Source organism: Hemibagrus wyckioides, linkage group LG08 (assembly GCF_019097595.1).
Source record: "Hemibagrus wyckioides isolate EC202008001 linkage group LG08, SWU_Hwy_1.0, whole genome shotgun sequence".
NCBI classification, from domain to species: domain Eukaryota; kingdom Metazoa; phylum Chordata; class Actinopteri; order Siluriformes; family Bagridae; genus Hemibagrus; species Hemibagrus wyckioides.
In genome coordinates this window covers 14,855,547-15,432,262 of record NC_080717.1, presented here as the reverse complement: position 1 = coordinate 15,432,262, position 576,716 = coordinate 14,855,547, and the positions used below count along the sequence as shown (strand labels likewise).

At 38.4% G+C, this 576,716-nt stretch overlaps 36 protein-coding genes, 2 long non-coding RNA genes and 1 other non-coding gene across 77 annotated transcripts in view; 13 read left to right on the top strand and 26 right to left on the bottom strand.

Annotated features, from left to right (window-relative positions):
• LOC131358090 (uncharacterized) overlaps nucleotides 1-27,831 on the top strand; it is a 54,845-nt gene extending 27,014 nt beyond the window's left edge. Inside the window, exons 2-5 of one of the 2 annotated variants that reach the window (XR_009205345.1) lie at nucleotides 21,258-21,310; nucleotides 25,482-25,619; nucleotides 26,253-26,445; nucleotides 27,695-27,831. This is a non-coding gene — a long non-coding RNA (uncharacterized LOC131358090). The remainder of the gene's footprint in view (nucleotides 1-21,257; nucleotides 21,311-25,481; nucleotides 25,620-26,252; nucleotides 26,446-27,694) is intronic. The other variant, XR_009205344.1, reaches the window with a different exon arrangement.
• Nucleotides 19,281-68,994, bottom strand: LOC131358089 (uncharacterized). Of its 2 annotated transcripts, XR_009205343.1 has the most exons (7): nucleotides 68,947-68,994; nucleotides 66,638-66,760; nucleotides 61,727-61,739; nucleotides 61,411-61,608; nucleotides 56,520-56,591; nucleotides 40,222-40,344; nucleotides 19,282-24,242 (listed from the first exon to the last, which is right to left on the bottom strand). It is a non-coding gene; the product is annotated as an uncharacterized LOC131358089 (long non-coding RNA). The 2 variants fall into 2 exon arrangements; XR_009205342.1 differs by having other exon boundaries at nucleotides 19,281-24,242; nucleotides 61,411-61,739.
• sox3 (SRY-box transcription factor 3) lies at nucleotides 49,613-51,716 on the bottom strand. The gene has a single exon (XM_058397615.1). The coding sequence runs from the start codon at nucleotides 51,446-51,448 to the stop codon at nucleotides 50,534-50,536; it is 915 nt and encodes a 304-aa protein (XP_058253598.1). The 5' UTR covers nucleotides 51,449-51,716; the 3' UTR covers nucleotides 49,613-50,533.
• A 5,032-nt stretch (nucleotides 68,995-74,026) lies between the features above and the next one.
• Nucleotides 74,027-78,232, bottom strand: p2ry4 (pyrimidinergic receptor P2Y4). Its single transcript, XM_058396422.1, has 3 exons — nucleotides 78,216-78,232; nucleotides 77,472-77,624; nucleotides 74,027-76,517 (listed from the first exon to the last, which is right to left on the bottom strand). The coding sequence occupies exons 1-3, from the start codon at nucleotides 78,230-78,232 to the stop codon at nucleotides 75,428-75,430; spliced, it is 1,260 nt and encodes a 419-aa protein (XP_058252405.1). The 3' UTR covers nucleotides 74,027-75,427.
• Nucleotides 78,233-80,750: 2,518 nt separating this feature from the next.
• inppl1b (inositol polyphosphate phosphatase-like 1b) lies at nucleotides 80,751-106,370 on the bottom strand. 2 transcript variants are annotated; one of them, XM_058397305.1, is made up of 27 exons: nucleotides 104,955-106,370; nucleotides 103,867-103,930; nucleotides 101,930-102,068; nucleotides 100,829-100,979; nucleotides 100,529-100,669; nucleotides 99,575-99,662; nucleotides 98,471-98,560; nucleotides 98,219-98,341; nucleotides 96,062-96,176; nucleotides 95,823-95,923; nucleotides 95,271-95,373; nucleotides 94,622-94,818; nucleotides 94,359-94,476; nucleotides 92,303-92,399; nucleotides 91,946-92,084; nucleotides 91,613-91,712; nucleotides 91,125-91,213; nucleotides 90,277-90,358; nucleotides 88,493-88,579; nucleotides 88,110-88,217; nucleotides 87,882-87,970; nucleotides 87,544-87,631; nucleotides 87,260-87,415; nucleotides 86,922-87,003; nucleotides 85,991-86,774; nucleotides 83,038-83,153; nucleotides 80,751-81,575 (listed from the first exon to the last, which is right to left on the bottom strand). In XM_058397305.1, the coding sequence occupies exons 1-27, from the start codon at nucleotides 105,089-105,091 to the stop codon at nucleotides 81,482-81,484; spliced, it is 3,678 nt and encodes a 1,225-aa protein (XP_058253288.1). In that variant the 5' UTR covers nucleotides 105,092-106,370; the 3' UTR covers nucleotides 80,751-81,481. The 2 variants fall into 2 exon arrangements, with proteins under 2 accessions (XP_058253288.1, XP_058253287.1); XM_058397304.1 differs by having other exon boundaries at nucleotides 100,529-100,672; nucleotides 104,955-106,362.
• A 3,283-nt stretch (nucleotides 106,371-109,653) lies between these two features.
• On the top strand, nucleotides 109,654-117,220 carry arr3b (arrestin 3b, retinal (X-arrestin)). 7 transcript variants are annotated; one of them, XM_058397325.1, is made up of 16 exons: nucleotides 109,654-109,918; nucleotides 110,465-110,496; nucleotides 111,685-111,715; nucleotides 111,847-111,907; nucleotides 111,989-112,033; nucleotides 112,248-112,444; nucleotides 112,540-112,599; nucleotides 112,742-112,818; nucleotides 112,910-113,045; nucleotides 113,152-113,236; nucleotides 113,339-113,411; nucleotides 114,836-114,973; nucleotides 115,300-115,407; nucleotides 115,498-115,547; nucleotides 115,669-115,681; nucleotides 116,085-117,218. In XM_058397325.1, the coding sequence occupies exons 1-16, from the start codon at nucleotides 109,847-109,849 to the stop codon at nucleotides 116,152-116,154; spliced, it is 1,248 nt and encodes a 415-aa protein (XP_058253308.1). In that variant the 5' UTR covers nucleotides 109,654-109,846; the 3' UTR covers nucleotides 116,155-117,218. The 7 variants fall into 7 exon arrangements, with proteins under 7 accessions (XP_058253308.1, XP_058253307.1, XP_058253309.1 ...); XM_058397324.1 differs by having other exon boundaries at nucleotides 111,682-111,715; nucleotides 116,085-117,217; XM_058397330.1 differs by lacking the exon at nucleotides 109,654-109,918 and adding an exon at nucleotides 109,931-109,998.
• Nucleotides 117,221-118,440: 1,220 nt separating this feature from the next.
• nkrf (NFKB repressing factor) lies at nucleotides 118,441-125,794 on the top strand. The gene is made up of 3 exons (XM_058397318.1): nucleotides 118,441-118,600; nucleotides 119,721-119,845; nucleotides 122,847-125,794. Exons 2-3 carry the CDS (start codon nucleotides 119,737-119,739, stop codon nucleotides 125,183-125,185), a joined length of 2,448 nt encoding a protein of 815 aa, XP_058253301.1. The 5' UTR covers nucleotides 118,441-118,600; nucleotides 119,721-119,736; the 3' UTR covers nucleotides 125,186-125,794.
• Nucleotides 125,795-125,848: 54 nt separating this feature from the next.
• On the bottom strand, nucleotides 125,849-132,065 carry ube2a (ubiquitin-conjugating enzyme E2A (RAD6 homolog)). Its single transcript, XM_058397337.1, has 6 exons — nucleotides 131,861-132,065; nucleotides 131,532-131,612; nucleotides 131,172-131,197; nucleotides 127,744-127,833; nucleotides 127,491-127,579; nucleotides 125,849-127,009 (listed from the first exon to the last, which is right to left on the bottom strand). Exons 1-6 carry the CDS (start codon nucleotides 131,902-131,904, stop codon nucleotides 126,881-126,883), a joined length of 459 nt encoding a protein of 152 aa, XP_058253320.1. The 5' UTR covers nucleotides 131,905-132,065; the 3' UTR covers nucleotides 125,849-126,880.
• A 3,604-nt stretch (nucleotides 132,066-135,669) lies between these two features.
• si:rp71-46j2.7 (uncharacterized) lies at nucleotides 135,670-146,362 on the bottom strand. 2 transcript variants are annotated; one of them, XM_058397316.1, is made up of 16 exons: nucleotides 146,094-146,362; nucleotides 145,091-145,214; nucleotides 144,143-144,356; nucleotides 143,695-143,837; nucleotides 142,296-142,449; nucleotides 142,163-142,218; nucleotides 141,754-141,923; nucleotides 141,548-141,658; nucleotides 140,745-140,870; nucleotides 140,549-140,647; nucleotides 140,318-140,476; nucleotides 138,894-139,494; nucleotides 137,878-137,941; nucleotides 137,384-137,556; nucleotides 137,215-137,303; nucleotides 135,670-137,130 (listed from the first exon to the last, which is right to left on the bottom strand). In XM_058397316.1, the coding sequence occupies exons 1-16, from the start codon at nucleotides 146,283-146,285 to the stop codon at nucleotides 137,056-137,058; spliced, it is 2,550 nt and encodes an 849-aa protein (XP_058253299.1). In that variant the 5' UTR covers nucleotides 146,286-146,362; the 3' UTR covers nucleotides 135,670-137,055. The 2 variants fall into 2 exon arrangements, with proteins under 2 accessions (XP_058253299.1, XP_058253300.1); XM_058397317.1 differs by lacking the exons at nucleotides 135,670-137,130; nucleotides 137,215-137,303; nucleotides 137,878-137,941 and having other exon boundaries at nucleotides 137,414-137,556.
• Nucleotides 146,363-148,377: 2,015 nt separating this feature from the next.
• On the bottom strand, nucleotides 148,378-150,992 carry slc25a5 (solute carrier family 25 member 5). The gene is made up of 4 exons (XM_058397332.1): nucleotides 150,780-150,992; nucleotides 149,119-149,605; nucleotides 148,889-149,029; nucleotides 148,378-148,796 (listed from the first exon to the last, which is right to left on the bottom strand). The coding sequence occupies exons 1-4, from the start codon at nucleotides 150,888-150,890 to the stop codon at nucleotides 148,639-148,641; spliced, it is 897 nt and encodes a 298-aa protein (XP_058253315.1). The 5' UTR covers nucleotides 150,891-150,992; the 3' UTR covers nucleotides 148,378-148,638.
• Nucleotides 150,993-152,822: 1,830 nt separating this feature from the next.
• On the bottom strand, nucleotides 152,823-159,246 carry slc25a43 (solute carrier family 25 member 43). Its single transcript, XM_058397331.1, has 5 exons — nucleotides 158,847-159,246; nucleotides 157,716-157,957; nucleotides 156,426-156,598; nucleotides 153,933-154,067; nucleotides 152,823-153,454 (listed from the first exon to the last, which is right to left on the bottom strand). The coding sequence occupies exons 1-5, from the start codon at nucleotides 159,116-159,118 to the stop codon at nucleotides 153,236-153,238; spliced, it is 1,041 nt and encodes a 346-aa protein (XP_058253314.1). The 5' UTR covers nucleotides 159,119-159,246; the 3' UTR covers nucleotides 152,823-153,235.
• Nucleotides 159,247-175,185: 15,939 nt separating this feature from the next.
• On the top strand, nucleotides 175,186-194,584 carry lnx2b (ligand of numb-protein X 2b). Of its 4 annotated transcripts, none has more exons than XM_058397319.1 (10): nucleotides 175,186-175,415; nucleotides 181,832-182,380; nucleotides 185,500-185,687; nucleotides 186,410-186,606; nucleotides 188,296-188,688; nucleotides 189,823-189,957; nucleotides 191,042-191,216; nucleotides 191,715-191,958; nucleotides 192,195-192,353; nucleotides 192,751-194,584. In XM_058397319.1, the coding sequence occupies exons 2-10, from the start codon at nucleotides 181,986-181,988 to the stop codon at nucleotides 192,884-192,886; spliced, it is 2,022 nt and encodes a 673-aa protein (XP_058253302.1). In that variant the 5' UTR covers nucleotides 175,186-175,415; nucleotides 181,832-181,985; the 3' UTR covers nucleotides 192,887-194,584. The 4 variants fall into 4 exon arrangements, with proteins under 4 accessions (XP_058253302.1, XP_058253305.1, XP_058253306.1 ...); XM_058397322.1 differs by having other exon boundaries at nucleotides 181,638-182,380; XM_058397323.1 differs by lacking the exon at nucleotides 175,186-175,415 and adding an exon at nucleotides 175,487-181,466.
• Nucleotides 194,585-194,801: 217 nt separating this feature from the next.
• chic1 (cysteine-rich hydrophobic domain 1) lies at nucleotides 194,802-200,398 on the bottom strand. Of its 2 annotated transcripts, XM_058397335.1 has the most exons (6): nucleotides 200,229-200,398; nucleotides 199,210-199,264; nucleotides 198,068-198,223; nucleotides 197,651-197,707; nucleotides 197,189-197,248; nucleotides 194,802-196,269 (listed from the first exon to the last, which is right to left on the bottom strand). In XM_058397335.1, exons 1-6 carry the CDS (start codon nucleotides 200,369-200,371, stop codon nucleotides 196,219-196,221), a joined length of 522 nt encoding a protein of 173 aa, XP_058253318.1. In that variant the 5' UTR covers nucleotides 200,372-200,398; the 3' UTR covers nucleotides 194,802-196,218. The 2 variants fall into 2 exon arrangements, with proteins under 2 accessions (XP_058253318.1, XP_058253319.1); XM_058397336.1 differs by lacking the exons at nucleotides 194,802-196,269; nucleotides 197,189-197,248 and adding an exon at nucleotides 197,261-197,507.
• A 1,502-nt stretch (nucleotides 200,399-201,900) lies between these two features.
• cdx4 (caudal type homeobox 4) lies at nucleotides 201,901-204,607 on the bottom strand. Its single transcript, XM_058397333.1, has 3 exons — nucleotides 204,166-204,607; nucleotides 202,407-202,552; nucleotides 201,901-202,309 (listed from the first exon to the last, which is right to left on the bottom strand). Exons 1-3 carry the CDS (start codon nucleotides 204,605-204,607, stop codon nucleotides 202,076-202,078), a joined length of 822 nt encoding a protein of 273 aa, XP_058253316.1. The 3' UTR covers nucleotides 201,901-202,075.
• A 10,045-nt stretch (nucleotides 204,608-214,652) lies between these two features.
• Nucleotides 214,653-253,899, bottom strand: kdrl (kinase insert domain receptor like). Its single transcript, XM_058397303.1, has 38 exons — nucleotides 253,358-253,899; nucleotides 247,039-247,120; nucleotides 245,832-246,028; nucleotides 244,936-245,057; nucleotides 243,817-243,976; nucleotides 243,552-243,688; nucleotides 242,878-243,049; nucleotides 242,684-242,801; nucleotides 242,449-242,597; nucleotides 241,775-241,856; nucleotides 239,502-239,698; nucleotides 238,835-238,956; nucleotides 237,842-238,001; nucleotides 237,604-237,740; nucleotides 237,296-237,467; nucleotides 237,093-237,210; nucleotides 236,822-236,988; nucleotides 235,547-235,703; nucleotides 234,161-234,275; nucleotides 232,863-232,968; nucleotides 231,492-231,776; nucleotides 231,134-231,280; nucleotides 230,651-230,779; nucleotides 229,610-229,716; nucleotides 229,155-229,290; nucleotides 228,660-228,764; nucleotides 226,757-226,870; nucleotides 226,581-226,669; nucleotides 226,341-226,494; nucleotides 225,677-225,774; nucleotides 225,081-225,203; nucleotides 224,649-224,760; nucleotides 223,059-223,158; nucleotides 220,760-220,865; nucleotides 219,722-219,843; nucleotides 218,670-218,748; nucleotides 218,353-218,453; nucleotides 214,653-216,478 (listed from the first exon to the last, which is right to left on the bottom strand). The coding sequence occupies exons 1-38, from the start codon at nucleotides 253,425-253,427 to the stop codon at nucleotides 216,298-216,300; spliced, it is 5,028 nt and encodes a 1,675-aa protein (XP_058253286.1). The 5' UTR covers nucleotides 253,428-253,899; the 3' UTR covers nucleotides 214,653-216,297.
• A 6,392-nt stretch (nucleotides 253,900-260,291) lies between these two features.
• Nucleotides 260,292-272,307, top strand: tex11 (testis expressed 11). Its single transcript, XM_058396421.1, has 29 exons — nucleotides 260,292-260,319; nucleotides 261,774-261,931; nucleotides 262,369-262,453; nucleotides 262,591-262,670; nucleotides 262,753-262,833; nucleotides 262,954-263,070; nucleotides 263,180-263,260; nucleotides 263,350-263,435; nucleotides 263,631-263,688; nucleotides 263,774-263,869; nucleotides 264,628-264,709; nucleotides 265,215-265,293; nucleotides 265,382-265,533; nucleotides 265,932-266,017; nucleotides 266,120-266,257; nucleotides 266,351-266,453; nucleotides 266,828-266,952; nucleotides 267,552-267,637; nucleotides 267,752-267,805; nucleotides 267,911-267,951; nucleotides 268,084-268,170; nucleotides 268,296-268,366; nucleotides 269,406-269,522; nucleotides 269,767-269,839; nucleotides 269,947-270,096; nucleotides 270,248-270,356; nucleotides 270,449-270,569; nucleotides 271,422-271,589; nucleotides 271,852-272,307. The coding sequence occupies exons 1-29, from the start codon at nucleotides 260,292-260,294 to the stop codon at nucleotides 271,921-271,923; spliced, it is 2,784 nt and encodes a 927-aa protein (XP_058252404.1). The 3' UTR covers nucleotides 271,924-272,307.
• A 1,415-nt stretch (nucleotides 272,308-273,722) lies between these two features.
• On the bottom strand, nucleotides 273,723-333,591 carry LOC131357918 (disks large homolog 3-like). Of its 9 annotated transcripts, none has more exons than XM_058397310.1 (22): nucleotides 333,073-333,591; nucleotides 308,563-308,616; nucleotides 306,922-306,972; nucleotides 305,870-305,994; nucleotides 305,011-305,180; nucleotides 304,771-304,907; nucleotides 303,768-303,912; nucleotides 303,049-303,223; nucleotides 302,179-302,265; nucleotides 294,066-294,222; nucleotides 293,618-293,720; nucleotides 285,620-285,734; nucleotides 279,452-279,628; nucleotides 278,913-278,988; nucleotides 277,705-277,750; nucleotides 276,533-276,574; nucleotides 276,344-276,394; nucleotides 276,140-276,241; nucleotides 275,858-276,030; nucleotides 275,628-275,737; nucleotides 275,395-275,486; nucleotides 273,723-275,240 (listed from the first exon to the last, which is right to left on the bottom strand). In XM_058397310.1, the coding sequence occupies exons 1-22, from the start codon at nucleotides 333,430-333,432 to the stop codon at nucleotides 275,134-275,136; spliced, it is 2,655 nt and encodes an 884-aa protein (XP_058253293.1). In that variant the 5' UTR covers nucleotides 333,433-333,591; the 3' UTR covers nucleotides 273,723-275,133. The 9 variants fall into 9 exon arrangements, with proteins under 9 accessions (XP_058253293.1, XP_058253290.1, XP_058253291.1 ...); XM_058397307.1 differs by lacking the exon at nucleotides 277,705-277,750 and adding an exon at nucleotides 278,280-278,382 and having other exon boundaries at nucleotides 333,073-333,583; XM_058397308.1 differs by lacking the exon at nucleotides 277,705-277,750 and adding an exon at nucleotides 278,280-278,379 and having other exon boundaries at nucleotides 333,073-333,582.
• Nucleotides 333,592-334,334: 743 nt separating this feature from the next.
• Nucleotides 334,335-348,974, bottom strand: LOC131357930 (disks large homolog 1-like). Of its 2 annotated transcripts, none has more exons than XM_058397339.1 (5): nucleotides 348,718-348,974; nucleotides 347,858-347,989; nucleotides 341,697-341,782; nucleotides 338,762-338,872; nucleotides 334,335-337,254 (listed from the first exon to the last, which is right to left on the bottom strand). In XM_058397339.1, exons 1-5 carry the CDS (start codon nucleotides 348,731-348,733, stop codon nucleotides 337,216-337,218), a joined length of 384 nt encoding a protein of 127 aa, XP_058253322.1. In that variant the 5' UTR covers nucleotides 348,734-348,974; the 3' UTR covers nucleotides 334,335-337,215. The 2 variants fall into 2 exon arrangements, with proteins under 2 accessions (XP_058253322.1, XP_058253321.1); XM_058397338.1 differs by having other exon boundaries at nucleotides 338,762-338,875; nucleotides 348,718-348,971.
• Nucleotides 348,975-361,771: 12,797 nt separating this feature from the next.
• Nucleotides 361,772-374,016, bottom strand: gdpd2 (glycerophosphodiester phosphodiesterase domain containing 2). 2 transcript variants are annotated; one of them, XM_058397964.1, is made up of 15 exons: nucleotides 373,935-374,016; nucleotides 368,285-368,484; nucleotides 367,299-367,402; nucleotides 367,104-367,197; nucleotides 366,959-367,018; nucleotides 366,690-366,788; nucleotides 366,427-366,520; nucleotides 365,968-366,107; nucleotides 365,438-365,520; nucleotides 365,193-365,352; nucleotides 364,862-365,065; nucleotides 364,470-364,624; nucleotides 363,998-364,142; nucleotides 363,790-363,872; nucleotides 361,772-363,367 (listed from the first exon to the last, which is right to left on the bottom strand). In XM_058397964.1, the coding sequence occupies exons 2-15, from the start codon at nucleotides 368,369-368,371 to the stop codon at nucleotides 363,304-363,306; spliced, it is 1,572 nt and encodes a 523-aa protein (XP_058253947.1). In that variant the 5' UTR covers nucleotides 368,372-368,484; nucleotides 373,935-374,016; the 3' UTR covers nucleotides 361,772-363,303. The 2 variants fall into 2 exon arrangements, with proteins under 2 accessions (XP_058253947.1, XP_058253946.1); XM_058397963.1 differs by lacking the exon at nucleotides 373,935-374,016 and adding an exon at nucleotides 373,606-373,804.
• A 12,971-nt stretch (nucleotides 374,017-386,987) lies between these two features.
• Nucleotides 386,988-396,641, top strand: pdzd11 (PDZ domain containing 11). 2 transcript variants are annotated; one of them, XM_058396824.1, is made up of 6 exons: nucleotides 386,988-387,052; nucleotides 387,531-387,631; nucleotides 387,727-387,867; nucleotides 389,147-389,245; nucleotides 390,674-390,734; nucleotides 390,861-396,641. In XM_058396824.1, exons 2-6 carry the CDS (start codon nucleotides 387,539-387,541, stop codon nucleotides 390,893-390,895), a joined length of 429 nt encoding a protein of 142 aa, XP_058252807.1. In that variant the 5' UTR covers nucleotides 386,988-387,052; nucleotides 387,531-387,538; the 3' UTR covers nucleotides 390,896-396,641. The 2 variants fall into 2 exon arrangements, with proteins under 2 accessions (XP_058252807.1, XP_058252808.1); XM_058396825.1 differs by lacking the exon at nucleotides 386,988-387,052 and adding an exon at nucleotides 387,074-387,112.
• A 986-nt stretch (nucleotides 396,642-397,627) lies between these two features.
• stard14 (START domain containing 14) lies at nucleotides 397,628-401,383 on the bottom strand. Its single transcript, XM_058396819.1, has 6 exons — nucleotides 400,812-401,383; nucleotides 400,233-400,380; nucleotides 399,677-399,780; nucleotides 399,382-399,499; nucleotides 398,864-398,916; nucleotides 397,628-397,949 (listed from the first exon to the last, which is right to left on the bottom strand). Exons 1-6 carry the CDS (start codon nucleotides 400,998-401,000, stop codon nucleotides 397,743-397,745), a joined length of 819 nt encoding a protein of 272 aa, XP_058252802.1. The 5' UTR covers nucleotides 401,001-401,383; the 3' UTR covers nucleotides 397,628-397,742.
• A 507-nt stretch (nucleotides 401,384-401,890) lies between these two features.
• rab41 (RAB41, member RAS oncogene family) lies at nucleotides 401,891-409,541 on the bottom strand. Of its 5 annotated transcripts, XR_009205303.1 has the most exons (9): nucleotides 409,356-409,541; nucleotides 408,191-408,249; nucleotides 407,658-407,711; nucleotides 407,116-407,221; nucleotides 405,920-406,031; nucleotides 405,462-405,555; nucleotides 405,009-405,102; nucleotides 404,188-404,254; nucleotides 403,837-403,906 (listed from the first exon to the last, which is right to left on the bottom strand). XR_009205303.1 is itself a non-coding variant. In XM_058396822.1 (8 exons), exons 1-8 carry the CDS (start codon nucleotides 409,432-409,434, stop codon nucleotides 403,842-403,844), a joined length of 636 nt encoding a protein of 211 aa, XP_058252805.1. In that variant the 5' UTR covers nucleotides 409,435-409,540; the 3' UTR covers nucleotides 401,891-403,841. The 5 variants fall into 5 exon arrangements, 4 of the variants coding, with proteins under 4 accessions (XP_058252805.1, XP_058252804.1, XP_058252806.1 ...); XM_058396822.1 differs by lacking the exons at nucleotides 405,462-405,555; nucleotides 407,116-407,221 and adding an exon at nucleotides 406,369-406,474 and having other exon boundaries at nucleotides 401,891-403,906; nucleotides 409,356-409,540; XM_058396821.1 differs by lacking the exon at nucleotides 405,462-405,555 and having other exon boundaries at nucleotides 401,891-403,906; nucleotides 409,356-409,539.
• A 1,924-nt stretch (nucleotides 409,542-411,465) lies between these two features.
• On the bottom strand, nucleotides 411,466-432,483 carry septin6 (septin 6). Of its 6 annotated transcripts, none has more exons than XM_058396813.1 (11): nucleotides 432,334-432,483; nucleotides 430,275-430,389; nucleotides 425,542-425,737; nucleotides 424,657-424,843; nucleotides 423,238-423,399; nucleotides 420,634-420,730; nucleotides 419,186-419,354; nucleotides 418,960-419,092; nucleotides 418,421-418,611; nucleotides 413,384-413,413; nucleotides 411,466-412,606 (listed from the first exon to the last, which is right to left on the bottom strand). In XM_058396813.1, exons 1-11 carry the CDS (start codon nucleotides 432,361-432,363, stop codon nucleotides 412,597-412,599), a joined length of 1,320 nt encoding a protein of 439 aa, XP_058252796.1. In that variant the 5' UTR covers nucleotides 432,364-432,483; the 3' UTR covers nucleotides 411,466-412,596. The 6 variants fall into 6 exon arrangements, 5 of the variants coding, with proteins under 5 accessions (XP_058252796.1, XP_058252800.1, XP_058252797.1 ...); XR_009205302.1 differs by lacking the exons at nucleotides 411,466-412,606; nucleotides 413,384-413,413 and adding exons at nucleotides 414,629-415,528; nucleotides 417,142-417,198; XM_058396818.1 differs by lacking the exons at nucleotides 411,466-412,606; nucleotides 413,384-413,413 and adding exons at nucleotides 414,629-415,528; nucleotides 416,799-416,846.
• Nucleotides 432,484-435,179: 2,696 nt separating this feature from the next.
• Nucleotides 435,180-436,931, top strand: sowahd (sosondowah ankyrin repeat domain family d). Its single transcript, XM_058397864.1, has 2 exons — nucleotides 435,180-435,376; nucleotides 435,554-436,931. Exon 2 carries the CDS (start codon nucleotides 435,656-435,658, stop codon nucleotides 436,715-436,717), a length of 1,062 nt encoding a protein of 353 aa, XP_058253847.1. The 5' UTR covers nucleotides 435,180-435,376; nucleotides 435,554-435,655; the 3' UTR covers nucleotides 436,718-436,931.
• Nucleotides 436,932-437,070: 139 nt separating this feature from the next.
• On the bottom strand, nucleotides 437,071-439,721 carry rpl39 (ribosomal protein L39). The gene is made up of 3 exons (XM_058397865.1): nucleotides 439,601-439,721; nucleotides 439,136-439,239; nucleotides 437,071-437,269 (listed from the first exon to the last, which is right to left on the bottom strand). The coding sequence occupies exons 1-3, from the start codon at nucleotides 439,601-439,603 to the stop codon at nucleotides 437,221-437,223; spliced, it is 156 nt and encodes a 51-aa protein (XP_058253848.1). The 5' UTR covers nucleotides 439,604-439,721; the 3' UTR covers nucleotides 437,071-437,220.
• Nucleotides 438,847-438,976, bottom strand: LOC131358763 (small nucleolar RNA SNORA69). The gene has a single exon (XR_009205683.1). It is a non-coding gene; the product is annotated as a small nucleolar RNA SNORA69 (small nucleolar RNA).
• Nucleotides 439,722-442,892: 3,171 nt separating the features above from the next.
• Nucleotides 442,893-448,326, bottom strand: upf3b (UPF3B regulator of nonsense mediated mRNA decay). Its single transcript, XM_058397737.1, has 10 exons — nucleotides 447,920-448,326; nucleotides 446,538-446,644; nucleotides 446,350-446,456; nucleotides 446,100-446,198; nucleotides 445,914-446,024; nucleotides 445,759-445,802; nucleotides 445,188-445,379; nucleotides 444,309-444,469; nucleotides 443,795-444,131; nucleotides 442,893-443,326 (listed from the first exon to the last, which is right to left on the bottom strand). The coding sequence occupies exons 1-10, from the start codon at nucleotides 448,031-448,033 to the stop codon at nucleotides 443,207-443,209; spliced, it is 1,392 nt and encodes a 463-aa protein (XP_058253720.1). The 5' UTR covers nucleotides 448,034-448,326; the 3' UTR covers nucleotides 442,893-443,206.
• A 63-nt stretch (nucleotides 448,327-448,389) lies between these two features.
• On the top strand, nucleotides 448,390-450,388 carry ndufa1 (NADH:ubiquinone oxidoreductase subunit A1). The gene is made up of 3 exons (XM_058397738.1): nucleotides 448,390-448,616; nucleotides 450,039-450,128; nucleotides 450,287-450,388. The coding sequence occupies exons 1-3, from the start codon at nucleotides 448,515-448,517 to the stop codon at nucleotides 450,305-450,307; spliced, it is 213 nt and encodes a 70-aa protein (XP_058253721.1). The 5' UTR covers nucleotides 448,390-448,514; the 3' UTR covers nucleotides 450,308-450,388.
• A 2,467-nt stretch (nucleotides 450,389-452,855) lies between these two features.
• Nucleotides 452,856-456,958, bottom strand: nkap (NFKB activating protein). Its single transcript, XM_058397946.1, has 8 exons — nucleotides 456,253-456,958; nucleotides 456,074-456,154; nucleotides 455,811-455,875; nucleotides 455,207-455,299; nucleotides 454,877-454,916; nucleotides 454,454-454,639; nucleotides 454,183-454,332; nucleotides 452,856-453,223 (listed from the first exon to the last, which is right to left on the bottom strand). Exons 1-8 carry the CDS (start codon nucleotides 456,606-456,608, stop codon nucleotides 453,049-453,051), a joined length of 1,146 nt encoding a protein of 381 aa, XP_058253929.1. The 5' UTR covers nucleotides 456,609-456,958; the 3' UTR covers nucleotides 452,856-453,048.
• A 2,904-nt stretch (nucleotides 456,959-459,862) lies between these two features.
• zbtb33 (zinc finger and BTB domain containing 33) lies at nucleotides 459,863-463,596 on the top strand. The gene is made up of 2 exons (XM_058397458.1): nucleotides 459,863-460,022; nucleotides 460,781-463,596. Exon 2 carries the CDS (start codon nucleotides 460,783-460,785, stop codon nucleotides 462,700-462,702), a length of 1,920 nt encoding a protein of 639 aa, XP_058253441.1. The 5' UTR covers nucleotides 459,863-460,022; nucleotides 460,781-460,782; the 3' UTR covers nucleotides 462,703-463,596.
• Nucleotides 463,597-463,743: 147 nt separating this feature from the next.
• On the bottom strand, nucleotides 463,744-476,866 carry tmem255a (transmembrane protein 255A). Of its 4 annotated transcripts, XM_058397459.1 has the most exons (10): nucleotides 476,595-476,866; nucleotides 475,624-475,766; nucleotides 475,136-475,198; nucleotides 473,974-474,063; nucleotides 473,806-473,871; nucleotides 473,594-473,682; nucleotides 473,349-473,420; nucleotides 472,743-472,905; nucleotides 469,188-469,328; nucleotides 463,744-465,728 (listed from the first exon to the last, which is right to left on the bottom strand). In XM_058397459.1, the coding sequence occupies exons 1-10, from the start codon at nucleotides 476,647-476,649 to the stop codon at nucleotides 465,585-465,587; spliced, it is 1,026 nt and encodes a 341-aa protein (XP_058253442.1). In that variant the 5' UTR covers nucleotides 476,650-476,866; the 3' UTR covers nucleotides 463,744-465,584. The 4 variants fall into 4 exon arrangements, with proteins under 4 accessions (XP_058253442.1, XP_058253446.1, XP_058253443.1 ...); XM_058397463.1 differs by lacking the exon at nucleotides 469,188-469,328; XM_058397460.1 differs by lacking the exon at nucleotides 473,349-473,420.
• A 2,798-nt stretch (nucleotides 476,867-479,664) lies between these two features.
• Nucleotides 479,665-486,509, top strand: atp1b4 (ATPase Na+/K+ transporting subunit beta 4). Its single transcript, XM_058396168.1, has 9 exons — nucleotides 479,665-479,830; nucleotides 480,120-480,195; nucleotides 481,020-481,248; nucleotides 482,818-482,946; nucleotides 483,704-483,817; nucleotides 484,133-484,332; nucleotides 484,579-484,635; nucleotides 484,797-484,889; nucleotides 485,054-486,509. The coding sequence occupies exons 1-9, from the start codon at nucleotides 479,790-479,792 to the stop codon at nucleotides 485,213-485,215; spliced, it is 1,101 nt and encodes a 366-aa protein (XP_058252151.1). The 5' UTR covers nucleotides 479,665-479,789; the 3' UTR covers nucleotides 485,216-486,509.
• Nucleotides 486,510-487,807: 1,298 nt separating this feature from the next.
• Nucleotides 487,808-493,308, bottom strand: lamp2 (lysosomal-associated membrane protein 2). 2 transcript variants are annotated; one of them, XM_058396165.1, is made up of 6 exons: nucleotides 493,137-493,308; nucleotides 490,990-491,609; nucleotides 490,769-490,900; nucleotides 490,512-490,566; nucleotides 490,222-490,392; nucleotides 487,808-488,155 (listed from the first exon to the last, which is right to left on the bottom strand). In XM_058396165.1, exons 1-6 carry the CDS (start codon nucleotides 493,177-493,179, stop codon nucleotides 488,007-488,009), a joined length of 1,170 nt encoding a protein of 389 aa, XP_058252148.1. In that variant the 5' UTR covers nucleotides 493,180-493,308; the 3' UTR covers nucleotides 487,808-488,006. The 2 variants fall into 2 exon arrangements, with proteins under 2 accessions (XP_058252148.1, XP_058252149.1); XM_058396166.1 differs by lacking the exon at nucleotides 487,808-488,155 and adding an exon at nucleotides 488,317-490,049 and having other exon boundaries at nucleotides 493,137-493,304.
• Nucleotides 493,309-495,566: 2,258 nt separating this feature from the next.
• On the top strand, nucleotides 495,567-507,229 carry cul4b (cullin 4B). Its single transcript, XM_058396164.1, has 20 exons — nucleotides 495,567-496,390; nucleotides 497,035-497,150; nucleotides 497,376-497,479; nucleotides 497,647-497,716; nucleotides 498,577-498,650; nucleotides 498,752-498,914; nucleotides 500,497-500,586; nucleotides 501,396-501,478; nucleotides 501,562-501,629; nucleotides 501,717-501,835; nucleotides 501,934-502,126; nucleotides 502,246-502,350; nucleotides 502,926-503,036; nucleotides 503,171-503,256; nucleotides 503,359-503,466; nucleotides 503,549-503,662; nucleotides 503,773-503,878; nucleotides 504,981-505,153; nucleotides 505,256-505,408; nucleotides 505,954-507,229. Exons 1-20 carry the CDS (start codon nucleotides 495,961-495,963, stop codon nucleotides 506,047-506,049), a joined length of 2,562 nt encoding a protein of 853 aa, XP_058252147.1. The 5' UTR covers nucleotides 495,567-495,960; the 3' UTR covers nucleotides 506,050-507,229.
• Nucleotides 507,230-508,069: 840 nt separating this feature from the next.
• On the top strand, nucleotides 508,070-512,335 carry mcts1 (MCTS1 re-initiation and release factor). The gene is made up of 6 exons (XM_058397657.1): nucleotides 508,070-508,252; nucleotides 509,910-510,062; nucleotides 510,175-510,272; nucleotides 511,643-511,776; nucleotides 511,881-511,948; nucleotides 512,113-512,335. Exons 1-6 carry the CDS (start codon nucleotides 508,242-508,244, stop codon nucleotides 512,192-512,194), a joined length of 546 nt encoding a protein of 181 aa, XP_058253640.1. The 5' UTR covers nucleotides 508,070-508,241; the 3' UTR covers nucleotides 512,195-512,335.
• Nucleotides 512,336-514,838: 2,503 nt separating this feature from the next.
• c1galt1c1 (C1GALT1-specific chaperone 1) lies at nucleotides 514,839-516,692 on the bottom strand. The gene is made up of 2 exons (XM_058397656.1): nucleotides 516,520-516,692; nucleotides 514,839-516,076 (listed from the first exon to the last, which is right to left on the bottom strand). The coding sequence occupies exon 2, from the start codon at nucleotides 516,060-516,062 to the stop codon at nucleotides 515,103-515,105; it is 960 nt and encodes a 319-aa protein (XP_058253639.1). The 5' UTR covers nucleotides 516,063-516,076; nucleotides 516,520-516,692; the 3' UTR covers nucleotides 514,839-515,102.
• A 4,086-nt stretch (nucleotides 516,693-520,778) lies between these two features.
• zdhhc9 (zinc finger DHHC-type palmitoyltransferase 9) lies at nucleotides 520,779-549,402 on the top strand. The gene is made up of 9 exons (XM_058397764.1): nucleotides 520,779-521,707; nucleotides 533,299-533,459; nucleotides 537,770-537,928; nucleotides 541,156-541,293; nucleotides 541,876-541,924; nucleotides 542,415-542,517; nucleotides 545,161-545,264; nucleotides 545,403-545,508; nucleotides 546,663-549,402. The coding sequence occupies exons 1-9, from the start codon at nucleotides 521,541-521,543 to the stop codon at nucleotides 546,834-546,836; spliced, it is 1,161 nt and encodes a 386-aa protein (XP_058253747.1). The 5' UTR covers nucleotides 520,779-521,540; the 3' UTR covers nucleotides 546,837-549,402.
• Nucleotides 549,403-551,358: 1,956 nt separating this feature from the next.
• sash3 (SAM and SH3 domain containing 3) lies at nucleotides 551,359-559,375 on the bottom strand. The gene is made up of 8 exons (XM_058396185.1): nucleotides 559,124-559,375; nucleotides 557,372-557,464; nucleotides 555,225-555,359; nucleotides 554,787-554,931; nucleotides 554,472-554,611; nucleotides 553,516-553,728; nucleotides 552,827-552,971; nucleotides 551,359-552,335 (listed from the first exon to the last, which is right to left on the bottom strand). Exons 1-8 carry the CDS (start codon nucleotides 559,184-559,186, stop codon nucleotides 552,130-552,132), a joined length of 1,140 nt encoding a protein of 379 aa, XP_058252168.1. The 5' UTR covers nucleotides 559,187-559,375; the 3' UTR covers nucleotides 551,359-552,129.
• A 2,150-nt stretch (nucleotides 559,376-561,525) lies between these two features.
• xpnpep2 (X-prolyl aminopeptidase (aminopeptidase P) 2, membrane-bound) lies at nucleotides 561,526-576,079 on the bottom strand. Its single transcript, XM_058396383.1, has 21 exons — nucleotides 575,891-576,079; nucleotides 573,196-573,263; nucleotides 571,629-571,739; nucleotides 571,471-571,534; nucleotides 571,178-571,282; nucleotides 570,972-571,058; nucleotides 570,659-570,802; nucleotides 570,286-570,387; nucleotides 570,079-570,160; nucleotides 569,776-569,977; nucleotides 566,718-566,807; nucleotides 566,111-566,220; nucleotides 565,217-565,294; nucleotides 565,026-565,097; nucleotides 564,878-564,938; nucleotides 564,717-564,786; nucleotides 564,483-564,587; nucleotides 563,615-563,674; nucleotides 563,333-563,409; nucleotides 563,143-563,232; nucleotides 561,526-562,683 (listed from the first exon to the last, which is right to left on the bottom strand). The coding sequence occupies exons 1-21, from the start codon at nucleotides 575,937-575,939 to the stop codon at nucleotides 562,495-562,497; spliced, it is 2,016 nt and encodes a 671-aa protein (XP_058252366.1). The 5' UTR covers nucleotides 575,940-576,079; the 3' UTR covers nucleotides 561,526-562,494.
• Nucleotides 576,080-576,716: the final 637 nt, after the last annotated feature.

Sequence of the window (576,716 nt, the reverse complement as noted above, 5' to 3'; positions counted from 1 at the left end):
TCTAAACATGTCACGGCCACAAAATCGATCTTGAGAAGCTCAACTCTTGGCTTGATTATTATATTAATTATAGAATTTATTATTATTATAAATTAGTGACCACACCTTATTAAATAATAACCATCACGTTACCTCAGCTACTCTGTGTAAATCCAATCACTCAGACAGAAGCTATCCGGCCCAAGGGTCAGAAGTATTTTCTCCATGATGCACTCAGTGCACAGACACTTTCTCTTTCAGTGAATGATGCTTATTATTAGAAGTGAGGTCTCAGAGATATAGGTACCAATCTATATTTTGCCTTGTTGCTGGCATCCCATCAAGGGTGCATGTTTTGTACTTTTAGCATATGTCAATGTGCCAATGTGGGTTAGTGTGTTTTGTCCCAGCGGGCTGTCCAGCAGTTAAGAAATGGGCATTGACATGATTTGGTATCAGCAAAGAGGTAAGGTAGTGCCTAGTGCATTTCCCAGAGCTGGGATACTACTTCTGGGTTCAGATTGCATAAATCATTCTACAGTCCCAGTAGATGAATTACTTTTTAGATATCTATGAAAGGGGCCTACCTGAGAAGCTTCTATGTAAGGTGGAGTGAGCCCCCGACCTCGTGCTGCCCAGTCTTTTGACTAGCACTGCATTGTCCAAGGAGACAATGTCTTGGAATAGGAATGAAAAATTGATTGGTGGTGTCAGTTGCAACTGGTTGATGTTTCAATTACTGGTGACTAACTCTCTCTAGAGTGGTACCTTTCCCAAGCAGGAGAAAAAATGGGGTTTCTATCAAGTTAGCTTAAACAAGGACACATCTCCTTTTGTGACATGCCTCACTGAATCTAACTTGACTGAATACTGTCACACTCAATCATGCCAAATGAGCTCTGTTCTAAGTTCATAGAAAGAATGAATGTCACATTGTGTGCATAGTGGATGGACAAATGGCCTGCTCCTGAGTGAGGGCACATAGAAACTAATCCAATTACTAACTACAGCAGTATCCTGATTACTCTAGCCATCAGAGGACATAGGGCTACTTGCAGATTCTCAAACACACCCAATGGTAATAGCAAGAGGCTACACTGTAGAGCCTTCTGGGCTAATAGGGGAACATGGAAACAAACATCACACACTTCAACAATTTCAACCAGTCCTGGGACTGGTACAGGGACAGCATAGAGTTTAGACTACTGATTTACTAACACAATGAATAAATATAGGCAGCCATTTATAGGGTAAACTCTAATGGCAGATAGGTTGTTTGGCAATTACATGTAGCTATCAAAAATTATAAAAAATTAAAACACACACAATTCACACTTTTATCTTTTTTGAGCACTTGTAGTCTCTTACTGATCACCATTCTGCAGCACCTGTACTCTGCAAACAAATCAATAAAATATCTCTGGCTGTAAAACAGCAGATTCAGGAGGTCACAGCTGCTGACTGGACTCGTAGTCTGATATTCTTTGTGTACTGAAACCAAATATGTTCCCTTTAAAGAAAATTTATATTTCTCTGACATGCTGCATTCTTGGTGCAGGTATTAAAATGGTGCTTTCAGTCAACATTTCGTCAGCTATGATGAATAATAATAATAATAATAATAATAATAATAATAATAATAATAATAATAATAATAATAATTACTATTATTATTATTATTATTATTATTATTATTATTATTATTATTATTATTATTATTATTATTATAGTTGTTGTTATTATTATTATTATAGTTTTGTCCAAGTAAAAACAACTGTTATTGTGAAATACTGTATAGTAACTAAGGAAGTCTTTACAGCTCCACCAGCAATTAAAAAACTATCTTAACCAAAAGCCATTTTGTATCAAAAGGTATAGCTGAATTAGATATAATGTGTATAACACTACAAAAGCACCATTAAATGTTTCAAGCTTTCTAAAGTAACCAGAGCCCAAGTCTCCTTTGCAGTAAAATAACTTGAAAAATGTATGTTAAAAAGTATTTGGAAGAGAGGAAAACTCCCAACATATAAACTATTAGAAATTATCCCTCTTTCAACATTTTAGTCATAATTTTTCTCCTGTGGTTATCTGTACCTCTCAGTATACAGTATGTACAGACCGCTACATGGGCAGCTCTATAAGGGGTACATATGGTCCAACAGGTGAGAAAACAAGACTGGATGAAAAGAGACACTACTAGAGAAGCTATTCACCTGATTCTTACAAACCCTATCTGTTGGTTAGAAGGAGTGAAGTAGAAGATATTCCACCACTTGGTGTTTTGATGGTGGTGGTGGTAAGGAGCACTGTCTAACTGTGAAAGGGGCCATTGTTATCCGGGAAGAATATATAAATAATTAAATAATGTGCTTGTGCTTGTGTGTGTGTGTGTATGTGTAAGAATGTCTGCCCCCACTGTGAAACTTACTATACCACTATACAGAAAATTTCACATACTTTTCACATGAAAATGCATGTTCATTTAATTTTTTTTACTGCCACACTGCTTAAATTTTGGTAGATCCAATAACTATAGCATTGTAGTTGAGCTGGTTATTTAAACAATGGGAGGAACTGATTTCTTTTTATTTAAAAAAGACATGTGTATGAGTCCTGGAGGTAATCACTATTTCCCTATACAGTGTGTATACCGTGTGTAAATCTATAAGCACAAATTGAAGTAGTTTGGATAAAGGATAAAGAAAACATATGGCAGATCCACTCAGCTTGGAAGCTGCTGGATTCGGAATACCAAAATACAAAAATACCAAAATACTACCAAAGTAAATGTGGTGAATGATTCTATCCTGCTGCAGGAAGATGCAGGATGAGTGAGCTGTAGACATTTCTTAACAGTGCCGGTGCTTTGTAATATTTCTCATTCCACATGCATGTGAATGCCATAAAAATACTATTATTTAATCACATACAATTTCAGATCTCTGTTTTCAAAATTAATATTAAAATTAAATATCAAAGTGTTCCCTTTTTTTAATGAGTTTTTAAGAGTTTTTTCAGTCTTGCTGAGGACATCAGGGTATGTGCCAGGGGACTTGTAAGGTACAATTTGCTGATAATTAACAGAATCCATGTGAATGAACCTGACAATAATAACTGACCTGTTGTGTTAAATCAAGTAACTCGACTCAACACTTTACATGCTGCTTATGTGAATATAAACTGATTTATTGCAAAATATGACTGCTCGATATTGACAAGGTTCACACGAAAAGAGCTTATTCAGCTGCTTTGGTTTATGGCAATAAGCTGTGTAAATAAATGTTACTAATAATATACCGCGAGTAGCTCTTAGCCACCTTCATTTTGTCAAATTAGCTCTCAGAGGAAAAAAGAGACTAGAGACTTCTCCTCTAAAACCTTTTAGTACTTTTCTCTCTTTTTTAATTCAGTAAGAACCATCAGAAATATGTGGTTAAAAGTTTATTTCAGAAGGAAGCCAATTTAAGCTGAAACTGAGTTGAATGAGAGCACAAACTAAAATGCTTTTTATATATATTTTTTTAATTATTATTATTATTATATATATATTTTTAAATTACAAAGCATGACTAACCAAATAACTCAAGTGTTATGACCTGGCATTCATTTGTTTGATATTATTATAATGATGGCAAATTTAACATGTCATACATCTCACCAATCAAATCATTATTGTATTAGTGTAAAATTAGTGGATTATTATCACACACACACACACACACGCACACACACACACACTGTATATGTAATGTTGAGGTGGGGTCACAGGAGGGCGCTGTAGGGCAAGAAAATGCTAGTAAAGCATTCTCAAACATTCGTATGAAGCACAGTTTCATAGTTTCCTCACTCAGTTACAAACAATTCCTTCACAATGTACTACAGTAAAAATATTGAGAACCTTTCAGTGATTTGAGTCCCTTCACTATTTAAACAAAGAAATTGAGAGTCGTCCTCTTACACGGTCAGTACTAACCCATCCAGTCAATTTAAGTGATGTAAAATAGCTATTACATATTATTCTGCCCCCCAGTCCCAGTCGCACTTTGCCCCCTTTTGTTGTACCCTGGCCTACTGCTGTGTGATCAGTGTGCAGGCCTTCTGAACCCATGAATCAACTTCTTTAGCTCTGTTTGTGATTCTGTGAGTCAGCGAGGTCATTTTAGTCCAGAACATGATTCTATGCTTTATGTTTTGCCATTGGTGTATTATGGCCTTGGTGTGTGTATGTATGTATGTATGTATGTGTGTGTGTATGTGTGTGTGTGAGAGAGAGAGAGAGAGAGAGAGAGAGAGAGTGTGTGTGTGTCAGATAAAGATTTTACCAGTTTTCCCCAGTTTGTGGTGCATATTTCAGTGGTTCTGTGAGCGAGGCCCAGTGATATTTCAGACTAGTCAAAGTACTCCATTATCCTCATGTCACACAGATTTGGCCCTGTGTACTGTATGCTGTATGCTGTATGTGTCATCCTGAAATGGGACAGTGTGAGTGTTGTGTTCAGCTTTGTGAAGCACAAAAGACAACCTCAGAATGAACAATCCTCACATAACGGCACTTTGAGAGTGTGTTCATTTCAGTTCTGTTTGCATCTGCACAACTGCCCTGTTTTGTGATTTTATTATTAAGGTTTATTTTTATTTTATTATTAAGGTTTAACACCCAGCAGATCACACCTATAATAACATTTACTTTAATCACAGGAGTACTGCAAATTCCAAATTTAATTGTATTTACTTAAATGTTTTCTAGATTATTTTATTATAAATGTTATAAATGTTCTCTCTACATTGACTAGTATAGAATTCTATACAAACTCTTATACACACTTGATTTAGTGTTTTGGTGTTAATGGAGGTGGTAGTAATGATGGTATTGGGGTGGTAATAGTGATGGTGGTGGATGTGGTAGTAGTAATGGTGTTGGGGTGGTAACATTGATATTAGTGGGGTGGTAGTAGTGATGGTGATGGAGGTGGTAGTAGTGTTGAGGGTGGTGGGAGTGGTAGTAGTAGTGAGGTTGGTGGTGGTGGTGGTAGTAGTAAGGGTGGTGGGGGTGGAAGTAGTAGTTAGGTTGGAGGTGGTAGTAGTGAGGGTGGTGGTGGTGGAAGTAGTAGTAAGGGTGGTGGCGGTAGTAGTGGGGGTGGGGGTGGTATTAGTGAGGGTGGAGGTGGTAGTAGTGACGGTGGAGGTGGTAGTAATAATGGTGGTGGGGTGGAAGTAATAGTAAGGTTGGAAGTTGTAGTACTGAGGGTGGTGGGGTGGAAGTAGTTGTAAGGGTGGTGGTGGTAGTAGTGTTGAGGGTGGTGGAGGTGGTAGGTGTAGTGAGGGTGGAGGTGGTAGCAATAATGGTGGTGGGGTGAAAGAAGTAGTAAGGTTGGAGGTGGTAGTACTAAGGGTGGTGGGGGTGGAAGTAGTGAGGGTGGTAGTGGTAGTAGTGAGGGTGGTGATGGTGGTGGTGGTAGTAGTGAGGGTGGTGCTAGTAGTGAGGATGTTGATGGTGGTGGTGGTAGTAATGAGGGTGGTGGTGGTGGTAGTAGTGATGGTGGTAGTAGTGAGGGTGGTAGTGGTGGTAGTGGTAGTAGTGAGGGTGGTGGTGCTAGTGAGGGTGGTGGTAGTAGTGAGGGTGGTGGTGGTAGTAGTGAGGGTGGTGGTAGTAGTGAGGGTGGTGGTGGTAGTGGTAGTAGTGAGGGTGGTGGTAGTAGTAAGGGTGGTGGTGGTAGTAGTGAAGGTGGTGGTGGTAGTAGTGAGGGTGGTGGTAGTAGTGATGGTGGTGGTGGTAGTAGTGAGGGTGGTGATGGTGGTGGTAGTGGTAGTAGTGAGGGTGGTGGTAGTAGTAAGGGTGGTGGTGGTAGTAGTGAAGGTGGTGGTGGTAGTAGTGAGGGTGGTGGTAGTAGTAAGGGTGGTAGTGGTAGTAGTGAAGGTGGTGGTGGTAGTGGTAGTAGTGAGGGTGGTGGTAGTAGTGATGGTGGTGGTGGTAGTAGTAAGGGTGGTGATGGTGGTGGTAGTGGTAGTAGTGAGGGTGGTGGTAGTAGTAAGGGTGGTGGTGGTAGTAGTGAAGGTGGTGGTGGTAGTAGTGAGGGTGGTGGTAGTAGTGATGGTGGTGGTGGTAGTAGTGAGGGTGGTGGTGGTAGTGATGGTGGTGGTGGTAGTAGTGATGGTGGTAGTGGTAGTAGTAAGGGTGGTGGTGGTAGTGATGGTGGTGGTGGTAGTAGTGATGGTGGTAGTGGTAGTAGTAAGGGTGGTGGTGGTAGTAGTGAAGGTGGTGGTGGTAGTGGTAGTAGTGAGGGTGGTGGTAGTAGTGAGGGTGGTGGTGGTAGTAGTGAGGGTGGTGGTGGTAGTGAGGGTGGTGGTGGTAGTAGTGATGGTGGTGGTGGTAGTGATGGTGGTGGTGGTAGTAGTGAGGGTGGTGGTAGTAGTGAAGGTGGTGGTGGTAGTGATGGTGGTGGTGGTAGTAGTGATGGTGGTGGTGGTAGTGATGGTGGTGGTGGTGGTAGTGATGGTGGTGGTGGTAGTAGTGAGAGAGGTGGTGGTAGTGATGGTGGTGGTGGTAGTGATGGTGGTGGTGGTAGTAGTGAGGGTGGTGGTGGTAGTAGTGATGGTGGTGGTGGTAGTAGTGAGGGTGGTGGTAGTAGTGATGGTGGTGGTGGTAGTGAGGGTGGTGGTGGTAGTGATGGTGGTGGTGGTAGTGATGGTGGTGGTAGTAGTGATGGTGGTGGTGGTAGTGATGGTGGTGGTGGTAGTAGTGAGGGTGGTGGTGGTAGTGATGGTGGTGGTGGTAGTGGTGGTGGTAGAAGTGAGGGTGGTGGTGGTAGTGAGGGTGGTGGTGGTAGTGAGGGTGGTGGTGGTAGTGATGGTGCTGGTGGTGGTAGTGATGGTGGTGGTGGTAGTGATGGTGGTGGTAGTAGTGATGGTGGTGGTGGTAGTGATGGTGGTGGTGGTAGTAGTGAGGGTGGTGGTGGTAGTGATGGTGGTGGTGGTAGTGAGGGTGGTGGTGGTAGTGATGGTGGTGGTGGTAGTGATGGTGGTGATAGTAGTGATGGTGGTGGTGGTAGTGATGGTGGTGGTGGTAGTAGTGAGGGTGGTGGTGGTAGTGAGGGTGGTGGTGGTAGTGATGGTGGTGGTGGTAGTAGTGAGGGTGGTGGTGGTAGTGAGGGTGGTGGTAGTAGTGATGGTGGTGGTGGTAGTGATGGTGGTGGTGGTAGTAGTGAGGGTGGTGGTGGTAGTGAGGGTGGTGGTAGTAGTGATGGTGGTGGTGGTAGTGATGGTGGTGGTGGTAGTAGTGAGGGTGGTGGTGGTAGTGAGGGTGGTGGTAGTAGTGATGGTGGTGGTGGTGGTAGTGAGGGTGGTGGTGGTAGTGGTGGTGGTGGTGGTAGTAGTGAGGGTGGTGGTGGTAGTGATGGTGGTGGTGGTAGTAGTGAGGGTGGTGGTGGTAGTGATGGTGGTGGTGGTAGTAGTGAGGGTGGTGGTGGTAGTGATGGTGGTGGTGGTAGTAGTGAGGGTGGTGGTGGTAGTGATGGTGGTGGTGGTAGTAGTGAGGGTGCTAGTAGTCATTTTAGTTTAGGTAGCAGTAGTGATGCTGGTAGGGTTGGTGGAAATTAAACATATCTGATTATTTTTTAAATTAAAAATACTGGTCTAAAGTTAAGCTTGGCTGTTTACTAGTAGAATCAGTCAATACGGGTTAAACCGTCATGCTGTCAGCAAACACAATGAGGCACCACCTTTACTTCAGCACTTCATTAGTCCTGGAGCTTATCTTTCATGAACATCCACAGCATCTCTACTAATCTCAGCTAAGATCTCACACTCTGTCTATTTTTATCGTGGCTTCTAGAAGACAGCCTACTAAAGTTGCAATCAGCGATCAGATATTTTTACTGATGCTAAGATTGAAGATGAGTTTGAAATGATGATATGGTGAAGTGAAATGCCAAACAGTTGTGGATCTAGGAATATCACATCTTCCCTGAGTAGCTGTTAAATCTGAACTTTCACACGTAAAAAGTTTAATGAACATTAGTGTAACATAGGCCTGTGTTAGCAAGAATCATCTGTGAATAATAAAATCTAAAGTACATTCTTTTGAGAGGAAAGACTGGCATAGTTATTTTAGATTTAATTATATAAAGATCATATAAAATAAATAAATAAATAAATAAATAAATAAATAAATAAATAAATAAATAAATAATTTTAATAATATTTCAATATTATATTTGAATTTAAAAAAATATATAAATAATGTATAGAATATTTAATATAGTCATTTATTTTACATCACAATACAAAAGACAATCCACAACGAGCTAGTAAATACCCGACATATTCTATTAATTTTTGGTTAATGAAATATTAGGCTGGTGGAAAGAAAGAAATTATGGCATCTTAAATCATTTTTAATAGAAAGATTCAAGATTTTATTTGTCATGTAAACAGTTATATACAGTATACAACCTGAAGTGAAATAAAAACCTGGTGTACTCCTCCTTAAACTGTGTATATAAATCAGTCAAAATATGAAGTGAAAAATAGAATGAAGAGAAATAAGAAAAAAGATGTAATAGAATATGATGTGCAATATGTTGTAGTAACAGTACAGGATATGTCAAACATTACAGAATGGACAGTAATGTAATAAACGTATAAGTGACCTACATGTAGGAAGAGTAAAAGTGTAGCATGCAACAGAGCACTTTCCAAGATAACTCTTGATGAAATGCAGCAGGTTCTCTGAGGTACGTGGGGAGGAAAAAAAAATGACAACCATTTTTCTTACAATGCTGCATGACAGAGAATTAATGCAAATTTAAAGGGAAAGTGTGCTTTCTTTGGGTTAGTTCATTACTCTTTTTACTTATTACTCTTTACTCCTCTTCATAGTCAATTTTTACTTGTTTCATTGCATTATTTTTGAAGCCATTTTTGCCTTACAATTTCTTTACATGTTGAAGTGTTTTTACACAGAACTGTCATTTAAAAAGGAAAGGCTGTGTATAAAGATGCTTACAATTTACCACTGATTTATTTCAGAGTAATCACAACAGCAAGACATTAAACACAGATTTTCACAAGGGTTCATAAATGAAAGCATGACTGTGCTCTAGCCCATTAGTGATAAGGTTAAGGCAGTGACCCTGTGCAGCTCGCTAAGCATTCCATCAGTGGCTCTTCCCTTGGTGACTCTCTTCACACCACAGCACCCAGTCCTGCAGAACCGTCTCCATGGAGGAGGCCTAGCCTGCAAAAAGTTGGGAAACTTCCCCAACCATCTGTCCTAAAAGCACCCCCCTTTCCTCACCCCCTCCCGCCTCCTTCGACGCATCCCTCATTCCCACATGGAGTCTTTGTCAGCAGTTCCTGTGCCGGGACGAGGCGTGGCGTGCTCAGGGCAGCCGTGGTGCTTTCATAGGCACCTGCAGATGAGACAAAGGGCTGAGGGTGCCAGCTCTGAAGACAGATTGATGCTTTGTGCACCGAGGGAGAGAGAAGGAGGGACAGAGTTAGAGAGAGAGAAACTTAAATCATCAACATAGTCTTCTGCTTGATAACAGCTCACGCAATCAAAACTGTATGAAAAGTTACACTAAGTAAAGATTAGGGCAGAGAACAAGTGAAGTCAACTTCACAAAGACAACTTCAACTTCACATGAAATCCAGTGAAATCACACTAATTTAATTTTGAATTAAGATGAATGTAGCATCAGATCTGTTGATATATATATATATATATATATATATATATATGTATATATATATATATATATATATATATATATATATATATGTGTGTGTGTGTGTGTGTGTGTGTGTGTAAGATGGAGCGAGATGGTTGGGGGTAGAATTTGCGAAAGAGCGAAAGAAGAGTGAAGGGGGTGGAGGAGTGGTGGCAGTAGCTGTCACTCTAGTCTGTGTGAGTCCAAGCTTTAGAGGCCTCGCAGAGATGGACAGCTTTTGTGGGGTTTGCGTCAGCGCACAATAGCGGGGCTTTAATGGGCGGTAAAGCTAGAGCAAGCTTTGGCCAAAGATTCAGAGGAGTTTGGTGGTTAGTGGGGGAGATCCAGAGCTGGGTGGGGGTGTAGGGGCTGTTTTACTGCTTCTCTTAGAAGGCACCAATTCATGGGCATTCAGTCCATCGCTCGTTATTCACTGAATGCGCCCAGTGCAGGAATGCAAGCGGCATCAATTAGAATGGGTTAGCAGATAGCAAGGCGCAAAAGAAAAAAAGCTTTCTCTCCCTTTTGCTCACAGGACAACACAGGCCCACTATAGAAGGTGTCAGAACCACAAAGCCTTTTTTGTGATTCTCTCTCCATTACATTACCGGCGCAATATGTAAGGTGGGGATTCTTTTGATTCAAATTAAGTGGAAAAAACACTAAATCCTATTTTTATTCAGCAAGCATAATGGCGTTATACTCTATAAAGGTCTTTAACTACTTATCTGTGGCTTAAAATCTCCCCAGCACCCTTTTCTCTCAGCTCCAGTTTCTCGCTCTTGCCCGCCACATTATATTTATTCAAAGGCAGAGGGTCAAAGACAGACTGTTAAACAGAGCGGCTTGTAGCATTAACTGCCGCATCACTCTTAATTGTGTATCAGCAAGTCAACGGTTTGTTGTGCTGTCGCCCTTTTTATAAAGAAGAGGGTATGAATTAAAACAGTCTCTTGTAAGCTATTGTCAGTGGTGTGCTTGTCCTGCCACTTTGGGGTACTCTGGGCCTTTCGGACAATGAATCGCTCTCTAACTTCTACTATTTCAAACAAAAGAGCGGAAAGACTGGAGGATACTTTGATGATCAAATGTCCGGTGACGTCTAATTTCGTTATTTCACCATCATTCCACTAGACCTGAATGATGCATGGAGGGCCTACATCTGAAGCAAATTTTGGTGTATATTTCTGAAATGACGTTCCACTTCAAATGCAAATTTGTGTATATATTTTTGGAAATAATCAGAACTTCATAGATTCCAACATACATTTCATTTACGCACCGTTACACGATGATGAATAACTAATTTTTCTAGCAGGTTTCCAGCGTATGTTTTAGCCTTTTAGGCATTTAAGTGATGTTTTGAGATGCCGGTAACAGGAAGAAGTGCTAGCAGGATGTTAAATGTGCTCAATTGCATCATCCATTTCCTCATCCCTCTCCCAACAGAATGACCCAGCTGGCACATGTGCACAAATGGATTTGGGGATTTTTGTTCTGCTCAGATTTAATGCGAACTAACTAGGAGGAACCTCTTATAGCAAGGTGTTTGCTTGAATATGAGCAATTATGCTTCATTTGGAGCTAAATGAGGGGAATTTGCATCCACTGAAAAGGAAGCGGGTTCTAAACTGTGCAGAAAGTGCAGTAAATTGGTGCAAACGGAGCAACATGCAGACATGCATCTCCAGTATAATTGTATAATTGTGGAATGACTTGAAATGCAGCCTTCCAATTAAACTTGCTTCTTCGGCAAGGCAAAGAATCTGTGCTAAGCCGTGATGGAAATGGTAGAATTGCCATATTGTAAAAATTGCCTCCTTCAAGGGGATCATTTGCACCAAAATGGGATATCTGGAATATGGACAGATGTCTTCACATGGCAAAGTCAAACGAACTGGAGAAGCGTGGTCGGCATTGCCCTCTGAGCAGAGAGATCGAGGAAGTAGAAGAAAGAATTCATGCCTTGCAATGGAAAAATGAAGACCTCTGGTTAAAACTGAATATAATACAGTAAATTGCTTATAATTGTTGACTAAAATGAATACTTTGCCTTTAAAAAAAAATATACTGAAGTACAGATATTCCACGCTAAATTTATGACCTAAAATTTCAGGCTGGATTTTAAGTGTATGCTACTTTGCTGGATGAAAGCTTTGCTGGACAGAAGGGTATGGGAATGACAGCGTTTCATGCATCAGCAGTTGTGAGTGTACAATGGGCTGAGCACTGCTGTCTGCAAGGACCAAAACAGCCAAGTCTCTGTCTGGATTAAACTCTGCTGCAAACAAAAGGGGGCTCAAGTAAACGGTTCATGAATGCTGATTAATTGATGCCATTTTTCTGCAGTGTGCCATGGAGATTTAGCCGGATTGGGCACTTGGAGTGGGGTTGCTGGCAAGGAACTGGGTCAGCTTTTTACCTTCTCAAATCCCCCATATTCCATTGTGCACCTGCACGCCAGTCAAAATATCATCAACGTAGACTACATCGGCTGCAAGAGAATTCTTTGGACGCATATTTTGTGAGAATTGATCCTTATTGGTCCCTATCACTGTTTGAATCGAATCACAAGATCGGCACTGGGTGACATTGAGCAACGCTGTCTGCTGAAGCTGTGCTAACATTTAGACTTCTGAAGAGAGAGGATTGCAGAGCATTATGTCCAAGCTGCTCTAGGTAACAGGGTTGAGTTAGGAGGGTTCCCACGCTGGGGGTAGGTGGACACAGGTGTCCAGGGACAGTGTGAGGGTGGCCCAGGCCCTGAGGGGTGAAGCGCTGGCCCGTAGCCTGCCTCAATGCAGGCCTCCGAGGGTTGCAGCTCAATAGGCTGGGTTCCACTTGATGGTGAGAGAAAGGCTCGTTTCAGCCACAGCCCAGCAGGAAGGATCTGCTTGTGGAAGACCTCTTTTAGGAGCCTCTGTTTGTCTGAAGCCTGTCACAGCAGATGAGTACTCAGCAAACAGCGTGAACAAGGATTTGAACCAGAAAACCAACCGAGCCTTGACAATATTGTGATTGGGCCTTGTCTGCCTAGAGGGGTCTGAATGGCCAATCGAGAGCTGGAGCAAGTGTGCACAGAGTGCTGGACATGATGGGGGAAGTCAAAATCTCACAAACATGTCTGAGCCTAAACAAATGTTTCCATATGTTCTATAGGACTCATTCACAGGCAAGCGCTAGCCATATAATCACAATGACTAGTTACTCAGAACAGGAGTGTTATGTATTTTATTGAGCAGTAAAGGCTAAGTATTTCCCCAGCATGGTCTTTTCACCTTGTTTTTTCAGCATGTCATAAACAACCTTCACCTGTTTATCTTCGGCTGTCTAGATTCTAAACGAATATTAATGTTAATTAGAATAGAGTACAGTTAAGGTATTAAATAAAGTCTTTGAAGGCAAACCATCCATCCACTTTCTGTACCACTTATCCTACACAGGGTGGCGGGAGCCTGAAGTCTATCCCAGGAGACTTGTAGCACAAATGGGGTGGGGGTTGAGGGGGCTAGTATCTATTCTACTAACTTAGTTTTCTTTCTTAATTATTTACTTATTTATAGGATTTGGGTTAGAGGCAGATATATTAAATTTTCCCTGAAACCTAACACAAATGAGCAAAGACTGTCTGTAAGGGAACAACCTGTCCAGAACTTGAACTTTGTCTTAAACTGACCTTTAAAACAAGAAGTCCACCCAGCCTCAGAAGAAAAGAAATTCCTGAGGGAAGAAACCCTGACTCTTCATATAATGTGGGTCAAGGAGTTTATTTTTTTACATTAGTGTCACACATTTACACGCATCAATTTATGTTCCTCAAAATAAACCTGGTTAGTCTTTAATACTCTTTAATATGCTAAAAACTACCAAATAAATGTTTCATTAAAATATTTTTAAAACCTAGTTCAGCTCAAACAGTTTACAGGCAGTGTATGTAATCTACTTTTTTGTTCTGTTTAAGTGCCAACTCACCTAAGCCAGGTAATCTGTGGGCGTGTATTAAATCACCTGGCTCAGGTGTTAGGGTCTGTCTAAGGTTTCTCACAGACTGTGTTTAAGACATACATGATATTCTCTAATATTCTTCCTGCTGCCTTCTCATTTTTCACCTAGACTTTATTCCAAAACCAAAACCACCAAAACTCAGACAGATATAAATTCCTGTCACCTGTATACAAATCCACCCGAGAAAGGTGTATGAGATGCTTTATTAGCCAAGATAGGTGGGTTTACACTGTGTTTTGTGTGCAGTTGTTCATGGTTCACGGCGATGGGAGGCTTAGTCTCGCTCCCTGCACTTCCGATAATGTGGCCAGTATGCTGGAAACACCCCAAGTGCAATCGACATGACCCCTGTGCCACCAGGGCTGAGCTGATACCTTAATCCCCTGTGAACAGGCCCAGGACTAGGCATCCAGGCCTGGTCAGCTCTCACACCTGCACTCTTCTCATCTGGCCTCAGTCCAGCATTACGCAGGGAAGGTTCCTTGTTATTACAAGCAGTTTAAGAATCCTGTTGTGCAAAGAGGTTAGATTGAGGGTTAGGGTTTCCCTCAATAATGCCCCGGTATAAGCTCGTCAAAGAAATATCAAATTTCATTGAGTACATTTCCTGTGCTTAGGGAATGTCAAATAGGTACAAGAGCATTAGAACATTGTGGATGGTGAAATTTGCAAACTGAACATGACCAGAAAATTCCCTGAGAGGATTTCACAAAAAAAAATTTTTCAGCTCATGAAATCAGCTGATTGTTTGTGACCATTTATGCTGCCTTTATTAATCGGGCCTGCATTTATGAACCTATTTATCTGCTTGATGGTCAGGGAGAGGATAGTGACAAAGACTAGTGTTTGGTACTGGAGGAGTTCTGCTAACTTTGAAGGCTGCTGAAGAGAGAGGACTGTGATGGAATGAGCAGGGAAGGACTGTGACTCCTCCATTCAAAGTGGAGGGGCACGCTGAATTAGGTTGATTTGCCTGTGAATAGGGCTTTTCCATTATTCTTGTTAGGAAGCTGTCACATCGAATAGAGAAAGTGAAAACCTCCTTTTATCAACCTTTTCCAAGTGAAACAGAACAGGCAATCAATAACTGAATTCACACCCAGGGGAAAGTCAAGCAGAATGATATGGGGGCTTTAGAAAAGGGGCATTTGTCAAATCACTAATGGAGAATAAAAGCTAATAACTGATGTAATGTTGGCTCAGATCAGATGGCTGCTATAACAGCAAATTAAAAATAAACCATTGCCCCCAAAGTTAGAAAATATACTTCTGATGAAACTAATTCTGTAACCAAATGCCTAATAAACTGTATTTATTATTAAAACAATTTAATAAATACGATATAAATACAGTATAAATATGCAATTTAATGATTCAGTGATTAGGATATAAAAATTGAACTAAATGGCAACTTAATAAAAGCATCTTAAATATTAACTTTAACATTACTGGATTAAAATCATTTGGATTAAACATGAACCTTTTGTTCCATGTTCCATGAACAGACTTGATAAGCAGTGTTCAGTGACTCAGAAACTTTAGAATAAGAGAATGAGAAATTAAAGGATTCACTGAGAACACAAAACCAAATAGTGAACATCTCATTTGAGCTTAACCCCAATCCATAATGCTAATATTAAAATAATTAAGGTACATAAAATTGAGCTGAGTATGATTCTGAACAATGAAGACTAAGATAAGGGATGCAGACGTTTCAATATGCTGTATTTAAAGAAAGAAAAAAGAAGATATTATTAGCTCTTGGTAATACCCTGTTCTAGTATGTAAATGAAATAAAAACTAATATTAAATCATGTTTATTTTAGCTTTGATTTAAAATTTCAGTAAAAAAAAAAAAAAAAATACATTCATCTTTCTTTCAATAAAAGTGTAGTGTCTGTTCTAGCCAACGTCTCTCACTATAAGTAAAGCATTAATCAAATAAATTTCACATACTGCTGCTTCTAATGCGTTTCCGCTAGATGGAGAAAATGAATCGCATCATTTAACCTCATCCATCAATTTAGTAACTGATGCCTTAATTGACGGCAGGGTTATACAGTTAATTGAGCACCTTTATTGTGGACTGTCATTGTTCAGGCTTCTTGAATGCACTGCCCAGCAACTGGATGGAGGTGCTGCACAAAGGGAACTCGAAGCACTAAATCTGTTGTTTGTGCCAAAATTCGGTAGAAAGTCCTCACTAGAGGAGAGAACGGAACGGAATCCTACACGACATGCACTAGTGAGAAATCCGGGTGCTTATTATAATAGGCAACCCTTGTCTTGCCGTTTGACTGCTTGTCTCCGTGGTGACAGGGTGATAGACAGCTGTGACCGATGTAATTGTCACATATTCATCTTCTGTGGAAATCAGAGAGGTAATGAATAGGAAAGCCTGAAGAGGGAAAAGAGACTCCTTACACACACACACACTTGACTCATTTACTTCTGTTTACCCGCTGGCACATGCATACATATCATCATATTTCTCTGTAGATATGGCTGCTCTTCTGTCAGTCCAAACAGGCTCACCAGCTTTTTTTCTGAAGCCGACTTTAAATCCTGCTGCTTTGAATGAAGAGTTATGGGTAGAAGTGGCAACTGGCTCTCAGACAGCCTGATCACTGGGTGCTGTGCTGCTGATGCTGCTGCTGCTAGAAGGGCAGTATGCTTAATTGGGTTACAGAACACTTTAATTATAACACGTTCCCACATTCCTCGCTCTTGCGCTCAGACACAAAGACGGCGCAGTGAGAAACTGCAGCCCAAGGCCTGGAGTGCAGCTGCAGGGTAATTAACATCGCTGCTCGCCGCATCTGTATACAAACAAGCCCACAGCTGCCACTGATGGGGAGGATGCAGTTGAGAGCATGTCCTGAAAACAGGAGTTTATGGGTGCATTAAAGATGGGTGTACTCACCTGTCTGCACAGACTGGGAGACTCAGCAACATTAAATGATGCATTAGAGGTATTATAAATGGGAAGATTACCCCTCACCGGGATACATTTTACAGAACGGGTGACTTCCAGTGAGTGAATAATGGTCATGTGAATGAATCAACAGGTTTCTATGCTAGGACCAATACAAAGAAAGAAACCAGGACAAATGTTTATTCAGTGTGTAGGTTTTTGCATTTAAGACACATTAAACATTAAGCATGTAATCTCAAACAGTTTTTAATATAAATATATTGCAATTGAAATCTAGGTTTCTTTTTTCTGATTACTTCCAAGCATTTTATACAAATACTAACAATCTATTACCATTACCTATTGTATATACAGCATTAGCATGCAATGTTTACATTTTAACAAAGTATTATTGACTCTATTGGTCCGACAGCTGTTACCAACTACTTTTTAAAAAATAACAAAAATATTTAATGATATTCTACAAACCTTCAAACAAATAAAAACAATTTTCACTAAAAGCAATGAAAGTGTTTCCTTGCTCATTGCTTATTCAGAGCAAAGAATGAGTTTCACAGGAAGTCATTATATTATAGTCATAATGTTAAGATATGCTATAAGGAACATTTTTCAGAGAGAAAATGTGAGACAGCAAGAGAGAGAGAAAGAGAGAAATGGGTAGATAGATAGAGTGAATCATTAGCTGTAGCTGTGCCCAGGCATCAGTCCATTAAAGCGGTGTGGGAAAGGGCAGTATGGCTGAGGAAGAGAGTGGGAGATGGGGTGGGTGTTAGAGGGCAGTGGGGGTGTGAAGAATAGTGTTTGTGATCAGTGGTGTGTGTTTGTGTGTGGGATATAGTGGTGTGTATGTGTGTGTATTTGTGTGTGTGTTGGGGGGTAGCTCAGCAGTCAGCGCTCAGGCCCACAGTGGCGCAGCGGGACACCCGGCTGTGCTCCCAGGATGCCCGGTTGCCGTGGCTGAGCCCTGGAATGCAGCGGCACACAATGGCGGAGCAGCTCTGAGAAGACCCTCCGTCCTGATAACCACATTAAGGGCCCACCAACATCTGTTGAGGCACAGGAGAAAGCCCCTATCTCTAGGCGTTAACCCCCAATGGCACTAATCATTAACCCCCGCACCCTCTGTGAGAGCCAAACAACAGCATCTTATTTGTCAGCCTTCCCGCAGAGGGATTGTGGGAGCTAATATTTTACAGCAAACAGCGTGAGAAGGGTGCTGGAGCTGGCACCGGTGATAATGCTTAGAGGAAAATGCAGGACTATACACGCATCATTGCCGTATTGAGTGTCGGTTTACTCACAAGTGATTCCAAGATCCAAATGCCTTCTGCTTCGTTTCTGAACTCCACCCATATGCTTGTCAGTAATGGAACTTAAGTGCTACAGTCTTGCCTGTTAGGTTCGCAATTAGTAACACTGCAAAAATGTAAATATCTGGTAAATATGAATTCTAGCATGATGGTAACAGCCTGTCGAGAATGACACCTGACCCCAAAAAAACTCTGATATCTTATTTGTATTCACTTCAAAATTGGATGCATAATCTAGATGTTGTTGTTGTTTTTTTTTAATTAAAGGTAACAGCACAGTGCGTACTAAAGTCTGGAAGGTCACTGTGCAGGTGGTTCCTCTTCAACAGACTGACAAGACATTGGCTTTGACTGAAGTGAAGACAGAACAGGTGTCCTGCCACATGAAGACTTCTCACACTCCAGTGTGCTCATCTGCCTCTTGGGGCCTAGAAGCCTGTCTGGCTAACATAGGTTTTAAAGCCCTGCCAATTCCACCCCACAAACCAGGAGACAAAGATAGAAGGGGGCTTGTAGTGGGGGCAAAATACAAACAGGAAAAAAAATGCTAAGAGAGGTGAACGTCTTTTTCTTTGCCTCTTTCCCTCTCTCTCTCTCCATCTCCATCCCTCTCTCTCTCTTCCTGTGCCTCATACACAACTCTCTCTCTATCTATGGGCTCTGAGATTAGGAGCTGCAGGAGGTGCCCCTAATGCACAGGCTCCTCAAGTGCCTCCACACAAGCAAGCCCATTCACCGGCGGCTCATTACATGGGCAATTAAGTGTCGGGCGGGGTGGGGTGAGGGGTAGGAAGGGAAGGGCTGTAATAGAAGGCAGCCCCTCCAGTTCCCCCTCCTCCTTTTTCTCCGTGCTCTGCACTCCTCCCTGCGTCTTCACCTGGGCCAGGCCGGGGACACCTGCCTTTCCTGATGAAGATCCATGGCCTCATTTTCATTTTTGGAGTCGTATCAGAGACAGTGGCGCACAAAACCGTGCCTGTTTCACTGCCGCCCCCCTACCCCAAGCCTGGAGAGGCAGATAGAATGACATGGCTAAGTGCTCTTGCAGAGCAGGGGCAGCTGCAAGGCCTGAAAATGGGATTTTTGGGGGGGAAAGTGGAGGTTGAAGTGGGGGGCTATGCTGCTTGAGATGCGCTCTGCTTGCTTATTGGAAAGTACTTCAGGTCAGGATTGGCCACAATGGGGGCCGAGCGCTACCTCCGAGGAGGTCTATTGAACAGGAGGTGGGGATCGAGCAGGGGACACTGCTGCTTCTCACCTGAAAATTACAGCTTAATATACTAAATACATTATAATCCAAATGCAATGCCTTTAACACCTTTAGTTCATCTTATGTGATCTTTGTTGAATATCATTAGTATATGTCAATATAAAAGCACAGGCCTGCAAGGACTATCTAAAAATACTTCATTTTAATTCTGGGGTTGGCCTAATCTCACAAACAAGACTGCTAATATTTAAGGAATCTGGTACATCTAGTCCTTAGACATAACCAAATACTGTCTCCTATTACTAATCAACATGACTCACATGGTAGATGAGTAAGCACAGAGCTTTTCCTGTAGCCTCCCAAACATGCAAGATATTATTAACTAACCACTAACTGCTTCAAACTAAATGATTTACTCTTATTAATGACTAAATCACTCATATTCATGTAAAGTTCATTAATATTATTGATGATTTAGAATTAGAGAAAGAAACATGGCCAGGAAGCATTGATAATACAGTGCATTTTATCTTTTATTAGCAACTTTATAGCAAAGTAATGCCTGATTGTTAATCACAAAATTACAAATTCAGGATAAAAACAGTGGAGGTGACAAATAGACTATATAAAACATTACACACAAAAGTACAAACCAATATTAAACAAATCAGTACAATTTTATATAACACTAACACTATATCTAACATTGCAGATCAACATTATTGGACATATGAACAGTGAGTTCACGTGGTTCTCTTGTTAAATGCAATAACTAGCTGCTATTTCTTTATATCTCAATTGGACAGTCCCGTCTGATCAGCTAGTCAATATTTGTACTCCTTTTATTTATCCTTTATCTTTTGTTATTCTTTTTTTCTTACACCATAAGGCATGACACATAACTGTATTGTACTCTGTCCAATGACACTAAAGAATATCTATCTATCTATCTATCTATCTATCTATCTATCTATCTATCTATCTATCTATCTATCTGTCTATCTGTCTGTCTGTCTGTCTGTTCTATATTAAGTTGTATGCAAACATGTTTGATTTTAATGATTATATCTTGCTCTAATCATTTCATTATGCTCTGTTTAGTATTTCTGTTGGAAATCAGCATACAGGGATGCAGATATAAAGAAATGTGGAGAGTCATTCAGAATGAAACCTATAGGATTCTGAAGCTCAATGCCAGAAAATGGCAAAATATATCAGACAGCCCATAGGCGGGATGTCTCAGGATGAGGGGTTGACCACACATATACTGTAGTTACCACATGCAATAAAATAAATGACAAGAAAGCCATGATATTTTTATAATAATACTAAAGACATAACCATACAGAAAGCAGAACTTATTGTTAGTGATATACTCCATGCTGCTTGCACGTATGTCTGTCAGTGGATGCTAGGAATCCTCTCTTGTTAACACGTTCAGGCTGACCGGCTCCTCTCAGCACCTGAGGGCCAGAGAAGCGCTCAAGCCCAGGTAATGGAGGAAGAGGAAGGCCAGAGTAAAAACAAACAAACTCAGCCTCCATCCATCAGCCGAGCCTCCTCTGTCTTGGGACTGTTTACTTTAAGCACCTCCACTGTTTGCAGCCTTGTGGCAGTGCCTTGTGGGTACAAATATCTAAGCTCAACTCATATTGCATGTCACCAATACTAGCTGCTGTGAGTTGCACTGTAACAGGGTTTGGTCCTGTTTGGTTGCATTTTTTGCAGTGATTGATTGAAGTCATTTTGTAGACATGCGTGTGTTACAGATTTTCAGATTTTTAACAATTTGTAGCAAAACAAAAGATGCATTCTAACTGCCAAACATGTCAATATATACACTTACAAGAGTCTGAGCATCACTTTTTTTCATTTCTCTCTCTCTCTCTCTCTCTCTCTCACACACACACACACACACACATGCTATCTAAACTATGCATGGTCTGTCTACACCAAGACAGATCACACATATGACCTTATTTGAGGATGGTTTAGTGTGTTTCCATGTTAGTAAGAGCAGGTATCATAGGTGGCTTCCTCATGCATCTCTCTCTCTCTCTCCCTCTCTCTCTCTCTCTCTCTCTCTCTTCACTCACCTGTGACAGACCACTTCCCCTGTCCTGCTCTTATCAGCCCACAGAGGAAATGCCTGCCCCAGGTAAACAAGACCCCCTGACCCTCAGGCTCTGCCTCATGCCACAGCAGACAAGGTGTTTTTCTGCTCCATGGAAAGCAGCAGTGACTTAATCCTCTCAGCCATTCCCAGATTTAATCTAATCTATAAATCAGCAGGTGTCGAGCAGGAACAGTTTATCAGCGTACTGCATGTACTGCTTTGCCAGTGTGCTGAGCAACGTGCTGCAACACAAATAATAATAAAATGAACACCACTTATAGCAATAACACTCTAAAATACATTTAATAACAAATAATTCAGCATTTCACCTTAAATCCACATCCAGCTTTAATAAAGAAACATTCTAGCATTTTCTTTCTCACCTTGCATCTTTATGAGCATTTAACCTGGACAATAATTTCTACATATTTCTCGGTAAGGATTCTGCCTTTCAGATATGCAGCTACTTTTACAGAGTACAATGTAGAGCATAAACAAGTCCCTGAATGTTTCACAATTAGCACCTGTTTGAGGGATACCACAAAACCTCAAGCAATTTAACACAATGAGGTTTTACTATGTTGGTTCAGTTGTGGAAAGTTGAACACAACTACACCCAAACATATTGAAGGCAAAAGCAACATAAAAGAGCTTTTCACACTTGAAATAGTTAACGCTCAGTCAGCCTACGCTCAGAGTGAAAGGAATCCTGGGTTATCTTGCTTCATGTTTCATAATTTTCAATTAATCCTGACTATTCACACTGTACTTTCTTAAACCCTGGGTTCACGTACTAATCTGCATATTTTCAGTCAACTGCATTGGCTACAATAGACTACAATAGAAATAACGGCTTGTCTCAAGTTTTAGCATCACAGCTTTCTAATCTTTTTTCTTTTGGCATTTTTAAGGTTTGTTGCATAGTTGACCTTATCCAGCTCCAACATATTGTACAGTGTTGGATATTTCCTCCTCACTATAGCATGTACTTCCGAGTGTTTTGCTGCCTGATGCTACCGAGCCGTGGCTATGTGTTGCTGGTTCTCACCTGATATGAGGTACACGCTGTCCGATGTCTGATTGGGAATCTGTTGCTAAGCATGTACCTATAATAATCTAACACCACATCATTTCACACTGTACAAATCTGGCAGGATTTCATAACCTCAGGTGCAAAGGCAGTGCTAACTCCATATCTAAATTACAAGTGTGAATCGTTCCTCTACCTGGGGTTAAAAGCGGGGGTTAAACGCAGTGTGAAATACCCTCAAGTGTCTTAGTAACATTGTTGGGTTACTCAAGCCACCAGCTTCAATATGACTTGGAACAGATCCTACAAATCTCTGTACATGAGTTGTACATGAGCGAATAACATCATTCCTCCTAAAGTCATTCTTTCCCTTGATGATGATGGTGGCTGATGTTAAAGATTTAGATGATGAAAGTCACTCTGAACTCACATATGTTTACAGTTGGGTTCAAATCTGTTGGCAGTAAATTTATATAAAATCATTTTTATCCTCATCAAAACATTCATGAACCCCTTATGAACTGCAGATGGGGACGTGGGTGACATATTAATCCAGGAATATCATCCTGGAGCACTCCTGTTACTGTAGGGATGATTTATCGTAGGATAAAAGTCATCAGTTAGAAAAACTGAGAGCTATCACTTCTCTCTAAAAAGAAAAGTGCACACTGACCATGCCAGCAAAATTCCCACAGATGAATAACAGAGATTTTTCAATTTAATTTGGCACCATTCTGTAAGAACAGCTCTGGTAAGATATTCTCTCATCTGTCTTATCTTACTTTATTTTAGACTGGAATTATTGTTTTGAATCTGACTGATATATAGTATATTGATGGATTGAACCAAATGCCCTTAGAGTTCCATTATAAGGGACTTTTCTCAGGAAAATATTTAAAAATAGCTGTCTGTGGTGATATTATATAATTTTATATATTATATAATAAATTATAAATATAAAATATTATAAATTATACAATAATAAATAAATTATTAAATAAAGTATCTAATTAAATAAATCAATTAAATTATAAATAAAATTACAAAAAGATAATCTGTAGCTGAAAATGTATCACCTGGTTGGTATTTATTTTATTCTTTAAAAAAATATCTTACAAAAAAAGATAAATACACTATAATGATCGTACAAGCAGAGTGTGATAAGAGGTTGAACACCCAAACACACAGGAACACACATAGTAACACAAAAGGCTTTTCAGTGATCTGCTTGTCAGCTTTGAGTGACACCATGTCCATCTCTCATCTCTCTAGGGGGAAGAGTGTATATTGTCTCTCAAGCAAAGGGGCTACTGGTTGTTGAGCCACTGCTGACCTGTTGCGTGTGTGTGTGTGTGTGTGTGTATGTATGTTGGACTGTACATGGAGAATAATGAAATCCTGGTCCACATGAAACCTTCACCTTTTGCCTCCCTCTCTCTCTCTCTCTCTCTCTCTCTCTCTCTGTGTGTGTTTGTGTGTGTCTGTGTGTATGTGTGTGTGTGTGTGGCTTCCGAAAAGAGGTGCTCCCTTGGGAGCAGTAGTCCTGCTTGGGACGCATATTCCCACAGTTCTATTTCCCGAGGGATACCATCCCACACACACACACACAATAATGCATATACATATGGGTCAACATGCACACTTACATAAACACATATAAAATACTTGTTCATGCTCATGCTCACCTTTGGAGTCCCCTACCCCAGGATTATACTCTCTAGTTTTTGTACTCTCTCTCTCTCTCTGTCCCTTCATCCATCCATCCATGTTCCTCCCCTCCCCCGCCATGTTACCTGAGCCAAACATGCCCAATTCTTCTTGATGTGCTGCTTCCCACGGTGAGCAGTATGGGTGGGTGGGTGCAGGGCTGCCCCATGACCAGACACTGTGGACTGATGGACAATGAGGGCACTCTGATGATGCTGGGGAACTGACCAGCTTCAGCTGTATGAAAAAGAAAAAGGCCTTGTTAACCATAAAATTGTGGAAAAGCCTTCCTTCTACATCTACTCATAATAAACTCAAAAGCTACTGCCTAAGGTCTAAATGTACACTTAATAGCTTGACAATGATCTAAATAAAACATGTCCCTGCAATTATAAAACAACTTTGATCTGTAGTCTTAAAGCCTTTTTAAAGTGATATCAATGAGCTACTATTAAATTGTACCATAAAACGCAAACACTCTTAACTGAATGGCAGAAAGTTCTGTGCTGGGAAACTCCAGTTCATCCTCTTCACTGTATTCACACAGCACAACCCAAACTGAGGCACTTTTGTATTAACACCAATATGCTGACACACTAATTGGGCCAGCACTTCCCCAGAGTTCCTAAATGAAGCTGAAGGCATTGAATTTGGCATTATAACCCCCTCCCTCTCAGGCTGCAGGTCAGCAGATAGGCCAGGCTAAAGATAAGCAGAACAATAGGTCAGGCAGAGGAGCAGGTACGGTGTAATGCACTATCTCTGACTCATCTCCCTTCTGCCTGGGGGTTTTGGACAGAGGAGGTTGTTAAACCAACGTCAAATACTAAAACATCCTGCGTCAATGACTGATCTCTCTCTCACTACTACTGAGCCAGTAGCTGAACACTTTTACACCCTTCACACCTCAGTGGGAGCACAGGGAGGGTGTGGGCTCTTTACCTACTCAGAGGGGTGTTTGATGTTAGCATATGCATGTGTGTGTGTGTGTGTGTGTGTGTGTATGCACGTCAATTACTCAGGTCTTACAATCTCTTACGATATTCTCAAATCTTTTGGCACAAAAATACACCAAAACTAAGCCCTTAATCAGAAGAAAATAAAATAATAAGTCTAATTTCGAACCGCTAGTGACCAGTGCTGAGCATGTTCTGTCTCATGAGTTTTCAACACTGTACAATTTCACTAACACCTTATAAAGAGATTTCCAAAATGAAGACTGGAATAAAGCTATACAAGTGTGTATATACATTTTTAAAAAAATATACATTTTAAAAATAAATAGATTTATAACTGTGTCTAAAATTTATTTCAAATGTATTTGTTCATCTTCAGAAAATTGCTTTATTCTAAGCAGGGTCAGAGTGGATCTAGAGAATGTCCCAGGGACACTGGGTGTGAGGAGATAATACACCCGACATGGGACACCAGTTCATCGCAATCAATCCACCGAAAAGTTTTTTTTTTTTTTTTCAGGCAGAAGGAAACCAGAGAACTCCAAAGGAAACCAAAACAGACATGATGAATAACCCAAATATCACCCAAAGCTCAGGACTGCAGACATCAATCTGGAACTGTGACACAGCAATGATATCCACCTTAATGATTTTTCTGGTATAAATGTATATTTCATTTGTACTAAAGCATAAAGAACAGTGTTTAAAAGTTTCTTCATTTAAATCCTTAAACCCATCTAGAAGTATTTTGATACTTTTTTTACTCATTTCTGACATTAATACACCTGAAAATCTGTAGTTTTCATTTCAGTTACATCATGCAACAGTGTTTTACCCAAAAGTGATTGTTTATTTGCTTAAAGCATGTTCTGGACAACTCAGTTAAAATCTGTGCACTTCTTGTATCAGGAGATTGAGACTTTTACAAACTGTTGCACTCAGTAGGTTATCCAGGACATGCCACGTAATGTAGGAAAGGCTGTTTGTTTAGAAACTATTTAGTGTAATCAGAAACTTTAAAAAAAAAAAAAAATGTCAGCCAGCAGCAAACAGTAAGACAAACAAACTGATGAGAGGGTGAGAAAGTGCATTCAGAACATTCAGAACATTGCTCCTCTGTCTGATAGACACACACACATACACACACACACACACACACCCACACACACACACAGAGCTCATGAGGATAGGAAGCCCCGGCTAAAGCAGGTTAATATCAGGTACACTTGACAACAATGGTTGCCCTATGAAAGGACCCAGCTGTAATAAGTTCTTTGTTGGTTCCTTCCAGCTCCACCACATCCCATCATTACTCATCCTGCTAACCAATTTGCTGGTTGGCATGGCAACAACTGCAGGCCGAAGCCAAGAAGCAGGACTGGAATCTCAATAGCTGAAGGAGAGCAAGAAAGAGAAGGAGAGAAGTTTCAAAATGTCCTCTGTGACCCTTCGCTGTCCCACAATCCACAAACAGAAATCAGAGTGTAAGTGTGATTGCCATATGTCAATTATAATACAATTCTAAATAATAATAATAATAATTAAAAAAATCTTTTTCTATGCATCTTAAGTACTAGTTAAATTGTATATTTTATAACTAAGAATACAGAGATGGGTCGTTTGTGTCCCTGAAAGGTGTGTATAGGCATGCAGGAGTATATAAGGCTCTAATTTCCGATAATTGAAGCCTAACTATATCACTTTACAACATTTAGTTTTTGTAAAGATCTAGTTAGCCATATCATTGAAACATGTCCAGCCACTAATGCATGTGTGTGCGTGTCAAGGTGGGGTGTGTGGAGGCATGCAGGATGCAGCTCAGTGTGTGTAAGCAGCCGGTTGGATTGGGCCTGAGTGTGCAGGTCAGTGTGAGGCGGTCAGCAGCTGCCTCCTGGCCGCAGTCCCACGCTTCCCAGGCTGGGGGAGGATTGACAGCTCGCTAATAAAATCAGAGCGGGCCCATTGTTCCGGGGCCAGAGCCACCGCTGCTGTTTACTCTCTCCCATATGCATTATTCAACGGCCCAGGAGCTCCCAGGGAAAAGGGGGGGTCATTCAGGGAGCCTCTTGCCCTTGTTTTGTTTTGCTAATTTTCAATTAAAATAAACCACGGGTGCTGGAGCAGCAGAGAAAGAGAGCACTATGGAGAGATAGCTTTCCCCCTACTATTTACTGTGTGACGTCTAAGGGGATTAGGGCTGATCACATAAATGACAATAAAACGCTACTTACGGAGTATTATGCCAGTGACATAGCTGTTATTTCACATACGGGGTTAGAGAGGGGACAATCAGACATGATGCTGCTTCAGTATACTTAAGCTTTTACACTCCATGTGATGGTTAAATACCTGTCACACACTAATGAGGCTGTGACATTAATCCAAGCAACAGTTTGCATTCTTAGGGTTATTAATGCAGACACACATCATAATTTTAGGTATTAAAGGTGTTCGTTATAGAGTTCACAGTACCAGCTATCTACTCTGCTTAAGCTGCTCATCTCATTATTATTTCAGGAAATCATTAGGAGGTGTGATCAATTAAAACAAAAAAAAGATTAAGCATATATACATACGTTTAGGTTCAGATAATTCTGGATCAATCTTCCAGCAAGCATTCAACAGGCAGAGACTTAATGACCCTACAGGCTATTAAATATCAGTAATCCGGGCAAGGCAGAGTTGATCAATAAGTATACCGGTAGTTTCGTATTGTTCATTTTTTTCACACAGGAGGGGGCTCCACTGACCATGCGGGGTTGTGCACAGATGCAGTGACAGTGGGGTGTGAGGGAAGTTAAAGATTCACCACACATCTGTTCCTCTGCCACCGGAGCGGACACTCAGGCTCCTACCCCTGCTGCTGCCTGTCCACAGGCCTGTCTCTCTCCATGTCTGTCTGTCTGTCTTCCTGTTGTCTGTCCCATACAGTAACTGCCGTGTGCTGTCCACCTGTCTCTCTCTCTGCGTCCCACAACACAGCTGACTCACTGCTTCCTGCTAGTTTGCTTAACTGATTAAGCTTCTCTCTGATTCGAGCAGCAGCATATGAAGTAACTTGCATCTACCGCATGTATGAACAGGTATAACATAATTGTTTTCTTTGGAAATCAGCTGTAACCTTGGTTATGGAAATAATGTAGGAATAAAACAAAAAAACAAATCAAAACTGCAGAGCTGAAATAATCTGCCAAAGTTGAATGCATGTACAATATAATTCCAGAAGGCTTTAAAAATACTTGCATTGATTTATAAATACAAATGTTTTTTTTATTACAAATCATATTATCCACAGTCTAACGGGTCAAATTCAAGTATTTCAACCTGTAAATTAATTGATATGTATTTCAGTTCAGTTTATTTCATAGTAATATAAAGATCATGTTAGATCATCACATCGGAACTTGGGCCTCAAAATAAGACTCAAAGAACATCTGATACTTTGTACAGAGAAGATAACAAATTATACATTTGTTTACATTTAAATAGTGACCTAAAAAATTATAGAATGTTTGAAACTGAATATTCGAATGATATATTTTAATATTCAGAATTAAAGTATTCAATTTCATTATTATAATCATTCATAATTTCATTATGTATGATTTGTAATTTAAAAAATGGATATATATTTTATCTGTGTTTTAAAAGTGTGTTGCGTATATTTTATTACAATTCTATGCAGTCCCAGACTGTATGCCTTCTGTTTTACCCAGTAATACTTTTCTTACTTATGATCTGTACAAAGATGTTAATTTCCTATAGTATAAGGATATATGCAGAGTATACACATATACTGTACAATAATTATCTAGAAGTTGCACCTTGAAAAAAGTTACACAAAATCTACTACTGTGAATATAACCTTAAAGTTACTGTATAATGTACATGTTATTACACAGATGTAAGCTCTCTTGTCTGGATTTTGTTGTGTAACCTGCATTTACATTAGGTTATTAGATTAATGATTGGCAGGACAAAATTACTATGAATCAGCACTGTCAGATATCTGCTAGGACACTACTATATGTGAGACGAATATTGGAAAAAACCTCATGAGAGTACTCTTTGGAACTGTTTTGGTTTCTTTTTCCACTGATTTGCTCAACCATTGAGATAAAGGCAGCAGAGATTCTGAGGGAATTAAGATAAAATCAGTCCATAATCTTTTACACTTGTCTAAATCATCCTGAATCAAAGAGATTTTACTGGATATCTTTGTGAAAAAAAAAACATAACAAAAGATTATCTCTATTAGGACTGCAACTTCTTCTATTTACTCATCCTTCTTATCTTCGCATATAAGAAGATGTTATGAGAGAGGGAGAGAGAGAGAGAGAGAGAGAGAGAGGACACTGAAAGAAACTGTGGAGTGATCTGTGAAGTAAGCGAGAGTGGAGTTAGAGAAGAGAAAGGCCCTTTGGCCAGGCTGAATGGAGCTCAGGGTGCAGGTGAGCACTTGAGGAAGGCCTCGCACCTGCCCCCATTGTTCCTGACTAATGGCTTTATGGCGAGGAGGATCCGTCTGCCTCGTAAAGCCAGCAGGCCACTAGCACTAAAGTCTCACTGCTGTCGAGGCATTGTGCGAGGGTACGAGAGCGTGTGTGCGTACAGGCAGCGGCTTGCTTAATGAAGCATCCAAGAACACGATCACTGTACGTAGCCTCATATAGCTATACAACAACAAAGTGACATGAAAATGAAAAGTAAATAAAATAGATCAGAGCACAAACCTGTCCCACACAAAATTCATGGAATGGTTGTGGTTTTGTTGCACTTCATATAATAAAAGCTACAACTTCTAACAGTGCTTTTAACCCTGAAACTAACCATTTATCTGTGCTTGCATGTGTACACTGAGACGCACCTTATACTAATCCTAGCGATGTACAATTCAGCAACAGATAGAAATAATAATAGACTCATTCACACAGTTTACACTTTTGAGTAAACACATACACAGAGACAAAGAGAGAGAGAGAGAGAGAGAGAGAGAGAGAGAGAGAGAGAGAGGGAGAAGAACATGCTTCTTACTACTGTCAGTGTCTGGTTTCATACTGTTAATGACTGTGTACTGTTTACAGTACTGCTTCCTCATTTCTCAGTGTCACATTACTACAGTTTCACTAAAGACACATGCACACAGCTTTAAAATATTAGGAAAGCAGTGGTTAAAAACTGAAGAAAAAAAAACACTTAATCATGATCCTAATAGATTGAGCTGATCATCAACTTCCCTAAAGCAGATCAGCGACTTCCCTCTGCAGGACTGTTAGCATCAGGCACAAAGCCCTTTAGCTCATCAGGTCAATGACGGTAAACACCCACATTAATGTTTAATTTATTCCGTTTTTCTCATACATACAGTATTACTGATAAGAACCAAATTATATGACAAAAAAACGAAATCTATGAGTAGCTTTTCTTGCCAAAGCCATTTTAGAAACCAATTACAGCACAAGTAATAGATCATTATTTCCCCGAATCAGCCCAGCTTATGGGGGTGGGGGTCAAAGATGGCCACCAAATGGAAAGGAGAGATTTTTTTTTTCTTAAATAGAGAGGGGCACAATAAAGACATAATCATCTCGCCCTCAACTTTTTTCCTCTCCAACTTTCCGTTTTTAATTTGCTGCCTGTGAAGTGCTACCTAATTTACTTTTTTGCCACGTCCCTCCAAGGTGCCATTGTTGTGGCCGCCGAGCCGCCGTGCTTCCTCTCTTAGCTCAGCTCGGCGTGAAATTGGTTTAATGAAGCCGAAAGGTATGAAGCACTGTAGATTCCAGCGACACTGCTTCATTCCCCCCACCCCACGCCAACTCCCCCTTAAGCTCACTCATATTACATCCTCATTTTATAAATCAGCAAATAAAAGATTGCTATCTCTCACATTACATCAGTGGATATTACGGCCCAGGGAATGAAAATGGCCCTTGACGCTGTTTTTCCATGTGTGTGTGTGTGTGTGGAGACTCAAGCTCATGGCTAATATGAGGGAACTTATGGGTGTGTTTGCTGGGTCAGTGAGTAAGACACAGTAAACTTATCAGTTGGCCTACAATACACACTGACCCTGAGAAATGGGCTCTCGGGTTACTCTTCCTCCTGGGTGGGGCTCTTATGGGATATCAAGGGATGTCCTGAGAGATTATTGTGTGCTAGTGAAGTGAGTGAGAGAGAGAAAACCTGTAAGTGAGAAGGAGACTGAGAAGTGTGTGTGGAGGTCTGCTACATTATAAGATGCCTCCACTGGTATATCGTTTACGGCTCTTCATCCTGTTTTTGGACAATTGCATGAAAACACATACTGTAATGGAATATTCAGATCCCCGCTGGTGGCTGCGAGTCTGAACCCTGATTCAGACTTTCCAAGCAACCAAGGGTGGGGGGCGGGGTCTGTTTAAAAGTAGGCTAGCTAACTGTTGGGATAGAAATCTCACTGCTTTTGCTCTGTGTGTGTGTATGTGTGTGTGTGTGTTGGGGATTACAATGAAAGCCTGTGTGAGATGAGCGGATGTTAGACAAGTGACGGAGGACAAGCAACTGCCTCTGTGGGTGCACTGGAGTGACATGAGCATTACAGTCAATTACTGTCAAAAATCTGTTGCTTTCAAAGCAATATACGTTTCAGTTTTATGCAACTTTTGCTCGACGCACAAAATGCTTTTGGCATTAGGCTTTTGCCGCACTAGCAGCATTTGTCCTGCAAAAAAAAAAAAAAAAACACCAAGTAACATCTAAATTGCGAGTGATCATCCTATCATCGGCTGTGAGCTTGCTGTGTAACAGTTGGTCATCTTTTAAAAGCTGAAAATGGCTGAGCTGAGACTCATTTGTTGTGCATACAAATGGGGGCAGTTAGTTGCAGGACATCACACACACACACGCACATGCACAGTTACAGACAAAAGTGGCACTTATTGCACTGTTAAACTAGCATGTTTAGCCTCCGACTGATCTGCACCGGAGACCGGTCTGTGCGATTAGGAGCGTAGCACTGTGGGAGTGCTATCTCTTACACGTAATTACTCAATTATCAGGAAACACTGGCACAGGTCTGACAAAGCAAGCGAAAGCTGAGAGACAGCATGTGAAAAGAGGGGAGAAATCACCTACAATTTCATACCAGGGCCGTTTTCCCAAACAAAGGCTAGGTACATCTGACAAGCGAAAATCTGTCTCTGTTATGTTCATGTCCAAAATGTGCTTTTAACTGCTGCCTTATAAAATAAAAAGACTCAAGCAATTGCTGGTCTTGTTAAAAGTATTCTAGACTACACCATATAATATAACAATCACGCATTACTGCCTCTATATTAATTTTTATGAAATAAAACTCTTCTACAGAAGCCGAGCCTCTTCGTGTGAATGAATGCAGTTGAACTGCTCCGAGTCTTTCCAGCTGCAGTATCAGCTCACTCCACTGGTAGGAGCAACTGAACAGTGTAGAGAATTAAAAGTTAAGTTATTTACTGCCTTTAAAATAAGTCACAACACTACAATGTGCACTTAAGACACAATAATATGCAGAATTTTCAAGTTCAATAACACAACAAAGGGAAATCTGTTTAGAAATCCCAGATGAGAACTGAGAAGGATCACAGTGTCTGTCAGGCTGGAGTGTGTTTGTGGTCCAAGGTTGTGAGGCAGGTCAAACACAAAGGTCATGCTGAGGAGGCAGATCTGGTGGCCTGTGTTAAGAACCAACAGGAAAAGCAAACTTTGACAAACTTTAACACCCAAGACAAAAAGGGTAATATCAAATAAACAGTGGCGAGACTACACAAGTGTGACTCCTCTCGCCTTCTCCTTTGTCCTATTTGAAAAGCTTCAAGTTGGATAGTAGTCGCGAGCATGGGGACGGGGACGGGAGCGGAGCATTATGATGCATCGCTGAAACTGCGTTGCACTCATCTGATATAAAATTTTATGGTATATTCTCACCACAAAGTTAAAAAGTACCATCAACCTCCAGACTTATAAATACAGCATTCATTTTACTAATAAGTAAATTCTGCTGCTAATATATTTATGTATATATATATTAAGTTAATAATAATAATAATAATAATAATAATAATAATAATAATAATAATAATAATAATAATAATAATAATATACTTTTGTCCAATACTGGCACCTTATAATTTGTCACTGTTTTAATTTCATTTAATTTCATTTTGTTTAATTTAATTTAATTTAACATAATTTAACTTCATTTTATTTTATTTTATTTTATTTATTTATTGAAATGAAATAATAGAAGAATATTTTGAAGTACTTTTTGGCATGATTGTTAGCATACAATATTGCCAAAGCATCAAGATAGAAAGGAAAGGAGAATTAAACAAATGAAATGAAACGAAATGAAATGAAAATAAAACAGTGACAAATTATAAGGTGCCAGTATTGGACAAATGTATATTATTATTATTATTATTATTATTATTATTTCCATCATCATCCTGCTTAACACCCAGTAATATCTAGTTTTGAAATTCGACTGGTAAACTGAAGCACTGATACAAAAAGCTATACTTCGTTCTCTCTCTCTCTCTCTCTCTCTCTCTCTCTCTCTCGCTCACTGTCTCTTGCTTTCTGTGCTTAATCCCAAATTGAATGCTGCTTAACACACTATTGTACTGACATACTTATCCCCTGCTCCTGAACCTGGCATACACACACACACACACACACCTGGCACTGAACACACACCTGGCCTGCCGCAGCCTCCCACCAAGAAACCCTGTAGTGTTTCACGTTCAGATCCCTGAGCCTGAACTAACGCATATACACACACACACACCACAGGCAGTGCAAATCCCCCTGAGACAGCCTGCCGTGAGCTAATGAGGAATTAGAGAGGACTAGGACAGCTTTACTGGTCTTACCTCATGGGAGTGACTCACAGGAAGACCCAAAGGCCAATAACACGCAAACAAGCATGCACACATTCATACACACTCACACACATTTTTATATGAAAACCAAAGGTCACCATCAAGTTACTTAGATCTAAGCTTTAATTTAGACACTTTTAAAACTTTTGCGCCCACTCACTTAATTTCTTTCTCACACTCTCTCTCTCTCTCTGTCTGTCTTTATATCTTTCTCTCTTTCTCCCTCACTTTTTCACTCTATCTCTGAGAGAACACCCTCAACAGGTATGTAACACACACTTACCACGCCAGCTTTCTGCACGCACTACTCATTACATTCTATGTCATTAAGTATGGGGGCGGAAAAAAAAAGATTGAAATGATGGAAAACGGGTGTCTAGAATGAAGATTTATAGCTGATGTAACTGGCATAATCTATTCCTTAGTGTCCTAGCCAGGATGCTGGAGAAAGAGAGAGAGAGAGAGAGAGAGAGAGAGAGAGATAGGCGTATACATAAAGTGTTTGCATGTGTGCGTCTGTGAGAAAGTCTGAAGTGTTGTGGAGATATATACTCTAGACCACTAGTCACATAACAAAACAATGAATATGTTTGTGAGTAACAGTTTTCACAGAACTGCATATGTGTACTCTCAAATCAGAGGAAAATATTACTCTAATATTTTAATAATATGAGTTTGTATAACTGGGGGCATAACTTTTTTACTTTTGTGCATAACTTTTGTGCCATCCATGCAAAGACAGGATGAGTATATAAACTGTGTGTGTGCGTGTGTTGTGTGTGTGTGTGTGTGTGTGTTGTGTGTGTGTGTGTGTGTGATCTTAAGCCATGACTGGAGGCTGAGGTGGAGGAGTCCGCATGGTAGCAGGTCTGGCACGTCTGTCAGGCCTCAACCTGTAGAGACGTGGAAACAACCTACACCCAGGAAGAGAGAGAGAGAGAGAGAGAGAGAGAGAGACAGAGACAGAGGGGGTCTGATACAGTGAGGGAGAATAAGAGGAGAATAATAGTTATATTCCTAGATAGCAATAAATAAGGGGTTCATAGCAAAGCTTGAAAAGGTTAGATATTATAGTGCAGTGCCACTAAAGACAGACCCCACATCAAAGCTCCTCTCTTTTGTTTGCACTGAAACGCCCATGCGGCATCTCTAACTGGTCTTCTTTCGAGCTGAAAAAGATACATCGGCTTCAAACCACACCAAGCATACAATCCGCATTCTATTTTTCTCTATTGAAATTCATAGCAAACAAAAAGAATAATCCACCTACGTTCCTAGGCCTTTCTTTCACTATAGACAGTCCGGTGAATTTCTCCTCCTATTTCCTGCGGTGAGGCAGGGCTAAGAGAGACTGCGGATTAGAAGAGAAAACAGGCAAGAGAAAGAACGGGAGAGCAGGTGAAAAGCGAGAAAATGTTGTTGTGGCAGCGGCAGGTTTGCTCAGCTGGATGGCATTCAGGCCCCACCCAGACACCAGAGTCTTGCAGAACCTCTTCATGTTTGTTTCCTTTTCTGTCTCGCTCTTTCTCTCTGACTCTCTCTCTAACACACACACACACATACACACAAACAAACTGAGGTTATATCACTCAGGAGTGGGACTTGAAAGTCAGGTTTGTCCACTGTGGGTTAGGTTTACCAAAAGCACACCAAAAGCACAGTGGAGAAGAGTGACACTCATTGCCTTTGGGGAGGAGAAGTAACAGGGAAACATGCAGAAAAGGAAGAAGAGTAACCAAACAGCACAGGCCTGAAGCTCGCCTTCAGGGGGTGAGGGCGGGAAAACAAATGGAAGTTTTGGTAAATAGGTGAAGGAATAAGAAGGAGAATTAGCGTGATAAGGAGCGGGAGAGGAAGTAAAGGAGCAAAGGAAAGGAGGGAAGGAGGATGAAGAAAAGGTGGGGAGAGGCAGGAGGCTGCAGGTTGTACTTTAGGGGCCAAAAGTTCAGCAGGGAGGAAGCGCAGGTAAACAAGCAACCTGAGACAGCAAATGCCTGCTCTTCACATGGCCCAACCATTGTCTCTGCAGCCTCAAGCTGGCCTCAGGTTTCTGCCCCCTCTAACATACACACAGTCAAGCACGCACAACCCCAGCTTCATTATCCCCACAGTAGAGACACATACTCCTGCACAGATGCATTTAGACGTTATTAAGTACACTCAACTGTGTTGTACATGAACACATCAAAACATACAAAAGATATGCCATCAAACAAAGACAGCAATTATCATACAAACATATGCAAATCCTTTATTCTTTTTTCTTTTCATGGTTTGTGACTCTGTAATGTTCACTTACGCACCTCAGGCATTAAATCATGTCTCAACATAATTACAACAATCAGTTTTGACAAGAGTAGTATGAGTCCAGACGGAGAGCTGAATTAGGGCAAACAGACTTCTGGATCACAGAAGGAACACATCTGGTTAGTTGTATGAACTTCTGTGTGCTGAAATACTTGAACTTGTGGAATCATTGTTATTCGAGGCTTCATTTATTACACTTCCTTATAGTTTCTAAAAGGTACAAATATTATTTTAACATTTCATATACAGATTAATATACTCTCTCCCTATTTCCTCTATCTTCTTCTCTCTCTCTCTCTCTCTCTCTAACACACACACACACACACGCACACACACACATATATACACACATGTCTAGAGAGACACAAACCAGTGCAAAGCTCTCAAACCAGCCCCACATGAACAACGGTGATGTCATAGAGGGCCACAGACAATGCCTGTCTCCGAGCATAACAGTAACTCATCCATGAACTGAGCAAGTAGAGAAAAGGAAGCAATAGATGGGAAAATCCTTGAACAACTTGTATAAACTATGCTTCTCTCTCTCTCTCTCTCTCTCTTAATTATTTATTTGCATATCCTGTGTGCTTTCATTGTCTTGAAATAGAAATAATTGCATCAGGCCTGATTATAACTCAAGTCTGGAGGAGTAGACAGAGCAACATGCCAAAAATGACTGAAACAATATCATTTAAAGTCAAACACATGTGCTATCACAATATTTACAGGAGCTGAACATACTCAATGCATTTTCATATTTTCAACTCCCTCAAATACAAAATGAATGCATCTTTTAGTCTGATTTAATTTTATTGGGTACCAGCTACTATGATTAGAAACAGAATTAACCAAACAGAAATTGGTTTTGTTTGACGTGATTCACTCTAAGATTAGGGATAATAAGGAAGCAGGTGATGAAATACTGTAGGGTTACTGTAAAAGGAGAAAAAGACCTCAGATCTGATTCCATAAAATAATATAATTTTGGCTCGACCTAACCAATTCAATGAATTTCATAGTAACTGTCATTTTATAGAATATTATTAATATGACGGTATATTGGAGACATTAGACAGTAATACTGACATCCAACCAATACACATGTAATTGTACCGGTATAATTGTATTTAATTGAGTTTAATTGTACAGATGTTATGGTGATCTCATTTATTATAACTTATATATTTCCTCATTCCCCCTAAATTAATTCCTGGCCACACCACTGTATCATGGGAAAAAATATATCTAACATTAATCATGTGTAACCACGCAATTAGCCACAATTAAGAAGCAGAGTAAAGTTACTTTAAGGGGTGGACCTGATGCTGGGGTTTGGCTGGTTTCTGGTTGCTAACTTCACATCATCGACACATGGGGCATATTTCCTCAGCCTACATCAGAAATGTCAAGACTAGAGTAAGCTGGATATGACAGCAATGAGTAAAACTCAGCGTACCCAGCATGCAAGGCCACACAGATACTGCCTTCTGCAAGCGAATGCTCACAGCACCACAATCTGTGTGCCATAGAGAAAACAATGCCGGGTAATGGCTCCATAAACAGGAGTCCAGTTAGGCCAATCAGCAGAGGAATCATCTGGAGAGCAGGGGGCTTCAGACACACTGATTGCGAGGTGATTTACCTCACGGGATAATGACTCAGCAGGCCACGGTCTGACACATGAGAGCACAGAGCTTCTGAGGGGCAAAAAAAAAAAAGAAACATCCAGGTCTATTAACAGCTTACACATTGGTACAGATCATTCACCTGGTCCTAGTTGCCTCTTTCTAAGTTTTCAATATCTCCTCTCAAGCAGTGCAAGAGTAGCCCCAGGTGAACATAGTACAATTATTTATATTCCCTATTATGTTGCCCATGACAAAAAGGTGAAGGGAAAGTGACCTAGCAGGCTGCTTCCTATGGCATGAAGAACAAACAGTGGGCAGGCACACTTGCTGCCTGCTGCAGCCATTAGAATAGATAGGAAAGGTATGTTTTTTTTTTCAAATGGTAAACATGTGAGGGCCAGTATGTATGTGCATGCATGTAGGTGGGCGGGGGTCTACATCGATGCTTGAATGAAGAAGCTCTTTGATGTCTTGAGTTCAACTTGGGTCTCTGAGGGCAAAGGAAGGGCAGAACGAGGAGGAAGGAACTTCATCCAAGTCATCTGATGGCTTTGTGGGATGGTAATGTACCAGTAAAAGAAAAGGTCTCAATGACTGCAGGCTATTTGGACGTAAACCTCAGCAGCACATCAATGGTGGTTTGCTCGTCCAGTGGAAAGAAACAAATGAAAGCTTATCAGTGGCAAAATAAACTTTTCAGTGAAAGGTATTTCTTGTGAGTGTGCATCCAGTAGTTTTGGTTTGGAAAGTAAAATGTGTGAAACAGATGAAATTTCAATGTGATCTGCTCAGAACTGTGTAATGTTTTAGTTATTTACATGGCTGTAACCAGTTTCCTGTTTATCAGCTGTCATTTCCTGTTGCTGACTTACAGAAAGTATTTTGAGGCAAAATGAACTCCATATTTTTACTCTCCCGTTTTGTTCCAGCTATGTTAGATATGGCACCCATATCCCCAGAGAAAGGCTTCAGAAGGAGGAAGGCACTCAGAGTGGGTTGTTGAGAGTGGGAAAGGGGGTTATGGGTGGGGTTTTGGTGGAATGATTGGGTCTATTTAACCCCCAGGAACAGAGTGCCCCCCTTCATCCCTAAGCAATGCCAGCATCCACCCCCCACCCCGCCCCATCCCACTCCTCCCCTCCCCCATGCTTTGTGAGCCCCACGCTGAGCTCCTCCCTCTTCTGTCACCCAGCCATTCCGCTTTGCTTAGCACACACAATGGGTGCTGCATGCTCGGCCTCCTGACGCTGCATTCTGGCTGCGCACTAGGGAGCAAGCTGGTGAAGAGGGCCTACTGACCTATAGGGGGTCGGTAGAAGCATACATCATATGACTAAATGCCATCCTGGGAGCACTCTGGCACCAGACCAAAACTCTGCACACACATATGGACCACACAAAGCAAGTGCCATCTGAGTAAGAACGTGGCACTTGGCAACTCAGAGACTTTATAGTGTGTTGTTCAACAAAACCAAGAAGAGAAATTTTAAAGTTACCTCTTTGCATAAAATTTCCAACAGACCAAAATATGGACAAAGGGGATAAAGGAGAATGTAAATTGCATGAATGAGTGAATTTGAGTGCAATACTCTACTGAATCTATTTGATGGAACCAAATGTATACAAAATACAAAGATATTTTAATATTTACTTCCCCTCTATTAAGTTCAAATTAAAAAACCCAGACAGCAATTTTCTGAACTTTCGCCAAAACTTTTGTCCCTGTAATCATCCCTCAACTAAATTTTAAAAGTAAATCTTTAAATCTTTCTGTGGTGTACACAAAGCTCATGATGGGGTGCCTATAGGCAATTCCTCACTATCCTACCCCAAACATCTGTGCCAGAGGTGCAAACAGATGCCATGCACATGCTACATCATGCATCAAGTTAATCCCACGAGTGTTTGTACATGTACAAGAAAGAGAGTGAGTGTGTGTGGTGTGTATGTGAGAGATTAGAGGAGAGTCTGGAGTCAGACATCCAAAGTGCTTGTTTGTTCGCCTATATTTCACACCACAGTGACATCTTTAAGACCAGACAGGCCTGACTGCTTCTCCCTCTCTTTGACATTCGGAGGGAAACCAAGGGAGCTGGGAAGGGACAGGAGGGGGGCTGAATTATATGCAAATGACCCCCCCTGCAAAGGGCATCCGAATTTTATGGGGTTAGAATTTAGTTCATCTAACCTGAATAATCAAATGTGGGAACGAAAAAGAAAAAAGGTCCCCTCCCTGCTTACTCCACTACATCTCAAACGCTGTAATCCCCTCCCCAAATCAACAATATCATCTCTGCTCCCATTAACTCACCCCTAGCTCGAGAGAGCAACAGGATGAATAGAGGATCAGTGGAAATTGCTAACAGAGCAAGAAGAGGAGGATGAGGATGAAGCGTCCCGAGGAAGGCAGAGAAAGACTTCATACCTGATCAGGCAGAGCGATCGGCTCCTGATTACGACACCGTTTTCCCAGCAGGCCCACTGCCTCATCCAGAGCTGCTGAATATGGAACAGACAGCCGACCAATCCTGGCGTCACTTTCTCTCACCTAATGACAGAATTAAGGCTATTTAGAGCCATTTTCTCATAGTTTATGGGCTTTTCAGAACACGCTTTGCCATGAGAAAACTCTGTTCTGTATTATAGTGTGGGAGGTCTAGCATGCGATGGTGCAAAAACCATTGTGTGACAGAACATAGCATTACACTGAGTTAGTGAGATGGCTGCATTCTGACAGGCTCTGAAAGCATTCCAGACTCAAAATAGTGCCCCATACAGTGATAATTTGCAAAGGATTCATATCTTTAACTGACTCATGCCATTTTAGGCAAAGGAAGATTATCAATTCTGTCTGCATTTTAAGTATTTGAAAATAACTTACATTCCAATGAAAGAAGTAGGCATGACAAATACAGAAAACTACCTTCTTTTGTAAAGCTCGTAACTTGCAATAATTCTTTGAGTTCTGATTTACTTTGAATGAATCAGAGGGGCAAATACAAATGGTTGACTCTTAGGAAGACTCTAAAGGTGGAAAAATTCACAAAACTTGGTCCAAAATTATTACAGAAATACAGTACATGGAACATTCTTATATCAGTCTGTATTTCCCAAAATGTGTTCATTTCCTCAACAGAAAAACAGCCACAAATGTGTTTAGGATGACAATTCTCTTTCATAATGAGACGTGATGGATTGGGGATGGATTCTGTTATGGTCTAGAGCTTGCCAACACTCAGGTCTGTTTCTTCTTACCCAAACACCTGCACATGTGAAAAACATTTCAAAGGAGAAGGAAGAGGAGGTGAAAGGAAAGTGCAAACTAAATTTCAGTCTCTCTGGTCAGTGATTGCACAGGAGAAAGTAGACAGACACACACACACACACACACAGGGCACATGGCTGGGGGTGTTGGTGTAGGTGGGCTAAGCTGCTGGAGTTTATTCTCTAGAATCATTGGAGGAGTAATAATGATGAAAGGCTAAGACACCACCACACTGAGCTACTGATGCAGCTGTGCTCAGTGAAGACTAGTCTAGTGATTTTTTGTTTTATCAGATATCCACATGTACACAGAATCACACAAATTAGAGAAGCCAAAAATAATGTAAAGATGGGCTAGTCACTAGGCGACATACAAATCCCTTAGTTGCCTTACATCTCAAACTTTGACCTTTGCGCCAGTCTGTGAAGTTGCTGTCACTGTGTTTCCCTCTATAAGCAGGAGAATGCACCCAACCAAAGCCCTCTTTTACATCTCAACGGGCTTAAGCTGAAATACTAATGACTACCTGTCAAGAGACGGCTAAGTAGATGAACAAAATGAAGGCCGCTGAGCTTTTGGGAGTCTATGAGAAACGGCAGTATAAATATTTTGATTAGACAACACATGCGTTTGTTTTGGAATTTGCAGAGTAAACCATTGGTTATTAGAAACTATCGCTTTATTCTAATCATGAAATTTTTAGATCATCTCCGAAAGAGTGTCAGAAATTCATCTTAAATACAGGACGCTATTAAGCAGCACAACAATGCATTTCATAATTAGGGCTAAAAAGGCTAATACATCATTGTAACAATTATATGGGGCACATAAACACAAGAGACAGTGACCTGAATGAGGAATAAAAATGCTTAACAGACAGTGTGTGTTTGTATGAGAACCTCTTAAACTTTACCCACCATTTAGAGGTTGCATGATAAGAGATGGTTTTGAAAGAAATTTCTACGTCAACCAGCTTACACACGCACACCTGTTCTGTTAACACACCTTTAGGGACAGGAATAACAAGAAGCTCAAGATGAAATGTCTCATTAGACAAGGTGGCACCATCAGTCTATGTGGGAATATCGCTCTTCTAGCTGAATGTTTTCTCTATCGCTTTATTGTATACTTACCATCAACAAGTCACGAGTCAAGTTGAGAGAGAAGAAATAAATAGGAAAAGAGGGGGAAAAATGTATAGAACTCATAAAGCTCGTACGGATTTACATGACAACTTAAGAGAAATGCTTTTTTATGACTCATTCAGGCTCTAAATCACTTCTTTCCCACTTTTTTTTTCTCCCATCGCCTCGGCTATTAAATCACCATCTTGACCCGCTGACCCAAGGCCCAGGCTGTAAAAAAGCCCCCTGCAGGTCACAGGGCTGATTGGAGCATTTGAATATGAAATGGCCTCGGCAGGGCATGGAAACAGCCTGGCAAGGCGAGAGCCATGCTGACCCCCAAGCGAGGGGCCCACCGATCAGCAGCTCCAAGGAGAGGGGTCTCTCTCTCGTTCTCTCTCTCTCGCTTTCTCTGCCTTCTCTCTTCCTCTCCTTCACTCACTCTGTACGGATTTACTTGGCCTTGAGGAGGGGAGGAAGAATGAGAGGGGATGAAGGGAACGAGTGAGGGAAAGGAGAAAGAGAAGGGGAGAATTTGAATAAGAGAAGAGGCGATTCCCGTTAGCATAACAAAGGAGGCCGCCATCGTCCCTGATTGGTGTCACAGTGCGGCTCTATAGCTGACCAGGCCCCCTGGGTGGGTTGATGTGTGGAGCTCAGGCATGTTTATGCATCCAAGGTGTGATATTTGCCAGGGGTGGAGGGACAGGGAGTTTGCACCAAGTTCTCTCAAGTTTTGGGGGTGAATTTTTGGGGTGAAACGCGCATAATTCTAAAGAACAAAGATAACAAAGATTTGTAAATGCAGCCTCTTGCGCTCAGAATCCTACGGAGAAGTCATGTTCCTTTGAACCATGGCGTGATGTTTAGAAGGGAATAACTGTCACTGCTACTAAATGGAAATAATATCCTTAACAACCGGTTCTTCACTATGGTCTTTGGGCTAATTTCATTAACAGAGGTCGATTTTCTCTACTTGCACTTCTACAGGTGCAAAACGCTATACAAAAACAAGAACTGATACACAGAAGATGGGACATACCTAGCTGTCACTTCTTATTGCTCTCATGTAAGCTACCCTGTGAAAAACAGGGATCCTGAACAACAGGACTTAAAATACTTTTAAATGGCACTTGTGATTTTTAAAATGCTCATAATTCCGTTTTGACAAGCAGTGCCTTAAGGTAAAACCTGCATCACTACACACGACACATAATGAGATGAAAGGCAGACGAGTAGGATAGAGGAGGACCTCAAAGCACTCGAGTCATGTCTGGCTTTCGTCTTTATGTCGCATCGTTCCACCTACGATGAAAGTTTCTCAATACCCTTAATTTTCCCAGGAGAGCTGAGACAGAACTAGGGTGCAGCGAAAGAGCATGTCATTTAAATACAAATTAAAAAAATCTGAACATTGTCATGATTCGCACACCAAAAATACAAAACAACATTAAACAGGTCCTGAGAAAACTACATATATATATATATATATATATATATATATATATATATATATATATATATATATATATATATATATATATATGGTGGGTATATATATATATATGCGTCTAGTATATATATATATATATATATATATATATATATATACTAGACACAAAATTAACTTCAGCAGTCTTAGCTGTTTTTTTTTAAAAGAAAACAAGAATATCTCTCTCTCTCTCTCTCTCTCTCTCTCTCTCTCTATATATATATATATATATATATATATATATATTTTTAAAAAAAACAGCTAAGACTGCTGAAGTTAATTTTGTGTCTAGTGAGGTAGTAAAAACCACATCATTTGTAATTTGCTTGATTTCAACAAGGCCATTAATTATTTAAGAGCTGATTTTCATCTTCACATTATTTCACAAGAAGCCTGTTGTATTGATATCCTGCAGCTTTACATATAGAATTTAGTTCTATAACCTCATTTAGCCATAGCCTTTATCAGTCAAGAGGGTTTAATATTTCTAATTACATGTCAAGTAGGAGACCCTGCTAGACCACAGAACTTAGCACTAGAGCTCATTACTGATCTACCGCGGACCACAAAAGCTGAATTCAAACATGCTTATTTTCTTATTTACATATTGTAATAGAAAAATATGAGATTCCGATCAGGTTATTTGACCCATAATTCATCACTCCCGTATATTACAAAGATGAATATTTGAAGATGGAAGAAGAATTGAATAGGGAAGTGAGCAGCTCTGGACTCTGGAATCTGATGACCTCTAATCCTCCAACATACACAATATGAACCGTGCTAACCCCCCAGAGACATTAATCAATTTACAACACAAGGAATCAACAAATAATAGCTAATTGTTCCCGAGAGGAAAACCTCATTACTTATGAAAATGCCTTACAAATGTTTCATTCGTCATACAAATGTTCTTTAAAAACATTTTGTAAGTAATGCATATATGAAATGACCTTTTCTTAAAGAAGCTAGCCTTTGGTCTGGATTTGGAAGAAAACAAGGCACTCTAGCACACTCATGCTGAATGACTCTAATGCACCTCTATATTCTCCTGACAATACAGATATAATAAAAATCTGTCACACGAAGTAAGACGTGAAATGTTCTTTGTCCATCTGTCAATCTCTGTTTCATCTCAATGTTTCCGGCCAACACTAATCAATATTTGTGGCCTAGTTGGGAGCCATAATCACACACCGTCACGCCGTACCCTGCAGCTCCTTAACCTTTGTTCTGTCTGCATTGTTTCTTTACAGTACCAAATTTGTTCCACTGTCACTGGGCATATGTGTCTCACTTCAGCTCCCGAAAAGAAAGTAGCTTTCTCTACTGTTTTGAGTTTGTGCTCCGTGATGAGTGAAACACAGAAGGACATATAGACAGTAGTTAATGTATGGCTGAACATATTGTATGATATGTTTATTTTGTTTTGGTATGCCAGCCACAGCTACACGTCTGACTTTTGTGCTTTACTCATACCACTAATTAAATTCACTTACTCACTACACAGTTAAAGACAAGGGCAAAATATCTCTAGAATAAACAAAGCGAATTACACAATTCCTGAAACAACCTGACTTTCATCACATCTTCATTCACTAATCCATAATATTTTAACCACTTTATGAGATTTGTTTTACTTACGCAGAGAGCTCTAAAGCCGACATGTAGCATTAAATAAACAATTCCAAATGATGTTCACAATGACCAAAAAAAACACAGTCGATGACTAGGAAGTCATTAGATGTGTTTGTATAGAGTGTACATCTGGGTGCTGCAATTAAAATCTTATTGAATTCTTTTTTATTTACCACAAAAGAAAAATCTTCAAAGAAAATGCAGAGATACTGATCTATCTGTAAACACCTGATTTTTGATAAGTCAGAGACGTATCATGAGCAACACACACCTGCATGTTACATAGTCATCTGGCATCTGTAGAATGTAATATCTCTCTTGAGGTATTTCTAATCTGGTCATCTTCTTTGGGTCTGTTACTAAGACACCAATCCATTATGTTTATTTAGGTTTATTTATTATATTATAAGTGTTATTATAAGTAACCTGCTCTGGTCCTCTGATTAGACACATTTTCTGATTTTGGCTCTGGGTTTATATGTTCATTTGCCATTGACTAAAATACGGCGGCTGCTAATATTAGCGCAGGTTTTTGCACCTGTGCTCTTTTGCTGAACCTGACAAGGAGCAGCAGCTAACTTTTATTCCGCCCACTCTGCATTCTTTGCGGTTGCTATACGATGGAACTCCAACCGCGGATATTGTTAACTGCAGACATCAGAGGAACAGGACAAGCAAGCTGGCACACATCCGCCCATGTCAAAGCCGAGATTAAATCCAACTGCCAGGAGAGGTTATGACCTGAAAAATCTCTGGGAAAAAAAATGAAAATTTACCACCTTTCATTGCTTTGTGAATTTTAAGTCTATTGCTAGAACAGGTGCAGTGCTTCAAGATCAATTAAGTTGTTCTAAAATGTAGAAAGGATATATTCAGTACATATATATTCACAGTATAAGACCAATAGTTTATGGCAGAAACCCAGTGGCATCATTTATTATTCTGGCTAGTGAAGTATAGATGTAAGTCAGAGAAGTGAGCACAGGGATAACAACCATAGGCCTGAGAGGTGGAACCTGCACCTAAATAAAGTGCAAAAGAATAGCCAGCTCTGAGAGGTGGGGATGAGTCAGTGAGGGTCAGCTCAAAGCCCTGACCCCATAAGGATTGGATGCCATTTTCCCACGGCGGGAGCTGATCTGAGAGGGTCTCATTAACAACATCTGCCCCAGTTCAGGGGGGATTAACCCAGCCCTCAAGCTTTTGCAACCCCCTATTCTCCACTCCACTCCACTAGGCTGTCAGTCCCGTAGCCAACAGCAGCCTCTGTCCAGTGGACAGGCCTGACAGCACTGCCTACAGCCAGCCTGCTCCCCCAGAATGCCCCTCTGATCAATAGGCCATCCTTCATCTACAGCTGCAAGCACTGCCCTGACACCATTGGAATACTACAGCACCAGTTTAGATGGTTGTCTGTTTACACACATCCAGTGTTTTGACTTCCGAGCTCTAACCTAGTATATGCAAATTGAAATTAATGCATAACACATAATGATTTCAGGTGAGGCGTTCCCCGTCCAACCTGTAGGTCAAGCATAACCAAAATAAAAGTTTGTCATGAAGATTACATTAACCAAGCAGGAAAACAAATGGCACAGGGAATGTTGTATAGAAAAGCATGAAGGAAATAATGCTGTATGAATTGTGCAGGACTGAGTGAGGAGTAATTAGGATGGTTTAGAGAGAGGGGGTTAAACAAACAGCCCCAGTGAGGTCATACGCAGATGGAAGTGAGGATATGCCTGCACTTGCTGAGTGGGCACAGCCATGCTTCACGTAACTGTGGAGTGATAATGTGTGTGTGTGTGTGTGTGTAGAAGGGGCCTCTCTTGGCAGTTAGGATGGCTCCTGTTTTTCTCAGATTTTTACATATCCAAAGGGGCCCACTGTCAGTAGCTCATGGGTTAACTACTGCACTCTGCTTCTGCTACACCCCAAAAAAAAGTCTCTTAAATGTTTTTCCTGAGTAATGAGGAAACGGATGAAAATATTAATAAAATATTAAACTCAGAGTGTATTAACTTCCCTAGGAGAAAATGCTGACTTTTGTGATAACAAATAAAGTCCTTGGAATGATTGAGTTCTTTCTTGAAGATCTGATTGATGATTGAGTCTGAAGTTATTGAGCCATAAAGTTTTCAACATCAGTAAAATCAAAGCAGATACAACTTTTTAACTTTGAAGATTTGTTCACTGATATGTATATTTATATATAACAGATCTTTAGATCTTCATAATTCAAAGGTTTTAAAAGATGCAATTTTCTATTCTATTTTTTCAAAATACCTTTTTAACCAATTTGGAAACAAGTATATTCCTGTTTCTGCTTAAAATATTCAGCATGTTTGGTGTCTATGAACCGAAGTATAACACTAAAACAATGTTACGGACTTAGTCCATCTCATCCAAACGTCTTTGAATCACTTATTCTCTGTGCTCGAACCTGCTCAGTCTGTGCTAAGTCATGCAGCCAAAGCAGCTTAATTGCAAAAAAAATGATCTGGAGTGTGTGATTAGCTGACTAGCAGCCACCTTCGCACTAGAGTGATTTAAGACCAAGCTAGGGAATGCAGGGAGGTCCTAATCTAATCTCCTGTCATCCATAGAGGTGCAGTGAGCTAATCCCAGGGGCACATTCAGGCTGTAGATCAAACCCCAGCAGTGTGTGTGGGAAGGCCGGCAGCCTCAGCAGAGTTCTCTCAGCTGCCCAGGGAAAGTGCAGCAGGGGGTCTTGCTGTGAAGGTGTCAGGTGCAGCAGCAGCAGCATTAGGCTACCATAGCACAGTAGACAGACAGTAGACAGAGAGCTGTCACTCTCATTTAGCATTTACCTTGAGAAAATGTGAAGGATAAGAGATGTGCCCTGAGAAGCAGGCCTACATGCAACATGGTCTGCAATGAATTTACATTAATAGGGGTTAACAAATTATGAAGTTAAATCAATACATAAAGATCTATTTACTCTTTCTTTTATTTTTTGTACGTTTGCATAAGCTTAACAAAACTGACACAATTTTTTGTACATCTTGCCACATATGCAGTAGATCCTGTGAGTCAAATTTAAACTGGAGAGGAAATATATATATATATATATATATATATATATATATATATATATACATACACATACTTTTTGTTCAAGAACACTTCTGTTTTCTAGGAATACATAACATTGATAGTAAGAGAGGTTCTCTATTATTATGCAGGATATAAGTGTCACTGAGGGCTCCAAAACAGTGCTAAACATATTTACTCATTAAGTCTAATTTATATAAGATTATCTTAGTGACTTCACATGAACAATATAAGCTGAGAAATTGTCAAAATTATAAAGTATTAAACATTTACAAAGACTAAAAAGTTTTTTCTTCAGCAGGGCAACTGATATGTAAATTGTTTAATCTGTATGATCTGAAAAATTTCATCCTTAATGTAGGTTTTTGCAGTTTGTATGGTGAGTGTGATTTAACTAACTCCTCTACAGAAGGAGCTCATTTATTAAGGCAGAAAAAAAGTTATAAAGGCAAAGATAAAGATAAACTTCTGGAGTGTTTCCTTGTTTTGAAGCTACAGTGATGTAAAAATAGCACTGATTTTCTATTAGACAGTGACTATCGAAACAACCTTTGTCTAGTAAATTATATATATATATATATATATATATATATATATATATATATATATATATATATATATATATATATATATATATATATATAATGTATTATTTATATTTAATGATGAGAACCACGCTGCACCATATCAACAAGTGTCAACTGTTTTGTAAAATAGTTCTCAAATTTTTGGGGGTTAATATTTAATTAGTAGAATAACGTTTGATTGTGAATTATGAAGTTTTATATGAATAGCACGTTTGTTAATTTATTTAACAATTCAATTTTTGTTATGCTGTAACATAGGCTTTATAATTGGGAGAATAAATAATGTTTTCCCCAGCTATCTAATTACATAATTTGATTTAAAAAATAAAAAATAAAAAATAAAAAGGCTAAGACAACTATGACAGAAATGTAGTTAAGTCTGTATTAAATTTAACATCATTTGCAGTTGAAGCAGCTGCCCATTGGCAGGGCGTGTTGGATTTCCACATGATTTAACACATCACTATATATTACTATTTCTGTGTCGTAGTTTGTTTATTTTTTTAATTCCTTCATCAGATTTGCATAAATCTTCAAACTACGAATAGCCTGAGGTATTTCTTTTTCTCGCACCAACAACACGGCAACGAGTGTCACCGCAAAACACCAGTGAAAATAAATATGTGTAGACGTGCTTGTTTTGTACAAATTTATTCGGCATTTGAGAATAAAGGATGGTCTTAAAATAAGTAGAAACGCCAGTTTAAATAAAACTCTCCGTCCCACAAAAATGGGTTAAACTGATACTGTAAAAACATCACAGAAAAGAAGCTTCACACAAACAAACTGAAACGAAAAGTGAACGAGACATAAAGACTATGGATCACAAACTTAAAAAAAGTACTATAAATAAAACAAACTTTGCGCTCGCGACCAGCACAGTTATTTCATTTCAGTGTAAAACTAATACAGAAACAAAAACAGAAAAAAGACTACACAGGTGTGGACACAGCCAACAAAACTGACATTCTACAAATTAAGTGTAAACATTAAAATGAGCAAATATACTCTTCCTCCAGTGTATTTTTTTTTCTGAAATTACAACAGCCTCTTCATGAAGCCACGTGCCTATCTTTTCATAGAGAGGAAATCTGACTGCATTTCAGTAGTCAGTAGTCAGAAGTCCGATTTTCCTGCACACACGTTGATTGCGTTAGCTTATGATAAAAAAAGCTCCTTTGCAATGCATGTCTAAACCGAGAGCAACATTTAGAACCCAGTTCGTGATATGTCATAAACTTTCAAACGGACAACTCATTGAGAGTAAAATAGTTTCAATCTTTTAAAAAACTGAACTGTGATTTTTTTTCTCTTTTTTTCAAATTATAAATGTTCAAGTATCCGAAGTACTTAGTCCTTTTTTTTAACCCCCCACCCCTTTCCTCAAAACCCCTAAAACATGAGTCTTAAATGTGGGTTAGGGGTAATACGCCATTCAGCATCTCAACTCTACAACCCCTAAAACACGAGTCTCTTAGGTGTATTTCAGGGGCAGTGTTTCCTTCACTCTGTCGGCTCCATACTCCTGCACTACCCCTAAAACACGAGTGAGTCTGTTAAATGTGGGTTAGGGGCAGTGTTCCGTTCACCCCGGTCCCCGCGCTCTGGTAGTGTGGATGTACGCTGTGTAAGCGGCTGCTCTGGAGTGTGTTGTGATCGGCGCTGTCTCCTCCGGGAGGCAGATACATGCTGATCATGTCCCTCAGGTCTCCGAGGCAGGCGCGCTGTGAGTGTGAGGCGATGGCAGGCGGTGGCGAGCTGGGCTCTGTCTTACATACGGAGGCCACGGAGCCGAGGCCCACTGCACCCGGGCTCTGCTGCGCGTACGAGACGCCGCTGTACGTGGACGCCGCGCTCATGTAGGTCTGTGCCGTGGACATCATGGGGTACTGCAGACCCGCCGTCATGTCGTAGCGGTGCATCTGTTGCAGAGGTGGTGGGCTGCTCATGCCGTGGTGCTGAGGGTAGGCCAGCTGTTCCTGAACCAGCGAGTACGCGCCGTTCGTCCAGCCGTTGGCCACGTGTGCGTAGCCGTCCATGCGCTGGTGGCCCACGGACACGGCGCTGTTTACTGCGCCCGCACCGGGAGCCAAGAGGCCTCCGGGTAATGAGTACTTGTCTTTCTTCAACAGGGTCTTGGTCTTGCGCCGCGGCCGGTATTTGTAATCCGGGTGCTCCTTCATGTGCATGGCACGCAGGCGTTTCGCCTCGTCGATAAACGGCCGCTTTTCAGCGTCGGTCAGCAGCTTCCAGTCTGCACCCAGGCGCTTGCTGATCTCGGAGTTGTGCATCTTAGGGTTCTCCTGAGCCATCTTCCTGCGCTGGCCGCGAGACCACACCATGAACGCGTTCATCGGCCGCTTCACACGGTCTTGATCGCTCCCGGCGCCGCTCTTCCCGCCCGGTCCCGAGCCCGCATTTGACTGCGGTGGCAGGGGACTTTTTAACTCGGTTTCCATCATGTTATACATTCAACCGACTTTTCTGAAGCGCCTATAAAGCCTAAAAAAGTTAACGCTTCTTCTACAAAAGTAGGAACCAAGCGCGCGAAAAGTTTACCAGGAAAAAAAACTTCTATTTAAAAAAGAAACTACGCAGTAGTCAAACGAACAAACTTTGTGTGTTAAAGACAAAAAGTGTGTTTTTTCCTAAATAAATCTACCGGGATCGTGCGTTTCTCTCCTCTACAGCTCCTTGTGCTTTGCTCTGCTGTGCCACAGAACTCTGCAAACTTGGGCGCCAAGCTCAGCTGTTAATAGAGGCTCGACCATGTGATTTGGATTGACAGCATAACAATAAGCCTTAGAGCTGACCAATCACAGCGCAGCTCGCGCTCTGCCGTCCCAACAGCGCGCTCGAGCCTCCCCTGAGCTCAGTGTCGGGCTTCAGTTTTCGCCCGAGTTAATAATTTGGAGGTAAAATCATATTGCTTATTTTAATCCGACTTAGTTTATGAAAGGTTATGTAGCGCCTTTCGAAAAACATATATTATTAAAACTATATATTTACACAGACACAGGAAAAATTAAAAACATTTGTTGGTTAAAATTAAGAGACACGTAAGTTCACTAAGTCATGAATTAAACAATAGTGACATTTTTTCACAAACAAATCGAAATAGTAAATGATTTTCAAAAAAGTGGTTAAAACGCCTAAGCCACTTCATTTACAGTGGCTGAAATCACTGTTAGACTGTCCTTTATTGTCTGGTCAGTTTACATTCACTGCTTTTCGGGTAATTTAATAAACCTCACTGTTAAGCCTCACTATTATTATTATTATTATTATTATTATTATTATTATTATTAGATTATAGAATACAGCGCTTAAAATGTATTGACCAAAGGGGGGGAAACGGGATATTTAAAACTATCATTAACATATTAATCTAATATTCGGTCCTCCCTCTCTCTCTCTCTCTCTCTCTCTAAAACAAAACAAATAAACAACAAAGTAAGTGGGAGAAAGACTTGAACAAAATCACTGCTTTAAAATTGTGTAAATTGTAGGAATAATATTAACAACAACAAAATAACAACACCAATAATAACAGTAATAATAATTGACCGTCATATTATTCTAGCTATTATTCTGGGAATTTGTAGAAATATTTAATAAACGTCTAAAATGTCACAGAAACTATTTAAAATTAGAATTGACAAAACAGCTCCAATAAGCCGCAAATTACATTTTATAACAGTCAATTTCTAAAGAAAAGTAGTCACTTTATTTAACGGGGTGACAAGAATCTGTGTTTACAATCAGTGCATCCCTGTGGTGGAATAAACTCGCTCAGATAAAGGTTTTTTTTTCCACAGCTTATATTAAGTTTCGGGAGTTGCAGTGGCTGATTTGTAAGCACTAAGACCGCAAGCGCAATTAAAGCATACATTAGCATGTGCGAAATGAACGACGATCGGCGTCATAGAGAAGCTCCAGCTATTAAATCTGAGACTTCAAGAGATACTGAGTGAGGATGCATGATGCATTATCGCCCCCTAGTGGGAGAAACTGTAGTGAAGCGACAGCCTGTTTCATATCTGAAGTTATAGCGAGGATTGATGAGAATGATATAAAGATATTCCTGCTCACTTCAGATATATTAACCTGACCTGTTTTTAAGACATGTTCTTACTTTATTGCAAGTCTTTTACGCACAGTACGCTTATCAATGTGTGTCTGAATTACTGTGTGTGTGTGTGTGTGTACGCGTGTGTGTTGTGATTTATTAACCCAGGGGGAGTTTGCACTGCTCTCTAGCCTCTGGCAAACTTTACACCTGCAAATGATTACAAGCACCCATCGAGTAGGGCGTCAGTTAACACACGTAGTGACTGCAAGATTCACCCCTCGGAGTGTGAACGATTAAAGTGCTGAATATTCAGAATGGGCTTTTAGCACCGCACACTAATGAGCCCTCATGTATAGACTCATCAAGCTGATGAAAGTTTCACAGTAGTCTACGTGCGACCTCAACTGGCCTGCCTATATGCTTCATCTAAATGTTTTTTTTCTGTTTTCGGATTAATGTTATTGCTCTCTCTCTCTCTCTCTCTCTCTCTCTCTCTCTCTCTCTCTCTCTCTATATATATATATATATATATATATATATATATATATATATATATATATATATATAGTTGTAGTTATGGATAAAAGATGAAAACAACGTTTTTTATGCTTATAATTGGTAGTAACGAGACATTCGACTGAATGCTAGATAAAATATTCAAAGTATATCTATATATATACACTGAATCTTTGGCTATTTTGTGTACCTCTTTAGTCATTAAAAAGGTTGAATTTGCGGAATGAATGACCATCACTGTCTGTGTTATTAACTCTTGGTAATATCCCCGGTTTTCGTTATAGGAGGTAAATTCTAATCTAAGTAGGTGATTTGTCCGAGCGGGATCAGACCACATGAATGTGAATGCAGACAGTCGGACCTGGAGGCCGCGGTCAGCAAATGTCTAATTAGCGCGCGCAGGGTTTAACCCAACTCATTTGACCACACCGCTGATATCTCGGAGTGCTCTCAGGAACACATCCTCTTGTAATCTGCTTATGGAAATAGAGAAGACAGCGGGAGAAGGAAAACTCCGCGTTACCCGGGGGCTTGGTAATGAGGACCTGCGCTCGCCCAAATTTCTTAATTAACGAAAGCTACAAAACAGAGGACCACCAGCAAAGCGCGCGAGCTCCTTTCACGGCTATGAAGGCCAAGCAATGGCGCTTTCAATTAGTGTACTGTAGAGAGCAGGCTATTCAAAAAGTCTCTAACACACACGTTTGGATTATTATATTTGTACAACCTGGATTACACATTAAAAATCACATCATACATTGTAATTAAACATAGTGATAATTAGATTGCATTAACCGAGAAATTGCAGATTTTTAGTTAACTGTAAGAGATGAAATACAGCCTAAATATTTGCCCATTCTTAACCACATTTCACCTGTACTCCCAATAATTGCTTATTTTTTAATAGCAATAAATTATCCCGAAACAAAAGTTTCCACGCTTCCTCAGCAATCATTAAATGCCCATTCATTTGCTAATAGGATGAACATTTAAGCAGAGCAGAATTAATCCGGAGAGAGACTGAACACAAAAATGCACAGGGAACTAATAAGGGGAAAAGGGTACATTTACGCTGTAGTCGGGTTGATAATATTCAGATATTTGACAATTATATATGATTATTATTATTGTCAAAGTCTACATTTTTTTTTGGTTTAATTTTATTTCTAAACTTTCTGCAGTCTAAAAATGTTTTGATCACTAAACAGTAATATAGACTGAAATGTGTGACTTTAACAAATCCCGACCTTCTGTCAACACACTGTGTGCTTCTGGATTAGAAAATAAATAAATAAAAACAAGAAAACATCTGTCTATTCATTTCTTTGTTAATTTCATATCTGAAACAAGGTTGGAAAGAAAGCTAAATAACAAAGAAAAAAATATATTTCCTATCATTGTACCACAAAATTGAAGCTAATATTAAGGGTGTTTTTTCTGGATTTCCATGAGTATACATGTTATGTTAGTCTGTTTGTGATGTCATTTATGTCAATATCATATCATATTCACCAGTCTTTTCACTTCCCTCATCTCCTTTCCTTCTCTGCATTATCTCATGCTCTATTATTCTTCCCTCTATTAATACAACCTCTTTTTAACACACGCCCTAAAACCCGTGTTTCTTTTTAACTTTTTTTGTCAAGTCCCAAAAACAAATAACAATATATATATTATAATTCTGTAATCATTCTGTAATTATATATATATATATATTATATAACTATATATATAACTACAGAATGGTTACTTAATTGTTAATTATAATACAGAATTCAATAGATCATTTATGCTTTCCGATTTACTTCAAGACCGAAGTATTTTAATTTACAATTGCCAAATTCTGAAATGCTTAAGGAAAATTAAAACGTCCACTTGTACATTATTTTCAGCCGCATTTTACCAGGACATCGTTTTAAACGGGTTAAAGGAAAGATGTCAGGTCAAATCAATAAGCTGTTTAAAAAGAGTGTAAATAGCACTCAGTCAGTTATCATGCAAATGCTGCCTTAACGCATCAGTCATAATTGATTTAGAAAGAGGTTTCACAATCTCCCTAATAGGACATAATTATGTACATTAATGTTAATTTTAAATAACGCCGTCTGTGCAAATCCCTTTGGGGATCCATTCAGTTCGTCTATTAATACAAGCAGCCTGCTTGAACCGCACATGAATGAAGGGGCCACCTCTGGCATATGGTTTTCTCTGCTTCAGATCAGTGTTTTTTGGTTTTGTTTTTCTTTTTTTACGGGAGAAGTCTGTCTGGAATAGACTGTCCAGTTTTAGGATAAATCTTTCATAAATGACTTGCACCATGGGTGAACACTGATACATATAGGTACTGATGTGTATATCAACACTGCAATTAAAATTCGGAATGCATCTTTGTCTCACTGGCTTCATTCTTGCTCTTCAAATTTTCACATATCATTGTTTATATGTAATTTAATAACAGAAACAAACATGTTGCCTTCATCATTCAGAGGATAAGTATACCGTACTTGTCACTGGGCACACCCTGAACTTTTAAATGTTTTCCTCAGTCGGAAATGTCAATATACTCTACCATATAAAAACATTTAAGGAACATAATTGTTGTAATTATAGAGTCAAGCTTTAAAGGTAGACATGATAAAGAGAAAAGAACTGAATTAAAGTAAAAACTTACAAACCATACCGTGCACGTGCTTATGTATCAGTTTCTAAAATTCATCCACTCATCCAAATGTTGGAACCTTGTTTTGGGTTTGCCGTTGGGTCATGTGAAAGCGTAATTATATTAAACTGACAGTAAAAATCAAAGCTTCTTCCCCATGTTCAACTACTGTCTTCTCCATAATAGCTTTTAACTGCTTCTTGTGTAATAATGTTAGTGCTGGCATCGTACCATAAATGCCTGGAACCCTTTTGACAGCTCAGCAACACTGTGATCCCAAATAGATTAAACTCACCTGTTTTATGTGTCTACATCTTAAGAGTAATTCTGCTTGCAGGGCCGGGCGTGACGCAGATATCAACCTTCACTGTTAGAAAAAAAAGAAAGAAAGAATTTGCTTTAGGATAAATCTATGGGTGCACAAAGGTTACTATTCATTTTGCATCAATATGCAGGAATAAAACATTTTAGAAATGTATATAAAATGTTTTAATTCTGTTCAAATGCAATATATGTGGACACAAAAAAAAATCTGCACTTGGCTGCTTTACAACAAACAGTTAAAGGATCCACCACAGGGCCTGTCACAACACTCCCCATCTGAACATGAAAAATTCAATTGGGAACATAAAAGGTGCCTGACCCTGACAACTCTTTTTCTTGGCAAACCAAGCATGTCTTTGTTCATTATTTCACAAAACTAGCAGAAGTCTGACAATGGCTGAGGGCGCAGTCTTTGCTGTAATCTTTCTAATCCACCAAATGAAGCATGAACAGGAGCTCTCTGCTGCACGTCCGAAGCACTAAACGTGAACATCTTCAGCTTTATCACTTACCCCCACCACACACACACCACTCAAGCATTTAGATAACATGTAACACAAAAAGGTCAACACTGTCAGAGAGATGCACCTAACAAAAAATACAAATAAAAGAAAACATGCATGTTTACAAATGTATATGTTTTATAGGGTGTTACTAATGAAGATCTGGATCACATGACTATTAGATCATCTAGTTTATATGAATTTGCTCTTTTTGTAAGTTTATATTAGAACTACCCATAATGCCTTGTTCATGTCCTACCCTTTTATACCCTCTATGCACTTCTGTGTGTAGAGGTCATCTATTGTCTGGCTAAATCTGCACTAAAAGAGCATACTGTATTTATCCTGCAGTAAATTTGATAAATAACCCTCCTAAAAACTGTACATGCAAAACTCTTATGACAATATGCCCATACTGAAGATCCCTTCAACCCTTTATTTGCCTTTATAGCATACAGCTGTAATGATTACAGAGTAATGATTTCTAATCCCACTATCTGTGTCACACAGAATAGCGTGCATTCCCTTTTATGTCTGGTTGCTGGTATCAAGTGTTCTTCCTCATGATGTCTAAAGTTTTCTACATCTGGATGGCTCATTAGGGGTCTAATTCTACATCCAGATTTCTATAAAGCTGGTTTGTTAATACAAATCAAATGGGTTTATACATGTACTTTATATAAATAGGATAGCAATAAAAAAGAAACCTGCTGTCTCTAGACCTGAAAAGCCTAGAAGACATTTCTGAACAGTCATTAAATGATAAATCGGATTCCTGTTCGAAGGCATCATGAAGCTAATGTGCTCACATTAACACACACACACACACAGACTGAATCTCTCTTTTTTTTTTTTGCTGCTCAGCGGCTATATATTTCTAAAATATCTTCAACTTACAGTGGAGAATTTTCAGCACAATATTAGTACCAGCGCATTTGGTACATGATGCGTTAAATGAAAATAGTTCCAAAACTACATTTATTCTTACAGGCTGAAAGCTCATTTCAATTAAACCACTGATTAAATTAAGCAGAAAATTACTATAAATATGGTTTTCCTGAGCCAGTGAGTTGTCAGTATTACAACACATTGTGTTCAAATTAAGAGACGGCTTGCCCTGGTGACATCATCAGGCCACAGAAATGCAGATGCCTTGCCTGTGTTACTCTGTATTACTGTATCACACTGTATGTCAATTCTGCTTCTGTTTTTAACATGATTACTGTGAATAATATTCACGTTATGCTTACATAGAGATGTGTCTTTCATTTATAGCACCATTTATTTATTTCGGGTTTAACAGAATACACGAGAAGGCGTAACTGTTGTTCTTTGTCAGTCAGATTTTATAAGACTGGATCAGAATGGTAATAACATGACTGTCTGCAAGGCTAATTACAGACCTCATTATTTCCCATGTATCTTTAGAATCATTGGCATGTACTACAGTTTCCCCAAAACAATAGAAACTTTCCCCTTTTTTTGTTTAGCAGAGAGTGCTGAGTGGCCTGATTTTGCTATGCACAAAGCTGGGCAAAGCAGTTAGCTTTTGTTTTAAACATAATTGAGATCCCACTAATCTGGGTCCGCTTTAAAAATGAAACAGCCGCTTTGTAAAAGTCTCATTAGTTAAAGATAATATTATGGAGCAGTGCAATTAATTTGCAAGGCACATTCTTTAATTAATTAAATAGTACAAATTTTGTAATATGATTAATGACGCAAAGTCGCTATCGGTAAATTATATTAAAATTAATATCTAAAGATAATACCTTGTGCATTAATTGCAGGAAGCGAGGCCACTGCAGCAGCAAAAGCCACCTGAACTAATCATGGAAGGCAATTTATTAAATCACAGAGAACAAAACAAACAAGTATAAATTGATATATTAATCATAGGCTCCATTACGTCTAATCCAGGAGTGATTTGGGGTGAAAAAGACAAATCTGTGTTGCCTGCCAAGCACTTGATAATGGAGATACTGGTCATAAATTTAGCCTGCAAAAAAAGGCTCATTAAAAAAAGGCGTAATTTAATTAAGAGTTATCCATCGCCCTCCAAATGTATTAATTACCTTGGGTGTGATGAGATGAGTTTTGGGGATTACTGATGAATTCATTATGGTCAGTGTTGTGAGAGTGCTGCGGACGCTGGTGGGAACCTGATGCCGCTGACAGGATAATGGATTGTGGGGCTGGAGAAGACGATGGTCACCTTGCCAGAGGTAATACAGAGGCTTAGAGCACTAGACCAGACCTTCAAGGGTGGCCATGTGGCCCTATAGTATAGTCCATAACATCCCAGACCACTGCAATTCAACATCAAATTCAACATCAAGCTAGAAACGACAAAGAGAAAACAGGCCAAATAGCTCAAAAGATTTCAAAAAGGTTTTTGAATTACATACTTATGACATATTAGTTGCTATTTTTTTTCTTTAACAGATGTCTCACTGCTCCTGAATGAAAAGGAGACCCTAAAACTCTACATGATACTGATGGACCATGTCATCTCGGTACCTACCGTATACAAACTGACCAAATACAACAGTATATATGGCAAAACAGAGCTTATACTCTGATATTAAAAAGAGGATGCAAATTTCTTAGACCTAACCACTAATTAAACAAATATCCTTTATTTCTCCCTTTACCAATCTGTCCCCATAGTACTTTTGTACAGATATGTGTAAAAGAACTCTTTTAACTGCACACAGTTTACATTGTTTAAAAACATGATTATTCTATAAAATTACTTGCTAAAATGAGTCTTGTGTGCAATATCTCCTATTATTTCACTTTATGACTTCATAAACTGTTTACAGTTAGTTTACTTGATCACTTTAACTACTTTTTGCACCAATAATCATATATCGTTTGGATAGGAGTGTACAATCTGTAACATGATCATTTCATTGTATATAGATGCTTAAAGCACTTTTCATGCACAAGACAAGAAACTTGTAATGTTTTCTGTTCCTCAGAGGAAAAGAAGCAATAGGACACACAAGCATCACAGACTTATGTTTGCAAATGTATAAATTAGCATAAGCCAGCTCATACAAAAAAATGTGAGAAAGGTGTTGATTAGGGGAAAAGGTGGTGTTAATGGTCATAGTTTATTGTTCTATATTTTATCATTTGTTTAATATATTTAATTACATTCTCTTTTCATTCTGTGTGTATGTCCTTAATGAGTTGTTGTTCGTTGTTGCAATGTGGGACAAAGACTGGGACAGAGAAAAAGATTCCACTACATTACATCACATAGATGTGATATGTACAGTATGTGACAAGTAAAAAACCTTGAATGATGTTTAAGTGAGTTTTTCTATAACATAAATTTCTATACATGTTGCAAGAGATGGAGTAGGACAGCATGCTTACATTTCTATCATTCCATTGCTGTGAATTAATTTAGAAAAAATAATGCATTTCTATTTACAAAAAGTGAACGGCTCAACTATATTTTAGTTTTCTTTATCTGGACTGGCCATGCAGAGCCACTAATGACCTATTACAGGCAAAAATTCAAATGCATAACTGCTCGAACTGCTGTGATGACTGAAGAGACTTTTCACTGTAGAACCCACCCACAGGCACACACGCACATACACACACACACACACACAGTAAAGGTGAGAAGAGTTTTGAGAACTTGACAAATCAAAGCACTAGAGACTTTATCAATAGCAGATACAGATTGTTGCTTGAAGAACTAAAGGGGACACATCTCAGAAACTGACAGCCCAACAAAGACATTCCCTTCCTCTTGCTGTGTTCGCCCTCACACACACACACAGACACACACACACATACACACACACAAACACTCATCATGTGATCATTATGCAGTTTGTTAAATGTTTTTGATCAAGACCTGTTTAAATAACCCGTCTTCTTTCAACTGTCTACAAATGTTCTCATTTAAAAAATATTACAATCTCTCTTCTATTTGAGCAAATCATTTTAAAAGTAATGTCATTATCCTGCATAATAGACACAAAATATTTACATTTTATTTCCAAGTACTACAAGCCTAGTCTTTCATGAAATTCAAGTTTCATCCAATGATTTATTCATAGTAAGCCCACATACTATTACAAAACACTCCACTCGAACACCAAGATATAACAGCATGATTTGGAGTGACCTGATTAGTGATTCACAAACTGAAACCACCCTCCTGTTTGTTCAGACTGGTCATTTTGCCCAGGCTCTAGTCTGTAACACCAGTGAATGTAGTTCACGTGTATGGTGCAGAGCTACAAACAGTCCTCCCTGCTTCCACCCTCCTCCCCTCTGATCGCTGTCTCAGCACTTCAGTCTCCCAACAGCAGTTTTCAGAAAGACACTCACCGCCTTCACTCGTCCCTCTTCATCCCTCTCTCAGCATCTTCAGGGGGGCTTGGAGATATCGTGTGAGCAGCGCTTGAGAAGCCCGTGAGACCCTCCAGTTGTGCAGCTCAGAGCCCAGAGGGAAGAGAGAGGCAGGAAGATTCTCATTCGGCAGTGAGCCCTCCCTGCACGCCGAGCCATCACATTCAGCCAAGATTGCTTCATACAAAAGCCAACAATGCCGCAGTGAAAGCCATTGTTGATATTCAACATTTTCTAAATAGCTGAACAGAATGGATAACATGGTGGCCTGCAAAACTTGGCAAGGGAAACTGACCTGGATCTGCCATCTGTAAAAGAGAAAGAGAGAATGTGAGGATGGACACAAAAACAGCCTGTCTTTTCCTGAGCCTCTGATGCTGTAGGTTACAGTGCTGAGATTCGGGTCGCTACGAAACATGCATAATCACAAACGTTAGCACACGTCTGTGCTAAACAACTAAAAGCTTAGCTTCATCTATTTTATTCCACCTTGTTCTTTATGAGGTTCATCCATTCTAGGCTTTAATTATTGTTCCAATTGCCTTGATGGCTCCTGACAGCTAACAGTGTCCTGCTCTTGTCTTTGTCAAAGTGACAGCTGCAAATTAACACAGACATTTAACAAGCCGTTAACCTCTCATCAGTCAGTATAGGTTCTAACAGGACTTCAGAGAGTGAAATAATTATGTATGTGTATATATTTCATATATATATATATATATAGCTCTATATATTTCATCAGGTATCAGAATTCCTAAATACAGTCATACACGATTGCTGCTTTGAAGTATGATTAGGCAACACTTCTTCTACGCATGAATCCCTCACCTATAAGTCCATTGTAGGTACTACTACAATAATATGACTACATTGACAACCACACCTTGAGCCAATACACAAGCCTCTAGGTACAGTATCTGATCACAACCTACACCCACAACAGTCTGCACAGCCACCCTGTTTCACTATAAACTGTCTACACTGTGTTTTCAAAATGATCTGAACAAATGATCAACTCTCCTAATAATAAAGTCCATAAACTTCATGGTGTGTACTAGGATTGTCATGTGGTCTGTTTTCTGCTTCTACCACAAACAAAAGAAAGAAATTAATACAGGTGTACAGGATTATTCATCCAGAGCAAGGGCAAGCAGGCTGGCCATTCAAACTGAAGAAGGGCACTGGAGCTTCATAATTACATTGATCAGCAAGAAATTACAGTGCTGACAGCAGAGGTTAGCTAAGTATAATCTTACAGGTGTGTCAGCACCCGGCTGGTCAGCAAGGCAGAGAGCAAGAAAGAAAGAAAGGAGAGGGGGAAGAGAGAGAGAGAGAGACCCTGTGGTGTTCTTTCTGGAAATCCACGTCAGTAGCACCCATCTCAAACTATTACCTGCCATCAAAGCACTAATTTTACTCTAGCATTACTGTCGATCCCCACCACCCTGCCCCCCTCGGTTCAGCCCCCTCCTCGCTGGGCAGCAATGGGGAAGCCTGGTGGGAAAACGACATTCAATCTGCCGGCTGCCCCATTCAGACCAAATTGGCAAATGACAGCTCTCCGCCTCTCAGGTTTCGGGAAGTGAAAGGTGCCACCAGCTCGGGTCTAAGCCGAGCAGAGTCACAGAAAACGACTGAGACGAGAGAGGACAACCTCCACGAACTTCCTCCCACATGTCCACTCTGTGTGTGTATGAAGTGGAGGTAAAGAGGGAAGAGGAAAGAGGCTGTCTTCTCTGCATGGCTTCAATAGGACGCCCTTGTCCATACTAAATGAAGCCCTGTAGACTCTACTCTCTATTAGGCAAAAATTTTACAAAGAGCCAGTGTCCACTGAAATCCCCAAGAGCAACAGGTTGGGAGAGCAATGGAATAGAGTTCCCAGTGAATACTCAGACAGATTTGTAACTCAGAATTGTAACTCTTACGGCACATACAAGCAGCTCCAGTGAAATGGGGAAAGATGGGTAAAGGGAGAAATAAAAGATATTTGTTTCATTAGTGGTTAGGTCTAGGAAATTTGCAACCTTTTTTTAATATCAGAGTATAAGCTCGGTTTTGGTATATACACTGTTGTATTTGGTCTTTTTGTATACAATAGCCTCATAGATGATATGGTCCATCAGTATCAGGTCTCCTTTTCATTCCAGAGCAGTGAGACATCTGTTAAAGAAAAAATTAGCAATTTATATGCCGGAAATATATAATTCAAAAACTTTAAAACATGAATTACTGATGTAGTAATCAGCAAGAAAAAAACTAGCAGTGAACAAATCAGACCTGTAACTATCCTAAAAATGTTATTTGCAATCACCAGTGACATGTGCATAAAAAGACTATTTTAATATTTAAAAATTTTAAGAATATTTTTTAAAAATGTAAAATGTAAGAGTCAAGTAAGAGAAATATATGCCTTTACTGAACTGATATGAAGGTTAAAGTGTACAGAAAAGAAAATTGCTCTAATAACGCTACTCTATTCATAAAATATGGATGTGTCAGAAATAGTGTCTGGCTAGAACTGTCAGCTTCAGAGATTAGAGCCTTCACCATTACTAATAATTGAATAAAAAATACCAGCAGCAGGGGTAAAGAACAAAATGTTTTGTACTGGCAAACACCAAGTCCCCAAATTTAACACAGAACTAACTAAGATCTGAAAATATGCATGGATTACAAATAGATTCAGTAATTCACTTCACACTAATCCTGTACAGAAAGAAATAAATTAAAATATAATACTGAGATTTTGCTCTCTTGTAAATTATTTAGCCATTATAATTTAAATTAATTTGGCTATAAATGGAAATAAATTCATAACACATGAAAGATGATTTCATACAATAACTTGTATAAAACGCATTTGTCAGATATTAAGATATCTTTAAAATGATGCCTTTTTAAACTTGTCCAACTAACTAATTAGAATCAATATACACTTACATGCTGCTAAATGACTATAAAATTATGAAACTCAAGGATGTACTGATTCTTAGGGAGGAAATAATGAATCAGGACCAATTTTCCCTTCAAGGTCAAAAACAAAAACACATACGCAGAAACAAAGGGTACTTTTTTCAGGACCTCTTGCAGGGCCAATACAGGCATGTTGTACCCCTCCCACCCAGAATGAAGGGTGCTTTTTGTGTTAATTAAGTGCTAATGGTTGTAGCCCTGCAGAGAATACTAATTAGGGTTCCTTTTCTCCTTTTGGCCGAACATGTACTTCAACACAGCCTAATGAGGAGAGGCAGGTATGTTTGCACCCTGCTCTAGGTTAATAGGGTATCCGCACTCGGGTCTCTGAACTGCGGGCTGAAGTGTGTGTGTGTGTGTGTGTGTGTGGGGTTGCTTCCTGTGCCTTGGCCTTTCACTTGGCTCTTTACTAAACAGTCTACACACACACACACACACACAGTCTAAGGACAAACATCAATAATGTACATTCTCTTTCATCTCTTCTTTTGTCTAAACAACCCTCACCTCAAGCAATGACCAAATGTTCATCTGTTCATCCTCAGTGTATAAAGATCTGAACATGAAACCAAACACTAACCCTCAAGGACATACAGGTCACGAACCGTGTATTTCTCAACTGATCAACTCCATATATCTGAGCATTTATGTATCACAATGCAATAAGTTAGTTATTCAACAATCTAAAAAGTACACCAATATTTCTTAAAGTACTGGCAAAAAAAACATCCTTTGCGCTTATGTTTCAAACTGTTGTGGAAAAACTCTGCTGCTCTCCAGCTAAAAAAAAAAAATCACAATGAGACCAATTTAAACTCATATATCAGCACATTTGCAAGTTCCCAGCAAGCTTGGACATTATCATTTAAAACCGCCTGCTACGGCTAAAAACGAGGCAATTGGCCCAAACCTCCTCCTTGTTTACGGCAGACGTAAATGGAAAGGGGGAAGAAGAAGTAAATAAACACGTTTTGTGCGCGCGCAGGATCTGATTGGAGAAAGTGAACTAAGGGCGGAAGGGCGAGAGTGCGTATGCGCATGCGTAAACATAGATTTTGGGGGTGGTGCTGAAATTACCTGCGAACCAGATAATAGCGTTGCATTGCAGATTAAACTTCCGTCCCTTTAAACGCGACACATGTGGGTAATCTTGTTCTCCTACCCAAAAAAACCCCACGTCAATGGCTGAAAGGCTGCTTCAGCGCTATCAGGAGCCTGTGGTGCAGCCACGGCGATGCGGCAGGCGCGGGTCTAGCGTCGACTGACAGAAACGCACGCCGAGATCTAGTTATAATAATTGAATTTTCATATCAGAGGAGAGCAGAGTCCCGGCAGACAATAGGAGTGCTGAGTCCTCTCTGATATTGGCACAGACCCTTTGCCACGCGCATGAAATCAGTATGTTAATGTCCCTGGGTTTTCTTCTTCTTCTTTTTTTTAAGGGCACTTGTGCTTCTGCAATGTACTACCGATGTGGTTTCAAAAAATTGCAACTATTGATAAGTAGGCAGCCAGCAATCCCTCAGACCCCACACCCACCCCACCAGCAGCAGCACCGCGCGCGCACACACACACACCTCCACTTTCCATCCATCCATCCACCCACCCGAGCTCCCACACATCGCCGCACCCCATCCTACGCCCCATTATTAAAATTGTAATTTATTTTTTTCTAAATCAGAATGACAGCTTGCTTTCTTTTCTCTGCAGCAGGCTGCGAATCAAGCCGCTTTAATTACTTTCGTAACTTCTCTGACCCTGCCAGTGCCGCCTTGCACCGACAAAATGGGCTCCCAACAAAAGCCCACCGCAGCAGCGGGCCTGTTCATTTACAATGCAGGAATTTATCGACCTCAGGATTTTCTGTAATTTTGTTAGCATTGCACCTCATATCTTTCTCAACCCGAACTGCCTTCCTACTCAAGCGCAAACCTGCTGCCTTTTTACAAGAAGTTTTCTTGGGAGAAAAGTGGGAATTTTGTACCTTTTACCCAACTTTCAACTTGTATGTGTATGCGCATGTTTATGTCCATTAAAGTTCTGCCACGAGACACATATCTCAATGTCGACCCCAGTCACAGGCCAGGATTCCTCCAACACACAGACTCCCAACTCCCGACTTAACATTTTCACCTTTTGCCTGTTTCATAACATCTACTTAAACTAATCAGCTAATTAACATCGCTTCTTAAGTTAAAGTGAGTGTGTTAGAACAGGGAAATGTAGGTACCTGTGTTCCCAAAGAAAACCAAGAATCCCAGGAGAGTTCTTCAGTGTATAATGCAGCATCAGCAGTGTTGAATGATGCGCTTGATCTTTTTGCAGTGTTTGGCCAATAGAGGTCAGGGTCATCCTGTGATAGAAACAAGAACTATGGTAATGATGCTTGAGTGGTTGTCTAAGAACATGCAAAAATGTTGAAATAATTAAACAGAAAATATACATAGATTTTAGAAAACTAAAATATTAGATCTATCTATCGTTTTTAAAGATAATGTTTTGTCTAAATGCTTAAACGTCTAGACCATGTGAATCTCATTATGTTAACACAACATTAAGACATGTAATAAAACCTGGTTTGATAAATATGAGTGGATCATTTACAGCATGTTTATGAGCTTTCACTTGCTGAGCTTTAACTTCTCTAACACCTATGGGTAAGTAGGATAGACACGACCTTTGACTCTTTATTATTGACACTCAGGGTTCATCATTCTCTGTGTCATTAAGTTTAAAACACAATTCTATTCAAACATTACTACTCACCTATCGTCCTGTGGATGTGTGGTAAACAGAGAAATCCTGCATTAAATCTTCAACTATTTTTTGTGCTGTTTAATTTCTAGCCAAGAGATAAGCCTACTAAGTTTATTAGTATATAATAAAAGTGCCAATGCTCTTGATACCCAGGACCTGTGTCTTATGTATAATCAGCATTAGACATTTTACGATCATTGCTAATATATTATGCCAAAAAAAAAAAGGTTGAGTGTTTTCATTGACAACTAGTAGACTGGAAGAATTTGTGCTGTACAATCACTTACAAATATAAAATTATAGCATGCAATAAAAACTGGTCTGCTTGTTCTGGCAGTCACATGTTTGTATCTGTGGAAAGCACAGAAGTGATTTAAAAAAAAATCCATAAGTGAGATCCCTCAGATAACCAAGGTTTCTCATATAACTGTGTTTGTCTGTGTTATTAAAGCCACTAATGTGGTGTAATCCCCACTATCACTCTCACCTCCTCACCAGCACCTCTGTTCTGGCCTGGCCACTGGCTGAGACACAAGTTGGCCTCTGGCTGACTGTCTCATAATTGAATGAGCGATTATCCATCCCATTAATAGACAATGATACAGAGCAAGCGGCCATATGTCTGGAATATTAATGAGTGGCTGCAGGGGGGTTGATAAGAGGAAAGCAACGCTGGGTTAATCCCCAGTACAGCTTGTGTACAGTTTGCAGTGTGTGTCTGGTCACCAGCTTTCCTGACTCACACACTGCCCTTAAATGTCTGCCATCATTCATGTCCGTTTAGCAGAAAAGTAAGAAATCTTAGCTGACAACCAATCGACGGTGTCATAGCAATATCACGTTATAATAGTATTATATTATTTTAAAGTATATAATAGTATTTTAAACAATAATATACAAATCCATTGATAACTGTTTATCTTAGAAATACTTTACTTTTTTTGCTGTTCTTGTGATACATAAAGCAAAGATTTTAACTCCTTCTTCAAATGAATGTAATTAAATATTTATTACATTCAAAGTGTATTTGACACAAACAGTTTGTGATGAACTTTAGGACTGAACAGTTTTGCACTCAAGTCTTCATCAGTGAACAGTAGATTACTTCAACAAAACAGACTCCATGTTAAAACTAGTGTGAATTTCCTGGTTACACAAGAGTGCTTTTTGACCATATAGTACAGTTATAGAAGGGAAATGATTTATAATCACACTATCTGGTGTCACCCAGATGAGGATGGGTTCCCTTTTGAGTGTTGTTTCTCTCAAGGATTCTTCCTCATATCACCCCAAGGAGTATTTCTTGCCACTGTCTCCTCTGGCTTGCTCATTAGGGATGAATATACATTTATACATTAAACATTTATATCCTGAATTCATGTAAATCTGTAAAGTTGCTTTGTGTCAATGTCCATTGTTCAAATAAGTACAAATCAAATGGAACAGAATTGAATTGAATTATTGTTATCATTTTGTCACCACACAAGTTCTGACAGATCATTTCTACAAGCAATAAAATGGTTAGAAATAAGTGCCGGTATTAAATAAATCAAAACCCGCAGCATAAAACGGGCCAGGCAACATGCAGTATGCCAGCAATATGGAAAAACAAGATGAATTAAGAGATTAGGATGGAAAACAGCCTTTTAAAAAAATAAATAAAAATACCGCTTCCCAAAGCAGCAGGAGAGGAGCATGTAAAACATTTATGGTGCAATTCAGCTCCATGCAAATCAATATTTACCATCTATTAGCATCAAAAAGGAATATTTCCCATTTTACCTTGCAATAATGGTGCTCGCCACGGCAAAGTACCTTATCACAGGTTCGTCAGGGAGAGAAAGCTCCTTGTTTCCATGGCAACAGTGAAACCCATTGGTTTTCTTTTCAGACAGATAATGAACTTCTCTCCTCTTTATGTCACTCGTCCACTCCACTCACAGCTTCTCACAATAAAATCTGTGCATCCTTGAAATCGTTCATCAACTTCTGCTAGAATCAGCCAGTCAGAAATTTGAGCAAACAAGCTATATACTTTTTTTTCAAACTTTATATTATATTCTGTTATATTTGTAATATAAATATATTTGTGTGTGTGTATTAAATAACATATACGGTGAATTAAATAACATATATCTATATTAAATCTTACAATCTCTGCAACTGAAGTCAAAAATTAACAATCTACAATTCCTTATACGGCCCGGGTCCAAAAGTCTGAGACCACACTGAAAATCTGGAGAATTTCATTTAAATTGGAAATAAACAGAAGCTTTAAGAATTTTGCAATATTAAAACATGTAAATGAAAGTAAATGTATAATATCTTTAATATTTAATATTGAAGATTCTGCAAATTTGTGATATTGAGCATATTAACTGTTTTTTACAAAAGGTCAGACTTCCCTTATCATCTAATCTCCTTTATAATAATAATAATAATAATAATAATAATACTAATAATAATAATAATTATTATTATTATTATTATTATTATTATTATTATTATTATTATTATTAATATACGATCAGAAAACAGTCCAATTCATTTGATTTAAAAAAAAAAACATGAGGTTTTGCGACTTCATGCCAACTTTAGTGCATAGTGTCATTAAAGCAACTCTGAAATTCAAACACACTCTCAGAATTTTGTACCACACTAAATATTCTCACTTAAGATCTTATGGAACTGAAATATAAATCTCAGTGACAAACAAAGGATGCAAATAACAAGCAGTGAGTGCAAATTTTATTACAATATTATAATATGCACCACAAGACACCTGCAGTTTTACCTTCTGATTTCCATTATTTTTTAAAATGGCTCACATTTACTTCTAAGAATTTTCTCTTAAAAATAGACTCATAGCTTTGCTTCAGTAGTGGTAGCAATAAATTGCGATATCTAAAAAGAATATGCTCAATAGCCTGTGTCAAGTTTCACTAAAGCAGTGCAGAGATAATCATTTGATGATAGAGCAAGCATCATACTGAAACACTTTCTCACACCAAAGATAAGAAGAGCTTTTTTTCCCCCAGTGCTTTTAGGAAACTGTCTGTTATTTTTTTTTCCCCCTGTATTATATTGTACTTCAGCATCCTCAGTTTCACACCTGAATGGCAAAAGCAAAAGGAGAACTTACGTAAGAAAGTGCATTTTTAATAACTGCATTGAAAAAAACATCCTGTCAGAAAATCCTGTTATTAAATAACCTTGGAGAAGAATCGGGACATAGGCCTGAATCCAAAGATGATAATAAAAATATTGTCATAACCCAGAGTTCTGCCAAATATTTAGCATTCATATCAATCTCTTGATTGCAAGAGCTCACATCAGCTTGTGTGTGTTCCTCTATACACTCAATGGTGAACTACTAGGAGTTTCATTTAGTATAAAATTGCACATCAAGGGCTGCACTGCAACCTCAATTTTGCAATTAACCTCATTTCTCTTATTTGTGCCCCCCCCCTTTTAAATTGTGATTTATATACTTTATTTATTTGTTTCTTATATATCTTGTAGTTTTTGTTCTTAACATTGTACTAGTAACTTCTGGTCAGTTATCACATTACCCTATGTATACTGACTATTTGTAAGATATACAGAGTGCAATTTACAACCTGTCTTTGTGTTACTGTCTCTATTGCTCAATAAAGTATCTATCTATCTATCTATCTATCTATCTATCTATCTATCTATCTATCTATCTATCTATCTATCTATCTATCTATCTATCTATCTATCTATCTATCTATCTATCTATCTATCTATCTATCTAGTATAACAATGACAAAGAAAGGAAAAGTTCATATCTCACCAGTCATTGGACTATTTCAGAACTGTTTCAATAAATGTGGAGCAAAAAGATCACATATTCTAAACCAGTACAAGTTAATAAAGAAAAGTAGTAGCTATTTGCTGTGTGTGTGTGTGTGTATTCTTGGTGATAATAGTTTACATTCCAGGTGACAGATTTGAATACATTTGTGTGAAATACAGTATTTTTATTGATTAAATGACAATCCATCATAAAGCAAATCCTTACAAGCAACAATAAAAGTTCACATACAGTCAGGTTCATATATATTTCTCAACATTTTCTCAACAAGTTTTTATTCTTGTTGTCTAACACAGTATATGGGAGATGAAATTGAGTACCGGCAGCTTAATGTTAAAATCTGAGTTTTAGATACTCCATGTTGTTCCATGTTGGTGTATGTTATTATTCCCTCATTATTTTACCTACAAGTAAGCAGTTAAAAAGGTCTAAAGTTGATTTCAAGTGTGACATGTAAATCTGGAATCTCCTACTGTTATCTCTCAATATGAAGTCCAAAGAGCTGCCACTGCCAGTAAAGGGAGCGATCATTAGGCTAAGAAAAATGAAAATAAACACATTAGAGCTCAATGAGGTGCATTCTTAAAAAGAAACAACACATTGTTGAGCTGAGGAACACCAAAAAAATCCTAAAAGACCACATAAAACAACTGTGGTGGTGACAGAAGAATTTCTTTCCCTGGTAACTTCTTCTTCTTCTTCTAAAGGCTTTTTCTTCACTCTCCTCTGCCATATGAAGAAGTCCCTCCAGAAGGTAGGTGTATCTCTGTCAAAGTCAATAATCGAGAGAGAACTTCACCAGGGTAAATAAAGAGGATTTACCAGAAGTTGTGATCCATTAGTAAGCCTCAAAAACAGTTAGACTAGATTAGTTTGTCCAGAACGTCAAAACATCTCATATACTCCAGGAACAACCCCCTGTGGACAGATGAGACAATGTCAACATGTACAAGAGGAAAGGAGAAGCGTGTGAAGAAGGAAAGGAACTGCTCGTGATCTGAAACACACCACTTTATCTTGGCTGCCAATAGAACTGGTTTTATTGATGATGTGATTGCTGACAAAAGCAGCAGGATGAATTCTGAAGTGCACACGGCTATATTATCTGCTTAGATTCAGCCAAAGACTTCATTTGACAGCACTTCACAGTACAGTTGAACAATGACTCAAAGCACACTTCAAAAGCTACCCAGCAAAGAAGTGGAGTGTTTAGCAATGACCAAGTCAATCACTTGACCTGAAACCAGTTCATTATGCAGTTCACTTGCTCAAGCCAAAAACAGCTGCAGTAAATGCCTGGCAGAGCATCACCAGAGAAAAAAACCCAGACTGCAGGAATTTGCTGACTGCAACCAAGTGTTCAAAATGACAAATTACTTTTGGTCCCTTAAAATTAGGTGAGCAAGAAAGTGCTTCAATTTACTGCAATGTTTCCCTGGTTTTGATGTAAATATACTTAAAAAGCTGAAATTATGCATTTTATATTCATTATTTAATTTAATCTCCTATATATAATTTATGTACATGGACAAATATATTTAAGTATAATTGGTGAACACGAACAAATATATCTCAGACCCACATTCAAAATTATTTATACTGATATATTTAGTGCTTTCACATATAGCCTCTTATTTGATTATCATTACACATCATTTATTATTATATACTACTACTACTATTACTACCACTACTACTACTACTACTACTAATAATAATAATAATAATAGTAGTAGTAGTAATAATGTTATTGTTAACTGTATAGATGAAATTTGTCCTCATTTCCTCATCACATATGGACTCTGACTGGAGTTAAATGCACGGACTGAGTGAATATGCGATTGTCCGTCAGTGTTTCATCACCCTCCATGACCTCAAACTGCCTCTTTTCTCCCATGCTACAAAAGCAACAGTCAACAGGTCTATTTATCATAGTCACAGTCATCAGGCAAAGAGCGTGGGGAGCTCAGATTAATTTACTTAAAGTGGTTTTAATTTTAAGATGCCAATAAGGCCATCTACTGGCCAATAGAGGGATTGGGCAGTTGCACAAAAACTCAGAATTTCTAATCTAATAACAGCTACATAACTAAACATTAAACATAACTGAACAATTCTGAATAATGACAGAAAAGACAAAAAAGGGGCTATAAGACTGCATTGGATTAAAATGTAGTTGAAAAAGAAATAACATCAAATTCTAAAATAAAATGTTGACACAAGGGTCTAATAGAAGGTGACTTCTGCCTCATTCCCAGGGTTGTCCAGACCCACTGAAACCCTTATAAGAACATATGCTTAACAAAAACGAGTGAATGAATGATAAACAATGTCTCAGTGTTAAAGATTTTAAACTGACTTTGTTACAAAGCCATCGCTTTTAAATGCTAATTTTAAGTGTATATCAAGAGAGTGAAAATCCTGAAAGAAACAGTGGACACACATGACTAGATGCTTCACATGCAATCGCTAAATGCACAAACAGTAACAACTGGATACACTATTACACTATTTACATTATTAAATATGAGGTGATTTTACTATGTAACCCAGAAATGTGTCAAACAAATCAAAACTATTTTCAATTTTAAATTCTTAACAGTATTCGTGAAGCCTTTATGCACATTCTTAATGAAAGTATTAAAAGCCAATAAACTGAGCTCTTCTTCCACAGAGGTTTGTAAAAATCGGTTTAACAATAGCTTGTGTTTCTGCCGTATGAATATGTAGTAAATATTTCATCATCAGATCATGGGAAATGATCTTCAGAAAACAAAACAATCAAATCTCATTTCACTTCTTTTATTCCTCCTGTCAAAGAGCTTCTATAGCAGTCTAAGCCATGATAAATGATTTATACACACACACACACACACATACACACACACCCTGCACTTTCCACAACTTTCCCACACACTAATGTTGTCTCAGAAAAAGACACACACAAGACTCTCTCTCTCTCTCTCTCTGACACACACACTCAGTAAAATGAAAATGTGCAAAAGACATTAAGTGAAAACTGTGTTTGAGGTAATATGAGGAATTATTAAATCTTTAATATCAAATAGGAATTAGACAATAAAACACATCTACTGGAACCAGACTTCACATTATTTAAGGTGCTTTTCAGGACATTTGTAAAATGAAAGACTGACCACATTACGCACGGTGCATAATCACACAAATGTTGACTCATAAAGGATGTTTGTCATATACACACACACACACACACACACCGTCAAGGACACCTTTGTCAATACACACACCACGTCAAGGAGCACATTTTGTACCATAATTATGGGAAGGTACATAACGTTTAACTTTAATTCGCTTTTAAAAATAAAGCTTTAATGTTAGATCAGTGGTCTGTAAAGTCCAGTTAGGTACATAAATTCTTTTTAACTAAAGCTATACATTATTCACATTTAGATCTATGCTAAAGAACAAAAGTACTCTTAATGCTATGTACCACTGCAATGCCATGGAAAGGTACAATTTTCCTTCACAATTTGTGTATGATTCTTTTTTTGCCTCTATTTTTGTCTATAAATCTGAAAACAATATGTGTATATCGTTATTACTATGAGTGCACACACATGCACACGTACAGTTCATATGTTTGTCTTTGTAAGGTGTTGCCATGGATGTCCACTGACTATATCCTGTGTTGTTTATAGCTGTATACGTTGTATAAGTGTCCGCTTGTTGCCTCTGAACCACCAGGTGGCCCAAGTAGGATGTTACTTAGAGCCCTAAAGGTTAAGAAAAACCCTGGCCTTCATCTAACCCTTATCTTTGCCTAGTCTTAAAAAAAGTGAAGATTAAGCAGATGTTCTCACAGTCTTCAAATTATCACATATTACAATAATTACAGGGTCATTTAGTACTCTTTCTCTCTCACACACACAAACACACACACTCCTACACTGTAGGACAAAAACAGCTGCGAACTTAAACCCTTTATGTCCATTAGAGAGCAACAGTCCACTCTGGGGCATTGTATGTGTCTGCATTCCTCTGTACTAATACCAGGAGACTCCAGTTCACAGTACACTCAATCCTGGTGTTATATTGCAGTGGTGTATTATTTTCTAACTGTAGTTTTAAGAACAATGAAAGAATATCTGTTTACTTGAATAACAACTTTTCAGAAGGCTTGATGGTAAATAGACCAGGGGTGTATTCCGAAGCTTACTTTAAATGGCAACATTATGAAAATGCTTATATCTTGATAGTGGCACATCAAAAGATGGTGAACATGTGGAGTCTAACAGCAACAGACATAAAGAACTTCTCTTCTGCCAGTAGGTTGTGCAATTCCAGTGACGTTTTGCAGATCAAAACACAACCATTCCTTCACCTTGGCTGTAATTCAAAAAGTAACTTATATAATTTTTGGGATGACACACACACACACACAGGGCTCTAGTGTGCTCCATCACTACTTGCTTGCACAGCAGGGCTTTTGAAAACCAAAGCAAGGTCATTATTTTTATCTGGTGGGGACTGCAAATTGTTAGGCGCTTGCTTCTTAGCGAATGCTCGGATAAGTCTGGAGCGGTAGTGATCCCCCGCCAGGAAATAGAGGATCGGATCCAGGCAGCTGTTGGCGCTGGCTAGTGGCCGTGTAACTTTGTATGTGAAGTTCACAATATTGAGGATCCAGCAGTCGGCCTCCAGAACACGATATGTATAGTAGAGCGTGCGAGTGATGTGAAAAGGTACAAAGCTAACCGCAAACACAACCAGCACTATAATGATGAGTTTAATAGACTTCTTCCTCGACTTGCCCCTCTGACTGGAAGAAATCTGTCTGGGGCGGCAGAGAGCCCGTGCCATTAGATAATAACATACCATGATGATAATGAAGGGCACCCCAAAGAGCAGTGTCATCACGACCGAGCTGTAGGTGACATAATTTTCAAAATCAGAAGGACTACTTGTGTCGTGACACAATGTGTCATTATCCCGCTGTGTAGTAGTGACAAATATTAGGTTGGGAATCAAGCATGTAGTCACGGCTGCCCACACCAGACCACATACCAGCTGAGCATAGCGTGGCTTGGCTAGTATGAGCGAGCGGATTGGGTGGCAGATGCCCATGTAGCGGTGCACGCTGATACACGTGAGGAAGAGAATGCTGCAGTAAAGGTTGGCATAGAACAGGAAACGCACCACTTTGCATAGGGCTACACCAAAGGGCCAGTGGTTCCGGTTGGCGTAGTAGTAGATGAGCGTGGGAAGAGACAGCACATATAGCATGTCTGACAGTGCCAAATGGAACATGTACACCGTGCTAGCGTTCCAGGGACGCATCTTAGTCAGGAACATCCACAGGGCCACGGAGTTGAGCACCAAGCCGACGACACACACTATCGAGTACGATACAGGCAGCAGTATGTATTTGAACTCTTCATCGAAGCGGCAGCTTTTATTGCCATCTTCAGAATCCAGTGATCCCGGGGAAGGACTGGAAATGTTGATTAAGAAGGGAAGTGGTGTAATCATCTTGTAGCTGGAAACAAAAAAGACATGTAATCATTCACTAAATTGCAAACAGAATTACAAATACATGATTTTCAATCCAAATAAAAATATATGGGTTCAATTGCACTGATTCGGAGAATATATCAGATATTAAAAGTAACATGAGTAAGTCTTTAGATTACAATGAAACCCTAAATATATCATATCATTGATATTTCCTTTTTTATCTATAATATAATTCCCATTTTAGGAAATTCACCTCAGATACAGAGATATATCTAACATATTTGTGTTTCATGAGCCAGTGATTGAGACCATGAATTATTTTATGAGTACAATAGAATATATATATATTTTTATGTTTTATGTTTAGGTTTTATGCTTATTTATGTTGCTTCACGTGCATCTGTATATAAGCATAAATGTTAACACTTTCACCATGAACACTCATCTTCACCTTTACTAGATCACAATTTTGCTGTTGGAAATGAGTGACTGCTCATTTCACCACCACAGAGTCCAGGAGCATCTTCAAAGCTACTGACCAGACACAATGCCGTGCAATTTTGACAATAAAGCAAAACTTTTTCGAAAAATAAACAAGTAAAGATTGGAGATCTGAGCAATGAGTTACTGTATATTTATACTGTGTGTAACAGGACATGACTCTTGGCTGAAGTTTCTCGTTTAAAGCGAATTAAAGCAAGAACTTTCCCCGTAACATTCCCATCGTCGTTACATAGATTTTACTCGTTTAATTTAAAAAAAAAGAGAGAGAAATTGAAAGTTTGGCGTTTAAGCTTAACACTATAACAGTAAAGAAAATGACTATGTTTATTGCTCGCTGGACTACAAGAGGTTAAGTGGTAGGTAGGCAAACTCTACATTCTTCATTCACTCCTACTTGTTCTGGAAAACTATGAAGCTTATCTTCTGAGATATTATTCCATACACAGAAAAACTGAAGTAAAAGTCTCCAAACCTTTTTAGTCCGCATGGGTGGTCAATTGGTGTCCATTCAGGGAGTGTGTGAAGTGAAAGAAGTGACCGTATACGTAGAGCACGCGCGTGTTCGTATGTGTGTGTGTGTGTGTGTTTCGGGGCCCCGCCCCCAGAATAGTCATTGAAAAGGGCGCTATAAAAGCATGTAAACTGAAATACCTCAAAAATATCACAAGAAAGGAGAACAATCAGTTTCAACAACAGGAAAACGTTTAAAAGGAGCTAGGAAAGTTTCAGTAATATTTTCGATTACTTCTTCTTCTTTGAACATTACACACAGTCGTTTTCAGTATAACAGATTCAACACACAACCACGGAATTCATGGATTCACAAAGAGACAGTAATTTTATTACATTTCAGCTAACTAGTAAGAATAATGACTACACTATAAGGATAAATGTTTGTGACACCTTACTATCACAGCCATAATTGCCTTTAATTCATTCACACCTCACACCCCATTTTCACCCCCATTCCACCCTTGCTGTTATTAAAATCCTCCACTCTTCTAGGAAGGCTTTAGACTAGATTTTAGAGAATAGCTGTAGGGATTTGCCCATTTAGCCACAAGAGTTTCAGTGAGGTCAGGCATGGATGTTGGGTGTGCAGTCAGCATTCCATTTTATCCCAAAGGTGTCCAGTGGGATTGAGGTCAGGGTTCTGTGTAGGCTACTCATGTTCTTTTACTCCAAACGTGACAAACCATATTTTCATGGAGCTCACGTTGAGCACAAAGACATTGTCAAGCTGGAACAAGATTGGACCCCTTAGTTCCAGTGAAGAAAAGCTGTATTTTTTTTTTAGTAATACAAGGCATCCAATACAGCTGTGCGCTTCCAACTTTGTGGCAACAGTTTTTGGCAACGCTGCCATACTGTATGGGTGAGCTGATCAGGTGTCTGCAAGAAAAGTTTATCCCATTTTAAGTATTATTACCTACCTAGTGTGAACTGACTCTTGTATGGTTTTATATACTGATGTGATTGGTTCCCAACATGAAGCAGTCCTCAGACTGGATGGGTGGCTGTCTGGAAAATTAGAAGGCTCTAATAGACTTTGTTTGAGTTGTTTACGGTTTAGTTTTGTATTATAAATCCATTGTCACCTAAATGAGGATGGGTCCCCTTCTGAGCCTGGTTCTGAGCAGGGACTACCAAAAAAGATGACTTTAAAATTTTGATTTGTTTTAACCAACTGTAAGGGGTCATTCTCATCCTGTACTCATGAATCATTTAGATCCCCCAGTTGTGTCTCAGTTACTAGCTATAATGCAAAAAGTAAAAACGCATTTGTCCCAGAAGCACCTGACTAGCAACATGTGGAGCAATCATAAAGAAATAAACATGATGGGTGAGGCACACACTAACACTGACCTAGATGAAAGGTTAAAAATAATGTGTCATTGTTCCCATAAAACAAAAGACTGTGTATGCGAAAGACTGAGAACCCACACCTTCCTTTTTTTCTTTCTAGTTTGCTTCGATGACGGAAGTGCCCCAAAGACCAAGAACTGAGATCATCATAATTTAATCTTACGACAAACACATCCAGCAATAAGCCATAACCAGCTGATTAACCAAGTGCTTATGTATGTGAGAAAAAGTTAATATTTACTTAGACAGGACAATCATGAACACGGATGAGCAAACTTTGGAAGATAATCCTTGCAGTGATATGGGCAAAATGTTATATTGAGGTATCTTAAACTATATAGTATCTCTGAAAGAAGTTCTATAGCAGGAATCATAGACACTACATGATGAAGAGAACATTTCATGTTGTCTCCATCCTCAAACACAAAAGCTCAGATTTGCTTTAAAAATTTGGACAAAATCGCCAATTTAGAAGAAATGCACTAGAGGAAGTGAAAGAATCTAATGGAAAAATTAACTGAAAAAGAAAACAATTAGGCTAAAGGGCCACTACAAACTTGACCCAAATGTAATTAGTGTTAATTATATTTAAATTATCTGGCATACATATACTGTATGTAATAAAAAAAAAAAGAAAGAAAGAAAGAAAGAAAGAAAGAAAGAAAGAAACAAGGGGCAATATAGGGACAGAGAACAGATAAGTAAATTGAAATATGCAAAGAAGTGTTTGGAGGAAACCACAAGAAATGTTGCAAGAAAATAAAGTCTGAAGGCATTTTGAAATTATAGACAAAAGAAAGTGAAAGAAGATTCAGGATTGTTGTTAGAAATTATGTGAGAAAGTCAGAAAGCTTATAAATGAATCATTTCTACATCAATATGCGTCACCCTTACTGTAATGCAATTTAAAGCCTATTTACACCACCACTTGTCAGTGAGTTCTTTTATTTGATCACTTTTCATGTTGAACCTGTAGTATATGCTATACTTTACTGTATATTGGTATCTTAAGAGTTGATGTTTTATATAAACAAGAATGACTCACTCTTATACGGGGATTACTTCTGCTTTTGGATCTGATTCTTCCTTGATTACCATAGCTGACTGGATGTTGGAAGTTGCATCAATACTGTGAATACCAGTGAACTGAGTGGGAATGTGAGAAGGACAAATACTTACTTATCTCATCAGGCCTGGATGGACCCCTCTGTCTATGGGGAATAGTGCCTATTGAGTCGATTCATTGCTGAAGAGTGTTCACTACTTTCCATAGTTTTCGTCAAGTGGACTAGTATTTAATTTCAGACTTGCTCTGAACACACAGCCAAGCTTCATGTCGACAGAAGAGTTAAGACATGAGAACGTAGAACGAAAAGTCTTTCTGTTCCGCAGCTTAAGCCACAAGTTTAAGCCACATCTGCTAGTCTGATTGCAGAGGGTAGTTTGAAGGTAAAGGAGAAAGAGAAGCATTCAGCCTATTACAAGAAACAGGGTAGTTTTCAGAATCTGAATGACAAAAACAGCACACAACTACATGGTGGAACACATAATAGTGTGTAAAAGTCATTACCCTCCCTGCTGCTCTACTTTTCCTGCTGTCTCAGTGCCTCACACTCACCCACAGTATAGAACACAGAGAGTTCAAAATGAGTTGAGATTTTGTATTTTTGCTGACTTCTGGCATAGAAAATAATTAGTTCATGCCTTAATACTAACTATATAATGTCAGCTGTGGTCCAAGACTGAATTAATAAAATAAATAAATAAATAATGAAAAAAAGGATAAATTAAGAAAAGAAGGTTGGCCAGGTATCATGTGGGCTAATAGTTCATACGAGTAATAAAACTTTACATAAATTAAAATGTTAAATGAGTAGGCAGATGATAAAAATAAAACAAATATTTAATAGTATAGAATATTAATTAATTGAAATGAGCAAACAAGTCACACAAGTGGGGTGGGGAGGTTTTTTCAGATCATGGAGGAGAACAGTCAGTCCAAATGATCCAGAAAGACCCACGTCATAAAAAATGAGAACAATGCAGTTGGTTTGCATAGATTTATAGTTTTATATGAAGACAAGGCAAACAGGAGGACACTTTACAATCTGGTTTCAAAATCTTCGGACACGTCAAATTTCAGATACACCCTTTACTTACTGGAATGTACAATGCTTACTTACAGGTAGTGCAAAGTTATTTTCATAGCTTGGCCAAGTTTTTTGGATATATTGGATAAACTCAGTATAATTGTTTTTATTTAACAATGAGAGTTCCTAGGGTGAGGTTAGCAGGATGAGGTTCACAGGTTTGACCACATTCATACTCTATTATTGACACAAAAGCTGAATCATGATCGAATGATCAAATCCTCTTGCAAACAGATATAATTTATGTAACTGCTTTATACAAGGTAAATAGTAGAGATGGAATTGCAGAGAATAAAAGTTAAGACTTGGGTGGTGGCTGAAACCTCAGTGAACTCTGATAGAAATAAAGCAAATATACATCATTAATACATGGATTTTAAAACAAAGATACAAGGAAAGGGTTGCACAAATTCCTTTTCTTTAGTAAAATACTCTAAACTTAAAGCAGTCAATCATTTCCAAGGATTCAGTCCCAAATCTTGGGCAAACTCTCCAGGATCCGCCTACGATGTGATGGGTTTGTTACACCAGAAGCCCGCAGATCCTCCTCAGTAATCCCACTGCAGAGAGAAGAAAGAGCACAAACCTCAGCACAACTGCTAACAGATTATGTTTAACCCTAGACAGATTGTTAATACAGAACCATAATAATAAACCATATCCAGAAAACATGCTCCTATATATATAATAGACAGATCCAAATCATCAAAGACTATATGATGATCTAGATCTGGTAAAATAATAATAATAATAATAATAATAATAATAATAATAATAATAATTATTATTATTATTATTATTATTATTATTATTATAAAGCAATAATGTATGTGATGTGTATTTCATATTTTACATATTTTCATCTAAGTGTGTAATGTGTAAGAACAATGTAATGCAAAATAAATAAAATACAAGAAAGGAAAAAAACTAATTACAAATGTAAAGATTAGTTAATACATAAGTAAGAAAGAAAGAAAGAAAGAAAGAAAGAAAGAAAGAAAGAAATAGAGGAATACATTTTTTTATTTGTCATTTTACCAGGTCTGACCTTCTATCTATCAGTTTTTCATAATTTAGTGTCTTGGATTTTTTGATAGAAAGTATTGAGTCAATGAAGAAAGAAAAAAAACCCATGATGCTTGTGAGTCACTCTGACAACCCTCCATTTACTGTAATTCACAGATTTAAATTGGAGGGAAATTTTAATCAGATATGTCAGACGCCATCTCGGATGCATCCTCACACTTGAAAATAGTAGAGCCAAGCCTAAAAAAATTCTTTCAGCTGTCTATGAGCCAGATAGTTCTAAATAATCACCCTGAAAGACACACAGAGCCTGAAGGACAGCTTGTAAAGTTGCATACTTGCACAAGCAGCACATTGTCAGATCTGGAGAGAGAAACCTTCTTCCGTGCGTTTTAACTAGCACTCTAGCATTAACTGGATAGCTTGCTATTATCGGCTCTGTGCTGTGCTCCGATCTCGCAGAATGATGGCATTTTACTACAGCACTGCTAATTTACAAACACGGCACTGCAGGGTAACAATAAAGGACAAAATTGCTAACGTTAGTTAGCTAACTGTCTAGCATAAGTATCCTAGCTAAAAGACAGGCTCTTGTTTAAGATTAGAGGTTTTGCCCTTTCCCCAGTGAACGTGATGCACACAAGATGTTTATTCTCATAACAATAAGGATTTCTCAACAGCTGCAAGTATAATAGCCAATTATAGTCCATTGGCCAATAATAGTCCAATAGTAGAGTCTACAATATTTTAGGGATCTTATCTAGTGTCTAGACCCTAAATTCAGCCGTGGATTCTAGTTGTTTAAGCATTATTTGCCTCTCACAGCACCAAATCCAACATTATTATGTGTTCTTTTGGAAATAGCATTTTGCAAACATCTTGTAAACACACTGTAATTTTAATAACTTTATTTTTTACATTTAAAAACACCACATTGGTTTGACATGGCAAATGTTCATTTTGTCTGCACATTCTCCTTCAGGGCAGTCATCTCACCTGAAGTAATCCAGATCATTCCAGCCATTGAGACTGAGTCCCAGTGTATAGCGCTGCAGCCCCAGACTACTAAGCAGCTCTCGTACCGTCTCTGGAGCTCCATGTAAGACTGACACCTAAACACAGGAAAACACATCACATTATCTCCTGTCCACACCAGCACAAACTACACTGTAAATTACAAAAAAACCACACTAGAAACACCAGAGAAATTTTGGGGCCAAAAAACCCTACTCTTAATAGTCTAACTTAAATGTTCAGTAACTTAAATGTTTAATCATTTTAAAGTCTCATCTCTCATATTCAACACCCTCTATTAAGGTTTCCTTTACACTAAACTCAAATTTTCCCTTCAATTGCCAACTTGTTCATTTAATGAGGTTTGGGGGATTATTGTTGAATTATTTGACTTTGAAGAATTTGTGAAACTTAATACAGAAGGAGGTCAAACCAGATAATCAAACAAACAGAGTATAAGGCCTGCTAATGTCAAGAACGTTAAAAAAGTGAATTAAGCATATATGTTGTGGTAAACTTTAAGTATGGGAGTGTTAAAGTGTGAAATTGTGGGTGTGGCTGGTAGATGTGTTCAGTTAGTAGTTTTGTGTCTGTGAACGGGGAAGTGAGTAAGTGTTCAGGGGAGAGTAGAGTACGGTGCATGCTGCAATTCGGAGTTTGTTGATTGCAATGTGGATTGCCGTTGCTGTGACACTAATTATTATTATTGCATCAAGGAAAACTTAGGAAGAAAATCCAAAACATCCTAAACATTATGTATATTAGAAATATATTGTTTTGACTTTTATATTGTGTATTTTTGCCATATTTTCCATCCCATGAAAGACTGTTTCATGTTTATTTTATATTATTCCTGCTACAGTTTATCTCACATTTTATGACATTTTATTTATTCATTTATTTTTATTTTTATTTTTTTAGAATAATCCAGCTAATTAACGCTTATTACCTTTTTTTTGCCTGTTTTGGGGATGCCCATGTTTGGCATTGAATTTCTTTGTCATCTCACACTCTCACACATAGTGGTGATTAATGGCTTTAATAATTTTTAGTTTTTCATAATAATGTTTGGTTGTACCCACCCTTCGACAGGCAATAGATTCATAGAAATGAAATTTTTGTAAGTGTTTATATATATTTGAAGTAAATAGTGATTTGAAACCCATTTCTGCTATCTAATAAAGTGCTTGTTTATAAGTATCTAAAATTTGTTGTTATATGTTATATTTGTTAGATTTGTTATATAATTTGTTATATGAGTTATTTTCAACCAGTAAAATTATGTGTAAGGTTACACAAATAGAAATTACAACATCTCACACTGAAAGCCAACAGTGTCCTGACTAATTTTATATCAGACCTGTGGCTAAAAAATAAAGCCTTTGCTTATACCGAATGCAAATGTCCAATAAGTAAATTTCCATTCCGCTGGACTAGACTAGACTAGATTAGACTAGACTCTATTCTGCACTCTCGTGTTTGAATAAGGGGATCGAATTTATGAAGTTAGTTATTGTTATTGTTATAGACCAAAATTAGAGACCATAAATGAACCAGATGTTACTTTGAATGTAAAAGCTGATAGAAAGAGAAATACAGTGCCTTGCAAAAGTATTCATACCCCTTGAATTTTTCCATATTTTGTCACATTACAAACACAAACATAAATGTAATTTATTGGGATTTTATGTGATAGACCAACACAAAGTGGCACATAATTGTAAAGTGGAAGGAAAATGATAATCATCCCCAGCCCTCCTGAGTCAATACTTTGTAGAACCACCTTTTGCTGCAATTTCAGATGCATGTCTTTTGGGGCATGTCTCTACCAGTTTTACATATCTAGAGAGTGAAATTTTTAATAGCCCAAGCTCAGTCAGATTGTCAGACCATATTTCTTGGTGTGGATGGTGTGTTCAGGGTAACGTGTAGTGTTAGTTTTCCACCACAGATATTATGCATTCATTCTAAAAAGTTAAATTTTGGTCTCATCTGACCGGAGCACCTTCTTCCACATTTTTGCTGTGTCCCCCACATAGCTTTTTGCAAACTGTTCTTTAAACAATGGCTTTCTTATTGCAACTCTTCCATAAAGGCTAGATTTGTGAAGTACATGACTAATAGTTGTCCTGTGAATAGATTCTCCAACCTGAGCTGTGGATCTCTGTAGCTCCTCCAGAGTTACCATGGGCCTCTCGGCTGCTTCTGATTAATGCTCTTCTTGCCCAGCCTGTCAGTTTAGGTAGATGGCCATGTCTTGGTAGGTTTGCAGTTGTACTATACTCTTTACTTTTTTGGATGATGGATTGAACAGTGCTCCATGAGTTGTTCAAAGCTTGGGATATTTTTTTTTATAACCTAACCCTGCTTTAAACTTCACCAGAATTTTGTCCCTGACCTCCCTGGTGTGTTCCTTGGGCTTCATGATGCTGTTTGTTCACTAATGTTCTCTAACAAACTGACAGCTTCACAGAACAGCTATATTTATACTAATATTACACACACATGGACTTTATTTACTAATTAGGTGACTTCTGAAGGAAATTGGTCCCACTGGATTTTAGTTAGGGGCATCAGAGTAAAAAGGCTGAATACAAATGCATGCTACACTTTTCAGATTTTTATTTGTAAAAATTTTTTTAAAAATTTATAATTTTCTTTCCAGGAATCATGTGCCACTTTGTGCTGATCTATCACATAAAATCTCAATAAAATACATTTACATTTGTGATTGTAACGTGACAAAATGTGGAAAAGCTCAAGGGGTATGAATACTTTTGCAAGGCACTGTAGGTGTCTATGTCTTTGGCTATCTGTTATTTAGTGCAATGTAATTTAAAAAACTTTGCTAAAGTAATTGTAACATGTGGTCTGTATTATTTAATAAGTATTTTCTCTTTAAATCATCTTATGCATAAAGATTCTTTCAACTCACCTCTTTCTCACAACAGTAACTGGTCTCAGTGGCTACGGTATACTCATACCCATAATGCCTTGGTAAAGCTGACCTTTGGTTTGAGGGGTACTTCTTGCATGCTGGCATGAAGTCCACCTCACTCAATGATTTGGCAATCTGTAGAGCAGTAAGTGAGTTATCTCCTGAAGCTACAGGCGTCTGATCCTTCACCCATGAAACTGATGCTTTGGAGAGAGGAACTCTAGTGGACATGTACGGGTATAACTTTGGTCCATTACGCACTGGCATTGGCCGCTCCTGCTGAAACCTGGAATAGTCCTTCTTAACTGTCCCATGCACATCCTGTGTGAAGACAGAACTGCTCATACTGGCATTCTCAAATCTTTTGCTTGGTAACATTGATTCCTGAGTTATGCTAGGCCTTTGAATTTGTGACTGAAATGAAGTCTTGTTTTTCTGGATTTGGGGAGGATTTGATTGGTCTGGTCCAGGAAAAAGTTGGTATGAGGAAATTGGACAGGGTGTAATATGAGTTTGGCGGTCACAAGGAGGTGTGTATGGTGGCAAGGATCCAGGGATTTCAATTTCTGTGAAATCAGATCTGCGAGCAGCTCTGCAGTCATGGCTATGTCCCCCTGTTACTTTAGGAAGTTGAATCACAGAGTCCTTGGCCCACACTACATTGGGTTCTTTGGGTGATGGGTCTTCCTCTACCTGCCGCAACACAGGAATGCCTTCGAAAATGAAGTAGGCTGGGTTTGTGTAGCTATTTGGAGCCACTGTACGGGAAGAGGATGATACACTGGAAAAGATCCAAATAAAATCAACTGAAACTGAGTAAATGCTCAGTTAGGTATGTGAACTTTCAGAATAACAGTAAATGAAAAAGTCTTATGGGAAACAGTTTCACTTCCTACTAGCAGCAAAGACGAAGGCATATATTACTCACGGATTGTGAGATGCTCGGCTGGGTGGGGGAGACCAGGGGCTCTTAACTATTCCCTTCTCATCTTTTTCAATACAGATCCATTCTGTAAAGAAACAAAGATTTTACACTTTATAAATAATATAACTGTCTGGGGGGAAGCCTAAGAATGGCACTCCAAATGCCCCAGGATGCATCTGGGCAGATTGTGTCTTTAGGAAGCCAAAAGCGGAAGTCACAACAGATGAAAAGGAAAACAGAGGAACCAAAAGCAGAAGAGCCAAAAAGGGCACCATGTGACTAGGTCAAATATTAGTAAACTATAATGAACTGAAAAGAATTAATGGAGAGGTGAGACTCACCATAGCTCCTCTCCTGTGACCGGTACTTGTTCAGTGGTATATAGACCTTGATTTGACCACGGATGGAACCCATCTCTTCACCCCTGTGGGTCAGGCAGGTTTCAAATGACTCTGAGTTACTTGCCACTATGGACTGCAGAGCCACACAGCATTCACCTGGAATAACATACATGCCATGTGCCATTTCTTATCACACACATTCACTCATTGTGCATTCACTATCACACATCTTCCTTTTCAATGAAGGTCACTGTAAATGAACAGAGAAAATGTTTACAAAATACCATATGACTCAAAGCCATCACACGACTTCACAGAGAGCAGCAAGTGTTGGTCCCGAAGGCATGCCATATCTGAGACAATAGGCTGAAGCTGGAGAGAGAAAATGCTGGTTCACCAGATTGCTGGGTTCTTTTTTACCATTAACACAAACCTAAGACTTTTGTCATAGGTATAAACCTATCCTACATATACTATAAATATATATATGTATAAATAGCACTATATTTCCAAAACTGTGAACTATGTTACCAGTATACTTTGTCATTCTTTAGACACTACATGTTCTTTAATTATTCTGATCTAAACAAATAAAGAAATAGTCACTGGTTTATCATGGAACCTTGGGAAGCTGTTTGAAAGACCAGCTCATTTTGAGGAACCCCGGGACATCACAGCTCTGTGAGTCATTTTCTGCTGAACGACGTGTCTCTACACAGAAAAAGAACAAAAAGAGAACATATAACTCCCATATGTATGCTATGAACCATGGTCATTTCACTAGATGACAACAAGACAGGCAAACATTTGGGTTCCTCTTAAACTGGTGAAAATGGTGAAGAAAAATCACCTTCAAGACACCGAGAGTGGAACTCGATGAAGAACTTGGCCTTGCTGGCAGTCTTCACTATGGCCTCAACCGACCCTAGTTCAATCCAAGACCGGTCCGAACATGAGTCTAAGTCCAAAACAATAAAAGATATATTTGATTCACACAAGAATATTAATCAATCATAGCATGTTTAAGAAAGTTTCTTTTCCAGAACAACTATATGCAGTAAATATTAATGTATTAAAATAAAAATAAAGAAAATGAAAATATTTTGTAGTAGTTGTGTTTGGTGATTTTTTAGTATCAGTTATGAATCATTTATAAATTGTTTTAATGTATATCAGTCAGTCAAATAAACAAAAGAGAAAGTCACAAGACGTTATTTCACATCATTTACAGACCTGCTTTAGGGAACTGTGCAGACACACTGACTTGAAACGTTGCAAAAACAGGAGAGTGATCACTTGTAAAGATGTCATCGGTACAACCTGTAGGAAATGACTAAAACTTGAACAAGTCCACAATGAAAAATGTCATGACTGAACACATGTATAAATCAGGCAGTGTGTTCTACAGGCTTACACATTACCAACACAGTACTAATGTAATGGTGTTCATACATATGCTATACGTGTTTCAGACAGCAGTCAATGAGCTATTTGTACTCTTGACCTTAAACTCAAAGCCATTTACTGTATTGTTATTGTTAACTGATTTGCTGATCTTGTTTTTTTTTCAAAGGTGCAAGTCATGCAGAATATGACTCTGATGGTGGACCACAGACCAGTGTTGTGGTGTCTGCAAACATATTCTCAGGAAACGTTTTAGTCCTTGTGCTTATCACTGAAAAGGTTTGTGAGCGTGTTCTCCTTATATGACATCTGTAACAGTCATTACACATTCATTACATTAGTATGTGAATATCCATATAATCTTTTAGATTCTGGCAGCTTCAACTGGATGCCAAAAAAGGTATCATGAAAATTATACTTTTACTACTTTTTCTGTATAAACAATCCATTTTTAGTCTAGTCATGAAAATGAGTTGGTCTTGTGCTTGAAAAATATTTGTTATTTACATTCATTTAAGATCCTAAGTTTATTTGAGAGAATTACTAATATATAAGTTAGTTAAAATATAAGTTAGTTAACAGATTGCATATTTGTTACATATGCATGTAAAATGTATTGTTTAATTAACTATAATAAAAAATAGTATGTTTTGTGAGATGTATATATATACAGCTCTGAAAAAAAAAAAGAGACCACCGCAAAATCAGTTTCTTATGTTTTTGTCTTACAGGTGCATGTATTGGTGAGATGAACAGTTTTGTTTCATTTTTTTGTTAACTGCTGGTAATATTTCTCCTAAATTCAAAATATAACTATTGTTATTTAGAGTGTATATTTACAGGAAATGACAACACATCAAAATAACCCAAGATCATGCAGTATTTGCAGAGCTTTAATAACTCAAATAAAACAAAATGCAAATAATTTGTAAACAAATTGTGTTAATGCTTTGGCTACATAACATTAAGAAATCAGTATTTGGTGGAATAACCCCGATTTGCATGCGTTTTGGCTCCATGCTCTCCACCAGTTTTTCACATTGCTGTTGGGGAACTTTATACCACTCTTTTTGCAAAAAAAGCAGCTCAGCTTTGCTTGATGGTTTGTGACCATCCATCTTCTATATATATATAGAGGGGGGGATAGTGATAGTATGTGTATCTATTATTATAATTGTTATCATTACACCGCTTATCCTACTGGAACCTATCCAAGGAGACTTGGGAAACACAAGTGAGGGTACACCCTGGAAAGGATGCCAGTCTATCATGGGGCACAGTTACAAACACACACTCACACACCCATTCACACACTGCAGACAATTTAGTCTTTGGAATACCTGAAAGAGAACATGCACACTCCACACACACATGCTGGTAACAGGAATCAAATTCCTGACCCTGGAGGTGTGAGGCTACCAAGCTAACCACCAAACCACAATGCCCCCCATTATTATTATTATTATTATTATTATTATTATTATTATTATTATTATTATTATTATTATTATTATAATATTTTATATATATTTTATATATATTTTATTATTACTATTATTATTAATAATACAGTATGTGAATCTAGTGTGAATCTTATGTGAATCTTAACACACCATATGAAGTACAGGTGCTGTAAGTCTCTGGATAGGATTTCCACAGGACACGATCACACCATGAAGGTCCATTCACACGAACCTGAGGACAGACAGAATTGGAATCAATTATGTCTGTGTATGTGTGTTTGTATGTATGTGTATTTATTAGGTTCTAACAAGTTGCACTAGGGTTGGTGTTATATGAAATTCCCATTATATTATGTCAATTCATCTATTAGCTTCAAACATAATGCACCACCTGGTGCTATCATTTACAGTAACGAATTACTCAACCCAATTTTAGAGGTCACAACTGACCTAAACATGACCCTGGGTGTCTCTTAGAGCAATAAAAATAGCATCAAATATTTTCCTATTTAGGTCTTTGCCGATGTTTCATGGTAGACATTGTGCAGTGAAATAACACGTATACAGGATGTTGGTTAATGTCTGGCTGAAGTGTAGACTGTGTTGAAGGCTTACGGGCAGACATTTACCGCATGGCCAGAGTCAGTAAAGGTTAAAATAGAAAAACATGTGGTGGGAAAAAGAAGTTGTTAGTAAGCTGAACTATCTGTATTCTGTCCTGCTTTAAATAATGCCATATCGACATACATGCATGCTATTCTTAATATTTCATTTGGGTTGTTAACATACCATATATAACTAAAAATGTAATAACATACAGTGTATATACATATGTATATTAACTTGTGTAAATATCTAAACACGCCCCACAGTATCTGAACATTCTAAAATTAGTTGCATTATGTGTCCTAAAATGCAACTGGTGTCTCAAACTGCATTAGTAGACATCAGTAGACTATTAAATGCAAGATAGGTAGATGTAATGAAAAGAGCTTTACCCCACTGGTCTTGTATTTTTGCCATAGGTAGCAGTCTCTGGAGCCCCGCTCATACCGGTAAGTGGGTGGAAACGTAATCTTCTCTTCCTCTTAAGAGTGAGCAAGAGAAAGAATACACAATGTCAGAGATAACATGTCAGATCTCAAACACAGTCACCATCACTATTAATAAAACCATGTGAGTAAAAAACATACCCACATTATTTTACATTTCATCTGGTCAGTGCATATGCCTATTTTTTTATTATTTCCTCTTAAATATGAATAAGACCATGATACAATGGGGCATTATGCTGTAAAGCATTGAGAGGAATTTTGGTTGTCTGATATTACTTGAAATAATCGATGTATTATTACCATTGTATAACCTTCGGTTAAAATGGACCAGAAGAGCTGCATATTTAGATTTTGATACTTAAAGTGCATGAAATAGCCAAGAATAAATACAGTATTGTCTAGGAAGGGGCATGAATAAATTAGAGCCATACTGAAGTTAAAGAACGCTTTTCTTTTATGGCGCTCTCTCGTCAGCTGGTCTGCATACATCAGCTCATCAAACTCACGCTTTGACACATGCTTTAAAATGTCCTGTAGGAGAGAGAGAGAGAGAGAGAGACCATCAATCAGGCATGAGAGGTCTTGATCTCTGAAACATAATATAAAATAAACTTAGTTGAAGAACTGATTGCAAGGGCCTGAGCAAACCAGATTCCCATGTGAATAACCAAAAGGAAAGCTTAGCACAGAAATGTAATGTAATAATAAAAAAAATTTAAAAATGGGGGAATGCACAAAGGGTGACCATATAAGGCAAGAGTGACCTCAACGTCAAGGTCCAAGCGGTAGTTCAGGTCACCACACCAGAAGAGATGAGTAAAGCGCAGGCTGATGTCAAAGGCAGCAAGCTGCCGGTCACCAAGCGATAACAGTCTGAGGATGTCCTGAAAATTTTGGTTCCTCCTGGAAGGGAGTGATCAGTAGTCAGAATACAATATGCAAGGCTAGAAGGCTGGGTTGCAGCATGGAAAACATGATTCAGTCAATCAGCACTGAAGTCTGTCATCACTAGACTTTGTGATTGTTAAATTAACAGGAAAGGAAGTTGGCTAGTACTACTGAAAACTATTTTAACAGTCAGTGTGTTAAACGTGCTTGTGACTAGGGGTGTGGATGCATACCGGAGTGCTTTCTCACTGCCAGAGGTCAAATGGCAGTTCACAAAGCCCATGGACGTCCCATTGAAGAGGAAGGAGATCCCTACGGCCCCTTTGTTTCCTGCAACCATTCAGAAAAACATTGCACAAATATATATATTTTTTGGAAAATGTAAAAAGTTCATGCTACAGTGATATTATATCATGAAAGTAGGGAATTTAAGTAGAAGCATGCAATGGTGATTGCCTCATTTCAAACAATTTATTGAAACAAAAGCCAACAATGGTGGGTATACCACAACAAAAAATGTCAATGTCTCAATAATTTGTCATGTTCCCTTGACCATCAATTACAGCTTGACAACGACGTCTCATGTTGTTCACGAGTCAACTTATTGTCTGCTGAGGCATGGCATTCCACTCTTCTTGAAGAGCGGCCTTCAGGTCATTGAGGTCCTGGGGTGCAGGGTTACGAGCCTCTACATGGCGACTCAGCTGATCCTATAGGTTTTCTATGGGATTCAGGTCTGGAGAAAGTGCAGGCCACTCCATTTGAGGTACCCCAGCCTCCAGCAGCTGTTCCCTAACGATGCGACCTCGATGAGCTGGAGCATTGTCGTCCATGAAGATGAAATTAAGCTTGTGTTGTTCATGCAGGGGCACAGTGACTGGATTAATGATGTTATTCAAGTAGTATTGGCTTGTCACTGTACCATTCACAAGATGTAGGGCAGTTCTGTATTGAGTAGACACACCTGCCCAGACTGTAACTCCACCACAACAGTGGCTGATGCATAGCGCTCTCCTTGACGTCTCCAACATCGTTGGCGGCCATCATTTCTGCTCAGCATGAATCGACTTTCATCAGAGAATAGCACTGAGGCCTACTGGTCCCTCGTCCAGCGTAAATGCTCCCTGGCCTGGTGGTGTGGTCAGTTACCCTTGCAGGTCGTCTAGCACGCAGACCACACTGATATAAACAGTTTTGAATGGTCTGACGTGACACTTGGGTGCCTCTCACCTCCCTTAAATGTGCCTGGAGTTGAGTGGCATTCATCATCCAGTTCCGCAGGGCACTGTTCACAATGAAGCGGTCATCAACATGGGATGTGGCCAAAGGACGTCCACTTCTATACCTTTCTGTGACTCTTCCAGTCTCTCTGTATCTCTGTCGCAACCTGCTGATGAACCTCTGTGACACTCTAAGCTCAGTGGCCACTTCCCTCTGAGAACATCCTGTTTGAAGCCTCGCAATGGTGAGGTACTGTTGATCAATTAGGTGTAGTTAGGTGTTGTCTTGGTCTCATGATGTCAAAATGTGAACAGCATGATGAAGAGGACTGTTTAAATACCAATTCTAATTGAACCAGAAAATTTATTGTTCGATTCATGGATCAAACACCAGTTGTGAATTTTGCCGTTAAGCACCTTGTTAGAGAACAGCAAGTTATGCAAAAAGTACTGAAACACTGAACAGTTGGACATGTGCATTCAAAAGTGTAGAGAAGGTCAAATTAATTTAAGGTTATTGTGCATTTTAGGTGCATCCTGAAATTTCACCCGAAACCCGAATATCCTTAACTTACCGAGAATAATTATGATATAATGATTGTGTCAACTTTTTTTGGTGCTATTTGAGATCGATATCATTGGCATTTGTGACAGTGATTTTGAAATAGCTGAGCTACTCTTGCTCTCTGGAGTTTGTCTGCATGTATGAAACCTGAGCTTAATGATTAATGATTTGCTTTTCTCTTAGATTTGTTCGATATTTGGCTGTGGGCCATAAAGAGAGAGAGAGAGAGAGAGAGAGTTTGATGTTGAACCAAACCAAACCAAACCTTAATTGTAACATTTGCCACACAAATGCCCAAGATTGTATCACAAATATTCTACCATTTAAAACACACAAAAAGTGTGTGGGTGTGTGTTTGTGTCTCTGTGTGTGTGTGTGTGTGTGAGAGAGAGAGAGAGAGAGAGAGAGAGAGAGAGAGAGAGAGAGTGATTGACTGAGTGTGAGAAAGAGATAAGGAGGGAGGGAGAGGGAAGGAAAGACAAAGACTCTGTGAACGTTTTGTACCGAGTGTATTCCCCAGTCCTGTCTTCACACTTGCTGTGTTTACTTGGCTGATCCGCCCATCGTGCTCTGGTTTTACAAACACAGCCAGTCTGATGTTCCACAGAGACTGCACTGCCACCTACAGGACATTTACACACAGCACAGGATCCAAGCAAAAGAAATAAAAACAAGTTACATTAATAATAATAATAATAATAATAATAATAATAATAATAATAATAATATATGAAGACATAATAACGTGATGATTTTACTATTTTAACCTGTTTGAAGTCAATATTGGTAGCATTTTTGAGTGTGGCTCTGATATGCTCAGTCCACTCCTTCTCTCCTTGAGGGTTATCCTGAGTGCCAAATGCATAGATATCATGAGGCAGACAAGCCGTGGAGTCATCAGGAGTCAGCCCCAAACCACAGCATGTAGCCCACGACTGTAGAGTAGGAGGAGGGGGAGAGCCACCTACAAAGAGGTAAAGATAATAATAAGCTGGTTTTCACTTTTATGTGGTTATGTTGTCTTACAGTTTGTCTTACTTTAGAGAATAAGAGAAGATGGCCTTGATCTCTAAACCCATGTTAACATCCTGTGTTTTACATCATTTATGTATCTGCCTCTCGAATATGGTCTCAGATATGCAAATTGTAACAGTTTATGATAAAAAAAAAATAATAATAATAATAATAATAAAAGGTAAGATTATTGTTATGGCAGGGACAGGGTTTGAATCTTTCTGACTTTGTATGCATTTTGAAGAAACAAGCTCCAAGCTGAATTGCTCTACAGACACAATACAGCATTTACTGTACAACTACTGCATAATGATAACCACATAGCTGTATTTTATTTGTAAGCACCTTATAAAAATATTATAAGTATGCAATACATTTGAAACAATACATTTCCAGCTTTACCCATGTTCCATGTGCCCACAAACACTGAGACAATGTCAGGCTCATTCTGTTGGGAGAATGTGTTCTTCATCAGCTGCAGAAGCTGGCAGAAAGCCTCTCTTTTCTGCAGGGAAGATACGTAAATGTTAATATTTTGAAGAAAATGCTGATTCTTTTATTGTTTCTTTTCTTTTCTTTGTTCCTCTCTCTTTCTACTTTGTTTCTGCACTATAACAAGACTTTGCTGGGGTCCGTGACAAGCTGTGTTTTTGTTTTGTTTGTTAACTTCAACCGAATGAGAAAAGCGAGGTTACTGATAATAGTAATGATAATAATAACAGTAACTAATCTTTTTTATAGAGATGGCACAATATAAAATGCCACTTTAAAATAATTTAAAAAAATACATGATGTGTCTTTCTTTAATGAATAAAAAAAATCGCAGTGGCAAATTTTTGTGAGCAATTTCTGTGAAGTTAGTGTTACAAGGTCACAAGGTCATCGATTATTTTCCAAACACTATATACCCTATCATGTTTTATTTCCTTATAAATTAATATTTTTTTTACTAACCTTAAAACTCTCAAACAGTAGCTCTCTTGGAGGCTTGTGATGACTGTCCACTACCATCCTCAGCTTAGCTGGACTGCTCTGAAACTTTACCAGCTGTACAACTGACATTCAAACAAACATTACAATAAATTCTTAGAGCTTTGTAATACAGTAAGGATTAGTAGTATAATATTTTATGGTTTGAGAATGGACTATATTATTAAGTTAATTAGTTCTACAGTCATGCAGGGAAAACTTACTCCGGTCATGTGTGATTGTCTCTATGCCAAATGAGCCGGTCTTACTGTCAAACAGCAGCACGCCATTGTCCACATCCACTGACACCATCTGCCTTCCATACTTGAACACCTTCACCTAAATATGTGCAAATACACGCCTGCATTTACAATATCAGCCATAACATTATGACCACCTGTCTAATATTGTGTTGGTCCCCCTTTTGCTGCCAAAACAGCCCTGACCCATTGATGCATGGACTCCATTAGATCCCTGAAGGTGTGCTGTGGTATCTGGTACCAAGATGTTAGCAGCAGATCCTTTCAGTCCTGTAAGTTGCGAGGTGGGGCCTCCATAGATTGGACTTGTTTGTCCAGCACATCACACAGATGCTCGATTGGATTGAGATCTGGGGAATTTGGAGGCCAAGTGAACTCCTAAATCTCATTGTTGTGCTCATCAAACCATTCCTGAACCACTTTTCCTTTGTGGCACGGCGCATTATCCTGCTGAAAGAGGCCACAGCCATCAGGGAATACCGTTTCCACGAAAGGGTGTACATGGTCTGCAACAATGCTTAGGTAGGTGGTACAAAGCATGACACTGCCTCCACCGGCTTGCCATCTTCCTATAGTGCATCCTGGTGCCATGTGTTCCCCAGATAAGCAACGCACACACCCGGCCATCCACGTGATGTAAAAGAAAACGTGATTCATCAGACCAGGCCACATTCTTCCATTGCTCTGTGGTCCAGTTCTGATGCTCACGTGCCCATTGCTGGCACTTTCCGGCACAGGGGTCAGCATGGGTGCCCTGACTGGTATGCGGCTATGCAGCCCACCATACACAGCAAACTATGATGCACTGTGTATTCTGACACCTTTCTTTCAGAACCAGCATTAACTTTTTTAGCAATTTGAGCAAAAGTAGCTCGTTTGTTAGATCGGACCACAGGGGCCACCCTTCACTACCCACGTGCAGCAATGAGCCTTGGCCACCTATGACTGTTCCTTCTAACACATCAACTTTAAGGAAAAAATGTTCACTTGCTGCCTAATATATCCCACCTATGATGAGGAGATAATCAGTGTTATTCACATCATCTGTCAGTGCTCATTATGTTATGGCTGATTACTATATCATACTGATACATGGGAGTAGCAGACATTATTTTTTTTAGCAGTAGAAGTAGTAGTAGAGGTCAATGTGGTTTTCAGCATCATATGATGTGAAACTGAATCTCATAATAATAACAGAAGACCCTCTGCATGCCTTGATATTATCTTTTTCTTTAGCTGCCATCACTATGCTTCTGTTACAGTGCAGATTTCCCTGTTGTGGGACGAATAAAGGATTATCTTATCTTATATTATTTCAGTAAAAAAAGGAAGAAACTTTTTTTTATTATTATTATTTGTCATCCAGAAAAAGTCATCTTAGCAAGTTAAAAAAGCTTTAATATCATCAAAATTATTTGGCTTTACCTATAAAAAAGATACAAGAGGCTCAAGAGATACAAGAGACCAAGGCTAAGATTATTAAACCTAAATAAAATTTTTAGACTTATTTTACCTTGTTAAATGTTCTTTGCTAAAATACAGCATTATTAATATAAGAGTAAAACAGAAAAATATGTCTAGAAATAGCATTCATAATCTTGTATTATTGTATTATTCATAATCTTGGTTTATTATATTATTATAACGATATAGTAGATAAATCTGACTAGATTCAAAATATTAACACTTGCTATGGTGTCTTTGCTGCAGGTAACACAGTTAGCTAGTTAACAAGTTTAGCTAGTCAACAGAGAAAGAACTATTCCTGATCACTAAACTAAATTGTTTTTGTTGTGATTATTAGTTACCATTAATACAATTACAAATATTTGATTTGTAATGCTAGCATAATATGTATCATAATGTTTAGCTGGCTATGGCTTTTTTTTAGCTTGTAAGGAAAGATTTTAGTATCTAATAAAAATCTTATTCAAGTCATATACAGATAGGTGTAGCCACACTGTCATATTCAGTGGGTATTTAAGTATGTTTTGCCCCACTCCAGCCTGCTTCCCTAATAAAACCATTATGGCTAACCTGGCAAACCCAGTGAAAAAGCTCTGACTCTATGCCCTGGATATCCTGCACCATTATGGTAGTGGACGAGGAACAAGGATTTACCTGAAAGCTGTGCACAGGAATGACTTTAGCAGGAGATTTTACAAGTGATACAGGCTCAGGTACAGGTGCCGGCTGCACAGAAAGGTTGTGATTGGCCACAGCCTCTTGGAGGGCTGTGAGAACCTGTGAAAGTCATGGCACAGTTTAAATATAACAATCTAAAGGAAATAAAGTAATAAACACTTCTTATGAGGAATAAGTAATACAGCATGTGTGACTTATGACTGATGAATGTGTAGTGACTTTGAATACCCTCTTCTCTAGAGATGACAGCAGGTTGCATAGAGTTGATATTTTGTAGAGCAGGGTATCAAGGTTCTCTTCTGGACCCTTTCCCATATTCTGAAAAATTCAAAACAGGTGATATTAGATAGATAGATAGATAGATAGATAGATAGATAGATAGATAGATAGATAGATAGATAGATAGATAGATAGATAGATAGATAGATAGATAGATAGAACTTTATTGTCATTGCAAAGTACATTGCAAAGATATTAATATTAGACATTATAAAGCATATAGCTATTAGAGTGCAAAGCCATCATCTTTTAAAGCTGTAGTGTGTAATTGAGCAAAGGAAGAATATTATAATACGTATTGTGTGTAATATAATGTTCATGAGCTTCTGTGAGTTATCCTGATAATTAGCTTGGCGAGGCACGGATAATGTTGCTTGATCAGACAAACAGAGTAAGAGCTAAGCAGCTGACAGTAGCTTAAAGACAAGCTGTGTTTGAGAGATTTTTCTCTTTCATCTGATACTCAGTAACTTTGACAATCACACTGAGGCACACAATAAAGATGTTGTAGTCATGGGCTTTCTTTCAGCTTGCAGTTGAGTTGTGAAAATCTACTTAGGCCAGTGAGTTTTACTTACAGTCACTTGTAACACATTTGTACTAATAATGTGGGCAATAGAGATTTTTTTTTCGGAAAGCACACAGTTCTTCTACATGACAGCTGAGACTACATAGTGTGAATAAACATGTGTTACAGAGTAAGGCTTGTCTTGAATTCTCTGTCACTTCTGAGGTAAAAACGTCTGCTGTGCAAAGTGCATTAGAGACAAGTTAGTGAAGTTAATGATTTCTCTGTGCAAATACACCCGTTTAAGTAGGCAAATGTCTGATGAGTAGAATCAGATGTTGGACTAGACTGAATGACGGACTGTAGTTATTTAGGATAAGACTTGTCTTCATTCATATAAATGAATTATATTAATTATATATTTTTTAGTCCTAAAAAGTACTAAAATTTGAAAGAGAGTGCAAAAATTACTCTTTTTTACAGTCTCTACATTGTTTCAAGTCTAAACTTTACTAACAATTTCAAATATAGATCATATAGTTTACCTGGATTTTAGGACTGGACAAGGGACAACTTGGATGGTCAAAGACTTTAGCCAGGGTCTCCAAACTGGACATCGTCTGATCAATCTCACTGTAGATGCCAGAATTAAAGACAGATATTATCCTCTTCTGTTTGATTATATATTATAGCAGTATTTTCTAGAACAGTTCTGGGGTCTGGAGCATTGTTATAGAAGAAGGAAATCACAACCCATCATTATCAAAGATTAAAAATTGATGTCTCATAGCTATTAGGCCATGTGTCTTTGAATTTGTTTAATCCAATATACAAAACAAAAAAAAGGCCTATAAATAATATCAGTTTGGCACTAATGAATTGTGAACTATGGCCAAAAGTGGACAGCTGACCACTCACTCTCATATGGTGTGCTCTTTGAACATATTCTATCCCAGGTTTAGTCACCCCTTTGCTGTTATAATACCCACCATTTTTTGGGAAAGTCAATAGATTCAGCTAGATTCTGGAGTCTGGCTGGGGAGAGTTACCCAGTCAGACACAAGAGCATTAGTAATGTCAGGGAAAGAGGTTAGGCGAGAAGGACTGAAGACCAGTCAGCATTCTGTTTTACCCCAAATGTTAATGTTTCTACAGCATACAAAGATATTCTATATAATTGTGTGCTTCCAACTTTTTGGCAACAGTGTGTGGAATGTCCACATGTGGGAGTGATGTTTAGGTGTCCAGATACTTTTGGCTACATAGTGTATCTGTAGAAATGCAGTAATAATAAGCACTGTGACTATAGTAAATAGGCAAATTATCCATTTTACGGTTAAAGGGGTGTAATTGTTAAACGGGTCCCTGGCTGGAAAACGTGAGAAAACCCCTTATTGAGTAACCACACACACACACACACACACACAGATACATGCCATTTTCACCAAAATCTACCATGATGAAGTCTATATTTCTGTCAGATAAGAGTGGAGTTGTACCTGTGCAGTTTATGGCAGGTGGTGCAGAGGATTCGCTGGAGAAAGTGTAATCCTGAGCCCCCTTTCTTCAAACTCTCCAGATCCAGAGTCACATCACCACGCAAATATTCACCAAGCAGAGCCACCATCTCAGAGGTCACACTACTATACACACACATAAAGTTATACCATTTGTAATGCCATATCATTCATTTCTGACTGTGCTATAAGTCCCTATACCTCTTTGGTAACCATCAAGCTGATGATAATTATTTAATATAGAAAGTTGCATGTGTAATATAGAAAGACGGCTGAGTTCACCTGGTTGTGGTGATGCCCTGCAGTCTTTGCAGCAGTAGCTGAGATGCTGGTGTTTGAGTTGCAGGAGGTGACTGGACTGCAGGGGGCGCCTGGACTGCAGGAGAGGAAACCACTGGGTTCCACACTGAGCCTGGCTTCTCATCATCTCCGTCTACAACATGAACACATAACATTATGAAAACCACAATGACAAATTTGGGAATACAGTTCTGTTTATGCATTTAAGGCATCTTCCCTCTATGAACTTTCAGGAGCTAAATTTTCCAAACATTCTAGCAGACTGTGAGCCAGAGTAGTACAGGTTTCACTTCCAGTCTTTGACAGCATGAAAAAATTAACACAGTGTATTGGAGCATTAATATACTTTAGATGACCACCTGCCTTTTTTATTCTTTGAGTGACAAGTGTACTGAAATCAGAAGTATATCTATTATTTCTATTTATATACATCTTTTATACTATTTTTTACTTTTCACAGACAAACATAGCAAATATTTTTAAAAATTCCTAGGATTTTTATAATTGTGTTTAACACAAAAATGCACATTGTTCTGTTTCATAACATCATAACAAGTACAATTCGATTATAAGCACACCCAAGTCTGGATTCAGTGTGTATTGTGATTGTGGTAGCATTGCATTTTTCATATGCATGGAAAAGCAAGATGTGGTAGCATATAAATGCAGAGGATTGTAGTCTTGATTGCTCACTCAAGTGTGACAGTGCTGTCCAAAAAATAAATAAATAAATAAACAAGAAATGAAGGCATGTGCGGGTTGTTATATTCTGGTAGGGTCAAAATATCCCCACAAAGAAAGGAATGGTTCACAGTTTTTATCTTGCTGAACCTCACAACGACAACCAAAATATTAAATAAATAAATAAATAAATAAATAAACCATGAAGATTTTATTAATATACTAATATACTATATACTAACATATACTAATATAAAGTGCCAAATGGTTTCCTTTCTGTAACTGAAGCTAAGCCTAGGGTTAGGTTTAAGTCTAGGCACAGTGTTAAATAGCTGCTTTAATAGTTATATCAAGATCCTTTCAAGGACAATAAGACAAAAAATGTGTGTGCATGTGTCTTACCTGAACTTTCATCCACTAGTTCGGTCTCTCTTACGACTGGATAAAGCAAAGGGATTACCAGGCCTTTGTGGGGTTGCTGGTATCCTAAAACTAAATCACCAAGAGTTCGGAAACAGTTCACCTGCACTCCCTGTGTGGTCTGTACGAAAGGAAATGCCCACACACACAAACACACACACACACACAGAGATAGAGAGAGCGAGAGCGAGAGAGAGAGAGAGAGAGAGAGAGAGAGAGTTATTTCACCATGACAAACAGACGGATTTCACACTTGTTTCCACCAAACATAAAGAAACCCCTCATGGTCAGCCCCTACTCTAGCCACTACTCGAGCCACTGAGTTTATACCCTTTGCAATAATTTCAGAGCAGAACAGTGCCATGGAAACTTGCCCAACATTTAAAGAAGCAAGCACCAGCCCAGCTTTTTATATTTACTGCCACTGTTCTGAAAATTAAAACAGAACCCAGTTTCATCACACAGTAATAAACCATGTGGACCAGTTTCTTGCAGTTTCCAAAACCCAAATGCAGCTGTTAAATTAGAAAAAAACAATTATAATCTGTTGCTACAAATACTGCATGCCTTGTGTAATATGTGTACTAAAACATGGCAAAAATACATACAGCACATTTATGCATACATTTTATTTGTTATGTTATTTATTTCTTTTTTATTTTTTGTTAGAAAATTGTATGTTCCTCATATGGTAGACAACACCATTTTGGCATATTCAATCAACAAATCCACTTTGGTCGCCAAAACATTCTTCAAACAGCAGCATTTTCCTCCAGACTGGAGGAAAAGAGCTTCTTGAAAAACGATTAAAAGGGCAGAAAGAGACAGTGGGAGAGGCTGGATTGGAAAAAGTCTGCCACTTAAATAAAATGAACCGAGAAACCAGCAACTATTCTTACTTCTAAAGAGAGAATCAACCACAAGGCACTGCTGACAGAAAACGAAAAAGTGTGTGTGCGTGTCTGTGTGTTGGGGGGACATGTTTTTATATCTTGGTGGGGAACAAATGTCTCCACAAACAGAAATATCTAACTATTTGGGGACATGTAGCTGGTCCACACAAGGAAAATTCTCTTTTTTTTGTAGCTACAGCATTTAAAAGAGCAATCAGCTTAGTTATTGAGGTTAAGTGGTACACTTAAAATGTGTGTGTGTGTGTGTGGGTGTGTGTGTTAGATTAATTATAGAAAATCTAATGGGTTTATGGTGCGTTTTACTTCTGCAACTGTTATGTTGGACTCCATGTGCCTTTAATTTAAAAAATAGTATGAATTTAACTACATAAACATCCCAGATAGGACTAACACATGTAAAGCACAGTAACACAGTATACATATACATAACTATATCTTTCTATATAAGATATAACTATATCTATATATTTTTCATTTGATATAGTATAGTATTTATAGTATTAAACAAATCATCATAGCATCAAATCACAAATAATCACAAACCCACACACATGCTCATGCAAAATGACCCATTCCAGCAATTCTGCACGGGATAGTTACTATGTGTGGGTGTTGAAGGAATCTGTGTGAAACACATCATTTACTCAGAAAACTACTGAAGTCATTCACCAGACATGCAGTCACTTGGAGCCACACACACACACACACAGACAACAAACACTGATGGAACAAAACCAAAGCACAGTGAAAGCACTAGAATTGCACTGTTCCTCTTGTCCTCTTACAGTTCTTACAGTTTAAGGAATTGAAAATGTTACACTTGTATACAACAACATTGCACATATAATAAAATGCCCAGTATTCCTTTACTTGTTAACATGTTCTGTTAATTCAGCTGCTATCCCCTGAATAAAACAAGTAGATTAGTGTTCTAGATACATTAAACACAGCGTTTAATGTGTCACGGTGGTTTTCTCTTTAGTAGCCAACAATGTGCCCCCTCACCTGAACAGCCAGCAAGCCGTCTGCATCAGGAAGGATGCGGTAAGTGTGAACATGGCGCTGGAATCTAGAGACAGCACAAAAAATGATTATTAGTGACCATGAAAATAAACTACACAATAAATACTGAAGTGGCCTCAACAACCAATATACAGACAACATCGAGTGGTTCATGCCATACCCTGTTACTAGGCAGTGCAATCTTGTTAATCTGCTATGTGCTTCAACCTATGTCTTATTTTTTAGCCCTTATCAATTCCTCAATATTGTGGTTCAGCCACTTTGGGGCCATGAATGTAAAGCCTTCATAGAAATGAATTTGTATGGCATTGCCTTTTAAATAAAATCTGAGAAATAAAAATGAGCTGCTGTGGGTAAAACATATAAATAAACAAAATGAAGAACAGAAATAAGCAGAAAGAGGAGGTGAGTCATGTAGAATGCTAAGGTGACAGCGAAAGGAAGTGAAAAAGAGAAGGATGAAAGAGAGTAAAGGGGAGAGAGAGTATGAAAGAATTAGAGAGTAGAAAAAAAAAACACTGAATGCTGGAGGCCTCAGGCTTTAGGAATGTGTCTGGAAGGGAGAGTAAAAAAGGAGCAGTGCCGTCTTTCCCTCCAGAGGCCAGGTGGAGAAAAGGGGAACTATTCTGATCTAGTGGGGATCCGGAAAGGCTTGCTGACTTACTCTTCAACCAAAATCTATAATAAATGGCAGACAGAGCATATGTGAGAACCTAAAAACACCTCCAAGCTACACACTCACGGTGTTCTCCAACAGCTCACTCCCTTTTAGCCTCAGCCTCAATGGTTCTTAAGTAGGTATGTTTCATGTATAAATTTAATCCTCATGGGGGACAGCTGCCAGAACACAAGATTGAGACGTGATCATTCATGTTCTTGGAATTAAACAACTTCTGAAAATACCATGTGGGTTTATTTGAAACCATACTTAGTACTAAGCAAGAGAGTCACAACATGAAGGTTAACTCCTCACTTTACTGGTTGTTCCTGATAAATTCAACCTGCCAGCAAGTACGGATGAGAGTTGAAGTTGGTGTGTGTAAATCTATGTGTGTGTGGCTGTTACTTACAGTAGACAAAGTGCGTAGGCACCAGGCACAGACTCGCTGTCCCGCACCAGAAAGCTGCCGTCCTGCCCGGCTCGAGCCAGCAGCTCCTCTGCCTGAACCCGACTAATGTCCCTGTGGTACCATGCTGGTGTCGTCATTATGGTGCAAGAAGGCCACTATCAAATAACTTTTGAGTCCTTATATCCACCTTGTAACTGCCAGGATAAACAAATCAGTGGTAGCTTTCCAAAAAAATGATCCAAGGCAAGCAGAGAAAGGATGAAGGTCAAAAGAAGACCTCAGCTCACACACTTTTTTCATCACTGCAAGAAATAAAAGTCTTCAAATTACTTCCAACAAAACTAATTGACCTTCACCGAAGCCAAGTACTGTCTTGACATAATAAAATATGTTCGCTTTCCCCAGTAGTGTGCGCAATCCAGAGGGTGTCTCCAGGACCGGTTCCTTCAGTATGAAGATTTGGCAGTTGTTCAGGTGGAGGATGATCTTCAACAAGGTTTCTTCCCTGCTATGTTACTCTCAGAGCAAAGATGACCAGCTGATGCTGGAAGGTCAGCAAAACAGTCAACTCTCATGTAAACACTAATAAAAGCATCTATTGTCCCTACAAATGACCAGTATTAAAAACTCTTCCACGAAGCGGAACATAGAGCAGAGCAGAAAATAGAGATCTGGAGCGATATCCAAGTGTACGTCAGAGCAGAGCCACCACAAAATTCAAATGATTTTCCACTCAGTCGTTTTTGCCTTATAAGGAAAACAAGGGGGAGGAACCCCTCGGAGAAGTTCAGCTGATGTCTGCAACCTCCACTAAAGTGCAGTCACATGCAGCTGGCAGTCCATGAAGAAGTGTAGTGACAGCAGACAGGTCTAGACTTCACGTGCAGAGACCTGCATGATGAAAACAATGTCCTCATGTCCCTAAAACTGCTAGCACAGAGATGCAGGGTTGTAGCCAACAGCCCCCGACGAGCACTGAGCAGTCATAGGAAGTGCTTCACTGTTTCACTGCTCCAGATGGCAGAAAGGAAGAGAGTTGCGAGCAAAAAAAACCCCACAGTTTAGAAAGAATTCCCTGAGTGACTTCACTTGATCACTGGTGCGTGAAACCAAGTCCGGCCCCACAGTCTCACTCTCTTACAGCACTAAATGCTTGCTCTTACATGCTCTTAAGTATGCAGATAGACACAATAAGACTGTGTACCATATCTGACTCACCTTTAAATCAATGTTTGTGCTTATAACGCTCACTTCTTTCTAGTTCTCTGATCTCATTTCTAAGCGTGCCATTTCCCTCTTTCCCTGTTTGCCTCGCTTGGTCTCAGGAAGTTGAGGGAGCAGCCTCCTCCTCCATATGGATATGATCATTCCCTCTCTGTCCTTTCACAGTCTTGCTCCACCTTCATCCCTTTTCTTCTTTCTTTCTTTCTTTCCTCCTTTCTTTCTCGCGCTGTATGGAGCTTTTTCTCTCCACTGGCAGCTGTCTGGCTTTTCTGCCTCTCTCTACTCAGCAAAAACGTACTGCACAGCTCTGGCTAGCCTTCAACCACCAAACCAAAACATGTCTCTCTCACTCTCTATCACACACACACACACACACACACACACAAATAAATAAAAGTTCATACCCAATTCCATATTTATTTAACTATGTGCAGTTTTAAATATTTTTTTACTCTCAAGTAGTTTGATGAAGGAGGGGAGGTCCGAGCCCTTATGAGATCCCGCCTCATTCCTTTCTGTGTCATCTTATTTTCGGTCTGAATCCGATTGTGGAAACAGACCACAAGCAGTTATATGAGGGTACAAGTTATTGGATACACAATCCACTGGTTCCACTAACTAGGATTTACCTTTCAGCACCCCCTGGTGTTGAGATGCAGTCATAAACAGTAAACACAGAGAAAAACATCCTGATGTGTCACAGTCACTCATGCTTTGTTTATTGAAGTGTGTCACCTGTTAATCTGGTGCTGCATATGCATGTCACCTGAGTCTTCTTTAGTAGCTAAAATTCAGAATTTCAGCTCAGGAATCAAGCCTTTTACATTTCTAGGTTTTAAGAATCAATCCTTTTGGCACTGAATCAAGTATTTTGCAAGTGGAAGGTTTATCAATGCTTTAATTCATATTTAACCCATCAGTGGTATTATACATATGAATATAAATATGAGTCAATTTCCTGGCTCAAATCTTTTTATACACATTTATATAACGTGCCTAATATTTGTTTATAATTGTTTATTTGCAAAATAAATTTGCACTGATGGGATCCAAGAAAATTTTTTTTTGTTTGTGGTTGGGGCAGGGCTGGGCGTTGATGTTTGAGAATCCCTGGTTAAGAGGACACACACAACACACAAGTTGAAAGGCTTATTGAAAATAATTGTAAATCTAGACATGGGTTCCCGAAATACAGCTGATTACAGGCTGTAATCAGGTTGATCTGGAGATATAGTGTAAGTATATGTCCAAGACATACAAACACACACACACACGCACACACACACACACAATAAACTGAAATAATACAAAGATAAAATGTGTTAAGACAATGATAAGATAAGATAAAATAAAATAAAATAAAATTTAAAAAAATAAATAAAATGACATAAAGTTGAAAAAAATTAAGTTTTCCTCATGGGGACCAGACAAATGTATCCACAAAGTCAAACCTGTCAGATATTTCTATCCTTTTATTCCAGCAAGATATGAATGCATTCACACAATCATGCACTCACACACGCCCACACACACACACACACACACCTGCCTCACTGTCGTGTCCACTCATGCCATCATTTCAGAGAATGCCCTTTCCACGAAATGGCTTCATCTTTCTCAGTAAGTGTATTTTTAAACCTTTTGCATATTGCTGAACGTGTTTGGTGTATAGCTGTGTATAGCATTCTGTGTATGCATGCAAATATTCAGTTCCACATGTGATTACTTGCATGGAATAGCAGTGATATTTCACACCGCTCGAACATGCAAATATCTAATACGAAAAACAGCTTTTCATGCTATATAGTGTCACATAAAACCATGTGCACCACAGGATTAATAACGTCCAATGTTTAGTTGGGTTAATGACATATTGAATAAAACAAAACCTACATGCGCATTTAGTAATGATGTGCATGTTATACAGTATGTTTGAGCTTTACTTATGGAGTCTCACAGGCCAGGCGGCTTATGGAGTATAAGCTATAGACTAAGTGGATTAAATATCATATCCTCCCCCTAAAGAGACTAGAAACAACAGTGTGATGTTTCCCTAAACATAGACACACACTCTCAAAATAGAACAGCTGGGACATTTGAATGAAAGCCAATATGTGAATGTGGTACAAAACGTGCTGCACACAGCTGAGTGTGTTTAAGCATTGGACAAAAAGAAACAAAAGGAGTATCAAGTCTAGTGTTCCAAAATAAATTATTAGTGCTGCCAAACAGGCAGATAATTATGTTTTAATCAATAAGTCAAACTTTGAAAAACAAACCATAGAAATAATTGAATGTTGATCTAGAAAGCTCTTAGAATTCTAAGGGAGAGGGGTGGTGAGGGGTAACAGTGGGATAATAACAGCAGTTAAGGAGAGTGGAGGTGGGAAAGCCTGGCCATGTGCACACCTTCAACTAACAGTCATGAGCCTGTGTTCAGGGGTTAATAATAATAATTTTTCAATAAGATGTGTTTAAAAGGACCATAAAACAAGATATGGCATGTGGTTATAGGAAAATGATCAATGACAGGATAGTGTAACACCCCCTACAAAATGGCATTATTGTTATTATTATTATTATTATTATTATTATTATTATTATTATTATTATTACCACCAATCAACTACAAGTTGATTGTCCTATAACAGCATGTTCTAAACTGTTTTATTCCTCTCACACCACAGCAACTTACCAACAATTACATTTTTATCTATCTATAAATGAAACACTATTAACATTTGGTTAGGTTTATCATGAAAATATTCAAGGAAATATGCTGCATCCATTTTATTTATCTGAAGCTGCAATAAATCAGAGAGATTTTCTAATCACTCAGTTGGCCATATGCCATCATGTGTGCTTGGACTTGATCCGTGTAGATAGCATTGACAAAGGATTCTGACACCGTACTACGATTTCCAAAGTACCTACAAGCCGCTTATCATACCACGGGTTCATATCAACTTTTTGAAAGCTTTATCTTAATCAAATTTAAAAGGCAATGTCACACTTACCATTATATACCAGATGGACAAGGGACTGTAAGCCGTCTGCAGGCCATCTGCTGAGATCATTTCCAAGGGAAAATCCAGAAATCAAGGCCATGAACCTCACCCACTCACCTCCTGTATTACATCAATACTTACAGTCACACGTTTATGGCTGGAAATAAAAATCCGCAACAGACAAGCTGGCATTTTGCTTAGCTGCATGTGATGCATGTGTGGGGGTGTTTTACTTACTGTCCACACAAATGGAGACAAATAGGATCTAAAGATATCTTTTTATAACAGCAACAGTGTGTTACAATCCACTGGTGTTTAAGGCTGGAGTGAAGGAGCAGGCATCCTACTGACTCATGATGGTATCGAAGCCAGAGAGGGGCGAGGTTATAGTTGGGAAGCTCTGCTAGGGAGTAGAAAACCATGTTAATTGGGACAAGAGCTTATTATCACATTCCATGCAATCCAACCAAACATACTCATTTATTTATCTCTTTATGTCTAAGATGATATTTATTGTTATGCATGAAGCTCAAAAAAGAAGCAGAGTAATAAAGAAACAGGATGGGTGTGAAAAATGAGACGATCCTGTAGACTGGTCTAGCTGAAGTGAAAGCAGGGAGGAGAGTATAATATATAAAGGCAGATAAGCAGAAGTGACTGATGCACTCTCAAAGCAACTGGACTGCAGGAGGATTACAGCAGGAGCAGAAGAGCAGACACCCAGCCAATAAGGTAAGAGTAGACTATGCATAGCAAGGGTGTCAGCGATCAGTGAGCAACAGTGTTCGGTGAGGATTTTGGATACAGGAAAGGTAGCCAAAGGTTTTGTGTATCAGATATCATGCTATGTATGAAATTAAGATGGAGCTTAGCATTGTGAGGATGATATTAAGCAGCAACTGCTGTAAGTAAACCTGTGCCTGGTGCATTAATCTTTCTTTTGTTTCTGTCAGTTATTCATTACTAATGCATTTAAACTCTCTTTTGGTATTCCCATCACGTATTGCACGTTCATGCATAGTTATATGTAGATATGGAAAAAATTAGAAATTATAGATCTGGCTGTTGTGGAATGTGAAAAGCACATTTGGATTAAGAAAGCATCTTGTGCTTTGGAGGCAGACATACTAGCAGCTGCAATCATACTGTGAAGCTCCTCAGAGTCGATGTTTTTCTCACATTTTTATAAATTTAAGCCATAACATTTGCTTGGATGCTGTTATACTGAATCACTGCTCTGTATCTGTAATGATTAAACTGTCACATTTTCCACTGTAGAAACTCAACAAGGCAAATTCAGCGATGTTCAAGTAAGTTCGAGTGAATATATACTGTACATAAATTAAGGTGCATAAATATTGGGACACTGAGAGGGAAAAACATTTCAGCTGTCTACCACAGTAAATTGAAAATCATTAACATGAACTGAAAGTACAGACTTTTGGTTTTATTTATTTGAAATCAGGTGAATGATATAGGAATGTCCCTTTAAAGAGACCAGAACTAACAAACAAAGAATCATATAATAAATTGCCATTTTTTGGTTGGTCAGGCATTGGTTTTTAAGACTTGTTTGCAAATCCTTTGTGGTCAATGCATGAGATCATAGAGATCACCAGACTGGGTTTCTTTTAATGGTGATGGTGTACCAGGCCTGCAACTCGTTCTTGAGGCGTTTTGCCTTCAGCAAGTCAAATATAAAAGTAAACCCTCTGTATTTACTCTGGTGAAGCTTTCTCTTGTTTGTTGACTTTGGCACAGTTACACCTACCATTTGATCGGCCAAGTGTTGTGAAGGTTTTTTTTTTTGGTCTGGCAAAGAATTCCTGTTATCCTTTCGGTGGTTATGAGCTCATCAGTGCATTTACACTTTTTAAGAATATGCCAAATAGTTGATTTAACCACACCTAATGTTTTTGCTATATATCTGATGCGTTTGGTTCGATATTAGCCTAATGGTGGCTCATTTCACTGGCAGAGACTGCAGGGGAAAACACATCTGAACACAGAACAACAGAGCAGCCAACTGTGCAATTACTTTTTGTCCTTGAAATATAAAAGATGCTGTAATTACTACACTGTTCATCCAGTTTGGTCTCACATTAAAGCAGGTCTTTAAGCTCACATATATCTTTACATTTCAAATCTAATATCATGCAGCAGACAGTAACTTTGCTAATGTCTAAATATTTATGGATTTAAGATATATTTATAACTTCTTAATGTTGATCTACTGTTATAATGAATAAAACTAAAAGTAAGAATGCAAAGCTTAATGCATGTGTCTAGCTTTTATTAAACATATAGGGTAACAACTGTGTACATTTACAATTATCTCAGTAGTACAGCTGAAAAACTACACTGATGCACATTTTACTACATTGTTTTTATATCATTTCCCTTTCAAAACTAGTGACACTATCAGTGTTTATAATTTTGAATGGGGAATTACAAAGTAATAATTTTTTTATAGCATATCCAATTCTTCTTTTTAGCAGTGTTTATAAGAAGAACAGTAGAAATGGCTCGGTAAGTCTCCCATATACAGTGGACAACTGCTGCCTCCACACATAGCATACATAATGTACATGGCTTGTCTTTTTTTAGATTTGAAACCTAGAATTTCTTGAGTGGCAGCCTAATGAATCCTTTCTTTACAGATTTGTCTTTACTTAGGGAAGAGAGACTTTGTGGACCATGTGGACCATGTTGATATTGTGGGTAAGGTCTTAAAGTATGTAACGATGCAATTTTCAAGAGAGATGAGAGAGATGTTTAAAAATGTGAATTTTCTATTTACAGATGGGGTGCTCAAGGTGGACGTTTCAGAACTTGATGGAAGAAAAGGTATCGAGAACACACAGCTAGTTTTGGGAACTAAGAGCATCATAAAGAGTTTTAAAACACAACATGAGCCTGGAGTATGAAGCACATCAGATGGGGTTGTTTGTAATGACACAGCTTTAACACTAAACACCATGCCTTAATTCAAATAGCAGAAGCACTAGAGCCTTTTTTAGACACTAAAGATTGTGAATAAATCATTTTTTCTTCGTTGTAGTTTTTGTGCAGCTGGCTTGTTTCTTCCACTATGGGAAGGAAGATTTGGATGTGATCAGTTTGTCCTTCAGGAAAGACATTTGGATTCAGCAAATTCAAATTTATCCTCCACCTGCTGAAGACAAACCAGTTATCACACCTTTGCAGGATGTCCTCATGAGGAAAGTAGGGGAGGGAGCGCACCCCTTTACTTTTAATGTAGGTTAATGTGCGCAGTGCTGAGTTCATTAAGAGACTTACACTGTGGTAACTGCCCTGAAATCATGCAATCTGTGCTTCTTGCTTTCTGAAAGATCCCAACAAACCTGCCATGCTCTGTATCTTTTCTCCCAGCGGCATGGGACAAAGGCAAGGTACTGCATCCTTTTTCTTCTTTACCTCTCCTATCCCCCAAGATGCACACACACACATACACACACACACTCACCTAGCATATACACATGAGAGCTTTTAATTTCTATCCTTACTGTTCACTTCTTTTCATAACTATTGCAGGCTTGTGGTGTTGACTTTAAAATAAAAGCCTACATTGCTAACGTGGCTGATGATCCAGATGAGAAAATTGACAAAAAGTGTGTATCAGCTTCCGGAATAACTAAAAATCATAGGCATTCATTTTTCACTCATGTCTGGGTTAATTATTCCGGCTCGTTTGCTTTATAGAGACACTTGTCAATTGATCATTCGCAAAATCCAGTTTGCACCAGACAAGTTGCTTCCTGGGCCCGAGGTGAATATCTACAAGCAATTCATGTTTTCAGGAAAGACGATTCACCTGGAGGCCTCCATACAAAGGGAGGTACAGAAATTATATGGTTAATATTACCAAACTTAATTCCACATGCCTTTGTCAGTTCAAAAATAAATAAATTTCGTACTCCAAATCTTTAATACTTGTTTTCCAGGTTTACTATCATGGTGATCCAATCCAGGTCAGAGTGAAAATAAACAACCAGACCAAAAAAGTGGTGAAAAAAATCAAAATTTCCAGTAAGATGGGATTCATTGAAATAATATCGAGAAAATAATTGTAAAACTATACTATTACATACTAATATGTTGCACTATTGTGGGTGTTTATATCTTATACAGTTGACCAGACAGTAGATGTTGTGCTCTACTCAACTGACCAATACACCAAAGTTGTCCTCTGTGAGGAATTTCGGTGAGTCCAAATGACTTTACATACATTATGTGGCCTATTATAGGAAAATCAGGCAGGTGACACATACAAAAAAAACAGTAGGAAGGCACCACAAATAACAAGATCATATCTTCAGTGTATGTCTTGGACAGCAATAGATCATGTCCATAGATTTTAGAGGGGCAGGACAGCATTAAAAGGAACATAGCCACAGATCAGACAGACTTACACAGACTTATCTGATGATGTAATCTACATTTTATTGAATTTATAGAGTAATAGGCAGTTGACAACATACAGTCATCCAGCATTCAGTCTTTTTCCTTTTTCCTTCCACGGTCCAAAGATATGCGCTGTAGTGTGTGAATGATTGTGTGTGTAATTGTCCCCTGCAATGGGTTGGCACCCCATCCTGAGTGTTTCCTGGGTCAGGTTCCTCACAACACTGTGTAGGATAAATGGTTCATAAAATGGAAGGGTTGACAAAATTCTAAGGGTTGCTTAAGGATAAAATAGGGATAGAATAGTTGCTTAACTTTAAACTTTATATATATTTTTTTCTTTTCTGTTTCTGTACTTCTGTAAAGCTGCTTTGAGACAATGTCCATTATTGAAAGTGCTATACAAATAAATTGAATTGAATTGCTGAGAACTAATTTCTAACCCAATTAATTTCAACTAGCTCAAACTCGTTAACCTGTCATTAACTGACCTGTCTGCTGCTCCTCCTCTACCAAAATGTTTGTTGAACAAGCATTGGGCAATGTGATTAGCGCTTGTTACAGTTCCCAATTTTTGTCATTAGGTGTAATAATAAGTCTATTGAGATAAATAGGACAGTGATTGCACTGCCAAATGAATGTGCATCATCTGGAAAGGCAAGAAAGTCTTTGGAATTGCTAATAGCAACATTATTTTATCTAATCTTATCTTAACCTGTATATGGAGGGGCTCATGGGTCAGGGTCATGCCAAAAATTATACCAGAGATTCTACAAGTCTCTACAACTGTGAATCCATACAACCAAATCCTTCAGTAAACCATTGTGGATATTTGTGTCACTGTTGTGTATTTCTATCATTTTGTGTTCTGTACTACTGTATGATGTGTAGGACCATGATCCTGGAGAAGCAACAGTGAAAACCTATATTGAATTTACTGGGATGAGAACCTGGACATCCTGACCACTCCCATCTAGAGAGCAATGTTTCATTTAAATTAAATGCATAAGTTAAAGCTGGTCAATGAAAATAACTTTGTATTGATTTGCAGTGACACTTCACTATAAGAAGACAAGTAGACAAAAGTGGCCACAAACCATTTGGACAAAATACATCCACAGCATAAGAGAGTCAGCTGTAACAAATCCATGTTTTCTTCTAATTTATCACCCCTCAATATGTGGAGAATTTGCATACTGTCTTTCAATCATCACTCTTTTTCAGGGACCAAGTAAATGGCCAAACCGCATTCGAGAAGGATTACATAGTCACACCTCTACTGGCCAATAACATAGAGAAATATGGTCTGGCATTGGACGGCAGGCTAAAAGACGAAGACACAAACCTTGCATCATCCACAATGTGAGTCGAGACCAATCTTAACACGGGCGCTTATTTTTCAGCACCTAAACATGATCTCACAAATACAACTACATCACAAGATATAGGAAAATCCACTTCCTAATACTAGTAACTAACAATACATGGTGTTTAGCACCAAATTAATCAGATGCCACTGATGCCTTTAAACTGACTCAAGCAATTTAGATTTGGGCTGGAAATAAACCGTGTGTGATGTTTACAATCTCTCATAACATTATTTATAATAACTTTGTCACATTATTCTCCCAGTTACTTTGTGTCCTATGAAATAACAATGTAATGATCAGACTGTTCTACTGTTGTAGTCTGCAAACTAGTACGAACAAAGAGGTACACGGAATTCAAGTGTCTTACAAAATCAAAGTCAGCCTCCTGGTGGTCGGTGGTGGTGTCTTGGGAAGCCTTATATCCAGGTTAACAATTTTCATTTTCATATTAATAAACAATACAAATGGACCAAATCTATAACAGGCATAATCTATCGTAAATGTTTCCATTTACAGTTATGTTACAGCCGAAATACCTCTGATCTTGATGTCACCAAAGCCAACAGGTGATGTTTACTTACATATTAGATAAAGATAAAGTGTATCATGCACAGAACCTTTTCATAGCTATATGTCTATTCATGAGTAATCTACTAATGACTATTTCTTTTTCTGCATGCATCTCAGTTGGAACAGATGTGTAAGTGGAAACTTTACATCTCAGCTGCAGTATTTATTATGATAGCTATTGTGATGTTTTCTTACAGTTGATATGACTTCAGTTTCTTTCACATAGAATAAATATTCACTTTAATACTGCAATACAATGTGTGCTGGTGAAACTCAGGTGGCTTTGGCTTTCAAAGAGCATTGCAGAACAAACACCACAGCTACTCTTTCTACTAGTTTGGATGATTCAATTTTTATAGAGCTTTTGGGGAAAACTCTATAAGCTTTTATAGAGCTTTTTGGTAGGCTAGTGTTGTACTGTTATTATTTTTTTGAGCTTAGAAGTGTTATTGTATTTGCTGAAATAAATTACCCAGTACCAAAATACAGTCCACACCATACTGTTGTATTTTCTTGTGTTTTCTCTTCTTCAGGGCTGCAGAAGCATCAGCTGAAGAACAAACAGGCAATATAAGCCTCAGTCCAGAGAGGCTTCATCACTGATCCTTGGGTCATGGTGATTGGATTACTTGAAGTATAATGTCATTCATTTTTATTCTTTGGTATTTTAGCCATTAACCTGTGAACTCTGTGTCAGTGTTGTTGTACATAATTGGTTCTGTATTAAGTGAGTTAAAATAAATACAAGTAAGAAGTATTACTTCCCCACTAAATGACTTACCACTAAATTGTCTAATTTAAGAATGAATGAATGAATGAATGAATGAATGAATGAATGAATGAATGAATTAATTAATTAATATTATATACACTGGATGTGGAAAATATTTTAGGGGGAAAAATGGTACTTTATGACAAATCTTTTACCATATATTCATAGACTTGTTCCTTTCTTGAACATCTGCTTCAGCAGTAAATGAATATATACAGCAGTTTATTGAAAATGGCAGCATCAGTGACAGTCAAAATGTGACAGTTTTTACATCTTTGTTGAAATTCCACATACCAAAAGATGTATAAATGTTAAAAACAGCAAAATCACAGCAGTGATGATACTCAGTACAAGAGCATTTGCTATATATTATATTATGGTGCAGCACAGTTGAATTCTCAAATCCGAATTTGAGAGGCTGTAAAATTATTATCGTATAAAAAGCATAGCTCAGACAGTAGTACTTGCTGTAACATGAATTTATAGTTTATAGTGATGCACTTATTCTAATATATTATTGTTTTTATAGAAACAGTTTATTCAATATGGCAGATGTTAAAACCGAGGGACAGAGACAGTGATGATAGTGAGGAAACTACTGTTTATTGTTGCTATAGTGATAGTGATAAAAGGTACTGACTTGTTTACAAACAACATTTAATCTGTGATGTGTCATTCATTAATAAATTAAATATTGTAATCTTTAGTGAATCAGTGTATTATAAGAGGAATACCACACTTTAAACTGTGTTATATAAAAAATAATCCACTTTAAGGTGGTAACTGCGTTCTGTTCAGCATTGTACCATATCACACCATCCCAGCGTGGATTGTTACAGATTGTATAACCGCACAGTCTGTCATGTTATATCCTCTGAGCAGACATTGTAAAGTCTTTCCTCACTCTCCCTTTTTTCATAGTAATAAATTATAGTAGAGGTACATTTTCCAGGTTTCCGTTGAAAGGGTTTTTTAATGTGTTTAAAATCTATTCATTGGTTTGCAATGCTTTTACAGCAGAAGCACATACACTATATTGCCAAAAGTTTTGGGACACCCCTCCAAATCATTGACTTCAGGTGTTGTTTTTCAGGGCTTGGGCTTGGCCCCTTAATTCCAGTGAAAGGAACTCTTAATGCTTCAGCATACCAAGGCATTTTGGACAATTTCATGCTCCCAACTTTGTGGGAACAGTTTGGGGATGACCCCTTCCTGTTCCAACATGACTGCACACCAGGGCACAAAGCAAGTTCCATAAAGACATGGATGAGTGAGTTTGCTGTGGAGGAAGTTGACTGGCCTGCACAGAGTCCTGACCTCAACCCAACAGAGCACCTTTGGGATAAATTAGAGCATAGACTGCGAGCCAGGCCAAAACTGTGATGTCTGCCTTTACATGCACATGAATGTAATCTGGACTTGGCCCGCCCTTTGCAGCTATAACAGCTTCAGCTTATATGTGAACGCTTTCCACAAGGTTTAGGAGTGTGTTTATGGGAATTTTTCGACCATTCCACTAGAAGCTCATTTGTGAGGTCAGACACTGATGTTGGATGAGAAGGTCTGGCTCGAGTCTCCGTTCTAATACATTCCAAAGGTGTTTTACCAGGTTGAGGTCAGGACTCCTGAGGAAGTGTGAGGAAGTTCCTCCACACCAAGCCCTGAAAACAACACCTGAATTCAATCATTTGGAGGGGTGTCCCAAAACTTTTGCCAATATCGTGTATCTAAAGAGTCACATAAAATACTCATTTTTAAGCCAATATATAAAAGTTTACTGTTTGTCAGGTAAATATTTCAAAATATAGTGGACTACCTGTCTAATGTAAAGTGAAAATTTAATCAAGATAAATAGATGTAAATAACATAATTAATTATTTAATATTTGCAAAAAACACACTTTTTACTAGGGGCTGCTTCAAAACCGTGGCCTAGATGAAGAATTGTTAGATGATATGTGAAGATAGGTGTCAATTGCAGCCTTTCTTTCAAAGGGCTTTCGAATATTATTTAAATATGAATTATTTTTTAATAAGCGGAATGATTTCACACAGACATGCGGGTGAAAGTGTAAAATGTCAGCACCTGTAACATTAATAGTGCTGCTATTAAACCGAGTAAGTGTGGAACGGCTGTACTTTAGCCCTGTGCTGCTAAGGATTAGCATTAGCTCGGTGTCTCAGTGCGACTTTTAGAGCGTACCGGAGACGCGGTGCGGCTGCAGAGCGCCTTCCTCCTCAGCGCCACATAAACATACGGAAATTCACCAACATCAAGGTAACGCGGTTAGCTGTACTTCATTAATGGCGTTATTAATATATACAGACTCAATATAACTGCATTTAATGCCACATATTAACGTAAATATATATGAATTGTTATATTATAGATGCTTTGACTGCGTCACCCCATTGAACAAGATTGGCTAAATAGCTTAGCATAACTACCCGGCTTTACGACGTGCCGAGTTGTTAAAAATATATATATATATATATTATTTTTATTCAAGCTTGCTATCTAGCCGGACCCAAGTGTAAAAGCTGCCTTCGATATTAACCGTGAATCTGCATGAAAGGAATGAACTGAGCTCTTGGTGTTAGCTAGCATGCTAATTCACCTGAATTAGCCTGCAGATGTGTTTGTTAGCTCGGGGTCTTTTCGATATCTAAGCCGTAAACGTGTCCCATGTGTGAGGTGAAATTTTCTGATTTGATAACAGAATCTAGCCTCCTTTTTCTGCAGAGCTGTATTGCTACTGAACTAGGACTGGAATTAGGGGTTGCGTGGAGAGATGTCGCTGTAAACCCTGGTGGTTTTGTGTAGCTAGCTGATGGAGATGTAAAGCTAACGCCACCATAAAGCTACATAGTGTGAGGTTTCAGACAAGGGCCATATTTCAGTTTCCCACAATGCTTTACTCAGCACAACCGGAAACTGACCTGGCAGAGCCGTCTCGCGCCCGCGTCATGTCGGCGGCGGATCCTTGTAGAGATTTAACACGATGAATATGGACTTTCACATCGACGACTATAGACAGATTTTCGAAAGTGATGAGCAGTGGCTGACCAGAAGGCAGTTTATAATCAAACACATTGCAAACTATGACACGAGTGACAGAGATCTGTTGCTAGCTCTGTCCATGGTGTGGGTCAACCACGTGTTCATGGGATGCAGGTGGGTTTGTGGGATGCGTTACAGTTTGCATGTCTTCAGTAGGACACGACACGAATCAAACCATCCACATGGATTAGAATAAAATCCACACAAATATATATCACCACAAGGTCACCATGCAGACAGTAGTCAGTACTTTTAATGATGAAGCTATAGCTTTGTAGGACATTGCCCAGAGTTGTCCAGTTGAAATGAATTTATATTTTTTTGCTCTGTCTGGCAGCTATGGCCCACAACTGATGCAGAGAGTGCTTGAGATGGCAGAGGGGATTCATGTTGGCGAAATGCCCTCGTATGAACTAGTCTCAAGTGCTGAAGCAAAAAAGAGGCCCAATTCATCTGATGGAAGTAAGTCGAAAAGGGCTTCCTGTTGCCGAATTTGCACTCTATTCACACACTTAAGAAACTATTAATAAGGGTCATTGTTAAAAACGCTAATCCATTTGTCATTCTCTTTATTCATGATGTGGACTGTTTAATATATAGTCATGATTAGCAGTTAAACAACCATTATTGGATTTATTTTTGTATACAGTGCACATCTCCCAGCTACAATCTGCAGTGACCATTCAATTAGAATATTATCAAGGATCGTCCTGACCAGCGGCTCGTCTGTGAATCAGCTGTATTTTCAGTGGCAGTTTATATTAAATTTTGCAAATTGACAAGAAATGTTCTGTTTCTTTGCTCACCTTTATAAATATTTTGCAGTTGTGGTCTGGTCACTGTCCTACTTAGCTCTGTAGACTTATTACGCTTAGTGATCAAAAATGGGAACTGCTATAAGCACTAATAGAGCCCCATTAGATTATGAATCTTGTTGCCTCATGCTCAGAGGAGGAGCATCGGACAGGACAGCTTCACATATGGCATTAACGTGCCCTTGGTGATTGGATTGTAAGCAGTCAATGCAAAATACTGGATTTAACAGGGTCAAATGTGGCAAGGAAAAACTCCCTGAGATGTTATGAGAAAGAAACCGTGAGAGGAAACCCATCCATTAAAATGGGGTATAATGACTCGAAGCAAATTTAGAGCTTACTGATGAAGCATATTATTAAAAATAACATTAAAAAAACAAATATGGCTCTAAGAATATAATTTTATTTCATGCATTTTATTGGAGGGAGAGAATTTGCCTTGTATACAGAACTACTCCAGTGTATACTTATATAGCGAAGGCTGCTGCAGTAGACCATCAGTAATTTGTTGATCACAATGATGAGCACCGCTTCTAGCATTTATGAACATGAGCTGAATAGTAAACAGATTTCTGTGCTGCTTTTGAAGATGGCTTCAATTATTTCTTTTTTGTTATTTTTATTAACCAGTGCTGTGTCTGATTAAACACCCAGTTTGATCTTAAACCCAATGAACCCAATGAGTAAAGTATTATGATCGAAAACAGGTTCAGAAGCTTACGATAAACCTGACAACAGAGCAGCATAGGATTTTTTATTTTTAAATAAATGCAAGGTAATTTTTAATAATCATGAAGTACTTTGCTGGCTGCGGTTTCTGATTTAAAAAAAAAAAAAAAAACAGACTGTACGATATTGCTGATGAACTAGTTGGTTGCTAGCCAAGGACTCAAGTATTTTAACCACTGAGGCAGCTCTGAAACAGGACAGTAGTTTTCTAAATTTGCGACATTCCCTAAAACGGAACCCCAGCAGATTTCCCATCTTATAAAGGATCAGCAGTTATTTTGGAAATGTTTGAAAAAGAAAGGATCAGTGGTCCTGATAACTTATCTATGAAGATAATACTTATCTATTAAAGATCAAAGTTTAAACTACCCTCCTCATCTCTTTTACAATGCTCAATTATTATATTCTGATTTGTTACAGAAGTGACCCTAATTTGGAAAAATATCATGCTCTTGTTATGAGTTTGTGTGTTCAAAAAGCTACGATGCTATAGCCATTTTTGGCCAGAAGTCCAAGCAAGCAAAATTGGCTGAGCTCTGTCTCTCTCTCTCTCTCTCTCACTCACTCTCACACACTCTCTCTCTCTGTCAGTGTCTGATGGTCTCTCCTGTCACTAGCCAATCCCAGACAGTTTATGTCTTCTACACGTATCTTAGTAGAAGCATGTACTCTCACCATCGTTACCAGTTGGTAAAAAAAAAGTTAAAACTGGACAATTTATTGATTAATTTTTGTCTGTAATTTTCATTCACACTGAGCTGTTTAGGAAGATGGCTTAATGAGGTGGTAGAGGACAGTGACTCAATGACTTTTCAAAACTTTATTAGGGTTATTTAAATTGTTAGCGACCACATTGGCTTTGCAACCAGCTTTGCAATTTATCACATTGTAAACAAGTGCTAATACCCAGTTTGCTGCCAAATCCACTTTCTATTATTTTTGTCCAGGCCTAGTTTCCTTCCATGAACATGTTTAGACAGTTTATACTCTATATGGCACTTTCTGAATTGAATCCCCCTTTGCTGTTATAAAAACCTCCACTTTCCACTAGATGTTTGAGGATTGCTGTAGGGGTTTGCCCAGGCAGTGATGTCACAAGAGGAAGTCCAGGGAGCAGTTTGCATTTCATTTCTTCCAAGTCAGGGCTGTTTACAGGCCACTCAGGTTCTTCCACTCCAGCCTTGGCACATCATGTCTATAAGACTGTTTGTGGACAGATGAATTATATATAATTGTGCGTTTTCAGCATAGTGGTAACAGTTTGGGGAAGGCATGCACATGGGTGTGATGGTCCAGTGTCCACAAACCTTTGGCCATTTAATCTATGAGAGCCAAGGGTTGTCCTGGCCCTTCACAATATTATTAATAATGGAGCAAACTTAATCTCTTACATTAAAAAGAGAGCTTTAAAATAAGTCGGTGCATTATTAAAAAATATTAATTTATTTATAATTGTGCAAGAAAAAACCCAGACTCTCAGAATTCTTAGAAATTTGTTTGCTAATAATCCAAGGCTTTAACTTGGGTATTTACAATCTCTAATTGATGCTACACACTATGGTCAGTAGTTTCATTGGGGAAAATGCCTACATGCGTAAATTTGCATGGCTTGTTTGTTCAAATAAATGCTTAACTTACTTGGGTTAATTGGGTTTGGAGTTTGATTACATGGCTGAATTTAAAATCTATGTATAAATGTAATGAAAGTTGTATTTGATACTGTTTCATCTGAACTTTTTGATCATGTTTATTTGCACATGTTCTGTTTGTTGTCTGTAGTAACTTGGTGAGCTGACAAAGAATAAGAAATACTTGCATGTGGCAAAAGATGCTTTGAATCTCATCAGTGCTGGTTTGATAAGACACAGTAAGTTTATATGTTAAGGATAAGAACTGAAATAATTTCTGTTTTGTTTCAGGTGACGAACCCATGAGGAAGATGCCTGTGTCCAAATTTGGCCCGAGACCACGATTCGAGCCAGTTCACTTTGTCAGTGGTAGCAGCAGCAGCACCAGTGGATTAGGGCGTGCTGATGAAAAAGAAAATGAGAAAGAACGTAGGAGCGGGGAGGGGAATAGCCTAAGGCAAAGGGAGCCAGACCAGCCACACAGTAGTAGCCATGGTTATGGCCCTCCTCCCTCCTCCTCATCATATGGTTTTGACTCTTGGGCTGAGCGCAGAAGTAAGGACATGTCATTTGGCAACAAGAGCGGTTTTGGTTACGGTGGCAGAGGGCCCACCTCAAACTTCATGGGAAAAATGCAGCAGGAATACACAGCAAGATATGAGGCACACAGTGCAAGACAGGCAAACTCGCCTCCTCAGTCAAGCCGATTTGATAGCTATGGAGGGGGACGGTCTGGACGCTGGGATTCTGGAAGGCATGGCTTAGGCTTTGGCCATAAAGATAGACCATCATCTAGCAAAGGTTTGACTAGATCTTATGACAGCCCAAGCAGAGCCAGTCCTGGCCTGCTCCCTACACCAAATATGCCAACCCCAGTTCCTCCAGCTACCCTGGATGAGAAGCAAAGGTTAGTTACCAGGGTGGTATCTGCAGTAGCCGTCACACTCCGAGACCCTGCATTCGTGGGTGGACCCGATGGTCCAAATTACAATTTCATTCTCAGTCGAAGCATTCAGGCTTGTAAAACTAACCCTGAGTACATTTATGTCAATTTAAAAGATATTCCTCCATCTGACCTTCCTAAGAACAAGAAAGTACCACCTGAGGGCTATGCATGTGAGCTGAGATGTTCAGGTGTGTACCTGGCGACAGGCTACTCTGGCAGCAAGAATGGTGCAAGGGACCGAGCATCAGAGCAGGCTGTGAAACTTTTCATGAAACCAGTGGAGGTCCGTGTAGTGCAGCGCCTTTATAAGCGCAATTATGTCAATGATTTGGTAGTGTGTCAGTTAAACACACCCACCCCAGCCTTAGTTCCACCTCTACGCAACCCAGAGGACAGCCCACCACCCAGTACCAAGGGTCAGTATGTGCCTGATAAAAGCAAACACTGGACAGAGTTTGTCATAATGGAAAATGCCCATGATGCCATTTGCATCCTCAACAATTCTGCTGCCTATAACCGTATGAAAATTGACTATTCTTTTGATCCAGTACCTAATAGCAGTTCATGGGTGTGTAGTGTTTACTTGCAAGGTGAACTTTTAGCTCAAGCCAGAGGGACAAAGAAGAGCTCTAAACATGCTGCAGCTGAGGAGGCTGTAAAAAAGCTACGAATGAACCAGGCAGTTCGCCAACAGCAGGAACAACAGGATCAATACCAACAGCAGCAGCAGTTTTCTCAAGGAAACCCTAATCCTGATCAGCCTGTTGCTGGTTTTGGCCAATTTGGTCCACGCAAGAAACAGCTCAGTGAACTGGTTATTCTAGAAAACTCTGATAATGCCATTTGCATCATTAACGATACTGCACAGTTCAACAAGGTGGCTGCAGACTACAAATTTACAGTGCTACCAGACCATCGCTGGAGGTGCGAGGTATACATTGAGGGTCAGTTTGTGGCTGAAGGCATTGGTCCCAAAAAGACTGTTAAACATATTGCAGCTGAGGAGGCCATTGCCACACTGAAGCGAACACAAGCAGTAGTAAAGTCAAACCTTAGGAAGGAGGGCAATGTAGACGCCATTTCCCGAAATCAAATCATGGCTCGTTCTGGGGAAGAAGCCACACGGCAGGAAATAAAGGAGGACAATATTGGTAACCAGTTGCTCCGCAAGATGGGCTGGACAGGTGGTGGGTTGGGACGAGAAGGAGAAGGCATAGCTGAACCAATCATGGTTAAGGAACAGTTTACTAGGGAGGGACTCGGTATGGACATGGAAAAACATGGTCATCTGACAAAGCGTGATATAGAGGATATCATACGCAATTATGCTTGTTCAGAGCGCCAGGATGACCTGCGATTCTCCACTGAGCTCAATAATGAGGAACGGAAGCAGATTCACCAGGTCTCCCAAAAATATGGGCTACGGAGCAAATCTTATGGCCAGGGAAGACACCGCTTCCTTGTGGTTAGCCGGAGAGTGCAAAAGGATCAGCTGATTGGTCAACTGCTGCAAGAGGGACAGGTGGGACGATACGAGCTGGTAAAACCTCAGGCCTCTGAACTGGACCCTAATGACCCTTACCCTAATGACCCTTACCCAAATGACCCCTACTCTAATGAACCTTACCAAAATGACCCCTACCCTAATGAGTCCTACCCTAATGAACCCTACCAGGGACTGTGACCTGAGTTGAGCATATGTACTTATGTTTATTGGTTTCAAAGACAGATTAAAATGTATTTTTCAATAAGCGTGTCCACTAACATCAGTCGCTTCTGTCTTCCTGACAGAACAATCATTTTCTATTTATGGCACTCTCCTCTCCCCCTCCTCATGGCCATAGATTTTGAGGATTCTAACTAATTTGAGCAAGGCACTATGTTGTACACAAGCTACGTACTAAGATTAGTCATATCTTGTATACTGTCATTTTTATGGACATTAATGTTGGTAGTGAATTCTATGGCAGCATGTGCTATCAAACATTCCATTTTCATAAGATTTTCATGGCCAGCACATCCTGCTCATGTGCTGGACCATTTAAAATCCTAAAAAATGTAAACAAACTAACAGCTCATGAAAAAAAAGTTACTGTTTTACATTTGTCACATTACAGTCAGGTAACTATTGTTAGTGGTATCGTAAAGACCTAATGTATCATTAAAATCTAGTTATCTAAGCCACTTTCCCTAGACAAATGCCTGAGCAGCAGTTGTGCTTTGCTCACAATTTTTTTTTGTGAGATCTATCGTGTCTGCTTGTTGTATATTAAAGGACTTAATCTGGTCAATATCTCACTGGTTTGTTTGTTTGATATTCTGCATTCTGTCAGGTTAAGAAAGTCACTGAGATTAATTTACTGTTTATTTACAAGAAGTGAGAAAATGTACAGTTTCAAATCCAAGTACAAATCCAACTCAAACTCTGGATGTGCTTTTGAAAAATGATGACCTTAAAGAATTCAAATTAATATTGCATAAAAGCAAACAGCATCAAGCCCAGGCAGTGAAGTACATGATCCACAGGGTGCTGGGAAAAACACTCTAAAAACAAAATAAAAAGCACCGAAGAGTCATGCAGTTGGGATATAACAAGTCAAAAATCATTACTACTGTACATATTTCAGATATGAAGGCTAGACTTGGGATAAAGGCTTCTGAAATTAAGACAGACCTCTTACTGTCATACTTTTATTTAAAAAAAAAAAAAAAGTATACTTTATACAAGACTTTGAGAAACTAGCACTTGTAAAATTTTAGCACATCATATAGAAACTGTACTCAGTTTATAAGTCTGATAACCCCTTCAAATTTAAAAATAAAGAAATTTAGATGGATAGGAAGCTCTGTATATCGGCCTTCTTCCACCAAGGTCATCTTCACGTTAAAACTGGACTGGGGTCAATAAAAAGAACACGTATTTTGTAACAAATAGTTAAAGAAACCAACAGATGCAAGCAGGGATCTTCCGTAAAGCTCCATTCAGTGGAACCCACAACCAGAGCATCCATTTACATCCAGTTAGTAATCTAATGCAATCAGCTCACAGTACAGGATCAAACCAAAACTAGACAGCATGTGTTCATGACAAGCTCCTGCACAGAGATCAAAGCATTCACACACAAATCAAAGAAATGCTTGTAACCTTGAGATGGCAAGGTACATTCAGTTAAATCAAGAAAACATCATCCTTGTCCACGAACAGGATTCAGCATGAAGAGGGAGGCTATGACAACAGCAGTCTAACCTTGCGACAGCTACAGAACAGACGACTCTACAGAGTAAGAAGAGTATTCAAAACATAACGTAGATATATTTTATTCTTTACGTGATGGTTTTCCTCTCAGTAGCTGAGGCAGAGTATTGTCCATACGTGAGGTCAACAATCCCGCCAGCTCTGTTCCACAATGGCAGACACACGCTTCTCATACTCTCGCTTGTTCTCCTGGTAAAGCTGAGCTGCCTGGCTGTTGGCAGGACTGTTTGGGTTCGGCTCGTCCAATAGAGACTGTGATGGGAGAACATGTACATGTAAATCTGAAGCACAAGCAATCTTCATTATTTGAATACATAACAGTAGGCCAAACTTGCACTTGCTTCCGATGGCTGCATGTGTATTCTCTTTTCAATCAACACCTTCAAGTGTGAAAAACGTGCATGTGGTGCAGTAACATTATAAATAGTAGGGACAGCATTACGCCATGTGACATGATGTCCTCAACAGTCTGCACGAGCGGTAGTCGTCTCTCGAATTACACGTTACTCACACTGATCAAACTCATGTTTCGGATCTTCTAGTTTAGGAACTAATGTGCGTCACAGAACAGTTGGCATGAAGTTGCTAGAGATTTAGACATTTCTGGATTTTGATTTTAATGTGCAAATACGTTTAAACAGTGGCACCTACACTGCTGTGTCTGCATGCACACATGTAACCACACATCAAGTAGAACTGGCCTTTTGTGTTGATTTTGTCTTGTTGTAAATACCTGTATAGATGTTAAAATTGAAGAAACGTCGTAAGTTGGACTCCAGCGGTTCTGAAGAATGTCCAAACATATACTACCATCTGCATAAACTAAACAAAGCAAAATGATAGATAGATAGATAGATAGATAGATAGATAGATAGATAGATAGATAGATAGATAGATAGATAGATAGATAGATAGATAGATAGATAGATAGATAGATAGATAGATAGATAGATAGATAGCCTATTTATTCATAGTGAAGAACTTACCATTGGGGTGAAACATTTTGGATACAAATCGGACTGTGGGAGGTTTGTTCGGATACTCTTCTGTGAATTCTATTGTGAGTTTGAAAGTTCCTGGAGGGGAAAAAATAATAATTATAAATGAAACTAGATTATATCTAAAAGAATAGTCTCACTTAAATGTGAGACACTTTTCTTAAGTGCTTGGAAGGGTACACCTGATTTATTTAACCATTTTTTGACATCAAGTTAAGTGGTGATTTGACTTCTTTTGTTGAATCTGCTGCATGGATATAAGCTCCCACCTCATGAAGCACAAGAACTAATTTACATGAAACATGCTGCAAATTATGTAAGTGTTGAGAGTTTACAATTAAAAGGAAAGCACTCAGCAGCCTACAGTCATCCAAAATCCAAGAGGAAATATAATTATGCTCTGAAAAATAGAGAATAATAATTTTTTACAGTATCATTCAGATCTGTATAGAACTATGGAAAGTATTTCTTTTTTTTTTGGTTCGTTTTTAATATTAAGACCAGGGTAAAATTCTGAAAGCCACTGGTCAATTTTGTTTAATCTAGCTGTACGTCTTTGTCTTCTGCCGCAGATACAGATCATCAAACCACTCTAGCAGCTCTTTACCAACAATCCCTCTGCATCCATCTCATTCAGCACCAATGCCAAAACTGTTCATTCTCATATTCATGAATGAGGAAGTGTGGGTACAGTAGTGTTCAGTTACTGCAGCATCCAAATAATTCTTACAAACATGTATTTAATGTTTTACTCCTTTTCCATTGAGTGAGCTAGACATGGCTGTGTAGTATTTGTGCTGGAATGATGCTGTATAGTTTAAGCAGTGGCATATGTTAGAGGCTGAGTACTTAAAACAGCACAGGTTCTACACAGCTGTTTCTCCTCCAGATAACCGAGACAATTAAACTGATGTACATATACAATATACAAATATTACAAAATGATCATCTTTGTGCCTGACATATGTTGATAGTGCTAGCTAAGCAGTTTATTGGTGTTGTGTTTATCATCAGTTGCAGTTATTACCAGATAATTAATAACATATAACACATGACATGTTCATAGGAAAAAGGTCTCTGACAAATGGGGGAAAATGTGAATGTAAATAGGCTACTACATAATTTTAACATTTAATAGCTATGTTTATATTCATTTTAGAACTGAAACAGGTCAAATACATAAAAAATATGTCAGCTCCACTATGCAAATTAACCTGACGGCTGAGGTTTAAATATATAGTATACTAGTATATAAGTACAGAAACACACACCAAGGACACCCGTTACACACACTACTAGCCCAGTCTATATTAGCATGCTACCTGAAACCACAGATCTGTTGAAACTACATACACATACAGATACTCATCAACACCACCCAGTTTAACAACAATAAGATCTATATTATTACTTACACTATACTACTTACTATAACCTGATTTCAGTGTCTATTATTTTTAGCTTTCATGGGGTAGTTACAAATATTTTTATTTTAACTGTCATAAAGTTGCACTTGAATTTACACACTCTGACCAGAAAAGACTTGATGAGATGAGAGATTTTGTTAGATAAAATTGATTAATGGAACTGATTTAAAGATTTACAGGAATAAGACCAAAGGCCACTGAACACAGGCTGTGCAAATCGCAAAGAGTAAACTGTCCAGCTGTAGCACTGAAGCCAAATCTCTGCCCAAATCAACAAGGTCAAGTAAGACCATCACCTTAAACTACTGAAAGGTCAGTTACAGTATCGTCAGTGGTATAGCAATGCCATTTTCCTCAATAAATACTGCATCTTTTGATATAATTAAAGCTATCGTGAAATACCTAAATCCTATGAAAGCATATTCTCAGTTAATTGTTCCCAGTATTTATGTCTCTACTGAACACATCTAGATCATAGGTGTTAAACGTATCCACGACACTGCTTTTGAGCTATGCTAAAATTAGGCAACTGTGTCATCATGCTTTCTGACTCAAAAATTCTCAGTAGCTTAGAGGATCCAGGTTACCAATATTTGTAGTTTTCACAATATCCCAGAGTTACAGGAATTTCACCACCTCATATTTCACAGAGGATGACGCAAAATGACTCCATCGACTAATTACATATGACATTCAATTACATGGTTCTGAAAAAGCAACAAGAATAAGATAAGGTGATTTTGAGAGGGGGGGACCACTCACTAGCAAGTCTTTACAGTCCTGTTATTGTTTCTGAGGGAAATGGCTACCAGCAAGCAAGTAAATAGTAACCTAACCTCCTTGTGTTATAAGGTTACAGTGTTTCTACTACAGTCATGCAGTGTCAGATTTCTTTTAAATCATCCTGACCACTACAACGAAGAGATTTTTTTTGCCCGATTTTGTTTTTTTCGCCTACAGGCGCAGATTTCAACAGGTGCTGCATCTATTAACATCTATTTACTAAAAACTAAAACATTACATAACAGTTAAAAAACTGACCCAGAGAACAGATGATCTTATTTTTAATGCTTGATCATTTTTTACATTAGTCATTTCATTTTAGTCAGAACCTCACAATGTTCCATCACACGTAACTGGCCTGGTTGAATTTCCTAAGTGCTTAATTTGTCTAGGTATTCCACTCCAAACCATCAGATACACGTTCCTTCCTATTCAACACAGAGTGCAGTTACATGACCAGGCATAACATTATGTCCACCTGCCTAATAGTGTGTTGGCCCCTCTTTTGCTGCCAGACAGCACTGACCCATACACGCACTGTGTGTTCTGACACCTTTACACCAGAACCACTATTAATTTCTTCAGCAATTTGAGGAACAGTAGCTCGTCTGTTGGATCGGATCACACGGGCCAGCCTTCCCACGTCCATCAATGAGCCTTGGATGCCTATGACCCTGTTGCCGGTTCTCCACTGTTCCTTTCTTGGACCACTTTTGATAGATACTGACCACTGCAGACCGGGAACACCCCACAAGAGCTGTAGTTTTGGAGATGCTCTGATCCAGTCATCTAGCCATCACAATTTGCCCATGTAAAACTCGCTCAAATCCATACGTTTGCCCATTTTTCCTGCTTCTAACATCAACTTTGAGGACAAAATGTTCACTTGCTGCCTAATATATCCCACCCACTAACAGGTGCCATGATGAGGAGATAATCAGTGTTATTTACTTCACCTCTCAGTGCTCATAATGTTATGCCTGATTAGTATATCTCATAATTTAACCCCTATCGAATGATTACAATTAGTAAATCTGCCATTCGTACTTGTTGAATAACAAATGATAAACAGGACTCTGGAAAAGTCTAGAGTGACGTGTAGTATAGGGGTCAATTTATATGTTTTTTTATAATAGAAGAAGAGGGATTCAAAGTGTGTTTTAAATCAGCAAAACCAGAATAAATAAAGTCTCTGTGCTAACTTACCATCTTCAAAAGGTGTCCCTTCTGGGCTGAAAGACAAAAGGAGTTAAACAATACATTAATTCCTAACAAATAATCTCAGACAACAGCCAAAAGACCAACATGTACAAGAAGACTTAGTGTAACACACTTCAGTGCTGGCAAATGTCTAGTCATTTACAGTGTGACCATCACTGACACAAAATATGACAGAACTCCAGCTGACCACTCTGAACCACCAGACTACACTGACCGGCAACCTTTACACTAGGACCTGGATGATAAGCTTACTGAGAAACGTTTGCCAGTTGATGAATAAAGAGCTCAGTGCATGCTGCCAGATGAACATCTGTCTGTAGCTCCTGATATTAGATTGATGCTTACCCAAAAATGACAGCGTTCCAGACCATGATGTTATTTTCTGAAGGTGCTCCGCTAACTCCTGCTGGAGGATCCTCCTGCAGTCTGAAAAATAAGTTGAGAAAGGAAATCCCAATGACACCGAACACAGCGAACATGTTATTTATAAGGAGTTTACCAACTAGACATATTTAGCACGCCGACACACTATATTATCTAAATAACTTCGCTATTTCATTATATTAAAAAAAAGCCGCCATGTTTGATCTGCTAGGAAACATTGCTAGCAAGCTAAAGCTAGCGAAAGCTCTCAAAACAACCGAGGCCCTGGGGTTTTTTTGCGCAAGGCTTACCGTTTAAAATCCCTCATTAAACGCCGTCGTGCTGGGGTAGACATTTTGTTTAATTCGAAAACAAAAACTTAATCATAAGGTATCGCCGTCTGTTGTTTTAAATCCGGATAAAATGTTAAGTTCTGTGACGATCAGACGGCTCCGACTCGCTTAGCCTACTGCTAGCTAGTGTCGCCTCCCTGCCTGTTGTCTAAACTTGTGCAAGGTAGCCGCTTAGGACTGGACCCTACCACTTAATCAGACGTGAGGGGGGAGACGGTTATAAATGTCATTAGGATACAAATGGAACAAACTACACAAAAGCTACATGTTCTGTTAAAAACGTACACTGAGTGTGTGTGATGTTCGGGTGAAAGTGCCTTAACTTTGCTAGTTAGTTAGTTCAGCAATACTGAAAACAAATGTCCAGATGTATACCCACACTCGGCCTCTGTAATGAACACGAATAATCTTCATTTAGTGACGTTTACACTGCTGTCCGTCTGCTAGCTTGCACTCACAAATATACATGGCATTAGCAGGATCCCCAATAATAACCTTTTGGTAGAAATATATTTTTAAAATATGATTGGAAACATATTGACTGCATCAATAAAAATGTAGAACAAGACTTTTATCAAATTTGGTCAAATTGTGGACAAAGTGTTGATCAAGTACGAGTCCACACTGGACAGTACAAATATATTACAGTCAGATACATAAATATAAATATGAGCTGTTAACTCTCAATATGAAGTCCAAAGACCTGTCACTGCCAGTAAAGCAAGTAATCATTAGGAGGAAAAATCCAAACAAACCCATCAGAGAAACTGCAAACCTTAGGTGTGGCCTATTTAATTAATGCACTGGTAATTAATGCACTGGTAAAAGCAACCCGAAGGCCTAGACCACCAGTAACAGAAGATTTCTTCCATTAACAGTCCTGATGAAGAACTCTTCCAGGAGGTAGGGGTATCAACAATCAAGAACAGACTTCACCAGAGTAAATAAAGAGGGTTTACCACAAGATATAAAACACTGTTATAAAAATTATGTACAGTTTTGGAATCTTCAATAAATGGCAGATGAAACAATTGTCAACCTTTTCAGCCTGATGAGAAGACTATGGAGAGGGGAAGGAACTGCGCATGATTTAAAGCTTACCGCCTCATCTTATAGCTCGGGCATTGTGAAGGCTGTCGGTGAAAATGGTTCAGAACTATATTATCTGCTCAGATTCAAAGACTTTAAAACTCGTTGGATGGTGCTTCACGGTGCAGTGGAACAAGAACAAACAGCAGCTGAAGACTGCAGTAAAGGCTCAGCAGAGCATCACACCAGGGAATGAACTGACATTCCATCAAGTATGTATTACTGCCTTGTACCCAATGTTCCTGGCATAGGCTCTAGATCTACTACAACACTGACCCAGATAAAGCAGTGAAGATGAATGAACAATGTGCCATGTATTTTAGTCCTTATATCTTGTACATGTTCTGTACCTTGACAGTACTGTCTGGATAAATTTTGACCCAAACCAAAAATCTCTCCATAACAAGTCTCTAATATCAAACTTCAAGATTCAAGAAGCTTTTATTGTCATTTCAACCACATATAGCTGGCGCAGTACATAGTGAAATGAAACAACGTTTCTCCAGGACCTGGTGCTACATAAACATACAACTACTAGTACAATACAGTAAAGTGCACAGTGTGCAGCTAGGTGCAAACAGAGCATAGACAAGACAGTGCAAAAAAGACAATAAATACAATAAAGACAACACAAAAGAACACAGGACACTTAGCGCTGAAAGGAAATAAAAGAATGTGTACTGGAATGTAAGTGAAATAAAATAGATAAAGTGAAATGATGTAGAAAAAAAAAAAAAAAAAGTATTGTGCAAAAATATTGTGCAAAAATACACAGCAGCAGTTGAGGTAGTGCAAATAGAATAAACATAAGTATCAGTATCATAAGTATCAGTAACAGAGTTAGTATACAGCTCAGTCCTGAGTGAGAGTGTGTGTGAGAGTGTAGAACAGTTCAGTCCCGGGTGTTGAGGAGCCTAATGGCTTGAGGAAAGAAACTGTTACACAGTCTGGTTGTGAGGGCCCAAATGCTCCGGTACCTCTTTCCAGATGGCAGGAGGGTGAAGAGTGTGTGTGAGGGGTGTGTGGGGTCAGCCACAATGCTGATGGCTTTGCGGATGCAGCGTGCGGTGTAAATGTCTGTGATAGAGGGGAGAGAGACTCCGATGATCTTCTCAGCTGTCCTCACTATCCGCTGAAGGGTCTTGCGATCTGAGACGGTGCAGTTCCCAAACCAGGCAGTGATGCAGCTGCTCAGGACGCTCTCGATGGTCCCTCTGTAGAACACAGACAGGATGGGGGGAGGGAGATGGGCTTTACTCAGCCTCCTCAGGAAGTAGAGGCGCTGCTGGGCTTTCTTGGTGATGGAGCTGGTGTTGAGTGACCAGGTGAAGTTCTCCGCCAGATGGACACCAAGGAATTTGATGCTCTTGACGATCTCCACAGAGGAGCCATCGATGGACAGCGGAGAATGGTCACACTGTGCTCTCCTGAAGTCAACAACCATCTCTTTGGTCTTGTCGACGTTCAGGGAGAGGTTGTTGGCTCTGCACCAGGCTGTTAGATGTTGCACCTCCTCTCTGTATGCTGACTCGTCGTTCTTGCTGATGAGACCCACCACGGTCGTGTCATCAGCGAACTTGACGATGTGGTTGGAGCTGTGCATTGCTGCACAGTCGTGAGTCAGCAGAGTGAACAGCAATGGACTGAGCACACAGCCCTGAGGTGCTCCAGTGCTCAGTGTGGTGGTGCTGGAGATACTGCTCCCGATCCGGACTGACTGAGGTCTCCCAGTCAGGAAATCCAGGATCCAGTTGCAGAGAGAGGTGTTCAGGCCCAGGAGACTCAGCTTCTTAATCAGCTGCTGAGGGATGATTGTGTTGAATGCTGAACTGAAATCTATGAACAGCATTCGAACGTAGGAGTCTTTGCAGTCCAGGTGTGTGAGGGCCAGATGGAGGGTTGTGGTGATGGCTTCTCCCGTGGAACGGTGGAACTTTCGTGGAACTTTGAATCACAGTTGTATTCAGAATGTACAAACAGCCTATATGACATTAATATACACTATATTGCCAAAGGTTTTGGGACACCCCTCCAAATCATTGAATTCAGGTGTTGTTTTTTAGGGGTTGGGCTTGGGCCCATAGTTCCAGTGAAGCAACTCTTCTGCTTCATTTTGGACAATTTCATGCTCCCAACATTTTGGTGATGGCTCCTTCCTGTTCCAACATGACTGCACACCAGTGCACAAAGCAAGGTCCATAAAGACATGGATGAACGAGTTTGGTGTTGAGGAACTTCTGACCTCAACCTGATACAACACCTTTGGGATGAATCACAGCGGAAACTGCAAGCCAGACCTTTCATCCAACATCAGTGCCTGACCTCACAAATGCGTTTTTAGATGAAAGGTTAAAAATTCCCATAAACATCTCCTAAGCCTTGTGGAAAGCCTTCCCAGAAGAGTTGAAGCTGTTATAGCTGCAAAGGGCGGGCTAACTCCGTATTAAATTCATGTGCATGTAAAGGCAGACATCCCAAAACTTTTGGCAACATAGTGTATGTGTGGGTAATCCTTAATTATTGTTTCAGAGAGCAGGGAGATAGTATGTTTAGGTTTTAGAATACTTATTTATGAAGAAAATCACACTCTATCATGTCATATTTTACCTTTAAAACATGAAAACCTAACAGATCCAATGATTTTAATAAACGGACAAAACATCCTGGAACTGTGGGATTTATTATATAACAATTTATAACCATTACAATCACCAAACTTGAACAATAATGCTGAAGAGGATGCAGGTACAGGTAAAAAAAAAACTATTTACACTGGTAAACAGTCCAAAATGCCAGGCAAAATCAACAAAATATGAACCGTCACAGGTAAGGTGACCAGTAAGCGGAGTAACAAGGAATAGGTGAAATCAAAAACCATAAAGGTCATGATACAAAGAGATCAACCAATATCAAAGGCTTGGTATATCCAGGACACTATGGAAACTGAACATATACTTCACAGTAAGGCTGAAACTAAAAGTGATTTATAAAGCTGCATGGTGTGAATGACACATTGGGCAATGTGGTGTAATCAAATCCTTTGACAAAAGTCAGGTGTGTTGCGGGTAGTGGAGTCTAGTGGGGCTATTCTTGTAGGCCACAATGTTTTAAAGTAAATGGAATCTGTAGTACTACTTGACTTCGCTTCACTTGCCCTTACCAGTGCTGTTATGCAAGGAAGGTGATGTTGCCAAAAGGAGTCATAAAGGAGTGCCTCACAGTGTCTGTCTCCCAGTTCCAGGAGCACTTGACTAAGCTCATGAAATGCAAAGAAGTTAAAGGTCAAAGGTCATCCTTTTAGTCCTTCTGTTCATTTCAAACACGATTATTAAGGCAGCATATAACTGTTCTTTATGTGCACTATATAAGATCATGTCTATGCTGTTTTACTCATTCACTGTTTAAAAAAATATGCACAGACATGGCATGTACAGTTTCAGTTTCAAGATGCCATAAAATTACTATTTTCCTTGATTTGGCCCATACAGTTGGATCTAAAATCCATTTCAAGTCAAGTTTATTCATAGATCACATTTCAATGAGAGTTGACCAAAGTGCTGTGCAATAGGAGGCAGCATGATTATCAAAATAGAAATAATCAAAATAAACATTATGTAATAGATGAAGCAGACCTAATGTGTTGGTGGAGGTTGTTCCAAAGTGCAGGTCAATAGAACAGGTCAAATTTGACACAGAACAACCTCAATGTACAAAAATTTGTAGCACCTGTACAAAAAGTGTACATATTTTTGTACATTTTGGGTCACTTTAGGAAAGCTAATCAAATTTAAGGATAAAAAAGATTGCATTTAGGATGGTTTTAATGCGGTCACTTTTTTAAAATGGGTCAAATTTGACCAAAACAAATACTGCTTGCTACATCAAGTTGAGCTCCCTGAGTGCCACTGCTGTGCCACTGATCAAAGTCTTCAATAGGACATATATTCTGATTCATTTGTAGGTGGTCTTGGACCACCAAGTTCACACACAAGTAATGTATATAAAATAGAACAAGGCATCTAATAATGACTTAAGTAGTATTTGTTGATATTAAATAATAGGCTTCACATATACTTGGACATCACATTAAAACCAGGTTCTCCAGGCAAGAACCTTCTCAATAGATACTTCAGCAACATCTAGAAACAAAAATAAGTGAAATTAGAGAGCTGTAAAAATAAAATAAAATACTGGTGTAGTTTAGCCTAGACAGCATCACTCACATAAACCAGCTTCTTGTTTTCTTCTGCATTCTGAAAGGTCTTAAAAATGCTCTCCACATTGGTTTTGTTGATGACTGCTAAGCCTGAAACTATCAAAACATGAGACAGCAATTAAGTTTATAGCAGAAAATGTCTAGAATACAATAAAAAAAAACCTTCCAATACTTACACTTGGAAGTCATGATCTGCATTGCTTTCTGCTTGATCTCATTCTTGTCACTGCTTTGAGGTGGTGGCTGCGGTACAGCCGGGTCAGGCCATATGTTCTCACAAAGGCTATCGATGTAGGAGGCAATCTGAGCTTCTGAAGGATTCATCTTGTTTAAAAATGCATTCAATTTCCTGAAAAGCAAAAAGTAACCAGCAGTTTGAGATATGGGAACAAACATCACTTTTAGGAGGTACTTTTTTTTTTTAAGCTTAAAGTGGATCACTTTCATTTAGCATTTATCAAGTGTCACTTGTTGTAAGTATAAGATTCAACAACAAAATTATTAAGTTAATGTGAAATTATGTTGGATTAAATTTAATTGAGAAAAGTGGGCAAAGATAACGTCCTTTGTGAAGTGTCATTTAATCCGTGCTTGAGTAAGCAACACATACTAAGCAATTACATTAAATAACTATATTTAAAAAGAGAAACAGGAACATCTCAGAACTTACTTATTTATCAGTGGTGTGAATGGTGTTACAACAGCCTTAATGAGTTTAAAGGTGTATGAATTTCCTGAAGAAAGAACATTTTATTCAAATTTGATTCATTTCACCAAATCAATATTTCGTTCTTAATCCTGAAAACAAGATAATATACTATTTGTAAAAAACATTAAACCACATGTGTACTTAATGGGCCACTACCTTATATCTACACTAACTGACCACAGGTACAGTGCACAATTACTGTTAATATGCATTAATCAGCTCACCTCTTCCCTGTACATCAATGGAAATAGACCAATACAGACTGATCGATGACTAGAATCAGATGCAGCAGCATTGCTGGGATTTTTAAACATTTCACTATCCTGGGGGCCTTTTTTTAAAATATAGATACAGCAGTAAAAATCCCAACCTAGCAAAGTTGTTACTTACTGATTTCTTATAGCTATTACCCTGTTTGTTTGGTCGCTTAGGTTTAATCCAGCCCTTAATAACTCAAAAACGCAGTAGGTCTTAAAGTTCACTTGAAACTTAAAATTTCACTCCATCATTTCTGAAAGAAATGTTTTCTGTGTGGGAAAGTTCTGGTATTAAACTAAACTATTATTGGGTGCATCTGTAATTAATGTATCTGTGAATTAATGGATTTATTTCACAGTTAAAGGAGTCCATGGCTGCACAATGTTCGAGTCTGTTGAGCATGAAAAACGATGAAATACATCTGCTGGGTTAATGAGATAGGCATGCCTAATAAACTGGCCAGTAAGTATAGCCAGATATCAAACACACTTATGTGCCTGATGCTATGCAAACTGAAATATTACTCCTAATCTGTAGCTCAAACTTGTGATAGTCAAGAAATCAGATTATAATGACATTATCTTACTAACCTCTGACTGTACATGCTAAAGGCTTGGGTTATATGGCAGCCTATTAGACACACCCAAATGCTATTTGTCACTAATGTTGTGTACAAGGTGCTACTGTTAAAGGGTTTGAAAAATTCATTCTAAACCTACCAGAAATTTCTTTCAGTAAATCGAAGATCACTTTATTGGCCTCAGGTTGTTCCAAAGAGATGGATATTTTTTTCTCTCCTGATGACTGGCTCAACATCTGTTCTTCAAGATGAGGGTTTTTTCCCTTCTTTTCAGGTTTGTCTGTGTCTGATGGTTTTCTCTGAGGCAGATTTTCCTCCTTGCTTATATTTCCAGTACATTTGCAGTTTAACAGAGTATCAGTTGAGCAATGGATTGAACGATCCTCATCACTTTCTGATGCACTGCAGGCTGCAGCCCGTTGTTTAAAGTTATGTTCGAATTTAAGGTATTTTGTCCTTGCAGCAAAGTGTGCTATATTTAGCTGAACATCTTTCATTTCAGCAGGATGAGCAGTGTGATCTGTGTTTTGTTGTTCAGTCGTGCAGGTAGGCATCTGATCAAGTGTGTGTACGTTTCCTCCATCTGCTTCTAACTCATCATCACTTTCTTTGTCTTGACTCTCTAACGTGTCTGTACACATTGGCTGGGTAGCCTCCAAGTCCAGTTGAGGTGTTGCCTCTGATGTATTGCATTCATGCACGACTTCATGTTCCTTCTCGTCCCCTTTAAGGTTACTGATCTAGGAAATGAAGTGAGACTTATCAGTGGCAAAAAATAAAGGACAGAAATCCTTGTTTGGAATATCCTTTTACTTAAACAACTTAACACTAACAGTCATGAATGAAAATTGAATATTTCTTTTAAATCACTACAAACTGGTTTAATTACAATAATATGCAATGAAGCATTAAAGTGTAACTTCCAACCCAATTACTGCCATGTTTATGGGGTAGGAAAGCAGAGAACCCAGAGAAGCTCCAGGTAGACAAAGAGCATGTAACTCTATTTGGTATAAACTGCTGACCTTGGAGATGAGAGGTCGAAAAGTATTTTTGAAAAATACAAATTTGCCTTAAAACAGAGTCAGTGCTCAGTGCCAAGCAAAGTGTGGCAGAGGCAAACTGATGCCAAGATTAACTATTAAGAATCTAACATTTCATGTTATAAGTACATTTTATAAATTACAAGTAATTTTAAATCATTTTAAACTAATCTGGGATTTTGTGTTACATTGAATAGTTTCTTAAAGAATTATAATAAAAAAAAATTCTAAACTACTGCTATCAAAATGTACATTTAAACATGAATCGGCTTTAAAAGCAACCAATATCATGACAATATAATAAGCGTGGATTTGTCTTTAAAGCTCTCAGTACATAGCTCACGAGTATATAGTCAAAACACATAGGTATGAGGAGTTCCATTTCCAACTATGTTGTCTTCTGTATATTGAATTTAGTGTTGGTGCAAGCAACAAGCAATATTATTTCACCTGATCAAGATAAATCACAGCTACTGTGTGTGGACAAGTGTATCAGCTGTCATTTGTTCCATATATTTACCTCATCATCGTCTTGGCCAGGAGTAAGGAAGGATGCAATTTCCCCCAAAAGAAACCACACCCCTTTATCACGCTCTTCTTCATGCTGTATCCAGTCAAGTGGACCAAGGAACTTGAACACAAGCTCAGAGTTGCCAAACTCTTCATTCGCCACCAGATCCTAAAGAAGTAGATGTGATGAATGTGTTCATTTAATTGTTCTATTTATACTACCATCAAATGTGAAGCTTACTTGTAAGGATTGTTCCAAAATTGTTCGTGCTTCTTCCATATTCCACTCTGCTTTTGGCTTCTCCGCTATTGTCATTAAAGAGGGCAAGTGTCCTATTTTCTGAAAAGATATTCAGCCATTTAAGATGAGTACCGACTGATATAACTCCCAAAGGTGCAACAGCATGACTGTTTTACAAACTGCATCCATTTCTCACCTTGCATTGATAATAAAACTCGATTACGACTGACTGGTTCCTTTTCACATCCCAGTGGAAGTTCTCAGGATTGTTGCGATCCTCCAAATGAAATGTGAAACACAACTCATCTTCTTCCATCTGGACCTAGGAGGATAAAACCAACAATGACTGTTTACTAACTAAAAAGCCATATGCTATTTCTGCTGGGGATTTTTGAGCGCATGAATGATGATATTCTCTTGGGCAAAGTGGAAATGAAACAGCCAGTACGTTATCTGACGGAATGAAAGGAAAGATGAGTGGAGCCCCTTTGTATTCTGATTTTATAGGACCCAAAGTTTGATACATAGTAGTACAGACTTAAATGAAGGCTTCACACACAACCGGATGAACTATACCATGATCACATACCCACAACAGCAAACAGCCATGCTTTCATTTTATTCATGAGAGGACACCAACACCAATGAAAAAAACTGATGTGTTTATAACTAGACAGACCAAAACAAATAGATCAAATTTTGCAGGAGGTAACAGTACATACTACCACTGCTGAGCAGTTACTTATTTGGATGGTGGCTCTTTCTTTGTGACATATTCATGGGGTCTGAATAAATGAATAAGAAATAGCAGCGTTGCTGTTTTTTTTTTATGTCACTGCTATGAACCTTCACAGAAACTGATTAATGAATTTTAAATGGAAAAAATGAGCTATGTAGCACCACTGCTGTGCTGAGAAAGATTCACCGCCCAAGCATTATCTACACAGGTCCATTTCTACGTATGGATGTGGTAGGTGGCATATATAAGATGTGACTTACATTAGTGACAGTAACTGCCCAATTTCCAGCCCTCCACATCTCGTAGGAAAGCTTAAATTCCATCATCTCCTCCTCTATGAACAATGTAAGACTTTCCAAATTATCGTCGATCTAACAACAAGAGCAATTAAAGGCAATGACTCATGAGCAGCACTAATATCTATATGTATTTTTGTTTAGGATTAATGTTATTTGATTTCCCTCACACTTTCACAGATGGAGCCCTCGTTGCTGTTTGTACAATCAGTCTCTATTAATGCAGGCCTGCGGTATGACATAGGCTTCTCTCTTACTTTTTTCTTATTACTCTTTAATTTGGTTTTCTTCGGGTTTACAAAACTGAAAACCTGAGAAAATTTCTCTTTAATTTTTTTGGCTGTAAAAGATGAGATAAAAGTGTAAACAGAAATTAGGAAAAATCAATGTCAATGAATTTATTATCCCATAGGCATTGAGTCTACTTGATTTGTAACTTAAATAATTCAACTCATTACTTCACACATCACTTCATTTATTCAGTGTGTAGGCACATCAACAAACACTGCACTCTGGCCTTTCAAGACAAAGGTATACTGTGACTATGGACTCTAATGTAATTTAAAAAGATAGCAACACCTTTCTTTTTAGCTTTGTGTTCTTCACATGGATGGTCCTCTGTCTCACTGTGCAGCCTGAGAAATTGAAATCAACTGTTAAAACTAGATTAACGGAAACACAGTATTTACACAAATGTGGACATGAAACTTACGCATCACTACTCTCACTCAGACGTGACAAAAGAATGTCCCTGTCCTGGTCAGGAGTTTCCTCTATCAGGATTTCCATCTGTGTTTGGTCTAGCTGAGAAACAATTAGGTGGTTCACGTTGTCTGGGTCAGAGAGCAATGTCACTAAGGCCAGCACTATAAAGGAACAAACAAAGGTTGAACAGTAACACCAATATTTAGTTAAAATAACACAACATCTATTTAATAATGTCACAGATACCATTACTTCTCTCTGTTATCTCTGTTAGAGTGAAAACATCTCACTGGATACTGAAGTGATCATCATTTATGTAATTATACTGGATTCATCATTTATGTAAGGCTTCCTGCTGTTAGAGGTTTTTACGTAAGTTTGTTACACGTGACAACGTATGCTTTATAACTGAGAATTGTTGTCTGATGTGGTCAAGCAAGTCTATTTTGTGGTGTTTTGGTGGTTTGAGCAAGGAAATGTCTGTTTTTTTGTTTGGTTTTTTTTTTTGCTTCTTTGTTCCTGTTTTAACCGGTCTTATTATTTCAACTTAACAGTGAACACTTCTGTTGTTCTTGTTCTTTTGGCTGCTTCATGTTTGGGGTCGCCACAGTGGATCATTTGGTCCGCATGTTTCGATTTGGCACAGGTTTTTACGCCAGATGCCCTTCCTGATGCAACCCTCCCATTTAGAGTTAAATCCCACTGAGAGTTAACTCTTCAGTGGTTGGGTTAGCTCTCTGCCCAGGAATCGAACCCAGGCACTGGACCACCAGGAGGCTAACAGTGAACACTACTAATAGACAAATTTATTGAATATTAATTTAAAATTTTTGTTGGTGAGTAAGCCTGGTGTTGCTTTAGTAGAATTCAATTGCCACATGTATGCTAAATGACTGATATTTCACCTAAACATGTTCAGGTATGGTAATGGTTAAGCAAAACTTAAAGTGAAACAATACTGTAATTTTCATAGAGGTGATTTTAACCATTTAACATGCTATATACAATAACACAACAACAATATAATAACACCTAAACCAAAATGTTTAAATAGCTCTACCCTTTTGGCTTAAAACTTAAGAAGGTTTTTCCACATTATTTTGCTAAAGTACTGTATTTTTTCTGCACTGAATGATTTATATGTATTATGCATGGCGGAAAAAGGTGTCCTGTGTCCTACTTCTTTCAAATTATTTTTAAATGTAGGCGAGCACTTCCACTAATGTATTTGAGAAACACACCAGCAACATAATTGAAAACAAGCTGGCAATTGTTCATGTCAGAGATAATATCTCCCTGATAAAGACAAATTATTCATTCTGTAATGCTACATATGCTATGTGGAACATCCCTGAACTAAAAAGTATTGGAACACAGAGTGAACAGGCAAAGGAAACAGCACTAACCTTTCAAAGCCAGAATTTCTTGTAGGGCACAGTAGTAGACATTTGGTTCCCAGAGATGTTTTGGCAAAAGGTTGTGTATCAGGACACTGCAGAAATCCCTAACTTCAGCAATCTCTTCAGCTTTAGAACTGAATGCAGGGGACCTGGGCCAGTCATAAACACAAACTATATCAGCATATACAGAGACACATACCAGAAGTAATCTTCTTTGTTTTGTCTGCATCAGTGGTTGGTTTTACACATTTTAAAGAAGAAGTGAAGCAATGCCATTCTGCACATCTGCAACAGTAGGCTGCAACTAACACTAACCGAGTCAGAAGTAAAAGTAGTGCCATGCATACAAAATGGTGGACTGCAAAAAAAAAAAAAAAAAAAAAGTGCTAATGCACATTGTGTCATTTTTGCTACATTTCAAGCCACGGGGCAAACTATACATGTGTATGCTTACCCTTCTGACTGCTTTGTGTTGTGAAGGTGCTTGGTGAGGATCTGTATGCAGCCAAGAGCAGTAACTGACAGATCCATGTCCTTGGCCTTGCAAATGATCTCATCCATGACAAAGTTGAATTCTTTGAGAAATGCTGTGTGTAGAGGCTGCTTGTTTCCAAGTTCTGGAAAAGTGCTCCATGGCAGGACCAGATGAGTGTAAACACACTTAAACACTGCAAGACACACATAATCACAATGGTGCTGTTTTTTAAAGCTTACCTTACTCAACAACTATAAATTGAACAGTATTACACAGATCAGGCATAACATTATGACCAGTGACAGGTGACGTGAAGAACACTGATTATCTCCTCATCATGGCACCTGTTAGTGGGTGGGATATAGTAGGCAGCAAGTGAACATTTTGTCCTCAAAGTTGATGTGTTAGAAGCAGGAAAAATGGGCAAGCGAAAGATTTGAGCGAGTTTGACAAGGGGCAAATTGTGAGGGCTAGACGACTGGATCAGAGCATCTCCAAAACTACAGCTCTTGTGGGGTGTTCCCGGTCTGCAGTGGTCAGTATCTATCAAAAGTGTCCTTTAAGTCCTGTAAGTATCTGTTAACACCTTTAAGTTGCGAAATGGAGGCCCCACCTTTCAACTTACATTACTTAAAGTATCTGCTGTTAACATTTGGTGTCAGATACCACAGCACACCTTCATGGATCTAGTGGAGTCCATGCCTCGATGTGTCAGGGCTGTTTTGGCAGCAAAAGGGGGACCAACACAATATTAGGCGGGTGGTCATGTTATGTTATGCCTGATCATTGTACATTTCGGTGTAAATGGCAATGTGTAATGGATTACTTGATGAGTGAGATGAGTAAGATTATTACAACAGTACTCTGTCTATGACTCAGTAGATATTTGACACAATTTTTTTTTAAGAGAAAGTGAAAGTTACTTACTGTGCTGAAGTGACCTCTGGATATTTGGAAACCGTGACTGCTGTGATGCTTTCTGTACAGTCCGAATTGCTGTGTCTGGTTCATCACTGCCAACTATATGGCCAGTCTCACTTTTGTGCCGTAACTAGTTAAACAAAGCACTTATCAGACGTGGATTGTCAATCACTTACAGTTTTTTAATCAGTACTAAAATGAAACTTGAGGCAAAAGCAACCTAAAGTCATTAAACTGACCAATTATTCACGGATATTCTCACTGTGTGACTTCTATATTACATTGGTGTTGTGGTAGAATTATTTTTGCTCTATCTAAACAAAGGAAAGTTGATTCCGACACCAAAAAACAAAATCATTTTCAAGTTCATTTGCAGGTGAGATGTGGAGGTTTACACGCCTCAACCTGTCTTCATTCTGTCAATCGAAGAAAGCTCTTAAAATGTATACTGTAAAGGGATTTCAGTGAGACCTTTGTCCACATATAATTCACTTAGAAAACTGCAGACCTGTACAGGAACTGCTGAAGAGTTCTTCTTTTCAAGTGCAAGTGCAAGAACTTCCACTAATTTTCTAGCACCATTATGATAAAGTGGAGGAACTTACATTTTGGTCTCTTCAGTTTCAGTCTCTTCATCAATATAATCAGATAAAGGTTTTCAGATCTATGTTTAGGGAATCTGCGCCATCTCTATCTGTTAAAACCTTCACTCAAGTCTCACGCGCTGTCTCTTTTTTTAGTTTGGGCACCAGTGAACTTCCATGAATAATAATAATAATAATAATAATAATAATAATAATAATAATAATAACACAACGCTCTTTATGTCCTTTGACTGTATTTGCTTAACTTATGATCGTGTCCTTCATGGCTATTCTGAAACTCGCGCATGTTTGTCCCTATCGCCCTGAGCACACATATTTTCTAAATAAATAAATAAATAAATAAATAAGCCATGAGGATGTGGAAAACATATTTAGACATGCAAAAAAACAACAACAACACATACCTGTGATATATCTTCATCAGCGACTCTTTCCGTTTGCGTGCTGCTTTCACAGAGTTTGCTCTTACCTCCAATTAGAAAGATTGTAAGAAAACACAGGGCACTGCAACACACCTGGACCAAGAATTGTCCGAACTCTGAAAAATACCACAACAAGCCTAAACCGACAGCAAACACATAAAACCATTGAGACATTTCCTCCTTTTCTCTTTCTTTTTAAATTGATGAAAGACGGCTGCCCAGACTCTGCCTTTCTAAACCGACACTTCCGGATAAATGAAATGCCTTTGCGCTTAAGGCGCAAGGATACAGGACAGTGTAGTGTACTGTAATGACCACACGATGGCGATGTGGTCATTACAAAGCGCATAAAAAGCAGGCATTTTTTATTAAACCCACTTGTTAATAACCCTGCAACGGAAATCACATTTCCGACCGGTGGTTAGAATACCTTGGGCAGACATTATCGAGGGTAAACTGTATTCATTTATCGTCAATCCCTAAAGCATGAAAAAGATTTAGAGAGCATAAATGTAGAGGACATACAAGATTTCACAAAGAAATACAGAGATGTTCTGAAACAAAGGGTCTGGATCCGAGATTAAAATTTCTCAAAGTGATGGAAGTGTGGGGAAATAAAGGATCTGCTCATGATCCAAAACATACACTATATTGCTAAAAGTTTTGGGACACCCCCTCCTATTTGGCCTCTTAGTTCCAGTGAAAGGAACTCTTAATGCTTCAACATATCAAGACATTTTTGGACAATTTCATGCTCCCAACTTTGTGTGAACAGTTTGGGGATGACCCCTTCCTGTTCCAACATGACTGTACACCAGTGCACAAACCCGATAGAACACCTTTAGGATGAATTAGAGCAGAGACTGTGAGCCAGGCCAAAACTGGGACTGCCCTTACATGCAAATGAGTTTAAAATGGAGTTGGCTCACCCTTTGCAGCTGTAACTGCTTTAACTCTCCTGGGAAGGCTTTCCCACAAGGTTGAGGAGTGTGTTTATGGAAATTTCTGAGCATTCTTCTAAAAATCGCATTTGTGAGGTTAGGCACTGTAGTTGGATGAGAAGGCCTGGCTCAGTTCAGAATTTTACTGAAACATTCTGTCTGACAATTTACAATGAAATACATCTGATCTGATTAGAAGGAATTTTACCATGCAGCAAGACAATGACCCAAAACAATTGACCATTGGGGGGGGGAAATTGGAAGGTTTTAGACTGGCCAATTCAATCACCAGATCTTAACCCACTGGAGCAGCATTTCCATTTTTGAAGAGGAGACTGAAGGTATAAACCCCAAAACAACTGAAAACCCATCACAAAAGAAACACGACAGTTTATTGATGTTACCAGGACAGAGACGTGATGCATATACCTTGCAATAAGTGTAAACAAACATTAATTATAATACATTTGGTGGCAAGCCAACAGAGGTGCTTTTTTTCCAAGATGATTAACAAATCTACATTTAAAGATCAGAAAAATGAAAGCTGAAATTCAGATGTCATTCATCTTTTGACCTAATCCAAATGTCTTCAGTGTATAGCAGAAATAAAAAGAACTGTCCTTGCCATTCCAGTACCTTCTGATGGGACTATATTTAAAAATAGGCTATGTCAAAGTGTTAGCTAATGATTGAAACACCTGTTCCCTAGGTTATGGAAGAAACAACCTTTGACCAGCAAAAGACCAGTAATGCGTCCTTTGACCTTGCAGTGTTGTGTTTCAGTGAATGCTTAGGTTTCCATATCAGCCCATAATCAAGTTAAACCTTTGATCCTTTTTCACTTAAACCTAGACAAATCACCTATGCATCTTCAGGACAAATTGTGCTGTTAAACCAACATGCAAAACATACTTTAGTCTGCTGTGTACACCAAAATCTTTTCTGGTAGGCAGAGAAGCCCAAAATAAGCAATAATATGATCCATGGTACAGAGACTTATCTTGGAGGGTAAGCAGCATGGGGTCAAAATGCAGAGCCATAGTAGTATTTCCACTACCAGTATGAATGACTAAAGAAGCACCAAGAGATCATGTTCATCACAGCTGTTCTTGGATGAGACCCACACATGACTGGAAGACAGCCCAGGAATCTGAAACTCTGAAAATACAACATGCCTGTCTGTGCCTCATGAGGCATTAAATCAGACAGGCTATTGAACCAACAGTGGAGGTACAGATTTATAAACAATCTTTTCCATTTAAGATCAGTGAAACTCCTTGAGTGCAAAACAACAAAAATAAAAACAGCTCAACACAAACGAAAGATCAGGTTTAGTTGGTCTTTATTAAATTGTCTTAAACAGACTGGATGACAATACAGGTTTCAGTACCTGGCACGGCTTGTTCCAGGAATGGCATGGTGAGGGGAAAAACAAAGCAGTGCCGAAATAAAAAGCACATAACTATTCCCACAGTACAACTAGTACTGACATACTAGTTGGTCCCTATAAATAAGGCGGAATTTGAGTCCTTGTAAATGTACAAGTTATTTTACATTTAGACACCCCAACACTAACACTGAACCATTTAGATGACTTTCTTAAGCTCGTCATACAGGACAAGCACAAAGGCACCACCCATGCCTCGGAGAACATTGGACCAGGCTCCCTTGAAGAAGGCCTTGCCACCCTCATCACGGGCAATCTTCCTCCAGCAGTCAATTGTTCCGGTGTACATGATGTCAGCTACAATGCAAAATGAGATGTATATTAGTCTTCTCACAAAAGGAAGTGGAAAGCAACAACAATTTCACACACACAACTTGCTAAATGCCCACCTCCTTTGCGTCCAGACTGCATCATCATACGACGACGCACGGTGTCGAAGGGGTAGGATGCAAGGCCAGCGACAGCGGTTACAGTCTGAGCAATCATCCAACTCACAACAATATGGGTGTTCTTGGGATCTGGCAACATGCCTACAGAGAAGGGGATACGATTAATTAAAAAAAACAAAACATTGCAAATAACATTTCCCACACCACCCGTACACTACAAACAGACTCACCCTTTGCTGTGTCGTAGATGCCGAAGTAAGCAGCTCTGTAGATGATGATACCCTGCACAGATACATTGAAGCCCTGGTACAGGCCCTTGAGGCCATCAGACCTGAAGACTTTCACTAAGCAGTTGCCCAGACCAGTGAACTCTCTCTCGGCTCCCCCTTTGCCGACATCTGCTGCCAGACGGGTTCTGGCGAAGTCGAGAGGGTAGACAAAGCACAGAGAGGTGGCACCAGCAGCACCACCAGAGGCCAAGTTACCAGCAAAGTACCTCCAGAACTGGGTGCGCTTGTCTACACCGTCCAGGAAGACCTTCTTGTACTTGTCCTTGAAAGCAAAGTTGAGGGCCTGAGTGGGGAAATATCTGATGACATTGGCCAAGTTGCCTCTCCAGAACGACAGGACACCTTGCTCCTTGGGAATACGGACAACGCAATCCATAATACCCTTGTACTGCTTATCGGCTGTGATTTGTTTGCTGGCATGTTGAACCTGCAACAAGAGGTACAGAATACGTTAGCTATACTTTTTAATGAACACACAACTAGGAAAGTTACTCTAAAAAGTATAAATGTATTCGTCATTTATGTGAGCGCATTAAAAGCTATTAAAAAGGGACACCCCTAGCTAGCTAACCGGCTAACAACTGCATCTTGGCGTCCCGCTAAATGAAGCAATCTTCGACCAAAATAAATAAAATACCAATAAGAGCAGAAGTATTACTACTGGAAATTATTTTTGCTTCCAAACAGAAACTCGAGCTGTTCATTAAACGTGACTGAACCGTAGAGGAAAGCAGTGAAAACCTCAGAAGTCTCCCCTTGCTACGACCTTGGATCGAGTAAAAAGAAACGCCAAATACTCCGTCTTTAATGAGACACGCTTTTGTTTTTTGCTTTTAAATCCCATAAATGCTTGACATTTTACAATAAAAAATTTTAATCAGAAATGAACCCGGCTAATCTTTAACCAGTAGATTTTCACTGAACAACTAAACCGGTTTTGTCGGTTTAAAAAAACCGGAATGGTGGTAAATATTATTCACACACACACACGAGCCGCGTCAGTGTTTCGAGATGACTAATACTTTCAGCCTTGTCTTCGCTCGCTACCCAGCTAGGTTAGCTCGCTAGCCAGCTCTTCATTTTTGTGAGGCCTTTAGCGCGAGCCGGTTAATTGTTCCTGGAGTGCACGCGCTAAGGTCACGCCACATAGCTAGCTAGCTAAAACTCGCTCGCGACACACTCGAAACCCACGTCATCTAACTCGTCATCGTTGTTCCTAACGCCTCAAAAAAACACACACAGTATTAGTGACCTACAGGGACTGGACAATGGATCTGAATCCGTGTATTAATCAGGTGTTTTACTGTGGCCAGCGAGCGTACAATGAACTAGCCACACTGCGCTAACTAGCTTACTACCTTTAGCAACGACTACTTGTGTTATATAACGTAAACTGAACAAGACACACAGAGCATTTATTAGTCGAATTTACCTCATCTTATTCCGATAAGTCTATTAAATCGCACATATTTCTAATAAAAGTAACAAAACTATGCAGCTAGCTACATTTCTCTAGTTAGCCAGCGGCTACGACTTCCGGAACACTGTAAATGATCATTAATGCGATTTCACTAGTTCACATGAATTACACCCAAACTTACCTGAAGAAGCAGTTTCACTCTTTCAATAGGAGCAACAGCTGTTTTGGAAATAGCCGCGGCGATACCACCAGCCAAGAAGTCCTTGGCGAAAGAAATGGCGGTTTCACTCATTGTTGGGCGATGTTACTGTGGTGTTGTTTCAAGGAGACTAAATCCCGCTCAGGCGCAGGACTGGCACAGAAAGCCGGCTGGGTCGAAATGGCCGATTAAAAAGTTGCGAACAGACTTTAAAATGCTGGATTCGCGAGACAAAACGCGAACAGAAATGCGGCGCCCTGATTGGTTACTTGGAACAAAGGCGGAGTTTATGGTTTATAAGATCGGGTGCAAACGGAAGTCAAGAGGTTGGAGGAAAGAAGCGTCCCATGTCTAAACATGGCAATGTTATTTCTTAATTCAGTATTCAAATAGTGAACTATTAATCTGTACTATTTTAATAGGTTTTCAACAGTGACTTTAAATCTGCAGCATGCAATTAAACACACACAAAGCGGGTTATGCCCTTTTATTGAAAAAAAAAGAAAGAAATAGATTCTCTGTACCTGTGACTCTCAGGTTCAATAATTAAGAACAAAAACACATTTACATCCACATAGCCACAATAAGAAATAAAAATATATGATCCATAAAAGTGTTTTACAGTAATTTTCCCTTCTTTGTTTGTTTTGGGTAGCTTATCATTTCCGTACCGTAATATGTTCTGTCTAAATACTTTTACATGTTAGTTTATACATCAATATAGTGATCTGGGTGTTTGTATACTGCTTAAAACTTTAAGCCTGCTTTGAAGGATTCACTTTAAAAGTTAAACATCTGCAGAAATATTCACTATTGACAAGTTGTAAGAACACCACTAAAGAGGCAACAAGTCTGTAATATGAATTTGCAGCAGAGCTCTGTTCTGCTTGGAACATGAAGATATCTGATTATGGCTTTAAATGGTACCAAACTTTTTTAAAAGAACATTTCGGACTAAATTGGAAGACAGAACTGGGGTAGATGTTATGCAATTGTTTTAAAAACGTGACATGAAACAGTGGGACGGTGTCATTTATATATGGGTTTGTTGGGAGAAGTGGAATTTTTGCTTGTTTTCAGCATTCAACAAGGTCTTGCAAACGTAGACAGAATTGCACAGTACGGCTTTAACAGACAAGTTAAAAGCTGTGTTTATTTTGTTGCTAAGTCAAACACCGCTAGTTTCAACAAGACCTAGCTAAGTTATTTCACTGCCAGATCGAAGCCAGACACAAATTATTGATCAGTGAGAGAAAAGTGAATCTGCAAAGTGCCTTATTTGCCACATCTTCATATTTGTGTTATCTTTATCACAAGAGGCAAATAGATTGTCATCTAAACATTAAATATTCATAAAGGTATCTCATAGTAACTGATTATCTTAGGCTCAGTGAAAATGTCAATTTTAAGGGCTGCATATCATGCCTTCAAAACTCTTTAAATCAGCTATGTAGGCCTACTGAAAATAAAAGTGTTTTATTCTTACTTTTTAAGCAGTATCAATGGTCAATGTCTAAAGTCTACAAAAGGTGCTTACTACAAATGTGAAACATAAAACATTGTAATAATGTAAAAATTTGCAAAAGCAAAAATACAAGCCAACTGGGGACAAAGATGAGTTTAATATATAAACAATCAAATTCTTGTTGATTCCTACCAGTTCATTTGAAACATTGTGAATACATATAAAATGTGACTTTATATATACTGTATATACACATGGAAAAAAAAAACCCTCTTACAGCGCATAAATAATGAAAACATTTAGAACATAAAAAGCCATTATAATCATGTTTGAATTGTTTGAAGGCACTGAAATAGTCCACCTGAGAGGCCTTTTTTACAATCACAATAATATTGATACACTATTAATACTATCTGAAAGATGTCACAGTGTGTAATGTACCACTATCAGTTCTCTCTTTTTTTGGAGGTATTCTAGAAAACAAGGGTTGTGGTATGGTAGACATATGTGGTATGGTATAAAATCATTATAATGGCTTACTAAATACAGTGCTGAGTGTAAAAAAAAAAAAAATACATGTAATGACATTTAATAATACATACAACTTTTAGCAGCGAGTACTGTTACAGCGCATGCACAAGGTCGTCTAACTTCAGGTAGCGAAATAGACCAAATCTCACACTCGGATGCCCATACTGTTTACTAAATACCTGCAATATTTACCCAGCATCAACTATACTGAACACTTAGTGCATACCATTGTGCATTGACATACTAAACAGTAAAAGTGTTGTAACTTGCCCTTTAGAACCAAAATGCCCATGATTACATTTACTGAACAGAAGTTCTCAAGTGAATTCAAGTGTAATCTATTAAAGTCTACACAGTATGGTTTTTTAACAATACCCAAAAAAGTGCTCCAGCAAACTCCTTCATTGTTTTTCCTACTACTAGGTGTTTGTTTATAATACAGTTAGGTCTGCCACCGATTTCCCATCGATGAACTTTGGGCCTGTATTTGTCTGTTTTTCAGATAGCGCTTAAACTCCTGTAGTTCTTGTGGGCCCAGGCTTTGGTCCACTCCTGGTTTAAGCTTATAGCTTAATGGAGACAAAGTATAGCCGTTTTGGTAAAGACAGAATTGCTTACACATCTCAAAGCAGCTGAAGAGTAGGCCATAGTATGGGGTGATCTAAACAAGAAACAATAAACATAACTGATATTAACATCTATCCATGACACAATAATATCAGCGACAATAATAATAAAACAAAAATAAGCCTCAAGCATCATGATCTTCTGATCTCCTCAAGAGAAACATTGCCTTATTTCACAGTGTTCAGCTATATATGGTTGAAATGAAAATAAAAGCTTCTTGACTTGACTTGATTTGTCAGAGACTGTTTTTTTGTCAGACTTTAAGACAGCCAGACATTTATGGTTAATTCATAGCTGACAAACAGAAGTAAAATGATACTGCTCAGGTGGCTGCCAAACTTGTTTTTTGTGCTTACAATAATTGTTTGCCCAGAGTACAAGATTAATTTAATATGTATCTGTCAATATTGTATATCTCAAGAACAATGCTAGCATAATCCACAATATTATTGGATTAAAGATATCAAGTGTAGTAATAAATAAATTATTCAATAAATACATTAATATCGTACCTTGAGCATGTTGGCTGTTAGGCCACTCCACAGGGACAGGACACCTTTGGTTTTGATGACCTGCCTGAAGCAGTCTATGGTCCCAGTAAAATGGACATCAACTCCTCCACAGTGTGGCAGCAGAGGACTCTGAGCCTTAAATATTGAGGAAATAAAGCAAATGTTAGAAACACAACAAGAAATCATGTTTAAGATGATTTTACAAAAAAACGTAATTGCGATTAAAGGACAAAAAATAGAGTCAGGGTTGGAATATGTGTATTTGAAGATAAGACAAGTCATAGAATTGGACCACATTGTTGTAAAGGATTTACCACTGACTCATTGTACTGTCTCAGGGTGATGGTTATGACAGACTGAACTGCAGGTTTTCTGACATTCCCTTCACTGTGAACAGACAACTAGCTGACCCACCATTTAAGTGAGACTGAAGTAACAGGTAACACGTGAAGCCATTTATATTTAGATATTGTTTAGCCAATAAACACATTATCTTGATTCTTAGTTACTGCTGCTGATGGTTTCCTTCTTCACTTCTGTGGTAGACATCATCTATTATTTCCCAAACTGTGGTGTAAAAGTATTTTAATTATGTTTATGTAACACATTGGACTAACCAGTTTTGCTTGACATACAGATAATATATATTCTTTGTGCCACCTAGTGGTAAAGAACAGTATTACAGACATCTTAGCAAGAAAGCAGTGCTGTGTCCCATCCTGCACTTTTCATTTACTATGAACATCTGTATGCATCCATGACAAAATATTATACAATAACTAGGATGCCTATTATTTTTCACACAATACTGTATATGAAAGTGAAAAAGCTTAGCAGTTTCACTCAGTGGGCATAATCTGTTCATGACTGATCATACACTATATTGCCAAAAGTATTCGCTCACCTGCCTTGACTTGCATATGAACTTAAGTGACATCCCATTCCTAATCCATAGGGTTCAATATGACGTCGGTCCGCCCTTTGCAGCTATAACAGCTTCAACTCTTCTGGGAAGGCTGTCCACAAGGTTTAGGAGTGTGTTTATGGGAATTTTTGACCATTCTTCCAGAAGCACATTTGTGAGGTCACACACTGATGTTGGACGAGAAGGTCTGGCTCTCAGTCTCTGCTCTAATTCATCCCAAAGGTGTTCTATCGGGTTGAGGTCCGGACTCTGTGCAGGCCAGTCAAGTTCATCCACACCAGACTCTGTCATCCACGTCTTTATGGACCTTGCTTTGTGCACTGGTGCACAGTCATGTTGGAAGAGGAAGGGGCCAGCTCCAAACGGTTCCCACAAAGTTGGGAGCATGGAATTGTCCAAAATGTCTTGGTATGCTGAAGCATTCAGAGTTCCTTTCACTGGAACTAAGGGGCCAAGCCCAGCTCCTGAAAAACAACCCCACACCATAATCCCCCCTCCACCAAACTTTACACTTGGCACAATGCAGTCAGACAAGTACCGTTCTCCTGGCAACCGCCAAACCCAGACTCGTCCATCAGATTGCCAGATGGAGAAGTGCGATTCGTCACTCCAGAGAACGCGTCTCTACTGTTCTAGAGTCCAGTGGTGGCGTGCTTTACACCACTGCATACGACGCTTTGCATTGCACTTGGTGATGTATGGCTTGGATGCAGCTGCTCGGCCATGGAAACCCATTCCATGAAGCTCTCTGCGCACTGTTCTTGAGCTAATCTGAAGGCCACATGAAGTTTGGAGGTCTGTAGCGATTGACTCTGCAGAAAGTTGGCGACCTCTTCGCACTATGCGCCTCAGCATCCGCTGACCCCGCTCCATCAGTTTACGTGGCCTACCACTTCGTGGCTGAGTTGCTGTCGTTCCCAAACACTTCCATGTTCTTATAATACAGCTGACAGTTGACTGTGGAATATTTAGGAGTGAGGAAATTTCACGACTGGATTTGTTGCACAGGTGGCATCCTATCACAGTTCCACGCTGGAATTCACTGAGCTCCTGAGAGCGACCCATTCTTTCACAAATGTTTGTAAAAACAGTCTGCATGCCTAGGTGCTTGATTTTATACACCTGTGGCCATGGAAGTGATTGGAACACCTGATTCTGATTATTTGGATGGGTGAACGAATACTTTTGGCAATATAGTGTATGTTCTGACCCTAAATTCCAAACAAGCTGAGATATGTTAATAAATAACTAACTAAATAACTAACTAACTAAATAAATAAATAAATAAAATAATTTCACTGTGCTGTAATGTATATGTGACAAATAAAGGCCTCGTCTTCAGTGATAGCTGAGGTAGTAGAATGGTCAGGTAAAACATGACATGAATTCCTGCACATGGTGTAACAACAAAAAAGCTGTTAATATTAAAAGAAGGGGTATCTTCTAATGGATTCATTGATGCTCATAAATTGTGCAAAAACTATCATGCATCTATAATGGAGAAGCACAACAGTATACATTTATATAACTGTTTGTATAAGTACAAAAGAGGAGCCCTAATGTCTCACCTGCATCTTCCTTTTAATTGTCTCAAAGGGGAAAGAGAGAGTCTGAGCCACTCCTGCCGCAAGACAGCCATTGACGAAGTTCTGCAAAGAGTTGAAACGGAAGTGGTGCTCCTGCCACAGCTTATCCAAGTTAATAAAAACCACATAGCAGCCAATTGAGAAGGGAACTGCACCTGTACCACAGAAAAAAGAAAAGAGGATAGACACTCAAAAGAAATCATCACAGTGTCTAGAAATCAGAAAGTAATTTCACTTGGTTATATTGCGCTTAATTTTACCTGAATTTTAAACAACTAGAAGTACATAGATGCTGTAAACAACATCATAGTATTTAGTATTTGAGAAAGATAAGCGCAAGGAGAAAAAAGAAGTGCTGTATATAACTTTTGTGAATATCTAACTGCAATAACTAAACTGCGGGAACATGTCAATTAAAATTCACATGACCAACTGCAAGGAACATGTGATTATCAAGTACAAAATACACAGCTCAGGCATAACATTATGAGCAGTGCCAGGTGAAGTGATAAACACCAATTATCTCCTCATCATGGCACCTGTTAGTGGGTGGGATATATCAGGCAGCAAGTGAACATTTTGTCCTCATAGTTAATGTATTAGAAGTGGGGAAAATGGGCAACGTAAAGATTTGTGCAAGCTTGACGAAGGGCCAAATTGTGATGGCTAGACGACTGGATCAGAGCATCTCCAATACTGCAGCTCTTGTGGGGTGTTCCGGGTCTGCAGTGGTCAGTATCTATCAAAAGTGGTCCAAGGAAGGAACAGTGTTGAACTGGTGACAGGGTCATAAGTGGCCAAGGCTCACTGATGCACATGGGTGCGAAGGCTGGGCTGTGTGATCTGATCCAACAGACAAGCTACTGTTGCTGAAATTTCTGAAGAAGTTAATGCTGGTTCTGATAGAAAGGTGTCAGAATACACAGTGCATGATGGGTCAGGGTTGTTTTGGCAGCCAAAGGGGGACCAACACAATATTAGGCAGGTGGTCATAATGTTATGCCTGATCGGAGTAAAGTGACAATTATTACTCAGGATAGCTCAGTGCCCAGGGACAGTCACAATTCTATGCAAGTATAATCAAACATTAGAAATAAGTGTGGCTTAACTTACAAATTAGAACTATACATATTACACAACCTGTGCATTATTATATTCACCATATAAGAAAGATAAAGTGGTATTTGTCTACTGAATGGAAGGCTATGTGTTCAAATCCCAACACCAACAAGCATTCTTTCATTATAAACTTAAGAAGTCAAAAAGGCATACCTAATATAGTGAGAGAAAAGCCACGGTACAGAGCCAGGAACCCCTCATGTCGCTTGATACTGGAAAGAGCGTGCAGCACACCCCGATATGTGGATTCTCTGCAGTTTTGGGCTATCAGTCTGGTTTCAACCACCTCTAAGGGATAGGTAAGCAGCGCAGCAGATATACCTGCTAGACCACCAGTCAGTATGGCCTTCCACTGGGAAATACGACCAAGTTCATCCATATAGAGGTGGATGATCCTGTTAGACATGGGAAAAAATCTGATTAAAAATCACAGTGCAAGATTTGTTTATCTCACATGCTTCAGAACAAAGTGTGGATTTTTAAAAATAAATCTCTGGGGCATATCTTATAACGGTTAACTGTACACTTATGAATATAACGTATGTCCTAGAGAACACCAATCCACAACACTGGTGTGGTGTAAGGCAGATCCAGTTACTGCCCTGTTTCCTAGAACTCTATAGGACATTCCTAAACTGCTGATCAGGGCAGTGTTTATATTTATATATACAGTACATGGTGACACGTGGCATGCACTGCTTGTGTATTCACTTCTCGCTAGGATCCGAAGAATTCGACTTATCAGTAATGAATCCACTTCAGTATTAATGATTAAGTGTACAGTAGCATTATTTGTACATTCTGTAACATTTTAACCAGGTTTGTTTGAAAGCGGTGTTTGGAAACGCCCTTTCAGAGCTATGACTCGAGCTCTCATGACGTCATCAAATGTGCCGGTTTTCCTGCTCTCTGATTGGTCTAGTCGCTGAGGCGTGATGATGTCGCGTTGAACTGAAGTAAACTTTAAAGCTAACACACACTGAAACAAACTTAGCCTCGGAGCTCACCTAATTTAATAAACCACATACACACGATCGAGATATGAGAACGACAGGAAATATCGGTATTCTGTACAACATCACTGTTTCACTGGTGTATTAAAGCTAACCGGTAATGGAATGTAACCGGTGTAGCTACGCTGGTTAAGAGCTAATTCTCAATGTAAACAAATTCAGAACTTCAGATTTCTAATGATCACTGAAGCAATACAGCACTCGTTCAACTAGAGACTGTAAAAACAAGTCTTAAAGCATTGACAGTAAATATTAAAGGCTGGAGACTCACGTTTTGTAGGTTCCCAGATGTATGGCACTGTATGGAAACAACCGCAGACAGGAAACCGAATTTCCTTTCCAAAACGCCGGCAGACCTTCACGCTGATAAATAAGTAGAAAACTGCCCAAGAAGCCACGTTTGCAGTGAAAAGTCCCCACCTGGCTCAAAATTTTCACCACCTCGAGAGGCGATGTAACGGTTTTGCTAAAAATTCCTGCAAACCCGACGCATAGAAAACTTTGAGAACTTGTTAATCTGTCGTCCTTTTTAACTGTTGCCATTTCTCAGCGTTTAAAAAGAGACACAGCCCTAATAATCTATCTAGAGCTCCAACAGATTTACCGAACAGCTGCATTAAAGCAAAACTGGACAATCACATCGACGTATTATTACTGTACTGACTGCCATTTCTGACAGGAACGCCTATTGGTGGATAATTTGTTATGGGCGGGGCTAACTGCGACTGTGAAACCCCCTGCAGCAACGCTGCTTTGAATAGGATTGGCGCTTGTCCCGAGATCAGCGATACAATAATGCACTTGCCCACCAGTCAGACACGGGTTCAGTGTTTGTGACAACTGTCAGGGGAAACCCGAGATTGTATTTACTTGTTTATTTGCTTTTGATTCTACTTGTTTAAGAAAATGCACAGGAATCAGGAAAGTGAAATGAGTTCCGCACGTGCCATTGGGCTCTAATCGGTCAAGTGATGATGTTGGTCTTTACATAACTAGATTACAAATGTTCTCACTTACTCTGACATACCTGAATTTTCTGAAATGTTTTCTCATCAAAGTAAGTTCATAAACATTATTACATAGTGTTGGTATTTATGTTTCTGTCTAGTGCTGCTTTATTAAATATGAATCTTGGGTTGATTTGGTTGTCTTCTCTTATGGAGTACAGACCTGCTCATTTTTATGCAATCTCGAAGATTACTAGTTCAGGCTTTAATTTTTAATTGGTCTGTTCTGAAATGCAAGTGTACTGCTTTAAAAGAATCCAGCTTGGTCTGACCAGAGACAACTGGCCAAAATACAGGTGGAGCTGGTCAAACTACACTGCAGTATCTTTAGTGTTGAATTAACACATACAGGGCTTATATACACCAACCAGGCATAACATTATGAGCAGTGACAGCTGAAGTGAATAAGACTGATTATCTCCTCATCATGGCACCTGTTAGTGGGTGGGATATATTAGGCAGCAAGTGAACATTTTGTCCTCAAAGTTGATGTGTTAGAAGCAGGAAAAATGGACAAGTGTAAGGATTTGAGCGAGTTTGACAAGAGCCAAATTGTGATGGTTAGACAACTGGATCAGAGCATCTCCAAAACTACAGCTCTTGTGGGGTGTTCCTGGTCTGCAGTGGTCAGTATCTATCAAAACTGGTTTAAGGAAGGAATAGTGGTGACCTGGTGACAGGGTTATGAGCGGCCAAGGCTCAGTGATGAATATGGGGAGTGAAGGCTGTCCTGTCTGATCTGATCCAACAGACAAGCTACTGTTGCTCAAATTGCTGAAGAAGTTAATGCTGGTTCTGATAGAAAGGTGTCAGAATACACAGTGCATGATGGGCCAGGGCTTTTTTGACAGCAAAAGGAAGACCGACACAAAATTAGGCAGGTGGTCATAATGTTATGCCTAATCGGTGTATGCCAAATATATGTATGACACAAATGATCAACTCTGAAAGAGTTAAATCTTTTTTTTTAATTTAAATCCAGTTAGAAATTCAGGATAGGATAGGATATGGATGAAGAGACTTTCCAGCAAGTGAAATATGCATGATCCTAATTGCAAGGGGTGATGCATAACACCTAGATAACCAACATATGCCAGCAACATCATGAAGAACAGGACTCACTCTTGGACACAGTTAACCTTGTGCATTACATCCTCCAGTTATCAGCAGCACAGTTTAGTGTATTTGTACGTTTCTGAATAATGCCTATGAATTGTAAATGCTCCTACAGTGGCAGGTGGTGGAGTCCAGACTGTAAGATGAATACATACACCCACCACATGGGCCTGTCTTTGCTTAGACAAGCAAGTCCCTTGTGTCATTTCCCTAGCAAATAAACAAGCACTTTGCTCCAACTAGTACTGTAAGACATGCTAGACATTCAACGACAATGTAACTCCAGAGTTATTTGGACACCGAGGCATAAAAGACAAGCTTATTAACAGAGCACATTACTCTCCAACTTCCCATCACCTTTCAGAACGGCAGTAATAAGTTTATACGACCCTAAAGAGATACTACTGACAGTGCTGTAAGGCATTGCAATTGCTGCATCTTACACATTCAGAAAAGATAGGAATTTTCTGATTTTTAGAGGTCAAAATTCTAGAAATCAGACAAAACAGGTAACAGTATGTAATTAGTTAGCATTAACTAATTACATACCTTTAAAAGATGCAGAACATTTTTTCTTAAAGGCACCACAGACTGCATGCCTGCTACTGTTGTATTTAGAAGTGTTTCCTAGACTGCTACATTGTAGTTCTGCAGGCACATGGTGCCAATCCTTGCTGTATGTCTGGGGCAACAGATTTGCTTGGGTAGGAAGCTGTCAGGGTAGTCTTCTGTGGCCTAGATGCTGATTTTGAAGATCCAGTGGTGGAGCAGGAGAGGTATATATGTAGTGATAACTGTAAACTAGCAAAAGGAACTCCCTTATAGATGCTTCAACATCGGCAAATGCTAACAGATAAATAGCTTATATACAGTATTTGCAGTGCATGCCATACTTGATGCCACTTTGTAGTTTTTCATTATGGAGTCATCACTACATCTGCACTCAGCACTTTAGCAGCATGCAGTTTGGGCATTAAACATAGTCTGCTGAGACCATTATATTGGCTTTGAATCTATGCTAATTGTTTACACTGAATAAAATGTAATCAGATATCTAATATAGTAGCTGTAAGTATGTAGAATGGCTGAACTCCATTGTGCTCTTAGTGCAGTGGTTAGCATTGCAGCCTTGCCCCTTCTTTGACATGAGTTCAATCATGAATTTGGGTGACTGTAAAGAGTTAAATACATAACAGCATAATAAATGCATATCAGTACAGTATAACAAAAATAAATACATGTCAAATAACATAGTAAGATAATAAATAGATATAAAATCATGTTGCTGTACAAAACCAGACTGTGTTTATACAGATCAATTCCTTTACATGTGAATCAGATAAATGCAGTGAACTTTTTTCAGTGTACGAAGGGTTAAGCCAACAAAAAGTTCATTGAATTTACTTGATTCAAACATTTAAACAGGTTCTACACAAATGAAATGTTACTTCAAAATTCAACTCTTACACTTGTTACACTTAATTTGTAGGTTTTGAGAAACTCACTCCTGCACATTATTGAACATATTGGCCAGAGCATGTAAAGAGCATGGTTATGCTGAATATTTAAGATAAGATAAGATAAGATAAGATTATTTTATTAATCCTGAAGGAAATTGCACTGATATACAGTACCACTGCACTCTTGCCTGTGTGATATAACTTTAATGCAACAATTCTACCACCAATAAATGAATACCAGACACAATATGGAAAAAATATTCAGTTTATTTTTTGATCCATTAGTGGAAATAGATGACAAAGTAGCTACACTCACTTTAAAGTATGTCGGCAAGCTGGCTTAGATTGATTTGTACCTCCCTGTTAAAAGTGCTGCTGGTAAAACTGTTCGTTTTAATCTTCATCTGTCAAACTTCCATACATTAAGTTAAAAACTTGTTTACCTGAAAATTATTGTTTGCCTTGTCTGATGGTGTTGCTTACACTACCGTAGTGACCATTTCAGACCAGGAAGTGAAATTTTATGTGGTGAACACAGACAAGCAGAGTGATACCAATAGTGAATGTGTGGTTATACTAAATATAAGCAGTCTTGGAATGCTGCTCATCCAATCAAAATAGTGGATTGTAGCTAATTGTTGTATAACATGCACTGTACCATCCAACCCTTTACAGCCATCTTCAGGGTGGCTGCCACAGCATGCTTTGAGTTGGCAAGTGGTGGCTTGACTGCTGGGCCATTAGCAACCAATAGAGGTCACTATTCTGTGCTCTTAGCTACAGTACACCTATGGCTCCTGGGTCACTGATTGGCCATGTCTGTTGCAAAGCAATTCACTCATTTAGAGTGTAAATCTGTGCTTGTTCAGATTAAGAGGCTTGAGCCAGATGCAGCTCAGAGTTAGGATCCAAATCAGTATGTTGCATTGTGCAGCTACTTTGGGAGTATTACCAGTTATGAGAAAGTATACTGTATATTAGAAATTCTGAGAGTTCTCAGATCTGATTAGACTGAAAATCATCCATAGCCAAGCATCATGCTCTAGGGTTGCTTTTCCGCACAGAACTGGAAAATAAATGGAGCTATATATGCAAATTTTTGAGTTGAACCTATTCCCATAAGCCAGACATCTGCATTTAGGGAAAATACACTACTCACAAAAAGTTAAGGATATTTGGCTTTTGGGTGAAATGTATGGAAAATGTAAAAAGTCCATGCTACAGTGATATTATATCATGAAAGTAGGGCATTTAAGTAGAAGCATGCAATGGTGATTTCCTCATCTCAAACAATTTATTGAAACAAAAGCCAACAACAGTGGTGGGTACACCACAACAAAAAATGTCAATGTCTCAATAATAATGTGCCCTTGACCATCAATTACAGCTTGACAACGACGTCTCATGCTGTTCACGAGTCGACTTATTGTCTGCTGAGGCATGGCACTTCACTCTTCAATTCAATGCAATTCAATGTATTTAGTATAGCGCCTTTTACAATGAACATTGTCTCAAAGCAGCTTTACAAAAGAAGAAAAACAGAAAAAGGGGAGGGGAAAAAATAAATAAAAATAAAATAAAATAAAATAAATAAATAAAAATAACTAAATAACTAGAAATAAGAGTAAATCATTAAATTTAATAATTAAACTATTTTATCCCTAATGAGCAAGCCTGTGGCGACGGTGGCAAGGAAAAACTCCCTTCTTCTTGAAGGGCGGCCCTCAGGTCATTGAGGTCCTGGGGTGCAGGGTTATGAGCCTCTACACGGCGACTCAGCTGATCCTTTAGGTTTTCTATGGGATTCAGGTCTGGAGAAAGTGCAGGCCACTCCATATGAGGTACCCCAGCCTCCAGCAGCCGTTCCCTAATGATGCGACCTCAATGAGCTGGAGCATTGTCGTCCATGAAATTAGGAATTAGATGAAATTAGGCCTGTGTTGTTCATGCAGGGGCATAATGACTGGATTAATGATGTTATTCAGGTAGTATTGGCTTGTCACTGTACCATTCACAAGATGTAGGGCAGTTCTGTATTGAGTAGACACACCTGCCCAGACTGTAACTCCACCATAACAGTGGCTGATGCATAGCGCTCTCCTTGACGTCTCCAACATCGTTGGCGGCCATCATTTCTGCTCAACGTGAATCGACTTTCATCAGAGTACAGCACTGAGGCCCACTGGTCCCTTGTCCAGCGTAAATGCTCCCTGGCCCGACACCTATGCCTGGTGGTGTGGTCTGGTACCCTTGCAGGTCGTCTAGCAGGCAGACCACACTGTTGTAAACGCTTTCGAATGGTCTGACGTGACACTTGGGTGCCTCTCACCTCCCTTAAATGTGCCTGGAGTTGAGTGGCATTCATCATCCGGTTCCGCAGGGCAGTGTTCACAATAAAGCGGTGATCAATGTGGGATGTTGCCAAAGGACGTCCACTTCTATGCCTTTCTGTGACTCTTCCCGTCTCTCTGTATCTCTGTCGCAACCTGCTGATGACCCTCTGTGACACTCTAAGCTCAGTGGCCACTTCCCTCTGAGAACATCCTGTTTGAAGCCTCACAATGGCGAGGTACTGTTGATCAATTGTTAGGTGTCGTCTTGGTCTCATGATGTCAAAATGTGAACAGCATGATGAAGAGGACTGTTTAAATACCCATTCTAATTGAACCAGAAAATGTATTGGTCGATTCATGGATCAAACACCAGTTGTGAATTTTGCCGTTAAGCACCTTGTTAGAGAACAGCAAGTTATGCAAAAAGTACTGAAACACTGAACAGTTGGACATGTGCATTCAAATGTGTAGAGAAGGTCAAATTAAGTTCACCTGTAAAGGTTATTGTGCATTTTAGGTGCATCCTGAAATTTCACCCGAAACCCGAATAGCCTTAACTTATTCTGAGTAGTGTATATATTTCCAACAGAACAATCAAATCAATCAAAGTACAGGGCAAAAAACACAAGGAACTGTCTATGAAGGGGGGAGACAGAAACTCTGGAGGCACAGTACTGACTATATACTATATAAACCACCTTATTTCCCCCAAATAAAACGTGTTTTCTATATAGTTAATAATTATTGTACGATTTGCTTTCTGTGATGTCTACAAAGTTTGGAGACCCCTGATCTTGTTCCACACCTCCAACTTCAAACTCCTGTGTATACTATTTGTCTGTCTCATGTCTATGAATTGCCCACTTTAGTTCATACTACATATTTCTTAAGAAATCTTCCTCATTCTGTCAGGGCCTGTAAGATTATCCATATGATTTCAGGCAAACCTTCAACTGCTCATGCCTTATTTTATTACAACCTTGATTGTATATAGTGAAATTTTTACCTAAAGTTTTTATTATCTTTTACGTGCTGGTTGCAAGTCAGCAACAATTTGTTGTGCACCAGTTAATTAGAAAATCCTATTATGTAATAATAGATATATCTGATAGAGCTTAGTGATTGGTTGTTTGAGTCTATAGTTTATTTTATCCAATCCTATATGTATATAGGATGTATATACTGTATGCCTAAAGTATGTTGGGATGTTGGGAATAATCACCAGCAGAGGGCAGTCTATACTCAGTAATGGGAACTACAATACATGCTACGTTAGGAATCTCTCTGACTGTAGGATTTCTGGCCAATAGGCCAATTAATTTGTAATAAGGTGTTGCTTGCCTCTTTTTCCTGGCTCTAACACCAGCCATTTTATACAGTGCAGCAACTTGAAAATACAACATCATGAGAAACTCATCAATGCCTACACTGTTAAATGGTTAATGTAGGTCAATTTAAGTATCAATTTCTTGTGAGCAAAGCCTTGGAGATGTTATTTTAGTAATTAATAATCATAGAAATAAAAGCAATTTGTAGATAATAATCACTACAGGTTTTGTAAAATTGAGACTTGTGCAAGAAAATGATGGTCCTTGTGCACATATGACTGAACCCAAGCTGAACACGAGAGATCTAAGTTAACTTGTATCCTAAATAAAGATATCAACACCAGTACATTAAGAAACAAAGAAGACACTGAGATTCTCTTTGAATAAACCACAGTATTTCTGTCTCTATGTGAAATCTTGAAATTTGTATATAGATAGTTACATTGCTACTGTCAGACTTTCACTGTTAATGTTAGTCGGCTGTCATGAAACGACAAATTGTTTGATTATACATGTGAAGGTGATTCTATCATTTACAGCCACCTTTTTGTAACACTGATAAAAAAAATTTATCCAGATGACAAATATATTTGGAAATGTTTTCCATTCATTGATATGATACGGTGCATTGCGGTTTCTCTGACTTCCTAAGGCTAGGCATGGATGCTCTCTGTATCTCAGCAGGGTCTTGTAGGTCCTTTCCTGTTGGGGCTGGTGTTTGTTTTTGTACTGTGTTCCCTTGTGAGGTGCACCTCCCTCCCCTGCTGAGCTGACAACCTCAGCTCCCTGTGAAGAGCCACTTGGCTCCTTCACTACTGAAATAACAGAGTCCCGAGAAGGAAACGACAGCTTCTTCAAAAGAGCACCTACTCAGTGGTCTTGTGCCAGGGGGGTTGGGTATTACAAAGAGAGGTGTGAGGATGTAATTCATCAGTACTGCGATACTGGCCCATGAAATATCGATGATTATATTGGGATAAATGCAAGGACAAAAACAGAGCACCTATATGATAGTTATAATATAGATATATTTTTAATTACAAAAAATGTGCTTTACTGTGATACATGTGATACCTAGGAAACTCCTTTTGCTGATTGAAATAGATTATAAGTGTGGGAGATTATAGTTGTGAGTTGACTGAAGGCGAGAGTGACGTTTTAGCAGTGTTATGGGGTCTCCTGGAGAACTTCAGAAAGAACTTGCACATAAGAAGATTCTCTCAAGATGGGTCTCATAAAAGTTGCAGCACACCCTTTAAGCGTATCATTGAAGACTCCTTTGATGTTACTGTCATATTCATGTGGCCCTTAATTCGAGATAATGAGATGGTGCTGGTGTAAAGTATCTAGTGTGAAGTGTGTGCATGTGCTGTCTCGTATCCATTAGGGGCTTAACCATTTAACATGGCCCCCATGTTATGTGTTGCCGCAAGGTCTCCACCACACCAGATGAATCTCCTCCCCATTCCACTGTCTTTCTCTTGATCTCCTTTGCACTTTCTCACTCTCTTTCACTTGCTCTCTCTCTCACCCTCTCTCTCTCTCTTTCTATGGTGTTCATTGTAGGGGATAGGGCCCTGACTTCCTCCTGAATTACATAGTGTCCTCCCTGTTTGCCAACCCTCTCACAGGCTGCGTATCTTGGATTCATTAACCTCGGGAACTTCCAGAGTTCCTTTGTCCTGGATGATTCTCTCTTTTCCAGGAGCCACAGGCGGAGGGAGCAGCTATTGTCATTCACCACATGGCATGCGCATGTCTGTCCTTGATCACTCACTTTGAAATGGAGTGCTCAAGGAAGGTCAAGTCACTCCAAATACAGCCCACAGTTTCCTATGCTTGTCTCTCTTGATAGCCTCAGAGCCTGATGTGTGAAGTCAGAATCAGAAGTTGGGCGTCCCCTGACTATCCGTCCTAATTCAGCATGGCTCCAGAGAAGCGGAGGCTGGTGTTTTGTAAATGTAAAGGATCAACAGGGGGAGCTGTTTGCCAATCAGAGCAGCAGAATTGAACCAGACCTGTGCTACAGGCTGGTGCCAAGCCAGGAGGCTGAGTGCAATAAAATTCTCACCTCATTATCAGAATCACGGGCGCTGCCTGGGTGGGGGGATGAAAGCAGGGAAGAAGAAGTGATGAGTAAACTGAGAGAAGAAACACATTGATACTTTCAGACTACAGATAGACACATTGGCCTATATCACAATAGAGAACCAGATAATGCACAGAAACTTTGTTTCACAGTAGGGAAAGTGTGTAGAGAACATTTGTCAGTTTTTGACCCTGATAAAGCTATTCTCTAAACTATAGGTATAGATCAAATGGCATTTCAAATGTGATTAAATTTCATAGATGTGATTTATAATATGTATAGCATTTTTGGCATGTACATGTACAATATTTGTTATTTATTTACTAGTGTTTTCCCATTGTTTTTATACATTCATGATTGGCTGCAATAAAACAATAAAGTTACAAATGGAATGTTATATATACACATTTTTATGAAGTGTGTGTTAAAATGAGTGAGTTGAAATTGTTTTGCCCAAGTATTTATTTATTTATTTATTTATTTATTTATTTATTTATTTGATGTGGGTTTTTTTTTTAATAATCTGTCTGAATCATATGTTTAACCATATTTTGGCTCCGTTACATAAATATATAAATGAATTCTTTATTGAACTTTGCTTGAGGCTTTGATAAGAAGCAGAGCCCACTGAAAATGGTTAAGAAAAGCTTTAAAAAGCAGTGAGCTCGTGGCAGCTGGTTTCTTCCTATCTTTACACGTGCAGCCAATAAATCAATATCAAATCTTAAGTGCAGGAAGCCAGATGGCCTTCTTCCAACCCTCAACCTAGCAGCTCAGTCCTCTCAGAGCCAGCATGGCTACTGTAAGCCAAGCCCACTTCGAAGTCCCTTTGAAGACTTTCCATTCAACAAGAAGCCCATGAATGACTAAAGAGAACAAATAAGCTGTTACGACTCAGGTCAGATCAGTGTTTATGTTTTTCTGAACATCAAAGGCACTGCGAGTGTTTGATATGCAGACCCACACCTTACACCAGAGCTAGGACAGGTAAAGGGGTGGAGTAGTCCATTGAGAGAAAAAAGGGGGGATCTTGTGAGTTCTCCCTCTTGGCGCTTGCCAGAGGGCACTTAACTTGGTGCCTTCAACTCCCTACAGAGCAATCAGCCACTCACACCTTCCTGTGCCTATGAAAGATCAGAAATATAATGATGTTTTGCAACTTCTATGGTTTTACTGGGTCTGATAATGGCATAATGGTGTCTTTTGGGTCTGATAATGGTATTTTAATGTGCTCTTCATATCACGTTGATTTAAAGCAACTCATTTACTTTCTTGCACACTACAGAGTTCCTGACCAGTGAGGTACATATTTGCATCAATGTAACACAGACAGTGTCAGTTTCTTTAAACACAAACCAACAAGGTCATCTAGATTTCTGTGTGGGCCATGGGATAGCTTAAACAGTAGTTTGATTGAATGGCTGTTCACAAGACAGTGTGAAATGCCAGCACTGAGGCGAGGTGTGAGTGAGAAGAAGCAGGCTACTCCATCCTTTGTGTGGCTCTTTGGCTGAATGCGCAGCCTCCATTGTTCCAGGCTGACCATCCAGCCCCATCAGACTCTCTCCTTCACTGCTTTGTCCTGAGCTGCATGACCACTTCCTTCAGCCAGGTCAGAGCAAGGTCGTGATTTTGAAAACTTGCCTCTTTCACTGTCCGGCTGTTCAAACATACACAAGATTTATCCATTTGCGTCTATGTTAAAAGCATTCATTTGATTTAAAGCAACAAACAAATAAAATTATGTTACACAAATGTGAGTTTTTAATTGACTCTCATCTTATACTGGATTAATCAAATCACCTTTCTCTAAGAGACTGTAGCAGGTTTCAGATTTACTGCACTGAGTTAACCTTGCCAGTTAACCTTAACGGGGTCAGCTATTCAGTTGTAAAGACATGGGGTAGTCTGACCTCTTCCACTTGTCCTAAGGCAGAGGCTGTCTCATCAGGCCAGTAGAATGAAGCTATTCTTTTTTCTTGGTTGAAAAAAAAAGAAAGGCTGATGTGCCAACAGACACAACATATGCAGACCAGGTCAGCCCAGTACTACGAGAGAGTCGGACTGGAGAATGGGGGAAGAGATAGTACCTGATAAACATCAGCGCAGGCCTTTGATCTTTAAGAAACTGATAAGATGTTACAGAGTGGCATGCTGAGTAGACAAGCAGATCGACATGGCAGGTACAAACAAGCAGGCAGTAGTAGAGATGGCTTAGAGAAGAATTGCTACATAAGAGGAAAGGTTGTTGTACGAGATTAGATAATTTGCTATGCTTTGCAAGATCCCTTTTTAATGCTGCACGGGATATGTTACAGCACTAATATAAATTCTGAGATTAAACTGATATTGTTCGCTTGTTTAGAAAACAAAATGGAGTTTAGATTGCACTGTCTGCAAATTTAATCCACTTGCATGGTTAAGTATTTTTATGCCTATTAACATATGAATTTTGGAATAAGTCTGGAAGTCAAAGTTCAGTGTAATTCAGAAACCAAGGCATTATTTCAAAACTGCCATATCTTAAGGAATAGTGTGATTATGAAGTACTGATGTAACACTCAAAATAAAGCCTTTAGGGAGAGGGCTGTGTCTGTGTGATTCACTGGCAATGATTTAGGGCATGCATGTGGAGGCCAGACAGGGCCTGATGGCCTGAAACAGATGCCTGGCTGTCTGGCTTGTGGAGGAGGGGGAAACTGTACTCAAAAGGAAGCTGTAATGACCCACTGAGTTAATGCGCCTCCTCTGGGCCTCCTAGCAACAGAGCTGCAACACAGCTGCATTCACTGCACCTGCAGCCAGGTCTACACACATGTGGCTGTGAGAGAAATATATAATTAATTCCAGAATTTTTAGCACCCTCCAAGAGAACAGAAAAATGCTAAACATTATACAGTACAGATTAGCTAGTTAACTTTCCTCTAACAAAATAGTAAGAATAGGAAGAGGTAGATTTATATTTGCAATGGACATCTCAGTCTCCTACCATATTAAAAACCCATGCTGAATCTGATGTAATGATGTAAAAAATATATATCAGGATGAAAATGATGTAAAATATATGCTATAGCCTTGACAGTCACCAGATCATGACCCACTGAACACCTATGGGAGAGTTTAAACTGACATGTTAGATAGTTCTCTTCACCACCTTCATTTAAACACCAATACAGGGAAAATTTATTTGAAAGAATAGTGTTCATCCATTCCCATTTTTAAAGACTTGTAGAATCTGTGGTAATGTGCATTAATGCTATTCCGCTGGCTTTTAGTGGTTTAACACAAGCTCTTTCATGAGGTTGAAATCAGCAAAGCATCAGCAGGAATACTGATAAGAATGCAAAATAAAAGTTTGTTTTAATAGTTTTGTCACTGCATAATTCCACATGTAATATTTCACATTGTTCATACTCTTCCTTTTATTCTAAAATATTATACAAATGTTTAATTTTCTTTATTCAGCTCAGTAAGGAGGAAACACACAAAGTCAGTTTTGTGATAACTTTTTGATCGACAGTAAGTCACCTGCTTTTAAATATTGTCCATCCATCCATCCATCCATCCATCCATCCATCCATTCATCCATCCATTCATTCATCAATTCATCTACCCCTCAGGATTTAGTGTAGTTGAACATAGTTTGAAACTGCAAACTACAAAAAGATCAAGGTTTCATACCTCATTAGATCTAAGGGATCCGGTCATAAATCGGACGCCTTGTCTACAGCCACAGAGAACGAGATAAAGCTTGAGTGAGCCACGCTCCAATTAAAAGGATTAAGAATTTAGGCTCTCCATTATCAGCTCTCTCCTACAGACTTCAAAGAGCGCATGAAGTGAGAAAGCAGCTGGCCTAGTGGTGTGACTTTTTTCTCTCCCTTGCTGCTGTTTGCGTAGAGGATGTTTACCGATCCCAGCAAGGACAAACAGGCTCATTGTTGTTTGTATGGAGACCTGCTCAAACAGACAAGCTTGCGTAGATGATTCAGCCAGGATGTGTCTCAGTATTGGCTTTACACACTAGACTTAGCTTTGAAGACAGTGTTTCCCATCACCAGAACAGGTTAGGGTCACGGGGGTCTAAAGCAACCACACAACCAGATATTCACCTTGGTCATAGACTTACTCTTATATAACATCTCTTAAGAAAAAGACCCATGTAAGGGTTCTTTGGGTAGGTGTTGGCGGTGAGATTTGTACATGTAATCTACGTAGACTCCTTTGTGACAGAGCTACACTCAGCTGTAAAGTTCCTTTATTTAATGTAGATGTGTGTCATTGTACTGCATTCTGAATTTTACTGAACTGTTTAAATGTGAATATTGCAAACATTGTACATTAAAAATATGAAAAAAAAATTGAAAATATGCTACAAATATAAAAATAAAAAATAATTGAAAACTGAGAATGGCTAAATGCTCTTTGGAAGAAAACTCTGCTCACCCCCATGCATCAACATACTGGATGTAAAAACTGACCACAAGGTGTCACTCCAAAACACTGCTACAGCCTCTGCATTTCAGCACCTTTGGCAGCTGTACAAACATGTAATCCACACATTACATTGAAGATCTCTGTCTGACACATACATACCAAATAAAAAAAAAACATGGCACACCAAATACTAGAGTAGACATGTTATTAAGTGTTCTGGTGTGATATATTAGTAAGGCTTTGGTCACGTTATTTTAAAAGATAGGAAGAAATAGTCAAAAGCATTGACAAGAAATGATAGAAACTAGTCATGTAATAGTATATTCTCATAAATGCTAGAAAGCTATGCACTTTAGAAACAAATCATTACTCACTATAGAGTGTGAGATTAATATTGTGATGTGGGACATATCACCAACACTTCACTCATCATCATAATCATTATCATCATCATGAAATCTTTGGGAAATTAAGAACATATTGTTAACATATTCCATCTTAATAAGAAAACTATTTAGATTAATATTTGGAAGACCAGTGATCAAAATGAACAGTTTTAAAATAGAATCAAACACATATTATATGATAATGTTTTTCAGAATCAAATCAACTTATAATGATGTAATATTTAAATAATTAAGAAAGTGTAGTGTTTTAATATGTTCAGAAAATTAGGCAGCATGACAAATAAAGCCTTTTCAACAGTTCTAATAAAATCTAATAAAACTTTGGACAAGAAATGACAGAAACCAGTTAAAGCTGACAAAGTTACAGATTTCAATAACTTAGAATTACCTATTATCTAATCATGTAACATGGATTCAGTATACAATGTCATTGTGCAGTATGCATGTCTAGTATATAATCTCAGCATTATGATGAACTAATTGAAAAACTTGAACATGATATTAAAATAAGCAAATGCCAATCTCTGCTGAAGCCACAAGACTATAAATCAGAGTGGAACAAGCCTGTAGAAGTGGTTTTATGATGGTGGGTGGTGGGGAGACTTCCCTTGCATCCTGCAGGGGGTTGGAAACTGACACAGTTCAAGTGTCAAAAGCCTTTTAACTAGCAAAGTCCCAAACAATGTCTTATTACTTTATTGGGCATCATTTAGAAAGATTCATTACACTCTCTCCAGCTTTAAAAAAAAAAAGTACAAGAATTACAAAGAGTTTATCATTCTGTTAAAAATATATATTCAGTTTTGGTTCACTCTTGATTCGATCCGGTCATATGCAATATGTAATATGCAACTAAAAGTCTATTGTTACCGAATTCATTTTTTTTAAATTAAATTATTGACTCATAAAACAATTACATACACAATCTGCTTGAGAAAACATACCTTAAATCATCCTTAAAGAAGGACCCGTATTTAATGGATTTATGTGCATTTAATGTGTTTTATAGTGATTTTCATGTAGCTGCAAGGTTTAGTGCGCAAATAAATCATACTGCATCATATGCAAATAAAGCCTTCTTTTGTTTATTTGCCTGACTGTATGATATGTGTGCATAATGTTCCTATTTTGCCTCAGGATAGAACATGATTGGGCGCTTTTACATATAATGGGAAAGCAATATTCATATTTTCTAAGTTATCTTGTCATTAATAAAACAAAATACACAACTTATGGTACATATCTTTACATTTTGTCCATACTGATTGAAACCACTTTTATAAAGCAATGTTTAGTAACCTGGGACAGTATGTTCAGGGACACATACTGTATGTTCATTAGTTTAGGTCGTAACATTCATCCTCAATCACCATTTTAAGAAACATAAAATGTTATTTATTTGTGTGATACATATTTATGGCATCAGTAAATCAAATGTCAATAACAGGTTTTTAATAATAATCTTCTCCAGTTGCATCATCAGCACATTATTGTAAGTCTGTTCTTCTAACTAAGATTTCTACAGCAAGCATAATTCACTAACTACAAGCAAAGTTTAGAAAATGTTCAATGTTTTCTAAATGCATAACCAACCTTCAATTGACATTCAATATGAACAGACTAATACTATTCAGCAGAAAACCACCACTAAAAGGGAAGCAACATAAAACAAGATCAGTTTATGGAATTTGTCTTATAAAAGTGATCGCATGCATATATTGTGTACATCATAAATATGTGTGATGAAAATGTTATAAACTTAAACAGAACAAAACAAAAAAACATTCAAACTACGTCATTTTTTCTGATTCAATTTTTTTTGGGTGGGGTGAGGTGAGGTGACCACGCCCCCTTATATGATGTCACATGAAAGAAGTCATGTTACTTTTACCGCGCTCGTGCACTGCAAAATTATCAGGGCAGAAAAGAAGTGCTGCTAATAGACTGTCCTTATGTACTATGTACTATAATATTCCCCAGTATACCTGAATTTACCCTGAAATTAAAAATGCCAACAAACTACCATTTTATCTGATGGAAAACACAACTCAACTATGAATGTGTGTTTAACAAACCCGACAAAAAGCCTTGAAATAAACCTTTTTTTTTTTCTTAAAAAGGGACATGCACTTTTAAAAAAAACTATAGACGAGCCATTTTATCACCTAAAACGTGTCAGTATGCGGTTCTTTACCTAATTATGTGATGCTGCAATTAACTGAACCGCAAAGCATGATGTAAACATTTATGGAGGGAACTGAGTCTTGCCCTAACAAAAATTCAAACAAAACTATAATATAACAAAAAAAAAACGCTTAAAGAAGGAGCTTAGGAAATACGTTAAAAGAAGGATTGTTTGGTCCTCGTGCCATGGTCGCGCGCTACACACTAGCGTGACGGCACACCTGGCCCTCTACCTGCGCACACTTCCTGTCCAAACGTCACTACCTGCAGGTTTGTTTTCGAAACTGCGTCGTCAACGGAATTAAACTACATGCAGGAATATCCCATGGACTCATTGTGGTTAACAGAGGCTAGATCACCTCCATAACAGCTCACTCTTTTTGTGAGGCTACTCTGTTTCAGCTAAAACAGGTCATTCCCCTCATTTCAGCTTCCAACTTCTTTGTTTTATTGCCCACTTCCGGAAAAGCCTCTCTCAGGTAAGGAGAGTTTCGGTATTTCCCGAGCAGGCAAGCGATATATTTCCTCACCGACGGCTAGCCTATACAATTTATATTAAAGTCACATATAATTTCGTTTGTCGTTATTTCGGTTTAATTAAGAATCGCTTGATGTCGGTTTAATGACCTGAAGGTGACGGTTTCGGTCAGAGCCTTTTATAAGGTCGATGAAGCACGCGCGTCAACGATAAAGAAATGTAATGAACAAATTTACATTCCAACCGAATATGGTGTTTATTTTATACTTTTCAATTGTATTTTTGCTTTATTAAAGTTTAGCCTGTTGTCTCGGTTGCGAACAGGTTCTTTGAGCCGACTGCTAAATGATTTATAGCGCTAGACTCAGGTGTCGGGTCAGTGGTTTGCACAATTGTGGCCCTAGGTCTTTCTCGTACACGTGTGTGTGTCATTTATGACTTTTGTGTAAAGCCGGTGGGGTTTACTAAGTAATATATAGAATATAATTATTTTGTCTACCTCCTTTATTGCCTTCTATTTGGCAAGTGTACTGTGTTATGCCATGCCATCATTGGGAATCTGTTGTCAGTTGACACTTAGAGGTGTGGACTGGAAAGGAAGAATTAGGGTATGATTGTATTTGTATTTATATTATACACCGATCAGGCATTTTGTTATGACCACCTGCCTGATATTGTGTTGGTCTCTATTTTGCTGCCAAAATAGCCCATCATGCTCTGTGTATTCTGAAACCTTTCTATCAGAACCAGCATTTACTTCTTCAGCAATTTCAGCAACAATAGCTCGTCTGTTGTATCGGATCACACGGGCCAACCTTCACTCCCTACATGCATCAATGAGCCTTGGCTGCCCATGACCACTCTTTTGATAGATACTGACCACTGTAGACCGGGAATACCCCACAAGAGCTGTAGTTTTGGAGATGCTCTGATCCAGTCATCTAGCCATCACAATTTGGCCCTTATCAAACCTCAAATCCTTACGCTTGCCCATTTTTCCTGCTTCCTAACACATCAACTTTGAGGACAAAATGTTCACTTGCTGCCTGATGTATCCCACCCACTAACAGGTGCCAGGATGAGGAGATAATCAGTGTTATTCACTTCACCTGCCAGTGCTCATAATGTTATGCCTGGGCGGGGTAATATGTTTATTTAATATGTTGTACAGACCAGATTGGTTCAGGCAGTGATGTGTACATCGAGATTTGTGGAAAGCATTGAAGGTGATGGTGATCTCCAGTGGTAGAATGATGAGACTTGTAGCCTCACTGCCCCCTTTTTTTTCTCTCTCTTGTGCTTGCTCATAAGAAATACATCATTTCTGTCTGAAATATAATTACAGAAGCGGTATGGGCAGCTATGGAGCTGTTTATTTATTTATGTAAGGTAGTGGTGGAGTGAGTGATTCATACTCTTCCTGTCAGATTGAGAAAAGCTTTTCAAACTGGCCACTCTCATTTACTTTGATTTACAAGTTTCTCTATAGGTGGTGGACAGCGGCATTGTTGAGTTATTAGGGTGCACCTCCTCCCTTTAAAATTGGAAAGCTACTTGATATTGACTGATGCTCAGAGAGTAGACAATATCTATGGTCCCTGCACAAAAATGGGCAACAGCTTGGTTGGGGATCTACTCTGCCACTTTTCTGTGTATATTTTTATCATCAGTAATATGAGACTGAATAATTGCACAAAATCTCTGGAGTGTTCCAAGCTCATTTAGGATTTCACCACTGCTAAAGCAAGACATGTTCTTGTTTTTTTTAATCCAGTTCACAGTTAATTAATTTGCGTGTGATGTTGGTAAAGGCTTCTGGTTTTAGCTGTATGGTTTTGTGTAAAATGGTTGGCAGCTTTACAGTATTATTGTAGGAAGCTGTAGAAATAGCTTTTAAACTTGCATTGACAATATCCCTTAATATATGATTCATGTCTTAGTATCAAGTGAATCATCACATTTTTGTTTGCTGTATTTTCCATGGCACCTACTGGTACACACTGACAGCACACTTGAATGAAGAGAAATACATATATCATTGTGTACACTCGAAGATGTTTATATAGACTACAAGTAAGAATGGATGGTAGTGGTATAGCTTTGGTATGGACTTAGCTGGTGATGAAGGACAAATATACCACATTAGCCAGGCTCTGGTTAACAAATAGATTAAATGGGCCTTATATACTGTGTCCTTAAAACCACACACTGCTCACTGGCTAAAAGGCCTACATGTAATATACTTTAGATTTATTTTTGTATTCACAGTTGTGTAGAAATTCATAGCACTAACCAGTGGTTTAGATTTATAGTGTGTTCATGCTTTGCTGTGTTCAGATCAATGTGCAATTAGGTTCCCACTTTTACGGTACCAATATTCATGTACACACTTATTGATTTAGCATATTTGAGTTGTTGGGTTCTAGGGTTAAACAGTGGTCATGCTTGAAAGCCATGGCTTTATAAAACTGTGGTTAGTAATGAGCAGACACTGAACCAAATCCCAGTAGCTTAGATTTTCCCAAGAGCTTTTATAGTCTCTATGGGCAGTTCTTGGTTTCATAACTCATTAGCTGTTTATTACACAGAAATAAAAGACCTGCCCTTTCCAAACATTTCTTGTATAATAAAGTCAGTGAGCTGTCTTGTTCTAAAAAAATATTAGATTATGTTCAAAACACTTCTTACGCTTGATATTATATCTCAGGTTTGCTTCATAAAGCTTTGGTTTTTACCAATTTTTTTATTTCCAGCATGTCTAACAACAAAATTTCTGATGAAAATACTTCATATTTGTGGGGGAAAACCAATGAACTACCAATGAAGACACACATGTAATCACTTTCTGTGATAGCTGTGAATGCACTTTGTTATGATGTCTTGGCCCAAATCTATGGTAATTTTGCGGGATTTGCATGTTTTTTGCTTAATATCTACAACTGCATAAACACAGAATCCTAGAGGGACTGTTCAGTTGGCCATCTGCAGGAGAGATGCACATAATACACAAAAAGAACAAAGTAGATAAAATGGCTTTGACTTATTTGTTGCGTATGTGAATTATTCCACCAACACCAAAAGTTCAATTTAATAAAGTAAACTAAACAATTAATTTTTTATGACATGGTCACTCATTTGGGCACGGAAGTGGCCATGTTATTCAGAATTATGCACAGCATTCTAAAAAAGTAGTAAGATTGACCCTGAGCAGAAAAGAACAAGACTGGCTTGAACAACATTTTCTATTACACTATTATATAAAAATGTAACAGTGATATTTTAAGCCTAGATGTCCAGGGACGTTGTATAATTTTGTTCACGTTGTACAGACATGGTTAAAACCATGCTTAAATGTTTTTTAAGTAGTTATTTTTAAGATTTTGTGTTGTCTTTCCAAGAGAGAATAAAAACAGTGAGCCACTTCCTGTAATGACTTAAGGAGATTCTGTTTGTCCACCCTTGGTCCCTTTCTACATGCAGAACATTTTAAACTCCTTTATATTCTTAGCTTTGTGTGAATGTGTATTTCTCTTTTAACTTGTGTTAGTTCAGACCACAAGTTTTAAATAGGCACTTTAAAATCTGGAGGCAGTCATTTATTTTTTGTTTCTTTAGGAATTTCTGTGCTGATCTGGTTCGACTCATATTGTTTAAAGCTTAATCTATGGTTAAGTCTGAACCTCCTGCCAGAGGCAATTAGGTTTTGGTTTGAAATCTCCTTGTACTTAGCAGAATTTATGATACCATTAGTCTTCATAAGAATCCCTGAAACACCCGCCACTAAACAGCCCCAAGGCATCAATCAGTTTTACTTGTTTGCAGTTCCTTATTATCACCAAACATTCTGAAGTTGTGCAAAAAAATTGTGATTTTGGTCTCATCTGATCACAGCATTCATTTCTAGTCTATTATAGAATTAACATTAGCTAACAGCTACATTATATTGCCAAAGGTTTTGGGACACCCCGCAAATCATTAAATTCAGGTGTTGTTGGGCTTAACCCCATAGATCCATTGAAAGGATCTACAGCATACAAGACATTTTGGACCATTTCATGCTCCCAACTTTGTGGGAACAGTTTGGGGATGACCCCTTCCTGTTCCAACATGACTGCACACCAGTGCACAAAGTAAGGTCCATAAAGACATGGATGAGCGAGTTTGGTGTGGAGGAACTTGACTAGTCTGCACAGAGTCCTGACCTCAACCTGATAGAACACCTTTGGGATGAATTAGAGCGGAGACTGTGATCCAGACCTTCTCGTCCAACATCAGTGCCTGACCTCACAAATGCACTTCTAGAGGAATGGTCAAAAATTCCCATAAACACACTCCTAAACCTTGTGGAAAGCCTTCCCAGAAGAGTTGAAGCTGTTATAGCTGCAAAAGGTGGGCCAACTCCATATTACATTCATGTACATGTAAAGGCACATGTCCCAAAACTTTTGGCAATATAGTGTAGCTAGTAATGCAGCTGAAAGTTGCTAACAAAGCTACAGTTTACAGGGTTTTATATATGGTGTATTTTTGTTGTTTATTTTGTGCAGTTGTTTGTTGACACCCATATGTGTGTCTTCCCCAAAGATTGTTGCCACTAAGTTGTACACAGTTGTATAGGATGTTTACATATGCTGTAGAATTTCCCTTCACCGGAACTAAGAGGCTCAAACCTAATGCCCTGTGCACAAAATGAGGTCCATGAAGACATGGTTTGTCATGGTTGGTGTGTAAAATCTCAAGTGGCCTGCACTGAGCCCTGACCTCAATCCCCACTGAACACCTTTGGGATGAACTGCAGCGCCAGACCTCCTCACCCAACATCAGTACCTGACTTTACTAATGCTTTTGTGTCTAAATGATCACAAATACTCCCCCCCCGCCATGCTCCAAAATCTAGTAGAAAGCCTTACCAAGATAAAAGTGGAACAAAATCTGAAAATGTTGAGAAATCACAAATGTGTGTGGTTGATGTACCTCATTCTAATATTCAGGGTGATTGTTGTACCTTGATGTACTAAATACATCATATTGCTATTTTAGCAATGCACCCCATCATTTTTGTACAAAGTTAGTTAGGTTAGCAGACTGATGTGTTAGACATGCTAGATTGAGATGAAGCTGTTTGATGCTATCAGTGTCGTTTGGCCTGTTGGCTTAGCTTTCTGTATTTATTTAATTGTTTGCCTAAAAGGTTTATGTTCACTTATATTAGAAATCAGTACAGGCTTTGTATAGCTTTGTTGAATTTTGTTAATTTTCATTATAAAGAATGCTTCAAATATTGCATGTGAGAAAACCGACACCATACTCCTACGGGAGGGGTGAGATCACTTGACTGTTGCCTTGTTAAAGTAAAGCTAGATTCATCATTCAGTAACTACATGCTTTTTGGTCATTGACCTCTGGCAAAAAGAGTATTTCATAGTTTCCACCACAGTTGTCGATTTATAGCGCTGCTGCAATAGCCCTTGAATGTAAATTAAAATCCAACAGATTTATCATCAGTCTGTCTACCTGTGCATGTTTATTTATAGGGTTTGTTCTGTTTGGTTTTGGAAATGAAGCTGTGACATTTGAGCTAGATTTACCACCTTGAAAGGGCATACCTCATTTTGGCTGCTGTTTTAGTGACAGCCTGTCACTAAACAGGGAGTATGTGCAAAGTCTACATTTCATTCATAGAGGTGGAGAGGCTCGCATCCAAAATGAAATGCTTACACATGGGTCATGTTGATCTTCCACCACCACTTAATGGAACACTCTTCCTTGTGCAATATCAGCACATGAACTCCCCCCTTCTCCCATCACACACACACATACACACACACACACACATAACTTGACCCCTCCTCCTGTCTGTATGGCAAGACACTAAACACCGCTCTCCACTCTGCTTCAGTCTAGCTAGTCACACGGTTCTCTCTGGCTGCGTGGTTTTTGTGTACATACAGTTTTTAGTTTCACTCAGCCTCAAGGCAGTCACCATAGCTGAATTTCAGTCTCTCTTTTTGCATGGAGTGGTTTCTAGAAGTCTGTCATCATTTGCTGTGAGGTGGGTGGAAAACCTAAACATTTACTACCACAAATGCATAGAGGAAATGATTTGTTTGTTTACGGTGGAGGAAAATGGGGAAGCTAAATGGAACTGGTCATGTCGATATGTTTCTTTGGATATGAGTTTGTGACTGTAATTCCTTTTTTTGTGATGTATTATGACCTTCAGAAATTTGCAAGTCAACTGTGGCGTTCAATCATGCTGTGATTCCTGAGGAAACTTGTTCTGAGGATACAGCTGCCCCTCTTTCTCTGCATATTCTTGCTGTTAAGTGGATTTGTGTCATTTCCTGTCCAGCCAGGCGGGAGCCAAAAAAAACCCTCCACTAGCCACACTTTTTCTTTGTTCTTTTTTTACACCAGAAATGTAAGATGAGGAGACAAAGAAAGCGGATGTCTCTTTCTTCACTGGACTGAGCGCTTTTCTCAGCAGATTTTGCGCCTGACAAGGTGTAGAGAGCGGGTGGAGATTTGAGGACACATCTCTAATCTAGAGCGAGTGAGAGCTCACTGGACCATGGCGGAGCAGAAGGCACAGGCATCACCGGGTAGTTTGACCTGGTCGCGTGTGTGCAAAGAGTGTGGGCAGTGCCATGAGAGCCAAGATAGTCACGTTTATGAGTACCAGGATGAAGTGGATGATGAGTTGGTGTGCCACATATGTCTACAGCCACTGCTTCAGCCAGTGGACACACCATGTGGACACACGTACTGCCTGCAGTGCCTGAGCAGCTTCTTGCGTGAACAGGACTTCTGCCCCGTGGACCGGCAGCGGGTGTCATTGCAACAGTGCCGGTCTGCCAGCCTGCTGGTGCGCAACCTGCTCGATAAACTCACCGTGCTGTGCCCTTTCCACAACGAGTGCCAGCAGAGCATGCAGCGCTGTGAGCTACAGCCTCATCTACACAACAGGTCAGTATATAAGGTACACCATGAACCATATAAAGTGTCTGTGGAATACAGGAACATGATAATCAACCTTAAAATGGCAGTTAAAATCATTTAATGAATATTTTAGCTCAGGACTGCATGTATGTCATTTGTTTTTTTGCATACATACTTCCGAAAAGTCCCAGTGTAATAGTTTTATGCATACAATATTGTGTATTGAACTAAATTCTGTATGATGTATTACTGAACACAATTAAATGATCCACAAAGAAAATATTACCACACAACTTGGGGAAAACTTTAGTCATATTATATTAGTATATCAGTAACCCATGCTTATTATATCTTGACATTAACAAAGATTATTTCCTCCACTGCACTCATACACACTAAGCTCTGCCTTTGCCAGCATTCTTGAAAACTCCCCAAGCCCAATGTCCAGTCATAGGTGAACATTAGACTTTAAAAGAAATATAGATATGTTTATTGCATAATTAGCTACTAATTTTATTTTGTGAAAGCAATCGGTTATGGCCATACAGGTCTTCATTTAATTTGTATGGGTAGAATTTTAAAGTCAAAACTCCTGTAACCAGCCATGACAATTGATTAGACAAATGATATGCATATAGCTGCTGGTCTGTATCACTGACCATTCATTCATTCATGCACCTACAGTAAGACCATTATCCTAGTTCGAGTTGTGGTGGATTCAGAGCCTATCCCAGAAACAGTGGGCACAAAGCTTTTGCTGTCTGTCATCAGCTAAAATGTCCATTTTTTAAAATCTGTTTTTACTGTTCATCCTAAAGTGTTACATGGAGTGAAGACATGTATGACCACATTATGTGTCAATTCTGTATGTGCTTCCTCAAACAAGCCAGTGGTATTGATAAAACAGAAGCTGATTATATTTCAGTGCTCATGCAATGTGCTACTAAGCATGAGGTCTCGATTCAGCCACTATTTTGGATGACATTTGCTGGCCAATAGAGCATGGTTAAGGCTCACAGAACTTTTTAATTTGTAGTTCATCCACTTATTCAAATTCCATTCACTTGTTGAAAAAATGTGCCAAAGGTTAAAAGCAAGAACTTCATTCATTTATGGACTTTGTCCTGGTCAGGGTTGTGGTCTATCTGATGCCTATCCCAGGAACACCTGGAGAGAATGTCAGAGTCCATTGTAGGATACCTGGCATTCACACACACATACACACACTCACAATTTAAAATCAACAACCCACATACCAGCATGTTTTGGTAGATGCAGGAATTTGGCAAAGCCCACACGAACATGGGGCGAACATGCAAAACTTCACACAGACAGTAACCTGAGCTCTGACCACCCTTAAAGCAAGAAATGTATCTTCAAGCTGCCCTCATCCGCATACATGAGCGAACACATGCACAGTTTTGTTTACTTCCACCCAGGGATGGCCGTGGCATTGATGGGATTTGTTGAAATTCTAATGATGTACAAAGAAAAGTTTTCATCCTATCATTTATGACAGAAGTCTCAGGGTTCTACCACAATAAGTGTTCAGGGAAGAGAGCTTTATGCTTTTTGGTTCCAAGTGGATGATGTATTGGTGAGTCACAAATAATAGCTATGTGACAAACGTAAGTGGTAAGAGCAAACTTGTATTAGGTGGTATTGTAGTTAACAACAATAAAAGTTCAAAAGTGTTATTATTTAATTAATAAGAACGGTTGGCAGATTGCTGTGGTTTTATTATTATTATTATTAGTAGTAGCAGTAGTATTTTATTTGTCCTTTTTAAAACTATATTTGGCATAGACACGACTCGGTGTAGTGCTTGGATTGATTTCATTATTCAGTCAAAAGCTGAAAAGAGGTGTTTTTGGTTCTAGTCTTAAGATATTTCTGTGTTTGGAAATTATATAGTCAGTTTTCAGAATAAGTGCATATTCTTGTCAAATTTTTAGGTAAATGCTGCGCCAAATGGTTTTGTGGTTAGATATATGGTTAAAAGTAGCCAGATTGGATCAGATTGCTCATCAATTATTACTCTGTCTAGAAGCAGAGTTGTTCTGTATTACTATATCCAGTATAATTACACAATGGTTTACATATTTTGTATTTCCCCCCTGAAAAAAATGGCTGAAAATCATGCTCGTGCATCTTTGGAATGTAGCTTGTCTCAGTAGGGTGGGTGCAGAGATTTGACTAAGCTTATCTGGAAAGCTAAATATAGAAAATAAAACTGATATGATCAATTTGAGAAATCTGATTGTGGCTCTTAAATCATGTAATAAACTGGGAACCAAATGATGGTGGGGGTCTGACAGTTGTTTTAGGCCAGGCGTGGGCTTTATTTGTTGCAACCCTTATCATCAGTCATTAAACAAGACATTTCCATTTTGTGAGATGCTATAAGGAATATCATGTGCATGCTATCTGGAATATCATTGGACGCAGTCACTTTTTCTGGGCCCCAGCATTGGCTTGGCCTTTAACTTATCATCTGACCCATCATCTGTGATGTAATGTTACGGTCTAAAGGTTGTTTGGAAGGTAATTTATGTGGGCTGGAGAGGCTCAGAGTAAACACACAGCAAGCAGGGAGTGTTCAGGAAGGCAGAGGAGGAGGAGGAGGAGGACATTTACTCGGTCAGACCTGATCCTGATCTAGTCTGACCTGTCAACTCGGTCTTCCTGCAGTGGAGTAGAATAGCCACTCGTTTTCCTTTCACTCTCTTACTATGTGACAAATAAGCCAAAGTCTTCCTCTTCATTCAGCCAACAGAGAAACAAGGCCTGTTGAGACAAACACTGACATGTGCTTGCAAGTTTTCATGTAGCACTGTAAGAAATGAATGTACATTAATTTCACCACTCCTGTGTGACGTTTATTTGCGAATTTTACGACATGGATACATCTTGGTTATTAGTAGTCACTGGTACTGCCATTCCATAATGAATGTTATGTAGGTTAATTACTAGCATACCACAGAGTAATGAAGCATGCTCGCTAATGAAGCATGCTTGATTTCCTTTTCCTCCAATTCCCATGTCTGGATTTCTGTGCTCTGTGTTCTGTCTTTCTCACACTGTCTTTCAGCCCCCCTTATCTTTTGTCTCATTCTGTTGGTTCTCCTTCACTTCCTCCTTTCCAGATGCCCTGCATTCAGACGGCTCAGGGAAGAAGCCGAGAAGAGGAAGAGACCCTCCTGGAATGAGTTCAAGGGAAGCAAGACAGAGGAAGAATCAGAAACCAAATCCAACCCAACACCCACACGTACTAATTCTCGTGGCCCCCCAGAGCCTGGCATGGTCAACCCTGCCTTCGAGGAGGCAGATGATGGTAAAGCCATTCTGTTATTCTTTCCAAACTAAAACCCAAATATGTGTAACAGGTCTTTCCCACATTAAACGGAATCTTGGAATTCATTATGAATCCTGGATGAATGGTTTTGTATAAATTAACACACAAAAAAATGTTTACAATTATTAGTTCTCATGACTTTGAATGAAATGTGCACATTCCAGAAAATAGTGGGGATCACTGATGTTGTTTAATTAACACCTTGTCAGTTTGTTTTAGTTAAGAGAAGAGAAGTGTGAAAGGACCTACAGAAACTAGTGAAAGAGGAGGAAATGGATTTGTAACTGTGTTGACTCTTGGTTAGAAAACAAAACAGCTGGTGTCATTAATGAGGCAGTTCCTTATGTGGGAGGAAAGTTTGGGATTACTGGGAAATCTCAGTGATATCATACTGCTGAAGCAGTCATCTCATTATCACTGTCTGCTGTCTGAGGACATGTCTACACCGTGTCTTTCACTGGATCATTCATTCCTGCATGTCACGGAAACAAAAAAACATGAAAAAGTCACATGGCAACTAAGGATTATTATAGACATAACGTTGTCACCCTTGTCTGTTCTGTAAATGAGTCATTCATCTAACTGATGATTATACAAACTGAAAAGTCAGTGAGTGATGAAGTCAATTTGGACATTAGAATTTTGAGAAAGTGCTTCAGTGTGTTGTATTTGAAATTTGTACTTGATGTTCTCTCTTCTAGGAGCTCCCCTCAGGTCCAGTCTCGTTGCAGAAGCAAACATTGTCGAGCTGCTTCGTGAGGAACCAGGGGAAGATTTGGGTTTGCGCATAGTTGGTGGAAAGGACACACCTTTGGGGAATATTGTCATTCAAGAGATTGTGCGTGACTCAGTGGCTGCCCATGATGCCAAACTCACCCCAGGGGATCACATTCTAGAGGTGAGACACATTAGCTCATTGCATGTCTGTTTAGAAGAGATCAGGTTTAACTCCCTCTAGGATTTCTCTGTGCCATAACAATATCATGTCTTTTCTTCCTTACCCGAGTATGGGTTCACACCCATTGTACACAGAAAGTTTGCATTCCAGCCAGGTGCTTGGATGAAGGACATTTGACTATATTTGCTAAATGTTGTGAAATGTGCTGTAGTTGGCAGTGAATATGTCATGCAAGCAGTGGTCTCAATACTTTTATTAACACAGCCATAATGATGTACAGTAGTAGCTTACAAGAAATAAACCTACAAAGTAACATAACTCTCTCCTCTGTATGTATAGATGAAGTGTATTTTGTCCACATGCAGATTAAGCTGTGGGCTGTACTGCTGTTAATCTGTTGAATAATAGGATAAACTCTGCTAATAGTCAGCAGGAAAATATTTTCCATACTTCTTTGAAAAAAGCTTTTTGTTCAGAGGTTAATGTTTGTAGTTTCTTACCATAGGCTTAGTTACACAATGACTCATTAAATAGAAAACAAAACCGTTTTGGCTTAGTCTTAACATTGCTTGGTTATATATATATATATATATATATATATATATATATATATATATATATATATATATATATATATATGTATGTATGTCATTATTTATTACATTTCATGAATTGAACCATAATGAAAGTGGAGATTTTTTTTGCCAACACACACGTTTAGAAATTTAATGATTATGTGTTTAAGATACATCATGTTCAAGTACACAGAGTTTTAACCTTTGAACTTGGTTAGGTTTTGGCTTGGTTAAATTTTGCAGCTTTGCCCAGTAAAATGTGCTTTACTTAGATTACTTATTAATTTTAAAAATACTAGCATTGTGTTTGCATGCTTTTTTTTTTAGGATATTTGGGTTATTTATTTAGTGGAGCATTTTTTTTCTTCTGCCATTTGTTCTTTTTCTGCACACAGTTTTATTCCTCTCCTTTCACATCCAGACCTCTGCTAGGATTTCTGCCCCTGGCAGTTGGGGAATGCAGTGCCACAGAAAACCAAACCAATATGACTGGCCTTGCATACAGTCAGGCTGTTTCAGGCAAAATGAATGGATGCATTTTACTCATCCTGGCCCCCCCTTAGTCCAATCAGATATGCTGGAAATCTGAACAAGGCCTCTTTGCTCTTTGCCTCATCAGGCTCTCTGAAATTCAGCTGTAACCTAAGTTGTGCATTTTGACTTGATCTGATCTGATTGAGGCAGAAGAGAATAGATTTATCAGGTCTTGATATACTTGCATCACTCATCAATGAATCACCTTTCAAGTAGGGATTTTTTAAAACCTGTGCAGGAATCCTTATTGGGATACACACTCATAAATAAGATCATTGTTTTAAGATCACCAGAGGTATGCATTCAAAGGATCTTACAGGATGTTGAGGTCACTTCTGAAATAAATATTCCCACAAGGTGGATCATTTTGCAGCTGTTTTGACATGGGACAAGTTTTACGTCTCAAGTTTACATTTCTGGCAGAAAAAATCATAGAGTTAATACTACTGTGTTATGCATACATTTGGAGGTGAAAATAGATTATCTAACTATGTTGTCTTTGTACATTCTGAGGCTCGGCATACTGTGTAAGGGCGCTTTTAAGTAATTACATTTTGTGTGGATTTTTTTGTGTTTGCAGGCAAACGATGTGAGCCTTGCCTCTGTCCCTCATGCACAAGCTATTGCTGTTCTGCGGAGGCCATGTTCTGTTCTCAGGCTTACTGTTATGCAAGAGAAGGGCTTCAAGCCAAGGCCCGAGCACCACATGCAGCCTTCTTCCTCTCCTATGGTTCAACCATCACACAATCCGGGCACAGTGATCCAGGTGGCGCTGGTGAAGCGCGAGCGCTCCGAGCCCCTCGGCATCAAGCTTATCCGCAAATCAGATGAACCGGGTGTCTTCATCCTTGACCTATTGCCAGGAGGCCTGGCTGCCAAAGATGGCAAACTGCGCAACAATGACAAAGTCCTGGCCATCAATGGCCATGATTTGAGACATGGAACACCAGAGAGCGCTGCTCAGATCATCCAGGTACTGGGAGGAAGGAGCTATGCCCTAATTTAAAGGTTCTAAAAGCACCCACTGCTCTGCACATTTTAGTGTTTCGAATGCTCCTAACACACCTCATTTAACTAATCAGTTAACTGAACAGCCCTCTCTGACTTGGCTGTATTAGTGCAGAAATGCATTAAAATGTGCAGGGCTTGGTATACCAAGAACAGGGTTGAGAATGTGTCCTAAATAATGAGTCTTGTTGTGTGACCATGTATAGCACCATAAATATCTAGCATGAACTGATTTATAAAGTTTAAAGTTTATAAAACTACACATTTTGTTACAAACAAAAAAGTGTTGATCTAGAAGCAAAAACTTGATGTAATGATGGCTTGGAATTGTATCTATACAGTAACTCGATTTATTATTGATTATTGTCTTGACTATTGACGCTATTATTATTGTGTGTGTATGTATGTATGTATGTATGTATGTATATATATATGTATATGTATATATATATATATATATATGTATATATATATATATATATGTATATGTATATATATATATATATGTATATATGTATATATATATATGTATATGTATATGTATATATATATATATATATATATATATATATGTATATATATGTATATATATATATATGTATATATATATATATATATATATGTATATATATATATATGTATATATATATATATATATGTATATATATATATATATATATATGTATATATATATATATATATATATATATATATATATATATATATATATATATATATATATATATATATATAATATGCTTTGCTGATTACTTTTACATGTGTGAAGTAAATATGCGTATACCCATACATGCTGTAGCAAGACACCATTTTGAAATGATGTAATTAAGATAAGGTATACGTTCCACAGCAATGAATGAAAGGCCACAAATTTTAACAATCTAATAATCATTGGTTAAAATGAAGCAGTCAGATTTAAAATAATTGACTGATGTGTGAAACTACTGTGATAAAGAGCTGAACCTGTTTGCATAACTTGTCTTAGATGTTGTGATTTCATCCATCAGCAGAACATTGTGTAATTTGGGTGTCTCACTTTAAGTAACATGACAAGCTTTATCTGGTTGTTGTGCATGACCAGGCAAGTGAAGTACGAGTGAATTTTGTGGTGATGAGGCAGCCAGAGTCCACTGAAGAGGGAAGTGAGCTGCAGAGCAGAGGAGCCAGGAGAGGTGCCGAGACCCAGTATTTCAGACGGCGCTCTACATTTATGAAGGTAAACTTTATTGTGTTTGTGTTATAATTGTGTAATAATGCTGTGGTTAGAATAACCTGATGAGATGATGGTCTTTAGCTGCATTTCCACTGTAAAGCCAAATTGTTGTTAAAAATATATATGCAATAAATTATGCTGGTGTATCTGTTAAATGATTATTTTAATGACATACAGGAGACTGTTCATATGATGGCATTTAAGAGCAATCTGAGCATCCGTGCTTATGGAATTCAGTTTCTCTCTATTCAGTCCTACAGTAGAAAAGAGGCTGTTTTTCCAGCTTGAGGCTGAGAAACCCAATGCTGGTCATCTGGTCTGGTCAGCTTATACTTTAAAGTCCAGTGCTACCATGTGGCTGTGTGTATGTTTCTCATCTCTCTCCATTAAAGCACTCTTCACACTGCCTTCTGTCACACCTTGCTTCCGTGTCACTTCCTCACTGGCTTTGGAGGTGAAAGCTAGAGGCAGCAGATGCAGGCTGGTGAGGGTGAGATTAAAGCAGCTAGCCTCTATCTTTGGACCTTGCCCATGATCAAAAGGCTTAGGGTGCTGCTTTCTCTCTCCCTTTCTGCTGGTTAGTTTGTGGCTTGGGATCAAAGCTGGTGACAGTTAGCTTTCGCCTGCAGAGTTGAAGCCTTTACTCTTGTTGGGAGGGAGGGTCCCCTGCTGAGTAGGAAAAGGCCCCCAACACCCCTTCTGGAGTTCCCCAGACACTGGGAGAAGATAGTGAAGCCGTGGCTTTTGCCACTAGTCATGAGTTATGATGGCAGTGTGTCAGGCCCTTCACATTATCACTTGTCTCCATTTCTAGCAGTATCTAGAACAGAGGAGTGTTTGTTTTTACAAATGTTTTCACCACAGGACTCAGACACGTCTCTTGAGTTTCACTTTTTTCACTCAACTGTGCTCTAAAGGCAGCACTGATTTTATCCATGACTTTAGGGTGGGGGCTGGGTAGATAGTGAAATGTAATGTAAGCAATTTTATGATCAATTCTTTATAGTAATTGAAATCCATTTTGTTTGAGATTCCACAGAGGGCATAAGCGTGTTTGTGTGTGTGTTTTTGTGTATTTGTGTGTTAGGATCCTCCTGGTGGATTCTCCAGTCAGGAAAAGACTGTGAGTGTGAAGAAGGAGCCACGGCATTCACTAGGTATCACAATCGCTGGTGGGAGAGACGGCCGCAGTCGTCTGCCTGTGTACATTACCAGTGTGCAGCCAGTAGGCTGCCTGCACAGAGATGGTATCATCAAACCAGGTTTGACATTTTGATACTTCTTGCTAAAAGGAATAGATGCATTAAGAGGAGAGATTACAGTGTCACAGATTTGACTCTTTTGGGCCTCACTAACTTTTACACTATTAATATCAAGCGTGTCTACATGCACACTGAAAAACGTCAGCTGAATTCAACAATACAACAATATTTTCAACCATAAAAACTCTAAAATAAATATTTAAACTTGAGCTGAACTATTAGCAGCCAACAGTGTGCTTTCAGCCTCAAGAAATAGTTATACACTATACACATACTACCACCTCACTACTTGAAAGTGTAATTAAACAAATAGTTTCAATACTTTTGGCAAAAAATCAAATAAATGGGTAATGTAGTCTAGTTTTCCTGCTGTATAATGTATTCATGAATGTGTGTTGATTAAATTGCCAACATCAGATCACACAGACACACACACTGTAATACTGCAGTCTTCATGGACATGCTTATTGGTAATTGTATAAATGTGTTTTTGCTCAGGTGATGTGTTGCTGAGCATCAATGCCGTTGACCTGACCCAGCTGACTTATAATGAAGCCGTGTCTGTGCTGAAGACACAGGCAGCCCAGAACTCCGTGACGCTACGCGTCATCCGCACCCTTGCAGATGAGGAAGAGCAGGATGCAGAGGCAGCAAATCAAGAAGAAATGGACACAACGGAAAACCCCAGAGAGGGTGATATCAACTGGTCCCCTCTGTGGACACACTGGCTGGGCCTACCCAGGTAAGGAATGGACATGGTACAGTAAAGGATTTCTGCCATCCAGACATTTTAAAATGTCTCTTATAATATTGATTATTCCATAGCTCCAGTTATCTTGACTTGCTACTAGACATGCAATAAAATGCTGTGATTTAGTGGCTTTCCTTCTTGTGTGCTGTTTTGAAAGCACTTATTGTGTCAGAGTCTCTCTGAATGCCGATATATATAAACATGTTCATTTTCTTTTCATTCACAAGCCACATGCACTGGTGTCGTGACATTGTGCTGTTAAAAACCAACAACGAGAGCTGGGGCTTCAGCATTGTGGGAGGATACGAAGAAAGTCGAGGTCAACAGCCCTTCTTTATAAAAACCATAGTACCTGGAACTCCCGCCTACTTTGATGGTCGACTCAAGTATGTTGTTTTTTTGTTTTTTTTTTTAAATGAAGGATTATCAGCAGTGCATGACCTAACATACTTTTGTAGTTAAATAATGGCAGCATTCATTTCAATATCAGGTCGTTTGGAATCGTCTAGCACTGGTTGTCTGGAGTTGTATAAGCTTGAATTTATTCATTCTACTGATTCTATTTATTTATTCTACTGAAGTTGCTTGCTTTGGTTAAAAGGTAAAATCTGTTTAGGATTACACCACATTTTCATTGACTCACTACTACTCTGTTTTGGTGGTAGTAAGTTTAAAATGTTTGACGTAATCCATTCATTTTGCCTACAGAATTTAAGAGATTTTTCTAGACAATCTTCTAGAAATTGCTAGAATATTAATATTTTTCTTTGTACTTTGCTGCAGGTGCGGCGATGAAATTGTGGCCGTAAATGGAGCTACTACAGTGGGCATGAACAATTCATCCCTGATTCCTATGCTGAAGCTTCAGAGGAATAAAGTCACACTCACTGTAGTATCCTGGCCTGGCAGCCTCGTATAACATGAGTGTTCTTATTGGTTCCTGATGTGACTTTTTGAAACTCGTTTAGGAAAACCCCTTTGTGGAAGTGTGCTTACTGGAGTGATGATAGTTAAGTACAATACCCTAAAGCACAGACTCTGCAAACCATTTGTGCACCATCAGTTTCTAATTCCAGATCATCAACAAATATTGTATAGTCTTACAAAACATTTATTTTCCTTGAGTAACTACAATCATTTTCACCTGCTTTTGTTTTGGGAACATGCACCAGTGCTGTACTATGGTCTGACTGGGTGAGTTACAGGAATGACCACTACAAAGACACACTTTAAATGAGCTTGGTGATTTCTGTTACACTAGCACTAATGGAGACACTAGGTGTGAATGCTTTCTGATACTCCATAAAATGGGACCATACCAAAGTCTTGTTAGTATTTTAATCCTGTAAGTGAATATTGTTAGATATTTTTACTGTTCTTACGCAGTTTTGTGAACATATCTGGTCTTTCTGGTGGCTGTTGCTTGGTGATGTCTGTTAAACTCTGTAGGTCATGGCTATTTAGAGTATCCTGATTCATTCTGTTTAAGCATCTTGATTTGACTTGTATATGTATAGAAACCAACTGCCTTAATTGCTATGATACCAAAAATGCCATTTTAATTTCATTTGTTGTTGTTTTTTTTTTTTCTTTCAAATCTGAATATATGCTGTTTTCTGCTTTCCTTGCAGTGACAGAAAAGGGCTATTTCCAAAAGTATATATTAAATTTCTGATTTTCTTTGAGATAGCTAGTAATTTGGACTCTTTTACACACTATTTCTCCTCAGCCACAAGTTACATGCTTCTGATGGAAAGCTTGTATTAAAATCCAGGAGAGCTTTGCCTTTCTTCCCTGTATATATTCTGAATATTTATGCGTAGTGACTGTTTAGAAACTATTGCTGGCCCTTTTAAATGTGAAGAGCATGTTTTTGTGAAATCACACACACAAAAAACACACCTGTTTAGGTGGTAAGTCTTATCCTCACCACTCTTGACTGTATGGGAAACTGAAGGACAGAGAATGCAGAATATAAAATCAGCAGGGAATGTATTGTACGGTAAACATTTTTGTGTACAGTGTATGTTCATAGTAAAATATGTATAAGTTTAGGTTACAGAAGTAGTATATAATTAACACTTCCACATATGATTTGTACAGTATAAAAACAGTCCATAGAAGAGAGTAGTACTGATGTTACATTTTCAGTGCAATACAGTACCCCTGCCCTGAATATGACTTAGCCTGCCCTCTACAGGCTGCACATATTCCAGTTTAAGAGTTGAAGTTGCTCCAGTATTCCTAACATTCACTGAGACGAAGCAGTGGAGTTGTGTGCTGAACTGTGAGAAAGTGAATATGTCCTAAACTCACCTTGTTTTTCTTTATTTAAAACACATTTCACTGAAATCCAGCGACTAATCCCTGTATACTAAACAATTTCATCTCCTTGGCTTTAATGTAGGTCTTTTCACGCTTCGTCGACTCTTTGCTACACAAATTAGTGCACCATTTAATTTGAAAATTGTAAATTAGGAAAAACACAGCCTAACAATCTTCTATTTACAAATTTGTGTAAATCATATAAATAGTATTGAATGGAGGCTTATAATCAGCATTCATACTGGTGCTGGACCAAATTCAACCACACCACCCTCCTTCACTGACATTTGTACTTATTTCTCAGGTGATCAGATGCATGAACATATTTCCATGGCCGTTTTAAGGTTAAAAGTTGAAACCAACACTGCTACAAAATGATCTGTCCTCGGTAAATATTGATTTTACACTGAATTTCATCAAGCAAAATGATATTAATATTAAAGAAATTCATATGCAGCTAGTGACTGTGAACTGAAATGACACTACGCAAGGATGACAATTGTCAAAACTGTAATAATCAACAATTTATTTATGCTTTCCACAGAAATAGAGAGAAACATTTACAGGTACTCTGTAGTAGAACACTGAGAGATTTGTCTCTCTCCAGATAATTAGGCAAACTTTAGGTGTCTTAGTACAGCTCTCTCCAAACATTCTGCCCAGTTCAAGAGGCACTCTAATCCAACAGCCTGACAAGTTAGAAAAATGAAAAACAAGGCAAGCTTAACAAAAGAGAATCGGGATACACGAAAAAAAGGAGTGCGAAAGTCCACATTTCTGCATCTGTATAACAGCATATGGACTTTACCAAAAACAGCAATATGATGATTTGAAGATGAATTGTAAAAAAAGAAAGAAAGATACTACAAAACAATGTTTCTACATATACATACAAGGTAAAATTCCCTTTGAAATGAATGACATTTAAGGTTTTAGTAAATTTTGATTGGCAAAATCGTCTTTAATAATCCAATTTTATCCTTTCAGTACACACGTTTAAAAAAAAAAAATAAACACCTCAGGGACAATCAACTGAAAGCCTGATGTCCTCGTGTGCTCAAGTGCAATTTTCAGCCCTCACTTTGACTGGCATGTTGTACATACATTTTTATGGCTTACTAGGTAAACGGGTCCATAGAGACCGGAAAGTTACAGAGATGCAACTTTTAAACAAAACTATGTTACAATAATAGATTGGCAGAAAACTAATTGCCAGCTAAAGTACTTATTATGTAAACATGAAATACTAGGCTGTACATCTTGTCCAAAATTATATTCAACGGTCTGTTTCTTTAACTTGTCCATTTAGAGGACCATCACCAAAGTGCAGACAGAAAAGAAAAAATCATGCTGACGAACATTTAGCTACTTGAAATTCCCTACCTATTCCATTAGCACAGAAAAACCATGAAACCTTTTTCACTTTGCTTTAAAGCAGCTACATCAGGTATTAAGCAAGACTGGCTCTAAAGCAAAGTGACATCTGACTACACCTTTAAACCTATAAGCTGCTGTATACCATTCTGCATCCCAGGCATACACATTCCGTTACAAAAGGTTTTACTTTTATCGTAAGGCAAATACACACCTTGAGGTGCCTCGATTTTATCAACAATATTACATGAAGGAGATGGGAAGTATGATTGGCTATTGGGGTAAATGCACTTTTAAACAGTATTGTTTATTATTTTTTGTAACAAAAACATCCGGGTGCAACACAGGCGCATTTCTACTATATCTGGAAATGTGCAAAATCTGCTCTAACGCAAAGTGACAGTGTTGCAAACTCTACTGTACAAGGTACTGGGAGGAAAAAAAAGGGGTCACGCAGCGACGCCTGTGAAGACCCTCAATCCAACTTTATATACAAGGCACTAAGTAAGGAGCGGAGTGAGAGCCATTCACCAGCATCCCTCTGCAGTGCTCTTAGTCCGGTCGGAATATAGGATATTTGGGTAAGAATTCTATAAGAATCACCTGGAGGAGGAAAGGAAATATTAATATGAAGGAGCTAATTTACTCCAGACCATTTAGGCATTGTTTATCAACAAGGATACAAACCATTTCGTCCTTAAATCTTTCACATAAGCATTTACACAAGACAAGGTATTCATGAAAGTCATATTTAAAAGAAAGTGGTGTTTAATCCTACTATTTATATAAATAAATTATTTGTGTAAATTTAGGTATAAGGAGACACTAATATGAAGGCTTTAAATTGTATAACTGGTGTAGGTTAAATCATATTTAATACAGGTTACACTATCATGTTTATTGAATGTATTTTAATTTGATATTTTTTAGACTCATTTCATACTAATAACTTGGTAATAACAAATCCATAAATTAATAAAGAAGCCCATTAGAACAAAAGTAATGGCACCCTATAAAAGGAGGATTTGTGTTTGCCCATATACGCTGATGCAGCGCCATGACTGGGCTGCGTTACTGAAAGATTTAGCACACAACACACTTATGAGGCACTCTTTCACCATTTATTCATCATTTTGGCAGCTCCAGCTCTGTGTGCGCTTTGCCTTTTATGAGGTTTTGTGGCCGTAACTAAATGAAAGTCAGTTGTGCCACGAACATGCTTAGTAATTTATGGGTGGCAATCGCTAATAAACATTTACATTGGAGAACGTAGAAAAACAACTTTAGTAAATCTGGTAAAAATTTTCAGTTTGGTCAGTGAAAATATTTACACAAAAGTCATTTACTAAATGATAAATGAGGACAAGTAACCAACCCAAACAGACTTAAACTAAATTTAATGAGCCTTGGGAATAAAGGAGAAAGATATTGACAATTTTCATTGTCTTTTCAATTTCTGCTACCATAGGTCAATTATTAAGGTATAAATAGGCATTAAAATCTGTAACCATTGAGTACTTACATATTCCATCATGTTATTACTCTCACATTTTCTTCTGCTGAGTTTCCAGTGCAGTCCCAGCTGATGAGAATTATAAAGCACTGTAGTTAGTGAATGCTCTGTGCATTCCCAGTCCATGCAAACACTCCAGACATGCAGACAGGCTTTACACATGTGGGTTCACATGGGTCAAACAGCAGTTAGTGCTCTGAGGAGTTTCCTCACTATACTGGCTGCAGTGTCTGTCAGCCTCTGGCGTGAGACACAAGCCATTTTTACTGCTGACCTCTGCACAGTCTGGTCAGCCACTGCAATCTATCAATAGCCCAGCTAAAAATAGCTGTGAAGGACATGGGCATTTTCACAGTTTAGTAGCTAGATTTACAACCATTAATAACGTCTAAACACTTCATTTACTGAACCACTGAAAACTACTGGACTTGCCTTTATTGTTCTAACGGTATTGATGTAAAATTTGCTTACCTTGTGATATAATCGGTTGTTTTCCCATTCTAACAATTTCTGAATGGATCTTCGCGTCTGTCAAACAGAGAAACACACAGGGGTTAAATGTGCCAGCAATCGCCCTCTCAAAACCTTCAAACAGGTGCTTAGCAAATACCAATAAAACACCCGCATTAAGACTTTAGAGACATTTATGGACTGAGGCTCCTATTTAACCAGCTCATAAGCTGCATGTTATGGCCAATAACCTGGTGTGGATTCTCAAACTTTTCTCTCAGCTAAAGTGGCTTAATGCATCGATTGTACACCATGTCTCTAATTACACACCTTGTTATTGGCTTTAGCACCAAGGAAAATATTATTAGAGTGCTAATTGCAGTAAAACAGACACGGCTGAATTACAGATAGAACGGTAAAATCAGAGGAGGGTCTCACCCTCTTGTTGAGGCATATGACCGGCCACAGACTGCAACCCACAGTACAGCAACAGCACAAGCACCCGCACAGTAGCCATTTCACATTGACTGGTAAGTTCTTCTTCAGACAAGCATTCACCCGGTTAATGCTTGTCTTGAACTCCTCTGGAGCGACCTGAAAAAAAAATCAGAGGAAATAAAATACAGGACAAAACAGAAACAGCCACAGAATGATCATTCTGATCACCAACATGCTGCCTTTTACTAATGCACCAACAGCTCATAGATGAAAACAGTGCACTAAACAAAAGAGTCACGTACAAAAAACAGAACATGTACAAAATATGCATGTATACACGATATAATAAAGGCATTCATTCTGCTTCAATTCGGTGCAAAGATTCCACAAAGTGAAAAAGATCCCGTGTAAATCTTTATCAGATGCATTCTTTAAAAAGCACATGAGATTTCATAATTGCATGCTTCTAACTTGCCAACCAAGCTCCTAGACTTTCAAGGCAAAGGGAAGACAAAAAGAGAGATAAGCCCACGGCCTGTGGCTGTACCGTCCAAACAACATGAATGGCTGCTCATTCCTCACTGGGTATGTACACCATAAAACCGGGGTCGTAATCTTTTATGACAGGATGCAAAGGTCTCTTTGCAAACAGTGAAAGAGCTCGGAATAAAGCCCCACAGGCCTGATCTGGACCCTTCAGTCATCATAATCCTGACCTCATCCATCACATGTCACCCTAGGTCACAATACTGGAGATACATTTTATTGCCCGGCACTTCCCTCAGCCTGCTCTTCCCCCTGCAACCTTTTTTGTTTCTGCATCCGACCCAGGAAGCTTTCCTTTCTTGTGCATGGCACAGTCTTTATTTCATTATTTTGTCACCTGGAGCTGTGTCTTCCCAACACTGGGATCCCAAGCTGCCAGGCCCTTAGCCAGCTTACTCATTGACAGAAGCCCACTTTAGTGCATTCTGCTTGCGTTAGTTGCACTATGGTGCACTTACTGAAATGTTCCAGTTTTGGACTCAAGGCTCCTGGGAGATTATTTAAAAAATGCCCTCTAGAAATAGACACATGCTTAAAGTGATTTGAAGACAAAATATATACACATTTGAACATTCAAGCTGTTTAGGCACCATTACCTTTCCTGTAAGAACAGATGGGAATTCTGTGTCAAATTTGTTGCTAAGTCCAAACCTGTAAATACAGAGATTACATATAAAGCGAGATTCCTCAAGGTCCACTGTCAACAAAAATTTTTTTTTAATTAATTAACAAGAAAAAAAGTTTCATGAGGCAAAAACCATGGACTAAGTGATTGTGAAGGAAATATCAGTGCAGACCAATCTGTAGTAATGTTCAGATTATGCACAAGAGCTATCATTTATAACACATGAAATAATCTGGAAGACACAGTGCAACATACTGGCCTAGCTTGCTATAATATTGCAAATATAATGTTGCAGATTAAAATTTTGTAGCACATATTATGGCTATTATGGCTTAAATGTCTCTAAATTACTGTCGGCTAAATAAAACATTCGGTTTTGGCGATTAAGACATTGGCCGAATCTCATCTGACTCCCTACATTAGTACACTACATAGGAGATGACATACTATGCCTTTTGCACCAGATCAAGTGTACTATACATCCTCCAGACTGCGATCTGACATGTTTCGCGGAAGTAAGTGTAAGAGCAGAGAGCAGTACATTATGTAGATGAGGAGTTAAGATAATAAGTGAATGTGTGCGGAACTCTTCTTGGTTTTTAATAAAAACCGTGAAGCACAATTTACATAATAGAGAAGATGTAAAATTACAGTGTATAGAAGTTAACTAAGCCACTTTATGCACGTGATACCACGATAAACAAATAATCCATGTAGGCTACAGATGACAGGACATGTGTTTGTATTGCTAGCCATAAAAGAGTGAACGTCTCAAAAGACGCAAGGATCCTTGCTCTGTCTTACAAAACCAGTGTCTCTGAAACGGAAAGGTGTGCACGAGGGTTTGGTCTCTGCGTGGATTTTGAGAGCTAGCGTTAAGCAAAAGCAAGAGAAAAAAAACGCACACACTGAACGCTAGCGTGGAGGCTAACCACAGCAGGACTAACACGGCGCCATAAAGCGGCGGCTCTGCGGCCCCCGTTTGCTTACACAGTGATGTGGCCGGCCCCTCGCATTATCACAGGTTCGGGGCAGTATCTGGCGAGATGCTCCTCACTCACTATTCGCTCGTCTTCTTCTTCTAACTCATAAATGGTATCAAAGTCCGCCATGTTGGGCAGTAAGACGCTCATGACGTTTCTGACACTACGCGAGTGACGTCGGAGTACGTAAGGCACGCGGTCGCTGAAGGGCGGGGCTTAAAGCACGAGTGTCCGAGGCGGGAAAACCTGCTGCCCCAAGGAGTAGCTGATCAGACTGTATCACCATTCAGACTAAAAAACTGAATAAAAATTATGTGATAGGCATAAAGACTAGTTAAAATAATTCGGCAACAGATTTAGGATAAACGCTTACTGTTAGCCTACCCTAATGGACCCGTGGTTTTAAAGTGGAGTCCAGAATCCCCCAAGGATCTGTGAAGCAAAGCCACTAGAAAACCATTGAATATTTCCCAGTTTTACATTTTGTGGAACAATCACTACCAATTATCAAGTAATATATATATATATATATAGAGAGAGAGAGAGAGAGATTACATAATTGGGTGTGATCAAATGACTAGGCAAAAAACAAATTGGATATATATATATATATATATATATATATATATATATATATATATATATATATATATATATATATATATATATGTATATGGAGCCTATTTAAAAAGAAATAGGCTTATTATTACAATACCTATTACTACTGGGCCTGTGATTCATTTTAACTTGAATATAATGACAAATTTAATTGCGGTAAATGTGTTCAGAGATTGTAAAGTTTAGGAGTAACACTTCCAGTAATGAGCAGAAAATTGCTGCACACTTAAATAAAGATCCTGCTATATAAATTGTTGGATTAAGTTTATAATAAATATGTACTGAGTGGACCAGCAAAAAACAAAGAAATATGTGAATTCTTCAGAATCTCTTTTTAATACAATCCTAAAATAACTTCCCTAAACACTTAAACCACGTTTAAGGTCCTGTCTAATGTGTAGATTAACTTTTGTATTAAAAAGAAGAGTACACAGTTAATTCTGCTACTAAAAGCCTATATGAAATTTTGTGCATCGTGATTTCCTTTTATGTATTCGCATTTGTCTTAATGAATTGTACACATCCTCCTTTCTTTATGAGCTCGATTAGGTTATAAGCAGTGTTTGGTCTGCCTAATATCTTTATCCACACCAACTGACCTTAGATGACAAACCGGCCTACATGTTAACATATAAATATGTGGATATAATGACATGATTCCGTGATGTTTTTCAAAACATTTATTTACACTTGGAACGTTATTTACACTCAAACGTTCTACCCATAAATCCGAAATCTGCATTCACCCATGTGAACGAAAAGGTGCTGATATAAAGAAACGCTGAAAAATAGCAGAATTCCTTCACACGTGAAAATACTGAAAATTGGCCTACATGTTGCAGATCAACATACGTCTGGAGAAACACTGTAGGCCTCTGCCTGAGATAGTTTATTTACAAAAACTCATACACTCACCACATACAGAAAATGATATTTATATCTTAATCAATCAAACACAAACAAAACTATTAGAATATTTAGCTTTTTGTACCAGACGAACATTTTTTTTTTATTTAAAAAAAACTATTCTATTAAAACATTATTTCAAGAGCCTCCAGCCTTTGGTTATAATAAAACCTCAATTCCACTGTTACTGTATTCCACGGGCTCGCGCATGGGATCGTGTGGTCTGGAGCGCGTGAATCCCTTTGAGCGCTGTGTGTCGTGTCCATGCAGCGGGTCGGAGTGCTCAGTTTTAAGTCGGACGTTTTGGAGTAAAATACTCCAACTTTGAGTTTACTGGGTGACCGTAACTTGCTGAATGTTTCTTATGGACGGTAAGGTGTTCAATCCTGGAGGCGGGTAAACGGAGCCGTGCACGTCTGATGGACTGAGTGAACCAGGAACGGGCAGCGGACTGACCGAGCCCGGGTCACTGTGCACAGAGCCGCTGCTACCGTCCGACTGACCCAGCTTCTTCTTGATCAGCTTCCTCTCCTTGGCGCGGCGGTTTTGAAACCAAATTTTTACCTGAAAGAAAAAAAATAAAACCAAAATTTACAATCTTTCAACAACCTCAGTGGCTAACACAAATAATTATGGCCTGAGTTTGGATTCCAGGTCGTACCTGTCTCTCTGAGAGGCCCAGATTCACCGCCAGCTCCGATTTTCTCCTTATAGTAATATAACGATTAAAGTGAAACTCCTTCTCCAGCTCCAACCGCTGGTGATCCGTGTAAACCACTCGGTATTTCTCCTTTGTTCTCGTTTTTCCTAAACAGATAACAAATAAACAAATAAATAAACAATTAAAGAAAGAAAGAAAGAAAGAAAGAAAGAAAGAAAGAAAGAAAGAAAGAAAGAAAGAAAGAAAACAAAAAAAGTTGATTCAAAAAGTCAAAAATAAAAGCAACAAAATGTTACAAGACTGTAGAAAGTGAAAGGGAAAAAAAATTATACTCTCTTGCAAATCATTTTATCTGGAAACGTTCCCAATCACTAAAGCATAAGACCTGCGCTTTGCAAAAAGAGATCATATTTATCTGTATTAAGATCTGCAAACTGAGCTTGGGATCTTCTCTGATGGCAAGTTTTGAACAAACTGCAGAACAAAGAGTCGCATAGATATGACCTAAACGCCATTGATGTGTTAAGAGGCATAACAAAGGAGATTCCTCTGAGGATGCTTGGCATGCAGCCAAAAAAAAGACTACTCTAGTTTACAAACCAATTTCTTAAAAAAAATATCGGAAAATACGTCATGTGTATCCTTGAATTGTTTCATGCATGAGATTGTAGAGGAAACTGGAAATTGGAAACAGTTTCATCCATGTATTAATTCCAGTCGTTGACAAAACACAAGACTTATAATACCGACAAACCAAAAAAAGAAAAAAAAAGAATAATAACAGTAACTATAATAAAATAAAATAAAAAAATGACAAATTGGACAAAATCATCGAAAACCTTTTAGACTTAATTTTTCTCTGTATCCAATGCAAAGTCCGTGACTAAATGGTCACTTTAGGTTGCCATATCCTATTCTGTTTGTTAATTGGGTTATGGATATACACTGTGTTTACACAGTTTACACGATAAACGCTATTTTAAGTTGCTTTCTATACGCTTACGTGTGTTTAAGCATGTGTTTGAGGCAGGTGATCTTTATTTGCTGTGAAATTCGCCACTCTGTTCCTGCAATACAAGCCCTGAAGAACAGGGACAGGGGAAACCGTGTTGCTGCATATCAAAGTGAAAATGTGGTGAAAGAAGCCTCCGCCTGAATATGACAGATAACCTCAAAACTTGAGACAAGGTATCAGGGAAAAAACCTGGATCTCACATCTAGTTCACGAGGAGTCGATCCATTAGCATTACAAGTGGCGCTGGCGCCAGATCCCAACACCTTCACCTGCCACAAGTAACCTACATTTGGTTCTTTAAAATTTGATGTGTAAAAATAATACAGCTGAAAGATACTCTTGCTTGCCCGTTTCACAGATTAAAGCATGTTTAAAGCATGAATTTAAAACAAGACGCCCCCAATCATTAACAACAAATAATATCACCCAAAAATGCTTCAGCCTTCTGAGTAAATTTGAATTAAAAATTGCATAATTAGTTAGTTTATTTTTTGTTTTTTAAGACCCTTTACATTTTATTTTATTAAGATTATTTTCGGAAATCAAACTGATGCGACGTCTAATAGAGTTTAGATTAAACACTGAACTAAGCGAATAATTAATTGTCTGTGGCAATTATACTGACAGATTTCACTATGAGAGCTCGTGCATGGTATCCTATATAATTAAAAAAGGAGAACAGTGAAATTAACAGAGAAAAAAACAAATTAGGAGATTAATTTCAGGCTCAATTGCTAAACATACCGGTGGAAGAGGACTGGACTGTTTTGCTCATCCACTGATAAGAGTTGCGCCTTTCTTTATCCGGGGACATTTGGCCCACGGAAATATTGTCGGGCGGCGGGGGCAACACAGCCGACCCCGGGTTATGCATAGAGTTGTAATCTGGCGAGCAATAGGAGACTTGTCCCGGTGATGAGTTGCTCATGGGAGTTGCTATGGTGTTAGGAGGCGGAAGGCTGTAGGCGCCCCAGTCTTCCCTCGGACCGCTGTACGGAGCGGCCCACGGTCCTGCGGCCTGAGAGTGTGTGTCCATGCTGGTCATATGATGGTATCCCCCAAAATCAGAGTACTGTGGCGTGGAGACGAAATTCTGTGGCGGAAGGTTGATACCAGATCGCCGTACAGGTCCTTGGTGGTGATACATGTTTCCTTCGCCTTTATCCAAAAGGTATCCAACATACATGATTCACAAGGGAAAAAAAGACCCAAAAGCTGTTTTTAAGACGACATACTAGCAATGCATTATGCTAGATATGGCTTAAAGTGAATTAGAGGGCCAGAGTAAGAGGTTTCTTCTGAAATGTGGTAGTCCAGAAACAAAAAAGATTTCCAAAGCTGGTCATGCGATGTAGTCCTTGACGTGCTTCAATCAAACATGATGTGACTCTGTTGACAAGGTGGTGGTCACTGATGTACGTATAACAAGGCCTTCCTGACGTCAGCCAAGACTTCAAAACCTCTGGATTTGCATTCAAATGAGGGGCCAATAAGGCCACCAACCCACTGCGCGCATTCCCCTAGCGCCTGATTTCCGCATCACCTCAATACCGTATAACGTGAAGGAAGGGACACTTCTGACTTCTGAGTGCAAGAGAACAAGTTATAACACAAACTGACTGAAGTTAACTAATGAGATGTACTCAGAAATGTACCTAGAAAGTAGACCATCGACCATCTCACTTTGAAGCACATCAAACAGATGAAAAATGATCAGCCTATAAATCGGGTATAATAATAATAATAATAATAATAATAATAATAATAATAATAATCACATATCATTCACCATTCATCATAATATCATATGTGTCATCTATAATGGTGTACAGTGCGGGTGTTTTTCACGCTTGGTCATTCATAAACAGCTCTGATGTAAGTAAACCTGTGGATATGGGAACGTGACATCTGCATAGTACCCATGCCACTTTTTCGCCTTTCGAATGTGCGCGTTATTTGTTAAAGATCTCCGAGTGAAAGAGGTGTAAAGCGTGTTGGTGCCTCTTTCTCTGTCTCTGGTCAGCTTTTCACTGGCGGCATCCTTCACACCTTCACACTCTGAAACAGGTCACACTTCACAGTTAGTTCCGGCCTGGTGGGAACCTCGGCTCTTTTACACTCGGCACTCGTGCAAGGACGCCGGGTCGAGCGTGTCGCCAACTAGTTGGAAGATTTAACGACTTGTTAACTATTTTATCAGTTTCAGCGTTGAGGACCAGCTGCCCGTGTACACATGAATTAAATCTACACACAGTGATTTCACTCTTCACTGGACTTTAGTGCACAGCTTAGGAAATCATATAAGCCATAGCTTAATAAGTTAGATATAATATAAAATAGACGAAACAAACATTAAAGATATCACAAAATACTGTCTTGTTTTACTTCGGAGACACGTATTCAATATGTAGATGAATCCATTCATGTGCCATCTAGAGACCTAACTTATACCTACATAGACTATTGAACAGTTGTTAGTGTTTGGTGTTCATTTATTTAGCTGTTTTTCAGAAGTCTAAATAATATGATCACAAATAAATTGATTTAAATTATGTGAATGTAGATTTCTGGGCTAGAGCTTTTGTTCTGGATTAATTCTTCACCCAGAATCGTTCAAATACAAGAACAAATCTAATGTAAAGAAGAAAATGTTCAATGCTGAAACGAGTGTTTTATTTAAAATGTATAAAACATTTTGGAAATTATTATAATCCCTTAGAAGAGCCACTTTTGGCTTCCTAAAAATATTAATGATAATAAAAATAAATTAAAAATAAAACATTTTTGACTAACGGATTTTTAACCGTTTTGGTCAGTCCCACAAACAAATCCTACAGAAATGTTGTAATTAGGTGGAATAATACAAAATGTAGAAACTTATCAGTTTATTGTGGGGAATATATATATATATATATATATATATATATATATATATATATATATATATATATGTGTGTGTGTGTGTGTGTGTGTGTGTGTGTGTGTTTAAGAGTACTGCAATTATGTAATATTTAGATGTGTTTAAAATGTTATATAAATGCATAGTAGTTAATGGGCTGAAACAAGTTTTTTTGTGATTGAGTGACTGGAACTGAATATTTATTAGTCTGGTGAAATCACAGTGGTATGCTACACTTCATTTTTGTTTTTAAATAAAATAAATAAGCATTTATTATTCAGTCAATGAGTATGAATCTATTATCTTCTTTCTTTCTTTCTTTCTTTCTTTCTTTCTTTCTTTCTTTCTTTCTTTCTTTCTTTCTTTCTTTCTTTCTTTCTTTCTTTCTTTCTCTCTTTCTTTCTTTCTTTCTTTCTTTCTTTCTTTCTGTCTTTTTCTCTCATTTTGGTTACCATTTTTGAATATAACTTTTTCTGAACAGTTTCATGTGATGTGGCAAAAAATGTTTTTCACCATAATGAATTGGTACAGCTAGGATAATTTAGAGAGTTTATAATATCTAATAACACCTGATTTTACTAATATATTATTAACTACTAGTTATTCAGTATAGTAAAAAAAAATAATAATAAACTTATATATTATACAATACAATTCAGCCATTGTCCTCTGTCACATTATAGTGCCCATATGTGCCTGCATATCCCTTCAAAGAGCATCTAACCAATACAGTCACCAAGAGGCCAATATGTATCCTCTTCATGCACACACTGATGTGTTTTATGAAAATGCTACTGTTCACAGTGCTTAGAAGATCAAGATTTAATGAAGGATCCATGCATAGCTTGGATTTACTAGAACATGGTAAACTTTGGGTGTAAACAAGGTTTTTACTCTAGGTATGTTAGAGATCAGGGATTCTCCATTTTCACACTTTTTGTAAGCAAAATCTTAAACTCTAAAACAAATAACCTTCTTTATGTAGTTATTTTATGGGCATTAGCATTTCAGATAGCTATTGTACTCATTATTAAAATGTGTACAGTAATTTTGTGAGATTTATTTGGTCATTCATTGAAGAAAAAGGCATTTAATTCCTGATCATTTCACCAAGAGAACACAGTAGGTCAAAGCTGACATACCTTTGTTAGTAGCAGGTCGTGAGTGCTAATGAAACAAAATAAGAAATACTCTCTAAATATGTTTCATGGATCCCTGTATGTTCTCAGAGCCTAGTTTGAGAACCGATTTTATTGATCAATCGACCAAAATGCTGCAGCTCAGGATACTTCAGGAGAGTTTCAGTTACTCTAAGCTAGGCACTTAGAGGTTTAAACCACATCGACGGCGCCCTCTGCTGGTCAGTTAGGATAGGCACAAAACGCTAAGAAAACACTGCAATTAGTTCTAAAGCAATTATTTCTAATTCTAATTAATTAATTCTAATTAGCAATTATAAATAATCGCAACTTCGTTGAAAAAGCCATTAAGTCTTGTTTATATATAAAATACTTAAACTACATCTACAGTTATATTAGGCTTGTCAAAATGGAGGCTATGATTATTTTTGATTTATTCATCATGTAAGTAGCAGAAGTACTGTTTACACGTTCAAAATGTGAAAATAATATATATATATATACATATATATATATATATATATATATATATATATATATATATATATATATATATATATATAAACTAAACGATTTAAAAAATGATGTTTTATCTAAAGTCTGCTAGCTTAGAGTTGTAGCATTTTCTGGAATAAGGCTGCAGCCTTAGCTACATTATATTTCCAAAAGTTTTGGAACGTGTGCCTTTACATTGGACATGAATGTAATATGGAGTTGGCCTGCTCTTTGCAGCTTTAACAGCTTCAATCTTCTGGAAAGTCTTTCCACAAGTTTAGGAGTGTGTTTATGGGAATTTTTGACCATTCATCTAGAAGTGCATTTGTGTGGTCAGGCACTGATGTTGGATGAGAAGGCCTGGCTCGCAGTCTCTGCTCTAATTCATCCCAGAGGTGTTCTGTTGGGTTGAGGTCAGGACTCTGTGCAGACCAGTCAAGTTCCTCCACACCAAACTCGCTCATCCATGTCTTTATGGACCTTGCTTTGTACACTGGTGTGCAGTCATGTTGGAACAGGAAGGGGTCATCCCCAAACTGTTCCCACAAAGTTGGGAGCATGAAATTGTCCAAAATGTCTTCGTATGCTGAAGCATTAAGAGTTGCTTTCACTGGAACAAAGGGGCCAAGCCCAACCCCTGAAAAACCACACATAGCATGCTTTTTAAACCTGTACTAATTTCAGAGACCTCAAGAGGGCAGTGTGCTCTAAATAATTACTTCCCTAATCACAATCGATCTCTTATACTCTTATGGAAAGCTTTCAAATTTCCATTTGTATGTGGAGGTGTCTATATATTTGAGCTTACTCTGGAATTAAAGTTCCAGTTCTTTGTTCTTTGCTTGATATATATATATATTTATAAAGAGTAAGCTCAAATATACAGACCACTCCACATACAAATGAACTTGATCTAGAGGGTATCTCTTTCATCATGAAAACCTTCTACCTCAAATTTACTGAATAATAGAATAATAATATAATATGCAAGATTTCTTTCTAATAATAGTTATCTACATATAGAAGATAGTAATATCTTTCCTTTAAATATTTACGTAATGATTAACATTTCATTTAGATAAGGCACATTATGAATCACTACAGCACTCAGTCCCTTTAATGACTGCACACACCACCACCACCACAAAAAAGCAAAGACAAAGTCATAGCATTCCTTTCACATACTTATATAGATTCTTCAGTCAGAAATGCTCAACATCTGGAAGTTCTTGTAAGGGGATGTGTGTGAACTTCTAGTCTCTGCAACCAAGGTGAATTCAGTTACTTCAGTTGCATTAGCAGACAAGTAATTATTGAGTGGTATTTCTTTTTCCTCTGTCTAAAGACTATTAGCAAATAATTGGTTTTAATAGACAGACAACATGTTTAATAATTGGGGCCTTTATATGAAAATAAAGTGTTTCAGCTCTTGAAGTATTTTGCTAGAGAGGCTTTGATTTATAAAGCTAAATGGTGCTAGATTACAGTCATACTTAAAAATACCATGATGCAATTCATATTTACTTTATTTAAAGCTTTTGATGTCCTGTATAAGACAACTTGAATTAAAATTGCCTAATCATATTAATCAACTGCTCATAAGGCATCTATTACATGGTTGGTGATTTTTTCCATGAAAATTCTACAATGAAATGATCACATGCAAGACTATGAAATTTGTGACTTAAAACAGTCATACTCAAAATCTTTTTATATCTCATATATATGGTGCAACACCCTTATAACACTTCCTTTACATTTACTTTTCAATACATTTCCCTTTCTTTCCATTTCAGTTCATCAGTGTGAACTATTCAGTGAGATATCTGGAGTGAATTTATGTCTGGCACTAAATAAAATCATTAACAACTTGATCATGTAAATAATTCTGTAGTCATTAAGGCTGTTTATTACCATAAATCCAGGTTAAGGATGAACCCACACTCCCAACCCTTCTAGCTCCATCATGTGGAACTTCTATTAGAACATGAAGACAGTTTCACTCATACCAAGGCCTTTTTGATGCCAAAATATTTATCTTCTCCCCTAACTTATTATTCTATATCACATTTTGCTTATTTTATTCTTTCTGTACTTATTTTAATTGGACGTGGAACCTACTAGTTCATTGTTTGGACAACGACAAAAAAAGAAATGGTGTTGTCCTGCTTCCTCTCATTAATATACACAGTTGTGTTTTTATGCTTCCAAGCCACAAGTGACTCAGATTAGGGAGGTGAATAAATTCCAGTGAAAAATTACACCATGAGGAAATTTGATATTTTCTTTCATAGGAATGAATTAGCAGAATTATACCAGAATGCGTATTATCACAGAAACATAATTTTTAAATGTGTTGTGCAACATGAGAATTTTTGCCTCAAAATTATCTATCTATTATCTATCTATCTATCTATCTATCTATCTATCTATCTATCTATCTATCTATCTATCTATCTATCTATCTATCTATCTATCTATCTATCTATCTATCTATCTATCTATCTATCTTGTGACTTCCTTGCATAATTCCAAATTCCAAATATGGCTTAAATGTGTTAAAAAATAAATAAATAAATAAAAAAATTAAGTTGAAAGTCTGATTTGTCCTTAATGGAAGTCATTAACATTATGGCTTAATATATTAAAATCATTGAATTATCAGAAGTACTCGGTACATGCCTTTTAAATAAATTCAACATTATGAAGTCATTGCACTACATGTGAAAATTAGAAAATAGATATATGCTGTAATAATATAGGAACATGCAGTTGGGTTTTGTACTCTGGCCACTCTTTGCACTCTTTGACACTGTTAACATGTTATTTGGACTTGTTGGTATTTGGTATATAGTATTTGGGCTTGGATTGTTTACTCCTTCAGCTACTTGCATTACAGGAAGAATAATTTTTTTTTCAGTTGCTTGCACAATCAAACTGTAATGTTGGATAAAGGTACAGTGCATACAGTTGATCTGTATAACTACATCCGGCTCATTGTTTTGGCTTGGAGTGAGGGTGCGGACGTGAGGACTGACTCAAACTCACTTCTCAAGTGCAGAATCTGGATAAAGGATCGTGAGAATTGAATAACAGCTCCAATAATAGCCATTATAGAGATGGTGGAACGTCTTCTGTTCTGTCTTTACTCGGAATATAGGTTTTGGCAAGCTCCTATATCCTCTCACACATCCCCTTTGCTGATTATTTCTGTAGGCTGTTTTCTTTGGATTAAAGATTTGCATGAATTCAATTGTGGCAACAAAGTAAAAATAACAACATATTCAAATAAGTGAGTGAGCTTTAATTAGATCCACATGGGATGTTTGCTTGGGATTACTTTTACAGGCTCCTACTGTGTGACAGCTAAAAAGTAGAACAACAATGTCATAAAGTATGCAGATCATCACACACAGTTGAGCAAACCCATGTAGCAATGCGTGATGGGAACTGAGAGAGGTAGCATGTTTTGTAAGCTAATGGTGTGCTAATCGCAGGTTAACGTGTTTGGTAGAACTTTGGTGATGATGAATTTTGTAGGTGAGCACGACAAAAAATAAAGCACATCTGTTCGTTTTTTTTTAAATGACCTGTAATGGGTCTTCCCTGAAATAAGTGAACTGAAACAAATTTGTCCCAATGAAAGCCTGATTTACTCTTAAACAAATACATTATAATAAATAGAGCTAAGAAGAAAGCCACAATAAGCTCACAGAGCTGCTATTTATCCATTTTGTTGCATGACCACTATGAGCAGAACCCCAGAAGATTAACAGCTGCACTCTGATCAATGAGAGAATAGTTTACTCACACATGACTTGCGTAAACCCATTTTGGTACACTTGGAAATTTTGCTGTGTAAAAGAAAACTGAGCCAAGGAGAAATCGCAACATTCAGTCCCAGTTTCAGAACTGATCTGAAAACAGCATTAGAGGTCAGCCTAGCACACATGTATTTGGACTGGGAGAGGGAAGCTAAGAACTTGATAGAAACCCCTATTGCACTGGGAGAACATGCAAACTCTGTAGGAATCAAGTCACCAACCCCAAAGGTGAGTGGCAAACATACTAAAACCATGACACCAACATGTCTCCCTGACTCCCTATTGCTTTACAAAACATTATATACTTAACTGTTATATAAATTTTCTTTGTGTGAATTACATTCTTATTTTATCCCTAAATACACATATAAAGACTATGTGATTTTTTTTTTCTGTGTGTGTGTGTGTGTGTGTAAATACTAGGTATGTGTGTGTTGCTCTACTAGATTCTTGGCCAGAGTATGATGACCCCTAACCTCTTCAACATCCTTCCCCTGTTTGTTTGTGTAGATGACATGCAATGGAATGTTAGTAACATTTACCGCTCCTTCACCACTTTTTTTTTTTTTTTCTTTACTTATTGCACATATTCCTCCATGGTACAGTCAGTCTCTGTCCCTGGACACACCCAGTGCCATAGCTGGTAGGCATTGTGATCCCATAGGAAGGCCAGTGTTAGGATGGCTAAGAGAGCCTTCCTTTCCTGTTCACAGAGGTATTGTCCTGGTGACAGACAGACTGCCGACACCTAACCCCGTTCAGGAAGTATGTCTCCTTGGCCAAGGAGTAAGAGGAAGGGTACACACTTATGACACACAGTCTGAAAGGCTGTTAGAATGTCAGGAATATGATGCAAAAGTTTCTTCGGAAGTTAAATGGAACACAATAAATATGTTTTGCATTTCTCAATCAGTAAGAAGCTACAGGAATGGGCCATGAATCATTGCCATGATTACTCTATGTCTAGCATCCTGCAGAAGTACAACATATCTGTGAACATTCTACCCTGCAAAAATAAATTAAAAAACACTTCTGTTGATTGTATTAATGCCATAGCTGTTGTTACTGTCCACACGTCAGGCTTGCAGAATGCATAGAAAACATTAATTTTGTGAGTTTTTCCTTAAAATTAGATTTATTAGATTTTGTTATACACTATCTCACAAAAGTGAGTACACCCCTCACATTTTTGTAAATATTTTATTATTTCTTTTCATGTGACACACTGAAGAAATGACACTCTGCTACAATGTAAAGTAGTGAGTGTACAGCCTGTGTAACAGTGTAAATTTGCTGTCCCCTCAAAATAACTCAACACACAGCCATTAATGTCTAAACCGTTGGCAACAAAAGTGAGTACACCCCTAAGTGGAAATGTCCAAATTGGGCCCAATTAGCCATTTACCCTCCCCGGTGTCATGTGACTCGTTAGTGTTACAAGGTCTCAGGTGTGAATGGGGAGCAGGTGTGTTAAATTTGGTGTTATCGCTCTCACACTCTCTCATACTGGTCACTGGAAGTTCAACATGGCACCTCATGGCAAAGAACTCTCTAAGGATCTGAAAAAAAAGAATTGTTGCTCTACATAAAGATGGCCTAGTCTATAAGAAGATTGCCAAGACCCTGAAACTGAGCTGCAGCACGGTGGGCAAGACCATACAGCGGTTTTACAGGACAGGTTCCACTCAGAACAGGCCTCACCATGGTCCACCAAAGATGTTGAGTGCACGTGCTCAGCGTCATATCCGGAGATTGTCTTTGGGAAATAGACGTATGAGTGCTGCCAGCATTGCTGCAGAGGTTGAAGGGGTGGGGAGTCAGCCTGTCAGTGCTCAGACCATACGCCGCACACTGCATCAAATTGGTCTGCATGGCTGTCGTCTCAGAAGGAAGCCTCTACTGAAGATGATGCACAAGAAAGCCCGCATACAGTTTGCTGAAGACAAGCAGACTAAGGACATGGATTACTGGAACCATGTCCTGTGGTCTGATCAGACTTATTTGGTTAAACTTATAAACTTATTTGGTTCAGATGGTGTCAAGCGTGTGTGGTGCCAACCAGGTGAGGAGTACAAAAACTAGTGTCTTGCCTACAGTCAAGCATGGTGGTGGGAGTGTCATGGTCTGGGCCTGCATGAGTGCTGCCGGCACTGGGGAGCTACAGTACACTGAGGGAACCATGAATGTCAACATGTACTGTGACATACTGAAGCAGAGCATGATCCCCTCCCTTCAGAGACTGGGCCACAGGGCAGTATTCCAACATGATAATGACCCCAAACACACCTCCAAGACGACCACTGCCTTGCTAAAGAAGCTGAGGGTAAAGTTGATGGACTGGCCAAGCATGTCTCCAGACCTAAACCCTATTGAGCTTCTGTGGGGCATCCTCAAACGGAAGGTGGGGGAGCGCAAGGTCTCTAACATCCACCAGCTCTGTGATGTCATCATGGAGGAGTGGAAGAGGTCTCCAGTGGCAACCTGTGAAGCTCTGGTGAACTCCATGCCCAAGAGGGTTAAGGCAGTGCTGGAAAATAATGGTGGCCACACAAAATATTGACACTCTGGGCCCAATTTGGACATTTCCACTTAGGGGTGTACTCACTTTTGTTGCCAACGGTTTAGACATTAATGGCTGTGTGTTGAGTTATTTTGAGGGGACGGCAAATTTACACTGTTATACAGGCTGTACACTCACTACTTTACATTGTGGCAGAGTGTCATTTCTTCAGTGTTGTCACATGATAAGATATAATAAAATATTTACAAAAATGTGAGGAGTGTACTGACTTATCATATTTCATTTTTAGTGAGGTTTGTGCTTTGAATAGTGTCTGGGTTTATAAAAATGTAAAGGTAAATCATTACAATAAGTTGTTATGTATAAATATATAGATCTTTATTGATGCCTGGTTAAAATACAAGTGTAATGAATAAAAAAACAATATCTCAGTGCATACAATATACGTTGTCAATGGACACAAATCAGTCGAAAATAATACAAATATTGTCTGATCGTAGACTGGTAACTGTGAAAAATGTTTAGCAAGTAAAAAATAGGAGTAGTAATAGTTCTCTCCTGCCTGACAACAATCTTGGGTACGAGGCCACACATTTCTCATTGTCCCTTGTTACAGAATAGTTAATGATATTACCTGTAGGTGTACATATGCTTCTGCTATAATTTGTGATGACTATATATATATATATATATATATGTAGAGACCAGCCTGTTAAAAATTATATTACTTAGTAATCTTTTAGCCTGCCCTGCAAGCTTTAGTCAGATTATAGCAGAACACAGGACCCATAGTATTCCTATTAAAATAAAAAAGGTTAATAACCGGAAGTATGTAAAATGGAATACTTCTTATAACTATCACGCATACAGTGTAAACAACAAAAACGTTATTAGATATTGTGACCAAGTATCAGAGAAATGCAGGGCAGAAGAAGCCAGTATGCATGCTAGATTAGTCTTTAATAACTAAAAAAATAAAAGGAGTGTTCATTTAAATGTGATGGGATTATTATGTGATGGGACTATTTCTATTTTTTTTAATCTTATTAAAGTGGTCAATCTTCAAAATCAGTTATTTATTAAGACTTTTATTGTGATTGTAGCATATGGGGAGTATAACTAGTTCATAATTGAACTAGTTCACCATTAATATTGAGGTCAATAAAATAAACAGTATGCAGTAAACACTGTATTACAGAGATCAAATGTCTGAAGAAATCAATGAAATGGAAAATATGAACACTAGGTCTTATTAGGGTTAATCTAATCATAATTTATTTCTAAAAAAAATGTAGTGCAACAGCATAAATAGAGTATAACATTGAGAGCACTATGTGGATTCAGGTAATGAAAAATAATGTGCATACAAACTCTTACATCTGAACAAGTTTACATGTAGTTAGGATGTATAAAGAATGGCAGACATTATGAAGGAAAATCAGCTACAACAAATTAGTCTCTAAAATTTAAATGAGAAAATCAAACACTCCTGTTTGTATCCATGGATAAAAATATTTTTTCTCAAGGAAAGTATATCATATTACTTAGACCAAATATCTGTGTAAAAAAGTAAAATAAAATACTTTCCAGTTTCTTTTCATAAAACCTTTCAAAGTAGTAAAGTAATAAAGAAGCTGTTTTGATTTTGATTTTAGGGGATCTGTGATTTGATGAAAGAAAGCGATGATACAAGTTGTAATATGTTGTTCTTCTTGTGTTCACAGTAAATAACAGAAATACCTGAGGTGGTCTATGTGTTTATATGAGTCAACGCACACAATACAGCAGCACCGCTGTACAATGATGAGGAGATCATACAGATATAGCAGTGCTGGAACTATACTGACCAAAATACATGTCAAAATGGTAACAGAATTAATTAACAAAGTCTTTAGAAAAACAAAAGCTTCCTAAAAATAAGAAAAGATTAAGTAGTAAGTGTAATAGTCTTGAGCATGAGTAGGAGGCCCTGAAGGTTCATGGGTAGCAGCTGGAAACTCAGACAGGTGGTGTGGAATAGCGGACAACATAATTGTAGTCTGGTGGAGGGCTATGACATTCCAGCTCTGGATCCAGAGAGGAATCTTCCAGACTAGTGAAGTCTAGTGAAGGCACAGGTGGAGGATATTTCTCCTTCTCTCCATCTGACAAAACAGACTCCTTACTCTTAGTCTTCATCCTGAAGCAGAAGAAAACATATGAACCCATTTAAAGCACTCAGAATGTCTTCAATATGTTTAGTACATTTCATATTTGGATGATTTTTAATAGCATCAGTCAATGTTGTAACTTGCATTAATGTTTTTAATGCACTGAAAAACAGTTGAATTGCCCTATTTGTTGCTATGGGTTTGTGAAGTGCACTAGGTCAGACACTTTGGAGTAAATCATTGAGTATATTATGTGATTTGTCTGTGGGTTTCTGGTGAAAACATATACACAGACTGGAGTGCCATACTTGGGTCTGTAGGTACTAAAGCACATACAACAGTATGATCTATTGCCCTCAAAGCACATGTGTGCATTGAATGGAAGAGTCCCAAGTGGAATTCATGCACACAATGCTGATGGGGACAAGAAGAAGTAGTAAAGCTTTAGAAGGTCAAAGGTGGCAGTGATCAAGTGGTCTCTCAGCAGGAGCGCCTCACTGCAATGTATAGATCATTCTCTGCATGCCTGAAGTGGCTCTTCTTTACCCCAGTGGAGAGGCCATGGCAACATGGGCAAGGTTCTGCGAGCAAATTGTGGGCTTCAGTCAGCTTTTGTGTGATGGAGAACATTGGTTAGGGGAGCACTGTAAATAGTTTGGAGGAAGGATCAGCAAAGACAAACAGCTGTGGAAATTAGGGAGGCAGGGTGTTTACAATGAAACCCAATCCTTTTTGCCATATCAATCACACAAGGATGTTTAAAAAAAGGATAATAAGCCCATGTCTGATATCAACAGCATCTCTATTGCTTTCGAGTAGTCATGAAAAACTAAATGGGTTGATTGTGAAAGCATTAACAACAACTAAAGGTAGGCTCACATATAAACCACATTATAACTGTCAAACATAAGGGAAGATCTGCCTGCTACTTCTGTAGCAGAAGAACTTTAGAAACAACTTATGATGATCAACCACCATCCAGGTGCCAGAAAGCCATCATCTGAAAACATTACACTCTAAGGTGTCCTGGAATAAATAGCTGGATTATATAGTGAACTATAGTCAACAATCGAATGATCTCCTTTTGCCAAGAAAAAATGGCCTAGGGTATCACATAGTTTAGATGTATTGAGTGAGTCTTAGCTGATAACCTGCATAAAAACATAAACAACCATTGTAATTTAATTAGAACAGCAAAAACCACTGCTATGTAAGCAGAATTCATACAGTTTCATTCCAGGAACTGTTTTTATACTAAGCATTATTTTCTGATGTTCAACATCCAAGGGAAAAAAAACCCTATACAGATTGATATAGCTACATATGTACATTAAAGGCTCTCACTGTGGTGTTTTGTGCATGGCCATTTTTCTCCAGGCCATTTTTAGGACCTCCTGAGTACTGTCTACAGAGAAATGAGTGGCACTTGCCAGGACTATAGAAATGCTGACAGGAACTTGGCACCAGATTTTAACAGAAAAAAATCCTGGTCTCTGCTGACCCAAACAGGTCTAGTATGATTGCCTGTTTTTCAGTTTAGTAGGTGAGAAAGGCAGTGCCATGCAGACCGAGCAGACAAAGACATTAGTCGCGAGGCCCCGTAGCCAACGTTAACGAGCCACACTTCCAGCCCTGCTTTTGTTGTCTAGCTGTTGGGTTTGTCACCTTGAGCAATATTCCTCCACTGTGCCATTGTGAGGCTCTCTTGCCAAGTCACCTCTTAAAAAGAGAGAGGCAGTGACTGGGAGTAAGAGTAGAGCAGGGGGAAGTACAAAAAACTGTATGACAATTCTTGCATCTACATTCCCGCTCAGTGGGAGGGTTACTAAGGAGATACTTCTTCCTGTAGGGCTTGATGCTGTGAGTGAAACTGCTTTAACAGTATTATTAAGACTGCACTTACGCCAGGGCCATGATACTTAAGGGTTGAACCAAGGCATCCAAATGCTTCAGTGTCTTCAGATCATCGGAGGACAGACCCATGCCGCTGTCCGAATGCCCTCCCTGCAAATGACAAGGAGAAAACACATGCCCTGACATGAGTAATGGCATTATTAGAAAAATAAACATCTGTTTCAAGAAATACATTGGTTTTGCTGTCAGTGCAGCAGTGCACTGTGGATGTGCAGTGTTTTGTGTTACTGTTGGAAACCATATGTTTTTTTATGAAGATCTTGCAGACTTGTGTGTGGGGGTGTGGTGTGAGAACAAACTCCCCACCTCATGCATATCATTTGTTCCACTCTCCATTGTTACTTCATCAAAGGTTTTGATGCTGTCTGGACGAACCTTGATGTTCCTGAGTGAATCAAAAGTTCAATAACAGGTTAGTATTGACACAGTTGTGTGAAAACAATAATTTCCAGTGTTTGTGGAGCAAAATCTTAATAAAAGGTGCCAATAACATTTCTTTCCTTCACTGTTTCTTTTGAATGGTGATTCTGCACATTCATCCTTTTTCGCAGCCATCTGTTCATCTTGCATAAAGCACATCTCAGATAACTCACAAATGTTTATATACATATTCTTTACATAAATATATTTTTAAATGAATACAAATTTTATTGCAACTATATGTTAAAACAAAGTAATATGATTTAGATGAACAATAGAAAAATCTAAATATAATACATAAAAGGTTTTATGGTTCCTTTATGGGAGCTCAGTGTATGTGCTTAAAACTAACTCCAGAGCATTTTCTCTTAGAATGTCAGACTTATCAAATAGCTGCTTAATTCAGGTTTCGGGATAGCTGTCATGACTACATTTCAACACCAATCTTAATAAATGCACTTAGCTAACTTGAGAAAATACAACAGTTGAACAAATATTATCTTTAGCAGACATAAATTCTGAGAGTGCGTTTGTGGCTAGGGAGGAAATTCCATAAGAGGCCCATAGTGCAAAGAGCCTCTGACTCTCAGTGTTGTACCTGCCTTATCAGGAGCCAGACAGTGCTTTTTACCCTCAGCCTTAATAAACTTATGTAAGTCAGCTAAAGAACAGTGAATACTTTGTTTTAATATATCCAATTTTTGATACTATACTATACTATACTATACTATAACTATAACTACATAACTATAGACAACAATGATCCTACAGTATATTTTTAAATTTACATATATCTATTACTCTACATCTATATATATCTATATATCTATATTCCACAATATCTCTAGGTTTAGAGAGTTGTGCATATCACGCACAACAGTTGCTGTGGTATATGGCTTCAAGCAATTGTACATATCTGTCTATAATTACATGCTTACCACGAGCCTCCTGAGGTTCTGAGAGAGACAGGTCTCAAAGAAGTTTTCTCTGAACAGTCTGCATTTGACGGATCTGCTTTAGTCAGTAGTGCTGTGTTGATAGGAATGTAATGTTTTCCCTCCTGAAAGAAATGCAGAGTTTTAAACCATTTTTATGGAGGCCCCCTTAATAACAATGACATCACCACGCCTATGCTATTGCAGCATGAGGTAATTCAAAGTTTAGAGAAATCTGAACCTCTACATTCAGTATACAGTATGTACTGTTGGGACATCTCATTTACAGAAGAATTATCTGAGACAAATGAAAACATCACTCTAAATAAATCCTCTGTACAGTGTGACAGTGTATTTAATGTGAGGTGCTGATTGGTATCTAAAAAGTCCAGACTTCTCTAATCCTAAGTGAGATGGAGTAAAAAGGTCAGACTGGATTTCATCACTGATATCTAGAGTTTGATCTGATTCCACATTAGTTTGTAGTTTAATATGAGACAAGTGCCTCCCTTTCCCATATCAAAAAGTTGACAGGCTTAAAACGTTCCACGCTCCTTTCACACACACTTTGAACTGTCGCTGTTTAATGATGTGCCAGGAAGCAAGTTTCTTTAATCAGGATTTAAACTAAGTCTTTTCCAGAGTGTATACTTTGGCAAAGTTAAGACATAAATGCATGCTTGGTTTAACCTTCTAAAAACAAACATAGCTGCACTAAATGCTTTTATACTTCTTGTACTAGTGTAGCTTTCTTCCTTGTTCTTTTGTCAAAGGAAGTGAATAAGATTGTTGATTGGAGTTTCCCTTCTCACTTACTCTCGTGGGCAAAACTCCTCGTCATATCCTCACCATACCTAGAACCAATCAAAGCTACGACTTCCTGAGAGGATACTGAGCAGAATGACTCATTTACTGAATCGATGCCCAAATTCATTGTTTTTTTAATGCTATCCCATTGGCTATAGGCCTAATAAATCAAAGCAGGTTGTAGCACTGATATTGTTTTAAACTAATAAATGATCATTTGAACAACTCACTCACCTGCTGCACACTCGCCTGAAGCAGGTCTCCTAGCCTCTCCACTAGCTCTGTAAAAGTGGGCCTCTGCAGTGGTTCTCCATGCCAGCAGTCCAGCATGGTCTGATATCTACAGGGACCACACACACACAATAATAATCATCATCATCATCTAAGTAATGTGTGTAGAAACATAATATATTTATTTGTTAATTAGATGGACTGACACTACACATACAATATCTGTACATACAGCTATATATCAAGTTGTCAACACATTAGTGTGGAGGAGTATATCATAAACGTAGTCACACAGTGCTCTGTGCACTGCAGTCATAAATCTCTTTCCCCTTGCAACCATTAAGTCTATCTTGAGTTACCACCTCCCCAACACTACGGGCTATCTGACCTGACCTCTACGTTTCTGCCAGCTCATTTGCCTTTATCCTATTATAGCCTGTCATTAATAATTTCTGGTGTCACATGAGCAGTTAATTCTGCTGCTTTCAACACAAACATTAGAGGTGAGAGGCGCCTTCTATGTCTTTGAAGAGCTGTCAGCACCTCCCTCCATGTGGTACATCTCAGCTTTATATATCAGAGTAACGGTGATAAAGGAATTCAGGTATGAGACTCAGTGCTGAGAGTGGGGACAAGGAATGATTGTGCCCAATCCTGTTTTAATTGTGGTTCTGCACTAGGATGTTATTTACACACAGTCCACTCTCAGTTTAGCTTTCTATTTAGGGATAATATGATCTCTGATATCCATTTTGCATTGTTTTCAGAATGTAGTATTCTTTTCCTGAATTGTTGGTATGATTAACTAATTACTTGGCTAATAAAACACCTAATTAAATAAAACATTTTAAAAAAATTCCTGACTAAAAGAAACTTGGTATAGCAGCTGGTTATTTCTCATCAATCAACATATTGTGTTTTTTTTAAATAGATACAAAAGAGAAATTTCATCATAGATGGTGCAATTAAGCCTATTTTTTTGCTGGACATAAATCACAGTTAGATCTGCATTCATCAGGCAGTTTTTAAATGTGTGTGGTGGACTGAGCCCTGAGTTCTTGACAGAGTGAATCAGGCTTAACTAAAGTCTGGAAAGTCACATTCCTGATCAGTCTGTGAAGAATCAATGCTGATTTATCACCCAAAATATTTTAATCTCTTTTATCACACACATTTATGAGATAGTTTAGACAAGGGTCAGAGTCCGGAGCATGACTGATGCCTTCATGTGAGATCAATATCTCAAGTATCTTAAAAAAGCAGACATGTGGGAGCTCTTTCCCTCTAACAAAATTTAGCGATGATGCAGAATACTAATACAAAACCAATTCTGTTAACAAATTCTTTGAGGCCACATGAAACGTCTTTGTCCTTTAGGATGTAAGAGAGTAACTTGGCACCAGCTTGACATCATTTATGAGAGCCTGGGTACCTCATCCCTAAAGCCTCATGTCTGGACCACATTTTGTAAGTCATCTCCAATCATCATCATTCTTCCTTGTCTTCTTATATGTGTATTTGCCTTGATTTGGCATGAATGGTTATCAAAATGAGACCCGTTAACATCCTAGTTCCTAAATCCTAGTGTATATACAACATTGTGTTTAACATTTCGAAATCAATAAAAATGAGGAATTTGACACAACTGAATAGCTAGCAGCTTGCACAGGCTCATATTTCAAGAAGGGAGATTTAGTGTAGCAGAATTTTGATTAGGAACAGGCAGTAACACTCTCCAGACTGAACTTTAGCCTAAAGCCCCTTAGTGAGGCCACTAGACTAGGTCCACAAGAGCCACGGTTCTTATTGAAAGGCCCAGAAATCTGAGCTGATTGATGTCATGACCACCTCTTACCTATTTACATCAAGAACATATAGGCAAATGTCTATCTAGTTAGATTAGATAGATACATAGATTTTTCTTGCAATCATTGGATAATCGTATTATCATAATCTCTAGCTTTTGTTTTTTTAGATTTCTCTTTTTTAGTACCTTCTCTTTACTTAAGCGCAAGGTCTAAATGACGTCCAAAATGGGGTTCAAAAATCTCCTTTGTAGTCTCTCCAAGTTCACATAAAATTCTCAGAAACTGTTCAACAGCATTCCATGCTGTCTTCAACAGCAAAAAAAAAGCCTTCTCTCTTATAATGCATAAAACAATATACAATTTAAAGTGCTCTCAAATGCCCTCATAAGAAATGTGACCGTGACCATCTCTTCAACGGCTATATATTTTAACAACTGATTTATGATATAAAGTACAAAAGTATAAAATGTATAAAATTTCAGAGTCACTCTTACATTTCAGAGGAAGCATACTCAGGTGCTCGCATTCTGGTGCCTTCTTTCAAGCGGCAGCAGAATTCCTCATCAATTTGTACACCAGGATAAGGAGAGGCACCTGGGGAGAAGAAAGAGAATGGTTATCAGAACAGCTATAAAGCCATTTCCTGATGCAAAGGACTGATCATTTCAAAGGGAAAAGCCTTCAAAATTGCAGAACGGCTTTAGAGCATAGAGATAAGAGAGCCGAACTAGAAACAGTGGGACTTTTCAGTATGCTTAGGAGGAAAATGGACAAAAGATTGGTTTGTAACAGCATAATGTAGTTTCTAGTATAAATACATTCAGAAAAAACCTGCATAAATTAGCAACCCACAAGAGTTGGGGCTGCAACTGAATCCTAAAAATGGCAGGACTTATGAAACAATATTTTTCTGTACTTGCTTGAAATATTTCAGATAATATCCAATACCAGTAAATGGCACAGAAAAAGGTTAATCCAAGAGCATACTATGGTTAATTCAAATAACACATAATAACCCATTACTAATACATACAAACTACATCCAAACAACAAAGGCTAGAACTCCACCACACACACATAAAAGCACAAAACCACAACCCAAAGACAACTCATCATATATGCCTGAGAGTGTATTTTGGGTCTGATGTGAACATTTGTTCTTTAAACATTATCACAGGTTCCAATAAAAATGCTCCAGCTGGTATTGTGGAGATGAACAAAACAAACCAGTACAGTCCTCACACTGTTACACACTTTGTATATGAGGAGCTGTTGAGGCATGTTTTGGAGTTAAATATATATATATATATATATATATATATATATATATATATATATATATATATATATATATATATATATATATATAATATTCTTGAAGGTTGTAGTGGTTTCACAGTCGGTGCAAACATTTACAATGAACGTTTACTTAGTTACTCTCTTTGCATTTGCAGCTGGGGAGAAAAATTCTTTTTCTTTTTTATTACCTAAACTCAGTTGAAATTTGCTTATGTGCAATGAAATTCTCTCTCTTTTTTTAAACTGAGAGGACATTTACTTTTTTGTACAGAAGCAATCATTTACAAGTGGTCGACAGTTACTGCCTAACAGATCTGAAAGTCTCTGGACAACTCATGCTTTCCACCACGTGTCTTAGACCAAGGACATGAGGAAACACAATACATGTTGAAATACTTTTCTCTTTGAAAATAAAACCCCACTGTGTGGAATACTATATTGGCAAAATAGCAAAATAAAATACAACAAATGAAGTCACTATTCATTTCATTCTTCTCAGAAGGTTGCTATAAACATCCATGGTCCTTGAACTGTACAGTGAATTTGAATACATGAAACAGTTATGGTGTCCTGCAATAAAATACAGTAAGAGCGTATATTAAGAAAGCTCCTAAGGCTTGTGGTTTAGTTTTTCACAGGTGATCACATATTATTTACCTGATGCCACATGTGTTTATTTCAAATCACATGTACAATGTCACGGTTAGTACGTAGTGTATTTGCTGGCTTGTTGTTAATAAAGGAGACTGTGACATACACCCACCAGGGGCAGGGCTGATATTTACCCAGAGAGAAGATCTCCCACATTAGCACACCAAAGGACCAAACATCACTCTGTGTAGTATAGATCTTGTCAAATATGGCCTCTGGCGCCATCCACTTAAGAGGAAGTCTGGCCTGTGGAAAGAGTAGCAGATCCAAGTGTTCAACCAGACCCTGAATTCACCTGTGTGAACTGTAGCCATACATGCAGACAAACAAACAGTATAACTGTGTAAATCTGCTTTAATACAAAATCAGCATGATATCTGTGACCACACTCAACCCCAGGCAAATATCCTCTGAATAGAATAATATTGTCAGTGGCTAAAAAATGACTGAGTACATGCCAGCAACTCTTGGCATTAGCAAAATCATTTTCCATTTTTCAATAGTTCCAGTCTAAGACTGTTATAATAGTTGTCCATCAAGTTAAAAATGTAAAAGTGCACACTTACATCTCCTTTGCGCACATAGTCTGGGTCCTTATACACATCTCTGGCTAGTCCAAAATCGCATATCTTAACAACATTGTTCTCGGACAAAAGGATGTTCCGTGCTGCCAAATCACGGTGAATACACTAGGGGGGAAAAGGAGGCAAATGCTTGACTTATAATATGTTTCAAATTCATACATGTCAGATTTGAAGAGAGGAATTGTCTGGGTTGCCAGAATTTCATGTTTTATCTACCATGTGGTGCAACACATGGAAGAAAGGTGTGATAATGTGGAGCAGCTGATGTGATCGTGCAGAACGTGAGACGTAACCACAGTAACATGAGCACCACAGTTCCCTCAAACAAAGTCTAATGTTCATATTACATTTGTGCCCCATTTGTGTGTGAGCATATCTGTGCAGATTTATATGTGTGCAGTAAATTAGGAAATTAGAAGCATTGCAATTTAAAAGAAGTAATTAAACAAAGTAATACATTATTAGCTGGACACAGCAAAACGCATAGGTTTCTAGGGTGCAAAAGAACAGGATTTGGAGTCATGAATTATCTGTACAATGTAGGGCAGCAATTTAATTATTTTATTTTAAGCACTTACTTTTCGCGAAGCCAAAAACTCCATGCCTTTGGCTACTTGAAAGCTGTAGCAAATTAAGTCCTCTAGTGTCAACACTCTCTTATACAAGTCTTCAGACTCTGTGTGAAATAGTAAAACAAAATCAGCAACAAAAACATCCATTTCTAACCACTGTAGAAACATAAGACATGAAATCTTCACATGCCCACTGATAATTTGCAGAAGATAAACATTCCCTGTGAAGCTTGTATGCTTGTCTTGAACTTTGAGTTGTTTTCCTCAGATGCTTCCTTAAGCTGCAAATATAGCTAAAATTTCTGGCACTTATTTTTAGATTATTTTTAGATTCGGGTGTGCAGTGGTGTGTATTTTTGGGTGGAGGGGTTGGATATTGGGGGGGTTGTGTGTGCGGAGGGGGGGGGGTTGACGCTTCCTCTGTTCTACCTGGATAAACAGTTTATCAATATACAGCACAGGCAGGAAATGAAAAAAAAAAAAACAAGGTCTACGGACAGCAGGCGACAGTGGGTCGCGATAAATATAAGTTGTATTTATGTATCCTGGAGGAAGTGTCCGATCAAATTGAAATGGAAAAACAACCAGAGGAGTCTTTGGAGCAAGCAGGGTGGGGTGGAGGTGAGAGGGGTAAGACTGTAGGAGGGGAAGGAAGACATTCAGCCACTACCTTCCTCTTCTTCCTCTGAGTCACAGTAGCTCTTATCTTCAATAAAGCCTGAGCTGGCTGAACTTCCCGTGCTAGCCACACTCTCCAGTCGACGCTTGAGGAGCTCACTTAATTCGCACCCTGAACTCGGCAACGTCGCTTTGCCATCCTGGGACTGGTCAGGGAAATATACAACAGTTAGTATAAAAAACAGTCATGTCACAAATTCATTCATCATATACCAAAGCACATTATACTTACTTTATAAACCACAAAGTCTCCTCTCTTTCCCCTTAAGTAATTAGATAGATTGCCATACTTGCAGTATTCCACAATGATCATCAGTGGGCCTGAAACAATACATAATGAAGATGATTTAACCTTGCTTTAACAAGTACTTTAAATTAGGACCTGAGCAGTAGTTTCTACTTTCTCACCTCCTTGCTTAGTACAGGCTCCCAGTAGATTGACAACATTGAGATGGTGGCCAATATGAATCAGTATCTTCAGTTCAGACATAAGAGCTCTGCATTCGCTGTTTGTAGCTCCTCCTGTTATAGATGACAAGAATGCAGGAGAAGAGAAAACAGATTATTAGTGAAATCTTTCTCATTCTGACTGATAGTAAAGCAGTCAGAATAAATAGCTGCTTTACAATAGCACACAAACTCTTCTGGAAGTTAAATGACTGATGATCTGTATTTTGATTTTTGATAACTATAGATTTGTCTGTAGTTCATAATCTGCAGTATATAAATAAAACAGAGCTTTATGCATGAAAATAAATTCATATTTATGCATGAAAATAAATTCTAATTTAAAAAGTGGATCTATTATCTAAAGGCCCAGTTACATTTTGTGTCTCTGCAACAAATACAAGGAACTATAGTATGCTTTTTTAACAAATAAACAGAGAGCTTGAGAACATGTCATTAAAAATGCTTCTAAACAGATAATAATCACAGATAACATGATACACACTTATATCAATCAACTCAAATGGCTGAATTATCATTATTGTACATCAATGCATGCAATATTTATATAAATAAAAAACTAAACTTTGCTGGCAAAATTGCACATATTATCAGAGTCAGAAATTTTGGTCAGGCACATGAGCCTGGTGACCATTAGAGGCCAAAGGGTCAAGAACAAGCCTGTTTTTTTGTGTTACATATAATGTTTTCTATGGTGCAACTCCATCAAAATGTCACAGAAAAGCTATGTTCTACAGAAAGCAGTAATACAAACAATTCCATTAGGATCTTTTTGATGGATCGTTTGATAATAATAAACCCGAGGACAATTTTTTCCTTGGAATCGTCCTTATTGTTTCATATTCTTAAATAGATTTGTTTTTATGGATAATATGTAAACAAAAAGAAAATTAGCTAGATATTTCACAAAATGATTAGATTTAGTATTTTGGAAACAACAAATTTCAAAACACACAGGAACTTTAAGATAGTGTGCTGCTTTTCATTAGAAACTGACCCAGGCTGCATAAAACATCATCCGGCCAGCTCCTCTTTCCTAAGGATTCATGCTTAAGGAGGATTGATAATGTGACACTAGTGGAATTATATATCTAGATTACTCTGATTTATCATCATCATCACACAACTCCACAACTGGAGAAGCATTTATTGCTTTTCAAAGCAGCTGATTCTCTCCACAAATGTTGGTCTACATAATATGGGAACATATTTCGACCATGAAATATTCCAGTGATGCAGTTCCATTTAACATTATAAATTTTTGTTTTTCTCTTCCTTCTTTATATAAATCTTTAAGAATTTGTTTACAAAATTGTATATCATTCCAAAATGCTGAAGGTGTGGTCTGGTTGTGTACTCTCACTGGAGCATGCACACACTAGATTTTTTTTTCCCCCAAATGCAGTAAAAATGTGCTCATAAATCCAAAGTGGGGATAACCATATTAAGCTCAGGATGATTTTAAAACATCTGCTTGGGGTTACTTAATGAAAGTGTACATGAATAGTTGCACATGCATCACAATTAGACCTGACATTTTGAACCTGTTTCATATCTGCACACTATCATTCTTAACAGCAGGGTCCTCAGATGCAAACCCTATACACAAACCCTCCACATAGCTGCTAATGATCTCTGCATCTATCTTGTGATTACAGGTTACTTCATTAAATGTGAATCTAATTTAAACAAATAAATATTAGGAGACATGGTTGTTCTCACTATGGTACACAAGTTCACTAGAAGGAGATTATGCAACAGTTCAAACATTTGATATGGGCATCTAATAATAAAAATAATTGCAATTGTTCAGAACCAAATCAATGATTTGTCATTAACTTACCTTTCAGCATTTTAACAGCAACTGTTTTGCATGTTGAGAGCTTGTCTATGCCAAATGCAGAAGCCTCTACAACTTTTCCGAAAGCACCATGGCCCAGAGTTTTACCTATAAGAGAGAGATTGAGGGAGAGAGAGAGAGAGAGAGAGAGAGAGAACGTGAGTTTGTCGGTTTACTTTGTCCTACCTCGAGGATCATAAATCAGGCTGCTTGTCCTGTCAGTAAAGATATGTGCTGGTAATTAAAACAATATGCAGAGCTTGGGACCACTTCTCTAGCTCTCCACAGGGAATTTATGGGGTACTAAAGAACGTAAGACAAACACGGGTCACTGAGAAATAATGGTACAATACTTCCATCCGAAAAGCCAAACATCACAAGTGCATGACCATATCCATACTGAAAACTTATTCATTATTTGGCTTTTTAAAGATTAACTCACTTTTGAGGTTCCTTTAGGCGTTTTTATGCTTAAACCAATGTAGGAATTAAACTCACCCAGTCGAAGGCGGTCTCTGGGAAACTCCCATTTGTTGCTGTCATAAGGTAAACGATCCCACTGTTCATTAAGAGGTATCTGGTCAGGATCCATGATGATAGACAGGTATCCTGTCTTTAGATCTGCAGAACTTGGCTAAATGAAAGTAGAGATTTGCATTTTATATTCCATTAGGGGTTTTATTGAATAACCTTTTGTTATAATGAAAATAGACCACAAAATATAGTGTGTTATGTATGCACAACTTTTGAAGAGTTAGCATTACCAGTATAAAACTGCTTACTATTTATATCTATCTATATAAAAAACATGCTGATTAAATGTTTTCTGTTAGGGTAAACCCACAGGTTTCCAGTCTGCATATATTCTTAGAAGTTCTCAGTTCTCAAAACTTTCGATAACAGAGGCAAAGCAGTGGTTTTCTAACCAATTAAAGCCTTACTGTAGCCGTTACCTTTCTCAGCTTGCGGATGAAGAGAATGAGCATGATCCAAAGGAATGTGGCAGCAGCTCCTGTGCACACAAGGATGATCACCTCGATATTTGGCTTGCCTTCATCGCCTGAAGTAAGACAAAAGTGCATACCACTGGTCAAGATGTTGTTTGTAAGCCAGTCCCCTGAGGCACTTTTTGCAACTTTGTTTACTTTATTGTCGTTTTGTTTTAAATCATTTTGTATTCAGCTTGGACATGCAGGCACAAGACATTGTTCATGCAATGTTTATTTCTGAAGAAGCATAGTTTCTCATTATTGCACAGTCTACACTCTGTGATCAATTACAAAAAATCCACCAGTCAGCATACTGCCTAAGCCATTAGGAATTTCTTTTTCCAAAAGGCATGAAACAAATAATAAAGCAATCAAAGCACATTTCCCGCTCTACTTGGCTTTGGACAAGCTCAATGCAGACATTCTCAAATATCCCAAATTCATTCACTTGGTTACACCAGACAGCTTTTACCACTAAGAGAACAGAAGAGAACATTTGTGACTGCCTGTGGGATCATTCAAATGGACTCACTGCGAGTAGAAGCTGTGTTGTGCCGTACTGGGCACCATAATTGGTCATTTGTCTTCCCTTAGAGTGTTTCAAGTTTCAAGCCTTTCGCTACTTTAAGAAGCTATTCTGCCAGTCATTAGTGAAGCTCCTTGCTGATAGCACAAAGGTCAACTCCCAAGTGAGGGACCCTCTCTGCAACCTCTATCATAAAAAAATGCCTTGGAATTTGTATGGCATTCCCAGAAACCTTAGAGTCTATCTCATGGGATGGGTTAAAAATGAAAAAAAAAAGTCTGGCTAGAAGTTTTGTTAATCCTATTCACACAAATACATCAGCGCATACATATATATATTTCAGCTCATCATGGATTGTGATGTTGGCATAAAAATAGAAAAAAAGAATGTACTTTTGTGCTGACATACCAAACCTATGTTGCAATAACTGAGTACTGAGCACTGGTTTTAAGAAATGAGAAGTGTGATTTGATACTCACCCAGGACAGTGATGACTGCACTAGAGGTTACTGCACCTTCAGTATTACTGGCCTGACACTCATACATGCCTTCATCCTCTTTCTTTACCCTCTGGATTATCAGGACACCATTGTCCTTCAGAGTAACCCCTGCAAGCATTTTTTTATGAGTCAACAGTATATTGCTCTCTAATTCTTAAATTACTCATTAAAATTCAATTCAATTCAATTTAGTTTAGTTTTTTGTGTAGCACTTTTATGATATGACATGATATGATATGATATGATATGATGAAGAAACCTTAAGAGGAACCAGTAGAATGACTTTGACTGTATGTTTGTTCACATATAAATTGGAGTGTGTTCAAGCTGGAACATGCTTGTAAATTCATAGTGCTCGAGAGTATTTATATGAATTATTTTATTCATAAATTATGCCTTTATTTTGAATGTGATGAAACAATATGACGTTTAAGAACAACTTGAACAGCAGATCGGATTCACCTTGTCCTTCTGTGATGGGAATCTTGTCCTTGTACCATGTAATAAGTGGAGGTGGCACACCATAAGCCAGACATGTTAGTGTCAGTGTACTGCTGCTGTTCACATCCTGACTGGTCAAGTTCTGTGTCAACAAGGGAACTCTCCTCTCTGTACAAATAGTTGACAAGTTAACAAACTGAAAATGATAGATATGTCTATTTTCACATAGTAACATGCATGTTACATTCAAAATCTTTCAGCTAGATATGCAATTATGCAGAATTAGCATTATATCAGAAACGGAAAATGCTATAACATCATAATAGCATACACGAATAAATGTAATGTAAATGTTCATGGGTTAATAAAAGTCACTCACCATCAATGATTAAGTTAGAAGATGAATTGACCACAGATTTAGTGATGAGGTTGATTGCTCTGCACTCAAAGCCATTTGTGTGTTGTCTAGAAACATTCTTCAGTCGGAGTGATAGGGAGACAGAACAATTACTGATCTGGATGGAGCTGTTACTCTGAACTGGGCGACCCTCTGAATCATACCAGCTCAGCCTGTCATAGAGGAACCGTGTGCCCTGGCAAGTCAGAGTGACATCATCTCCCTCAGTGGCTTTCAAGGGATTGACCTCAAAAGACTTGGAATTTTCTGAAACACAATAAAAAAGTTAGATTTGTGTACTAGGAACAAACGACAGCATTGATTTTTCCACAGATTTTTAGATTCTTTACAATAAAGTATATAACAATATTCACATTACATAAACAGTCCTAGAAATAGTGATCAGGCATGGTTCTACTCCATACTGTAGTATCCCACACTACAGCACACAAAGCTGCACATCTCCGTCACGGAATGTCAAATGTGCAGTTATTTCCTGTTTCATCACTACTAATTGGAAGCAGGTTGTTGGCGGAAGGCGGCAGAGATGGCCGACCTGAAGCAGCTACAATAGAAACCAGGCTGAGGCCAGGCCTCAGGGGAGCTGGAACACGCTTGTTTATTCACAGTGCTGGAGAGCGTCTCGAGTTCCGTAAGAGAACACAGCTGTTATTACAATTCGGTCCCTCTCACCAGCATTCCTGTGGTTAGAGTCATCCCCACCTTGGCACAGCACATTCTCTAGGCCATTGTATTCTCTGGTCCCCTATAGCTTGCCAGCGCTTTTAATTTGCTAATTTCAGTAACTGATTTTAACATGTCCCCTTTCTATTTCACTGTTCAAACTCCAGCTGCCTGAAGTCTGTCTGTTATACAATATACCTAACTCTTTCTCATTGTTATAATCCCATGAGCACAGCTGAAGTATGCTCAATTACATACCCCTCCTGTTCAGTTCAGGAATAGTGATTCACAATCAGGATAAAAGAAAGAACTGTGCCAAAAAGCACAGTGCTCTCAGGAAGTGGAACTCCACACTTCACAGAATCATGTGTCATATGTCAGTGGGCGCAGTTTGTGTTTTTGGTTCTCTAATTTGCAATGCTGCATGGTGATATGGTTTCAATTAATGCCTCCCTCCCCCTCCTAATTGTACAGTCCAGTGTGGATGTGCAAAGATTGCTTTTTTGCATGTGCTAAGCTACTCATTAGCTTATGTATATATAAATCAGTATACATAAAAGAGCCAGATTTTACTGTGTGCTTAACCAAATAATAAAAACCAGCAGGGACCAATTTTCTTAGCATGTTTTATCCCTGGAACGCTAGATTAGATCTAGATATTTCACTTACCATTCACATAGAAATGAGTCATCACTCTCCTCTCTCCAAGGCTATTGCTGGCTTTGCATGTGTACACTCCTGACACATTAGCCCTCACAACCAGGGTGCTTATTGTCTGTGTAAAAAGCAACACATTTTTTTGCAATGTAAATGTTTCACCTACTTTAGTACACTACCTAAATTACTGCAATTAATCATATGGTACACTGTGGTGGTTTGCAGAAAATAAGTTTTGAAGCATAAACTATTGCTGGGAGTATAGAAAGTTGCTGGGTTGCATGTCATTTATACAATGTCAGTACACAAGTGGAATTTTATTAGACATAACAGTAAACTCAGTTGTTGGCAAAGGAGCAGACTCAAGAGCTCCCATAAAATGTACAGGAATCACTTCAAATGTATGCCGTCTCAGCATGTCTCAACATAAATGTCAGTAATTTTCCAGGCTGTACTCAAAGCTAATTACACCTGACATATAGGGGAAAAGGCTTTGTAAACAAGTAGATACAAACAAGTCAAGTTTATATTTTTGCAAGCATTGTCAGTAAGTTAATCAAGAACTAAGCAGGGAACTGGATTTCAGGCCAAGCACTGAGGGTTTCTGCTGTGTTATTTTGGTTCTGATTGGCAGTAACATAAATCACCTATGAAATTTTGAGGAAATTGCAAATTTATGTCTAACATAGAAATTAGACTATTTACCAGGTGTTACTACTCTTATGCGGTATTGTATTACAGCAAAATGCAAAATGTCCATGTTCCTAAGCTTGCATTTCAACAAATATTCCCAAAGGATTGAATCCCCAATGGTTCAGCGAGGCATTATAACTAATGCCCTCTCTCTTGGACACAAACCTTCTTCTTTCTCTTCATTTGTAATTGCAACACATTCTGAAGCAGAAACCTACCAGTATGTTGTTTAAAGGTGAAGAATTTATATGAGAATTAAAGGAATTTGCTCTCAACAAATCTTAATTTTTAAGTTGGGTTTTGTTTTCATTTAACTTCAAGTCTTTTCGTTTACAAGGGCTAGGTAAATATGGCTTGGATATAAATTGTGTGTGGTATACTGCAACATTTTGTCAGAGGTCATTACATGTATGTTGTGAGATATCATCAGAAAGCAGAAAAGCAATCTTGAAGCTCACAATTACATGTGGGTTTCTGATTAACAACAATTTTACATTTAATGTAACTGGTTTTACACTAGTTACCACTTGCTTTCAAAAAGGGTACAAAACATATCACAAAATATGTATAAAAGTTTAATTTGAATTTTGTTTATGTATTCAGCATACAATACATACCTTGTTTCTGCCATTTATCTCCTTAAGCTCATTGGACACAGCCTTAATCATGTTTGCTGGATATGAATTTTTGGCACTTTCTTGTACAGTTATTGGATTCCTATATAATTTGCACCTACAAGAAATAGAGGAAAGGAATTTCTGTGATTAAAAACTGCCAAAAGACTGAAAAAAGCATATATGTTTGAATGAGGCTTATTCTATGCAGACACTGGCAAATAAAACATGTGAAATGCACATGCAACGTGTGCAGAAAATGTGTTTTACTCAGATACAGCTCCTTTTGCGCTTTGCTTTGAGTGAAAGAAATACAGCTTCTGAGAGCATGAGTAAATAAGAAGACAAAATTGGCTGTAAACATACAAAAAAAAGTTGAAAAGGATATGCTACTGCCAGAAAATATTTCCTAGCATTAACGAAAATCATCTGTTTAACAAATGCCACTTAAGACTATATGCATTTCAAGATCACCCACAAATGTCTAGTGTTTTTTTTTCTGATTTACTGTGTGGAAGACAACAAAAGGTTATGCTATATCCTACTGAGGAAAGTAACAATAGGATTAATGAGAGTAGAGGCCAAAGAGGAAGCGGTAGCATGACAGGATGGGCTGAGACATGCGTCACCACTAGAAGGAAACGCCCCTCTCTGGCTGACTAAGATAAGCCTGACTCTGAGACCTCCCTGGCTGAAACACTGGATAACTTTTTCTTACAAGAGACTCAAACAAATAACGTACCACAACCCACACCACACTCCGGTGATCACCTCACTTCTCTGACCATAATCAATAACACAACAACCATGCAATAAACATCACTTTAAAATTATGAATTCTGGAATTATTGCATTTTTTTTTCTTGTTTTATTGAAAAGAGGAAGGTTATTGAAGACAATTACTCTGATTGATGTACTGACCTGCTGAAATCTCTTCTTAACACATTTGTCACAACTAATTATCACTGAACACCAGAGATGTTGGCTTTGACATTAATGATTCCTCTGTGTCAAAATGTTAGACATGAAAGATTTGAGTTCTCATTGTGAATGCTCCAAAAGTTCATTCTCTAATCATGTCCACAGCTATGACCCATTTACCCTTTATATTAACCTGATTTTACAGCTGTGATCTTTTGCTATAATTACTATATAATTTGGGTGCACAGATACCACTTTTTGTCAGGTTCATTCACAAATTGCCCTTTAAACTGGGGACACCTGGATGGCAGCACAAGATTTATATGTTTGGCTTCACCTGAGCAAATGGTTCTGTCTATGTCTCTGGCATGTCTATGGTTCAAGTGAGGAATTGTGGATCATACTGATTTTTCTGGACAGTTGTTTATTGTAACCGACATCATTTAACTTCTTGCAATACCAACTCACTGTGTGAGCTTTTGATCCAGGTCACAAGGCTGCCACAGCCATGTAATATTGGGCTTTGGGAATCCAAAGACAGTACAGGTAAGCTGGTGCTCCTGGCCTGCCCTGTAAGTCTGAAGGCCTAAAGGAGCCACCTCTTCTTCAGATATTCTTGGTTTTACTGTGGAGACACACAAAATATGGGTATAAAAAACTGGAGGCAAAAAGGTTATTAAAGAGAATGAAGTGAAAGGAACAAGCAATCTAGAGGACAACAATTAGTAACAATAGGATTAATGAGAGGGGATGCCAAAGAGGAAGCAGTAGACAAGAAGGACTCAGGTATGCATTAAAGGAAAGGCTCTCACTCTCTGGCTGACTGAGATAAGGCTGACTCTGAGACCTCACTGGCTGATAACCTTTCAGTGATTGTGATTATGAGAGACCCAAATGACCTACCACCACACACCAGCAATGGTGATCACCTAAGTTCATACTGCACAGCTCTGACCATAACACAGCAATTCTGCAGTAGGCATCACTTTAATGTGATGTATGAGAATTCTTTCGATATGCAGTGGGTATGTTTCTGCTGAGCCTAGTCCTTTAATGTAAAGAGGAACATTCTTGCTATTCCTCTCCAACAAAGACAATTTTTCTCATGAATGTGCTGACCTACTGAAATCAGACCTTAATACATGAGCAACTTTTTCCCATTGTCACAAATGATTATCTTTAAACAACAGAAACTGGGTGTGTTGATAATACTGATCCCTCTCTGTCCCAAATGTTGCAAACAACATTATTGAAATAATAATTACTTGTAATTAACAGCAGTCCTTCTAATTGCACAATGTTAGACATGCATGACACTTTCAGCTTTTATTGGGATTGCTCCAAAGATTTCTGTCCTTGACCATTTCTACAGTTCTAGTTTATATGAGCAGAAGATGATACAGAAGAACTGCTGACTATAGCTTTCTGTAATTAAGTAGTTTGTTTTAAATAGTATCCAAATTGTTTAATAGGGTAGGGACATGGTCATTTTGTTTAATAAGTCAGTTCAGTGGAGACTAAGGAAGGAGCAGGAATGATAGTTGGCTGTGCACAGTGCAATGTGTATTTCTGAAGACCCACAAGTCCCTTTCAAAGGCTGCTAATGAAGTCCAGGTGCATTCAATATGTCAATCTAGCCCATTTCACCAGTGGAAACTAAGAGGGCCAGGGAAAATTAAGCTGTAGAGAAAGGACTAACCAACAAACCCATTCCCATTCTAGTATTTGATTTAGTTGACTTACTTTTCACAAAAAATGTATAACTGATGTTCCTGTAAAGCCCATACTTCAGGTTGGATAAAGCAATGGTAAAGACTCCTGCATCCTTTTCTTTCACCTCCTTGATGTTGAGGTTATAGCCCGTTAGCTCATAGCATAAGGAGGTATTGATGGGGAAGCCATCCTTGTACCTGTGAATATTTCAATAAAATCCAGAAAATCTCAACTTCAATTACTCTGAATGTGCACTGCATTACGGATTACTGTTCATTATAAAACAATATTATGATCCTACCACACTATTTTGTCTGGTGCAGGCAGAGCATCAACCTGTGGTTTAAAGTTCCAGCTTTTACCTTCTTCAACAGTGATAACCTTACGTGTTCCATGGGTCACAGTGAGGAATGGATGCTCTACAAAGTGTAACCAAAAATCTCTCATTACTAAAACAAACAAACAAAAAGTTCATAGCACAGAATCACAGAATCACATACTCACCATATACAGTGGCATTGGCTTTACCATGCTTCTTAGAACCACCTTGTTTTGCTGTGCATATGTAAACGCCAATGTCTTTTAGAGTCACATTCGGTATAACTAGTTCGCTGTTCATTTTAATGACGTTGTCAGGGTCACTCCTTTTCACATTAATCTTGTGAGTCCGATTGATCTGGAATACAGAAAAGCATTTCCTTTGTGATTATTACTATTGTAATTAATACCCTAACCTAGTCAATTTGTATTTAACTAAAAACTAATTTAATTTTATATGCAGGACAAAAGGACTCAAGATCCTAAGAACTTACAGGGTTGTGTTGGAATTCCCAATCAAATTCAATCCAGCCATTGTATGTGGTGTCTGCTGAGCAGACGAGGTTCAGTGTGTTTCCAACCAGGACTCTAGCAGGCTTAGGAGTAATGCGTACATTTCTTAGAACCACAGCTACACACAAGAGAAAGAAAGTCAAAAAAAGGTATACTTTTACACATTAAATCATGTAGACCACTTTATATTTAAGAACATTCAAATTACAAAATACTCACTACGACGTAGGAGTAGGAAGTTTGATGTGACCTTTGCTCCATTCACACTGGTAACACATTCGATCGTTTTGAAGCTCTGAAAACGATTTAGTGGAATCCTAAAACCAACTTTTGGGTCCCATGATATATGTGCTCTGGCAGAGTTTTTCAGGGGAGGATCCTAAAAAGAAATGATCAGTGTTGAGGTATTCCAACAGTTCTATCTCTAGCTGCGGAAGTTCAAGTGAAAACTGATACTTATTAAGAAATATGTGGTAAAATGTATTATGTTGTAAGGCATGTAACATTTCTGGGGTATCATTTCATGTCTTTTGCTCTATCATGGTTTCAGAAAGAGAGGAAGAGAAGGAAATGGATCGGATAAATGCCACAGATGTTCCAACAGCAGGAAGGTCACACAACAATCTGTAACACCTGACAGAGAAGTATTTGTCCATGGTAGCACCGGGTATAGCTTAAGAGAACATAGACAATATGTACACACTGGAAAATGCATCAGGATCTGAGTTCATCAACCTCCTTGACTTATCTTGGCCAGCTGTTTTTTTTTCTACCTCCTGCATATTGCATGACAATCATGTATAAAATGCTGGTTGTATTTATAGTCATTGTCTTTTATTCCATACAGCCACCTTCCTGTTCTTAAAGGAAGTAGTCTGGTTGGCTCCACAACCCATCTCAAGCTTCCTTGCACCTCTATCACTGTATCTGAACACATACAAATGCTTAAGAAAATGTCTGAAGCATGGGAGGACATGGAAGATTCTTATAGTCCCATACTTCCGTCAATGCCTCATTGTAATAAACTTATTCACCACTGTCTTAACATGATAACTGAAATAAGTCAGGAATACATAAGCAGCACAGATTGCTTACAGTGCAATTACTGACTCACAAAACATTGTATTGGTTCATGATACTATGACAAACCATACTGTAAAATATTAATATTTGACTTTACAATGGGTGAAACAGGAAGGTAAAAATACTCACTATTTCCAGAGTAACATTTTGACCAGGAGATGTTGTCCTGCAAGGGATCTCCAGAAATTTGTCATTCCTGTATGCAAACAGGATCTGGTCACTGCTGCTATCCACAAATGGATGATGATGATCTGTGCCAAAAAATATATGATTATCTAACTACATATTTCCACAGGCAATACAGGTCAAGCATTGCAAATAATGTTGATTGTATATATGCGACATAGTGTTTTCAAAATTCTGTAAGTGAACTGTAAGTCTAAAATAAATAAAAAGGTTGTTACTGGGCAGAGTGTAATAGGTTTCATAGAGTATAATAGGATTCCAACACAATCACACTCCTCTTCCACCTCCCAAGTGTCATCCATCCCTATACAAATGCTTTCTTCTTTCCATCTCTGTCTCTTTGTATTTTCTGGCTTTGTAAATGCTACAGTTGTTGGAGCATTTAGTTCTAAAGATTTTTGTGTGTTTTTACAAAGTGTTTTTATACTTATACTTTTATACTTTATGTTTTTATACAGCAAACAAAAATAGCATAAAATAGATAAAACACTGCCTACTAACTCTAGAAATTATGATCATTCCAGTTATTTATTCCTTAGCCTGAGGTGTATTACAGTAAAGGATAAATAAATTATACACCAAACTGACCTATCTAAACCCAATAACTTACCTTCGACAAAGACATATGTGGAAATCTCATTTTCTCTGGAATTGTTGTGACTGCAGGTGTAGTATCCTGTGTCTGTGAACTGAAGATTGTGTATCACCAGTTTGCTGCAGTGTGCAGTTTGCTCACACGGTTCAACTTGGACACCTTCAGAGCTTAGACTCCTACTGGGAAGCTTCCACTGTACTTGGCTAGACCCCCTAATCCAAAGATCATTAATGACAATTAAAAATAACATATAGGAACATCCACAGATAACACAATTTGCCTGATGCAATGTTTTCAGCCTGTTGCATATAGAGTAGCGATACTAAAATGCTGAACCCACATAACACTCTTGAGAAAAAGAAATAGTTATATCTAGAACCCTTAGAGGTTCTGTTACTTGTCCATTTTGGGGAACCTAACCACAGAGTATTTTTCTGTTTCAGTGGAGTTTGGAAGCTAAGACGCAGTGCCAGAATGGATTTAGCACTATAGCTAACCATGTACATTTGAAGATGGATAAGCAACTGGACTGCTGTGTGGAGCTTTAGGATAAGTGTCCCTGACCCTTCCTCAGTAAAATGTTTTGTGGAGTAAGCAGAATTAGTTTAAAAATTTTAAAGGCATGAAGTACATCTAATTTAAAAAAGATTCAACAATTTGCTAACATCAACTTGTTTTATTTTGCTAGGTTATCCTGCTTTCTTTACTAATGTCAGGTTAGCCTGGTATAGAGTCTAGTAGTTAATATATTGTCTAGGTAGTGAACCAAAAATCTAGCTAACGGTAAATACTGCAACCTCGCAAAATGGCATAGTTGCTATAGACAAAAAAATATCTAACAGTTTAAGATTAGTAATAAAATTATTTTTCTGTTTCAGTACTGATTAACATGAACATGCAGTGTTCCTTACTAACTGTTCCCTCAAGAATATTACTAGCAGATCCAAAAAACCCCCAACAACTGTACAATGTCAGAGGCAGAATTCACACATCCTAATGACAATGTTGCAATTTCTACCTCTTAGTTATGTAACTGGGTACAAATGCATTTTTGACTGAAGTCTAAGCAGATATAAAAAAGGCCTACTGCTTTTTGTAAAGCTAGTACAAACAGATATTTCATGTAATGTGGGATCGAGCCAACTACATTCAAAAGAAATACTTATTAATTTATAGTCCACACAAAATTCCTTAAAAGCTCTGGTCAAGACCAATTATGAATTTGACTTGAAGTAGCTACAGTTAAGGAACTGTAGCTACTACAGTTAACTGAAGTTATGTTCTCCAAATTGCTATATGTGACTATAATTTACGAATGAAAAAAACACTTCTGATCAGACATAATCCACTGATTTCATTTGGCAGTGTTACACCTGTAGTACACAAGCATCAGTTGGATATGTTTAGTTATCTGGATATTCATACCATAAATTTTTCCTCAATATATCTTTTTTTTTTATAATCTAATGGTTTATTTTTAAGTGTTCTAAAAAAAAACATTCTCCCCTGTTAATCTCATGCATTCTGATAAGTCTGACTTTCACATGGGAACATGCCTTTTCTTTGATGGTGTGTTCCCAGAAGAGCATCAAACATGTCTGACATACCAGTGAGTTTGCCTCCAGACTGAGAGGTCAAACAACTTTAGTCCCTCATAATGAATAAGATAGAATGGACAAATCAGAGACATTAACAGCACATGCCCTTGTAGGGAAGCGTCACACTCTGCAGGCCCAGAGAGGTTTACATTCCTGACATGATTGCACCATGATGCAAGTACCCATAAATATTCAAAAAACATGTATGTTTCATTTCACACTACTTCCACTTTTGAATACTATAAAGAATGGTTTAACCAAATGAGGCCATGCTGATTGGTTCACAGAGTCATTGAATGTGTAATGCCCTAGGCAGAAATACCATTCTTATCTGTTTTAATTTAAGCGCTGAGGGTAAATTACGCTTAGATTTAAGAGCATTAGGAGTAAGCAGAGTCAGAAAAAATGTTTCTGGACTCATACCAACTATCCTTCTTGTGAAGTGGCCCTGATTATTAATCTCCTCTGAAGCAATACAGAACATAAAAGTGATATATTTTGTCATGTCATCATTATAATGACAAATGTAATAAGTGTACACCTTGTAAAAGATATCCGACATCCGACAGTTTTGGAAAAAGAAAATTTTTCACACATGACAGTATGCAGAGACTTTCTTAGCATTTGTAGCAGCAAAAGAAATAGATTTGTAGTTTTGCAGGGAGTGTGTTGGAGATGAGAATACAGTACCTGCAGATGAGTATAAGGAAGCCTCCAGCATGCTGCAGGTGCGTGTCTTTGGGAGGATGCAGCTGTGGGGCTAGCACCGTCCCTGCAGGAAATACAACACAGCCACGGCATTCACAAACAGTGTGACTCTACTACCAGCATTCATACCACTTACAGCCTTATAAAACATGCAGATGAATAAGACAGCTCAACAGAATTTTGTTTCCAGAGAGGATAATCTAATCAGGCTGCAATAACTGCAATTATCACAGTAGTAAATACACTGCTAGCTATATAATTGTCCTCATTATACTATAAGCTGAACATATTTTTGTTACAATTCATTCTGAAAGTGAGTGGATATTTTTTATGGCTGTCTCTGAAATCTCACTTGTGCCATATTGATGTTGTCATCCTGGATGACACCCATAAGGATACAAATGTTTCATCACAGGATGAAGGAGATCAGTCAGAATAACTTTGCATTGATTTATGAACACAAAACCTGCTAACCAAATCCCCCATAGCACATCTGAGCCACCAGGGTCTGTGGAACAAAGGAATTCTGCTCTACATACTGTCCCAGGATCCCTGTGCTGTGGTTTGGGGATAAGCTTCCTGCAGCATATGGGTTCTATGCAAGGCAGCTGTCAGACTCAGGTAAAATAACACAGATAAACAGTTGGTTGCCTTACCTTTGACAAAAAGTGGGCAGCTTATGTTCCTGTAAAGCCTATTCTTCTGGTGGGATAAAGCAAAGGTAAAGACCCCTGCATCCTTTTCTTTCACCTCCTTGATAGAGTCATAACCCATTACCTCATAGCATGAGGAGGCATCCTTGTACCTGTGAAAATGCATTACAGTAAAATACAGAGAATCTCTAGTTTATACTTTTGTTTATTTATTTCATTAAAGATTTTATGAACCTACCACAACTCTTTGTCTGTTGCACGCGTAGCATCTACCTGCGGTTTAAAGTCCGACCTTTTACCTTCTTCAGCAGGGACAGGTGTATGTGTACCAAGGGTTACACTGAGGAAAGGAAACTCTACAAACAATAACAAAATAATCAGATTGCTGATTTACTAAAGCAATAGCACAGAATCTGTTCATCAGATACTCACCATGTACAATGACTGTGACCGACGCATGCTCCTTAATGTCATTTAGTGTTGCTGTGCAAGTGTAAATGCCACTGTCCTCCGCAGTCACACTGGGTATAATAAGTTTGCTGCTCATTACAATGATCTTGTTAGGGTCACTCCTTCCCAAATAAATTTTATGATTCCTACTGATCTGGGATACAGAAAAACAATTCCTTTGTAGTCATTACTGTTTTTATAATAACCCTAAACTAGTACATTTATATTTTTACCAAGGCAACCTCAATGTCATCTATATGGCCTAAAGTATGTAGACACCTGGGTACTGAACATCTCATTCTGAAACCATTGGCTTTAATATTTAGTTGTTCCCCTTAGCTGCTATATCTTCCTTACTTCTGGGAAGAAGACTTTCCATTAGATTTTGAACCATGGATATGATCATTTGTGCCGCCATTCCTATACATCCAAAAGGAAACCTGTTCCAACATGACAATGCTCATGTGTACAAAAGGAGATCTTTACAAAGATGTGGTTTATCACAGTTGGTGTGGATAAACTCAAGCCCTAAATGTGCCCGCCTACTTTTGGCCATATCATGTATGTGGGACAAAAGACTTAAGATATCTTGTATAAACACAGATTGTTTTACATGATGTGTAAATAATTTATTTTGGTTTATGATAAATACTTACAGATCTGTTTTGGAATTGCCAATCAAATTCAATCCTGCCATTGTATGTGGTGTTTCCTGAACAGGTGAGAACCAGGGTGTCTCCAACCAGGACTTCTGGATGCTCAGGAGCAATATGTAGATTGTTCAGAACATTGCCTATGCAGAACACAGTGTTGGACATGAATGTATACTGCAATACACTAAGCATTACAAACACAGATATTGGCACAATAACTCATGTAATCGACCATCTTATATTTTGGAACATGTGAAAAACCACTCACTAAGAGCGATTAAGATGAAATTTGCTGTGACTTGTTTGTCATTCACATTGGTGACACATCTGACTAAGCTGTAGCTCTTAAATTGACCCAGTGGAGCCCTAAAGCCCACTTTTGGATCCCATGACACATGTGCTTTGACAGAGTCCTTCATGTGGGGAACCTAAAAAGAAAAAGATCAGTCTTAAGGTCATCCAACAGTTCTGTTTTTTATGAGAGGGAATTAAGTTCAACTGAAAACCGATACATATTGACACATGATAAGGGACTTTCTGTATGTTGTAAGACATAAAAAAAAGTCTGTAGTATTATCTCTGATCTTTTGTGTATTGCTTTTCTTATGTTCTGTCATGATGTTAGGAAAAGAAGGAAGGAAGGAAATGGGTAGGAGGAATGCCACAGATGTTCCAGCAGCAGGAAGGTCAACAACAATCTGTAATATCTAACTGAGAAGTATCTGTAGCGAAGCAGCACTGGGTACAGCTTAAGAGCACATACACAATATGTGCACACTGGAAAATACATCATGATTTGTGTTCATCAACCTTCTTGAACTATCTTGGCCAGCTGTTTTTCCTACCAATATCACATGGTAATCATCTATAAAATCCTGGTTGTATTTATAGATATCGCTTCTGTTCTGTATGGAAAAAGTACAAACACCTTCCTGTTCTTAAAGGAAGTAGACTTGCTGGCTCCACAACTCGTCTGAAGCTTCCCTGCATCTGTGTCAATGTATCTGTACACATCCAAATGCTTCAGAAAATATCTAAAGGATGTGAACCTGGAAAATGCTTACAGTCCTATAATTCCTTCAAAAGCTCATAGTAATAAAATCATTGTAATAAACTGCTGCAATGTTAATGTGTCAACTGAAAGCAGACAGGAAGAAAACTAGATTGTTTTGAGTGTGATTAATTGCAAAATGTGGTTGGTTCATGATTGCACAAAAAACATCCAAACAAAGTCCTAACATATTTCTTCAAGCTGAAAAAAATACTCAATGTATTTTTTTGTCTACCAACCCCCCCCCAAACTCCTTAAGCATTGCATTTGTTTGTTTGTCTTTATACTTGAATATTCAATAAAAAGTTATTGGACAAAAAAATAAAAAATACTTACTGTTTCCAAAGTAACATGTTGACTGGGAGATGTTGTCCTGCAAGGAATATCCAGAATTTTTTTATGCGTATGTAGAAAAAGGATTTTTTCATCAGAGGTCTGTAGGAATGGGTGATCATGATCTAGGCAAAAAAAAAATACATAAGTAGATTATAATTTTGTGTGTACTATATGTATACCGTATATGCATATGTGATCTAACTATATGAAGTATCTGCTGAAATTTCCGTCACACGCTTCTACTGTGACACTCATTTAGTCACTGGAAAAACAGGAGCCCAATAGGAAATAATAGTCAATGACCAGAGCTTCCAACACAATCATGCTCAGTTTCCGTCTCTCAAAAGTCATCCAGCCCTGTACAAATACCTTCCTGTCCCTGCATCTTTGTTTTTCTCTGTCCCTGAACAGTTGGGTTCTGTCTGCCATGGCATTTCAGTGTGTAATAAACAGGTTATTACAAAAAGGGCTGGTTGGCTGTTTCATAATTTTGTTTAAATATGGTTTCACATTCACATTGAGACTGAAAAAAGGAACTGATACTAATGTTGCAACTGCTGGATCAAGAGGTGGCTTTTCATAATTTTTTTTTTAATTGCATCATTAAAGAACAGCATTTTTCTTTTAATCTGCAGCACATGAAAGAAAACATTTGTCTTAAAACTGACTACAATATACTATATAATAAAAATGAATATAATGGACAACAACAAATGAATATAATAATGCTGATAATCCATGTACTAAAAGAGAAGCTGCTGAAGGTCTCTGAGCTCTAAACAGTGCTAAAAATGATGATGACCATCCGAATTATAGCTTCTTTAGACTCAGGTGTAATCGAGAAAAAAGTATAGGAACAAACCATATAAATGACCTATCTAAACCTGATAACTTACCTTTGACAAAGACATATGTGGAACTCTCATGTTTTCTGGAATTGTTGTGACTGCAAGTGTAGTATCCTGTGTCTGTGAACTTCAGGTTGTGTATCACCAGCTTGCTACAGTATGCAGTTTGCTCACATGGTTCAACTTGGACACCTTCAGAGCTTAGACTCCTACTGGGAAGCTTCCACTGAAGCTGGGTTGACCCTCTAATCCAAAGATCAATAATGACTGTTAGGAATAACATATAGCAGCACCCACAGATAACACAACTGGCTAAATTCACTGTTTCAAATTTAGAATAATAACAAGAGGATGTTAAAAGGTATTATGAAACCTAACTATTCACATCTGTACACAAATAGATATTTAACAGCTCTGTTAATTTATTTTAAATGCCATACCATATGTTCATATTCACACCATTTCCCATTCAAATATCTTTAACATTTAATGATTTAATTGGCTTATATTGAAGTATTTCTTTCTAATGTGTCTGAGTTCACATGGGAACATGGCTGTTTTTGGATGGCGTGTTCTAGCAACACATTTTTTAAAGAAGATCGCATTAAACAGATCCCAGAAGAGCATCAAACATACCATGTCTGACATACCAGTGGGTTTCCTCCAGACTGGGAGGTCAAACAAATTTAGTTCCATATAATGAGCCAAATAGAATGGACAAACCAGAGACATTCAGAGCACATGACCTTGTAGGGAAGCGTCACACTCGAAGGGGTTAGCACCCCAGAGGGTTTCGCATTCCTGACGTGATTACAACATTATGCAAGTCTCCATAAATATTTGATAAATATGCATGTTTTATTTCACACTACTTCCACCTTTCTGTACACCAATTAGAATGATTTAAACTAATGAGATCCTACTGATTGGTTCATGGAGTCACTAAATGTGTAATGCCCTAGGCAGAAATACCATTCTGATCTGTTTTAATTGAAGTGCTGAAGGTGAATTACGCTGAGATTTAATAGTATTAGGAGTAAAAAGAGTCAGAAAAATGTTTCTTGTCTCACAACAACAATACTTCTGTATAAGTGGTCCTGAATTTTCATATCCTCTGAAGCAATACAGAAGACAAAAGTGATATATCATCTTCATAATCATAGATCTTACAGCTCAGAAATGTCCCACAATTCAGTAAAATGCCTGTGTGCTGGTACAGGAGTATAGTAGTAATAGTAGTAGTAGAATACAGTACCTGCAGATGAGTGTGAGGGAGTCTCCAGCATGCTGCAGGTGTGTGTCTTTGGAAGGATGCAGCTGTGGGTCTAAAACCTTCCCTGGAGGAAACACAACACAGCCAAGGCATTCAGTAATAGTATTCCTCTATTGGCAGCAGTGTAATTACTCAAATTGCTGAATTTTTCACTTCAAATAAAGCCAGACCCAAATCTTCTGTGAGGCACCATCTGTATCAGCACAAAAGCAGGAATGAATCATAAATCTCTTGATTAGTTTACCTCAGAATATCTTTTTTTTTCTCTTATGTAACCGCTTGTCCAGCCTTCACAACGTGTCATCATTATTTATGTGTGAAAGATACAGAAATATTGTTAAAGGATTACACTTGGTGTGTGGTCAGTTAAAGTAGCTGACAGGGAATTAAGACATGCTAAGTATAGGAAGCACTGTCTGGCCCGCCTTAGTCTGAAAAGTGTGTTCATTGTACTTTTTGTTATGCAAAAGATGCCTAATATAATTTGTCTTGCAGTGGATATAGGGACTGTATTTAAAGTTTGTCAGAAAAGAAAACTTACAATTACAAAATGTCTTCAGTCCCTAATTGTGGTTAAAGTTTATCTCTCTTTCTCCTATATACACACTCTCTCACTTCGCTATTTTTCCTCTATTTAAAATCTTAAACAGGCTAAAGCAATATGCCTATAAACCTAACTCTCAACCACTGAACCCTGACTTCAGTCTTGCACACCTGCAAACACACAAACATACAAAACCAATTAAATCAGTTTGGTGCATTGTGAAAGTAAGTAAAAAAGCACAGCTGCACTGGAAGAATGAACTTACTCACCAATGTTGCTACTTAATATGAACTTCCTCCCAGTCTGCTATAACACCATTGTTGTTTTATGTCCAAAGGTTAGTTAAATGGAAGGTATATTACTTGTGTCCCCACCTCTCTCAGACCAATTCTGCCCTTCCATACAAAACGGTAACTTAAAATAGAGATAAAGCATTTCTGTATTCACGGACTGCTTAATCGTGATTGTATTTCATGTCTAATTAAATTGTAGGAATGTTAGTTTAGGCGTGTAGATGTCATGTCATTTCGCATGATGCTTAAAAGCACAATAAATCCTGCACTACATATGCATCATTATATGTCAGCAAAACTTTGTGCAGGATTTCAAAATCCTACGATAAAAAATTCACATTAAAAGTTAAAGTAGTGCATGACGCTGTAAATTACTAAAAGGGAAGACCAGTAGCCAGGGTATGGCTAATTGATTTTGGTCCCTGCAATAACATGTGCACATAGTGTAAATCTGCATCATTCCTTTTATATTTATGCCAGCTGGTACTTATGCACATGGGCAGTTACACAGAAAATACACAAAAGCACACATTCCCTCTCCCATGAGTACATTCTCACAGATGTGGACCTGCACGCATGTACTGGCGAGAAACTCAGCACTTTAAGTCCACAAACTATCAGTGCTGATCCTCACAGCTGGTCTGTTCAGCAGGGCTTCCAGCAGTACTTAAAAAGCGTTCCTTCTGATAAACTTCCACCATATCTCTTTGCACCCACGTGCCCCCTTCTTCCACCCCCACCTGCCCCTGAGTCCTGCCCAGTGCTGACCTCAATGAGCAGCTTCGCCCCCTCTTTCCACAGCTGTGGCCTGCATTCCACAGAACAGTGTCTGAAAAATACCAGGAACAGAGTTTGCTTTTAGGGTAGGGATCTGGATCATGGTTCCCATAGAAGCCCATTAAAACTATTTAACAGGCATGAATATATGGTAATATTGTCTAGATGCAGGACGTAGCAATCTTGCTTGGACTCCACTTACAGTCATTAAAGAGTTGAGAGTTGCTCAGGTCCCTCTTTCTCTGTATAATGGATTCTTCTTTTTCGACATTTCTTCTTCATTCATGTCCAATACACTGTTTGTACCATGAGAGCAGGGAACATTTGATCCAATTTTGAAGGAATTATTCCAAAAGAAGATTGAAAGAAAAGAAATTATAGGAAGATATAACTGGCTTTAAGAAAATATAAACAAATTTAGAATTAATCCAACAAATTAGGAACACACTAAGAATAAGTGATTTAGCCCAGTGGAACTCCACCTCATGTATTAAGAGTCGTGAAATGCACTACTTTCATACAAGGTTAGTCATGGATTGTCTGTTTGTGTTGAGGAAATTTCACCTAACAGCCCTGGAATAATGTGCGGAATTCCCTTCACTGCAGTTAATTCAGGACTCCCTGTTCTTCCTGTCTACTCACTGTGTGATGCAGTGTGCCCGTAAAGGCATCTCAGAGGAGGGAACCATTTTTGAGCACACACACAACAATAGAGAATCGCAGTTCCTGTAGCCTTGGCACAATGTTCACTCGCACTAAGAACAAAAGTGTTAAAAAAGTCAGAGGCCGCATGAAAGAAAAAAGGGTAAAAGACATCATTGTTTTGCCTTTGGATACTCCACAGAGAATGACCACCCTCATTGTGTTTACTGTATATCCATTCTGCTGTTTTATTATTATGTTTATGTTAAGACAGAAAATGATCTGCCAAAAAAGGAAAATGTTGGTACTTCTTAAATGCTAAGACTAAGATAGTCATATTGCTATTATATATCTCATATTCCTTTTTCTGGCAAGCTGCAAGGTTATTGCAAGTGCAAAAAAGAATAGACTTTTTTATTATCTTGTAGTTTGGTCTTCAGAGATTGGGGAGCTGTCCATCTCTCTGTTCTTACAAAAATGCAAGTAGAAAAACACATGGCCAAGTAATGCTGTCACAGTCAGGTTTTACTATTAATATTACTCAAATAAGGTGATACTGCAGACTCTGGGGTATAACAAACAGAAGAAAAGAATCCCATAAGCTCTCATAATATGCATTAAATCTTACAGGATTTACATTGACTGGTGAAGGACGTTTACCCTGAAATTGCAACATAAAACTATGAAAAATGCATTATAGCTGGCTCTGAAACTAATTTATTTATCATAGGGCACGAGGGAAATTGGCATCATTCCCAATATTTAAGCCATTTATGAAGCATGCATGCGAGCTAGAAGCGCTTTCCACTGCTCCACTGCTCACCACAATAACTCTGTCAGTCTGTTAAACACTGAAAGGATCAAGAGACAACAAACATTAACATGTTTTTCACAGCCCCTGTGTTAGCACCTGCCTCTCAGATACAGAGAGACCTTGTGTATGCGTAGTCTGCTCACACATCCCACTCCTCTACTGAAAGTTGATCTGATTTTGCACTCAGCTGACTTGCACTTGACTGTACACTTTTCGGCTTCCTTTACTATTGCAACACAGAGCTCCTCCACAGTGCACACAGAAAGCCTTCTGACAGAAGAAACATGATCTGACATAAATAGCAGTCTACATCTGCGACTGGGACACAGGAAAGCACTTAGCATTTATCTTCCTCAACATTTATTTTGAGTAAGGTCTCATATTAGTCATTTAAGCCAAATCCAAATAAGCTGCAATGCTGTAAAATAAAGCGATGAATCAAATTGTCCATCACAAATATTTGTACTTTATGTGCTTGCTCTGCTTGAGCTCTCGTGCATCAATGGTTTTTCAGTAACAAATCATAGAAACAAAAGATAAGGCTATTGCAATATTAGTCATCATTTGAATATAATGAATGACAGAATAAAGTATTCAGCATTACACTGACTGTAAAATGTTTTAATATTTTGTAATACTTATTTCCGGTAATCTCAGTGTAACCTATGACAATTTGTTCTAGACAAGTAAAGTGGTTGTTATGATGCCTGATATAAAATTCAGTTTATCTGATGATTCTTAGTTTTTTTCCCAGTTAAAAGCAGTGTCTTTTAGTGTTTATGTATGCATAGTTGGTAAAGACAATGGACTTAATTTCAAACTACACTTTGGACTTGAAATGATTACATTTGTCTGGTGAGAGATTGCATTGAATTAGTTGCTTTAGACTGCTTCAAAGTGGGAAATCTGATTTAAGAATCAGATTATGATAAAGAAATTTCTAATAAAGAAATGTATTAGAAATAATTCCTGGGCAATATATTTAGGCATATTCCACTAAATATGCCAATGATAAATTATTGAATGTTTAATAAGAAAGAACCAAGTCACTTTTTGTCTTATTCCCAGATCATGAGTAGTTTGGGTGATGAATAATCCACAAAGAATTCTATTCCTCCAATGACTAATTTACAGTGAATAGCGACTCAATTGCTGTAACAGTTATAGTAACTGTTTAAGTATTTTAGTAAGGCGAACTCCCAATCTTAGCTAATAAATTCAATGATTTGAAATTTTTACAAAACTTTACAAGACATAGACTTATAGATAGGCTTTTGATCCACTGTAACCCTGACCTGGGTAAAGCATTTATTTAGGGGGAATAGATGAAAGAACTAATTATTATGTACATGAAATAAATCTACACTGAGCTGGTCAATGGAACTCATTTTGTGGTTTAAGGTGTATGCCTACAAAAAGTTTTAGATCGCCTAATGCAGTCAAAAGTAAATCAGTAGGAAATCAATAGTTGTGCCGCAAACACAACTTAAAGCCATCAGATTCTAGCTGTTTCATCAAAGAATACAGTTAAGACTCACAGATAACATTGCATCTACTGATTCTTTCAAATGTCTCAAAGTCTATCAGCTCAGTGTTTTGTAAAACAGTGCATTGATTGCTCACTCCTTACACAGCACAGCCAGAAGACAGCCATACAAGTTTACTGAAATCCACGAGAGCATTTCACAGAGCAGAGACTTGGTACTTAGTTTAAAATATTTACTTAAGAAATCTTTTTGTCAAATATTCCATGCGTTCTTGGTTTAAGATCCACTGAAGGCTGTAAAAGCCTCCCCTGTCTCATAAACAATCACCTTGACACACTTTTTTGGAATACATATTTGGTATAAACAATGCACTGTAGGCCTTCAGAAAACAATGGCATACCTCTACATACCCAGTGATTGTATGAGGGAGTATATTTACAGTTAACTGGGCATGCATGTAGCTTTGGGAAGGAATCTTTATTCAGGTAGCGTGTCACATTTCCCTGACCTCTGTTAGCCAGAACAATTCCAGGGTGCCTCCTGCCTCTCCATCCACTTCCTCCATGTGTGTTTCCCACGCTTGTGGACATGTGGACAGTGAAGGAAATCTACATGGAAACCTTGTAGACAAAGCATGAGGACAAAAATGGCTACAGGCGGAAGGAGTAGTATTTCCTCTGTTTGGATCCAAACAGGGTGTCTCTTTTTGTTTGGACACTAAGAGGAAGACATGTATCTGCAGCATCTTAAGCAACATCCACCGTTTATATACATACACTATATTGCCAAACGTTTCGGGACATGCCTCCAAATTATTGAATTCAGGTGTAGTTTTTCAGGGTTTGGGCTTGGCCCATTAGTTCCAGTGAAAGGAACTCGTAATGCTTCAGCATACCAAGACATTTTGGAAAATTTCATGCTTCCAACTTTGTGGGAACAGTTTGGGGATGACCCCTTACTGTTTCAACATGACTGGGCACCAGGGCACAAAGCAAGGTCCATAAAGACATGGATGAGTGAGTTTATATTCATAGTTATATTTACATATGGGCTGAACCTTCCTTTTTTATACTGGACATTCCACTCCATTCCACTGGTTTGGGTTCAAGTTTTCAAAGACCAAAGATATTTTCAAACCACGTTTGCCTACTCTGGATGTCAAACAGTGTAAAATATAAACTAAGCAGATCTTCACCTACAACAAATAAGCCTACATAAATGCCATATGGATCACACTCCAGTCTGAGTGTATACAAAGTGCATACATTATCAAGCTGGGAATAAGTGCCTGTTGTTTAACATTGTGGTATTAATGTCAAACCAAATTTGGAGGAGGGACAAATCAGCAGGATTTTTTCCCCTCTTACTACTAATCACAGTCTCTTACATGCAAAACAGACAAAAACACTAGCACTCCAGTAGAGGTAGAAAAGCAAGCAGCTCGGTTAGTTTATCACAGCTGAGCAGGTACACAGCAGCATTACAGCTGTTTCGCTGGGAATAAACTCCCTCCTGTGCAATATACGGGAACTGCATTTCCCAGCTGAGCGCATCCAAACAGCTATAAACTCATACAGGTGTTGGAGAGGAGAAATAGACTCTTTCAGAGTCAGACCATCAGTCTACCACAACTCCAACATCTCTGATATTTTTTGTGGCAGTTTGAAAGAGTAAGTCATAAATTCGTAACACAGACAGGATTATGATAAATGAGACATGTTGGGTTTAAAAGATGAAGACTTACCATTTACTGGTATCAGGCAGTAAAAAAGCACGAATATGAAAGCCGCGTTTTCTTTAGGAGTCATTTTCATTCAGGTTTTGTTAGAGAAGGTGTCGGTACTCTGCAGTGCAACTGCAGTGAAGTTACTCGTAAAGCAGCTCAAACTCCGTGTACGCGCCTCATTACATGAAGGAAAAAGTCATGTAATGTAACTGTTCAGTAGCGATCCCTGTGGTAAAGACACTTCTGCATCAACTTCAGAGTATCAGATCCGACGAGGTACAGCCTATTGTAACGCAATTGTATCCCATAACGCAGACAAGCGTCCCGAGCTCACTGGAGAGGAGCCTCGCGCGCAGGTGCGAGTGTTTTTTTTTCCCCCTTACAATCGTTTGTGAAACAATATAGTTAAATTTCCAGTAGAATAGCCAGGTATTTCCCAGGACTAAAGATAAATATCAGGGTAAATTATTCCAGAGTAAATGAAATGACGTCTTTGAAGCGTTACCCCAGCTCATCAGTGAGGCAGCGCTCTCTCAGCTGCTTTGGCTCGCGCGCCTGAAGGCTTTATAGGAAACACGTCGCAACGTCACACTTCAGTGAACTTGGAGCGCCAAGCTTACATCAGCTTCATGTACTGAGTCTCTTTAAACATGTTCTAGGCCATTTTATCATTTTGTGACTGTCACATCAGTAGGCTTACACTTCTGCAGGCAGAAGCATAAACTGTTTTGACTTAAGCTAAGTCCTAGAAAGTCAGCTTTTTGATATTGTGTCCCCAAAATGTAAAGAAAATGTGAAACCAAATGTTTTGTCTGAAACAGAAACCCCTCACTGTTAATTCTTGGCCCCCAAATCTTTTTTTCTGATTTTATTTCTTCCTTTGTTCAGATAGTACTAAAATAAAATACATTTAAAAATGAATAAATACAACAAACATTTTTATTTTGCCTGTCTGTATTTCTTACTACATTTCTTCCACAATAGAGCTTTGAGAACTTCTTAGTCCATGACCTATTGAATCTGTATCAGGTTATATTTATGGATGAAGATTTCAAAGCACTTCTGTAAGTCGCTCTGGATAAAGATGTCTGCCAAATACTATAAATGTAAATGTTTTAGACACTTTTATGCAGATGATACTGAGATCAATCTGGAATTTTTGGACCATTCTTCAATAACCAACTTTCTCAAAACCTTCTGACGTCATGTACACCTTGTAGAGCCTTTAAATCTTTAAATTCCACAACGTCCTTCGGGCGAAAACGTGCGCATGGTCCTTGAACACACATTACACACAGTCTGTGCACTCATATTGTAAGTTACAATATTCTTTTATCTGCACAGAGTAGTTAAAATCCTATCAAACAAAAATACATAGAACAAACAAGTCCTGGACTTATTTATACTCTTAAAATAACAGGACACACGTCTAAATTATATCAATACAAATAATCAACGGTAAACTCTGTCCCTCTTCCCCATGGTGTCTGTAAGATCAATGAACTGTTCACCTTGATGCTAGAAATAACACACTTCATGCAGAGGCATCTCCATGCACTCCCTTGTTTTCAAAAGCTTAGCATGGATGTTTTGTTTTTAAGTGAACAAATCTGGTAGCAATTTGCTATGAGTGATACACAGCTTGTTTTTTAAAACTTTGTGGCAAAGAAGATGGTATGGCGCCTGAAAGCATGGGAAGCCACTGTACTACTCATTTCTTGTAAATATACTTGTACTTGTAAGTATACATGTATTTGTAAATATTTTATTTGAGATTAACTTTAATATTAACATTTAATTATCAGTTAATATTATTAATTATGAGTTTAACTAATAATGTATGTATACTTTACTAAAATAGCATAAATAAAATAAAAGACTAACTGGAAATTCGGTAGAGTGTAAATGTATGAAATTTTCAAAAGTATTTTTAATTCATAGTGGCTTTTAAATGTGCAACACAAGGCTTGGACCAAATAAACAAATACACTTCTGGGATTACACATAAGAAGGTTATCATATACCATACTTGTTTTTCCACACCACTTAACCACTACAGCGCTGATTTTACCTCCTTAACACCACAACACATATAGAAATGAAGCAGAGTCTTTTGCAAACGAGTCTTTAAAGCTGTGTGGACCATGGGCCAGAAGGGCAGCTAGATAAGACTTGAGCAGGAACAATTGCTGGAAGCTTAGATCTAAGAGAATTGGACTTTTAAGACATGTCTTTTTTTTTACCTTGTGTGCCAAACACAATACAACGCTCTAAACAGTTGTATGTATTCAGCTTGAGCTCTTTCCTTGAACTCAGCAGTAACCTCATGTTATAACAACAGTGTGTGCTATAAGACATAGTAGCCTAAAAATACTATTATATAAATAAAACTCTGGCTCAAAAGTACAGAATGTGAGATGCATTTTTTTTTTTGCTAATCTATTATAATTGAACTGTAATATCAATAATTTTAAGAACAATTCTTGGTTGCTGGCAACATAAATTTCAGCATGAAAATGTAGCTTAACCCATTTTATAGCAATACAGCATTCAATTAAGTTTAATTAGGTTAAAAAAAACTTAAACAAAAACATAGTCATGGTATTAAATATAACTGTTTGCTCCTAAAACTTTTATGACTTCACACTGGTATATAGTCAGTGTTTAGGTAAACGTTACCTTTTCTTGGTGTTTTATTCATATTGAAAGCAGAGAGATATGAGAAAGACAATGCATTGCATATATTTATCCACTTTCGTAAATACTGAATGATTAATGATTGTTTTATAGCCAAAGCAGATTAATGGCAGTATATGGGGGTAGGCATAGTTTAAAAAGAAAAAAAAATGTGAATCTCACACTCTGGTGTTCCAGATTTAACACGTTGCAAGAGATGCCATCTTGTGGTCAGAAAGCAACATAGTCACAGTGGTTACTGTATTTTAAAAAAACAAAAACAAAAAAACGCTTGTCCACCCCTTTAACTATTTATGATAGATAGATAGACAGGAAGTGGACTGGAATCTAAAACTTCCCTAGGTATGAATGAGTTTATGAATATGTGTGATACCCCGTAATGGACTGGTGTCACATCCAGTATGCATTCCTGCCAAGTGTCCCTAGGACAGTCTAAAGATCCATCATCTATAGTGAAAATGAATGAACAAATAAATAGTAAAATGTTTATGCACACTAGCAGTCAACCATTTTTGATACACCCCCTCACACACACCCTTTTTTACAACTGTAGAATAATAATGAAGACTTTTACACTAGAGGCAGAGATAGGGCATTGGATTTCTTGTTTCACCTCAAATATTTTTTTTCAGTTTCCAGTACGGTTTCCTTATTCCTGTATGGTTAACAATACAGCTAATTTTATATTCCTTTCTAGTGTTGCTGCCTCAGGGTTCCAGGGTCCAAGGTCCAATCCAGTGCTCAGTTTACTGTCTCTGTAGTCTTGTGTCTGCATGGTTTCCCTCCAGGTTTTCTAGTTTTCTCCCATCTTCCATTAAAGACAGTTAGTGTTTAGCATGAAAATGTGCGTACATGGTGCCCAGAGATTGTTCCATGGATTGACTCTGGATCCTCCATAGCCCCAACCAGCAGAGGCTTAGCTAAATAATAGCAAGGCAAGATTTTAGGGTGCCCCCTAAGGCTAACACTAAATCAATAAAAATATCAAATCTCAGTGCAGAACTCTCCAAAACCTCTGAAGTGTAATATACAGTGGTACCTACATCCTTGGCACAATTTATCATTTTACAACTGTGTTTTCTTGTAGCCTATGGGATGTAATGATGGTTTATCTAATCGGGACACTTGATCTAGTGATACATCTAGCATACAGATTATAATGCTAACAGTTTCAGACATTTATCCTACAGTTGCCACATCATGTTGAGCAAAATAAGAAAATAAATGTCAGGAGGGCTGCTTGCATGTTCCTGCTTTAGACTGCTACAGTTTCTAGAATCATCTCTGATTTGGTGGATTTGCCATAATTATCAAAAGCAGCCCAATATCCTATTAAAAACAGCTCAAAAAACAAGTATTAAAACACTGCTGTTTTCATTAATAGCTATATCCTAAAATATGGTTTTTATAATTTTTACAAATGGTAAAAATTGCAAATTGCAAAAATGCAGCTATAACTCATAGGTAACAATGCAGGCACAATCAGGAACAAATGAGTATCAAATATAAGGATATAAACAGGCATCTTGATGACTGTGGCATCCAAACAATTCTTGGTCGGCACTAAAGGTTTGCCAAGACAGGCTTTTTCATGCCATGATGATATTTTACCTAACAGCTGCATGCAGAGTATGATTTCTGCATGCTGCAGCAGAAATCATGATGCATCATTTATCAGTCTTCAACTGTCCAATTTTAATTATCCAGTGTACAATGAAGCCTCAGATTTTTGTTCTTTAATGACAGAAGTGGAACCAACTGCTGTTGTAGCTCAGCTGTCTCAAGGTTTGATACATTGTGCATTCTGATACTTTTCTGCTCACCAAAATTGTAAAGAGTGGTTACCATAGCCTTCCATCCAGCCTTCCGGGTCATTCCTCCCTAATCTTCCCCATTAGCTAGGCATTTCCTCCTGTATAACTGTCACTCTAGATATTTTTCGCACCATTCTGTGTAAACTCTACATGAAAGTCACTCAAAACAAATTTTCTTAATTATGATGTTATATTTAAATTAACAGAAGCTCTTGACCTTTATATGCATTATGTTATGCATGTGCATCAACATGATTGGCTGAATAAATAATTAAATAATTTGTAGGTGTACAGGCATACCGTATATAGAGGACGTGTGTAAATAATCCTATTTTTCTTTAGGCAACAACAAAAAATATGTTATTAAACATAAATCCTAATACTCCCGATATTCAGCTATTTGTAATGACACCACCAAAGAAAAAAAGTTGAAGTAAGCACTGTTGAATTTATATTGAAACAGAAACCAGTTTCTTCCTCTGTTACAGAAACTTTCAATCAAGGTTTATTTTTATTTATTTTATTTTCAAATGTTTAGCTGATTATATTCTCCTCCTTTTATCCAATAATAAGGTCTTAGCCCCCACAGTCATGCAGATGACACTAAGATCTAAACTGATCAGACATAACATTATGACCACCTGCCTAATATTGTGTTGGCCATGCTTTTGCTGCCAAAACAGCCCTGACCCATTATGCACTGTGTATTCTGACACCCCTCTATCAGAACCAGCATTAACTTCTTCAGCAATTTCAGCAACAGTAGCTTGTCTGTTGGATCGGATCAGATGAGCCAGCCTTTGCTCCCTATGTCCATCAATGGCCCTTGGCCGCCCATGACCCTGTCGCCGGTTCACCACAGTTCCTTCCATGTACCACTTTTGATAAATACTGACCACTGCAGAACGGGAACACCCCGAAAAGAGCTGTAGTTGCTCTGATCCAGTCGTCTAGCCATCACAATTTGGCTATTGTCAAACTTGCTCAAATCCTTATGCTTGCCCATTTTTCCTGCTTCTAACACATCAACTTTGAGGACAAAATGTTCACTTGCTGCATAATATATTAGTTAATATATGTTATTCAATTCACCTGTCAGTGCTCATAATGTTATGCCTGATTGGTGTATTTAGATTAATGCCATTATATTCTGTCTTAGTATTTGCTATCTTAGCACTATCTTTAATTCCACTGAATTCCAAATAATCATTTAAAAAGTGAACAGGAAGCTCATACACACTGAACACACATTACACCAAAACCATGCTAAAAAAATACTCTCCACTGCAAGTTACACTTCTGTTTTCCTCTGCATAGTACTTACAATATGCTATCAAACCAAGTAACTAGGACAAACTAATTGTCGATTTATTTTTAACTCTAAAAGACACGCCCCTAAATTAACATAAACAGTAAACCTCTTGTCCATTGTGTCTGTAAGAGCAATACACCTTTCACCTTGATGGTAGAAATAACACTCTTCATGCAGAGGCATCTCCATGCACTCCTTTTATTCTCAAAGGTGCAGGGTGAATGTTTCTTGTAGTCATGCAAGTATGCAAGGGGGGAAAACTGTCTCACAGAACTTTTGTATGAGATGCCATCTTCTGGAGAGAAAGCAAGATTGCACCTCACTGTAGTCACAATTTCCCATCTCTCAGTAGCAGCTTCATGGTTCCTGGTTCGTCGTTTATATTTTAAATTTTTAACCATATTCATGATGAAGCTTCGTACACATTTGGTATCTTTTCAATCGGCTTCACGAGAGACTTTTCTTAAAGTTCCTCAATACACTGTAAACCAGTACTGCGTCCACACTACGTGACCAATCCCGCCTGCAGCCTCGATTCTAATCACTACCTCGATGAGGTACTTCAACCTCAACTACCCTAAACATTCGACACTGGGTGTGAATTAATACGGCAGATATACGGTCCCGTGTGAGCGTTATATCAGATTTCCTCGTGATTTTTTCTTCTTATCAGTCATTAGGACTTGTTTCCGTATCTATATAGTAATCTTTTGGCCCTAAAAAGCAGTCGTATAAACAGCACTGATTTTGACCGCAGTGTTGAAGCCTGTTGTCTGTGTTCGGCTTTCACCCATAAAATGATCACGTTGTATAAAACACTACTTTCCCAGCTATGAAACAATGCACAGAATATTCTCATTATTTCTTGCTTTGTTTTGTTGGACTGTCGGACCCACCGATGCACCTCAGCTCGAGCTCATCAGCTCGGTCTCGCGCCAAAAAAAATCCCTATGCGCGAGACACGACGCTAAGGCTGGTTAGGCTTGCTAACTGCAGTAGCTACTTCCAGACTGACGGGAGCGTTTGTAGCGACATTTTGTTGGGCAATACAACATAAATTTATTAAACAATTTTTTTTATTGTACTATATTAAAATTAAAAATTAAAAACGTGTTCAGTTATTAATAACATGGAGCTGTTTTCCAACGCGGTGAAAGGTCAGTATCCGACTGATATTTTCTAGTGGACTGTGTAACCTTATACCGTAGTAGACCATTAATGTTTATCTCACAGAAAGTTGAATATCTAAACCTTTTTGAAGTCGATGTCCTACATGTTTAAAAGTGTTAATATTTAGACCTAATAGGTTACTTTCATAAACAGCCACAACTCCAGACATGTTTTTGTTTTCATGCTACAGAAATAATCCTCACCTAACACAGCCAGGTCGGTTTAGCTAAGGCTTTTCTTAAATGTTCATTAACCAGGCTAAATATTATAGACTATAGATGTTATAGACTAATTTACTCTATAGACATCACGATCATTGGCATATCAGACACCAAGCATGATTTTAACTTATAACAGGACAGAATAGAGATTTGTCCGAATATAAAATATTATAATTTATTTCTTATTGAAATAAGTAATAATCTTTGGTCATGGCACCACAAACTAAACTTTTATGCATTTACAAAAATTTATACTTTTTTTTAAGAATTCAGACTGAAAGAAGCAGGTAAACAGTAAGTATTGTATTGTATTTTTATTTTTAAAAAGTTGTTAAAACAAAAAATGAAAATGTTTTATTTTCAAATCATTAATCACAGCTGACAATTTACCTGCTTAATCTAAATAACATGTAGAACCATGTTTTGTCCACCTGATCAGCAGGAAACATGCATATATGACACAAATTGAAATATTTACCACACACTGTGGCAGTCTTCACACAAGTTTTATTAAAAGTAGAATAAACAAGAACAAACCGACTGCACGTGTGTGAATTCACACTTTCTACTGAGTTAGGCTGTCATAAAATTACAGGAATGTAAATAAGCAAACACTGAACATATGAAGGGACAAGAAGAAATCTGATCAGCAAGAGACCTCTGACAGTATTAAAGGAGCCCCAGGATTATCTGTCAAGTACTGGTTGCTTCCTGCATGAGATGACAATCTCTAGTATTATGTCTATGGGGTAGAGTGGCCATCCCTTAAAGAAGGAGATCCCTTACAATTTGTTAGATCTGGAGAATATTAGCAATAAGATTTTTTTCCCCCTGAAAACTGAGTGCTGTATTACAAGCAAATCATACCTTTTTTATCAGTTAACGGTTGTGCACTCTTATGCAACCACGATACTGTGCTATAAATTTTTTATTTACCTTTTTTTGCCTAAAAGTTTTCTAATTGTTTTTCACTGTTTGTTTGTTGCTATATCATATTGTGGTTTCATGTTTTACATCTCAAAAACTTTTAACTGATATGACCTTTGAAATAAACTGGATATTCTTCCACTTTCCCACAAAGCATTGTGTGTCTACATTAAATTATAATGAGTAGTTAAAAGGTATAGCAGAATACATTATGTACTCAATAAACTAAACCAACTAGCTTGGGAAAATCTTTGACCACCATTTCATGTAATCTTGTAAGTATCTTTCTTCAGAAGAAGGCTTTGGTGCTAAAGAGTTTGTTCTTGTTGTTTTAGATCTCTTAGAAAAACTCCTGCACAGCCAAAGTAATGAGAGTGTGAGTGAATGTATTGAGAAGCTGTTTGATAAAGTTGAGCTCCCTGAGCAACACACTAAAGTCCAGGATTCACAAGTGAGTACATATTTTGCGACTTTTTTCTAAAATGTATTTCTGGACTGTTTTTTGGACTTTAATCCATTTAATAGACTGATCAACATGGATAAGAAGTAGTGTTTAACCATTTTAGTTATTAGAAGACAAAAATGCACACCCCTAATGAAAACAATTATATGAAAAAGCTAAAGTATCACTGTAAAAGAGTACAAAACCTGTACAGCCTGTTTATTTTATGTTAATTTTCTAATGCAAAATAAGGCTTTATCCTAACTACCTAAAGTCAGGCTGTAATGGAAAACAAATTTGTTTCATTTTTCTGCATACATTAGAAACTGGCTAAAGCTAGTTAGCAGATTTATAGATAAACAAACAAACCTGGCACAATTTTTTTTTTTGTACTTTTTATTTTGTCCTTGTGTTTTATTTAACAATATTATATTTTCTTTCTGCAGGTTGAAGAATATGTTTTTCAATTGTGGAACTGGGCTGTGACCAAAAACATTGGTTCAGCCATCAGCGAGCAACAAAGAGCCAAAGGTTTCAGTACTGTAGTGTTATTTGATTAATATTTGTTACATAACTGTGCATTAGTAGATGCGCAAAAATGTGCCATGCAGTTTATTGGTTTTAATGCACATCGGCTCTAAAAACATGTACTTTACTTTATGTTTCAGTGCGTCACATAGCTTGCCGACTCCTTTATTTATGTGGACCTGAAAACCCATCAGAGAATACAATTCGCAAGCAGATATTGGTTTGCTGACATAATCACAGCATTTTCAGTACCGTCCTGAAAACTTATCTTTACTTTAAATTGTGTAATCCGTATTTCGCAGATGGCTATTAAGACAGGAAGAACATGGCTTGACTGTAAAAATCCCAAGCTTGCTGATGATTTTTTAAATCAGGCTGTAACTGTAAGTGTCATTTGGGAGTAAAGCATGATTTCAGTGTACAAAAGTGTTCAGATGTTGCATTATACAAATCACTGAAAGCACTGTAGATATGATGTGATGATATTTTATATGACCTTCCAGAGCTTGGAGACTCTTTACTGCAAATTGATATCCCAAAGAGAAGGTGATGATACCAACTTACCGAAAGCAGATGCTGAGAAGGACTTACTGCGGGTTCTTTCTTATAAAGCTGAATCAGTGAGCAAAAAAAGCACATTTAATACACTAGAAAAAATGGAATTAAAAATACATTGCAGAATGCATAAAACTGAATATTGAACAGAACGGTGGTGTCTTGTCATTGCAGGCCCTTGCACAAGAGAACCAACAGGAAGCTGTTTCCTGTGTAGACCGATGTAGAGAGATGCTTCTGAGACTTCCAAAGGAGGTGTGCTATAAAGAGCTACAATACGTATTTTCTTGTTTGTCATTTTGCCGAATTTTGAACTTTTTTCTGTTCTGGGAATATTTTAATAGACTGGATATCTGTCCCTGATTTGCTATAAATTTGGGGTGGATTCATATAATAAAGAGAAACTTGAGGACAGTTCATTTTGGCTCAGGTGAAACTTTACTCTTACTGTCTTAATGAATACATTTAGTGAATATATAATATTGATATTATATTCCATTAGATTAGATTAGATTAGATTAAATGTTTTGGATATTTGTCCTTTGGTAGTCATAGTAGTGACTTTCTTCAGCTTTCAATTTATTCATACCCATGCTTTAAAAAGAGAAATTCCCTTTATTCCCAGTCAAAGCTATGATATAGGGAAGATGAATCCAAAGTACTCTCAAGGGCCAGAAATGCAAGTACGTCCACAACTCTTCACTGGACCAATACCTACCTGTTTATTCTTAGAAAAGGCTACCATAGTTTGTTGCACTTTCTTTTCAGGCCAAAGTCCTGAGACTACTTGCTAGAGTTTATTTGGAGTTAGACTGTCAGAAGTATAAGGATAAAGCTCTTTATGCTGTGAGCCTGGCTAATAAGGTATGATATTTCTAAACTAAGCTCTGTTAGTACTGACTTAAAGCTGCATTGGGTAGAATTTATAGAATGGTTAAATGTGGAAAAACAGCACCTCTACACTGACACTTTCCCAGATTGCCAAGCTCTTTACCCTATCAGAGTTTAAGCCTCGCGACCTTGCAAAGGAAACTTATTTTTATAAACTTCCAACATCTAGAATTGTTTTCTTATTTTTACTTATTTATTTATTTTTACTATTTTTAACACAGCAGGACAATAGATCAGTCTTCATTGACTGCACCTTCTATTCATGCCCAAAATTAACAAACCCTCAAATCTCAGAATCTTTGATGGACACTAGCTTTTTTAGTGTTTCACCCTATTCTAGCAAATTACCACAAAAGTAGCTATGAATATGCAGAATACTGGCATGTGAATGAACTTTTTTGCTGTTGTTATTGGCTCCCAAAGATTGCCAGTTTATAACATTATAATTTGGATTAACAGGTGAAATGTAGTTAATTCACTTCATCCAGTTCTCAAATTTACTTTTATTTCTTTTAGGATTCATACTCATTTTTCAGTATTTTTAGTACCTGCCAATACTACCTACAGTTTTTAGCATTGGATTATCTGATTTTACAGACATGCATGTTTGTAAACTGCTAGTTTATTGTGTGCAACAAATATTTCCTGTGTTTTTTATAATATGTTTCATTGCACTCAGTGAAAAAAAGGATGCATGACCATTATATTATAATAAGTTCTTTTGTTAATAGGAATACTTAGAACCAGCAGGTATTTATCTGAAGATCCGTATTTTGCTAAAGAGTGGAACAGCAGATGAAGTGGTTAAATCTGGTGAGTAAAGTGATTCTGTGAGGTTTGATTTAAATATTTTAACCTTGTATTAAATAAATGACCAGTGGGGTGTCCCTGGTGGTCGAGCAGCAGGATCCTGCATTCACACCATGTGGCACAGGCTCAATTTCTGGGCAGGGAACCAACCCAGCCACTGAGGGGTTAACTCTCTGTGCCGATCACAAGACTAGATAAAATGGGAGGGTTGGTTAATGAAGGGCCTCTGGCGTGAAAACTGTGCCAAATCAAAATATGCGGATCACTGTAGTGATGATCCACTGTAGTGACCCTGAACAGGAGCAGCCAAAGGACAACAACAACATTAAATAAATGACCAGACACATAAAAGCTATTCAAATCTCACTTCAGTATCCTTTGCACAGCTTATTTGCATGTACAATTTTTGCAACATCGTTATATTGTTTTGCAACTTTAATCTCAAACAAAGCCTTTCCAAGCACTAACCATATGGCGTGTGTGTGTGTGTACATTTATTGTTTCATAGAACTAAAGGAATTACTTGACTCTGAGGCTCAGCTGGATGTGTGCCTTAGCACAGTAAAACTGCTCATAGCAGAGGATAGGTAACAACAGTTGATTCTAAAAGCTCTCTTCTAAACTATTTATTTAATGTTATCTAATCTCGCACCAATATACTTGTGATATTTACAGAGAAACTTTGGCTTTTGATTTTCTGAACATGGTTTGTCAAGATTTTGAATCCTGTCCAGAGCTGGGCTCTGCACTTGTGTTGCATATTGAGTTACTGATGAAGAGAGGCAAAGAACTGCTGTGCAAAATGAAAATCGAGGATGCAATCACAGGTACAAAGGCTTGTTACTATGCACTGTGGCTCAACAGTTAAGGCTCTGGTTTATCGATCATTAGGTCAGGGGTTCCAGCTCAGCTAAACTACCACTGTTGGGCCCTTGTGCAAGGCCCTTAAACTTCTTTACTTCAGGGTTGCTGTATCATGTCTGACCCCAACTTTTTAACACACTGAGATATGAGGAGAAAATAATGTCACTGTGCTCTAATGCATTTGTGACAAATAAAGACTTTTTCTAGGTTTGACAGTAATCGGATGGCATGGAAACACCAAACAGTAGTACTCCCCTGAGAACCTGTCTGGCTCTGCATGTAGAATAAATGTCTGCATGTTTATAAACATATAAAAATAATATCTTTAGATGTCTCTTGACTAACACTGATAACTTTTTAGGTCATTACACAGGAAGGCAGTTATCACCACAAAATCTCACCTCCCTCCACCTCCTTCTGTGGGATAAAGCTGCTAAAAGCATAGAGGTGGGCTTAATAGTCCTTTATTTCATGGGAATCCCATAGCGTCTTTATACATTTTATTATTATTATTATTATTATTATTATTATGGGCATTTTTCTTGCCAGGCCAAAAACTATAATGACGCTCTGCAGTGGTACAACTATTCATTAAGTTTTTACAAGACGGGTGAGGTGGATCAGAACCTGGCCAAACTGCAGAGAAATCGAGCTTCCTGTTTCCTTAATTTGCAGCAGCTAGACAAGGTAATTTAATACAATTCAAAAATATATGCACAAACACCGTGATGTGCACATTTGGGTTTCATACCAAAAGCTAATTCTCAACTTTTGTTCTAGGCCAAGGATGCTATTTCAGAGGCACTAAAGTGTGATTCAAACAGCATCTTCACACATTTTAGTGTCTACAAGATAGCAGTTCTGGAGAACAATATAGAGAAGGGTTAGTAATATTTATACAATGTAATGTGTACTACTTTCATATATTGTCAAGTCAGGTTTATTTACCATTTGCACAATATGCCAGACATATGTACATTGAAATGTTAGTAATGAGTTTAGAATAAGCTGCTTATGTAACAGAACATGATAACACACACACACACACACACACACAGGAAAGAGTATAGACAGGTAAGTAGAATAATAGTACCATAAGAAAGTATCTTTTTTTTTACAATAACGTTGTGTAAAGTGGCTTACTATAACATTTTTAGGTGTAAAATGCAACACAAATTGTTTCACATTTAAAAGCAACCAATGTTAACCATTTAAGAAAAATTATTAAGTCATAATGAAACTCTTTCTGCCCCTCAGCTGTTGAGGCTATAGGTAAAATTGGTGTACTAGCTCAGATGCCTGTGCAAAATGAGGATAGACTTCTTGTCTCTGAGAATGCAGCAGCAAACCTTCTCATCCTCGCTGCGCAAATTGCTCTGGATGTCAGTGAGAACACAGAATATAAGTATAAACCAGTAATATTTTCACTAGTAGACTATACTGGTGATTATAGTATTGTTATAATTGTACTATAATGCAGTATGTCCTATATACACTATATGGCTCAAAATTTGACCATCACACCCATATGTGCTTTTGAAAATCCCATTTCAAATTTAGCTCTTTCTGTGATGTTATAATCACCTCCAGTCTTCTGGGAAGACTTTCCACTGGAACTTGGATCATGGCCACTGGAGATTTGTCCGTTTAGCCACTAGAGCATTAGTGAGGTCAGGAACTGATGGTGGGTAAGAAGTCCTGGCACATAGTTAGCATTCCAGTTCATCCGGTACAAAGCCTCAGTTTTTGTACACTAAATTAAGCAAAACTTGTTTTCATTGACCTTTCTTTGTGCACATGGGCATTGTCAGGATGAGCCAGTTAGTTCCAGTGAAGGGAAATTGTAATGCTACGGCATACATCCTCGATAAATGTGCGCGTACAGCTTTGGAACAACAGGTTAGGGATGACCCCACATATGGATGTGATGGTCAGGGGTCTGTATTTTTTCAGTCATTAAGTGTAGCTTTGTTTATGACAGAATGAACAGCAGGACACAGCTATAAAAGCGCTCGAACGTTTTTGTGAACTCTCTCATGATGTAGTCCAAGTAATTACTGCACTCAGGTAAGAAAGACTCCTGTCCTGTGACAAACTGAAAAGTTTCTATATACCAGCAGTGAGAGAACAGTCCTTCAGCAAAGTTGAGCCCAAAATATTTACCAAAATAATTTTATTCAGGTGTTTAGTTCGCCTTGTGCTGGCAACAATGGAGAATGCATATGATGAAAACAGGTTATTATATATAAATGAATTATTATTATTATTCATTATATATAAACGAATAAAAAATAAAAAAGTTATTGTTCAACTTGACATTTATTCTTTCAACTGCTGCAGGGATGTCAGTCTAGATGCGCTCTTGTTATATCTAAAGATGGGTAGGTGTGACAAAATTGATTGGATTGAAAGGAATATATTTTAATCTAATCATTTAAAACATTAATATAATTAATTTCCAGTATACTTGCAAGAGTGTGTAAGATATGCTTCTTGTATGTGTGTTTGTACAGCACTGAAAAATGTGCCCCGACTCAGAAACACACCTGGCCAAGGAGAGGACCTTTGCTCTGATGAGGCCAACTGGTTCAGAAGAATTGGTGCAATCTCACTTTCCCAATCTGTCATATGCAGTGAACAAGTGTATTTATTATTCAGTATATTTAATGTGCTGTTTAACTGCAGTGCCATATTTATCTATCTTATATTTCCTTTACTTTGTCAGCATGGAACACAGCCTTGCAGTGTGAGAACAGCTCTGTTAGAATGAGGGACTTCTTTTTTCTCTGCTACCAGGTAAATTTAAATAGCATGTATAATTTTCTCCTGAGAGCAAGGATGATAAACTCAATTTCTAACTGGGCCACATTAGCATTTTAGTGCATGAACTGTTAGGCATGTTCTTTTTAAAATGTATTTAGATTATAAATTAACGTAGATTACATAAATAATTTAGGACCTTGAAGCAAAACATAGTAGGTTACTAGAGTTCATGTTGTGATTTTACCGAAAATCAAATATGTTATAAGTACTCCATCAATTCATCCATTTATCCACCCATGGCTGTTCAATTAGAACACTAAAACGTAATAAGATTGTTCACACATACACACACGCACGCACACACGCACACACACGCACGCACGCACGCACACACACACACACATACACACACAATGGATATAAATAGTCTAAACACCCTTGTTAAAGTGACAGTTTTTTGTAATGTAAAAAAAATCAAGATAAATCAGAATGTTTTTCACCCTTAATGTGAAATTACAGCATATAAAAATAAAATGAAAAAACTACCAGAAACATTTTAGGAAAAATTACGAAAAGTTAAAAACATACAATAACTTCAGTAAATAAGTAAATAAATAATAGTAAGTGTGTAGAATCTATTTTAATCATGGATGTGGCTGTGTTTAAAATGAACCAGTCACATTCAATCTCATATTAAAAATAAATGATCTTAGATCCGTCATCATTTAAATTATTCTGATTAAACACAAGATTAGCTGATCTCAGATGCACACAGGGAACTAATGAGAGAATACTGGAATTCAACTCTTAAAAATTATTGCTCCAGTAGGAATGTTGGGCAGTAGAGTAGTATTGGCCATATCACTTTTATTTTTTGTAGATTAGCCGACTAAATTAAGGCCCTCAAGTTTGACTCCTATAGGGGAAAATGCATTTTGATATATATTTCTATGTGTTTTTATATAATGATTAATGTCTGATTACATCCAAAGATAGGCTTTAATCAGAAACTTACTTTTGGCTCTGGACATTTTCTATTTCTTCTGGTTCCTGTGGTTCCATTGCTGGTCAGCTGTCACAGCTTTGTGTTCAAGATAGAGGTGTGTTGATGGGGCAAAAAACATGCTTGGTGATAGTTACCGCTGCATGTCTGGACATCTGCTGTGGCACTTCTCAGACTGAACAACAGGCAGATAAGCTATGCAACATTTATGACATAGCATTCACAACTGATTATTTTCCTATTTTTTACTTAGCAAATTAGTTTAATTTTATGTAGCACATACAAAGTATTTATTAAACACGTATAGCCAGTATGTTGGTAATGAATGTGGATTGCCACTACAGTGTTCTGCATTTTTGAGGGGTGTTCCCTGAGAGATCCACTAGAGGGTGCTGTATGCTAAAGCTACCTTAATCTACTGTGTTAACAGACTGAGATCCTGGCCCAAGCTTTAGAACACATTGAGGTCTGCTGGGAGATATGGAGGGCTTTAAAATCTTCAGGTGGCTTATTTTCAGTTATTATTAATAAATGCTGAAATACTTAGAACCAGTGTAAACCCAAACTCATAAATGTAGCAGTCTTTACACACTATTCAGTTTATTTTTAGGTGACTATCCCAAAGACCCAACTGACACTTTATTGCTCCTGTACGAGTTTGAGGCACGAGCCAAGTTAAATGATCCCAAGCTTGAGACTGTGCTCGAGTCAGTCCTGGAGCTTGATAACATTGATACAAAACTTTTGGAGACAATTTCAAGTAAGATATTGTTTACTGATTTGAGTAATTTCTTCAGCTATTTTAAATGTAGCTTTTATACATGTCCATATAACTAAGAATGCAAATGATTTGTCATGAAATGTGAAAGATTATGCAGATTATCTAAAAGACTGCAAACTTGTATCTTCAGCTTTAGCAATGAAACCCCCAGCCCACTTTCCTGTGATATGTAAGAAGGCTTTAAGAATTGCCCTCTCTCTGCATAAGGAAGGCCCACAAGCAGATCTGGCACGCTGCTGGTAATTGCCCTGATGCCATATATGCTATTAAAGGCAAAATCTTTTCTTTTTTTTCACAACTTCATATTTGCTTTTGTTTGTGCACCCAACAGTTACTGCTTACACACTCTGATCCAGCTGTCACTGCCCAGCGGTGTGTGTGAAGTGAATCCCCGTATATTAGAGGAAGTGTGGGGTTACTATGAGGAGGCCCTGTCCATCATTTCAGCTGCAGTGAGCTGGCCAGCATGACTCAGCACCCATCACATATCAACTACTGTAGCTCAGCAATTATACCCATCTCAAAAAGAATCTCCTGTTTCAGTCAATGGGCTTTTAGCTACACTTCAGTTAGCAGATGCTGCATTCACCAGCCTCTTCCTGCCAATTTGCTAAATTGAAATTTTTTGTGGCACTTGTTCTTTTGATTGGCTTTAAAAACTGACTGGTTGGATTAATCTGAATCAAGACACTGAACAGACATTTTTGCTTTAAATTGAAATAGTTCTAAGCAAATATACATTTAAATTGTCTTAATGTATTACTGAGGTATTAAGCCACTGTCAGATTCTGCAAATCTTCAACTGTAATGCAGGAAGGCGTAACATTCTTTTAAAAGATTTGCTCTCTGTGTGGATGATGATGGTGGTGGTGGGGAATGCTGATCTAGTATCTAGTAACTCTGAAGGCCATAACATATGATTTACTTCCTTATGATCTTCATCAATTCATGTCAGACTTCCTGCCCTGTGCATGGAACATAGTTATTATCTTGGAAGATAGCACTCCCATCATGATAGAACTATTTCATTATAAGATAAAGGAAATCAGTCAGAATAACTTTGTATTGATTTCTGGACCCAAACCTTGCCAACAAAATCCCCCCTCATTATATCAGAGCTATTATGCTTTCCTGTAGTTTGTCAAACATCTATCGTGATAAACTAGACTGTTTTGAAGTCATTCATAACTTTAGGTGCTAGTACTAACCTTAGCCCTAAAACAGAAGCAAGTGTTTATAAAATTTTGTGCTATACCCTTAGTTATTCTATAGTATAATAATTAATTAATTTATTTTTACCTCAGTCAGAAGACTTCCCTGAACTGGAGATCTTATGGCTGTTGACTCGAGCATGGAATACAGGAATTTTGCTCTACAGTCTGTCCCAATATGCTGAGGCTGAGAAGTGGTGTGGTTTAGGGATAAGCTTCCTGCAGTACCTGAGCTCTATGCAGGACAGCTATCAGACTCAGGTAACATAACACTGGTAGATGCATTGTATAGTATTGCTGCTGGAAGAACAATGCACAAAAGTATTTTGTTCCTTCTATGGGATACTATCCATTTTTTTGTCACATTATTTGGATTTATTGGGGGAAAAAAACATTTTAGGCACTTTTTAGATTTTAGGCACTATCGGGTAAAGGGCCTGTTTGAATTGTAATAATTAGTTTTCATTGATAATATTCAAATTTAATATTGTCCAAAATGTGACATGATAAAATGTCTTTTCAGATGTCTGCTCTGTATAGTGAGGTGCTGGACAGGCTGGACAAAGCTAAGAAGAGCCACATAATAGAGGAGTGATGGATAATTTCGGGTTTGTTGTTTTGTTTTTTTTTGCTTTTTGTATTCAAGTGAAGAGTTTTCTGAGACATTGTAGTGTATAATCAGAATCAGTACACTGCCATATTACTTGTGGCAATCGTTAAGATTGAAGATTGTTAAGCAATGTTCTGTATATTCTAACATATACTTTACTCTTAATATTACATACTGACCCTGTTGTTTGATGGGGGAATGGAAAAATCTCATGTTCAAATCTCAACAGAACCACAGTTTTTATTAATTTCAAACAAATAAACTTTTGTCCAGTCCAAAAATGAAAAAAGGGAAAAAATAAATAAACAAAATATTATAGAACTGACCACCTCAGGTTCTCACCTGACCAGGATAGAAGACTTGTTTTCATGTGAGTCATGATCATTACTATCATTTGTCTAGTTACAAAAGGACTCTCTTTACAATCAGTGTATGTGTGCTTTCACATTAATAACTAATCATAACCCAAGAAGACAAACGAGAACCCTTGTGCCCCACCCTTGAACATTTTTAATCATTTCTCCACTGGAGCAAAAACTGATACCCTCATCAGTACACACAGAGCCATTCAGAATCAGTGGGTGATTCTGCGACCTCTATAGAAAAAAAATACAATGAATGAAAATTCTTTGGGCTTTTACTGACATGGCTGACTGACACCAGACACATTAACAGTCAGCTGTTCCTTTACTCAACACCAGAGGACCTGTTGTTTACTAAAAGAAATAGTTATGCACCTGGTTTACTTTAATAACCTCCTACAGGTTGCTGTCTGTCTCGAGTGTGTGTGTATAGTTATCTTTTTTATTTATTCATTTATTTATTTTACAATTTTCATTTGTACACTCAGACAAGTTCCACAAGATATCACAAGTAGACAGGCCCTAGTTTAGGGAAGTCAATCCCCAACTGACTAGAAAATGTGTTCTGATAGGCAGCTGAAGACTTGTCTAGCGACAAATACCAACATTACGGCACATTTGAATGGAAATTAATCTCAGAAGTAGTCAGTTTACTTACCTGACATGTGATCTATAAAACATTTGTCCCAGCTGTGTCATGCATGCATGAAGCACACGTGAGGGGATATTTACATTTTACAGCTAACACCCTTTGAAACAGTCTGTAAGCAGTTTATAAATGGCTCTGTTCCCTTCGATTATTCCCTGAACTCTGGTTTTGACACAAGTATGACAGCTGGTTTAATGATGATGTCTGGCAGATGGTCACATCTGCTTTGGAAATGCCTGCAGTTACAGTTGCTCGAGTCTGGAGGGCACAGCGCTTTCATCACGTCCTGTGGCCATAGAAGAAAATGCTGGGCTGGTTCTTGTACCTCCAATGATTATGAAACTTTCATCCAGGGAGACTTTAATAATTCTTTATCATTAAGAGCCTGCCCAGTCCCTTTTTATGCAGAACGGAAAAGCTCAGAACTGCAGTGGGTTTTTCCTCTTGTGTTCAGTCAGACTATGTACAGTAGGTTCACCACAGGTGCAGTGTTCCCAAGGCATGGCAAATAATGAGGGAAAATCCTAAAAATAACTACTTAGCTTCAGTAGATGCTCAGACATATTATATTCCTTTTAGGGAATATTCTATAGACACTTAGTTTCCATCATATCATTGCTGCCTTTTTACTGCTGAATTCCATGAAATCACCAGATTTCTGAGCTCAACCCTGCTACAATGATAATCACAGACGTCACATCAGCTGCAAAATGTAAAGGAAAAAAAAATATTTAAAACAATCCCAAACACATTTAATGAAAACATCTGGCAGGTCTAGGGAACTTAGGCCAATCCAGGCTCTATTGACTTTTAATATTGAGAAGGACATCCAATACAATTATTGTCTTAATTCTACCCGTTTTAAGGCTTCCCAGTTGGGCAGCATACAGGACAGTACCATGTTACCGTTCAGTCTGAAGAGAAGAGACTTGATAGGTTGAGAAAGTGCAAATGGGCTAGCTGCTGTTCAATAGCTTAAGAGGAGCCTTGGCTGCCAAAATGATTATTCAGAAATTAGTCACTAAAAGATAAGCAATGATGAAACAAGGATTTCAAAGAGGTAAGACACTTAAGTCTATTGCACTCACAAGTTAGGCCTCCAAAATATATTTTATTTATATATATATATATATATATATATATATATATATATATATATATATATATATATATATATATATATATATATATATAGTAGAAAACTCTGAACACGAGTTTGATTGAGTTTTCCGTTAAGCACTGATCGGTTGAGAAATTTGTAGCTTCCCCTCAGAATTAACTAATTTTATTAATTGTAAGGCAGTTTGGTGTTCTGCAGAGAGCCCAGTTACACCCCTCTATTCCATCTTTAATAAAGAGCAGCTAAAAAAAAAAATGTGGAAAGAGAAAACACAAAAAACCAAGACAAAACTCTAACAGCCCTCCAAATAGACAATTCTAGTGAAGTGTAAAATGTGTACCATAGTATAATATTATGTAGTAAAATCTCCATAGGATTTTTTTATTTACCATGTGATTTCAGTAATATAAATGTATAGATTCATATTCTGTTTTCCATTTGATCTGCCTTCAGTGGTTTCTTGATCAACTGGCAGGAGCAGCCAGCCAAATAGCAAACTGCCGTGTGATTACTGAAGATCACCAAGTTCTAAGATTCTCCACCAAATTTTTATATAATCATGGTCAGTGATCCATGAACAGTACCTTCAGCAGGTTTGGTTTGTGTTTAGTCCTTGTAGAAAACCTTGATGGTCTCCGAACAGCTTTTTCCATTTCTTTACAATGCAACAATGAACATATACAGGATTCCAGCTTTTCAGTCAGTCTCCATTTCCAAGAAACTTTTTCAAAATCCCAAACCCCACTCTTGTGTCTTGAGACACTGGCTTCCGAAGTCCATCCAAACACAAGTGATTTGTTCATTTTCCCTTTTTGTTTTACCAGACAAAAATAATTTGTAATGAAATTCCTAGTCTTGAATGGATTTGCTGAGAAACTCATGCAGGGGTGTGCACAGTCACAGTAATAGGGGATAAGACTTCTTTTAATTTGAGTTAACATAATGATGACACTAAAACTTGATATGAAACATTTCAGTAAAAAGGGAAGGAGAGGACTCGGGCTGGAGCAGGGCAGGGGTTGGAACATTACTCCGCATGCGTGCAGAGGATGGAGGCTGCACACTCAGAGTTTTTCTGAGGACGGGATCCAGATGTAGGGGCCTGATTGCTCCTCGATGATCAGCTTGATTTTATTGTAGATCTCTTCTAGTGAGTCACCCTGGACTATGGCTATGAAATGAGAGAGAGGACACACAAACATAATATCACTTTGTGAAGCCCAGCAAGATGCTATAGTTTGCATATCTCATTAACTATAATATGGAGTCATTCAGTTGTTCCATAATGATTTAGGCACATACTACAGAAATATGAGAACGTTTACCTGTGAAATACTCTCCAAATTCTTGTTCGAGCTTCATTGCCTTATCAAAGACTTTATTGGCTTGCTCATACGTCTGCCTCTTGTTCATTTCCCTGTGAAAAAGAACACATATTCTACTGTGTGTGTGTGTGTATACATATATTTGTGTTTACACATATAAGCGAGTGGGGCATATTAAACATTTCACTTATTTTACTTCACTCTCAAGCTGAAACAGAAAGATTAAAACTTACATTAGAGCGTCAACAGATTTTGGTTTTATGAAAATGGAAATAGGATAGAGCTGTGCTTGTTGGAGTCTCTTTATGGCATTCCCAGACACATCCAAGATGCAATGCTTTCCCTACAAAACAAAGAAAGAAAACATGGATTTTTCGCACTCCTAATAAATAAAATATTTGTTTAATGAACAGGTAACAGTGCTGGGAAACGTTTGCATTAGCATGTGTAAGCCATTCCGCACCCTCTCAGCCACTGCCCGAACTGACAGAATACTGGTCCCGTAGAGATTCTCATTGAACTGGCCTGCTTCAATGAACTTGTTGTCCTGAATGTCTTTCTCCATCTGCTCTCTTGAAGCCACAAAGTGGTAATCTTGCCCATCCATCTCGTTCTCTCGCCGTGGACGAGTTGTATCTAAGGGGGATGCTTATGGTTTATTCCATGAATGTGTTTGTGTATAATAAAAACAAGGACAAAAGGAACCTTTTGACACACAGCCTTTGGCTGAATTTGGCAAACTTACGTGGAACACAGGATCCAAACTTATGGGGAAACTCTGAGATCAAGTCATCATTTATTCTGTCCTTCATTGGACCCAAGATGATCACAGGCCTTGTGTAATGAACTATAAAGGAAGTAATAATATTCACAGGAAACTCAAGGTGATTTTTCCAATTTTTTAGAAAGTGGATTTGTACAAATTATTTTTCCAGATCTGAATACTTACTCTCCTGTCGAATCACTGGCTCATAAGATAAAATTGTGTCCTCTTGCCCTTCTGTTAGCAAAAATAAGGCAAAAATATATATACTTACAGATGGAAAACTGCCCTTTCACTTTTCATGCAATGGATATTAACATTTCTAATAATAAAATGATGGGTGTTTATACAATAATGGGCTTTCAAATCACTTACTGGAGCTGCTCTCACTGTCACTGGTATTAGATGTCAGACACTCTGCAGAAGGAAGAAGTTTTTAAATATCACCTTGTGAACAGTTTTACAATTACAGATTAGCTTGAATAAAAATAATCTCACCATTATATTACAGAACGGAAATAAAGACCAGAAATAAAAGGAAAGGAAGTGTCTTGCACATGCTCAGAGATGTCTACCAGTTCTTTTATAGGGAAGTAGTAGGAGGTGGCAGTAGAAGTAAATTAAGTATTTCCTCCTGTAAAGTCCCAAATGACCTCCACTCCCTAGTCAGGGTTTCCTATGACCATGTCTGTGTTACTACACCAGAAACAGATATTACAAATCATGCCAAAGTAAAAAACCCTGGTATTTAATTTCTCACTGGAATTAAAAAATGAAAATGATATCTACAATATACTATGTTTCAACCATTTTCCACTAACTGTAATCTCAAACACAAATCATCGCTATGTGACATGTACTTTGCTTGATTTAGGAACTCAGTGACTTTTTAACAACACGGGTGTAAGAATCAAGGACAATAATTTAGTAAAAGATAATGTAGTGTTCCAAGCAAGCACTACGCAAACGCCAATTCACACAGGATGGTGTGCACCGGCCATGAATCAATACTGTTGATTCACTCTAAATTCTATTCCTGCTTCAATACAATAAATAAAATATTAAATTTCCAATGGAGAAAAACAGTTTAGTCTGTACTGCAAGAATCTGAAAACGTTTCACACTGCTCCTTTCAGAATTAATTTTACATGTTAATCCATGTTCAGAGGTTAAAGTTCGTACGGTCTACATGTACACACCGAGCATATGTCTATATAAACCTTGTAGCTTGAGGTCGAAAAAGCTCGCTAACTTTTTTGGTTTGTTTTTTTTTTTGCTTAAAAGAAAGCATCTGTAGTTTAACTGAAACACCTTGTGTAGTGATGTCCCTAATTTTGGCACCGTGGCATATTATAATTAACTCTCATCATATTCATATTCTAATTGGGTAATGGGGGCTGGTGGGGAAGAGAGAGCAAGAGAGAGAGAGAGAAAGAGAGAGACAGAGAGAGTGAAAGAGGGTGAGAGAGAGATAGATCTTTGTGTGTGTGGCACAGCCATTTTAATCTCGAGGGACAGCTGCTTGATAAGTATAACCACACACTTACTCAAACTCTTTGATCCATAAAAGTCATCGCTTAACCCTGGGAAGTCCTGAGTGTCCCGAAAGGTGAAAGCAGAAAACAAAGAGAAGAAGAGAGCAGACAGGAAGAAATAGATGTTAGTGAGAGGCTGAGAGGAGGGGTGTAGTGCTCTCTGGGGATGGAGGGAGACTAACACAAACTGGCTGTGCTCTCGATCTGTTCCTGTGTACAGTTTATCACACTGCACTGATTAGTCTACACTCTAGCCATGTAGAATATTGCTTTAAGCATTAGATTGTAACGGCAATAATCACAGATTTTGCAGGCAAATGAATAGGACTAGGTAAAGCACAGCACTGGAGTATTAGTGCATCTCTACACCAGTGAGCAGCAGACAACTGAGACCTCACTCCAAGCACACAGGCCAGAGAACACTGTATTCTGATTGGTTCTGCTGTCTACTGGGGAGGGCTTAAAGGTATAACGAGGCACCAGAAGCCAGACGCACGCTGTCCCAGAGGTAAGCATGAAGGAGGATGAAGCATGAAGGACAGGAAGCATTAGAGCCCTTAAACCCCCGCACACACACTTATACTCACGTTCAGATTCCACCAACTCCTGCACAATATTCTCCTTGCTCTTGTAAAACGGGAACTTGCGTGACAGGTTGAAGCTTTTTTTGCGCTTTACTTTGACTGGCTGCTGGGGGGGTGACCACATGAGGGGAGTGGAAATGAGAGATGAAAAACAGAACAAATGGGTTTCAATACAGTCAACAGCACACCCACAGCTAGCAAACACAAGCATGCAAAAAAAAAATTAAATAAAAACAACTTATGGAAGGTAATGTATCCGAGACATTCATCATGGGCAATGAATGAGTACAAGTGGAAAACTCCAAAATGTAACATATTGAAAACAGGGGAATATGATCTCAATCTAATAAAAGGTCCAATAAAAAGTGAATGCAAAATCATTAGACCAAACCAAATGTTTAGGTCTCCATCACAGAGTATGACAGCATCTCTGTAGTAAATGTATGCGTGTGTGTAGATCTGTCCATCTCTACACATCTAGTGACACATGAACAGCCTTGAGGAGCCTCCAGTTCTCTGACTATGGTAAGAAGGTTCCTATTCCGCATACCCAGAATCAGGATCATCTAGCATGTAGCTTACACAGGATGACCGGATGGAGAGGGAGTGAGTGAGGTGCTTTTCATTCACACTCACCCTATTGGACTCAATCATGCCTGTCCTAGCATGGAACTTGACAGTTTTTAATCGAGCACGCTCTTTCTTTTCCACCCTGTAAAAAAGGAAAAAGGTGATATAATAATTATGCTGCTTTCTCAACAAGAGGCTCAACAAATGGTCTGCCAAAGTTCCCTTTAAAATGCTAATGATAAGTTTCTCTAGCATCATCATTAGGCTGTGTGCACATACTGTTGTTTGTTACATATTCCATTAACTACTGTAGACTCCAAACGAATTATAAACGAGATGCATTTTATATTAACTACCCTGTATTTTAAACCAACCAAATGTTTTTATACCTTTTGTACCTGTCTCTGTTCTATACCCACCCCCACCACCTTCTATCTACTAACAGTCCAGCAGATGTTAGAAATTATTCACGAGAATAAATTATTTCTTACTGAACTGTTTCCATTAAATACATCAACATTTTTATGCAAATTAATCTTCCACACCTCTTCTTACTTTCAAGTTAACCTGTCATCTTTTGTCAAGCGTGATTGGTAATGCAGTACCTTTTCTTGCTGGGAATGACCCCTATCTGCTCACTTTCGCCATGGGCGGTGACAAGCCGTGCCTGCCACCACTCATCATCAGAGGCATTGATGACATGTAATATGTCTCCATATGAGAAGCTCAGTCCCTGGCTGGGTAGGCAGCTGTCTCTGGTACGGTCATAGTCAAACAGAGCCCTGCACAAAGGGGGGGAAAAAAACAGAGTGTTTATGTAGATTATTAGTCTCTACATGTCTCAGTGACCAAATGGAAGAATAATTAAGTAAAAGGAGGCTCTAATGATGACTCAGTATTTCAGGCAAAATTTAATATATACCCACTATACACTCATTGGTTAAGTGTTTTATTAAGATGTTGGACAAGTTGTCAGAACAGCTTCAGTGCACCTTGGCACAAATTCAACAAGTCTCTTGAATGATAACGGAGAAGGGAACACTTGTGGAGAGCACCTAAGGCCCTGTTCACACATGGTACTAACATCCATTTTGAGTGGACAGCCAAAAAGCATGGCCTTTCACACCTGCCATTTTGAATGCGTCTCCAGTGACCACTTGTAATCAGATTTCATATATCATTTATGCTGAAGGAAGGGTGGCGCTGACATTTATTAAGACAATCTTCCATTGCATTTATTTTCAGGCAGTATGTCCTATTATTTCTCTAAAATGTACAGGCTGTTTTAAATGTTTTAATATTGTGGTCTGCTTAATGACACTGTCAATTAAGCGGGGTCCTTTGTTGCTGTCGGGACTGCATGAGGTGGTTTGAGTGGTCAGTTTACAATTAATCTCTGAGACACAGTGGACCCCAGTCAGAGCGGTACTTATTGCTGTTCGTTCATGATCAGGATGCATGTTATATCCAGGTTTGAAAAAGACAGAACATGCCAGTCCAAAAAACATTCACTGTAAATGTGGGTTTTTTTTCATCCTGAAAGAGACCACTCTCATCTAGTCTGAAGTATTTCATTATAGGATAAAGGCCAACCAGAGAGTTCTGAACCCCTAGTGGATCGTGGTGCTACTGGCTTGTGATGTTTAGAATTTCAGCTTTTATTTCCTGGTATTTATATATAAATGACAACATATTTTGAATCAGTCCCCCTATTTTTAGCAAAAATATTAAACCATGTGACTGACAGTTGTTTCTTGTTACACAGGTGTGGCCATATTGACTGTTATAACGACAAATAACTCTTGGTTTCACCCATGAAGACCGATAAGCCAACATGAAGATCAGAACGCTGGCTATGGCTGGCTACACACTAGATGATTTTCAAATCTTTACCTTTTAAAAATGTGAGAGAGCACAAACATATGGAAACGATTTTTACCATTATAATCCGCAGAACACACACACACACACACACACACACACACACACACACACGAGTTGGCCAGACTAGGAGATCACACACCTGGGGTTTGTAGTAACAACTGCATGTTGGCGACTCCACAGACAAAAGATTTCACAGAAACTTTTGTGAACAAATGTTACTTCAGAAGAACAAAGTATGGAGTTTTGCAGCAAAAAAGGAGAAAAAGAACACGAGTGAAATCCTGACTGAGAAGTTCCATTTGGCTGGGGTTGTTTTGTGATGTGCTGCCATGTTTGTGAGCTGTAAAATTACACAACATCCTGTTGGTGATGCTTCCTGGGCTGCTCACTCTCATTGGCTATTGTGGGTATTTGATCAGGAGCAGTAAAATAATCGTATTGACACCACACACACTTGAGGATTAAGTAGACTAATAATCAGTTGCAACAAGCCTCAAATCAGGCCATGCCACCACAATCACTGGAGGGGGCAAATCTGGTCCCAAATCGTCTAGTGTGTAGCCAGACTAAGGGAGAAAACCAAGCTGAGACAAGAGGTAAAATTAATCAAAGGCATTGCACAAAAATTGGGCATAGTCAATACAACAATTTGTCCTGAAAAAGAAAGAAACCACTTTCTAAACCACAGTGTATTGAGAAACAGACACCAAACAGGTCAGCCAAGGAAAACAACAGCTGATGACAAACATTTTGAGAAGAGAAAAAAAAAATCAAATACAACAGTCAGTAACATCAGCCTCCACAAGACAGGTGAAGGTATCACAATCCACCATTTGAAAAAGACCATAAGCAGAAGTATAAAGGCCATACCACAAGATACAAACCACTGGCCAAGTCAATCACCAGGCTTTGACCCAGTCGAACAGCATTTTACCTCCAGAAGAGGATACTGAAGGAGAAGCCACCAAAACATATAACAACTGAAAACAGGCTGTGTTAAAAGCTTGGAAAAGTACCACAAAAGAAGAAACCAACAATTTGGTGATGTCAGTATGTTAAAGGCTTGATGCAACCAAAATGTGTTGAAGTATCTATCTTTTGATCTCAAATATCCCAAATATCTTTAGACCTTCTGATTCCAATAGTTTCATAGAAGACTGAATGTGTGTACATGGACCCAGTTCTGAGGCATGGACTCAACAAGCCCTTTAAAGGTGTGCTGTGGTATCTGGCACCAAGAAATTAACAGCAGATACTATAAGTCCTGTGAGTTGTGAGCTGGGGCCTTCATGGATCTGACTTGTTTGTCCAGCTCATCTCAAAGATTGGACATTCCTGTACAACTTTTGTAGCATGACAGGGCACAGTACCCTGCTGAAAGAGGCCAATAGGGATAGGGATACAGTGGTTAGTACTTATCAAAAGTAGTCCAAAACAGGACAACCAGTAAACTGCTGACAGAGTTATGTGCACCCAAGACTGATAGACATGGGGAATAAAGGCTAGTCTGTCTGGTCCAATCCCACAAAAGAGCTAGTGTAGCACAAATTGCTGAAAAAGTTAATGCTGGCTTTGGTAGAAAAGTATCAGAACACCCAGTGCATCACAACAAACCAGTTGTGGTGTCCATGCTGACCCCTGTGCACCTTCAAAAGCACCTACAATAAGCATGAGCAACAGAAGGAGCCTTTATTTTAGTCACATATAGCACAGTGAAATTCTTTCTTTGCGTATCCCAGCTTTGCTGATGCAGCAGCGAATAGGGTTAAGGGCTCAGGGCAGCTCAACAGTGGCAGCTCAGCGGTACTGAAGCTTGAACTTCTGATACACTGCCCAGAGCCATAACCAATTGAGCTACCACTGCCCCTTGGAAGAAGGTGGCCTGGTCTGGTAAATCATGGTTTCTTTTACATCATGTAGACTGCCGTGTGTGTGTGTGTGTGTGTGTGCCTTGCTTACTTGTGGAAGAGATGGAATCAAGAAGCACAATGGTAAGAAGGGAAGCAGGCAAAGGTGATGCTCTGAGCAATGTTCTGCTGGGAAACCTTGGGTCCTGGCACACTGACACATACCAGCTACCTAAACATTGCTACAGACCAATTATACCCCCCACCCATGACAACAGTATTCACTAAGTGCAGAGGTCACTTTAAAGCATGATAATGCACTGTGCCACACTGCAAAAAAAAAAGTTCAGGAATGGTTAAAGGAATATGACAACAACTTCAAGGTGTTAACCTGGCCTCCAAATTTGGCGCATCTCGATTGTCACACCTTCTGAGGTCTTGTGGAGTCCGTGCCTCTATGGGTCGGAGCTGTTTTTGTGGTATAAGAGAAACCTAAATAGTTATCATCCATCAACCTATCAGGCAGGTGGTTTTAATGTTATGGATGATCAACATATCACCTTTAACAACAAAAAACAACTGCATCTACAGGTGAAAAAGATGAACACTGATGTTTTGAAGAGTCCTGAATGTAACCCAATTAAGATGCTGTGGAATGACAAAGAGGGCTGCTCAATTAAGACTTTTTCCAGGCTGCACTTTGAATTACTCAATGTGATCAATGCAATCTTAAAAAGTAATACTGTTTGTTAGGTACTCATGAAGTTGGGTCTATTTACTCTTGTTTCTTGGGTACTTATGTAGTTGGTTGTAGTTTCTACTGTTAATTGGGTAATAATTCTGTTGGGTACTCAATTATGTATTTGGGTAAAGTATCATCACAAAGGTCAATTCCCCTGTGCTGACTGAACTGTTCCAGGTAGGTGAAAGACACAAAGAGCCATACACTGTGCATAGTACAGAGGCTCTATTTTTACCTTGTCAGACAGGTAATATACTAAAGAAACTGGGAAGACCTGCTCTACTGGTTTTTCTTTCCTTTGACATTCTGCTCTCCTCCACTATATGTTCAACCAGTTAAAAGGGCCTCCCCTTTTGTTTGTGACTGAACTGTAAAATGCTTGACATTCAGACTAATTTTACCAATCACATTATTTAATGTCTATTACATAAACGGGGCCAACTACATGTATGGGCATGATGTGACATTAAATATGTCTCTTGCCTGCACAGGGACCCTGAGGGAACAAAAACAATGTGATTACAGTCAACACCCCTACCCCCTAAGCAACAATAATAGCAACTAAACACTTTCTGTAGTTGTTAATTAGTATTTTCACAAAAGCATGGAAGAATTTTGGCCCACTCCTCCTTGCACTACTTCAGCACAGTGAAATTTGTAGGCTTTCAAGCATTAATTGCACGTTTCATGCACTGATGCATTTCAATAGGGTTTAGATCTGGACTTTGACTACGCCATTATAAATGTTTAATTTTCTAATTTTTTTTACCATTGTGGGGTAGACTTGCTTGTGTCCTTTGATCATTGACCTGTGGTATAACCCTTCACTTCAGCTCATGGACAGATAACCGGACATTCTCTTGAAGAATTATGATACAGAGCCAAATTCATTCTCCTAATGATAGCAAGGTCCTGATGCAGCAAAGCATCCCCAAACCATCACACTAACACCACCACGCTCCACATAACAGGCCCAAAGTCAACTCACTATTACCAAAAGTTGGATCATCTAGGTGCTTCTTGGCTAACTTGAAAAATTATACTCGTACGTATAATAAATTATGTACATGTTTTGCAAATGTTCTATGACAAGAACTATGTTACGTGGTAAATTATAAGTTTCCATGGCATGGTTGATATTTGCAAGGTATTGTTCTTAAGAGTGTGATGATATGTCACTGTTTATCCTTAAGCAGTCCCATGGATTCTTGCAACTGACCTATCCACACTGAACAAACAGTGATGTTTCTGTTCACCCTGTAGCTTATACTCATAATAAACCATGCAAAGAAACCATCTTCATATCCCTAATGTGCAGAATATGAAAAAAGTGCTTTTTGAATTTTTCACATGTAGCATTCACACCAGAAGAAAACACTGTAAAACATAGCTTACACAAACATTCAGGTACATGTACTGTCTGTTCAGCCCAATAACTGCATCATACATTCATAAGCACAATCTGTGGGTATTAGGTAGTTTATGTCCCATATGCATTTTTCCTTGTTTCCAGATATCAGTCTATCCTACCCAATCCCACCAGCCCCCAAAAAAACATCTCTCCACACTGTTCTGTGTGTGACCTTTAACAGGGTAGCTTATTTCTCTAACAATATCCAGGCCTTAAGGTTTGTTCGTCATTGGATAGTAATTTAGGAAGATAAGCAATGTGACCCAAATCGCCCCTTTAGTGCCTCTAGTATGTGTTCCTACAACAAAATTTGCTAACATACAACAAGCTGCAAGGTTAAAACTGTTCACACACATAAGCGGGTGATAAACAGATTATTAATGTAAACTTGGTATAAAATCTTTGATAAATTTATCAGTGTTTTAAATTGTTTTGTCTCATAGTTGTGGATAATACCACTATTCTTAACTTGATCAGCCATAGTTTAAACCAAAATGTTGGGTCGTATTTGCATGCATTATTTTTTAGCAAACTATAAACATTTCTAATGGTTTTATTATTAATTTACTAAAAAGTGGTACTTGTTTAAAAATTGGAGTGATTCAACATTATTCAAATTCTATATGTCCCAATAACAATTAGCAGGTCATCCTGTTCCCATTTAACGGGGCAGCTATACCCAATACTTAATGTATTAGGTATAGCTGTCTCTGACACACACTTTATCATTCAGGGCAAAGTACAAAGGTTAAATAAATGAAATGCTCAACCACAGAGAAGCATTTCAGCAACTCAATTGCAGGAGATGGTTTAAACCTACTGATTTTCTAAGTTATAAGTAGTCACCATAAACTGTATGCAGGGTGCGAGTTGGACATGTGTCTGTTACCTGACATAGAGGGAGCGCTTTTCACTGGTGCGTAGGGAACCTGACCCAGAACTCATGCTGCTGTTCATCATCTGCTCCCGCAAGTCGTGGATCTTAGACTCAAAACGGCTGTATTCTGCCAAGAAAAAGAAAAAACAACAAACATGATCAATAATACACTATTAATAACACTTAAAGAGTTAAAAGAGCTTAACGAGTTGCTGACTTAGTGCTCAAGATAACGGAAGCCCATACATACATACATAAGGGGTGTAACAATAGACAAAATCCAAATTCAATATGTTAAAGTGGTGTCACAATACATTTTTGATACCGTAAAAATAAGCATTGCCTGAATACATGACTTTTTTCTGAACTAATTGCAAATTGTATTTGCAGTTGTGTTTTCTATTTGTGGATGCATAAAACCATGACGTAATTCAAATCCAAATGCAAATCGCACATTATAGTTCATGCGAACGTTCAATGTCTGGAAAAAGTGCATTTGCAATTGCATTTCTCATGCTTTACACGTCATATCAAAATAGCAATTACCGCATTTAATATTTCACTTCCTCTTGTGTATGGAGGCGGCCAAAATTTCACTGGAATTGCAATTCCCTTTGCATATCCAGGGCTTTAAATAGAAACCTGTCGATCACTGATGCGGTGAGAGTTTACTGTGAGGTGTGTTTGCTTTTTTCAAATGACATCATTCACTGTCGTTGCATTTTATATATTTTAATATCTTGTTTAAGAATAAAAAACAAAGGCTTGTGTTTTTATGTTTATGCATGATAGGGAAAATTAATGAATGAAAATTTTAATTAATTATATAAAATTCTTTTGCGTTATTGCGTTAAAGTACATTAGTAAGAAAAAATATACATTTTCTACACACAAAGAAAAGTGGGGCCCAAATAGTCTAGAAAATACTTCCATATAAATAATAAGTACTAAACAATAAATAATAAATAATTATAAGCAATAATTAGGTTGGATATTGGAATAATTCTCTTCTCATGTTCATGAAGCTCCACCCCCAGGATCTTCAATGCTGTGCAGTGTCTATAAAATGACAAACAAGGACAGACACAGACATTCCCAACCAGAAGTCAGTTTCCCAAACTGGTTTACCTCAGAAACTTACTAAACTTTTGCTACGACCACAGCTAAACCCATAGTACTACATACTACATATCTTCTAGGTTATTACAACGCATTAGGAATAATAATTAAAAAAAAAATAGACTACTGCATCTTTAATGGCAGTGTTTACACGATCCATTCAGACTCTTAGCAGCATAACAAAACAAAAGTAGTGCCTTAGAATATTACAAAATTAAAATTTGCTAACTTTCACTAGCGTCCCTCTGGGGGTGAAAGCTCACAGCTTTTTCCATTCTGCTGTTAGCTGGCTGTGCTCTCAGAGCCATGTAGCTCTGTAGCCCTAGATGTGTTTTAGTATCCTGCTTTCTCCAAACATAAACTTCCCACTCACAGTAGTGATTTCATTAGCCTGGACTGAATCAGTGTGAAAAGGTTGAATGAATGCAGCAGAGAGTTTACCGTGCCATATTAGTGCCAGTGAAATGTGCACATATTATGTGGATTCAGCACACTAATGTGTCAGTTTTTTCCATTTACCAGGAAACCAATACCACTGTATTCATGTATTGACTCATTAAAACTGTATGCTTAGTAGAATTGTCTTTCTTTTTAAGTGTAGCCCATCTTTGAGATCGTTGAGATCAATAAGAAGCTACCTTTTCAGAGGATATAACCGCACAATCATGAACAATTTCAGAAACCTGTAGATATTGGTTATATAGTCTAATAGCTCTTGCCAGGTATTTAATTCTGCATATTAATTAAGCTGACCATTCACTTTCTCTTAGTGAGATAAAGACTTTGCGGCAAGGTCTCACACAAACACAAAAAAAATTATTTCTAGAGCAATACTGAAGCATGACTCAAGACTACACAAGTCTTGCATCTCTGCAGCATTGTGGTCTGGCTGCAGTCATTAGTTTAGCAACCAATCAGCCAACATGCAAGCAGCAAGTCAGAGAAAACTGCATTCGCTAAAATCCACTAGGGAAAAAACACATACTGCTGGTAGAGTTATCAAAGGTGTAGGTATCCAATTACAGCTGATCATCCATGATCACAAACTTCTACATTTCCTATAAACATCAGACATTTTATGTCACACCAAGAATAAACTACATTTTCAAAAAAAAAAAAACAACCACATTACTAGCATTTGGGTAATTATCAAAAATGCATAAGAGCTCAAAACTAAACTTAAAAAGAACTTTTACTGATCTACATCAGTCAGCAATTCCACCGCAGACAGTGTAATCTAATGCCACTTACAATATAAGAAGAGAAATGCACAGTAAACAGTCTGACTACACTTGGAAACACCATTATCACGACTGTCACAATTAACCTCTGAAACATAGCAGAAAGTCACCATTCTATGGGTGAGGATCTTCACTATAAATGTCAAGTATAGTGCGGTTGTCTGTCAGCACCATGAAAGTGGTTCAAACTTCATCAAAGCCCACTAGCAATTGCAACAAAAAGACATCATCCATTCCCGAGTCACACACCGGATACTCTGAAGCAGAGAGGCAACCCAAATCCGCTATTAGGATCTGTTTAGTTCTTAAAATATTCATACCAATTTTTGATATAAAAAAAAGTGGGCATGGCCTAATCCAGACTTTTTTTTTTTATTAAATATGAACCCTATCACTCTGCTCCCAGGAACACTGGAACACTGATAAACAAGTAAAACTCCAGGAGGATCGCTGTGGAGGTCACCACCACCAGAAAGTCCAGTCCTTTATTTGATATGTCAGAAACATCCTTTAAATCTAAATCATATAAGAAGCTTTTGGAGAAAAACAATTTTAAACACTGGACCTTGCTATAAGCTTAATCCTGTTTAGATTAATTCCAAAACCATGATTTCATACAAATCCTACAAACAAGACCACCTAGAGACAGTGGCATAAAAATGGGCTAGCTCAACATCATACTGATCCTCTTTATGTGCTAGAACTATTCTCACTGAGTGAACAGGCTGCTATTATTGTAATCTGTTTATATAACCTATAGATCATTGATATTTTTACATATTGAAAAAACTTTACAGACTTGTACATGAAACAATTGTACAACCAATGTTTACCTTGCTAGGTTATGATATCAAATCACCATCTTCATAAGACAAACTCCAATCTCTTGACCAGTTAAGGACTGATTGTGAGAAAGTTTTACTAGAGGTAGAACAAAAACAGATGCACGAACAACCAGGCTGCAAAAAGGCCGGAGCAGCCACAACCTAAAGATACTTGGATATAACCTGAATGAAGACTCCATTAGGAATCAGATTCACATGAGCTAACATGTTATCCACTTATTATTATGAATTAGCACTAAAAGACATTTGGCTAAACTACCACTTTCAAATGATGTAATTCTAAAAGATTCTTCTGGCTTTGGGGCATTGTCAATGGCTAAAGGCTGCAACACCCTGACAAACTCTCATACAAACTCCAAGCATTTATACTGGAAAGTCATACATGTCTCTTTGCTTACAACTTGGCCACATTCAATATGCAATGTTTCATGATTACAACCCTGAGGATGTCATGTCCAAGGTGCTACCCAAACAGACACCCTAAATCCATTTGTGAACAATCTGTGTACAATGTAAATCCAAAATTGAACAATGTTAGCAGTGAGTGTCCATTATAGCCAAATCCTCCATAAGAGTGTGATCTTGCTCTCAAGCATCACATAGATTTAAGCAAAATACACAGACTTTTTAAAGCAGTATATATATTAGGCATGTTGATATGATAGTTAACCACTCAGCTGAGATTAAATGGGCACCAGAGAGACCTCCTAATTTCCCGCAAACACAACTGTCTCATACTTGGCTTGGAAAGAGGTATAATAAAACAGTATGCAGTAAAACAAAAGTATTTACACACACTTCTCCAATTCTGACTCTTAACAGCACAGCTCAACATTTTAAATGACATTCTGGCTTGCTCTTACAAAATTGCCATAGGCTCCATGTTTCTGCCACCATGCGGCACAGCTAATGTCAGACTGTATTGTCTCACTTGGGTTTACTGTACTATTTGCTTAATTATATTTGTTAATATAAAACCAATCCGTGCACATCTGTCTTTGGCCATGTCCACACTAATACATTTTCATTTGAAAACGCATATTTCATATATCTATCCGTTTTGGACGACTGAAAACAATAATGTGGACGCGGAGGGTTTCTAGACGAAAGCGCCGTTTTCATAATTTTCCGGATTAGTGTAGCCTTTAAGGTCTTTGCTGTTTCGGAGTTTGCTGTTTCAGATTGTTACCTCACCAATGACGTTTTCCAAATATACAAGTTATTATACATCTACATCCATTACTATGTTAATTTTTGTACTCAAAAGGTTCCTTACAACCAGTGGCTCTCATCCCTTTTGTTTCTTCAATCTTCAAAAATGTAGACAGGATTTTAAAAACCCTCTCCTTCTGGACTCCCCTAAAATCATTCAGTTGTGTTCATTTTTTTACACTTTACCTGTGCTGCCACTCCTAGCATGTTTTTAACTTCCTCATACACAACAGCTCTGAAACACACAGAAAAACATGCTAATGCTGACCCTGATTAAACCGAACAACTACCTCTTTTTGAATAATCAGCACTTTGCACAGCTCTGATCGATTTTGTTTGTTATTGTCTTTTGGTTCAGCATACTGCTTTTCCTCACAGACACTCTCTTTAACACTGTGACAAATACTGACAATGTAAAAGATTTCATGAATGAGAGAAAACAAAGGTTGTCTGTGTTGTAATGGTCGATAAATACAGACTCCATGAAACTGTGATGTTCTTAGACTTGCTTAGCATACTGTAAAAATGGTATCTGCCACTAAGCTGAAAATGTTCTGTACTGTTATTTAATTGTCAGAGAAAATGTTTTGTGCCAAACTGTGTCCCCATGGAAATTGCACTGGAACAGTTACTCTCCATGCTCAGAACCATTTGGCTTTAGAGTATAACAGAGGTTAATGTGGCAGGAGAAAATTTATATTTGAAGCTATTAGTGGCAGTCCATTCAAAGAAACGTAAAATTGCCCATGATCACCAAGTTAAGGAGCACATAAATGAATGAAAGAATGAAGTAATGAATGGAAAGATGGAACAAGAAGGACTTCCTGTGGAGTTCATTAAGTCCTCTATATTGTACTTCACTTAGAAATGTCTTAGAGACATTTCCAGGCTCGGGCCGGCAGAGAGGCTCTAGGCACCATGCCCAGGAAGACATCCGAGAAGCCACTACTGAAGCACCGCTGCAACTCCTGTTACCCCAGCTGCTCTCTGAGCCAGCGGCCTTAACCATATAAAAGGACACTTGTCAGACATGGGACATGCTGATTAGGTCAAAAAAGGTGACACTACTGGTTGAAGTTTAAGTAAAAAAGTCAGAATACAAAGAACCTCTTTGCTGGCATCAGTGAGGTTGGTTATACATTACCTATTACCAGATTAATACACTACAAAGCAGTATCATTGCCTTGCCCTTGATAGCTGTCAGAGGTAAAGCTGTTAGTTCAGGTTTTCAAACAAGAAAATAGTCTTTAGGACAAAGACTTTTACAAGTTTCATTTTCTCTCTGATTAACTTGAAGCAAACAAAACTGTGAATGGTGGCGTCACTGCATACGTGATAAGAGGAACTAACTAATCTGTTTTAAGCTGGGCTGCAACATGCCAGCCTGACATTGACTGTTTTTCCTACAACAGCATTTTAATCCTTACGTATTTAATTCTGAAAATATATATATCCCAAATGCTTATCAGTAGCACAAGCGCTGGTCCTCTTCTTATCTTTATATACAAGATGGCCTGTAGTCGAGTCCCACATTAGTTTAACAATCTATTCTGACCTAAATTAGTATGTCACTATTTCTATGCAGACTTTCAGGCCCTTGGGAGGGTCCAATTATATTTCAGCAGCATATGACTACAGAGATCAGAGTGAGCATGCTGCAACAGATAACACACTGCCACATTCCACTCATAGTTTACACCGAAACAATCACACTACAAAATCAATCACACATACTGCTTACTACTCTGTTACACAAACACAAAACATGGCATTTGTCAGTGAAAGTATTGTTAATGATGCCTTTTCTAACCATCAAGTGTTAAGAGGTGGGGACAGTAAAATATCATAGACAGATCAGGTAGTAACACTAATATTAAAAAACAACCCACTAATGCTTGTGATACATAATGACATTGATCATGTCACTTCCTGACACACCTGAGAGGCTACACACCTGCTCTGACTACGAGCGGCTTGTACATTTAATGTTGTTTTTGTGAGACTGAAAACCATATCCATAAACAAAACTTACGTTAGAGACATTTAAAATGTTAAATAAGGCAGTATAATAAATCCACGTGTGTTCATACATTTAGGGTTTGCTAACCTTTGAACCACTTGTACCAAATATTTCAGGAAAGTCGTTTACAGTAACTGGCTAACACGGCGAGCTACCACCACTACTGTAACTCCTAGAACTAGAAATTGTTAGCGTTGAAAAAAACTAACTTATTCTAAAAGTTCATATTGCAAACAGCGAACAATCAAGCTTTGGATAACAATTCTTAGTTCACCTGAAACTAAACTGAAGAGAGTACATGACTGTAAAGGCAAATAGTACAACAGCAGACCTAGCTAATTCAATTCGCCGAACAATGCACGGCGTTACAGACGGAAAAATGAAGGCTTACTCAAAAAACCACTAACATGGCACCGTTTCACACACACACTGTTAAACAGACACATATATAAAGTTCCTATTTCAAACTTTAAAGAATTAAAAACAAAACACCGACTAACTACTTTAATCCCGATACTGCAGTAGATGAGTTTTTCTCACCCGCCCGGCTGGAGCTCCCTCTGTTTGGAGTAGCCAAGTTATACACACACACACACATACAAGCGCGCGCACGCACGCGCGCACACACGCAGCCTATTCAAGCCGCTCGGGAGATCATGAAGCCGCTTAAAATCACCGAGATGGAAAATAATCTAGCAGTAGTCCATGTTATTGTCGACTTAGATATTGTCTTTTTTGGTTTTTGCACTGAAACAAGAGTGTGGCTTTCTTAATCAAAGCAGATTAAAAGAGTTTCGGTCGTCCTCGGTTTGCTCCTCCCTTTAGCACGGCACCTCAGCCGGACAGGATTACACTCGCAGCTATGCTTTAAAGCGCGGGAGTTTACCTCATGCTCGCGCTCTGATCACGCGGTTAAAACACCAAATAATTGTCCAATCCCAAAAGTTGTTCATAAAACGTCAGTGGTTTTAAACACCGTTTCTATCCTCTGTGCTAGACTCACTCTCTCTCCGCTGTGGAGTCCCGCAGGAGTGTACGGTGATCCCTCCCCTTAAGCAGCGCGTGAGTCAGGCAGATGGTGAGCTGCACCAGGCCGCTTAACACAGAGCACACAGTTCACCAACACAGCAGCTCCCTCGAGAATGCGGTAATAACTCAAGCTAAGACAGCCAATCAGCCGGCAACAACCACGCTAACTTTTTTTATGAACAAGGCGAGGCTCTGTAGTATTACCTGCGTTAAAGAGATATCCACATAGATTGGTTACTGCGTCGAGAAATTCATTCAAACAATCCGGCAAGCCGCACCAGGCTTATAATGGCAGAAACATGTTCAAAACCAAACAGAGAGGAAGATTAGACTTCCTGTTAGACTTCCACAACATACCACCTCTCATATGACCTTCATAATAATCAACATACCATTCCGACTAGCCACCAACGTGGGGTTTCTTACAAGACAAGCAAGTCAACATTTATATCACTACAGAGGCATTAGCTCTCTGTTCATTACACCATATATAGCTTATAACTTTACTAATATAATGCAAAGTAAATTTAATATCGTTTTGTACCTTCAGGTCTATACTGGGCGATAATGGTGACAGTTTGTCCGGCCCTCTTCAATGCAGCTGCAGCTTGCTCATGAGTGGCATTTCGCAGATTCACACCATTCACCTGACACAACAGAGATGAGGTTTAAATGGTTTTCAAGTCTGACACCTTTTAAATGAATACATTATTTGTATATTTTATTTCATCCTCAAACAGCCATAAAACGAAAATATGAATTTTTAAATAGCAAATATTCATGAGCAATTGTCTGCTTGTCCATTTACTGCTTGGACCTGGAACAACAAAACACTACAATTCTGAGAAAACAATACTAAATTAATAAAAGCACATACTGGATGATGCACAAATTAGATGATGCCTACTAGTTCTTCAAGTATCAATTATATATGTATGGGTTTTACTGCTGATGTAAGGTGATACGCCTCAGTGTTATAGTGAGTTACTGACCGATAGGATGCGGTCTCCCCTTCTAAGCTCGCCGCTCAAGTCAGCTGGTCCACCTGCCAAGATGAACGATACAAAGATTCCTTCTCCATCCTCTCCACCCACGATATTGAAGCCCAGTCCTGTGGAGCCTTTGTGTAGCAGAACCTTCCGTGGCTCCCTGCCAAACAGAGAAAAAAACTTCAGGACATGGAGTATCACTCGTGCCAACCAAGTAAAGCAGAAAGACAGATAGGTGGGTAAGCAGATGTACCTCTGTTAAGATTTTTATATAGTGTGAAGCAGAAAAGACAGATTTAATTACAGTGTAAAATCTGAGATTTAAAATATGAAATATATTCAATAGTAGTTAACTAATAGAGGTCAGATCAGATAGCACTTTGGTTCCAACTCATTGTGAGGAACAAGCGTTAATTTTTATACAGAATGTTCAAAACACACAAGAACGTTTTCTCTCATATACACAGCATGCTCACACAGTTCATTCCTGCCTCTCATATGACCACTTCTGTTTTAGCTCCTGTGACTCATCTTCAAGCAAAGAAACATTCCAGATTGCCCTGGCATCCTGAGTCTGAGCCACAGTGAGGAACCATCAAAAACCCCATCCAAACTTCACAAGGCAGGACCCTGAGACATGTATTCAACCCCTGTGTACCAAAATACCTCAAAACTCTGCTTTTCACATTGTATTATTCATGTTTTCCATTAAAGTACCTTCATAAAATTTCTTCCAGGGTTTAGTACTCAGGATTCCTGTGGCCTGTGTCTCTCTTTTGCAGATGAAAATTGATAATCGGTGGCATTTGATGACAGACTACTGTCTACTGTCTACTTCTCTAAAACTTAAGAACATAAACGATCATTTAGCTCACAAGGAGAGCAGAAAATAAGAAAATAGATTATGTTTATCAAGTTACTAAATGTATGAGAAGCTATTTGAAGGATACTGACAAAATAAATTGCTTAGTGTTGCTTTTATAGAACAGTCTGAACAATAAAAATGATGTCAGTGTATTCATCACTAGTTTACTTATGAAGAATAATGCTGAAGGAAATATAGTTGTACAATGGGAAACAAATTATCATTTTGATTACCAAGTAACATCAATATCAATCTTTGTCCCATCTCATGAGGTAAAAGTCACTTACAGCATATAAACACAAGCATCCTTATGTGGGTGCAAATGCCTTGTTGTTAAGAGAAATCAGAGGAAAATTACCAGACTGGTTTAAGCTGCCAGGAAGGATAATGTAACACTGATTCATTCTTTACAGCCTTGGTGAGCAGAAAAGCATCTCAACATGCACAAAATATCAAACATTGAGGTGGACGGGCTACAACAGCAGAAGACACTTGGTTCTACTCTTGTCAACCAAAAACAAGAATCTGAGTCTTTCATGGACACATAGTCACCCAAACTGGACAGCTGAAGATTAGACAAAAATCACCTGGTCTTTTTCCAGTCTTCAACTGTCCAGTTTCAGTGAGTCTGTGTCCACGATAGCTTCAGATTCTCTTTTATGAGCTCTCTCATCAACAAGGTGTTGCAGCCTGCAGACCCTCGGCACATAGGATGTTTTTTGTTTTTCACACCACTCTGTGTAAACCCTAGAGACTGGTATGTGTGAACTTCCCAGGAGACCAGCAATTTCTGAAATATTCAAACCAACCCATATGGCCTAAAACAAACATGCCATTGCTGAAGTCACAGAGATCACAATTTTACACCATTCTGATGTTTGATGTCAACATTAACTGAAGCTCTTGACCTGTACCTGCATGATTTTATGCATTGTGCTTGTCCCAAATATATATTTTTTGATTAGATAATGACATAAATAAGCAGGTGTACAATTGTTCCTAATGAAGTGGATGATGAGAGTAGTTAGCAAGGTTTTAGACCTCTTTATGCAGAATGACAATTGTCTAAACCAATAAACATTTCCATATTTAATTTGTTGTTTTTTTTTTATTAAAGCAGAGACAAAAGAGTATACTGATATTTATTATATTTTGTTTGTTTTTTCCAGAATTCTGCCACAGGGACATTTGCCAGGTTTTCCCAGTCAACCACACATAGATAAAGTGAGCCTGAAATGTAACTATGATGATGCAACACTCAACAACAACTTTTGCCAATCACTACCTTACATTAAATTATTCATAATACTTCCTAAAATTAATTTAATTATTCCTTATTATATTTCACAATACCGTATACAATGCCTTTGTAGCTATAGAATGTCTAGACAAATATATGTATATATAAAATATGAGGTGTAGAAATATGAGATCGTCCAACACTTAACCAGTAATTAAAGAAAGTTTTGTTTTCATAAAATACCAGCAAATATATCTTCTAAATGTTTACATCAATTTCTAATGGATTTGAAGGATTAAAGGTCTTAAAGAAGCCACGGCGTGTATGAGAAACAGTCTCCTCAGTTAAGCGTGCAATTACCTGGAGATCCCGTCCCAGGTCCTGAAGGAAACGTGCTTCTTACCTTGTCTCTCCATATTAAACCTCACCAGCGGCACAGACGAGGAGATGTTCACAGTGAACATGGTGCCTAACACCAGCTACTCCACAAAGCCTATCCTAAGTTATCCTAAGACTATCTACATCTCTGTACCGTCTTTCGTATGGTGTGTGTGTGTGTGTGTGTCTGTCTGCAAGTGTGTGGAATCTCTGGCTGTAAGGGTGTGATGGGAAACAGCTCCACTTTGGCTGTCATACACTGGTTTCAACAGGAGCAGAGTAAGAATTAACTCTTACACACCCTCATTCAGCCCCACTTTCTTGTGCAAATCAACATACCATTTTTATATTCATGTACATGTCTTTTTTGGTAGTCATTCTTTTCTTCCAGTGATGGCTCTGTGTATTAAAATTGGCTTCTGTAGCATTTGAGTGCTCATTATTCATGGTAGCTCTTGATGTGTATGCTAGCACACTATACCTCACACTTCTTAAGCAGATTAACTAGCTACCATGAACAAGTCTGTCCACAGATTTGTAAAAGTGTAAACAAACAATAAGTTTCTTCATGTTAAGCCATAAAATGCTGGGTTTGAGAAGAATGAATGAATACACTGGAACAAAAAAAGATTACGAAAAGATTATGAACACAACTATCAAGCTCTCCTTCATATCTTCAAACCTTCGTCCCCTCCCTATTTCCTTTTCATGTGTTCTAAGAATGTAAACAGCTAGGCACTGAGAAGAGAAATATATTTTATCTGTCTGTTTTCATCAAACGCTGTTTCCATCACTCCTTCTGGTACATTTGCTGTCTGTCTCCCTCTGATAATGTTTGTGGTGAGTTGCCCTCCCCCTGGTCTTCTGGGGCACAGGCTGAAATTCCCTAACCTCACTGCTGTGGATGAAGCTGTGAGGTTGTTTATTGGGTCACACTGTCCCAGTGCGCTACAACTCGCTTGCTCGCTCACTCGCTCTCTCTCTCTCTCTCTCTCTCTCTCTGTGTCTGTCTTTCTCTCTGTGCTCACAGTAATTGGCTCTGCTTGGGTGATTAATGGTGGACAGAGCTGACACGTCTCCCCACAAACACTCTCTCAGGGAAACACATTCTATTTGGCACAATCACAGGTCCATGGTTTTCATGGCTGCTATATACCACTCTTTCTCTTCTCTTTGGTCTTTCTTTTCGTCTTTCTTTTAAAGTTTTAAGTTAATACTCTACCAAAGCTCTCTGCCTCAGAGCACATGACTTTATTCTAATTTGACTCTGCAGCAACAGACTGTTCAAGATATTCCAAGCCTTTTGGAGCAGCTAAGAATAAACTAGGTGTGATAAATGATTAACAGTTTAAATTCAGGAGCTTGATTAAAGTTGCCAAAAAAAAACACTCTTTGTAGTTTAATTGGGGTGACAGTGACTTAGCAATCCCAAGATGCACAGAGAAGTATAGTTTTTAGATTATGAGCTATAAAGAGACTGGCCATTTTTACAGTCACTGTTGACTCAATGCAAAGTTAGCGATTTGCCGACTATGCACTGTATGTGTACTAAGCAAACAGTGATGTCCAACATCCAAGTCTTTTCCCACGTAAACGTCAGCTGAAGTTAACCTCAACAGGGTGTTTGTATTCCTTGTATTAACCGGCAGTGTCATAGAGTAAATAAACTACATGGAAAACCAAATGACACAAAACAGAACAAAAGAGTTGGTCTACGTTCATACCCTCTATTTGTGGCTTTGACTGGTCATTTATGGCCCAATTTTTAAGCACCATGTCTGATCAAGAGAATGACACAGTCTAACAGCACATGTCCAATGGCTTGGCATGCCAAAATACTGGTTATCCTGCATGCTGTCAATATTTCCCTCACCATATGAGCTGTGCCATACATACATACCCATGTTGAACGAGTTACCATTTCTATCCAGGTGTTATGTAAACTGAGCAAGGACATATGGGTGGGAAAAAAACAGTGCAAAGCATGGATTGATCAGACACAGCCATCACAGACAACTGATACAACTGATGAAATCCTCAATTCTCAGTACCATAAAAAAATAATAACTGTTCAGTACTAGTGACTGCCTGACAGAGTCTTTTTTTTTTCTCTTTTATGGTGGATTTAAGAGGCAACAGTTTTTATTAAACAATTTTATTTTCCACAGTCATAATTCATACTTATGCCTTGATTTTGTTTAATATTTTAGTTAGGCTGAATAGCTTACTATTTTGTTTGTTTGTGTGCTGCAGAAGAATGCATTCACTGTATTTTAAATCACATAAAATCACATCCATACATCTTGTGATAATGATATTAGTATATTTGAACATTTTTATATTTTAAAATAAAAAAAAAAATTAAAATAAGAATATGGTCACGTGGCTAGTTTTTCTGTATTTGGGTGCCATTGTCTTAAATATCTCCTAAAGATTAAAGTACTGCCATGCTTACTATACTTTTGAAACAAACAACCAATTTCTTGAGCTCATTGGTTCACCATGTAAGGGAAGAATTTTATCCTAAACTTTGACATGCCTCGTTTGTCTGAATGCCACATAGTATTAAAATTTTAAATGACTAGAAAGCGACACACATTTGGTCAGGACAGGGGTTGGTTCTGAGTTTGAATTTTTTGGAGAGTCAAGCCTTGCTGTGTTCGGTGGAAAAGTGTTATACCTGGCCATCTCATTTGCTTTGTGGCTAAAAGTTTTTCTGGAGGTATGCCTCATCCTTTCATGTCTTAATGCCACAATGCATTAACCCCAAAGTAACGTCAAATTTAGTGGGACATATACATGATGTTTACTCAATATCAAGAAATGCATAATGGATTTAAGAACTATAAAATGCCTGCCCTTGCATGAAGGGATAGGCAAAAATGCTCAACTGAATCTCCTTAATATATGCATCTGGCAGTGGCTGTGGTTCTAAGGTGGATCAGATAGACATGCAAATGTATCAGTGACAGGCTTGCGGGAAGCACAGATGGCCAAAATGCTGATCTAAGTCCCAACTATGACTCAGTGATTGTCACTCACTCACACACAATCTCCAGAAGCACACTGGCATGATACAAGCAATAACCACATATTTATATCCATAACTCTACATATTTATCTCTTTGCAACCTGAATAAACATACACACATGTAATCTAAGAAAGTAGATTTATAATTTATTTAAATCACTTATGTGATTGCATCAATAATTCATGAAGTGCTGAAAATTCAACTTTCAAGTGATGAACTCTAAACTTTTGTCTGCTGAATGTCAGAAAGTGAGAAGTATTTGTAGATTGTTTTTGCCATGTTTTATGATGACATATTAGTATTGCAGTCCACAATGCAACCCTACGGTGTACATCTTTGCATCCTGATGGCATGTATGCCTCTGTTTGTCTACATGTGACTTAACTCAAGTTTATGCATCTGTAGTTATTTCTTTTTCTACAGGTGTGTGTACGTGTGTACATGCCTGAACATGAGCACGAGTTTTATATCACTGTATTTATTTCAACAAACTCTGATCATTCATGTGGGTATGTGTGTATGGGATGGTGGAAGGATCTGGGTGTGTCCTGAGTTTCTCCCTGAATAACTGAAGGGCAGCTGCAGCAACGTACCTCCTCATTACTTGCCCCTGACAAAAGAATTGACTTTTTGCTTTTCAAACAAAACAAAACAAAAAAACAGGTATGGTAACATGATATAGTAATATAAGTGGAACAAAAACCAAACCATTATAGTTCTTCAAGGCAACATTACTGTATGTATCTGAGTGAGGTCTGTGAATCTCAGGACTAATATAATGTGATCAAATTACATGTAAGACTGGCATTGCAAGATTGTGTTCAAATTTTTTGTTAACCTGGCTCACAGCATCAGAATGAATACATCAGAATGAATACATTATCAACATCAAGATGTTTTGCTGCTGCTGCCATCACCAATCAAATCAGCTGCTTTCCTTCCATTAAAGAAAGAGTGTGCACAGTGTCAGGCCCTGTTTCACAGATTCATCTGTGTTTTTAATCTAGGACCAAGAAAAAATGTATTTTTGCAAACTATGTGCAAAAGGAACATTTTTCACCCACCAGAATTAGCATTTCACTTACACAGAAACCTGAGCCTGTATCAGCAGAAAAACATACCCTGTACAGTTAAAATATTTACAATAGCATGAGCAAGTAGAAGGCTTTTGAACTCAAGACAGACCTACAGCATGTAATTATTGAATCCCATTAATATATTTTCTGTACCATGTACCCAACACAAGGTTGTAGAGAACCAGGAGCTTATTCAGGGTACTACGGGGCAAAGGGCATAATCACACACAGACAACTTAGAGATGCCAATCAGCCTGTAACACGTGTCTTTGGAGGGGGGGGGGGGGTTGAGGGAACGGCCAGAGCATGGAGAGAATGTGTGAACTCCATGCACACATGGTGGAGGTGGTAACCAAGCCCTTTACCAGCTCTGCTCCTTACCTCTTAATATAAAATTATTTAAATAAACAATAAGCAAATCTATATTTGAATTAATACAGAGATTTAAAAACTTAACATTATTTGAGTAGAATCACAGGGTGTAAATATTTTATAGAAAATCTTGTTGATTTACTTTCAAGGTGCAAATATATTTAGTGTTGACAATATAATGGTAAATGGGCACTGGTAAAATACTCCTTAATTACTTTACTCTCACAAGCAGATGGATTACATAGTGATACCTATAGGTATAGTTTCCCTACATGTAGCAGGTTAATATTACTCCAAATATTCGACTAATCAAATATAAATAAATAAATAAATAGAAGCTTCATATTGTAAAAGAAATATAGTATGAAAGTATAGTATGGACGATATAGAAATGGATGATACACAGACCAAACGTGCTGAATTTACCTACAGAACACCAAAATGTCTCAACAGATTTTCGACATAAGAACATTAAACATAAGATCTGAAAGCACAACATGAAGATGACAGACAATATAGATTATTACTGGCTGAATGAGAAGATGACAAGCTGCGACTTTAAGCATATATATACACGTATATTATTTTGTTTTTCTTTAATGGATTCCACATTTACTTTCTACTTTGGTCTTGGCCAATTGCCACCCTCTAAGTACCTCTCCCCTATTATACAACAACCACCAACCATTAAGAATGTGCTTTCTCTGAAATATGTGAAGCCACGTTTTTTTCCAACAGGGCACTGTAACACACTTGGAGGAAAACTATCTTGTTCTGCATGTATAAGATCACAAACACCCACGAATGGCTAGTGTCACTGTGACTGACGGGGGAGAGACAGTAATGCCATCCCTCCCACACAGAGAATATGACCAATTTTGCTCTCTTGACTCCCAGCCAAGGACGACTGCAGCATCATCTGGATGTGAATTCTCAATCTCTCTACGACAGGTTGAACACTTCATCATTGTTCTTAGATCTGCTTATTCAGGTTCACAGTGTATATATTCACATGTCTACACACCATCCACTCCTTTACTTGACTAAAGTAAGATGGTGGTGCTAGGAGGGTGCAAAAAGGGTGACTGTCAGGTTAGGTTAGCTAGGCTAGGAACGGGTATACTGAGCAGAGCAAGAAGCATTGAGTTAGTACCTGCCAGCCCCCCCTCTGCACAGGTGGGTCGAGGGGGGGCTCATATCGCTGAGAGCTTTTTGGATGACACTGTAAATAGGCTCGGCCCTAGTGAGAGTACAGAAATCACACAGTAAATGGGGCTGGCTCAGACACGGAGACACAGACAGACAGACAGACAGACAGAGACGTTGGTGTGTTCAGCACATTAAACATGCATAGATACAGAGGCAAGCTATTGTGCACACACACATATGCATCAGTGAAAATGTATACATTTCTCATTCAACAGATTAGACTTAAGGGCTTTCATGTGCCTGGACTGAAGGGCAGCAGTGGGGGCTGGACTGACTCACATGCTGATCTCATCCAGGAAACTGTGGCAGTTTTTCATCGTTGAGGGCTGGATCGTTAAATTTCAATTCCCAAATTCAGCTCTCCTTCACAAGCGTTTTCTGTGCTCCCACAGGCCTAAAGAGGCTTAATTTATCTTTCATGTTTCTATTTATACCACAAACACACCACCGCACAAAGGCATAACATGGAGATATCATAGATGTTCTACAGCCCACATCCATCACTCATATGAAAATAGTCTATTCTGTTCTGTTCAGTCCAAATGAGGTGGATTCTATTAATCAAATAGCATCAGCAGGAATTAAACAAATAACTATTACAAATAAATTTAAACAAATTAAAAAAAATGAGTAAATAAAGTATGTTGGCTCAGGTAAAAGTGCTGTAAAAGGATAATGTGCAAAACATTGAAAGTTCCCATCCTGGTGAAACACACTGTAGGTGTATTGTGATTATCTGGCAGTGAGAGTGCTTTTATTTCACTGTGACACAGTAAGTGATTTTGTGAAAGGAGGGAAAAGGTGAAGAGCTGACCTGGTGAAGTCGTCCTCCCCCAGCATGTGCCGTGGCACTGGCGAATATCGTGAGGGGGTGACCTGAGGAGGCTGGTACACAGGCTTGGGCTCCATGGCTCCCATGTATGCCATGCTTGAGTTGTGGCTGACGTGGTTATCCACCATGGTGGGGAAGGCTGGGGGGAGGGCGAGACCAGTAGAGGGAAAAAGAGAGATGATTAGTCCTGAAGTGGTTAACGCCGCATGTATGCGTTTGCAAAAGCACGCGTGTTTGTGAGAGAAAGGCAGAATGAGAGATCGAGCGTGTGAACATGCGCGTGTGTGTGAGCCCAGTTGGTGCTTGGCAGAATCCTTAGGTGTGACTTTACACAGATTTGTGTGCGCCTCCTCGCTCAGCAGGAGAGAGAGTGGAGGAGGGCTGTGTGTGGAGTGCTGTGGCATGTGGGAGTCTGGAATAAGAGCAGACACGGTACGCCCACTGCTACACCTCTGCACTGTTATAAAACTACACAGCAGTACACTAAATCTTAAGGTCTCTCGAAAAGACATGGATAGTCGAAGGGAAGTAGGTTGAGTATAACACTTATTGCTTCAATTTATTACTGCTGATTATCCTTAGACTAGATTTCCTACATTCTACATGATTCATTCCATCCTCTAGCTTAAGATAAATAACATGTACTTTTTCGAGGTAGTGGTTGTGGTCTGTAGGGTAGACTGGCAGAAGGAGGTACGTACTGCTAGAGTAATCCGGAGGTGCGTACATATCGTTGAGGTGCACAGGCCCTGGCTTAGCCACTTTCAAATAGACCATGTCTGAAGTGTTCTTCAGTGCAGCAACAGCCTCTTCATGACGCACATCCTGCAGGATGATGTTATTCACCTTCACACACACACACAAACACACACACACACACACACACTTTGGTTTTACTATCTTTGTGAGGCATTTCCATACACTTCACTATATTAATATACATGATAAAACATGTAGGTAAAATTAACCTCAGTAACCATCTTTTATTTATTTAAAATTTTCCATATACAGAATGCCTTCGTATTTGTATGAAAACAAATTCATAATCCTAACATTTATGGTGTGCATGTCTATTGTTAAAATGAAACATTTTGGTCCTGACAAGGGACTAAAAACATTCTAGCATATACACAAACACACACACATCATATAAACCAGTGTCTGGTGTTTGACCCCAGGGAGTGGGACATTGCATTTAAAGCAATGGGAAGGAAATGACAGTGGAGAGGAGGCCAGGTGGCCTCTTGCATTTGGACTGGCTTTCCTACAAAGGGAAGTAGATGAGACACAGAAGCTGGATAAGAGGAAACATGTTTCCTTGCTGTATTGAGCTGTTGGTGGAAATTGTGCATACATTAATGCACCACAAAGGCCTACAGATGAATGTCATGTTGTCAGATGAAGTACATTTTGTACATTCATTTCTATAAACTTGTCAAAGGCTCTGTTCTGTGGTGACACACATCCACCAGACTAGAGAGTGTTTATATCTGCAATCAGCTTTATCTTGAGTTCGAATGGAGAAACAGATCCATATCAGTCATTTCAGAGTGCTGTAAACACATACACCTAGCTATGTGAAGGAAAAGAAAAGGCTGGTACAAATATGCCTGCAAGTATTGAATCAAACCACTTGTAGTAACGCTAAGTGATGCTAGATTTTCTGTTTACAGTGCTTATTGTAGTGGAGACGTGGTAGCTTACAGCCAGCAGGCGATCGCCTGTCTGCAGCCTTCCATCTTTCTGTGCAGCTCCGCCTTCAATGATCTTTGTGATGTAGATGCTGTTGTCTCCAGGGATGTGCTGATTGCCAATACCTCCAGCAATGCTGAACCCCAGACCTGCATGTCATGTGAAATTACTACTCAAAAAGTTTTCAAAATGGTGTAGGTGTGGATTTCTGTGTGTGCTTGAAAGAGATTCTGCTTTGTGTTGTTCTCTGACCTTTAGGCCCTTTGAGCAGATTGACTTCCAGGATGGTTTCGGGTGGAGACTGTCTCCTGCGCACTAGCAGCCGGACCACAGGGCCAGCCTCCTTTAGAGCCTCCACGGCTCGGCTGTGCACCACCTCTGACACGTCCACCTCATTTACACGCAGTACACAATCATTCACCCTAACACACACATACACATACATGACATGTCAACCAGTGTTCACGACAAACAGAAATCTCACTATACACCTAATCTCCATTAAAATTTTTAAATGATCACCTTTACATGCCTTTTATAAGAAAGTGTTGTTTAAAATGTTCTATAGCAAGCATACAAAATCTAATGATAAACAGAGACAGAGAGAAATAAAGAAATAGAGAAATAAAGATAAATGCAACTGCATTGGTAAGAGCCAGAGACAGCAAATATGACCATGGTTCAAAATTGCCAGTTTACTTATTAATAAAGTGACTGTGGTTGGAAGGTGATGTTCCCTGGCATGCCATTTGCTACATCCCACAACATAGCAAACTAAACCACCCTGACTCAGCCTAAATTAAAGCCATGTATCACTCGCTTCACAGACCTTACATTTATGACAGACTGTTCTTTTGATTTAGTTTCTTTTTTAAAACTGCTTTTTTTCTGTGTAAGACAAGCTTTTGACCCACATTCTATGCTGCCCACCTGGGCATTGTGACTGTTTTGAAAAATGGTCACATTTAATAAATAGGATACTAGGGTTCAGAAAGCTCTACACAAAAACACAAGTGCATAATGAAAATTAGGGCAGTGGTTCTAAGGCAGTGGTTTACTAGGACAGTATTTCTTCTATGCCATGATGACAGAAGAGAGTGTGCAGACTCACCCTAGTCTTCCATCCATGGCTGCTGCACCTCCAGGGATAATCTTAGTGATAAAGATTCCTGGATCATCAGGAATATGTGGATTATCAATCCCTCCAGCAATACTGAAGCCAAGCCCAGAGTTTCCCTGTACAGTACAGAAGAAAGATTAGGTCTTTAAAACTAGTACTGTGGTATCTTCTTTGGGGAATTGAATGGGCTCTAGTTAATATAAAAGCACTTTTCAACCTCAAAGAGGTTTTTTTTTAAAACAACCTTTATTCATTGAAAGAATGTATAGATGGCTAAAAACACATAAGGAAAATTCATGCACATGTTATGGCTTAAAACCTGATGGTCTATCAGACATGTTTGCAAGTCATATCCCAAAGAAGACAGCAGAGAAAAGATCCACTTTATTATTTTCTATAATTAATGAGGAACAATTAGGGAGGCTGGTTCCCAAGCCAGAGACACACTGAGACCCACTGTCAGTTGTTACACACCCACAAACCTTTTACTGTGTGATCCTAAATAGTTTATTTAGGCCTCAGCATAGAGAAATTCCACTTAGTGGAGCAGCAGCCCTGCAATTATCTTGAAAGCCAAAAGATACATCTAGACCTGTAGGAGACTCACAGTGCTCTGGCATGCACCGAACCTCCTGCAACAGCCACTGCTGTTTTAAGGTGCTATATACTGTTCGATTAAAACTTTATTGCTTTATACAAAATGGAGGAATTCAGAAAACACCTCAGCCCTAGGAAGGGCTATTTATTCTCCTGTATGTTTAGTGCACACTTAAAACAGTTTCTTCTTTGGGACCATCTTGTCATATTTAATGAGTGCAGCCTGAGAAGTTGAATAAATTATAAATGGAGAAGGATGTTCAGTTGTTCATTTCATAGAGAAGCCATTTCACAGTTGTGCCTCCTGTTCAGTTCATAGGCTCACTATTTATTGCCATCTAGTGGTGAGATGTGCACAGGTGACTTAGAGAACATAAAACTTAAAACCTAAAATGAGCAAAATGTAATAATGTATTAGAGGTAAGAGAATGTAACTGTATATTAACCCTTTCCAAAATGATTTCTTCATATTTGTACATGCCATCACTCCCGTTTACCTGTAATTAACAAAAGAACAATTAATTAATGAACTGACTTTCATCGTTTTACACATCAGGTTTTATACAATAAACCATTTACTAGACTTAATGTTCAGTCACTAACAGTTTTAAACTATAAATACATTACATTCAATGCACTAAAGACAAGAGATTAAAGCAAAAATTTGATTACTACTAATGACAATGCTAATATGCTAAGACATTTTTGGTTGACAATTTTGTGCAATTGAAAGTCTGATAGAAACTGTAAGGCAACTCAAATCACCTACTTGCAATTTTAATTCTTTGCACAAACAAAAAACATTTTCTTAACTCTACTGCAACATCCAGACTGCAAATAGTCAATGTCTCACTCATGTCTGGCACTCTTCTGGTTCCTTCCCTTACAAAGAGCAACTTTGATACAACCGTGTGATATAATTACAGACCTGTTTCAAAGTAATCTTAACTGTGAAATTCAATCAAAGTCAGGATTCCAGTCCAAACAGATGCCAATTATGGATTTTGGTAGAACATCTATTTTACTACGACTTGATCTCGACAAATGTTTTGACAGCATCAATCATAAAATACTCTTAGACTTTCAGGAATGGTCCTAAATCGGTTTGCATCATACTTACAAGCACGAACTATTTTGTTGAAATGAGCAAATATGAATCAAACAGATGCACATGACCTGTAGTGTTCAACAGTATAGAGTTCAGATCTTCAAGCAATTTTATTCAATTCACATATTTCCGCATGGGAAAATTTTTACAGCTTTATAGACTATCTTATGATTTATTAGTTTTCTTATTAACAACTTTAGCAACTTTAGCTGCATTGACCAGATGCCAGTGTGTTACCATATAACATAAATCTTAGTTTTAGAGGTCATAACAAATCAATTACTGTGATTTTATAATCACATAACACAGGAAAATGCATAGAAAAAGAAATAAGAAAAGAAATACTTTTTATTTTTATAATTATTTATAGCAGGGGTCACTACTGTAATAGTTCTGATTCACAATTTCTCACTAAAGAGAAAAGAATGAACCACATCACCCCAATTATTAAATCCTTACGATGACTACCAGTTTGTTACAGAACGAATTTCAAAAGAATATTATTTCAGTAATATTATTTCATTATTATTTAATTGAGTAAACGGATTAAGAGCAATATATTTGTCTGGTATGCTCAAGCACTATAAGCCCAGCACGACTCTCATGTCAAGAGGAACTTGTCAGTGATTGGTGTCCAAGTTAAAGATGGTGAAGATTAGTTTCTATGCTGCAAATTTCAGAGAACCTCAGAAGTGCCTTGATTTCAGAAATGTTAACATCAAGAATGAAATCTACTTGATCAAGCTTTTGGTTTTAAGGCATTATTATTACCGAACAGGGACATTATTTAACTGTACATTACAGGGTTTTTTCTATTCTTTTTTTAATAATTTCGTTTATTCAGTATGTTCTATAGATTGTTCTTGATGTTACTTTTCTTAAAATCCTGTAAGTTACAAAAAAAAAATAACAGGAGAATAATTTCACAGGACAGGCAAAGACTATTGGTTGTGTACTCAGAGAAACAGCAGATACTTACATAAGGACCTGCATCCAGTGAGTCTGCATTGACAATGATGGGAGGAGGGTTTGCCTGCAAAATAAAGAGATACACATTACCTCAGTGTGTGAGGCTGGTTTCTCACACATACACGCTCACAGCCTCTCTCTCGTGCACGCGCACACACACACACACACACACACACTCGCCCTCATATACACACTGTCAGGAGCAAGGAGAAAATAAATCCACGCCATGGAAACAGCCAGTGTGCCTCCATGAAACATGGTACATTATCACCAAGGTGTGATGCCGTAGGGAGAAGAGCGGAATCAGGACTGGAGGTGTTAAGATTAAATTGGCCAGTAGTTCACTGTCACCAAACTAAACCTATAGCAAAAGGAATATGCTACTATATGCTTGAATTCCCTTCCGGACTACACATGATTTCATTCTTCCATCTTCTTTAATAAAATGCTACTAAAAGGTGTTGGTATGTGCAAGATAGAGACGCATGCAATAATATGCTTCAAATTAAGTATGTGACAGACTAACATTTATGACTACATCAGTGATCAGGTATCCAGTGAGAGTTAATGAGTAGACACCAAGCATCCTGAGGGCTTTCATGGCATCATGAAGGTAATCCTGGTCTTGTTTTCATCATTGATCTTAATGATACAACGAGAGCTCCTGAGTGATCAGCTTCAGTGCATCTTAGTGTTTTTTCTTGTAATTTAAAGGAAGCTTACAACACTGACACAACTGGATTTAGTCATTATCCCAACAAAAACTGTTCAGAAACTAACAAAGCAAGATTCCAGGTAAGACCAAAAAGATATGAAGATGAATCTACTCCCAACAGTTATTGCTGATGAAACCAAAAACTACACAGTGTTACAACATAATTGTACATGAATCCTCTGCTTATCCTTCCTAGAATTTTTTTCACCTGGCAGCACACTATCATAAGCCCTAATTTTTTAACAACTAAATTCGGAACTGTAAAAAAATGTGAGATACAGAAACACACTGTACTTATATACCATAGACTTTCACCCTTTCACCCTACGCTTTCTTTGTAATTGCAGTTTCGGGTAAGTATCAATAACTTCTTCACTTCATGCACAAAGGCCTTTCTCAAACTTGTTTTTGTCATGGGTTTCAGTTTTTTATTCCATCTCCTGTTTCCTGACAGGTACACCAGGGCAGAAACTCACATTCCACACTGTCTGTTCTTCCTAAGATGACACGTTAAAAGTGCAACAACAGCACAGCCTTGCTGATAACATGATAACCTGGTCCACCATCCAAACTAAATAAACCCCCATTATTTACTACACTGCTTAATAATACAGTAACAATCTGCAAACTGCTTCATATATGAGCTTCATTACTTTCATTTGTATTTATGTATTTTATTAAGTCTTAAATCTTTTCTGAAGTCTTTGATTAATCTTTTTTAAAAGACAATCAAATCCTTTCTTTGTGAATAAGGATTATGTTACAGCCAAAGGCAGTCATTTTAGTATAACGATGTGGTATTTTCCAAGGGAATTTTCTGAAATACTGTAGGAGATATCACGTATTCCTGAAATTCAAAGGCTTGGATATAAGCAAAATAAGTATAGAATTAAACGTATAGTATTAATTTCATTGTACGATTAGATTTATTAATAGATTTAACTTATTTATTATTTCATATTTCTGATTACAAACTGTTTTCATTTTATGTCGTTAATTCTAATCATTCAATGAATAACAAGGTTCTGAGACGTTTAAGCAAAGCGTTACAAATCCTCACTTACTTAAAAGCAGTTATGGACCACAGCCACACTGTTATCCATTCAACATACAAGACATAAACTACAGGAATGCATAAGATGATAAAATGATTTCTTATACACCCTTATCCATTTATACATATTAGGTATGAAATTATCCAACAAATCACACATTATTTAATGCCTTTAAAAGCCAGCAGATAGTCTGCAATGTAGTCTGTAATTCAGCATCTTCAGTAATATCAGCGTGGGCTGTATCTGTCTCTGGAGAAGGTGAATGAGCAGTCCACAGCAATATGTGACCCAGAGAGGCCATGACCTGGAGTGAAGCTTACATGATCAAAACAATGCAGCACAACACCAACACTGAACTACATACCTGAACAAAAGACAATGAGTAAAACATTGGAAGGTGTTCAGATGTGGCAGAAGGGTAGAGAAGGACCATGGGTGGAATTAAACCAAATCTGGATAAGATTATCATAAATCCTTTAATTTCCTTTTAATTCAAAAACTAATGATAAGAGGCTGTTCTCTGGCCAGCTGTCACTGTTCACATCTCTCCAGCTGCAGTACAGGAATCAGGGCCAGACACACAAAATGCTGGTTGGGTACTGGATTTATTGCAGCTGCTGCTTATTTAGAAAATGAATTAATACCAGCGCCCATCCCTGACAGCCTTTCCCAGTTGGACTTGGTTACAGACCCACGGGATTACAATGTGAGCTCTCAATGAACCTTTGTGAGCGGTGGGACGTGCCATAGCGAAATTGTTAAATAATCAATGTGTTCCCATGGCAACAGCTACCCAGGCTACTGGGTAGAAATGGATAGGATCCCCCCCCCCAGTCTCTCACTGCACATTGCTGCTAATGGTGGAACTGGTGAAGGCTTGCTCTGGGTATAACTGTTTAGAGAACAGTCCAGCATGTCCAGCAATCTATCACTTTCACCCCAAGTTGCCCTGAAACTGCTGCACGATAGCCAGGTGAGAGGGGCTATCCAATGGACAGTGTCTGTAATTGATGCTATTTCCTGACAGATAGGGTGTAACAACACTCCACATGTAAAAGTATGCTTGACTTCCTTTTTAAATTCTAAAAATACTGATCTAAATAAAGATTTGGGCTCTGCGCTGTATGAAAATAGAAACTACAAGTGTTTTCAGCCAACATGTTTTGTAATACAAAACTACCACATTTTTTTTTGCCAGGGGAACCAAACACCTTTTATGTACTGGGGCACATTACACTTGGCCTAGTGTCAAGTGGGGCAGACCAAAACAAAACCAGTTTAGTAGAACAATAACACATCCACAACTCTTTATAATTTATTAATGTATTAATATATCCGGAAAGTACATTAAGAACATACAGTCAGGTCCAGAAATATTTGGACATTTTTTGTGGTCTAACACAGAATACTGGAGAATTAAATATAATGGAGTGCAGACATTCTGCTTTAATTTTGGGGGTATTTACATTAAACAGTGTAGAAATTACAGCAATTTTTATATGTACAAACACCACCACCCCCTCTTATTACTATGGAAATTGATTTCTAGTCATTGATTGCCTAAAGTCTAGAACCCATAGTCTTTACTAGTGATGCTCCACCAGGCCTTCACTACAGCTGTATTCAGGTCCTGCTTTATAGACCTGACTGTATATACCTAGAATACTGATGAGCAGATTGCTATTCATTGCCATGAACACACATTTTCCAAATTATAGTTCCCCGTTAAAATTTTCCACATTTTGTGGTGTTACAACATGGAGCTGAAATTGACATAAATGGGGTTTTATGTCACGCAGTAGAATTTACCCCTGCTGGAAAGAGACGTAAGGTATAGGAACGGATAACATGATAAAATGATTTCTTAGAAACTGCAAACTGATTTTCATCTGAAGATCACTCTGCTTGCTTTAAAGGAGCCACTGTAACACAGAAATGGCTTCTGAAATATATTTTCCACCATCATATTCAAGAAATAAACCTGCAGCATACTGGATATAGATGCATTGCAAGGAAAAGAGACATGGTTGTAAAGTAACAACAAAATTACATATTAGCACACTTGGTTAGCAGCAAAGCATATGACCATGTACCTATTGCTCTATTTTGCCCCCTAGTGGAACAATAATCCTTGTGAAATAAAGTTTAAAAAAAAAATATTTCAATTGAATTAGGATTTGTTTTAAATTTAGAACACATTCATAATTCTTTTGTTGGGGAGGATTACAACCGTAGAACCTGGTCCCTGTCAGTGGGTCAAATGTTTAATACCCCTGGTACAGATATTAATATATGACTATCAAGTCCAGATTCATAGCACATAATATGCAACACTGGAAACACTCAGAAACCAAATCCTCAGTGCAATATATTTCCAAACAATCTTACAATCTTTTACAGGGCTTTTTTATCCCCCTGGTTATATAGAGAGGAATCTATGTAGTTTGCATGCTTCTTGAGCTTCAGACCAGTTGGGGGGGGGGACTGTCTTCACTGATATTTCATATAAGCCACACTGCAATCCAATCAATAGAGACCCAATTACAATGCAACCAACATCCCATTCATGCTGAGGCATGGTTGTTGAGTAGGGGGGAGAGAGAGAGAGAGAAAGAGAGACTAACTGACGAAGGTTAATATAATGTTTTTGTTTCTGCAAGCAAAAGTAACCTTTCGTATATGAAAATGTAGAATTCACAGGTTTTACACTAAATAATGGCATAATTCATAACCGTGCTATCTCTGTTTTCCCACAAACAACCTCAGTAATTCCTGAAATAAAGAGTTGCTTGAAGAACCATGTCTTTATGCTATGCATTTTAAAGTAACCACTTTCAACTAATAATAATTTAGGACTCAGCTTTTGTAAAAAAAAAATTTTAAAAAATTGGGGGGTTATTGGGATGATGTCATTAGCAGAGTTTTCCGTTTATTATTTAATGCTTATGAAGTGTGAACAGCTGTAGCTGAGCTTCGGAGAGGTCACTGGTTTGACCTTGAGCTCAACACACTGGAAGAATGAGCGAGAAACCATGAATGAGCAGGAAACCATGAAAGCATTATAGCCAAAGCAACACACAATGTGTGGATTTCAAATGAGATTTTGTGGTCATAGTCAGGCTATCTGAAAAATATGATGCTTATTTAAAGAATAGTGATGTTCTTCTGTACAAACAGTGTGTTTCTGATCTCATACAATGTTTGTCACAAGCAGCCTGGCTGAGGTTGATATGAAGCACGTTGACACTGTCTGAGTTAATAATCTACCCCACCATGTCTGATCACACTGCTTCCATGCTATTTTAACCACTGCAGCAGCAGCAGCACTGTAATCATCTCCATCGTTACAATGAGGATGCATGCTCGGTTTATACTGAAATAAAACATCATGCAGCTTTCCTTGTCTGTGCCATCACACAAAGCAGAACCTGAACAATATGACAAACAGTAACATATGATAAATTACTGCAGATTGGATTTGTTTATTTTTATTTGGTTCTTTTATTTATGAATTTTACAGTACATTATTTTCATAAATGCTAAACATGGAAGAGCTGCCAAAGTTTGACGATATATTAATGCCTGTGTCAATTTGGCTGAAATGATAAGGATTTGAGACTATTGTGTGCTGCTTCTCATTTGTCTGGTATCCTTGGTTGCAAGGATAAGAGTAGTGTTTGCTGTCCTGGTTCTGTTGATAAATGGATATAACCAAGCATAAAGGATCTCAATTCTGTTCTTGCTGATGGCAACACATTAGGGCAAGCAAAAACACTGACAGTAAATGATACTATATCATACAAATACAGGGCTGCACCCTGATCAGGATAAAGTGGTTACTGAAGGTGATGGATTTAAAAACACGATGTTTAAGTTATCAGTATTTTCTCATCCTTATTTAATAGCACTAAAGTGCACACTGGTTCAGCTATCTGTTATGTCATTGATGAACAGCTCCTTATGAGCTTCTTTTCTACAGTCATTTTCTGAGAAACGTGCGATCAGTATAGGTGTGTATTGTTTTCGAATCGCTCTCATGTTTTGGTTCCTGAATTAGTCAAATGTTTGCTGACAAACAAACGCATACTGAACTCCGCGACTCAAACTTTACGCCCTTTAAAAGGCCTTCCTGAAAATGGTTCTGACCCCCTAAAGGCAGTGTGGGGAGTGACAGAAAGACATTTGGCAGGCGAGCACACGGAAGCAGCTTGCAGGTCATCAAAACACAGAGGGCTTCTATGGGATCTGCTATTAAAACAAACAAGCACAGATGATAGGGGCATGTCTTGCTCTTAGCATGGAAGAAAGGCCCAATCCTCTCTTCCATCCTTCCTGATATGCCTGAGGGACTAGCTCTCCATCCTTCCACTCCAACACACCCACACAGCTCCATTCACTCAGTGTGCTTGTGTTGAGTTTGGCTGACAAATTTGTGTAGGTGTGGAAAGTGATGAAGATTTACAGTAAGTAGGACAACGACAATAAAAAAAAGTGCAGAAAACAAGAGCTGTGACACTGCTTTTCTCCACATAATTATGAATATATATTTTTATACACATGCTTTTATATGTTGGTAGATTTTTCCTTCCAAAAGGTCATAAATGCTTTTGTTTTAAATCTGTGTCAGATCAAATATTGCCAAAACAATCTGCCTCCCACAGAGGGGCCAGATTTGCTGTCTCTTTTGCACACCTTCGGATAGGAAGAAGAGCCTCGGAGTAAAAGCCTACAGCATGTATATCCACTGAGATCAGAGCGTGCATTGCTGAGACACACACAACTATCACACCCACCAATCTGAGATCACACAGATTGACAATTTTCACACAGTCACCGTCAGAGAGGAAGAGCTGTGATAATTCAATGTACCAAGAACAAAGAAAATAATTTAATTCATAGTGAGTTGTGTTTCTTTTTGGAATCCAGCTGGCTATGAAAAAGTGGCTTACATAACACCATGCAGAACTGTAGATACCAATTTGATTTAATTTTAAATATATCACTAGAAATAAAAAAAAAAATTATATAAATGTTTCCATATTTATTTTACAACTTATCAACCACTTTAATAGGAACACATGTACACCTGCTCATGTTTGTAGGAGTATTATTAAAGTGGACAGTAAGTGTATATTCCAAAATGCTATAAAGAAAAAAGGTCTAATTTGTTTTTACTTAAAGGAAAAAAAGGCTAATATACTTTCTTATATTGTGATGTCACTGTACTTGTTAATCCTTATTTAGGTATGGATTTGTTGAATATATATATATATATATATATATATATATATATATATATATATATATATATATATATATATATATATATAATTTGATTTTAAGACATTACCAGTATTTATCAATGCCAAATGAATCAATAATACTCATTTTTTAAAGTGGCTGCATAAAAGATTTTTTATTTTTTAGAGAGGAGAATTTCATCCTCCCTGGTAAAAAAAAAAGTGCAATTGCAAGCTACTTTTTATAATCCTCCATTTAGAGGGAATTCATGGCAGTCCCAAACCACATAATTTACAGTATGTCTAAATACTAATGAAACCAAAAGTGTACTGACAATCTATTTAGCAAGCTAGTATGCACATTGATACATAGACCCAAGAATTATTGCTTACTGATGCTCGCTCAGCATTAGAGAGGTGTTATGAGAATAAAAACTTTACTGTGCACATCAGTGTGACTGGCACAGTTACTGAGTACAGATGACAGAGCAAAATCTCTCATGTAATCGCGCAATCTGCTGCTATGTATGATCGCATCTATCTGCACTGTAGAGGTTTTGCTTGAGGGCTAAAATACAGTGCAGTGAGCAAAAGGATCACATCTGGTCACTTCCAGTGTCTGTATTTTATTACCAGATACATTTCCGTTTACAGCAACTCAATCTGTGTTCTCTGTGTACTTTGCTATATAATCTGTGTATACTGATCTCCTGTCTGTCAAACACGGGTACTGTTAGCACACTAGCTAACATACAGAGCAATAAATATACACACTGGATTAAGCAGGTGCCTCAAATGACTCTGTCCCGCCTGATACTAGAGAGATTAAAATACAAAAATATGCAGAAACTCACCACAAGTCAGCGATAACCAGCGATCTCTAGTCTTCTAGATCTACATTAGCACACAACGTTAGTGATGCAAAGCATTGTAGAGCACATGTCAAAGTGACAATATTCCATTACATATATTTACAATACTTCTCATTCTTCGACATGTATTTGAATACTCAAAGCAATCTGATTTAAATTACTATAGCTGTAATGTGAACAATAGGTTTATATTAATGCGCTCATTCAATGTTAGTGTTGCTATAGTAACAGCTTATACACAGGGATGATGCTGTATGGTGACTGTTCAACATAACTGAAGACTAGTAATAAATGGATTTCAAACAGAAGTTGTTTAACGGAGACAAATGAATAATGATATATATATGGTGGCTTTTTTTTGGGAAGAGACATATATTTAACATTTATGGAGGGAGTCAGAGCTTTCTATCAGTTATCGTGTGTCTTTTTCCCTGAGTCAAAGTCTTCAGAAAAGAGGAGTTCACGTTTTCCAGTTTCCTGGTAAAATAACACCCTGCTTGTTTTCAAGATCGATGAAACATAAAAATGGAGAAAGACAGAGAGAGAATGAGATATTGTGGTAACAGGAGCTAACTTTTTTTTGCAGATCTTCCACAACATTAAAACTCAACTAGAAAACAAGGTGAGACTGTGCACCACTGCAGTATACAGTATGCAGGCTTAAATAGATTATAAGCATAGACTGCACAATACAGCAGGAACATTGCATTCTGAGTGAGCGAGCAAACTAGTTTCATGAAGCACTGAAACCGAACGTCGGCTTCAAATCATATCATTTGCATGGATTGCTGCGCTTTTCTTCTTACTGTTACAGGATTGTCAGGTCGACTCACAACATCTCAGAGACATCATATTATATATCGTTTTTTTGTTCTTTGACTTAATCATCATGGGTGATTTTATTCATTTTCAACAACATAAAAAAAAACCTTATGCATGGTAGCTTTAATTACTCATCCTGACAAAGGCGTCTATGACTAGTCCTGCTTTAGACCCCATTTAGGGTATTACGTCTTGGTTTTTAATTTAATAAATCACCCAAGGTAATTACATAAATGACTCTTGCACAATCCATATTCCCTGAGGACAGTTTGAGAGGGGAATATTTTAAATTGTGTTTGGCTCGGCGAAGTAACCACCTATCAGCGAATCGAAGTTTGGAAAATCTTGAACAATTACTATAAATAGATTACAACTAGGTAAAAGCAACACTACTTATTTTATGAGTTCACTGTAGACTTTATCTCCTATATACGTTGTAAGAAATGATTATATCTTCTAACTCCCATCAATTCAGCTAAATCATAACAGAAAAATATGAGTAAATATGAGTAATCTTTGGTTGCATCACTCTCTCTGGCCCAGGGCATCACCCAACCCACTGACTGCGTCCTCAACGGCATTTGGATTCAACTGATTACATAATTAGAATTTTAATGGCAAATATTAATCCACAAAGGACCTGTACTGGATTTTACAATCTGGATACAACAATCTGTTCACAGTGTGATGTGTTACACAAGTATCATGTTACACCGATGCAGACTACCAATCCAATACATATTAGTCAAATTGTTCATATAATGAGTTAACATGTGATTATCTGTTGATAAACATCATTGTCTGTGTGTATAAATAGTCAATATACCGTACGCTATAAGCTTATTTATATGCTTGTGTACACAACCAGAATGCAGTCTTGCAGTCTTTTCCTATTAGGCAGAGAGAGGCTAATATGGAGCTCAATTCAGACTGCACCATGGCAACAACAGCAGTGTCTGGCAAAGCTCCCCTCCTACCCAGCACCAAAGTGGATGCAGCATTAATGTGGGACTGTGTTTGTGTTTGTGATATGTGATGTAGGTTTGCATGATTAGGATGCGTGATGTACTTTTCATAACACCCAGCACAAATAATTACACACTTGTTAAAAAAGAAAAAAAGAAAAGCTAAACAGGCAACCACAAACTCTTGTGTCCTTCATGTGGTAACATCTTAATGGTGTCTATGTTTTTTTCTGCTTTCCTGCAATGGCACAAAGTCACGAAGTCATGATGACTAATATCACATAAACTACTTTTTTCTCCAAATGCAGGCTGACACAGAAAGAAAGTGCTTTTTAAACATCTACATATTTCACTGGTATGTCATGAGCTTCAAAATATTATACGCATTTTATACACCAATCACCCATAACATTAAAACCACTGACAGGTGATGTGAATAACACTGATCAGTTCTGGAGATGATGTGTTGGGGCCAAATTGTGATGTTTAGAAGAGTGAGTCAGAGCATCTCCAAATCAGCATGTCTTGAGTGGTGTTTCTGCAGTGGTTAGTACCTACCAAAAGTGGTCCCGGGAAGGACAACCAGGGAACAAGCGACAGCGTCAAGGACAGCAATGCTCACTGATGGTCTGACCCTGCAGAACAGCTACTGTGAGATGGCACCAGGATGCAATATGAAAAGAAGGCAAGCCAGGAGAGGTAGTGTGATGCTCTGAGCCATATTCTTCTGGGAAACCTTGGGTCCTGGTATTCATGTGGATAATACTTTGACACATACCAGCTACCAGATCATTCTTGCAGACCACTCTGCAAATATAGTTCAGGAATGGTCTGAGGAACGTGTTGACATCAACCTCCCCAGACTTCAAATTCCCAAATTCTCTATCCGATTGAGTATCTGTGGGATGTGCTAAAGAAACAAGTGTTATCTATGTAGGCCCTACCTCTCAACTTACAGGACTTGGTCTTGGTGCCAGTTACCACTGCACAAAATTCTAAATCTAAATTCAACGTAAATCTTGTGATAGATAAGTATTTATCCCTAGTGCAATAATACCCATAAAAAGTAGTTTAGGTGCCATCAGAAATCACATATTTAGAATATAGGAGCCTATATAGTAAATTGGTTAAACTAATGTTGCATTTAGATAAGTTATATATTTATATAAGAATGTTTGCCTCTGTATGTGTTTGTGCATGAATACACACACACCCACACCCACACAATTACAGATGCAATTATTACATTAAGCAAATGAACAATATAAAAACGAATAACAAAAATGCACTGGTATCTAAACCAAATGGTCAAGGTGCTGCTTCTATAATATATTAGTGAGAAATGGCACACTGTGCACCTGCATATGGCTAAAATGCACAGTCTACCTTCTGTGAATGAGAGGCTTAGAAATAAGGAGTATTCTAGCACCACAGTCTCTCATGCTGCTTTGCAGTAGTATGAAAAACATTTATATCTAAAAAGTCTAAAATTATTACCAGTTCGGCAAAGCATAAGGGCTGGCAAAAGCACCCACAGACGCCCACAAACAAAGAGGAGTTAAGCAAAGTGGAGGAAAGCTTTAAGGACACACTGTAGTGTTATTGATTGCAATGGAGGCAGCTTCCATGATCAAGTTTAGGAGCCATGATACAGTTAAGAACAGATATTTATATAAACCCTGCAACAGTGTGGGGTATAAACAGTATCCAAAAAACGGATGATAAAACCCCAGCAAAAAAATCCTGGTCTGAACCTTGTGCATGTTTCACTGTGATGACAGCCTTTGAACTGGTGGGTGGAGGAGGGTGAATCTCATAGCACAAAAGGAGTAATTGTGCCAAAAAATGGCTTTTAGTGGCATGCATGCCCACTTGTCTTTCCTTTTACCATATACAAAGCTTCAAGAGCTGAATCATAACCAGCATGGCTGCACTTCCAAACCCATACACCAGAGGTCTCAGTTACCAGAGTTCTAACCTGTTGTCATGGTTACTAATTATTCTCATGTGGAGGGCAGTACTGTATTGCCTATATAACCGCTATTCACCTCATTGTTTGTTCCGAAGTCTTGCCAGTTACTTAAAGAGTGTGAACCTACTTTTGCTGGGACTGCCTGAGATCTATACATGGCAATTTAAATGCTGATCGTATTTTGGCTTACTGATCCCTTATGGTCCCCTATGGCTTGACTTACGGATCCCTTGCTTTAGATTTTGTATGTCTGTAACCTGTATGACTTTTAATAAGACTCTGCACACAAATTCTCAACACAGTCTTCCTTTTTATGAGCAGACAAGAGGAATTACAGTAAGCAGGAAACAAACAAATAGCACTCCAATCTTCTTTATAAATAACCCTGAGAAGAAAATATGCCGTCAAGGTCATAGTGGATCAGACCCTATCACAGGGAATGCTGGGTTTGGGGTGGGGTCACACCCTGGACATGATGCTAGTCTATGCACATGCCTATTCACAACCAGTACAAGCAATCTAGTTTAGCCGATCCACATAATCAGCATGGTTTGTGAGGTGGGACGTAACCAAAAGAATCCCATGATGGTTCCTTAACTAAGCATTTAATCACGTGCTCAATATATTTAGTAAACTATGAGCTGAATTTAATATTATCTGGTCGGTATTTTGTTACTAAACACAAGTCATGGAGGTAGTTTTGTGTCACTAACACAGGGAAAAAGCTAAATTTTTTATTGTGTATGTTACAATAAAGACAAAATCATACCATCACTGGTGACCACAGTCTCTCTACTTCTCATGATCATGGCTTTCCACTTTCATCAAAGAAACAGCCCATTCTTTTCTAGTCATTTCCTCAGGAACAGACATTTTAGCCCTTCTCAATGTGGATGAAAGACAATTTCTTTAATGGTGAGAATAAATATTGTAGTGCACACCTTGTCCTCCAGTTCCATAGTGCATTTGCTGTGATTTACTGTGCTCGTCTCCTCCTCCAGCGGTTTATGAGCTCCGTACCTCATGCTTTAAGAGAAAGGTTGCGTTCATTGCCTACATACTGTGCATATTCTATATACGTGGGGCACTGATTGATCATGTGTGACATTCCATCAAAGCAGTTTTACAGTTAGGTAGGCTTACATAATTACCGATAATTAGCTGGGAGATGCGCTAGATAGCTAACTTTATTCAGGATGTTTATCCGTACAGCTTTTCTCAACATTATTTCTTCCGACTAGAGGTGTATAATCCAGCTGTAAGTAGAACGATTTTAGGAACAAAATACTATATTATTTTCTGTATTATTATATATTATTTAATTTATGAAACATGTGCATATTAACGTATTATTAGACAGCACTGCCACAGGACCAGAGAAGTCTAAGCATGCAGTGGTTGCCTTAGCAACGCTGTCCAGGCTCAGTCAATCACACATGTGCCCTCTGCATTGTTCAATTAATTTTCATAATCTTGCCCTGGAGCCTCTTTGAAATTTGTGCAATGGGATCTCAGGCGCTCCTGTTTATGAAAATCTTTGACAGGATGGTAGAATCTGATTAGTCTTTTGTGTCTTACTGCTGAATACTAATTAAATAAGCTACAATTCAGCATGTTTTTTTTTTTTATTTGATCTTATGAATCAGTTTACAACACTGGAAACTGAGAAAAGTTGCTATCAAGACAAAAAAAGTCCACTAATTAAGAGTCCTGCACTTCGATAAAAATCTTTTTTCAGTCAGTCAAAATCAGTTTTACCAGATCTGAGAAGCCTTAAATATTTAACTGATCTTATATGTATACCTTACTGCCGAAAACAAGATGTTCAGTTTAATGTAGAATAGGTAGTAAATAAAAAATAAACTTGGATGCCTGGTATGACAATAAATGTACATGTACAGATTAATTGTATGCTTCACAAGTTAAGGGCCTTACTCAAGGACCCAACAATGATAGGTATCTATGAATCCTTGACCTTCTGATTTCTTAAATTTGAGGAAAATACTGCATAACGATGCAGCTACAAATATAATTTCATATGTGCATACCTACATGTTATTTCAAAAATACACTGCTCAAAAACTTAAGGGAACACTTAATCATCACAGTATAACTGAATTAAACTTCAACAATATCAATCTGTCCATTTAGAAAGAATGTGAATGTAAATCAAATCTGAATGGTTTGGTGCAAATAAAAGTGACAACAGGTGCATTGGAGAGGCAACAGCAAGAGAGCCCCAAAAGGGGAATGGTTTTGCAGGTGGTGGTTACAGAAAATTACTCTTCTCTTTATCCTTTTTGACTAATTTGTCTCTAGTTTTGTTAGTGGCCTTTTCCCACCTTTTAGCATAAGGCAGTACCTGCAACCCGATCAGACTGCACAGGTGGTCCAGTTTCTCTATGATGGCTCATCCATACTTGCCATCGCAAGGAGGTTTGTTGTGTCTCCCAGCACAGTTTCATGAGCATGGAGGAGATACCAAGAGAAGAGCTGTTGCAGGAGGAGATCTGAACAAGGCCACAGAAGGGCAACAGCCCAGCAGCAGGACTGGTATCTGCTCCTTTGTGTGAGGAAGAACAGGAGGAGCACTGCTGGAGCCCCAGAAAATGACCTCCAGTAGGCTACTGGAGTGCATGTTTCTGACCAAACTATTCCTAGTGCCGGCCTCATGTGGCTAGCGTGTGTAGGCTTTCTGGATGACATAGGTATTGATGCCATTGACCGGCCCTCACATTCCCCAGGCCTGAATCCAAATGATAACCTCTGGGACGTTATGTACCAAAGCATTCAAAGTCGCCAAGTTGCACCACAGATTTTCCAGGAGCTCACTGATTCCCTGATCCACGTATGGGAGGAGATCCCTCAGGACACCATCATCTCAACAGGACCATGCCCAGATGTTGTTGGAAGTGTACACAGGCATGTGGCAGCCATGCACACTACTGACTTGCATTATGAGTTGCCGTGATAAAAAGTATGCAAGTTGGATAAGTCTGTTATTTCAGTTTTTTACTTTCTGATATTCTGTGTGACTTTGAATCCAACCCTTAATGATATTGATAACTTTGTTCTCAATGAATTATACAAGTAAACATTTCCAGCTTGAATATTTTGTTCATCAAGATCCAATGAATGATTGGAATGAATGAATGTTTTTGAGCAATGTAGTTCATGCAATGACACATGAAACAACACAACTTCAGATAATTAACCCCTTAACACTGTCTAGAATCACATACTTCTGTAATGCATTAGTTACTTTACTGTAAGTAATGTGTTCACACTTCACTGGCGCTTCAATTCAATGAGATGTAATGTTCTTAAACAAAGTGATGAATATTTCTGTACTTTCTGCTCAGGCTAGAGCCTGAATTACAGTATAAAGCAAAAGTGAAGGAGCCAACAGAAGGAAGTTTAGAAATTTGCAAAATGGCTGACACACCCAACGAGAATGTTGTCTTTTATATAAATGTGAGTTATGAAACTGGACATATTTGTGAACCGATGCATGCATTTTCCACTATTCCAACAATTTCCACTTCCTGCTCTCTAACTACTCAGTAGTTCTTACTCACACATAGGATGCCAAGTGGACCTTACAAAAATAGTGCTGACACATGGTGCTTCCCCTAAAAATAGTGACAAATAGTGCTTTCCCCACCTATTTTCCAACAAATCCCTTTCACAGAAAGTCTGACTCCATTTCTTAGAATCTGCTTTCTCAATTGATCAGCTGTCCAACTGCTTATGAGTAAGAACTACAAGACAGTCAGGAGTAGAAAGCAGGAATAATCAGAGCACTGGGCATGTGGGTATCTTCACTTATCATTTACTATCCAATATTATACATGTTTTTGCTATACAAATGCATATGGATATGAGATTTAAAAAAAACCAATATGAGACAATAGATCATAATTGCACCTAACATTATCTGGTATATAGATTTAGGTGTATTAAAAAACACACACATTTTGAATATGGCAGGAGATCAAGAAGTGATCGAAGTGATCAAAAATATTGGAACACGTCACTGAGTCACCGACAGATGATTCATATTGCCCAGGTTGCCTGTTTGATTGCTTGTTAAAACAATTAATAGCGCTTAATGTCAACTCTTGGTCTGACATCTATGTTTCACCGTAAAGACAGCATTTGCTAAAAAAAGATAAACCAACATAAAGACCAGAGAGTTGTCTAAAAAAAGCAAGCCATTTTGAAGTTGAGAAAAGAGGGAAAAGTTATTATATAAGAGCCATTGCACATGCATTGGAAATAACCAGTACAACAATTTGGAATGTCCCAAAAATGAAAGAAATCACTGGTATACTAAGTCAAGGAAATACCAGCAATTGATGACAGAAACATTGTGTGAGCTGTGAAAAAACAAAAATCCAAAAATATCAGTCAGCGACATTACCAACAACCTCCACAGGGCAGGGTGAAGTTATCACAATCCACATTCAAAGAAGACTTCAAGAGCAGAAATATAAAGGTTATACAACAAGAAGCAAAATACTCATCAGCAGTAAGAATTAATAGACCAGATTGGAATTTGCAAAGAAATTTTTTTGGAGTTTTGGAGTCAATATAGTGGCCAAAATGTGGAAAATGAAAAGATCTCCTTTTGATCCAAAACATGCAGGTTCATGGTCATGCAAAGTGGAGGTAGTGTCATAGCTTGGACTTGCATAACTGAAACAGACCCACTAATCTTTATTGATGATGTAACTCACAATACATTCAGCAGGATAAATTCAAACAGTGATCCAAAACACACTGCCAACACAAGAAAAAGAAAGCTGTGGTACAAACCTGAAGAAGCATCACAAAAGAAGAATGTCAGTGGGTCGCCAGCTTGATGCAGGTATTGTAAGCAAGGTATATGCAACAAAAAATTGAGTGTTATTACTTACTTAAAATCGAGACGTCTGCCTCTCTAAGATGGCTAAGTTTTAACACATTGACATATGATGTGAATATCACGAAATGAAAGCTCATATTATGATTTAATGTTTCAGTTTCTTTCAATCTCAAACCCAAATGTCTTCGGTGTAAAGCAAAAACAAAAGAACTGTCATTGCTGTTCCTATACTTTAGGAGGGGATTGTGGATATATGACACAGTGTGAAGGTGAAGGTGCTGAGTTACTCCAAAGCATGTAAGATTGAGCAATGGGGGGTCAGTCAGTCAGCGGACAATTGGTGCAGTGAACAATCAGTAAGTGAACACTATTCTGCTTGGCTAGTTCTCTCAGTAGTCTAATATAAAATCTAAAGAATTATTACCCATTAACCCAAGTAAACATTGTGGTACGTATCAGCCTTATAAATGTTAGTGGTGATAACAGTATGGCCAGTGAGCTTTTCTAGTCCACCTTATTTCCCTTACTAGTATGATGCTCTCCAAAAAGCAGTGGACAATGGAGCCATACAACAGTCTGGTAACCTGGTAACAGAAAGGATAATGTCTATTTCCAGGTTTTTATTTTTAATCACTATTCTGATTCATTTTCAGATTCAATCAAAACAAAAGATAAAAATCTACAAACTCATAGATGCAACATATTGTAGATATGTATCTATTGTGCTGGTGTAAAGTTCATTGTACATACCAAAGCCACTACACACAAAAAAAAATAATAATGCTGAAATAACCAAGACTAAAACAGCACTAAAATTCTGATCTCCCTTGTGTCACCATGGCAACGTCAGCTTGGTGCCTGTGAGGTTCTGGGTAGGAATGAGCAAAATACATTTCTGAAGGAATGAGAAAAAAACCACACTGATACTGGTGGCTCGGTTATGCAAGGGGAAATGGGGACATTTATATCCATCCAGAAACCCATAAACAGTGCTTCATTTTAAAACAGAGAGGTGATCCAGCAAATGGACAAGGAAGAAAAGGATCCTAGAATGTATAGACACACCAGTGCTCCAAACATTTCATGCAACACAGTAGTGTCAAATGCCTTCTTATGGCTTAAAGCATGAGTGTTTGCAACCATAACAATACACTGATGCCACTGGCAGAATGGAAGAATCAAATGCACACTTTCTATATATATACAACTTCACAATGTACAATTTGTTCAGAGCACTGGTTCTTACAAAAGTACAATATGTTCTTTAAACAAAATCATATGAATATAAAAAAATATATACCAAGATCAATGAAAAAACAACTTTTCTGCCTGCCTAATTAATCTACAACAGTCATGTACTCCACAGTTTTCGTCCCGACATTGTGATTTGCGACGTTTGTGATGGGCTAACAGGTTTAAGAATCAGAAATGATATCCACTGTGCTTTTTTAGCATCCTGCTCTGAAAGCATGAAAGCTTGCATTTAAGCTGGATCCATATAAATAAGTTCTGTACTTGAGAGCATATTTGCATATTTTAACTATGGGAACCAAGTAAGTACCCTTAATTTGGATGATTCCTCACATGATATGTCTGATTATCTTGTCTGATTCCCCACATGTCCATGTTCTCATTGATGATATATAATATATTCTCAATGACATATTATAATGAACAGCAACGTGCACACTGTGTTGTTGTTGTTGTTGATGTTGATCTTTCGGCTGTTGTGTGTGAGGGGTTGCCACAGTGGACCAACTAGTCCGCACAACAACTTGGCACAGGTTTTATGCTGGATGCCCTTCCTGACGCAACCCTCCCATTTTATCCGGGCTTGGGACTGGCACTGCATCCAGTGGCTGGGGTTTGGGCATTGGCTGGGAATCAACCCAGGATTCCTCCGCATGGTAGGCAAGAAACCTACCACTGAGCCACCAATGCCCCCAAGGTGCACACTGTGTATTCCTGCATATTACAGAAATACTGTGAAGTAAAGTATTTTGTGGCTATACTGATATTGTAAAGGCAGCTGGTCGTGGTATATGACAAGTGCTCTACAAATGTATGACAGACATCCTACTACAGAACTAAACCTGTCAGTGATAACCATGTAAGGTGCCATATATTAGTTAACAATCTGTCAAGTAATCACAGACATAGGAAAACAGTACGTACAAATGGACCTGAAGGAATTTTTCAATGGCATTTTTAATCATCTACATGAGTCAAAATGTTAAGTGAGATAATAAAAATAATATCCTCTAAGTCTAATAATATGAAATACAGGGATGGGATCACATTTCCTGTATATTTTGTAATTTCAGTTCCTTCTATCCCTTTAAACAGAAAAGCCACTAGTGTTGAACTAATCAAAAATGAAACAATCTGGGTGTTCATTCAACATTGTGTGCAGTAACTTTGGTTCTAAGCTAGAAATTGCCAATGCCAAAGCAGTCAGTGCTGAAGATATATGAATAATAAATCAGTTACTAACACTACTACTGCATCATCAAAATAACAAGTAAGTAAAACAAGAAAATATCAGACTACATATATACAGAAATCCTGTAATATTTTAACACTGTATATAAAATTATGAATCAAATAAAGTAACTAAACTTTCAACTATAGGCCATGACTTTAGTATTTCTCACTCTGCCTCACTGTCTCCTATAATGCTGGATGGGGCTGGAAAACGTGGTGATGGTTAAATCTTCTGATCAGTGCTACATTTATTTTACAGTTTGTTCCTTTTTTCCTTACTCCTAATATCCTCTATTACTTCTATTATTTTGTTGCAAGTCCACCTCTCTCAAGGAAACTGATCATTAAGCCTAATACCAATAAATGTTCTGCTAATGTTTAGGACAATGCCAGAAAATCCATGTTTCCAAATAGATAGTTCCTGAAAGGTATCGTCCATGGTCTTGGCATGATCTTACACATTTTGTTGAATGGGTCTCCAAGAATTCCTTGAACAATTTGTTGCCTCTTGAAAGGCCAATTACACTCGTACTTCTGGTGTGCTTCTGGGTGATATATGTAGAAACTCCAAACTAGAACTCTTTTAGGAAACAAAGAATCTTTAACTAACAAGAACCTATTAAAGAACCCTTGAAAGACCCCTTTTCTAAGAGTGCATGTCAGTTGTGAGACATATCCTCAATGCATAATCATATGTTTCTTTTGAAAAACGTCAAGCAAGGATTTAAAGGTTTTTTTAGCTAGAATGTAAACATGTTTTCAAATGTGGCCCTTACACTCGTCTTTTCTAACTATGTCATGAATACGTGACACACATTGTTACAACACAATGTGTTCTACCTCTTTCTTGAACTGCCTTTTAACACACATTACACACCTACATTTTTATAATAGGGTATTTGTGCAGCAGAGCTGAAACCCTACCCCAGAATGTGCATGTAGGTTATTCCTCCTGACACGTCTTTGCTATCTACCTGAATGAGCAACATGAATCTTAAGCCTTGTTGCACAGAAAAACATCATCACATGCAACACTACCACGTAACTACCAAGTATGCATTCATCACCACACCAAATTCAACAAACACTAATTGTAGTTTCTTTCCTGCAATTGATTTTTCGAGCATAGCTAAATATAATTGCAACAGCCCCACATGGGTAGTCTGTGTTAGAGGGCGCAGCATTATAGTGTGCATTATTCAGAACCATGTTTGTCATAGGTTAGTAAAGTTAACACAAATCCTTTCTCCACAGACTCTGATAACCTGCCGGAAGCTTGAAAGATTCCAAAATACCATTTGCAGACACGCAACACTTTATTAGGAACACCTCTACACCTACTCATTCATGCAATTATCTAACCAGCTAAACATGCGGCAGCAGCACAATGCATAAAATCATGCAGATTCTGGCCAACAGTCATGGGGAACATTCAGATCAGCCATCAAAATTGGGGAAAATATGTCTCAGTGATTTTGATGATGACATGAATGTTAGTGTCAGACTGGCTGGGATTTTCAAGTTTATTCAGAATTGTGAAATAAAGAAAAAAATCCAGTGAATGTCAGTCACTCTTGTTGATGAAAGAGGTCAAAGGAGAATTGCCAAACTACTTAGAGCTGACAGAAAGACTACAGCCACTCAGATAAACACTACTTAAACCTTAAGGTAGATGGGCTACAAGAGCAGATGACCACATCAGGTTCAACTTCTTTCAGGCAAGAACAGAAAGCTGATGCTGCAGTGGGCACAGACTCACAAAAACTGGACAGGTGGAGAAATGTAGCCTGGTCTGATAAGGCTTGATTTCTGCTGAGGCACATAGATGGAGGGTCAGAATTTAGCATTGACAGCATGAATCCATGAGCAGTCCATGCTGGTGGAGGTGGTGTGATGGTGTGGGGAGTGTTTTCTTGGTAAAATTTGGGTCCTGAATACCAATCAATTATTACTTGAATGGCACATCATATATGAGCATTGTTGCTCACAATGTGCAGCTCTTCATGGCCACAATTTACCATATTCTACTGTCTATTTCCAGCATGAAAATACACCATGTCACAAAGCAAAAGCCATCTCCAACTCAAACATGTGAGTCTGAATCCAATAGAATAACTTGTGGGATGTGGCATAACAGAAGATTTGCAGCATGAAAGTTCACCAGAAAAAATCTGCAGGAATTGTATGATGCAATCATGACAACATGGACCAGAATCTCAGAGATATGTTTCCAAAATCTTCTGCAATCTATGCCAAGATGAATTGAGGCAGTTTTGAGACGGACTACATCCGATATTAGAACAGTGTTCCTAAAAATTCTCATTGATCATATATTACTGCATAATGATAAGTTAGATGGCTAAAAAAGGGATGAAAGCAGAATATACAAAGTTGAGTCGAATAAAAACCTTTTTATTTTGCACTGTTTATTGCAAATTGGTTTCACAAAAGTGTATCATTTTCCTACATCAGCTCCATTTCCTTCAGTGCAAATGTTCTATTGCTTAATGAGTGTGTGGATTCCTCTAAAATTTATTCAATTCTAATTCACTTCTAATTTATCAATGTTTTTATTTCACTTACTCTTGTTGAAATAATATTCACTTCTAAACTATCACAGAATATTATTATCGACCAAATACTTTAGTTTAGATGCATTATAAACAGGGCATCTGCACAGTGCAGCAGAAAATTATGCTTCCCTCTGCTTAAAAATGACACATTAGATCATGGGAAGATACATACTGATAATTATGTGTGCTGATTTGAAGAGCACAAAAGCAATGCAGAAACTTTTCGCACCCTGTGTGATAGTCTGATACAATTTATATACTATATCATATTATCAAATAAATTGATAAAAAAAATCGACAGTTATACTATTAATCATTATACTACAAGAAATTGTGTATTAAAATAACATCTGTTATCATCTAAAATATGATTTTATATCACATTAAACATCACTTTTTCCAAAAATACAAAATTTCGAATGCATGAACTGTAATGTTGGTGCTACTAATTTGAAGCAAAATAAAAACTACATCCAAAATTGAGTTAAATAAATGTAAATAACCAGTTGAGAATCTACATTCATCCAGAACACGGTCTAGTAGCTTTTACACAATTATAGATATACCTTGTTCAACACAGAAGAGCTAATATCATTAACCACATTGACAGGTCTCAGTGAAATTTCCAGTCCAACTGCATCTCAAAAACACAAAATACCAGAAACTACATTCAGGTACTGGAAAGGGGAATTTATTGTGACACAGTATATACACTCAGACTTCATGGAACTTTAATTTAATTCTGAATATTTCATATTGAAACCTCATTCTGATGGCAACAGAGTGTTTTTAAACTGGCATAATCTGGCACCTCAGTATCTGTCCTCTCCTGAGTTCCTACCTCTAAAGATTTCTAGTAAGCAAGGGGCAGTGAGTTTCCTGCACCAGTTATACTTGTTGCAGTTCCCATTTTTGCAACATCAGAAAAGACCAGCGATCTGAGGAACATCTGCTTATATCTGTCATTTTCAGCCACTTACAGGACAACCCACAAACACCCACCCACGCACCCACGCACCCACACCCACATATATATATATATATATATATATATATATATATATATATATATATATATATAAATATACATATACATATATATATATATATATATATATATATATATATATATATATATATATATATATATATATATATATATATATATATATATATAAAGCCTTGACTTTGTGAGATGAGAGACTCTATTGCTCCTGTGTAGTTAACTGAATGTGCAGGGTGGGGAAGAGACTCCTATGTTATAAAGAGGCTGTGGTTATTTAGCTTGCTACAACATTGAAGCATTGAGTATAAAAAAAACAGGTCCAAATTAACCATACCACATCTGAATTTATACAAGAAACAGAAAGAAAAGCAATTATCATATAGTGTAAGTGTGACATTCACACTAATTTGAGGTAGTAGGCTGTAAACTGTTGCCCTACAGAGGGCTGGGACAGATGCTGGTTCATAGCTACATGGCTGCTCTACGCATCTCCTGCAACCGCCTGATCTTACATAACCCCCTCCCCCTCCTGGTTGGCTGGCTGCTTTTATGAGCATATTCCTCTCTTTTTCAACATTTCACCTATATAACTGCCATTTTTCCATGGAACCTTATTCATCTGGGATATAATGATAAAATGAATGATTTTATAATGTTGTCCTTCTAGATTATAACCAATTCATTTACATTTACAGTGGATAGCGATTCTAAGTAAAGCGGCCTTCAAAGCTAACTGAAGCATCCTCTGAAAACCTGACAGGCAGGATGACATCATGATATCCAGCCAAATGATGTACAGTATCCACCCAACCCAGGCATTTTATTTCTCCCTCTGTTTTGTATTTAACCACCATACATTTTAACCACCAACACCTCAATCCCCATACATTCTGAAAACTGCCCACTAAGCTAACATATAGCCAAAATCCCCCAAAAATTGACAAATTAGTAGAGTGGTTAAAAAAGATGAAATGCTAATCATTTTTTTCTGAAGCTTAGAAAATATATTGAAAAGAGGTGTATCCTGACAGCCATAGCAGATCAGTGGCAGCTGCTCACATTTTCTTCCCTGTTTCCTCCCATGTTTTCTTCCCATTGCTTGTTGGATTCTCTCACTTTCACTGGTAGCCACAGATACTTCACCCTCCATGTTTCTGCTATTCTCCAGATGTCTGCTCTCTCACCTTCTCTCAGTCCGCTTAAAATTTGCAGATTAAAACAGTCCAAACCCTTGTATAACACACAAGCACTGGATCGAATGCACTGTACATACATGCACAATGTTGCTCACATAAGAGCTTGCTTCTTTCATTTCATACTCTGACAGTGACCCTTCCCCCACCCCTGCTCTCTCTCTATCACACACACACACACACACACACGCGCACACACGTACACACACACGTTATTTAATTACAGTCTATGTTCCTATTTTTCTGATTTGTGCTCCCAGTATATAAGCAATAAAAGAAGATTCATACAGGCTTAGAGACATTTAGATAATCAGTAGAATTTTCATTTATGGAAAGATTATTGCCTCTTTTGCAGCATTTTATATCATCCTTAGAAAGCTAGCCATCCACAGAGATCAAGATTCTTCAAATGTGAATAACAAGTCAATCAGTGCAGCTACTTAGAGACATTTTAAGGAAGCTACTCAGCATCCTGTCATTCCCCTCCTCCATCTTCTCCACCAAAAAAAACAGCCATGAAATGATCCACTCTGAATTATGCACTCACCAACCCAGAAAACCTGTGCACTACAAAAACCGCTTATTAACAGGGATTTGACACAAGCTTCATTTTGACAGTGGTACAACAGACTTCCAGGAGAAGGATGAGCTCCTCTAAATATGAGAGCCCCAACCTAGCAACCACATACGCCACCTGCCTCCTTTCAACGCCCCCACTGGCACGGGCAGTCTATCAAGCACGACAGATGCATTTACCTGGTCATACCAGTCCCGATTGGTACAGGTGCATTCTGGCCACCATCCACCTTGCCCTCCCGAGTTGTTGCCATTTACCTTGGGGCCACCCTTGGACTGGCTCATGGGAGTGGGGCCTCCAGGGCCCCCGGCTGACATCTTTTTCCCTTTACTTCTGCCCAGTGTGCCCCCTCCGCCCATGCCTGCTCCTCCACCCGAGGTTTGGGGCGGTAAGGTCTGGCCACCTCCATAGCTGGCCGGATATCCATAGGGTTCCGGCTGCCAGTCTCCGTACGCTGGGGCATCCATTCTGCGCAGGGCAGCCATGCGCGTCACCTCATAGCATTCTGGGCACTTGCAGCAGTGGTGGTGTTTGTGCATGCTGACTGGCTCACACGACGCGGTGCTCTCTCACTGTCTCTCACTGCTGCTGCTGCCTCCTCAGATCAAACACAGCTCACAATGCTGCTCGGCTCAGGGAACAGCAGTGCTGGTGGAAAGCACAGAAATCACAGGAATCTCGCTGTCTTCTGAGCCCTGTTATCCTCCGCTTTGTACCTCCCGGTCCAGAAATGGAGATGAGGAGGTATCAGCCGGGAAACAAGTAATACAAAAAGGTCTATAGTCTTCCTCCCTTCAATGTAAAAAAATGCGGAAGAGAAAGCTGAAAATACTGTATATGATCTCACAATCAGAGACCAGCCCCGATGACGGAACTTTCTTCTTGACTGTCTTGCTTCACAGTGATAAGTAAATAAATTCATAGATATATAAATTCATTTGTTTATATATGCATATATTTACACACACACACAAGTACATAAAAAAATATTAATATAAAGGGACAAGCACAAATACACAGTTATATACAGGTATATAATGTATATATACACATATATATATATATATATATATATCTATATGCGTGTGTACAAATATATATAATAAACAATTTGTATATATCTATGGACGATATCCGTGATCAAATCTTCCTCTGTATTTTTCTTCTTTTTACCAGCAAGATTTCCTCTTTATCTTCCTCGTGTGTTGGGAAGCGATTTCTTTCCTCCCCTCTCTTTTCTCAGCCTGCAGAAAGGAGCTGAGCACTGAATTGCCTCTCAGTTCGCTTGCCCTAGATGAGGATTATACAGAGGGATGCAAGCAAGCAAGAGGGAAAGAGGGGGGAGAGAGAGAGAGAGAGAGAGAGAGAGAGAGAGAGAGAGAAAGAGAGAGAGAGAGAGAGAGAGAGAGAGAGAGAGAGAAAGAGAGAGAGAGAGAGAGAGAGAGAGAGAGGAAGCAAGACAGAGAGGGGGAGAGGGAGATGCGTAGCAGCATCCCTCCAGCACCTCAGCTCTGAGAGACACAGCCAATCATCTTGCAGCACAGCCATCAGCAGCAGCACCACCAGGACTCGTTGTTTCAGTGGCTGCTCTTAAAGGGGCAGCGCTCCATAAACTGAGTACAGGCACAGAGGCAGAATGAAGATGCAGAGATTCCAAAACTCATCAATTGCTGGCTCCATATCAGAAAACAGCAATCCGTGCACATAAAAGCTTTAACACTTTAAGGCTGTCAAATTAGGTGCACATGTAGTCATATTTATATGAATCACTCCAGCCTGCAAACAAATCACTTAAATAACAGAAAATCTAATATTGTCATATTTATTAACTGCTTTATCCTGGTCAGGATCATGGTAAATGTAGAGCCCTTTAACACCAGGCATGAGATGGAAACACAAACTTGATGGGACACCAGTCCATTGCAGACTAACCTACACACACATTCACACCTAAGGGCAATTAGGCATGTTTTTGGAAGGAGGGAGAAAACCAGAGAACCTGAACGAAAGCCACAGGTTTGTTTGTTTGTTTGTTTTGTTCAAAAATGTTTTCATAAATCCCAGTTTGACTCTCTTGCCAAACAGGGGAAAGGAAACAGCAGTTACTCGAACAACTGAAGAGGTATCATTACTACCTTAAAATTCCCTGTAAAACTACTGATTAAAAAATTTGCTCCACTGCAATAACCACAAGGAAGCTTGCTCATCTGAAAACAGTTTATATATGGGTGGTGTCTTGCAGCTAAAAATGACGATGCAAGCATATCCATCCCAGGGCACATGATTCCTTCATTTCTTTCCTTTTCCCCATAGCTCACATCTATAACTGCCCTCCACACAGTGGTGCACAGTTCAATAGGTGTCACAGGAGCAGTGTTCAAATCTCCATGCTCTTTACAATTGAAGATGCAAACTGGATGGAGAAAATACAGAAGCAGACTAGGCTTATACTCAAGCATAACATGCTTGCATCAGGTCTTGGTGTTTGTTACATCTTTTAGCGTGTGAATGCATGTGGGTGTTTCTAGTACCTCTAGGGAAGATGTCCTACTCCTTCGAAGATTATATAATATCAAAATATAAAAACGGCTTATGTTTGCAGTACAGACAATCAATGGCTAGAGCACTGTAAAACTGCAATAGTAAAGAGTGGCATGGAGAGAAATGAGAGCAAATCTATGGCAATTTAATCCAACATTTAGGCACTGCATCACAAGGCAGTGTAGCACACTTGGAGGAAAGCGCTAGTTGCCCCATTCCACATGCATGATGTCATAGATGACTGCAATCAGCTAATGTCACTGTGATTGACAGGAGAGAGTGTATGCCACGACTCCTCTCCCAAAGGCATGGTCAGTTTTGCTCTCTGGGTCTCAAGGCCATGGATGGCTATTGCATAGTCAGGGTTCAAACTTGCAACCTCCGGATAATAGGGCAAATGATTTGCTGTTGCATCACTTAGCTTTGTGGACACATGACCATTACACCTAAACATCCATTTCCAGATTTAGTTCCCTTTTGCTGTTTAATCACCTCCATTTTTCTTGGAAGACTAGATTTTGGAGCATGGCTATTGGGATTTGTCCATCCAGCAACAAGAGTACTGGTGAGGTCAGGCCCTGATGTTGGGTGAGGAGGCCTGAGGTGCATTAACACATACAAAAAAACATTACAACTGCTTCCAAATTTATGGCAATAGTTTGGGGAAGGCCCACATATGGGTGTGATGAAGTGGAAGTGTCCACAAAGGTAATGTATATAGTTTGTTGTAGGCAGCCCGATTCGTCAGAATTAATCACTTTTAACAGACACTATCAAAATGTCTTCCTGAATATCTGATTTTTTATGATTTACGGTACATGCTGTATCCTGCCTGAATGGTAGTTGAACTTGGTCTTTATATATGTTTAGAAAATGATACTGAAAATAGAGACAGCTCTGTAGAATCACATGAACATATGGCAAAGCACAGCTATTTACCATAATCCATCCCAACCTTTATTAATCAATATAGAATATAGATTTACCAATTCATAGTAAAACATGAGGAACAGGAGGAAATCCGTATGATTTTAAGTGAAAGACAGAGCTCCTGCAACTAAATAACCTTTCTCTGTCAGCTTAATTGCAATCCCAATTACATAAACATTTATATCTCAAACCTTTCAGATACACATTCACACAGATGAGCCCTATAGAAAATTTCTGGAATTTTTGTGCATTCTCACAGCAGGCCATGTGACTGCTCTCTAACCACCTAACAGGATGCATGCCCAAATAAGGTAAGATAAGACACAGGCAGACTTAAAGGGGCAGTAGCACCATTACTAAGCATCATTTCAATGAAATGCAGAGGCAAGGTTGCATAAAATACAGCAGGGTTTCTAAAAGAGTGTGAAGATATGTCATAGATATTAATGCCTTTGATCCTGTAGTTTTCAGTGGATAGGTAGCAGTGTGGGAAATATTTCGTTCAAACGATTTTCTTCCCATTGTGCTGACCTCATGCAATTCAATCATGATCGAGCCATTCTCCAGTGTTTCATGGACAGCTGAAGGGAGGAACATGACTCTAAAGACATAAAGATACTGTCATGGCTCCCACATTACGCACTCTCTGAGACCCTAAACAAAAGCGCCTATGAAGGCTGTAACTCCTATTAATAGAACTGGTAGCAGAAAACAGCTGCTGTACCACACAGTGCACATGTGACTGACAGTCTAATGATAGGGGGAGCTATAGAAAACGAAAGATAGTGACGAAGGAAAAGAGGGATGGAGAAAAAGAGGAGAATGTGAGGTGCATGGATACTGACTGGAAATTAAGGGAATAGAGTGAGAAGGACAGAATATTTCAGATGCTAAGGAAAAGGAAGGCGCAAGGTGCAGCCATAATAATGGGAGGAGAAGGAACATATAGAGAAGCTTATCACATGCAGAATGCAAATCATAAGCAAGAAATTGTATGGAACTATGACCAAAAAAACTGTGCTTAGGAACACATGTATCTATGAATGAAAAAGATTATACTGAGTACAACAAATTCATTACACATACATAAATATGAAAAAAAAAGATAATATTTGAATCTAGCAGGGGCTCTTCCTTTAGTTTATCATGTCGAGACATTTTCTGATTTTGTTGTTGAATTTCTGGCCATGCTGTACTGGTGAACACATATGACTGCGTAAGGTACAGAGATGAGAAAGAGAGATGGGAAAACAGACAGAGGGAGGGAGAGCAAGCGAGGCAGTCAGTCTGTGGGGATGCAAGCAGAGGGAGGAATGTGGTTTCCATGGCAACCTGCGGAAGGCTGAGCTCTGGGTGTCCGTTCCAGCTCTGACTGCGTTGCACTGCACCGGCCCTCGCCTCTCAGTCGGCTCATTCCTTCCATCCTCCCCCACTCTCTTTATTTTTCTCTCTCTATCTCTGCTGCTCCCTCTTTATATGCGCTTCTCTCTATCCTTACACTGCATCCCCAATTTACCCTACTCATGTGTGGAAAGAGAGATGACACTACATTTGGCTCAGCATCACCTAGCTTTTCCCTCATCAAAATGTGGTTTGTGTATCAACCATAAGATATTAATGTAGAGAAATGACACTTGACATAGCTTAAAAACACACACACAGAGCCTTCCTACAGCATTAGCTGAGACCACTGCACACTCCTCTTCCTCCTCCACACTCCCACACCCCTTGCTCAGTTCTCCACTCATCTCAAAAGCCAGCGCCTGCAGGCATTGTGCTGCCATGTGCCTCTGGGTGTGTTGTGATTGGGAAGGCATGTGAAAATGAGGTCTGCCATGATACAGTGCAACTTGACCATGATGCCTTCGGAGCATTAAAAAAAACAGTGACATCTCAGACAACTCTGATTAATACTTTGGCTGAGAAAGCAGCTTGTGCTATTCGCCTGGATCTACCATCTAATGTGAAAATGGCAGCAGTTTGTGTCATTCATTCATCACCTTACATTCATCCCAGATCACCGAAAGACATGAAAATGATTTTGAACAATAAGCATTTTAAATTCAAGCACACTGTTTTGATTTAAGCACCTTAGAAATTGAATCCACTAAATATATTTCAGCAACCATTAACATAAATCGTTAAGCATTATGTCCATGCAAATTTGAACAAGCAGAAATTTGGGGTAGTTCCATCCTCACAGCAGAACTGGCATTTGTGGTTAACCACTTAAAAGTCATTCATTCATAGACAAGGAGTGTGTTATTTTGTGCACTCTACTATTCTTTCCCAAACTGCAGTTATTCTACACAGAGCAATATAAAACGTTCTTTTAAGGAGCACCATGAATCCTCAGCCACTGACATCGATTTAAACTGCTCCCAGTCTGTCACTAACCTTGGGTGTCTCCACATGGGAACGGCTCACGAGCCCGGCCACTCTCTCCACCCTCTGTGGACTTGTCCTGCTGGTCACTCGCACTCGTGATACACCCTCCAATTCCGGGTTCTGCTACACACATACAGAAAAAAAGCCTCAGACTATGACAGATTCGATGGTTGCCTTTAAATGACAAAATGTTTTAAAATGTCTAGTTAAACAATAAAATATCAGCACACTTTCAATACAAAAGTCTGTATGTACCTCACAACCCTATGATCAAATCTGGAAACATTTCAATATACTAAAGCACCTGGTTCTGGGTTGAGCTCATTAGAAGCAACTATTATTTTAACTATAAATGTGGAGATGCATAAGTGTTTGAATGTTTAACAAAAAAATTCATATTAGTGTGAAAGCTAAGATGATTGCTAGATGAGTTTAAAGATTGTCTGCTGCAAAGGAATATTTTAATTTATTTTTACATATTTGAACATGGAACTTGTGATTTTATGTCACTTACATTTACAATTTTGTTATTGCTAATATTTCTATTAAATGGGTTAATAAATGACTGTTAATAAATCTTCAAATCCCTAATCTGATTCCCTCAGGTTTTTATTTTTAGTAATAAATTAAAAATTAATTAGGAAGATATTCGACAATGTTATTCGGAAGTACAGTTATTTAGCAACCAGAACATCAACATACAAAAATATACAATATACAGAAATCTGCAGCAAAGCAAAGAATACATTTTCAGTTCAGTTTAAGAATAAATTTCCATCACGATTAAGACACATTTCTCATTAGACTTACACTGGATTATAACTGAATCCTTTTCCAAGATGGAGGACACAAAACAGCAGCCACTACTGCAGCGTCTACTGTTTTCTTACATCTATGATTACCACAACACACAAGAACTAATTTGTGAAGTCGTATTTATTTGTGGCACAGTGCCGTTTTGTTTACTGGCACTGAGCAAACAAATTAATAGGCACAACACATCAAGCAGGAGTTCATGTGATTGCTACAAAATATTTCACCAGAGATTTCCACACCCATGAAATTCGTAGGGCTCATCAAACCTGTAAATGTTGGTGGCGGGGGGTGGGGGGGGGGTATTCAACAATTACAACAGGATGATATCCCCTGACTTGTGATAGTCTAGGGTTGTGTATAAGTGTAACTGATTGTTGCAGAGAAAGTGAATTTCTACCAAGTGGGCAGAAATTAGTTTTAATACGCAGTAATGGCAAAAGATGCATATTCAAATTCAGAGCTTCTTCAAGGCATATTAATTCCAACACCCAGAAGGTTGATTACACTGACTCCTATTAATAGCAAAAGTGGCATGTCACCACTTCTGCATTCACATTAATGGTACTCTAGAGCTGCTGATGTCTTTTTCTCTCTAGCCTCTGCACGAAATCAGTGAATTTGCAGACTCATTTCATTTAACTCTCCTCCACTCAGGTGACAATGTGTGGTGAATGCTAATAAGAACTGCACTGGACTCTCTTAGCTCTAGCCCTCCCTCCCTGCCTGCTGCTTCTCACTCAACAGCCAGTAACTCTCCACAGCACGGCTCTGCATTTCTACAAAGTCATACTGGGCTCTACTGCGCCTGGAACATTCTTCACCACAGATAACACAGTGAGTCAGTGACCCCTGCAGTATTTTCACGGAAGGGAGGCCCTTGTCACACAGTGCTGATGCTTTTGAAAACAGTGGAATGGGGAACTGAAGGGCAAAATCAGTTTCAATATGAGCAGAAAAATGTCTGTAGACTTTTCGATCTGGCTCATCAAGACAGTATAGAAACATCTAGGAAATGAGTAAAACAAACCACAAACGTTGTGACAAACATACTGGTATATATTTCTGATCATAATGTGATAAATGCTTTGCAATACACAACGTTTGTGTATATCAAATAATAATCAACCTGTAATTTAATTTTAACAAAATTATTCATTTTAAATATAAAGTTTATGTCAGATACACATATTAATTACACACTGCAATAAAACCATAATACAGTATTAATTGTTTACTGTAATTTTGCAGTTTTTGTAATTGTTCATGTATAAAATGATTTCAAATACGATTTTAGTATTATTTCTCATGACCTATTAATGGTCATTACAGTGAAATAGAGTTTCTTTTTTTTTGGATTAATTATTTGAACTGATCAAGTTTACCTTTGTATCCAAACCCCACACTGTTATTTTCTTTCTCAAAAACATTTTGAAATATAGAAATATATTTGTTTGGGTTTTTTTATTTAATAAGGTTAATGAAATTTTTTGGGCTTTTGTTTTAAACACGAGTGTGAACACATACATACATGCGTTTAATCCTATAACATATACTGTATAACATATAATGAATGCACCCTTAGTCAGGAATAGTTAGAGCTACACCACAGGTCTCTATTACAGTATGAACTGGACAAATAACCTGCAGTCCATCATATTTTCATCCCCAGTGGCCTTTATCAGATTACAAATAGAAGTTGAGCTTATTTTGTCAACCGGGCCTATAAATATTTTTGTTGCTCCATGTGACTCGACATTATATTTGAGGTTCTTGGTGACATTGTTATGCTTCTCACTGATGAGCACTAGATGTTACCACTGCAGTCTTTTCTAGAAATGACTAATGCTTGGCTCCCTCTTTCTTTCTCTCCATCTGTTTTCACACTTACTTCCTTCTCGTTCATTTTCTCTCCACTCTGTTTTGATTATTGAAATGCATCAAACTCTTTCATTTTTCATATATTTGTGCTATGGGCAGATGACAAACACTGAAGGAAAAACAAGATAAACTGGTGTCTAATGGTAAAACTTGAATCAGTATGTGAAACAACATATTGACTGATATGTGCAATCCTGAATATTACACACATTTTAATCACTATTTGTTAACAACCTTTTAAGATGCTTACCTCCGACATCTCCTTAGGACCGTTCTCTTGTGCTGCATTCTCTGTTGCATTTAGCTGCAGGGTCACCTCATAGCATTCTTGAATATCTGAAAATAATTAATATGAAAAATACTGTGATGCTTTTGTTTGCTTTTTTGTCATGTTTTAAAGGTTACTTATTCTAGACTTTTTTTCCCATTAACAACTGATGAACCACTAGCATAGGATGTATCAAACGCCACATTGAAGACACCTATTAGATGTCTTCTTAATGAAGCATTAAATATTGTCATAGTAACAGACAACAACAGAGAAACTTTTCGGCCGTGTGAAAGGCCAGCATGACTTACATGTCTAGAACAAAGTCATAAACAAAGTCATGGCTCAACCTGTGCATCAGTCTTGCCATTGTACAGATCTATAAATATCTTCCAGCAGCTCCATCCAAATTTCTTGCCCATACTGAGTTTAGATGGCAGCAACAGTCACACTCACTAACAGAGAGGCTGTTAATGTGATTCACTGCTGATAACACAGGGAAGTACACAGCACATTCCACAGTTGGAAAATCATCAGTGTCAATACTGCAGGTCACAACAGTGTTGGGGGTCCAGCAAAATTGGTGACACTGTCTAACTAAAGACATCTTAAATATATATTTATCTACAACAATTTATGGTCTATTTTGAAAAGTCTATTTGTTACCAATTGCATCCTAGTTTATAAAATATAATCATTAGTTTGAGCAACAAGTGAGCTACAGGGGACAAAAATAATTTAGTCTCAGTCAGATACACAAGCTTTTCATTAATCCCTAAATTTGGGGACCTGGACATTTTGTCCTTTATCAATCCACTTATGCAAAACCTTTGACCACTCCTGCATTATTTATGTTTGTAACCCACTACACTATATTTTATAACATTGCTGGTGCAATTCCAAACACCAACATTTGAATTTTAATGCAATTTTATTCCCACAAGCCTCATTCCTGCCCGGCACCTCATCCTTCTTTTTGGCCACATTTTCTTGGGTCCTTGAATCCAGCAGGATCACGGTTCCCATGTACACCTTTATTTGCCTCCAAAGCTAGATGGTTTGAAAGCTCACAAATCCTTCACAGAAACAAGCCATTAAATATATACGAAGTTAGATTAACACCAGATTAAGTGAAAAAAATAGTGGCTCTATTATACTATTGGTGCACTCTGCTGGCATGGTTCAGTTCCAAATGTCCTCTTAGAGGAAAGAGTCACTAAAATCACCTTTGTCCTATAACGAAGCACTTCTACCCTGATGGGAGCACTCTCTTCCAGGCTCCAAGCTCCAACCACAGGGCATGAGGGCTCACTGGATGGTTTATTGAAAATGAAAATGATGTAAATTATATGCTATGGCCGTTCCAGTCCCCAGATCTCAAATAAAAGATTTTGTAGTCACACTGCAGCCATCGCTCTCCGCCACCATCATCAAAGCACTAACTGAGGGAATCTTTTGGAAGAATGGTGTTCATCCCTATAGTACACTTTTAGAGACTAGAGAATCTGTACCAAGGTGCAGTGAAGCTGTTCTGGCAGCTTGTGGTAGCCCAACACCTTCCTAACACACATTTTATGTTGTTTTTTTCCCTTTAATTTCCCATCTGCCTATACATAAGAAATGCTGTGTTTACAGCCATATGAGCCATTCAGTACAGCAGTATGAGAAATATTTTTGGCTGTTGTACATTTAAGAGATCTTTAATTACCCAAGAATGATATAAGCAATAGGCGAATGATAAGCAATATCTCTCTAACCACTGTGACATGCTGTTGTGCTGATCCAGCCCACATCATACTCACACCATCTACAGTTCTATCCCTTTTACCATTTTCTATACCCTCTACCTGGATTTATTTCAGCTAGAAATCTTTCCCACGTTCCCTTTATTCTTCACCTCTCCGGTCATTAAGAATCCATGGCAGGTGGTCGCCAATTGTGGGCTCAAAATATAAAATCACACACAGAACTAATGATATAGTGTACCTTGCTGCTCGACAGTGTTAAAGTGGAACATGCTTTCTTTACTACCCCCATAAATATGTCCCATTACAAAAGTACCTTCAGAAAGACTGTAGCATTTGCAGGGACCTGAAAGAAAATCTAAGCGAAAATTTAGATATTTGTGGTATGTGTTTATTTGTGCATGAGCGGGTGTTAGGGGCCGTGTCGATGTCCCCCAGAGGTGCATTAGGAAAGACAGTAGAAGAATGGGGGCTATGTGACTCATCGTGGCTGTGTCTATGTAAGTCTGTGTGTGTGGGAAGAGAACACTGTGTAGGAGGTAGTTATGTTGCCCGGCTGGCCAGCGTGAGATGAGAGCGGGAGAGAGATAAAAGAAACACAGAGACAAAGTAAAGTAAGTAAACTGCAACCTAAATGAGCAGGGCTTGCTTCTAAACAAAGCATGATTAAAACATTCAGCTTTGTAATGAATAGAAATGTTTAAATGTGTCACAAAGGGACATGGGTGTTTAGGAAAGTTCTAAGAGCTGTCTTAGAACATCATGTAGGCAGTAATGATGTACACTAGGAAAGAGTACACCAAGAATGAATTCAGTCCTAATTGGAATAGAAATGGCAGGAAGTACCAGCACTGGTCCTTGTGAGCTCATTTTCCTAATTCTGCTGCATTCATCACTTAATGTTTCAGATGAATGCATTAAATACTAAAACATCCCACATTTCTTAATTGCATAAAGAAATAAACATACATATAAAATGCGTGCAACAGTTGAATGCAAAACGTTTTTGCATAGTCAAACATAAAAATCGTGACTGAATAAAAAAATCCATTCCAGCAATTTTTCTGAAACCACATTTCCACTCCCAATTAAAACCGCACACATTCCTGGACACAAACCACAATGTACAAAAGTCTGCTACATTAATTAACCAGTCACAGCTCCCACCACAGTCGAATTTATGCAGATCTACTTCCCTTGAAAAGAACAAGTTAACATTTGTTATAAGATCTAGAACCTTGTATCCTTATGGCTAAGGAAAGTGAAGTCAATAATAATAAGTCTCTTCCATACAGTACAAATCTGTGATGCCCTGACAGGGGTCGCCACGGCACCTCTTTTGTGGGAACTGTACGTTCCTATGTGTTTTGTGTGTTTGGGAACAAAGAGATGAGTCTGCTGTTAAGGAAACCTTTGTTCAAAATTGTGCAATCATGCAGACATCCCATCAAGCATCCCAGCCGCTCTCCCTACCTCCCACATAGCACAGAGGTTGGCTTGTTACAAGCTGGGGTGCAGTTCTCCAATACCATTACCATAATTACAGTGTCACCTATGTCAGAAAGCTGCATAAAACATACAGAAATGCTCTGGGTTAACTCCTTAAACTCTTAGGAGGATCCAGCATTTTTCACTCTCATAACTACAAACCTCCACTAACAGTCTCCCTGTAGTTACTGAATAATTGAAAGTAGGTACTGAGTAAAATGCTTCATGGTGAATAGATGAATAATATAGCCTGATGTTTCGAAGAATAATAATATAGATAAACAGAAACTTACAGACACATACACTATAGACACATCTTTATGCAGTCAGTCGAAAATGTTTATGAAATTATTCTATATTCACAAAAATGACCTCTTAACAAAAGTTCAAATCATTTAAGTGTAGAAGTTAAATTGTTTAAAATAGAAATAGAAAATTTAGGAGATAAAAGAGTTCAGAGGTAATGTTTTATTTTTTGACAAAAGCATCATCTGGGACTGTAAAAAATATGTTTTTAAGAAATTTGACTGCATGCATGACAAAAGAGCAGCTGTATATGAACAGGCCTGGGGCCAGGAATCATGTATTATAAAACCTAAACAAAAAGATACATCATTAAAGGTAAGATCAAGTTTCATTCATGCTCCCAACATGACACCAGCCCCGAATCTACGCTGATTAAAACCACATGTTTCTCACAGCCAAAAACTAATCTGACCTCATTCTCTTCTGTGCCTGGGAAACAACATGGGCTCTCCTCCACGCCACAGTACGAGCTAAGAACACATCCTGTGTGAAGATAAGCTGGTTTCTATCCTTCCAATACAGAATGTCATGATATTCACTTTCCAATAACAATCTAGGCCGTTTTTCAGAATGCGTCAAATATTTATTTGCATACAGAGTTACAGTTAAGGTTCAACTGAGGTTATCCTTTGTGGCTTCTAAAGCCGTGATTCAACTACTGAAAGAATAACTGAGATCATTTACATTATCTGTGCAACATACATCTAAATGCATGTCATCTAAAAATGTATTTAAAGTAGTTACAGATACATGAGAAGCAGCAACGTAATTCCTATACCCGGTGCTGTGTTTGTACTTCATCAGAATCTTATGTGGCGAGGACACAAAGTAAGCAGTAAGCCTTTTAGTCAGCTGGGATTTTGAATGAAGGGAGAACCTGTCCCTTTCATCACTACAGGATCATAGCAACCCAAACTAAACTAACACAGTGCCTTGTTGTTTTTCCCTAATAGGAAAGGTTCATTAGGGAATGGGCCTCATAATTAAGAAAATACACAGCCATATGGTGATGGAACTAAATTTCCTTTGTAGAGACGCATCTCTGTAGTTGCACAGAGAGATATCATAAGAGCATATAATCACAGGTTGCTAGTTCCTGTCACTGCCAGGAAAATGTCAGTTTACTTAGTTCACGTGTAATTAAGGTATAATTGAGATGTCATGAAAATTGAACTTTATTATTTATAATTTTTCAGTATTGAATCTAAGAAAAAAAAATAATTTAACCATTCAAAAAAATAAAATTTACCCATCTGAGGCAACAATGAGCCTTATCAAGCTGGATATAAAAAGATTTATGTGTAAATTGTTATATAACGATGTGACATTCATGAAAATGCTAGGACAGGGACTAAGAATATGTCTGTATGATCACAGCCTTTTATAACTTTAACTTTTAGAACTTTTATAGAGTTGTGTCAGAAGTGCCCTTTGCACTTGAAGGGTGACCAATACACACACAGATGAAAGAAAAATCTTTTATAAATCCAATAGAAATTTTTAGTCCAGTTTGGCATACACTAATATTTCTAAATAACTTTACTAAAAGACCCAATATCTCACATTTACAATGATTCTTCGGCTGCATTTTATTCTATAAAACAGTAAATTTGTTTAGGTTTTTAGCAGAGAATTGTCAAATACAGAAAATTTCATTATCTAATCCTTTGCTTCCTTTTTTTTTTAATAAATTATTTACTTTCAGGGTACCAGAGTTCTTCTTTCAAAGTGACCTGGGCTGAGTTTCCTAAAAGCAATGGAGCACAATGGCCACTGAACTCTCACACACCAAGTCAACACAGTCTTAACTTTACAATGCTTGTATGACACTCATTACTCATTAATGAAAAAGAACACTTCTTCCTACTGTCTTCAGGAAATCCCTGTGGAATAATGAACATTTGACTTAATGTGTGTAATATTCCAGATATCTGACATGGGTAAATGTGGTCAGATAACAGGGTTGAAGGAATGGGAACTCAAATGCACATTTATCAGAACTAATAATAAGTGTCTTGTGCAAATTGATGCAAAATACTAAGATTTAGAAGAATTTTTAGCACTAGGTTTCAAGGTAATGTAGTGTAGTTAGAGTGGGCAAGGTCAGACAAAAATACTGTTTTCTTAGTGCTGTGGATATGTTTCCTTTTTAGGTTGTTATTTATCTGTTGTGTATATGCACATAGTTTGATCTAAATGACACAATGTTGGCACTAAATGGCTATCAAAAATTTCCTTTTACACATTTAGAAATATAATAATATCAGTAGGACATCCCAATTGTGGAATCACCCTGAAGAAAAAAAAACAAAAAACAGAAATGAACATGAGCAATAAGCTACTATACATGAGCTTGTGGAATTCTGGTATTTTTGGCAACTTGTATCATACCAGAATGGATTTCTGTGACGATTACATAATAACTAAAATACAGAGTTCAGTCCGAAACCAACGCGTACCAAAGAAACAGATTATTCCAAGGCCAAATATTTTCTTGCGACACAGTGATTTCACATGGAATGTACTGAACTCAGCATCGGCCAGCACGAAAATGATAAGGCTTAACGTGTCTAGAGACATGATTCACCCAGAAACATATCTTACCCAACAGAGCCTTAAAGAGCTGGCTGCCAAAGATAGCAGAAACTTTGCCCACACTGGTCTTTAGAGCCTGTTCCTCAGGGCTGGTCAGACTAGCCTGATACTGCCTCAGCAGCCCAATGGCTCTCTCAGTATCTGCAAATAAAGGGAAAGAAACTTGGCTATGCGTTGCCTGCTTATAGCTTTAAAAATCTATATGAAGTTGAAAATGCTGCTCATTATTAAGTTCAATCTCAACTACCCCAGTGGTATATCATTAACAATTATTTTCTCTGATCAAACTCCCAGTCTTAAACATTATCAGCATTTATATAGTGCTGTGGTCGAGGGGGGGGCGGGGCCAGCGTGTGACGTCAGACAAAACGGTTCTGCCGTTTTAAATTGTAGGTGATGCCCAGATAAAGAAACATGTCGCGTTTTGTCTCCAACATGTCCAACATATTTTACTCCTCCTGATGTTAACTTGCTGTTTGTTTGCTCAGTGCAAACAGTGGAGTGACAGCGTGGTTCAGCTGTTTTACTTACCGAAAGTGGGCGGAAAGTGAAGCGCGAAGACATCAACACCAACACTGAGCACTGACTATAAACTACAGCTACTTTCTACATTCTTAGAAAAGCTGCTTTGTATACACTGGCACTAAACTGCACAATAATATAAGTCGAAATTTGTTGGCCACTTCCTGTTCCCCAAGGAACTTCTTCAAAGGGCGCAAAATAATGGAAAAAAATATATACATAAAAAGTTTTTTTTTTTTAATGCGATGAACAGATAATCATTAGTCACTTGTCTTACTGGAAAAATTTCACACACAAGTTAAAAGTTATAAAAGTTACGTTAGCCAAAGTTAGCGAAGGGAACTTACCATGTTTATGGACCATGGTGAATATTTGCTGCCTGACCGCTCTACAGTCCACGGACACTGCGTTAATATTCACGAATAAACTCAACGTTGTATGTGAGTCAGTTAAAGAGCGTCCTTTTTCACAGTTTTCGCACTTCTTTCACTTTTGAGGCCATGACAGACTCACTCTGGCCGCTTTACGGACACGTAGGTAGGGGCAGAGCTCAGCGCTGTGTGTGTGTGTGTGTGTGTGTTTGCGCGTGAGATTCATAAGAGATGAGGGTGTGTAGTGCAGTACACTGAGGCACGGATGATACACATGACTAACAACCTGAGGTTAATGCCTCCTTAAAAGACAGATCCCGTGTTTACAGGTTTGTTTTGATTCTTTCAACTAAAAAAAAAGTCCACTTGATTGAGTGAACCCAGATATCCAACACTTCACCTATGTTTTGTGCTCCTGCTATTAACGATCCCTTTATTTGCACAGGTGATGAAATTGTTAGAGAACAAAAGCCTTTTTTGTGGCTTGAGGGTGTAACTTGTTTGCCAGACTAACTTGATGTGGTTGGAGTTTCATAAACAAAACATGGGCGCCATCTAGTGGTGTGAAGAGGTGGAGTCTCGTTGTAAATATGACCAGATTAAAGACATTCAGGGAGAAATTAGCTCCAAATAATACTAAAAATGATAACAACAACAAAAATAATCATCATAATAAATGTAACTCCTTCCTTCAGTATTCCCTCCAAATTTAACAATGCGGGTATACTCTTTAGACCCAGCAATTTATTTTTGTCCCCTGTGGGAGACGTAAGTGTAAGGTCCCTATCTTAAGAACCATACACCGATCAGGCATAACATTATGACCAAATATTGTGTCGATCCCCATTTTTCTGCCAAAACAGCCCTGGCCCATCGAGGCATGGACTCCATTAGATCCCTGAAGGTGTGCTGTGGTATCTGGCACCAAGATGTTAGCAGTAGATCCTTTAAGTCCTGTAAGTTGTGAGGTGGGGCCTCCATAGATTGGACTTGTTTGTCCAGCACATTGCACGGATGCTCGCTTAGATTGAGATCTGGGGAATTTGGAGGTGATTACAACTCCTCAAACTCGTTGTTGTGCTCATCAAACCATTCCTGAACCATTTTTGCTTTGTGGCATGGCACATTATCCTGCTGAAAGAGGCCACAGCCATCAGGGAATACCATTTCCATGAAAGGGTGTACATGGTCTACAACAATGCTTAGGTAGGTGATGCATGTCAAAGTAACATCCACGTGGATGGCAGGACCCAAGGTTTCCCAGCAGAACATTGCCCAAAGCATGACACTGCCTCTGCCGGCTTGCGTTCTTCCCATAATGCATCCTGGTGCCATGTGTTCCCCAGGTAAGCACCCCACACGCACCCAGCTATCCATGTGATGGTCGACTCAGATCATCCTCAGACCAGCCCACCTTCTTCCATTGCTCCGTGGTCCAGTTCTGATGCTTACGTGCCCATTGTTGGCGCTTTCGGCGGAGTCAACATGGGTGCCCTGACTGGTCTGCAGCCCCATACACAACAAACTGTGATGCACTGTGTGTTCTGACACCTTTCTATCAGAACAAGCATTAACTTTTTCAGCAATCTGAGCAACAGTAGCTCACCTGTTGGATTGGACCACACAGGCCAGCCTTAGCTCCCCATGTGCATCAATGAGCCTTGGCCACCCATGAACTACTAGCCAGTTCACCACTGTTCCTTCCTTGGACCACTTTTGATAGATACTGACCACTGCAGACCAGAAACACCCCACAAGAGCTGTAGTTTTGGAGATGCTCTGATCCAGTCATCTAGCCATCACAATTTGGCTCTTGTCAAACTCACTCAAGTCCTTACACTTACCCATTTTTCCTGCTTCTAACACATCAACTTTGAGGACAAAATGTTCACTTGCTGCCTAATATATCCCACCCACTAACAGGTGCCATGATGAGGAGATAATCAGTGTTATTCACTTCACCTGTCACTGCTCATAATGTTATGCCTGACCAGTGTATATGCAATCATGAAGAATCCTACTGTATTGTTTAGAGGGCTTTGTAGTGAAGTAAAGGTAAGAAAACATCAAGTCTGAACTTTTCAGTATGGCTGCCATCTTAGGCTCCATATTTTATGTCAGCAAGGGAGGTAAATGATGGAATATATGCTGATATTCAAAGGTGTTTCTAGGGTTGATATTCAATTTATTTAAAATACAAAAAGTACATTTATTGCATTTTCAATAAGGATTTTGTAAAGTAAAAGTAACTATATGAAAACATATACCCTTGAGTTCCTCCAGAAGTGGTTCTGGTGGCCAACCATTAATGTTTTGCATAATGGACTCTAGGACTGTCATATTTTAACTGATATTTGAACATACTTTCGAAAATGACATATAAAATTCATATTAGAACTATGATTTGCCCATACAAGTGCAGCCTATGTGCATTAGACAGCTTTTAATTGTGTTGTTTAGCATCTGATCCAGCAGTGCATGGCATAAAAGTTTTGAATGCCCTCTTGACCTATCAGTAAATTAAGCTAATAATATGAAAATGGAAGCTAACAGCAAGCAGCAGAACTGCCTTGCGTGGACAGTTGCAACCCCAAATCATCTAAAAAGCAGTGTGTGGAAGTTTTTTGGGTTTAACACAGTAGATGTTACGATCAAAGATGCTGTCTGTCCACTGTGTAAAAAAACAGTGTAAAGCCTCAGACTTCCACAACAACAAATCTTTGAGCAGCAGAAATTTGGATAGCACAGACAAGCGGAGCAGTGCCAAGCACCAACCTCGTATGACTGCATATTATTCTGTGATGTTGTTCGGGGTGTTAATAAAATACACTTGAACATATTTGAATAAACTGTGTGACATTTAAAATTTGTTCAAACTTGATTTTTCTTAAAAAAAAAATAAAAATAAAAAAGCCCTAGTGGACACAGACATAGAGCTGTTAGGAGATGTGGATGAAGATGGTCAGCCAGCAGTACAAGGAAGATTAAAAAGTCAGAGGAGAACACATCAGCTGATTAGGAGCAAGAGCTAAACAAATATAATGTGGATAATACCCACATTGTGGGTCAGAGGTAACATGTAAGCTAGAGTTCTGAGCTTAATTACAGTGTATTGTTCCAATGAAAATACATTTTATTTAGCTGTTGTAACGGTTGGTAGACGCCGCTTGAACACAAATCTCTAAGGTAGTCTCAGTCGCCTGCATAACAGAGAATCAGAGACCCATATGCAGGATAAAACTGATGCACTGCTTTATTAACTCAAAAATAAACAAACACTACAACAAGACTTGAACAAGATACAAGCTAACAAAGCATGAGTAACAAAACATAACTAATACCTGGATACACAAAAATGGCATCATACCACAGCACCATAAAACAATGACAGACAAAGTCAGGTACAAATGGGCTAGTAAATATATGGCAGAACCTTAGAGTAAATGGGAAACAGGTGACAAGGTGGGAAAGCAGAATAATAGGAAAGGCATGGCAGAACACACGTGGGGATAAACAAAAAGCAGGCATGATGAAACACTTGCCAGCATCCCCTCTGGTGGTGTGGCAGGGAACTGTCCCAGTAGCTCCTGACAACTGTACATTTTTAATTCTAAATCCTTGTTATGTTTTCAGCTGTACATTTTCACACAATTTTATATCACATATTCTGTCCACATAATTAGTTAAACATATGCTTATGCAGGTAAACAATACATAGCATAGATTCATATTAATATTATTAAATGTGCTAAAACTATATTAAATTCTGATTTCCTTTTACAGATGAACCCTACAATGAAGAAGAGTATGATACAAGACTGGAGGCCCTAGAAGTACTTTGAGCAGTAAAGCTTGAGTCTGTGAAGCAAAGACAAGGGTTTTCTTCAATACCCGATCTATAAATATGAATTGCTTTTCAACATTAGACAATAAATAGGGTCAGGTAACAAGGTTGAGGGAATGCTGAGTAAACTCTATTGTCCACCATCAGGAGTCATGGGATTCATGAAGTAGCATAGGAATGGTTTGCTTCCTTCCTGGAAGGTCGCTCATATCAGGTAACATGAAAGGGATTGACATCTGCACACAGAATCTCCACTGGTGTCCCACAAGGCTCAGTACTTGGTCCTCTCCTTTTCTTCCTCTATATTCACTCTCTTGGCGAAGTTACATCCTCACCTGAATTCTGTTACCGCTGCTATGCTAATGACACTCAACTTATCTTCTCCTTTCCTCCCTCAGATAACATGACTCTTGCTTGGATCTCAGCATGTCTGGTGGAGATCTCATAATCATGGATGATGGCTAATAAGCTGAAACTCAATACCAGCAATACTGAACTGCTGGTCATCCCAGGTGATTCATCCCCAGGTCAGGATCTTGTAAGATCCCTGCACAACTCTCTGATCTCCCCTTCAGCCACTGCTTGCAACCTTAGGGTAACCATGGACAATTAACTGTCCTTTTCCTCACATATTGTTAATTTGACATGCTCATGTCGGTTTCTTTTCTACAACATCAGAATTATTTATCCATTTTTATCTACACATGCTGCTCAGGTGCTTGGTCAGTCTCTTGTCATTTCAAGAGTGGACTACTGCTACTCTCTGCTGGCAGGTCTAACCCTGAATGCAATTTGTCCTCTGCAAATGATCCGAAATGCAGCTGTGCAACTGTTTTAAATCTGCCTCACACATCACCTCAATGCTGTGCTCCCTCCACTGGCCTCTAGTAGCTGGGCACATCACATTTAATACATTAATACTGGACTGTTCCCAGTCCAGTTTTTAGGCTTCATAGGCTTCAGTACTTTGAAGCCCAACTTTTTGATGGAACCCAAAGGCCAGCTCAAACACCACTTCACTTTTGCTCCTATTCTGACCATTACGGGTTGCTAGCTGTATCTTTGTTCCCAGGTCGGTCCGCTACCAGGTTCTCCAGTGTGGTCACTCCATCCATCTTACATGCAACCCACACACTTGAGTTCCTCCAGAGGTGGTTCTTGTGGCCAACCATTAAGAAGGATGTCCAGGCTTTTTTGGCGGCCTGCCCTATATGCAACCAAGGGGAAGCTCCAAGTTGTTCCCCTCAGGGAAGTTCCAACCTCCGCCCATCCCTCATCAGCCTTGGTTGCACCTCTCCATGAACTTTTTCATGGGGCTTCCACCCTCATAAGGTAATGCCAACATGAGAGTACCATCCGCACCGAGCTTCCTGACCTGGACACCATATACAGCAAGCAGTGCTGGACCAAAGCCAGGAAGATTATGAAGGACCTCAGCCATCCCAACAATGGACTCTTCTCTCTGTTGAGGTCAGGGAAATGTTTCCGTTCCTTGAAGTCGAACACAGAGAGAATCAGGAGGAGCTTCTTCCCGCAGGCCATTCGGGCCCTCAACCAGAACACCTAGAATCTGGACTTTCTGGACTTACCCCCACACGACATGACATTCTACCTCAGCTGATTGTTGCACATGCAATAATTGCACTACTTTGTACTCTGCACTACTATGTACACACAATAACCACACTCACTGTGCATCTTTTCTGTACATCTTTGTGTGCACACTGCACCGTCACTTTACTCCCTGTTCAATTGGACATTTATATTTACCTTATATATACATCTACATATATATTTATATATTTATCTTACATATGCACACTGTACATACTGTATTCATTTGCTACACCATTTCAAAGTTGACCATTTTATCTACATATATGCATATACTGTATCTTCTATATATTATAGAGTCTACACATATATATTTATTTATATATTGTTTTATTTTTTCACATATACTATATATATACTATATTGTACTGTATTATATTAGTGTATTATATTTTTGTTTTTTTATATATATATTTTTTTATATTTAGTTTTTATAAAGCAGTTTTATATTTGTATACATTATACACTATATTGCCAAAAGTATTCGCTCACCTGCCTTGACTGGCATATGAACTTAAGTGATATCCCATTCCTAATCCATAGGGTTAAATATGACGTCGGTCCACCCTTTGCAGCTATAACAGCTTCAACTCTTCTGGGAAGGCTGTCCACAAGGTTTAGGAGTGTGTTTATGGGAATTTTTGACCATTCTTCCAGTAGCGCATTTGTGAGGTCACACACTGATGTTGGACGAGAAGGCCTGGCTCTCAGTCTCCGCTCTAATTCATCCCAAAGGTGTTCTATCGGGTTGAGGTCAGGACTCTGTGCAGGCCAGTCAAGTTCATCCACACCAGACTCTGTCATCCATGTCTTTATGGACCTTGCTTTGTGCACTGGTGCACAGTCATGTTGGAAGAGGAAGGGGCCAGCTCCAAACTGTTCCCACAAAGTTGGGAGCATGGAATTGTCCAAAATGTCTTGGTATGCTGAAGCATTCAGAGTTCCTTTCACTGGAACTAAGGGGCCAAGCCCAGCTCCTGAAAAACAACCCCACACCATAATCCCCCCTCCACCAAACTTTACACTTGGCACAATGCAGTCAGACAAGTACCGTTCTCCTGGCAACCGCCAAACCCAGACTCGTCCATCAGATTGCCAGATGGAGAAGCGCGATTCGTCACTCCAGAGAACGCGTCTCCACTGCTCTAGAGTCCAGTGGCGGCGTGCTTTACACCACTGCATCCGACGCTTTGCATTGCACTTGGTGATGTATGGCTTGGATGCAGCTGCTCGGCCATGGAAACCCATTCCATGAAGCTCTCTGCACACTGTTCTTGAGCTAATCTGAAGGCCACATGAAGTTTGGAGGTCTGTAGCGATTGACTCTGCAGAAAGTTGGCGACCTCTTCGCACTATGCGCCTCAGCATCCGCTGACCCCGCTCCGTCAGTTTACGTGGCCTACCACTTCGTGGCTGAGTTGCTGTCGTTCCCAAACACTTCCACGTTCTTATAATACAGCTGACAGTTGACTGTGGAATATTTAGGAGCGAGGAAATTTCACGACTGGATTTTATTGCACAGGTGGCATCCTATCACAGTTCCACGCTGGAATTCACTGAGCTCCTGAGAGTGACCCATTCTTTCACAAATGTTTGTAAAAACAGTCTGCATGCCTAGGTGCTTGATTTTATACACCTGTGGCCATGGAAGTGATTGGAACACCTGATTCTGATTATTTGCATGGGTGAGCGAATACTTTTGGCAATATAGTGTATATTATATTACTATTTTTTGTTATTATTTTTATTATTTTCATATTATTTTATTTTTCTTATTTTTCATATTTATAATATTTACTGCTATTGATACTACATATATATATTTATATTATATATATATATATATATATATATATATATATATATATATATATATATATATATATATATATAGTAGTATAAATGTAGTATCAGTAAATATTATAAATTAAATTAAATGGTAGAAGTCACAAACGAAAATAACTTTAAAGACAAGTGTCAGATATGCATATGCAAATATGTGTATATATATATATATATATATATATATATATATATATATATATATATATATATATATATATATATATTTGCATATGCATATCTGACACTTGACTTTCAAGTTATTTTCGTTTGTGACTTCTACACTTTAATTTTCCCTACTTTTCCCTATATATTCTTAACTATATCCCCTATTTTTCATGTCTACACTTTAATTTTCCCTACTTTTCCCTATATATTCTTAACTATATCCCCTATTTTTCATGTCTACACTTTAATTTTTACTCTTTCTTTTTATGTAAGACAGTCGTAAAAAGCATTTCACTACATGTCGTACTGTGTATGATTTCGTATGTGACCAATAAAATCTGAATTTGAATTTGAAATATTCTTCATTGTCGACAGATTTTCCAAGGCTGCAGGTTCATTTCCTTCCCCAAACTACCCACTGTTAAGAAAACAGCTGACTTGGTCTGTGACCATCTACAACTATGTAAACAAGTCTTTGGTATACATCAGTATGTGGTGAATGATCATGGACCTCGGTTCTCATGATTTTGGGGAGCCTTCTGCAGACTGTTAGGTACCACTATGATTCTATCCTCTGGTTATCACCCTGAATCCATCAGCCAAACGGAGAGGTTGATTCAGGGCCTGGAGACCACCCTGAGGTTTATGGCTGCCACGAATCCATCTTCCTGGTCTTCCTTACTTATGTGGGCTGCATACACCCACATCACTCTGCACTCATCTGCCCTGGGTATGTCCCTCTTCAAGTGAAAGTTCAGATATATACCCCCACAATTCCCTTAGCAAGAGGTGAGGTGGGGGTACTCTCTGACCAACAGTTTGTCTGACATGGCTGCTCATTAGGAAGTTCCACCTCCGCCAGCCTGATCATCATGGGAAGAATGTCAGAAGCTGTTTCCAGGGCAGGCAGGAAGGGGATCCTGTTAGGGTTCTGTCTTTTTTCTTTTCTTGTTATCATTTCCTAATCCACCAAATGTCCCCATTCTTTCTTTTTTCCTATGTTAATTGTTTCAACCAGTTTGTCTATGTGTATGTAAGCTCCCCAGTGTCTCAGTTTCTTTGCTCTGTTTTTTAGTTCCTTCTCTGTTTCTTAAGTTTTTAGAAGATTTTTGTCATATTTTTACTGTTTAATGGACATTTGATTTTGTTAGACTTGAACTTAACATTCCCTTTTGTCTTTTCCTCACTCTGTCTGAGTTGTCTCTGCACTTGGGTGTCCTGTTGCACATATTGAAAAGCTTAAACTTTCACACTGATGACCTGGCCTTGAGTCCTGGTCCTGACAGGAATATCCCAATTGTGGAATATCCTGAAGAAACATGTGTGAGCAATATGCTGCATGAGCATGTGGATCTAATACACTAATGAGTCCCAAAGCAGAGCATTTAAGAAACAGATTATTGCAAGGCCAAATATTTTCTTGCAACATCAATATTTTGTTGTGATTTCATCTTGAATATATGTGTACTGAACTCAGAGGTGTCTAGCACAAAAATGATAAGGTGTAACGTGTCCAGAGACATTATTCACTCAGAAATATATCTAACCAAAAGAGCTTTAAAGAGCTGGCTGCCAAAGATAGCAGAAATTTTGCCCACACTGGTCTTTAGAGACTGTTTCTCTGGGCTGGTCAGATTAGGCTGCTACTGCATCAACAGCCCAATGGCTCTCTCAGCATCTGCAAATAAAGGGAAAGAAACTTGTCTTGAGGCTAGGAAGACTAAGAAGCAAAGACCACAGTCAATGCCAAATCATTGAATATGAAATGTTTTTCAAAATTAGACAATACCTCAAAATAGCAAACGATCTTAACATTTCTGAGAACAAAATAATGATCTTCTATGAAACGTGAAGCCTCAACTGACCAGCAAGTTTATCTCAATCTACCAAGACCAGACAAGGGAATGGATGATCTCTTGTTAGTGTAGTTTTCCAGTAAGGCAGTTTGTTCCTGGAAACTTATGTCCAACAAGATTGAAAGTCTTTGCTTTTGGCAGTCAAATGCTTTGCTGTTGGATTTTGAAGGCTACAGATGCAAGAAAACATTCAGGGCCAAGCCATACAATGGACACAAATGGACAGTTTGCATAATGCTTGGACAGGTTGCACAATGCTCTATTCTTATCTAGCTAGCTCCCACTAACAGCTGGATTTAGTATAACTCAGATCATCATTTTTTGGGGGAAGTGTATAAACATGAAGCCATAGTATTTTAAGTTGCTGCTGGCTGAAGAAATGTTTAATGAGCCACAGGGTTATGGAAAGCAACAAGAGAGTGGGCAATGATAATAACGAGATGAACTGTGGGGATGACCATTATATTGTTCTAAGAAAGATAAGTCCTCCTAAACCCCAGAATAACATCCACTGCCTTTGCCAAAGAGGGGAGAGGAACACATCCAGATTCAGAAGAGAAGAAGGCAAGAGGGGAAAAAAGCTTTGTGAAGTGCCATAAATGCACCATGTGTTTCCATACGTTTCCAGTCAGAAGAACTCCCTTGTGTACCATTCATAAATGAATGTCCAGTAGTGTAAAAAATGTTATACACAGCTCTTTATAATCTCTATAAATATTTATAATGGCAGTAAAAAGGTTGCATAGTGTGATCATGACACAACTTCTCTCAGTTCATTAACTTGAGGTAGCAGCGAGTACATATTCTCAGTGAGAATATTTTGCCTGTTTAAACAAAAATTTTTACTAATTGATCCCTTATTATAGCTATTATCGATATTATAGATTTTAATTTTAAAAAATTACTAAACACAGGCAAGATGAGGGAGAGAAGCTGTACAGACAGGATTGCTCCCTTCTGATTCATATTTAAAGCTCAATAAGTTTTTTTTTTATGGCTAAGCATATTGAATTGGTAGTTTTTACATTAAAAATCTACATATATAAGATAAGGTAATACTATAAGGTAAAAAAAATCTTTCAAAAGCTTCAACAACATAATCTTTTTGCTAGTGCCCTAAACAAATTTAGAAGGTCAGACCAGTCCAGCATCATCATATTATGTATTGAGGACATTAGAGGCAGGTCATTAAAGCTTCACAGCCTTTCCCAGCAGGTGGTGATGTAGCTCGGCTAGAGCCGGGCTATACCATAGCACATGAAAGAGCATTGCAGCCATAGAGTTCCCGGTTCCCCAGTTTGATCCTGAGGTTTGCATGTGCTCTACATATCCATACTGGGTTCCTCCAGGTTTTCTATTTTTTTTGTCCTAACTTTCCCAAAACATATTGGTATGTGGATTGGTGCTCTGTGATGGCCTGGTGGTGTCCTATGCTGGATGTATTTCTGGCATATCTCTAGCAAAGGTGGATTGTAACGCTCTACATTTACTTTATACATTAACTTGAGTAACTTTACCTTTTTCTTGAGTAAATTATTTGGGGAAAAATGTACTTTTAAGTGTAGTTTTAACTGGCCTTACTCATACTCTTAACCAAGTTCATTTTTAATCACAGAAATGTACTTTTACGTCAATTTTTTTTTGTTCACCCATCACTGTTAAATAGTAATGAATATAATATGTAGTTTTCTGGAAGATAATGGTCGAAGAAAGTCAAGAAGGGAGCATGTCAACGGATACAAGGCACCCTTGCCCTCATATTCAATTTATTTTCTCACTCCAAGGAGTGAAAAACCGTTACATAAAGCGATGCTCTGTGCACCTAAACAAGCTGACATCTCAGTGTACAGGAATTCCAGGTCTAACTTAAGAAATTATGTTGCAGTGTCACGATAATGCCTATTTCAGGGTAATTTTACTTACTGTAATATAAAATCACACACACTGACTTCCTTTTCTTCTTTTTAAACATATTTTTATGTAATTGGTCATTCAGATGTTTTCTGGTATATGCTCTCATGCTAGATATGTAACAAATTTGTCAGACAATATAAAATTTAAAGGTATCTTCCAAACATCTGCACAATTTACATTCATTTTCCACTAAAATACACAAACTAAGAAGCATTATGACCTTTGTGTCACAAGAAGAACCCTGTTGAGATGAAACATAATTGTATGTTTATATGGCTTTATATGCTATAAACAGAACAGGCTTTCGAGAAGAGGCATGGCTTAGCGATCGCTATGTTGTCTGAGATTTTCCTTTCATTTGAATCAGATACAACTCACTACTTGAATAGTCTTCTCACTGGATGCTTTATTACTCTTACTAAAGTACCTTTGAATATTATTACTGTTGTGAATATTTTTAAAAGTAGATTTATTGTACTTTTAATTAAGTACATTTCTTGGCTATACTCTACCTACCAGTGTCCCTGCTGTTGTATAGTCCATTGCATCAGTGCCATATTTTAAAATAGATGTCCAATTCCTTGTTAATATAATCTAAAGTATGGTTGTTCAATTTTATTCGCAAAGGATTTCTAGAGAGATCAAGTTTTCTGAACATGTTTTTGCACTTAGCTTGATTTCTTTTTTACACTGTTTTTTTTTTTTTTTTATAAACCGTTTAGCTGGTAAAACTCTGGAATTGTGTATATAAATATATGAAATATTTGTATTAAATTGATAAAATTATGGAATTATAAGCAGCTACAATATAATATGGCTATTCATATATATTATTCCATTATCTCAAAATTTATTGTGTGATGGATGTGTGGGAAATGCAGGTGTATGGGTTAGATAGTGACATTAAATAAACAATGGATATATCGACTGTAATCAGTACTTGCATGAAGATAACAGATAACACATCATTCCTTTCCAAAACAAAACCCAGGTGGTACAACAGGAAAATCTACACCCGATCGGGAGATCTCGTTCCTGAATATGCCAAGGCCACCTGTGTACGGGAGTTAGGGAAGCAATAGTGTTCATGCTGCCTCACTGGGAAAAACGGCATACACTCTCTCCCCTGTCACTCACAGTGACAGTAGCAAATTGTGGGTGTCTGAGCTCATGTATGTTTAAGTGGGTCACACTGCAGCATGAGCAGGTTAAAAAGACATATTTAAGTGGCTTCATGTGTCTTGAATTAAGTATATGGTAGCTTTTGCCCTCGCAGGTTGGTATCTGCCATGTTATTGGGCAGATGGGTAAGAATTTGCATGGGGAAGTGGGATCAACATTTCTTGCTAAGTAATCAAACAATGATAAATGAAGCATTTTGTTCAACTTCACATCACACAGTTATTTAAAGAAATGACTTTATTGCATTCTAGCTAAGAAAACACATAAATCATGATGAACTGACCATATAAAAAGTCCACTTATCAGTTTTTATAAAGTTTTTAAGACAACTGAAAGTATTTTAAAGTTACATCTCCAAGCTGATTTGTATGTGTATTACTGTGTACATTTATTGGGTGAGAGGTGCAATGGTCTAAATCCAGGGCATTAAATACAATACATGGTAGTATATAATATATATAGTATATATATATATATATATATATATATATATATATATATATATATATATATATATATATATATATATATATATATATATATATATATATATATATATATATATATATATATATATAATACAGTATATAATATATAGTATATAGTATATATATAATATAGTATAAAATACGTCTTCTCATGTAAACATTAGAGATCAAAATAAAAGTGGTTTACAAGTTCTGTTTCAGTAAACAATGTTTCAAAAATGTTTATCACAATATGTAATCAATATACAAAATGTAATAAAAATGATATTATTTCTCATATTATTCTGAGATGCAAGTCTGTGATGTTGTAACCCATTACAGAAGCTTAAAAAGTTCAGATGTTTTTCACAAAACCTTTCCCAAATGTTCTCTCTCAACTATTATGCAGCAATTATGTTTCTATGCACAGATCAAAAGCTGTTAAGTGGTCCTTCTCCTGAACACGGTCATTGTTTAATTGAGCAATTCATTTTAAAAAAATAAGCACGCAGAAACACCTAAAGTCAGTTAGTGTGATGGACAGCAATCCCAAAGATATATTATACATTTAATGCTGTTCTTGGTTACATTTTTAGAAGTTTTGGATTCGGATAACACGTTTAGGACTAGTAAAAATACAAAAACAATTAAATCCACCTTAAGTCACTTAAATTCTTTAACCCAGTGGTATCTGAAATGCACTACAAATCAGATTCATTTGCAAAAATATACCCAACAAAACATACTCAGACATAATTATATCAGTGGAAACATTTAAACATACAATTTAGCAGTTTAGACTGGACTTTAAAACAAAACATAAGCAGGCTCAGAGGTTTGAAATCATGAGGCATCTCATTAAACCAGTTCTAAAACATTGTATGGACTACTGTATTGTACGGTACACTCTCATAGTAAAAACTCATATCACAGTTACATCATCCTAGAATTTAGGTAAAATACTTTTGGCATGTGCAGAGAAAAAATGGTATGCATATAATTTCCATTAGTACACACACACACACACACACACACAGTGTGTATATATAAACACATTTACGGCATGAGTCAGACATCAGCAATTGAGGGTTAAGGGCCTTGCTCAAGGGCCCAGGAGTGGCAGCTTGGTGGTTCTGGGACTCTAACACCTTAACTACTGAGCTACCACTTCTTGGGTATATTTCACAAGGCAGAGCTTGACTATTCAGCTCTGCCACAGTTCTAACAGTTGACATATGCCTGGAGCTAATTTCTGCATTGTGTAACTGCATCGTGGTTTCTTTAATTTCTTTCTTTCTTTTCTTTATTTACATACTTGTTAATTACCTACCATGCCATATCACAGAAATCACAATTTGTATTCATTCTGATGTTTGATATGAACATTAACTGAATCTCCTGACCTGCCTCTACATGATTTTATGAACTCTGCAGCGGTCACATAGTTGTCTCAAAGGATAACTACACAAATAAACAGGTGTACAGGTGTTCCTATTAAAGTGAAAGAATCATGACTTATTCTGAATTAAGCAAAACAATGTTTTAAGTGAAATAATTTCTTTTGTAATCATTTTTACATGGGCCACGTATTAGTGACATTAGACTCTATTATTTAAACCACTCTTTTTTTTTTTTTTATAATGGTACCGTATTAATTCTTTCTTCAGTGAACTGCTCAGAGGTTAAGAAGAGGGACAGTTCTTTCTGATTCCAGGACAAATATCTGGTTCCTTGCTTTCCTGCACACACAGAAGTAAACATAGTATTCATTTACATTTCTGGCATTTGGCAGATGCCCTTATCCAGAGCAACTTACAATTTATCTCATTTAATACAACTGAGCAATTGAGGGTTAAGGACCTTGCTCAGTGGCCCAGCAGTGGCAGCTTAGTGGACCTGGGATTTAAACTAGTTCAACACCTTTACCACTAAGCTACCACATCCCCATTATTCCTGTGTGCATCGTTAAGAGTTTTCTCACTGAACACACTGAATGAAAAAAGTAACAATTGTCACTGACATTTACACATTTAGGATTTGTTGGTTCGGTTAATGGGTAGCAAAAATAGCTATGAAAAAATAATAATAATTAGGCAAATAAATGAGAGGTTTTTACAAAACAATTGTAGAATTATGTAGAAGACATTTAGACTCATCTTACCCTTGCACAAAAAACAGGGTTAAAATCACCAGCAATGACACCACCTCAGTAGAGATCCAGATAATGTTGTACACATAAGGAGCCTGAGGAGTTTCATATTCACACACACAAAAATGCATAACTTTTTGAACTTCACCATAACACTAATGAAACTTTGAAGTAAATTTGAGATGAGAACAGAAAGTAGAAGAGGCAAAGTGGAAGTTACCAGATGCCAGTCAGGCTGAGACATGTCTTTGAAGGGATGGCACATGTTGGTGGTCACTGAACTGGCCCCAGCACACCACAGTAATGAGAAAAGCCAGCGTTGGTTTACCACCCACATGTTGACCGTCATGTTTCTTTTCAATAAGCTAAAATATAAGCACATTTATTACACCTCTTCACCAAATCAAAATTTTATTGCTTATTTATACCTCAAAGCTTTCTTGTGTGCAAGGTTAATACTAGATCTTTCCACACATGTGCAAAATAGATTTTTGGCAGAAAGGACCGTCAAAGCATCACAATACTATAAAAAACAAAGGCATTAAATAACTTGCTTAAGAATCTCTCACATATCTCTCATGGAATTTCCTCATGGTGTTGAACTACAGCTTTACTCGAGCCAACATTCTGGGATCTTGTATCATCATGCCTATGCTTGCCATAAATTGTGTGCAAATACCTTTATTACACACCTAAACCCTTCAGTTCTTAGTGCATTGTATTTCACATTAAGAAACTGCCCATCTTCGAGTTTCATTATAGATTCATTGCTGTAGACCTGCCGGAAACCTGAAGCATTTTTCGTAAAGTTCTCAAGACGTCTACAATTTGAAGGGAGCCACCATATCTGAAAGACAGATTACAGAGTCACAGAGTCAGTTCTTCATTAAAAAAAGAAAAAAAAAGCCACAAAGCAGGATTTTGAAGTACCAATAAAAAAACGCTTGGCCACTACACCTGTGTATTATATTTAATGACACAATAATTAGCTGATCCTGAAAATCTAAAGTTAAAACCAGGAATGTGAACTGAGTCGGTCAGAAAGCCAAGAATGAATGTCATGCAGTTCTTCATTTCAGCTTACCAAATTTCGCGAGATGCCAGAATCCAATATGGTCTTAAGCGTGATGCTGCAGTCATCTTTGTCTTCATTCTTTAAGTCAAAGATAAGAGAGGTGTTGTGCTCTTTTGCAAATTGTAGGAGTTGTTCAAGGGATGGTATTTTTTGTTCACGAGCAAGCGCCTTGTCTTTCTCCGAAAGGGAAGACACTGACCAAAATGGGTTTGTCTGTATGAGCAACAGAACATTTGCATTCTCATTATTAATAAATAAATAAATAAATAAATAAATAAATAAATAAATAAATATTCTCACACAAGAGTGGAACAAACCATGAAGAAATTCCCTATTTTACCTTGATAAACCATTCACCAGCATTTAACTGCTGTAGTTCCTTCCATGTGAAGTCACTGCTGCTGCTGTACGTTCGATTTGGGAACACAACATCGACATTAGTTGTCCTCTGCAGAAACTTTTCACCGTGGTCATGCATTAGAAAAGGAACCTTGTCCTTGCTGATGAGAGATAAACATTCACATTAGAAAGCGGAGTCAAGACAAACTATACAAAGTAGAAATGTGTCACTCGGATTCAATGTACCTGAGCTGCACATCGGTCTCAAAGGCTGCCACATCGCACTCCAAACTTTTACTGAATGACATGATAGTGTTTTCTGGAGCCAGCTGAACACAGTAAGGATTTTTAAATGACAGTTTTACAATATATATACTATCATTTAATCATCTTATTCCCCAAATATATTTATCTTTGGTCTTTGTTGACATTACATTTTCAGTAATGCAAACAAATCCTTCTGATTTGAAGAACATTCCCACATTAGACAACAAGCTCAAAATAACGACTTTGTTTTAACAGCGTACAATCTGGGAATGATGCCAAAGGTGAAATAACACGATTCACCCATAATATGCTTTAGACTGACATTTGTTTTTAAAAAAAAAAAAAAAGTTGACACACTAGAATAACTTACATGAAACCATAGAACAGAAGCACTATTTCCTAACAGCCTGTCAGGTATACACAAGTGTAACATGATACAGACTACTGTTACCTGTAGAAAAAAATCCAACACCACATTAATCATAATTTTTCAGAAAAGATGTGCTTACCACAGGTGCACCACGATGGCCCACAAGTCTGGGTTTTGGGGGAAGTGTGTCAATAAGACATGGACTACAAATCAAGAGAGGACTGAGGAAAATGATGACCAACACTGCCATGAATACCCCAATTATGGAGACCTTAGAAACTGTGCCAACACAAAGACAACCAATATGCAGAGTCTGAATAAATATTTGTATTGGAAAGGATGACAAAAAATATTAAAACAATATTAAAAACACAACAACCACAAATCCCAGAGAATGCCTATTGTGACAGGATTCACTACATTGTCAGTGTTGTATCATCAACCAGCCTGACTGTCAAGATTCAAGAAAAAAATACTAATCTGTACAATGTGGAGATATAACATGCATGTAAAATGGATCCTTGCTAACTGCAATCTACCAAAAGCCACTAGAAAGCTGACGTATGTAAAATAAGTGAAATATTGAGGAAATGCTCACCTGAACTCTGAGCTCTGTAGTAACTCTGGAACACGACCCAGCTAATGATGGTCAAAGCCCCAACAGCACCCAAATGCAGAAAAGGAGCTGTGGCCTGTACACAATTCAAAATACAATACAATATAAAATAAATGCTATAAAGAAAATGCGTGCAAAAATAATGCATTTTCAAAATACAATAGTCTCGGGTACATTTTATGTGAATTGTACTTAGCTCGTCAAGAAAAGTGATCTGAAAAGTGGTCTATTTATCCATTTTGCACCTGCAGTGATAAGTAGATAGTGAACCATTCTTCTTTCCAATGGAGGCTCATTCCACTTATGCCAAGCACAACTATAACCAGTCCGAACATGAACAAAACCTACACAGTAAGAAGAGACATTATTAACCAGACCCATTAAGCCTATAACTGAGATATTACTGATAAGAATATAATCATCATTTCCTTCTGTAGAATCGAGAACAGAACATTAACTAAAAAGTCTTCCGGCTTACATTTAATGCACTGTAAAAGCTCTAAGATATTTATACCTTATGCAGCCAATGTAATGCCAAAGGTTCTTTTATGGAAATATGGACCAGTGAAAACACCTGTAACAAGAAAGACTTTATTACAACAAATAACAGGCACTTACAAAAAAAGTATAATTATTACAAATCTATTCTCCATTCTCACCAGGAACAGGAGGCAATAAGAAGCTGATATGGCAGACAGGATAACAACGATCATGTACCAGTTCACCCAAACACTGAGGGTGCTAAAGGCCTTCCTGTTTAAATGATAAGTCATGGACAAATAATTAGCTACCTACATCAATGGGAAAGATAAATATGACACTTGTATGAGCTACTTTGTGTAGTGTGTCTTCACCAGTTGACATCATCGTGGTCATTGTAAGCAGCAAAGCAGATATACATCCAGCCTAGGCTCAGAATGGTCACCAGTAAGAGAAAACTGAACCAGCAGCATACATGCTGTAAAGAAGGATGAGAGCGAGAACAATGATGGTACAAGTTTCTACATGAACTACAAGTTTCTACATCCAACTTACAGTCATTCCAACTTTTACTTGTAATCATAATACCGGCCAAACAGGTCAACGCTTATTCCTTACACAAACAAACACAATGTCAATGTTTCATCTCAGTGTTTGGTTTGTAAGAGTTCGCTTGAATTGGTAAAATCTTATGGATCAATGAAAAAATATTACAGTCTTGGCTTTTGCAGTCCTCCAGTGTTCTGGTTAAATGAATCCAAAAGAATGTATTTGAAGCATAATTTCAAAGAATAAAATAAAACCTCCCAAGCAGTTAAGCTCTAGGGGTCAAATACTTGTCCAAAATGTTTTAAACCACAAATAATAATTCTAATGCTGCCTTTTTTGAAGTACACAAAAAGAAAAAAAGTGCTAAGCCTTGGTTTAAATGTGGCATTCAAAAAATACTTCATCTTTATTGTGTAGATGTCTCAAATGAGGTTGGATGGCTCGTGGAACCATGCCCTCGTTTCATCATGTTGAGTTTCGCTCAATAATGAATGATGGATTGATGAGACACAACATGCTGGATGTGATAAACTAATTGCAGCTCTTAACAGCTTTTAACCAAAGCAGTCCATTGCACAGAAGGTTTTAGAAACTCCTGAATACATTCCTAATTAGACTTGATATGCAAAAAAATCCCTATGCTTCAGTAATCAGGCATCCAATTAACACACTTTTCATCAGGACCAAATCATCTGTCCAAGAGCACTGCGGTGAGTTAAAAGGAAAACGGAATTACACTGTAAGTGCTCATTAAGGAAGTATTCAAAGATATTACAAAAGGATAACATTAGACAAAATGATCAGTGCTTACTTTTTGTTTGCTTTCTCTAGAACGCTTCCAGGAGCAACTGTAAATCCCCCTGAGGCAAGTTCTAAAGATGCCGTCTCTTGACCACATTGTGCTTTCTTCACAAATTCATGCACAGAATGAAAAGCAAATACAGGCTTCCTTGTTATTTTGGCGCCGAGTTTGTGCGTGTAATGCTTCGTTAAGCAAGTTACATGTCAGACCTGCGTGGGAAAAAAGGCAATACATATGAACAAATTAACTGGAACACACCTCCCAACTGATTTGGTTGCTGTCAGCAGCTGCGTATATTTATGGGTGACTCAGCCAACAAATAAATACAGCCATGAATCAAAAGCTGAACAGACAAGCAGCAGATATGTTGAACATATTATGGACAAATAAGCAACAAATAAAAAAAAAATGCAAGTTTTCTAAAATAGGCCAGGTAAAGATAAAAATAGTAATGTTATGTATTTAACAGAGATTTGCATGCCTTAATTCCATATCCAGACAAGGATATGTTCATGTTCCTACTGTGTAGTTCATGTGTCTTACTGAGTTTATATTATATGGTTTACATTACTGGTGTGTATTTCATAGCCAGAAAGCAGCCAGAAGAATCTGGACTTTGGAGTATACACAGCACACCAGCAATTATGGCTAAGTTTTATTTAGAGAGGGTAGGCTATAGAACAATTCAGCAATTCTATACAACATAGTGCAAAATTTACAGCTACTGGCAAGACTCCTTTTAACCAACTACACCTGGCCTCCTCGAACCAAGGTGGAGTAATTAACTTGTCAGAATGGTATTTCCCCCATTATCTAAAGCTTTAACCACAGACTGAATGAGAATACACTGTCAAAAGGTCCGTTTTCATGAGTTAATCCTCTCACCTCACGACTGCTGAGTCGACTGATTTAATAAATAAATTAAAAAAAAATTAATAAAGCACAGTAAGAAGAACACAGTAAGAAGTTTTGAGGAAAAACAAAATCAGTATTAATCTGGCCTGAGTGGAGAAAAACTGGATACAAAGACCTCAGCACTAAGGCAATTAAAATGAATGTGATCATTTTATAACCGTCTATATTTTCTATATGCTTCTGGTTGATATATGAGCAGTCTAAATACCAAAACTGGAGACATGCAAAGACAGCTCTTAGATCATATGACCAGACATGTTCCACGTAAGGGTGTGATTTACTGCAGAGAGTGAATACTGTGATGAAATAAATCATTTGAAAATCATTCATATAAATAGCTTGGCATAATCCTAGTCCTAACACTTTGGTATACTGGTGCCATCAAAGAAAATATTACCAGTTATGACATGTTGAAATGTGTTACAAGAGTTTTAAAACATTAATGCATATCTCAGGTGAAAATGACAGTAGCAGCATTTTAAAAACCTTTTCAGAAACAACTGTTAGCTATGGGTTTTTTATGCTATAACTTTCACGTTTCTACGCACTCAGCTTTATAGAACATAGGGGCTCTGGGTGCAAAATTATTCTTTTTAATTCCAGCATCCCAAAACAAAAACAAATGGTATACACTTTGGTCAACATGATAGAAAAAATGTAATTATTTAAAAATGATCATTGACACAGAATCTCAAATTCATAGCAGCCAGTTATAATTTCAATTTCAGAAGTTTCACACAAACATCTATATGCCGCATCAAAGAACTATACACCTTAAAGTCAAATGCACTGTTTGACTTTAAGGTGTATACTTCTTTGATGGAGATTTGACTCCTTGCTTTTAGACGTCCAGATAAGCACCTACAATGGCATGGTGATAACATTCCTTTTAATGTTTCAACATTTGCGATTAGCTCAGGGCTACAAATAAGACATATCAATTTGAAGTATCTATGTTTTGCTTTTGCTATAGCACTTCTTATTCATACTACAGATTATGCATAAACATCTGTGTAGTAAAAAACATTAGATATTTTGATATTCTATTTCATTTTCTGTCATATTTAAACATTCTAGCTTCATTTGCTGACATTTTATAATAAGCCATGTCTCCCTTTCCTGGTCTGCTAGTTTACAACATCTGGACATTTGAATATCAGAGCCCAATCTGTCTTTTCTGGACCAGAGGCTATTTTCCTGGACAGTTAGAAGACAGGTAGAAGACAGAAGAAGGCCACTGAGACAAGGTTACTGCAATTAGGTCACATTTGTGGTTTGCAACATTTTATCTTGAAGAAGAACAACCTGTCACTTCTGCATGAGGAAATGTCACGCACCCAGCAAAAATCACTGCACTTTACCGTTTGAATGAACAATTAGGGAATGTACAGTTTATAAGTATCATTATTGCACAATCAGAATTCATGCTTTTCCTGCTTGAGAAGTTTTTCTATGCAGGCAGTTACAAGATCTGTCACCTATGGAAAGTTAGTAAACATGAAACTTAGTAGTTTCATTGTAGAATGTGAAACTTTTCCATAGATATGACAGATCTGATCTAATTGTACTAACCTTGTCACTGCGGTCAATTCTAAGCAGTCAAAAACCTGCAACCATTACGTACACTCTCCCCTGAATCTAGAATTCATCCTAGGTGCATGCGTAAGTAATCAGACCAGTTTTAGAAAACACGGCATGTCTAAGTTTCTCCACTACTGAAATGACCTGAAACACCTGCAATACAGACTAACGAAATAACTGAAATAATATGAAATAACTCTGAGTACAATCTCATCACACACACCAAAGTTTCTCTACTGCCTTAGTAACATGGTTGTCCAGTTACAAAATCTATGTAGAGTTCCTTATAAATCATTCACTATAGTTCCTTATAAAACATTCACTAGCTTGAATATCCTTTTTTGTGTGTTTTTTTGCACTGGTACTTCTTAATTGCACCACAGACTATGCATAGACAAGATATCCTTGTATTAAAAGAGCGTTGAATAAAAATGTTTTCCGTTTTCTAACTTTGCTGACATTTTTTAACAAGCTTTGTCGTCCCTTTCTTGATGAGCTAAATAAATATCTACAGGTAGGTTTTTCATTAATTATCAGTTACTGTGTTTTTCTGTCCCTCCCAGATTTTGCCATCACAGAAATTAATACAAAATCTATTTGAAGGAGCTTGAAATTTTTGCAAATTCCCCGAGATTTTCCACAGATTTGGGCTAAGATGTTTTGTGTAACATCACAATGCACAGCCAGCCAGCACCCTCTTTGATTTATGTGCATCAAACCTGAATATAGCAATTACATTAATTACACATGTGAAGCCAGCTAACTGACACTTTTTGAACACCTGATGCTGCGTCACAGTGCAGCACAAAACACGTGAAGCAAAGGGGATAATGTTAATGTAACAATTACAGGAAATAGACAAGATGTCATCTGTCTCACCCAGACAGAACATCTCATTTTAAAATTGTGGCTCCTGGTCACGGATGTAGAATAATCCAGATTCATACTTGTGATTGTCTTGAACATAGAGTGAATGCTTGTCTCTTGCTCTTTACAGGGTGCCCTTTTCTGCTGACTTTTCACTTCACCAATTAGACCGCAAAAGGAAACAATAAAAAAATTAATATTAGAGAAAACATTAAGTTAATAATTACCTACAGACAGATTTTTTGTCATACAATGATCAGTTCTGCTATTGTATTGTTTAAAGGCTTGGTTAAATCAACAAAATACTTTTGCTGGAACCACATCCAGACTGCATTCAGCTAGATTACAACATCTGGACATTTAAATATAAGAGTCTAGTATGTCTTTCCTGGAACAGAATCTATTTTCCTAAACAGTGTAGCAGAAGTCATAAGAAGATCACTGAGACAGGTTTACAGCAGCGAGCTCACCTTTATGGTTTGCATACTTTTCAGAGCATTTGATCTTGAGGGAGAACAGTGTGTCAGTTCTGCATGAGGAAATGTCATGCACCAGAAAAATCAATGCACTTTACCGTTGACTGAACAATTAAGGTACAGTTTAACTGCAATTGCACAACCAAAGAATCGAAACCCATGTAGCATTCCTTATAAATAAAAAATTATTATTATTATTATAAATTTTTCACTAACTTAACTAATAAGTAAATATCATTTCTATGTCATTTTTTTACACTGGCATTTCTTACTTGCATCCCAGGCTATGCACAGGCAAGATATCAAGATAAGCAGTAAACAATACTTTAGACAAGGTACACTATATTGCCAGAGGCTTTGGGACAATTGAATTCAGGTGTTTTTCAGGAGTTGGGCTTGGCCTCTTAGTTCCAGTGAAAGGAACTCTTAATGTTTCAGCATACCAAGACATTTTGGACAATTTCATGTTCTCAACTTTGTGGGAACAGTTTGGGGATGACCCCTTCCTCTTCCAACATGATTGTACACCAGTGCACAAAGCAAGGTCCATAAAGACATGGATGAGCGAGTTTGGTGTGGAGGAACTTGACTGGCCTGCACAGAGTCCTGATCTCAACCCAACAGAACACCTTTGGGATGAATTAGAGCGGAGACTGGGAGCCAGGTGTTCACTTATAGAGGAATGGTCAAAAACTCCCATACCCTAAACCTTGTGGAAAGCCTGCCAGAAGAGTTGAAGCTGACATTTTTAGGTTGTCCAGTTGATCAATTACAAAATGTATGTAGAGTTCCTTATAAATCAATCATTCATTAGCTTCATAATACTTTCTAAGCTTTAATATCATCAATGTAAATAAGATGAATTTGGTTTTAAACTCTAGTTACATTATACATGCATGAAAATATATGCATAAAAAATTACAAATGGCAGTAACTAGGGATCTGACAAATAGCGTTATTTTTTTGATGTGTGCACATTACAAACACTTCTGGAAGTGTTTCGTGCTGCATTTTATTATCACTGCGTTTGCTTTTTAAAGACTAGGACTGGAATAAACTTAAATGGAAACTGAAGCCAGTTTTTAGACTGCTTAAACAAGTTGACTCGGACTGGACTCTCATCCAGCATACAGATTATTTCTTCCTTTTTTTTTTTACTAAAGATGAATGAATGAATAAAATAAAAGTTGACTGGGTCAGGCAGAACTGATGTGTAGTTTTGGAGTGCACTGCTCCACTTGCTCCGTATCAAGTGTTTAAACTAAACGCGAACAGGTTTATCCTTAAATTCTACTTCCCCATGGAAATGGTTTTGAACAAACGCGACTGACAAAACCGACAGACAACCGCACAATATCAGTTCACTTTCAGACTGTGCAACCCCAAAGATGCTTTTTGGGTTAGATCCGATTTAAGCAACAGAAAAAAAAAATCTGTGGTCAATAAAATTCGTTAACTCGTTAACAGCGTAAACAAACCGGAATCTCTTACCTTAGCATTGCAACTTGAAGGATCTTAACTTCGCTAACATGCCTTAACACTCCAGCGCACATCACACTCCTGCACATGGGCCTCTTTACACACACACAACAAAGACACATACATACACACACACATACACACAAGCATGCACATGCACACACACACGCGCGCACACACACACACAAAACAAAGACACCGCGCGCGCACCCCTTATTCGCTGCAGAACTGCGTCGGGAGCTGAATACTAATAATAAGTGATTTAAACTCCTCGGGGGAGGGAGGGCAACTTGAAGGAGTCCAAGTGTCAAAGAAAAACTAGAAAACTGATTTAAACCTACCTTAATGAATTTGTGAATCCTGAAAGTTCATTAACAGTCGCTTCTATGACGAATGATAAAATAGAAATAGTTGCCAAACAAGTCTGAAAACGTGGGGCACTTAAAAGCATGTAAAGCGGACTTTCAGGAAACGAATTAAACAATAACGTATTAAAACCTTAAAGATTTCTGCATGCTCTCAATTCCCTTACATCCATAATGCATTTGTCATAATACAAAAAATGGAATATATAAAATGTATATATAAAAATGTAAAGCAATCTGGGGGGAAATCTGGGCTTGAAAAAAGAATTAATTATTTGCAAAGTTACAAAGAAAATACAAGTCATGTAATTTAATAGTGTAATTTAATAGTTTTAAAGTGAAAGTGTAGGCTATAGAATTGCACACACACACACACACACAGAGAGAGAGTCATTTCAACTTTCTTTGTATTTGCAGTTGAACTCAATCCTGGATCTGTTGATTGGATATTATGTATAGTGCAAAAATATCTAGCACACCTTTTCCATCTTCAGAATAAGAATCCAGAGTCTACCCCTGGAACATTACAGGGCACAATGTTCACAAGGACAGATTTTCCACCTGCTGACTATTTCTGGGAGTTAGGACGAAACCCTAGAACCTGGAGGAAATCCAGAGAGACATAGGGAGAACATGAGAAACTCCATACTCACAGGATTGACCCAGGGAAGCTAAGCTACTTGCTGTGCCACTGTACCTGCCTCAGAATTTTCAATAGCATCTAAATACCATAGAGCTATGTTTTAGAACAAATGGCAATACTAAAGACATGCAGATTGTAGCATACATTAGAAAAAAAGGGTTAATTTTTTCACTGAAAAATGTCTGTGGGATTCAGGGATTCTACACAGGACATTTGAGAATTCCTCTTTAATGCTTTATTTTTCTAGATTTCCCCCCAAAATAGTATGTTCTCTGCCGCAGTCATGAGGATCCACTTCCCTGTACATCAGTAGGTTTTCCTGGTGCAGCACACCTCTGTCAGCTAAGTGTTTTTTTATTAAGTTTGCAGTAAGGAATGTGTTTAGTGGTGGATATCTAGGGTTGGACCCCTACAGAAAGCTAAGAGACAATTACGATAGATAGATAGATAGATAGATAGATAGATAGATAGATAGATAGATAGATAGATAGATAGATAGATAGATAGATAGATAGATAGATAGATAGATAGATACTTTATTCATCCCAAGTGGAAATTTACAACTTCCAGCAGTATCCACAAGCATAGGTAATAAGGTAATAATAAAAAATAAAAAAAAATAAAATATAATAAAATAAAATATAACAAATATAACATATTTTATAATACTAAATACTAGAAATGTAAAGGTATAAGAGATAATAAGGTAATGTGCAAAAAGTAGAATTTTAAGTTATGCATGTTGAGTCCTGTGCAAATCTGAGTGTGTTGAAGAGTCCTGTGCAAACCGGAGTGTACGGTGCATAGTGTACAGTTTGTAGTACAGTCCAGGACAGAGATTAATGTCAGCATTGACCCCGCCAGAGTGGAGTTAAAGAGTCACATGGCATGGGGAGGAACGACCTCAGTGGAGGTCAGTGGAGCAGGGCAGTGAAAGCAACCTGTCACTGAAGCTGCTCCTCTGTCTGGATATTATGGTGTGCAGTGGATGCAGCAGATTGTCCATGATTGATAGGAGCCTGTTCAGCGCCCATCTCTGTGCCACTGATATCAGGCTGTCCAGTTCTGAGCCCACAGTCAAGCCCGCCTTCCTCACCAGCTTGTCCAGATTTGAGGTGTCCTTCTTCTTGATGCTGCCTCCCCAGCACACTGCCGCATAGAAGAGGGCACTCGCCACAACAGTCTGATAGAACATCCTCAGCAGCTTTTTGCAGATGTTAAAGGATGCCAGCCTTCTAAGGAAGTACAGCCAGCTCTGTCCTCTCCTGCACAGAGCATCCGTGTTGGAAGTCCAGTCCATTCTATCATCCTGCTGTACTCCAAGGTATTTATAAGCCTTAACAAACTCCACACAGTCACCGTTGATAGTCACAGGCTCCGGTTGCGGCCTGGGCCTCCTGAAATCCACCACCATCTCCCTGGTCTTTGTGGTGTTGAGGTGCAGATGATTAAAGTCACACCATGCAACAAAGTCCTATATCAGACCCTGAGTTATATTGAAAGTCCGACATGTACAGGGTGAACAGGACCGGAGAGAGCACAGTCCCTTGTGGCGCTCCCGTATTGCTGACCACAGTGTCAGACCTGCAATCCCCCAGTCGCATGTACTGAGGTCTGCCTGTCAGGTAGTCCGTGATCCACACCACCAGGTTTGCTCACTCCCAACTCTTAATTTATCTCTGAGGAGCAGCGGCTGGATGGTGTTGAATGCACTGGTCCAAAAATGTAATTCTCACAGCCCCGCTGCCACTGTCCAGGTAAGAGAGGGCTCTGTGTAGCATGTAGGTAATGGCATCCTCCACTCCCACCTTCTCCTGGTATGCAAATTGCAGAGAATGGAGGGCATGCCAGACCTGTGCCCTAATGTGGTGTAGCAGGGGGATGATGCAGGATGTTTTCCACTGCCAAGGTACCCTCTCCTGCTCCAGGCTCAGGTTAAAGATGCGCTGTAGAGGGTCTCCCAGCTCCAATGCGCAGACCTTCAGTAGTCATGGAGATACTCCATCTGGGCCAGCCGCTTTGCTGGGACAAAGCCTCCTCAGCTCTCCGCACACCTGGGCTGCTGTGATTGTGGGTGAAGCGACATTCTCCTCCTCTGTGCTACAGTTGGTTCCAGGGGGTACCAAAGCAGAAGCATGGGTGGGGGTGCAATGTACTGAGGTGTGAATGAGGTGGGGTCATCAAACTTGTTGAAGAAATTGTTCAGCTAGTTCGTTATTCCCACACCTCCTTAAATGGTGTCACCCGGCTTCAAGCCGCATCTGGTGATTTTCTTCATCGTATAGTAAAATGTTACTCTTAGTGATCTTCTGGTCTAGAAGTGCAAAAAATAGTGCTAGTCCAAATTTTATGTGCCTGATCCTGTTAATCAATAATTAATAATAACCTTAATAATAATGGTAAGTGAGCTAGAAAAAGCAGTTCACCTCACCAGTAAGTCATTGCAGAATGTGTCACGTGCTCCTCCAGGCTGTGTGAATACACCAAGATGTCATCTATGTAAACATCCCATTTAATCATGTTACATAATAGTTCACTGTTTAACAACTGGAACACAGCAAGGGGTAGGGGTCTGGCCATATGGCATCACCATGTTTAAGTGTGCCCTGTGTGCAGAGAAGGTAGTATTCCTTCTTGACCTGCTCCCAGACATATATGAGATGAGATATGTGCACACTCCTCAGGCCAAGTTTAGCATAAACTCAAGTTTAGCTTGAGATCGCATCCTGTTTCCACAATGAAAAATCCCCTGCTGCAGATGACAGAGTCTAAACGAGTCCTTACCTGAGTACTTCTTGTACGTACTTTCCTAGCAAGAGTCCCTGTGATAGGAAATGATGAACGTGTAAATGTAGAAGAATGTCCCCTGGCAGCAGGTTTATCACACAATGCCAGGGTCTGTGTGAGGAGAGTGGAAATGTCTTTGGCATGCTAAAGACCTCTATCTGACAGTGTCATAGGTATTTAATACTGTAGCAAAGTTAACTAAGAGAAAAAACCCTGTTGAAAAGTGCACACCATGTATATGCAGCAGCAATGTCTTCCTGAATTATTTCAGTGGAAAAATTGATAAGGCAGAAAATGCAGACTATTAATTAAAAACTATCAATTATATAAAAAATATCAATCAGGACTTACTCACCTTCAAGACTGATTTAATTTTAATTTAATTCCCTAATTTCTGATTCAAAACTATCAATCTGCTTACTAGATAGCAGTTATCAAAACTCTAATTTAAAAATCGACCTCAATCCTTTCAGCTGTCCAACTACAGGCCAATATCAAACCTCCCCTTTATCTCCAAGATCAAGGTTGTAGCACAGCAGTTATGTACATACATTCATAGGAATAACATTTATGAAATGTATCAGTCAGGATTTTGGCCTCATCATGGCACAGAGACAGCACTGGTTAAAGTGGTAAATGACCTGTTACAGTCCTCTGAACAGGGTTGTGTCTCCTTTCTGGTGTTACTTGATCGTAGTGCAGCTTTTGACACCATTGACTATTTTACTTGATAGGCTAGAAAATGTTGTTGATGATAAGGGGACAGCCCTCTACTGGCTCAGGTCTTATTTGACAGATCGTTATCAGTTCGTGGAGACTTCTCTAAGCATACCGAGGTTATGTTCGGTGTTCCACAAGGTTCTGTTCTAACAACAAACATACCTCTATAGCACCACCAATATTAAAACTGCTTACATGCTGTTTTGCACAAGCTGTCCAACAAGATGTACAACATTCACTCAGTTGCTGTTTATATACACCATATTTCAATACTGCCACCAACTGCTGCTATTACAGAAGTGTATAGATTTGTACGAAAACCCTCTTTGTTTACAACCTTCTTATTTTTGCACAATGTAATGTATAATGTACAGAATGTACACTGGTCTGTGCTATTTTGTGTATCTGTCCTGTAGTGTTTTATATCGTCTTTTGTCTTGCACTGTTTTCATTAGGCTGCACATGATACACTTTATGTGGCTAGGACAGCTTACTTTCAGTCCTAGCTCTGTGTTGTTTTATGTAGCACCCGGGTCCTGGAAAAACGTTGTTTCATTTCACTACGTACTGTGTCAGCTATATATTTATTTCTAAAGTAAATGTTATGTGCAATAACATTAACACGTGTTCCAAGCTCACTGACCCAGACAGAAAACTAAACATAACCTTAAATGACCTAAAAACATTATGTTTTTATAATCAAACAGTTTGAGAAAATAATATCTTAAACAAACGTACAAGAAAAGTGTAACTATAAAAAAATAAAAATATAAAAATTATTCGCCATGCCGACATAATGAAGAGGAGGGAAGAGGAGGAGCTAAGACAGGAAATTAACCAGGAAGGGGAAGACACACACATACATGTGAACATTTTGTGTAATTCTAAATTGAATACATTCAGGCTTTACAACAGTACAAATGCTACCCCTTGGTTTCCACTGATATGCTGATGACACACAGCTGTATGTTTTAGATCAGAAACAGATGAGAGACACCAGCTTATTATGATTGAAGAATGTGTAAAGGACATTAGACAGTGGATGCTCACTAACTTCCTCCGACTTAACTCTGACAAGACAGAAGTGCTCAAACTAAGACCACATGCAGCCAGAAGTAAGCTTTCTGATTACAGAGTAAATCTGTTTGATCCTTTCATGTGCAGCAATAAAAGACCTTGTAATTCTTGTCTCTGGTCTATCATTTGAAGCTCATGTAGATAATATCACTAGGATAGCCTTCTTTCACCTCAGAAATATTTCTAAGATAACAAACGTTATATCACTACACGATGCAGAAAAATGAGTTCATGCTTTTGTTACCTTTAGGTAGAATTGTTGTTATGCCTTACTGTCTGGATGTTCCAGTTATACCATAAACAAGCTACAGTTAGTCCAGAATGCTGCAGCTAGAGTCCTACAGTCCAGTCTCCAAGTCCAGGCTGAAAACACATTTGTTCAATCAAGTTTTCTGTGTATTGATTTAAGTGGAAGGTTCATGGGCATAGAGTGTTTGGTGTTTTTTTTTGCATGTCCACTGAGCTTACAAGAGCAGAGCAAACACAGACTTCTTCATTAGAAACAAACCCAAACAAATCTATTAGCTCTCTGGGGGTTTGTCCAGGTGGATCTCGGTTAGGTAGCTCTACCTCCATGTGGTTCTTGTGTTATCTCAGTTAGGATTACACATATTTCATAATCTTAACCTGCAGTGTTTTTAGTCAGGGTAATTCTGTTCAGAATTATTGGTACATGAATAGTATATGGAATAACTGAAAGGAGTTGATTGTTATTTTTGCCAAAACTGTAGCGAGAGTGTTATCCCCATTTTGTTGGGAGCTCCTGCACACATTAAAATAAATGAACAAGTCTGAGCCTTGTCCTCTGGTTCACTCGGAATAAGCACCTCTGAATTTTTGCGTCTCAGTGAGTCTCTTTCATTATAAGATGACCCTAAAATCCCAGTCCATTGGGTCGTGATATCCTGGCTAAACTGAATTCTTGTCTTTTCTTTGAATATTCTTCTGTTCTTCTATGAGATATGTTCTTTTGAGACCGGTAATAATCTAGACATTCCCACTGACCTTTTGGAAGTACCTCACAAGTTGTACCTGTACAGGTACCCCCTAATACGGCAAACCTTTTTTCGTCTATATCTGTATATTGTAAACAATATCCTTTAACCCCAGAGAAAAAGGATGGTGTCAAACTGTGATTAATTCTTTTTTGGAGCAGGATGTGCTCATACCTACATGTCAACCATGCGACACCCCTGTTAATCCTGTGAAGAAGCCTTATGATAAAGGTTGGTGTCTCACACAAGACTTATGGCAAATTAACAATCCGGGAATACTCATTAGTCCAATTGTACAAGTTGTATCTTCAATATTGTCCACCATAGCGCATGATCATGAATATTTTACTGTTGTTGATCTCTGCAGTGCCTTTTTCAATAGTGAGCAGATGCAGCCTATTTTTGCTGTCACATGCAAACAACATCAATACACCTGGACACACCTACCTCAAGGTTTCATTGACTCATACCTGACCGTTCACACCAGGATAAGGTGTTAAGACAATGATGGCTTAAAGATGATGATGTTGAATGGACTGAAGAAATGATGAACGCTTTCTGCTATCCTTTGAGCTTTGTCTCAGCCCTAGGCCCACCTGACTACAACACTCCATTCCTTTTCTATGTCATCGAGGATAGGGGCACGGCCATGAGGGTCCTGGCCAAAAAACATGGCAGAGGTTATCGTCTAGTAGCACATTTATCAAAATCCCTTGATCATATAGTCCAAGGTATGCCCACATGTTTGTGGTCTGTTGCTGCCTCTTGTTCTAAGCTACTGAAAAGGTCGCTCTTTCTCACACTAGGTAATCACCATTCTTAATAACACTCAGATATAACACATGAACTTAGAACACTTAACCATGTTGTTTAGATCTTTTACAACACTCTTTGGTGGGTGGTATTCACATATTTGTATATGATTTGTGCTTTAATCCAATGACAAATTATTGTGACTTACACTGACTTGTGATATGCTTTAGGTGTAGCTCATGATTTTGGTTAAATTTGGCATGCACATGGTTTTAAAGCCACATATGGCAAACCCATTTTGCATGCCACACTAGTTTCAGATCTATTAGAAGCCTCTCTTTTGCCCAAATAACTTGTATTTTCAACATTAAGAGTCATGATCCAGGGGATTCTGATATGGAATGCAGCAACACTTTAGATGATGAAGTATTGAAGTAGGCTGCCAAAGAGTGCACACTTTTGAGTTTTGTACACAACTTGGCCACTGCATTCTCTCTTTTTACTCATACGTACACTACACTACTTTGCACATAAATATCTTGCCATGTTTCATGCAACATTTTTATGTCACTTAACATGTCAAGAGGGGTTATGAGGAGATTAATTAAACTAAAATTTGACAGCAGACAAATGGTTGAAACTGGGTAGACTGCATCACTTAGTCCTCTGTGTAATTCACATGACACCACACCCAAAATCACAGCTGTCTCCTTTTGAGAAAATTATGGGCCAGCCATCTCCAACCCCATGGACTAAACATAATCCTGGTGTTTCCTTTTCAGGTGATGTGGACATAATTGTCAGTGAGTTCACTCAGGATCTGATAGGAAAAACTGAACAGTGTGCATGGTAATGTGTCTCTCTCCCTCTGCCTACAGACAAGCCGACTCACCCATTTTTCCCAGTTGACCTGGTGTTCCCAAATCCCAGAAAGGTGGGGGAAGCAGTCTTGGCCCTCTCACAATGGTTGTAGCAGAGAAAGGAGATCAAGCATCCCTTAAAGGGCCTTGTAAAACTCAATCAAGCATCCCAGGATAAGGGGCCCTCATCTTATCTCACCTTTTCACATACACATATAGAAGACTATGTATTAGCATTAAGGCACATGCCTGACATTGTCTTGAAAGGTAATTTAATGAGAACCATAATTTCAAATGTGCCAAGATGTTGGTTTTGTAGAATTGCTCATGTCATAACTTCACTTTGAGAGCACATGGTCCCGTTAAGAACTGAGAGGACACTGATGCATTTTGAATGTATTGGGAGTCTCTTGTCTTATTACCATGCTCTCACCCCATGACCTTTGTTTCACAATCTCTGACACTTCCTTCCTTTTTGATTTTTCGCTATTAACTGTAAACCTAGGGGACTGCAGTGTAGAGATGCTGTGCCTCAGACTTTATTTTAGCTCTGTGGGAACTTTGTGGGAACATGTGGGAACTTTGCCAGCAATATAACACTTTTCTTTTAAACACATTAAATATGTTTAAATACTGAGTATGTTTCTATTTGTCTGCTGCACGAATTTGTAATCCATCCATTTTTAAATAAATTTTTTATTTGTTGTTGTTGTTTTCTTATGGGGTGCTGTGTTAGTGATATGACAACAATTATCACAGCCTTCCTGCTGATATCTGTCCTCCAGAGAAGCAGCCTCAACAAAGAGATTTCTGCTAAACCGTGTCACATTGAATCCCAGGACTCTCTCAGCACAATCTCTATTGATGCCACTGCTGTTTATTCTGATGTTGCTTCATGGATGAGGATCAATTTTGTCATTGTATTTAGATTTGCCCACTTTTGCCTATGTTTTTGAATTTATGTTTGTTATTCAGCTTCATTCTGCTTATTATCCAACTGACTTATTTATCAGTATTTTCATTGCATTTTCTATGTTATGTACTATATTGCTATACACGTTTCTTCTTTCTTTGTGTGTCTCATTCTGATCTTGTATCTCATTCTGATATTTTTAGTCCACACTGTAATAGAAAAAAAATGTATTACTACATAATTTAATAATAACAATGCAATGACTCGCAGTACCCTACAAATCATGACTCACATGTGACCTGACAGGTTTGAGAGGTAACCTTTCCCTAGCATCTCTTCTGGATTAGGTAAAATTAACATGTAATTTAGTTACACAATAAGAACAGAATAAGACAGAAAGAAGCCTGGAACAACTAGATCATCAACACAATGCAACGGCCTTCTAAAACACAATAACTGCCTTCAATATAAAGCATGCTCACCTTTCTGGATGATAATACCAGAGCTTCACATAACTATAATTTTAGAAGAGCCTTCATTCAATTTTTACTATTCAAATCTTTAACCAGTTCAACTTGGGGAATGGCAGTGGTGCATTTCCACACTAAGAGCTGATCAATCTGCCTTATAATCTATCCATTTATGTATCAATGTCAATAACCAAGAATAAATAATGATGTTTTTATAGAAATATACAGTAGATAATACAGATGATAATATTAATAAAATACAGACAGGTATAAAGCAGCTATAAAGGAAGCCAACATCTTCCATATTTTAAGCATCAGTTAATGTTAAAATTAAATCTGGTATGGTTTATTAAATCTGGAGTATGGATGTTGATTATTTTCCAAGTTGACAAGTCAAGACAAGTCAAGTAAAGAAGGTTTTATTGACATTTCAACCATTTCAACCATTTTGGACAATTCCATGCTCCCAACTTTGTGGGAACAGTTTGGGGATGACCCCTTCCTGTTCCAACATGACTGCACACCAGTGCACAAAGCAAGGTCCATAAAGACATGGATGAGTGAGTGGGTCAGTGCCTGACCTCACAAATGCACTTTGAGAGGAATGGTCAAAAATGACCAAAAGCACACTGAAGGCTTGTGGAAACCCTTCCCAGAAGAGTTGATGCTGTTATAGCTGCAAAGGGCGGGCAAACTCCATATTAAATTCATGTGCATGTAAAGGCAGATGTCCCAAAACTTTTGGCAATATAGTGTATAGCTGGTGTAAAGTCAACAACCTGTCTCTGAACGTGGAGAAAACGAAAGAGATGGTTGTTGACTTCAGGTGAGCGTGAGTGACCATTCTCCACTGAACATCGATGGGTCCAACGTGGAGATCCTCAAGAGCACCAAATTTCTTGGTGTTCACCTGGTGGAGGACCTCACCTGGTCACTCAACACCAGCTCCATCACCAAGAAAGCCCAGCAGCGTCTCTACTTCCTGCGAAGGCTGAGAAAGGCTCATCTTCCACCACCCATCCTGACCACCTTCTACAGAGGGACAATCGAGAGCATTCTGAGCAGCCGCATCACTGCCTGGTTTGGGAATTGCACCGTGTCAGATTGCAAGACCCTGTAGCGGATAGTGAAGACAGCTGAGAAGATCATCGGAGTCTCTCTTCCCTCTATTATGGACATTTACTCCACACGCTGCATCCGCACATTGTGGATGACCCCACACACTCCTCACACACACTCTTCACTCTTCTGCCATCCGGGAAAAAAGGTACAGAAGCATTTGAACCCACACAACCAGACTTTTGAACAGCTTCTTCCCTCAGGCAATCAGGTGTCTCAACAGAGAACTGAACTGAGTTGGACACACACACACACAATTGATCATGTTTTATATGCACACGTCACTTTACGTTGATCTTGTTTACATGCGCATGTCACTTAAAATATTTGTAAATTTTTTATCTGCCATAACTCAAATAACCTCTGCTGCTATTATTTACTGTCCCTAACACTGTTTCTTCACCGTCTAACACACATCAGTGTTCCAATCACTTCCATGGCCACAGGTGTATAAAATCAAGCACCTAGGCTTGCAGACTGTTTTTACAAACATTTGTGAAAGAATGGGTCGCTCTCAGGAGCTCAGTGAATTCCAGCGTGGAACTGTGATAGGATGCCACCTGTGCAATAAAATCCAGTCGTGAAATTTCCTCGCTCCTAAATATTCCACAGTCAACTGTCAGCTGTATTATAAGAACGTGGAAGTGTTTGGGAACGACAGCAACTCAGCCACGAAGTGGTAGGCCACGTAAACTGACGGAGCGGGGTCAGCGGATGCTGAGGCGCATAGTGCGAAGAGGTCGCCAACTTTCTGCAGAGTCAATCGCTACAGACCTCCAAACTTCATGTGGCCTTCAGATTAGCTCAAGAACAGTGCGCAGAGAGCTTCATGGAATGGGTTTCCATGGCCGAGCAGCTGCATCCAAGCCATACATCACCAAGTGCAATGCAAAGCGTCGGATGCAGTGGTGTAAAGCACGCCGCCACTGGACTCTAGAGCAGTGGAGACGCGTTCTCTGGAGTGACGAATCGCGCTTCTCCATCTGGCAATCTGATGGACGAGTCTGGGTTTGGCGGTTGCCAGGAGAACGGTACTTGTCTGACTGCATTGTGCCAAGTGTAAAGTTTGGTGGAGGGGGGATTATGGTGTGGGGTTGTTTTTCAGGAGCTGGGCTTGGCCCCTTAGTTCCAGTGAAAGGAACTCTGAATGCTTCAGCATACCAAGACATTTTGGACAATTCCATGCTCCCAACTTTGTGGGAACAGTTTGGAGCTGGCCCCTTCCTCTTCCAACATGACTGTGCACCAGTGCACAAAGCAAGGTCCATAAAGACATGGATGACAGAGTCTGGTGTGGATGAACTTGACTGGCCTGCACAGAGTCCTGACCTCAACCCGATAGAACACCTTTGGGATGAATTAGAGCGGAGACTGAGAGCCAGACCTTCTCGTCCAACATCCTCATGACCAACATGACCTCACAAATGCGCTTCTGGAAGAATGGTCAAAAATTCCCATAAACACACTCCTAAACCTTGTGGACAGCCTTCCCAGAAGAGTTGAAGGTGTTATAGCTGCAAAGGGTGGACCGACGTCATATTGAACCCTATGGATTAGGAATGGGATGTCACTTAAGTTCATATGCGAGTCAAGGCAGGTGAGCGAATACTTTTGGCAATATAGTGTATGTTGTATGTTTAGTTTTTAAAGAATTGCACCTTAAGTATAGTTTGGCTCTATGTTTGTCCGCGTCACCTGTACTTTGTTTTTGTTCCGTGTAGCACCTCTGGAGGAACGTTGTTTCATTTCACTGTGTACTGCATCAGCTATATATGGTTGAAATGACAATACAGCTTCTTTGACTTTGACTTGACTTGATGAAGTACATAGCAAAATGAAACAACATCCCTCCAGAACCATGGTGCAACATAAAACAACAGTTGGGTTTTCTTCCTTACTGTAACATGATACCGCTGCTGTGTATTTTTGCACAATATTTTTGCACAATACTTTTTTACATCATTTCACTTTGTTATTTTATTTCACTTACATTCCATTACACATGTTCTTTTCTTTCTTTTTCGGTGCTAAGTGTCCTGTGTTCTTTTGTGTTGTCTTTCTTGTATTTATTGTCTTTTGCACTGTCTTGTCTATGCTCTGTTTGCACCCAGCTGCACACTGTGCACTTTACGTGGCTAAGACAAACTTCTGTCCTAGCTCTGTGGTGTTGTTTTGTGTTGAACTTTGTTGTTGTATGTTTATGTAGCACCAGGTCCTGGAGAAACGTTGTTTCATTTCACTATGTACTGCGTCAGCTATATGTGGTTGAAATGACAATAAAGCTTCTTGAATCTTGAATCTTGAATGACAATTTGGTATTTATAAACTGATTTTGTTTTTAAGTAAATGGCCACCAGGAAGCAGTTGGTGGTGGTAGCTCAAGTGGTTAAGGCTCTGAGTCGTTGACCAGTAGCTCAGGGTTCAAGCCCCAACACTGCAAAGCTGCCACCGTTAAGCCCTTGAACAAGGACCCCAACCTGCCCTGGTCCAGGGGCGCTGCATCATGGCTGACCCTGCGCCCTGACTCCAACCCCCAAGGATGGGATATGCGAAGAAATAATTTCATTATGCTGTAATATATATGTGACAAATAAAGACAAATGAAAAAAAAGATGATGCTCAGTTAAAGGCATGGACCTACCGAGCTCCTCAGTGAGGATTTGTCAGAGGGAGTCCAGTAGGCGGCGGTACACTCACCTTCAGAAGAAGAGAAAGCGAAAACAAGCGAAGAAGAAGAAGACGAAGGCGTACAATTTCGTAAGTTGACCAAAGGAGTAAATAAATAAGTATAATTTGTTTCATATCCAGTTTTAAATGGTGGGAATATTTCACGTTTTTGTGGAAGATTATAAACATTGCATTTTATTACTTCTCGAGCAGAGCAGTTAATTTCTTTTAGTGTTAGTTAAGCTAACAGGCTATGTTATGGAGAATCTGATTGAAAACAGCTAGCTAGACAGCCAAATTAGCTAAACTAACGCTTCATGACTGAGTGGAAATTCTGTTTGTTTGTTTATTTATTTGTTTATTTACTAGCTTGCTTATTTAACTTTTATAGCAGTTGTAGCCGCAGTATAGTTATACAGTTTGCCTTCACCAGCATTAGATAAACACATTAAACTGTTTTGTGTATCTATTTGATCTGTCTTGTTTACGTGTCTTTATGTGATACTCTATAATGTTGGGATGTTTTAATTTATTTATTTATTTATGTATTTATTTGACATCTTTTAAGTATGACAGATGGATCAAAAAATTCCTTATGATGACTACCAACTGCCAGTTGTGTTTCTGCCCTCCTATGAAAATCCTCCTACATGGATTCCTCCTCAGGATGTAACTCACCTAGTTTATACACTTATAACTATATACTGAACTGCATCCTTTTCTATATAATTCTCCATTTTTAATGTCCTTTCTGTTTTCCTTAGAGGATAAATCACCCTGATTATAATAATGAGCTTACGCAGTTCCTGCCACGCACCATCATCTTAAAGAAGCCTCCTGGAGCACAGCTGGGCTTCAATATCCGAGGTGGTAAAGCGTCCCAGCTTGGTATCTTTATCTCGAAGGTGAGACATAGCTGCTTATACTGCTTTCGCCAAGCTAAGGTGTTTATTTCATGTCACCTTTGTAATGCGTTTGAACAAATAGACTGGGTAAGGGCTGTTTATTAAAAAAAAAAAAAAGGATATACACTATATTGCCTCCATTCACTGAATTCAGGGGTTGTTTACTTCCAGTGAAAGGAACTCTTGATGCTTCAGCATACCAAGACATTTTGGACAATTTCATGCTCTCAACTTTGTGGGAACAGTTTGGGGATGACCCCTTCCTGTTCCAACATGACTGCACACCAGTGTACAAAGCAAGGTCCATAAAGACATGGATGAGAGAGTTTGGTGTTGAGGAACTTGACTGGCCTAGTCCTGAACTAGTCCTGACCTCAACCTGATGACGTCAACTCCTTTGGGATGAATTAGAGCGGAGACTGCTAGGCAGGCCAACATGCACATGAATGTAATATGGAGTTTATAACAGCTTAAACTCTTCTGGGAAGGCTTTCCACAAGGTTTAGGAGTGTGTTTTTGGGAATCTTTGACCATTCCTCTAGAAGCTCATTTGTGAGGTCCGGCATTGATGCTGGACGAGAAGGCCTGGTTCACAGTCTCCGCTTTAATTCATCCCAAAGATGTTCAGGTCAGGGTTGAGGTCAGGACTCTGTAAAGTTCCACCACACCAAACTCATCCATGTCTTTATGGACCTTGCTTTGTGTGCAGTCATGTTGGAACAGGAAGGGGTCATCCCCAAACTGTTCCCACAAAGTTGGGAGCATGAAATTGTCCAAAATGTCTTGGTATGCTGAAGCATTAAGAGTTCCTTTCACTGGAACTAAGGGGTCAAGCCCAACCCCTGAAAAACAACACCTGAATTCAGTGATATGGAGGGGTGGCAATACAGTGTAGATTTATAATTGTAAATCTTTCTGGGACAATCAACACATTAATTACTCTAGATAGACGCTGGCTCAATTCTTTTACACAATCAAATCATACGTAACAAACAGCTATTTTTATTGTGGATTGAGATTGTAGATAATTATGTGGAAAAAAATTTATTTTATGAACTACAGACATCATGAGATACAAGACATAAGTCTTGTATCTGTAAGCTATGAGGGAAAAAATAAAAATGAATCAATGAAGTAAGGTTTGTGTGGAAGGATTCACAGCTCTGTCCATAATGTGGTTATTGTCAGAAGTCTGTGACTGTCCTTTCATTAAAGCCTTGTATAAATTAGACTGTGTGCATTGTTTAGTAATTTCTCCTTTTGTTTTTTTTTTTATCAGGTGGTGCCGGATTCTGATGCTCACAGGGCAGGACTACAGGAAGGAGATCAGGTGCTATCGGTTAATGAAGTGGACTTTCAGGATATAGAACACTCCAAGGTAAACAATCTGTAATGTGGACTTTTTCGACCACATGTGATTCTTCATTTTACACTACACTTTGGGATCACTTGGAAATTTCCTTGTTTTCCATGAACCACACATGAAATGAGTTTGAATAAGAAACCTAGCAAATGAACTGGACATGTGGTCACTGTCCGAGTTAGAAATAATGATTTTCATTAAAATGATGTATGTGTTCTTCAAACTTTGTTTTCATCAAAAAATGCCACATTTTGCAGCAATTACAGCCTGGCAGGCCTTTTATTATTAAATATGTAAGGAATAATACACAACATGAATTATTTTGATATAACAGCACAGTCTGAGTTGTGTTAGTGGTTGCTGTGTTTCTTTTATGAATGAACAAAATGCTGCACATTTTAAGTTTATAGTTTTGTACACATTTAACATTAGTTCCAGTTCTTCATGATAAAGCCTTTCACTCACTCACTCACTCTGATTACACTCTCTTTCACTCACTCACTCATACACAAAGGACAGTCTGTCATTTTACAGAGAAAACAGAAAGCGTACCCATGAGAGAAAGAGAGCTTAAGACTGAAAACTCATTCCTTAAATGTTAAATAAACATTCTCCATCGAAACCTTTCATCACATCAACATTAATAAGAATTATTACGTTAAGCAATAACTTGTTTTTCAATTATTTATTGTTAGTCTTAGATTATATGGAGCTTCCACCATGCTAGGCCCTGACTATGAGGCTTTAATGTCGAAGCTATAATGTATTAGATTGAGCGTATGAATATTAACTGTCTATGGTGTTGCACAAAAATAAATTGCACACCTACAAGTCATATTTGACTATTTAACTGTGCTGTGGTATAAATAAGGAATAAAACACACGGCATGTGCATGCTGTTATGTGAAATAATCAGACTTTATTATTGCCATGTATACATTACAGCACAGTGGAATTCTTTTCTTTGTATATCCCTGCTGAGGAAGTTGGGGTCAGAGCACAGGGGCAGTTATGATGCCGTGCCCCTGGAGCAGGGAGGGTTAAGGGCCTTGCTCAGTTGCCCAACAGTGGAGCTTGGGGGTGCTGGGGCTTGAACTCTGAGCCTCCGATCAACAGTCCAGAGCCTTAACTGCTTGAGATACCATTACCCTTCTTATGCAAACTGGAGTAATGATTTCCACCCTGATGTTGATTCTTTCCCTATAACCACATATCCAGTCAAGTCAAGTGACGAATGCTGTTTTAGAAAATTTATCAAAGCCTACTGACCAGTGTGTTTTTGTACTATTTAGTCCTCTACACTATTTAAAAAAACTCCCCTTTTGCACTAGTGGTGTGTGAGTGTGTGTTAAGGGAGTGGCTGTATTTGGTGGATTTTCTTAATGATTCACATAGTTTAGGTAAGTTTTGCATACAATATATAATTATTATTTTATGATTTAGGCTGTGGAGATTCTGAAGACAGCCAGAGAAATTGTGATGAGAGTGCGCTATTTCCCTTACAGTAAGTTCTCTTATTATTATTGCGTTATTATTCAGCTGATACTGTTCTCTTAATGTGAAAGATATGGATTAAACTACTGGTTTAATATTGTTCCACTTTATCAGTGTGCTTGATTCTGCTTTTTAGATTACCAGAGACAGAAGGAGAGGACAGTACACTAGGTGGCAGAGACGTGCCGAAGATTGACGTTTTGCAGTGTGGCTTTCTGAGGCACTGGATTTCTGAGGAGTTGATGAATATGCAATGCACCATCAGCATCCCAGCTGTTATCTTTTACTCACGCTGCATTCATCATTCATGTGCTACTAGAGGTATGAAGATATTAGCGTATATACCTGGGAAATTCAGAGAATTTAATGAACTTTTATTTTGCCAACCCAGCTTTGAGATTCTTCACATAGACACTACCTCACATATACTTGTAGTGCAAATATATTGCTTCTGTTACTTTCCCATGCAAGTAAGAAACAGTATTTGATACAGGAAAGAACAACACCATAAAGATGCACTGGATGCGATTATTGCACTGTCGGAAACAGTTAACAAAAACTGATCTACATGGTCAAATGTTTGTGGACAACTGCCCATAACACCCTTATGTAAGTCTTCCCTAAACTTTTGCCACAAAGTTTGAGGTGCATAATTGTATCAGATGACTTTGTAGGTTGTGGTATTATTAAAGAAATTCTCTTTAATGGATCTAAGGGACCTAGTCCAAACCTGTTCCAGCATGACAATGCCCCTGTGCATAATTTGGAGTCCATAAAGACATTGTTTGCCAAGGTGGGAGTGGAAGTACTGGAGTGGCCTGCACAGCATCCTCAGCTCAGCCCCACTGAACACTGTTGGGATGAACTTCAAAGCAGACACTTATAGTGTCCAACCTCATTAATGCTCTGGTGCCTGAATGATGGCTAACACAAATCACTACAGCCATGCTCGCTCTAAAACACAGGAGAAAACCTTCAAAGTAGCCAACAGAAAATCAACTCTATATTACTGCCCATGGTGATTTAGTGGGATGTTCAGAAAATGCATAAGGGTGCAGTGGTCAGTGGTTCACATACGATCAGCCTTGTGGTTTAATTGCATTATGGAGTCCACTTGGAAAGTATTGGAGCAGCAAGGCCAGTTCTTTTGTTTTGTTTTGCTTTGTTTGTTATACACTGAAAACATTTAGATTTGAGTTCAAAATATAAATGAGACAGTAGATCTGCATTTCACTTCCTGAGAATTACTTCTAGATATGTTAAACAATTTAGAACATAGCGCCTTTGGTGGTAGATCACCCAGTCTGTGGGTGAGCATGTTTTAGTGGGTTTCTCCTTTTAACAAAGTGAAATGCTGCTCAGTTGGGTTAAAGTCTGGCGACTGACCTGGCCAGTGTAAAACCTTTCATTTACTTTCCTTGATGAAGTCCTTTGTTGTGTTGGAAGTGCGTTTTGGGTCACTGTCCTGCTACATAATGATGAAGGTCCTCCCAGTTAGATTGGATTCTAAGACAGAATGTTTCACAGCTCTCAACAACTGTCTGTCAAACAAATGCAGTCTTCACAGGCTAAACCCAGGCCTCAAACCAAGAGTTGTCATTTAGAGCTTTTAATTGTTGAAACATGTTAAACAAGCAATTGTTTAAAATTTGACAGGACACAGATGGACATCAAGAAACACCTGTTGGTCACATCTTCTGGTATTTTTATTCACTGGATCAACAATTTTAAAAATCAGTGGCTTCCAACCAAAGGTGCATGTTCTAAGCTGTTAAATATATCTAGATGTAAATATCAGCAAATAAAAAATGAAATTCTCGTATTCATTTTTTTTTTTTTACCCCCCCAATCTCAAACCCAAATGGGTTTGCCGTTCCAATACTTTCAGAGGAGATGGTGTTTTTTTAAACTAGGCACAGATTTGTCAGACTCCAGTCTGGGAGCCCCACAGCCTTTTAGAGTTTAGCAGTGTCTTTAGCTATTAATCAGCTAATCACCAAGGCCATCATAGGCTGAATTTATGTTTGGAGATGGTGTTTAAGCTTGCTTAGGACCATGGCACTGTTGGATAGCTTTTCTCTACACACCAAGCGTAAAGAAAGATAACTTTCTCTGTATTGCTTTGAGCTCACGGTTTTTGCTTTCTTTTGACCACTACTCATACTAGGGCATTATTGCACTACCTACTGACATGGAGGGGTATTTGCATTACTCTGCCAGTCACTACATTGCACAGGCTCTCAACAAATTAATTCCAATAACTAAATAATCATTTTTTGGACCAATCAAGTGTAATTGGATAATTGCCCATGGCACACCTGACGATCTCTCATGACACACTTGTCTGTCAAGTAATATAAAGCTCCTTTATGTGTAAAAACCATGTCATGTCCACAAGACATTTGGCAAACGTTCAACGTCTTTATGTGCAGGTGAGTATCATATAATAGGAAATTTCCATGACCCAGTTAGTTTATTTCAGTATTCTATAGCAGTACCACAGCAAGTTAGCCTACATTCCTCTGTAATGTGTTAGCAGCATTACTGCACTCATGTTCAGTAATAACTTTGTAAATCAAAGACTACTGTTCTACATGAGTAAAATTATGTTTACTATCATGCATGTACTTTTTGAGAATTGTATAAAGTTAACATGCTTAAACATCGTAACATTAGGATACTTTATACATCGAAGTAACCTAAATCAGACAGACAGTTGGTGCCTTTTGTTTGTTTGCTGTTTGTTTTTACCAGGGGCAGGTACTGCTGAAAATTCACACCTTCGTTCATTGGTCTGTAATATAGTAATTAAAAAGTTAACAAAGGTATCATAAAATTCACCCAACAACAGAGAACACTGAGTTGGCCATCAGTAAATTAGTCTAATATAGACTAATATATATAAGTCTATGTACATCCTGCTGAAACCAAATGTTTACTTACACCTAGGCTAAAGACATTTAAGCTTAGTTTTCACAACTCTACACATTTACACATATTGTTATGGATTTCCTGTGTTAAGTAACATTTTTATCTTCTATGTTTTTGTAAATAGGTTGTTTCAAAATAATAGCGAAGAGACAGATTTGTTTTCATTTTTATTTTCTGTATCGGATTTTCAGTGGGTCAGAAAGATTATTTTGTTAGTAATTTATTTGTCTTTTAAAATGCTTAACCTATATTGAATGCCTAAACTAGCCTTTCACAAGCTTCTCACAATGATTTATCAGGTTTGTGGCCTTCCTTTGCTCAGACATGATTTTTCAGTTCAGTCCACAAATTGGTATTCAGGTCAAGGTTTGTGATTGCAACTCTTAATACTTTAACTTTGTTGTCTTTAAGCTGCATCATATTTTGGGTTTAATGGTACTGACCAGGTTTTACCTTTCTGGCTGATTGCTTTAGTATTGCTAGAAAATTCTTCATTGTCATTATGCCATCTATCCGCAAAGCTTTCTCATAACATGATGCTGCCACTCCCATGCTTCACAGCTGAGTTTCTGTCAGGTTTTCTTCAAATTTTATAGGATAAACCTTCTTCCTCCATACACTACACTGATCATTATAGGTTTATTATTTGTTATTATTATTTATTTGTTCATCTGACCAGAGAGCACTGGTGATCCCCAACTTTAGTCTGGCTTTTTATGCCACTCTTGTAGTATGGTCTGCTTCTTTGTGCAGCAGCCTTTCAGGCCATAGTGGATGAAGGAATCTCTTGATGGTGGATTTTCATAGTTACCATGGTACCTGATGCTACTGACTCCTTCATCAGTTCCTTTCTTGTTGTTTTGAGGGTTCATTTGAACCTTTTAGAACGAAGTTGGTTCATTCCTGGCATTTGGAGGGTTTTGTGCCTCCTTCCTGAACGATATAATGTCTGTGTGATTTATAGTTGTATACAGGTGTTTGTACTGATGCTTGTGGTACCTTCAGTTTTGTGGAAATTGCTCCTAAGGTGAAACCAGACTTTCTCAGGCAACAAGGCACCGTCTCTTAAGGTAGGTTGTAAAATATAGCCACAGGTTCACTCCCAACTATCTCCTAATTATTTAATTCAATTCAGTTTATTTGTATAGTGCTTTTAACAATGGACATTGCCCAAAGCAGCTTTACAGAAGTATAGAAACAGGGGGAAAATAATTATAAAATTTAAAAAGTTACTATTTATCCCTAATGAGCAAGCCTGAGGTGATGGTGGCAGGGGAAAAACTCCCTGAGATGATATGAGGAAGAAACCTTGAGAGGAACCAGACTCATAAGGGAACCCATCATCATTTGGATGAAAGTTATGCCACTGGCTAATCAGTAGCTTCTAGAAGACATTAGCTACAAATTTCAATCTGTTTAAAGGGACGGTCAATTCAGTGTAACATTTGACCCACTGGAATTCTGATACAATGAATTAAAGCTGAAATAACTTTATTAACAAATTGTCTCTGATGTGAGAAAAAGGGGTTGAATCTTTTTTTATTGCAGTCACACTGTGCTAGATCACACCAATCACACCTCTTGAACCAGTTACTGGTTTTCTCACCTACTTTAAAGAACCATACCCAAGTGGAGAATGCACAAGGGTTCAGTTAAAATTGACTAAACACGGCATATGTGAAATGCAATCTGTCAGTCTTCATTGCTGCTTAATCTTTCTGAAGCAGCAAGTATAATTCTATGCCTCAGCATAAAAGTGAAGGGCAACATTGTTTGTGGATTACGTGTCCAAGGGACTGTACATAAATAGAGAAGAGTTGGGACTAAATACAGACCTGCGGAACAGCATACTATTCTTTCGTAAGCTCTAAAGGATCTCCATTGCTCCTAGCAGACTTGTAAGAACTTGCCTATTAACTGAGAGTATTTTGCATCCCCATCATAATATTGTAGTCACTAGTGTCAAATGCTGCACGACGGCACCAAAACAAACACATTTCCACAATCTGAGGCAACAGCAGATCTCTCTGACTATTTTTGCCAGTTTTATAATGAGATGCAATGAATATTTAGGCTGTTTTGTTGTGAGGTCGTGATTTGTACATGGTGAGGATTTAATACCAAAGTTTACACAATTCAAAACAAAGGGTGATTAATATCTAGCTTCATGACTGTAAAATATATTGTGGCTATAATGTGATTATTAGATATACATGCATTTGGTTATTAGTTTATATTTAATGACAACAGTGGGACTCCAGGAGTCAGGTAATAATCAGATTTCATGTTGTAGTGTTGCTACAACAAAAGCTATTCATTTACTTTCCAGTAGTGATAAGGCTAAGCGTTTATAGTCGCTGTGTTGTAGTTTTCTGTCCCCTCTCACTCTTCATATGGCTGCTTCGGCCCTCTGGGACCAGAGTTTGACACTTCTGACCTAGCTGATGGATGTTATGGATCTAATGTATGTATGTGTATGTGTGTATATGTGTATATATATATATATATAAAATACACACACATATATGATCATGTTTCAGACTGTAACTGATCTGTATTATCTCTCTTATTTTCTCTCATCATAAATTTTCAACTTAATATCCTGCTGATTGAAATGATGCTACTGAAAGATAAAACCTACATAACTATCTTTACTAATTAAGGACAATTATCACCAGCACATATATAGAATTGATATCTACTGTGAAGAGAAATTCATTCATAAATTGTGGTCAAATCCAGAATGCTTGGACTTTGATGCACTTTACATTGGATGGTAACTCTTCTTGATGTGTAAACATTTTTGTACCTGGCATTAACTGACATTCTCGTATCTACACTTTTCAGTAAATCGTTTGTGCTCTTCAGTATAGAATCTTCTGTGAAATAGCATTATGGGGAGTGTGCTCAACACTTCAGTGTTTCATAGATTATGTATGTTTGCAGAATTTGTTGTGACATAAATAAAGACTTACTAAATCTTAAATGGTGAAATGATTTTATTTTAAATATCTTACAATAATCCTTAAAATGAGAACATTGTTAAAACAATTTTTTTTTTAAAAAACAGCAATGAGGAAAAGTATTCTATGACGTCTTTTTAGTAATATATCCTCCACATCCATCCCTGCTCTGTGTACAGATCATCTGTCAGGTAGGTTAAGACCTGTTTCAGTAAGAAAACAACAGTATCTAGGGACATCACAGTGTTGGCATAAGCATGAGAATATATTGTTCTGGTCATCAATCTCTTACATATCTGTAAACCAGTGTTGTCGGTTTTACCCTCACCTCATGCCGTGCACATGTTTATACGTTAACACATGCAAAAATCAGTTCATCCGCCAATGCCCAGGAAATCGAGGAGTAATGCAAGTTACAGCAGAAAGAGTGTGTATCTTACAATCTCTAGGTTTGGAAAAGTAATAAATAAATCTGTTTATAAACTTATGATATACAATCATAGTAACTTAACACTTATTACTAAGCTTCCCTGGATAGTCATGTAAAATCAAGTTCACCATTCAAACACAGTCTCAGGACAAGGTGTGCGAACAAATTCACAAACAATTAACGAGGCCTTTCTAACTCCCTTCATCAGTCCACATAACCTCCCCACTCTTTGCAGTGTTCAAGTTTTAAATCAGCTAAAGAGAAATAAATAAAAACATTTCCATAACACTTTATAATTTAATTATATAAAAGTTCAGAGAGAATAATTTACTTTTACAGAAGAGGTCAAATGTTCATTTCCCTTCATTTGCAATAAAGTTACATTAAGTAATGAACATGTTGCCCAAAGCTATGTTCAGCTTGGCTTTTTTCCTCTTCCAAAAAAAAACTCTTGACACTTTTCACCAGCCTTCATATGATTCTGCAATTTTTTGCATTATGTAAAAAAAAATATGTAGTAAGCACAGCTTCATTTTGTGCCACAGATATAGACCACAGTGCCTATAACCACTTCTGATCTTTAAAAAAAAAAAAAAAAAAGGGGAACAAGTACGCAAGAAGAGCACCAGCTACACGATAGAAACTGGAAGTTTGAAAGGTAAGTGTCCATTTCTTCATCTCATTTTGGTGTCCTTCAGCTGCTATCCTCGTTCTCCACAGCATCACGAGTTGAGGTCTCATCCACATTCTCCAGCGAGTCTGCACGCTGCATACTCAGCTCAGCTGGGTCCATCATGGGAAGTTCACTCTGGATAGGGTAGAGCCATGGCTTATGTTCTGGAGAGTTCTGGGCCTTCCAGGCAGCATAGTTTTGACCTGCCTTATACACACTTTTCATAACCTGCAGAGTGACAGAGCAAGGGAGTGACTGAGAATGCAGCAGGAGTATCAGCTCATACAACAATGAACACTAGTTCTTTCTGTTTACTTACAAGGTTGAGTAAGACCTATGACATTGGAATCCTGCTTTTCAGGCCTTGTCTTTACGCACATGGATTACAAAAGAATTTTTCTTTAGTGTTGTTTCGTGGAGGGATTTTTTTTGGGGGGGGAATCATTTTAAATGACTAATATTTTAATTCTCATTATGTTTAAGGTGTGATTAGAGGCTAATCATGGTGCAGATAAAAACATATAAACTACAATATCCACAGTAGCTTTAATTTCACAAGTTAACTCCTGGCCTTTTAATAAGATTGTGATCTAAGACTGAATATTTTTATAATCTACAAAGAAAAAAAATATGTACTTTGGACTAAATAGTTTTAGATAGCAGCAACAATGCAGTTATCTTAGAAACCAGGCAGGCAGGTTCAGCTTGATTCTGCAGAAGTTTTAGAAACACATTTGACAAGAACTTGATACGAGTCTCTATGGATACAGCAATAATCAGTGGTGAGTTTCTAGGTGATACTACACGTGCTCTTATGTAGTCCCACACGTCATTCATTTTAGGATGTTGTGAAATGACTCTACGCTACAGGTTACAGTCAGATCCATCACTAGTTGTGCTGATATGCCATTCTTTAGTGCTAGTTTGCTAGTTCAGAGTCCATACTCTACAGGGGAATATGAAAAGGGCTGATTTTCGTAGTGGGTATTACAAAGATGACCCAAAACATTTGGATCTTTATGATCAGAATTAAGGATTAAACTATTCATGAACCTGCTGCACTGAAACTACAGAGCAAAACACATCACACCAATCAAATCAAGTCTAAATGTAATCAATGAAAACAAATATAGTGTACTTACTTTGGGTGCTAGGACCTGAGTTGCCTTATTTACTGCCCACTTTGGAAGAGAACCTGATGGAAGAGATTACCAGTAAGACACATGAGCAATACTAGTGGGTTAAAACAGTTCAAAATACTGATCACTGTTCAACCCAGTACCATGGATTCTAGTACACCACAGTGTCACATCTTTAGACAAAACATTTAGGTAACACAATACAGCAGCAGAAGTATGCAGTATATAAGCTTTAAATGATTTGGGTTGTGGAAGTGCTAAAATACTTTGACAACCACAGTCATGAGTTTGTCACAAACAATTTGTCAAATACTTTCTTTTGATCGTTCTTTGATATAAGGCTTGCTTGTTCGGAAGGAAGGATCATTTTATGACATTATGTATGCTGACATAGCACACAAGCACTTTATCACAATATACCATCATTGTGACATATCTTTACACCCATACAGGACTCAGTCCTCTTTATATTGCAGAGGTGAGCATGTGATGTTTGGACAGGGCTGGAGGTTTTATCATACCTTTAGGATCTGCTTGTGAGAGATAAATGAAGGAGCAGCTGTTCGGCCCTGTTGGTTTCAGCAGGTAACCAGTCAGAATAGAGACGGCTCTCACCAAGTCTTTACGTGGAGGATATTTCTAGAATAAACAAGAACATACATGAACCACCCATCTGGAAAAGTTCAGGATACAGAACTGTATTGAAACAAAAGAATGTAGTCAGAAGCTACATTCCTATCAAACAACACCAGCATTAAAGTATATAGTATGCACAAGGCATAGGGAGAATAGATTCATGTGCATTGGCCAACATACCGGATGCTTGACGGAGTAGTTGACAATTATATACTCATCTTCAGAAGCACGCCAAGAGCGGACAGTAACCACATCACGGTTTTTCAGTGGTCTGGGACAGAGCCCTATGGATCACATGTAAAATGTTCAAAATCTTTTACGAACATGGGTTACAATTTTTACAATCCTATTGCTTAGTAGAGGTTGCATGAACTTGAGATTGTTGCCCTCGCCGTAATCAAAGTAGCCTTTACACAGGACACTGGCAGCACACAGAGCTACTATTTTAAGTTAAATCAACCTTTAACAATGCATGATTGCAAGATTATGAAACCCTTTATGTGTTCTATATTGTTTGAGACTTCTGGCTTTTATACGCTGCTCTGCAGTCCTCTCATTAGACACATAGTGAGAAATGAGAAATGCATCTTCACTTGTATACAAAGCGTACGAAGTCATTTCAAATGAAAAAGAAAAAGTGGGGACGGATCATGTGAGTAATAAAGGCATTATAAGGACCTGTGAGATACCTGAGAGTATAAAGAAATTGTAAGATGTTATACATTAGAAGACTCACATGAATAGTAGCCCACATCAGCATTGGGAGCGAGACGGGCTATTTCAAAGCTCTCGAGCATTGCAGGGTCCCATGTTTTTCGATAGATGTTGTCATGAAGGACATCATACATTGTAGCAGCAGACACATCATTTACGGCAATTTTACACTGTGTGGAAGACAAACAATAAGGAATACATCACAGACATTTACATACATACATATATAGTACACACAGACAGACAGATAGACAGACAGATCATTTGAAGCAACCTTTACCAAGATACAAATACAAAAAGTACATGATTTTATAGCACCAAAACTTTTATAACTTTCCCTGCCTCCACTGGTGCTCGTTAAAACTGATTTTTGTACCTTATGGGTCAAGAACCCTTTTAAAAATACAAAAAAAAACTGTTGAATGAATAACACTGACACTACACTCATAACTTCTCAGTCGGCGTAGAGTGAAAGGTATCTCTGATTTGCAACAAATGTTGCCCATAAAGAAAAAAAGGGAGAGAGAATAAAGCTACAGATACGTCTAAAGGTTCATTGAAACTTTCCTCCACCAGGGATCTATGCGAAGTCACCGCTCACCTTGACTTTGTGCACTTTGGCGTAGCTGTTTTTGTTCCCCTGGGGTGAGTGGGATAAAGGGGGCACCTCGACCCAAACCTCCATCCCGTTCTTGTTGTACTTGTTCACCCAGTTCTCCGTCGCCAGACACTGTCTCCTGAAGTCAGAGAAAAGCGCCTCACCTGGGATAATTTCTGAACCCAGAGACATGGCTAAAGGTCGCCGAAAATGTCCAAATACCAAGAAAATCTCCGTTAAGGCTTTTTAATCAGGTTCCTCTTTGAAACAGTTTCAGGCAGAGTCCGGAAAAAAAAAAACCCACGGGGCAAACAGCGTCACTGGGTGAATATCCCTGCTGTAAGTGTGGTCTTCAGTTCCGCACCAAAGTACTCCGTGATCTCCAGCGGAACAGTGAAAGCGCCCACGACTTCCGGGATTAGTACAGGTGTAACCTGTTAGCCGCAGCACGCGCACCTACTACTGCATTAAACGAACCGGATCCTGTTTAACCCTGGAACTTCTCACGACTTAACGCTTTAAAGAGAGCCTGTACCGCACTATGACTTTTATAGGTAGACGATGGTCCTGTCACTTCCTCGTTATTTTTTTTTAGGCGTGTCTACAGAGTTTTGGTCATGAGTGGGTGTAGTCAGTGATACTGGCGTTTAGCAATTAACCCGATTGTTTACGGTCCGAAAATAAATCCACTGAGTCAAGAGCTGTGAACTGCGCTGAAGACACTAATCGAAACCGGGTGAGGTGAGGTGAGGTGAGGGGATTAGCTGTGTTGGTCAGGGTAGGTGGGTGGCTCTGTTTACAGATCATCACCCAACAATGACTTTTCTTGTTATAATGTTATCTGTGAACAATATGCACGCAGTTTATAACGTGTTATAGATGGTGCACTACATGGACACTGTGTACACCTGATGTTCTGTAGGCAGTTTCGGTAGAACAGACTTGCTCCAATTCCTCATTTTTGTACCTAAACCCACGCACGCGCACACAATCATGGAAAAAAAAATAAGTAAACAAATAAACACAAGCTTTGATCAAGATGCACACAATCGTGGAAATGAATAAACAAACACATCCTTCGATCAAGATTAACGCTTGGTGAAATATCTTTATTTCATGTGATACACTTCAGTGTTTCTTTAATTTTTTTTGTTTGTTTGTTTTTTTTACAGCAGATAATGCAATTCTTCCACATAAATTTTTGCTAAACACTAGTAAGACAGCATATTCCAAACAGACAAACACACTTCAGAATAGAATAGCACACAGCGGAGTATTCAATCAGTGACAATAAGTGTACAGCTGTTCAGGAGATGTTTCTTGTCATTAAATACTTACATATCGAAACAATGTCAAATGCTAATATTTCAAAAACAAGCTTGCTGTGTAGTGGTGCTATTCAAAGAATGTACATTGAAGTGCATGTACACAACTAATAGACCCAGTCTGGCCAGATCCTTAAAACTACACACAGAGCATACAACCGAGAGAAAATGAGCATAGTGAGGAGAAAATTACACAACCAGGTCTCTGTGATACAGTAGCCAAAGCAGAAATGCAAGCCATAAATCAACTGACTGTTTCCCAAGTGTTTAATAACTGCCATTTGAGGCCAAGCACACAACACATTTTCTGTTCTTAGTGAGATAAATAAATTAACATATAAAACCAACAGTCTCAAAACGAGCATTAGCAACACATGGTTAAACTCCTCAAGACGTTTGTCTACACTAAGCGATAGCTGTGCATAAGGGGGGGGGGAAACTCCATATACTCAACAGAGAAACCTCTGCAGCTTTATGCAAATCAGCAGGCCTGTCCAAACCACAATGTTGTGATTTGGTGCTTTTTTTTTCCTGTTTAAAGCACCCTCGGATAGCATGCTGGTCCTGCAATGGTTTACTGAACACAAGGTGAAAAGAGCGCAGTGAGCACAGACAACCAGATGCAGCTGCTAAAATTCAGTACACCCACTAGTGTGTAATTCACTTCTTTGCTTCCAAGAAACCATCCAGGTATTGGTTATCTAGGTAATCACTGCTTACAGTTAATTAGGTTTCATAATTACAGTTTTTGGGTAATTACAATACAGGGTGCATGTTAAAGAACCCAGGTATCAAGAATATCTTCTGAATGCACATCCACAGCTTTTCACCCCAGCTAGGAGCATTTCAATTCCATGCAATTAACCTATAAAGTGTGTAAAAAGGGTGAAAAAGAGAGAAGGGTCTGACCAGAATGCAGAGATATGTCTAAAATGATCATCCTATTTATATCAAGTCTTCTTTGGCCAAGACCTATACCCTGAAACAAAAGACTCTAATTGTACTGATCCCTTACACCAAATCATTGAACATTCAGTTACAGTTTTGTTAGGCTTGTTGTTTTGTTTTTACTTTTATTTTTCATATTGTGAGACTTTTTTACCCCCACAATCACCTAGAGCTAGAAGAGGTCCCTCAATATCCATGTCAGAACTGGCCCTTCTGCTGTATTGAGGAAAAAAAAAAAAACACAACTGTCAAAACTATAGTTATGTTTAAAAAAAAATCATTAGTAACACGTTTAAAGTTCATCAATAGACAATGCTATTTAGTTTGCCTTTGCCTTTCTGTTCACCACAATCAAATAGCAAGGCAATATGAGATGAGGATCTTCGTCCAACATGAGCGAGTTAGATAATCTGAAACAAATTGACAATAATGAGCGTGACGGCACTGATGCTCAAAAAAAAAAAAGTGCAAGAGCAATTGAGCCGTATCAGTCTGCAATCGTACACAATGCCATGCAGTCAGGATAGATATGAATCCAATGAGGGTATAACCTATGCTTAAATTTCTTTACTGTTTTTCCTTTAACATATATATTTTTCGATAATCTGTTTTATTACAGAATAATAGCACATCCACACGGTTACTCCGAAAAGTCACTGAGTCAAGGGGAAATAAAAGGCTCTGACTAATGGCACAGGGCCACTGAGAGACAAGCTGTTGGTGGGGAGGAGGCCGAGCTGGTGCGAGTCTGGAGCTGTTACTAGCATGAGCAGCTGCTCTCAGTCACCGGCAGTTCTGGAGATTTCTCCAGTTTGATATCAATCACTGAGAGAACGCAGTTAAGGATGGATAATAATCATGAAAATCAAAAATTCAGACTTCACGCTGACAAAAATTAAGTCAGTACATTACCTAATTTGTAGAGTGTTGTTTTTTGTTTTGGTTTTATCAGAAACACTGAAACCATGTATAAAATGTTTATAGGCCTATAATGAGATTCACAAAGACTAAACGACAAAAATTTCAGTACGCTATGAGCACAGATAATATACAGGGTATACAATGTGAGCGCAGACAAGAAACACAATTTGCATTTTAAAGGATACTGTCCTCCTTGCTTTTCTCTGGTGCACTATCCATCCCAGGCAAGGCTGCAGCAACACGTCTAAAAAGCTGTAAGAAGAGTGAAATTCTTTAAGTCCACTTTAAATAAATAATTAAATAAAAAAGACCACTTCCTCTGGCAATATTTAAGTGCACAGAGCAGCACAATCACGCTGCACATGACAAAAGATAAAACATCCAATAACGTTAAGTACAACTTCATTAGAAGTTCTATACTGATGTTTTGTTCACTGTCGTATTAAGTACATAAAGCTTTCTACTATCAGATTATAATAAACACGTATTGCCACTGACCACATTTCATTTCATTAATTATTTATCACAACATCTGCATCAGATGACTGAATTTGCCACATAATTACATCTTTCTTCTCCTAGCTCTAAACCCAATACCCATTCTTTAACTCAAAATGATCTGAATATTAATATTAGCACATCCCCATGGGATCAAATAATTATATAATAATCAAATAATTAGTCTACATGATCTAAAGATCCAGGCTGCTAAGGAAGTATAGTTTCATTGTGCTTTACTGGGTAAATCAAGTCAACAAATGGCAGCATGCCATACTAACATGCAGGAGACCCCCAGGGCAAGCAAACAAAGCAAAACCCACAAGCAACAGCAAAGTAGACCCAGCTGTAACCTTTAGCATAGTCTGTTTGCATATGAACGGTAGAGAAAGTGTCGAAAAAGCAATGGGTGAGGCTGAAAGGGACAGCAGAACAAAAGCGAGTGAGAGGTAGTAGTAGAAAGGGTTGGCTGATGGGCTGGGCTGTTCTCATTTCATTAAGTCTATACCTGTTTGACATTGTAGCCAGTTTTTGCACTGGTTTCAATGAACATGACATTCAGTTCCTTAGCCCTCTGCTCGCCCTCCTCCGTGGTGATCTGTCTGCTCAGGTCCGAGCAGGGAGGGTGGAACATAAACAGAAAAGGGAAAGATGCCAACAACAAACAAGAAAGGAGAAGAGAGAAAAAGAGAAAAACTCAACTTTAGATTAGTAAGAGGAAAAAAGGAAAGATTAGTTTTCCTATAATATGCTTTTAAAAGCTGAGAATTAAAAGAAACAGCAGTGCGGGCGAGGAACAATATCAAAAAGGTCAATAAAGTAAAAACGATGATCATTAGAACATTAATACTGAAAAACCTTCATGAAAAGTGTGGTCAAATCCACAACAGATATTAAGTTCTTATGGGAAGATGAAGGACACCATCAGCTCCTGTCTACACAGCTGTGCTGTAAGACCCACCTGCTTGACGTTATAACCAGCCTTGGCGCTGGTCTCTATGTACATCACATTGAGCTCCCGTGCTTTTTTCTCTGCAGCTTCTACTGAAACTTGCCTGCCATAGTCCAGTGTAAAGGGAGAGGGTGAGGAAATGGTTCAAATCATAATGGAGAATGAAAAGACAAAAGTGATAATAAGGGAATCAAAATAAATCAAATCAAAATGTCACACTGAAGAAAAATTAATAACGATAAAAAAAAAAATTAAAAAAAAAGATTAATGCGACTCCAAAGTTGATGATGAAAAGGAACAAAATCATAACAAGCAAAAGGTGCAATTCAAATGAAATGAGACACTGAATACATGCGACGTACAACTCTGTCTTTGTAGCTGGAGGCTGAGAGATGTGAGGATTTTCTCATGAGAGAGAAGATATAGTACAAACTAAATAGTTAAATCATTTCCATCAGTTGCTATACCTTTTATCCGCCAAGTCTGTTTTGTTGCCAACCAACATGATAATGACATCACTTCCTCTCTCTGTTCTGACATCGTCTATCCATTTTGAGGTTTGCTGGAAGGAGTTGAGATCTGCAGGATGCAAATGATATTTTCATTTCAGCTGTGGTGAAACGTGGCATTAATTTTAGCTCTGATTAGCCATTGCATAAAGAGAGGACACGCTAAAGCAAGCTCTCAAAGGAAATGGGGAAAGTAGACTATTAGTACAAAAGTTGAGCAAACAGTGAAAAGCAGTTTAGGTAAAGCATGTAATCTGGAAAAGCTGAAAACTCAGATCTGTAGTTTATGCAGAGTATTACATGTGATGCTTTAATATTAATTCCACACTAATTCTGATACTAGCTGCTAGACCATGCTAGCTTAGCAATACAGAGCTCTGCTGAGCAAATGAGTGGCTCTGACTCACTGGTGATGTCATACACCACTACAGCGATAGTGGAGTCACGGATGTAGCTGGGGATGAGGCTACGAAAGCGTTCCTGCCCTGCAGTGTCCCACAGCTGCAGCCGAACCTAAGGATCCAGTCAACAGCATGCAGCAGAGAATAGCGGCAGCGAAATAAATGAGAATTCAGTCAACAGTACAGATTGGAAGAAAGCTTGGTTAAAAAGAGGGGTAAAAAAAAAAATAATAAAAAAATCAGAAACCAGAGAAAACAAATCTTTACATTTGAGACAAAGGCACAGATCAGTGAATCTAGAAGATTTCAAGATGTTAAAAGGAATCAATCCATGCAAACAAGCAGTTATGATTTCAGTGATGAATTTCTGCATTCCTGCTCCTGGCAAGGCGATTTAGAAACGGCACTCTCTGTGCTGAAGTAATGCTGGACACTCTGCTCCATCATGCATGAACACCATCTGGGTGTGTGGTTTTTTTTTCCTGTGAAATGCACTTAATGTTTTTTTTCCCCCTCTCCAAAATAAGTCTTTTTTTCCTCTGCCTAGTCTGTTGGATGCTGAAGTCAATTATTTACCATCAGTTTGCATTAAATATCCAAACGTTTATCCAGAGTCGCTTGGAGAGACACTGTGAGTGGTCCAACATACTCAAAGCTATGTGAGTGCCATTGACCTCCAGCCAGCTCCCAGATCTACTCCACCATGTGCTATCAGCATCATGTTGGGGTGAAGCAGGAGCCACAGCTACCTACTTGCTATATCATAGACCACCACAGCAGCTGCTGAATCACGAATGTAGCTGGGGATGAGGCTACGGAAGCGCTCCTGCCCTGCCGTGTCCCACAACTGTAGCCGAATCTATCAGCATCCGTGAAACACGAGTCACAAGAACCCCATTGGGCAAACAGCCATAAGTGGACAAAGACACAACCAAACCAAAATGAAAGACTAAAACAAAATGACATGGCACAATTGGTGTATTACATGCGGTACATGCGTGCACATCTAAAACATATGAAAAATACTTCTACTGTGCTGCTGTACAGAATAATTCAATAAAACGATGAATATGAAAAACTAAGCAGCAACATGCTGTTTTCAAAACATTACAGTGTGGACAGCCTCTGAAAAATAGTTAACACTAAAAAAAAAAAAAAAAAAAAAAAGTCAATGTTGGTTTCAGGGAAGGTAAATGAAACTGATCTGTCATCCACATTACAGGCAAAAAAAAAACCTACATGTTGACAATTCGGAAAGCATTTAGAAAAAGTTATGAAGGATAAAAGATGCTTACCGTACGATCTTCTAGGTACATGGTTTTTGATAGAAAGTCAATGCCAATTGTTGCCTAAAATAAGAAACAATTATCGATTCGAGTAAAATTGCTTACAGAGGAGTTGTTTAATATTGCACATTATTGAAAAAACAGTGCTGTTACAACAGAAGCATCATTATACTGTTACTACAGGCTACCTAGGGACGGAAAATCTGTCCCATTCGAAAGGCATCATGAAGAGTGTTTTCTTCGAAATCTGAAGTAGGCATCTTTGTGTCCTAGTCTCAGAAAATAATCTCTGTTCTTTTCACCAGATGCAAAAAGGGCAGAAGGAACAAACACGCTGCCTCATGATGTTTCATCACAATTTTTAAAGATCAGGTTATATTAACACTGAATATCAGTGTGCATCCATTCATGTGTGTGTTACTATTCAAGCAATTATTTTCACAAGACTCACTCTTAAAATAAAAACACAAAAAAAACTGAGCATGATGCCGTTTATTCATGTACTATGTCCAGTGATGGATGTGATGATTTTCTGTTTGTACCTGGTAGGTGTTATCGAAGCTGTCATACATAAACCTGGTGATTAGAGAAGTCTTCCCAACTGCAGAAAGAAGAAAAAACCATTATTTCATAAGAATTGTATGAAACATTCATCATCTATCCATGTACACATCATGTAACATAAAGGCATGATGTAGTCACTGCTGAGCGGAACACTGTGTGAACTCTAGTCGCTGAGTTGGCAACATGGGTGGTGTCAGCTCCTAGCTAAGGATCCCTTTAACAGAAAAAAGGACATGCTAAGCTACGTGTGAGCCATTTTAATACTGACACGCTGCTTCGAAATCATGATAATAAAAAATGGAGACGGTGTATAATGTGAACTGAATCATACACCGGACACATCGGTGATTAAAACCAAACAGCTAATCATGCTAGTCACAAACTGGCGTTGATGGAAATTAAATTGCTAACGGTTTAGCAATCACCTGTAGCCTGCTAGCTATGCCTGAATTAAACTTAGCCACATATAAACAACGAATTATATCAAACGCACATATTTAGAAGTTATACTTATTATACGAACAATCTGTGACACGCATGTAAAAATAAAAAGTAATAAGTCGGCTGGCTATATCGTGTTACTAGTAATGTTAGCTATCGGCGTTGTCTGAGACTGTAGCAAGCTAGCGACGACGTTTAGCTAACTAACCGTCTATGTTAGCTATCTGAAATAAGACCTCGCTTTAAATACACTGATTGTAAACGCAGAGCTCAACACAGGATTGTGTTGTGTGTTGTGAAATGGTGGGAAGTCTTATAAACCAGTTATTAAATCCACATCAGCGCTTTAACGCCCTAGCTAAAGAAAATGTCGAGCTTATGTGGGCAGGGTTGAAGCTAATCTGAATTAAACACAACAAGCAATGATTAGAGCATTTCTGAACGCAGCCACCAGTGTAAGTGATCTCACACTATAACGAAGGCGTTATTAATTATTGTTCAGAATTCTCTGTAGTCGCTAAAGGTGTTTAAATGTTCAGAGGCAATGTTTCTTCGTATCTGACCACCCATAAGGCCTCTACTAGCTAACTGGCTAATTTAGCCCTGGCTGTCAGCTGGAGGAGCATCCTCTCACTCGGCCTGTCTAATCACCACTGTCTCTGCATTTCATCAGGGGAATATTTATTCTCAGAGGCCACTCACCGCTCTGCTCGCCCAAAAAGACGAGCTTGAACTTTCGCAGAGGATTGCCGAACTCTCCGCCGCCGGTGGTAGTAGACATATTTATCAAACAGAATAGACAGCGACTACACAAGACGGTGATTCACTGTGCAGGCGAAGGACACTGTACACTCCAGCAGCAGCAGCAGGAGCCTGTTAGCCAGCTGATGTTTTCTGTTTTTTTAGCGCCACGTAGTGACCAATGATTGAAATGCATGTGCTCTTTTCAATGTTTTTAACGCGTACAATGCATAAACTGTTTCATAGGATGAAAATAAAAACCTATTAGGTACATTAATTATACGCTATTGCATGTAGACTACTGACCATCACATCCTGCTGTTAAAAATTAGAAGCACAGAATTGTATAGAATGTCTTTTTATGATATAGCATTAAGGTTCTCCTTCACAAATCTGTTTCAGTATGACAATAACCCTGTGCACGAGGACATGGTGTGCCAAGGTTGGAGTGAAAGTGCTCCAAGGGCCAACACAGAGCCCTGACTTCAACCCATCTTTGTTAGCATTTGGAATGAACTGGACACCAGCCCTCCTGACCAGAACACCAGAGCCTAACCTTAATAATGCTGTTGCGGCTGAATGAACACAAATTCTCACAGCTACACACCAGAACCTAGTGGAAAGCCTACCAAAAAGATTGAAAGATATTCTAACAGAAAAAGGGGGACTAAATTTCCAATCAGATGTCCAAAAACACATATGGATAGCATATATGAAGTACACCTATATAGGTGCATTTTGTTGTTATATACAGTAATTACTGGTTGTTTTCTATATGTTGCAATATACAATTTGCAAGTTTCTAACCCTGGTCCTGGCATGCCCTGTGCATTTGAGTCTTTTCCCAGCTCTACTACAACTATAGTCTCTACAGCCACCTCTGAGCAGATATTTGGGTGATATTTTATTCTCAGACATGACAGTCGTATCTTAGTGTTTTTGGTCTGTTATTACAATTAAATTGGTGAAGTGATATGATTTATTTCTTTAAAGCTGCTTCGTGACCATGTCCATTGTTAGAAGTACTATACAAATAAATATGAATTGAATTGATATGGAGCTGTCATGTGGTCAAGACCTGCCTGAAACTACTTTAACTGATTAGAACCAAGCATTCAACAGCCCTGTGGTATAAACACAGTTAAAGACTATAGTGCATGTTTCATACAGTTGGTACAGCATGAACCTCTAGCCTTTCATTATTTTTGACTGAGCAGTGGCACTTTTGTGTTAATGCATTCATATCAAAGCAACACCAACTAATGTGTCACTGTTATTGTAACAAATAACTATAAATGAGGCAGCCCATTTTAGCCAAAATGAAGATTTCATGTATATGCTATAAGAAAGTATTTCTTATGACGGTGTGCTATTCTCAGCATTTTTAGACTAGATGGCAATAGGCTCACCCTATGTAATAATCAAGCATTTACAAAACATTTTAGTCAAATAGGCCTTTCCTCAGTTGTGCCTCTGTGATGGAGGGTACAGGATGCCACAAGGATTGTGTTTTTGGAATATTACTTCATTAGTTTGCTACAAATGCATCAACTTCATCATTAAATTCACACGGCAGAAAGTATGATGTTAGAAAATAGAAAGTATGAAAAGACAATAACATGCAACTGTAAATCTATCAAATCATCTCAAGTGCTATGGCAGCAGTGTAAAGGTATTTGCTGGCCCTAAAATGTTAAAGCTAGGGGCTTAATGAATTTTCAAATTAATTTATCTAATATATATTTGTACACATAAGGGGCTATAGTTCTTTGGTTGTTTAATTTCAGTACAATACCACACTGTTATCAAGTTCTTACCCCTGTTGCATCCAACAGTAAGCTATAGAGGATTATACTGTATAGTATATAATGAATAATTCGATACTGGGATCATTTTGGTTGATTAAAGTTTTCTTAAACTATTTTTTATTAAAAAGAATTTTGGTGTTCCTGTGTGATTCTTAAAATGATGTATAATGTATGGCTTTGTCATTAAAATGCCATCATGTTTGACCAAAATCCAATGCATGCTAAGACCCGTAACATTTCAGATAATCGAATGACTAAACAAAAGTTTTTGACAGATTTTATTTTTAATGAAAATGTACACAGATGAAATCATAGCACAATGAAATATTTCACAACTTTGTGTTAGGACAGGTGCTGGAGGGTAACTGATGAAAGATGCCAGGATAACGATGGGAGTCAACCAGAATGACCACCTACCAACAGTGTGACTGATCATCAGCACATTTCTACTTCAATACACAAAATAGATCCTTATAAATTATATATAAATATGGACGGATATCTGCGACTGCCATTGCGTATTGTAAACTGCCAAATCTATATATCTAAATGTGTAGTATTTCCAGAACATGGTTTTTAAGAGAAATCATGGACCTGTAATAACTACCTACGAGGAAAAAAGGCCAACAGAGAAAGCGTTTACACTGTAGAGGCATATAAAACATGCAAAGGCTGATTAGATAAGGCAAAGCATGAAATGAAAAAAGGGGCTCCGAATGTGACCTACATGGTATTCAGAAGGGCTTCTTTAAACCATAAAACCTTTCAACAAATTCAACAAATTAGAGGATGGTGAGAAATTACTATCACTGGAACTCATCAAACTTAACATCAGCCTGACTTAAATAACTGTGCTCGATAAGCAACTTTTAGATCTATTCCATGGATCTATGATAAAGAATCTATAAAATTAAACATTATAATGCAATTTTTGTCTTTGGGTCTTTCTATCTCACAGTCAGAGTCAACACAAAACACATCTTCACGGGTGAAACCGATGTGTAAATGCAAATGATAGGGGTGTAAATGAAAGCTATGATGCAAAAGCAATATATATTTAAATTTATAAAAAACTGATGTTTTTACAATAAATATTCTTTTCCCTTCATGCTCTTTTTTTTTTTTTTTTTACTACCAGAACTTTGATTCCAGTATCTTGAGAAAGTCTATAAAAATATTAGTGTGGGACTGTTCGGTGTGGCTAAATAGAAAAGAGCAAATACTTCTGGGAGAAAATACCATGTAAAGCCGACATATGACCATGTTCAACTGAGCAGACAACAAAGTTTCCAGAAGAAAAAAAGGCTAACAGACTGAAAGGCAGGAAGAGGAAATGGGTGCTTAGTTCTTGAGGAAGCCGTGATCCCCTCTTCTGACAGGTGGCCACGAGAGATTTAAAAGAAGCTAGAAGAAAGGGACAGAAACGCAGGTTAGAGAAAGAGATCAAGCAGGCAGAAAGAGAAATAGCAAACCACAGGAGGACGAGGTTTACACAAACAAATCTGAAATTCTTTCACACATTTTGACACACTCAAAATATTTAGTGCATATTCAGTATTGTGTTTATGAACATGAACTGGAGCTTAGTCCCAATTATGTGCAATTGTAAGCCTGTTAAAATCAGAGGAAGGGAAGGGTGTGGGCCGTTTATTAAATAAAATTCATGGCTTAATTAAAATCCACTGAAAGTTTGTATATTGTTTATATTCATAAACGTCTCGATATAGAGTTTCTGTATATACAGGTATTAATTAGCCTGAAATACATATTCTGAGTGCACTTTCAGGATCTACCTGAAGAGGCTAAACAGGTTAAGTATACCACATCACACAGCACTGCATAGAGTATACTTCAAGCAAAGTAAGCACAGCCTTAGGAAAGTGATTAGAAGTATTAGCACACAAAGCATTCTCTGCAAATGTTGCTATAATAAAAAAAAGGCTATTTATACATAAGGAAGTCATTCTATTAGAAACCCCCAAAAGCTGGCATCCACAATGTCTTCCTATGGCCTTTAGTAGCAAATAACCAAAGACTCATGTTCAGGTCCATTAGCAAAGCTGTGTGGGTGATGGTACTACTCAGTGCAGAGCCAGGGGTTACTGCAAAGAAAAGTAAATACACACACATATACAAAGCAGTGAGCAGGGAGAGTGTAGTGAGCTTGAACATACGACCCACCGGAGGAAAGTCTCCTTACACACATCCAACCTAAGATTTAAGAGGACGACACACCTGTTCAGTGCCATTCATCATTCAACAGACCATCCTGTTTCCACCAGTACACTCATCTCTTTTATTGCTTTTCATTCATAAACTATTTATTTTTAAAATGGAGTTAATATGCACTCATCGTCCACTTTAAGAGAAAACCATATAACAGTTCACACTTTTCCCCAATTCTAATGTTTTTCATTTGAAGCTTAACTGAAGCTCTTGACCTGTATCTGTGTTGATTTCATGATCTGTGCCACTTCCGCATTAAATTATTGAGTAACTGTGTAAATGAGCAGGTGTTCCTAATAAAGTGGAATCTGAATAGAGAATCCCAGTTACAACTGGAAGCAGCAGTGTGTGAAGACAATCTTCATTCATTTTACATGATAATGTACATTAATTTCCTGTTTAATATGTACTCCTCTATTTTTAATGAGCACTTACACAGAACTACTATAATCACTGACTGTAGCCCATCTGCTGTACACAATTTCGCAGCCCCATCAACCCCCATCAGCAGTGGAAAGATGTTATCCAGGTGGTGTTTCATTATCAGTACAACATTTTCAGACAGCAGTATCTTAAGAGTTTTTGTATTCTGTACACCGTTACTGCATTATATACCTACCTTCTTCAGACATTTTTATAGAGACCACTGCTCAATTTTCCATGCATAGTTTGTTGATCATCATTTAACCCTGAATTAGCAGCCATATCTGACTAACAGAGCTTGTGATTCACTGAAGCATAGTATAAAGCAGCTAACATGGCTGAAGTCTGTAACCACTCTCAAAGTAGCCTATATGTTAAGTTTGCTTACTAAGATACTGAACAAGATGTAGGAGTATAAGGAATAAAGTGACCACTGACTGTATAAGTAGCATTAATGGAAATTGTCTGTGAAACAAAATTGGATGCTTTTTTTCTGCTCTTCTGAAGCTATTTGAGTAGAGCCCAAAATGTTGCACAAAGAATTTGTGATGAATTGAAGATCCACTGTTATCTAAACCTTGAGAAGGTTTTTTTTTTTTTTTTTTGGTGTCTCCAAACACCCAGCAACAAAAGACGCACCTTTCCAAAATATTCAAATAATGAACTGAATTATAATCAAGATAATATAAAAATATTCATGTGTGGCATTATATTTTTAAAACATGTACAATGCAGAATTTATGTCACGAAACTTGTACACAAGGAGTTTGCCCACAGTTTCAATGTTTGGTCCTTTATTATTTGTTTTAGAAGACTATTTTTACACTGACAAGTGCAATATTGATCCCTTGGCAATACTTATTAAAATCGCTAAGTACAAAATGTTCTTTTTGGAATAATGCATCACAAAATAGTTAAAGAAGCAGGTATAAGCAGGTATAAAGGTGCTGATACTTAAAATGTTGCACAGCAAAAGCTTGCCTTAATACACCTTATATAAGCGTGCTCATGGCATGTATTTTTTTTTTTAAAAACAAAAACATTGAGGCATGACCAAAGATAACTAGAAAACATTCTGATAACGTGCATCAGGATAAAATGAAACAAACACCACATGCCAAACTCCGTACTACTGATGTACTAAAGGTGTACATTACTGCTACGATTTAATGAAATAAGTTAAAATCATTTCCACCACGAGCAAAAAACAAGTGATGCACACCTTTAGTATAAGTAGTACAGGAAGAGACTTCTTGGTTGAAGCACTGGAGCCCAACCAACAAAGCCATTCCAGTTGAAACTGTTGACAAACAGCAAACCATGCCCTACTGATGTCAGTCTCATTTTAGCCCGCTATTAACACAACAGTAGTCACGCTCACTAACGTTAATAGCAAATCAGGTCATGCATTACAGATCAACCAAAACAAGTCATTATAAAGAAGAGAAACAATGGCTCTTAACATGAAATGAAAAATAAAAAATATAAGGAAACAGAATGCATTTAAGTCAACGATTCCATTCACATTAATGATCCCTCTTCAGTGTGGTTATGTATGAGGCTTGGGAGAGGAGGGAAAGGAGGGGAAGGGGAGCGGAGCAGCATGGCTCAGTAGCACTGAGGGGGAAGAACTCATTCACAGCTGGCTGGGAGAGCACTTTCTACAGGAACCCTGAACTGCAAATGAGAGAGAACGAGGATTATTTTCTCTGCTGGTTGCATTCATACTATGTTCACTTGTACACAAATCTTAAAGGTTAATGCAATGTGTTAGAGATGTTGAAAGGGGTTATGGGAAAAGTGTAAGGTGGAACGTTCTTGAAAATGAAACCTGTTTTCATTTTCAACCAACGGCATGTTTGTGTGAACCTGAACTTCCGTACAACAGCTAACTGAAGTCCAGTGGTCAGAATGCCTAAAACCGCTTGCTGACCCAGAATCAGTGCTGCCTCATCTAACGACAACAACGTCCACTGTTCCATCATTATAAATAACTACACCCTCACCCAGGTATTCATTATACAAAAATGGCGTGTATGGCAGGGCATACTTAACAGCTGAACACACCAGTAAGGTCCATGCTGTGCTGTGCAGCAGAGAAACAGTTGCTTGTGTGAAATCATGGCATGAAGAACGTCACAACATTCAGATGTGTGCGACACCTCAAATAAGATAACCACTGCCTGTACCACAGAGCACAGAATTCAGACTAATGATAGAGCTGAAAATTTACTGTCTTTGTAAGCCCTCTTTCCCTGTCACTAAGACACTTTTTGAGCTTATAATAAGATTAGTGCAATAGAGGGGATTCCATATCAAAACAAAATACTAGGCAGCAATTACTGTAATTACTGACTGCGTACACCATAGCTACAGTAGTTATGGCACAGAGAAGACACCAATGGCCACAGAGACATGCACATTACGCCCATCTGTTTTACCAGCCAAGTCATATTATTATGAACTAATTGAAAGAAATATAAAAATTCTGTCAAAAACATTCATGGAATCTTGTCCAACGGTCAAAAACGGCAATGTGTTCAACATAGACATTCAGGATGTTAGGAAGATCCTAAAATCCTAATAATGAATATTAAGTGAAATAACCCAGGTTTTCCAGTTTGTTTGATGACAGGAGACGTATGCAAAACAGGTTTGTTTTTTTTTTTGTTGTTGTTGCACCAGCCATATTTTACTCAGGCAAGGTGCACCTGTGTTTATTTGCATGCACGTTCTTAGTCGCTCACCTGCCAAATGAGCCGCACCCGCTAGCATGAAGGCTGGGGTAAAAAGTGCAAACTTATCCTTGCTTAATTCATTTCTGAGAGTCTCGAGATCCATTCGTGTATACTGAATCTCTAATTCACTTTCGATAACCACAAGGACTTTGTTATAATAGTTTCCTTAAGATATGGATTAAGCTGTGCCTTAATGTTAAGTGCCTTACCAGCATAAGGTGTCTCATGCAGCATGCAGCAAGCAGATGAGGATTTAACTGGAAGAAAGCATGGATTTAACATGCAGAAACTTGACCACACATGATGAAGAGAACACAACAATATTCCATCATACATGCCATGCCCTGCTTGGTTACTGAGGAGAACTGTACGTTTCTAAAAACACACATCCTGCAGAATAAACAGTGTTTCCTCAGTAACATGTGAATATGAAATGAACTGAGATGTATAAGAATAGTGCGCAGCCTTTGAGGGAACCTGTGGGTTTGCTCAATGAAACAAAAAAGCCAGTGAGGGGAAAAAAAAATAGAGAAAGGAAAAAAAAATGTAAACCTTCTCAGTGCAAGTGTCTTCCTCCTTTATATTGGTCTGTTGAAGTGGCCAAATCAGCTTGAATACACAACCATGAGTGATTACCAACATGTTAGGAGCAGTGGTCACTTTGACTTTAGTTTGTTTATCATTCTTGCTGGGGGAAAGGCTTAGCAAATATATCCAGTCAGTTTTAATCCAAAAACAAGAACACTAGATGTGTACACTATAAGGCTGTGATTTAAAGAAAAACTCCACCCTGAAGGACATTAAAAATGTTTTATACTGGGATATGTCACATGTTCAATAATGCAGGTGAAAATTAGATTCTGTACTTTCATTATTGCAGGGAGAAATTAGCAGTCATGTGGTGCAGTGATGTCAAATGGTAATCCCAAACATAAGTGATATCAGTCAGCTTCCTATTTAACTACTAAAAAATACTTTCTTTTCTCAATGACAGTTAATAAGACAAACACAGAAGTAGTGTAGTCACCAAACAATGGATTCATAGTTTCAGAATGAAATGCAGCTCACTAACGGGCATTAAGCATTGTTGCACTTGACTTTTAAGTGGAAATGAAGTCTCACTGGTGCCACTATGGGCAGATTATCAAACTGCATTGTGGGCAAAGTGAAACCAGTTTTTTGATGGAAGACATTTAAAACAAGTTTACATCTATTACACTATTGAAGATCAGATTAATTATAAATATTGTTATGTAATATTGTTAATTCAGTCAGGGTGGATTTTTCTTTTAAGCTTTAGTGTACAATAATAGAATTACTCTTTTTTTTAAATGTTAATTGTTAAAGATGATATTTGTAGTTATTCTAAATAACACAATGATCATTAATATCTAATATCTAAGTGATCTGAGTAATATCTAAGATATGATGATCAATATTGCTGTGTGTATTTACATAATCTTAAAATAGCTAATATTATTAGCAGCTCAGAACAGTCATATTTAATTGGAAATATTTCTCCCATGATCTGGATTAAAAGAAGCCTGGACTAAAATGTGACTTATCAAATATTTAACAACGGGCAATCAGGACAATAATAAGAGCGACGTTTACATTTAAACTTTGCTTCTTTTTTTTTTTTAAACATGCACCACTTTACATCCACTGAAAACGATAGGTTTGTATCTCTATATTGGCTAAGTAATAATCTTTGATTAGACAATGAGAGTTAATTAGATCATTAAAGGGATATCAGCTGTTCTGTGCTCATCAGGTTGACGTTTTGCGTGAAAAATGATAAGGTCATAGACGGACAGAGATCGATACTTACTTTTTCCTCTCTTTGTCCCTCTTGAGTGTGGTGGAGCTGCCTGCTTGCTGGGCCTGGGACTGCAGGAGTTCAGCTGCCGTTTTCTTCTGCTTGAAGATGTTCAGCTCGTCATCAAGAGCCTTCTTTTTATCTTCCAGCTTTTTCTTCTCATCCTGGTGCAGCTTCTTCAGACGGTCAAACTTCTCATGCAGCTAAATATGAGGACCAAATGGTCAATGGTCAAATTGCTTCCTTGTTCAGGTGAAGGAATAACATGGCACTTCATTATGCCAACATATCAGATGAGTAGATGCAAAATATATTCAAACTTATTTATCAAATTAATGATTTTGATCAATTTAATGATAAATTTTTGATAGAATTCTTTTAAAAATGGTCTGATGTAGAAACACATATGGGAAACAATGAGACTTTTTGTGTACTCCATTGTTAAAATCCAGCTAAATATTTAGCTTTTGGTATTTTCCACGTCATCCACACCCTCTACAAATACTTGTTAGTTGGTAAATTGTGTACACTTGTGTTAAAATTCAGCAAACCTCCTTCTCTGCCTCCTTCAGCTCAGCCTCTTTCTCTTTCACTCTCTGAACAAACATCTGCCTCATCTCTTCTTCCTTCTTCTGCAGCTCACCCATGAACTCATTCCTCTTGGCCTCATAAGTCTCCTGCAGGCTGGAAGGACAGAGAATAAAGTCATGATTTGCAACACAATTCATAAATATTTCTTTCTATACACATTTAAGCTTTAATGTAACGTTAACTCACCTGAAAGGTTTGCTATCAGGGTCTGTGTCTTTAAAGCCCATCTCCTCCAGTTTGCAGCGGCGGTAGAGCTCATAGTGGCGTGTGTGGGTTTGCTCCCTCAAATCCTCCATGTTCACTCGGATCAGCATCTCTCTCAGCTTCACAAAGTCACAGTGGTTCTCATTTTCCACTGAAAACAGTGAATTCTTTATGAACAGCAGGGAATGGAAGCCTTGCTACCTGATTATCATTTGAACATCATCCGTTTTAAAGAAATCCTTTCCTTGAAATACTGAATTTTATTCACACAGACTCTCATTTGGGCCTCATGAACTAAAAAATAATAATAAATAGCTAATAGTATGTACAGTTCATTTTTTTGTTAACCCTAGAAACATCTAATACAATTTTCAGAGACCCAGGATATTGGTGATCAATTTAAGAAATGGATAATAATGCAAAACATTAATAGCCATAGTTTATGGCCCTTTAATGGGTCACAAAAATTGCTGATGTCAAGGTTGAACTTGAGTTTGACATCAATTTTAAAAAGTGTGAATACATTTTGTCCAGTAGATGGTGCTCCAAAAGCCACACTACATACCTGCATGCTTTCCAATTACACATATATACACAAAAATGTGTTTAAATGCAAATTACAAATTATATATATATTATATATATACACACATACATACACACAAACAATAACAAGAACTAGGTCTTCTCAAAAAATCTCTCTATAAAGGATATTCTCTTGGACATCTGAACAGCTTCAAAACAACAATTTTCAATTTCAATACACTTGTACACGTCTTTTTTTCTTACTTAACTCACCTGAGGCTGCCTTTATTCACAATCAGACAATTTTTATGACTCACTCAATGATACAAGGACAATATAGAGTGGTGCACTATTAGATAACATTACATAAAAAGTATTATATTGCTTTAGTTTAATTCATAGTGCATAGGGAGGCAGATATTCATGCGATTAAAAAATTAGATTCAATATTTTGGATTATATATATATATATATATATATAAAAGGCCCAGATGCCACTGCATACTCATACAGCAGATTTTAACACACACACAAACACAACCCAGAATTATCATGCATTTTCTTTGCTTCTAGGTCAAGCTAAATTAAGCACTAGCCTGCTCGCAATGAATGTGTGACTTGTATCAAGATGGAACATGAGAGAGAGTGAGAGAGTGAGAGAGAGAGAGAGAGAGAGAGAGAGAGAGAGAGAGAGAGAGAGAGAGAAAGAAAAGGGGGGGGGCAGCAGCATAATGTAATTGTCACAAATCATGTTCTATTATAACTGTTCTCTCCTTCCTTACTGAATAAACAGTAAAACCATGTGTTGCCTCTAAGTGAGAAAGAGCCTGTGTCTGCAGTAACAACCCCAACTCTGAGAACCGATCTCCACTTTATTTCTGCTGCAGGACGTGACTAATACTTACCCTGAACTGTTCCCCATGGGTACTGCCGTGCCTTCACCATCTTGTTCCCGATCTTGACTTCCTCTGTACTTCCCACTACTGCAAACGGCAAATGGCCCTACACAGCCCCAAAAAGGACATGCAAATCAGAAATCAGTGTTCTTGCAACCACAATTTTTAAATACATTTGTCGCATTTGTACAGTATTATTAGCCGAAAGATGCACAGAGGAAGGTGTATTCAGAAAACAAACGAGTTTACAGAAAACGGGTATGGCCAATATTCATGAACTATTATGATTCATACAGAAAGACCAAAGCAAATCATCTGGGGCAAGAAGGCCACAGTGTTCTCACTCCTACTGGAACAGAATATTTTAGAGTGAATGCTGTTAAATGATAGCAGTCTATAAAGCAAACAAACTGCCGCCGCCCATTTATGGCAATATTTACTCTAGGGAAAGCCATCTACAGCAGTGGAGTGTTAGATATGAATCTAAGCAGTGGTAGCATCTAATATACATTCTCTGTATGAAGAACACCGAGTTTGCACTCTGTGTGAAAATGAGCGTAGTACAATAGACACTTGTCAGTTAGGGTTAGAGCTCTCACAGCACTCAGTATCTACATTTATTAACTGTCTCACACAGAGGTCTTTGTTCTGTGGGTGGCTGTGTGTGTCTTTCCCACACTTCCTGTAGTGACAGCTCACTGATTATACATTCCTGTCCATCTGGGCTATTTCCTGACAGAAAGTCAAGGATGGCAAGCTGTACACCACATGGGCTGTTTCTCCTGTCTTATTAAATGCAAAGGGAAATGATCCACATAGAAACATTAAACATAATAGAGTGCTCATGAACATAAATGAATATAAACAACAAATGCAAATGATGACTATACAGTTTATATAGTGCCAAAATTTTCAAATTTTGTAATCTGAGAAAAAATACAAAACTATAACACTGCCAACCGAAATCTCACACTGATTTACTGCTAAATCCAAACAGCCTGGATCTGACTACTAAAGACTTCTCAAGGAAATGTAAATATAACCTCATTCAACACTCAATTTCTGGGTCAAGTAATTTCTCTGTCATTTAAAATTGTGCACATTTTCCCTAAAGATAAAGACATTTACATACAAGTATGCTTTTAGACATAGATATAAATTTGGGGAATAAATCTTTTATTTAATATGGCATGGTTTTCATATAGAAACCCAGTAAGAGGTGTGCATTGTGACTGGGATCCTACTGAAAACTAAAGGCACATTTATTCATAAAAGTCTAGTTTCTGTGATTTCATCAGGGTGAAACTGCTTGTAATTAAACCAATCAAAAAGAAAAAAACCTCAGCTGAGGGGTGTGAACGGGATGAAACTGGGCATATAACTCAAAGTAAACAAAGCTTTGCCAAGTGTAAAGAAAAACTCACTTGACCCCAGAAAACATGGAGCTACACTCAGTTTAAACCATATAACTGAAATTACTGCATTTGCACACCTGACCTTCTATTCTACAACTGACATGTCTTTTCCAAAACCATGACCATTAACACTGACTTGGTTCCCCTTTTTAGTGTTCTGGGAAAGTTCTACACTAGATTTTGGTGCATGGCTGTGGGAATTTTTGCTCATTCAGCCACAAGAGCATTCATGAGGTCAGTTACTAATGTCAAGTAAGGAGACCTGGTATAAAGTCCTTGTTCCAGTGATTAGTGGGGTCAAGATCAGGGTGTTTTGCAGGTCAATTTATCCAAAATCAACCTTGGCAATACATGTCATTATGAATCTCTCTTTGTGCATCATCATGTTAAATCTGTTTTAGCCTGTTTTTAATATGGAGTTGGCCCACCCTTTGCAGCTTTAACAGCTTCAGCTCTGCTGGAAAGGCTTTCCACAAGGTTTAGGAGTGTGTTTATGGGAATTTTTGACCATTCCTCTAGAAGTGCATTTGTGAGGTCTGGCACTGATGTTGGACGAGAAGGTCTGGCTCGCAGTCTCCACTCTAATTCATCCCAAAGGTGTTCTATCAGGTTGAGATCAGGACTCTGTGCAGGCCAGTCAAGTTCCTCCACACCAAACTCTCCCATCCATGTCTTTATAGACCTTGCTTTGTGCACTGGTGTGCAGTCATGTTGGAACAGGAAGGGGACATCCCCAAACTGTTCCCACAAAGTTGGGAGCATGAAATTGCCCCAAAATATCTTGGTATGCTGAAACATTAAGATTGTCTTTCAGGGGAACTAAGGGGCCAAGCCTAACCCCTGAAAAACAACACCTGAATTTTATGATTTGGAGGAGTGTCTCAAAATATTTGGCAATATATTGTATGATCAGGTGTTCACAAACATTTGGTCATATGGTGCATTACAAGATAATTCTTCAAATGACTAGTTTTTGTGTAAGACATCCATCATTTATTTATTCATCATATATTTAGTTTTAACAATCCAAATCCCCCATAACATTTCACTTTATTCTAGCTTAGTGGCTCACTTCTACAGTTTGGTTCACCTCCTGTATTTTAAAGCATTTTCTCTCCACAATTGATCCACACTAGAGACCAACTTGCTCACGTCAGTCTCAGACCATTTGTCTGTTCTGAATGCTGGAGTTACTTACGTTCATAGTAGAGTTGATCTCTGCCACAGTCTCATCATCAGTCGGGAACTGGTAAATCTGCACTCCATTGCTGACAAGCTCGCTGGTAATCTTAATCTTGAACTTGGCCAGTTCACTCTTTGAGATGGCATCTGACTTGGCAATGATGGGGATGATATTCACCTGCATTAATGGCAATAAGCAATACACATTCATCAGAAGCAGATAAACATGAATGCTGATAAACCATTCCTGAAGCTTTCCCCTGTTTTGTTTAATAACAGAACTAACAGAAGCAGAAAATTCCTAACTGCATGTGGATACTATTACCACACAAGCCTTTACAGTGATTCATATAATGCTGGTGTCATATGGAAATGTAACTTTTATGAAATATCTATCTAACAGCAATCATATGGGCAGTGAAAACCACTCAAGAAAATAAAAAAAGCTCAGTCAAGGGTGACACCACACAGTGCTGGTTCAAAATTAGCATTTTTTATGACTGTCCCAGAATCATCTCAGGAAACTATTTTAATCTTCCCAGAGGAATCTTAACTGCCCTAATTGTGAAACTCGACCTTTTCATGACAAAAAAAATTAACAATCTTTAAACTAATGTAAATGTATAGCAGTATGAGGGTTGAAGAAGCTCTAAAAGCTGAAGATCAAACCATTTACAAATATACATTACTCACATTCCACTTTATTAGGAACGTCTGCTTATTCAAGAAGTTACCTAATCAGCCAATCAAATGGCAGCAGCACAGTTTATAAAATCATGCAGATACTGGTCAAAAGCATCAGTAAATTTTCACATGCAACATCAGAACTGGGGAAAATGTGTCACGTTAACCATGGAATAGAGAGAGAGAGAGAGAAGTAGAAGTAAAAGGAAAAAAAAGAAAAAGAAGAGATAAATGCGCATCTTATGTACAGGTGGTTTGAGCTAAATACACATAGGAGTAGTAGCATACACAAAGGATTTACCATATTAGGGATACCACAGGTAAAGAAGTCTGATGGGCACAATTTCTATCCCTCTTAGTAACACAATACAAAAAAACACTACAGTTGTACCTTGTTGCACTTTTTATTTAATTATTCATATATTTATATATACTGCCCAGTTTGCCCATCTAGACAGCGATCAGTGTGTAAAACGTTTGCCAAATATGTCCTAATTTAGTTTAACTCTAAATTGGTCATTACTACAATAAGAGGAAGAGATTTATTTAGTACAGTACATGCAAATGTAGACTGTTAAAACAAATCATGAGTGGTTACAGATTATATTTGACTTTGTAACCACAGAGAACTTGTGATTTTAACACAACCCTAATTAACACCAGCAAACTAAACAAATCAAATGGATGGAGTACAATTTAATAACCCATAAGCCCAAACAATGCCTTCAGCAGAGCTTTAAACAGCACTGACCTTACTGTCCAGCTTCTTCATGGTCACCAGATCCAGAGATTTTAAGGAGTGTCCAGTGGGTGCGATGAAGTACAAACAGGCATGGATACGCGTGTCATGATAACTGTGAAGGGTTCGCTTGATCTTCAGCTCTTCTTGAAGGTAGGCCTCGAACTGAGTGTCGATGAACTCCACGATCGGTTTGTAGCTGCAAACAGAAATGTAGAATAATGCACTTCAATCTAAAAACATAATAAAGTACTAAACCTAAAAATGAAGGGACATGCCATTGTATGCTGGCATCAGCTGGACAGAAAATGACTCCCTCTCTATTTGAATAAAATCCATTTAAATAGAAACAGTTTGACCCGAGCGACCAATCATGAACAGATTTGCTCTTAACAGCAGAATTCCCACTGCTATGTTAATAAAGGGACGGGCATCTGCCTGATGATGCCACTTTTTATCCTGTATCTCGAGCATATTTCTTAAAAAAGAGCCACAATTTCTTTTTATGGCTGATTCCTTGGTTCATATGAATTATTAAGCCTTGCCCACTCCAATTTACAAAATCTGCCATAATATGCAAAATATATTTTTGTAAACTAGTCCTAAGATTGTTTTCAGATCAGAAATTTGGTGTAACAGACTCAGGAGGCTGTGAGCCTTAATAATGATCATGAACATGATGTAATTTGTAAACAATATGGCCACGATATGCCAATGAACAGAATTGGGCTGGAGCTGGTTTGTACCAACAGTTGCACTTCATGAATACCTAGGCAGAATTACACAAATTTAAATGCATGTAAGCCAAAGGATTCTGAGGTGATATGCAACGTCTACATACACACGATTATCAGTCAATCACAAATACTTTCATTACTACACCAAACTCATTCGCACCTGTCCTCTTTGTTGATCTGGTCTCCGAAGCCGACCGTGTTGACGATGTTGAGCTTAAGGCGAACGTTGCTCTCCTGCAGTTCATACGTGTTGGACTTGAGCTGCACTCCAGGCTGGTTGTGCTGAGTCGGCTCGCCCTCAAACTTGGTGTTGAACAGGGTGTCCATGAGAGTGGACTTTCCCAAACCGGTCTCCCCTAAAGATCACATAACAGCTGCATTAGTAGAATCAGTAGAAACTTTAGGCATCAGAGTCCAAGTGGGCAATGGTAAAATACACACAGGCCTTACTTACACACTCTCCTTTTATTAAAGTAATTCAAATAGCCACATATTCTCTCACATATTTTTGTAAAATATATTATTTACTGCAACATCCATCATTTCATTAGGCTTTCTAATTCAGGCAGTCAAACTTTTTCCACTTTCATCATCTTGGCTGCTCATGGCTTCTCATTCCTGTGCTCCATAAAAGCAATAAAAAAAACCCTAATCATTCTACACCACCAGAATGTTAATTATATGGCTAGCTCTCATTGGCCACTTCTGACATTCAACTTGTAAAGTACTTTTCCAGGAGTTTCCCTTCTGTCTGCCTGAGGGAAGTGTTTTCACATAGAATAATATAGGAGCTTAGCATTTTATGTCTGTTGTCAAAAAATATATTATCTTACTGATGCTGAGCAAAGTTGAAACCATAGTTTAAACACTCAGTGATGGGATTTAAATCACCATCAGATCAATTAGAAAATGGCAGCAGAGGCTTGACTCATTGATCATCCGACCCATTCTGACTAATCCACGAAGCAGGATCTGATTGCTCACTGAGTCACAAGCATTTCCTCTTCTCTTCATAATATATATATATATATATATATATATATATATATATATATATATATATATATATATATATATATATATATATATATATATATATATATATATATATATATATATATATATACACACACACACACACACACACACACGTATATGTATGTATTATCGGTCTCAAAGAATGGAGTTGGAATGTACGACACAAACATTCAGTAAACTAACAAAATGTTAGGATTAATCATGGTAACAGTATCAGACTTTAATTCAAACAATTATACACTATATTGCCAAAAGTATTCGCTAACCCATCCAAATAATCAGAATCAGGTGTTCCAATCACTTCCATGGCCACAGGTGTATAAAATCAAGCACCTAGGCATGCAGACTGTTTTTACAAACATTTGTGAAAGAATGGGTCGCTCTCAGGAGCTCAGTGAATTCCAGCGTGGAACTGTGATAGGATGCCACCTGTGCAACAAATCCAGTCATGAAATTTCCTCGCTCCTAAATATTCCACATTCAACTGTCAGCTGTATTATAAGAACGTGGAAGTGTTTGGGAACGACAGCAACTCAGCCACGAAGTGGTAGGCCACGTAAACTGACGGAGCGGGGTCAGCGGATGCTGAGGCGCATAGTGCGAAGAGGTCGCCAACTTTCTGCAGAGTCAATCGCTACAGACCTCCAAACTTCATGTGGCCTTCAGATTAGCTGAAGAACAGTGCGCAGAGAGCTTCATGGAATGGGTTTCCATGGCCGAGCAGCTGCATCCAAGCCATACATCACCAAGTGCAATGCAAAGCGTCGGATGCAGTGGTGTAAAGCACACCGCCACTGGACTCTAGAGCAGTGGAGAGGCGTTCTCTGGAGTGACGAATCGCGCTTCTCCATCTGGCAATCTGATGGACGAGTCTGGGTTTGGCGGTGGCCAGGAGAACGGTACTTGTCTGACTGCATTGTGTCAAGTGTAAAGTTTGGTGGAGGGGGGATTATGGTGTGGGGTTGTTTTTCAGGAGCTGGGCTTGGCCCCTTAGTTCCAGTGAAAGGAACTCTGAATGCTTCAGCATACCAACTTTGTGGGAACAGTTTGGAGCTGGCCCCTTCCACTTCCAACATGACTGTGCACCAGTGACCAAAGCAAGGTCCATAAAGACATGGATGACAGAGTCTGGTGTGGATGAACTTGACTGGCCTGCACAGAGGCCTGACCTCAACCCAATAGAACACCTTTGGGATGAATTAGAGCGGAGACTGAGAGCCAGGCCTTCTCGTCCAACATCAGTGTGTGACCTCACAAATGCGCTTCTGGAAGAATGGTCAAAAATTCCCATAAACACACTCCTAAACCTTGTGGACAGCCTTCCCAGAAGAGTTGAAGCTGTTATAGCTGCAAAGGGTGGACCGACGTCATATTGAACCCTATGGATTAGGAATGGGATGTCACTTAAGTTCATATGCGAGTCAAGGCAGGTGAGCGAATACTTTTGGCAATATAGTGTATTTCCAGCTTTTCTTCGTTTTAATATCTGTTTACTAAATCAACATAAGCTGTTCAACCTCTTCAACATCATTATTTAACATAAATTGCCATCGAAATTTTGTGGCTGAAGATGTGGAATTCACATTCATATTGTGGTTCATCCAAAATGGCATATACTATATAAAAGCCATTATTTCATGCCACATATAATGATGTAGAGAGTAGGCTGCTATTTCCCTAGACCTTGACTAGCTCTGCTTTGATTATTGTACTGTTGTTTTAGGAAATTAACATTGTCTATTGGGTGTGTTAGACCAGGAAACACACAAAAATGTGCAAAACCAGGGTTTGAAACCACTGTCCTAGATGCCTTCTGAGTGCTGTGTTGAATGCAAAACTAAAACTACTGGAATGTTTGTGCTATCTATAGATTTTGTGCTTACACACAATCCTCAAGATGATACACAAAAATCACAACTTGATTAGCATGGTCACCTTTACAAATAATGAACGCAGCATAAAAACAAATAATGGAGAATCCAAATATTTCTCATGCTTTCACCCCATCTGCAACACCAGCACAGGGAAATCTCGCTCACCTTCAACGTATGGAGCTTAGAAGGGGTCCAGAAAAGTCAGCTAGGTATCTTGAACTAAACAAATCTTGGCTTTTGAAAAAAAATCTCCCTATCTTTCTCTGAAATTGACATTCCTAAATCAGCTACCCACATTAAAATAAAATATCTCTTAAGATAATCTGTATGCAACGTGTCTTAATAGTATTACATAGTAAAAGAAGACTTCAATGCATTTACTTCCTGTTTCTTACCAAACATTTTGTGCAAGTATATGGAGAGTAAAATGTATGTTCATTGTAGGCAACTGTCAGAAACATTTAACACATGGCCAAATTCGTACCTTAACTTTAAAATAACTGTTTTTAAGCAATATCTTGTCTCGCATAGCCAAACCTTCAGATTGACCGCAGAAGGTCTGGACTCCATAGCAGCTTTTATTGGGCAAAAACCATCCAAGAGGGTGTCTGACTGACCTGTCCAGCAACCAATCACAGTTAGTTTTGTTCACTTTTAGGTCCGAGAAAATGTAGTCAATGTTCCTACCAAATCCTTTGTTTAAGAAATTTGTGCAAATTAATGAATCTATACCGTGAACTCTGGATAATATGTAAAATCCAGCATTTAGTTGATCGTCATAAGCGCTCACTGTTGCAGTTGTAAACATGACAGATTCCTTTTTCCATTAGTGAAATAGAGCATTACAATGGCTTTATTTCCAGACAAACTGTAGAATCCAACCAATCAGATGACATCTTCAAAACTCCTGAAGTGTTTCCAATTTTGCATGTCATGCATCAGATGTTCAGCCAACGGTTCGTGGGAATGATGTCTGAGGCTGAGACTATATTATATTTCACCCATTACACGGACACAGACTATTTTTAGTGCAGTATTCAGTATTTTTTAATGGACTGTAAGAAAAACAATATTCAGTTTATAAAATCCCCTTAAAAACACACCCCTTCTGCCTATCACATAGTTGGAATGTTCATACACTACAGTCAGAGGACCATTAAACAAACCCACAGAAAATTTCCAGGCCAGAACAGCATTTATATGATACAATTCTGACAGGAGAGTGCGGCGAAATAATTTTTAAGTAGAATTGTATAATTTAATGTAGAATTAGGATTCCAAAACATAGAAGTTATTCAACATCTGCTGATAACATTCAGTTTTATGACTATATGTCAGGAACCTTTGGATTAACTTCACCATTTGAATAGGGCCATAAAAAAGATCACATATTAACTGGAGCACAATACTCTGAGACGCAAAATATCAAATCAGTGTGAGCATTGTGACAAATCTTAAACATGACGGTTCTGTTTTAATTAATCGTAGCCTTTATTTACATTTATATTTGTTCATTTGGTTAACAACTTACATGATTCACAGTTAAGACAGTACTTGCTCAAGGACTGAACAGTGGCAGCTTGGTGGGGCTTGGACTTAAACTCACAGCTTTCCAGTCAGTAGCCCAAAGCCTCAACCACCGAGCCACCACTGTCCATATAATAAATCAAGCATGATCACATCAAGGGTTCACTAATGTGTTTCTAATGGTATTGCAAAGTCTGCTACATTTATAACATGTAGCAATAATCTCAGTATATTATTCTGTTCATATAGAAGATTGTTCTATTACGTATATCTCATAAGTAGACAATTTCATTCATCAGCCGTCAGGAAGAAGTCAGCATCCAACGTTAAAACAGCAGTAGGCAAAAACAATATGAAGAGCAATTTTGACCCAGTTTAAGCAAACAAGCACTAACTGCATCACAAAAAGTGACTGATGGCTATAAACGAGAAGAATTTACCATGACACACTTACCAACGCAGAGGATGTTGAAGCAGAAGCCATGGTTAACAGACTTGTTGACCAGTTGGTCCGGCATGCTGTCAAAGCCAACATGGCCAGAGAGTGGCACTGCACGTGCTCCCTCTCCCTACAAACAAAACCAGGTCAATTTTCAGTACAAATGTGCAGAGAACTACGTAGGTTTTTATTGCTAGTAACACTCACTGAGAAGTATATATGTATTCAAACGAGACTAAAGACTGTGATCGTTCCCCAAATCCCTTAGATCAAATATAAAAAGAAAATCCATGCATCTAATAAATGGTCCAAGGCTGTATGTGTACATGTGCATCTCATGTCCCAGTGTTCAGTATGTCTGTAATGGCAGAAAATCTCTACTATAGTAGAGATACTATACATAAATAAACTTGGCTGCTATTCTTTCCTTATAAGTTCACACAAATCGAAAAAGCACAAATCAGGTAGGGAACTGTTCACTTCCTTTTTCCTGTCTGACAGTAACCGTTCAAAACCACAGCTAAAAGTTCAAAGATCTACTTTTCACTAAAGTAGCAGTGCTGATACCTGTGAAACATTTTACATTACACTTACTGTACATACCACTATAATGAACCGGTCTATACACACATCTGCTCAACACCATTGTATTCATACAGGTTATGCATTTGGCTCTTTATGCATTTTAACAATAACGTTGTCAGCAGCTCTGCACCTGGCCTGCTCAGGCTCGAACAGGAAACGCTGTACTTGCGTTCACCAGGCAGACATGATGTCTGAAACAGCAACCATAAATGTGTTACGGTTAAAGCTAAGGAATACTCTATCCAATTTTTAAGTGTTACTGCACAGAAAAAGGACATGTTTTAATGTATATAACACTGAAGTCACGTACAGCCTCTTGAGTTAAAATGCATCCCCATAATGTGTACACCAAGGTAAATAAAATTACTTTTAGGATAAAAGAACAAATGTTCTTGTTGTGAACTGTTAAAATAACGTCAAAAGGTCTGCTAGTTAAGATCAATAAAAGATGTTTTATATATATTTGCAGTTCCAGGTTAATGTGCATATACTGAGAAGTTTTAGATTGATATAAAACTAGTCTATCTAGACTATGATCTATATAACAATATACTATAGACAGAACAAATTTATTTAAGCAGCTGCTCCACATAAACATATGATATGATTTTATATTAATTAGAATCATTTCAACACCACAGTGGGTGAAAATGTACCAGAGGCTTTAAACTGATATCTCGATTAAAATATTGTTGGTCTGCATTTATATAAAATGTGCTATAGTGTAGTGCAGTGTATCACTGGGTGGATTTACACTGTTATAAATGAGAAATTAGATGAGAGTCTTCTGCTGCCTGTAGGATGAGTCAGAAAATAAAAGCTCATCTCATGGCTCATGCCATGTATGGTATATTACTCTTAAAATATATATTTTTATTTTTGTTGAATCACTCTTCACATCGTCTCCTCAGTGGTAGACAACGCCCACTGCACAGGATGGGAAAATAAAATAACGGTACCGAGGCGCAAGACATGGCCGGCTCTTCTTCCTTTACGGACGCCATTAAAGAATGGATTATATGCTCTATATGTGAGACTCCACACACACACACACACACACACACACACACCACTCGATATTTACCATGCCAATAGCTGCAAATGCTGCATTCGGTTTGGTGTGCAGCTTCATCGACATATAAAGCCATCAACATGTGAGTTCGAGGTCAAGCCCCAAAAAATACAACTCGAACAAAACTAATACAAATGAATGGCTTCGCCAAATCAACAGGACTGTAGTGGAATTACACAACAATTACAGGCCTCTGGTCCATCTTCATCCACTCTATTTCCTCTATACTCTCCGCTCCGCTACCACCTACGTGCTGTTTATTATGCAGCGCTACAACGTTTGTAATAAAGCAATAATTTAACGGATCCTCTTAAATAAACCAAAACGCAAATCATTGGAGCCATTGTTGATTTACCGCTGAGATTTTACTACACATCCAGTAACAAAGCATCGTCCCCAAGCTAAAAGATCACTTACCGCTTGTCGGGCTATCTCAGTGGCCGCCATGCTCCGTCTCTGGATAAAGAGCCTGCACAGGAAACGGCAAAGCGCGCGCACACACACACACACACTCAACACACACGCTTTACACACACACACACACACAGAGAGAGAGAGAGAGAGAGAGAGAGAGAGACACGCACGCATGCGCACGCGCGCACGCACGCACGCACACACGAACGCACGCATGCGCACTCACACACACGCACCAAAACCTGCCTGTGCCAGTTTACACACACGAAGGAGCCAACACAAAGAGGTTCATTCACATATTCTTACATACATACGTACTTATAAAATTACACATACACCAATCAGCCATAATATTATGACCACCTGTCTTATATTGTCCTGGCCCGTCATGCACTGTGTATTCTGACACCTTTCTATTAGAACCAGCATTAACTTCTTCAGCAATTTCAGCAACAGTAGCTTGCCTGTTGGATCAGATCACACAGGCCAGCCTCAATGACCCTTGGCCTTGACCCACGTGCATCAATGACCCTTGGCCGCCCATGACCCTGTCACCTGTTCACCACTGTTCCTTCCTTGGACCACTTTTGATAGATACTGTCCACTGCAGACCAGGAACACCCCACAAGAGCTGCAGTTTTGGAGATGCTCTGATCCACTCGTCTAGCCATTACATTTTGGCCGTTGTCAAACTCGTTCAAATCAAGTTTTATGGCAGAATAAACCCAGAAAACAAGTACTTTCTACAAAAAACTTGCCCCCCACACACACACTCTTAGAATGGGTAATTTTCTATAAAACATAGTGAGGAATGTTTTAAAGCTCATAGGCATTAGTAGCCACAACTTATAAAACATTAAGATGAACCCAGATAATCTGAAACAATCTTATATTACCTCTTTTAAAAGCTTAGGTCTTAGGTCTTTTGTTATGAAGTCAAAGAATTTCTGCAAAAAACTAAATACAATTTATGTATTTTCTTTCATTTTTATACTCTTAATCTTGCTTGAATAAATGTACTTTATGGTATTAGGTTCTATTTCACCCTTCACACCACCAGGGCCAGTGTCTAATACCTGATATCTTCTCATTGAGACCTTCAACAAAAAGACCTTCACAAGGTCACAAAGTGGCAGTGACATAGAATTTGCTATGAATACCTTCACGCCAAGTCATGTTTTTACTTGTTCTCTACTTATCTCATGGTTCGCATGGTTCACAATTTCAGAAACCACTTGCCCTCCACTTGCCCTCAGCTTGCAGACTTATGGCTATCTGGAATCCCACAAGCACATAGCAGCTGCTGCAGCTCAATTGTGGGCATACTGGAACATGCTGCACAAAAGTGCTGGCCGCACTCACAGAGACAGAGAAAAAAACCTCAGAGTTAAACCTATTCCAGCATGACAATGCTCATGTGCACAAATTAAAATCCATAAAGACATGGTTTGAGAAGGTTGGTCTGGAAGAAGTCAAGCAGCCTGTGCAGAGCCCTGACCTCAAACCCACTGAATACCCCAAGCATGGTACACCCCAGGCATTTTCACCTGCCATCAGCGCCCGACTCCTTTAGTTCTGATGGCTACTGAGCAGAATCCCACACGCATACATTCCAACATGTAATAGGAAGCCTTCTCATAAGGTTATGGAATAGAATATTCAATACTCAGGTATACTTACATACATACACTATATTGCCAAATGTTTTGGGACACCCCTCCAAATCATTGAATTCAGGTGTTGTTTTTCAGGGGTTGAGCTTGGCCTCTTAGTTCCAGTGAAAGGAACTCTTAATGCTTCAGCATACCAAGACATTTTAGACAATTTCATGCTCCCAACTTTGAGGATGGCCCCTTCCTGTTCCAACAAGACTAGTGCACAAACCTGATAGAACACCTTTAGGATGAATTAGAACGGAGACTGTGAGCCAGGCCTTCACGTCCAGCATCAGTGCCTGACCTCATAAATGCACTTCTAGAGGAATGGTCAAAAATTCCCATAAACACACTCCTAGACCTTGAGAAAAGCCTTCCCAGAAGAGTTGAAGCTGTTATAGCTCCAAAGGGCGTGACAACTCCTATTAAATTCATGTGCATGTAAAGGCACACGTCTCTAATTCATCCCAAAGATTCTATCGGGTTGAGGTCAGGACTCCTCTGTGTCTTTATGGACCTTGCTTTGTACACTGGTGTGCAGTCATGTTGGAACAGGAAGGGGTCATCCCCAAACCGTTCCCACAAAGTTGGGAGCATGAAATTGTCTTGGTATGCTGAAGCATTAAGAGTTTCACTGGAACTAAGAGGGCAAGCCCAACCCCTGAATTCAAAGATTTAGAGGGGTGTCCCAAAACTTTTGGCAATATAGTGTACATACATTACATTATGTATGCATGTGTAAGCATCTCCTTTATGATTGCATAAACATCAAAATTTCAAACTAGCAATTATCATTAAGAAGCGAAACACTGAGTAATGTGAATTTTCAAACTATATGCCAATATTAAATCTCTTATTTATCTATGTCCTTGACAGCTAACTGACATACAGGAGAGCCGATTACTATTAACGATGCTGAATAATAAATCTGTTCTTCTGCGATTTTAACAGGTCAACAATAGTGTGCTTGTTGCACAGCTCCCTTCACTGCAAAACAAACTAGAACATGTCCCAGGCTGTCTTCTGAATGTGACACACAGTACACCACTGTAATTGTAATAAGTCACTGATTATAGTGAGGTATTCTTGTATTCTTATTCAACTTTAATGATCACGTGACCTGAGTGTCTGACCGTTGAGTTGTCAGAGGTATTACAGCTGACCTTTGAGTCAAGGAACCTTTCAAGGGGTGTGGCATATTAGCAGAGCCGGTTGTAGTGAAATTGGTGCTTCCTTTGGAAACTAACAGTTGGTTTAGAGATACAGCATATAGTCATATGTCTTCCAGATTTATATTCACACGAAGCTGTGTAAGGAAGCCGCCGACGGAGTGCTCACGTGACCTGTTCCACGCGCTCGAGCACCTGAGCACGGGTGAAATCTTCTAACAGGTGAGAGACGTGAGAGTCATTATCATGGCGTAGATGAGTAAAAGTGAAACTGGGCACGAGCTTATAACAGTTGGGAAATATAATTCTGACATACTAAAAGTTTCAAATAGGACTTGAAAAAAGAGGAACATTAAAGAGCGGAACTTCCTATATCTAACTGTTTTTTTTTTCTGGAAGTGAAAAGGCACAGAATGAGGGATCTTGAAGAGGACAGTTGTGGATTTGTAAACTTCTTCAGTGCATATGTAAACAAAGGAAGACGAGGTCGTTGATATAAACATGGGTGACAGTGAGGGCAGCTGCGAGCTGTCAGAAAGGGACGCCATCAAATCTGAAACTCACTCGGATTCTCCGATGGCTGAATCCGAAGCGCTATTTCGCGGACAAGAACACGAGGCGAAAACCCAAACGAACAACTCGAATGAACCCGATTCTGGCTTTACAGCGGAACCGAACCCTGAGGAGCGAGCGGCTAAAGTTGGAGCGCGCGCGGTGTCGCTGAATCTCAGCGCTGCTGTGCGCAGGTCCAGATTTCAGAGACAGCTGGAAGCTTCTGAATCATCGTCCGAGGTCCAGGAGAAAGGCTCCATCACGCCGGCTATGCGCAAAAAATACCTGAAGGACCTGTTCTTGAACTATAATTCGCATAGTGGCCTGTCAACAATCTTATCGCTCAAAAGCGCGAGCGGGTCTTCGAAGGACAGTGTGGATGCGTCCTTTCAGGGTGCGGACGAGAGCAATGCATCCTGGGTACTGGATCCCACTGAGCACGCATGGATGCTATCGGTTGTGGATGGAAATTATGGCACTATATCAGAGTTTCTTATGGAGGACCCCAGTTTACTGACCAGGAAGGATTTTGTGAGTGGCTATTCAGCTCTCCACTGGTTAGCAAAGCAGGGGAAACACGAGACGTTATTAAAGCTTCTAAAAGACGCTGAAAAGAAAGGGTACCCAGTGGACGTGAACTTAAAGGGCAGTGGTGGTCTTACACCTCTTCATGTTGCTGTTATACACAGACAGTACATGGTCATAAAGATCTTAGTGGGTGCATTTGGTGCCAGCGTAGATGCCATGGACTACAATGGAAAAAGGGCATGGCAATATCTCAAAGATGATGCACCAGCAGAGATGAAGGAGCTCCTTGGTGCATGGGATGAAGAACACACTATCTGGCAACTAAACGCCAACAACAATAATGCAAGTTGCACTGAAGGAGCTTCGACAGAAGACTGCCAAAAAGAGACAAACGTTGTAGACACTGTCGCTAGAAATGGGCTGTGGCGCTTTGGTTCATTTAGAAAATTACTCTCCCCATTTTTCTCTGGAGGTAAGGACTAAAAGACATTATGTACCTGATATCACTGGAAATAGTATAAAAGACCTACAAATAGAAGTTCAACACTGCAACATTTTGTAATTTTATGCTTTTATATTTACAAATCAATGAAACTGTGCCAAATATTACATTGAGTCAGCATTCCCTGCAAGCATGTTTATGTAAATTAAAGTACCAGTAATGACATGATGGGTTTAAAACTGGATTCTAGTTATCAATCTGACTCATCAGTTGTAATTTGCTACCTACATTGCAGCACTTGGAACACAGGTCAATACCACAGACCCAAGCCCCTTCAATCTCAGTGTTTCCCCTCAAATAAATAACATTCAGAAAAAAGGGCAAGAGGCATTCATTCATAGTCTGATCATTTATTGTTTACCAACAGCATTCTCAGAGTATCTGTATAAAAGAGAATTCTGATCCTAACAACAGATGATCAACTCCAAACATCTGGGCAGAGGTGGTGATGCAGTTGCCAAAACTGAAGAGGCGAGTACTGAGCTTACAAGCCAAGCTTTGTCCTCCTCCAGTGTCTGCGCTTGGAGTTGTACCTGCAGGCAAAAACCATGTCAGATTAAAGAAACCATGAACATCTTTAAGTTAATATACATGTTTAATGCATTGATGATATAACCAAAGAAATTAATGGGGGGAAAAAAAGGCACATGGGAACATCTCTACACCTACACGAATGAAAAAGGGAAACAACCCTACATGTGAGAGCCTCAGACATCTACAGACACTCCAGGAATGAACACATGAATAGTTAGATCGGCAACTGAAATCCTAAGTCAACTGATAATGATTTTAGACAAACCAACAGCACAGGGCAGCTAATTTATGTCTCATCAGCTAGCCTAGGGTTTAATACAGATATAGACTGTTAGTATTTCAGTAGTCAAGCCTCAGTTTGCCTTAAATTCTGATTAAAACATACACCATTATATCCACTTGTCACATGTTAAAGTCAAAGCTTCAGAGCCTATTTTATTAACTTGAACTGCACTCATCACTGACAGCATTGAATCAAGCACTAAGGGAAGAAATATGAACCAAAACTACATAAGGATAGTTAAGTTTTGATGCAAATTACAAGCAAAGATCAAAATATTAGTATTAATTGTACTTTTTAAAATTACTGTGCTAGGGCCCCAAACAAGAGGATTACATGTCAGGACTCTATACAAAGATCAGGCATAACATTATAACCACTGACAGGTGAGGAGATGTCATTCTCATCACTGCACCTGTTGGCACCTTGGCCAACCTTCAGTGAGTTTGACAAAGGGCCAAATTGTGATGGCTAGACGACTGGATCAGAGCATCGCCAAAACTGCAGCTCTTGTGGGGTGTTCCTGGTCTGCAGTGGTCAGTATCTATCAAAGTGGTCCAAAGATGGAATAATGGTGAACCGGCGACAGGGTCATGGACGACCAAGGCTCACTGATGGACGTGGGGAGCGAAGGCTGGCCTGTGATCCGATGCAACAGACAAGCTACTGTTGCTGAAACTGCTCAAGTTAATGCTGGTTCTGATAGACAGGTGTCAGAATACACAGTGTATGACGGGCCAGGGCTGTTTTGGCAGCAAAAGGAGGAGCAAGACAGGTGGTCATAATGTTATGCGTAGTTGGTGTATATCCAACAAAACCCAAGATGCAACAATTTACAGATTGGATGTTCATAACCGCTTCATGACTTAAAAAAAAATCACAGGTTAAAAACTTATTGGACACACATGGAATATGCAAGGCAGATCTCTTCTTACATCCTTTCTATCTTTCACTTGTGGAGATTTCATGTACCATAGAAAATTAGTGTACATCTGGGTCAATAAAGTGAAATAAAATGGAACAGAAACATGCAGGTTTACTACAACACACACTAAAGCCTTGCTAAAACAGAGGACACTTGCAAGTTGATGATGGAGGTTATAGTAAATGTCTAGGGAGATGTATGAGGCTCTAATGTATTATCATAAAGATAGATAGATAGATAGATAGATAGATAGATAGATAGATAGATAGATAGATAGATAGATAGATAGATAGATAGATAGATAGATAATGGGGCATGTGAGGAGTGGAACAAAACCTCTAATCACGTAATGTGAATCTGAAATACAACAAAGCTGTGCCTGTTACAGAGTGTCCACATCCCACAGAGGAGAGAAGCTGTAACTCTGCGGCAGGATGTTGCTCTCAGCAGGGTAATGGCAGTCCTTCCACCAAATGAAGCACTGTAATTGCGGCCTGCTTTTCATTCATTTGAAAGAGTACAGATTATGACTGATGTCCTCCACTACCACAAGAAGTTAGCCTTAAAGTGTGAGAACCTTAGCCGTTAGCACTCGAGCTAACTTTCCTGTTGCCTTAGCGCACACAGAGAGAAGTGTGTAACCGCAGGACTCTCTCTCACCTGATCTTGTTGCCGGTTTTCATGCGGATCCACTGCGGGATCGGTCTGTTCTGCTTCTGCTTCTTAGCCAGGAAGCGTTTAATCCTGAAAGTCTTGTGTGACGCCTGAAACCGGGAGGAGACGAGCATTGTTAGCTGTTAGCATGCGGGCTACAAGTACGAGTTTAAATTTTACCCCATATAAACTACACATTTAATGTTTATAATGGAAAAACATAGACTGGGTAACTTTAATTGAACGAGTTTGGTTAAACAGAGACCTTTACTTTCACATTTTTGGGCCTCGAGGACGTGATCCCTGTGAGATCAACACCGAGCCTTATTTAATCTACTTAAACTCTTTAGAAGAGATTCACCCCGAAATATTTAAACACAGTGACACGGAACAAGCATTAGCACACATTGGTAATGAAAGTTGTAACCAAAATACTTTAACTCTTTAGGATGTTTACTGATTATCGCTCACCATTCTAGACACACAATCCTTGCACCACAATGGCGGTGGCTGAAGAGGAGGAACTCCGGGAAACGGCCGTGTTGTATTTCCGAGTTTAAGGGGCGGAGCTACACGACCTCCTAGAGACACAGCGACCCCAAGCGGAGAGTCACTGCAACGCCCTCAGACACCCCGTCACTGTAATACACTATATTACCAAAAGTTTTGGAACACCCCTCCAAATCATTGAATTCAGGGGTTGGGCTTGGCCCCTTAGCTCCAGTGAAAGGAACTCTTAATGCTTCAGCATACCAAGACATTTTAGACAATTTCCTGCTCCCAACTTTGTGGGAACAGTTTGGGGATGACCCCTTCCTCTTCCAACATGACTGCACACCAGGGCACAAAGCAAGTTCCATAAAGACATGGATGAGCGAGTTGGTGTGGAGGAATCTGACTGGCCTACACAGAGTCCTGACCTCAACCTGATAGAACACCTTTGGGTTGAATTAGAGCAGAGTGCGATCCAGCCCTTCTCGTCCAACATCAGTGCCTGACCTCACAAATGAGCTTCTAGAGGAATGGTCAAAAATTCCCATAAACACACTCCTAAACCTTGTGGAAAGCCTTCCCAAAAGATCTGAAGCTGTTATAGCTGCAAAGGGCGGGCCAACTCCATATTACATTCATGTGCATGTAAAGGCAGATGTCCCAGTTTTGAAATGGTTTGCAGTCTCTGCTTTAATTCATCCCAAAGGTGTTCTATCAGGTTGAGGTCAGGTCACTTCCTCCACACCAAACTCACTCATCCCTGTCTTTATGGACCTTGCTTTGTGCACTGGTGTGCAGTCATGTTGGAACAGGAAGGGGTCATCCCCAAACTGTTCCCACAAAGTTGAGAGCATGAAATTGTCTAAAATGTCTTGGTATGCTGAAGCATTAAGAGTTCTTTTTACTGGTCAAGCCCAACCCCTGAAAAACAACACCTGAATTCAATGATTTAGAGGGCTGTCCCAAAACTTTTGGCTTTATAATGTATCACCATTACTGCAAATAAAGAAAATACAGACAAATGCAGCAAACACATACAGAGTCAGAAAACACATTCAAATGCAGCACTTTATTAGGAACACCTGTACATTTGCTCATGCAGTTATCTAATCAGCCAATCATGTGGCAACAGCACAACGCATAAAATCATGCAGATATAGCCCAAGAGCTTCAGTTAATGTTCACATCAAACATCAGAATGGGAAAAAAAAGATCTGTGCTATGGTTCCAGATGGGCTGATTTCAGAATTGAAGAAACTGCTGATCTCCTGGGATTTTCATACACAACAGTCTCAGAGTACAGAGAGCCTGCAGGCTGAAACACCTTGCTGATGAGAGAAATCAGAGGAGAATGACCAGCCTGATTTGAGCTGACAGGAAGTCTATAATAACTTAAATAACCACTCTTTACAATCGTGGTGAGCAGAAAAGCATCTCAGAATAGATAACACATTAAACCTAAAGGTGGATGAGCTACAACAGCACAAGACCACATCAGGTTCCATTCCCATCAACCAAGACTGGAAAACTGGGCACAGACTTACTGTATAGCTGAAGACTGGAAAAAGTCCAGTCCAAGAGTCTGTGGCCATAAGAGCCTAATTTCCTTGTTTTTGGTTAACAGAAGTGGAACCCAATTTTGGGCATTTAGCAGACTCCCTTATACAGAGTCTCTATCAATGAATACATTAACACTAGTTCAGTAGGTCACAGACTCAGGATACCATCAGCCTAAAAAATGTATTGGGATGATTTTTTTTTATACATTCAATATATAAAACAAACCAGGAAAATAAGAGCTAGTTTAAGTGTTTCAGGAAAAGGACTTCATCTGTCATTTGAAGACAGTCAGTAACTCAGCTATTCAGACATCCGGGGGAAGTTCATTTCACCACCTCGTTGCCAGAACAATAGTCTTGATGTATACCTACCTCTTACCCTGAGAGACGGTGGGACCAGTTGAGCAATGCTAGTAGATCAGAGGGAGTGTGTTAGGGAGTGTTTAAGGTTTGATCTTATGTGCATGCTGGGAAGCTTTTCTACTTTGCTTTTCGTCTTGTTCTTGTGTAAATTCTATATACATTGTGAGCATGTTGTTAGCAACATTTTTGAGAGGTGTAAATGAAATGTGTTGATTGAAAAGAAGAAATCAAGCGAATGGTAAAATAAATTTTATAGTGGAAATTACATCAGGAATAATGAACAAAGAACTAGGCAAAATCTTACCTTCTGTTACATGGTATGTTGCTGTGTCCTGTGTACATTATTTATTTGCTGCACACTCACAGCACTAAAACTTTTTTTTAACCATAAAATCTTTTAAGGTCTTTTAAAGAAAAGATTATTAAAGCATTAACTTTTTTTAGCCTGTGTATAAATAAATAATGCGAATTGTATGTTTTGTGTCTTAAATTCCTTTTTGTGTTGCAGCTGGAGAATCGCTTTCTGCTTTTGGTATTATTACCCCAGAGCAAAATCTAAAAATTTTACATGAATAGAATAACTGTAGTTTGGGGATTATCAAGTGAGTGAGTATCATGTCAATCAGACATGCTTCCTTTTGCAGAGATCCAATCACACTTCCCTCAGAAACATTCAACTTATTTCAGTGTTTTTATATTAGCAGCATGTTGGCCCCGTGTCCATACCATGTCTGTGTTGCAAGTTTAATGCATTTGTATGTTTTCTGTATTTGCAAGGCATTGGGCCTCTTAGCCATCATAGCATTTAATGTCTGTAAATATCTAAAACATTTTGAGTTTAATATTCAAGAGCAATTTCCATTTTCCATCAGCTGCTCACTCAAAAGTAAATAAAAAATATTTGTTCTCATTCGCTTAATACACCCCCAACCTCCAGCAATCAAATTACTTATAATCTTAAGATGTTTATTTAGCATTTATCTAGTGAAATGTTGTTACTGCTCAGATTAAAATATCTGCAACAAGATGTGGAATAAAATGTGATGCATTTTTGGATACTTCATAAGGTAAAGATTTATTTCAAAAATAAAGGAAGGCCACTCAGCGAATTCAACAAGACATGTAGTCAAAAGTTTCCTAAATAAAAACACTGACAGTGGCAAAAGCCTGTTATAACAAAACCCCACCCTCGGTGCATCACATATTACCAAAAATATTCTCTTCAAATCAAAAGTCTGCAAATGTGCTATACCATGCAGAGTGTCTGGTGATGCCGAGAACTAGCTGCTGTAAAATGAAAACAAATTCAATGAAATAGAACAAATGATTGTGAAAGTTGGAACAGGAAACAGATTGAATTGGTAAACTTTAATACCAGAAAAGCAGAGTATGTGAAGTACAATATGTTTGATTGTGTACCAAGAGTAAGGTCACTTGGAGTTCTCATGGCCCTAAAACTTTGGCTTCTTTCACTCTGCCCCACTCAGCTCTAACAAACAGAAAGTGAAGGGGGCTTGTTCAGGCACTGTAAGGTGGCAACATCTACTTCTGCGCCTCTGACAGAGAGCTTGTGAGGGACAGGAACCTCTTGCTTTAGCAGCACTGCTAAATTGCCTTGATTTGGCCAGAATTCTCTCTCTCATCACCATGCGGTGGTCTTCCTTCACTCTTCCCCTTTCTCATGTGTATTTTTGGCATCCCTTTCAGCCGCCTTCTCCCCGGCCTCTGTTCCTCTATTGCGGCTCCTCGCTCCTGGCTGGTACAGCTGAATGGCAGGACGATCCTGAGACAAAGTGAAAAAGGACTCGTTATAAAGAAGGCATGCACAAAAACGAAGCAAGCTCACTTACTGCACTGTATCTACAATGTCTGCGAGAGATGGGTTTAATCTGTACTTTAATAAACATCCTCTCACAAGCGTATTGAACGCTGCAACTTTTATAGATCAGGCATGTTTTTTCTCTGAAAGTTTTAATTCCTGTGACGTTGAATCAGAAGAAAAACATCTTCACAAAATGCTGTAATATTTAAGCATGAAACATGCAAGATCATTGTAGTAAGATATTTATATATTTTACATGTTCTTGAAACTAACAAGAGACAGGGGAGCTGTAATAAAGTGCTTTTATTTGAGTAGTTTACTATAAATAAAGATTTATTTAAACAGAATGACATTCATTTTTAAATCTCCATACATCCTATTTCTTTTATCTGTAGACATACGTGCCATATACTGAGAAAGACAATGTACCTTGTTCCTTAAACGATCCTTTTTCACATTTTCTTCCTTTTTAGAATCCTTAGAAGACTTGACAGATTTCTCAGAATGAATGTGACCTGTGGATTCTCCAGTATGCTCGTTCTTTCTCTTTTCCCATACATACTCCTTTTCCTTTTTGTTCTCCTCCTCTCTCTCTCTCTTTCTGTAGGTGTTTTCTCCATCGTGATGCTCCCTCCTCTTCCGCCGCTCCTCGTCCTGCCTCTTGATCCGCTCTTTCTCTTTCTGCCGTCGTTCCCGATCCCGTTCACGGTCTCTCTCTCTGTCCACTTCACGATCCCGATGCTCCCTGCGTCCATCTTCCTCATATCTGCAGTGAGTTGAGAAAAAGCGCTAATCCAGTTACTATTTTGGATGATATGGATGTAAGAAAAAAAAAAGTTTAAACCATAACAAAATAGCACACACTGGAATGTTTGGCTGACCACAGTTGGCTTTTTTTTCCCTTCACTCAGCAAATAAAGTCAAACATGCTCTGAATACTAACTTTCTTGGCTTGTCCTCTCGGTGTTCGCCATTTTGACGTTTTTTTTCATTTGCTCCCCCTGGACCTCGGTCATCTTTCAGCTTCTCTCGGTCTGGCTTCTTGGGTTTCTCTTTTGGCTTTTCATTGTCAATATTCTCATGCTTCTCAAGTTTCTTCAGGAGCTGAAGCAGAAAAAAATGTTAAAAACTTTCTCAGTTCCAGTTTGCAAACAGAACAAGACAATATTTCTGAATATTTGCTTATCAAGGAATCAGCAATTTAGGTATTTCACAAGAGTTGAATACTGAGCACTGACAGCTATTCAAACATTACAGCATGACCAACATCTCTACATGTAACACACAAGAAGTCACATCTAAAATCTCTGTCTGCACACAGGAACTCAGATCCCTACAACTGGCTGGTGTCCAAGCTCTGATTTGACCAATATCTAACTGGCTGTCTTGGTAACTGAAACTCTCAGAAACCAAATTAATTTTTCTCCACATTTTATTAATCTTACAGAGTAAAAAAATGTATAATTACTTATAGGTTAATTTGGTTCAAACTGCTTTTCTACATGTGGTTACGGTACTGCATATGCACATTCTGATCCTCTATCCTATTTACCTTGTACTGTTTTTAAACCATTTTCTTGATAGTTCTATTTTCTAAATCTAGATTTTAATTAATGTTACTCCTATGGTAATGCTGTGTCACCTTGAATTTTTACTAAAGCGGATTAATAATCTCATCTGTCAGCTCATCTCATCCCTACCCTTTGGTTATTGCTTCACCTGCTGTAACATTCCCATCAAATGTGTTTTGTCTAAATGAAGCGAATTGGTGTGCACAGTGTGCTTCAAAGCATAGAATATTTTTCTCTATTAGTAATTGTACCTTGATTTTTGGCTGCTCCTCTTTATGTTGGTCCTTGTCCTTTTCAGGTGCCTTTTCTGCTTTCTTTAATTTCTCGGCTTCTTTGCGCTTCCTCCGGTCCTCTTCTCTCCACTTCCGCCGCTCTTCATCCCGCAGGCGTTTGCGCTCCAGCTCTCTCCTCCTTCTCTCCTCTTTCTTTTCCTCTCTTAACCTCTGAAGAGTGAGTGTGAATTAACATTTCTAATCATGCACAATAAAATACTGCCCAATCACATGCAAGCAGATGAGTCAACAAAGACATTATCCTATCTGGATTAGATATGTTGTGATTCGCTGTGAAGATATTAACTGGTTTCTATTCAGCATGCAGGTTGAAGTGTTTACAACACTGATCATCAGTATATGCTCAACAGATTTTGAGTGGTCAAAGAGTTTTTGTCCTTTTACACTCAAAAATTTAAAGATACAAGTTAAAAAGTCTAATAATATATATAATTTTATTATATAACATTTTATATTTTTGTGTTTGTTGTGTCATCTATCTATCTATCTATCTATCTATCTAGTCAAATTTAAAAAATGTAGACATTACCTGCTTATTCTTAAGGAAGTCCAAGAGGGGAGTTGTTTTCTTGGCTGAGTAAAAGAAAAAATTTTTTAAAACAAACTTCATCCTGAAAATCATTTATGGGAAATATATACATTCAGGTAGATTTTGCTGTAGAGGTCAATAATTGATAAGCTTACCAACTAGCTCCTTTGTCTTCGCCTCTATTTCTTCTAATAATGTCTCAGTTGTTGAAGTAAACTTCTCCTCATCACCATTGTAGAGCTCCAAAAACTTCTTATAATCAGTATCTATAAAAAGCACAGTCATGTAAGCAAAACTGTAACAGTGTCTGTGAGTTTTGTTTCTGTGGTCTGATTTCTTACCTTCTTCAATTGTTCCACTTTTGGAATCCTTTTTCTTACTCCTCTTTTTAGCGACCTTCTGGAATGGGGCAAACTCAACAATTGCAGGATATTCTTGTCCTTAATATCAAAGTCACATTATAATAATTAGACATAATATTATGTAGGGCAAAAATTAATTTGGCATAACAAATCCCAAAGGCACATAAAACATAACAGGATTAAAAAATGGAGAGTATAATACCTAACAGTGAGAAATTTATTTACAAACCTCGATTATCAATGAACACATAACCATCAAAACGGTCTCTGAAAAGTACAATGTCCTCCTGGTTCTTGAAATTTAGATATGCTCTTGCAAAGAGATGAGGGTAGAGACTGAAGAAACAAAGCATTTGATTAACTTCCACTTTAGTAATGTTTTAGCTAAGAGAGATGTCATTTCTTTTAGCCACAGACCTGGTGTCACTGGAGAAAAACTCGAGATAATCCACCTCAGGCAGAGGCTGTAACTGCTCCTCCAGCTCTTCTTTAGTCAGACTTGGAGGCAGGCGACGGATCACAATCTGATCCAAAAACAAATCAAATCATTATCCAACATCGCCACCATGAAAAGTCCACCTACACTTATATTGTCAAAAGTTTTGGGACATCCCTCCAAATCACTGAATTCAGGTGTTGTTTTTCAGCGGTTGGGCTTGACCCCTTAGTTCCAGTGAAAGGAACTCTTAATGCTTCAGCATACCAAGACATTTTAGACAATTTCATGCTCTCAACTTTCTGGGAACAGTTTGGGGATGACCCCTTCCTGTTCCAACATGACTGCACACCAGTGTACAACGCAAGGTCCATAAAGACATGGATGGAGTCCTGACCTCAACCTGATAGAACACCTTTGGGATGAATTAGAGCGGAGACTGCGAGCCAGACCTTCTCGTCCAACATCAGTGCCTGACCTCACAAATGAGCTTCTAGAGGAATGGTCAAAAATTCCCATAAACACACTCCTAAACCTTGTGGAAAGCCTTCACAGAAGATTTGAAGCTGTTATAGCTGCAAAGTGCGGGCCAACTCCATATTACATTCATGTGCATGTAAAGACAGATGTCCCAGTTTTGGTCTGGCTCAGAGTCTCCGCTCTAATTCATCCCAAAGGTGTTCTATCAGGTTGAGGTCAGGACTCAGTGAAGTTCCTCCACACCAAACTCACTCATCCATGTCTTTATGGACCTTGCTTTGTGCACTGGTGTGCAGTCATGTTGGAACAGGAAGAGGTCATCCTTAAACTGTTCCCCCAAAGTTGAGAGCATGAAATTGTCTAAAATGTCTTGATATGATGAAGCATTAAGAGTTTCTTTCACTGGAACTAAGGGGTCAAGCCCAACCGCTGAAAAACAACACCTGAAGTCAATGATTTGGAGGGCTGTCCCAAAACTTTCGCCAATATAATTACGCTTTATTGCAGCCACCAAAACAAAGTTAACTATCTGTTTTCAAATCTGTGGAAAAGCAATGAGATTTGAAACTATTTCTGTGTTGTACAGCTGTTCTTGTGGAATGAAAAGCTCTAAATCTCCACTCAAGGTTGCAGAAGTGTCGCGTTAAAGAGTTTTTGCTAACTGTTCCACCAGGTTAGCTTTACAGCCGAACACACTTCAACTGATGCTCTCAGTAATGTGAATAACAGCAAATTCATAACACTAACTGTGTAAACAGTTAATAAAGTACAAAACCTCGACGCTGCTGAGAATGGTGTAGGTTTACTCTGCTGTACAGATTTCTATCATAACCGAAGCTAAGAAGCTAACAGCTCGTCGGGTAGCAGTAAACAGACTAGCTACCTTTGTCATGGCCTCCTTCTTCTCTTTATTTGGCTTCTCCGTTTTTTCATTTTCTTCACATTTGATCTCCACTTTCTTCTCTTTAGGTCGCGTGTTTTCTTTGTCTTCTTTCATGTTTCTGAAGACAGTAAGAGTGTGTAGGAAGAAAGCAGAACAGCTGTGTGGAGTTAAGGCGCACTTCGCCCAACTTTCTCTAGCAGTTTCACGGCACACAGACGGACGCTTCTGATTGGCTGCCTGCTCTCTGGCCTGCTAACGCGAAAGTGGTGCTTCTGTTCGACTAAAAAAGCATTAATTCCTTTTCAATTCCCCCCCCCTTTAATTTACGTTGGTTTCATTTAGCTGCTTACATTTTCTTGTGTCTGAAATGTATAATATATCATATGTAGGTATATCCAGAACGCACCACTAGAGGGAACTGAACAATGATGGCGCCGTTTGCTAACCGGAAGTAGGAGGCTATCAAGCGGAAGTTGGTGTGTGACCGTCAACGCAGCAGACATTTTGGTCAAAATTGCAGAGGACTCTTCTCTTTATTAGTGCAGGAAGACAAGATCATTGTTAAACTGCTGCCAAGTCACATTTTATCTTCATCATGTGGTATGAAATATTGCCTGGGTTTGCTATCATGACGGTTTGTTTGATCATTCCTGGAGTGGCCACTACTAACATACAGAAATTCACTAACGGTGGAAAGGTGAGTGCTGGGAGCTGACCAGTGAGAGTTTTGTTTACATTAAAGTTTACACTTTATCTAATGCTATAAACTTGATATAAAGTACAATCCACACATCCAGGGCAGGAATAAAGGGTTAATGGACTTGCTATAGATTTCAGAGACAGTCCAGGGATTTGAACTTCATTTTTCTGATCTAGTTCAGACCTGAGCCAAGGCTGCTCTTAATATTTGTTTGTTTCATAATGACAAATTTAATGAGTATATTCAAATATAATAGTACAGTTATTGGTTATGTCCTTTTTGTGATTGGATAGACCATGGATAATAATGTTATGGTGCAAAAAGGAACATTGTCTCTGCATCTTCTGATTGGAGGAAATCATAGAACAATGACTGGCTTTTATTATTTTAAATGATAAATTGAGCTTTTATGTGCTATACTATATGTAATTTTATTATTATGTTCAACGAACATCTGTGCTGAATGGTAATGGCAGTTCGTTGTGCTCCTGACCCGAAATTATAACCGTGATGATTTGAGAGAATGAGAAGAGATAATGTCTCTCATGAGATATTGATAGTTGACTGATCATCTTACATTAATCAGCATTTAAGTCTGCTCAACTTAGTAATTTGCTCAGTAATGGGTCTGTTTAACGTTCTACATTCCTTTGAAAACTCAAAAACAAGAATTAGTTCTGTTTCGAAGTACTGCATAATACACCGATCAGGCATAACATTATGAGCAGTGACAGGTGAAGTGAATAACACTGATTATCTCCTCATCATGGCACCTGTTAGTGGGTGGGATATATTAGGCAGCAAGTGAATGTTTTGTCCTCAAAGTTGATGTGTTAGAAGCAGGAAAAATGGGCAAGCATAAAGATTTGAGGTTTGACAAGGGCCAAATTGTGATGGCTAGACGACTGGATCAGAGCATCTCCAAAACTGCAGCTCTTGTGGGGTGTTCCCACTCTGCAGTGGTCAGTATCAATCAACAGTATCCTTTAAGTTCTGTATACTTTAAATCCTGTAAGTAACTTACAGAACTTAAAGGATCTGCTGCTAACATCTTGGTGCCAGATACCAGTCTGCAGTGGTCGGTATCTATCAAAAGTATCCTTTAAGTCCTGTAAGTTGCGAGGTGGGGTCTCCATGGGCTTAAAGGATCTGCTGCCCACATCTTGGTGCCAGATACCAAAGTATAACATCAGGGATCTAGTGAAGTCCATGCCTTAATGGGTCAGGGCTGTCATGGCAGCAAAAGAGTGACCAACACAATATTAGGCAGGTTGTCATAATGTTATGCCTGGTCGGTGTACTGTAAGCAGTTGCTTATAAATTAAAAAGTTTTTTTTAATTAGGATTTTAAATAAATAAAACAAATTAGGATTTAACGTAAATAACATTTTTTGATACTTAATCTAATTTTGTATTTAGGAGAAAAGAATCGCAAGAGTTCCTTACCAGTGGTACCTGATGGAGAGAGACAAGCGGGTGTCAGGGACTGGACTGTATTACCAGTCAAAGGTTAATTTCCTTTATTAAATGGATTCATTTTTATTTATTTATTTTATTTTAGGTTTTTTTTTTTTACATTTTGTACATTATCACATATTTGTATTTTTGTTTATATTAATGTGTGGCTTTATTGTAGAGATTTCTAAAATGTTCTCTTGTTTTCACAGGGACTTGAAAACATTAAATGAAGACCATGCCTTACCCCTGCCCAAAAGTTTTTTCAACGTTCATTTTGACCGGCCATCTATTAAAATAATGTATATATGGTATCTATTTTGTGTCTAATGACTCATTTTGTGAGACAATACACTTGATTTATCTATCAGCAGTAGGCATGCATCACATAATCAAAGACAAGAAAGACATATTCATAGACAACAAGTTTAATCTTCCAGACAGTGATGGAAAAGTAAACTTTGGTGCCATTTACTGAGCTACACTATATACCATTCAGGTTAATATTGTGTTGGTCCCCTTTTTGCTGCCAAAACAGCCCTGACCCGTTGAGGCATGGACTCCACTAGATCCCTGAAGGTGTGCTGTGGTATCTGGCACCAAGATGTTAGCAGCAGACCCTTTAAGTTCTGTAAGTTACTTACAGGATTTAAAGTATACAGAACTTAAAGGATACTGTTGATAGATACTGACCACTTCAGACCGGGAACACCCCACAAGAGCTGCAGTTTTGGAGATGCTCTGATCCAGTCGTCTAGCCATCACAATTTGGCCCTTGTCAAATCTGGCCATTTTTCCTGCTTCTAACACATCAACTTTGAGGACAAAATGTTTACTTGCTGTCTAAAATATCCCACCCACTAACAGGTGGTATGATGGAGATAATCAGTGTTATTCACTTCACCTCTCAGTGCTCATAATGTTATGCCTGATCAGTGTATGGCCAAGCATTTGTGAACACCCATATGTGTTTTCTCCAAACGTTTGCTTAATTGTCTAGAACATCTTTGATTGCTGTAGTGTTACAAGGCCAAGCCTGTTCCACCATGACAATGTCCATTTGCACAACGCAAGCTCTATGCAGACAAGATTTGCCAAGGTTGGAGTGAAAGTACTCAAGTGTCCTGTTCGGAGACCTGAACTCAACCCCACTCAACACCTTTGTGTTGGAGGAATTGTAACACTGACTGCACCACATGCCTCCTTAACCAACATCAATGCCTGACCTGAACTGTAACTGAATAGTCACGTTACACATTCTAGTGGTAAGCCTTTCTAGAGAAGTGGAACAGCAGAAGGGGATTAAATTTGGAATGAGAACTTCAGAAAGCACATATGGGTGTCCACAAAGCTTTGGCCTTATAATGTACATTGTAGCTATATTTCCTAGAATAGTCATCCATAAGGACTGGCTTTGTGTAATTACTATTGAGCTGTCTCTATTGATTCCCACTGAAATGGGAAAGTTTAATTTCTTTATGGTTTAATTCCAAAATTAATTAACAAAAATAATGCATATAAATATAGGGCCAAATGTTATACACATTTGCACAATAATATAACTATTAAAACTAATATAATAACTATTATGGAATTATTTTTTATAAAAGAAATTTGTTTTAAAGGGGTCAGTGAAATGTATTTTACAATTAAAGAGGGTCCTGGCTTCAAAAGACCTATATAACAAATTTGTCTATCTGTGGTTAAACTGGACAAAAGTGAAAGGTTAACATCACTGTCAACATCCCAACATCCATCACAATCCGTGAGAGGAATAGTAGCTCAGTGGTTAGGATGGACTATGGATCAAAAGGTCATGTGTTTCACCATTGCCAAGATGTCAACCCTGGGCCCTTTCGCAAGGCCCTTATCCCTCAACTGCTCAGATGTATAAATAAGATGTATTTAGGTTGTTTAGAATAATGGCATCTGGCAAATGATGTAAAAGTAAATTTAAATAGATGCAAAATACAGAAAATATCAATAATTTGTTAGAGGTGAGTAACTGAGTCAATTATGCTCCAACCAAGTGATGAGAAATACACTATATGGCCAAAAGTATGTAGACACATGGCCAACACATCTGTATATGCTTTTTGAACATCCCATTCCACATGTAGTCCATACTTTACTGTTATAATAAGCTCCAATCTTTATAACAACCTCCACTCTAGAGTTTGGCGGTGTGGATTTGTGCTCATTCATGCACAAGAGAATTATTGAGATTTTGACTGATGACAGATGTTGTGTAAGACTTGGGGTGCCATCAGATTGCCAGCTCATCCTGAATTTGTTCAGTAGGGTTAAGCTCTGTGCAGACTACTGATGTCTTCCTAATGATGGCAAACGTTAATGCCAGAGCATAAAAAGACCCTATACAATGGTGCGCTTCCGACTTTGTAACAATCATTTGGGGAAGACACACATATGGATGTGATGGTCAGGTGTCCACATACTATCGGCCATATGTATTTAAAATATATATTTATTTAAAAAAACCTTTTAAAACTAAAAACCTGAAAAAGTAACAATGCACCATATCACTAGCAGGGAATATTAAATGTTAATGCTACTGTAACGCTACTAGTCAAAATTGCACCAATGATTTTTTAATCAATATTGGATATTATTGTGGAATGAAGGGAACATATTGTGGGAACAGAAATGGTGAAAGCATTTGGTGTAATTCCTTTTGATGTATGTATGTTTTTAGCAATATTTTGGGTTTTAAATCTACTGAAGGATGTTAACATGGATATGTGAACATTAATACAACAGATAATCTTCAGAATCAAACCTTTTTATTTAAGAGGAAAAAAAGGAAACATGAAAAGGCTGATAAATGAATTCCTCAGTAAATTTTGCACAAGAAGTAAGAACTAAAACAAGACATAAGCATGAATTTTCAGCTAGTACTACTAAATTATAATACAGTGGAACACGGGGCTGGCATTTCGGCACTGTGTTTAATATTTTATTTCTCTTCTTTTCCTTTAGTCTTTCTGTACACCATTTCCCTGAAACTGGAAAGGATTTTACTTTCCCTCTTTCTTCTTTCTTCTTGGTTGAAGGAGGCTAGGGCTCTCTTTTCGTCAGCACTGTAGATCTGGTTTTCCTTTCTCAGACGCACAGCCTCCATACGGCGATGTCTGTGGGGTTATCAAGCATGAAGAATCATTAAACAATGCACCTTAATTATGCACAGAAAATCCAAAGATAAATCTAACATGCTTTTTTTGCACAATACAATTATGAAGGTCATTTTAGAAAGAGCTTTACAGAACGAGTCAGCATGTGTCTCAAATACTATCAGGGGCAGTATTGTACAGGTTTATAATATGGGGTTGGGACAGCATGCATGTAAGGGATAAAGCAGCAGTGGAAGAAATTTTTGGTTGGCTAGTTAGCCTACATAGTTAGCCTGGCTTTATGCATTATTATGTGTATTTACATGTGTGTGTATTTATGCATCTAGGGCTGCATTCACATATCAGGCAAAAGTGGCTAAAATCCATTTTTGTGTGCCACTCAAATGTTACACACAAATGGTGCCATGAAGAGCAAAAAACTGATGGTGAATCTAATGTTGAACTTTCATACAATGAACTGAAATCCTCTGCGTATCCCATACATTGCAATTTAACTTCTGCCTGAACCAGATCAGATCAGAGATCATGTGACTTTTACCTCAATCCAAATTAACATTTGTCATTGTGCTACCAGTAAGGAAAGCTGGAGGATAACAGTGAAGGAGGATTTCAGTGGTGGGATGGTGAGGTAAAGGACCTCAACATTTAGGGTAAAGTACATATCACAACTTCTCTGTGTTTGATGAGAGCTCAAAAGATATGGCTAAACATTGCCACATAGCCCTAGCTCGAGCGGCAAAGCAAAAAGTTTTGATCTCAATTAACGTGCCCTTTTTACAGCAAGCTTGCATCATGTGACATTGTTCGTTTGCACCTCCGGGTCAGTTTAGGAGTGCCATATGTTCAGACTATTTGGACCAATTTTGCCTGCAGTGTGAATATAGCCTATGTGTATTAACTATTGTGTATTATTAGTCCTTTGATGATGATGATGCTGCTGATAATAATAATAATCATACCTGCTTCCACTCATCACATAGCCTGATTTCTCAAAGTCAGCAATCTCTTCACTGGTAAGGCCAATTTCACCTCTCCTTGGAATACGCTTGCCTGCTTTTACGTACTCCGCCATGGCAGCACCTTCACCCGGTAACAGGGCGTGGCCAAAACTATAAAATCAGGGAGAGGAAGGAAAAACAGTTCAGCTCCAGCCAGCCATGATATTCAACAGCAGTGTGTACTGAACAACAATAACCTAATGAGCAAAAACATACAAATGTAGATACTCACTCTAATGGTTTATCATCCTGAGCCATGTGAGTTAGAGGAGCTTCAGGTCCAACAACATGATCATCAAGACGAGTCTTCTCCACCCACAATTCTCCGAGTTCATCTTCTTCCTCTGCAGACTGATCACTGCTGGAACTGCTCGACTCTTTGCGGCTCTTTTTAGCCTTCTTCTTTTTTGACTTCTTCCTGTGATAAGAAATATACATTATAAGACATTATTACTTAGGACAACGGATGTTCAAAGAGCCACGGCTCTGCAAGGTGTAGCATTTTAACTTCAACACACTTGATCAATCTTATCAACTATTTACCAAATTATAAACAAATTATAACATTATAAGATGAATTTGATATCTTAGTAGAAGGAAATGATATAATACATACAATATAACATACATGCATTATTAAGAAATTCTTACTGACTTTTTACTTTTCTTCTTTTTCTTCTTCTTCTTGACCTCTTCTGTAAACAACAACAACATATATAATGATTGATCTGATTAAAACAGTGGTTCAACCAAAAAATTTGACACACTACATCAGGGTCACTTAACACAAAGTTCACCAGCTGATTATTAACAATTATTCCACGAATTGTTAATGGCATGCTGAGTTTGGAAATTCAGCAGCTTTGCAGGAACAGAGTTGACAGACTCTTCACTCATTTATGTCTGTGTGCTTGTACGAGTTTATAACTATTAACCATACCGTATGTAATACCGTATACTGTCAAATACAATAAAATGGACCAACCTTCGGAGTCACTTTCTGATTCTGAGTCCTCCGAGTGCTTGCGCGATTTCTTCTTTTTTGATTTCCGTTTCTTTTTCTTCTTCTTCTTGTCCTCTGTAAACAAGAAATTGAGGAGTCAATGTTAGTACTCTTTAAATCAATTTACTTCATCAGGCATCATCCATCACCATTTTAGGATGTATCAGAGCACTGCTTGTTCAGGTCTGTGGTGTGCGGCTGTCTGTAAGGCTGACTAGGAGCAGACAAGTAAAAAGAGAAAAGTTGTTGAAGGGGAAAGGCTTGTAATAATGCAGTGGTACTGTGTGAAGCCACAAATGACATTTTATGGCTTTTTCTGGACATGATGCATTAGAGCTGGTGTATAATGGGATTTTTGGTGCTCAGGACCATGATGTGTTGTCTAATGGCTTTAACAATTACACTAATGCAAATCTAAAATTTTAACAGTGTATGGACCGTAGGCATCGGGCCTGTTCTGGCATGTAGGTGATGGAATGAATTTCACCAGGAAGTCTGAACAGCTTAGTCACTGGCTGTCTTCAAATGATGTCTAAACACCCACCACCTTCTGGAGTACTGATGGCATAAATGTAAATCATTTCACCTTCTGAACTTGACGCTGAGCTGCTGTGCTTCACATTATCTTCAACAGGGGTGTGTTCATCTGAGCTGTGGAGAGGAAAACAACACTGATTGAAGCACACAGCTATTCCATGATTCGTCTAATGTTTCGGAAAATCTCTTCTTTTTGAAACCTTTCAACACACTGAGATAATATACATGCTTTGTAAGATACTACTCGCACACAGGGCCTGCTGTCTGAGAGCAGGCGGCATATTTTGGATCTAAACTTTCACTCATACTTACTCTGGGTCTCGGACTCTTGGTGAATAGCCCCAGACCTCTGGGCATCCCAGCTCGCCGATTCTTTCACGCTCCTGCAAGCGCCTGAATACAGAAAAAAACAACAACCGTAAAGAAAATGATCAGAAACTCAGCTTCAGTAATTGTATAAGTCTGACCATCAAATCAGAGTGACTTATTACCTAGCAATGAAAGCTTCTTGTCTCTGCCTTTGGATATCGTCTCTCTTGTCGTAGTAATCAGATCGTGATCCCGCATAGTGTCCCCGGTCCCGTTCATCAGCCCACGCCAACTTCTCGCGTTCTCTCGATCTGGACCGACTGCGCGAGCCGCCAACACGGAAGCGGTTCCGACTCCTCTCTTTGCTATCGGACCACTTCGACTTCCGCTCTTCTGTGCCGTTGTGTCTGTGATTATCGGTCGCGGGGCTCGAGACACGCTCCCGCGAGCGACTCCGCGCACTTCCGCTGCTCGAGCGGCTCCGGCGGCGCTTTCTCGGGCTGCTGGCCTCCGTGTATTTACCACTGAGCTCGGGCATTGTTAAGCGTCTTCACGTGTTTTTAACACTTTTTCCGTTTAGGTACACACTTCACGTGCTGCTTTCCGGGATAAAAACCCCTTATTTACATTACTGCGTGCGCTGAAACCGTCAACACCGTGCCTCAGTGGACCTAGCCGTTACTTTAGATCCCCAAACTTGCCGAATATCGACTTCAGCCGTGATTTACAACTCAGACTGAGTTAACACACTCTGTCGCAAGCGTAAAACAAAACCAAAACAAAAGCCGTGTATCTAAAATAAACGCGTTTCGAACAACAAATTATAGTCCTAATATTGTTTACGTCGCCATGTCGTGCTTTGGGTCGAGTTGAGATTGTAATGTCGCCCCCTACAGCGTGGAGCTAACGGCGAGAGGCGCGCGCTTTCCGGCGGAAATAAGTCATACTTTATTACCTTACTTCCCGTGTTTTTTATTTTAATTTATTATTATTATTATTATTATTATTATTATTATTATTTTTTTTTTATTTATTTATTTTTTATTTTTTTTTAAATAATTCTCATAGCAGTTATGTATTTACAACAATATATGTAATAATATAAAACAGCTTTAGCAAGATCTGTTCAAGAAATGTCTGTACTGTAAAGGGCGTTAATAAATGTTTTTGTCACCGTTGCTTAAATTATATATGTATATATATATATATATATATATATATATATATATATATATATATATATATATATATATATATATATATATATATATATATATAATTTTAATATTTAATATTATTATTTTATAATTTAATATTTTTTAAATAATTTTATTTACATTTTTATTTAATTTTATTTACATTTACTTTGTCATTTACTTCTACAATATGCTATAATAATTTGAGTAACATTCTATAATTTATTTAACAACAATAACATGGTTGAGAATATCTTCAATGCGGCAAATAATGCAATATTTCCAGTGTTAAGTAAATGCCAGAATAGAAAAAAAAACACAATTAAGAGTAGGTAATGTTTATGATTTGTTTTAATTAAAAGTAATTTGAACACAGTATATTAAGTTGAAATCTTGGCATACTCAGTAGTCTACTTTATTTCCTGGTTTATTGAGATGTTTCACAAAAACACACTTTAAGGCACATTTAAGACATCATTGTATCATTCAACCAAAGGTGTGGGGTGTTTCATGTCAACTTCATGTTTGATGATGTTTGATGATACACCGATCAGGCATAACATTATGAGCAGTGACAGGTGAAGTGAATAACACTGATTATCTCCTCATCATGGCACCTGTTAGTGGGTGTGATATATTAGGCAGCAAGTGAACATTTTGTCCTCAAAGTTGATGTGTTATAAGCAGGAAAAATGGACAAGTGCAAGGATTTGAGCTAGTTTGACAAGGGCCAAATTGTGATGGCTAGATGACTGGATCAGAGCATCTCCAAAACTGCAGCTTTTGTGGGGTGTTCCTGGTCTGCAGTGGTCAGTATCGATCAACAGTATCCTTGACTTAAAGGATCTGCTGCTAATATTTTGGTGCCAGATACCACATCAAACCTTCAGGGATCTAGTAGAGTCCATGCCTTGAGGGGACAGGGCTGTTTTAGCAGCAAAAGATTAGGTATTGGTCATAATGTTATGCCTGGCCAGTATATCAAATAAATTAAGTCATGTTATTTCTGTCAGCACTTTTAAGGGATTATAGGTAACAAAATGTTTAACACTAAGTTCAACACTTATCAGGCCAGACATAATGGCAATAATGCTCATGGTAGCCATTATCATTTAGTCAGCTTTTTTTTCAGTCATCAAAAGCAATGTCAGGAAATGTTTGGACAGATCTGCTGTCGGGTCTGGTTTTGAAGGCTTTTGACAGATTTGGCCACCCTGGTATTGATTCACTTCAGTCACCAATGAAAAAGTCACAAAACTTCAGAAAGAGGTCCAGTCGACTCAACTTTCAGATCACAGATATTTTGGTGCAGTTATTAATGTCTACACAAGTGAAGTTAGTGTCAGACTTTCGCAATATATGAAAAATCACACATGAATGGTTATTTTAACATCAACTCTGAATGGGGACTGTGATTTGTTTAGATAAATCAGTGGTCCACAGCTTTAAAATAAATAATCAGCTAATTAACAGCCCTTTCTTAATTCTTGTGTTTGTATATGTGTAAGAGAAGGTAAAACTCCAGGATCGGGGTTAGGAATCCCATGAGTATTCTAATTTAAAATAATACACAGTGGTTATAAAAAAAGTCTACAAGTCTCTGCAAAAATGTCAAGTCAAGTCAAGAAGCGTTTATTGTCATTTCAAAAGACGGTGTAGACAGAAAACACAATACACTACAGGACAGATACATCAAATAGCACTGTCCAATCTATTGACCATTGTGCTAATAAGAGGAACTGTAAAGAGTAAGAGGAATATTATAAACTGTAAAATGTTAGGTTTTTTTTTAAATTAAAATCATAACATTCTTTTTTGAAAAAAAAAGAAAAATCATATCCCAATTACTTTTCTATAATGTATAATTAATATAAAAATGCAAATGGAGTGAAAAACAATATCTAAAAAGTATTCACGCCTCTCAATATGAATGATCTACAGCAATTACAGATGTATTTTTTTTTTCCAGCTGTGTCTCTACAAACTTTGCACATTTTGATTTTTCCATTCTTCAGCACAAATGCTCAGATTTAGATGGGGAATGTTGGTGGACTGCAGGTCATGCCACAAATGTGCAGTCGGTTTCCAGTATGATCTCCGAGTCAGCCAATGCAAAACACAAACCTATATTTTCCCCAGGTCATTCCTTTGTAGCTTCTGACATGGGATCACTGTGTTGCTGAAAAACAACCCTAAAACATGATACTACCACCATTATTGTTTCAACCCTAGCCCGTTTGTATTGGACCGGTTTTGGGTTGCCTTTTTACGCAGAGACCTGGCAACCCTGATCGAAAACAAAAGCACGCGGGTGATTGCGTCACTACCACGAGGATGTTTTAGAAAGAGGTCCATTTAAGGTAAATTTTACTGATGCAACATAGTTAATAATGTTAGCTGGTGTGAATATGTGGTCACGTGGCTTAACGGGTAGTTATGGGTGGCAGAGTCACGTGCAGTTAGATAAAATGTGAAAACTTATCAAATGCAGTTACTGAAAGCCTTTAATAAGTGTGAGCCCTATGGGAGAGATGAGCACGTCCTCACTGATCATTATTATTCACTCCATGCAGGTTGATTTAGTAGGCAGATGTTAGCGCCCGCTGTTTTTGCGACTCCTGTTGGTTATACAGAGAGTCGCAGCCTTCCTTCAGCTCCAACAACAGACTTTTTGTTGTCTGCTGCCACAAACCGGCATTGTGTTTTTTTTAGCACTTCACAACCAGAAGCCTGGATACAAACGCTTCGCACTGCAGGTACACAGTTAAGCATGACTAAAGAGGAATATTTTTATAGACACGTGACGTTTTCTTTCATTAATAAACGTGACAGTTAAGTCAACCTAGCTAGCTAGGCATTTCACACCCTGCTAGCTAGGTTAGCCATGCTAGCATCGTAGGCCGCATCCTGGCGCCCAACCAGGGGAGAGGAATTGAGCATTCAGCGGCTACTAGCCCTGTTCATGTTTGTTTTATTTTACTCCTTTCAGCATTATCCGGTGATTTTATACCTTGCAACAAGCCTAGAAAAGATCCGTTTATTAATGCTGCACTTACTAAATGCGTAGCGACTGGACTAGAAACTTCCATTGCTCATAATTGATTACTTCTGTCTCGTTTTGTTGCTTTCTTATTACTTTAGCTTGTTAGCTATATTGATAACGGAGTCTATATTAGACCCTGTTGGTGTACGTTAATACTAATAGAATAATAAAGGTGTTTAAATTAGCATTTCCTTTCCCCCCCACTGCATTTTTAAAACATGTTTTTTTTTTTTCATCAGTAGCATCACCGACGTCTTTACATTGCTCATTATAGCTACAGAACCCCGTGACATACAGATCACAAGAGACAGGTTTTATCCATCATGTGGTGCAATTTTTATTTGTATAATTTTATATATGTATATTCTGAACTAGTATTTTATGTAATAAATCATTTGTTTGGGGAGGATTGTGCCAAAAAACAGACCCAACACTATTGTGCTCACCAAGCTTCCACCTCTGTTTTCACAGGGATGTCGAAATTAAAGCTGATATCTGTAACTGACACACAGTTTCCTGTGTCCTTGCTGGAGGCCATCAGTGAGCAGAGAAACAACGGATTATTCTGTGATGTGACCATAATTGTACAGGACCGCAAGTTCAGGGCACACAAGACAATGCTATCGGCATCTAGCACTTACTTTCGTCAGCTTTTTTCAGTTGCAGGACAAGTGATTGAGCTTAATTTTGTCAAGGCAGACATATTTGAAGAAGTCCTGAATTACATATACACCGCAAAAATCCACCGGATTCGCTCCGACAAGATCGAAGATCTGATCAGCGCAGGCCAGATCTTAGGAGTCAAGTTCATTGCCAATCTCGCGACCCCACTTTCACAAGTCAAGGGGCTACCTGGCTTGTCAAAAGAAGGGGATAGTAGCAATGCTAATACCAATGAGAAAAACGAAACTGGAGTGGAGTATATGCCAGTCATCACCGAATCCTTCACTTTATCAGCCGAAGAATTTAAAATGGTAAGTGGCAATGTCGACAGAGATGATCCAGACAGTGACGATGTTCTGTTTGTCTCAGAGGTGGAAGTACCAAAAGCTCAGAAAACAAAGCAATCTCAGGTTATAGATTTGGACGTGGATCAAGGACCAGAGCCTAAAAAAAAAAAAGGCACAAATGAAGAAAAACTGAACACTCAAAGCGGAAATGTCCAACATGAGGAAAGCAAGCTCCCTTCAGAAGGTGAAGTGCCAAAGAAATTCCAAGAAAGCCCAGAGCCCCATGCAATCCCTGCAGCTGACACCATGTCCCCAAACCCCAGTGGTGATGTTATGGCCTATGATGCAAGATCCTCCACACAGAGTGCACCCTCTACCCCAGCCCGTGTGAACAGTCTTACCCCTGACTCACTTAATACCACTCTGCCTCTGGAACCCAGTGAAGTGCTTGGAGTTCAGAAGAAGAAGGTTTTATTGGAGCAGTTACCAGATCGGCCAAGCAAAATTAGATTGTCGGACGTGAGGCCGACCTTCAGCCCTAATAATGGAACTGGGTTAGATGCTGCTCTGACCAAGAAGACAATTACATTAGACAAAGCCTCAGAAATCGATTCGCTGTCATCAGGTTGCAAGGTTTATGCCAACATAGGGGAGAACACCTATGACATTGTTCCTGTTAAAGAATACTCAGGTGAGGGAGAAGCTCGACCATCCCCTGGGCGAAAATCACAGACCTCAGTGCAGGCTGCAAGCAATCTTTCCCCTGGGTCGCCTCGAGGTAAGAAAAAAGGTAAAGAGCAAGAGGACCATTATGAACTTATTATGGACGGAAAGACCTTTTATGTGTGCGTTGTGTGCAAGCGTCCCTACGTGTGCCTGACGAGCCTCAGGCGCCACTTTAACACGCACTCGTGGGAGAGGAAGTACCCGTGCCGCTACTGCGACAAAGTATTTGCTCTGGCTGAATACAGAACCAAACATGAGATCACTCACACAGGTGAAAGACGCTATCAGTGTTTAGTGTGTAATGAAATGTTTCTTAACTACCAGTTGTTGTCCTCACACTGCAAGCAAATGCACAATCAAGACCCCTCAGGCAGGAAGGAGAAGGACGACACGGACAATAACTTGTACCGCTTACTTCCATGTAAAACGTTGCAGTTTAAGCCGTACTCTTTCGTCTCTGGCGAGACCGGAGGGATTCCAATCATTAACGAAAACGGGATTGTGCAGCACGTTAACCCTGGCAGGCCACAATTCCCAAACCAGGAACTCCATTCAAGCCAGAGCAAAATGTTGAACTGGGATGATATCTTCATCGAGCCCGACGTGCACGCTCGGCCAGGGGCTCACGCACGACCCGGACCACCTCCTCGACCCGCAAATCAAATGAATGTAGACAACAGCACAGAGTTTGAATTTGTCATACCAGAAACATACTGAGCTGGCATGTTCTCATTTCTGATTACTATGGTGCCTTTTAATGTTACACGTTTCAAAGAAATGTCATTGAATTCAGCCAACTGGAAAAGTTAGTAAGTTAATTGAACACACAAAATATGTTTGTCGTTCAAGATGGGTTTTAGGTGTTTTGTCCGAATCGTATGTTTGAAATTGTTCTGTAGCTTTTAATTACATTTGTCTTATGCTTCAAAACTTGGCAGTACTTCGCATACAACAGATTCCTGTTTTAACTTTTACTTAAAGGTACAGTTGTGGGCTTGATAAAAACATAACAAACAGTAGTTTCAAGAGGCTGGGAATTGAGAGATGCTATTTTATTTCCTACATTAATCAGACTGTGGATATTATGTACTTATGAACCAAGTGAAGCCATGTGTTGCAGTATGTCAGAACTAGTAAGCAAGAGTCAAGCACTCAATCAATCAAAGCACTTCATATTGTACCTTTAATCTGTGAATTGCTTGGAAAAAAGATGAATGGTATCAGAGGAGAAATGGTATGTGTTTAGGAAAGAAATACACATGTTCACTTTAGTTCTGTTTGAATTGTGGCATAGTTAAGCATTGTGAGTTTCATTTTACACATTTTACTGTGGTATTGCTAGCGTGGAGGGACGTAAATGAGTCAGAGAGCACACCATTTATACAAAGTCCATGTACTATAATTCCAGCACAGAAAATGTGGACAAATGTGCAGATGATTACCTGTTAAAATTCAGTACTGGAGATATTTGAAACATTCTATGTATATCTGTTTCCTTTTTTTTTTTTTTTTGTTCGTTTTTATAGTGTTTTGAATCTTAAAAATAATGAGCATCTCAATAGATTCTACAATAATAATACACTTGTTTCATTACAGAGACCATTCATTTGATATCATTCTCTTGGGTTTTTCTTGCTTAACATCAACAACTTTTGTATTTATGTTTTGAGTGCAGAGGAGGATGGCAGATATTTGTGAATGTTAGTAATATGTTCATTATTTAGCAGATTGCACTTGTAAAATTGTACATTTTTATTTATATGCTGGCCATATAAGGCTGTGGTCATTTCCACCAAGATTGTAATCACGAATTATTGTGAATTAATGAAGTAAATGGGTGAGCCTCTGCTCAGCAGACCATTATCTAACTGTAAGTGGAGGAGTAATAGATAGGTTTCTGCTACCCCCCCACCCCCCCGTGCTTTTCTATATTTCCTTCTTACATATACATATGTATTCCATTGTATTCTAGTTAGTGGGTAATGGTTTGGACAGTAGGATGAACATGTGACTCAATATTGCTACAGTCAGAAAGTGAGTGCTCTAACATTTGTTAATCTTACATCTTAACAAATATTTGTACTACTAAAGACCATTTTAATTGTTTCTAATTTGTTCAGCTATATTTATTAGGTCTTAGTGCTGTACAATGTGAAATAAACCTTTAGAGTACTTATTTCTCATCGCTGTCAATTACGTGAACATTTTTCTCCAGCAGTCATTCTTCGTGGTTGTGTCTAGCATTGAATTTCTGAGCTACTAAGTTGAATAATCTAGCAAGTCTGAGTATACAGAAGGTGCTGCTCTACATTGTCGGGTCTGTTTTTGTTTGAATCCACCAACTCTGCAGTACAAAGATCATATTTATACACATAAAATATATTTTAAACACACAGAACGGATCGTATGTGATTCCTGTTAATTTTTTTTTCTGCCATTTACAGATTTTGCTAACAGATTTGTACATTCGCTTAAAATAATAAAAAAAAACATCAAGTACATCTAAAGCTATAGACTCATCACTAATCACAGTGAATAGACACCTTTTAAGATATGATTAAATGTACACTAAGAGAAGGCAGTATGAACTGTTCCTGTACTTCAAACGTAATACTACGTCATACATGAACAGCTTAAGTGTACAGATTATGTGTAGTTTACATCGTCACTGCAGTAACAAATGTTAGTTTTAATGACCCCATATGGAATCTGCATCTCATGTTTAATGTTCTGAAATATTTCGTGTTGTCACTTTTCAGTAAGTGTTGCAAGTCTATATTTACAAACCTGAGACAACTGTCAGAGGCGATCTAAAGATCTATCTGCATGTACAAGTTGTTTTCTCCCATTTTGAAATCTGTCATTGTAATTGGATTATTCACAAATCAGGAAAAGGAAATTTACACTGCAGGTGATTGAAGATAATATGATTGCACAATTCATATTATTTGTACCCGGGTGAGGTATTAAATAAAACTGCCATGTTTTCCGTGTTGCATCCTGCTTCGACAGAAGTATGCTTTGGGCTCCGTAAGCTTATTTCTAGCTGCCCGAACTGACAAGGAAGGATTATGTAGATCGTTCTTTTACAGTTATATTCAGGTACAATAAAGTGCAAATGAATAAGACAATACATACATAAATACAAGACTCCTCATTCCTCTTTGGCTAAGGTGAGCCAAAAACAAACAGCACACACTGTGCCACTTTGGAAACATTCTCTTAGTATGGCAAGGGAGATGCATGGTGGCAGAGTCACTGTGTCCAAACAGCTCACAGACAAGACTCATGACAGGAGCATAATGACACTTTTAAGGCATATTTGTGAACAGTCTTGATGTTAGTTATAGCATGGAGTCATGAGGCTGCCTAGTGTGCCTAAACAGGACAACTGCGTAGATTTGCTCTGTAGAGATGAACATTCCGCTTCTTCTATGATCTGCCTGCATTCAGCAGACATTGCATCATCGCAGGACTGCCTGTGCAATGGCCCTCCACAGCAGCAGGATCGTTTGTTTTTTTTTAAGATATGTATGCCCATTCGCACCACAATCCCTAGGGCATATTGTCACTGATACCATGACTCTTTCTGGTGTCCTTTAAGGACTGTATGGTGGAGGTTTATCATCAGGTGGATAATAAGGAGGAGAATAGCGTGGAGGAATCATAGTGGGCCACATGTGACTGGCTCCAGACTGCGAGTCATCAGACAGGCCAGAAGAGTCAGGAAACATGTTGGAAACCTGAAATGACAAAGATTATTAGTGTACATATCTTATTTGTTGGTATACAATTCATTAGCATTAAAGGGCATTGAAGAAATATTGCTATGAAATGTAAACACTCAGTTATTCCATAATAAGGGACTCTAAAATGATCTAATGTAAATTATGATAGAAGCACTATCTGAATTGTATAAATCTACAGAATCTCTACAATATCATCCTGATAGTACAATATTTCCACTAGTTGCTTACAGATGGAAGGACAATACAATTGACCTAAAGTATTATTTACAATGGTCTTTTGAGACACCCCTCTAAATCATTGAATTCATGTGTTGTTTTTCAGGGGTTGGGCTTGGCCGCTTAGTTCCAGTGAAAGGAACTCTTAATGCTTCAGTATACCAAGACATTTTGGACAAATTCATGCTTTCAACGTTGTGGGAACAATTTGGGGATGACCCCTTCCTGTTCCAACATGACTGCGAACATGTGCAAAAAGGAAGGTCCATAAAGGCATTGATAAGTGAGTTTGGTGTGGAGGAACTTGACTGGCCTGCACAGAGTCCGGATCTCAACCTGATAGAACACCTTTGGGAAGAATTAGAGTGGAGTCTGTGAGCCAGGCATTCTCTTCCAACATCAGTGCCTGACCTCACAAATGTGTTTCTAGAGCAATGTGGGTAGACTCTGCAGGCCAGTCAAGCTCCTCCACACCAAACTCGCTCTCGGGTCATCCTTAAACTGTTCCCCCAAAGTTGAGAGCATGAAATTGTCTAAAATGTCTTGGTATGCTGAAGCATTAAGAGTTCCTTTCACTGGAACTAAGGGGGCAAGCCCAACCACTGAAAAACAACACCTAAAATCAATGATTTGGAGGGGTGTCTCAAAACCTTTGGCAATATAGTATATGCCTAGCTTAGCTGGACTGCAGTACAACAACCACACATTCAAGATGTCTCACGTAGCTACCAAAGCAAAAAAAAACAGAACTGAACAGAGATGGGTCTGATGTTTAGATCCCACCACAATAACAATGGTGGAATGGCTGCGGGAAAAGAAACATTTCCTAAAAGCAAATCATAAAATGTATTTTGTGACCACTTCCAGACATTTACGTTTCTTTGCCTCATAAAAACTACAAATGGAATATGTTGGTTTGTTGTGGTCCATTAAAACGGTGGTTACAAAATGTGCACTGCTGTAACAATGACAGCAGATGCAGGGTAAGAGCACACATGAGGTTTTATTAGGGATTAGTAGTCAGTTAGTAACAAAAACCTTTATCCCTCAAAAACTAATAAAATAGATGTACAGCTTGCTTGTCTTTTTTCTGCTTTGCTCTACTCATGGCCATACACACGCCCACAAACATACATACTCATGTCACAGCTTACATAAGATACCTATATAAAATACATACTCATATAAGAGACATCATAAACATTCACAGTCTAGCTTGTCTGCAAACACCTTCCTCCCAATACAGATCCAAACTAAACCAACCATTCACCCACTATATACACAGAAAGCACCCAAACCCACTGTAAAATATGGTGCTGAATAACACTATGTAACATGATTTTCGTTCCTGGGTAGTGAATGACATTTTCCAATTACTCTTGATAAAAAAAATAGCCATTAAGCCCCTTGAAGTTTGGGTTTGGGCTTTTAAGAGAACGAAAACCTCAAAATTAGCCCATTTTACTAAAAAAAACTGCCCAAAACTAACCCAAACTTTCATGGCTAAGATGTTTTTTTCCTCTTTATTTGGGTTACAAAGAAACACTTATTTCCCAGGAACAAGAAAAAAGTAAAAATTCGTTACATAGTGTAATCAATGCTTTGGGGCTGTTTTGCCATTTGTCCTCTGATGTTTAATCACATGAACTTCCAACAGTGGCTCATGACCATAGATTTTGGTGGGGTACTCCAACATTAATAACAAAATAGCCTTAAAACAAATGCAAGTCAAAGATATACAACAGTATACAGACTAGCAGCTTATTTTCAGTGGTTTTAGATGTACCTTCTGTTTCAGAACTAAAGACCAGGGCGGTTGAGTTTGAGCAGAATTTCTATTTTAAAAACTAAACAAAATACTTGAAACTAGTGAGTAAAAATGTAAAAACAACTTTCATTCATATTGCTAATAAAGTCTTTTTAGCTATAAAGGTTTGTGGGCATCACTGAAGCATAGCTTCATACAAGTCCAGTAATTTCTGGGTGATTGGTATTTATCAACATACAGACAAAAGTACAAATGAATTCAGTCTTTCTGAAACTGCTGTTAAAGGAAAACTGTAGTTTGGTTTGGCTTTTGCGAACATTTATTAACAGGCGCAACTTGCCACCCTTGTCATTAACTGTCTTGTCAACTCTTCCTCCAGTAAAATCGTTCATAGAGTGATTGTTAATCTTTGTTCAAAACTTTTGTTGCTCTTCTCTTTACTTCAGATTCTTATTGCTGAGTGGTTTGCAGTATGGTCTCTATATTTCTGCTCTCAAAATCTTCTTAAAACAGTAGACTGTGATACCTTCACCGGTGCCCTGTGGAGGTTGTTGGTGATGTCACTGACTGATGTTTTTGGGTATTTCTTCAAAGCTCTCACAAAGTTTAAAAAATTGTCGATGGTGGCTGTTAGTACATCATAGACAGCTCTCTGGTCTACATGTTGGTTTATCCTTTTTAACAAAACATTCACAAGTAAAACCAGGACTAAAGCCAAGAGTAGACTTTCTAAGCCTTTAATTGTTTTAAGTTTTAAATCCATCAGGGCACACCTGGGTAACATGACACCCGTCAGTCATGTTCCAATATTTTCGACCACCTGAAAAATGGATGGGTTCAAACAAAAGGGCCCATGCTCTGCCAAGATCAAGTTGCGACATATCTACGTATCAGAGATGCTGAAATTCTGATCTATCTTTTTTTTTGATCCCCAAACCCAAATGTCTTCAACGGATAACAAAAACACCTTGCCACTCCAATACTTTTGGAGGAGATGATATATTAATTTTACTGTTGTTCTGAACTATGAGTCATGATTGATTTGAGCTAGCTAGCCGACATGTTAATCGAAGTATAAGTAGCTATACCAATAATTTAAAATAAAAATCAAAATAATAAATAAATAAAAATCAAACTTACCAATTAAAAATGACCTGTTGAACCATAGAAGTGTGCTCTGCTTGTTCTGTCAGTCCAAGTTCATTTAAAAAGAAATGACTGGCTAAGCTTACCAAGCTACTTTGCGTGTTTGCTAAGACCACGCTTTCAATAGTTAATTGTTATGAAATGTTAGCTGCCTTGGTTTATGTCATCATTTTTTTCATCCCTTTGTATTTCTAGTTATAATATTAGTACAGTGAGCTAGCTTACACATCAAAATGAGCAACATCTGCTGTATGTACTTTTTCTAAGCAAACCTGCTCAACAGTGCAACAAATACCAGATGGCACAAAGGAAATGCAGATTACCTGGAGGTCATAGGCAGTATAAGGTGGCAGGCAGGGGGCAGTGTTGTAGAAGGAGTTGGGGGTGGTTGGGGCATGAGTCTCAGGGGCTGCTGGGGTAGCCAGAGAGTCTGGTTCACATGTGTCAGGGGCAGCAGTTGGCATCTTAAAAAACAGATATGATTAGAACCTAAAATTCCATCTGTGAGAACAAAAACACAAAAATCCAAAAAAAGCCATAGCCTGTTTATATATATAGTATAAAGATATAAAGAGCAGTTTTTTGAAGAAAATATCTTGGAGAATCTGCCACAGTTCTTCTGGAGACTTTGACTGTTATACTTGCTTCGTCTGAAAAGTGGTCTATTACATAATATGTTGCTTTCTTTAGATGCAGGCAATTTTCTAAAACATTAATTTTTTTGATGGAAAAGTAATAATTGGAAATATAAAATGTTTTTGTACTGATTTGTATTTGTACAATAACATTAAGCTTAAACTTCAGCACATAACTGTATAATGTATTATAGAGTGCAATGCACTCTATAAAATTGAGGGGAAAATATTGGGAGATACTTTGGGGATGTATTAGCTGGGGCTATTCTGAAGACTGAGGACATGCATTTTGTTAAGTTCTGTACCAGGAGAGTTTTTTATTTCCCAAAACATGGTTGCTTCTGCCAAGATGAGCTGAATCAAGATACCAAACCTAATTTGGACCACATTTTATTTTGTCATGGAATTACTTTACAATGGATTATATTTTTTTCATTAATTAATCAAAATAATCTGATATACATTGGTGAAGGGGCTTGGATGAGAAGAGGAGATGGACAAGAGGTGGGTTGAGTCGGCAGGTAACATGTGATGACTGTCACCTGTGTGTGATCACGATGAGTTTACTTATGTGTGCTTTGTTTGTTCATTCAGGAGAAAGAGGGAACACCATAAAGCAGAGAGAGAGGGACAGTCTTGATAGAAGTATCACTTATCACACACCCCCACATGCTGGAGCATGAGCTTGGAAAGTGGTAATGAATGTAAGCGAAATATCAGGACAGTGTTTGGTTTTTGGTTTGTAGTGTTGAAAGTGCTCAGAAAAGAGGTAGGAGGAGAAATAACATGAACGCGAAGCTCTGTCAAAGGTTGCCTGTCTCTCATATGCTCCTTTCCACCCAACTTCACACACACATGATTCAACCGGGGAAGAGGTATCCATCTGTTGATATCCTCCATAGATGATCCAGAGGCCTTTGTGGACCTCTTTAAGGATGTGGCAGCTTATTGTTGATGAGCGGAAGCCCAGTTCGGCACACATCATCTGCTGCCACATGTGCAGCTGAAGTACTGTGCAGAAGGCAGTGCTGCAGTGGGTCAGGCAAGCCACAGAGGAACATGAATAATGCTTCTGAAACTCGTGGATGTCGGCCACCTGTTTGTATTTGCTAACCAGCTCAAGCACCCCTTGACGCTGATGGATGCTGGCTGTGGACCAGGAAGCTGAGGGAATTCTCAGTCGGGTGGTGATGGAGTAGTTCATCACACGACTCCTGGCAGGTACAGTGGAGTGGGTCCATTGCCATGAACTTGGGTCCATGGACAAAGCTGTATAACCAGCAGATGATCAACAGATCCCACCACCTTTTGCAGTGATTCCACTCAGTTATCAATGAAATTTGAAGTCCAGGACATTTAAATCAAATAAGAGATGACCCGTTGTTACTGTTGTTAACAAAGAGCTGTAGGGAAATGCTACCCATCCCATGACAATCCCATGGCTAGACATTTAAGGCAGGGTATAACACTAAGCCATTAATATTAGCCAGGCATTTGTGGCAGTGTTTGCAGGTGGTATGTGGCATGTCATGAATATTAGTTAGTGAATCCGCCAGTGAGCTCTCTTCTAGTAATTGAGGTTCCTTTTGAAAGAACTGGCATAGATCTCTGTAGGCCATTAAAACGGACTGGATGAGGAGATGGTTTGTGCTAGTTTTAGTGGACTATGCAATGTGATACCAAAGCAGCAGTGGCACTTCGCAACTTCTCAGCATGCATTGTTGTGGAAGCACTGTTTTGAGTTACCTCCATGTTGGTATAACTAGAGAAATCCTGACTGACCAGGGCACCTCTTTCATGTCATGCACCCTCTGTGTGAACTGTATTAATTATTAGGGATTAAACTGATTCCCATCAGTGTTTACCATATGCAAATGGGTGGGCCAATTAAACAGTTTAATCAAATGCTTTAAAATATGATTTGTAAGATCATTCATGATGATGTTCAAAACTGGGACAAGTAGCTTGAACCCCCGTTATTTGCAGTCCCACAAGCCTCCATTGGGTTCTCCCCATTCGACTTATTGTACAGGCACAAGCCCCATAGCATCTTAGACATTGTTAGGGAAAACTGGGAAGAAGGGCCTTTTAACAACAAAAACAAAATTCATTACATTCAGGACCTGAGACCAAAATTCCACACCTGAGTCACTTAGCACAGGAAAAATTGCGTCAGCCCCAAGAAAGGTGAGCAGGTGAACTCAGCTACAGGCATTCACACTAGGAGATATAATGACTGTATTACCTTCTATGTCAAGCTCTAAATTACCTGCAAAAGGTACTTTGAGGTCACACGGCAAGGTGGGGAAGTTGACTATAAGTCAGGCAGATGGATATAGATAATGCACTAAAAATATACTACCTCCTTTAAGTGCCTGCCATATGCCTTTTACTCAGTGCCTTTTCCAACTAGGCACTCTAACATAAAGGCCTGGTTAATGGAATATTTCAAAAATGGCTGTTAATGTAATAATAAACTGTTAATTATTCTGTTCTACTAACTGTTAATTAAGTAATTATTCAGTTCTTGGTCACCTTCCTCACCAAGGCCCTTCCGACCTTAGCTGATATTCCTCTAGCAGTTACTGAGTTTGGCCAGATGCTAACTGTAGAAAGGCTCCTAGACTGTGGATCCATACTTTTTCCATTTCACAATTACTAAGGCCAAGTGTGCTCTTGAAAACATTCAAAGCTTTAGAAACAGTTTTATACCCTTTCCAGATCTCTGTCTTGACACCTTTGATGGCAAAGGTCTACAGAGTGTTCCTTGGAATTCATGTCTTGTTATTTAGACTAACATGCACTGTGAATTGTAAAATGATATATACACTTTTAGTTTAGATTTTAGTTATAAATTTTAATACATTCGGGAAAAAACAAATATGTTTTCACTATGTCACTGTAGATTATTAAGTTTAGATTAATGACCAAAAACGTAAATTTAATCCATTTTAAATTCGCTTTAATACAAATACTGAAAAGGGAATACTCTCAAAATTAATTTTTTGTCACCTCAATTAAAATAGGTTTCTGTGCATTTTCAGGATGGAATAAATAACAACACTTTTCGGTAGAGCTCTGTGATGAACTACAACACTGACCAGGATACAGCAGTTAATGAAGAGGAATGAATGTGTGATTTAATTAATCCATGGAAGTGTACCCCTATGTTTGGACCACTTCACAATGTTACAAATTCAAAGAAATATAAATATTTACATAAAATAGATATTCATATTCTACCATGTCCTTGAAGGTTCCGAGCACTGCTGCTGTGATGATACCCAGGAAGAAGGCAATGATGTTGAGAATGGTGGCAGACCACAACAGGTGGTAAAGGTACACAACATCTTGGCAACTCTGCACATCTGTGTACTCATGGTAGCCGCCTCTGGGGTCAACATGGCTGTCCAAAGGTGCACAGAAAAGCATTTTAGCTGAAGGTAAATAAAATGAGTTTGTATCAATAAGACTCATAAGACAAGCAACAGAAAAAAAGACTTTCATGCAAGAACAATGAAAGTGCCAGAGCCTGCCAGTGCACATCACTCTTAAAAAAGCATAGCATAAATGAAATATACAATCCTCAAATTTGGCCTATAAGGTTTTTAAGGTTTTATTAAGACCACAAATGAGTTACATTTCCATTAGCACACTATGCAACTACTTGTGGAATTAAGAAATAAGGCCTGGTTTTCACTTCAGGAAGAAGCATCAGGAAAGACAAATCTCATTTCAACAATACCATGTTTCCAATGGTGCAACTTGTACACAGCCACACGTACTTCAACCACAACAAATTATGGCGTGTCAATGTTGTCGAAGGAGCTAAAAATAAAAACAACCTACTTCCAATTCATGGAGGTTTTCCTAAATTTTTTCAAAACATCTTTACTCTGAAGTCCCAAAAGAGGATGTTCTCTGAAACATAAGTAAACACAGGCGGTCTTTTCCAACAGAGCTCGAGGCAAAATAAAGCACGCTTAGTGAAAGCAAATAGTACTGTAACATAAGCAAGATAAAGCAAAGATAGCTGTATATCACTTAAGAGCTGCCTTGAAACAGGGCTGAGAGGGCAAGGGTCTGGTACATACTTCCCACAGTTGTAGAGGTCACAGCAGTAGCATGTCTTACTCTTCACACGCAGGTTACATGATGCACGTGATGCTGTCTGGCAGTGAACCTAATATGAGAAGAGGAAATCTGATTGTTGCACCTCTATCTTAAAGCAAGCAGTACACTCATATGCAATTGCTTAGGAGATTAGATAAAATCTATAAGGTTATAAGGTGAAGAATGAACTCACGTCCAAATCAAAGGCTGTTACACTGGAGTAGTATTCACAACGACCAGCATAAACAGGTCGGAGGTCCTGTGGGATGACAGTACAACCAAAATGGGCATATAATAATGGGAAAATAGTGTACACCAAACAAATGTTCCCTTTTGGAATATCAGAAATAAAAGATCTCACTATGTGTCTTGCAGCAAAAACGCCGTCCACTATAGCACAACATAATGAAGCCACCACACCAAAGCTGATGAAGACGATGGAAGCTACCAGCTGCAACACAGACAGGAATTTACTGTGAGATGGAGGATCTTTACAGTACACAGTCTCAACATCTACTCTAATTTATTAATTTTTGTAGTCATTCTGCCCAAATTCTCCTGTGTTACATCCACCTTTGCGGCATTTCAGTGTTGGTACATGGCGACATCATGATGTAATTCAACATTCTCTTTGAAAAGAGAATGATTCTAGTTACATCAGACAGTTCAATATAACTAATAAAGACTGTGGTTCCATTAGTCAGTGTTTCTTTGACTTTGCAGTCATGGGTCATTAAGTGTAAAGCCCTTTGTACAGGATATGATGAGAGTGAATTTGTTCCCTCCTCTGGTGCCCCCTAGCTGGCTCTGTGCCTAGCTCCTCTTGAATGAGCTCTCCTCTCCTTTATCAGACTCAGAAACAGGGAGGATTCAATTTCACGTCATCCCATTCTTCCTGCAGTCCACACAGCTCTGGTGGAGGGAGGGACCTGAACACTCCCAATGACATACCACATTCTACAACTGACAGCTCCACAGAACTGAACTAGGCACAAACAGTGGATTGAAAAGCACTGTATGACAGCTCTACAAACTACATTTTTCAAAAATCCCTGCTTATCCTTTTCACAGCTCCAACTTCTCACAAACAATCCAATTTATGCAGCTATGTCTGTGCATTAAATTGTGCCCATTTAAGAACTTTTCCACAATGTCAAAAATTTTCTAGATCTTCTGCTTTGCAGTTTTTTCCCCCCATACATTCCTGTCTGGACTCCCATCCTGCTCCTCTTACACAAAGCTATTTCTGGGAGCATCTCACCAGAGTCCCTGGAACATATCCTAATGCTCAAACTGTTGAACTGAACTGTCCTGCTATAACAGCAGAAGTAAATTCATGAATACATTGTTTAAAAAGGTGTGTTTCTCTGTCCCAAAATGAAACAGCTGTGGATTTTCTCATAAGAGAGCAATGCTGTATCATTGTCATGATGCAATGTAATTTGTATGATGCAGAGCCAAATAAATAAATAAATAAACCACAGAGCAAAAACATAGAAAGAATGTAATGGAAAACCTCTTACCATCTGCCTTTTATTCTCAATTAAATGAGCCCCAATGATTCCGAGAAAGGAGCCAAAACCCAGCTAAAAATAACAGGATAGATGCTGTTACTGGTTTATCACCCGAGACAGAGATGTATCAGTTTTATATAATCTCACTCATTCATATTTCACACTGTGCCGATTCACGTTTTTTCAATGTTTGTCTCTCTGAGGTTTTAAAGTCGCAAATTCACCTGTCATTACATTCTAGTCATAACTATTAACTGCTTAAGTAGCTCATTAACATAACAATCTGCTCTTAAACAAGTATGAAAGTTAATAAATGTGCTATAAACACTTTATGAAGATGGATTTCATCTCTCTGAGACATGGAGAGAGATGAAGAACACTAGAAACGAATCTTTCTCAGACATCAACATTAAATAACAATAATTCCTATTTATTTAACAGTTCTCTCCGGCATGTGAGATGATTTCTTTAAAATACATATAAGCATGATTACATACAATGACTCCAGGATAGTAGCCTCCAACTGTGATGTTCTTTGTCCTTGTGGTGGCAGCCAAGCCAAAGATTAGTATAAGTATAGACACTACAAACAACAACGCAGTCACTGTAATGGACTTTCTCTTCCTCCTCTTGAAAGACCCTATAAAGACAATAAGTAGGTCAGTAGCATGAAAATATGTAATCATCTCTGAGGGCATATGCTAGTTAAGCTTGATCAGATTAGCTTTTTCAAGAGCTTACAACCAGACTCAATGCAATCATTTCTACACATCTGTGAAAATGCTTTAGTGTGTTTTCATTGTCTCAAATACCACTATTGTCATCAGCCATGCTGATAACTAAAAGCCATATTGATCTTGGAAGCCATTTTGTTTGCATGGTTATCAATTATAAATGACATAATGAATGATTACTTTTTATTTTATTGTTTACAAGATTAAAGAAAATGTAAACAAAGCATCCAGAGCTATAAAGATGGTCTTCACGGTTACTGACCTCAGGCTTTGTGAATCTAGAGTTCAGTGAATTTGAAAAGACCTCGACTCTTTTTGGCTTTATAGCAGATCAAGTCGCTCTTCATGCAAAGAGTAGAGTTAAAACGCAGAGTGCAAGTAAGATTTCATTTGTCAGCAATTTAGCGACCATTAACATCCACCGCCACACCTACAAGGTTAAAATATTACCCTACATGATTACATCAAATGAGAAGGAGCACTAGAGTAAACCAATGCAGTATATCTGTCCTGTATACATCCTTACTGTTAGGACTAAACCGTTACAATGTTATTCCTGTGCCGCAAATCAAACAATGCGCAATTAATACGCGAGGTCATCGGCAACGTTCATATTAATTCATATACGCAAATGATGTAGAGTACATTTCTTCCGTCTACACTAATCGTACAATAAGCTTATATTCGCACAAAAGCCAAGCCGTCCAGCTGAACGGCATTGACCTTGCACGTACCCATAGCATCGGACATAGGGATCCCAGCAGCTTGCGCATTCACTCCCGCTGGCATTTTTGGAGGATCTCTAGCATGAACTGCAGTTATGTGTTACGACTAAAAAATGAAACCCCTTAATGAGACGAGACCTATTTTGTCGCTCGAACTTAGCAAATGGGAAGGCTTCGCCTGCCGTGGCATTCTCTGATAGCAAGCGCGACGCCTCGGCTGTCATACTACAGCGTTCAGCTCAGCCGTCCTAACTCACTGCCGTCCTCGTGTTTTGGTCCAAAAAACGCAGCCTCTGCGCATGCGCTCTCTCTGCGAGCTTTTCGCGCGAGAAATGTCAGAACCAGTGCGTTTATTATAAGGAATTAATTTCCCACACGATAGAGTCACTTTAAAAAATGTACTCGACACTGACAGGAGTCTAAATTGTCGAGTTATTCTCTTAATAAGAAATTATTTTTTAAAAAATGTATAAAATATTCTTAGACTTATAAGAATTATAGAATGACTTATAGAATATCTTTCTCCTTTTTTCTTTTATTTTTTTAAGTTAAGGTTTCTAACTAAGATGCTGTAGTTTAGCAACAAACAGACAAACAAATAGACATGCTCAATCAGACGAAATACATCAAAATCTTTTATTTATAAACCAAGAAACCATTTCAGTTTGTTTGTGCTTAACTATTAAAAAAAATCAGAAGATAAAGTGTAAATCCAGTCACTGAAGGATGACTGTGTGTGTTTTGTGATTAATAATAAAGGGTTTCTCATACTGTTTTGCAGAGAGCCTCTTTAATCCTAAAAAGAAATTCATTTAGCCCCTAAACACAGGCATATTTTATGAACTATTCCCTTAGTATGCACATTATTTAAGCATTAAATGTGTCCATACACCGATCAGGCACAACATTATGAGCAGTGAGAGGTGAAGTGACTAACACTGATTATCTCCTCATCATGGCACCTATTAGTGGGTGGGATATATTAGGCAGCAAGTGAATATTTTGTCCTCAAAGGTGATGTGTTAGAAGCAGGAAAAATGGGCAAGTGTAAGGATTTGAGCGAGTTTGACAAGAGCCAAATTGTGATGGCTAGACGACTGGATCAGAGCATCTCCAAAACTGCAGCTCTTGTGAGGTGTTCCCGGTCTGTAGTGGTCAGTATCTATCAAAAGTGGACCAAGGAAAGAACAGTGGTCAACAGGGTCATAGGGGGCCAAGGCTCATTGATGCACAAGGGAAATGAAGACTGGCCCATGTGGTCTGATCCAATGAGCTACTGTTGCTGACATTGCTGAAGAAGTTAATGCTGGTTCTTAAAGAAAGATGTCAGAATACACAGTGCATGATGGGTCAGGGCTGTTTTGGCAGCAAAAGGAGGACCAGCACAATATTAGGCAGATGGTCATAATATTATGCCTGATCGGTGTATTTTGCCTTTATATTGCAGCTATGAAGCCTTTTTTACTTTTCACTTACAGAACACATTTTTATTAAAATGGTTATTAGATACTGAATGTTCCTATTGTTATTTTTCTTTTAGGAATTTTATGTATATTAAAATCAATAAACAAATAATTAAAAAAATGGTTATTGGAGTAAAATGACACTGAGCTATTGAGTTTTGGGTTCAGTATCTACTCAATAATTCAGTGTCTCCCAAGCTTGCTTGTTTTTTCCCCCCACTCATTATTTTTTTTTTTTTTATAATTGTTTTGGTTCTTAAACGTATAGTAGAGGATTTCCGACTGTTTTGAAGAAACCTTTTTTTGTACTAAGAACCAAAATTTGCAACAGCAATGCAAAAAAAGAAAGTGCTACACTTCTCTTCACAATTCTGTGAACACACTGTGTTGTCCCTGACTTGGACTCAAAAACTGTGTCCTAGAATGTAGTTTGACAAATGAAACAGTGCTTTGTTTTGTTTAGCAGACTTTAAGACTTTATTTCATTTTGTGCGGCTATTTTGCGGCTGTTTAGCAGTTAAAACGGAATTGACGCAGTAAGCTTGTACAGTTTATACATATTATTAAAGAGCGCCACACAGTGGCCACACATAGTATTGGCTTCTCCAATATGCCTGTGCAGGTCTACAAAACACATTCAGTACCAGTCGCGATTAAACACCACTCTTACTCTTCCGTGTTGAATTAAACACAGACATTTAACCTTGTATAGTCTTAAATCGGTGCATTAATAATATTTACTGACAAAACTGTGCTCTATTTGCAAACAGATTCATACTTTAACAATGTTTATAAATGTATTAGAAAAAGACTATAAAAGGCTAATCAGACTGCCAGTCTGCACACACACACACACACACACACACCAGCCTGCAGTCTGTTGCATTAAGCCAATGCATGCTCTATAGACTTCATCAACAGTCTAGTTTATATGTAGTTTATTTGTAGTCCATTCCTCATTTCGTGAAAGTTTCAGTGTGTGTGTGTGTGTGTGTGTGTGTGTGCGCGCGCAGTCCTACGTGCTTTTCATAAATAAAAACGCGCGAGGAAAAAAAAGAACGAATTTTCCATGACGACATTTCCATTCATGTAAAAAAGAAAAAGAAAAAACAGCGGGTTCACACAAGCTAACAGAGTACAACGTGACTGGGATACAAATATTTAAACCGTTGACATGTAGCACGATTTATTATCATCAACAGGGGCCACAAACTTTTCTCAGTCTCGAATGGGAAGATCCTGGAAGGCTTCCGTGTGCACGATGTGTACTCTATTTGTCCATGCATGACTGGGAAAAGGAGACAGAAATCATTTGAAGGGATCAGTATTGAAATTTCCCCACATGCAAAAAGAATATATCAAGCAAGTTTAAGAACATCTAGATGTTTTGCATGTTTTGGATGGTCAAACCGCGTGTTTAGATGAGGACAGAATCACGCATTAAACACAACGGTCTCATTTCAGACTGAGAGTGCACTGTGCGTGTGCAGAATGCCATATAGAAAACAGAGTGGCCCTTCCTTCAGCCAAAAGGCTCTTCTGGGATTTAGAAAAAAAAAAAAAAAAACCTCCTCCACCTTCTCCATCCCACCCCCCACTTTCCCTCTGCAGTGTAGACCTCATTCACTAGGATGCTGGCCCTGTAGCGGGGAGCTTGTCCGTGTGTCCGCTGTGAGAGGAGAAACTCAATGAAATCTAAGAAGGTTTAATTTGAGCGAAATTATCCCGCCGTTCAGTGTCAATGCGCCGTTTCGGTTTCCAGCGTACAAGAACTACTTTTGGGTACCGTGAAGATTAATTGATCTATTTTTTTTTCTTTGTAAAAAAGTTGTACATTTTGTTTTTTTTTTGTTTTTGCCTCGGCTCAAACTTTATTTTGGTGGACTTAAATATCTCTTAAGACTTTAACTCGTGCTCACTTCCGCTGTGAAAGTTGTAAAGCTTTTTTCCCCCCTCACTTCAAGTCTTTGGCTTGGCCCAAACTTTTTATTTCGGCGGGTTTGAACATCGCGTTAGTGGCTTTGAGCCGCTCGTGTATGTGATTGGTTTAACAAGTGCCTTTGTTCTCCAGCGAAGGGAGCATGGAAGCCGAGAACACTGCGGGCGGAGCTGAGGAGCTGCAGCTCGAACCCTCAGCACCAAAAGCGGTAAGCAAACATCACTCCATCAACATCTGCATCTTTGCCATTTTGGGTCATGAGCAGTGATGGGAAAACGTTCATCCTTTATTTTACGTCGGCGATGAGCCAGATTCTCTTTCTGTGACAGAACACAACAAGCGTGCTTTTTAGATTTACTTTTAATATGTCCTCCCTAACCCCTGTTAAAATAAATCAATTTGATAAGGATAGTTTATAGCACCTTAGTTATTAACATTTATCATTTCTAGATGCTCGAACCTTGTGCTTGACTGATAAGGCAAGAAAGTTAAAAAAAAAGCAAAAAAAAAAAAAAGCCAAAGAATCAAGTTGCTCCATGGGGGTTTGAGGCTCCTTAGCAGTGGTCAGATGGAGGTCTCAGTGTGTGCTGTGACTCTGTTCTGAGAACGAAAGTGCTGAGAACATCTGGACAGAGAATGACCCTGCTCTCCTTTGCAGCTGGGGGGGACATTAACCCCCCATCCTCCCACCCCAATGAGGGTCTTTGGGGTCAGCAGTGCTTCTCTTTTCTGCTTTCAGTTGCATTGACAAGAACGCTGGACTGAGATTGTGAATGAAAATTTCCCACCTTGAAAAGAATGTCTACTCACGTTGCTTTATTACTTAACTGCCTTCTTCACTCTTTCCCCAGTGTTTTAAAGGATATACTTTAGTGCAGGTGCATGTACCAACCGGATGTAGAGTGTCATATTAAGTTGGATTTATAGGGGACATTGATTCTTGTGCTTAACAATTCTGCCCAATGTAAATGAGCTGGTTAATTTGAAACAAAAATATATGTAATTTACTTTGTACTTATATTCTCACATTAGCGTGCTGGGTCAATGCACAAACACTGCCATGGGCTGGCTGAATCCTTGGAAGTTGAACAAGAAGGGCTGGTGGAGCACCAGCCTCTGGAGCAGGATGACCTCAACTTTGAGAGATGGAAGCCCAAGCCAAAGCCCAAGAGGACGCTGCATGAAAAGATAGATGATCTGAAAACATACTGGTGGAACCCTGAAACCAAGGAGTTTATGGGGCGATCAGGAAAGAGCTGGAGTGAGTAGAATGTAGGAGTGCGTGAATGAGTGTGTGAATGTGTTTAATGACCCAAGTGGCAAAACAATGAGCATTTGTTGTAGTGAGTGTGTTTGGAGCTCACCTCCAGATTAAGTTTGGTTTGGAAACAAAAGGCTTTAATTAGCAACATTCTGTCTATGTCTAACAAGCAAAGGCAAGTGAGTGCACAGCTTATTATTCTTGCTCCTTATTTTTGCGTTGGCCTCTGGGTCAGGATGAGACAAGAGGGGGCTTTGAACTATGCCTCTCTCATCCATGCCACTGCACACTCTGCTGGGAAAGCAAGTGCATATGTCACTGTGTGGGTCTGAACTAAGTGTTTACATAGGTGCACAGATAGCTTGGAGAAATCTGGACAAAAACAGACTGCCTGGGGAATGGTTCACGACGGGAGAGCAACTGTCACAATCCGTTTGCTGGCCAGGAATCACATTCCTATTCTCAAAAACCCATCAAGAAAAGAATACACTCTCACGTCCCTAGCTAGAAAAGAACACACTCTCACGTCCCTAGTGCACTATAGCATTGCATTGTGCTTGTCTCCCAGGAACTCTACCGTGCCTATGAAGAAGCTTAAAGCAGACTTTTTTGGCAAGTGTCACTTCCTGTGGAGGTTTGCCGAGACAGTGATGTAGACCCACAGCACACTGAATCCCTGTTGGATTGGCAGACCAAATGAAATGATATTCTCATCACTAAAATGAATAATCACAGGAGCGCTCCTGTCTACTGCCGATATAGTTTAGTATCTTTTAAACCATACTTGACTTAAATAGGCTTCCATTAGCAGAGTGTTACAGGAGCAGATAAAATGGACTGGTCTGGCAAGCTGTGTGAGCAGAGGAGGGGCCCCTCGGCCTGTGATGTGAATCTTGTGAAAGGAGAGTGTAGAAGAGTGTGTAGAGGCCTCACAATGCCAGAGTGGGGTGATCAGGCTCCTTGGAGCCGCTGGTGGCTCTGGACGGTGGCTAAAGAGCGTCACTCTGATGGCAACCGGAGGTTCACTGTGTTCCTGAGTAAGAGGACAGCTGGGAGAATTCTCACTGAGCTTGAACAGAAAGGCCATTGTGGCTCAGGGACACAAGCCTGGCTGCAGTTAGGCTCTGCAAAAATGCCTGTGCAGCAAAAGCCATTTCATTTAGTCTTCGTTTGATCCTGTTCAGACCCTTAATTGGAAATTAAAAATGAACACAATGGCTGCAGTCTGGTTCCATTCACACTCGTTTGCTAAGTATGCAAGTACAGCCAAGTTTCAGACATGCAAGCAGCATGAATGAAAGTAGTGCAGAGTCAGGTAGATGGCTAATTTGGTTAATTCTGTGTCTACATGATTCAGGTGATTGCCTACAAAAAAATAAAACACATTAATCTATCTATCTATCTATCTATCTATCTATCTATCTATCTATCTATCTATCTATCTATCTATCTATCTATCTATCTATCTATCTATCTATCTATCTATCTATCTATCTATCTATCTATCTATATACATACATACATTTTTTTTAACAAGTGTTTTCTTCTGTTGTTTCTGTTTCATTTTAGGCCTCATTCTATTTTTCTACTCTGCGTTATACATTTTCCTGGCAGCCATGTTTGCTGGCTGTATGTGCTGTCTCATGTGGTCCATCAGTCCTTATACCCCGACTTACAATGACCGGGTGATGCCTCCAGGTATAAATCTTACACTTTTAAAATTCTTGAAATCACCATGTGCACACAATTATGACTTGAACTGAAATTCATAGATTATTCAAAAAATGTAACAATTTTTTAGTTTTTTAGTCTTGAACTTCCTTTCCAAATCTACTGGCTGAGTTAAAGTGCAGATATTAAACTTTTTAAAGATTTAATGAGATGAATTAAAATAGAGATTATTATACTTACTTGGAAGTCATTGAACCCTACATTAGGAAGTAGGAAGAAATACATCAAGCCGATATACAAAATATTTATTGTACTTAAGTGACCAATCAAGTGAGCTAATGTATCACTTTATTGACCTCAGAAAGGAAATTCATACCCTACAAATACAGTATCTACAAATAATACACGAAAATAGGCTTATAATGGCTAAATAGATTAGATAATAAAATAAATAACTAAATTATATCTTAATAGTAGTTGATTTGTGATCTTCACTATCATCATTTTGAAAAAAAAAGTCATTTAAAAACTTCTGATTTTGTAGTAACATCAATACATAGAGAAAGGCGATCAAATTAGTATAAATTCATTGCTAATTATCTCCAGTGTTGGAGATATTTATTAGTTAATTTTCCATAATAATAATTGATTCTCTTATGCATGAATAAAAAATCTCAGCAGCTACTAATGTCTTTAATATTTCTGTTTAGATAAAATATTCATATTCTTGAAATTAATTTAATTTCGTTCTTTTTCTCTCTCTCTTTTTTTTTGAAACCGACAGGTATGACAATGTCGCCACATGTAGATGTTGTCCATGGATTTGAAATCCATTTCAATGCTTCGGATCGCAGCTCATGGAAGAAATATGCAAAAGCACTGGAGGCTCAACTTAAACGTAAGTTTTGTCTAAAAGCTGCTTCTGATGGAGTCAAGCTGTTTGCCTTGTCTTCTTTAATGTATGCATATACAAATCTTCCTGCCTGTATGCTATATTTTATTCTGGCATCTTTGCTCAGCTTTAGAGAAACAGTGGAAGGGGAATCCCTTTTGTACGCTAAGCACAGTCACTCTGTGCTACTCAGGCCCCACTTTTGTGCTGATCCTTTAGACTGAGGGGCCTGATAGGGTGTTTAGTCATTGTGTGCTTTATTTAATGCTTCTCTCTCTCTTTTTCATACACCCCCTTACTTCCTGCACTGCATTTCTCCAGCCTATGATGACACAGTTCAGAAAAGGCGTAACATTGAATGCAAACAGGGCACATACTTCATGCAGGACAACCTGGAGGAGAGTGCTGAGAGAAAAGCATGCCAGTTTAAGAGGTCCTCACTGGGGCCATGCTCAGGCATGGAGCAAAAAGACTTTGGCTACGCTAATGCAAAGCCCTGCATCCTCCTCAAAATGAACCGAGTGAGTGCATAATCAAAGTATGACAAAATGAGTTTTAAGAACATGAAAGAAAGGAAGTGAATTAGTATATGCAAGAACTAGACTGATTATAATCATTTCTTGTACTTTGAGCCGAATCTTGTTCTTAAAATTAACTGCTAAAAATGATTCATACAGTTTATCAGTGGGCTGTATGCATTGGAATTAGTTTACCGATCTGATCTATTTAAAACGTGTCTTTTTTTATTCACTGCTACGATCTTATAGATTCTCGGCTATCTACCAGGTCAAGGTACTCCAGTCAATGTGACCTGTGCTGTTAAAGTAAGTAACATATTACTAATATGAAAAGAGTGAGTTGCATTTTTGGTGTGAATGTGTGCATTGTAGCTCATTATGTGTGAAGAGCATGCACTGATTAGTATGCATAGGATCCTAACCTTTAAATGTGAAAAATCTAAAGTTGTACCCTACTGTCTGTCTAGAAAGGGACGCAGGACGAGCTGGGAGATGTCGAATTCTACCCCAAAAATATTTTTGACTTGATGTACTATCCTTATTATGGGAAGCTCAGGCATGTAAGTGAACATGCAGTACTTCCTTAACCGAAACATAAAATCATTTTTGTGCCTTTTCAGCTTTAAATTTAATGAACAATCAGAATGTCCAGAAAAGATTCTTGTGATTATGAATCGATTGGTTTTAATATGTGGTATGATTTTTAACGTCTTGCTGTGTACAGGTAAACTACACTTCTCCTCTGGTGGCTGTTCGCTTTCCCAATATCCAGCTGGACGCTCATCTACATGTGCAATGTAAGCTAAATGGCAAGGGGATAATCAACGATTCACCAACCGACCGCTTCCTCGGTAGTGTGTCTTTTAATCTACAAGTTGGAGCGTAGTGTGGAAGTAGAAATGCAGCGGGGCTAAACAAACTTCTCAGTGCACATTACGGTTAAAATAGTCAAATGTACCGTCTTTACCCATTTTCCTTCCACCGTGTCTTTCACATGTGTTTAGTACATACATGCTTACAAACAAAATGCCCCAGTAGGCTACTAAGAAGAGCAGTATATAATATTTAGAATACTGTAGGAGCATAGTTTTTTGTTTATTTTCATCATACATTAATATTTGCTTCTTTATGTGGGGAAAAAAAAATCACAAATTAAGGTTTTGAGCCAAACTTGTTCAAATGTAGATATACACTGTACAGTAAAGAGGGTCAGTATTGGGTTTCGGGTGAGTTTACTAAAATATCTCTGTCTAAAGTCCATCGTATGTTTGCTTTCTTTTTGTACAAATCAGGAGATGTTTAGCTCTTAAGCCATACAAGCGATTAATTGTTTAACCATCATGTTAATGAATAAAAAAAAAAACAAGAAGCAAAAAACAAAATAGGTGGCTTAATATATCAAGATGTGGAATTATCGGTCAATTGCAAAATTCCAATTATTCTCACGTGACATTATGCACATACACTGTAGACCAAGAAAGTCAAAAAAAAAAATGAAAAAATAAGTCATTCATACAATTGGCAGCCAGTTTGAATCCATTTTAACAGCAAAAGGCTTCTTGTAGATTATTTAGCTTGATTATACTGTATATTCAAGACGATTTTATTCTCTTCAGTTATGTGTTAAACAATTATTCAACCTTGAATGGCTTCAATTTGCAAAAAACAACAACAAAAAAATTAATGTCATTAAATCATGTTATATTTTAACAGATTTCTTTACACATCATAAACTAAACAGATTTTGTCTATTAGTAAATATGTATTTTCCTAAAATGTGGAATGAAGTTTATCAGCTTATATTATACAAAATTATTTTCTTGTTGGATTCACACTGAAACATAATGAAACCCCTTCACGGCATTTCACATGATTCCATATCCAGAATCACACACACACTGCAAACTCATTTGGTGAAAGGTGAAAAATCCTATACTTGTTTGGTTCTCTGTGAGAAGGATATCAACAGTATTATTTATTAATTGTCTTTGCATAATTGACATGGTACAATTAGTTATTAACTGTGATGGCTAGATGGAAGGTGTAAATTCTTTGCTGGTGGTTCTTTGAGCGCAGTGAAAAACAGCACACGAGTGTTTCCACCTCATGTCTTTAAAAAGCACTCCTAATGTTCTAGGCATAAAAAAAATAAAATAAAGATGGACCAGATTTAACCAAAATGAAGTGTGTTTATTTGAGATATCAGGGGGAACAAAATACAACGTGGCAGCAAACACTTGGCTACATAAGCTTTAGAAATTTCCTCCCCTATTTAAAGCTGATGTGTACGATCATTCTAGCTCAGAGCTGTAACTGTAAGGGTCATGTGATACGGGTGGAGTCATCTGGACATGGACCAAAAAGTACTTATGATGCAAAACATAGACCAAGATACCAAAATCAGGCATTTTATTCAAAGTTCATGAAACTTCTTTCAGTGAAGGTAAGGAACAACAAAGTGAAAAGGCACACGATATTTAAGGGGTGACTCTAGGGGTGTTCTTTTTGGAATTTAAAAATCACATTTGATTGACAGGCACAAAAAAAAACAAAAAAACAAAAAAAGGTCCACTGCCAGATGGAGCGAGTATTTAGACTTTATATAAAGCCTATACTGGACAAATCTAGATTCCTCAAGCACTTCTGACTGATTAACACATGATCATCCAACCATAACCTGGGAAGCCAGTAGGTTGAGAATTAAAGTTACAAATACTCACTGCAAATATTAGTGTCCCTTTTTCATACAAATGTGCCAAGTGCGAGAGGTGCCAGATTTTGTTTTTTTAAATATACATCATTAATTTTAACATCCAAATGATCCATGTCCTAGTTGTACAGTAATTAAACTAGTCATTTACATTAAAGGGATGAGCCAAAAAAAAAAAAAAAAAAAAAAAAAATTTAAGCACATGGAAACAGCACAGAACATCATTTAGATCTTTGTTGTGAGAATTTAAAAATAGATAACCTTTTAAAATGTGCCATTTTTCCCCATGCATTTTAAACATTCAGCACAAGGCCAGGGATTAATTTGACAGTATTCGACTCAGCAGAGCTGTAGCAGCTTGGCACACTGCCGCTTCTGAATGGGAAGAAACGTCAGCAAAATAAGTGATTTAACAGGCAGCAAACAAACAAGTGAGGACTTCACAGAAGCAGTAAGTACTTGAGTAGGATAGAGAAGTAAAAGGATTGAAATTAGATAAAGGACAGAGTGGAGAAAGAACAGGTAGCAGAGCACAGGGCAAGCTCAAGGTTATAGGCAAGCGTTGAATATCAAGGGTTTGGGGGCGGAGTTATACAGACTGGTAGCCAGTGTGGCTCTTCCGCTGACCAACCAGGTAAGAGATGAGCACAAGGATGATTAGGAAGCCAAGAGCCACGCCGACAGCAATCGGCACAACAAAGCTTAAATCAGTATCCAGAAAGCACTCCTCCACTGCCGAGGAAAGAAGAGAAAAGTTAAGAGTATTATGGGGGGGGAGATGCAAAAACAAAACAGAAAAAAGTAATAGCAGAGGGCTGGCTTAAGGAGGGAAAATGAGCTCTTCTGTATGTAATCATATACCACACATTAGAATGAGGTTCTCACAGATCTAAGAAAAACTCAAAATTGGGTCCAACATGCATCAGACTGTAGTGTACTGGGAAAGGTTAAACCAAGTGAGAATTAATTAGCTAAACTGTTCATAGCTAGTGACTTTGCTTCTCTGCCGTCCAATAAAATAGGCCACCAAGACAAGGAGGACAAGAACAATGAGGGAGATTCCGACTGCAAGAGGCACGATGAAATTTCCTGCCTCATCAGCCTTGCAATCCTCAGCTGAGAAAGAGAGCATGCATGTGTGAAAAGAGTGATTAACAAAAGGACACCACATTTATAAGACGGGATTATTCTACACTAACACCATAATTTAGACATTTTTAATAATTAAAAAGATTCATAACATGCTATGAAGTCATTTAAAAATAAAAGACAAGCCATTTCAATGACACGGTGCCAGAATTTATTAAATATATTTCACGCCATAGGTCAGAATTCCCTTTATCAAGTTACATTGCAAAAAAAGCAAGCTGAAAATTTGACATGTCTATCCATCTTTATTGATCAACTCCACCTTCATTAAGCAAGGCATGAAATCTGACTGACCAATCTCCAACAAATCCAAACTGATCAGACAGCAACATGTGAATTAGTTTAGCATAGACAGCAGTTTACAGGTCAGAGGTGAGGAAAGAAATTACAGATACAAAATGATTCTTAGCAACACAATCTAATGCAGACCAAAACAGATGGAATGAGCAACATGAAGGCAATCGAGATTTAAAATGCTGTGCTACACTGGAGCTAGACAAGGCATGAACATACACAAGCATTCAAAGGAGACCTTCCACATTTGCTTATGCTTTTGTCATGTATGACAGAGTGCCATAGCATGCAATTTTCAGTGATGCTTTACAAATGTTCCAACCCAAAGATCTAGTTGTACATAAAGTGAAAAAAAAAAAAAAAAAAAAAAAAAGACCTAAATGAAAACCATTTACTTCTAGTCAAAATACTTTGAGAACCTGATCACATGTACTATTTCGGTAGTTATTCCCATACATCAGAAAATTACTATGAACTCTCTTCATTGAAAACCCCCATGCTGTATAAAAATCGCATGTGTCGACACAGCCAGTCAAAGCAGTGCATGCAATTATTACACCCCCCCCCCCTTCACTAAACCCAATGGAAGGAGTGCACCAAGTTTATACTTTAGCAGTTAGTCAACTAGTAGCACTACTACAGAGCTCTGGGTTGGGAAAAAGTCAAACACCACATTAAGAATTGATCCAGCAGCAAAGCCAATTCAGGTGTGCAACAGGCAGCTTGTATTCCTCTCTCCAGTCAGTTTGGTTCTTATATACATATATAGAGCGCAACTGAAACAATGCAATCCCTTTTTAAAACCCTTATTCTATAAGTGATGAGAGCAATTTCTCTGAAAAGGTTACGACGCAGCTATTGAACTGGGCAATTTAACCCCCCACGGCACCAATCATAATCAAACAAACTTAGCTTTAAACTAAATGAACTTCCTTAAATGTTTGTGGTGTGCAATAAGAAGCAAGATATAATTAAATTTAGTTACTGCAGCAGAAGCAAGTGCAAGGTCTACAATAAAGCTATGAAGGAATGGAATTGCCCCATCATTGACCAATCTCCCTAGACTCATAGGGCAAAGTGTCAATTGTCATAGGACTTAAACACTCCAGTTGCAGAAAGTGAAAAAAAGTACTAAAACCTTTCACTTGCTTCCAGTTTAAAGAAAGGGAAGAGATGGGGACACACCAGAAAACAGAACAACAAGTGCACACAGCATCACCAGGGCCTATGATTCTGGATCAGTTGCACAGATCACACTTCAGATTTTAGTGCACAGAATCCAAGGAGCTGCCAATTTAGTCATTACCTTAAACAATGGAAAATTAAAAATGAGGCTCTAGCCAATTGAAAGTTAACAGTTGCAGTGGCCTGGGATCATGTTAGAGAACCTGAATTTATGAAGCATAATTTGTGATTCAGGGAGGTCATTACAGGGTCTGATATCCAACATAGGTCTTTCGTCGACCAATCACGTATGCAATCACTACAATGAGAATCAAGACAGCCAGAGCTGCGCCAACAATGATTGGGATTAAGAGGCTGGTGTCATCCACTGAGCATTCATGGGCTGCAGGCAGAGAGAAGATGAACACAATAAGGCTGCAATTTCACATTACCACAGGAACCAAACATTTAAAAATCACAAACGAGCACAAAACTTGATTAGAATGGGATGTCTATGCACAGTCACAATTTGGACAGTAAGATTTCAATCAATTTTATAAGTGGCCAAATCTTACCTGTGCTGAATTTGTCATTTATGACTCCAAATGGCTGAACCTGGAGCTCAAACGTATTCAAAATAAGAGCATCTGTGATGTTGAAGCTCTGCTCCTTTTTGCACATGTATGAGCTCCCCAATGAAGCCTCCCATAGAGATAAGTTAGTATTGCCATCAGTGAAGTTGGAGCCTGTGAACAAAGGCAGATTTGGGAGGGGGAAGAGGAAGAAAAAAAAGAGAAGAAAAAAAAGTGCAGACAGAGCCACTTGAGGAAAATTCACCAATCGTTGTACAGTGAAAATTACTTACCACTTCCAGTTACCACAGTCAAGCTCAAAGCACTCAAGAAGAATTTGCTTGTTTGCTATAAGAGATCAATAAAAAAGTCAGTAAGATTTGGATGAATCAATGAAACGCCAATATCTTTCCAAATGTCAGGAGCAGTTTATTAAAGGGGTAAGTAAAATGTGAACATGCACTCTGGGGCACCATGCAAGGTTTACAAAATCATGAGCAAATGTAAACTGATCCAGATCAGTTTTGTTTCATATAAACATTATACTTACATTAGTAAAGATGAACTGGATGTTAATTTCATCTGATATCAGTGTAAGTGCAGAATCACTGCCATTGTCCCCACAAGTTCCGTTGGTCTTGGTCACATTTGGGTTTAGATTTATTGTCTGAAAGCTGTCTCCCTGAATGGATACAATAAACATGGTGATATTTAAAAATAAAAAAAAGTCATATTCATAAAAACACTTAACAGCACCTTATATGCACATACCATTCTATAGCTAAACTGCAAACCCATCTTTGCCATCAGACATGCAGAGGCGTTCTGCTCAGCCCGGACAACATAATCGCCGACTTCAGGCATTGGTGGGGTTGTAGGAGCAGGAGGGGAAGCTGTTGTAGCATTGGTGGGCCGAGTTGTTGGAAGAGCCGTTGTAGTATTGGTGGATTGGGTTGTAGGATGAGCCGTTGTAGTATTGGTGGATTGGGTTGTTGGAAGAGCCGTTGTAGTATTGGTGGGCTGGGTTGTTGGAAGAGCCGTTGTAGTATTGGTGGGCTGGGTTGTTGGAAGAGCCGTTGTAGTATTGGTGGGCTGGGTTGTTGGAAGAGCCGTTGTAGTATTGGTGGGCTGGGTTGTAGGAAGAGCCGTTGTAGTATTGGTGGGCTGGGTTGTAGAAGGAGCCATTTCAACATCAGTGGGCTGAGGGGTAGGTGCAACAGTTGTAGCATCACTCCTGTCTGGAGCAGGGGTGGTCTCTGTTACAGCATTGGTAGAACCTCCTGTTGAAGATGGGATTGTAGGTGTAGGGGTCTCCTCCCAAATTGGCTTATCAGTGGGAAATATGAAGCTCTTGGAAGGTGTTGACAGAAGCACATCAGCCTGCCCAAGAACTACAATAAAGCAGAGAAATTTAGGTATTTCATGAACTTCCAGTTCAGTCACACACACTGCCCATATTCAGATGGTCAGGTGTAACATACTTGTGCTTGATTCACTCTCAGAGGAACTGTTTTCTGCTTGAAACAAAAGGTAGAAATACCAAACCAAACATGGGCAGATCTATTAAAATACTATTTAAAACCAGCTCTTGAATAAGGACCATTGATTTCTGAAGATCGGGGAGTTGTTACCTCCTGAGACAACCTACCTGGCATTGATATTCAGACGACCTTAAGGACCTTGATTAGTAGAATCAGGTGCTTTAGATTAAGACAAGAACCATGATTGGCAGTAAAACTGATCTCATGATTTGGGTCCGCTAAACTAGGTCATGAACTCCTCGGTACAAAACAAAAAGGTACAGAGGGCAGAGTCAGACCTAAACCTGAAGCTCCCACCTTGGCAGCAGTGGAGGAGCACATTTTTAGCCTGGAAAGATTGGTTTAGTGTTTCATGTAGCACAGTGGGGCAAAGATTAGGGTTAGGTGATTAAGAGGTCAGGCTTATTATCACCACCACCCCTTGCATTTTAGGTTCTGCAACAAGGGCCATCTCAGAAATTTAGCACTTCTCATGCTGACAGAACTCATTAGTATCTCATGAGTCTGAGGAACTTAGCTAGACTCCAGCCTGCCAGAATAAAGAACCCCCTCAGCCTGTGAAACCACTTCCTTATGGCAAAATCATGTCTTGTTCCTTCAATACATAAGTTATTTTCCATTCCTGATGCTTTGTCAGCCGGCAAAGAAACAGGAGTGATATTTCAGAGTTGGCCAAGTTGTCAGCAAACTACAGTGCATTTTACAGGCAGTAAAGTAGACACCATGAAGCTCACGTCCAGGTGATTGGAGCTCAGCCTGACACTAAAAGCCTGTTCGCAATATAATGATTAGCTTGAGGTATTTTACAGGGGAGTCTCGTATGACAAGCGCTGCTGGTCACATGATGAAGAAAAGGTGCAGCGGTCACATGCTCATTAAAAAGGTAACACCTTAACGAAGCTGCAATCAACTTAAATTACCACAAGGCACGTCATTCCACCGAGTTAAAATCTAAAGTTTCTGACGCGGTAGTAGAAGCATAATCTCTACTAAAAAAATTGAACAGGGATTTCACGGTCTTCAGAAAAACATTATTTTTTTTACAGATGAAGTCTCGAGACTAGAGAGCTAGCTCGAGGAGACCGTTACTTAACTAGCGAGCCATCAAAATGCGTCAGAGACTTCAGCTAGCAAACCTAACAGCTCTCTGCAAGTGTAAACCACCTCGCAAGGACTTAGGAAGTGTTGTTTATACGGTTCAGTAAGATAAATAATTAAAAAAAAACACACACCAAAACAGTAACAAACGGTGAGTTACCTGCTTTTAACCAAGGGATGCTGTTCGGCTTAGCCAGCGTTAGCATCCGGGCCTTAAATTTGGGCAAATAAAAAAAAAAGTTGCTATAATGGCGCACTCAATTTAAAAGGTGTACTTACCGCACAAAGGAAGCAAAATGAACAGGCAAAAACAGCGAAACATGTCCACGGTTACTTCCCCACACAGCTCCCAGAAAACCGAGACTCCAACGTACGTGAAACAATAAGAGTAGAGCCTGAGTGAGCGGGTGGAACAGGCGGTATTAAAGGCTCTGACAATCAGCCCAGCTGATAGGAAGTCACATGACAGGCGAGCTGCACCACAGTGTTGCCATGCCTCATAAGAACCCCCACAGGCGGGGATTTTTTTTTTAAGTCTTTGTGTCAAGTTTGACTGTAGAAATCTTATTTCTTCTTTAAGTCAAGACATATAAAAGGAAAGGCGATTGTCTCGGCTCAGCTCATCTATACTGGCATTTCTTTCCAGAATACAGACTACAACAAAACAGTTACAGGAACATAAAGTGCACATGATGTACAGAGGCACCATACAAAACAACAACGACGACAGGAAACTATTTCACACAAGTGTGGGAAAACATACTGAGCAAGAGTGCGTTTGTATAAAAATATGTGCAATACAAAATGATCAAATATGATACTGAACATGTATTGTAGTGCAAGTAGTGCTAAAATGACTAAAAGAGGGTGACTATTTGAACAGTAAGATATAAGATCTAAGATATAAGATAAGATGCAAAAAAACCCCAAAAACTATATCAGAGAAATGAAGTCTGCAGATACATTAAGAAGCTCAGTGTAGTGAGGTATGGAAAATTGGTGTTATCATGGCCTGAGGAAAGAAGCTGTCCCGGGGCTGCGGTGAAGCTACACAAGTGTTTAGGAGTCATGATGAGAGACTGGGCTTTGGTATTGCATCTGCATGTATTTTTTACACACACACATGTATGTATATATATATATATATATATATATATATGTATATGTATGTATATGTATGTATGTGTGTGTGTGTGTGTGTAAAAAATAGTGTAAGAAATATGTGAGTCTGGAATACAATTATGTATTGTTGCAATGAAAAAAAAAAAAAAATGTTTTATTATATTTTTTCAGGTTAGGTTTGTGTAACATGATCAGGAAGGTTTTAGTGATTTGTCTGCTGTAACTGGAATACACAGCCATAAAGTTATTAAATAAACTATATTGCCAAATTTTTGGGACACCCCTCCAAATCACTGAATTCAGGTGTTGTTTTTCAGCGGTTGGGCTTGACCCTTTAGTCAAGTAGTCTGAGTGAGTTTGGTGTGGCCTACACAGAGTCCTGACCTCAACCCGACATAACAGCATTGGGATGAATTAGAGCGGAGATTGTGAGCCAACATCAGTGCCTGACCTCACAAATGCGCTTCTAGTGGAATGGTCAAAAATTCCCATAAACACACTCCTAAACCTTGTGGAAAGCCTTCCTAGAAGAGCTGAATCTGTTATAGCTGCAAAGGGTGAGCCAACTCCATATTAAATTCATGTTCATGTGAAGTCTCCGCTCTAATTCATCCCAAAGGTGTTCTGTCTGGTTGAGGTCAAGTCTCTGTGAAGTTCCTCCACACCAAACTCACTCATCCATGTCTTTATGGACCTTGCTTTGATGACTGGTGCACAGTCATGTTGGAACAGGAAGGGGTCATCCCCAAAATATTCCCACAAAGTTGGGAGCATGAAATTGTCCAAAATGTCTTGGTATGCTGAAGCATTAAGAGTTCCTTTCACTGGAACTAAGCGGCCAAACCCAACCCCCGAATTCGATGATTTGGAGGGGTGTCCTAAAACTTTCGGCAATATAGTGTAGCTAAGTGTAAAAATCTTAATGATACTAATGGCATGACTTTTCAGGTCTGTTCCATCAGGGGATGTTACATGTTTTTATGATTAGTAATGAATAAATGCAGTTGTTTTATCTTATTTTTATGGCCACAACAAAAATGAGGTCCAAACTGCTTAAAGGATGATATACCTGTGAAATTTTGCAGTGAGATCAGTGGGATATTCTCCCTCCTCTGCATATGTCCTACCGAAGTGTGTGTGTGTGTGTGTGTTGTAGTCTACTTGGTCAATAAGTACCTCTTCTGTGGCTGTGAAGTAAGTTAGAGTGAGGCCTCCTGCAAAGACTACAGCTTAATCATGATTAGGCAAAATAGCATTTTGACATAACATAGACTAGTAAAAACCTGTGATCACAACAAGTGCTATGAGGAAACAGACGGATCTCTTGTTTTTTTTTATTATATATTTTATATATATATACTTGTACTTTTATTCATATACTTTAACGGCACTGAAATGTTTTCACTGTAGATGTCTTGCAGCTGAAACAGATCTGCTCCGCCCCCTGGTGGCAGGCCCACGTCAGGGGAAACCCACGCGCACAGAGCAGCGGCTGAGCTAACAGAGGGAGCTAACAGGCTAACCACAACAGTATAAGAAGTACTTCCGGTAGGTCAATGTTCCGGCCTGTAAAGTTTATCATAACTATTTATCATCGGAATTACTTTACAGATTTTACAGTCGTATGATTATGAAACTTAATATAAATACTAATAAAACTAATATAACACACAGCTGTCGTGGTTTGTGGACCGAAACGAATTTGAGTCAATGTGAAGACTCTCACAAGCGTGTGTCCAAGAGGAAGCAATAATCAACCATCTTTCCTCTGCCAGCAATAACAAGAAAAGAGGGGCTCTAAGTAGGGCTACAGTTCTCAATTTATTGTCTGTTTAATACTAAACAGAGACTGGACGCTGGGTTTCGGATTTTTTTGCCTCCTACTAAGGGCCAAAGGATTATAGAACCCACTCCACTGGCACATCAAGGAGCGTAGCATTTAGCAGATCACCTACTTGATTTTTTGGTATTTCTTTTTTTCATGTTTCCAACAGGTTTACCTTCCCCTAATCCCCCAGCGCCAAGCCAAGAGGCCAGAGCGGCAGCTTCGGATGTGAACAGCGACAGCAGTCTCACGCCTTGTAGGAAGAGGAAGATTCTCAGCTCCGACAGGGAGGACACTGATTCCGTCTCTGCGTCTCCCAAATCCCCCAAAGCCGCGTGCAATTCCTCTGCGTCCTGCTCTTCCTCCTCGCAGCACATCCAGAAGAAGTTGCGGTTCGAGGAGCGCTCGGAGTGCACAGGGCTGGATGTGAAGATGGCAGAGGAGTCTCCTACCGCGTCGTGCTCCAAGGCTAAGAGCGCTTTTTTCTCCGGTCACGCTAACGGACTCACCAAATCCGCCGGATCGGCGACATTCACCAACAGCAAACCCGGAGCTGCTAAGAAACTTGTGATCAAAAACTTTAAGGGTAAAAAAGCCCAAACCATTGGCCTCTAAGCTCCATGTCTGTTTTTTCTACTTTAAGCTTTGAAAATTGACACTTATTTGCATTCACACTTAGGCTGATGGACATTAACAGGCGTGTGTGTGTGTGTGTGTGTGTGTGTGTACAGTTTGCTGTCCCAAAGGGAAAACAAGCTGTTTATACCCTAAAGCATGGGCACTGGGTCTCGAGCTGTGTCCGTCTCGAGACTTTTCAATTACATGGCTTATAATGAGACATAACTACATGGGTCTCAGATAAGTTGTAATAGTACCTCAGGTGTCAGTAATAGGGCCTGGAAAAGTGTCAAATATGCCGTAAAAATCCTAGAAGTATCGAGATGACACCATGTCATTATAAATCCTGATTGCAACTAGATTATTCGCTTCATTATCCAGGACCAGATTTCTTAAATTATTAATGTACACACTATTACATATATTTGTTATTAAGTGCTGTAACAGTTTCAGCTTCTCATAATCCTTAAATGGTTAACAAACACTGAAATTTCTTTATAAATAACTTTTCCTGTTAAATAACAGACTCCAAAGCTTAGTTATTATTTAGGAATATTTTAGTCCCATGTGTCACTGTCTTACATACTATTCTATGTTCCTATATTTTGACAGAAAAGCCAAAATTGCCAGAAAACTACACACGTGAGACATGGCAGAAGCTGAAGGAAGCAGTGGAGGCCATACAGAATAGCACGTCAATCAAGTACAATCTGGAGGAGCTTTATCAGGTGGGCAAATAATATCGTAGAAGTTATTTCCATTACGCCTACTGACTGTTATGGTTACAACACCATCTAATAGTGATGTCCATGTTCAGTCAGTCTAGTGGAATTCCTTCTATGGCAAACGTTTGTACATGTTCCCTGCAGAAGTATCGCTACCAATCACACTATGCAGTATATTTTTTCCACGTACACGTGTTACCCCTAAATCCATATTCTTTACATTTTCAGGCTGTTGAGAATTTGTGCTCTCATAAGATATCTGCCAAACTGTATAAGCAGCTGAGAGCGGTATGCGAAGACCACATCAAGGCACAGATCGATGAGTTTCGAGAATATCCTTTTCAGCATGTTGATCTTGCACAGTTTGCTGTGTTAAAAGCCTCGTGTTTGCAATTCAATGTGAAGTCTATGACACACAAGCTGTGAAACCAGAGTTTGGTAAATTGTGACTGAACTGACATGGTTGATGATGTCTTTTTTTTCTTAACCCTGATTCCACGGACTCTCTGGACAGCGTACTTTTCTTGAAGAAAATAGACAAGTGTTGGCAAGACCACTGCAGACAGATGGTAAGAGAACTACCTTTAATCCATTTAGTTTAATTTTGCTGTTGTCCATCATATAAGAATCATGTTTGAAATAGACACACTGTTTGGGTTTCGGTTATAATGTCACTTGGAAAGATTATTATGAGAAATGTACAGTATTGATGTGTAATGGTCAAGTCAAGAAGCTTTTATTGTCATTTCAACCATATATAGCTGATGCAGTGCATAGTGAAAAGAGACGTTTCTCCAGGACCCTGGTGCTATATCAAACAACATAACAACATATAGCTACAGACACCACAGTGCTAAGGACAGAAAGTAGTTGTCCTAGCTACATAAAGCGCAATGTGTGCAACCTGGTGCAAACAGTGCAAGACAAAAGGCAGTGCAAACAGACAATACAAAACTAGACCGTATAGGACACATAGACAGAATAGTGCCGAAACACATGCAAAATAGGAGAATTGTAAACAAGTGGGTTCTTGTAAACATATCCATATAGCAGCAGTTGGTGACTCATTATTCAGTCAAACCACTCTATTTATTTCTCAGACGCTTATTTTCTATAATACTGTAAAGTGAAGTGAAAAGAGAACATGGTGTTTCTAGATAAGAGTTTGTTGGTGCATTTGCAGTGGTTTTATTCTGAGGTTTCTCTCTAGTTGTATTTTATTGCAGGATATTAGCATGTGGTGTTTTATTGTAGTAATATTAAATTCACTGTTTCTCTTTAGCATTTGTATTTAGAATATTTTAGTATATCTAGTTACAGTTCTTCCTTTGTGAACTTGCTATTGCATGTCTTTCTTGCATGTTTTCTATTGCAGTTTAACATTTAAACGAATTAACTCTTTCTGTTCTTGGCTTTTGTTTTTCACCAGATCATGATTAGGAGTATATTTTTGTTTTTGGACCGTACGTATGTTTTACAAAATTCGATGCTGCCATCAATCTGGTATGTATCCCTATTTGCTGGAAGTGTGAAAAAAAATCATTACAGATGTTCTATATTTGTGGTGAGTATATAAGTCAATTTTTTTTTTTATATATCTTCAGGGATATGGGACTGGAGTTGTTCCGGTTCTACATAATCAGTGATTGGAAAGTACAAAGCAAGACGATTGATGGGATCCTACTCCTCATAGAGAGAGAACGCAACGGGGAGGCTATAGACCGCTCTCTCCTGAGGAGTCTGCTGAGCATGCTGTCTGACCTACAGGTACTCCTAAACCACTCCATATATTCTGGATGAGGAATAAAACACAACAGCATGTACAACTGACACCAAGATAATGTGAAGCAGAACTGATTCTTTTCCTATAACATGTCCCAAAGTACTTTATTCCACAAAGAGTACAGAGTTTTGCAATTTGTTTTGTTTGTGCATAAATTATAAAATGAAATTTTGCACATTCTGTGTATTTAATGTTGTGAAATGTCCAAGGAACAGGTTAGGACAGATTATCACTTAGGATATAGCAGCTATAAACAGCCTCTCTTACTGATGCAGTGAGAAACTGCAGAGCTCTCTCTCTCTCTTTCATGAAAGCTTTCCGATGTCAGAAAATCTAAAGTTACAGCTTTAACCCTAACTGCTGACACTGGAAACTCCTTCCAAAAGTGCTAGGTAAATGTGTCTTCATAAAAAAAAAAGCAAATGAGATTATGTAATGCTTCTGCCGTATTCAGGAAGCCTGTTATAGAAAATTAATGAACAGCTTGTTTACCAGATAAATTAAGAATTCAGCAGTGATATGACATGAGCTTGTTTATTTTATTTGTCCTGGTTGCTGTGTTATTGGCTTGTGTTCTTGGCCTGTACACAACCTAGCTGTGGAATAAAGCTCATTTTTAGTACTGTTGAATCTTTGTCAATCATGGACATGATAAAACTCAGTTTCTGGGAAATGTTAAGGGCTTTTTTTAAGTAAATAATGTGGATTGGGAAATTATCAGCAGTGAGTTTTATATTTGTCTAGTTATATTTTTTAATTGAGTAAAAGAAATGGAAGAGTGCACAAGCCTGTATTTCTAGGAATAGTGCAGTAGCATGGGGAAGTCACTGGGGGTAGCAGCAGCAGCAGCAGCGCTGTTCACAAAGCCAGTTTTAAGGAAGCACAGACTGACGGTTTTCTCTTGCTTTAATAACAAGAGACAAATTGGTGCCATCAGACTGAATACAGGAAAAAATTCCATGCTGTTTTGCCCCACAATTACATCAGTGTGCTTTAGAACAGTCTAAATCAAGAGCTAGAGCAAAAGATACATGTAAAGGTACTAAAGTTTTTTGTGTTATTATTTAAAATAAATAGCTTAACAAATGGTTCATCTATAATTTATATTAGTTGTTATTGTCACAGTGAATAATCATTAGAGACATCATAAGACCTTTGTACCTGCAGCTGTCTATTCCTCAGAAACCATCATTTCTAGCATTATATAACTATATATCTGACCCAGTTTGAAACCCTGTTTGACTTCTACATTTCTCTCGCTAACCCAGGCTAATGTCATTATGTCTTTCTCCATATCTATTTCTCCCTGTCCATATCCTAATCTTTATCATTCCCACTAGAGTTATATTTAATTCAAATCTCATCCCTAATGCTTTCTTAAAGAATTTAATCTTAATATCCAACATTTTCTAGAATCTTCTGATCCTTTTCCATCATCTCAGATACAGTTCTTGCCATCATGATAGCTGTAAAGTTGTGGCTGCTGTTCTGGATGTTTTAATGTCTCATTCCTGGATGTTTTAATGTCTCTTTTAATTTACTTTAAATGTCTCATACTTTGGACAGATTTATCAAGATTCATTTGAGCAACGGTTTCTGGAGGAGACAAATCGGCTGTATGCTGCAGAAGGTCAGAGGCTGATGCAGGAAAGAGAGGTGATGTACCTGTTTATAACGTGTGCTTTTAGAATGGCGTCTTCTCATTTCCTGTACTGGTACAAGTATTAGTCTTGTCTGTGTTGTGCAGCTCAGAAAGCTCAGAAGGTACAAGCTAAAGCTACGTGGTAATTAGACACCCACTGTACAACATTTTAGTTGTGTTTTAAACGTTTGCACAAGACAAACTGAGCAAAAACTTTTAATCTTCCAGTTTTAGTTTTGGAAAAGCTCATTTTCTTTATGCTTCATCACCTGTAAATTTAATTACACCCACAAAACTCCATCCAAGTTCGAGCAGGCAGCTGGGAGCATGAGAATGAAGGTTAAAAGTGAAGGCTGGAAGACAAGTGCCAGTGATTTTGACTCGGTTGTATGCCATTGAAAATGTGTATTAATATATAATATTAATAATAATAATAATAATAATTTAAAAACAGCTTGCCCTCTCCTCAGTTTATATGGCTCCATTTATCTTAATTTATTGTTTTACGTTGATTCACTTTCCATATTTTTCATATTCTTTAATCTTTAAGATCAAATGACTAAAAATTTTCTCGGCTATTGTTAGTCTTTGTTCTAGTGTGAGCATCTGCTAAATGCTGTAAATGTAATAAAAACAAGTGATTTAAACTCATCACTAAATTCCATATATAACGCTTAAGTAATCCACACACATTACAGTAAATTTCTTGTACAAACACACTTAGGAACGATTTACTGAATCCAGCTTGATAAATGAGGTCCAGACCAAAATGTCAGCTATTTTGTAAAGTAAATAAAGTATAAAGTAAATGTTTCTCTTGAAGGTGCCTGAGTATCTCCATCATGTAAACAAACGCTTGGAGGAAGAAGCAGACAGAGTCATCACATACTTGGACCAGAGCACACAGTAATGACTAAACTCATAATCTGCTCTTAGAAAACTACAATTTTTAAGCATTTTGGAATAACTTGCTGTGTGATCTGTCTCAGAAAACCTCTTATTGCCACTGTGGAGAAGCAGTTACTTGGTGAACATCTCACTGCAACACTTCAGAAAGGTAACTCATGAAAGAAAGAGTTTTTTTTTCTTCTTCATCATAAATTTCAAGAGCTGAATGTGCTGAATGTTTGTCATGGTGTGTTAGGGTTGAATCATCTGCTGGATGAGAATCGTATCCAGGACTTGTCTTTGCTGTATCAGCTGTTCAGTCGAGTTCGGGGTGGAGTGCAGGTCCTCCTGCAGCACTGGATTGAGTATATCAAGGTAAACTCCAGATCTGTTAATCTTGATTTTGGCTTCAGTTGAGAAAAACAAAATCCTTCCTGTTTATGCTGTTTTGTTTTGTTTTTTTAATGCTACAGGCTTTTGGTAGCACAATAGTTATCAATCCTGAGAAAGACAAGACAATGGTGCAGGAACTGCTGGACTTTAAGGATAAAGTGGACTCCATCATCGATATATGCTTCATGAAGAATGAAAAATTTGTGAATGCCATGAAGGAAGCTTTTGAGACCTTCATCAACAAGCGGCCGAACAAACCTGCAGAGCTCATAGGTGAGGAGCGCTTGAAATCTCCTGAGGCAACTGCTTTATTGGAAGATTTAAACTCTTTAGACAGTCCTAGAAGTTCAAAGCAATGTTCATGTGTAAATATTATCATTATTTTCTTTTAGCAAAATATGTGGATTCAAAACTGCGAGCAGGGAATAAGGAAGCCACAGATGAAGAACTCGAGAAGATGCTGGACAAGATTATGATCATATTCAGGTTTATTTATGGTGAGATCTTTGTTTTGTATGTCAGTCTTTTCCCCGTAAACCAACAGGAAATATCGGTGCATTCAATCAGGTGGGAAAGATTTAGGAGTTGAACGCACATGAACAGCACCACAAAGTCGTAAGTCTGTGGAATCAGTGTTTATGCTCGTTTATGCTTAACCTTGTTGAAATCAAATGCTTATTCGTCTCAGAGGCTGATTTTTATTTACTATGTGTTTGGTTTATGCAGCAAATTATTAAATATGATAGCATTGTAAAATCATAATATAATATGAACCCATAAAGTTTACAGTGGCTTCATAAATGGTTTAAAAACATAAAAAAAAAGCAACCTGATGTGCATTCTTTCTTTTTCATTTTGTGGTTGTTTGTAGTGTTAAAAAACCTTGCTGTATTTTTTGTAGTTAATTAAGAGACCTCCATCTTGCTCTGACCAAAGTGACCGAAACACAACTGCAGTCGTAATAACGACTTTCCGACTCGTAAATATGACTCGTTCCAGTGAGGAATTTGTATTTATGGAGAACACAGTGATGTTACATGTTTTTAACTGACCTTTTTTTTTTGTTTAATAGGCAAAGATGTATTTGAGGCCTTCTACAAAAAAGACCTGGCAAAGAGGTTGCTGGTCGGAAAAAGTGCCTCTGTTGATGCTGAGAAGTCGATGCTCTCAAAACTGAAACATGGTAATTGCTGCATGTCTCTAGATTGCCGTATGGCTGTGATTCACTGAATCTAATTGTTTATTGTGTCACTATTTCAATGTTAATCGTCTGAACAGAGTGAGCCAACACTGATTGCCTTTTTGTCATTGTTGTAGAATGTGGAGCAGCTTTTACTAGTAAATTGGAAGGAATGTTCAAGGACATGGAGCTCTCAAAAGATATTATGGTGCAATTCAAACAGGTAATTTTTATTTATTTATTTATTTTAATTAATTAGAGTCTCTATTCGACTGCTCACATGGCCTCTTAAACATCTTTTGATCTTGTTGATGTCTCATCTTAGTACATGCAATGCCAAAATATCCCAGGAAACATTGAATTGACGGTGAACATTCTCACTATGGGTTACTGGCCAACATACGTCCCCATGGAAGTTCATCTGCCTGCTGAGGTTTGTTTGGCAAATTATAAAAAGGTTTTCTTGGCTTAATTGATAAGTAGAATTAAGATCGTTCTTGTTTTTATCCTTCAAGATGGTGAAACTACAAGAAATCTTTAAGACCTTTTATCTTGGGAAGCACAGCGGAAGAAAACTACAGTGGCAGTCGACATTAGGACATTGTGTATTAAAAGCTGAATTCAAAGAGGTATGGCGTTTTTAAATGTGTATTAGAAAAATCTTATAGATTGGAATTTCTGATTAATGAACTGCATCCTCGGACTGGGACAGCTCAATCTTATCTCTGACTCTCAACAGGGGAAGAAAGAGCTGCAGGTGTCACTGTTTCAGACATTAGTTCTGTTGATGTTCAATGAGGGAGAAGAATTTTCCTTGGAAGAGATCAAACTGGCCACAGGAATAGGTATGTGTAAATCTAGACATACTTTTCCTGTTGTATCTTCAGTTTAAAGTCACTGTGATTTGTTTTCTCACTGGTGATAATGAAGTGTAGAGTTTTTGTGAGCGGGAAAAACCTATCAAACACCACTGTTGTTGAGTTCTGGACAAAAATGATGAAATTTTGTTAAATAACTTTGACAAATGTCTGCCATTAATATACTCTGACCACTGAACTTTAAGAAAGTATTAATAAATTTCAATAAAACAGCGTGGTCTAGGCTATCTGCCAGCCTGGATCACGCTGGGTAAGGAGCCACTTTATGCTGACCGACTGTTTAACCACAGTGTTTGTTAAAGATATCGAAAACATTCCTGAACCTCTCACACCATGATTTTTTTTTTTGAATACTTAGTATTTTCTGTATTGTTTTCAAAGCTAATTATATTTGCAGTTGTGTGGTTTTTTTTTTTAAATAATTTTTGGACACGTGACATTCAAAGGAAAATGTCCACTTGCAATTACATTTCCTATGTCTTATGAGTTATGACCCTCTCCTTATCTAAATAGCTATTGCTGTTTCACTTTTGTATTGTAGCCAAAATTTAAATGGAATGCAATTCCTTCCTTTGCCTTTCCTAAACCATGCACTGAAATCTGCCGGTCAGTGATGTGGTAGGAGTTTACTTTGAGGTGTGTTTGTACTCAGAAGTGATGTCCATCAGAGTCGACTACAAAGATAGAAAAATATACATTATTTATATATTATATATATATATATATATATATATATATATATATATATATATATATATATATATATAATATATATAAGCATAGTCAGTTCAGGTCTGGGTGTCATGCTGCAGTTAGAATGAAACCCTTAAATAGTTTTCTTTCTTTTCACTTCCGGAGGAAAACTGACTTTAAAATGGTATAAATAGCAAAAGAGAAACATATTTAAGTTAAGAAAACCTTTAGGTTTCTACAATATACAGTTTGTTGTACACATGTACAAAGTACAACCCTGTGTTTGTATTTTTTATTAATATGTTCATTAGTGAAGTTGTACAAAATATTTAACGGAATATGTTCCTAAAAACAAGGATGATAATGATTATTACAGAGGACAGCGAGCTGAGGCGTACCCTCCAGTCCCTGGCTTGTGGGAAGGCGAGAGTTCTCACCAAAATCCCCAAAAGTAAAGACGTGGAGGATGGAGACAAGTTTTCCTGCAATGATGATTTCAAGCACAAGCTCTTCAGGATTAAGATCAACCAGATCCAGATGAAAGAAACGGTACGCACCCAGTCATGCTTCATGATAAAATAAATAAACTCTTGTCTTGGAGGTTCCTAAACATTGTATTTGATGCATGCATGATCCCTGATTCCATTACAGGTGGAGGAGCAGGCTAGCACTACAGAGAGAGTTTTCCAGGATCGGCAATACCAAATTGACGCTGCCATCGTCCGCATTATGAAGATGAGGAAGACTTTGAGCCATAACCTCCTAGTGTCCGAGGTTTACAACCAACTCAAGTTTCCTGTAAAGGTCAGCTCATATGTTTTAATTTTAATCGTAACTTATTGTTCTAGCACTCAAATGCTTACTTACTTACTTTAGCAATTTTTTAACTTAATTGGATATATATATATATATATATATATATATATATATATATATAGTGTGTATACAGTTTGAAAACTCAAGTGTTTAATGATTTTCCACTTGCTAGTAATGTTGCAATGATATGGAACAGGACAAACAAAACGGGTTGACAGGACAAACAAAAGTATTTTTCATAATGTATTTATTTAAGAATAAGATAGAAAATATGCCAGTGGTGAAGTTTGAGTACAGTATAAGTATGTAGTTACGCCACTGGAAGTTGAGTCATCAGTGTCCCAGTGTGTAGAGAACCAGCACCCAAACTCGTGTACACGATATACTGATTCACGAGCTAGAGAGCTGATTGAGATGTGTCTAAGGGGATCTGTAATAATAATGCTTACGTACAAAGAAGCACGATATTTGTCAAACCAGTTCAGACATATATAAATGTAAATTCATGTTATGTGTTTGTTTCTGCCTTGCAGCCTGCTGATTTAAAGAAGAGGATAGAGTCACTCATTGATAGGGACTACATGGAAAGAGACAAGGAGAACTCCAATCAGTACAATTATGTGGCTTAGAGAGAGAGCGAGAGTGAGAGCAATGCCTAAAAGGAAGAAAAGAGTGGAGAATAACGAGAAAGAGGAGGCTGTACTCAGTAAACATGTGAAATAGAAGCCTTCAGTTAACTTTACCCTCTTTAGCCCAGTGACCGAATGAATTTCTGAATGGAAATTGTTCTCTGGGGTATGTTCTCAGCTGGATTGCATGCCCATTAAAAGAAATATATTCTTCCGTGTCAGAGCTCCTCTCTTTGAATTGGACAATCCCAGATACATGATTCCCACCCTCACTTTTTTTTTAATTTACTTAAAGGAAAAGTGTATTTATTTTTCAGAATTGGTTCCAAGTCCATTTTGTTTAGGACATCCTTTTCTGTTTATTTTTAAGTCACGTTTCCTTTTATTTCACTGTGTATCCTGTGCAAAATGTTATTGCGTGTGGAGGAAAAATGGAAAAAAAAAGAAAAAGATATTACTAATAAAATGAGACATTTGTTCAGTGCTGTAGCAACATGAGTGTATAACATTAAAAACAATTTAATGGGAAATATACAGACAGAAACAAAGCTTCACTACTGGAGTCTATGAGGGGTTATTTGAAAATGGTCAGAAGGCATGAGAAAAGCGAAATTGGAAGTACTAAATCTGTGCCAAACTAGATACAACCAAGCACTCATTATGTTATAGGACTAATTCATGCTGCTAAACTTGTCAATACATCTACTCCTTTCTACCCAGAGTTTTTGTTTTGCTTTATTTTGTGTTTATATATATATGGTCATACCCACACCCACCCTGCAACCCGACTTAGTACAGATTTAGTCGAGCTTTGGACAAAAATGCAGAAATGTTAAGAATGATTTTCTAATGAAGATCCTGTTTTGTTGCAGCTGGAGGATAAACTCTCGGTATTTTAAAGTTTATTGGGAATGAAGTTAATGCAAATGAACAAGTTTTTTTTTTTTCCAGAAACTGAACAGTATAAAAGCACAGCAGTGTCATAATTACGATATCCTAGTAACTCCAAGATTTGTATTTCCTTGGCATATTACACTGAGAAGCTCCTGTATGGCATCACTGGATGAATAGACGTGTATGATTATAGTGTTTCGATTAATCATAATTGGACAATTTATCTCTTGTCTGAATACATCTGCTTGTTTTTATTGCTTCAGATTAAACGCCTGTGTTTCCATTATCATGTCCTTTTCTATTCCGCTACTTTTTAAAAACAAAACAAATTAAATCATTAACTTTCTGAAGAGTTTCATGTGACAAATATTAAGTCAGTTTTATAAAAGGCACAAATATTAGTTGTTAAGCCTATATGAGCATTAAGAGTCTTGGGTAGGGGTATTATGGAAAAATATTTCTGTAAGTGTACTGGGGTGAAAGAGTGCATGACTTTTTTTTTTGTTGGTATTTTGAAGCCACAGAGCTAGTGAAGCAGGCTCCATGGACTGTCAAGGATCTCTAACAGTAACAACATCTAGGAAATGATGTGCTTAGTCATGAAGTTATCTTTATTTGTTATATATATATATATATATATATATATATATATATATATATATATACACTGCACAGTGAAATTCTTTCTTCACATGTCCCATCCTTGGGATGCAGCACCCCTGGAGCAGGGTGGGTGGGTTGGGGGCCTTGCTCAAGGGCCCAACAGTGGCAGCTTGGTGGTGCTGGGGCTTGAACCCCAATCTTGAAGTCAATGACCCAGAGCCTTAACCTCTTGAGCTACCACTGCCCCTTTGAGAAGGCTCCAGAATAAAATGGCTGTAATAAATAAGCTGAGTATTATTGTATACATTTAAATACTGAACCTAATGTTTGAATAGTTGGATTTGGTTCATAAAAATGTAATAAGGTAGACTTTTGTACTAGTTAAAGGGGATCTTTGGCTACATAATGCTTGTGACCCTCTCCCCTCGAGTAGCCACTCAGTAGCACTATGCTTTATTAGACCAAGCCTTGCTGCTAACAGTGCGGACTTGCCGTAAAGAGTTTGAAGACTGTCGCAAAAAAGGTGTCGTGTGCTATAGCGCCTGCTCTGCGCTGTGTAGCTCGCTGCACGACGTGAGGAATGAATCGTTTGTTTCATCGAACATCTTGTTAAATGTTCTTTATTTATTGTTAACCATCTTCCATTTCAAACGAAGTGACACACAGCAAAGAGTATAAGAGATACGACCAGCAAAATGTTTAAAAAGTAAGCACGGGCTGTGACTTTTGACTACTAAGATTAGCCCATTGAACAGTTAGCTTTTCCACATATGCGTGTGAATTATGTTTGTGTTTATGTTTACATTCATGTACCGATGATGAGATGGATCCTGTTTATGAAAACAGAACAGTTTATGTCACTTAGTATTTTAGGCTTGAACCTTACTATCCTTCTCTACGTTTATATAAAGCCTAGTCTACATGTTAGCATAGCCAGGAAGTTCAATGATAATACCGTGCTACATGAACTAGTTACAGTGCTGGATGATATTCGCTTTATTTCCTGTTTGTAAATACATGTGTTCTTACTATTTGTCTTTCTTTGTGATTTAGTAGTAATGAGACATTACCTACTCAGAAGTAGCTGTAAGACAGAGATTTTAACTACAGAAAGTGTGAAGGAATATTAGTCAGTAAATTCATATAAAATGTGATCAGTGCTCTAATCCTTTTCTACTCATCCATCAGGTTTCCTGTGAATCATGTGGATTGTGCTTTTTTTTCTTTTTCTTTTTTTATCCAACCCTGTTCATGAACCCCTTCCCAGTCCCACACATTTGCAGGTTTTTCTTCCTCTAATGCACCGCTTTCAACTAATCTGATAATTAACAGTTAATACTGAATTGTATTTGTGCCTTAGAGCAGGGACAACACTAAAATGTGCAGGACAGGAAGTACTCCAGGACCAGGGTTGGGAACATGTGCACTAAAGAGTCTCGGTTGCTGTGCTCATGTTGTGCTTATACATTACACCCTCCATTAAGATGACAGACAAGGACATGCAGTAATGTAACACATGTTTGCTGAGAGCAGTAATGGCTATGATACACTGATCTGCTATAACATTAAAACCACGGACAGGTTCACTTCACCATCACTTGTGTTCAAGTCGGTGTGTTGGAAGCAGGAAAAATGGGCAAGTGTAACAATCTGAGCGATTTTGACAAATTGTAATAGCTAGACGACTGGGACAGAGAATCTCCAAATCAGCAGATCTTCTGGTGTTTTCCTGGTTTGCAGTGGTTCATATTTATCAAAACATTGATGAAGACCAAGTACACCCCTCCATCACACTGCAAAAATGCTCAGGAATGGTTTGACAATCATGAGTATAGAATTGACAAATAAGGTGTTGACCGGGAGTCTAAATTCATTAGATCTCAATCCAATCGAGCATCTCTGCACGTAAATAAGTCCAATCCATGGAGGCCCCACTTCGCAATTTACAGGACTCAAAGGATAGTGAAGGAAGTGTCAGATACCACAGCACACAGGTATTGTGGAGTCTATGCCTCGATGGGTCAGAGCTGTTTTGGTGGAAACTTACACAGTATTAGGCAGGTGGGTTCAATGTTTTGGCTGATCAGTTTATACAACTTTGAGCTCTGGGTTGTTGATCGGAAGGTTGCATCTTTAAAATGGTCACATGTTTCAATTAGCTACTTTCCAAAAAGGAAACTCAAACAGGCAAACTAACAATCTGCTCTGCTCCAGACACTCAGTAGCTCGATCTCATAGAAACTTTCTTACATTCATCCATAAAAGTCGAGACTAAATGAGGACTTAAGAAAGGATTAGTACTAGGGTCTAGTTATTGTTATTTGAGTATCCCTTCATTCCACTGTTTTCCTCTTATTTCCCAGATTTGATGAAAAGGAAAATGTCTCAAACTGTATTCAGCTAAAGACATCTGTAATCAAAGGCATCAAGAATCAGCTTGTTGACCAGTTCCCTGACATTGACCCATGGCTCAATCAGATCATGCCCAAAAAGGATCCAGTCAAAATCGTCAGATGGTATGAAACACACAAGGCTTGTAAAATATATTTTCTTATTTTTGTGAATACATAACTCTCGTTTGAGATGATGTCATAATTATTTCGTATTCTTGTCTGTTTACTATCACAGTCATGAACACATTGAAATTCTGACAGTAAATGGTGAGCTGCTCTTCTTCAGGCAGAGAGAAGGACCTTTCTATCCAACCCTGCGACTCCTCCACAAATGTAAGTCTTAAAAAACATCAGACACCCTAACTTGAGTCAGCACAGATTAATGAGTAGAGAATTCTCAATTCTGATTGGTCAGTAGGAAAAATAAATTTGTTCATATGGTGAAGCTGATGTTTGAGTCTCCAGTGGCAGCACTTTGTAACTGGAGCTTCCTGGTTTCTTGGTAAAAAAAAACAATTTCAAGAAGCATTTTTGCATTATAAACTTAGAGAGAGAGAAAAACAAAATGCTGATGAGAGACCACTTTCTAAAGCTCCAAAGTATTAAATGCAATTAGAAAGTGAAAATAGTGCATGCCATTTTTAATAATAAATTTTTTTTTATCATTTGCAAATCATTCAGAACATGCTCTCATAAGATATTCAGTGTTGATGGTGACAATAATGCTGCTTCATGTCGGGCCTCATCACATGACCCTGCCCTTGATTGTTTTCTTAAATGTCCTGTAATTTTCAATTTCTTACACATTTCTAAAAATTCAAATCTTGTTGCCTAATAGCATAAGAGGATATAATTATTAGAAACATATATTCAAATGATTTCAGGAAACAACACAATAGCTGTGTCCCAAATGACACTGTGCACTTACACTTGTCTAGTGTATGCACTTTACAAGGGCAGTATTGTCTTAACTAATATCACAACTAATTAGGAAGAATATCATGTTCCTATTCGGTTTCTCTGTCAATAGCAAATTATGTCAAAAAACACAATGTGACACCATTCGCTTTATCAGAATACAGTGATTTTTGTTTAAATGATGAAAAATAAATAACACAAAATGATCCTATTCAAAAGACATATGTCTCGTTCACTGGAATTTCGCCGGCCGTCATGGAAAATTTTTCTCATCCAGCATCAGTGCCTGGTAGCCCCACCTCTCTTCCACTACATAAGCAAAGAGTGCTTGGAGTGTCCAGCAATCCGCTCTACAACAAAAAGGCATAGAATAGTGCAGGGGTGTCCAATCTTATCCAGAAAGGGCCGGTGTGGGTGCAGGTTTTCATTCCAACCAAGCAGAAGCTATACCTGATTCCAACTGGCTAATCAGTAGATCTTGGCTTTCAGTAGACTCAGGTATAGCTTCTGCTCAGTTGGAATGAAAACCTGCACCCACACCGGCCCTTTGCGGATAAGATTGGAAACCCCTGGAATAGTGCATATGTATACAATTTGGGACACACCTGATGTATCTTGCATTAAAAATATGTCTGTTTTCTAATCAAGTATAACAGGCAAAATAATTAAGAGGTAATTTGTGTTATTGTAATAAAAAAAAAAAAGAAAAGAAAAGAAAAATTGCTTAATCCAGGATCCAATATTTGATAACTTGCTCAGGTTTTTCTTGCTCTGTTGTTTTACAGATCCTTTCATTCTTCCACACCAGCAAGTAGATAAAGGAGCGATCAAGTTTGTTCTCAGCGGAGCGAACATCATGTGCCCAGGGCTGACGTCTCCAGGAGCTAAACTCTATCCTGCTGATGTGGACACAGTAGTTGTATCCTTTGAGACGGAGTGCAGAATATTTCAGTAGAGATAAATGTTACACTTTGTCACAGAATACAACACAGGTTATTTTTTGTCCTTGAGTCACTGTGTCAGGCGATAATGGCCGAAGGCAAGCAGCATGCGCTCTCTGTGGGTGTGATGAAGATGTCTGCAGACAACATGTAAGTGGCCTTGCTTTTTTTTTTTTTTTTTTTTTTTTAAATATCACATGAAATTCATGGCGAAAACTACAAGTGAGATGATGGACGAAAATGATGCGATCTTGGATTGTGTGCTGTGTCATTGTTTGCTGAAAAAGCGTAATCATTATTTTGTCTAAAAACAGAGAGAAGGTCAACAAGGGGATCGGGATCGAGAACGTTCATTATCTCAATGACGGACTGTGGCACATGAAGACATATAAGTAATAACACTGTAAAACATCTGTATGTTATTCAAATCTATGAACTGCCAGACACCACTCTTTGCCTGTCTGCTGTACATCAACGGCAAACCACACTGAAGATCCTGAACCCAGTGCACTAATAAAACCTGCATTCAAGCCAAAACTGGTGTTTTTATAGATCAGAGTGTTCTTTTGTACATCCAGCTGTTCTACTCTAGAGTCACAACAGCAGTGTAAAGTCATAAGAGGTGAAAAAAAATCAGCGAAAAGGCATGAAAGGTGAAAAGAGCTTGTAAGTCACCCCTGATTGCCGTAATTCCACATGTAGCACAGTACACTTGGTCTTTGTCGGATGTTACTGTTTCTCAAATAGTTCAGTTATACTTAATTCATCCTTCCTTTCATTTTCTGTACTGCTTATCCCACACAAGGTCTCAGGGCACGAGGCAGGGAGCACCCTGGATATCCCCATGGAATCACAGGGCACAATTGCACATATACAAACATACACCACAGAGAACTTAGAGATGCCAGTTCGCCTGCAACATGTTTTTGTACCGGAAAACCTAGAGGAAACAGTCAGTGTTCCAGTTCATCTGAAGGTGTTGAGTAGGGTTGAGGTCAGGTCTTTGTGCAGAACACTTGGGTTTTTCCACTCCAACTTTGGCAAACCATGTCTTCACTGACCTCGCGTTTTGTACAGGGGCATTGTCATGCTGGAACATGTATAGGCCTCTTAGTTCCAGTGAAGGGAAATTGTAACACTACTGTATTAGATAATTGTGTCTTCCAACTGTGTAGCATCAGTGTGATAGTCAGGTGTCCACAAACCTTTAGCCATATAATGTACACTTGTAACCATAACACTATTAAATCATTATCAGTGTTGTGTTGAGAATAAAACATCACCATAATAACATCTGGGCAGTGGCAGTCCTATGGAGTCCTGTACACTTCACGAACAGTGATTGTGCACCTGTATGAAGCTGGCCAATGCTTCTTATTCATAACATGGCAACTCTGCTTTTGACAACAGATACGATTTTGTTAGAGTGGGAATGAAGAAAATGTAAATGTTCATCTTCATACTAAATATTACTTTACAATAATTGTAGAACTGGGTTAAAATGTACTATTGTTTTACAGGATCCTCAAGTTATTTACACTTACACTATATTTCCAAAAGTTTTGGGACATCTACCTTTACATGTACATGAATGTAATATGGAGTTGGCCCACCCTTTGCAGCTATAACAGCTTCAGCTCTTCTGGGAAGGCTTTCCACAAGGTTTAGGAGTGTGTTTATGGGAATTTTTGACCATTCCTCTAGAAGCACATTTGTGAGGTCAGGCACTGATGTTGGACGAGAAGGTCTGGCTCACAGTCTCCACTCTAATTCATCCAAAGGTGTTCTATCAGGTTAAGGTCAGGACTCTGTGCAGGCCACTCAAGTTCCTCCACACCAAACTCGCTCATCGCTTTATGGACCTTGCTTTATGCACTGGTGTGCAGTCATGTTGGAACAGGAAGGGGTCATCCCCAAACTGTTCCCACAAAGTTGGGAGCATGAAATTGTCCAAAATGTGTTGGTATGCTGAAGCATTAAGAGTTCCAAAACTTTTGGCAATATAGTGTATGTCATTTGGCAGGCACCCTTATCCAGAGCAACTGTATACATTTATCTGATTTTATAAAACTGCACATTTATGGGTTAAGGTTTTTGCTCAAGGGCCCAGCAGTGGCACTTTGGTGGTCCTGGAATTTGTGCTCAGAAACTTCTGAATCAGTCCACCCAGTTCTTAACCACTGAGCTAGCACCTCCTCCAAGGTACGTTTTAAACTCCTTCAGGTATCAATCATTGCTGCTGATTTAGAAATAAATATCTTGCCAAATTTTTCTACCATATTTCAAGACAAAATACTTCACAAGTGAAGCTCAGTTCAGGATCCTCTCTGCCATCTGCCTTAATGAATTATATACTGAAATCATTACCATCTTTTCTCCTCCACACAAAATATTTAGGATTCTTGTAAAATAAGGAGAATTAGAAGTTTTATTTGTAATAATCAACAAAATTATAATATAATTATATTATAATAATAAACAACACAACCCAATGATCAAGTGAATCCAGTTGAACCCAATAAAAAAAAGAAACAAATTCACAGCTCTTTTCACCTACATATAGAATAAACCTCTGCCAAACTATATTCACGTAAACAAAAACAAAGCTTTAAACACAAAAAGTATCACCCTTCATTATAGCCCTGGTTCAGCAATGCTACAACAGCATTTTATCTTTTAAAGCTTAAAACAATTCATGATTTTGCTACTAATATTACCAAGTGCAGGAACAACAAAGCCAAGTTAATCACTGCTGTATATCATACTGATTAAGACAATTGTGTTTCATTAATATCCCTTAGTTCACTCACAATTATTGACTGTAAAATACTAATGTGAATTAAGATGCAACACAATTACAAAGATTTTTTCTAGGTTTTCAAGTGTAGCCCATGATATGCTGTAACATGTCTTTAGGTTGTGGGCAGTTTCACTTCTAACCCCTGGTTATAAAAATATTTAAAAAAATATTCACTCATTTTCAGTAACCACTTTATCTTTGTCACGGTTGCACCGTATCCAGAGTATATCACTGGATTGAAAAAAAAAGTTACGTTGGAACAGAAACAGAAACGTGTCCTAAATCGACTGTACATTACAGCATGTTTAGCACTCTCTTGGAGCTATAGCAAAGTTGAATAATGCTAACTAGGAGCATTATTAAACTTTATTTATTAAAAATTCCTTTACCACATTTCTTTTAACTAACAGTTCACAGTGGTGCATAAATCCTCTGGCACTGTGAATTTTAGCACTGTCCATTATACAACCTTTTTTGGTGCATCGGTAGTGTCAATGTCGGTGATTAGTCATTGTCCGAGTTCTTTGGAGGTAAAAACATTAAGGAATCATGAAAGTTGTGTCCATATGCCCTCAGCCTGTAAACTCCATACATCATGACCTGCATCTGGCTGGGGGACATGCCCCCGTATGTGATGGCCATGTCAGGGCAACACGCCTCCACAACATCATCAGGGTTCTGGCTCATGCTGTCAGAAATGAGCGTGTTCACACTCTTTTTGTTGAACAGCCCTTTGCCATGAGCATCTTCTCCATTTTCAGCAAACACACCGCTGAACTTCAGGCATGTAGCAAGCTGCTTCTCTTCACTCAGCTTCCACAAGCTATAGCCTTGCTCAGGGCATTTTTCCTCATCATTAAAAATTTCAAGGAGTCTTTTCACAGCCTCATGGCTAAGCACAATGCCACTGTCATACCCCACGTACTCCAGCTCACCCGACTTCTCCACATGGCCAATGTAAAAAGGCTGACTGGGATCTTTAACCAGAACTAGATATTTAAGGTTCTCGATGATGCTGAAAGTCGTAGGCCGGGCGATGAAGAACCAGCGGAGGCCATCTGCATGCTCATATGCGTGCGTGATCGCTTTACGCAGCCTAACCCACTCGTCCTTTTCCTTCAGATCAATAGCATCTATTACTTTGGCTGATTCTGACGTGTAGAAAACAGCCTTATCACAGTGTTTGCTCCAAGTGTCATTGACTGCCACCCAGTACTGCAGGAGCTTAGGTGTCACCATAATTACACAATACACCCGCACCTGCTGGGAGAGGCCAGACTTCTCAGTCTCGCTTAACTTTTGCATCTCCTCTTTGCTGAGGGGTTTGAGATGGTGATGATGGTTGTGGTGGTCTTCTGCGTGAAGAGGTATTGTTGGACTAAAGGTTCCCAAAAGCGACAAAACTAAACAGAAGACTCCTCCTAGAACCATGCCCTTGAAAAATGAACTGCCTTCAGACAACATTTTGCTGGATGATACTGAAGACACACACACACACAAAAAAACAGAGTTAGTGTAAAATATCTCAGGGCATCACAGACTACTTAAAAACATGTGATACAAACGAAGACAAAAAATTTTCATACCCTCTGCATTTCACAGTACTTATTTTGTTTTTTATTAAAGTGTTAAAAAATAAATCTACCAGCATTTCCGCATCACAACAAGGAGGAAATCCTCTGTTTCTAGTGGTCACTTAGCTACCTGCTGTGTTGTAGCTCATCTAACACATACACACATGATATCATAACGATACATGACAAATAAGGGTGCTGCAAATGTCGAAAATTTATTTATTTATTTATTTAAGTGAGCTGACTGAGTGACTTACAGTACAAGCTTGCAACCAACTCCTTTAAATCAGCAGAGCAAATCAACAAACAAGAAAACACACACAAAAAAGAGAATCTAAACAAATTACCTCTCCCTGTTGAAGTTGTTGCCCAGTTAACTAGAAAGCTAATCGCACATCTGAACGCTTGAAACAGTTTATTTAATGGTTATCATTAGTAACAATGTTAAACTGAGTAAATAACAAGCTCTAGTTCCGTGATCCAGTTCAGCCGGATGTGGGACAAGAGGTGACGACTCACTGGTGATGACGTCACCTGCCATCGTGGGATATGTAGTACAAAAGACATTCATACAAGCCGAAAGCCTCGAGAGTTTATCAAACAATCAGGACAACAGGGAAAAAATAATGTATCAATATTGTAATATATTCTTATTTAAAATGTTTGATATCTAAAAATATATATATATATATAACAAGAAAGAGGAAAACAAACGGAAACGTCCAACAAATCGGAAGTCGAACATTAAACGCGCAGTGCTGCTGCCATCTACTGGTAGAACATCATAATTTTTCTTTCTTTGAGTCGGTGCATGCTTAAGAAGCTTCACTTACACTACTCACAAAAAGTTAAGGATATTCGGCTTTCGGGTGAAATTTCAGGATGCACAATAACCTTTACAGGTGAACTTAATTTGACCTTCTCTACACTTTTGAATGCACATGTCCAACTGTTCAGTGTTTCAGTACTTTTTGCATAACTTGCTGTTCTCTAACAAGGTGCTTAACGGCAAAATTCACAACTGGTGTTTGATCCATGAATCGACCAATACATTTTCTGGTTCAATTAGAATTGGTATTTAAACAGTCCTCTTCATCATGCTGTTCACATTTTGACATCATGAGACCAAGACGACACCTAACAATTGATCAACAGTACCTCGCCATTGCGAGGCTTCAAACAGGATGTTCTCAGAGGGAAGTGGCCACTGAGCTTAGAGTGTCACAGAGGGTCATCAGCAGGTTGCGACAGAGATACAGAGAGACGGGAAGAGTCACAGAAAGGTATAGAAGTGGACGTCCTTTGGCCACATCCCATGTTGATGACCGCTTCATTGTGAACAGTGCCCTTCGGAACCGGATGATGAATGCCACTCAACTCCAGGCACATTTAAGGGAGGTGAGAGGCACCCAAGTGTCACGTCAGACCATTCAAAACTGTTTATATCAGTGTGGTCTGCGTGCTAGACGACCTGCAAGGGTACCTGACCACACCACCAGGCACAGGTGTCATCATCTTGCATGGGCCAGGTAGCATTTACGCTGGACGAGGGACCAGTGGGCCTCAGTGCTGTTCTCTGATGAAAGTCGATTCACGTTGAGCAGAAATGATGGCCGCCAACGATGTTGGAGACGTCAAGGAGTGCGCTATGCATCAGCCACTGTTGTGGTGGTGTTACAGTCTGGGCAGGTGTGTCTATTCAATACAGAACTGCCCTACGTCTTGTGAATGGTACAGTGACAAGCCAATACTACCTGAATAACATCATTAATCCAGTAATTGTGCCCCTGCATGAACAACACAGGCCTAATTTCATCTAATTCCTAATTTCATCTTCATGGATGACAATGCTCCAGCTCATTGAGGCTCATTAGGGAACGGCTGCTGGAGGCTGGGGTACCTCAAATGGAGTGGCCTGCACTTTCTCCAGAACTGAATCCCATAGAAAACCTATGGGATCAGCTGAGTCGCCGTGTAGAGGCTCGTAACCCTGCACCCCAGAACCTCAATGACCTGATGGCCGCCCTTCAAGAAGAGTGAAGTGCTATGCCTCAGTAGACAATAAGTTGACTCGTAAACAGCATGAGACGTCGTTGTCAAGCTGTAATTGATGGTCAAGGGCACATGACAAATTATTGAGACATTGACATTTTTTGTTGTGGTATACCCACCACTGTTGTTGGCTTTTGTTTCAATAAATTGTTTGAGATGAGGAAATCACCATTGCATGCTTCTACTTAAATGCCCTACTTTCATGATATAATATCACTGTAGCATGAACTTTTTACATTTTCCATAAATTTCACCCAAGTCAAATATCCTTAACTTTTTTGTAGTGTGTGTATTTGTGTCCGTTTAGAACAATTTATTATTTTAATCCAATTATACATTTTTATACCTACTGCATAAACACTATACTTCTTAGGTTCCATACAAAACTTAGATCATCAATTATTAAACAAGTGGACACAAAAAACAGAGAAAGAAAAGGAGAAACCTTACATATACAAGTGAACCTGTAGATCACATGAAGAAATGCAAGAGACATATTCAACAGCAATGAATTTGTTACTTATCAAAGATTTAACATAATACCATATATTTCTGGCTGAAAGAAAGAAATGAACTGTAAGACTAAAATGTAAATGATCACTATCCAAGGTAGTAAATAACAGTTGATAAAAAAAAAACAACCCAAAAAAAACACAGATACAGCAAAACATCTGAGAAGTGGTTAATAAATCACACAAATCCATGAGAATATGACAAATTTTCTTATGGCTTCATTAGAAATTAGCTGATGCACCTGCTAATAAAGCTGAATGTGATTTATGCATGAATAAGTATGCATCTGCATATGCATGTATAAAAACCACTGGCATGATGGGTACTCGGGCCTAATCCCCACAGAAGCAAGGAATTAAAGATGGATGTGCTGCTATAAGAAAATGGTGCTGAGATGGTTGATTATTCTTTTATTATTGATTTTTTTTTTTATTTTATAGCACAGCAAGCATCATTTTTTCATGAATTCATTTTTTTAAAAAAACAATTTGTATTAAGATTTAATATTGTGGAACATCTGCAATGCAAGTTATTTCCTGTTATCACTTACTACATAGCAACTAATAAAGGTGCCTTTGCCAGGTTCTCTTTTTTCTCACATTAAGCTTATTATGGAGAAATTAGAAAGCATCAAGTCCTCAGTACAAAAGACTCTGCCATGGAAGAAAAGGCTCACAGCAGTATGAAGTGCTGAAACATGAGACTCCATTAATGTTTTCTTTTTTTTTTTATTATTTTTTTTTTTATTAGCCTTAGATTATATGGATTGTCTACCATAAATATTTACTAGACAAACTACAGAAATGATAGAAATGCTAAACTGTTACACAAGTTCCCATTCCTGGTCTTAGCATACCCACTATACTGCATATTTTGGTATTAACCGTGCTCCCAACACACCTGATTTAACTCTGATTCAGGAGACTCTGGTCACAAGGCAGGGGACACCCTGGACTAGAAGTCACAATCACAGGCTACAGACAATTTAGAGATGCCAATCAGCCTACAACATGTCTTTGAACTGGTAAAGAAAACCTGAGTACCCGGAGGAAACTACTTAAGCACAGGGAGAACATGCAAACTCTGTGCACACAGGGTGGAGGCAAGGATCAAACACCCAGACCTGGAGCTAAGAGGCAAATGTGATAACCACTGAGCTGCCCTGCCCCAGCACATTAACATATACCTGTATTTGCCTCACATGTACTACTCTCAGTGCCAGGCTGTTAAATAAAATGAATCAAAATCTTCTGTTGTATAACATCAGAGCAGGTCTACAATTTCTCACGCATAAGCCTAATATTATAGTGAAATACACAGACCAGGTATAACATTATGTCCACCTGCCTAATATTGTGTTGGTCCCCCTTTTGCTGCCAAAACAGCGCTGATTGGTCATGCACTGTGTATTCTGACACCTTTCTACCAGATCCAGCTTTAACTTCTTCAGCAATTTGAGCAACAGTAGCTCGTCTGTTGGATCGGATCACACAGGCCAGCCTTCACTCCCCACGTGCATCAGTGAGCTTTGGCCACCCATGGCCCTGTCACCGGTTCACCACTGTTCCTTCCTCGGACCACTGTTGATAGATACTGACCACTGCAGTTTTGGAGATGCTCTGATCCAGTCGTCTAGCCATCACAATTTGGCCCTTCATCAAACTCGCCAAATCCTCAGATCCTAACACATCAACTTTGAGGACAAAACGTTCACTTGCTGCCTAATATATCCCACCCACTAACAGGTGCCATGATAATCAGTCTTATTCACGTCACCTGCACCCGTCATAATGTTATGCTTGATCGGTGTATGCGTTGATATGCATTAAGTGCGTGAAAAGAACAAGATCATCATCAGGAGCAACATAAACAACAACCACAAAATATATATAAAAAACTACAACAGTGGAGATGGTAGTGTCTAATAGGTACAATTCTGTTGCTGTTTTGAATACCGACAGGATGGAAATGAAATGAATTTTCCTTTGTTTCTGGATGCTCAGTAAAGCGCTGGCCCTTTAAGATGAGTCGCTTCAATCTAGGCGTGTTTCCTGCTCCCATTCACAATCCTGCTTTTCGTCTGGCGCAGAAAATTCCGCGAGTACAGATCAATCTGTAATTTATGATTATTTTTTTAAAAAAATTATTTTTATTGCAAAACCGAAAGATTTTCTTTTATTGTTTCAGCAGTCTGTTCCACGCCCCAAGAAAGAGAAAGCTCTGTTCAGTGCGTGTGAATGTATCTGTATGGGATAACGCCTGTTTACCGCGCTACCTAATGACATGACATGAATGTCAGTCGGTCAAGGTCCAGTCTCCAGCTGTGGCTGCAGGATCCGTTTTTATTATTACAGCCTTTGCATTTCAACCTGAACCGATTCTCAACGAGATTCTTCCTTTTTGTATTATTGTTATTTTAAAAGCTTTTGATTCCTGCAAGGTTCTGCGCTTGGACAACTGGCATGGGAAATCTGCGTCGCTGGAAAAGGACTGTGTTAGAATTCCGCGAAATCATAACACTGTCCACTGACAATTCATAGGCTTACTACAGCCTGAGGGACACGTCTTACAACCCTAAGAAACATCTGTTCGGATGTCCACAAGCCTCTTGAACATGTGAATCCACAAACATTTTGGATTTGTTTAAGCCTTGCTTCTTATCAGCCTGCGTTATTGTAGTTCGGCTTTGTTTCCTTTACAGTCACTGATTCATATTCAACCCGCAGTGATTAGTGAGAAACACAAGGGACTCCTATATCTTAAAAATCATTACTTTGAGATAAAAAAAAAAAAAAGTATCAGCATGTCGGCGGTAATGATCCCGAAAAAGGTCACCCGAAAATGGGAAAAGCTGCCAGGGAAGAACACTTTCTGCTGCGATGGCCGGGTGATGATGGCAAGACAGAAGGGAGTGTTTTATCTCACACTCTTCCTCATCATCGGGACCTGCTCTCTCTTCTTCGCATTTGAGTAAGACATTATTTGTTTATTTGTTTTTTTCCCCCCTTCCTGTTGGAGGGTAAGCATGATGTGGCTAATCTGAGTCTGATTACTGTATATGCTTTTCAGTAAAATCAGCACCAAGGCCTGGAATGTTGCTCCTTTGTGCTGTTTTATTCCAAGTTTATTGCCAACCTAAGGCTTTCTGAGAAGTCTGGTGTATTGTGTAGCATCTATTTGTTTTTCCAACGCAGATAGGAATGTATGTATGTATGCAGCATTCATTAGCTTCATCATTTGTGCTTCTCTACTCCTCCAGCCGACATAAAAGGTTGCATTAAATTACTAGACATCAGACTACAGATGCACTGACAATGCTTTTTCCACCTGATATTAGAACTCTGATCCAATACTGTTCTCCGAAAAATTCTACACAAGCTTCTGGTATCAAGTTATGTGAAACCTTAGATGCATGATGGTGGGGTGATTTAATACAAGTTGTCTCCTGTGTTTATGTGCAAGGCCGGTGTTGTGTCAGTCAGTGTAACACAATTTCATGGAATAAAATGCGGCAGTGGATTGGTCTGGAAAATATCAGACGTGTTCCAATACCATTCCAGTATTGACCAAAATGCTTATATGCTGTATTGAGTATATACAGTACAACCCTATGTAACTCTGTCCACAACAGCCTTTTACCAGTGCACTGTTAGACCTCCATAAGACCTGGAGCAGAAGATCTGGACAATATTAAGAATTCTAATAATGTACATTTATGGCATTTGGCAGATGCCATTATCCAGAGCAATTTACATTTATCTTATTTTTATACAGCTGAGCAATTGAGTGTTGAGGACTTTGCTTAAGGGCCCAACAGCAGCAGCTTGTTGGACCTGGGATTTGAACTTGCCACCTTCCAGTCACTGAGCTACCACTTCCTAAAAAATGGCCTACACCTGATAGTACATAATTCTTTCTTCTGTGCATTTACAGTACTTAGGTTTTATTGGTTTACTAGAATTCAAGTTTGCTCTTGCTGGAATTAAACACTTTCGTATGAAGTGATGCAGCCAAGGATTTCAATCATGTTGTCTAGATTTGCAAGATTTGGAAGATCTATCTTTCTCACACATTTGAGACATATTAAAGAAAATAATCTTGCTGAGATTTGGATTTTCACATTGATTCTATAATTGAACTGGAGATTTTTGTGACAAGCGAAAAGAATTCCAAAATGGGAATGTCAAACCTTACACACATCATTAAGCCCTCACTGTGACTGTTCCACCATGTACAGGAAATGCTTGTATACTCCATGCCTGTCTTCTACAGCTTACAGTCATGCTTCAGCTTAGATTTGCTGATGGCCGATGGCATGTTTACTGTACACAGTCTTCACACTGGAATTGCTGTTAATTATGTTTTATGGGGAGAGATAAAATAGAAATTAAATATAACTTGTCATACTCCATTATGTAGCTATTTGAGTCAGTGGTGGACTATTAGTAATGTCCAGAAGGAAAAAAATAGGTTTTGCAAATTTGTAAATAGAAAAATAATCAGCTATTGGAAACGATGAAAAGCACTTAAATGAATTAGTTAATAAATTAATAAATTACATTTATGAATTTGATGAATGTTTTTCTCAGTTTTTGGAGATGCTGATTATTGACCATGTGTCACATGTGGAATCAGCATTCAGGATTTTTGACTTGTAGGAGTTTATTCAGCCCAAGAGATTAGCCAGCAGTCTATTTTGAGCGTTCTTAAACTGAGTGCACCTCTATTTTTATTTATACAGATTGGATTATGTAGTATTTGTCTTCGAGTTACCAGAGGGGGACGTGAGAACTGAGAGGTGGTGTTTTTGTAAGTGGGTTGGATAAGGTCCAAGAAGTTCTGGGTGGATACCATTACCCATCACCATTGCTCAGAAACACTGACAGCAGCCTAACACAGGAACATATTCCAGTAAACTGCTACCAACTGCTTCAACTATTTGATCTTAATGGAATTGAATCTTTATTACAGGAAAAAACTAAAAATTTAAAGCTAAGTGTCCCAGTGTGAATTTCATCTATTCCTGAACCCGACTCTGCCATTTCCCATCAGACTGGGTTATGTGCCTGGGATATTCCATAGCAAAGCGGTCCAGTGGGACAGATTGTAAAGCAAAGCACCAATTAGTCTCTCTGTTTGTCTCTGCTTTTTCTCTCAGATAGAAAACATAGTCAAAAATATGTACTCTTGTATATTCCCTTGAAGGTTTTTCAGGATCATGGGTACTAGTACTCTCTGTAGCAATCAACAAAGCATTCTGTTGCTCCCCACCGCAATGGCATCAGTCAGGCTGTCCCTCAAACTGCAGAGCATTTCTGTGGCCAGGGACAGAGAATGAGTTCAGACACTGCCTTTTTTTTTCTCTGGCTGTTCTTTGCCCCTGTCTTCTGGTATTCAATGTAGTTATTTGGTGCAGTGTTAAATTTTGCAGTGAAAAGAGCATATTTGTCTGAGACCATTTTAGGCCTTTGGAGGTTATTATCTCTTCATGGCAGGACATTTGTTTCATTTGTTGCTTTACTTCTGTGGAAGAAATTTAGGCTAAATACTTCCTCTTCCACCCAGCACTAAGACTCTTTAGGCTGAGTAATATACATTGATTTTTACAGAAGGCAGATTATTTGATGACCTCTCTCTCCCTGAATGTTAATATTTAGGTTTTTTCAATGGTTTTTATTGATCACAAAAAGATTTGAATGATAATAATTTAAGGGGAATATGGTAGAACAAAGCTGTGTTTCTTACGTTCACAAATCACATACACAGTTTTTATCTGTCAGGGTGGAATTTGAACATTCATTAAGCACATTTCCTCAATTTATCAGACTATCATATCAGTTCCACTGTTTACCTGGTCCTGTTGGTCACGCAACACTAAATGCTGAATGCATGTTTGCTCTTTGCTTCCCCGAGGGCTGTAATTGCAGTAGTTTTGAACACGTGAAATATGTAATTCATTATAGAAACAATGTTTGAAAATATTTACTGGGTGACAAAACGGATTTGTACTGGCATACTGTACACCACGTGCATCAACTACGTTATATTTATATATTTATATATTTGAACAAAGGCAAGTGTATGTGATTGACATGTTTGTAGAGCACTGTACATTTATTACTCTTGTGGTGTTATAAGTGGCCTCTTGTGAGAAGCAGGTGCACTTTCTGCACTTTCATGCTAGATTTGAATTGTTATATAAAACAATGTAAGCTCGACTACGGCTAACACCAAACACCTTTTTTGTTTACCCGTCTGTGAAATCTTAGATGCCTTGTTATACATAATTACCATGAAAATTTTCCCTGGTTAGTCTTTGACCCTTGTTTAATATGAAAATAATTTGCCCTGTAAATAATTTAATTCCTGAAGAGCTAAAGTGTATATTAAGGATTAAGCATTAACATGGTATATTCTACTTCTCACTGACACCCAAAAACATGGACATGGAAATATCACCTTTCAGTAAAAGTCTGGACCACAGACAGCCTTTATTTGCGAATGCATACTTCACTTAAACAGTACACTGATGTCCTTTACATCTTTTGTGCCTTTATCATGTTAATGGTTTTTGTAACACGGACCGAATACAACAATGGCAAAGATCTTTATTTTAGATCACAATGTCTATTAGAACAACATTTTCAATCTGTAGTTTCTAAGATCAGTATAGAAATAGAAAAAGTCTTTTGTATAGAGTGACAAAATTCTTCAATTTGTCAAATTGTTGCAAATTGTTGGTAGTTCATTATTGTGCAGTACCTAATTCATAATTAAGGTGTACACTGCAGTTGTGTTTTATGTACATCTTTTCTCTCATAAATACAATACAAGGTGTCATGTGTTGCTGTGCTGTGAGGAAGTTTCTCAAAAAATATATAGTAAAACGTACTTACTCCAACAAGATTCACTGTATTATTGCAACCATAATCATGTCAAGCATGTCAAGCATTCATAGCCACTGAATGTACTGAACATATAATAATAAAGTTACTTTCACTAAATTAATAGCTTTGAGAAGAACATATTACTCTGATTGAAAAGTCTGGCTGTGACTTTTCTGCAGGTACATGCTTCCTGCTTTTTTTAGTTTGTGTGTCTGTGGACTAGAATATGTTCGATGTGAACAGGAGGTGAAGCGCTAGCATGTTGTGGTAAGAGATCAGCATAGGATTTTGAGTTATTGATTTATGTTATAAATGCAGTGGCCTGGAAATTGACCAGAACTTGAAATAAGTAGAGCTGAAAAGAGGGCATCAGGAAAAGTGTGCGAACAAACAGAAGTGAAGAAAAGAAGCTTGAAACCTGATGCCGAGCTAACTTTGCGTCCTAGCTGATCATTGTTTGGTTTGGTTGGTTTTGGAGTCATTCTGTATTCTTTCTAAAATGTGTAACATTTGCTGCAAACCATTTGCAGTATGAAAACGTTAACAGACAGTTTACTATGAAATGGAGAATTGATTGTTCAATGTAGCTGACACTGAATATTTAACAAGTACTAGTAGGAGGTTAACATTAAGTGTTATCCATAAAATGCATATAATTAGTCAGTTTCCCCCTGCAGTGTAGGAACAATGCTGCCCTTTTAACTCCATGTCTGCTACCTGGATTTCTAGTTGAAGACATTTTGAATGGGATCTTTAGGCTTTAGCTTTATTCATTGATCTTCAGAATGGGTAAGGGTTACCTTGAGTCTAGAGATTATCCCTAAGACAGAGGGCACAGGATAAATACTGGATGGGATGCCTGTGCACCACCAGGAATAAGGAATATCACTTGCACATGCCTAGGGGTAGGTTATTGTAGCCAGTACACCACTTTTTGGGCGGAAGGGGGTATGGGAGGAAAGCAGACCCGGAGAACCCGGAAGATACTCATGCAAAATTTTGCTGTAACCTGAGAACTCAGAACCCTGGAACTGTAATTCACCTACACTACCTACATGCTGCACAATTCTGCTATGTGCTTTAGTTTTTGGATTTTGATTCGGATTTCTTCTACTATTATGCACTTCCATCACCTTTATTTGAAAATGTCATGGTGGACATTCTCTCAAAATGACTCTGAAACTTTAACCAGAAAAGTGGTGCTTAGCAAAGGGTCATCTGTACAAATTCAGTGAAGGCAGTGCAGGTTGCTCAGTCTGGAATCGGGTGTGTAATTGTTTGCGCTGTTTGCACTGAACAAAGGTCCTGCTGGTCCAGCATGTCTTTGGAAGGTTAGGCTTTGAGGAAGGGTTTGGAAGAAGGACTGCTGCTGATCTTTCGGCTGCTCCCTACGTGTATGAGGGGTCGCCACAGCGGACCAACTGGTCCGCACATCAACTTGGCACAGGTTTTACGCCGGATGCCCTTCCTGACACAACCCTCCCATTTCTTTATCCGGGCTTGGGACCGGCACTACATCTAGTTTGGAAGAAGGACATAAGATTGAAATATGGCCTTATAGTTTTTCTCCTTTTAAACTAAATAATATAATAAGAATAGTGTTTTGTTACAATATGAACAATATATCACTTGAATAACTAGCTTTAAAAAAAATAAAATAAAATAAATATATATATACACACTATATTGCCAAAAGTATTCGCTCACCCATCCAAATAATCAGAATCAGGTGTTCCAATCACTTCCATGGCCACAGGTGTATAAAATCAAGCACCTAGGCATGCAGACTGTTTTTACAAACATTTGTGAAAGAATGGGTCGCTCTCAGGAGCTCAGTGAATTCCAGCGTGGAACTGTGATAGGATGCCACCTGTGCAACAAATCCAGTCGTGAAATTTCCTCGCTCCTAAATATTCCACAGTCAACTGTCAGCTGTATTATAAGAACGTGGAAGTGTTTGGGAACGACAGCAACTCAGCCACGAAGTGGTAGGCCACGTAAACTGACGGAGCGGGGTCAGCGGATGCTGAGGCGCATAGTGCGAAGAGGTCGCCAACTTTCTGCAGAGTCAATCGCTACAGACCTCCAAACTTCATGTGGCCTTCAGATTAGCTCAAGAACAGTGCGCAGAGAGCTTCATGGAATGGGTTTCCATGGCCGAGCAGCTGCATCCAAGCCATACATCACCAAGTGCAATGCAAAGCGTCGGATGCAGTGGTGTAAAGCACGCCGCCACTGGACTCTAGAGCAGTGGAGACGCGTTCTCTGGAATGACGAATCGCGCTTCTCCATCTGGCAATCTGATGGACGAGTCTGGGTTTGGCGGTTGCCAGGAGAACGGTACTTGTCTGACTGCATTGTGCCAAGTGTAAAGTTTGGTGGAGGGGGGATTATGGTGTGGGGTTGTTTTTCAGGAGCTGGGCTTGGCCCCTTAGTTCCAGTGAAAGGAACTCTGAATGCTTCAGCATACCAAGACATTTTGGACAATTCCATGCTCCCAACTTTGTGGGAACAGTTTGGAGCTGGCCCCTTCCTCTTCCAACATGACTGTGCACCAGTGCACAAAGCAAGGTCCATAAAGACATGGATGACAGAGTCTGGTGTGGATGAACTTGACTGGCCTGCACAGAGTCCTGACCTCAACCCGATAGAACACCTTTGGGATGAATTAGAGCGGAAACTGAGAGCCAGGCCTTCTCGTCCAACATCAGTGTGTGACCTCACAAATGCGCTTCTGGAAGAATGGTCAAAAATTCCCATAAACACACTCCTAAACCTTGTGGACAGCCTTCCCAGAAGAGTTGAAGCTGTTATAGCTGCAAAGGGTGGACTGACGTCATATTGAACCCTATGGATTAGGAATGGGATGTCACTTAAGTTCATATGCGAGTCAAGACAGGTGAGCGAATACTTTTGGCAATATAGTGTGTATATATATATATATATATATATATATATATATATATATATATATATATATATATATATATATATATATATATATATATTTTTTTTTTAAAGCTAGTTATTCAAGTGATATATTGTTAGTAGGGATGAATATATATATATATATATATATAATGTATATGTATATGTATATGTATATATATATATATATATATATATATATATATATATATATATATATATATATATATATATAGTTATACATTTCTTTGTGTTTTTGAAATTGTGTAGATTCTAAATATTCGCCTCTTTAATTACCCCATGTATGTGCCCTATGCTTAAGAATCTTACTCACTCTTCGTGCGTCAAACAGCCATTTCCCTGCCCACCCTTCCCCTGCTCCCTAGTGCAACAGCGGATGCTCCTCTAGAAGGCTATTAGTAATGAAGGCTAAGTGCCCCCACCCCACTGAACCACCCAGAGACTAGCCTGATAATGCAGTAGTATTGATTTCCTTCCTTCCCTTCTCTCTCTCTCTCTCTCTCTCTCTCTCTCTGTGCACCATCACACCATACATGTATAAAGACACGTGTGTGTGTGTGTGTGTGTGCGTGTGTGTGTATAATATAAAATAACAACAGTTTTGAAATCTGTTCCACTGTACTGTGATTTAAAAATCCAAGCAGGTTTGCATGTTTACATTTTCTCATTGAGATCCTAGTAACATCCTAGTATCATGTGTACAGTAGCTTTAAAAGTGGCAAGAAACTGTGATACATGAGATATGTGTGTAGAAGAACAAAATTCTAATCTAATTGTCAATAGTTTTTTATTGATTACTGGAGCAGAGATCATGTACACTGCAGTGTGATGGTGCAGGAAGCTTAGAGCTGTGATGGGAAGTAATGATGAAGCTAGTCTGAGATGCCTAGTAGTCATCAGGACAATGATATGGCAGAAAGCCACACACACACAAATTGAGCTCATCTCGCTGTCATCCCTTTCTTTGGACACTGGCTTATAGTAGTGGAATGTTTTGTTGGCTGGATTTTTTTCTGCTCCTTTAAATCATTCCTGGTGATAAAAGCAACAGCAGCCAAACAGACCATACCTGTCCCACTGGTTGAGTGCTGTAGATCGTTTATGCTGATACGCCACACTTGTCTACCCAGTTTCGGGACAACTTATTGTTAAACTCATTTCGACTTGTCTGTGGGGAAATTATGGTAATGAGATTGCTGTTCTCCCCCTGTTGCTCTGTTGCTGTGCTGAAACCCAGCAGAATTGATCTACTGGACCTGGCACCATATCAGAGAGCAGCCCAAAAAAAAAAAAAAAGGCAACCTGCCCAGCAACGTAACGTCACAGTGAGGAAGTGGTTGCCAGTGCTCTTACTGGATTGATGAAAAGTGCTGCAAAGGTTTATGGTGTGGCGTGACTTTAAATGGTCAGCCCTCTACATTGTTTGTGCAGTTCAATGTGGATCTATATTAAATCTCGGCGATTTTGGGCCACTCCCAGTGCATTTAAAGCTGATGTATTTATCACAGTATCTGAAAGATATTGACACAGTGCAAGGACGGCCACAGTGATATACAACCTGTACATTAGTAGTGCAGGAGCACTCCACACGCAGCTGAGTGGGAGGAGATTCGAGCCTTCTCTATTAATAGCTCAATGCAGTGGATAGTCTGTAGTGAGCATAAGGAAGTAGTTTTAGTGCACTCAGGTTGCCCACAAAAATCATGGGATCTGCCCAGATACTTCTGTCTAAGGCCTGGCCTTACCATTTACTATCCTAGACGCTGACTCACTCTCAGCTGTGACTAAAGTGACACTGTATATCTGTTAAAACATGACACCATCTTCCTCATGATTTGCTGCTAATGTGTAAGTGTAATATCAAGTAGAGCAGCTTGAAATCTGCACTGGTTTATCATTTGGATTTGTAGTTGTGTGAAGTATTAACAGTTCCATACATTTTCAATGCTACAAGGTGAGAAAGGTTCAATTCTCTAATTTAAGATAATTTCAGGTGTATATTTAAATAACCTGAGTGAACGTTTTAGTTTCGTCCAATGAGAGATCGCTCAGATTCACTCCTTCGACTTGAGGAAAAGACAGGTGTGAATTGGTCAATTTCTTCTTACTTTGCTGATGAAGGAAATAAACAAACAGTACGTAAAAGGTTTCATAAATCCGTCCTCTGTAACTAAGCCAACATGAACAAGTTCTTGTAAGGTCTAGCTGAAATGCTGGAGGTAGGAAGGAAGGAATGAAGGAAGGAATGAGGGAAGGAAAGAAAAAGGGAAGGAATATTAAAGGTTGATTAGGTAGATTAACATATAAATAGCTTATGTAGCTTTTGAAGGGCAGTACTAATAAAAAAAATCTTTAAGCTAAATAATAGAAATTCATACAGATAATCCTGTTCATGTTGCCTTTTTGAGCATCAGTGAATCTTTGCAGCTTTTGCAATAGTTGTGTTGTTGTCCCTCAGTTGTCCTCAGTTTGAAAAGATGGATCTCAGCATCATATAGTCACTGTTGGAAAGGGCTCAGTTATGCAGAATATGCTGGAGCAAAGAATGTGCAGGACCTGGAAGATTTTTCAGAAAAATTTAACTTAATTTGAACTGGTTCATTTGTATAAATTCAATTATTATTCTGTCTTGTGGAATATATGAAAATGTTTATGTGAAATAGCTTATTTAAGGCAGAACTCAATTATATTAATGAAAGTGGTTTGCCAGTAGAGAATAGAGGTGATTAGATAGATAGATAGATAGATAGATAGATAGATAGATAGATAGATAGATAGATAGATAGATAGATAGATAGATAGATAGATAGATAGATAGATACTTTTATTCATCCCAAAGGGAAATTCACAGTTTCCAGCAGTATCCACAAACACAGGTAACAGAAAAAATAGGAAGGAATATAACAAAAATACTAAAATACCCAAATTAGGGTACAAAAATATAACAAAAAATATATCATAACAAAATATAAAATATTACCAAATATAGCAGAATATAACAATATAACAAAATATAGCAGAAAAATACTAAAATACCCATATTAGGGTACAAAAATATAACAAAATATATCAAATAACAAAATATAAATTATAAAATATAACAGAAAATATATCAAATAACAAAATATAAAATATAACAAAAATATATATCAAATAACAAAATATAAAATATAACAAAAAATATATCAAATAACAAAATATAATACCTTATATCTAATTGTTTTGCCCACTATTGGTTTGGGTTGAGGAAAGATGGCAGAATACCACAATCTGTTCTGTTCATAAATTTAATCTATAATTAAAAAAGTATAACCATGTGACTGTCTGTTATAAGTCTTCGTAACTCTGCATCGTCAATTCATTGCAGCTGAGGCATATGTATTTTTTAAGGCAGAAGATCATGTATGTGTATTTTCTGTCTCAGTGCTGGCAATTTTCACTACACTTAACAGTTTGATGCACCCCTGAAGTACCCCTAGATACTTATTACTTTCTACTGTACTATTTAGAAGTTTGTTCATTGCTCTTATTCTTTGGTCTAAGTTCTGAATTTCTGGATTTTTCTAAGAATCTTAAAGGCTTCAAACTGAGCATAACCCCGGGTTATTGCTGTTCTATACCCTACTTTTAACCCTGGATAGAGGAGTGTTTCACACCGGTAATTTAGAAGTATTAGCACTGAGATTTACCTGGGGTTATAAACCCTGCTTTGCTTTTAGGTCTGGAAGTGTGTACTGTAGTGAGAGTAAAATAGGTGACACCTGAAAAATCTGAAAACGTTGCATATCAGCAAGCACTTGGTAAACTACAGGCATAAAAAGGGCAAAAACAGACTGTGAAAAATAACAATGCCTGCTCCGACGCAAAGCAGCAGACCTGTTTTTTCTTTTCTCAATGATACAAACATGCTGTATTTATCCAATCACAGATGCTGACACTGCAAAAAAAAATATGCATATAAAAACATTAACCCAAGGGTTTCAGAATGTAAAGTGTGAAATTTCAGATTTTGAATAACCAGGATTAACCAGGATTAATTGTTAACCCAAGGTAAAGCATGAGCAGTGTGACGTGACTTGACTTTAAATGTGAAACAAGTTAACCCAGGATTCTGTATACCCGGAGTTTACACTCACCCAGAGCACACTATTTCAAATGTGAAAAGCCCTTCAGAATTCTTTATATAAGTCCCTGGGATTGGTATTGAAATCAAAATATTACTGTGACAGCCCTAGAATTCAGAAAGCTGTATTTTTTTTGTGGTGAACAGAAACCCTTGGTCGTACCATTTTGTAGACAGCGCAACAGAACGTGATTCAGTATATTACTGTTCATGTGTATTTCAAAATGTATTAAATACATTTACATATATATATATGGGGTTGCATCTGAATATGTGTTGCCAGGCTTACTGTAAAGCGCTTTGGGAATGCTGGAAGTATTCTGTTTGGTTATTTTCTATCAAATATTTCCATGTGGTGGGGAAAATATGGGCAGTTTGTGCAGTTTTACTTACTATCTCATGAGAAATACAGCATACGTTTCCTCTGTTTACTTTTGTGGAATTCTTGAGCCTAGAAGGCATCCTGTTGTGTATTCAGCATATCTGAGGTTATCTTTTGATTCTCCAGCATGTTCCAACATCAAATCTGTGTATAATGCATATCAACTGGAATCACATGGGTAAAAGATATGAGATCTGTGTTTGTGTTTTGATTCGTGCAGGTGCCCGTACTTGGCTGTCCACCTCTCTGCAGCTATCCCAGTCTTCGCCGTGGTTCTCTTCCTCTTTGTCATGGCTATGCTGCTGAGGACGAGCTTTAGCGACCCAGGGGTGCTCCCTCGTGCCCTGCCTGAGGAAGCCAACTTCATTGAGATGGAGATTGGTGAGTGTCTTTTCAGGATTTTATGATTATCACAGGGCATAGGGGAGGATGATGAGGTCATGAAGAGCATGTCTACAAGCCTCGGGGCATAAGCAGGGTGGTGAGGATTTAGTCATCAGCCAGATTTAGTCAATCATGTTGCAGTTAATACTGTGGAATAATTTTGTCCCAAACAGAACTTGCAGTCTGTCAGACTTTCCAGGTGTAAATTTTAAGACCATAAAATAAAATCTATGCTCAATATGTATCCGAATCTAGGTGTTTTGTGAGTATTGTTACAAGATTAGCTACAGCAACCTTTCCTGTGTCTGATCTAGCTTTATGTTTGTACCAAACCAGCTTTTAGATAACATTAGAGAGGATTGGACAGGATGGATAGGATTGTCTGCTTCCAACACTACAATTGGACAATTACTATAGCAAAACAAAATTTTTTTATTATTTTTCTCATATGTTTATTGTCTTAAAGTTTGCACCAATCTGATATCAGTAAAAGATCCCTGTAGGATCTGGGGAGTTTTTTGTGATAGTTTCGGTCCAACAATGCTTGATTTTGCAGTGACTTTTGAAAAAATTTGCTATTAAGCTTTCAGAATCAGAAACTAGTTAAACTGACAAAATTGCAAGCACAGGATTCCTCTTTTAAACTCCTACCAGTAAGACACATATATAATTATGGTCTATGATGTTTGACAGATGTGAATTAAAAAGGGCTTCAGCTGAACGTATGTTATAATGATGTTACATGACTTGTCTTGGCCTAAATCTGTGGTAAATCTGTGCTAACTTTAAAAAATGGCAGTTTCCTTGGAATAATCTAGCCATGGGGTCACAGTCCAGTGACTTCTGTGCCGGTCCAAAGCCCAGATAAATAGAGAGGTTTGTGTCAGGAAGGGCATCCGGCGTAAAACATTGCCAAATTTAACCATGCGAATCGTCAGTACTCTGAATTTCATACCGGATCGGTCGAGGAGTAATGGAGAGTGTGGGAAAGAGGTAAAGAAGCGAGTGCAGGCAGGTTGGAATGGGTGGAGAAATGGGTCGGGAGTTCTGTGTGATAGAAAAACAGCAAGAATCAAGGGGAAGGTGTACAAGACAGTGGTGAGACCGGCCATGCTGTATGGTTTAGAGACAGTGTCACTGAGGAAGAGACAGGAGCTCAAGATGTTGAGATTCTCTTTGTGAGAAACAAGGTTGGACAGGATTAGGAACAAGTACATCAGAGGGACAGCTCATGTTGGACGTTTGGGGGACAAAGTTAGGGAGGACAGATTAAGATGGTTTGGACATGTTCAGAGGAGGGAGAGTGAGTATATTGGTAGGAGAATGTTGAACATGGAGCTACCAGTAAGTAGGCAGGCCAAAAGAGGAAGGCCAAAGAGGAGGTATATGGATGGAATAAATGAGGATATGAAGCTAGTGGGTGCAAGTGTTGAGGATGTAGAAGATAGGGATAGGTGGAGAGAGATGATTCGCTGTGGTGACCCCTGAAGGGAAAAGCCGAAAGAAGAAGAAGAGTTTCCTTGGAATAACAGTTTGCTTGATTTTGTGTTAATTTCTGCAATTGCAAACCTTGAGGGTCTGAGAAGTATTAGACCAGTATTGGCAAAACAATACTGGGAAAGGTGAATGAATCCAATTCCATAGTGTAATAAATCTAGCCAAAATTGCTTGTAGTACAACATACTGTCAGGAACAGCTGGACAGTTCCCTGCCAGGCCCAGAGGGGGCGCTGGCAGGTGAACCTTGGAAGCCTGCTTCTTTGTGTGTCTTTTGTGCTACTCCCTTCCCATTGTTCTCATTCCTGTTGTGTCACCTGTATCCCATTAGCCCTAATGTCTATCCCTATAAGTAGGGATCCTTGTGTTCATGTCTTTGTCAGTGATTGTTAACTGTGCCGTGGTTTTGTGTCAGGTTTTGTTTTGCCATGTTCAGGTTTTGTTTCAGATTAGTTTCTTGTTTTGTTTTACACCACGCAATGTCTAGTTTGAAGTTAGTTGCCCTCTGTCTTGTCTTTATGTAATAAAAGCAGCGCTTCGCTGAATCCTGCGTATGGGTCTCCTTTCACGACGTCCAGGCGCGTGCATGCAACACCACGGAGGTCCGGGTTCGGGTCCCGGATGTGACACATACCCTGTAGCAACATAGAGTAGGTCATCAGATAATTATAGCCATCTGACTGACCTTAACAGCTTTGTGCAAGTGATGCTGGCTGTATATTTCATCCTATAGAGTTATATACATTTATATAGAGTATATACACAGTTATACTTTGCCATTAAAAAAAATCACACACAAGTATGAGTACAAGTTTAGTATTTGGGTTGTTGTCAATATTGTCTGAGCAATTCTTACTAAATCCTCTATTTGTGGCATATGTCATTATTTATTATTTTTGACATCATCTGATGTCAAGTGTCGATACAAGATGTTGTATTTAGCATCCAATCTGCCTTTATGCAAACTATATCACTGAATGTGTTCTCAGATTTAGTCTGTGATTCTAGTGGCATTAATTAGCAAAGTAACTATGGCTAATTGGCTCTTTTGCTTAGTGACAAGCTGCTAAGCAACTGTTACAAGCACACATGGTTAAGCCTGGTGTAATTTTGGTTACTGCAACAACATATAAAATTTGATTCAGGCTATGAGTGGTTTATCAGTGAGGACTTGTTGGTGCACATTGCATACATTTGTGACCTTGTGATTTGAGCCGGTGATCCACACTCACTGCTACGCTGTGCCTCGCCCTTCTCCACTACGGCTGTCTGCGGTCGAATCTTCTCCGTCCTCCATCCACCCCGCCCCCACCCTGCCGTTTCCTCATAGGCTCTGACTCTGCTGAAGATGCATAAGCACGGCTCTCTCTTCGTCTCTCCTCCGTCCTCTCATCCTCTCGCCTCTCAGCATCATGAGGCAGAGTGGGTGTGACAAGGCAGAAGCACTTCACATGACAGAGCTGATAAATGAGCTCTCCTGCTAATGTTCAGCTATATTTAGGAGCTGGTGCTATTACCATTGTAGTGATCTATCTGCACTAAACCTGAACTTTTAGGGAGCTGTTATATGCTAAAGAGTTTCTTGCAGGATTTGGCCATGGTTTTTTTCACTGTACAGTTTACTGTAAAGCTGAATCTGTTTCCTCTTTACTTTTCTATATCATATATTTACATTTTAATTGCTTAAGAAGTCAGTTTTTACAGTGCTGCTGGAGCAGAACACAGGGGTTTATTACTTGAAGCAAATTTCTTTTCTGTCCCTGCTCTATTTACAGCCATTATTATGATATTTCTAGGTGGACTGCTTCGTGCCTGTCTGTGCTGGAGAACAGAACAAAGATTGCAGATATATTGCTACTCACTGTCATGTGAAATGCCGTCCATTGCATTAAAACAAACTGGCCTACACATTTCATGTAGCCATAGATCATCACATTCAAAAATTGAAGACCATCACAGATTTTTTTCTGTTTTGGCATCTAGAGTAAAAAAAAATAATGCACAGCTTCTTCTTATTAACACATGAGAATGGGATACTAAAGCATGGTTGTGATAATTATGCTGTGTCCTCAAAGAAAATAAATAGGTGTGGCTTCATATTATGATTGCATGATGATTATATTGTGCCCTCAGACTGGTGTGCATGTGTATGATGGGTATTATGATAACCACCAGGCACGTGGGGGGTGGGGGTGGCGGAATCGAAATAGCCATTAAATTTGCCACCTTCCTGAGCAGCTGATTGAGATGCAGCCCTGAAAAGATTTAATCACTTTGGATAAAGTTGAGCATCAGTTGTGAGAACTGCTGTTCTGCTGTTTTCTAGGCTGCAGGCTGTATTGTTTGCCCCTTCAATCTGTTTAAGTTCAGCCCCTGAGTGAATCTTAGGCTGTTAGCATTTTACTGCAGTGACAGAAAACCAGTAATCGAAATAGTTCTGTCCTTTTAACGCAAACTACTCCGCCAAGCCTACTGTGAAGGCAGCATCAGACCAAATAAAGCTTATTTGTGTAATGAAATAACCAGGGATTTATTGCATTGATTACACCATTAACATGCTGTTGTAAAACTGGCAGCCTTTTTGGTCCCAGGATATTGCATTTTATTCTAAATCACAAAGTGCTGTTGTTTTTTCTCTAGTCTTTGCTCTTTAGCAAAAAAAAAAACTTTGTGTGTGATCTATGCGTATTTGTTTAAATCATATTTACTGTTAATTTCTGTGTAGTTGTTACTTATTCTGTATCAGAGCCCACATCATGCCTGCTTGTGAACGGATCTGATCTCACATTTACATTTCTCTTCGTTTTACAGAGGCAGCCAATGGCAGTGTACCGGCTGGACAGCGCCCTCCTCCCCGCATCAGGAATGTGCAGATCAACAACCAGATTGTCAAGCTGAAGTACTGCTACACCTGCAAGATCTTCCGTCCTCCTCGTGCTTCCCACTGTAGCATCTGTGACAACTGTGTGGGTAAGTTTCTGTGTGTGTGTGTATGTGTGTGTGTGTGTGTGTGTGTGTGTGTGTGTGCGCATGTGTGTGTGTGATATACTGACCCTCCCTTGAACCAGTCTGGGGCACCTGCCTATGACATGCAACCAGTGCAGAAATGCAGCCATTTAAATAATCTTACTAAGATGATTGTCTTCAGTTTATCAAAATTCCCAGCAAACAGGGTTTGTTTGCTTTGTGCCTTCTCATTTCTGCACAAAGAACATCACTTAGAAGCAAGAAATCTAACAGAAATGGAGTTTGGTTATTTGAATTTAATTAGAGGTTCACTAATAAAAGAAACCTCAAGGGAAGCTCAATGTGGGTGATTTGTTCAGGAATTAGTTTGTTCTGCTGTTCTGTTTTTACTACATCTGTGATTTGCGTGTATTAGGGCAGTATAAAGTTAATAAAACTAAAAGTTATTAAGTGTTTCTACTTTCTTTGTAGATTATTTTTTGTTAAGTCAGTTCACTCTGAACTCGTGTCTGTTAAAGTGTTTTACACACAGCAGACACTCAAGCAGTTCAGTTCATCTCAAGTCTTCACTTGCAGGTGTAAATGAAGTGTAAAATCTCTTGCTGTCACAGAAATCTTTATACAGTGTGAACATTGTCTAAAATCGTATTCTGCAAACGTGGCATGACTCTGCAATCTGTAGTTGTATAGCAGTGAGCTTTGGAAAACTTAAGCTTAACGAAAAGCTTTTTGTACTGTTCTGTCCCAAAAAAAACCCCCACAGAGATATAATAGTGTAGATGCAAGACAATACATAATATGTTAACAACAATATATGACTTGACCATCAGAACAATATATGAGTTTTCCTCAGACTCTTGATGTCATTGTATGCTGTAGCCTTATGATTTCCCTTCACTGGAACTAAAACTCCAAAGCCTGTTTCATCAAGACAATGGCCTTCTACACAAAATGAAGTCCATTAAAACACAGTTTGGCCCAATCTCAACCCCACACAACACCTTTGGGATGAATTGGAGTGCTGACTGCCTGCCAGACCTTCTCACCCTACATCAGTGCTTGACCTCACTAATGCTCTTGTGGCTGAACAGGTGAAATCCTCATAGCCACACTGCAAAATCTTGTGGAAAGCCTTCTGAGAAGACTTTATTTTAACCTCAAAGGAGGATTTTATCAGTGCTAATGCACAAGGTTTTGGACTCAGTACATATGGGGGTGCTGGTCAAGTGCACATACTTTTGGCCATGTAGTGTGTGTTACTGTACAGACAGGCATGGTGTGGTACATTCCTGTCTGATTGTGTAATAACATATTGTGTAATTACATATAGAGATTGAGTGGGTTTTAATATTCTATTAATACAACCATGTGTGTGTAAACCAGCAGCTTGACAGCTATGGGGTAGAAGCTGTCCCTCAGTCTGGTTGAGCGTGACTGAATAGTCCTACAACACGACAGCAGAGTAAACAGGCAGTAGTTGAAGTGCATGAGATTGATGCTAAGAGCTCTGTTTGGGCATCTTTTATTGTAAATGTAGTTGATCTGGCTGGCAGAGATGACTCACTAGCATGCAGGCTTTGGTGACAAAAGGTATAGAAAGTAGCATGTGAAACGTGTGTGGTGTGGATTGGACGGTTGTTATGGGAGTGTCTTGTTTGTTTGTTCTTGTTAGTTTTTGTTATTTTATTATTCTATGTGCAGGGTGTCAAATGTCAGGAATGTTTAATATGGCACCACCTCTAATGCACTGAAGCGTTCTATACTTAATCATACACTGATGAGTGGTGAGGCAGTACCGAGAGCTGAGTGGAGAAATACATGAAGGCTTAGCTTTTTTTTTTTTTTTTTCCCTTTGCACAGTCATTGTGAACACAGGGCCGTCTGTCTGGGCTGTATGCACCTGCTGCACTGTCTGAAACACACACACACACATCACATGCACAGTAGACCTTGCCAACCATCTTCCTTCGATGGTGCCCAGGGGCCAGCTCTGATGACGAGTATGTAGATCAGAAATGTCCAAAGCTATTTAGCTGAAGTGCTTTGTTTCTTTTTTCTGGTCTTTAGGGTATTTTATTTTTTGTTTGTTCCTTTTCTTAATCATTCCCAGGTGCAGACAAGTATTCTATTTTTTTTTTTTTACATTTTCTTTCCAGGTTAAGTGCTTCCTGCAGGGATGATCCTGTAGAACAGATTGTCTGCTTCTGTAAAATTTTCAAGCTGTTCTTTAACATGAGCAGGATTCTGTCTCCACAAAGAAAATGAGCTTTTATTGTCTTCAGAGAAACCGTTTGCTTCCAGTAAGTCTCAGAGCCCAGGACGCACCGATCCCTTTTTACTATCTGTGATTTGATACTGATATATGAGCTGGGAGTATAGGCTGATACCTGATACTCCTCTGATACTGACTTTTTTTTAATTCAGATGCTAAGTTTTTTAGAAGGTATTGCTGTGAAGATCCCGGGTGGGTCTTTGTTCTATTTCAGCTAATGACTATGTAATGAAGATCTTCAATCATGAAGAAGAAAACTATTATTTTTATATGTATATTATTTATACAATCTGTTAGTGTCAATAAAATGCATTACATGAACTTTACATTATTACTCCATCTTTCTTTCTTTCTTTCTTTCTTTCTTTCTTTCTTTCTTTCTTTCTTTCTTTCTTTCTTTCTTTCTTTCTTTCTTTCTTTCTTTCTTTCTTTCTTTCTTTCTGTCTGTCTGTCTGTCTGTCTGTCTGTCTGTCTGTCTTAGATTCTCATTTTTCCTGTAGTATCCCCTGCACATTTATCTACTTCCTGATTTACTCATGCAGCCTTTCCTAATCTGCTCACTGTTCCTTACCAGAATGAATTAGTGCTCAAATCAATGTGAACTTGATTTAAGATAACACAGAAATACCTTCAAAATGAGTCGTGAAGTTTTATTTTTGCAGAAATGCTATCAATATCACTACTCACTGGTAATAGTAATCTGGAGATCACACTTTTGTGGCTTGCTCAAGAAATTCATTCCTGCTTCATTCCTGTTGTTACTGTTGTTGTTTTACTAAGACTCTTTGTTGCAATTCGTATTATTGGTAGCAGTTTGTCTGACTATAATACCTGTTATACTCATAATACCTGTCCTGTATTTAGGAATATTGGCCTGATGCTGATACTCAGCTTTATTCACATCCCCTAATTCAAGCAGCACATCCAAGACTGAGTTCTCTCTCTGTTTATCTCCTAGATCGCTTTGACCATCACTGCCCATGGGTTGGAAACTGTGTGGGGAAGAGGAATTATCGCTACTTCTACCTGTTTACACTCTCTCTCTCCCTCCTTACCATCTACATCTTCGCCTTCGACATCGTCCACGTTGTACTACGTGAGTGTCAAAAGCCAAGGGGATCCTCACTTTCATGTGTATCATAATACCTCATAAAGAAACTATCTATAGGACAAGTTGAATGGAACGTGTTGGAAAAAAAGGAGAGAAATGCAGTAGTGATGCTACGATTTCAAATGCTTCAGGCTGTTGATTTGTTTACATATGAAAGAAGGAGAATCTCCTAAAGGCTGTGCTGCAGTGAGCTACAGTTAATGGCTGGCTGATATGACCTGCCTTTCATCTTCCTTTCCATCAGATTACCTCTGCTGAAAGAAAGAAGTGTGCAGACAGGGTGAGGGAAGGAGGGAGTGAGGAGGAGGAAAGAGAGCTCAGTTCAGGGCCAAGAAGCAGTAAGAGAATTCCACAGTGTGCTGTAGTCGACTAATTAGCTCAAAGCTTGTGATCACATTTTACGGCAGAATGCAGCTTGAACATCATCCCTAATTTTAAAGAGCGACTTTGTAATACTATATTATACAGTAAATGAAGGAAACACATAATCAGGCAGCAAAAAGCGAGATGTCACAATTTACTAATAAATATTCTACTTATGTTAAAAGTTGTTTGTGTTCTCCACAGGATCTGTGGACTCCGGATTTGTGAACACTCTTAAGGAAACCCCTGGCACATATCCTTTCACCATCTTAATGTGCATTAAAACTCTTACTTAAACTCTCAGTACTGCTATAAATATTATGAAAGGTTGCAACAGTAAACTAAAGGACACGCTTGTATAATATTCACACCATCCTGAATAATTTGCTTGTCTTTGATGGTCGACTGATATATTACTATGTAGTGCACATATTTATATCTGAACGTCAGCACTTTTGGAGCACAATAAAAGCTTTTACACATCTAGCACGTGTCTCAGATATTAAACCTAAAAGTGTTCAGAGTTCACTGGGTATTTTTTTGTCCAGAGATTAAAACGGAAAAATTCTCTGATAAGCTCTATTTATAGCTGTTTGCAGTGCGATAACTGTAGAGTAAATGGTACACACCATATAAAACAGTATGCATGAGTCATTAGTGAACAAAGTAGACCATGCAGAGCAGCATAGGAAGTAAGGTACGTTGGTGTTCCTGTGTGCTATTTCCTTAACTGTCTTCTCTACTGTGGTGGAGGTGCTGGTGTGCTTCTTCACACTGTGGTCTGTAGTAGGACTGACTGGCTTCCATACGTACCTGATCTCCCTCAACCAGACCACCAATGAAGATGTGAGTAGCAACTACTGAAAGTGCATGAACATTTTTGTGTGACTTCCTGCTTCCTGTCACATGACTGGAAAGATAGAGTTGCGTGTTGATGTGGCAGACTCTGAGGTTTTGGAGCTGTCGCCTTGCCCTGATGCAGTGTTTATGCTTTACTATAATAATGCATTTATAATGATTTTATTTTTGGTTATTGTTCAGAATCAGACATTGGGGGAGATGGGAAAAGAAAGCGAGAGATAGAAAGAGACAAAATCTTTGTCAGTAGGTGCCTTTTGTGCCTGATGCATTGGCTCATGTCGAGCTTTTGTTTACGTCGATTTGATCTTGCTAATAATAGACACATCGATACAGACTGGCGATGGAGCAGATGACTCACAAGCACACGTAACAAGCACGCTGGATGCAGAGGGCACCTTCAAACCTGAGCCTGAGTATTTGTCTCACAGGCCAACTCCTATTTTTATTACTAAAGTAGTAAAGATAAAGTCTTTTCTTAAGAAATCCTGTTCCTAATTTAACCATCACTTTACAGAAAATAGAAGCCATTAAGGCCCCATCCTGTTATCATCCCTTTGGCTTCATTCATAATTTCTATTTAAGGAAAAAGAACACTCTACAGAGCAGCTTCTGTCAGTCCTTGGCATGAACATTCGTTTAATTCCTAATTTTATCTACCATGTATGTGAGGAATATTTAATTACCACAGACAGTAATTTAAATGATTTAAATCCTTAGCCTTGTGCTATATTTATTCTCCCTGCTCATGATTACTAGTTTATCACAAAATCATGATAAACAAATTAATCGTTTGAACCAAGCATGCAGAACCTAAAATAAAATTAAACAAAAACTCCCTCAGAACAGCAAGCATTTCCTGCAATTCAGTAATATTATCAGCTGTGCTGTCGGGGCTGCAGGTGGGCAATAGCAAACATTCAGCTGGATAATGAACTTTGGGAGATTCTGCAGTAATGACTAATAAAGCCATAAGAGTACGTAGTAATCCTTTTATAAATCAGTTATCTAATGTCCACAAAAACTGTATTTAAATCACTTTCTAGTTATCATGACAATTATGACGATTAAATGTTAGACACTTATGCTTGATGGTGTTGTCGGCCAATTTAATCTTTTTACTCATTATATAATTGTAACACTGATGAATAATATTTGTAATCATTTAATTGGTTTAAAAAAATTTAATACTTTCTTAAATTAATAGAATTCGAGGGGATGGTTACATATGTGACATTACATACTATTCCATGCATGTCTAATGTTAGCTATGTCAAATATACACTGATCTATTTCATTTCATATTAATGAACTCGAAACATTCTCTGATGTAAAATAAAGATTCCATTAGAGAGAGAAAGAGCGAGAAAGAGTGAGAGAAGCATCATTTGATGCTTATAGATGCATCAAATGATTCAAGATTTATATGGCTAATGGGTCACTTCCTACTTAAATGATCAGAAAAAGGCTTCTAACTTATATTCCAGTGTTAAATTGAAGTGCTTCTACACAAAATATGTAGAAGGTTGTAGGTCTGGTGTTATAATCGAAGTAAACATCACTGGATATCCTGTCAATGTAAAATTGTGGAGATGAATTAAATCTTTATATCTCAGAAGCCTTATTTCCCCCTTTACTCGAAAAAGAATGGAAAATCCCACTTAGAATGACGGCTCCAGGGAAGGTAATAAATTCCACAGACACATGTTTTTAAAATCTGGAATTACATAAGGTGAATTCAGAGCAGCAGTTATTTCAATATATAAACGTGTGTTTTCTGGGCTTTTCTGGACTAGCAGTGTCATCAGAGAGCTCTCCCATTCTGCCTACACACTCTTCACACTGTGTCTGCTAAATGCTACTGAAACATCACACCCAGAACATCCAGACAGCGTGACAGCCGGTAACCCAGACTGTCAGGCACATCAGCAGCTGTCACCCTCTACAGCTTCCACCTCCATTTTCCTCTTATACACATTCACACACACACACACACACACACACTGAATGTATAAAAATGTGGCACTGTGCAATATACAAGATGTTTCTGAATATCATCTATTAATTGGCACATTACTTTAACTTACGCAGTACCTCACCTCATGTAAATACCAGAGTTTGTCAGAGAGTTTGTATATTTCCTACATTTCTGTTGCGATATTGTTATTGATATGTCTTACACAAATGCCTTAAATTAGATTATTTAAAGTAGGTCCATGGTACCTTTGTAACATTTTGTTTTTCTTTTTGAGCGTTGTCATCCTTTAATTTGTTCTCAGCCTCCATGAGAACAAATATGATAAATAATAAGACAAATATCAGCTTGTGCAAATGAAGTTCTTGAATCTATTCTTAGTACAGGGGAACATCTGAATTATTGGCACATATGCTACAGTTGTAGTATGTAGTTGATAGATATTGCATCAAACTGAATGGCAAGATACAGTTTTGAAGAAGATGCAAAATGTTCACGCTGCTGTATGGTTCAGTGCAGAAGGTGCAGTAGATACTGAGCTTGTGTAAGTATTTATAGTTGGTAATGAGGTTGGATTAAAGATGGCTTGTTTTTTTGTTTTGTTTTTTTAACCAGCATTTCTGAAACTAAAGGTTTTGTTTCTGTCTGTGGTGTAGATAAAAGGTTCGTGGTCAGGGAAGAACCGGATCCAGAACCCGTACAGTCACAAGAACATTATCAAGAACTGCTGTGAGGTTCTCTGTGGCCCCACTTACCCAAGGTATGGACTAGGTTCATAGTAATGTAGAATAAAATTTCTAAATATGTATCAAGTCTCTGAGTGCATTTTGAATTATTAACTTGCTTCTTCTGACAATATTTTGGTATGCACACTCTCTCACACGCTCTGTCTTTTTAGTGTTCTGGACAGAAGAGGGGTGATGCCTGAAGATCTTTCTGTCTCTGCTCCTTCTGGCGCTTCTGATGCCACTGCCACCACAAACACTCCTGTTCCACCTAACACAGTAAGTGTGTGTATTTGTGTGGTGAGTGTGTGTCTATTTCTGTGTCTGTCTGTGTGTGTGTGTGTGTATGCGTGTGTATGCAGGTATGTGTGTGTGTGTATGTGTGTGTGTGTGTGTGTGTGTGTGTTCAGAACATAAATTACTCTACTGCATTTCAAGTATTTCCATTGCTTTGTGTTAAACCTACACTGGAAAATTCTAAAAATTGTTAAGATCTAAAAGGTGTGTGGGTGTTTTTTTTCCGATATACTGGGATTCATTGTTTCAGGTGTTTTGGTGCTCAGGGAGGCAGAAAATTTATTCCAGTGACCTTTTTACAGTTTAGAGTATACTTTTAGCTCAAATCAAACTCTGCCATTTATGCTTTGGCACGGTGCTCCAAGCTGAACTTGAAGAAATTGAAAAGCATTAGTCCTTTCTCTTCAAGCTTACATTCAGGTTGGTTTAGAGTAGCTAAATATGGTGTTATATCTAATGCATTCTGTCATTTGTATGAGTATAAGTGCAGAAATGCAAAGCACCTGGGGCATCTGTAAAGATAAAACTAGAGACTACAGACTGCACAACAGAATGCAATAGACATAATTAAGAAATACAAAAGACAGTCGATGCAAAGTGAAACACTAGTCGTGTCCTTAATGGGTCTTTAGACCTTGGGGAAAGAAAAGGACTGCTTGGAATGATTCCTTATTACACCACTGAGGAATCAGGACACTGAAGTGTAGTCAGGTGTTGAATAACAGAAATGAGAAGGACATAACCGGCCTCCTGAAGCTGACATACAGGAATTGGTGTACAGGTACACAGATAATATGGTGCAGAATTATTTGCTGCCTGGATTGTCAGGGAATAGTCTTGAATTGGATTCTTGCTGGAACAGAAAACCAGTGAAGTGATGTCTGTAGTGAGCAGCAGCATCCTTAAAGCTCTGCAAAGGCACTGTTACTATCAACTGTTGCCGTAGTCAAATCTGGAAATAACTAGTGTGTGAATAAGAGTTAATACTGTTTAGGAATGGACTGCTGTTATCTAGAATAGATAAAAATTCTTAGCTGTGTGTCAGACAGAAGGAAGCATCCTCATGTAAATGTAATGATTGTCACATAAGGAGACAAATTATTTCAACCCTAACTGTACTCTTTCCTCCCTGGCAGAAAACCACAGCTCCTCTGATTCCCAATGAACACACTCCTGACGAGGCCAAGCCCAGCATCGCCACTGCCCAAAAAAACACCGCCAGCAACCCGAAAGAGGAGAAACCATCCAGCCCAAGAGACTTGTCCCCTAAAACCCCTGCCCCTATCGTTGTCAAAGAGTCAGCCCACTAGATCTCTGCTGCAACTCTCTGAATGGCGTTTCACAAAGGAAGATGCGTATTTGAACAATCCAAAAGGGCCACAGGCTCTGAGAAAGACTCTGATCTTCAGAGCAGCATCTATTCCTCACTGTCCATGTTCAGGTGAAGGTCATATCAAGTTTGGTTGCCTCACTCATGAAGGCGTCTGGTGGTATCACAGCACTCTTGCTCTTTCTCTGAAACGCTGCATGGCAAAAACACACAAAAAGACAAAACATCAAAACAACGTCTACTTGCAGAGCTTTTCTTCCAGCAGCATTACTTGGTGGCCATTTGTCAATAATTAACCTTCCATCTGATCTGATGCATATCACCTGTAGATCTTTGTGCAGCGGTTGGTGAAACAGGTCCTATGCAACACAAACATATAGAAGTTTTTTTTTTTTAAAGAGAGACCAGCCACGGGAGTTCAAACTACACATGCAAACAGGTGACGTTTTGTCCCAGCAGCGAAGTGGGATCAACCGAATGCCATTTTCAAATACCCATGATGTTCATTTAAATTATTCTAACTTGGTCAGTGACATAAACTGTCTTCTGTTTTCTTAAATATTATTTACCAAAGTGTGGCGCTCAGACAGAGAACTCTCGTGAACACGAACAGTGTATGAAAATGTTTCAGATCAGCCTGTGAAGGACACCTTAAGACACTTTCTGTATGTGAGGTGTGTGTAAGTTTCAGCACATACATGTTGGCCTGTTGTTGACAGACACTAATAACAGTGCCTTATCTGAAAGCTGCACTATCTCAGACGACATAAGGCCATTTTCAGAGGAATTTCAATTTCATTTTCATTATACAACCCAAACAGCGTACAACGAGTATTAAAGTGATCTCTTTCAAAATAGAACACTAATGAAATGTTGACCTGCAAAAATATGAACATCAACAAATCAAGCCATGGTGTAAATGTACATAGTTTAAAAATATTAAGAGGTTCTGGATACAAGAAGGGAAAGAATGTTCATGAATGTACATGAAGTGGAAAAAAATTGCTTCATCATTTTCCTGGTGATTATCCCTCTTAAAACAAGTTAGACGAGTGTTGTCGGCTCAGACCTGCCTCCCTAGTCGTCATCATCACCATCCTCCTCTTCTCTTCCTTCACTTGCAGCCATGACTTGGCAACCTTTTGAAGAAGAAAAAGTGTTTACAATGCCAGACCTAGGGAAGTAAAATAAAGGGATATAATATGCAAGATTATTTTGCTGGTCAACATATTTAACCCATGCTATTCTGTGATCTGTGCAAGTGTCTTTTTTTTTGACACGTTTTATTTGTAAGTAGGGTAGAGTAGACACCATTGTGTATGCTTCAGCTAATGTCTAGTGGAAGAATGTTGATGTACAATGATGAACGAATTCAAGTACCATTTACTACATTCACAGTATCTTCAACTGTGTGCAATATGTTTTGCTAGTTAGAGCATTTTTTTGTCTTGTTTGTGGGTTTGGGAGGGGAGGTGGGAGGGTCAATGTATAATTACACTTGGAATTTTTCTGACCACTATAACAAGACAACTTGGTGTCAAATGAATCAAAGAAGAGGGCGTGCAGTGTTTCTGTTTCCTGTGGTAGGGTTTTAAGTTAAACTGTAAATGGATGACTACAGCATGAGCTCCGTTTAGAGATGCCAAGTCAATCATAAGTATGTTTGAAGAAAAAAAGACATTTTTCTTTTTCTTTCTTTCTTTCTTTCTTTCTTTCTTTCTTTCTTTCTTTCTTTCTTTCTTTCTTTCTTTCTTTCTTTCTTTCTTTCTTTCTTTCTTTCTTTCTTTCTTTCTTTCTTTCTTTCTTTCTTTCTTTCTTTCTTTCTTTCTTAAAGCAGCCATTTGAATGTTAATGCCTGGTTTCAAGAACACTAAATGTTTCATATACCTTTGATTTTTCTCTTTTATTTATATGGAAACATCGTGTAGAACCTTGTACTTTGAAGTTCCAACTGATGCAACCGGATTTAGTTATACATTAGTGGAGGTCTTTGACTCTTAACAACAATGCTGCACCTACTGAAATGTGTAATATCTCCCTTAGCAAACTCCGTGCTAATATTTTCAGATTGGCCATTAAGATTGTCTAGTTCACTTCTTATTAATTTGCTGTACAAAGTAAAACGATCAGTTGCTTTCTACCAAATTAGCATGTACTGGTGAGTATGTTGTTGTATGAAGGGTTAGTTTGTTAGATGATTGCACTGCACTGCTGTCTGTGGAAGGTCTGCTTGTTTAATGATTAGCCCCACTGTGCTTATTTTGAGGTACAGCCGAAGTGATCGACCACGTGAGATATGTCAATCTACAATCAGTCTTAATGCCAAGTCATTGTAGGAGTTAATATGTGTACTGAATATTAGCAACAATTAAGGTCTGCTCGATATATATGTTTACAGTGTATGATATATACACTATAATGCATTGCAAGATAATTATGTTTCTGTTCATTTCTCTTTGTATAAACACTGTGATTATCTCATACTTTTCTTTTTACATGCTGGATTGGTGTGTGTATGTATGTTCATTAAATTATACTATATCTTACTATATTACACTTGTCCATTTATCAGAACTCATGGGTATTAATAAATACACTCAGTTATCAGTCTAGGCACATATAGCTTATATATTCATAAACTAACAATACAGATGCACTTTGTAGTCCATCTGCCATTATGCAGAGTTTCTTATCGCCATAAACCTGATCCATCTCTGTAAAGAGACATGACGTTTCATTCTCATTCATGCAGACCAGATAGTGGTCACAGTACTATAATTCCGACACTGTTTAACTGATTTGGACGTAAATACTCCTAAATTAAAAGGTAAATCTGCATTAATATGAATTATGGTAATTCAACTTGATATACAGTAAAGCAGCTAAAATAACAATGTGAAAATATTTATTGGCCCAGGCCTGTGTTTGTGTGTGTGTGTATGTGTGTGTGTGTGTGTGTGTGTGTTTGACAATGAAACTGAAGCACTGGCCAATATAGTGTAGGAGGTTTCATGCCTATATATATATGGATTCTGGTGGCCAGTCTATCTATAAGACAGAGTGTGAAGGTTGAATTAGCTGAGCTAATAGCACAGCTGTTCATAAAATATTACAGTTCACACATCAGGAGACACATCACAGTTAAGAAGATTATAAATTGTTGGTACATATCTTGCTGGTGCCTCTATGACCAGCACAGTGTATCTTTGTGGCGTATCGAGAGCCACGATATCCAGGGCATACCACTACAAAGAACTACATCCAAAAGGAATAATTGTCAACTCGGATTTTATCCAAAAAAACTTAAACCACAGCTGTTCAACTCACAGCAGAATTAAATTCGCAACCCCACCCTATTTCTACCAAAACTGTTCCTCAGGAGCTCCACAGGGACAATATTCATAGTCCTTCTGCTATAATAAAAAATTATTACTACTTCCACTATAGTAATAGTGGAAATCTTGGGCTGTGGAAATTGTGAAACATGTATTGTTCTCTGATGAGTCCACCTTCACTGGCTTTCCCAAATCTGAGTTCCAGTATGGAGAAACCCTAAAGAAGCTTACCACCTGGACTGCTGCTTGCCCATTGTGAAACATGGGGGTGGATCAGTGATGGTTTGGGCTGCAATATCATGCCATTCCCTAGACTATCTACAAGATGGGCAAATCACTGCCATGGACTACCAAACCATTCTGGAGGACCATGAGCATCCAGAGGTTCAAACATTATACCCTGAAAGTGGTGCTGTGTATCAGGATTGGGGCTGTCACTTTTTAACCGATATTCGAACATGATGTGAAAAATTCATATTAGAACTATAATTTGCCCATACGAATATTAATGTGCTGCCTAAGCACATTAGACAGCTTTTAATTGTGTTGTTTAGCATCTGATCCAGCAGTGGGCACCCTAAATGTTTTGAAAGCCTATTGACCTAAATTAATAAATTAGGCTAATGATATGTAAATGGAAGCTAACAGGCTACTCTGAGCGATAGATAGACAACCAAAAATCATCTAAAAAGCAGTGTGTGGAAGTTTTTTGGGTGTAACACCGTAGATGGCAAAGTTACAATCAAAGCTACTGTTTGTCATCTGTGTAAAAAAAGTATAAAGCCTTAGCATCACGTAGTGACCTGGCCACTGTTCTGCAAGAGGAATGGCTCAAAATCCTTCTGGCTACTGTGGAGGACCTGTATCTGTCATTCCCAAGACAAATTGATTCCGTATTAGCTGTATTGCAGCTAGAAGCATTTATGGGTGAATATACGAATGAATAATGCAAAAAGTAATTTTTAGATTGTTATAGTAGCTTTGATGCACTTTAGAAGAAAATTTTTTTTAATACCTAAGGAATATTTGTTATGGAATTAAATTTCATTGATACATAGCTTCACATTTGTTTTATATTCATAATAGAAACCAATTTCAAGCATAAGCCTTATAAAAAAAAAACACTGAGGTGTGTCCAGAGTTTTGAATGATACCACACAGATCTGCTTTGAGTAAACTTTTTACTGTTGTTTGCAAAATCTTTGAAAAGGAAACACAGAAAACATCACATGACACAAATATGACAGAAACATAACATCTTCAGTAAAAATGACAAAACTCTAGAAAAAGTACTTACATCAATGCATGGTGGTACTTGAACATGTATAGAAGAAAGTCAGTCACAAAGCATAACTACAGCCAGCATACGTTCAGTCACAGTGCGTCACAGGTTGTACATAAGTAAAAAATGAAATATTGTAAATATAACAACACTTGACATACTGCATTGTACATTCATAAGGAAAGCATTTTTAAAAATATTACACTGAGTAGTTACAACGAAGAAATATTTTATTATATATAATTATATATAATATTAAATATCATTTATTATTATTATGTAGTACTATATAGTAATCCAATTTTACTATATAGCACCATTTATGACCTCAAACACAGGGCAAAGTATAATTGTCCATTTTTCTTCTGTTAACAGTATATTAATGTAAAAGGTATTTAAATATTCTGAAATGTTCTCAGAATGATAAAAAACAAAATGGCCACGGTCCATTCAGTGTGGTGTTATTATAAAACCTCGCTGCTACTTCCAATAGAAATCTAAATTCGTGTTCACTGCAATTCAGAATTCATGACATTACATCTGAAGTAGGTTTGTCGTGGGAGTCGGGCTGCTACAAACATTTCTGCGCCACCCGTGAAGGAAATGATGTCCCTGAAGCACAGCAGTAGAGTTTTTCCAGTGTTGATTCAATGCTCTCAGGACTCTGCCTCCTCCACAGTCAGCTCTTGCAGATTCTCCTGAACTGCTTCAAGCTGTGTGTCTGTTTCTACATCTTTATCTGCGCCAGGCTCCTCACGGCCATTCGCCAGGTTTTCTGTGCTCTCATAGCAACCTGAGTCCCGTGGCATATCAACCTTCTCCTCAGCTTTCTCCTTTTCTTCATCCTCAGACTCTTCCTCAGCTGTAGCAAAAAAAAAAAAAAAGGAAGAAGGATTTTATTAACTGCTTTCAGATTTACCCAGAGTATTGCTGAAACAACCACACAAAAACATTTACAGACTGCTGAACATCTTTCCTTGATTAGGTGGGACATTATCAACAGCACTGCTTGTGCAGTTAGCAATGTGATAAGATATACATGACCACTAGGCTTTAGGCCAACTGTGTGCTTAATCAGGAAAGCACAAAGCATGGATTATTTAAATTAGACCTAATTATCTGCTTGAAGGGAAGGCTGATATACAGTATGTGTGGGCTAAAACAGATATCTGTGGAATTGTCTGAAAAGTGCTACTAAACTGAACAACTCTAACACTATCATGTGATCTTTAGCTTTAACTGTCATCATAAACCTTTAGATATAATGCTAAGGTTTAACAGCTAATTACAGTCTATAAGACTCTTATAGACTGTAATAAATATAACAGCCAGTAAGAAACAGAAATGACGTACAATCGTGAAGCAGTTCGGCTGCTGTCAGTATCTTGGTTCGCTGCTCAGGATCTGTGATGTTCAGCTCATTCAGATGGGATTCCTTCAGTCCACTAAAGTCCTCCAAACTTTGGAAACCATGCATGGAGAGAAGAGATTCAAGGTCCTATGCAGAAAAAAACCCCAAACCATCTGTTATTAGTAGTTTGCAACAATATGGATAATAAACTTCAAAATGAAAGTTTCTTTCTTTTCTTTCTTCTTTAAAAGACAGACAGACTGACAGACAGATAGATAGATAGATAGATAGATAGATAGATAGATAGATAGATAGATAGATAGATAGATAGATAGATAGATAGATAGATAGCAATGAAAAGCTGTTTAGCATCTACCAGAGGTACAAATAGTAGAAATGTGCAAATAAACAGGAGCAGTTAAATATGTAAATATATGTAAACATGTAAATAAATATGCTATGGCAGTAAATATGGAGTATGTACAGAAACTGTTGAGCCAATATCAAATAACAGTAAGAATATTTATCATTTATTATTATAGGGTATGTGAGACAATTTACAATTTATGTACAATGTATATGGTGCTGAAATGTCTTGGAAAGCCACTATGTTCAATCCTGTCCCATCTTGAGTCAGCATGTATAAGAGCATTTATGACAGAAAATGCACATTTTGAAAGTTGAAGCTTACTTTTAGGCCAATCCTATCCAAAACTTCCTCCAGCGTTTTTGGTTTGGGTTTATTGCGACGTCCATGGCTATGGCATCGCTTCCTTCTGGGTGGTGTGTCCTCCTCTGGGATAATGGTGACATATATGAACTTGAAGGAGCCCACTTTGTTGTTGAGCTTACCAGTCCAGGTGCCTACCGGTGGCTTCTCGATTATCTGTATGATATCACCTTTCTGTGATGATTAAAAAAAAGAATAAAATAATGCAACTACTTTTAATACAGTTAGAACAAAGATGTTCTAAAGCACTTTAGAAAAGTTAGGAGTGTCTATTCAAAGAACCTTTGAGGAACTCTCTTCTGAGAATACAATACATACACTGATCAGGCATAACATTATGACCACCCTAATATTGTGTTGGTCCACTGTTTGCTGCCAAAATAGCCCTGACCCATCGAGGCATGGACTCCACTAGATCCCTGAAGGTGTATTGTGGTATCTGGCACCAAGATGTTAGCAGCAGATACTTTAAGTCCTGTAAGTCTTGTAAGTCAACTTCCAGGACTTCCAGGACTTCCAGGAGTTGAAGGATACTTTTAATAGACCACTATAGACTGGGAACACCTCACAAGAGCTGCAGTTTTGGAGATGCTCTGATCCAGTCGTCTAGCCATCACAATTTGGCCCTTGTCAAACTCACTCAAATCCTTACACTTGCCCATTTTTCCTGCTTCCAGCACATCGACAGTGAGGACCAAATGTTCACTGCTGCTTAATATATCCCACCCACTAACAGGTGCCATGATGAGGAGATAATCAGTGTTATTCACTTCACTGCTCAATGCTCATAATGTTATGCCTGATCGGTCTACATTCACTTGCTAACAATGTACTGTTATACACAAAATACACCTCTCACATGATAACATAACTTTTAAGATTTAGAGAATGTTTTGTTATTCTGGAGAGAAAACAACCTGCAGTTTGAGGGAGTCAATGTCGTAAGGACTGGGGGTGAAGTCCGTGTGCACACGAGCCCTGCCACAAAATGGGCCATTATAATTGTCCACATTGTCCCTCTGACTAAAGCCACTGTCCAGACTTTGCCTGTCTCCACCTGTGTACAAACAACAATAGGCAATCCTGACTTTAAAATGCAGAAAGAAATCTTCTGCCAAAATTTAATATTCTCATTAACATAATGCTAATTAGTGCCTGGGAGCACTTGAAGCACTACATTAAAAGAGCATTAGCATGTTTGAATGAAATATTTCAGTAAACATTCAACCTACATCCAGAGATTTGACGACACAGGGGAGAGTGTATGGTGTCTTCTGAGCTGTTGGAACACACAGATATCCGGTTCCCAGCACTCAGGTCTGGAGCCCAGTCATTAGGAGATATAGGAGAAACTGAGCTATCCTCTCCACTCTCAATCTGCAGAAAGACCATCAGTCTTTTGTAATGAAAAATGATTAAATACATTGTAAAACACAAATATTATCTAAAAGTTTGTTATTACCACATCTTCTGACACGTTACATTTAATACACACTGTTTCAGACTTTCCATGATCATCCAGAAGGGGGAGACATAATCAATCTTTTGCAAGCTGTGTTCTCTATGTACCTGTGCACTTGTGACTAATGCGAGTTTCCTCTTTATAATGTACAGATCTTCCTATTCAGACCTTTCTATCGATGAAAATGTTGAGTATTTATTAAACTCACCCCTTCCTCTGCAAGAACTTTCTGTACCATCTTAGATGTCTTCCGGGTCATGGTGCGAGTGATGACGTTCCTCCATTTCTTCCCCAGCTTCCCATTTTGTTTTTCAGAGTTCTCTTGAACTTCAGCCTCTGGCAGCTAAGGGGAATTTTACAGCACATATTCACAGTGGTTTCTAAGGCAGTTTGTAGATGTTTAATCTAACCTAATAAGTAAACATTACTTAACCCTTTGTTTAACCTTAACTCGAATCCCAATGTCTCAAAATAATAATTATTTTTCATAGTCTCTTAAAATTCCTAAGAACATACATACAGAGAGCGGTTGCTACCTTACCTTGTATATACACTGACTGCACTAATCATTTTATCAGGAATATCTACTGTGAGACTCCATTTAAATAATATTTTATTCTCAGCTCTGTTTTTGCACACGCACATTGTTGTGTGGTTGTGTGTGTGGGTTTTTGTGTGTGTGTGTGTGTGTTTGTGTGTGGTGGGGAGACAGTGGATGCCAGCCCGTTACTCCATCACATACAACACATTTTTACTTCTCTTAATTAATGTAATGAGCATAATCTATCAGTTTCACCTAAGTTTAGAAATTAATTAGCAATTTTAGTCGATTGGACTGGTAACAGGAAACATTCATTGTTCTATTGCTACAAGCCATAAGTATTAAGCCAAATACATTGTATTTACACTATATTTCATTACACAGTTTTACACTGTACCTTTGTTTCTCAAATATATCTGTAGGATCTTGACCTGACTTTATTCTCTTTTAATATTTCATTTGGCATCATGTTAATAAATGAAGGTAAAGTGACACCTGCTTTTTTTGTTCAATTATCAGTCTCTATTTCAGTTACTTTGTTGAATGTATCATTTTCCAGTATAATTTAATAATAATTTTTATAAAGGTCGGTCCTCATGAATGTTCAGTGCGGTCTACCATGGACTTTCAAAAGCAATAAGAAATACACACTACTGATGAGAACCTCTGTGCTGAGTCAGAATACCAGTAAGTCACACCACAGTGACAGCCATGCTGCACATCACCTGCTGTTGTGAGCTACAGTATGCACACACTGCAACTCTAAATAAGAGGAGTGGCCACTGGTGTAACTGAAGGCTGTAGCTTCTAAGGGAAAAAATTACACTGCTCCTGCCCGGTCTAGGTGACTTTGTGATTGAGAATTTATCATGCATTAGCATTCACAGTTCAGAATGTTAGATTTGCATGATTTTCTCAGAAGCTTGCTCAGGCTCTATGCTTGGCTGGCTCAAATGCGAATTATATCCTGACTAAGTACTCGTAAATAGAATCAGTGTGGTTTATTGCTTACTGCTGAATTTTACCCTGAACCCAACTACTGCATGTTTTTACTGCAAGTACAACTGATCTGCTTTTTAAGGAAGAATTTTTTAATTGCTGTGTGCTCACTGAACCTTCTTCTACTTGTACAAGGACAAATAAATAAATTTGCATTTTGCATTAATGTATGTAGGGCAGTAATTTTCATATGTGTAACAAAAGACAGTGAGTCTGTGGTGTCTGTACAGTCACAAATAAAGTTAGGGCTAAACAGCTAAAAACATTCCTTAAAACAGTTTTGGTTTTAGTTTTGGTTTTAGTTTACGGTAACTAAAGCAAGTGGTTAAGGCTCTGGGTTATTGATCAAAAGGTCAATGTTCAAGCCCCAGCACTGCCAAGCTGCCACTATTTGGCCCTTGAGCAAGGCCCTTAACCCTCTCTCCTCCAGGAGTGCCATACCATGTCTGACCCTGCGCTCTGACCTGAACTTCCAAAACTCATGTGACATGAATTACACATGAATGTTTTCATGTTGTTTTGTTGTTTCACACATTTTTCTCATGTACATGTTTTTATTTACACATGATAATTTCTACATGTAGAGATTGTAGAGTGATTTTATCACAATAATAGCTCTTTTTTAATCTGCAAACAAATTGTTGAGCATAATGTTACATTCACAAGTTTTTCACATGAGATTTTATATTACTCACATAACCATATATGATGACATGGAAAATGTGATTGTGAAATGTGTATGGGAAATGTGTATGTGAGTTTAGTTTTTTGTGTGCAGAAACGCAGGCTAGAGTGTGAAAAGGCAGCAGTCTTACCGACTCTTCCAGGGTGAGCTCAGGATTCACCACCGGTGAAGATGGCTTGGACTTCATGAAGTCTTTAAAGCTGCTGGACCTCTGCAGTGTCAACTGTTGACACATACAAAATTTACTCAGAAAAGTGTGACAGGAATATTCATACCTATGTCATGTGCAACAAAAGATCTATCTAATTTTCCCCTCACAGCAGCCATAAATTTAATGATGGCAAAGTTCAGTCTCCATTTTCATAGCACTTAGCAGTTTTAGGTTTGGGAGGTGTATTGCTAAACTGATAAATAAGCTTAAATAACCTCTGAGCAAACACATAAGTATGGCTATTTTATGTACACAACATCATTTACAATCACTCACAGTACTGTATAGTGTGTATATATAAGTAAGCAAACAGGAGAGTAATTAATTAAATAAGTAAGCAAGCAAGAAGTAGCCTGCTCTCAAGACAGAGCAATGTGTTTCTAGGATTGGTCTGCAAACGTTTTGCAAAACAGTGACGTAAGCTCGCTTCCTGTACCGAGAAAAAGTGGCACAAATGATGGGTGGAGATATGAAACAAAAGTCACATTGTACTGAGAAAATGAAGACTATCACATCTTAACCAAATCACACATTACTGAACCAGAACAACTGCCAGTTGAAATTCTTTCTGTTATTTTGTGTGTATATATGTATATATGTATGTATGTATATATGTATGTATGTATGTATGTATGTGTATATATATATATATATATATATATATATATATATATATATATATATATATATATATATATATATATATATATATATATATATATATATACATATATATACTGAAGTGTAACAATTATTGTTTGTTATTTAAGCCATCTATCAATTTATTTTCTAAAATCTACATAGTGTATATAAGAGCAAATTAAAATTGAGTGTGGTTTAGAAAACAATTCTGACTAAATTAAACTGATGACCTAGTTAAAAAATTCTGAGTCATATAGGTTTTATGATAATAAAATGCTTCTAAACACTTACATAACTACATATCGTGTATACAATTCTGAATTTCTGTGATTTTAAACTTTTCTGTATGTACATGAAATCCACTTAGTGCTGTTATTCAAAAGGAGGAAAATTTCTCCAGAGTTTTGTCAGTTGGCCTTTTCTGACTGAAACTCGTGGTTGATGAACAAAAGACAGCAACGAAGTAAAAAATAGGGTTAGTGGAGCTAAGCGTAGGAGGTGAAGATTCCCTGTAAATGAAAAGGATCAAAGTAAGCAAGCTCTAAGCACAATGTAAATGTCACTTTGAAGCCTTTTCATGCCGCTTATAAGACACTGACTCTGACGCTTTTGAGACAAGAATAAATTCAGGATGTATGATGATAGTCTGTGTCTCTACAGGAAATGCTGCACAGCCATGCAGCTCAACCTGAACAATAATATAGTGATGAAAAACACTCTAGTCTCTCTAGTCCTTTAACCCAGTACACCACCAATGCAAGATGTTGCAACTATTGAGGCATTATTTTAAAGGCCACTTTAAGCACATGGAGATTATACAAAACCATAATAGCTCTAACTGTGTTGATGACTTTATATGCTGGAGATTTTGACAGTTCAACAGTTTTTAAATTTTTTTTTATCAGACATTCATTCAATTCACAGAACTTAAAAACTCCAAGATTCCTTGTATATTTTACTTTACTATCATCCTTCTCTCCTGCAAGGATACACAACTCGAATTAAAATGACTTAAAGACACATTCTCACCTTCTTCTTCTGCACCTGGCCCTGCTCCTTCTCGGAGGCATTTGACGGTCTCCGCCGTAACATTGTGCTCAGAGCGGCCGATCTTATTTCACGAACACAGTTTCAGTTGTAGAGGTAAACAACTTTTCTCAGCTACACCGACCAGCTGCCAATTCTACTGTCACTGTACTCTACACACTAACAAAACCAAGAGGAGGAAGAAAACCAGAAAGCTCTTCGTTCTCTCTACTCTGCGGAGTGAAGAACTCTGAATGAGAGGAAGTCACATGACCAGGCAGGAACTACTTTTTTTTCTATTGGTTCGATATGGTTAAGCCAGTTGTTTGTATCTGTTTTAAAGAGAAATCTATTTAACAACACTTGGAAGGGCTTAGACACACTGTCTTTAAAACAGGAATTTGATGGTTGATACACTGAAATTTGGTAGTTGTTATCTATGTTTGTAATAATATTAGTCATAATAGTTTCTGGTAATTTCCATAGTAAACACCCTTTTCAGTCCCTAGATCTTATAGTGTGACACAAAATGCAGAACCAGAGAACTATTGAAAGAGACCATTAATCTTGCATAAGAAACTTAGGGAAATCTAAGTTTGGTGATGAGTCATTCTGAGCATTGAAAACTAACTTTCAAAACTCTGTAAACTTGAACGCCGCATCCACAAAGAGAAAATGTTTCACCACTGAACAGGTGTGAGTGTAACCTGAACAATGTTTGACACGGTAGAAATACAAATCACCCTTTGTAAACACATATATACAGAAAGAGAGACCCTAAGGCCAAGGTGAGTCCAAATCTTCTAACATTTAACAGAGAATAAACCAATCCAAAAGAATTATTGAGCATGATTTCCCTTGTGTGTGGTCCTTGTCTTTTGGTAAACAGAGTAACTCTGTCAGTGAACTGTAGAGGAAGTACATGTGTATGTGAGTTGGTACAGTTATTTTTGTGCTGGCTAGCCACATGATGTTATGATGAGTAGATATTCATATATTCATGTACATACAAATCCAGAGTAAACCCATGTAGCTCTTCTTCAGAATAGGCAAACAAAACAGATATTTACACTGTGAACAACAACAAAAAAATGACATGACTTAGTGGATTATTTACTTCAACTATCGCTACAACAGGATGACCTCATTGATCTCAACATCTCCTTTTGGTTAACAAAGGTTCTCCTTTTTTTCTTTTTTTTTTTACAGCTAACAAAAAAATATTACAACAATGGCAACAGTGACACCAGTTGCATCTGACCTTAATGCCCTTTATGTATGACTTATAACAACTTCAATCTCATCCTGTTGTTCAAAGCCGAGCAAGGCATACACAAAGAAATGAGATGAAGAAAGAGAGCAAGAAAGGAAAGCAAGTAGAGCGGACGTTCTCAAAACCACATTCACACCTTCCTGCAATTCTGGTAGAAATGTTGCCAAGCAACAAAAGCTCCAGTCGTATTTGTGCTTCACTTGTGGCAAAGGCAGAAAATAGTCTAAAGAAATACACTGAGAGCCTTGGAGAAGGCCTGGCACTCTGAAATGCAAACAGAAGATCAAATCAACCTCTATGATGACCTTGAATGATGATATAATCACCAAAAGCAGTAACTCTATCAGAGGTTAATTGGAATTGTTTATTTTCAAGAATACTTGAATTATCTTCACCCAAAGAGGCACATCACAATCATTATTGATTATACTTCATCAACATATATTATTGTTTAATCCTACTCCTAGGGATCTGCTGCCCTGCAGAGTTTAGCTCCAGTACTACTTTAACCCACTTGATCCCATAAATTAAAATCCTAACAAACATTTGACTATCACCTCTGATCCACGTACTATACATTACAGCAGGGATTCTTAACTCAGTCCTGGAGCGGCACAGCCCTGCATCATTTTAAAATTCCCCTGATTCGTCTCACCAGATGTAATTCATAATGAGCATAACACTGATGTGATTAGCTGATTATCAGGGGAAAGTAAGAACGCTGATCCTACACATTATTGTATCTAACCCAAGATTAGACGGCCCTGCAGTGTTTCACTTCAGTCCTAATCTAACACATCCCACAGCATTCAGTAATTAACATAAGTGTGTGTTACTAAACACTGTAGGTCAGCAGATCTATGGGAGATCTATGAGAGCTATGAGTTATACGATACAAAAAGGGGTATTTGTGGAGTTCTTTGTAAAGTTATGGATCCACAGTTTATTGAATAGGTTCTAATGTCAGACTCCACCTTGGAGCACTCTGATGTAGGATTATCCACAGGTTTCCCCAAAGAGGCATTGAAAAAAATCTATATATGTGACCTTTCTTCTATGAGTCTAGAATATAATCCCAGTTAATGTGTATATGAATATGCACATGGACAATTAACCACATATGGAGACTGTGTAGATTTTAAATAAGCTTATTTTAATAAATTATCAAATAATTAGTGATTAATAGATGTATCTCTCTGTCCATATAAATTACAAACTCAAAATCAAATTCATCAAACACATATACAGAACAGTAATTGCTTTTAGAGTTGAACGGCAACAGCAACCAAAGCCTAGCTCTGCTGCACTGGAAAATATCTAACAAGCAAAGACGTTTCTGTTAATTATCGGTTAAACGCTAAAAATACTCAGGAGATACAGCATTGACTTTTTCAGGTATGACTCATCAGTTGTTCTCGAACCGTCACTGCACACAAGTGAACTTAAATTAGTGAGTTTTTATTCTGTGCATGTTAAGTCTGTATCATTCGGTCTTAGAAGACATACCTGTTTTAATTAGGCTGATTCTTAATCTTTATAAATGGGCCGTAAAGAAGTGTGTGAACAAGATGAACAGAAATTGTTTAAGTGACCTTGATCAGCATTTTGAGTAGAGGAGTAATGGCAGTTATGTTATGGACAGACTAATAGAAATAATTTGGTGGCTGTATGTGAGTAATTCCTGATATCTACAGATTCTATTTTTTTTTTTTTACAGATGCCAAAATAAAGTTATGGGACTGTTTTTAACAGATTCTACAGTAAAGCTGTGGGAGATTCATAGGAGATTCTACAGTAAAGCTGTGGGAGATTCATAGGAGATTCTACAGTAAAGCTGTGGGAGATTCATAGGAGATTCTACAGTAAAGCTGTGGGAGATTCATAGGAGATTCTACAGTAAAGCTGTGGGAGATTCATAGGAGATTCTACAGTAAAGCTGTGGGAGATTCATAGGAGATTCTACAGTAAAGCTGTGGGAGATTCATATAGGAGATTCTACAGTAAAGCTGTGGGAGATTCATAGGAGATTCTACAGTAAAGCTGTGGGAGATTCATATAGGAGATTCTACAGTAAAGCTGTGGGAGATTCATATAGGAGATTCTACAGTAAAACTATAGATAGAAGCAGCAGCAGTAGTGAGATGGAGGGGACGGCAGCCGAGGACTCTGTCTTCAGGAACGGCTCTGTGTTTTGCATCATCCAATTATAGACATCAGTCAGACCCTGCCTCTTCAGCTCTGGACCCATTATATTTCGGATGGTCAGGTAGTATGTGTCCAGCCATTGGAGCTACAGGAATACAGAACACATAGTGGTCTATATTAATATCAAATGTCAGGTTCCTAATAAGTAACATTACAAGAAGACTAAAAATGAATAATATTTGAATTAATGAATAAAAAATGAATAATATTAATACATGAAAGCATTACAGAAGGCATGGTGTGCTGTTTTTATTCATGGCTCTCAGTAAGTGAAAATAAAAGCTTATCAAACAAGTTTATCATTCCTCAGTCATTATGTTATATGAGATGTACATCAGATTTTAAACAAGGTAAAATAATTTCATCTAAATCATTTGGCACCAGTGTTATGCGAGACGAAAGAAGATGCACTTTCTTCAGTCATGCTTGAGGTGCTTTGCTGGGGAAGGATGTCAGAAGGGACTTTCAAAGGAAGCCAACTCCAAACAACATTTGCAACAACAGAATAAACGTCTAACTGGCACAACAAGTTCATTAGTGTTACCTGTTCAGGGCTGAGAATCGAAGTGTAAATCAATTTTCTGTCATAGGGGACCAGTGACACGGTGTTGAATGTCAGATACTGGTTGCCGTACTGGGAAATTGGGACAAAAAAAAAGTTAACAAAATGTGAAGAAGCAGTTCTGGTTTATGTCCTCTCTTTTACTAATTAGCATTTTGACTATGAAATGTACCATTGTTTTAGCTGGAACAATAACAGCAACATCCTCAATCCTTATTCCAAATTCATTCACTTTGTAGTAGCCAGGTTCTACAAGAGATAAAAAAAAAGATCAGCTTTTATCTGGACACATTGAATGTAATTTTAAATGCCTTGATGTATTTTGCTACTTATACACCACTGTGCCATCCTGTTGTTTGTGCTTTTGAAGTGTGTCTGTTTTTTTATTACAGAGTCTGACAGGAATGGATTTTTGATTCATATTAGAGCTGTGATGTTTAATCTGATGCCTTACCAATAGATGTGAACATGCCTTGCTGGAATGGAATATTGTTGGACTGAAAACCAACAGGCCCTAGAGGAAAACATATAAAAGCTTGTATGTAAAAGAATACAGACAGGAATTAGGAAAAGCTTTTATTCACAAACCATCACTGGACAACTGTTAAAATCATGATTATTGAGTCAGGTCATCTATATAACACCAGGTTCCTGAGCTGACAATCTGTACTAGTAATTCACAGTCAGCACTGTGCCAGCAATGTCAGGTTCAAATTAAGGGAAAATCTGTATTCACATGCCATGCTCCTAATCAGATACGTCAAACATCATTATACTCCAAATTTAGGTCCTGAAAAGAAGCCAACATGGCAGTTATACATAGAAGTGTGAGAAGAAAAATGGCTGAGAAAGTGACACAGCAATACTATATGGACTCTCTCCCTTGCTCTAGTCAGCTGATTTATCCTCATTGCCGAAAGTATTCAGCTAAAGAGCTAATGATAGAGCTAATGATTAGATAGCTAGCTATAGTTGATGAATTAGCTTCTGTTTATTAGTGACAGAGATGCATAGAATCATCTCTAGTGTAAGTAGAAGCCTGCACATAGAGCAGTATGCTGTGAAATTACAATAAAGGAGCTGAGAGATTTCGCCTGCTACTTGGTACATTATGCAGTTTGAGATGTAGCCTTGAATTCTTTGTCTGCACTTGCAGCTGTGAGGTTAAGTGTAGCACAACCCATATTACAAAATGCTGTCATTACAAATGTTTCTGCATATTTCAATCCCCAAAGTCCAAATATGATTCAGAAAATTCCAAACTTTTGAATCCATCACCATTAATTTATCAAAACGTGAACATATTAAAGCAGAAATCTTACATTCATGCACTCCAAAGTAGTTGCCCACACCATGACCTGTACCATGACCATAATTCAGACCCACTTCCCACAATGCTCTGCGCCCTAGCATCTCCATGTTGACACCTTGAAAAGAAAGCATTGATTAAAACATGCTTATGAGGTTGCTCTGAGATCAGTGAGAACATCTGGAGATATGGAGACATCTTGTGGGAGAAAAGCAGGTCGTTGGACATAAAAAAGACAGAGGCTTGCCTCTAGTTCCTGCTGGAAAGATGGTCCTGGATATTTCAATGTTTCCCATAAGCACTCTTGTGAAGGCTTCCTGTAAAAGTAGAATAAACAGACAAAGGTTTATTCTGTATGTAAGTCATAGTTTAAAACTATATCAAGAATGCTTAGGTACGGAATAATACCTTCTGAAATTTAGTGGGTGAACCCCAGTGCACGGTGCGAGTAATGTCAGTTGTACCATCACTATAATACAGTAAATACACATTATATAGAGTGATGCCAGTGTGTTTGATAAAACTTGCAGAATCAAATATGATATGGCTTACTCACAGGTACTGCCCTCCTGAATCAATCAGATACATCTCGTCTGTGGTCAGCTTTCTTGCAGTTTCATTAGATGGACTGAAATATAAACATATGCAAACTGGATTTTTATTCTTCATTAAATTTGTAGATCTAGTAAAGAAAAATAATAATAAAGAGATAATAAGCAAAAGAAATAATTCCATCAAATTCCGTACCTATAATGTGCAAGAGCTGCATTAGGTCCACTTGCAGAAATGGTCTCAAAGCTTGGCCCCTTGCTGAATTTTTGCATACTGACACAACACAGGAAAATGTGTGCATCATAAACAATGAAATATTTTACTTGCACCTTTTTATATTGACGTGCATGTATATGGTTAAAGGTTGTGGACACCTGACCATCACGCCCATATGCTGTTCTTCCTTAATCTGTTGCCACAAAGTTGAAAACACACAATTGTATAGGATGTCTTTGTTTGCTATAGCGCTACAATTTCCTTTCACTAGAAACTAGAGGCCCAAATCTGTGACAATGCCCCTGTTCACAAAGCAAGCTCCTTTGGTTGGAGATGGAGATGGTTTGAGCGGAAGAACTCGAGTGGCCTGCACAGAGCTCTGACCTCAACCCCACTGAATACCTCTGGGATCAACATGACCTCTCTAATGCTCTTGTTGCTGAAATCAAAAATGCAAATTGCTGAAAGAGCAAATCTCAACATATATATAGCTGTGATGGTCAGGTATGCAAAACCTCTGACCAAATAGTGCCTACAGGCATTTAAAAAAACAAAACAAAACAAATAATAATAATAATAATGGAAATGAGCAATATATATTCAAACATAACTGAATAGACTGAGAGTAGATTGATACCCATAACTATAATAACACTGGAAAGAGCTAAATAGCGTTTATTTATATGCTGATATCATTAAAAAATTTGTAAATTAGGAATAAAATTATACTAGATAGAAATGATAATATAATAGAAATTATATTTGTTAGTAATGTTTACGTTTTTTGGTGACAAGTGAAAAAGAAGAAACTGTGAAACTGTGAAAGCAGAGTATCAGTGTTTTTATATTCTGCTGATGTGAACTGTTTCCTACCTGCGGTACACATTGACGAGCTGTGCTGCAGTAAGCTCTGTCTCCTTGCCCTCAGGGACAGTTCTCTCAAGCTGAAGTAGGAGCTGCATGACTGCTACAGCATCTCTTATCTACAGCATGCCAGTGAGGACACTCAGAGCACAACAACACAAACTGTGCACTCAACAGCCTACTGCTCTCCGAAGATACCAGTAACCACTAACTACACCAGGAAATGTACGAGTATGAGACCACAAGGCAGTTAGATGGAGGAGATTCATTTGAATGCAGTCAGTGATTGCAAGTTTTAATGTAATAGAGTACAGATGGCCGGGCGTCTTGAAATGGCAAATGGAATTTTGTCTTTATGAGATAAAGCACTCATAAAACACATGGATTATAAAACACAGCACATCGCTATAAAAAACACAAGATAGAAGTTATTAGATAAGAAGGCTCCGCTCTGCTGCATTCAGTCTAAAAGCACTATTCGGCTGTGGTTTATAGCACAATAAAACACTACTTTGTGATGTAAAGGCAGTGATGGGTCTGGACCCCTTCAGGAGAGTGTGTACAATATAGGAGTAAACTATATGAAAATCTAAGGAGAGCATATGTGTGCTCTTACATGAGCTTCTCGAAGGATTTTCTGCTCAGTCTCATCTTTGATTGCTTTGGTGGTCAGCACTGGAGAGTATTCACTTTGCAGGAGCTTCTCCTAGAAAGGTAAAATAAAGCAGTAAAGTATGCAAGAACCTTATGAAAAAAATCTGTTAAAAACTCAATCTGATATTAAAATGAACAAAAAGAGTACTTTAAAACTGCATGTATACATGTCAACATATAATCTGTACAGAACACAGATAGAAAAATGTTTAATGATTCCAGTGCAGTTCAGACCAGATGCAGACATATACCTGACTCTCATAACTGCATTGAATATTTCTCATTTTTTTAAAGGCTGAAGGGGAATGTATGTCAAAGCATAAACTCACTGTGAACTAAATTCATCCACAATCGCAACCACAAACACCACTAGCTAGATACATTAACCATGAGTTTCACACTTCACATTAATTGTTCAACACTGACTATAACCTATTAAATCTTATAGGTAAAGCAGTTATGACAAAAGATGTCTTCCCAGGCTGATGGTAACCACGCAGTCAAAATTTGTATGACTCTTGAGGAAACATTGCTTCAGCTAATGTCTATTAAATTAATCCAGTACATGTTTATTTAGGTTTGTGTCAATATTCATAAATGTCTTATGTACATTGCCTTTGCATTAATTAGGTGGCATTAACTAAATTAAAGCACTCTATTGAGCTTACCCTCTTGCTTCACCCTCATTGTAAACCAACTTGAAATCTGATTGGTTAATGTAACAATTTCACTGCCACTTATTTTAAGCTACGGGTGCCTGCACTATTGATTCTGAAGGCCTTAAGGCAGATTTCTTTCACCCTGGCGACACATGATGTCAGCCACTGGCTGAAATATGATTGGATAAATACTCATCATAAATATACACTACTGGAAGCAGCACAACCAAAGAGAAAAGCTATGAAAAAAGCTATGAGACTAGACTATCGGGAATAATTTAATACACATTCATGGAAAAATATATTAAATATATTAAAATGCAAGTCAGTGATTCAGATCACTGCTGTTTAGGCCAGCAGAAAAGGCCTTGCTGGCCCTGACTGCCCACTACTGCAAAAAAACATATACAATGATTTAACATGTGTGTACACTGCCAGTTGTCTATTCTAGGCAAACTGGTATAAGTTACTGTTTCCTGTTTTGGATGCCATGTTAGTAACACCATGATAGAGCACACTGTATAATGGACAACTGTGCAAGTGTAGCCCTCTCAGTCGTTTAACTCTGTGGTGGGCATACAAACAGGCAGACACACAGACAGGCAGACAGACAGACAGACAGACAGACAGACAGACATACGACACACACACACACACACACATTAGCAGAGCCTTTCCCAGTGCGGCTAAAGAAATCACACAAACTATAATAAATGTGGACAGATGGTGTGTACAGCAGGTAACATTGCCACCTCAAAGCTACAGTGTCCCCAGTTATTTTCTGAGCTCGAGTTACTGTCCGTGCAGAGTGTCACATTTTCTCCCTGTATCCCGGCTCAAAAACATACTGATGGGTGGTCTTGCGAAATTAAATTGCCCCTAGGTTGGATGAGTGTATGATTATATTAAATGTGTATTATATTCCATTGAGGACAAACACATGATAAATGTGTGAAATAGATTCTATGAGTATGCACAGCACTCCTGTTTAAAGCATGATGACTTTTTAAGTACATTAGGTACAGCATAATTAAGCCATCATCATCATCATCATCATCATCATCCTGTTTTTAAAAATAGAAATGCTAGCACATATTACAGCTATGCTAGGCCTCCCTTCCCTCAGATGTCACCATTTCCTAAGTACTAGTCTAGTTCTCTCAATCATTTCTCATTTCTTTCCTGGCTCATGTGCATATAAAACCTGTGCATTTAGATAGCTTTTTCCCATATTCAGAAATATAAAGTCTATATAGGTGACAAATGTTTCTTCCAAAGCAGATAGCATGACCAGGCCATATGGCATAATCATGTATACTGCTCTGAGGCAATGCTAATGTGTCAGATTATATGGAATTTAAAGGACAAGTTTGAGAAAAGTACTAGCTCACAGAGTTTGATATAGTAGTTGATAGTCAATCCCTGGAGTCCTTTCTTTTGCATGAAGAAGAAGCCTGCTGCTGGTGGTGATGCAGAGGTTTAAATGCAATTCTTTTTGAGAGCTTCCTCTATGTATTCCTCTACATCTGTGTTCCCAGCAGTAATAATGGGTACACAGGGGAGTGAGGAGAGGCAGTATCAGGGAGGTTTGACTCAGTTTGACTGTGCAATCATTTGGACAATGAGGTGCACCCACCAGTCGTTTTTCGTCTATTGCTCTCTCTTGAACCCTGTGCTGTGTTGAACAGTGTGTGATGAGACATGTAGGCATGGTAGATGCTTGGTCACTGAGAATGGATGACCAATGGTGCAAAGGGCTCAGAGTACTGATCCTGTCCTGGAAGAGGTCAACTTGAGAAACTTGCATTCTCTACTTTAGAATTCAGTCCAAGTGGATTTCTAGGTCAGTGAAAGTGCATAGCAATAAGAGGCTGTCACGACATGCTGGTTCAGCCAGAACAAAAATCTCGCACTGCTGGTTTCACGCAGTGCAAGTACAAAGAATTTGAGTGCATACTCATGTACAGAGTTTGAGCCTTGTCATAGGATCAGGAGTCACTATCCTCTTTCCTGGTATGATCTTGATACAAGAAATATAGAAAACATTGCCATAATAAACCTTGGCACTTGGTCAGGTCCCTATTTGTTTTTCTTTTTTTGCTGAGGCTATGATTAATCAGTGTCTCTGGCTGGTTGTGGCAGAAATTGGAGCTAGTTGCAACCACTGGGTGGAGATTCTGTGCAGCTTGATGTAAAATACCTTATTAATGCATGTGTATTTATAGGCAGGTTTGTCTAATTAAAGGTCTATGTGCAGTATGCAGTTGTGTTTGCAATTTCAGCAGTGGCAGGAAAATTTGTTAAACTGTGTATGTGAAAATGCTGTGGATAGGTTTGCACACATTCATAGCCAGGTCTCACCTCTGGAGTGATGAGCTCATACAGAGCCTGGTTAGTGTACTCAGTGCCCACCCACACTCTCACATTGAGCTCCATGAGGTACATCTTGAGGTGCTCTCGGACAGTTTCATATTCATACAGCTGTACGCAGTGAGACAGGTTACAGGATGAGTTCAAGTAGACCTTAATTTCTTCTGTCAGCCTTTTAGTGTGCACAAAGAGCCTTTGAAAAGAAAAGCAGCAGCAATGCCAATGGTTACAATAATTTACTGATGGAATATGAAGGTCTGCATAGGAATATCAATGGAAAAGAATTCAACTTGCCATATCTTATCAAGAGTCAGCAGTGTGTACGAGTAGAAGAACGGATTGAAGGGGATGTCATTGCCACGCATGTTGAAGAGCCCTGAAAAGATAAAAAGCGGGATACACTCAGATGACTCATTCACTCAATCATATCATCTAATAGCTGTTCAAATAAGAATCAGTGGGAGTGAAATATAAGATAAACTATTACTACATATCTCTTACATGCTGTTTCATCCAGAGCTGAGAGCAGGACAGCTGTAGGCTTGTAGGGATTGTTCGTCATTAGAGCCCGTATATGATCCACTTTCATCTGCCAGGTTCTCTCTGTCAACACACATTTAACAGGCACACTGCTTTACAACCTCTTTATTACATTTCTATCTATTCAGGATAAAAGGTCCAGACAGAGCCAATACTCAAGTACTAAAATCATTACATTATTACTTTAAATAATGGTGTGCAACAGAGTTTATGGCTGTGTTTGCAATGAGCATATGCTTTTATGTTTGCAGGTATTTATCATTGGACTGATAAATGATAGACACACACACACATACATACACACACACACACATACACACACACACACACACACCAATGAACTCATCAGGCAGGCGTGTGGGATTATCAGGAGGAAGAGGCGGTCGTGTAGCCCATATTTTGTCCACAAGGTTATCCGGAATAGAAATGAGCATCCGATTAGCTGGAGCCAGGTTGTTGTTGTAGGCATCAAATGTGTCTGTGTTGACAAAGAGCAATGAAGCAATAATGAATTAAGTAGTATGCTGTGCTTGGTTACTGGTTCACTTAATCTTGAGTATAGGTTACTTTTACTATACTTATGTAAGGATCTAGTGCTCTTTGAATGAATATAAATTTGATAAGAAAGTTTGTTTGTTGTTACTCACCTACAGAGAACAGGAATGGATCATATCCCACCTCATGTTCCTCAGGGAGCTCTTTGATGAGCCACTTGGTGATGCTGGAGATAGAAACTGTATTCCAGTACAGTTAGTCTAAACTCAAGCTATAATTAATAACCCTATAGCACAGTACATTTTGTTGAAACAACACTCTTAATAATACATTGTGTTTTGTAACTATTTTAACTTACCATCTCGTTCCAGTTCCCAGTTGCAGTCCATCTGGCGCTCTGCCTGAACCCAATAACGGCTATCAGTCCATAACACTGCTTTATCTTGGGTCACAACTCCCGTGCCTTCAGATTAATGAGAACACATTTTTATCAGTCATAAACCACGTTCTAAATCCATCCACTCCTTGCATCATTGATACATCATTCAGTCAATGAATAAATGCTTCCCTCTAATATCACTTTAAGATCAAAGGTAGGAATTATATAAGAGTGTGATATGTGATAACAATAGAACTTGCACAGGAACATACCCGAAGAACCAGTGAAACCAGACATCCAGGCCAACCTGGCATCTCGCTGGGCAATGTACTCACTCTGAGCAAAAAAAACAACACAATCAGGTTATTGATTATCAACAGATTATAAAAGGAACAGAAAATTATGGGAATTTTAAGAGAAATCTTGCTACCAGGTGGGCATCAGTTCCAGGTATAATGTAGGCAGAGACGTTGTTTAATTTCATGACTGCTCTCAGATCCTGTAGCTGCCTAGTTGTGTTAATTGCTGTTGGAGGCAAGTACTGCAAAAAAAAAAAAAACAAGGTTGTATGTATGGGATTAAAAGAGTGAGACATAGCCATCTATCTCTGTCTTGGGCTGTTACATGTGCTGTGCCCCCTGAGAGTCCCTCTCCATCTAATACTTTAATCACAGTTCTTCATCATGTTGTTATAGTGTGGCCTGTTATGCACTTTCCATTGGTGTCCACTACTATGCCTTCTTTGGAATCCTCTCAGTTGGCATCCTCATGACATGACCCAACCCCCTTAGGGTTGTAAAGGCCTAACAGCCACCAAGTGTGCCACCAAATGTAGAGGGTATGCATACCTGTCTAACACCATATTCTACAAGAAATGGGTGAGAGAAAGTTGTCGAGTTTAACAACTTCAACTAAAAAATTATTGTAGAAGGCACTGATGAGACTAAAGATCTTAGGTGGAAGTCCACATTCTACCAAGATCTTCTAATGGTTTTACAAGTAAAACGGTTGAATGCCTTCACGATGTCAATGAAATTCATGTGCAGTGGTGTCTTCCATTCCAGGCACTGCTTAATAATATATCTGACCTCTTCCTCTCCTGATCCTGGCCTGTTTTCCTCTCAGCTTGCAGTCCAGTGCATTGTCTATGATTCCCAGCAAGATTCGGCTACCAGGTATTAAGACAACACATTGTCACAGCTTTGGAGTTCGCCTTTTTTGGATATTTTTACAGGGAGGCTCTTACAACAGTCTTCAGGGCTTAATGTATCCCTTCCAAATGGAGGAATTTTAACACATTTGCATGTCTGGATGTCTTCTCTACATGTAATCCATCAACACCTAGTGCCCTACCATTCTTGGTCATTTTAATGGTAGCCACAATTTGTTCAGGTTTTCTGTGTGCAAAGCTGTCAAGCTAGGGTTCTAGTGCTCTAGGGTTCTAGTACCCCACTGCATACCACACATCTTGGAACCCTTCATCCAAATATGGCTGTCTGTCTACACCCTCTGGCCTAGAGAGAAGGTAGAAAGGTGGAAAGACATTGACCTGAAATGCCTGTTGGTGAAGAAGGCAACTATGGGAACCAAAATGAGAAAAGCAGACACAGCTTGTTAAGAAATAAGGCTAAGTAAGTTGAATTAATAAAATGAAATAAGTGAGACTAACACAAGCTTTAGGTTGGCTTGGAGCTCTGAATCATAGTCAGAAGCTGTTATGCAGGTAGCCTGAAATGTTTGACATGTATGAAGAAAGAAGAAGTAGAAGGAATGGCTGCAATTACTGATAGCTTTTTATAATATGGTCACAACATGGTCTCAGCATGTGTGTGCATGCATGCAAGACAGTGTTCAGTTGTATAAGGAGTGCTCAATTGTGGCCCTGGCGTTTAGAAGGGGTGAATCTTTAAGCTGGATGCTTAAATCACGCATTGATCTGATCTTTACTGCACCAGTTTAATGATATAGATGGTTATGGAAGAAAGAGAGAAACATACCGGCGGCACTAAAGAGCAGTTTCTTTCACTGCCTGCTCCTCCCTCTGCCTGTGTTGCTTGGCTTTGTCCTGTGATGAGATGAAGAGGAACACACACCAACAACAGATATTTTAGTTCCTTTTCAACAATCATATATCCTAGAAAGCATTGTGCTTTATTCCTCTTATACTAAAGTTTATTTAAATTTATTATTTAAACAACATTTCATACTTTTGACCATGAACATAAATTAACAAAATGTTTGTAACCTAACAAATATGAATTCTTAGTTGATCATTCAGTAAGGATTTTGAAGATTGGAAGATCTCGATAAAAGTAGCTGATTTTATCTAAAAGTGCTGGTGACTTGTAGTGGTTGGTGTCAGTGCTGTCATGTAGGTAAAAATGAGACAATTCTAGTCCAATCCACCTTATACAGTGAGCCAGTTCAGAATAACTTCAAATGTATTATACAATACCATGAGCTGCATCCACATCTGAAAACCTGCATTATTACACACACCATGGTCCAGTTGACTGTTTCAGACCTTTAAATATATTGACAATGCTAGACGAATTTATATTAGTATTTTAGGAAGCAACCCAAATTTGGTCTTAGTTTTTGCAACAGAGTTAACACAATACACATCTACTATCTACTGTCTAACTACTGTCAGTTTTTTTAAAACTGATCTTTGATGTAATTGTTATATTTAGCCACAGAAATGGAAGTGTTCTAGAGCTGCAATACAAGAGTAACTTCCTATAGTTGATGCAATATTTGACAATAGAGACTGCAATGATTTTCTAGGCTGGACAGCTGGTCTAGTATATGTTTTCACTCCCGTGTTTTATTAGGGAAGCAAAACAACAGGATGTAACAGAAAATATAACATACTGGACATTTCAGTAACTCTGTATGAGCCTACTGATTTGTTTTCAGTAGCACATAAAAAAATTAAATTGTAATGCACAGCTGAGTTTTTCATTTTTTCTATTGTTCATGAAAATATGATTATGAAATGCAACTCATTTATTCAGTCATTGCTTCATCCATCAGTTGGCTTTCAGAACTGATACACTCATCATTGCTGAAAGCCTTCTAGTGGAGCAAATAATGGTTGAATAGATGTAGGCAATGTGTCTTTATTGATATAGCAAAAAAAGTGATTGCTGACCAAGAATGAAATGCAGGGTCAGCACAGCTCTGTATTCAGAAAGGGTTTGTACTGCATAATGATAGTAGCCTGCAGCATATCAGAATCAGAATCAGCTTCATTTGCCAAGTATGCTTAGCATAAAAATTCAAAGAGGGGGTGGAGCAGGTGTGTGGGGTCCAAATGAATTCTATTTGCACATACATATGCAGTCTCATAACCTTTGCTGATGATGCTGATGATTATGGTGTTCTCTGCAAACTTATGGAGCTTGGCAGAGTGATCCCTAGCAGTGCAGTCACTTGTGTCCAGGGAGAAGAACAGTGGAGAGAGGGCGCATCCCTGAGGAGCACCAGTGCTATTGGTTAGGGACCGGGATATGAGTTTCCTCAGCCTCACTCGCTGCTACTAGCTGCAGTTGGAGATCCACTGACAGATGCGGTGTGTAAAGGGATCTAGGTCAGTTTAGTCTGAAGAAGTTCCGGGATGATGGTGTTGAAGGCCGAGCTGAAGTCACAAACAGAATCCTTGTGTAGTTCCCAGGTCTGTCATGGGGTATATACCTGTAACTGGTATGCTCAGTGAGATCCAACAGGGGTCTGTCATTCAGGTCTTGTAGTTTGTGATGTTCTTCAGGCTTCTTCACTCAGATGCCGAATTGTTGGCTGTTCAGAGTAGCTTCTTTTAGCCACTCTGATCTCCTTATTCTGTTTCTGGCCCAATTATACAAGATTTTGTCCCCATTTCTGTATTTGTCTTGTTTGAGTAGGGCAGAAGTGTCTCTGTGTGTCAGGGTGTGAGTGTGTATATATTTATATACAATTGAGACCATACACATTATCTGTACTCAGGGGCATCCTGTTTGGCACATGTAAGTATATTTAAGATAAGGCCATTTGATAAATCCATCCACCAGGTTGTCAATTCCACTGCTGCACTCTTCTGTTAAACATCATGTAAAAGATCCTGACATCTAATGGAATTAGCTAAATCAAATATTTCAATTACATTATTATTATGTCAATTAATATTTTTTTCTCTTCCCAGATATGTGTGCATCTGGACCTACAATTTGGTGCAGTAGGGACCTCCAGTGGCCTGCAGTGTAATGAAGCACAGTGACATACTGTATACAGACAGCTGCACTGTTATAATGTTATTCATTAGACAAAGCTTTTCAGTGAACTAACCATGTCCTGGCAGAACAGAAAATCTCAAAATCGTACATATCACATATTGCAATTTTCAAATTAGGCTTAAATATTCAAATTTACTTTATTCCAAGAAAATGTGTGGAATCTATTAATAAACATAGATCAGTGTGCAGAGCATTTAGCTTCAAGCAGTGATAAACAAATCCTTTACCTAATGGCATGCAAATATATTTCTTCAAATAAAATAACAAAAAACAAAAAACAGATGGCTAAATTAAAATGATGCCTTAATAAAAGCAATAACTATATAGTACAAAAATTGGTGTTTTTGTTAGTGACAGTATAAATCCCACAGTCATTCCTAAACCAGTGTAAAACTATAATCATCCAAACTTTCTGTTTTACCTTTTAAAGCCACCAGACATAAAGCCAGAATCCACCCAGAGAATGTCATTTTTGACCATCTGCTCCAAGCAAATCCACACACAGAGTGACAGCGGGGCAGGAGTGTCTCTGTGTGTGAGTGTGTGAGGGTGTATATATTTATATACTATTGACACCACACACATTATCTGTACTCGGAGGAGTCTTTTGATAGGAATAATGTGTAATAGATGAGGGGGTGGAACTTTGTCTCTTCACTTCAGCAATAATAGCATGCCCCCCCTCCCTCTCTCTCTCCCTCTCTCTCTCCCTCTCTCTCTCTCCCTCTCTCTCTCTCTCTCTCTCTCTTTGCTGCCAGGTTTAACAGTGCCTGAGGGTGTAGCAAAATATCTGCATGCAATGCAGTTAATTTCAGTCAGACTCTTGTTTCACGCTATAAGAAATGCCCAACTGTCGCCATGCATGTTTACAGTCCACTGTAGTTTGATGCCCTTTATCTCATCTTTGCTCTTGTTGTTCAGGTGTTGAATGAGGAAATCACCAAATTATTTTTGACTTTGTCCTATAGCCTCATATATTTCTTCTGGCTTTGGTCTAGGAGACAATAAACCAGAGTTACTGTGTGCACTGCAGAATGGCCAAGTGCTATATCTTGATGATCATGATGAAAGTGTCATGATGTGGCCTTAGATAAATAAGACAAAGTGGTACAATCTTATTTAACACACTCAGTAATCGTCTAAAGGAAACTCTTACTGTCTGATCTATAGTTAACAGACTAATTGAATTTAAAATATATTCTGAGGGTATAGAGATTTGTTAAAAGAAAGGCAGAGCTATAACATTT

Excerpts from the sequence above, each read along its gene's own strand:
- sox3 (XM_058397615.1), bottom strand. The coding sequence starts at position 51,448 with ATGTATAACATGATGGAAACCGAGTTAAAAAGTCCCCTGCCACCGCAG.
- p2ry4 (XM_058396422.1), bottom strand. Across the intron at positions 76,518-77,471 it reads CACCCATGCGGACTAAAAAG|CTACAAGATGATTACACCAC; the intron begins GTTTGGAGACTT and ends TTTTGTTTCCAG.
- inppl1b (XM_058397304.1), bottom strand. The coding sequence starts at position 105,091 with ATGACGACACCAGCATGGTACCACAGGGACATTAGTCGGGTTCAGGCA. Across the intron at positions 102,069-103,866 it reads ACGGCTTGCTGGCTGTTCAG|ACCACACAGGGAGTGCAGGT; the intron begins GTGAGGGGGCAC and ends CCTTTCGTACAG. Across the intron at positions 98,342-98,470 it reads TGTCATCTCTAGAGAAGAGG|GTTCTCACAGCCCTCCAAGA; the intron begins GTATTCAAAGTC and ends TGACTTTCACAG.
- arr3b (XM_058397324.1), top strand. The coding sequence starts at position 109,847 with ATGCACTCTCAAAGCAACTGGACTGCAGGAGGATTACAGCAGGAGCAG. Across the intron at positions 112,445-112,539 it reads CGCACCCCTTTACTTTTAAT|ATCCCAACAAACCTGCCATG; the intron begins GTAGGTTAATGT and ends GCTTTCTGAAAG. Across the intron at positions 115,408-115,497 it reads TTGGGAAGCCTTATATCCAG|TTATGTTACAGCCGAAATAC; the intron begins GTTAACAATTTT and ends TTCCATTTACAG.
- nkrf (XM_058397318.1), top strand. The coding sequence starts at position 119,737 with ATGCAGAGAGTGCTTGAGATGGCAGAGGGGATTCATGTTGGCGAAATG. Across the intron at positions 119,846-122,846 it reads GCCCAATTCATCTGATGGAA|GTGACGAACCCATGAGGAAG; the intron begins GTAAGTCGAAAA and ends GTTTTGTTTCAG.
- ube2a (XM_058397337.1), bottom strand. The coding sequence starts at position 131,904 with ATGTCTACCCCAGCACGACGGCGTTTAATGAGGGATTTTAAACG. Across the intron at positions 131,613-131,860 it reads TTAATGAGGGATTTTAAACG|ACTGCAGGAGGATCCTCCAG; the intron begins GTAAGCCTTGCG and ends CTTATTTTTCAG. Across the intron at positions 127,010-127,490 it reads CAATTTTAACATCTATACAG|TCTCTATTGGACGAGCCGAA; the intron begins GTATTTACAACA and ends CTCCCATCACAG.
- si:rp71-46j2.7 (XM_058397316.1), bottom strand. The coding sequence starts at position 146,285 with ATGTCTCAATGGTTTTATGTGTTTGCTGTCGGTTTAGGCTTGTTGTGG. Across the intron at positions 140,871-141,547 it reads GGGCAGTTACTGTCACTAAT|GTCCAGATGGAAGAAGATGA; the intron begins GTAAGTCACATC and ends TTATCCTCCTAG. Across the intron at positions 137,131-137,214 it reads AAAACAAGAAGCTGGTTTAT|ATGTTGCTGAAGTATCTATT; the intron begins GTGAGTGATGCT and ends TTTTGTTTCTAG.
- slc25a5 (XM_058397332.1), bottom strand. The coding sequence starts at position 150,890 with ATGAGTGAAACCGCCATTTCTTTCGCCAAGGACTTCTTGGCTGGTGGT. Across the intron at positions 149,606-150,779 it reads GAGTGAAACTGCTTCTTCAG|GTTCAACATGCCAGCAAACA; the intron begins GTAAGTTTGGGT and ends CTCTTGTTGCAG. Across the intron at positions 149,030-149,118 it reads CATCTACGACACAGCAAAGG|GCATGTTGCCAGATCCCAAG; the intron begins GTGAGTCTGTTT and ends CCTTCTCTGTAG.
- slc25a43 (XM_058397331.1), bottom strand. The coding sequence starts at position 159,118 with ATGGCAACAGTTAAAAAGGACGACAGATTAACAAGTTCTCAAAGTTTT. Across the intron at positions 156,599-157,715 it reads CTTTTCTCTCACTATATTAG|GTGCAGTTCCCTTCTCAATT; the intron begins GTATGCCTTTTT and ends TCTGTGGTACAG. Across the intron at positions 153,455-153,932 it reads TAACAGCCAACATGCTCAAG|ATCACCCCATACTATGGCCT; the intron begins GTACGATATTAA and ends TTTCTTGTTTAG.
- lnx2b (XM_058397319.1), top strand. The coding sequence starts at position 181,986 with ATGGCGGAGCAGAAGGCACAGGCATCACCGGGTAGTTTGACCTGGTCG. Across the intron at positions 188,689-189,822 it reads GCGCTGCTCAGATCATCCAG|GCAAGTGAAGTACGAGTGAA; the intron begins GTACTGGGAGGA and ends GTGCATGACCAG. Across the intron at positions 191,217-191,714 it reads AGATGGTATCATCAAACCAG|GTGATGTGTTGCTGAGCATC; the intron begins GTTTGACATTTT and ends GTTTTTGCTCAG.
- chic1 (XM_058397335.1), bottom strand. The coding sequence starts at position 200,371 with ATGAGCGTCTTACTGCCCAACATGGCGGACTTTGATACCATTTATGAG. Across the intron at positions 199,265-200,228 it reads GGGGCCGGCCACATCACTGT|GTTTGGACTTAGCAACAAAT; the intron begins GTAAGCAAACGG and ends CTGTATTTACAG. Across the intron at positions 196,270-197,188 it reads GTAATAACATGATGGAATAT|GTGATTCTTATAGAATTCTT; the intron begins GTAAGTACTCAA and ends TTCCTCCTCCAG.
- cdx4 (XM_058397333.1), bottom strand. The coding sequence starts at position 204,607 with ATGTATGTTGGATACCTTTTGGATAAAGGCGAAGGAAACATGTATCAC. Across the intron at positions 202,553-204,165 it reads AGTCCAGTCCTCTTCCACCG|GAAAAACGAGAACAAAGGAG; the intron begins GTATGTTTAGCA and ends TTATCTGTTTAG. Across the intron at positions 202,310-202,406 it reads TGGGCCTCTCAGAGAGACAG|GTAAAAATTTGGTTTCAAAA; the intron begins GTACGACCTGGA and ends TTTTTCTTTCAG.
- kdrl (XM_058397303.1), bottom strand. The coding sequence starts at position 253,427 with ATGAAAATGACTCCTAAAGAAAACGCGGCTTTCATATTCGTGCTTTTT. Across the intron at positions 247,121-253,357 it reads CTGCCTGATACCAGTAAATG|GGAAGGTTTTAGACCCACAG; the intron begins GTAAGTCTTCAT and ends TGTTTCCTCCAG. Across the intron at positions 238,957-239,501 it reads CACATATGTCTTTGTCGAAG|ATCATCATCATCCATTTGTG; the intron begins GTAAGTTATTGG and ends TTTTTGGCACAG.
- tex11 (XM_058396421.1), top strand. The coding sequence starts at position 260,292 with ATGGAGCTGTTTTCCAACGCGGTGAAAG. Across the intron at positions 260,320-261,773 it reads GTTTTCCAACGCGGTGAAAG|AAGAAGGCTTTGGTGCTAAA; the intron begins GTCAGTATCCGA and ends ATCTTTCTTCAG. Across the intron at positions 265,294-265,381 it reads CTGCTCATAGCAGAGGATAG|AGAAACTTTGGCTTTTGATT; the intron begins GTAACAACAGTT and ends TGATATTTACAG.
- LOC131357918 (XM_058397307.1), bottom strand. The coding sequence starts at position 333,432 with ATGCACAAACACCACCACTGCTGCAAGTGCCCAGAATGCTATGAGGTG. Across the intron at positions 305,181-305,869 it reads GCCATGGATGGAAGACTAGG|GGTGAATGATTGTGTACTGC; the intron begins GTGAGTCTGCAC and ends TGTGTGTGTTAG. Across the intron at positions 275,241-275,394 it reads ATTTGGAGAGTATTTCACAG|CCATAGTCCAGGGTGACTCA; the intron begins GTAAACGTTCTC and ends CTCATTTCATAG.
- LOC131357930 (XM_058397338.1), bottom strand. Across the intron at positions 338,876-341,696 it reads GTCCTAAGGAGATGTCGGAG|CAGAACCCGGAATTGGAGGG; the intron begins GTAAGCATCTTA and ends GTATGTGTGTAG. Across the intron at positions 337,255-338,761 it reads CCCATGTGGAGACACCCAAG|CATCTGAAATATTCTGTCCT; the intron begins GTTAGTGACAGA and ends CCTTTTCCTTAG.
- gdpd2 (XM_058397964.1), bottom strand. The coding sequence starts at position 368,371 with ATGTGGTCAAGAGACGGCATCTTTAGAACTTGCCTCAGGGGGATTTAC. Across the intron at positions 367,198-367,298 it reads GACCACGATGATGTCAACTG|GAAGGCCTTTAGCACCCTCA; the intron begins GTGAAGACACAC and ends TCATTTAAACAG. Across the intron at positions 366,521-366,689 it reads CTATCTACTTATCACTGCAG|GCCACAGCTCCTTTTCTGCA; the intron begins GTGCAAAATGGA and ends AATTGTGTACAG.
- pdzd11 (XM_058396824.1), top strand. The coding sequence starts at position 387,539 with ATGGATCAAAAAATTCCTTATGATGACTACCAACTGCCAGTTGTGTTT. Across the intron at positions 387,632-387,726 it reads CATGGATTCCTCCTCAGGAT|AGGATAAATCACCCTGATTA; the intron begins GTAACTCACCTA and ends TGTTTTCCTTAG. Across the intron at positions 389,246-390,673 it reads AGGATATAGAACACTCCAAG|GCTGTGGAGATTCTGAAGAC; the intron begins GTAAACAATCTG and ends TTTATGATTTAG.
- stard14 (XM_058396819.1), bottom strand. The coding sequence starts at position 401,000 with ATGTCTCTGGGTTCAGAAATTATCCCAGGTGAGGCGCTTTTCTCTGAC. Across the intron at positions 400,381-400,811 it reads CCAAAGTGCACAAAGTCAAG|TGTAAAATTGCCGTAAATGA; the intron begins GTGAGCGGTGAC and ends TCTTCCACACAG. Across the intron at positions 399,500-399,676 it reads ACTACTCCGTCAAGCATCCG|AAATATCCTCCACGTAAAGA; the intron begins GTATGTTGGCCA and ends TGTTTATTCTAG.
- rab41 (XM_058396822.1), bottom strand. The coding sequence starts at position 409,434 with ATGTCTACTACCACCGGCGGCGGAGAGTTCGGCAATCCTCTGCGAAAG. Across the intron at positions 408,250-409,355 it reads CTTTTTGGGCGAGCAGAGCG|TTGGGAAGACTTCTCTAATC; the intron begins GTGAGTGGCCTC and ends TTCTTTCTGCAG. Across the intron at positions 406,032-406,368 it reads AGTGGTGTATGACATCACCA|ATCTCAACTCCTTCCAGCAA; the intron begins GTGAGTCAGAGC and ends TGCATCCTGCAG.
- septin6 (XM_058396813.1), bottom strand. The coding sequence starts at position 432,363 with ATGGCGGCCACTGAGATAGCCCGACAAGCG. Across the intron at positions 420,731-423,237 it reads AGATCAACTCTACTATGAAC|GGCCATTTGCCGTTTGCAGT; the intron begins GTAAGTAACTCC and ends GGGGCTGTGTAG. Across the intron at positions 419,093-419,185 it reads CCTGATAGCAAACCTTTCAG|CCTGCAGGAGACTTATGAGG; the intron begins GTGAGTTAACGT and ends CTGTCCTTCCAG.
- sowahd (XM_058397864.1), top strand. The coding sequence starts at position 435,656 with ATGGGTGACAGTGAGGGCAGCTGCGAGCTGTCAGAAAGGGACGCCATC.
- rpl39 (XM_058397865.1), bottom strand. Across the intron at positions 437,270-439,135 it reads AAAACCGGCAACAAGATCAG|GTACAACTCCAAGCGCAGAC; the intron begins GTGAGAGAGAGT and ends TTTTGCCTGCAG.
- upf3b (XM_058397737.1), bottom strand. The coding sequence starts at position 448,033 with ATGAAAGAAGACAAAGAAAACACGCGACCTAAAGAGAAGAAAGTGGAG. Across the intron at positions 446,645-447,919 it reads AGAAGGAGGCCATGACAAAG|ATTGTGATCCGTCGCCTGCC; the intron begins GTAGCTAGTCTG and ends TTTTTGGATCAG. Across the intron at positions 446,199-446,349 it reads TGTGTTCATTGATAATCGAG|GACAAGAATATCCTGCAATT; the intron begins GTTTGTAAATAA and ends TTTGATATTAAG.
- ndufa1 (XM_058397738.1), top strand. The coding sequence starts at position 448,515 with ATGTGGTATGAAATATTGCCTGGGTTTGCTATCATGACGGTTTGTTTG. Across the intron at positions 448,617-450,038 it reads AATTCACTAACGGTGGAAAG|GAGAAAAGAATCGCAAGAGT; the intron begins GTGAGTGCTGGG and ends TTTTGTATTTAG. Across the intron at positions 450,129-450,286 it reads GACTGTATTACCAGTCAAAG|GGACTTGAAAACATTAAATG; the intron begins GTTAATTTCCTT and ends TTGTTTTCACAG.
- nkap (XM_058397946.1), bottom strand. The coding sequence starts at position 456,608 with ATGCCCGAGCTCAGTGGTAAATACACGGAGGCCAGCAGCCCGAGAAAG. Across the intron at positions 456,155-456,252 it reads CAAGAAGCTTTCATTGCTAG|GCGCTTGCAGGAGCGTGAAA; the intron begins GTAATAAGTCAC and ends TTCTGTATTCAG. Across the intron at positions 454,640-454,876 it reads AAAAAGAAGAAAAGTAAAAA|GAAGAAGTCAAAAAAGAAGA; the intron begins GTCAGTAAGAAT and ends TTCTTATCACAG.
- zbtb33 (XM_058397458.1), top strand. The coding sequence starts at position 460,783 with ATGTCGAAATTAAAGCTGATATCTGTAACTGACACACAGTTTCCTGTG.
- tmem255a (XM_058397459.1), bottom strand. The coding sequence starts at position 476,649 with ATGCCAGCGGGAGTGAATGCGCAAGCTGCTGGGATCCCTATGTCCGAT. Across the intron at positions 473,683-473,805 it reads TAACAGCCTTTGATTTGGAC|GTTCACTGCCAGACAGCATC; the intron begins GTGAGTTCATTC and ends TTCTCATATTAG. Across the intron at positions 472,906-473,348 it reads AAAACCTCCATGAATTGGAA|CCATGTTGACCCCAGAGGCG; the intron begins GTAGGTTGTTTT and ends ACCTTTGGACAG.
- atp1b4 (XM_058396168.1), top strand. The coding sequence starts at position 479,790 with ATGCGCCGTTTCGGTTTCCAGCGTACAAGAACTACTTTTGG. Across the intron at positions 482,947-483,703 it reads TGACCGGGTGATGCCTCCAG|GTATGACAATGTCGCCACAT; the intron begins GTATAAATCTTA and ends TGAAACCGACAG. Across the intron at positions 483,818-484,132 it reads ACTGGAGGCTCAACTTAAAC|CCTATGATGACACAGTTCAG; the intron begins GTAAGTTTTGTC and ends GCATTTCTCCAG.
- lamp2 (XM_058396165.1), bottom strand. The coding sequence starts at position 493,179 with ATGTTTCGCTGTTTTTGCCTGTTCATTTTGCTTCCTTTGTGCG. Across the intron at positions 490,901-490,989 it reads TGCAGTTTAGCTATAGAATG|GGAGACAGCTTTCAGACAAT; the intron begins GTATGTGCATAT and ends GTATCCATTCAG. Across the intron at positions 488,156-490,221 it reads AAATGACAAATTCAGCACAG|CTGAGGATTGCAAGGCTGAT; the intron begins GTAAGATTTGGC and ends TCTCTTTCTCAG.
- cul4b (XM_058396164.1), top strand. The coding sequence starts at position 495,961 with ATGTTTCCAACAGGTTTACCTTCCCCTAATCCCCCAGCGCCAAGCCAA. Across the intron at positions 496,391-497,034 it reads TGTGATCAAAAACTTTAAGG|AAAAGCCAAAATTGCCAGAA; the intron begins GTAAAAAAGCCC and ends ATATTTTGACAG. Across the intron at positions 503,467-503,548 it reads AAGTTCATCTGCCTGCTGAG|ATGGTGAAACTACAAGAAAT; the intron begins GTTTGTTTGGCA and ends TTATCCTTCAAG.
- mcts1 (XM_058397657.1), top strand. Across the intron at positions 510,273-511,642 it reads CCTGCGACTCCTCCACAAAT|ATCCTTTCATTCTTCCACAC; the intron begins GTAAGTCTTAAA and ends GTTGTTTTACAG. Across the intron at positions 511,777-511,880 it reads CTGATGTGGACACAGTAGTT|GCGATAATGGCCGAAGGCAA; the intron begins GTATCCTTTGAG and ends TCACTGTGTCAG.
- c1galt1c1 (XM_058397656.1), bottom strand. The coding sequence starts at position 516,062 with ATGTTGTCTGAAGGCAGTTCATTTTTCAAGGGCATGGTTCTAGGAGGA.
- zdhhc9 (XM_058397764.1), top strand. The coding sequence starts at position 521,541 with ATGTCGGCGGTAATGATCCCGAAAAAGGTCACCCGAAAATGGGAAAAG. Across the intron at positions 533,460-537,769 it reads CTTCATTGAGATGGAGATTG|AGGCAGCCAATGGCAGTGTA; the intron begins GTGAGTGTCTTT and ends TTCGTTTTACAG. Across the intron at positions 541,294-541,875 it reads CATCGTCCACGTTGTACTAC|GATCTGTGGACTCCGGATTT; the intron begins GTGAGTGTCAAA and ends TGTTCTCCACAG.
- sash3 (XM_058396185.1), bottom strand. The coding sequence starts at position 559,186 with ATGTTACGGCGGAGACCGTCAAATGCCTCCGAGAAGGAGCAGGGCCAG. Across the intron at positions 554,932-555,224 it reads AAGTTCTTGCAGAGGAAGGG|ATTGAGAGTGGAGAGGATAG; the intron begins GTGAGTTTAATA and ends GTCTTTCTGCAG. Across the intron at positions 553,729-554,471 it reads TTGACTCCCTCAAACTGCAG|AAAGGTGATATCATACAGAT; the intron begins GTTGTTTTCTCT and ends TAATCATCACAG.
- xpnpep2 (XM_058396383.1), bottom strand. The coding sequence starts at position 575,939 with ATGACATTCTCTGGGTGGATTCTGGCTTTATGTCTGGTGGCTTTAAAA. Across the intron at positions 571,740-573,195 it reads ACTGCTCTTTAGTGCCGCCG|TACTTGCCTCCAACAGCAAT; the intron begins GTATGTTTCTCT and ends TTTTTTTTGCAG. Across the intron at positions 563,675-564,482 it reads CTACTTTGGAGTGCATGAAT|GGCCTGTTGGTTTTCAGTCC; the intron begins GTAAGATTTCTG and ends GTTTTCCTCTAG.